Below are 502769 nucleotides of genomic sequence, written 5' to 3'. Positions count from 1 at the left end.
ATCTATTAAATTATATTATATAATTTAATTATATAATATACTATACATTGAATAATTAAATTACACATTAAATTAATTATACATTAAATACATAATTTAATTTATATAATTATAACATATATATATATGGAACAATCAAAAAGAAAATTAGAGCAATAAAGATTGGAGAAGATGCTTGATAGATACTGTCTTTAAAAATTTGAGAATTCAGTGTATTATAGAAAGTTATAGTAATAAAGATAATGAATGAGAGAATTTAGAACATATACCTAAGCGATTATTAAAAAAATGCTATCACATATCATTTGATTAAAATATGTTTTAAGGAATCAATTAAAAAAAGCTATGAATAACACAAGCTTTGATTGCAAAATTACGTTAAGCAATTAATATAAATAGGATAAGCTTATGTATTGACAAGAAAAAAACTAAATAACAAAGGAAATGTAACTATATACCATAGACAACACGGACACATTTTAAAAAGTAATTCAGAAAAGTTAATTTAAAACAACAAAGTCATTTAAGAAATGAAAAGAAAGACATGGGTCACATTCTAATAAAAGACAATGTCAAATTTAGGAAACAAAACAAAATCTGAAAAAATAGGACTCTATAATGATGGAGACTTCAAACCACAATGATTACCTAAGAACTATAAACAAAATAATACATATCAAAATTTATAAACAAAAGCTTGAAGTCATAAAAGGAAAAACAAGACTACATAAATAAAATGTGGCATATATGCACCATAGAAAACTATGCTGCCATAAAAAACGATGAGTTCATGTTCTTCGCAGGGACATAGATGAAGCTGGAAACCATCCTTCTTAGCAAACTACACAGGAACAGAAAACCAAACACTGCATGTTCTCACTCATAAGTGGGAGTTAAACAATAAAAACATATAGATACGGGGAGGGGAACATTATACACCAGGGCCTGTCAGAGGTGGAGGGCTAGAGGAGTGATAGAATTAGGGGAAATACCTAATGTAGATGACAGGTTGATGGGTGCAGCAAACCACCATGGCATGTGTATACCTACGTAATAAACCTGAATGTTCTGGACATATATCCCAGAACTTAAAGTATAATTTGAAAAAAGGAAAAACAGACAGAAACAAATTTATAGCAAGATTTAAAATTTTTTCTCTGCCAAAGCAAATAAAATAAGGATAGTGAAGACTTAAAAATGTAATACATAAGGTATGTTTCATTGATTTATATAGGTATCTATTATCTGAAAAAATAGCAGGTATCTTTTTCTCAGTGTCCATATAACATTCACAAAATCATTCATCTACTAGACCACATAGGAAACTTCAAATAATTAGCAATAATAGGAAACTACCACAACCAGGTAAAGGTTATTATGGACATAAAAGACCCATAACTGATATAATATCATACTTGAAACAGTAAAAGACTGAAAGCTTTCCCTTTACCGTCAGGAACAAGGCAAAGATGTCTATACTGGCCACTTATATTTAACATTAAGGTGGAGGTCTTGCCAAGGGCAATTAGGCAAGAAAAAGAAATAAAAAACAATCCACAGCCAATATCATACTGAATAGGCAAAAACTGGAAGCATTCCCTTTGAAACCTGGCACTAGATAAGGATGGCCTCTCTCACCACTCCTATTCAATATAGTATTGGATGTTCTACCCAGAGCAATCAGGCAAGAAAAAGAAATAAAGCATATTCAAAAGGAATGGAGGAAGTCAAATTGTCTATATTTGCAGATGACATGATTGTATATTTAGAAGACCCAATCATCTCAGCCCAAAATCTCCTGAAACTAATAAGCAACTTCAGCAAAGTCTCAGGATACAAAATCAATGTGCAAAAATCACAAGCATTCCTATACACCAATAACAGACTTAAAGAGAGCCAAATCAAGAAGAAACTGCCATTCACAATTGCTACAAAGAGAATGAAATGCCTAGGAATACAACTAACAAAGAATGTAAAGGACCTCTTCCACGAGAACTACAAACCACTGCTCAATGAAATAAGAGAGAACACAAACAGATAGAGAAACATTCCATGCTCATGGTTAGGAAGAATCAGTATTGTGAAAATGTCCATACTGCCCCAAGTAACTTATAGATTCAAAGCTATCCCCATCAAGCTACCAATGACCTTCTTTACAGAACTGGAAAAAAACACCTTAAACTTCATATGGAACCAAAAGAGAGCCCACATAGTCAAGTCAATTCTAAGCAAAAAGAACAAAGCAGAAGGCGTAACACTACCAGACTTCAAACTATACCTCAAGGCTACAGTAATCAAAACAGCATGGTACTGGTACCAAAACAGAGATATAGACCAATGGAACAGAAGAGAGGCCTCAGAGGCAACACAACATATCTACAACCATCTGATCTTTGACAAACCTGACAAAAACAAGCAATGGGGAAAGGATTCTTGTTTAATAAATGGTGTTGGGAAAACTGGCTAGCCATTTGCAGAAAGCAGAAACAGGACCCCTTCCTGACACCTTACACTAAAATTAACTCCAGATGGATTAAAGACTTAAACATAAGACCTAACACCATAAAAACCCTAGAAGAAAACCTAGGCAAAACCATTCAGGATGCAGGCATAAGCAACGACTTCATGACTAAAACACCAAAAGCATTGGCAATAAAAGTCAAAATAAACAAATGGGACCTAATTAAACTCCAGAGCTTCTGCACAGCAAAACAAACAGTCATTAGAGTGAATTAGCGACCAACAGAATGGGAAAACATTTTGGCAATCTACCCATCTGACAAAGAGCTAATATCCAGAATCTACAAAGAACTAAAACAGATTTACAAGAAAAAAAACAAACAAGACCATTCAAAAGTGGGTGAAGGATATGAACAGACACTTTACAAAAGAAGACATATATGAGGCCAACAAACATATGAAAAAATACTCATCATCACTGGTCATTAGAGAAATACAAATCAAAACTACATTAAGATATCATCCACGCCAGTTAGAATTGTGATCATTAAAGAATCTGGAGACAACAGATACTGGAGAGGATGTGGAGAAATAGAAACACTTTTACACTGTTGGTGGGAGTGCAAATTATTTCAACCATTACGGAAGACAGTGTGGCAGTTTCTCAAGGACCTAGAAGTAGAAATTCCATTTGACCCAGCAATTTCATTACTGGGTATATAGCCAAAGGATTATAAATCGTTGTATGTTAAGGACACATGCACATGAATGTTCATTGCAGCTGTTTACAATAGCAAAGACTTGGAACCAACCCAAATACCCATCAATGATAGACTGGACAGGGAAAATGTGGCACATATACACCATGGAATACTATGCAGTCATAAAAAATGATGAGTTCATGTCCTTTGTAGGGACATGGATGAACCTGGAAACCATCATTCTCAGAAAACTGGCACGAGAACAGAAAATCAAACACCACATGTTCTCACTTATAGGCGGGTGTTGAACAATGAGAACACATGGACACAGGGAGGGAAGCATCACACACTGGTGTCTCTGTCAGGGGGAACTTGGGGAGGGACAGCATGGAGTGGGGAGCTGGGGAGGGATAACATGGAGAGAAATGCCAGATATAGGTGATGGGGAGGAAGGCAGCAAACCGCATTGCCATGTATGTACCTACATAACAATCTTGCATGTTCTTCACATGTACCCCAAAACCTAAAATGCAGTAAAATATATATTTAAAAAATAAATAAAATAAAGCAGCATTGCTAAACACCAATAACAGTCACGTTGAGACCCAAATCAAAAATGCAATCCCATTTACAATAGCAACATAAAATAAAATACCTAAGAATACACCTAACCATGGAGGTGAATGATCTCTACAAAGAATACGCTTAACAATGAAGGTGAAAGATCTCTACAAAGATAATTACAGGCCAGCCATAGTGGTTCACACCTGTAATCCCAGTGCTTTGGGAGGCTGAGGCGGGCGGATCACAAGGTCAGGAGATCAAGACCATCCTGGTCAGCATGGTGAAACCCTGTGTCTACTAAAAATATAAAAATTAGCTGGGCATGGTGGTACACACCTGTAATCCCAGCTACTCGGGAGGTTGAGGCAGGAGAACTGCTTGAACCCAGGAGTCAGAGGTTACAGTGAGCTGAGATAACGCCACTGAACTCCAGCCTGGCAACATAACGAGACTCCCTCTCAAAAACAAAAACAAAAACAAACAAACAAACAATGATAATTACAAAACATTGCTGAATGAAATCATAAATGACACATAAAAATTGAAAAACATTCCATGCTTACTGATTTGAAAAACATTACTTTTAAAATGACAATATAACCAAAGCAAACTACTGATTAAGTGCTATTCCTTACAAATTAACATCACTTTTTGCAGAATTAGGGGCAAAAAAGCTATTTTTAAATTTGTACACAGAGAGAGAGTCTCTTTGGAAAAATGTAAGGGTAAAGAGTCTCTGATTGGTCATCCAGAGAATTCTTCCAAATCTTATTCAAGACCACCAATAACAGTACCTGTACAAGTCTGCAAGGACTATATTGTTATTGAGCTTGGGATGCCCCCTATTGTAGATAAAGCCACAGTCAATGAAAATTTAAATCACAACACCCAAGTCCCTTTGAATATTTGGAAAGACTTCAGAAGAAAAATCAGTACACACAAGCCCTGACTCTGAAGACTACAATAAATACCTGACTCTTTGATGCCTGGACATCGACAAACATCCACAAACATCAAGATGATCAAAAAAAACACGACCTCTTCAAACAAACAAAATAGGCACTAGAGATGAATCCTAGAGAGACTGTGCTATGTGGCCTATCAGACAGAGTATTCAAAATAGCTGTTTTGAGAAAACTCAATGCAATTCAAGATAACATAAAGAAGAAATTCAAAATCCAATCAGATAAATGTAACAAGGATATTGAAATAATTAAAATGAATCAGATAGAAATTCTAGAGTTGGAAAAATCCAAGAGACATATTGAAGAATGCCTCAGAGTCTCTTAACAACAGAATTAATCATACAGAAGAAAGAATTAGTGAGCTTTAAGACAGGCTATTTGAAAATACAGAGTCAGCGGAAACCAAAAACAAAAAGAATTTTTAAAAATGCCTAAAAGATGTAGGAAATAGCCTCAAAAGGGAAAATCTAAGAGTTACTGCACATAAAAAGGATGCAAAGAAAAAGACAGGCAAAAAGTTCTTTCAAAATATCCCAAACCTAGAGAAATATATTAACATTCAAGTACTAGAAGTTTATAGAACATCAAGGAGATTTAATCCAAAGAAGACTATCTCAAGGCATTTAATAATCAAACCCCTAAAGCAAAGATAAGGAAAATATCTAAAAAGCAGCAAGAAAAAAGAAATGACATACAAAGGAGCTCTAATATGTCTGGCAGCAGACTTTTTAGTGGAAGATTTACAGGCAAGCAGAGCATGGTATGACATATTTCAAGCGCTGAAAGAAAACTTTTACCCTAGAACAGTATATCTACAAAAATATTTTCAAACATAAGGCAAAGTAAAGACTTTACCAAACAAAAGATGAGGGATTTCATCAACACTAGACCAGTCCTATAAGCAATGCTAAAGGGAGTTCCTCAGTCTGAAAGAAAAGGAATGAATGAGCAATAAGAAATCATCAAGGCACAAAACTAACTGGTAATAGTAAGTGCATGGAAAAACAGTATACTGTAACACTGTAATTGTGGACTACAAATTACTCATACCTTAAGTAGAAAGACTAAAAAATAAACTGATTTAAAAAAGAATAATGACAACCTTTTAAGCAGAGTACCATAAGATATAAATAGAAACAATAAAAACTTAAAAAGCAAAGGGACAAAGGTAAAGTGTGGAGTTTTTATTAGTTTTCTCATTGCTTATTTTTTTAATGCAATCAGCATTAAGTTGTCAGTAGTTTTAAATGGATTGCAAAATTACAAGCCTCCTGGTAACTTCAAATCAAAAAACATTCAACATAACCATAAAAAATAATCAAGAAATTAAAACATATCACCAGAGAAAATCACCTTCATTAAAAAGAAGATAAGAAGGAAATGAAGAAGAAAGAGAAGACCACAAAACAATCAGGAAATAAGTAACAAAATGGCAGGATTAAGTTCTTACTCATCAACAATAACACTGATTGTAAATGGACTAAACTCTCCAATAAAAACACGCAGAGTGGCTACATGAATGAAAAAACAAGACTCAATGATCTGTTGCCTATAAGAAACATTCTTCACACACAAAGGCATACATAAATTAAAAATAAAAGTAATAGAAAAAGATATTCCATGCCAATGGAAACCAGAAAACAGTAGAAGTAGCTAGACTTATATCAGACACAATCGATTTCAAGACAAAAACTACAAATAGAGACAAAGAAGGTCACCAGATAATGATAAAGAGGTCAATTAAGCAAGAGGATTTAATAATCATCAATATCTATGTGCCCAACAATGGAGCACCTAGATATATAAAGCAAATATTATTTGAGCTAAAGAGAAAGATAGATCCCAGTAAAATAATACCTTAGAGACTTCAACAACCCACTTTCCCCGTTGGACAGATCATCCAGATAGAAAATCAACAGAGAAACAGCAGACTTAATCTGTATCATAGACCAAATATATGTAATAGATATTTACAGAACATTTCATCCAATGGCTGCAGAATATACTTTCTTCTCCTCAGCACATAGCTCATTCTCAAAAACAAACCATGTATTAGGCCACAAAACAAGTCTGAAAACATTCAAAAAATTGATATCATATCAAGTATCTTCTTTGACCACAAAGGAATAAAACTAGAAATCAATAACAAGAGGAATTTTGAAAACTATACAAACACATATAAATTAAACACTATTCTCCTGAATGACTAGGGGATCAATGAATAAATTAAAAAGGGAATTGAAAAAGTTTTGAAACAAATGAAAATTGTAAAACAACATTCCAAAACCTATGGGATACAGTGAAGGCAATACTAAAAGGAAATTTTATTGGTATAAGCACCTACATCAAAAAAAGTAGGAAAACTTTTTTAAAAAACCCTAACAATTCAGCTTAAAGAAATATAAAAGGAGTAAGCCACACCCAAAATTAGAAGAAAATAAAGATCAGAGCAGAAATAAATAAAATTAAGACAAAGAAAATACAAAAGAATTTAGAAAATGAAAAATTAGTCTTTTGAAAAAACAAAAACTGATAAACCTTTAGCCAAACTAAGGGTAAAAAAAAGAAATAAGACTCAAATAAAATCAGAGATGAAAAAGGAAACACTACAATGAATACAGCAGAAATTTAAAGCCTCAGTACAGGTTGCTATGAACAAATATATGCCAATACACTGAAAAATCTAGAAGAAATGAATAATTCCTAGACACATACAACCTACTAATATTTAACTATAAAAAAAATCAAATTCTGAACAGACCTATAAGAAGTAACAAGATTGAAGCCATAATAAAAAGTCTTTCAGCAAAGAAAATCCCGGACCCAATGGCTTCACTGCAAACTTTTACCAAACATTTAAAGAACCAATACCAATTCTATTCAAACTATTCCAAAAAAATAGAGAAGGAGAAACACTTCCCAACTCTTTATATGAGGCCAGTATTGCTCTGATGACAAAATCTGAGAAAGACACATCAAGAAAAGAAAACTATAGGCGTGTATCCCTAATGAACACTGATGTAGAAATTATCAAGAAAATACTAGCAGACTAATTCAACAACACATGAAAACCATCATTCATCATGACCAACTGAGATTTATCACAAGGATGCATGGATGATTCAGCACATACAAATCAATCAATATGATACTTAATATTAACAGTTTGAAGGACAAAAAAATTATCATTACTTCAATTGATGCTCAAAAAGTATTGGATAAAATTAAACATCACTTCATAATAAAAATCTTCAAAATACTGGGGATAAAAGGAATATATCACAACATAATAAAAGCCATATATGACAGTCCCAAAGCTAGTGTCATATTGAATGGGAAAATAAACTGAAAGTCTTTCCTTTAAGATATGCAACATGACATAGATGCTCATCTTCACCACTGTTACTCAATGTAGTACTGAAATTCCTAGCTAGAGCAATAGTACAAGAGAAAGATATAAAGGGCATCCAAATTGGAAAGGAAGAAGTCAAATTATCCTTAAGGCAGATGATACGATCTTATATTTGGAAAAATCTAAAGACTCCTCAAGAAAACTATTAGAACTCATAAACAAATTCAGTAAAGTTGCAGGTTACAAAATCAACATACAAAAACTACTGGCACTTCTAGATGCCCACAATGAACAACCAGAAATTAATCTCATTTACAATATTTATAAATGTTATAAAACAAGATATCAATGAATTGGCTTAACCAAAGAACTGAAAGATCTCTACAAGAAAAAGTATAAAGCATTGATAAAAGAAATGGGAGAGGACACCAAAAATGGAAATATATTCCATATACATGAATTGGAAGAATCAAAATTGTTAAACATGTCCATACTACCCAAAGCAATCTACACATTCAATGCAATCAGTATCAAAATATCAATGATATTCTTCATATAAATAATAAAAACACCTAAAATTTATATGGAACCATAAATTTTACTATTTCTTTGTAGAAATAACAAAAACTCCTAAAATTTATATGGCACCAGAATATGCAAAGCTATTTGAAGCAAAAAGAACAAAACTGAAGGAATCACATTACCTGACTTCAACTTGTACTACAGAGCTATAGTAAACAAAGTAGTATGATACTAACACAAAACACACATCGACCAAGAAAACAGAATAGAGAACCCAAAAACAAATCCATACATCTACAGCGAACTCATTTTCAACAAAGGTGCCAAGAACATATGTTGGAGAAAGGACAGTCTCTTCAATAAATGGTGCTGGGAAAACTGGATATCCACATTCAAAGAAGAACAATAAACCCCTATCTCACCATGCACAAAAATCAAATCAAAATGGATAATAAACTTAAATCTGAGGCCTCAAATTATAAAATCACTAAAAGAAAACATTAGGAAAATTCTCCAGGACATTTGAATGGATAAAAATTTCTTGAGTAATAACCCACAAACATAGGCAAACAAAGCAACAATGGAGAAGTGGGATCACTTTAAGTTAAAAAGCTTCTGCACAGAAAAGGAAACAATCTATAAAGTGAAAAGACAACCCAAAGAATGAGAGATAATACTTGCAAACTATCCAACAGACAAAGGACTAAGAACCAGAATATATAAAGTGTCCAAACAACTCTAAGACAAAAATCTAATAATCCAATTTTAAAATGGTCAAAAGATCTGAATACTTCTCAAAAGACATGCCAAAGGCAAACAAATATATAAAAAGGCGCTCAACATCACTGATGACCAGAGAAATGCAAATCAAAACTACAATGAGATGTCACTTCATCCCAAATAAAATGGTTTTTATGCAAAAGACAGGCAATAACAAATACTGGCAAGAATGTAGAGAAAAGGGAACCCTCATATACCGTTGGTGGGAATGCAAAATAGTAAGACCACTATGGAGAACAGTTTGGAGATTCCTCAAAAAAACTAAACATCGAGCTACCATATAATTCAGCAATTCCACTGTTAGGTATATCGCCAAAAGAAAGGAAATCAGTATATCAAAGAGGTATCTGCACTCCCATGTTTATTGCAGTACTATTCACAATAGCCAAGATTTGGAAGCAACCTAAGTGTCCATCACATACAAATGGATAAAGAACATGTGGCACTCATACATATTGGAGACTGTTCAGCCATAAAAAAAGAATGAAATCCTTTTACTTGTAACAGCTTGGGTGGAACTGGAGGTCACTATATTAAGTGAAATAAGCAAGGCCCATATTCTCACTTACTCATGGGCACTAAAAATTAAACAACTGAACACATGAAGATATGGAGTAGAATGATGGTTACCAGAGATGAGAAGGGCAGTGGGGCAGTTGTGGGGAGTGGGGATGTTTAATCTTCTAAAAAATACTTAGAAGAATAAGATCTAGTATTTGATAGCACAACAGGGTGACTGCAGTGAATAATAATTTAATTGTACATTTCAAAATAACTAAAAAAGTATAATTGGATAGTTTATAACACAAAAGATAAAGGCTTGAGGTGATGGTGATGGATACTCCATTTACCCTTAGGTGATTGCTATGCATTGCATGCCTGTGTCGCAATATCTCATGTACCCGATGAGTACATATACCTACTCTGTACTCATAAAAATTAAAAATTAAAACTTTCAAAAAATAAAATAGTATTCATACAGAACCAAAAAAGAGTTTGAATAGCCACAATGATTCTAAGCAAAAAGAATAAAGCTGGAGGCATCACATTACCTGACTTCAAACTACACTAGCTAGCTATAGTAACCAAAACTGCGTGGTACTGGTACAAAAATAGACACATAGACCAATGGAACAGAATAGAAAATCCAGAACTAAAGCTACACACCTACAACCAACTGACCTTCAACAAAGTTAACAAAACCCAATAATGGAGAAAGGACTCCCTATTCAATAAATGGTGCTGACTTAACTGGCTACCCATATGTAGAACAATAAAACTGGACAAATCCTTATCACTATATGCAAATATTCACTCAAAATGGATTAAAGACTTAAATATATGACCTAAAACTGTAAAAAAAAAAAAAAAAAAAAAAACTTAGAAAATATCCTTCTGGTTATTGACTTTGGTATCTGACAAAGGACTAAAATCTAGACTCTATAAGGAACTTAAATAAATCAACAAACAAAAAATAACCCATCAAAAAGTGAGCAAAGGACATAAATCTTTTAAAAGAAGATATAGACATATTAATGGCCAAGAAACAAATGAAAAAAATGCTCAACATCACATAAATGCAAATGAAAACTACAATGAAATTACGTCTTACACCCGTCAGAATGGCTATTATTAAAGGGTCAAAAAATAACAGATATTGGTGAGGCCGGGGAGAAAAGGGAATGCTTATGCATTGTTGGAGAAAATGTAAATTAGTTCAGCCACTATAGAAAGCAGTTTGGAGATTTCTCAAAGAACTAAAAGTCGAACTATCATTCAACCCAGCAATCTCATTACTGAGTACATATCCAAAGGAAAATAAGTTGTTCTACCACAAAGACACATGTGTTTATATGTTTATCACAGCACTATTCACAATAGCAAAGATATGGAATCAACCCAGATAACCAGTAATAGTAGGCCGGATAAGGAAAATATGGTACATATACAACATGGAATAGTATGTAGCCATAAAAAAGAACAAAATCATGGTTTTTGCCACAGCATGGATGCAGCTGGAGGCCATTATCCTAATCAAAGTAATGCAGGAACAGAAAACCAAATACCATGTGTTCTCACTTATAAGTGGAAGCTAAAATAGGTACATAAAGATGGGGAAAATAAACACTGGGAAATATAAGACAGGTGAAGTAGGGCAAGGGTTGAAAAACTACCTACTGGGGACTATGCTCAGTATCTGGGGCAGAGTTTCAACCGTACCTCAAATCTCAGCACCACACAATACCTATAATAAACAAGTACCCCCTGAATTCAAAATTAACATAGAAATTTTTAAAATTATAAATATTTTTTTCCTGAAGAGAGCACAATAGACTATAATCATCAAGAATATTGATTAACTAAATTTCACTAAAAATAAAATTATCTGCTCTTCAAATGACATTGATAAAAAAAAAAGACAAGCCACAGAATATCGTAAATATCTACAATATATTTATCTGATAAAGGAACTGTATCTAGAACACATTTTAAATGCATATAAATTAGCAGCAAAAGATAAATAATCCCAATTTTTTTAATGCAGAGGACTTAAACAGATAATTCATGAAAATAGAAATATATGAATAGCCAATAAGCACATTAAAAGATGTTCAACACCATTAGCCATAAAGGAAATGCAATTCAAAACCACAATATGATAGAATTTCATACTCATTCAAATGAATAATATAAAAATAATGACAACATTAAATACTGGTGAAGAGGAAAAGAAATTTGAACTCTTATATATTGCTTGTGGAAATGTTAACTGGGTGGTAGTTCTCTCACGAAGCTAAACATACCATCCACCCCATGACTTAGAAGTTCTATTCTACATATTTGCCAAAAAGACATGAAAATATATATCCATCAAAAAAATTTACAAGAATGTTTTTACCAGCTTATTCATAATGGCCTCAAACTGGAAACAACTCAAATGTCCATCAACAAGACAATGAGAAAAAGGTGTAATACAGTCATAAAATATACTACTACCCAGGAATTTTTAAAAATTTACTACAGATACACACAACAGCATGGAATGAAGCTCAAAAACATTATGGTGAGCAAAAGTGTACATACTATGTGATTCTATTTATATGAAGTTGAAAATAGGCAAAGCTAACCTACGGATGATAGATGTAAGGCAGTGGTTGCCTATAGGGTGAAGTGGAATAGACTAGAAGGAGTATAAGGGAACTTTGAGGTGATGGAAATGTCCTGTACTTTTACTAAGATGGTGAGTAACACGGGTATATTTACTCCAAAAGTTACCAAGTTGTACCCTTAATATACATGAATTTTATCTTAATAAAAAAAAAAGCCAAAGGAGAAAAAATATACTTTTACCCTGTAATTCCACTTCTAATAATTTTTCCTATAGTATTCATTTAAAAACATGTAAAACATCCTGCATATCCAACAATATCTATCATGGAATACAATTATGAGGTTTTCAAAAAGAATGAGGCACCATAATTAATAAAGAGTGAAGTTTAAAAGTCAAGGTAAAGAACAGTGCATAAGATATGCTATCAAGTGAATTAAAAAACAAAAACAAACAAACAAAAAAACAGAAAAAACACTGCAGGATACAAAAGGGACTGGTAACCCTTGTCTCCAGAACTGGATTACTGAGAAACCTAGACTGAGACTTGCTTTTCAAAAGTGAGCTACCTCCTTTGTATCTTTTGAACTGTATATCATTTGCATATGTTGTCTTTGTCTTGTAAGTAAGTATAAAAATGACTTGTTGCATGATAAATGCACTTACACAGTTTTAAAAAAATACTGAATGAACTAAGTGCTAAATGAGAGATTCGAAGTAAATATTAAGGATGGCCAGAGATAAATAGGTAAGTTTCTTCAGAGAGGATTTTTACCGAATTTTGAATAAAGAGTCATATTTTGACAGAAATAAAACAGAGTGGATCAGAAGCAGTGTTCAGTTAGAGGAACTGACATGGCAGATACAAGGCCATGGGAAATTTGGGGCATGTTTAGAAAACAGAGGACAGTGGAAACTCTTTGAACAAGTAAACAGTAGACCTTAGCCTGACAACTGAAGGCTCATTCAACATACTTTAACGATTTGGTTATAACCCCCAACCTGATTTCTTTTAAACTTACAGAACTGAATTCCATTCTATCAGAGAAATAAAATCAAAGGGGAGAGGAGAAAAAAGAATAGAATAGAGGAAAAGGAAGAGGAGGGAAGAACAAGTGTCAAGATAAAAAATCTTAGAAAAGTTAGGATGGCATCATTAGAAGAGAAAGTGAAGTATATTTTAAAATTGAAGAAAGACTGATTTTGATTTGGTTGCAGAAACAGAGAAGAAATAAAAGAAGGGTAGTTGCTTCCTTAGCACCCAGGGTATGTAATCAGACACTAAGGTATAAAAGGATAAAAGACATATTAAATAACTGTTTTCCATCTGCAGTTACTAATGAAGAAAGTGGAGAGTCAGACAAAACAAGGATCAGGTTTCCAGGAATGAAAAGGGGCAGATAAATATCAGAGTGGAAAGACACCAGGATCTCACAAATCCATGAAATCTGTGAAGGGGAGGATCCAGCATGTGGTCAAGACTTGGTAGACCAGCTCTTGCTTTCATTTCATTCATCACAGCTTGCTGGACTTGGCAAAAGCTGCCTCCTCTCAAAATGAATTTTATGTGCGGAGATGAAAACAGACTTCTGTGGACTACTCATTAGCTCACAGCGGTAAAATTGCAGGCTTCCACCTCCTTCCCAAGAGAATCCCATCTCAGGATCTGTACCTTATTCTAAGGTAATATTTGTTCAGACTTAGAAAAGCTGTGGAACAGCTTTGGCTAGTCTTTGATCTCCCTTAAAACTTAGACCCTGTGATGTAGCAAGACGATGTATTTGGGGATTCAAAAATAAATCTGTCCATTCATTCATTCATTATCTGAATAAATACCTATTGGTTACCAAGCTATGCATCTGGTACTATGCTAAGCACTGGTGAAATAAAAATAAAAAATTAATTCTCATTAAGGCACTCCAATCTAATAGGAAGAAAGAAACAATCGATTACATAAAGCAAACATAGCAAAATGTTTGTTGTAGAATCTAGATGGTGGAGATACTGGCTTTCACCTACACATTGCTATTTTTCTCTAATTTTGAAAACCTTGTATAATAAAATATTGAAAAAAATAAACCAATTACAGTACAACATAACAAGTAGTTATTGGTATTTAACCCCAAATTGGGTTCCTTTTCATAAGTGAGGAGGCCATCATTTTTTTAATGATCGTTAAAGAGTGCAACACAAAACGAGTTCTGAGTCAAGTTAGTTTAATAAGCATTGGGCTAAAGATAACACAGTTCTGTGCTGCTTCTCTTACTGACCTCTAAGGTGTTCTATGCAATATGACTCTTCAAGATCATACACAGTATGTAGACTTTTTAATATAATATATAAGCTTATTTGACTATTTTCCCTGGGTATTTATCAGCATTAGTGTTCTAAAAAATAGACAGTGGGAAATACTTAAGATTAATTCCACTGAGCTGTATCTCCTGAGAAACGTAATGAGGTTATGCAGGTATGTTACTGTGTATGATGATTCCTCTTTCAGCCCATAATCCAAACAGGAATTTACTTTTCTTATATGTAGTGGTTTAAGGAACACAATCTAGTATTATGGCACTATAATCATTCATAGAGAAACTGGGTAATGGCCTTATGAAGGCTATAATAAAGCCTTCATATCTTATTAAGACATGAAGAGCAGAAACACAGAAATGAATTGTTTTTTAAAACCCAAGCATAATGACTTACTTCAAATTAATGCATGAGCAAAAGCTAAGGACTTTAAAAATATTGAGTTAAGGACCCTGAAATGAGAAAGGGGCATCTCAGTTCAGAATGACACAGACCATCCTAAAGAGAAAAAGCAGAAATGAAACAATGCAACCAGCAAAGTCATTTATATCGCCCCACTGGCTTAGGGCTTTTATATGAGGGAGAACTAGAAATAAATATCAGAGTTTCACAACATTGTATTCACAATTATACCTGAGTAGGACAGTATAATGAAACAGGTATAATTCTTATACAAGAAGACATTTTCAACAAGCCCTTTTATTCTTTAATTCCCAAGTTAAAGAACCTGTCTAGGTCGTATGAAAGCTATGCATATGTCTACAGGAGTAAGAACTTACCAGACAATAACTGTTAAATTTTACTTCAGAGTGGGTAAACTAAGTAAACAGATGACTTCAGAGAACACCTCTTAACAGCCTTAATTCCTCTCTTGTAGTCCTACCTCTTACACAATAATAGAAGTATTACAACTACTACCCTTTGTTTTAGTTTTTGTTATATTTTCATGTAATTCTGAGAACATTTTTTATCGTGCATTAAAATTATTTGTGTGTACATTGGTCTCCATGATTAAACTGTGAGCTCATCGAAGGTGTTAATGAACATCTTCCATTTTTGTGTCCCATATGCAAATTCTGAAAGTCCTGATACGCCATTCTAAAGAGCTTGGATCTTATCCCAAGAGCAACTGGAAGTACTAGAGGCTTTTAAATAGGGTCAGTTTTAATAGGGCTAAATTTGCATTTAGAAAGCCCTTTGGCTGGATTGTAGAAAGTAGATTAGAGGCAGGAAGCCAGGTGGCAGAGAGGCCAGTGCGAAGGCCATGTCAGGAGTGCAGGTGAGAGATGAGGAGCCGAAACTAGGGCACTAGCATAGGGGTGGGGCCAGCCAGAGGGGTTCAGGACACAGAATAGGCTGAATTTGGTAACTCATGAAATGCCAAAGATGGAAAAGAATGTGTAGCCTTAAATGGCTGATGCTTCTATCTGTGGTGATACCAGTGGCCAGAAACTGGAACACCGGAGGGAAAATTAGGCTGACAGAGAAGAGAATTAACATGTTCATTGCAAACTGCCATTTCTCAGAAAGCTAGGTACTGTGGAAATACAGAGAAATAGTGTATCTTACCACCAGGCTAGTTCCAACTGTTTGTTTACAAGTCAATTGCTTAGAAATTGGAATGCGATTTTCCAGAAGTAACAAGACTACAGATCCTGATCGGCCCTGAAGGCTATTTGCTCCCCAGTGGCCATACAGTATTGTATTATTTCTGTAGGAGGGGGGCAAAGTCAAGGAAAAAGCCCTGAGAGCTGACGAGGGAAGCTTAGGACTGAGACCCAGGTTCACCACTTACTTGTCTTTCCATCTATTTCCTTAGTTTCTCTAAAAACAAAATGAAGATTTGAAACAAAGTTTTGCTTATGTAGGAGGTTTGCTGTAAAGCTCAAAAGAGACAGTCTATGGGAAAACATTTTGTATACTGTAGCCTGTCTTATAAATCTAAAATTTAAAAGCAGCCATTTGGTTATCTGGTATTCGTGAAGGGTAAATTATTCTAGATAGCTGGGTTTGAAAGAGTTTAGAATTTAGTCTTTGACTTGGAACCAACCAAATGCCCACCAGTAAGAGACTGGATAAAGAAAATGTGGCACATATACACCATGGAATACCATGCAGCTATAAAAAAAAAAAAAAAAAAATGAGCTCATGTCCTTTGCAGGGACATGGATGAAACTGGAAGCCATAATTCTCAGCAAACTAACACAGGAACAGAAAACCAAACACCACATTAAGCTCTCACTCCTAAGTGGGAGTTGAACAATGAGAACACATGGACACAGAGACAGGAACACCACACACTAGGGCCTGTCATGGGGTGGGGTTAAGGGGAGGGAGATACCTAATGCATGCAGGGCTTAAAACCTAGATGACGGGTTGATAGGTGTAGCAAACCACCATGGCACATGTACACCTATGGAACAAACCAGCAGGTTCAGCACATGTATCTTAGAACTTAAAGTAAAATAAAAAAAAAAAGAGAAAGAATCCAGAATTTAGTCCTAAAAAAAGATAAAACATTTTTCCCTGAAAGGTTAACCATTTTATGGGCATGTAAACCTTTCCAAAATATAGTTTCTCTTACAGGGTCCTGAACATAAGACTAGGAGATTAGTAACCGCTTGTTGAGTAAACTGTTAGCTTTGTGACCTTATTTTGAGGTGGCCAGTATTTCTCGATCTCCTCTACTAGTTCTTCCTCCTCTTAGACTTCTTAAATGTGGAGGAGCCCAAGGACATAGGCATCAGACCTATTTACTTCTCTATCTGCATTCATTTCCTAGGTGACTTCATTCAGTCCCACGGCTGTAAATTCCACCCATACCCTCCTGACTCCCAATGTTATGTCTCAACTTTAGGCATTTCCTTTGAACTCCAATCTTATACCCAAATGCCTACTTATCTTTGTATGAAAAATAAATATCCTAAATTTAACAAGACCAGAATGATTGTTTCCCACTCATACTCCAACCGCAGATCCTGCTCTGTTCTTCAACTGTCCAATCTCAATAAATGACACAAACAGCTATTTTTCTAACTAAAATCCTCGGAGTCAGCCCTGACTCTTACAACACACAGTCTGTACGCAGTCTATCAGCCAACATTGGTGGCTCTGTCTTCAAGGTTAATTCATACTTCAACCACTTCTCACCATCTCCCCTGCTGCCTCCCCGGCCAAGCCACCATCATTTGTCTATAGATTATTTAAGGAGCCTCCTTACTTTCCCTCCCATGGTCTATTCTACATGGAGTAGCACTATGGCCACATTTACAGTTCAGATCATATCACACCTTTGCTCAAAACCCTATAATGACTCTGAATAAAATCCGTAGTTCTTGTAATAGTCTACTAGGCACCGGTAATTTAACTTATCTTTATCCTTGACCCCACTCCTAGAACACAGCACTAATCTCACCTCACAACCTCTGTTCATATTGTTTTCTGCCTCTGAAACTCTTCCTTTGATATCTGCAAGTCTCACTCTTTCACTTTATCCCATCCCTTGCTCAAACCTCATATTATCAGAGAAGCCCTCCAACTTACCTCAGTAAAGTAACACCATCCCCCAGCACCATCATTCTCTATCCCAGTGCTGAGTTTTATTTCATTCTCTACCATTTTCACAACACCTGCACAATATGCATATATTTGTATATAATATTCCATTGTTATGTGTGGTCCATGGATTGCCACCAGTCTGAAAACCAGAAATGCATGAGCCCCCCCCCACCACACACACACACACACACAGAGAGAGAGAGAGAGAGAGAGAGAGAGAGAGAGAGAGAGAGAGAAGTGTGAAACTTGGTTAGCAGCTTGACAGGGGAAGTTCCTGTCTGTAGAATCTAATAAGAAATTCGGATTTGTGTTTTGTATGTCTTTTTGATATTTTCGGAATTATTGCTCAAAATGCCAGCCTAAAAGAGACCGAAATTTTTAAAAAATTTTAATTGGTTCTTTATCAAAGATCATCTGAGCAGCACTGTCACCCCTCCTGGACTATAAGCTCCAGAAGAGCAGGATTATTTTTATCAAATATTTACTAAACACCTACTATGGCCCTGGCCCTGAATTGATCTCTGAGACTCAAACTTGAGTAAGACACAAACAATGCCCTCTTCAATCTCACAGTTCACTGATGGAGAACATCACATAAAAACAAATGGCAGTCGAGTGTGAAAGCCCAACAGTGCAGGTACGGTACACTCTATTTATGACTTAAAGTTTATATATTTGCACACCTGAGAGAAAATCAGCTGTGCAAGTGCATGATAAGTCAGGCATGAGTAGTGAGGAAGAACCTCTTTGGGGAGCCCTGGGATCTGTCTCCCTCTCGATTCATGGGAATACTTTTGTGCCTTTTCTCTTAGCATAAACCTGTTTGTTTATTTGTTCATTGGTTACTTCAATGATATTCATAATGTGTCCCATGGACCAGCACTATCTGTTACCCAGCTAAAAGGAGATAACCCCCTTTCAATCCTTCCATCTTTCACTCACACCACATCTGTGCTCCCTTTCAATCTTCCTGCCTTTCACACACACACACATCCATGCTCCCTGTCCAGAGATGAGTCTTCCATTTTCCATGTTGGTCTGGCAGAGGGTAAGGGCTCCTGCCAGAAGTTGTAAGCCAGAAGTGGAGGACAAATCACTACTGATGTCCAAAAGCTTACAAATATCTGACAGGGTCAAACTGTAGTTAAGAAGTTTTCCTTTATTTACTTCATGCTCTCTGAACCACAGTTTAAAAAAAAAATCCACACAGTTTTTTCTAGCACTACCTCATAGAACAGGGTATCTTATTTAATTGAAAACAAGTCATCTTACTCTCTTTGCTGCAGGCCTGGGAGTAGTTTGAAGGTAGGTAGCATGGTTTTTGTAATTATCCCCACCGCCTAAAAACACGACACACATATGGTATACTACTATTCCTTTAACAATCAGATATTTTAGCAGTCATTTAAATCTCATCCCTTTACAAAGAAAAGACTTGATGTAATTAACAAGAAAGGAGGATGGGAACCAAGATTTATTGAACAAATTATGTCACAAGCCTTTTGACTGTTTAACCTTCACAACAGACAGGAAGATAGGTAGATTGTGCCCATTTTACAAACAAGAAAATAATAGGTTCAGAGAGCCAGGTGGAGAGACCAGGCATCAAACCATGTCAGTCTGATTTCAGGGATGTGTAGTTAAGTAGAGCCCTAGAAAAAAATAGGAAAAATTTATGACAATGACAAGAAATATTAGAAATCTTACAACTATATTATAATTGGCTACAAGTGTTTTTAGTTTCAAAATTTCTAGTAACTGAGGCATCGAAAAGGAAGAAAATGAAGAGGAAGATATGAAGACAAGAAAGAAGGAGAAAGGAAGGGAAGGGGGAGTAGAACGGGCAAGAGAATAAGGATGAGGGAGGAGAAGAAGAAGGGTACCGAGAAGAATAAAAATATAAGAAGGAAAAGAGAGAAAGTAGGAAGAGGGAGAGTAGAAAGAGGAAATAAAGGAGAATAAAGCATTCTGAAGGGTCTAATTTGACCCAAAGATAAAATACAGAGAGGTGGAAAGACAATGTGTTCCTTTATGCTATTTTTCCCAAACACCGAAGTCTGGCTTCATTGAGGTCAAAGTCCTAAGTCGGATTCACAAACAGGGTTTCCTGTATTGCTAGCAATAGGAAGAAATGGTTTAAGTATAGTCATTTGTTTTACATGCCCAATTAGTGGCTAGGAGAAGTGATATCATGTTGTAAAGTAAGAATACAAAGCAATTTCTTTCAAATGGCCTGTAAGTGTAAATTCGTATTAACTAAGATTCCTCTTTTCTCCTTTGCTGCTTAAATCTCTCCACTGTCTATCCCATCTCACTCCCAAAACACAAGGCCAAAAAAAAAAAAAAAAAATGACTTAGAGTACCATGTAAGAAATAAGCCTGTGATTGAGACATTACAGCCATTCTTACGTCATTTAAGAGAATGTCATTCTTCCATCATTCCAAACTTTACTGTTAATTGCTACTATAGTCGCTCATTTGCTGAATAATAAATGAGGATTTACTGTGTGTTAGGCACTATACTCACGTTAGAGATACCCTCAGGCAGCTTACAATCTAATGGATAAACTGAGTAAGCACACAATTTAAATATAATAAGCAAATTCCTATAATAGAAATGGAATTAAGTCAGGGATAATGTAGTGATGATTGTCATATAATGTCTTGCACAATAATATAATCACAATTAAAAAGTACAAAATACTTTTAAATGTCACATTTTTAACAAAACAAAGCATTTTTATTTTTTTGTTTTCTTCCTGTCTTTATCTACGATCAAATATAGTTGACTTCCCCAGAATCAATACCATTTTGAATTATTTTTAGTTGGTGTATATTTAGAATGTCTCTATATTGATCAGCATTTTATAATTATCATACAATAATCTTCTAAATGAATACATTTCATTTTATAACAATATCTATATTGCTCAATATTTAGACTGTTTCCAGACTCTAGCATAAATGACATCTAAAAAAAAATTTACAAATTCAAAATGTCTACATACTTCAGAATTTCTCATTTACATTTATTTTTCATATTATTTTCTAAAAGGTTTATATCTATCTAACATGCCACTATTAAGTGTAGGTAACAGCTTGACTGCAATCTCCACTAGTATATTTTCCAAACTCATACTACTCTAAAAGGTAGAAAAACTAAGAGTTTTTTGCTGAACTAGTATGGTTGAATCTTTTTCATAAATTTTGCGTGTTTACCTTTGAGGGTTTTCAGCTTTTTTTTCAACTTCTTTGTGACATATAATAAAGATATTAGCCACTATCATGTTTGTTGTAAATGTTTTCTCATACTATATTGCTACCCTATTTTTTCTCTGAACAGATATTTATCTCAGATGATTAAATCTGACTATCTTTAATTTTGTGATTTAACCTAATATCTCAAGGCTTATAATGTCAGCATCACTCCAGAAGTGTGATATCATCTCTATTTTCTAATATGTTGCTGGCTAGATTTTTAATGCTATTTGGCATGAGGCATGAACATAATTTTATTTTCAAAATAGATGGCCAACTATTTATAGATTTTTCTATTCTCTAATTTATATGTAATACATTTTCACTTCTTACATTTATTATGTTTAATTAGATTACACTATCTCACTATTTCAATTATTGCATATTTTCTCTTATATTTTAATATGTGGTACACTAATCTGTTCACCATTATTTGATTTTTCAGATGAATTTAATAACTGATGTGAGAAATTTTACTGAGATTTTGATTGACAATTATTTAAATCTATAAGTGCATTTAAGAGAAATAAGCATTATAGAATGTCACATTCTCTAAAAGACCTTATATCTCACCTTGTTTAAGCTAAGGAGTGTGCTCTAGATTCAAATGTCTTAGATTTAACCCTTTTGTACCTCAGTTTTTCCAATTTTCTCTTTTTTACATAAAAGTTAGCATGTGTTCTGTATTGAAAAAAAATATTTTTAGGGTAATCTATTTTTTTTTCTCTTTTTTCCATTTTAATGTTTCTTTTGGTATTTTCAGGGATTTTTATTTTTTGTTCTTGTAGTCATTATATAATGTAGGCATTATATAATGCACTTTGTAACATTTATTTTCTTACTTAGGCTTCTACTGTTTGGATTTTCATCTTTAAACATATCCTCTGACTCTTATATCGCCTATGTATAGATCCATCATTAAGCTTTTTTTTTTTTCTTCAACTGTTAAGTTCTGGGAGGCATGTGCAGGATGTGCAGGTTACATAAGTAAATGTGTGTCATGGTGGTTTGCTACACCTATCAACATGACCTACGCTTTAACCCCGGAATCCATTAGCTGTTGCTCCTGATGCTTAGTTGTTTCTTTCTTGTAAAAATTTGTTTAAGTTCCTTGTAGGGTCTGGAAATGAAAATGTCTTCTTTTGAGAGTTGGTCTGTTTCATGTCCTTTGCCATTAAAAAGTAGGCAAAGAAGATGAACAGACCAACTCTCAAAAGAAGACATTTAGGTGGCCAAAAATCATATGAAGAAAAGCTCAACATCATTGATTATTAGAGAGATGCAAACCAAAACCACATTGAGCTTTTTAAAACTTTCTTTTTTGCCTTTTTAAAGTTTCAGTAGGTTTTGGGGGAACAGGTGGTGTTTGGTTACATGGAAAAGTTCTTTAGTGGTAACTTCTGAGGTTTTGGTACACCTATCACCCAAGCAGTGTACATGGTACTCAATGTGTAGTCTTCTATCCCTTGCCCCTTTGATCCTTTCCCCCAAGTAACCAAAGTCCATTGCATTATTATTATTATGCCTTTTTGTCCTCATAGCTTAGCTCCCACTTATGAGTGAGAACACATGGTATTTGGTTTTCCATTTCTGAGTCACTTCACTAACAATAACGGTCTCCAGCTCCATCCAGGTTGCTGCAAATGCTATTATTTTGTTCCTTTCTATGGCTGAATAGCATTCCACAGCATATACATACCACATTTTCTTTATCCACTCATTGATTTATGGGCATTTGGACTGGCTCCATATTTTTGCAATTGCAAATTGTGCTGCTATAAACATGCATGTGCAAATATTTTTTTCATATAATGATTTCTTTTCCTCTGGTAGATAGCCAGGAGTAGGACTGCTGGATCAAATGGCAAATCTACTTTTAGTTCTTTAAGGAATTTCCACACTGTTTTCCATAGTGGTTGTACTAGTTTACATTCCCACCAGCAGTGTGAAAGTGTTCCCTTTTTACCACATCCATGCCAATAAATATTAATTTTTTTTATTACGATCATTCTTGCAGAAGTGAGGTGGTATCACATTGCGGTTTTCTCTCTCTCCTCCTCCCATAATTTAGTTATGCTACTTCTATTTTGTAAAAACATAAAATTCACATCACTTCTTTTGGTTTCAGATCTTGCCTCAATACTTTTTAAAGTCTGAAATCTAAAGTTTAATATATTTAGTGTTTTCCCAATGTGCCAAACTATCCCCAATCATAGTTTGGTTGAATGAAGTTTATCCTCTATTATATTCTTCAGGAAGAGCTTTTGAGTGCAGTATTCCCTAAATTCTTACAAGTTGGCCAGATACAAAATACTTTGTTAACACTTTATTTCTTTAAGTTTCTTGAAAATAGTTCTAACTTTGTCCTTGTGTTTTGCTGTTAAGAGTTTGGATACCAATCTGGATTTTTAAAAGTGGATTTGTCTTTTTGCCTGGAGGTTCATTCGATATTGAAAAACTTGTTATCTGTGATTCAGTGTTGACTGTTCCAGGCCAATTTTCCCAAGTATATTGCAGGATCTTTCAATATGTAAGTTTGGGTCACTTATTTTCCAGACAGTTTTCTTCGATTATAGTTTCAAATATAAGTTCTGTTTCATTGTGTTGTTTTAATTTTTCAGAAACTCTAATTACAGATATTTTGAGCCTTCTTTGTATATCTTCTAGATCTTTGACTTTTTCTTTTAACGTTTTTTTACCTTCCACATTTTGTAGTTATTATTGTCTTTGCTGTTAAATTTCCATTTCCCAATTTATTTATTGCATTCTCAGTTGAATTTATACTTAAGTACCTTTAATTTTATTAAATATCTTTATTTTGAAGATGATTCTTTCCCTTAAATTCTTTTGAGTGTTTAAAATACTAATTTCTTATCTTCTGGAGTGTTCTGTCCAACTCAATTCTGAATTTTTGAATTTTTTATTTGAGGAAGTTCTTTATAACTACCTGCTTAAGAATATTCAATTCACCTTGTGATAATGTGTCAGTTTTTTTATGCTTCATGATTACTTTAAGAATATATATATATATATATTGCTTTGTCTTATTTTCATATTCTAGTAAATTCTATTTGCTATTCATTTTTCAATGTCTTATATTTTCCTATCAGTAATAACTGGTTTGTGTAGGCAGAAGTGATGAGTTTGAATGGCTTGTCAGATTTTTTTTGTTCAAAAAGCTCCCTCTTTTATTGTTATAGTGAGATTAATTTCTTTAATCAATAATCTTTTATTTGGATTGAAGTTGAGTTGCTGTGCCTTCTGATTTTACAATTATCTTTTGTTTCAGAAGTATACTTTATTTGCATAGCTTGCTCTCTTCTTCCCATAACAACAAGCCTCTAAGAGACAGCTCCCTCTAAATTGGTACTCTCCTCTCCCAAAACAGTGGCTTCTCAAATGGCTGCCCTTTAGTCCCACAAACTTTAAATCTCCTGTTTTTTTTGTTTTGTTTTTTGGAGACTGGATCAGACTGAAATATAGTGGTACAATCATAATTCACTGCAGCCTCCACCTCCTAAATCTCCTATGTTTTGATTCTCTAGCAAGCAGTGCTCTAAAACATTTTTCCTCAGATCCAGTCTCAGTATTTTTCCACTAAGGGTAGTTTTCCTTATAAGAGCAATTTTATTCTATTCCACTGATGATAGGACCTTCCTAACTCCTCCTTCATCTTTTTGAAGTCTCTGCCCAACTCTTCTCTGGCTTGACCTCAGAGTATACCTGGGCATTGGAATGTTTATTTTCCTACATGTTAATTTCCTATGGCTGCTGTAACAAATTACCAAAAATTTAGTGGCTTAAAATAATATAAATGTATTAACCTACAATTCCAAAGATCAGAAGTCTAAAATGGGTCTTACTGAGCTAAAACCGAGGTGAATGCAAAATGCAATCCTTCTAGAGGCTCTAGGAAAGAATGTTTTTCCTTATTATAGATTGTAGAAGCCATATTCATTCCTAGGCTTTTGGCCACATTCGTCCATCTTCAAAGCTAGCAAAGTCTTGGTGAGTCCTTTTCTTATGACCACTTGTTTTATTTTGTTTTTCCAAGGCAGAGTCTCACTTTTGAGATGGAGTCTTACTCTGTTGCACAAGCTGGAGTGCAATGGGTGGATCTCAGCTCACTGCAACTTCTGCCTCCTGGTTTCAAGCGATTCCCCTGCCTCAGCCTCCAGAGTAGCTGGGACTACAGGCGTGCGCCACCACCCTAATTTTTGTATTTTAAGTCTCACCATGTTGCCCAGCCTGGTCTCAAACTCCTGAGCTCAGGTGATCTGCCTGTCTCAGCCTCCCAAAGTGCTGGGATTACAGGCATGAGCCACTGCACCTGGCCATCATATGACCACCTCGATGATCTTCCTCTTCTCTCTCCCTCTTCTACTTACAAAGACTCTTGTGATTATGTTGGGCCCAAATGGATAATCCATAATAATCTCCCCATATCACGGTCACCTCATTATCAGTCTTAATTTCCTCTGCAACTCTAATTCCCTTTTAGCCTTGCAAACTAACATATTCACAGTTTCCAGAGATTAGGATGTAAACATCTTTGGGGACAGCGATATTAGTCTGCCTCCCACTACCTGTTTACATAAAAATTGAGCTTGTGGTATTCTTGTCTTTTATGTGCTTTAGACATAAACTATGGGTTGTTTTATTTGCTTTCGTTATTGATATGTATGCTTTTTGGAGGGAATGTGGAGAGATTTGGCTTTTGGCAGCTACCATTACACTACCAGAAACTGGATTTCATCCACTCATTATTTCAAAAGCCAGAATATTGTTTCATATCTCCCTTTCTTTGTTCATAATGTGCTCACTGCCCAAAATGTCCTTTATGTTTAGAAAACTCCAGTTCAGTTGGCACTTCTGATGCCACCTAAAAAGAATCAATTACTGTTTATTTAAGACTCCTTTAAGACTTGGTGCTTACTCTATTATTCCAGATGCTGTGTGGTTACTAGAATTATTCTTTTACGTGTCCCACTAGAAAAGGAGATATTTTAGAGTAAAAGACTATTTTCTAATCACTTTTGTTTATGGCCTAACATAGCATACGACACATGCTCTATAACTGTTATTATCTGTATTAATGATAAGTCTTTATACCTACTATTTACACTGAGCACTTGACCAATTATTATGAAAGCTCACTAAAATTCAATGCCATAAGTCATTTTACTTTCATTTTACAGAGGAAAAGACTGAGAATGAAATTATGGCCCAAAGGTCAATAAATAGTAGTTCTATAGACCTCAATCTTAATCCATGTATATTTGACTACCTATACATCTTAGGCTGTTTTCACTTCAATTAAATATGTTCTGAGAGGGATAGTGAAAGAAAGAGTTCTACACCCTTGGAACAGCCAGGAAAAAAAAAAATCCAAAAGAAGATTCCAGAACTCTATTGTTCTTTTCCAATAAAATCACATGGTCTCCCTAGAGGCCAAGAACCTCTGCTAGGTGGACAAATACCAAACCTCTCAATGAGAGGATAATCTAGGCAGTATAGACTTGGCACTTAGCATCTTACTTAGAGTAAAAGGAAGCAAGCCTTGATTGGTTTTCCAAGAAGTCAGACCAGGTAAATTCTGGGGGCTGTGGAGATTCTGGAGATATGTCAGGGGTTCAACGGAGGCTTTCAGAAAAAAGCAGTCATCCTAATACCAGGAGCCACCATGCTCTGAAAACCCACCAATGTGCTGGGAACAGGTCTAAAGAAGATAGACAGTTCCTGATTTTCTAAAGAGCTAACAAAAATCCTTGAATTGGCTCAAGAAGACCAAAATTGAAATAAAATAAAGATGCTGAGTGAAAACTGATTTTCAGGTACAGGCCACCAGGAATCCATGAATTCCATTGTTACAATGGGAAGATAGACTTAATAGGCAGAGCAACCAGAGAAATGAGTGCAAGGCTCATGCTGGATAATTGATTGTGGGCTGGGTCTGGAGGCTAATTATGCAGACCAAGGGATGCATTTGATATCCACAGGTAACACCAGGCTGGGAGAGGCCTTGGCAAAGCAAAAGCATGGAGCTTAAAATCAAAGTTCCTACATGTCTGCCTCCAAATCTTCCTTGAGGATTGACTGTCCTCCTTAAATGACTTTATAGCTTTATAGACTTGGAAAACAATTTTAAGGCAGGTCTGAGGCTAAGACATAGTTATTTCATTGTTGATCACTAGTCCCTAAGACTTATAGTTGACTCCTAGTACAGAGGATGCAGATCTAAATAAAGTAATAAAGTAATGTGGGTCAGAAAGAAATTGAAATTCAGAAATCTGTGCTACCAAACACTAAGAGGACTAAGGTGCCAAATAATGTTACTTAAGCAGAAAGCTCCCTTACTGTTGGTACACATAAGATTGGTTAAGTCAGAATAATCTGAGAGAGATGGTCTCTGAATTCAACTTCTGCTTTCATTATTACATGACTTGGTGGCTTTGAGGAAAGAACAAAAGTAAGACAAACTGGCAGAATCAATGCATAAGGGCCTGTGCTGTGAAGGTCCACACAGCTCTGACCTGTGCAACACAGCCCTGACTTGAAAGGTCCATTTCCATCAGAACATAGCCACAGTGGAATATCTCCCATGTAAACTAACAAAAATAAAACTAAATGAAAAGAAAACCTCTGCTGGCCACACAGCTCCTTCCAGCCTCTTGCTGCATTATTCTAAGAAAATTTTACTTTCCTTATAGTCTCTATTTGTCTACCTTCTGTTCTCTAATAAAAATACTCTAATCAAGCCTTCATCCCCACCATGCCACACAAACTCCTTCCATAAGGGCTCCCAGTGCCCTCCGCCCTGATGAAGACAATGGACAGCTTTCAGTCTCATGCGTACTTGATGTCTCAGGAACATTTGGCAGGGCTAATTTCCTTCTGCCTCTTGAAACATTTGTCTCCTTTGACTTCTAGAAAGGTAACTTCCTGTTTTGTTTCTGTTTTGATTGTCTGCTTTGCTCATTGGTTTATTAGACCTTTCTTCTATATTGCTTCTTTGCCAACTCATCCTCATTCTAATCTCTAAATGTTGAGATACCCAAACGCTCAATCCTCAACTCTCATTTATTCTCTAAGTTTATCCAAGGTATGTTCAACCAGACTAATAATTAAATATCATCTACTCTTCTCATGATGCCTAAATGTGAAATTTCCATCCCCAGTATCTTCCCTAATTCCACCTTGTTGACTAATCAGCTTCTCCAAACCCCTGCATGGATATTCACTAGGCTTCTCAAAATTCAGATGTCCAAAGAGAATTTCTGATTCCCATTTATTCCTTCAGTTTGCAGCTTGCACCCTGCCCCATCTGTTCCTCTTCAGCCCTTCCTACCTCGCAAGGCTGCTCAGACCAAAACCTAGAAGTCACCCAATCCATGTGCCAGATAGTATTTACTCATCCTTAAAATATAACTGAACATTGGCCATTTCTCAACACTTCCACCTCCATATCTACCACCCTAGTTCAAGCCTCCCTCTCACATGAACTAATAGGTGGCAACACTCCCTGGCTGGTCTTCACTGCCACCTTTTCCCACCCTCACACTTGCTGTACTCTTCAGTTATTCCGCACATGGAAGCCAGAGTGATCATATTCCAGCTTGAGTCAGATCACGACATTCCCTTGACCTAAGCATTCTAAAGACTAAACTTCAAATATTTGTGTGTGTGTGAGAGAGAGAGACAGGGTCTCACTCTGTTGCCCAAGCTAAAGGGGAGTGGCACAATCTGAGCTCACTGCAACTTCTGCCTCCTGGGGTCAAATGATTCTCCCACCTCAGCCTCCCATTAGCCAGGCTAATTTTTGTATATTTTTGGTAGAGACAGGGTTTTACCATGTTGGTCAGGCTGGTCTCAGACTCCTTACCTCAAATGATCCACCAGCCTCAGTATCCCAAAGCTCCGGGATTACAGGAATGAGCCACCACACTGGGCCTGGTCTTCTGAACCATAATGACTGTATATATTTGAGTCAAAAGTCCAGCATTCGTTTTTACAATGCCAGGGCTTCTGTGCCATCTCTTCACCTCCTTTGGGCTTCAGTTTCTCCTGACTGCTGTGTGCTTATTTTATCTGCAATAGGCCAGATGCATTCTATTCGGCAGAGAAGAGGAAACCTCAGGCAGGAAGTAAGAATTCTGCACCCTGCTCTCTGAGGGTAACATATCCCCACATATCTATTTACATACTTGGCAAAGGGCCAAAATAAGACTATGTAAAAGAATGAGAATTGTCAAACTATTATAGAATGCAAAAGTATTTGTTTTATTTTATATCTTCAAACAATGCCTCACCACACAGATAAAAGATTACCAGATGTTATGTAAATGCAATGGTATTTAGGCTTCTTTTATCTCAGTTTTGGGAAGCTGTAGAGGGACATGATTAAGATAGACCTGGGTTTAAATCTCAACCATATTCTCTCAAAAGCAGTGTGACTTTGGAAAGGTGTGTGACCTCCCTGAACCTCTCAGTTTTCTCATGTGAAAATTGGGGTGAATAATACCCAGCTCAGGATGGAGAGGGTGAATGGAGGTAAAAGGCTCGTGCAATGCCTGCAGCAGAGCAGTCCTCAGTAACCAGCAGAACTGGTGCTTTTTGTTCCTGGTAATTGAAAGGTTAAGTCTTCAAAAATCTTCCAAGATGATAAGATTCTGCCAAGTGAAGGCCTTCTTAATTTTCCTGAAGTCAGTGCCAGGTAGCCTGAGAAGCAGGGTTTTCTTCACTGTCTGTCAGTGTCCTCACCTTTTCATTAGGCAAATTGGGTCTTGAGGAGAAGGGCCAAGCCCAGGCCCTGTCCTCTCAGATATGTCCCAGATGAGTCTCATGGTACCACCATGGCCTGGGCTCTTCCCTGCTTCCCTTCCTAGACAGATTCCTATTCGTACCTTATTTGTCACAGTTGTCACCCTTTTCAGCTCTCCTAGTCATGCTTCAGATCTCTCCTAGGAAGCCCTCACCTCTAGTTTCCTTAGGGATTCATTACCTATTTCATAGTCCAAATCTCCAGATCCATAGCCTCTTCCTCGGGAGAAGAAACTGGTTAAGAAGAAATTAACAACCAGAGACAGTTAAGATGTAAGAGTCCAGAGGGCATACACTTTCCATAAAGTAACACTAGGTTAGGCATAACCCTAATTTCATTCTGTTTCCTCTCATTGGAGATAATGTAGCAGTGAGGAGCCCAAACTTGGGAATTATGCCAACATGTTCAATTATGCTTATTAACTTTGAGACCCCCTTGAACCCGCTTGCTCACTTGCACAATGGCGATAATAAGAGTACTTGTTATCTCATGGGGTTTGTTGTGAGGACTAAATGAGTTAATAAATTTATTGCATTTAGTGTGGTGACTGTCACATCATATGCACTTAACTGAAAGAAGCTTCTGCTATTATTGTTATGACTTCACTTATAATGATTATTCCTAGAGTCACTGCAGTCCAGTTCTCTTTGTGGCCTGTAATTCACAACTTTTATGTTCTGCCCAGAAGTTAAGCATGATCTGACCACTCTGAGGAAATGTCTACTGGCTTTGTCTGAAAAGTCTCTGTATCCTCATCTCTGTAAACTCCCAGAGAAAGGGAAACTGCATCCTCACACACAAACCATGGCAGCAGGACTATAACTGTGTACCTGTTACGGTTGACGTAACACTCATCTTCTTGGAACCTTGTCACCACTCTGAGCAATAAACAGAGTAAAGGTCATCATACCCACATAGCAAGCCAAGAGAGGCTAGGTGACGTGCCCATAGTCACACATCCAGAAGAAGCAGAACGAGGAATAGAATGAAGATTTTTACAACTCCAGACTGTGCCTCTTGACTCCTAGGTTTGAGCTGCTCTACTTAAAATCAGCCAACTATTTGACGCAGGACTTCTGGGTCAGATGGTACATAGGCCCATACAGTCTGCATCCTGACAGTGTCTGATATCTGGTCACCATAAGAAACCAGAACACAGAGAAGAGAATGTCAAAGAAGCAAGGAATTTCAGAGCGCCAAAGACCTACTGCCAATCTCACATTTTCTGGGTAAGAAAAGGATGCCACTCCCAAGGTCACACTGAATTCATAGTGGAGCCAAGACTAAAATGCAAAGGAGAACATTAACTTAGGAGCTGACTTAAGAGAATCCATGGAGCCATTATACTCAGTCTTCCTTGCTGTCATGAATTCAGTGTGCTGTATCCCATACTAAATTCTGGGATTCAGAGAATCAAAAGATATATTTATTATTTTTAAGACAATGAAAGTCACATATACTCAGCCATATTTATAAGAAATGTTAGTTGAGGAATTGATGTGAGCAAATCACTGTACTTCACTCACAAGTACTTTACTTTGTGATTAACCCTATGAGGGCAGACACACTATTATTATTCCTCTTCTATAGATGAAGAAACTGAAGCTTACACAGCTTAAAGAATTTTTCCAAGGCCTAATGATATGGCTAAGATTCAAAACCAGGCAGTTAAATTCTAATACTCATGTTCTAGTCTGCTCTAATGAAAGGAAATAAACTCCTAAACAAAAAAAGCAACTCGAAATATTACTACCACAGTTCTTCTTGGTAAGTGTGCAATTTGAGAACTGAGGATGGAGTCCACAGCATCTAAGAATGATGTCCTTCTGAGTTACAGGTATTAAAGAAGGTATGTCAGAAATCCATGAACAAAGGTGCTGAAATGCACTGTCTGCTGTCCAGGCAGTATCATACATCTTTGAATTTTTCAAAGCACCGCTTGATGAATCCACAGCAGCCCCAGCCAGGGTTACTACAGATAGAGAACTAGAAAAGGAAAACCAGGAGTAGGAGTTGGTGAGAAGGAGGGGGTTGAGGCAGTGTAGGTGGTGTGGAGGGATACTTTAGTCTCACTGATATCAAATCTGTTCTTTATCTCTGAAAGCTGGAACAAGCAATCCAATCCATACATTCTTTCCCCCACCTTACGATAAATTGCATTTTAAAAAAATAACTGGCGCAGGATTTATTGATCAGCATTGACTGTGAACTTCACAAATTCATACAAAAGAGTTTTCTCATTATAGAATCATTTAAAGGACTTGTTCAGAGCATTCACTGTAAAGTTCACCTATAGCATTTTTTTTTTAAGGCATGAAATGTACAAAGTTGAGCCCAGGCTGCATTTTTTTCCTATCAAGTGGATTTTTCAGCATATTCTTTCAGCCTTATTCCCTTCAGTTTGGTAGATGAAAGTAAGAGGTGCTCCACCTTGACAAATTTTTTTCCAAAAGTCAGCAACAGAAATCCCTCCAAGTGTTTTAGCTGGTCAAAACTTGAATTCAAAGCTAGAATTAATCAAAAGCTGATTCTAAGAGAAACCCTGACTTTGTCTGTAGGTTCCCTATGACCTTTCTCCATGTGGAAATAAAGAGATCTATCATCAAGGAAGAAACATTTGTTGGGGTTCTCAGCTTTCATATGGAATGCCAATCCTACCATCTGCTCCTCTAGCTTACAAAATATAAAACCCCATACTCAACCAAATACATGGAGCCTTCTCATGCAATTTTAGTCTCATAATGCCTGCAGAAGCTCCTGAGCATTGAAGGAAAATATTTATACTACCAAACCACTCCTTTTTTAAATTTAACTTTTAAGTTGAGGGGTACATGTGCAGGTTTGTTACATAGGTAAACTTCTGTCATGAGGATTTATTGTACAGATTTCATCACCCAGCTATTAAGCCTAGTATCCACTAGTTATTCTTCCTGATCCTCTCCCTCCTCTCACCCTCCACCTTCTGATCAGTCCCAGTGTATGCTATTCCCATCTATGTGTCCATGTGTTTTAATGATTTACCTCCCACTTATAAATGAGAACATGCATTCTTTGGTTTTTTGTTTCTGAATTCATTTGCTAAGAATAATGGCCTCCATTCTTTTCATGGCCCAACAAAGGACATAATCTCTTCCTTTTTGTGGCTTCATAGTATTCAATTTTATGGCTGCACAGTATTCCATGCTGTATATGTACCACATTTTCTTTATCCAGTCCACACTGATAGACAGTTCAGTTAATTTCATGTCTTTGCCATTGTGAATAGTGCTATAATGAACATACATGTGCATGTGTCTTTATGATACAACAATTTATATTCCTTTATATACACCTAGTAAGGGGATTGCTGGGTGAAATGATATTTCTGCTTTTAGGTCTTTGAGAAATTGTTGCACTGTCTTCCACAATGGTTGAAAGAATTTACACACCCACCAACAGTGTACAGGCATTCCTTTTTTTTTCCTGCAACCTTGCCAGCATGTTAGTTTTTGACTTTTTTATAATAGCCATTATGACTGGTACAAGATGGTATTTCATTGTGGTTTTAATTTGCATTTCCTAATGATCAGTGATGCTGAGCATTTTTTTTAAGATTGCTAACTGCATGTATGTCTTCTTTCGATAAGTGTCTGTTCATATTCTTTGCCCAGTTTTTAAGGGGGTTGTTTGATTTTTCTTGTCATTTAAGTTCCTTATAGATGCTGGATATTAGACCTTTGTCACATTCATAGTTTGCAAATTTTTCTCCCATTCTGTGGTTTGTCTGCTCACTCTGTTGATAGTTTCTTTTGCTGTGGAGAAGCCCTTTAGCTTAATCAGATCCTATTTGCAAATTTTTGCTTTTGTTGCAATTTGTTTTGGCATCTTTATCATGAAATCTGTGCCCATTCCTATGTCCACAATGGTATTTCCTAGGCTGTCTTCCAGTGTTTCTACAGTTTTGTGTTTTACATTTAAGTCTTTAATCCATCTTGAGTTAATTTTTATATATGGTGTAAGGAAGGGATCCAGTTTCAATCTTCTACATATGGCTAGCCGGTTATCTTGGCACTATTGCTCTTTCCCCATTGCAGCTTTGTTGAAGATCAGATATTATAGACGTGCAGTCTCATTTCTGTTCCATTGCAAATGGAACTCTATTCCATTCCATTGCAAACTCCTTTAGGCATTTTACCAAAGGGTCCAGGAACTACCAGAAGACATAGAGTGAAACAATTACAGACTTTTCCTGAGTTGCTCTTTACTCGTATGAACAGAGTCTCATGGATAGTTAATATTAGGAGGTTTCATTCTACTTCCTTCTGTATTTCTCAGAAGAAGGACATAGGCTTTGAAATCAAGCTGCCTGAATGTGATTACTGGCTCTACCACTTACTAGTGGTGAATCCCTGATAAATTATTTCACTCTTAGGCTTCAGTTTCCCCATCTGTGAAATGGAGATAATAAGTGCATCTACCGTATAAGGTTGAGAATTAAATGAGAGGTATATAAGCATATTTACAGCAGCTCCTGGTCCAATAAATGCCAGTTATTAGATTTAATTATGGTTACCAAAGCTATTTTATAGGACATTGTATGTTAATCATTTGATGACTGATATTAGATCCTCTGAGTTTTTTTAAAGAATGTAATCTAAAGAGAACAGAATATCCATCAAAAATCACAGCTTTGTCACATTGAAAAGCTCTATAACCTAATCCAGTTCCTATTTTGCCTTTGCAGAAAAGAATTTCAAATCCAAATATGATGGCAATTTATATTTGATTGACCATGTTTAACATGTTTGTTTTACCTCCATTTTAACCAGCATTTTGATATCCATTGTAGAATACTCAAATTTGTTTTGGGAAGAATCTACTAGACTTCCAGTAGCTTAGAAACATGGCACCTAATATTCCCAATTTTACCCCCATATCTAAGAATTTTGCAAAGTAGTTGTCCATAAATATTAATTGATTTGTATTTTAAGAAAATTTGAGATACCCCAGAGATAGAGCCTAGAATGTGATTAGTATTAAGGTTGTCTGAGGGGCAATGAAAGAAATCTGTGCCCTCCTCAAAATGGTATACCTTTGTGTTAACCGCAATTAAAAACACTTATGTCAGTGTATGAATGTCTGTTTAATCTGGTCTAATAGGTTACTTAAGAGACTTCTACTTTTTATCTTTCTTTTTCGACATCTAGCCTGGTAGTTAGCACATCTGTGATATGCATAATCAAATAAATAAATTTGAATAATAGTCAGAAAAATCCCCAGAATAAAATAAAACATTTCACATCAAGCATATCATATTCATAATGACTCAACAGCTGCAATAGAGTTTAGACCACTCTTGGTGAACCTAAGAGAAAGATAAAAGGAGGAAGATAGGGAAAGAGAGCAGGAAGTATTCTCCAATCACATTTATTTAGCAACAAATATTTCTGAATCACCTGTAGTATGCCAACCACTGTTCTAAACACAGGGTGACAAGAGTAAATGAAAGAGTCAAAAGATCTGCTCATACAGAACTTGCATTTCGGTGGGGAAGTCAAAATAAACAAAGAAACAACAGGATAAATAGCTTAGACAATAAATTCTGTAAAGAAAATTAAACTGGAAAATATAATATAGAATTATTGGGTATACAAAGATAGGAAACTTTAGATAGAGCATCTAAAAAGTCTTCCTCTAGTTTTTATTTAAGCTTTTCTTTATTACAATCTTTACATCATTGGGTTATAATTATCTGTCCCTTTATTTATCTCCCGAATTCTCCCAATTGAAGTGTGACATTTCTTAGTTTCAAGGATAAAACAGAGTGTCTGGTGCAAATTAGGACCTCAATAATTTTTCCCTGGATTAATTTTTTAGAGACTCAAAAGGAAAAAAACGTTTTCCTGGGAAGGAAATAGGGGTTGAAACCAGGAAAAGCTTCAGAAAAGCTTCAGAAAGAAGCTTGATTCCTTAACTGCTTCAGAAAGCAGGTAAGGAAATGCACAGAAGCAGAAAATCACATGCCATATTTGGGGGTAGCATGACAGGGAAGGAAGCAGAAAGTTAAAGTAAAGGCTGGTTGTGGTAAGCTAATGAAAAACCATCAGTGTCATGCCAAGATGCTTGGACTTTCTCCCTTAGGCAATGTGGGAGCCATCAGAGATTTTACAACAAAGGAGCCAAAGAACAAGGTCTAGAAGGCAGAAAAATCACTCTAGCAGCTGGTAAAGAAATGGAAGAAAGAGGAAAGGCAGCAGGAAGGGGAATCAAGTCGAAAGCAGCTACAATGGTCTGATTGAGAAAAGAGGAGAGAGGCTGAGCCGGTTATGACAGCATGGACAAAGAGACACAATGTGGATTCAAGAGACATTAATGAGAAAAAGTCAGTAAGACTTGGGGAGCAATTGCATCTGAAGCAGTTGCATCTGAGCTTGGAAGGAACTGGGAAGGACAGCTCAGCAGCTGTCAACTTGGAGAACTTGATTTCATATAATTTTTATATATATACATATATATATATACATATATATATATATACACAATCTTAAGAAAACAGACATCTTGAGCAGGTTTGATTCATCAACAAATATGGAATAATTTTCCTCTCTGCCTATACAAAAGTCTGAACCAAGAGGCATCTAAAGCCCTTTTTGGGCCAGCAACCAGATTGGACTTTTATTCTCAGTTGGTCAGTTTGACATGAAGTCTTTCTAGCTGAGAATGTCAGCCATTGAACTGTATAGGCTAACTCTCACCTTCACAAGGAAAGTCTGTCTGCACAGCAGTGGCTTGCAACTTAATATTTTGCATAAAAATTCATGAGGTGCCGTATCCATTTCAGCTATGTTATAAAGTAGTAAAAGGAAGAGAGAGGGAGGAAAAGAAAAAGTTCAGCCCTGCACTCAGATAGTGTTCATTTTGAGTGATGATTGCGAGCTATCCTTGGAAATTACAGATGCTACTTGGTTCACTATTATTTTGCAGCATCTCCAGTAATCTTCCGTGATCATTTATAACAGCATGTCTGATGACTTTCAAAACGTAACGGGAAAGGGTACTTCTGTGAAGCATGTCTACTCAAAGAAAAAATCAATCTTGGCTGCTGAGGGAGTGAACTTTGTACCACCACGATTAGACAGTTAGAGATTTCAACATATAAAAATAGGAATGGCAGGGGTCCAGTACTCCAACGTATATATGTGTATAATGTGTATTCCAGTTCCTTGAACAGTTTAGGATTTCTCCCTTCATCCAAACAAAATACAACATGTGTCAGGAATCCAAATTGGCATACTCTAGTAATAACTCCATTATAACAACTACTGTTTATATCATGCCTTTACAGTTTGCTAAGTACCTGCCACACACCTGAGCTGCTAAACGTAAAAAATATCTCACATTTTCCAACCTTCTTTTCTTCTTTGACAATCATTCCTATTACCTGGAATGTTCTCCCACACCTGTACTCCCCCCTTTTAAGGGCAAGTGCCAAACCTCCTTCCCTGTATGACAGTCTTTGGTTAGTTTAACTCTTACAAGAGAACAGTGTTTTATAATGAGATCAAGATCTCTGACAGGCAGTGTAGTGTTAGCAATATTTAGGATCAGAAGACTTGGGTTCAAGCATGAGTTTCACAATGTATTAGTTTTATGACCTGAGTATGTCTTTTAACCTCACAATAAGAGCCAAAATGTTATTTATATAATTTTTATGTAAATCAAAATATATTATATTATAATATATACCTGTTTAGTAATCCTAATTGATTATACAAATGTTAAGTATTGGTATTTTGCTGTATTTACTTCAAGAGACTATTACGAGGACTAAATAATTAAAGCATTTTGCCCAGTGCCTGGTAGGTAGTAAATGCTCGATGAATGTTTATTATTAGTAACTTACTTGTTGATTCAACAGATAGTAATTACACATATCCTACATGTAAGATACTGCAGTTGATATAGCACCTCATTGATCTTCTGAATAATTTATTATTAAAATGTAAAAACATTGTTATCATGAATAAACAACTTAACATAATAATTAGGAGCACTGGTTCTGGAATCAGGTCACCTAAAACTAATTCTAATTCTTTATAGCTGTGTAACCTTGGTCAAGTTGCTTAATCTGTCTATGCCTCATTTTTTAAAATCTATAAATGAAAGAAAACAATAAATCTTTAAATACAGGGTTATCATAAATATTAAGCAAATTGGTTCACGGAAAGAGGCCAAAATAATGTTTGAAACATAGAAGTAGCTCAATAAATGTGAAGTATTATAACATTTTAGTGTAACTACCTCATAGATAAAATGTTTTCTTATAAATCAAAACAATATAGTAAAGAATGAGTTCAATCGCTTTTTTAATCCATCCACTGCTCCTAATTCACCTTTTGTCTCAGTTTTCATCATCTCGCAATGGACCCTCCAAGCTTTAGCTGGAGTCAACTTCCTGACACATCACACTGATCATGTTAAACCTTGCAGGAGATCCTTAGCATGCTTTACGGAGTTTTCTATTACTTATTCTACCTGCCTCTGCCTCTGCCTCTTCTGCAACTCATCTCAGCCCATTCTCCAGATTGTCATGGATACAGAGCCATGGAGATGAGTTAGAAGATATTAGTCCGTCCCCTCCAATAACAACCAGGAGACACACCCTCCCATTTTAAATATGGATCATAGATATTTTATTATTTTACATCAAGATGCTATGCAAACACAACTTTCATGCATGTTCCTTAGCTCTTTTTACAACCAGAATGCTGCCCCCAAGCTCTCCTATGTAGAAATTCTGAAGTTATCATGCTTAATTGCCTGCCATTCTCTTTCAGACGTACCACATGTTCAAAAGACTTTCTTTGCCTGGAATTCCACATCCACTCTACCCCTCGCCACTAAAACCCTCTGATCATTTTTAGATTCAACTCTCATCTCCTCTAAGAAGGCTCTTAGACTCTCTGGCAGATTCAGTCTTTCTCATAATGCTTTATACTTGGTGGAATGTCCTTACAGTCTGTGTTTCCCAAAGCAGGGTTTAGCTCAGTGTTTTTGTTACCTGACACAGACCAAGCATTTAGTAAATACTCCATACATATTAGCCTCAGTTAATATTTGAAGGGTCATATTACCCACATAGAAAACTTTGACTAATAGAATGATGAAAATAAAACGGCACCAATGATATCAGCAACTATAGATTGTTGGTTTATGCTAGATTTTTTTGGTTTAGCTTCTTCCTGACAATAGTGAAAGTTACCAAAGGCAAGATAACAATTTTGATAAATGTCAGTAACACTTATCATCAATTTAAAACCACATTGACAGTCTGTAAAATACCCATCTCTATAAGGGGTGCTAGAGATACGGCTATGACAAATAAGTAGCCAGATTTTTTGAGCCAAAAAAAATTTTAAGGTTCTAAAGGAAGAAAACTAATGACAATAATATCTACGAATCACTGAGTAACTTTGTTATTTCAGGACTGCATCTGGTACAGTGCATAAATTACCTCATTTTAATCTTGCAACAATTTTATGTTAAATATTTTCACCTCCATTTTATAGATGAAAAAACGAAGTTGTGAAAAAGGTAAATAACTTACCCAAAGTGTTAACTACTTAGGAAATGAAGGCTTTGAACCTACATTTGACTGTTTTCAGTACCTGTCATTACACTATCGATTTCAGAAGCAACTTCTAGATTTCTGAAATCGTTTCTGGTCTTAAGAATCTCTTCGTCTAGACACATATCAATACCAAAACATGAGCAAGAAGGCTTTTCATGACTTTCTGAACCTAGGTCTTGGCCTCCAGCCTCTCTTTATTTTTAAGACATGTAAATTTTATTTCTAAGGTTACTCTCAATGACAGTTTCCACAGATCCAAGTCACACATGCCCTCTCCCACCAAATCATCCTGTACATTATTTTCGAATATCACCTTAGCATACCATTTCAATTTTGATGAACTAGGGGAAACATACTGGGACAAAGGGAGGAAAGACTCTGAGAATTCAAATACAAAATTATCATCCTTTTCCAAAGGCTCCTATTGCACTGAACATTTCTAAGCACGTCAACCATATATGCACAGAAAGATTTTAGAATATATATCTAGCAACTGTGTAAAGATAGATAAGGAAGGCAGGAGGACAAGCTTAGAGGAAATATTGTTTTTTGACAAAATACTAGAGAACTAGTAATAGAAGTAAAAAGAATCAAGAAATTTAAAAAGGAAGAATGTAAAGGATGCTATAAATGTCTAGATAATGGTGGGGAAAGCAAAGGTGGAAACAAAGATTGACTCCAAGACTGGGGGAAAGAATGTGAATCACACTGTTTTTTTCCTAAGGTGATGGGAAGACAGCTAATTGGTGTGTCTGCACATAACTGGAGTCATGACAGAGGAAGCAAGAGTAGAGAGGGGCCAGTGAGTACCAGCTGAGAGAACAGGAGTGGCTGAGATTTGTAAGGAAGTAAGGTGGAAAGTGAGGTCAAGGATAGATCTTAAGGATAAAGCCTGAACCATAACTCCATTCAGAAAATTTAGTCATTAAAGTCAATGTCTGTTGAGCACCAACTGTGTGCCAGGTACTGTTCAGGGTCCTGAAGACCTAGAAGTGAGCCAAGTTCTACTACTCCTACAGCTTACAATAAAGCAGACTCTTAAGTAGTAGCAAGAGAGGTAGAAAACTAGAATACTTTAATAATCAGAAATTCAATGAAAAGTTTTAAAAGAGAACTGGTGGTCAATTACATTGACTTACAGTCTATCCTTCTTATCAGAAAATCAGAAAAATAAAACTATGCATGTTCAAAAAACATAACAGTACAAACAATAATCATCACTGGATCAGTGTATAACAGTGCAAAAAATAATCACTGGAACCCATATTTGAAATATTAGAACTGTCAGAAAAAATGGAAGTGATTGAAAATTAAAAAGCAAGTCTCCAAAACCTCTTCAGGATGGATGATTATAGGAACATCAAGACAGTGTTTCTGACCATTTGAAAAATGTCCCAAAAGTGGGATAGGATATCAGCCAGAAGGAAAGAGAAGAGAGAGGAAATTCAAAATGTGGCTTATCTCAAGCAGTTTTTAAAAGGAATGTGTATATTTTAACAGGAATCTAATCCATATGTTCCAGATTCTTTTACATTCTACAAAATGCCGGCACATAAGAGCTCTTGGATGTCCAGAGATCTTTCCAATTCTTTTTATGAGACTTGTTAAGTCATGTCATTTCCAAATTGGAAGTTGTGTTTTATCTAGAGTAAACAAGCTCACACGCCAGCACACCAGAGTTTGGGTCAAAGAAGAAACAACACGACCTGCAGTAAACATGTAGAATATAAAAATGATTTCCTTCCTTGACTTATGTGGTCCACATGTAAGAGGACATGAATCCATTACACGCAAAACCATAAAACAAGCACATAGTGTTTTCGTCCAGCTGCTATAGGTGGGGACGGGGAGTGGAGAGACTAGTCAGAGAAAACACAGCTGATAGGAGAATACATGAAGTAATCATAGAATAAATGATTTTTAAGAAATGAAAGAAAAACATTATCTTATCTAACATTCAGCCAGAAATTGTTTTATCCACGCAACGTCAGAGAGAGCTATAAAGACCCTCCCACCACCACAGTGCAGAAAGAAGGCATTTTATAATAAGAATTTTACAAAGCAAGTTTTCCTGTAAGAATATTCATCCTCTAGCATTTTTACAGGTTTATGCCATAGCAAATAAGAACAGAAATCACTGGAGAAATAGAAACACAAGAAGAAATCTTTACAATATAGATTGAACCTTAAGCAATTTCATTCATAAGGATTAAAGACTGTGAAATCAGTATAGAGAATATGCTGAGCTGCTTCTGTTTCTTCATTGCAATCAGAACAGAAACAAATGAAGTTGTAAGATTGGCTCAGCCATCTACAGCATGCGTGTGGCAAGAGACATTGGTGATGTATTAGTTTGTTTTCTAATTTCTGTCATTTTCTTTAGAGCAATTTCCTCATTCTATAGGACACTAACATGTCACAAAGCTCTTTCACCCATAGTTTCTGGGATTTTATGTTTCGTAAGGAAGAAATGTTTGATAGTCCTAATGTACTACTACCATCTATAGAAGATGGGCTCTGACAAGTGGAGGAGCCATTGCTTGCCAAAACTGATACAAAAATATCAGAGCTAAGACACAGCCAAACTGCTTAGCATAAGAGAGGAGAATTTGAGGGTGAGAGAAGATCTGGGAAAGGGAAGAAAGAAACCAGTAAGATGGGAGAAAGGGTGGGCTGGAAGAAACCTCTTTGATAAAAAATACAGAAAGACAAGCAAATAGACATGTCTTTCAGACTTTACCTGAGTTGCCTGCTGTGCACAATTCACTATGATCCTGTGATTCTATTTAGAGTTTTACAAAGGAGAAGAATTTTGTGTCAAAATAGGCAGACACCCAACAAAGAGTCAGACTATGCAGATGCTAGGGGCTGGCATCAGCTGGCTTAAATTTGAAAAGGACAACTTCTTTCCCTACCGCATGTTCTTGACCCAGTCCACAACTCTGAGAGTTGAAAATAGGCAGGGGAATGCCAAAAGCAGACATCACAACCCAGAGGGACTTGTCTCTCTGAAAAATGCTACAACCCACGTCAATAGCACTGAAATCTATGCCCATGATCTAATCCAGAATATCACCTGTGAGCTTTAGTGCCTGACATAGTTTCTGACACATAATAATGACTCAATAAATGTTGAAAGAGTGAATGAGGCACAGAAGAAATCAGAAGTAATCAGACTGATGTGAACTGACAAGGAGCAATGGGGTCCACAAAGAGGTAGATGTACACATGCAATGGAACAGGATGGGGACAATAAGAAAGCATCCATTGCCTTGCTTCTCAAAGTGTGGCCAATGAGTGGCATCAGCATCACCAGGGAGCCTGTCAGAAGTGGAGCACCTCAGGCTTCACTCCAGACCCCTGAATCTGCATTTATATCTTGATGAGTTTCCCAAGTCATTGGAAGGTCCATGAAAAGTTTAAGAAACACTGATACAAACCCTAACTAGGACAGGCAACACTAACGCCATACCTAAGAGGGTCATCACCATCAAAGTAGGAGGGATTGGGTATTTACCCCAAGATCTTTCTGTGGGGATGCCTGTACATTATTCACCTGCCACTCTGAAGGGTAAATTCTGTCTGCCATAACAAGTCTCCTCTTGTCTTCATAAACTCCCAAGCAGAGAAAAACTTATTTGGATGCCATTATAAGACAGATGATATAGATATAAATATATAGATGTAGATAGATGTAAGTTATTTCCCGTTCCTTTGGACTCAGTGTATATTTGGAGTGGTCAAATTTGCAGCATCCTTAGAAATAACACATACGCCTACTTTTGACATGCCAGATATTTTGCATATATTATCTCTTTTCATAGTGATAACAGTAACAAGAAGAGTTAAAAGGTGTTGATTGTTTACAGGCATAGCACTTAATTTTTGTACATTTAGTTTGTACATTTGATCCTCCAAGGGACCTAGAGTGTGGATTCTTTCCTTACCTTCATTTAATCCTTCCACACTGTAACAAGGATACTTTTTTGTCCACATTATAGTTACAGATATAGAAGGAAACAGAGCAAAGAAACTATAAGCCTTTTTTGCATTCAAACCCAGACTTCTACATCTCCAATACCTATAGTTTTTCCATCGTATCACGTGGCTGAACAGTAACCAATGTGAATGTAAACACCCACATCTCTTTTGAGCAATGGTATATCAGTAGGGTCCATTGCCGGTGGATGAGCCACACACAGAGAAGCAGCCCCAAATACTCTGAAGTCAGATTCATTGGAGTTTGAAGTTGTTTTCCATGTCAGTGTACAAGGTGACAGGAACATAAAGCCACATTGCAATGATTTCGTCTCAAGATGACAGAAGCAGAAAGTGGCCTATACATATTCCTCCCAAGTGTGAGCTATGGTTCACCATCATTTGCACATGGGATGAACTCACTCACTGTTTCTGGGTGCTCTTAACACAACGTGGGTACTCATTCTTTACTCTCCCTCCCTGGGGGGTATGCTTAGTGTTCCCTCTGTCTAAGGCCAACGATTATCATTTCTAAGACTGAATCTTCCTTTAGTTCTTCTTTGTCCCGGGCCAGTTGCTCAAGTCTTGGCAGTGCAGGAGAGCAGGAGAGGCTGCTTATGGAATCCTGGAGGATCAGATGGGGAATGCCTTGCAAGAAGCTACATCAGATGCCAGAGCTGTGCAGGGTCCTGTAGCCTCACGCTGGGTTCCTTTACTGCTCCATTTTTGTTTTTTCTCCGACTATGAAATTTGGTCTATTTTACATTAGCTGAAATCAGTGCTAGATACATCAATCCAGGAAGAGTCTAGGAAGTGCTATATAAGGAAATTATTTTTATCCAAACCTCATTGCCATATACTTTTTGTTTCAGAAGCATTGATTCCTCAAGGGACCCACATCACACTAAAAAAAATGTTATGCAAACTGCAACTCAGGCAATTCTGCAAGCTAGCACAAATCTTTCTCTTGCAATCACTAGTTTTATTTTTATTAAATAAAAAGAGGTTTGTATTAATTTCCCAGAGTGGTACAAGAAAATCTACTAACCAGATGGCTTTTAAAACAAATTTATTGTCTCATACTTCTAGAGACTAGAAGTCCAACATCAAGGCATCAGCAAGGTGGGCTATATTGTCACTGAATCCTTCCTTGTTTCTTCCTAGTTTCTGGTGGTTTTCTGGCAATTCTTGGTGCTCCTTGACTGTGGCTGCATAACTCCAGTGTCTGCTTTCTTGGTCTCACAATGTTCTCTTTGGGCATCTCTGTCTACATATTACTGTCTTATAAAGCCACCACTCATATATGATTAGGGGCTGATCCTACCCCAGTATGACCTCATCTTAACTAATTACATCTGGGGGAAAAAAATCCCTATTTTCAAATAAGCTCATATTCTAAGGTGCTGAAGGTGCTAAGGGGTTAGAACTTCGACAACTTTTTTTTGGAGACAGTCTAGATCTGTCGTTCATGCTGGAGTGGCACGATCTCTGCTCACTGTAACCTCCTCCTGCCAGGCCCAAGTGACTCTCCTGCCTCAGCCTCCTGAGCAGCTGGAATTACAGGTGTACACCACCATGTCCAGCTAATTTTTGTATTTTTAGTAGAGATGGGGTTTCACCATGTTATTGGTCTCAAACTCCTGACCTTGTGATCTGCCCGCCTCAGCCTCCCAAAGTGCTAGGATTCAGGTGTGAGCCACTGCGCCTGGCCAGACTCCGATATCTTTTGGGGGGTGTCATGGGGACACAACACACCCTATAGCGAATCCCAATTACTATAACACAGAACAATTTTATTATTCTAAACTCCCTGGAATCCTCAAAAGCACGTTCCTCAGTTCAGTTTTAGTTCTCAGACTAGTTTCAGTTCACAAAGACTCTCTAGTTACTTTCCAGCCCAAGGTTGGAAGGCAAGACGATGCGAGGAATAGAAGCAGTTCAGATTTTAGAGTCAGGACGATCTGAATTGTAATGCCAGATCCAATATTTTACATACCAGAGATCTGCAGCATGTGAATTCACTTCTCTGAACCCCAGTTTCCTCAACCTCAAATGTGGATGGTAATGAACTATACCTGACTTTGTTAATGGCCCACCCCTGTTCTCAAGTCCTCCGCCTGCTAATATTGGCACATTTTTGCCTAAGAATGTATCTGGAGGAGCTTACTCTGCTGATCCATGGTGAGCCACAGATACTGGAGAATAACTGTATCTCAGAGTGCTGCTCTCAGCCAGTGAGTAGCCGGACTTGGTGTATAAAATGTCCCAGCTCCCACACCTTCACTAGGATAACCCCAAAGTGCTTTTTCTACACTAGCTCCCAGAGGTGCTCAGCAGGATTAACCCCAGTTGCCCACAGTGTTAACGTTCTCGAGAGCACATCCTGAATTTGCTGTTTCCCTTTCCTGCTCACGACTCCATCTCCTGGGATCTTTGTTCCAATAAACTGCAGTGGACTTTTGCATAATGCAAGGGCTAGGGGCAGCAGGAAATATACGTATCACTTCTGATCCCTCCAAAACTCAGCTACCAGAAGTCTTACTGATAAACAGTGAATTCACACATATTTTATACATTATATGTATTATATACCCTATGCTTAGTGTACACTAGAGAAAAGAAAACGTTATTAAGAAAATCATAAGGAAGAGAAAGTCTGTTTACTAGTCATTAAGACAAAATGGTTCATCTTAAAGGTCTTCATCTTCATCGTCTTGACACTGAGAAAGCAGAGGAGGAGGAAGAGGCAGGTTTTTGATACCTCAGGAGGGGCAGAGGCAGGAGGAGGAGGTAGAAAGGAGACAGGAAGAGTTATTTCCAGGGTAACTTTTATTAAAAATATATTTATAAGCGGACTGGCACAGTTCAAACCCGTGTTGTTAAAAGTGCAACTGAACTTGAATTTGAATCTTTCTTTCAGGTTCTGCCTCTAGGAAAACTCGACTAAGACAATAAAATTTACTTGGCAGCATTATTTTGAGGATTAGAAATTATGTTGATTTGGAACATGATACACGGTAGGCACCCAATAAATGGTTTCTATTAAAGCAAACAAAAATGTTTCCATTCTAAGAGGGATTATATTGTCGAAGCAAAGTGATACAACAAGCTATTGCCTGTTACTAGAAATAGACTCAGTTCATACAGTAATGTAATTAAACTCCTTTTCAATAAGAGTCCAATTGAATTTTTCTCACAGAAAAAAAAATAAAAAAAGGAAAAGAGAGGAAGGGCATTATTTTCTTTTTCCTTGTTCAAATTCTGACTTAATCACTTACTAGCAGTGTGACCTTAACAAGTTTCTGCAGCCAAAATTAACCACCAGGTAAAGTTTCAAGTGATGGAGCTGTGAATTCTTGGGAAAGCTACATAGTGTCTCTAAGCATCAATTTCTTCATCTGACTTGTTCAAGGTCACACAGATACTAAGGGATGGAGCCAGCAGTTGAACCCAGGCAGTCTGAAACTAAAGCCTGCTACACATTCAACAGCTACATTATACTGCTTCCCTCACATGAAGCATTTAATCATCCAGCTGGGACCTGCATTTAAATCATTCAAACATGAAATTTTTAAGGAATAAGATGCCTTTGCATTGAAGGTAATGTACTTTCTGAGGTTTCTATAGCAACAAAAATCTAAAATCACTTCTGGTGGTATTACTCACAAAAGAAGAGAGACATTCCTGCTGACCCTTTATCAAAGAATTTGTTTTGCCAGCTCTGGTCCAGCCACACAGAAGAGAACTGGGCAATGGATTCTCAAGGATGTGATTGCTCCACTTGACAGTGGGAGGTCCACCTGAATACAATCAACAAATATTTTTGCTTATTGTGTGCCAGACCAAAGATATTGAAATATGGTTATGCCTTTTTTTCAAGGAACTCAATTTCTCGTAGAAACAACATCTGTATCACAAATGCTGACAAATCGAGTGATGTGGTTGGTGATACAGGAGTGCCAGGGACATTATATGCAATGGGAGCAAGGGAAGGCAAAAATCACAGTAGGCTGGGGAATTTTTTTAAAATCCCAAAGAGGTAAAAACCAAGTCAATACTCTCCACCTACAGGGCAAACCAATCACTAACAAGACTTCACTGGGTTTGCCTCCTTCCCCATCTCACTTTCCCAATTTCCTCGCTGAGCTTCCTGGGATTGCCTCCTCAACAAACCACCACACTCAAGGGCTTGCTTTGGAATCCGATTTCAGGGAAACCCAAACTAAGACAACATCAACCAGGTTGATTCCCTCAGTTCCCTAGAGAACTAATTTACAGTTAACTTAAGTTGATGGAACTTTAGGATTCATTAAAACAAGTTTATCTTCGTTCTAGGGTTATTCATGGTAAAAAAAAAAAAAAAAAAAAAAACCACCAACAGAGTAAGGGAGTGCCCAATTCTCGTGGTCTTCCCTCCTTCCAGGGACCAAGCTTGACTTTGTTTTGAATTCACAGTGACCAAGTGGAAGCAAAAGCTTCCACAGTGACCTGTAAAAGCAAAGCTCAAGCCTATCTCCTGTACTCCTCTGCATCCTTCTGTGAGATTGCATGGGAGGAGGCACCACTTCACCTTCATTGTGAGAGCTACTTGTCACTATGGTCCCTCTGGTACCATCTCAGGACACCATGAGGGACAACCTTTAACTGCATTTGCAACAGGAATGTTGCTGAAAGCATGGCTCCCCATACTCTCCATAGGTTTCCACATGAGAAATGTCTTTCAAAATACTTGGGAAAATTTTTCCTCCTGCAAGTAAGTGAAATACTTTTCTATTTCAGGCATAAAATTAATGATGCTGATTATATCTTCTTTTCCACTTTTGTCACCAGAAGCTCAGTGTCAAATATGGGTTAACCTACAGTCAAAATCCTTTGACTCTCACAGTAACTCAGCTTATGTTCTTTTTGTCATTAAACCATGTATTTTCTGTTCTTATTCTGATTAATTTTTATTGTATAATGTTTTATTGCAAGTGATTTTACAGTCAACAGCCTCAAATCTTTTTTGTGGAAGCTTGTCAAAAAACATTTTGAGTGTCTATAAGTGCCAACCCTATCTCCAGCACGAGGGACAGGACATTGAGCAAGAAAGACATGATCCCTGGCACCATGTGGCATACTTTCAGAGGGAATGAGGTGGAATATAAATAAATAGATTTATTATGTGGTACATTGTTGGTAGGACAAAATGTGTTCATCCAAAGGACACATTTTCTTCCAACAGAGAAAAACCAAAAGATTTACTGTATTTTTATTTTTGTCTTTATTAGGAAACTTTGACTCTATTTAATGCCCAATTCTAGTGATTTATCTGGATTCTAATACAATCACTTCTTCATTTTCTCCAAACTATTTTTCCCCAAATTGTATTCCATTTTATGTGGCTTAACTTGTAGTCCATCGTAAACTATTGTCTACAAGAATCAGAATACATATCTTTGTAAATTAGTGCTTTGGCTGAAGGCCTGAAATTTCAGCCCCTACGTTGTACGATGTTTTCCTTATAGAACAAATCAATTCATTTTAGTAACAAGATCTGATAACCTGCAAACCAATGCCTAGGTTATCAATTGATTAATGCTGACTTGAGGTGAGAGGTAATAAAAAAAAAACACAGAATAAGATGTCAGAATCTCTTTCCTTCTCTACACCTGCAAAGTAAGTGTTCCTTCAGGTAGAGCAATAAATTCAAATCATGAACCTGTACTTTAGTAGGTTCCTATGGTTAGGAGAAGAGTAATTGGAAAGGCAGAAGCACTCAAAACCATGACTTCAAAGGAACTCAGGAAACAACTGGGAAATTCAACCTGGAGAACAGAATTCTTAGGAGAGAAACCGTCTTTAAACATTTGAATAGGCAATAGACTTGTCATACATAGGTCAGTGGACCAAAGAAGGAACAAGCTGTAGAAGCATTATCTGTGAATGAGGAATAACTTTCTAATTGATGAGGACATGGAACTCCACTAGTCAATGAACTGCTGGCTCCCCGTGACTCCTACTGGCTCCTGTGGTGTCTTTTTCTTCCTTACAAACAAGATCCTGAAGACTGGTCTGTTTTATTTTCCTCTTTAAAGATGATTTTGGAGGTCATGAGTTTCCCATCATTGAAAGTACTCAAGCAACAGTTGAGCAAGCACTTAGTAGGGATATTGCTGACAAAATCTGAGTTTTTCCCAGATGTCTCTTAAAACTCTGGGATCTGAAAATGTAAGTGTCAAAAGGAGAAAAGAGACTTCCTCCCAGGAGCCTCAGACTTTGATTAGAGTAGGATGTGTTGCCTCTCCTCTCACACTCTGCAGAAGCCTTCCCAATTTTTTTTTTAAGTACATTCCTCTCGCCCTCCCATTTCAACACATTTCTCACATGAGGTGGAACAGATGCTGGGGTAACGCCGGCTAAAAATAAAAGCAAGAGGAGAAAAAAAAAAAACTATTTTACAATAAATATCTCAGCAAAAATTTTATATCCTGAATGGATTCAGCAGCAAAAGAGCAGCTGCCACCTCTTTTGTGGTTCTTCCTTCTCTTTTATAACTTGATTAATATGCCAATCAGATTTTTGTAATCAGGAACAGGGGACATTAACCTTATAAAGCATGTAAAATGTATCTTATCTGAATAACGAAGGCAGTATTGTGTGAATTGGTTTCTTTTGCTCCTTTTAATTTCTAATTGTATTGGGAATCTAGCTTGTCAAAAAAGACCAGAAATCTTTTCCATCTGTCAGCCCTCCAGGCCCTTTAAGTAACACACTGGTATTTTCACCCTCACTCCAATGGACCAGATAGCAGTATCACAATGACATCTACTGTGCTAGGGGACAGTGGTACCCACTGCAGCTGTCCCAGAGGACTCTAGCCTTTAAATGAGCCTTGATCCTCTCCTTTCTCCAGCCATTCAAACCAGAAAATGATACATTGGAAAAGTTGGCCACACCAGTTTCTGGACATTATTGAGCTAGGTAATCATTATAAGGCCTTTGGGCACACACACAACAAACAGTAATGAAACACTCTTAGGTACAAGACACTGGAAAAAAAATGCAAAGATAATAAGGTATGGTAGCTATACATTTCTCTAGAAATGTATCATCTAGAGGCAAAGATTTTATGCACATGACCAAACAAGAAGCAAAATGAAGCGATAAAGTCTACAAAGCACTATAGATAAAATTCATTGGAGCTCAAAGCAGGGGAACAATGTTTCCACATGCATGTAAAGAGGGGAGGTACATTTTGGAAGAAGGTGCCATTGGGTCAGGTCTTAGAAAAGATTTGAGTAGATAAAGATGGGAGAAAGGTGGTGATAGAGAGAAAAGGAGGGACAAATGAAGGGGAAATCACAAAGACAAGGGTGGGAAGGACAGAGCGCGCTCTCTGATGGTTAATTAAGTACACTAATTTAACTAAAGCACAAGGTAGATGGATGGAGAGAGAGGAAAAGAGGCTTGCAACAGAGCTTTCAGCAATGACATTCTATGATTCTACAATGAGTGTTACACCCAATCGTTACCAGTCTACCCTGTTGGCTAATCGATGCTGCTCAATCCTGAATATCTTCTTAGCCCTACCTCTCCCCGACCCACAGAAAAAAAGAGTGGTCCTAAAGTCATCTCTCATCTGTAGCTCTGGCAGCATTCTACCCCATTTAAGCCTGTATTATATAGAATTTGTAGTTTCCTTTGAAATAGAAAATACCAAAATAAATACAGTCATACATTGCTTAATGATAGAGATACATTCTAAGAAGTACTTCATTAAGCAATTTTGTTGCCTTATGAACTTCATTGAATGTACTTACACAGACATAGATGGTATGGCCTAATATTCTAGGCTATAAACCTGTACAGCATGTTACTGTACGGAATACTGCAGCCAATTATACAATGCTAAGTATTTGCATATCCAAACACGTCTAAACATAGAAAAGGTACAGTAAAGTTTCGGTATTATAATCTTTTAGGACCACCATCATATACGTATTGTTGACTGAAATGTACTTATGTGGCATGTGACTGTATGAGTGTGCATGCCAGCAGTGTGTCTGTGAAGTATGTTTCACCAAATGTTGACAGTTGTTGGATCCACATAATGGACAGATGTGTGTTCATTATTCTAGTCATTCTGCTATTTGTAATTATAAAAAGTTTTTAAAGTAGCTTTTAAAATATAGAAAAAGTAAGTAAATAATTAAATCCTGAGTTACTGGCCTAACGATCACCTAAGTACCTCATTTCTAGCAATGCTTGACTATGTTCTTCCAAGACTAAAATGTGTGTACGAACTAACCTCAGGTCCATGCTGTGCACAGATTGGGGGTTGCTGGGATCCTTGGTCATGTCTCTGTGATGCCCATGGTGCAACTGCATAGTTAATAGGCAACAAAATATAATCGTGTGTGGGAAGTGAAAAGAGCAGAGCAGTTTGCCATTTGTTCATTTTCACAAGTTGCAGGCGCTTTCAATGGCAAAAATATTCATGGGGTTAAGAATCAGCTTGTTTGGTAAACTGCAATTAGCATGAACTAGGTCTCCTCAGCTTCTGGAAGAGGAATAAATATAAATGTCGATATTTTCTGTGGGAAGACAGAGCCCCGAGCTTCTATTTTAGAATCTCAGGGAGAAAAGTGCCTTTGTTAGGTGCTTACCAGCCAGGAAGGCAGGCGTTGCCTCCAAGCCCACTGCGAAGACCATAAGGAAGTGCTGCTTGTTTTGGTCTGCTCACTCAGGAGTCCAGGGCCCAGAAATGGGCCCTGAATGATCCCTAAAGGAACTATCCTAGAACGGCTGTAAGCAGAGAGGTTAACCATGGATTCTGGAAGCCAGAAAGCCCAGCGTTGATCCCTGCTCTGCTGCTCATCAGCTGTGGAACTCTAGCTGAACAAAGCCTCATTGGTCCATGCTCCAGTTTCTCTATCTGCAAACTGACAATGATGATGAATGCATGGAAAGTACTTACAGTGGTATCTGGCACAAAGCAGGTAGTATCCACATATTCCCTGTTGTTATTCTCTCATCTTTTAAAACATTAAAAAGGAAAGTTAAATTAATTTACTATTAACTAATCTACAGACCTTACTTGGATTTCACAAGTCTCCCTCCTAGTGTTATTTTCTCTGGTCCAGAATCTAATTCCATGATGCATTAAGTTGTCACGTCTCCTTAGATGCTTCCAGTCTGGGACAGTTCTTCAATCTTTGTATTTCACAACCCTGGCACTTTGAAAGTGGTCTGGCAGAATGACCCCCATTTTCAGTTTGTATAATGATTTTGATGATTACATTCAAGCTACAGATTTTGGGCAAAAATATTGCAAAGTGACACTGTGCCCTTCTCAGTGCATCATATCAGGAGGTACATGAATTAAGTGCATCTTATTACGGTGATGTTCATATCTATTACTATATTAAGGTAGTGTCTGGCAGGCTTCTCCGCTTGCAAAGCTACCATTTTCCCCTTTTTAATTAACAAACGTCTTATTAATTATTAAGATATTTGTTATTAAGTATTTCTCAAAGAGAAATACTTGGAGATTATGCAAATATTCTGTTGCTCATCATGCTCTTGCCAACTACTTTTAACATCTATCAATGATTCTTCCTGACATGGTTATTAATGTGGTGTTTGCCTAATGATCATCTATTTTCAGCATCCCTAATGCATTTATTAACTCGAATTCTACTTTTAAAAAGGGCAGTCCTATTTATTCAATTATTTACATAAGTGTGACTTATTAATATTTATTTTAGACTATGTGTTACACTCTATTATTTGTTGCTCCTCTTGTTGTTGCTTAAAGCATCCGAGATTTCATTGCTGCTAGTCCAAGTTGATTCCTGTGTCCCTTTGATAATTTCGTTATAATTTGATCTGCTGTTAACATTACAATAAACAGAGTGAAGGGCATATAGGAACTCTCTGTACTATCTTTGCAACTTTTCTATTAGTCTAAAATTATTTAAAATTTTTTAAATTTAAAGTAAAAAAGAGGACTCAAAAGGAGCATGAGACAGCTCCCGGTAATGTTCTTTCTTTAGCTGGGTGCAGGTCACATGGTTGCATTCCATTTGTGAAAATCCATCAAGCTACGCATTTATGATTTGCATACTTTTCTGTGTGTAAAACATCTCTAAAGGTAGGTAATAGTGCTTTACAAATACTGTTTGAGGAGAATTTAGCTGTAAAATACATAGTAGCAGAAAATAATAGGCAGAATTTCCTACAGAATGGCCTGCTGGTAAGTTTCAAATCATCCTCCATAACCATTGGGGAAATCCTCAGCCTGGAGTAGCTTAGAGCAAAGTCCCCATCTGAGTTTTACTTAGACCCCTGCGTCTGATGTCACTGTGTTCTGTGTAATAATCTTCCTGGTCACTTGCATTTCCCAAGGTGATCCACGCTGCTTCTGTTTAGTTGGTTACTTTCTTGGACCAGCTGAAATGTTAATGCTTAGGTCTCAGACTCTCTATCTGCAATTCCCTGATGTTCCACCTCTGTATTAGGATATAGAGACCGTCTGCTTTGTGTACCATATCATCTCCTGAAAACATACATTGATTGCTTCAGCTATTATCAATATTTATTATTTCAATTAATTGCTCCTTCTTCTATGTTGCCCCCACCCTTTGACCATGTCTGGAGTTGTACTTTTCCTGTAGATTATGCACTCTCCAAAAGAAGGGAATTAGTCTTCTCCATATTTGTGTCTACAGTACCATATGTGGGGCTCTCTCTGAAAACTAACTTCATGAGGGTGGGCAAACAAGAGGGTCAGGGAAAGAGTGTAAACTATCATCTTCTTGATAGTCACAATCTTTTATAACCTAATATTAAAAGTTCCATACTGTCACTTTTGTCACATTCTATTGATTAGAAGCAAGTCACTAGACTACCCTATACCCAGGAAGGGGGAGGAATACACAAGGACACGTGTGACAAGAAACAAGGACACTGGGACAATGTCAGAAGATGCCTATCACAAATTAGATTAAGAGAAGGCAATAAAGTGTAGGGAACTTTAGAAATCTTTTCTAGAAACTCTTGATTGCTCTGCTTCCTGATTTGTGTTGGCACTTATGTTCACCTAAATACGACTTACTGTTTACCTCTGATAGATGTAGATAAGTGTGTTGGTGGTTCAGGATGATTGCATGCCATATAATAAATTTCTCAAGAATTATTTTTGTGAATTACCGTCATGTTATGTGATATCAAATCTCAGTAGCCCATTTCATTTATTAATTATTAATAGCCATATAAATAAAAATAATAACATAGGTTTAATTAAAATTCATAATCTATGTGCTTTAGTATATTTATCTGCTCTTCTGCTCCCTCGCTCTTAGCTGAAAGGCCATTTTTCCCCTACTCTGTCCTCACCAACACAAATAAAAATGCAAAAAACTACCAAACCTGATCTACAAATGAGACAAATTTCTGTGAATATGCATTTATACTTTTAAAGGTTGTCTTTGCCCAAGGATGGAGAAAAAGTGATGAGAAATCAGAGGAGAGACTGAAATGGGAAAGGAAGGCGTGGAGGGAGCTAAGTGTCAGGGAGAAGTAGCACCTGTCAATTCAAGGGCCGGGTGGGGCTCAGCATAGATTTCTTTTCAGGTATGAACCCTCCAGCGTCCCTTGTCCAAGATAGTTGCAAGCTCCCTGAGTAAACGGTAGAGGCCTTTGACACCTTGTGCATGGGTGAAGACACGAAAGGAAAGCCTTATTTTCTGAGCAAAGTAGAACCTAACTAAACCAGTTGAAGCTTAACTCTTATGAGCTGAGATAGCAGTGAAAAGGGTTACCTGTTTTTAAATTACAATGGCACCACTAGTGGTGACTAACATTTACAAAGCATTTTCTTACCTGTGGTACCTGGTCAGGATTATTTTTTGCTCATGGAGAGATGGGCCAGTGACCCTCCTCCATCTTGTAGCTATGCCATCTGGAACACATTGCATCCAAGTCAGCACAGAAAGAGAGAGAGAGAGATAGGAAACATATTGATTCTAACTGCCCTTGACCCAAGGTGACCAACATCAGTTCTGCTCACATGATATTGTCTTGAATTAGTCAGTCATGTGGTCAGAACCTAACTACAAGGTGGGTATTGAATGTAGAAGGGGACATGGATATTCGATAAGCACTAACTCATCATTCTATGTGATCCCTGGGGCATCATTGAGGCTCTCAGAATTTAAACAATGTGTCCAAATCATACATTAATGAGCGATTTTATGCCTGGTTATTTTATTACATTCTGCACTTGTATATATCTCATATTTTCTTTGACTCAGATAACCTTTTTTCTGTCTCAGTAATGTCTACCCTTAAAAAAAAACAAAAGGTTGGTCAACTCCACAAGTAATGTCATTCTTATCCAAGTCACACATGCAGTTGTTAGAAACCATTCTAATGAGTGCAGAGCAAGTCATACTATGGTCTAAATATGGTACCATTCATTTGTGAATAAAAAACATTTATAGCTGAAGACCCCAGTTAGGGTGAGAAATAAAAATATCCAAGATTTCAAAGGAAACTTTTTTTCATGAAAAATGTTTAAAACATTTTTCTGGACCATCAATCACCTTGACACAGGCTTTAATTATTCAAAAAGAAATTTTATTTCTGGAATCAAAGATTTAGATATTTCTTCACAAGGTAAAAGTTTTGAGACATCCACTTTGCTGAGTGCTATCTAAGATTTTCTCTGACCTTATTAGATTTTAACACTTCCCTGAGACACACTGGTGTCCATGCCTCGGAACAGGAAGACTCTGGCAATCTATTTTCCAGTGCAACCAGCCTAAATCACAAATTCAATCACGTCACTCCTCTGTTCAAAAAATCTGCCTTGGCTTCCTTGGTAGACACTTACAGTTGATGACTCAACCATCATTTTTCCCTTCCTCCTGGCTAACCGAAACCTGATCTCTTCAGGAATTGGACAGATTTGATGTGTTCAGGAGAAGTATTGTGAATCCTAAAGCAACTCCATCTTTACTGCCCAACCACCACATTGACTTCTGCTTAGCACCAGTTCCAGGAATGCCTCTCAGATTTCCAGTTTATCGGTTGTTCCTTGTGAAAGAGCACATACTTGTGATAAATTCTGCCCTTAAGCAAATTCTCCTACCCAATCCCTCTGAAGCAAGAAAAGCCTTTCCCTGTGGTTCATAAGCCCTGGGTCTGAGGGTAGCAGCAAAGAAATCTGCCTGCCTTACAGCCATGCAAGATCACACTTCTGTCCATAAGGAAAATCACTTCATACCAACAAACTGAATTTCTCTTTGGTTTCTCGGTCCCTTGGGTGTTTGGGTGTCACTATGCATATAGTATGGCCCTTTCACAAAACAAGTACATTTCTCTCAAACTCCAAATTATTATTCAAGATGCACTATGTCAGTCACTCCCATTCAGATGCTTCCTGTTTCAGCCTCATGTGTCTGGGTGAAGATGAGCACGTGACATAGCTTTGATCAGGAACATGGAAGAGAAAGCCTTTTAGAAAATTTCCCAAAACATTGGTACAAACTCAAGAGGAAAGCTTTCTTGCTCTCCCCGTTCCCCTTTCCTCCTCCCTGGAAAATGATTTCGTAGGAGGTGATGTTTAAAGCTTCATTATTCACATTGTAACCTATGGCAGAGACTGCTCACTTATCAGTCAGCTTACTTTCTCTTCTTCCAAGTTGCATCGATACTCATCATTTTCCATTTTCCCTTGCAGTTAAGTAAGGATTCTAATCAATAGAATATGGAGTAAAGTACTGTACAACACTCCCAGGGTTAACACAGAAAATGGTCTCATGCATGATCCTTATATTCTTCTCCCTCCCAGCCTGATCAAAGTCTTGGAAATTTTGGGAGCTATATTGAAGCTGGTAGATAATAAGATGAAAACCACTTGAAGAAATGCCATCAACTTATCAGGAAACCTATTTCAAGTTTTATGGAAGAGAGATATAAACTTTCGTTGTATTACGCCACTTAGAATTGAGGAAGTTATCCAGTACAGCAGCTAGCATTACATTAACTATACATGACCATGAAGCAAAGAAAACTAAAAATGAATATCAGCACGATGAAGATTCAAAAGAAAAAAAATAGGAAGATCTTGAGTTTGAAGACATTGTTGAGATGCTGCACCAAACTAGAATGAACTGTCTGTAGACTTCTTGCTGTAGGAGAAAATGTAATGTCGTTACTGTTTAAGACACTGTCAGCTGAAGAGGCTATTACTTGTAGCCTAAAACAATCCTAATTGATAAAGTACAAGTGACTTAAGAAAAAAAAATTGGCCTTCAAGTTCTTTGCCAATCTGAACTTCACAAAATTTTATTCCATACTGAACTGAAATCTGTTCCCTGATTTACTATGGACCTCATGCTTCTCTGATACTACATGTGTTCATTCCTCTGCCAGAATTCTTTTCCTCCCCTCTCCATCAAATTATTCCTTAAAATTTTCAACTCAAACAGCACCTCTTCCTGTATTTTCCCGTGACTCCAGAAGACAGAATTAACTTGCACCTTCAACTATGTTCCACAAAGCTGTGTAAGAACCTCTGGCATGGTGCCTAGGTGCATTTACCTGCAGGCTTACTTACCTGCCTTCTTCACTCAACTAAAAGTTTATTAAAGACAGAGATTATAATTTATTTACTTTTACTTATCCATAACCTAGCCCCTGCACATACACGATTCTTGATAAATACTTAATGAATTGAAAAGAATCAATTGTTGATTTTTGTTCAGAATTGACAGGATCCTTTGAGATTAACTTGTCCATCCTGCTCGTTTCTAGACGAAAAAATAAAATGCTACCCTGAAATGACCAAGAATATAGTATCAGAACTGGTATGGAACATAAAGCTTCTGATTTTCAAGTCACTAAGAATTTTTTCCATTTCTCAGTTTCTAGGCTGAAGCTATTTTTTAGTTTGACCATTTTATTCAACTCTGGTGACATGACCTTCCCCCAGCTCTAGCTTTACCAGTCATAGAAATAATTTTCCATAAATCCTAGTGTGAGCACCAAGAAGAAGAGAGAAATGTCAGAAAGTAAAAAGAATATATCCTAGCTTGGAAATCAATCATCCTTAGGATCATACTAACCTAACAAACCCTGCCTCTCCAGACATCCTGACTTTGCAATGCAGGTCCCCAGACACTGAGCCTGGAAGCCATCCCTGACTCCCAAGTAGAATGGCTGGGGCATGATACCCTGCATCACTCCGAGCAGTCAAATTCCTCTCCTGGAGGCAGCTAAACTTTGCTCTCTGGCCATCAACCACTGCCTGGTTTTCTATTCCAAGTTGAAAAAAACACACATGAACACAATATTGATGCATAATCTGACCACATTATGTGTGAATGTTCCTGCTGCCCCACCCATCTCAGATGGGGGCCTTGAATCCTGAACTTAGCCTGGATGCTGTCTTAATTCTCTGACTGGCTGGACACCAAGCCCCAGCATGCTGAGTTCACCCAAGATGAGGTGGGAAGGGTCAAGGCAGTGGCCTTCTGCAAGAGCTTTGACCGAGATCAGTATTCATTCATGCATTCAACAAAAATTTATTAAACATCTACTATGTGCTCTTGACAGCGAAGTTTTGGTGGTGAGCAAGACAGACAAGGTCCTTCCCCATGGGACCTATGTTTTAGGAATGAGGCAGCCATTCAATAAGTAAACAAATGCTCACATAATGTGTCACATAATTCAAGAAATATCGGATGCTATGAAGAAAAATAAAGTAAAGTCGGGGAAATCTAGGGATAGTGATGGAAGCAAGTGTTTATTTTAAATAGGGTGGCAAATGAAGACCTTTCTAAGAGGATAATGCTTGATGAAGACCCAAAAGAAGCAAGGGATCAAGCCATGAAAATATCTTAGGATGACCATTTATGCCTGGAATAGTTACAGTTTACGATCACTTCCTGACACGATCATTAATAACAACTCATTATATATCCAAAATTATCCCAGTTGGGAAAATAAATTATATGAGTTTGGAAGTAAATTATACCCAGGTTGCAATAACACTCTGGTGGATTTGAGTTGGCAAAGGCAATAGTGAGTGCAATGGCCCTGAAGTGGGAATAGACTGGAGTGATTAGAAACAAAAAGGTTGAGGTGGGTGAAGTAAAGTGATGGAAAAACAGGAGGCTACAGATAACTAAAGAAGGGACAAGCAGAGCCTGCAGGGCTTATCGGGTAAGGACTTTGGATTTTTTTAATATATATATAATGGGAAATCACAAGAAGGTTTGGGAACAGGGAGTGACCAAAACTAATTGAGATATTTAAAAGGTCCATTCTGGATTTTGTGTGAAGAACACACTGTGTGGGGGCAAAAGGAACAGAGACCCCAGACCGGAAGTCTGAGAAAAACAAACCACTTTTTCTCTCTGCTGCCACACAGTTACTCAACACAGCACTTCTGATACCAGACATGTGGAGATTCCTCCTCACGCAACAAGCAATCAGTTCTCCAGTGGGCACCAAATAAGTATCCAACAATTTAGTTCAGTTCTGTCACATTCTACCTAGAGATATTTCTCCAGCAACCTCTGACCAAACAGCTATACATTTGGGTTCTTATTGATTAACTGAATGACTAGTCTCCTATTCTATACTAAAAAGAACACACAGGAACACTGTCATGATGCACAAACTTCCCATTTTATGATTGAAGACTACTGCTGCCTCATCCTTCTCAGATGGGAGCCCTTGGATCCTGAGCTCAGCCTGGATACTCCTTTACCTCTCTGATTGGCCTCATACAGAATCCCAGCAGGCTAAGTTCTCCCTTCATGCATTCAATTAAATTGCTAAAGCAGCTCACAGAACTCAGGGAAACATTTTACTTTTGTTTACCCATTATTATAAAGAATATTATAAAGAAACACATAGAGGAAGTACGTGGAAAGGGACACTGGGCTTCCATGCCCTCAACACCCTCCAGGAACCTCAACATGTTCAGCTATCTGGAAGTTCCCCGAACCCCCATCCTTTTGGGTTATTACAGAGGTTTCATTATGTAGGCCATTGGCAATCAACTCCATCTTTAGCCCCTCTTTGCTCCTTGAAGATCAGGAATGGGGCTGAAACTTCCAACCCTCTAATAACCTGGTTGGTTCCCCTGAAAACCAGCCTCCATTCTGAGGCTATCCAAAAGCCCACCAAGTCACAGCATTAGAACAAAAGATGCTCCCATCACCGAGAGAATTCCAAGAGATTTTGGAGCTCTGTCCGACACTCTTAACGTAGGAAATTACGAAGATTTTAGTTGCTACGTGTCAGGAACTACATCAAAGATTAAATACTAGAACTGAGGGAAGACATTAAGCACATATTTCTATCCTGGCCCAGTGGCTCATGCCTGTAATTTAAGCACTTTGAGGGGCCACAGTGGAAGATCACTTGAGCCCAGGAGTTTGAGACTACCTGGGCAACATGGCAAAACCTCATCTCTACAAAAGAATACACAAAGTTTCCAGGTGTGGTGGCATGTGCCTGTAGTCACAGCTATCCAGGATACTAAATTGGAAGGATCGCCTGAGCCTGGGAGGTCAAGGCTGCAGTGAGCTACCATCACACCACTGCACACTCCAGCCTAAGTGACGGAGATCCCGTCTTATAAAAGAAATACGCACATATAATTCTTTTTATCACAATATCACAGGAAGTTATTGCTGTAATTCAGTTGGCAAAATGATGCTTTGAACTATGGCAGTGAAATAATATGGTCAGATATAGGGTACATATTGAAGGTAAAGCCAATTAGTAAATTAGGTGTGGTGGGTCAGATATACAGAGGAATTATAGATGACATCAGGGGTTCTGTCCTAAGCAATGGCACAAATGACAGTGCCTACTCAGTGGGTAAGATTGAGAAAGGAGCAAGTTAAGATAGGCGTGGGAGAGAGGAAACCCTGGGTTCTGTATTCATTGTGTTAATCTGGAAACATTAATTGGCACCCCCAATGGAGATGCGGAGTATGCACAGGGTGTCCAAGTATGTATCCCATGGTATAGGTTATGTCCAAAGGGATGAATTTGGGAGTTAGAATATAAATGGTATAAGTATATGCTTACCTCATAGGAATATTTCTCTTGAATGTTTTTTGTCTGGTCAATATTGATGATTTTACTTATGTTTATTTTCCATCAATTTTTTTTCCTTCTGCATTATCATCTATTTGTGTGTGGGGTCTCTTGAATCTTTCTTCTAGTTACTTTTTCTCCCAAGATCTCCCCGTTTTTATCTTTCTGCTGAAATAGTGGTAACAGACATGGATGGTGCCCTGTTTCCTATACACTTGACATCTATCTCAGATGTCAACTCAATTGCCATGGACAATTCCACATGCACTCAGACTTGCCTTGTGCTCACAACTGTCCACCTCAACCTCTGCCCACATCTTGAAATGCAGAGGAATTAAGGCTCATAGGAACATTTCTCCATCAGTAAGGACTGGGAGACTGTAAGTAAATTCTCTAGCCTCCTGTCTTTCAAGAGCTTAGTTCCAGGAGGCCTTCTAGATGCTTCTCAGGAGGTCCCTGTGGAATTGAGTCTTGCCACCCATAGCAGTGATTTTATAATGCATCCCTATATGAGATTTTACTGTCCCTGTCTCAATCTTCATATTCTCCCACTCTTGTATCCTGGAATTATCTACAAAACACGCTGCCTACACCCAAGTCCTTGTTTCAGTTTCTGATTTGAGGTAGTTTTGGGGGAGGGAGGGAGCCAAACAAGAAAATATTTTTAGATATTTTTGTATTTACTTCTTCAGGCTAATAATTTGGACCTCAAATTGATCGTTCTCAAACAGTGAAGATTTTAGCTCAAAAATCAAGGAGTTATCAAGCTCCAATAAGGCTATGTTGTATATGTTCCTTCCCTCATCCTTTCTCTACTCAGATGGTCATACATCTCCCCCAAGTAGATCTATTTTACCACGTTTGTTCCCTAACTGGTCAACCTGATTCTTTTCTCCTCTTTTCCTCTTCTGACTGTTAGGGCCCATCAAGCCTAAATGCTGAGATATTCTTAATGATGAGACTCTGAAAGAAGGTAAAAGGTCAAGGTATCTTTTAATCCTGTAGGCCTGTGTTTTAAGAACAGGGTATCAGCCCCCATCTAAGGCTGCTAGGGTAGCCTCTCCACTATCAGTACTACCAGAACTCTTCCAACCCAGAAAGGGGAAAAGAACTTTACCAACTCTTTCAAATCCTTCTTGGCCTTTTGTAGGTTAAGGAAATGAGCACACTCTTAAGAATTAGCATTAGACTTCCTTTAGGGTCCAAAGGCTCTTCCTGACCCTACCCTCATCCTTAGTCTCTGATGCTACTCCCTGGGTGATTGCCCAGCACTTAGAAGAAGTCCCATTCAGTTCTCCTTCAGGGAAGTTAGCAGAGCCTGGAACCCTAGCTATACCATTTACTGAAGGATCTTGGTTCCTACTTGGCTCAGAAAAGGCAAATTTGCTTCGAAGGGAGGGAAAGGGAGTTATTTTTATGTCACCATATTCCCTGAGTCCCCTTATGTCAGTTATGGAGGATAAGTAAAGCTTTGGACTGGAGAAATAATGTAGGAAGTGAATACACATAGAAAGAGGGCTGAAGACAGGGTTCTGGGACATGCAAGCGTTTAGAGGAGAAAAGAGAACTTATTAATGATAGAGCTTATTAATGATATCATTGAAACAAATTTTTAGAGAAAACATTTCTAACAAAACTATATTTTATTGATAAAAACAGAGGATATAGAGCAGGCGTCCCCAAACTTTTTACACAGGGGACCAGTTCACTGTCCCTCAGACCGCTGGAGGGCCGCCACATACTGTGCTCCTCTCACTGACCACCAGTGAAAGAGGTGCCCATTCCTGAAGTGCAGCGGGGGGCCGGATGAATGGCCTCAGGGGGCCGCATGCGGCCCACGGGCCGTAGTTTGGGGACGCCTGATGCAGAGAAATAGGAATGCTTTTACACTGTTGATGGAAGTGTAAATTAGTTCAACCATTGTGGAAGACAGTGTGGCAATTCCTCAAGGATCCAGAAATAGAAATACCGTTTGACCCAGCAATCCCGTTACTGGGTATATATACAAGGGAATATAAATCGTTCTATTATAAAGACACATGCACACATATGCTTACTGCAGCACTCTTCACAACAGCAAAGACTTGGAACCAACCCAAATGTCTATCAATGATAGACTGGATAAGAAAAATGTGGCACATATACCCCATAGAATACTATGCAGCCATAAAAAGGATGAGTTCATGTCCTTTGCAGGGACATGGATGAAGCTGGAAATCATCATTCTCAGCAAACTGAAACAAGAACAGAAAAGCAAACACTGCATATTCTCACTCATAAGTGGGAGATGAGCAACGAGAACATATGGACATAGGGAGGGGAACATCACACACCGGGGCCTGTCAGGGGGTGGGGGGGCTAGGGGAGGGATAGCATTAGGAGAAATACCTAATGTGGATGATGGGGTGATGGATGCAGCAAACCGCCGTGGCACGTGTGTACCTGTGAAACAAACCTGCACGATCTGCTCATGTACCCCAAACTTAAAGTATAAAAAATTTTTTAAAAGAGGTCAATATTGAGGATTGTGTCAATACAGAGGTCCTGTAAGACCTACCTGATACAGAAAATGACTACTCAACCTTAGTACAAGACAGGAAAGAAAAGAAACAAAATTGCAGCTACTTTCGCTTGGCAGAAAGAGCAGGCTACAAAGGAAACAAGTCAGGTATCCAAGAAGCAAAGAGCACAATGGCCAAGCAAGCGGGGAGCTAGAGCCTCTGTCCACACAGGAAAGACGAGACAGGTCCCAGGGAGGAAACCCAGACATTTGTAAAGTCTATGAATACAGGAAAATTCCAGACAAGATGAGAGAATAAAGATGGGAATAGAGGCGTTTCCAAGGGTCTCATGATTATGAGAAAAATTACCATCTCTCTGGTTCCAGGGTAGAGAAATAGCAAGTTTGTGTGAAATTCTAACTACTATTAGAATTTTTTTAGACTTAACACTCTACATGTGGAATATATAGTATTTTATCTTTATTAAACTTCTTAAGAGTCTTGTAAAAGTGCTTACTCTATATCTCAGATAATCACAGGAGAGCTAGAAAAGGCAAATATGCTATCCAAAAATATCCCTTAAAAATACTGACTTGGAAGAATTCATTTAAAATATGAATGGTCAGGCAGGTTCTATAATAATTTTTTTAAAAAAATCATAATATAGAACTGGCCAGTCTGAAGTCATCTGATTTAATCCAATCCCTGAAACAGTCCTGTGTGAAAGTCAAAACATTAATATCCCCATTTTATAAGTGAGGAAATTAAGGCTTAGAGAAATTAAATGAGTCGTTCAAGGTTGTTTGCTAAGTGGAAGAGCTGGGACTAAAACCCAGGGCTGGCGGCAGCCTCTGCTGAGGCAGGCATGGAAAGAAGGGTAATGACTTCTAATTGAAATGTCTACCAGGAGTGCGATGCGCTAGCATGGGTAACGGCTGCCCCGACTCGAGCTGGGCCGGCATCAGGCCAAGAGCAGCCTGTTTCCCAAGCATTCCTTCACTTGTTCAAGAGATCATGAAAATTAAATTGGGCTATAACCAGGCCTTAATTCCCCACCCTTGATGTGAGGAGCCATATTTGTCTCATTAGCCTAGGTCATAAACTCCAGCAGGAGGGAGCAAAGGAGGCAGAGGATAAAAGTGAGGGAAGGGAAGAGAGAAAATGCTATGAAGAAGCAGGAAGCAAGGGGGAGGAAGGTGAGAGGGCACATGAAGGACAAGCACACCTCGTTAGACTGGGAGCACCACCCTCCCGGCATCATCGTAATTATATTTTAAGCTGGTACAGCTCTTTATGTGTGTTCTCTCATTCGATCCTCATTACCTCCCTGGGAGGCAGGCAGGGCAGAAAGGATCAACCACATTTTACCGGCAAAGGAATGGGGCTCTGAGAAATGGAGAGACTTGCCCAATTGGCAGATCCAGGGCCAATAAAACCTGTGTTTTTTGACTCCTACTCCATAAACAGCAGGCCATTTTCAAAATCCCCTTGAGCCAGGCTGGAGCAGAAGGCAGAGCTCCAACATTCTTTTGAACATAACACGCTGCCACTCTTGTACCTTACGACACACAGATATATCAAATGAGGATTTTTATTTCTACATAGCAGCAGGGGTGTGAGTATGGAAGTTCTCAAAGGTTTAAAAATCCAATGGACTGTCCCTCTTCTTCAGCTGTATTGGAATATGGATGAATCATCTATTGAGTAGGCTAGGAGGTCCAGAGTAGGAGCTAAGAATTATTTTTGTTTAGTTTACAGAGATCTGTACCATAATGGTATGTATTAGAGAAACTTGATCTAAATTGAGCATGAAAGTCTTGGCTTCAAATTACATCTCTTGGATGCTTGCCTTCCATATAAAGAAAATGTAGCAATTGACTATCTCCAAAGCTCAGAGAGTCAGAACAGATAAACTTTTGGAAAAGCAGTGAACTGCTGTACAATCATATAGGCTGTCAAATCAGAGGACACGAGTTCAAATAAAGTCTGCACTACTTAGTATAAAACATAACACAGATAGCACAGGAAGTAAGTGTAGATTTGGGAGTGAATTCAGGTTCAAATCCTGGTGTTACCATCTTAGAAAAGTAATACTGATTCTCAAAAATTTAAATTCCACCATCTATAAGATGGAAATAATCATGCCCATCTTGTTAAACTATGTTTAACAATTATTAATAGCTATTATTTAACAGAAATACATTTATGATACCCTTTGCCTAAGTGGCAAACCTTGGGACTTACCATAACCTAGCTGTACCACATAAGGTTTTTCTGCAACACAAATATCAATTGTACTTCCCTTATTTTTACTCTTTTATTGTATTGTGACTAGTTTGACAAGCGCTTCTAAATTTGCCTACCCTAAATAACTATAGGTTATAATTTTGCTTCAACACACATGCTACAAGTAAACTTCTGTTTAATTGTGTTAGAAAACAATAGGACTTTGTCTATTGAAACAAGTTTCCAGGATTCGAAAAACTATTTGACAAATGTATTTTTAAAGGAATACTTTTCTAAATTTTATTTTAGATTCAGGGGTAACTTGTACAGGTTTGTTGCATGGATATAGTGTATAATTGCATGGTTTGGGCTTCCAGTGTACTCATTACTCAAAGTGAACTATTGTACCCAAGTAATTTTTCAACCCACACCCCCTTCCCAATCTCCCTCCTTTTGGAGTCTCCAATGTCCACTGTTTCTATTTATATCCATGTATACTCACTGTTCAGCTCCCACTTCTACATGAGACTATGTGGTATTTGATTTTTCTGTTTCTGAGATTTTTCACTTAAATAATGGCATTCAGGTCCATCCTTGTTACTGCAAAGGATGTTATTTTATTCATTTTATGGCTGCACAGTATCCCATGGCATATACATACCACATTTTCTTTATCCAATTATCCACTGATGGGCACTTAGGTTGATTCCATGACTTTGCTATTGTGAATAGTGCAGGTGTCTTTTTCATGTAATGATTTCTTTTTTTGGTAGATGCTGGGTCCAATAGAAATTCTATTTTTAGTTTTTAAAAGAATATTTTAAAATTTAGTTGAAATTTTTAGTTGAAGGCAAAGCTTAGGCTTTCCACATATGAAGGTAATGCATTTGGGAGTGTGTGCGTGTCTTAAGAGTGGAGAGATAGGTCTAAGTTCATATTGCTGAATCTTAAAAGAAAAATCAATTTGTCAACACATGATAAGTACAATTTTGCCATTTCCTCAAAATAGAAAAATATTTCAATAAATACAGAGTAGATAACTACTTTCATGGCTGGCAGAATTTCCATGTATCTTATAGGGAAATACATTAAGTGTCCTCTGGATGGGAGAAATCCAGAGATGCTCAGGAGCCAAAGTCCCAGCACTTGAGAGCATTATAAAGAGATGAAAAAGGTGACTACCTCTTCACAATTGAATTATTAAATGTGGATTTCCTGACTGAGCTAAAACTAGACTGCTAGAACCAAGCTACTGACTGTCCTTTGAAGTCAAAGTTTAAATGTCATTATTTCTACACCAGGGAGAATTATTTCTCTAGCAGAGTATAATGGTTCTAGAGTCCAAGTGCCTGGATTAAAATCCTGGATACTGGTAGCCAACATACGCAAGGCACGGTTCCAAGTGCTTTGCACAAATCATTGCATTTGATCATCACAACAACCTTTTGAAGTAGATGCTTATATTATTCCCATTCACAAGTGTATTTGTCTGTTCTCATGCTGCTAATAAAGACATACCTGAGACTGGGTAATTTATAAACGAAAGAGGTTTAATTGACTCACAGTTCAGCATGGCTGGGGAGGCCTCAAAATTATGGTGGCAGGCAAATGAGGAGCAAAATCACATCTTACATGGTGGCAGTCAAGAGGGCTAGTGCAGGGGAACTCTCATTTATAAAACCATCAGATCTTGTAAGACTCATTCACTACCTTGAGAACAGTATGGAGGAAACTGCCCCTATGATTCAATTATCTCCACCTGGCTCTGTCATTGACATGTGGGGATTATTATAATTCAAGGTGAGGTTTGCGTGGGGACACAGCCAAACTATATCAACAAGTTAGGAAACTGAGGAATGGAAAAGTTAAGCAACTTCCTCAGGGTTTACATAGCAATTGTTGTAGCTGGAATCCAGCTTGAACTACCTGTTTTCTTTCTTCTCTTTTCTCTCAAAATTAGCCACTTACCAGCTATGTAGCTTAGGGTAAGCTATTCAATCTATGCCTTGTCTGCAACGTGGAGATAATTATGGTTTGTTAAAGTACAACAAACTTGCAGAGTTGTTAAAATAATTACCAAAGATAACTCCGTATTTTTTTTTAGCATAGTGCTTAGCACATAGTAAATGCTCAACAAAAGCTATTCATTTACTGTATTGTTTTCTTGGTGATGGCAGAAACCATATTTACTCATTTATATATGCTGTTAAGCACATCACTTCTCTGAAACATCCATCCTTCATCTGTGCAATGGGATCATAACAATGTCACAAAGTCATTTTGGCACATAAGAGACCCTCAGAAAACACTTGATGCGTTTGTGGGGTCTCTCTGTGTAGTTCCTACCACAGTTCCACATGGAAATAGGTACAGCAATAAAAGCTTCTAGATCATGGCAATCCATGATGTAAAAGTGGTAATCTTTCCTTCTCTTCATCCCTCATGTTCTGTGAGGATAAATGAGAAAACCTCTAGGAGAGAGACTCTTAGGAGAAAGGGGCTTTATAAATCTAGAGGGCTGCTATTAATGAGTATCTTTATAATAAATTTGGTATTGGAGAAATCATGGCTCATCATACATGTCTTCTTAAGGGTAGCCTATCAAGGCCTCCTTCAATGACACAGTGGCCACTGGTGCCTGAGACTTTGAATCTATGGAAATATGAGAGGGAAGATAGTGTTGTTACAGAAAGAAGAAACAAAGGAATGTGAGCTGACCATTCAAACAGAATCTTCTCTATATTCTCTGGCCTCCCCACACTCCATACTGACTACACCAGGTCCCCATGGTGCCAACACTGGAGCCTGAGGTCTGATCCTCAATTTTACAGGCTCAGGAATTCAAACATGTCAACACATACAGAGTTCAACAGGCTCTTAGAGGTGCCTTTCCCATAGGAGAGTCTCAGAGAACCAGGCAAGCTGGGAGGCTGTTTCCTTCTGGCAGTCTGATATAAAGATGTCTATTCAGGGAGCCACAGTTTTAGTCCCAAAGGCAAAAGCCTGGCCCAGATTGACAAGGTATGATTAGGGCAAAACTGGCATCATAGTGGCCAAGAGCATATAGATCTGGACAGGAATCCCAGCTGCCCAGCTTAGATTCAGTGTGACAACCTCTCCAGTCCTCTATTTCCAGTAAAGCAGAAGTACCTGAGAGGGGATTTGTGACGTTTCAATGAGATATAGAATTAATGATGTGCTAGCACAGCAGCTGGCATATATGAAGCCCTCAGGTAGTGATAGTAATCATCACTGTGGTTACTGTGCAGCTAATATTTGGATTTTGATGATGTGAAGAAAGGATGTAAAGCAAAGCCGGGCTAGTATAAAGAGAAAGGAGCAGGTGGGTCCACTGTTCAGATAGAGGGCCTTCCTCACTTATGCCATGGTCTTGAATGTGCTGACAGTGGTTCAACAGTGTCCTTAAAGGAATTGCATTGGTGGGCTGGACAGATTTCTCCAACTCTGGAGACAATGATACAGAAACAAGACATAGACATTCATTTAAAGATTTGGATATCCATTTCCAGTAACTGGGGTATGCCAAGTACACAGGAAGCTAACTTAGCTATTGGAAGTTGACTTGGTGTGCATGACATCATAGGGAACTAGAAGATCCAGTGGGGTATTGATCCAGACATGTCAAAGCCAGATAGACTCACTCTTCCCTCAAGAGACTCCACCTCCTAGGTGATCTGATTACTTGACATTCATGTCTATCAAAATAACATCTCCTTTTATTGCACAGAGCTGAAGTTTTGCTCCCCTTCCTCTCTCCAAAATACACATAGAATGTTTCCCTTCATACAGTAAGTTTTGAAATCCAATGATCACACATGGATTTGATAGCCTGCTCTACCACTGGCAAGCCATGTGACCTTGGAAACACCACTCACCTTCTCTGAACCACAGTTTGCTAAACTATAAAATAGTGACAAGAATCTCTAGACTGTTGTGAGGCCTAACAAAAATCTTTGTAACTGCTCAGCACAGTATTTGTGCTAATGTATGATTATTGTTAGAGTAGCTACTATTTTAATTCTATTAAAAGCACTCTGTTCAATTTCTGTGATTCTGGTCCTAAAGACAAATCCTAAACACACTGTTTGAATCTATAACTATTCTATATCCATTATGATGTTCATTCAATCACACAAGTAGAGAACATCTTGGAGGCTGGGCCATGTCTGAAGATGGCTCAATTCCTTCATTCTTTTCTGACTCTTAGATACTTGACCTTTAGAGAGTGGCCTCATTCCCTAATTCTGGGGACATCTCACTATGGCCGATTTGTACAAGAAAAGGAAGAATTCTGAAGGCCCAGAGGAATGCAAAAAACTGAATATTCTGCAAATACCAAGTAGTTCTGGGCCCTATAAAGTATAGACATTTCTATTTTTCTGCTTAGAGCATTTTCTTCTTCCCTGAGCCAACCTCGTTTTCAAAAGGCATTTTCCCCCCTTGTTACTATTAGCCAAGCATCCAGCATTAATAAGAATACTACTGGGACCATCTATAGTGATCCCACATTTTACTTTGGGCCATTCTTCATTTCCTATAAAATCTTCAGATAAAATGTCCCAGATAGCACTTTTCTCAGTGGCTTTGAACAGTCACCTTCTCTTTATTTCCACATGCACAGATGAGCTCTGTTCAATGAAGAAACACATTAATAGCAACCTCTCTATTCCCTCTAGGCTACTTGCAAGTTTTCCTGTGTTTTTAATCTTCACCAAGCTCCAAAACCGACCACGATGAGTGATGTGAATACCAGGCTTCTCATTTCAGTAAGGAGGTGACTGGATTGGAGTCTGCACCGATTAATAAAAAGAAAAAAAATTGACACAGAAAAATCACAGGTTTGAAACAAAAAAAAAGAGATGATAAAGATTAAGAAGTGATTCCAAAAAAAAAGGGAAGATACAAAATATTCCCATTTTCTCCAGAGCGGTGAAAAACTCCAGTATAAACCGGGCAATGCCGAGCTGCTCTTTAATAACACTGCAGATAAGGAACGCGAACTCAGAATGGGAAGCATATCTGTAGCAAAATACAAAGCTGGGGGCTTGGGATTCAGATCAGACAGAGAATGGGGTTGTTGATTTAAGTGGTGTGGGAAAATGGGGAAGGTATTGCTTAAAGCAGAAACCAATGTTGTTTATTTGGGAGACAAGCTCGAGAATATTATTATGGAAGAGAAAAGAAGTTATCTCCTGTGAATTGTCTTGAATTATGGGGGGAGTGAGAGAAGCTCACGGCGTATGACATTTAGAATTGCAATTTCTAAGCAGAGCACCATGTCTGATATATCATTTATTGTCTCTGTCTCCATCCTTCCAGAGCCACATTAAGGACAGATGTGAACCTCACTTCCCTAAGTCTCCATTTTCACATTGATTTGGAGGACATTTATTTTTCCTTCACAACAGAATCGTATTTTTTCCCCTCTCGGAAGGTTTAGTTCATCACTAAATATTCAAGTCTAGGAAGCAATTTTTTTCTCTGTGTTTGATTTGTCTCTCTCTGGAACTGAACCCCTTTGGTTGAAAGCAAGAATCTATACAAATAAAGGGCACACGTGAAGAGAGAGTGGGGGTGGATGAGTGCAGGAGGAGATTTCTCAAGTTGTGATGGAAATTTGCACTTCAGTCTTCCCATTTTAGCTGATTTTACAGGAAGGAAGAAACAATGCTCATCTGATCAGGTATCAGATCCTGCTGGCTTAGAAGATTCAAAAGGCAGATTCAATTACTGTGCCGTATACTCCTACTTCCTGCTCAAAAACATTATGCATATGTGCAGATTCTCGTGGTCGCCCTTTTAAAATGGGGTTTCCACACAATCCTCACTGCATTTCAGGTGGAAATGAAGTGATGCCATGTACAGACATTCTAATTTAGTAGATTCGATGAATTTTAGAGCTGGAAGTAATCAACGTACCCATTTATTTGGTAGCTGGAGAAACTAAGGTGTCAGAAGTTATCTGACCTGGTCAAAGCAATGTATCCTCACAAGCATCTGCATATGTATATTCATTTGTTTTCTTTAGCACTATGGAATTGTTCTGTTTTCTGCATGTATGTGGAAATCTTCCACTTTGCACTGGGTCTTTGCCAAGGCTGGGCACTGGAGCCCAGGGTCCAGCTTAACAGAATGGTAAGAATGCAATGCTTCCCTTTCAAGGTCTTGCAACCTCTCTGAGACACTGCAAGAGTACAGGGGACGGGTGCAGCCACTCTTACAAACCTAAGCTGCAGCCCACTTGTAGTCTCGGGGAAAATGGCTTTCCCTTATTCACACTGTCCTGGGTCCCATACAAAGGCACTAGCCACTTCCCTCTCCCCTTCCTATAATTCCCTCAATAAACTGAGGCTTTTAAAAACAAACGCCAGCAATGTCTGTTGTCTTCAAATAACTTCTGTTTTCAGCTCTGCAACTAAAGCTCTGGAGAAAAGAGATCACAAAACACAAATTAATATCTCAACAAATTATTCTGCCACACTTGCCTTGTAGATTTCCACCGCTGTAGCTTTACTGATGCTGTGCCTTCCACCAGGAATGCTATTCCCCTTCTCCCTGAGCTATCTGAGTTTTGTCATCTTCAAGATCCCCTGCCATCCAGGAAGGCCTTCTTGACCTCATCACAGAATTCCTAAGACATTCCCTGTTTTTGCCCCTGGCTTTGTCTTTCATGTCTCAGGCTTAGCTGACTTTTTTCTCCAGACTGTTAGTTCCCCCAGCGCAAGGCACTGTGTCCTTGGCTTCTTTGCATCTCTCGAATTACCTAAGAAAGTGCCAGTCGCATGGCTTGGAGTGAGGTTTGGGTTTGAATCCAGAGCAATTTCTTATTTTGCCTCTTTGATATATCACAATAATCTCAAAATGTGGCTGGGAGTATTTTTTCTTAACAGCTTTATTGTTTTCTTTCTGATGATATAGACGGTACATTCTCATTGTAGAAAATTCAAAAACCACGTTGTACCATTAAAAAAAAAATAAATGTCACATGAAATTCTACCTTCCTTATGTAAGCACCATTAACATTTCTTGGCCATCTTTTACATCTCTCTTTATCACTATATAGTATATTTTGTACATACACAAATATATTTGTATTTTATATATACCTTTTAAAAAATAATATTAAAGATCGTATGCAAAAATGTCAAGCAACACTAGTTGAAAAATAATCTGACCTTCCATCAGCAATCTTAAATAAATGAATAAATAGTATTTCCCATAGTATGTGGGGAATACTAGTAAGCAAGAGATGGCCCCTAAACTACCTTCCTGTCTCTAGGCAGGATCCACTGAAAATACTCCATTTAAATTAGCCCAAGGACCAAAGTGTGCAGCACAGAGGACGAATGAGCATTCTAATTGGAAATTCAATACCTGACACTATGATCAGATTTCCTCAGCCTAACGTGGCTTTCAGACATCATATGTATTCTCAGTTTACCAGCTGGAAGCATTGAAAGAGACGGACAAAGCTACACACCTTGGGTAAAATGTTTCCTAAAGCTAGAATAAACTACACCAGACTGATGTGTATCTTCCCTGGAGACCTTACAGAAGAGACGCCAGCCTCCAGAACCCAGGGAAGAAACTCAGCTTTCTTATCTTAAATCATCCTGTTTTCATTTAAGCCTGTTTCCTCTTGTTCTACCCCTAGTGGCAAAGAGAACCATTATTAAGTCAGTTCCCTTTCCCCTCCTCCCCTCACCCTGGCCACATACATGCCTTTCTGCAGGCCTAATAATTTTAATTTCCCTTCCTCCCCAGGTCCTTTAATCACCTTTTTTGGCTCTGCTCTGAATACTCCCTACTCTCCACACCCCTTTTAAGGGTATGTAAACTCTGAGTTCCTCTACCGTCAACTGAACTGAAAGAAATATTTTATGACCCCATCACCCCTTCTTAAACATGAAGACACAGCCACATCTCATCAGTAATAAAATTTATGATAGAAAACTGAAAGAACCATCTCCTTTTAATAGTCCTTATTTAAAAATCAAATTCAAACCTATGAAAAATTCTGTTCTCATAACAAGCAAATCTTTTCCATTGTATGACAACATCCTTTACTGTCTGGACTTGACTGAAGCATTCAAAGTATTGTTCCTTGGTATGTCTATCAGGGTGCTGCCAAAGGAGATTAACATTTGAGGCAGTGGACTGGGAGAGGCAGACCCACCCTCAACCTGGGTGAGCATGATCTAATCAGCTGCTAGCATGGTTTCTACTACAGTCCTGTGCAGAGAGACTAGAGTCTACCTGTGAGTTAGAATGATCCATCATCACCCATTTACACCACCAGAAGTGTAACTAACAGATTACGAATGTCTCTTCTGTCCACTCATCTGTTGGAAAATAGTACCGGCTAAAACACATAACATTTCTGCTCTCCTATTCACAGACACATAGCAGGTGGTCATGACACAGGTATGTGCTTCAGTAGAAACTCTATTCAGCCAGATGGCCAGGACTGGCAGTGGTCTGGGCTTCCCTCCTGGAAGGGCACAGACCATGACTTTCTCAAGTTATCCTATTTTTTAATGACATTTATCATTACTTTTTTTTTCATTTTTATATTTTTTTTTGTAGAGGCAGAGTCTCACTATGTTGCCCAGAGTGGTCTCAAACTCCTGGTCTCAAATGATCCACCTGTCTTGGCTTCCCAGAGTGCTGGGATTATAGGTGTGAGCCACCATGCCATCTACTAATTATTTTCTTACTTCTTGTCTTTTTCACTATATGGTATAAGGGGAACTTAGTTTCACTCATCACTGAAATGAACTCTTTCACCTCCTTCTAGTCTGCCAATATCTCACTCTCTCAGTGAGAAATATACCAAATTGCAAAAGCCCCTACGTACATGAACCCTGGCATATCTGATCCTTGTTGCCTTGCTCTACTTTTTCTTGTCCTTTTTCTCATAGTTTCTGCTATTGTCTAATGAATTATATCATTAACTAGGTAGAATGATGTATTAGTCAGAGTTCTCTAGAGGGACAGAACAGGACACATGTACATATGAAGGGGAGTTTATTTAAGGAGTACTGACTTACACAATCACAAGATAAAGTCCCACAATAGGCTGCCTGCAAGCTGAGGAGTAAGGAAGCCAGTCTGAGTTCCAAAACCTCACAGTAGGGTAGATGAGAGTGCAGCCTTCAGTCTTTGGCAAAAGCCCAAGATCCCCTGGCAAACCACGGGTATAAGTCCAAGAGTTCAAAAGGTGAAGAACTTGCAGTCTGATGTTCGAGGGCAGGAAGCATTCAACATGGGGAGAAAGATGAAGGCCAGAAGACTCAGCAAGTCTGCTCTTTACAACTTCTTCTGCCTGCTTTATTCTAGCCATTCTAGCACTATGTTAGCCACTAACAAAGCTGTATTAGTCGGGGTTCTCTAAAGGGACAGAACTAATAGGATAGAGAGATACATAAAGGAGAGTTTATTATGTATTATCTCACATAATCACAAGGTCCCACAATAGGTCTCGTCTGCAAGTTGAGGAGCCAGTCCAAGTCCCAAACTGAAGAACCTGGAGTCTGATGTTCAAGAGCAGGAAGCATCCAGCACAGGAAAAAGATGTGGGCTGGGAGGCTAGGCCCATCTAGTCTTTTCATGTTTTTCTGCCTGCTTTATATTCTGGTCATGCCAGCAGCTGATCTGATGGTGCCCACCCAGATTAAGGATTGGTCTGCCTTTCCTAGTCCACTGACTGTTAATCTCCTTTGGCAAAACCCTCATAGACACACCCAGAAACAATACTTTGCATCCTTCAATCCAATCACATTAACACTCAGTGTTAACCGTCACAGGTGAATATGATTTACTGTCCATTTCCCCTTGTGAGAAAGGTCCATGAAAGCTGAAATCTTCCTCCATTTTGTTCACAGAATGGAACTGGAAGAAGGACTGGGACAAAAAAAGATGTTCAATAAATATTTACCAAATGAATGAAAATTTGCTGTATCCCAAGCTCTTGTAACAGTGCCTCTCATATAATAGCTGCTCAATAAATACTTGAAACTAGGACTCTGGCAATAGGGAATTTTGCTTTCCCATGGAAGCACCTGGGTTAAGGAAAATTTTCCCCAGTTTCCAAGCACCTGGCCCTTCTATGTCTTTCACTAATCTTCCTATGTCTCTAGTTAATGGCATATAGTAGTAACTAAACTTTCAATAAATTAACCAATTAATAAGTTACTGAGTTAATCGTACTCAGTGACTCAATACTTCATGAGTAATAACTGACACTTCATGTCTGAAATACTTTTCTGACTACCTATCCTCCAATATCATCAAAAGCAACTCATCCATTTACATTTTAATTCAACAAACATTTCTTTCCTGAACACCTACCCTTTTTTAGTCACCATGCTAGATATTGAGTGGGACAATCGATGACAACAATACTAAAATGTGTTTATTGAGTATTTACTTAGTGCCAGGTACTATCCTAAGCACTGAACACATATGACCCCATTTAATCTTCACGATAACCATATAAAACAAATTACCGTTATGCCCATTTTACAGAGAAACTTAAGCTTTGAGAGGTAGCTTGTCCAAAGTCAGGTAGTAAGCTGGGATAGTAAACAGGCTAAGCCTGGATGCTTATCCAGACAACCTTAACCCAACACTCACACTTTTAAGCCCCAAAACAACCTAACGAGGAACAACAATCAAATGTAATTTATTTTCTTGAGGAAAATTGGGGATATTTTGGGAGAAAACCATTTTCAAGAAGTTGGAGTCATTCACCTTTTGGTTTGCATGCCTTGCACAGAATACAGCACAGAGTGAGTCATGAATACATTTTTGCTAAAAGAATACATGATATTAAGCAATAAAAGGAGATAAAACTATAAGAGGCAAATATCAGCTCTGACTAGAGGAAGCTAGGAACAATCCAGGACAATGGAAGCAGAACCTGAAATAATCTATGAGATTCTGAAAGATAAAGAGGAGGGTCATCCTTGGAGAATGTGTTAGCTATTGCTGCCTAACAAATGAGACCTGAAAGAATACATAGAATGCTAAGACATCAAGAGAAGAATTATTCTTAGTAGATCATGTATTGGCTATCTATTGTTGCATAACAAACTACTTCGAAAGTCAGTAGGTTGAAACAAAAATAAACATCGATTATTCTTATAGTTTCTGTGGGTCTCAAATTCCAGAGCACACTTGCTAGGAAATTTTATCTTGCAATTTGTCATGGAGTTTCAGTTAAGATATTGGCTGGGCCTGTAGTCCTTGGAAGGCTGGACTGGCAAGAAAATTTTCATTCAAGGTGATTCATTTACACGGCTGGAAAGTTGTGGCAGGTTGATGGTGAAGGCCTCAGTTCCTCCTCACATGAGCTTTTTCACAGGCTGTGTGAGTGTTCTCATAGCGTGAAAATGGGCTTTCCATAACATAGGCAATCAAAAAAAGAAAAAGAGCCAACAGAAGCTACCTTCTTAATGATCTAGCCTCAGAAATCACATAGCATCTTTTCTGCCACATCTTATTTGTTAGAGGCAAGTCATGAAGTCTGATTCACATTCAAGGGAGGGAAGTCAGGCTCCATCTTTGAGAGGACTGTCAAGAATTTTTAGATCTATCTTAAAACCACTGAAGAGGCAGGTCCTGAAAAAGCACAGAACATGTTCTGAAATGACAAATTATGCAGCATTCCAGTTAATGGACTTTTATAACCTGATGATCTCTCTTGTTTTCACTATTTTTGTATCGCCCCATCAATGTCTTATACTTTGATAATTTGATGCTGGTCATTGTGCAGAACAAATCTTTCAACATTTCTTCCCCAGTTCATCCATTTGTTCACTTTATTTAAATATAGTTTTATTCTCTGTGGTTAGCCCTAGAAATATAAGAATAAAAAGACATGGCTCTTCCTTTCCAGGAGTTTACCAACTATTTGATAAATCACATATGTAGTACATATAATAACCACATACTGGCTGGGTGCAGTGGCTCACGCCTGTAATCCTAATACTTTGGGAGGCTGAGGCGGGTGGATTAACAGGTCAGGAGTTCAAGATCAGCCTGGCAAACATAGTGAAACCTTGTCTCTACTAAAAATACAAAAAAAAAAATTGCCCAGGCATGGTACCAGGTGCCTGTATTCCCAGCTATGATCAAGGCTGAGGCAGGAGAATAGCCTGATTCTGGGAGGGGGAGGTTGCAGTGAGCCAAGATCGTGCCACTGTACTCCAGCCTGGGTGACAGTGAGATTCCTTCTCAAAAAGATAAAAATAATAAATAACCACATACTATATTCCAAAGACATAATAGAATTTTATACAAACTGATATGATAATATGTAGAAGACTAATTTCCTTCATGGAAGGGATCATGTTTGCCCTGCTAAAAAGTTTAGGTCTCATGTTTTATTCAATAAAGTTTTTTGGTTCTGTTTTGTGTGTTTTATTTTGTTTTGTTTTGTTTTGTTTTTTGAGACAAGGTCTCACTTTGTCATCCAGGCTGGAGTGCTGTGGCACGATCTCAGCTCACTTCAGCCTTGACCTTCCAGGCTCAGGCCATCCTCCCACCTGAGACTCCCAAGTAACTGGTACTACAGGTGCATGCCATCATGCTTGGCTAATTTTTGTATTTTTTAGTATAATCAAGGTTTTACCACGTTGTCCAGGCTGGTTTCAAACTCCTGAGCTCAAGCAATCTGCCTGCCTTAGCCTACCAAAGTGCTGGGATTATAGGCATGAGTCATCATGCCCAGCCTCAATAAAGTTTTTGACCAGGTGTGTGCCAGGATTCACATCTATATTTAAGAAAGACAATTTTGATGGCAGTAGAGAGGATAGATTTGGTAGAAACTGTGTCAATGGCATGTTGAATGAAGAGGACAAAATACACATGAGAGATGTTTATTGGATAGAATCTATAGGACCTGGTGATTAATTACATAGGCAGAAAAGAATTGTTATTATTCAACTTCTGGATTTCTGGAAAGTATATGAAGGCATCACTCACCAAGGTAGGAAATACAGGAGTAGGGTCCAGATGTTTTGTGGAGAAGATAATAAAATAAATTCAGTTTCAAATGTACTGAGTTTGAATTGCCTTTGGTTACATAGTTGAAGGATGTGTCACCTAGATGAATGGAAATATGTAACTGAAGTTCCAAGAGAGAAATCTCAGCTGGAAATACACATTTTGGACACACTGGTGTTCATGTGCTGAACTCATGATATTGAAGGCAGTCACCTTGGAAAGTAGAAAAGGCAGCCAAGGATAGAATCTTGGGAATACCAACACATAAATGGTAGTAAAGAAAGAGGAGACAGGAAAAACGGTAAAGAGGTGAAGCCGAAAGAGGAAGAAGACATCTAAGAGTTTCAGGGTCATAGAAGGATATTTTCAAGGAGATACAATCAACATAGATTTTTAGAGCCGGGCGCGGTGGCTCGAGCCTGTACCAGCACTTTGGGAGGCCAAGGCGGGTGGATCACAAGGTCAAGAGATCAAGACCATACTGGTCAACATGGTGAAACCCCGTCTCTACTAAAAATACAAAAAATTAGCTGGGCATGGTGGCACGTGCCTGTAATCCCAGCTACTCAGGAGGCTGAGGCAGGAGAATTGCCTGAACCCAGGAGGCAGAGGTTGCGGTGAGCCGAGATCGCGCCATTGCACTCCAGCCTGGGTAACAAGAGCAAAACTCCGTCTCAAAAAAAAAAAAAAAGAAAGAAAGAAAGAAAGAACATAGATTTTTTAAAATGCAGACATAAAATGAGAGACAGAATAAAAATAAGATGTCACATTTGTCAATTAGGCAATTATTAATTGCCTAAGCAGCTCCAGTGAGGTGATGCAGGATGGAATCCTGCTGTAGTACATTGAGGGATAAAAAAGAGATGAGGAATGAACACCAAAAGGGTGAACTACATGTGCCAAAAATTTGAAAGCTAAGAACAGTGAAAAAATTGTTATCTTTATAAGGATGAAAGTAAAGCAGGATCATTCCATTCTGATCAGGCTGTGCTTTCTGGATTTTATTCTCAGTCTAATCTGAAAAGAAGATTTTCATTCTCCCTTTGGTTTTTGCAGCTGCTTCCACTGGAGTATGTCAGAAAAGGGGAAGCTGCTTTGAAGGGCCAAGGAGAAGACCAAGAACACACACACAGCTTGTCAACTTCAGCGACCCAAGAGAACCTAGAATTACCACCTCACTCATTACATTCAATGGACCAAATTGCCCCTCAATTCTCAAAGGGGTAGCTGGTTAAAAATTTAGAACAGTTTTCAAGGTAAGTGAAAGTCAACTAATTATTAATGAAGGCAACTAAAAAAGAAGGAAGTGTATGTTTTTTATTTATAGAAACCTTCCCTTTATGACACAGCATGAACCTATGAGTATAAAAATCTGAGATTCAATATTTTCATAATTTATCAAGACATATCTAAGAATCAGCATCTAAACATAAATTTCCACACTGGCAGATCAAATGACAAAACTTGGAGTTCCAAAAGGCAGAGGCGTGCCATTGAATAGCTTTGTAATTAGCTCTCTGGTGGGTAGATCTGGGCATCATAGCAGAGCTTCACCAATCAATCTCAAGTATCAGAAACAACACAGAAACAGAAGCAAATCTCCAAAGAATATAATACTCAATGTAAAGAGGTCTTACCAAGAGTTATTCTTTTTTTTTTCACCCTTTGGTGAAAATATAAAAGGTGCATAGAAAAATATGAAAAAAGAGAGGAATAGTATCCCAAATTCCAGTGCCCTAGCATAATAATTGTTATGTTTGAGAGCTTCTCTTTAATAACAATAGAAACAACAGCAATTGATTACATTTCTTTATTTTTAAAATGTTTGCCAGGCATTTATCTTGAGCCAGAGGCTGTTTTAGAAGCTAGCAAACCAAACAAACACTTTCTTGGCCTTGGGCACCTCACATTCTAAAGGGAAAGTAGACATTGAGCAACTAAACACATAATTGTTTTATTATTTTACTACAACTGGGACTGATGACATGAAAAAGAAGCGTAGGGTATTAGGAAAGCAGACAACAGGATCTTGATTGCCTGCTAAAGCCTTCCTTCCCCAAATGTCTCCAAGTCCTCTATCTTTATAAGGACCTCTTTATCACCCGAATAAAACAACTTGAGTTCCTTTCTTCGTATGACTACAAATCCTTCCTCTCTGCATGAACTGAGAAGTCCTGGGGCAGATGCTGGCAAGTAGTGGTTGTCTTCTGTCAGTCCAAGTTTTACCTAAATTACCTTGGGCCTCCTCTCATGCAGCTTCAGCTGTCTCTGATTGATTTCTCCATATCCATAATTACAAATGCAACCCTTTTTCTCCGAGGCGGCTTTTATACAAGGTTAACTCTTAGCCACTAACATAGCTATATTAGTCAGGGTTCGCTACAGGGACAGAACTAATAGGATAGATAGATAGATAAAGAAGAGTTCATTAAGTATTATCTCACATGATCACAAGGTCCCACAATAGGTCTCGCCTCCAAGTTGAGGAGCAAGGAGAGCCAGTCCAAGTTCCAAACTGAAGAACTTGGAGTCTGATGTTCAAAGGCAGGAAGCATCCAGCACAGGAGAAAAATGTAGGCTGGGAGGCTAGTCTAGTCTAGTCTTTCCACATTTTTATGCCTGCTTTATATTCTGGTGGTGCTGGTAGCTGATTAACTGGTGCCTACCCAGATTAAAGATGGGTCTGCCTTTTCCAGCCCACTGACTCAAATGTTAATCTCATTTGGCAACACTCTCACAGACACACCCAGAATCAATACTTTGAAACCTTCAATCCAATCAAGTTAACACTCAGTATTAACCATCCCAACAGCGCTATTAAAGTTTTGAGGTAGGCAAAGGGAGAAAAGGAGAAAGAGGAATAACAGAAGATATTTAAAACAGGAAGCATTGGCTGTCACATGTCCTTCCACCAGGCACCCAGACACATGCCTTATCACAGGTATTCTCCTGGGGTCCTCCTTTCTCACTAGACTGTTAGCTACTGTAATTTTCCTAGGTCCTGCATTTACTCAGAATCAAGTCCTTCCTTTTCCTCTCCTCTTTCCAATGTCAAGGCTCCTTACAAACCGCAGATCAGGGATGCACACTGAAAATACCAAAATAGATTATACACCAGAACAATGTCTATCATGCACACTATTAGGCAGAAAAGTTTAGTTTCCTTAAACTACACTTCCTTATCACATCATCACACATTATCTTGACTGTCATAGCAGAAGTTTCATTGATATGGTTTCTTAACAAAAGATTGAGTTTCTTCTTGAGAATAATTCCTCAGCACCCTTCAAATGCAGAAGTGGCTCCAGTCATTTTAGTGTTGTTGTTTTAATAGGAGTTCTTCCTTTTAGCTACAAAAATTTATCCGTGGGTAAAAGTAAGTTCTTTATAAGCTGGGTATGATCAGGTTACAAATGTAAAAGTTATTCTGATCTAAACCCTAGGCAAAGATTGAGACATAAAAATTTACAACTCAAACTCATGTTTCTTTGTGAAAAAAGAAAAAATAAAAGCAATTTAAATGTCCAATAATAGAAAAATACTGTCAGAGCCCATTGGGAGGTAGGAAAATGAAATAGTCTTGAGAAGGAGAAGGCTAGGGGATGATGCCTTATTGGGCTAGATAGTCCAGGTATGGCAGAGAGTAAGATAGAAGGCAACTTTTACATCCTGCTCCAGCCTTTCCTCAAAATTGTCTTGATAGAATCATGGCTGCCCTGTGAGAAAAAAATCACAGTGTCTGCAGGACTGTAACAGGGAAGCCCCAAAGCCCTGCTGGGATAAAGGACCAAGAAAAGAAGCTAGAGATGTATTATCAGCCTTCCCTGCCCCAACCCAAAGATTGGTAGATTAAATCCAACACAATAGCTTTCAAAATGTTTGATCATTATCCACAGTAAAGAATATGTTTATTCCAGGTACATACCTTTTTTGGTGGGTATACACAGAGTTGAAACAAAAGTTTCACTAAACAGTACTTATGTTAATGAATTGCGAAGTACTCTGATATTTCATCCAATTCTACTTCATTTTTTTAAAATAGTGGCTGTACCCCATTAAACATGCAGCTTGAAAACCACTGATCTAATGAGATTTTCTCTTCCCAGTGCTATTTCTACCAAACATAGTTTGAGGGAAAATCCCTGACCACAGATGTGGCTAGATAGAGTGGTGACAAAAAGGACAAACAGTTTACTTCTCTTCCTCCCTGTAATCACCAGGAGAAACACAGCATAGGGGTTCAGTATTGGCTTTCTCCTTCATATACATTAGTCTATGAGTAGTTGATATTCCTAGAAAAACATGAACTCATAAGCCAAAGCTAACAGACATTTGAAGTGGACAATTATTTTTTAAATTAACAGCCAGCACAATATGCCAATTATTATGTAACTATTAATATATAATAATTATATATATGTACAAACATTTTAAATTAAGCATATTCTCAAAAAGAAATAAGAATCATAAATAATCCAAATTAGTATTAACCACTAAAAATATAACAAAGAATGTCAACAGATGGAATGAAGTGTATAGTGGATATTGCTGATCAATAAGTTAGTGAAATGTAAGAAATGACTGAGAAAACCAGAAGGCAGCCAAAAATGATAATGACATGCAAAATCTAAGTAACATGGATATGAGAACTAGAAACACTAACATCCACATAATAGAAGCTCCAGAAAAAAAAACATGGAAAAAATAAAGGAAGAAATATGAGAACAAAGAAGATAAAATCTTTCCCCCAAAGTAAAAAAAAAAAAAAAAAAAAAAAAAAATGATGACATACATATAACTTAAAGGCTTCAAAGAGCCAAACAGGAGAGATATAGAAAAACACACACTGATACATATCACATAAATTTTAGATCAAAGACAAGGGAAAATTTGATAGATTAACAGACAGATTTTTTAAGATTCTAAAAAGGAGCTACAGATTGCCAACAAAAGAAAAAGAATCATCATGAAATCTTTGCCCGCACTTATTCTCAATAGCAAATGCTTGGAATCAACCCAAATGCCTATCAATGATAGACTGGATAAAGAAAACGTGATATATATATACCACAGGAAACTATGCAGCCATAAAAAGGAATAAGATCATGTCCATTGCAGGGACACAGATGAAGCTGGAAGCCATTATCCTCAGCAAACCACCACAGGAAGAGAAAACCAAAAATCTCATGTTCTCACTTATAAGTGGTAGCTGAACATCAAGAACCTGTGAACGTAGGGAGGGAAACCACACACACTAGGGCCTGTCAGAGAAGTAGGGAGAGGGAGAGCATCAGGATAAATAGCTACTGCACGTGGGTCTTAATACCTTGGTAATGGGTTGATAGGTGCAGCAAACCACGATGACACATGTTTACTTGTCTAACAAACAGCACATCCTGCACATGTATCCTGGAAATTAAAATTAAATTCAGAAAAATAAAATGAAATAAAAAAAGAAAAAGAATCATAGTGATAGGACAATTCTCAAGAGCAAACACTGAAGCAAGAAGACAGTGATTCATCGTTTTCACATAATGGAAGGAAAAAACTGACTAGTTTTGTCCATCTGAAGTATCTTTAAAAGCAAAGACTCCAGCAGTTGGCTTCATGAATACATGACCGTAACAGCATAGTCTCAAAGTATAAAATGCAGCAACTGATGGAACTAGAAAAGGAAGTAGATAAATACACAAGTGTGGTGGAAGATTTGGGAGATTTTAAATACCTTCTCCTCAAAAAGCCAAAAAGTAGTCAGATATACAGAAGATATAAATAACATAATTTAAAAGCTTGTATTTTTAGATATAGAGAGATCTTTTCACACTATAAGGAATGTACTTTCATTTCAAGCACATATACAACATTTACATAGATGTACCATGTAGTAGACTACAAAAACATTTTCAGTAAATCCCAAATAATTAGTATCATACTGACCACAAAGCAATACAGTTTTAAGTTAAAAACAAAGGTATAAATACACACAATTTCATGTCACCCCATTTGCCACTGCCTTTACCATTTTCAGACTCCACAGGCTACAGAGGAAAAGAATTTTCAAAAATAGAGAAAAAAGCCAGGCGCAGTGGCTCAAGCCTGTAATCCCAGCACTTTGGGAGGCCTAGGTGGGTGGATCACGAGGTCGAGAGATCGAGACCATCCTGGTCAACATGGTGAAACCCCGTCTCTACTAAAAATACAAAAAAAAATTAGCTGGGCATGGTGGCACGTGCCTGTAATCCCAGCTACTCAGGAGGCTGAGGCAGGAGAATTGCCTGAACCCAGGAGGCGGAGGTTGTGGTGAGCCGAGATTGCGCCATTGCACTCCAGCCTGGGTAACGAGCAAAAACTCCGTCTCAAAAAAAAAAAAAAAATAGAGAAAAAAGGAAACAGCAGAATTCCTATCAGGGAATTCACCTGCTCTCTTCTTGAGTTGCCATTGCAGTTTGTCTCATAGTAATGGTCCACGTTTGTTTTCTGACTGCACATAGGTGCTTTTGTTCAGAGAATGCCTATCATAACTCAGACTATTTATGTTTGAACTATATGCACTTGCCTTCTCTGACCTCACATACTACAGGGCAGACTCTGTCCCTCTGCTCTCAGATTTTTTGCAAATTTTAAAGAAATTTCCTGACTATTTTCATAATTTGATAATTAAAACATGAATGGACTAAAATTACAAATTCCCAGGCCAGACTAGTGTGACTACTAAAAGTTTGTCAGGAACATTTTGATTAAACTGAGATGATGTCTCTGAATCTGCTTGCACACTCTTTAGACATCCTGGTAGAAATAGGATGATGTTATTCATGAGGAAAACTTAAGGAAAGAAATTTTAAAAATATTTGGGGACAATAACTAGTGCCAAGATGATGCTGGAGGATCTGTCTCCTCTCTCAAAGAGGTCTCCAAACCATGACTGAGATGACCTGGCATACTGTGGGCTCAAATATGTTGCCTTGGCCCAGAGGGAAAAAGAACGGATTGCCTTATGAACAAGCACATTCAGAGATGACAGAAATGAGAGCACTCCCTGCCAAAGCACTTCCATAATCTCAGGGAAGACTTCTATAATCAGCTAATTTATGAGAGAGCAAATCTCTGGTGCTAAAACCTAGAATATTTCAAGACTTCTAGGAAATCTTAATGCCAAATGCTAGACCCATGCCCAACCTTTTGCTCCCTGGATCCAACTGGCAATGCTCCAATCTCTCTGAGGACCTCTCCGTAACCCACAGAGTGTCAAGGTTCCCACCATGTGCAGAACTTTGCAGCTCATCATCCACCCCCATAATTTTTCTCTTATGTAGTTAAAGCTATTGCCTCTTACAAGTATGGTTCTGCAGTGGGTAACCCATATCCCACTGTACATGATCTTTGGGCACCGTTCTCTGAAGTTCATGTGCAAGGACAGGAGTTCCTGACAGTCTCAATGATTAAGGTAATGTTCCCTCAGGAGTTGTAGGAAATGAAAGCATGTTTCTCCCACCTATGCAAATGTTACCCTCAAACATGGCTTGGAAATTGACAAGAATGAAGCTGGAGATTGACAGTTCTTAGCCTCCACCCCAAATGGAGTCTCCTAAAGTCTTCTCCTCTAATGTGGGTGGGGTTGGGGCAGGAGTTGAAGCTCTATGTGTTTAAGAAACAAGTTCCCCAGAAAGTGAGTATTTTCGCTATTACTTGTTAGACTAGAAAAAGCAAATTTATAGATTCATTCATAGATTATTAGCTCATGGTTTGATGTCTTCCTCAATGTTTTACAGACCTAACCACAAGACAAGACTCTTTAGTAAATATTTCTTTAATAAGATCAAATGGTCAATTAGTTAAAAAAACAAAACAAAACAAAAAAACCTGAATTTAACAATTACAGGACCAATTTTCCATGTTTTTTTTTTTTTGCTGTACACTGTAGTAATCTTGTTTCCCCCCTTATATTTTTTGGCTTGGGGCTTATTTGGCATTTATTTAGATTTCATGTATCTTGTACACATACCAAATATTCTAAGTACAAAAAGTTTTTTTTGAAACTTTTAGGTTCAAGGTACACGTATAGTAAGTACAAGTTAAATAGTTAAACATGCGTCATGGGGGTCAGTTGTACATATTGTTTCATCACCCAGATATTAGGCTAGCATCCATTTTTTCTTCTTCTCTTCCCCCTCCTATCCTCCACCCCCTAGTAGGCCACAGGGCATGTTGGTCCCTCTATGTGTTCTCATCATTTAGCTCCCACTTAAAAGTGAGAATATGTGATATTTGGTTTTCTGTTCTTGTGTCAGTTTGCTAAGAATAATAGCCTCCAGCTCCATCCATGGCCCTGCAAAGGACATGATCTCATTCTTTTTTATGGCTGCATAGTATTCCACAATGTATATGTACCACATTTTCTTTTTCCAGCCTATCATTGATGGACATCTGGGTTGATTCCATGTCTTTGCTATTGTGAATAGTGCTGCAATGAATGCATGCATGCATATGTCTTTATAATAGAACAATTTATATTCCTTTGGGTATATACCCAGTAATGGGATTGCTGGGTTGAATGGTATTTGTCTTTAAGGAATTGCCATACCATCTTCTGCAGTGGTTGAACTAATTTATACTCCCTCCAACAGTGTAGAAACATTTCTTTTTCTTCACAACCTTGCCAGCATCTGCTATTTTTTGACTTTTTTATAGTCATTCTGACAGGTGTAAGATGTTATCTCATTGTGGTTTTGATTTGTATTTCTCTAACGTCAGTGATGTTGAGCTTTTTTCCATGATTGTTGGTTGCATATATATCTCCTTTTGAAAAGTGTCTATTCATATCCTTTGTCCACTTTTTAATGAGGTTCTCTTCTAAATTTAAGTTCCTTATTGATATGAGACAGACCTGAATCAGATGCATAGTTGCAAAAATCCTCTCCCAATCCGTAGATTGTTCACTCTGTTGACAGTTTTTTAGGTGTGTAGAAGTTCTTTAATTAGATCCCATCTGCAAATGTTTGCTTTTGCTGCAATTGCTTTTGGTGCCTTCATCATGAAATCTTTGCCCATGTCTATGTCCAGAATGGTATTGCCTAGGTTGTCTTCCAGGGTTTATAGCTATGGGTTTTACATTTAAGTCTTTAATCCATCCTGAGTTTATTCTTGTATATGATGTAAAGAAGAGGCCCGGTTCCAGTTTTCTACTATGGCTAGCCAGTTATTCCAGCACCATTTATTGGATAGGTAGTACTTTTCTCATTGCTTGTTGTCAGGTTTGTTGAAGAGCAGATGGTTTTTGGAGTGTGGTCTTATCTCTGGGTTCTCTGTTCTATTCCATTGGCCTATGAGTTTTTAACCAGTCTCAACCTATTTTGGTTACTGTAGCCCTGAAGTATAGTTTGACATCGGGTAGCATGATGCCTCCAGCTTTGTTCATTTTGCAATCAATGTGCCAAAATCACTAGCATTCTCGTATACCAACAACAGTCAAGCCAAGAGCCAAATCACGAACTAATTCCCATTCACAATTGCCCCCAAAAGAATAAAATACCTAGGAATACACCTAACAGAGGAAGGGAAAGATCTCTACAAGGAGAGCTAAAAGCTACTACTTGAAGAATTAGATAACATAAACTAATGGAAAAACATTACATGCTCGTGGATAGGAAAAAAAAAATCATTATCATTAAAATGGTCATATTTCCCTAACCAATTTGTAAATGCAATACTATTCCCATTAAATTGCCCTGGCATTCTTTGCAGAACTAGAAAATCTATTTCAAAAATACTTCTTAATTAAAAAATTAGGGCTTCATTTTATAAAATCCTATATGAAAACTAGACAATATGGTACTAGATAGCCCTTGAATTTAAGACACTAGAGGAGACAGTAGAAAACACTTAGAACTTGATGACAATGAAATACAACATGCTAATATTTATGGTACAGAACTAAAGTAGTATTTAGAAGTTTATAGCTTGCAATACATTTTATCAGTCAAAAAAGAATGATCTAAAAATAAACATGCTAAGCTTTTAACTTAGGAAGCTGAAAAAACAGAAAATGTATTCTAAGAAACACAAAAGAAGTAAATGGCAAAAGTGTACAAATCAATATAATGGATAACAAAAGAAGAGTGAAAAGCACTTAAAAACAAATCTGGCTCTTTTTAATAAGATAGAACTTCAGCAAGATCAATCAAGGTAAAAAGAGGAAAATGTAAATAATCAAATGTAGAATTAAGAAGTAGTAACAAAAGCCAAAATAGACAAATGGGACCTAATCAAACTCCACAGCTTCTGCACGGCAAAAGAAACAGTCAGTAGAGTGAATCGGCAACCAACAGAATGGGAAAAAATTTTTGCAGTCTACCCATCTGACAAGGGGCTGATATCCAGAATTTACAAAGAACTAAAGCAGATCTACAAGAAAAAAACAAACAAGCCCATTCAAAAATGGGCAAAGGATATGAACAGATACTTTACAAAAGAAGACATACAGGAGGCCAACAAACATATGAAAAAATGCTCATCATCACTGGTCATCAGAGAAATGCAAATCAAAACCACATTGAGATACCATCTCACACCAGTTAGAATGGCGATCATTAAAAAATCGGGAAACAACAGATGCTGGAGAGGATGTGGAGAAATAGGAACACTTTTACACTGTTGGTGGGAATGTAAATTAATTCAACCATTGTGGAAGACAGTGTGGCGATTCCTCAAGGACCTAAAAATAGAAATCCCATTTGACCCAGCAATCCCATTACTGGGTATATATCCAAAGGATTATAAATCATTCTACTACAAGGACACGTGCACACGAATGTTCATTGCAGCACTGTTTACAATAGCAAAGACCTGGAACCAACCCAAATGCCCAACGATGATAGACTGGATAGGGAAAATGTGGTACATATACACCATGGAATATTATGCAGCCATCAAAAACGATGAGTTCACGTCCTTTATAGGGACATGGATGAACCTGGAAACCATCATTCTCAGCAAACTGACACAAGAGCAGAAAATCAAACACCGTATATTCTCGCTCATAGGCGGGTGTTGAACAATGAGAACACATGGACACAGGGAGGGGAGCACTACACACTGGGGTCTGTTGGGGGGAAATGGGGGAGGGGCGGGGGGTGGGGAGGTGGGAAGAGATAGCATGGGGAGAAATGACAGATACAGGTGAGGGGACGGAAGGCAGCAAAGCACACTGCTATGTGTGTACCTATGCAACAATCTTGCATGTTCATCACATGTACCCCAAAACCTAAAATGCAATAAAAAAAAAAAGAAAAAAAAAAACTATCATATAAATCTGAAAAAAAAAAAAATTAAGAAGTAGTAGCTACAATTTTAAAATACCATGAAAAACTATAAGTAATTTGAAATCTAGACAAAATATATACATTTCTGAAAAAAATTATACAATGTCAAAACTGGTGAAAGAAGAAATAGAAAACATGACTAGACCAATAAGCACAAATACATTTAAGTGGAAGAGAAGTTTAAAAGACTTCACTGGAAAAAACTTTAGGTTCATAAAGCTCTATTGGTGATTCCTACCAAATTTTCAAGGAATGGATCATTCCTTTCTTATATAATTGTACCAAAAATATAGTGAGAAAACTATCTATATTATTTCATAATGCTGGTATAATGTCGATCCCCAACCAAAATTAACTTGGTGCCATCATCATAGTTAGCATTTAAATAAAGCTTACTATGTGCTCGATACTTCTCTGAATGTTTTCTGTATTTTAACTCATTTATTCATTATGACAAGCTATAAATTAGGTATGATTAGTATTAATTACATTTTATAGATAAGAAAAATAAGGCTGGGAAGGTTTACTGCTTCCCTAGATCACACAGCAAGTAAGTGGCCAAACTGAAATCCAGAGTCTGGCTTGAAAAATCTAAACTCTTAAGCAATATGCCATATTACTTCTCATAAAGAAAGAAAGTAGAGGCCCAATTCACTTTTTAGAAACAAAAGTATTAGTTAATCATATCTAACAGTATATATAAAAAATATATCATGCTCAGATAAGATTTATCCCAAGAATGCAAAGATGGTTCAATACCAAAAAAATATTTCAAGTAAATACAACACATTAAAGGTCTAAATGGAAAAACCCCTAGATACAAAAAATATGTAGATATATACAGTTTATTACCTATTTATGACAAAAACTCTTAGCAAACTAGGGATAGAAGGGAACTTTATTAACATAGAAAATATTTTTTCTGAGAATTCATTACATATTTCTTATTAAAGAAAATTTAAGAACAGAAACAAGACAAAAATGGCTGCTACCATCTGTTGTATAGTACTGTAGATCATGGCCAGTGAAATAAGGAAAGAAATAATAAGAGGCACACAGACTGGAAAAAAAAGGCATAAAATAGTCAATAATTAGAAGTGGTGTGATCATTTCCATAGAATAAGAAACAATGAAGTCATCAAGCTATTAGAATAATTATGAGTTCACCAATGTTACTAAATACAGGTGAACATATAAAAAGTAAATCGAATTTTCTTCCTCAGAAATTGCCAAGTAGAAAATGTAATCACATGTAAGATACCATCTATAAAGCAGAAAAAACTATAATAAAGAATTAAAGCATTCAAAGGCCTCCATGAAAGTATTTTTGTGTTTACACATCTGGATAAATGAAGAGAAAACCATATGCCATAAAAATATCAGTTTATCCTAATAGTAACTTACTTAAATTTCAAACTATATTTCAGTTTGAAAGGCCTTTAATGAACTTGATTTATTCTAAAATTTATGGAGAAGGACAAAATACCTATGATTAACTAAGTCACCTTTGAAAAAGTTAGAGAGTAAAGACTTGCTTTTCAAGCAATTTTAAGCAATATTAAGATCTGCTACAAAGCCATTGTGATAAAAAATCAATATATAACAAGAATTAAATCAGTGGAGGAGTTTAGGGAGTTCTGAAACAGATCCATGAATTTATGGTAACCTGATATGACACTACAAATCAGTATAGAAAAGCCTGATTCTTTATAGATGATATTTGCTATTGTTTGGATGTATTGGTCCCTTTACCATTCACATGAAACTTAAATGCAAGGGAACGGTAATAAAAGGTGAGGTCTTTTGCAAAATGATTATAGTCATGAGGACTCCGCCCTCATGAGTGAATTATTACTCCAGTAATCCAGTGAGGCGGGAGGGGGGCCAATGTGCCCTGTGCTTTGCCAAGTGAAGACACAACATTTGTCTCCTTTGCAGGACACAATGTTTAAGTAGCCTTCCTGGCAACAGAAATTGGCTTATACCAGACACCAAAACTGCAAGCTCCTTGGTTCTGAACATCCCAGCCTCCGTAACAGTTAGCAGTAAATTTACGCTGTTTATAAATTACCCAGTCTGTAGTGTGTTGTTAGAGCAGCAGTAATGGCCTATTAGAAATAACTAGCTTAATATATGAAGAAAAATTAAAAACTGGATCCCTACGTTACACCATATACAATAGTGGTTGCAGATGAATTAAAGATGTAGGTAGGGATGATATAACTTTATATGAAGTAATGGAGGAGAACAGTTTTATACCCGGGGTGAGAAAGGACTGACTTCTAAAACAAAACTCTGAAAGCTTAATACATAAGGAAGGAAAAAAAGATAGATTTTATACATAAAAACATGGACATCCACAACAGATGACAGATGGGAGAAAATATTTTCATTGTCTAAAAACAAGAAACTAATATCTAGAATTCACAGGCTATTCAAGAAATTATTAAAACCAATAATGAAAGAACAGGAAATCTAGCCAGAAAACCAGACAGATATGAACTAGTAATACACAGGAAAGGAAGTCCAACAGACAAACAAGTATATAAAAAATATGCTTAAAGTAACTTTTGTAGAAATGCAAATTAAAGCAAGAAGGTATTACCATATACTCATCAAATGAGCAAAAATTGGAAAGCTGGCTAGTATGATGTATTGAAATGAGCGTGGCAATACAGGACACCTCCCACAATGGTGTTGGGAATGAACACGAGTACAGTCACTCTGGTGTGCAATCTGGTAGTACTTTCATTAAATGCACATATGTCCCTTGACCCAGCCTTTCAAATTCTGGGTTTATAGCTCATAAAAACAATCACACAGGTAGATAAGGGAACATGTACAAAGATAATTAAGTTTTTTGTAATAGCAGTGAGTTAGAAGCAATCTACCTCTCTATCACTGCAAGAACAGATGAATAAAATATATTAGGTGCATATTATGGAATTTTAAGCATTATTTAGAAGGAACAAACTACATATACACAAAGAAATATAGATAAATTTAAAAACATAACTGTGTGAAAAAGGATCCTACAAAGACCACTGTGAATGATGTTCCATGAATTGAGAAATATGATCAGTTAACACTTTGAACCTAAATAACAAAGTGCCTATTTTCAAACATGTTAATATATTAAATATATTTTATGCTTATATATATTTTAAGCAACATTTACTGTATGTGGATATATATATATATGCAGCCATACATAAGATATAAAACAAATATGAAACATATTTATACTTATATATAAAACATGTTTTGATATGTACACAATTAAATGCTATGCAGCCAAATAAAAAATAGGCTGTTTTCACTGCTGCTGAATGATCTCCAGAATATACAAAGTAAAATATGTGAGATGTAGAATGAGTTATTTAATATGCTACTTGTGTGTTATATATATGGATATGTGTATATGGATATGCTTATAAATATATACATGTATAATTACATAGAAAGAAAAGGAAAATAATAAACTAGTACCTGTGATTGCCTCTAGGATGGAAAACTGGGTAAAACAGAGGTAGGAAAGAGACTCACCATTTACTCTATGTCCTTTTGCCATTTTTGAATTTTGTTCTGTTTACATATATTACTTAATCAAAATTACTACAAAAATAAAATGAAAATATATACATGTACTGAAGCAAAATATTACAATTATTTGCCTGCATGTCTTTCCATCCAGACTAAGTCAAGGGGTCAGCTATATTCATCTTTTTATTTTCTGAAACAGTTCCTGACACATAGTAGGTACTCAGCAAATGCTGAACAAAGGATGGATGAGATATGGATGGTTAAGTTTTCTCTTCATACTTTTCCATCATTTTCATATTTTCAAAATTATTTTAAGAAAAATGACACTCTGGAGAATGAACCTGAACATGGAGGCAGGCTGATAGCTAGGAGCTTCTTTTAATAGTTCACATAGGAGATTATGAATAGCTTGACTTGGGTATTGCCAAGAAGCCAAAGGCTCTTCTCAGATGTTTTCTTTAGCACCTGCTTGATACCACCACATCCATCATTTTGAATGACATATCCTAAATCAGAGTGGATAGAGAGAGGTGGGCAGTTGCTGTCAGAACCATATTCTAATTAAGTTGAGCCTTCTATGGCAGCTTCCTCCTCTCTTTTTAGCCAAAGCTTGAGTTGTTCTGATTACCTTCTAGAAGTAAGAAAAGGTTAACTGAATATAGCTCAAGATCAGCAGGTGCCCAAAACTCACACAGTCTAACACTGGGCTCTCACATCTGCCTCTCTAGCAATGCCCAGCCTGTTCTTAATGGCTCCCAGCCTTTAAGCATCCATTTGACCTCCCTCTCCTCCAATTCTTTTTCTTTCCATTTCTTAACCTTCCGATCCGTCTTCACTTTCTAGCTGCTCTCCAAGGCCTCACCTTTTTGAGTACCTTTTATGTGTTAAATATTGGACTCTGTTGCTGGGCTCCAGTGAATGTTGCTTAAAACACAAAAGGTTAAGCAGAGAGCAACTTTATTGATTAAACATCCATTTTCTTTCCTTTTGTTTTTGTAAGAGCCCTTGATGTTGTCTCTGATTGACAGCCCCACCTGCACACCTCTGGCCCTGGATTCCCCTTGGTAATGTCTCAGAGCTACAGAGCACCTCATCCATTCCACACAAGCCACAGATCCTTCATGTACAGCTTTCAAAGGAAAAGGAAAACAAAAGAAATGTAACTTTTCTCTTTCCATTTCTTTTGCCATTCCTTAGACAATATTTCCAGAAGTCCCTGTTGAATGAAGAAAAGTAAAATGAGGAAAGGAAGAGAAAGCTTTCAGCAATGACCCCTTTCTTTTATTTGAGTTTCTTCGGCTTGCAAGCCTTTGAATATGCTTTTAAGGAGGCACCACCCTTATTAAATTAGCTTTCTCTTCTCACCTCTCACAGTGTGAATGACCTAAAGATTCCTTACTGCAAGACTAACAAAATTACACCCATTAACGAGCTCGGCATGAGAAGCATGGTATGATGGTGTCTTTGCCCTGTTTCAACTCATGATAATGACTACATCAGCTGGTTTTGACTCTTCCCTGCTCTCCCGTAAAAGTGTAACATTACAAATAATAGGGTGCCACATTGCCATTAAAGAGGATAAGCCTCCCAAGTATAGAAGCCAAATGTCCAGTTACTCATATGTAGCCAACGATAAATGAGGTCAACTCAAAAAATTCACCTTCTTCCTCCAAAAGCTCTATTTACACCATCAAATAAAACCTATTCATAAGAACTGGGTCATCGGGATGATCACTAGAGCTCCAGAACTGACCAGGGTGTCAAAAAGTGATGAACACTGTTTTAGCAACTTCAACCTCCGTGTGGCTCCTTTCCACGGTTTCACCCCCACCCTCGCCCCTACTAGTTCAGTTTGAACTTTTGCAGGGCAAAAGTCCAGCTTGGATCAAATTCTGCATTAGTGTCACTAGGATTTCAACTAGATGAAAGCTGTGGGATAAAGAAATGAGGTGCAAAGCTAGAATTCCTCTTTCCTCAACACTTATTAAGACTCAGCCCTCCAGCAAAAACTAACTCAAAGGCCAAGTATGTACTAGCCCCAGCTTTTATTGCTTTGCAAGAGTTATTACATTTTCAGGAATTTTGTAAGCCAGTTGTTGATCACAGGTATTTTTTTAAAATTAAATTATATAAACTTATTAAATAACTTATTTTAAAACTCATCATTTCTTATTTTATGACATTTTACTGCTCTCTACGCTCTTGTGGTTACTGATGTCTATAGCTCCTATATGATAGTAATATTATATGAATATGCTATTATACATCTATTCTAATTCCATATTTAATGATATCATGCTGGTAGCTTGAAATCAGCCAATTTGAGTATTTACACCACTAAAATTGGCAAATGCTACAAATCAGGGCTTGATTCATCATTCTGTTGATTATCAAGACTAGGGCTCAACCATCTGTGGCTCAATGGACAAATCCAGCCCTTAGCTTATTTCTGCAGGGCCCAGAAGCTAAAAGTGGTTTTGACATTTTTTTAAGGATTGTACAAGAAGTTGTTGAAGGATGAAGAGGTCAGACAGGGAATAGGAAGAGAAGAGCATAGGGAAGGATGGACAGATTCCTTTGTCTGTAAAGGGCCAGATAGTAAATACTTTAGGCTTTATGGGCTATACGGGCTATGTCACAACTACTTAACTTGGTCATTACAGTGCAAAAGCAGTCACGGAGTGTGACTATGCTTCAATAAAATTTTATTAGAGAAGTAGGTGGCAGGTCAGGATGTAGTTTGTCAACCCCAGATCTAGACTTAAAGCATTCTGAAAGCATCAATTGGCCCTATGAAATTGACTGACAAAGTATATTATACATTTTTTAATTTGTCAATTTGTGCTATATATCCTTTAAATTAGTAAAGCTTATAATAAAGACAGCACACACATACATTTTATTAATGAGCAGTTTAAATAGTTACCGTCATACCACTTCCTTTACTAAGTCTGCAATTCACACATCTCTTTCCTCAGAAAACCTTTGTTGAGAGCTTACCACATGCCAGACACAAGAGATGAGACCTAGAAAGATGAGGTCCATGTACTCTAAGAGCTCACAGTCCAGCATGAAAAACCAATGAGCACCAGATAAGTGAATGACACAGGACAAAGAACAAATGCAGAAACACAAATGATGCAAGTTCCATGGGGCAGAGAGAATATAGAAACCAGTGTTCACGGTTCCAGGAGAGTCCACAGAGAGAAACTGACCTAATCACATGGCAGCACCACGAAGTGCTATCGTCTTCATATTATATACGGGTAAACTAAGACACAGAGATTTAGTTAACGTACCTAAGATCATAAAGCTGATAAAGGCAGAAATAAGATTCAAAGTCAGGACTATTTTAACACCAAAGTCCTTGCCCCTTTACCCCACTTCTAGTAAATCTCGTGCTTATAAAAATAAGGTAATTATATTAATATATTTTGATATATGAATGCTCTTTTAGGTTTCCTTTTTCTCTAGTATCTCTGCCACATAAGTTTATCATTTCCCCAAATGTCAAAAAGTAAAAAGGACATATGTTGATGTAGCTCTGAAGTGGTTAATCAGTTGAACTGTGACCAAATTAAAAGGCCTGGCATTAACGCACACTCACATATGCAGGTGTTTTCTCTTCCTGGAGACAGTAAGTTCTTTGAAAGTAGGCATCAACCATTCTTTCTGCAGTGTGTAGCAGAGGGCTAGTCATGCAGGAGACATTGCATCAAAGCACTTGAGTAATTGAGGAGCGAGAGGAGGAGGAAATGCAGAGTCCTAGTCCAAGTACACTCATATGCATGTCAGCCACAGATCTTCTGGTGGGACAGTCTTGATCTCTAGAGAAACAGAAGCCCAAAATGCCCAAGTACTTGAATCCCAATCCTAGCTCCAGCAGGAGCCTATTTGCTGCAAAGTTAACACATTTATCCACTCACAGAGATCAAAAAGAAATCACAATTTTCTTAGAGGAATGGAGAAGAAAATGTCACAATCTCCCTTAGAAATTTCTTCTAGAGCAGAGGTTCTTAAATTTGATGTAAATCAGAATCACCTGAGGAGCTTGTTAAATCTATCTTCTCCTGGTCTACTCCCAGATGGTCTGATTGAGTAGATTGGAGAACCAGAACTTCACTCTCCTGTTTAAGAAATCTTCTAGAGCCCTTCAGTTCCTATGGTGAATAATTTCTTCCATCAAGCCTAGCAAGTTGTTACACTGTGGACCCACAAACTCTCTCGTCTGCAATTCTGAAATTCAAAAGCTCTGAAATGTAAACATCTTTACATAACTCACCTGGCAACAAAACCTGTTGTGAACTTAACTCATCTGGAGGCAAAACCTGGCTTAAGCTCATTCAAAACTTTTTAAAGTCTTTGATCATCTAACTTTGCATGGATTTGTACGTTTTGCTGTGGAAATATCAACATGATGGTTACAAGGTAGGTTCCACTTCAAACCCTCTGGGGGTGTCCCAAAATATGAAATATATGTTCCATTTTACTTTTCCAAAATCATAAACATTTGACTTAAGAAATATATTTGGCCCTAAAAGTTTTGGATACAGAACTGTGGATCTAAATAAAAACCCTTATGATTTTTGGTATTCCTCAACCATGAGAGGTTTAGGAAGCAAAATTCACAAACATCATTTGAACTGCCTCAGAGTTCCCAGAAAGTTTGATCTTCAAAAGGCAAGAGTGAGAAATATACAAATTGCAGTGATCACAAGTACTCCTGGTCACCTAAGTTTGGAAGTCTTGTCATCTCTAGAACTACACCCCCAACAGCTGAGTACCCTATTTCAGGTATGATCAGTTCTTCAACCTTTTGATACTCAGCACATTTATCTCAAGAAAACAGCCTAGACCACCTCATAAATCTATGGCTATTTTTAAGGTTTTCATGACTATAAGTCCATATTATCCAGTCCCTTTTCAGCAGGCCTAGGAAGATCTAGCCAAGAATATCAGAAAAGTGAATAGATAATACGGTTGGGTTCTAGGGACTGAAGTATAATCAAGCCAGTGAGATTCTCAGAAAAAATAAAATATAAAGGGCATGAGGGTCACACCAAGAGAAAACGCCTAGCTACCAGGTGCTGAGAAAAAGCAAACACAGCCTTCAAAGTCCTGCATTACCTTGTCTGTGCCTCCCTCTCCAATCTCCTGTCCCTCTACTTCTCCCACTTCATATCTTCCCTCTATTGCTCTTAATTATCTTCAGTTTCCGGGAAACCCCTGCTTCCTCTTCCCCCTTTTTATGTATGCTGTTCATTCTGCCTGGAATACTCTACAATATCCTGCTTTCCTTTCACCTTCAGTTTTCTACATGCCATCTCTTATCCCCCAACGTTGTCTGCCTTCCACCGTCTAGTCTTGTCTCTGCCAGAGCCCACATCCACTGTATTTTAATTGTCTGGTAATTTGTCTTCATGTCTTACCAGCCTGTGGCCACCATGAAACTAGGAATTCTGCTTGTCTTCCGCTGTTGTGTTCTCAGTGCCCAGCAGAAAGCCTGGAAGTGATTAGATGCTCAAAAAATGTGTGCTGAATGAATGAGTGAACAAATGAATGAAAAGCAGGAGGCAAGAAACAATGCAGAAATGCTGGGAATGGTCCAGAACTGTTTCTTGGAACACAGCAGGCACATGCAAGCCACCTCTTGCCGGGTAGGCTTTCAGTGGTCAGTTCACCAAAGGTAGAGAGACAAGGCTGAGCAAAGACCTAGATTCTTTTTCTGTTTCTTCTCCCCTTCTCTCGTCTTTCAGAGTCCTCAACAAAACTTTCATTATGTACTTTTGTATGTTTATGTCCTGTCTCTCCACAGACAATAAGCTTCATGGAGTTAGAAACTATATATCTGCCCCCATCTTATCCATCTTTGTACCCTACCCCTAGAGTCATGCCTGGAGTAGTTCTGCAGAGTAAATATTCATTAAATGAAAGACTGATTGATGAATGAATGGGTCAACAATGTTTAATCCCTCAGGCTCCAAAGAATCTGTGTTTTAGAATCTCCTAGGTACCCCCAAAGAGCTGGTATTCTAGCCCTGTCATGAGTCAGCAGGAAATTATAAATTGGGACAATAGAATGATATCAGACAGAATTTTATCAATCTGTCTCACAGGAATCTATCCATTTATCCCAACTTGTTCTTAGGCAAAATTACTGAACTTTACCATATTCTAAAAAAAAAAATTCACTACTAAAATTTTACTATCCTCTAGTTGATACTGTGAAAACAATTCACCCCTATCCCTATTTCATCTTTCATCCCGGAGTCCCAAAAGGGATTTCTCCAGAATAGAAAACCAAATAATATTTTCATAAACATTTTTGTAATTGTGAAAAGCTTCTTGCCAAATGGTTGGCAGAAAAATGGAAATGGTCTCCTCTGAACTTGGCTTTAAAGAAAATTAGATATTCCTCCATCCTTCCACCTGGAAAATCAAAGGGCTTCAAGGAGATGTTTTTCCTCAGCACAGCCTTGTCATGTGAAATAAGTAATTGTTAGACAGAACATTAACATATTTGTATCATGATCACTGCAAGTTCTAATAAAGATGAAAAGTTAAAACAATTTCCACTTAAAGAACTCACTTGTGTTCCACTCTCCTAAATTTCTAGATTCCAAATTCTCCTTTCTCCAGTCAAAAATAAATGTGCAAACCAAGTAAGATTTTTTTTAAGATTTCAGCTTCAAAAGAATAAAAAATGCTTCAGAACTAATGCAAATGATTCCAGAAACAACGTGAAGTAAGAGGAGGTCTTTCAACGTAATTTTGGAAATAGGCTCCAATATATCATATAACCTTTATATTTGAGAAGAACGGGACCAAGACTTCTGAATACCCCAATTTTTGACTACTCCATATGTCTACAAGGTATATTCTGCCAAGTTTTCTTCAACTACAAAACGGGGAGGGATTTTGAGATCCAAATACTGACTTTCTATGAGACCACGTGATAAACATAAACAACAAAATCATTAAAATATAGGTGCTGAGCAGTCCTAGAAAAATTACAAGGGGCTCCAGAGCACTGGCCTCCAGAGTCATTCATAAAAAGCAGAAATGTCAAATACTAAATCCATGTAAGCCATGAATCCTCCCTATAATTTTCTCCATCCCTCTGGCCCAATACCACCAAAAATAAACCATTTTGTTCGTGTTCATGGTTGATATAAACTGAAAATTAACTGGGATAAAAGGAGACACCCCAGCATGAGGAAACCTTGAGGCTGGGGATTCATCCAAAACTTATTCCCGGAAGATGTTTCCACTGACCCAACAGTCACAATCTCAAAGAAAAAGTCAGGGGAAAATGAAGATGTAGGAAGAATGAGGTGGAGAAGAAAAGAGACAGGTAAGCAAAATAAAGTCTAAAAAGATTTCATAATTTCCCATTTTCTGTGTGAACATACAAAGAGAAACAGCTAGATGTTTGCAACACTTAGAATTACAGTAACAATTCCATAATGTTTTCTATAGCAGATTCTTCAGAGATTATAGAGATAAAAGAATTTGCACACCAATTATAACATTGTTCAGACTGATAATTTTTATATATATGTGTGCACATTTATTCACAAATATGTGGCCAAAAGAACATGCTGGTGAAAAATAAGCAATTATCCATTTTAAAGTGATTTATTTTAAATACTTTAAAAAGTATAAGTATGGGAGCAGACTTAATTCCAGTTGAGTATTCCCAGCATCTTTAGCAGCTTGATCAACCTAACAAGGACATGTTTGGCAGTGCAGGGTTTGTATTTAAGTTCTAACTGCTCTCCTTATTGTCTCTGTGACTTTATGTGAGATGCCCAACTCCTCTGATCCTGAGTTTCTACAGTTGTAAAATGAGGACAACCGTAAAACTTACCTCACACTGTTGTGAATAGCAAATGAAGCAATATAGCATTTCTAAAATGCCAGACTGCAACAAATATTTTACAGTCTGCAGCAAAATGGGAGAATGAAAGTGTATGGATTCTTAATAAAGCTATTCATTCAATAAAAGACTGACCCCTTATTTTGGTGTTAATATCTTTCCTACTTTTCTGGTGTGAAGATTCTTTCTGTTATTAAAGAGCTGGCAAAAGTTCAGCTCTTTCTGTATGATTTTAGTAAGTGGCTATTGTTTTGGGTTTTCTCTTTTGCTGTTTTCCTCAGGTGGCCAAAGAAACACTTGGCAATTCAATGTTGTTTCTGCAAATTATCTCTGAAGTGTTACTGGTCTTTGAAATCCAAAAGCCCGAATATCATTGTGGTAATACATGGATGGCAGTGGTTCCTGCATGGACCTAAGCTATGCTCACCAAATGATTCAGCTGCATTTGAAGACAAGTAGGGAACACCAGAAGGTAGCCTTTTTGCTTGTGGGACTAAGGAGACTCAGAGGGAAAATCTCACTGAAACATAAGAAATAGCCTATCAGACATATCGTTAATGATCAGTGGTTGAAGTCAGAGGATGATTCCAAGGTGAATACCTTATCTGCTGTTTGGATTTATGTTTTCCTTGGCCAAATCTTATTGGGACGTTCAAGAGGGACTAGAGTAAAACTGAAAGTACTGTTTCACTAAACTTCAGAAGCCATTAGAATGGGGTGAGGGGCAAGGCAGTACTGCTTTGAGGCTCAAGGAAAGGAGCTTGACACAAAACAGGGAAAAGTTTTCTCCCCACTTGGGTGGTCTAACGACAGAGGTACAGTGATCAGGATCTCCATGGCTTAGGCGGCACATGGTAAGCAGCAGCACCAGGGACTTTGGGAGCACAATGAAACTGCACCTTCAATATAAGCTCCTTTGATGGCAGACACCTGCAGCCATAGCAACACGGAGGCACCTTCACAATGCTTCAATTCAGGAAACAGATCTCACCAAAATAAACCAAATCTAGAGAGATCAAAAATGGCCAACACGAAGCAGTAGCTAAGAGGATGTGCTTGTGGGGACTTATGAAAGAGTCCTCAGGGAATCCTAGAACTACAAGGGTACTAAAAGAGCCAGTGGTAGCAAGGAGATGGGGAGTACAGAAGAGAGAGGTAAAGTCAGTACCTGAAAAGTATCATATGTTACTCTTAGGTGCACTGGGTGAAGCCCATGCTTACTCCAGTATCTTCAACTGTGTAACCTTAGTCAATTCCCTTAATTTTTCAGAGCCCCTACCTCCTCATCTGGAAGATGAAATAACAATGAATATTAATAACTGGTTCACAGAATAATGTTGAGAATCAAACAAGTTGACTTATTTTAAAATCTTCCTTAAATGTTAAAGTGCAATGTAAATATTAACTTTAACATTGGACTGTTATGCAACTTTCAATGCTGAGATCTTAATCAGAATTTTAACCTGTAGCATATCCACTCCAGATACACAGCTGAAAGCGTGGCTTCAAGGAGAAAGAATGAGGAGAGAATGAGCTAACTTGATTATAAAGTGGGAGGGAAGGAAAAACCCACCCAGTTACACCCAGAGGACCAATAAGCTGTCAATGTAGGAAGTAATTGTGAAGGGAGGAAAGAAATATGCTATGTGTATCACGGTTATGCAGTGCCATTTATTCCTTACAAAACTCTATAAGGAAGAGATGACCACCCCGTTTACAGATAAGGCAAATGAGACTCAGAGAGGTTAAATGTCACACCCAAGGTCACATAATAAATAGAAGACGAGTGACATTTGTAACCCCGATATTTCCTACTCTAAAACCAGATAGCTGGCAAATTAAAGAGCTGGAAAAAGTCCAGCTCTTTTTTCTTTGTTGTTGCTTCTCTATATGACAAATAAGTCACTAAGTATGTTGTACCATGCCCCGTGCCTCCATGCTGTTGCAAGCTCAATCAAAATCTTTCTACACACTCAGTATCTGGCTTTGGCTCCCCATAAAAGATTATTCCAACTGTACTTGCACTTGAATACTTTCTAAAACTGTTCTTTTGGGTGGCAAAACATTTTATTTGTTTGCATGGGCGTATCCTGAAAGCACTAAAGAGAAATTACTCAGATGAAAAATAAAGTCCTTTCACTGTGTGTAAATGCAACACATGTAGCTTGCATGGGGTAAAAAGAAAACTTCAAGTACATGAGCTGAGTGAGAATGAAGTAAGCTGTAAAGATGGGAACTCTGTGCGAGGAAAGTCACAGGCTTGTGGCTTTCTGCTCTGGAACACCATGCCAATGGGATGATGTGGCACTGCATTCCTGATAGAAAGACAGTGTACCGTTATTCTGCTCTTTGTGAAATGGGGCATGCAGGGAAGCACATGTGGTAATAATAGGAAAAATGCGATTCACTTTGGCTGCTTTTCAAACTTTACTATTTGGATAATCTGGGGACTTTTTTTTTTTTTTACTTTGAGAAGTTCTCTCAGGACTGACTGATTATAAGATGAGAATATGTCCTAAATGCTGCCAACAGAGAAAACTTGGCTGAATTAGATTTTGTAAGTTGTATATACTTTTGCTGGGACAGATTGGCTTCTCCAAATCACCTCTTCTTTTTCAGAGAACTCACTCAAATTCTGTCTTGAAAGAGTTTTAATCTTTCCTGCACAGGATGAAAGACCTTCAATACTCTTCCCAAATAAACCCCCCGGTGCTCGTTGTCAACGCGCCAAGCCAAATGTTGAAGACAGTCTCATTTCTGCAATGTACTATGCCCTGAATTGATGAGGCAACTTTCTTCTGATGAGCTAAAATCCTAAGCAGTTCACTTATTATTATTATTATTATTATTATTATTATTATTATTATTATTTTGCAGCTCATTAAATTGTGTCTGACTGCTATGGACCCTGGGTTCATGCTCAAGGACAAATAGTGACTAAAATGAAGAAGCTACAACCTGTTCTTACTAAAGCCAAAAAGTCTCTAGGGGAGAAGCAAAACTGAAATGTGACTTAAATGAAACCAAGCCCACATAAAAGAGGCTTTGGGAGCATAGAAGAAAGAAGATAGAAGAGTAAAAATTAGAAGAGTACAAAGAGTTTCACCACTCAGATGCTTGGAGTCTGCTCGGAGGTTTGAGTGACCGTGTGATCTGAGGCATGTTACCAGACACCAACTCTCCAAGTACCATCTGTAAAACAGAATTAAAGATACCCCTGTTCTGGGGTTAATGTGTTAATGAAATAACCATTATGAAAGTTCCTGGCTCACATCCAGGTACAAAGTAATGCTCAATTATTGCTGGTTTCCTTCTCTGTCTACAGGATTGATGTGAAAATCAAATGAGATTATTTGGGATGAATTCAAGTGCCATTTACATGTGGGATTGTTGTAAAAAGGAAAAACTGAAATATAAAAAAAGAAAGGAATGTAAAGAACAGGGCACAGGTTTCAGAGAGATATCTGCACTCTCATGTTCACTGCAGCATTAATAGCCAAGACATGGAAGCAACCTAAATGCCCATCCATTAGCAAATGGATAAAGAAAATATAGCATATAAATATGATGGAACATTATTCAGCCCTGAAAAGGAATAAAATTCTGCCATTTGTGACAACATGGATGAATCTGGAGGACAGTATAGTTAGTGAAATACATCAGACACAGGACAAATACTACATGATACAATTTATGTAATAAATCTGAAATAATCAAACTCAGAAGCATGGTGGTTGACAGCAGCTGGAAGACGAGATATTTAATCAAAGTGTACAAAGTTTCAATTAACAAAATCAATAAATCCCAGGCATCTACTTTACAACATAGTGCCTATAATTAACAATATTTTATGTTCTTGAAAATGTGCTAAGATGATAGATCTTAAGTGTTCTTGCCACAAAAATTAATAATAATAATTGGAGGTGATGAATAGGTTTATGGCATAGATTGTGGTGATGGTTTCATGGGTGTATACTTATCTCCAAACTCATCAAGTTATAAACACTAAATATGTACAGCTTTTTGTATGGCAATCGTACCTTCATAAACTATTTAAAAAAAAAAAAAAACAGGGAAAATGGGATAAGGGATACACAGCAACCCTCTGTACTATCTGGCAACTTTTCTGTAAATCTAAAATTATTCCAAAATTTAAAAAGAAAAACACCAAGGGCCTGCTCCCCAGAGAATCCTTTGGGTTCTGATCTGGATGTTGCCCAGTTCTTTGTGACAGATTCAAACTTCTGGCAAACTCCTCAAGGAGAGAGAGAGAGAGAGAGAGAGAGAGAGAGAGAGAGAGAGAGAACACACATCATGCCCTTATGTATAGCTCGTAAGAGACAGCAGTGAAATCAATAGGAAAAAAAAAAAAAAGAAACGCCAAAATTCCAGGCCATACCACTTACTCATTCAACAAATATTTATTGAGTACCTACCATGTGCCAGACACTGTTCTAGAGGTTGTGAATAAAACAATGAACAAATGCCAAGATTTCTGCCCAAGCTGAACTTCTATTTTAGTGGAGAAAGAGGAACAAAATATTTAAGTAAGCACCATAAGTGCTATGATAGATGAGAAAAAGTATAAAATGTTTGAAAACACTGGGGTTTGTGATTTTTAAATAGGGTAATCAGGGAAGCTCCCACAGAGAACATCAAGATTTGACAAGAATTGAGAGAAAAGAATACTGGAGAGAGATCCAGGAAAAGTCTGCAAAGACCCTAAGGCAAAAGAAAGCCTGTGAAGTCCAAGGAACATCAAGGCATCTGATGTGTATGGAATAGAGGGATCAAAGAAGAGAGTAAAACCAGATAAAGTCAGATGGGGGCCAGATTGTAGATGATCTCGAGAGCTCTCCTAAGGAGTTTAGCTTCACTTGGGAAGCTACTGGAGGGTGGCGTTGTTGTTGTTTACATCAAGGCAATTTATTAACAGAAAATATTTTGAGGAGTCTTGTTCACAGACGGCGACCACAGCAACCCCCCTTCCTGCGGGTGCTGTCAGAGGAGATGGGGGTGACGTCCTCAATCTGCGCCTTGGAGGGTTTTGAGCAGAGGAGTGAGATTATCTGTATTATACCTTAACAGAGTCACTCTGGTTGCTGTATGTAGGAGGCGGACAAGGGTAGAAGGTAAGTTGGGAGCACATTGCCATTTGCCCTTGATGGGAAAGCTGTATAATTACTTATTTACTCAACATTTCAGCAGAGTCCATAAAAGAAAAGAAAGTGCCTATAATTCTTTAAGCTGATTTTGCCACCTGAAAATCTGCCACCATTCAAAAACTGGTGAAAAAAGAAAGGAGCTCTGCACAGAAGTCCATCGCTTAATTTCTAGATGACTGTTTGCCCCCAAGATATTATATATTTGTTATCTGTAAGTGGGTAATCTACATAACCTACCAGACACTTTGAAGCAGAGATACCTTAGTAATAGTGGAAATTTACCCTCAAGTTTTTGCTGTCAAGCTATGAATGTTTTTCAGTCATCAAAGCATTATAACTAAAAAGAGAAGAAAAAAACAAAATTCCTTTAATGGCATGGTGACCTGACTTGCTTTCCAACTAAGTTCTCAAATGTGGAAAGAAAGTATGCAGAAACCAAATTCATCACTGATAGAAATAATGCTTGGGCAGCCTGAATAGTTGAAATATTCTGCAAGGCAGGAGGGATACAGGGTGTAAGGAATCCTAGTTTGGAGAAATGAGGTCGAGGAGATAGAATAATGTTTTCCAGGCTGAAAGATCTCAGGGAAAATCAAAATCCAAAAGTATGAAGGAACTACATGCATTGGTTAGAAAGAGCTTGGGAGCAGAGGACAGACACTGTTGGGAAATTGTTCAGGAAGGAAGTGCCAGGAAAGAGAAAAGTTCAATAATGAGGATTTCTCTGTATGGGGACCAAGGGAGTTTCACCACTCAGATGCATGGAGTCTGCTCTGAGGGTAGTCCAATCTGAACCTGCTGGTACAGCTGGAAAATCTAGAAGCAAAAAGGTCTTATTTCCTCCATGACTAACAGATCCTTCAGGGAGAGCTCTTTTTTGTGGCTTGTGAGGTTATACCATACCGATAGAGGACTGTGAAGCTAAACAGAGCTGACAGTTAAAGTCTGAAATTTTTATCAAGCTGAACTGAACACTTCAACTCTGTTCATAACCAAATTCCTTTATCCAGTTACAAAACTATTTTTAGACTACCAATGACTGACAAAGCAAGCACAATGGTTTGCTTTCCATGGGTGGGGGGAAAAGATACTAAATGAGAAATAAGGCATAAGCCTCAGGGGCCCAAGGGCATTTATTGCTAAATCATAAAATTCTAAATGGGGACAGAGTAGAGGTGATGATAGAAAGTAACCAATAACAAAAAAATAAGTTCATTGAGACAATATGAAAAAGTAAAAAACAGCCCTGCAAGACCCACCTAGGCCTGCACAAGGTGGCCTGCCTTGGGGCATGGCATCCTGTCCGTGTGGCCTTCTCTGTGGCTCGCGCTGGGCAGAAGGGCTACCATCACCGCACTGAGATCAAGAAGATCTCTGAGATCGGCCAGGGCTACCTTACCAAGGACAGCAAGCTGATCAAAACAGTGCCTCCACCGGCCATGACCTGACAAGAGCATCAACCCTCTGGGTGGCTTTGTCCACTATGGTGAAGTGCCCAGTGACTTTGTCATGCTGCAAGGCTGTGTGGTGGGAACCAAGAAGTAAGTGCTCACCCTCCACAAGTCCTTGCTGGTGCAGACCAAGCAGGGGACTCTGGAGAAGACTGACCTTAAGTTCACTGACATCACCCCCAAGTTTGGCCATGGCCGATTCCAGACCATAGAGGAGAAGAAAGCATTCATGGGACCACTCAAGAAAGACTGAATTGCAAAGGAAGATGCAGCTTAATGCCAGAAACAGATTTTGCAGCTGGTGAGGTCTCAATACAACTTATTTTCCACTGGAAAAAAAAAAGTAAACAAAAAAGCCAGATACTTCAGAGTCTACAGTTTGACTCCCTGGGTTAGAAACGTCAGCCTGCCACTCACTAGTTTCTTTGTTTTTGACAGTTTTTGCTTGCTTTCCTGGCTGAAGCGCAATGGCACGATCTCAGCTCACCACATCCTCTGCCTCCTGGTTTTAAGTGACTCTCCTGCTGCAGCCTCTCAAGTAGCTGGGCTTACAGGCATGCACCACCAAGTCCAGCTAATTTTGTATTTTTAGTAGAGACAAGGTTTCTCCATATTGGTCAGGCTGGTCTCAGACTCCAAACCTCAGGTGATCCACCTGCCTCCGCTTCCCAAACTGCTGGGATCACAGGCGTGAGCCACCGCACCCAGCCCCTATATACATATTTATTTTTACCTTAGATATATCACTAAACTCTCTGAATCTTTCCTCAACTGTAAAATGGTAATAACTTAAAGGAGATCACTAATTATGATATATAAAGCATACAGCACAAAGATAATGTTCAACAGAACTTCACTTCTTTCATCATAGTACATATGGATTTGATCATAATGTAGTCAAAGATTAAAACTGCAAAACTACAAATGACTAGGTAATTTGGTTAATCACTATAGCTGATTTAATTAGTAATGGCTTCACCTTGAGTCCCTTATTAATTCATCTTTAAATGAACCACAAAACTTCTCAGTTCATTATTTTAATACACATTCATTGAAACTGTACCACAAATCATGTACCACACGAGAAACTATGCAAGACAGAAAGAACAATGTTGTTTTGATCTTCTGCAAGCCCATATCTTAGAGGCATATAAACAAAATAATCACCACTGTGATAAGCATTATCATGGAAGATTATACCATGAGTGTCCAAAAGAAGGAATGAATAACTCTACCTGAGGAAAAATTCTAGCCAACACTGACCAAGCACTTACTATATGCCGGACAGTATCTTGAATACTTCACATGTACCAGCTCATTAAGCATTACAATCCCAATATGAAATATTATTTCCATTTTGCATATCAGAAAGCTGAGGCATGGGGAAGTCAAGTCACTTATCCAAGATCACATAGCTGATAAGAGACATGGTCAGGATTTGAATCCAGGCATTCTGGCTCCAGGAACCACACTCCAAACTCTGCAGTATACTGTGGATACTGAGGATGCTTTATAGAGAAGGTAACATAGGAAGCAGAACTTGTAGGATAAACAGTTTGCAAACCAGAGAAGGGAATCTGTATGGAGGGAACATTATACATCAGAGTGTGGAAACTCAATGTTTGAAGACAATTCAGCAGTGCATACAGCCAAATTGGGGGAACAGATCAAAAAAAGAAGCCAAGGCTGATTAAGTTGCCTGTTAAGCCTCCCCAGTATTTCCTCCCCGTTATTCTATGAGACTTGGATTCCTTCCAAAAGTGCCAAAGCCCACCTTCTGCCTCTTTCTTTGGTCTCCTTTCATTCAACAGCTAGACTAGTTGGCTCATCAAAGCAAATATTCTGTGAGGGAGAGTGATGGACTTACCTGCTTTGAATAAACAAGATGCTTAAAAATACCAACTATTTAATGCTATTTGGATGACCACTCAACACTGAGTATTTAAAATTGATTTTAGGTGTTTTGTCATGTGACTGAGATGGCCAATATTTTTGCCATATCAAAAGAGGTCACACTATATTATTCCTGTCAATGGAAAACCTTCCTAATTGTCTATGCATTTTATGAGGGGTGGAAGTGACACAGAACTCAGGGTGATGCTCATCTTAATGAACTTTAGAAATCCTAGGTTCTAGGAGATCCCTAAAAAGGAAATTACAAGGAAGAAAGCACTAGCTCTTTCTCAAAGTGCTTGCATCAGGCAATGTTTGCCTTTTGGTAAGTTGCTACCAAGAAAGGCTGCAGGAATAGAGCAAATAATATGATGTGGGGCAAAGTATCTGGAACTGTTGGATAAATCACATGGCTGGATAGCACCCAGGATGGCCCTACATCACTCTTAGCTCATGAGACATCAAGGTGAGAACATCCGTTCTGAGAAACAGCCATAAAGAGTTTAAAAAGACAGCCGGAGACCACTTACTAAAACAGCTTGTTCTCACAGGAAGGCAGGGACTGTGGGAACAACTCTGGAGATAATTAACATTGAAAGAAGGGTTTATGTTTCAGAGCAGATAAAACTTGAGTTAGTTATATAAGCAAAAAAGGACACCAGGAGAGGAAAACTTGAAAATACATGACAGAATGAGGATAAGAGATCAAGCAAAACCATAAAGATGACAGGAAAAGGGGCTCACAATTTGCAGCTTGAGATGCTAGATAGAAAGAAGAAGACGACAACTTTCCCTGATATGGGAAAAAAGAGAGAAAGGATGTATGATGATTCAGAAGGTAAATGAAAGAGAGGCTTGGGCTGCTGCATGGCCTCATATGCTCAGTGAAAACAAGTTATCTAGTTTGACTCAGGGACCTGACACTCATCCTTGTTGCTGTCTTTCTTACTTCCCACATCAACCCATCACCTGGTTCTGCTGGTCCTACCCCCCAAAGCATGTCTAACAACAAAGCCACCTTTATTCGTCCCCAGTGCCACCACCACAGTCCAAGCCACAGTGATCTCTAGAACGGAGTCCTGCACAAGTTTTCCAGTTGTTCCCATGTCTGTATTTACCCCGAATCCATTCTCCACATATCTGCCAGAGAGATTCCAAAACTGAATGTTGACTCCAGTTCCCCATGGCTTTTCGAATACAGTACAAATCCTGTAATCTGCCAAAATTGCCTTAGATCTGGTTCAGCTTTCTCCACCAGCCCTATCCTATGCCATTCTCTTCGCCCATCTGTGGTTTAGCCATATTGACCTTCTTTCCATTTTCAAAACACTTAGGCCTGTCTCCATGCAACTTGTTCTCACTGAAATGCTACTTCCTGGCTGTTTCATTTATTTATGTCAGTATGGAGGGCTTCTCTTTCCTGAAGGCTCAAGCTAAATCCCTTCTTCTCAAAGGAGCTCTCAAAGACCAGCTTGTCTATGAAAATACCATGCCTGCTGCCCTAAAGCCAGAAGTTAGTGGTTAAGAAGGTAGACTAAGGAAACTGATTTCAAAGCTTAGCTCCAACACGTGTGTGACCTTTAGGCAGGTGAATTTAATCGTTCTCTAACTCAGTTTTCCACCATAAAATGGGAAAAAACATAATGTAGTTAGTCAGAGGCTGGTTGGAAGGGTTAAAAGAATAAAAACGCATAAAGGACTTATAATAGTATCTGGTCCATATAAGCGTTCAGTAAGCACTTTTTATCATCACAGCATCCTCTTCACTTCGTCCTAACACTTTAGTCTATATTTTTGCGTTTATATTTATTATCTGGCTTATCCACTATTTAACAAGCTCCAGGAAAACAGAGAACAGGTCCATAACCCTAGTACCTAAGAGAATGCCAGCTATTCAATGTTTTATGAGTGAATAAGCTACAGCATATCCAACTCAGTGTGTAGGTTCTGAGAAGGCCCAAACTGTTGTTGAGAAAGAAAGCTGAACTCATTAACCATAGTAACCGTGCTAGCTAAGAATGTCCAGGAGAACAAGACATGTCTCTTAGAACACAGAATGGTTCCCAAGCTTGAAGGCATTGTAGTGTATTAGCCCGTTCTCCCACTGCTATAAGGACATACCCGAGACCAGGTAAACTATGAAGGAAAGAGGTTTGACTCACAATTATGCAGGGCTGAAGAGTCCTCAGAAAACGCAAAATCACGGTGGAAGGAGAAGAGTGACTGCCCTCCCAGTCAAGGGGGAAGCCCCTTATAAAACCACCAGATCTCGTGAGAAGTAACTTACCATCACCAGAACAAAATGAGGGAAACCGCCGCCATGATTCAATTGTCTCCACCCGGTCCCTCCCACAACACGTGGGGGTTATGAGACCTGCAATTCAAGATGAGATGAGATTTGGGTGAGGCACAGCCATACCGTATCAATACAGATCATTAGAATGCTGATTGAAAGTCAGAGTGTGTCAGGTGAAAGGAAAGAAAGTTGTGGTAAGAAAGAAAGCATCTCAGTTTGGGGTGAAAGTGAGATCAAAATGCAGTTATTTTTACCCTCGTGACTTTGGTGAGAGGACACATGGAGGTGATAAGAGTTGAGAGGTCTAAGAAAGGGAGAGAACCAATGTGTTAGAAGAATTACTGGTGTGAAGTCGAATTCCTTGAGTAGAAGGTTGGGGAGAAGTCAGGAAGTAAAATGCTGAGTCAGGTGCTAAGGTCACTAAGAAGAGTAAAAGAGGATCCCAAAGGTCAACCAATAGCAGCAATGAGGATGGCAAAGAAATGGCCAAAGTGGCCGCCTGAGCTCTGCAAGGGGAAAAAAAGATTGATGAGTGTTAGAAGAAAAATCATCCAGAGCAGCAACAAAGACTGATTGCCAGCATTCCTTCTTGAATTAAGTCTTGTGAATGAAAAGAAATGGGAGCATCCTGATGTAGAGATCAGGAATGGAATAGTCCAGAGGAATACATTAGTGAAGGGGAGAATGTGGTGCATTTTGGGGTCTTAGACAGATCTGACCAGTGTCAGAGTCGAAGAGATGCTGTGATGTTGCGATAGTCATGACTCCCTGAGTTTTGTTTTCTGTTTTAAAAGGGCTGTGACACACTGGCTGATTTTTAATATTATTCAGATATCTGTACCACTTCTGGTAGACTGTGATTCAACTGCCATAAGCTTGCTTCATGTCTCCCTCTCTCAATCTCAGTCTCTCTTACTCACCATTTTTTCTCTGATCCAAAGGTGGGACACAAATGTCTTCCTACAAATCGATGGAAGCATCCTTCCTGTGGGCCTCCACAGGAAATATCAGGAAGGAAATGGCAAATATCGAGTCCATATTTAGGAAGAAGAAAACACCAGAGGCTACTGACAACATCATAAATCCCTAGGGAAAATTTCAAGCTGGAGTTTGTCTTGGCAGATGCAGGAATTTGCTATTTTTTTCATCCTTCCTCATGTGCACTGCCTGGACAGCCTCTTCAGCTCAGAGCCAAGACTACAGTTTACACTGGCCAAATCATGGGGAATCCTTGGGAGAAATACTAGCCCTCAGCCCTCCCTCATTTTGAGCAGTAGGTCAGGTGAATTACTTCAAATACATACAAGGCCCTTCTGTTACCATGGTAACTGTTCCAAGAACCGTAACAACGTCAATCATAGAAACGGTGAAATCATGACTTGAACCTGTCTTGCTGACAAAGATATCTTGAGAAGTAGCCACTACTCGGTGTCAGACTTTTTGCCTCTTATTTGGGAGAGAATGTTTTGTTTACATCCAATCAGTTATGGGAATAAGGGGAAATGGTGGTTAGTCATTTTCCTTCTGCTTTGCTGGGTCTATCTCTGTCTGTATTTTGCTGATATGCTTGTAACTCATTTTCCCTGCTTGAAATTACAGATGGAACAATTCGTTTTTTCACCTCTCTTTCCTGCATAGGTGTAAGCACTTGAAGACAAAATATTGATTTTTTTCCATCTACTTAAAAAAAAACAGAACAGTGTGCTCATTTTCATTACATTGTGCCAGTTTTTAAAATTTCTGTGTGTCTGTTTTGATGAAGCAGCCTCACAATATCTGGAGATGAAGTTCTAATCCTGGGGCCCTGAAATAAGATCCAATGTCTTTTGTCTACACTGAGAAATGGAGCAAACATCTCAGTTGACAGATTCTTACATGAATAAAGAAGTTAAGGAGTCATTCTTATTTCTTTCCTGTTTGTGAAAAATCTACACTCTGGATTCTAAGGTGATATCCCACAGAAATAAAATACTAAAATGGCATATTCATGACACCAGGAGCCTACATTATACTGTTTACCAAAAAAAAAAAAAAAAAAAAAAAAAAGGATTCTGGCATATTATCATTCAAAATCTGTTGATTGTTTAGTTTTAATTTTTAGAGTACATTGTAGGGCACCCTAGTCCTACATAATATTTTTATCTTTTCTTTAGAATTCTAAAAAGTCTCAAAGCAAGAACATTTCTGTGAGTTTATTAGAGCCTTCAGTTTGGATACTGAATTGTTACAAAACCAATACTTTCTACATTTTTCTTCTTAATAATGTTCTTTGACCCAGATAGAACTAAACAAAATAAGCTATTTGATGTCTAAAATTGCAGAGATAAACTGAAATTGTGTTCTGAAGGTGTCTTTTCACAAGAAAAATGGAATTTTTTAAAAAAATGTAATCAAGTTATACAGAGCCTCTCACCCTCAGGTCATCAGTTCAGATTTGTCTGAGGTTGGAAAGTTATACAAAGTTGCAGTGGTTGCTGGGCTCTCGGTGCCCTATAAGAAATGAGTTGGAGGTCCCAGGGGAGGTCACCGCTTTGTAGTCATAATCTCATAATTGACACCTATGAGTTCTTTGGAAAATAACAATTCTAACAGAAGTCCATAGATTTTGCCTAAGAATTCTCTCCAAGTTGGTCCTAAGCACCCTTAGGTTTGCAAATGTATGTTTGCAAATGTAAGCTCCCCCCAAAAATGGAAGCCACTATTTTTCCTAACTCTGGAAAGCCTCTGCACTATATCCTACTTAATTCATGCAACTGAGACGTTGACAATCCTGAGGAGAATATAGATGAACGAGGAGGAAAAGCAGGACGAAGACAATGAGAATTTTAAAAACTAAGCAAATAAATAAATAAATAAATGGAGAAAAAAGATGAGAAGAAGCAAGAAAAGTAAAGGGAAAAAAGGAGAAACAAAAAAAGAAGAAGAAAAATAAGAAGATCGGAGAAAAAGAAAAAAGAAAAAATAGGATATGTGAAATTCTATCATGGTGGTGAATAGAGATCTCTCCATTCCAACAGAGTGCTTATATTTATTGTTCTCACAAAGATCTTTCTTGTATAGAAATTTCACTTTTTGTAAATCCTAAATTTGATTTTTAAAAGTCCAGACTTAATAATCATCCTCCAAAGAAAGGAAGTCACTGGCAAAAATGCTTTTTGTACATTCCAACCCTATGTATGTGAAAGAACCCAAAGAGGCTCGGGAATTTATGTTGCCCATACTTTGAAAGTTGGGATGCGGATAGGACAACAACAAAAGATTTAACTGAAAAGTCTGGATTAGAAGCTGCAGCTGGGTTCTCTCGACTAGGTGTATACTCTATGAAGAGGTTGAACCAGATACTCTGTCTGGTCTTAGGGTTATTTAGCAGAGCTGAAGGAGATTTCATACTGAAAACTGAAAGATTAGGTGAGGTCTACTTATTGAATGCAGAGATCAGTCTTCTTACCAAACTCAGCAACAAGAATGCTAGAAACAAGAATATCTCCATTAGAAGGGAGATCAGAAGATTGATACCTGAAAAAAGTGCTCAACTGGATAAAAAAGACCTAAAGTTGCTCATAGTTGCATTGGTCCTGCACAGCCCTGCCAGATCATCATCCAGTGAAACTCAACAGGTAACATCTGCTCACAGAATGATCATTTCCTCCAAGGTTGTAGTATCTCACTCTGAGCAAAAATGCCCACATCATCAGATACTTGAGGGAAAGGTTCTAACGTGAAAAAGACCAAAACAACAAACAGTAAAAGAATCACAGGGAAAAAAAATAATGCAGAGAACAGAAGAAAACATTTCCAAAAACTAGCATCTTCATAGAAATAAAAATATTGTCAGGATAAAGTAAGAATATGCAGATATTTTTAAAAAAAACCAATTTGTATAAAATGAGAGATTTGATATTAAAAATAAGTAAGCAGGATGAAAATCGGTGAATGGGTTGGAAGATAAAGTTGAGGAAAGCTCCCAAAAAGTATAAAATAAAGAAAAAGGGTAGAAATTGGGCAGGTAGAGGGGCAGATAAGAAAATTAGAGCCACATCTGGGAGGCCTAGTATACAAATAACAGGATTTTCAGAGAGAGAGAGAGAGTGAGAGAGAGAGAGAAGAGAGCAACCAGAGGGGAGAAAATTGAGGGTTGTTCTTCCCTATTCTTGAAAAATAGCACATGTTCCCAAAATAGCTTTGCTGTCCAGTCCTATTGAATCTAAGAAGCCCAACAGCCTTTCTTCATTATTTTCTTCTTTATTCACTTCAGTTTAAATTGGCAGTGTTTCTACTCATACAATGCCATCTCTATTCCTAGGTTCTGTTATAGTGACTGATTAAATGTATAGTTTACATTCATACTAATCTTCTTATCAAATGGTTGTTCAGCCACACCCTTGATGTTTCCCTGAGAACAAACTTTTTCACTTTTTGTAATATGTATAGCTGAGAATTTTCTAAGTCTTCAAATTTGGTTCCTTTTTGCTTAACAATTCTTCTTCAGCTTCTCTCTGTCTCTCTCTCTCATTTTACTACAAGCAGTCAAGGGTACCTAGGCCACACCTTCAACATTTTGCTCAGAAATCTCCTCAGTTAAATATCCCATTTTATCACACATGAATTATACTTCCACAAAACACTAGAATACCATTCAGTCAAGTTCTTTGCCACTTTATAAGAAGAATTGCTTTTCCTCCAGTTTCAATAACTTATTCCTCCTTTCCATCTGAGACTTCGCCAGAATGATCTTTAATATCTACATTTCTATCAACATTCTGTTCATGATTATATAGTCTCTAAGAGGGTAAAGGCTTTTTTCTCCAGTTTTCCTTTCTTTTTAAGTCTTCACCAGAATTGCCTTTTTCATCCCTATTTCTACCAATATTTCCTTTATGGCAATATAGGCTTTTTAGCTTGATCCTCAAAACAGTTCCAGAATCTACCCATTGCCCAGTTCCAAACTTGCTTACACACTGTTAGGTATTTGTTACAGCAGCACCCTGCTTGCTGGTACCAACATCTTAGTCTGTTTGGGCTACCGTAACAAAATCAGACTGGATGGCTCAAACAACAGATATTTATTTTCCTTCAATTCTAAAGGTTAGATGTCCCAGATCAAGATCCAGAAGGGTCAGTTTCTGTTGAGGGCTCTCTTCCTGCTTGCAGATGACTGCCTTCTTGCCAGGTATTTTACATGGCAGAGAGGGGGTGGTCTCTTTCTCCTCTTCTCCTAAGGCCACCAGTGCTATGAATTAGGGCCCCACCCTTATGACCTCACTTAACCTTCATTACCTTTAGAGCTCCTGTCTCCAAATACAGTCCCACTGGGAATTAGGGCTTCCACAAATGAGTTGTGTGCAGATGCAATCATTCCTGAGCAGGTGACAAGAAGGATGTCACTAAAAGTATGACAGTAACAGACTGAGGAATTTGAATATAAAGGGAGGAGGTATATATGTCTGGCAAAGAGTTTAGAGATGCATTAGTAATCATTCATAGAAACACAAATTAAACCAAAAAAAATGGAACCATTATTAAATGCAGCAAAGTGAAAAAAAAGCTGTAATATCCCCAATCTCTCACAAAGAAAATGTAATTATAATACACTATATGACTCATGTATAAAGTGTAAATAACGTTTATTTAGTCATAATTATGTAAACACTGAATCTGTTTTTAGACTTCAGTGCAGATGGTAGAGTTAATCATACTTTTCAAACTCTGGCTTACCAGCGTCAGTCTTAGTGCAGCCCCTTTCTTATTTATTTATGTCTCTTTCCTTATTTCCATTCCCATACAGGCAAACACCCTGATATGTTTCAAGTATATATTTCATTTCTATGAGTTCTTTTAAAATGTGTATTATATTATCTGTGTACATTTTTAATTTACACATGTGGTATTTCTAAATATCTATTTTTTTTTTTTTTTGCTTTTTTTACCCAGCATTTTTAAAACCTATCCATATTGCTGTTGTGTCTTAGTGTGTTTTGTGCTGCTACAACATAATACCACAGCCTGGGTAATTTACAATAAACAAAAATGTATTCTTACAGCTCTGGAGTCTGGGAAGTGGGAAGTGCAAAGGCCAGCATCTTGCAAGGGCCTTCTTGCTACGTCATCCCATGGTGGAAGGTGGAAAGGCAAAGGGAAGACAAGAAAGAGCATGAGGAGGCCAAATTCATCCTTTAATAAGGAACCTAGTCCACAAAAACAAACCCACTCCCCTGATAATAGCCTTAATCCATTCATTAGGGCATGCCCCTATAAACCAAACACCTTCTGTTCAGCCCCACCTCCCGATGCTGCTGCATTGAAAACCAAGTTTCCATCACATGAACTTCAGAGGGGTATATTTAAACCATGGCGCTGTGTATACATCTAATTCATTGCTTCTAATTCGTAAGAATTCCTTAATGTATATCCACCATATGCATTTACCTGGTCCCTTATTGATCAACAACTAGATTGTCTCCAATTTCCAGCTGTCACAAACAAAGTAGGAAATTTCTGTAGGATGGAGATCCTGAGGTGTGACAGAGTTGACTATGTGGTGGCAGAGTGCTCCCCAAATTGCTGCCCCAATATGCACTTCCATCATGGTACTTTGCAGTTACTGTATGATTATCATATACCTGCCAATCTTAGCACTATCCAGCTTTTCAATTCTGACTTTACTGAGAGGAGTAAAGTAATATTTTGATGTTTTCCTTTTTCTAATCACCAGTGGGTTAGAGCATCTCTTCATCTGCTTGCTAATCATCAGTTTTTTTAGTTACTTGTTCACACCTTTGCCCGTATTTCTATTCATTTCCCTTATTTTCTTTTTGCCTGGCAAAAATACCTTTTATAGTCTAGAAGCTGATCTCTTTTGGCTCAGGAAACTAAGCAAACAAGAATACAAACCCATTAATAATTCCATGAAAACCAAGTGCACAGGAAAAGAAATTTAATCAAACTGATGACATGACTCAGATGTAAATAATATTTGTACAGTCATAATAAGGTAATCATTGAACTTTGACATAACAAAAACATTATTCTCAGAAGGTAGGAGAAGTGAAAGTGAATGGAAGGAAGATGTAAAGAGTATAATAACTAAATCCTCACATTTTATGGTAAGAATACAATGGAAGATAACTTTTATGATTGAATTATGGCCCCAGAAAAATATATATTAGAGTCCTAACACCCAATACCTTAGAATGTGACCCTAATTAAAAACATGATATTTGGCTGGGAGTGGTGGCTTACACCTGTAATCCCAGCATTTTAGGAGGCCTAGGCAGGTAGATCACCTGAGGTCAGGAGTTCGAGAACAGCCTGGCCAACATGGTAAAACCCCATCTCTACTAAAACTGCAAAAATTAGCCGGACGTGGTGGCAGGTGCCTATAGTCCCAGCTACTCAGTGGGCTAAAGCAGGAAAATCACTTGAGCCCAGGAGGGAGAATTTGCAGTGAGCTGAAATTGTGCCACTACACTACAGCCTGGGCAACAAGAGCAATACTCCATCTCAAAATAATGATGATGATAATAATAATAATAGGATATTTATAGAGGTAATCAAATAAAAAGGAGGTCATTATATGACTGGTGTCCTTATAAGAAGGGAGAATTTGGGCATGGCAATAGACATGCATAGAGAGAAGACCACATGGAGAAGACACAGAGAAGAAGCCACATGAAGATGAAGGCAGTAATCGGGTTAATGGCAAGGAACACCAAAGACTGCCAGCAAACCACCAGAAGCTAGGAAAGAGACATGGAACATTATTCTTCACAGCCCTGGAAGAAACCCAATCTGCTGACAAGTGATTTGGGACTTCTAGCCTCCAGAATGTAAGACAATGAATTTTTGTTGTGTAAGCCACCCAGTTTGTGGTACTGATGGTAGCAGTGGCACGTCTGGAGTGGCTGCTGCATGACACTGGCTGCAGTGGGGAGGTACAGTCAAGGCCATGTGCCCCACAGAGCCGGTGGGAGCCCTACCCACTTCTGATTTGGAGGTGCTGGAGCCATACCCTCCCAGGCACAGCAGCAGCCACCCAGCTACAGCTGCAGACCCAAGCATTCCTGCATTCTTGGGGGCCAGGGAAGCCCCTCCTACCCCCACAGGCTCAGAAATGACTGCATGGTCTCTCCCTGCTCCTGGTGCCTGCTCCAATTTTGGAGCAAAGTTGTAGCTGAGCCTGGGTGCTATCATGACCCAGCTAGGTGTGTACATAATCAGGGTGGTACTGACACGCCAGCCCCCTGCCACCTTGGCCCCCTGCAAGTTTTGGGCTCCAAGGAGCATCAGAGAAGGCTGAGGGTGAGCTGAGGGGGGTCTGGTGCAGGCAGTCCTCAGCATGAACAGCCTGGGCACCATGGATGACATATAGCTGGTGGCAGAAGGCAGATAGGCTCCTAGGTGGAAAGGGGTGGTTACCTAGTGAAGCCACAACTTCAAGCCACAGACAGCCTGAAGCCTGGGGGCCAGGCTGCCAGTTCTGCAGACTGGAATAGGAACTTATGGTGCTTTTTCTGGGCCCACCCATGGACCAATCATCAGGTAACTTCCTCCCCTCCGAAGCCCATAAAAACTGTGGATTCAGCTAAACTCAGGCAGATGACCAGACAACCTGCCTGCAGGTAGGAGCTATCCACTCTGGGTCTCTCTCCTCTCCACTGAGGGCTGTAGAGATGTTGGAATGACCTGCCTGTAAATAGGAGTTACCCATTCCAGGTTTCCTCTCCGCTGAGAGCTGTAGAGATATCAGGACGACCTGCCTATGGACAAGAGCTACCCACTCTGGGTCTCCTCTCTGCTGAGGGCTGCAAAGATAATGGGACAATCTGCCTGTGAATAGGAGCTGCTGCAATAGAGTGGGCAGTAGCCCACTCTGGGTCTCCTCTCTGCTGAGAGCTGCAGACTTGACAGGATGTCCTCACTGCAGAAAGGAGCTACCCACTTCAGGTCTTCTGAAAACAGTTCTGTCACTCAATGAAACCCCTTTCAACTTGCTCATGCTCCAGTTGTCCACTTACCTCATTCTTCCTGGATGCAGAACAAGAACTTGGGACCCAGGAAAAGATCTGTAACACAAACGAGGCTGAAACACACTCACCCACCCCACTCACCAAGTTGTGGGTGACAAGGAGAGAAGAGCTGCCACCTTTGAGATCCCAGACTTAGGGGCTCCCCAGTCCAGGTCTATAATACCCTCTTTGGGGATCTGTGGTTCCTGGCATGTCCAAGCTTCCGGGTGCCACTGCATTCCCCTTGTCCAGATACAGATGCCCACAACAGAAGCCATGTGCAATACATCTGATCCAGCACAGCCTTGCATGAAACCAGTACATGTATTGAAGCCTGGAGCTGTCTACCCCATCACAGCAGCCAGCATGCCTGGTTATGTGCAGTGGCTGGACCCCATGCTCACTAACACTCCTCTGACTACTCCATGCCTGGCTCACCCTTGGCATGTGTGGGATCCAGGCTGGCAGCATGAGCTGAGTGCAGCCTGCTGCACTGAGAGAGAAGGAGCCCAATGGGCATGAGCAATATTCAGGCAAAAGGTGCCACCAGCCACAGAGGTGTCCAGCTGGCGAAGCAATACCCCAAGTATCCCTTGACAGTACTTTGTAATGACAGCCCTAATAAACTAATACAATACCTTAAAAAAAAGAAATGACAATATATACATTTTATTTTAAACATCGAGGCAAACATAAACGTTAAGTGGCTGCTTCTGGAAGTGGAAACTGGTGGGAACAGAATGTGCATTGGAGGCAGAAGACGGCTGTTTTCTATTGTAAATTATATAAAATTTCTTGACTATTTTAACTGTGTTCTTATAATTTTTATAAAAATATATCCTTAAAAAGCTATCTTGACATATTTTAAGCTTCTGCAGCATCTTAGGGAAGATAATTTCTACATTTTTACTACCTTAATAGCATCAAAGATTTTTTTTGGTTCTATTAAGAAAATGTTGGCTTTTAGGCTTCAAAGTACATTGTTGTATGGTTTTGTGGCCTTTTATGATAGTGACAATCTGGAGACTGGGGCCTAAATTCAAGTGGTTATTAACAGGCAAAAGCATTCACATTTCAAGACTTTGGATGGTCAGTGGCAGAGTGTTATAGATGGAGAATGAGCTTTAGAGGAAGATAGAAATAGGACTGAGTCCAAATGCTTCTGCTTATTAACTTGGATGACCTGAGGCAAGTCCATTTAAACTCAGTTCCTCAATTTCTTCATCTGTACAATTGGATGATAAAGGAGTACTTCCTGGGAATTCTGTGAGTCTTAATAAGAAACACTTAGCACAATGCCTGGCTCATGGTAAGCACTTGATAAATGGTAGCCATATGGTTATGATACCCATAATAAGAAGCTTTTCCATTCTTTGCCGACTATATCTTCAGCCCCTAATTTAAAATCCTTCCTTCTACTCTAATATCCTTCACTCTTGATTCAAACCATTGGTTCATTTTGCTCACTGTTTACATGATTATGTTAAAGAACATAAATCTTAAAAGAATCACTTTTAAGTCCAAGATCTGCAAATTACCATACTGCTGGCATCAAGCAATTCATTTAAATTTTCTGAGCCTCAGATCCTCACCTGTAAAGCACAGTGACTAATATCTGTTGTGATAATTAAATAAGACAAAGAATATAGAAATGTCCAGAACATTAACAGGTATAGATGCTCCATTTATGGGGGCACAAGGCAAAGCTTATAGGCAAATTCATTTCCCAATATATTAAATTAAGTCATTTTAAATAAACACCTCATATTCCTTTGCTATATCATGGAAACATTTTGTGAATATTTAAAAGCTAGCTCTACCTTTCAAGAGAATATTTGAGAGACATGAATATTGTAGATATGTGAAATAAAGATCAATTTCCAACCCCTTTTCTTTGTAATATGCCAAAAAATTGGATTTACACAGTGCTTGAAGCAGAGCAAACTATCCATGCTACATTAATTGAATTAATTTTCAATGAAATCCAGAACTTTGCAATACTTCACAAAGTTCAAAGGAAAGGTGATATGAGCAAGCAAATGTTTATAAGAAATGTAGTAAAGCTTAAAACAAGCACATTTTTGTTAGTATTGCCCACCATTCAAAAACAATCCAACTTACAAAACTTCAAATTTACAAAGCACCTAAAACTGCCATCACAAAAAGATTCCGAGTCCTCAATGAATTCCTTCAAATAGTGGTCTTCCCAAACAGCTTTTAAATCATCTGATTCTAAAAATCTGCCTTGCACACAAATCATCATGAATACAGCTATTTCCCGAATGAAGAACACTCAAAATTAGAACAAGATCCCTCCTGCTTTGATGCCCATTATCAAAGTGAGCAGGGGCTGAGTTTAAATCACCAGGCCCCTGCTTGAACAGTCTTGTTCCCTCTCATCCTCACCACCGCTGTGGTATCCTGTCGGGGAGAAGACATAAGACTCTCTAAATAGTTGAGTTCAGCAATCCTCTAAAACGCTGATGCAGCTTCCTTGGCTAAGTGAATGCAATATTTCTGTGACAACCTTCCATAATGCAAGGAGCAGCTCTTTTAGGTCAGCAGAGGTTATAGTGGTTCCCTGTCAACTGGGAGAGATTACTCCAAGTTTCATTTGTAGCTGAGAAGAATTTCTCCCCTCTTTTTGTTTGGATAAAATCCACACCTAGCACAAAGTGCTGAAAGACATCCTTGAAATGTATCTTCTCTCACAATTCTTCCATGTCTGGGACTATTCCCCACACATGGGCTTGATGGCTATTACTAGTATAACGTGGATAGCCATCCAAGTCCCATGTTGTCCATGGGACTACATTCCGCCATAGTCTGTTATTATTAAATAACAAAGATAGAGACAGCTCCCTATTTTTATTTATGAGGCAACTTAACATACTTTATTATCATGTGTTCTTTCCAGAAACTATGTAACACAGAGATTGTCACCTTCTTGGTACAGATAGGGAAATAAGTCTCTGAACACGGGCCTCTTTGTCAATGCTGCTCCCCAGACGCTGCATCCAGATATGAGTTCATGCTTTTGATGAGGTATGAATAGAGCGATGCTAGATCATGTACCTTCAGTCAGAGCACCTGCAGGCCCCATCACTCCTGTGGCATCCACAGCAGCCCAGCAGAGGTTCCAATCTTTCCCACACAATGCAAGCACATGGGTCCACTTAGAAAGGAGGAAGACAACAATTGAGCTGTCGGAACTCTGAAAGCTCAGGGACTATTGAGACCTTCTACGTGAAAATGAAGTTGCGATTCAATTATGAGAAGAAATTACATTTTTTGAGCACTTGCCATGTTCCAGACACTATATTTTGTGTTTTTCGTGTATTATCTCACTTAATTCTTGAAACAAACCAAAGTGGTAGTTGCTATCATTTTCCCTATTTTTCAAATGTGGGAACACAAGGAAATTAAATTGCTTACCTAGTTGCCGCCGCAGCCTGAACTCCAAATCTCTCTGCTCTGCTGTCCCCACCACTGTCCAGTCTGCCTTGTTTCCTTTCTAACACAAAATGTCCCCAGTGCTCCAATCATGCATTAATGTGGTCTTAGACTTGGAAGTCATAAATATTTTTTAGTTTTCAGAGGAAATTGAGAGCATCTACTCATCCCCGTTTGATAGTCATAAAAGAAACAGTCCATTTCAGTGCTATTGTCTGGCATTTCATTTTTATCAACTTGCATTTTCACAGCACAAAATGTATCTAAGGTACAGATGGATTTTTAGAAAACTTTCTTCTCTGCTCAAAGGTATCAAGACCCATGTTTAGTTTGCAATTTGTTTTAACATCTGGAAGCTGGATGTGCCTCAGTGTGCTAGAGATTTAAAGGTGAATGAGAGTTTCCTGCCAGTGAGAGGCTGCACTGAGAGGTGGCGAGCAGGAAACAACCAACTGCAATACAACAAGTGCTACATTAATGGTGTAAACCAAGTGTGGACCGAGAATAGAGAAAAAGTAGCATGCACATTGTGAATGGTGGGACTATGACTTCATTGAGGTGGTGATTTTTTTAGTTGAACTTCAAAGGTTATGTAGGAGTTGATCACAGACTTGGCATGGCGAAGGTATAGCTGGTGCCCAGGGGCCACTGGGTATGGGTTGGGAGCATTTGTGTAATAAGATCACAAATGGTGAGGGGGGGAAATTATAAAGAATCCTGAATTCATCATGATATGTAATGAGATTTGCTTAATTTACATAGCACTTTCACCTTCATTTTCACTTGATATCCAAATTAATGCTGTAAAGTTATTAATTTTTCCTCTTTGCAGAAAGTCAGAGAGGTCAGGTCCGAGTCCTCAAAGTTGCAGCAAGAAACTTTTTATTATTTGGCCTTAAAATCTAATGCTGTTTCTAATACTTAAAAAAAAAAAAAAAAAAAAAAAGCAGACTGCCTTGAGGAAGTTAGAAAGCCCAGAGATAGTTTCCAGCTTCATCCATGTCCCTGCAAAGGACATGAACTCATCCTTTTTTATGGCTGCATAGTATTCCATGGTGTATATGTGCCACATTTTCTTTATCCAGTCTATCACCAATGGACATTTGGGTTTGTTCCAAGTCTTTGCTATTGTAAACAGTGCTGCAATAAACATACATGTGCATACGTCTTTACAGCAGAATGATTTAAAATCCTTTGGGTATATACCCAGTAATGGGATTGCTGGGTCAAATAGTATTTCTGGTACTAGATCCTCGAGGAATCACCACACTGTCTTCCACAATGGTTGATCTAATTTACACTCCCACCAACAGTATAAAAGCATTCCTATTTCTCCACTTCCTCTCCAGCATCTGCTATTTCCTGCCTTTCTGACGAACTCCATTCTAACTGGCATGAGATGGTATCTCATTGTGGTTTTGATTTGCATTTCTCTAATGACCAGGGATGATGTGCTTTTTTTCATGTTTGTTGACACAGGAACAGAAAACCAAGCGCTGCATATTCTCACTCATAAATGGGAGTTGAACAATGAGAACACATGGACATAGGGAGGATAATATGACACACCAGGGCCTGTCAGGGGCTGGGGGGTGGGGGTAGGGGAGGGAAAGCATTAGGAGAAATACCTGATGTAGATGATGGGTTGATGGGTTTAGCAAACCATCATGGCACATGTATACCTATGTAACAAACCTGCACATTCTGCACATGTATCCCAGAACTTAAAGTATAATAAAAAATAAAAAAAAAATTTAAAGCCCAGAGAGAAATCCAGGGGAAGATCTCTCTGAAATGTTCACATTTAATTTAATTCTGTGCTCTTAGTCTTTGACACTCTGCCAACAAGAAGAGCACAAGGTTAGCAGACGTACGCTATGGCCACTTCTCTTAGCTTTTTCTTGAATGTTGTCTCCATTCACGGTGCATTTCTCAAGGGTGGTAGAAGTTAAGAAATTAAGCTGTGGAATTTTATATAGATGAGAAAAAAGCTTGAAGTCAGTTTCAGAATTTCCTGCCTTTGCTCACTCGAAGGTTGTTCTAACAAGGCTAATTCATTCTATTTTTGTTTATTTACTTATATATTACCTCATTAGACAAAGATTTTGAAGCCATTCATACAACATACAAAAAACAGTAAAACACTTGTTTCTAAATCATCACAACAAAAGAAATGGCATTAGAATAAGAGAGACAAGTCAAGGGAAAAACAGAATATTGTTAAGCAGGTGATGGGATCACTACCATAGCTGTTTTTAAATTTTCCCCTAAGTTTCCCAATAGACAAAACAAAATCAGAAACTAATTAGTAACATATTCATGAGGAGAAAACATATGGGCTCCTTGGAAGCAGCAAGTATTTCCTTGTACTAAATTCCAAAATAAATTTATCTTATGAAGTGTCCTATAGGGAACTCTGAGAGGTGCAGTGAATAACACCAACAATGAAATGTGTGTATGCTTCAAATGCAATGGAGGGTTTCTCCTGCAGTTCACAATGTTCTCCAACTGCATGCAGGCTCCTATGTCTTCATGTCCATCAGCCCATCTTTCTTTCTGCTTCCCTTTCCTTCTGTTGCTCAGAGTGTACGCAACCCTGGCACACACACACGCACACACTCTCTCTCCATATCTCTCTCTCTCTCTCTCTCTCTCTCTCTCTTTCTCTCTCTCAGAGCTCCCTCATGCCCCAGAGGGCATTTCACATTGGATGCCTGCTTTTCTCCCGCTTGTCAGTAACATATTTTTCAAATTAGCACTTGGTAACTTTGAGGGAAACCCAGACCTTTTGGGGAAGAGAGTGAGAGGCCAACTGAAAAAAACAAGAGGTCTGCTTTTTTCTCAGCTTGTTATAAATTTGCAATACAAGCAAAGAAAAATAAACACCCAGATTCTGCAACTAATATAAAAGTTCCCTGGACTAATGTGTTAACCAAGCCTTGGTCTTCCCCCAGATCCTCTGCTATTTACAAGCAAGGAGCTATTTCTCATGTGGAAGAGGCATGCATGCAGCTTTGGTCCTCCTCCTCCCAGTCTTCATTACGGTGCTTCCCAATGGATAGACGAGAGGCGCGTGGACAATAGTTCCACACTAGTTCCACACAAGTAGCCACACTAGTTCCTGATTTATGAAAAATGTCTGCTTCTGAAGCTGCTTTTAACTCAGTGAGACACCTCACTGCTACTGGCAGAGGAGAGGCTCAGGAGGCCCAGCTGATCTTAATTAACAAATGGGCAGATCTCTACTCTTGCCAAGACCTTCCCTGCGGCCTCTTTCCTGCCCCTTGTGAAGACTGTTCTAATCTTGACTAGGGACTAAAGATGGGGAAAGGCTGAAAAGAAAGATTTTCTCTGGGAAAAAGTTGGGACTAGATCAAGAGAAGTGGTTTCTCCATTTTGATTAGGGAAGTTGCATTTAGGGTCCAGTGGAGTCCTGTGGTGGAGGAAGTCATGATTTCGTAGTCAAAGGGATTCCACTTTTAATCCTGGCTCAGCTAATTGCTAATGATGTCCTTGGACAAGTCCTCTTTGAACCCCAGATTTCTCCTCCACAAAATAGGGACAATGTCTCTGTAGCTATAAACATAGTTGAGATAATATTTGTGAACAGGCTTCAACTGCTAAGTACTTTGCAAGTTCTGGCTGTTATAAGTGTAGGAAAATGTTCCACCTCCTAAACCCTGGAAGTTGGCAACAGAAGATCTGGTTTCCAAACTCTCTCAAGTCTTTTAGCTCCAATATTTACTAGCTGGATTGTTTTCAGTCAATCATTTGTTTTATCTGAGCCTCAGTTTCCTGCTGTAAGAATGCTGACAAAGGAAGTCACCTCAGATCCCAGGGCTGTGGCAAGAATCAAGTAAGACTAAACATCAAGAAGTACTTTGACAACAGTAAAATGCTAGACAAACATGAGCTGTTAATTTTATTAAGTAAGAGTCCAGAGGCCTGACCTCTGGCATGAGCTTTGCATGTGTCTTTGCCCTTGGTGCTTTCTCAGCTGGATTCATCACATTCTCCTACAAGCTGTCTTTCCCCTCGACAGTTATTTAATTCCTTTCTCAATAACCACATTCTTTGAGTGGAGCCCCAGAATCCATGGGGAGAATGAATCTATTCCTGTCTTTAAGGAACTTAGATGAGGCAAGGCAGAGAATAAATAACTAAAATGGCTGAAGGAAGACAGGATATAATGGAAAGAATACAAATCCTGAAGTCAGAAAAGCTGTTTCTGATCCCAGTGCTGGCTAAATGATCCAGAGTGAGTCTCTTGGCTTCTCTGAGTTTTAGTTTTTTTCTGTAAAATGTGTCTGATAAAAATAATAATACCTGCTTCATACACTTATAATAAACACACAATAAGATAATGCCTACTCTCAGTGTTGTATAAATGTTATTTTTATTGTTATCTGAAAGGAGCTGGTGCCTTAACAATAAAGATAGCTACAACTTACTGAATACTACTATGTCCCAGGTACTGTAGATGGCACTTTACTGGTGTTATTGCATCTACTCCCCACACTAGGAGGGGGGAATTACCTCCATTTTACAGATGAGAAAACTGAAGTTCAGAAAGGTTAGGAAAGCAAGCTGTGGAGAAAGTGCTAGATCCCGGGTCTGTCTGGTTGCAGAGCTCGCATTCTTTTTATTACCTATTTGATTTTTAAAATAAAGTAATATAGTAACAACTACAACTTCTCAGGATTCACTTACTAGAGTAAGAATAGATTTCTGCAGGTACTTTCTGCTCATAGTAGACTTTCATTACATGTTTTCTTACTTGGCTTCCCCCAGAAGCAGACCCAAAGACAAAGATGTGAATGTAAGCAATTTATGTATGAACAATCCCAGGAAATTCCAATAGGGGAGTAGAGACATGAGACAGTCAATGAAGGGTTTCTTGCCAAGCCAGAAGTTTGATTCCATCGAAAACTCTGGGGTCATTGTAGAAGATTCATCTTAGATTTTTCCCCTTTGAGTGAGTGAACTGGTACTGTATTTAATAAACACAAACTTCTGTCTGGAATTAATTTTGGTTATTCTGAAGCAACCCAAGACACACACACAACAGTGGGGAGGAAGGGTCTTTCAAGCAAGAAATGCAGATGCTGGAAACCATAGTATCACTGAGTTCACATAAATGAACCAAGATCAAGAGAATGTGCCAGTATATGGTAATGATGAAGGGTTGGTAGGATGGGGAAAAAAGAAAGAAACATAGAGTTATCAAAGCACTGGCTTGAGGATTTAATAGGCTCCAATCCTTTTTATCATTTGATGTCATATACATTAAGAGACCTGAGGCAATTTTTCATTTTCTACCCAGTAAGAGGATTATAAATCTATAATTCTTCACATGTAACTTTGTGGTGCCCTCCCTTTAAGTGGGCTATACTTCCTTACCCTTTAACTGGGTGCTTGACCATGTGACTTACTTTGATCTGTGGAATGGTAGCAGATAAGACACAAGCAAAGACTTGGAATAGGTTGTTTACTGGGACTGGTACTCTTATATCTTATGCCAGAGTTACCCTGTTGGTTGCAAGAGACAGATGAGTTACACCAGCCAAGCCCAATCTAGATGAGCTGTACCCAGTCAGTTAGAGACACATGCGTGAAACCAGCCTAGATCAGCTGAGCTGAACCACGGGCATGTGAGCTTAAGAAAAATGCTTATTGTCATAGAATGCTCAGACTTTTGTAGGTATTGAATGTTCTAAAGCCATAAGTAACTGCTGCAAAAACTGTACTTCCTTATTTTCTGATAGCATCAAATATTCACCCAAAAAATTAGCTAATCAAGCATTTTGTAAGCAGCTACACTGGGTCACCATTTAAAATTATTTGTTTATTTGTCATGTATCATCCCATCACTGAACTGTGACCTTCATGAAATCAGGAACCTTTTCTGTCTTGTTCATTCCTATATTCCAAGGGCCGACTATGGTGAGTGTTGAATAAATACATGTTCACTGAACAAATTGGTATTAGTTATTTTGATATCTACTGCAAATATTCAAAATGTCACTCCAATTACACTCAATTTATTAGAGGAGACAAATGGACACAACTCTAATTAAAGTTCTGTTATCACCATGTATAGAAGCACAGAGAAATAAATAATTCTAAGTGGAGAAATATTGAAAGACTCTGCCAAAATAATGGCATTGGAGCCATTATTTGTTGACTCAGGATGAAGACTGATGAAAGTGGGAAGAGAAGATATTCCAATCAGCAAGGACATCATGAATGAAAGTATGGAGGTGTGCAAGAATACCTAAAGCAGCTGGAGTATAACATATGCATATAGGGAAACAATGGGTAGAGTCCAACTCTGAGGAACCATAAATGACATGCTACAAAATTTGTACTTTGTCTTCTAGGAAATGAGGAACAAGGAAAGATTTTTAATCATAACATTAATATGACTTTGTCTCTTTCACAGAGTTCTTTATACAACTATGTGGGAGAAAAATTTGATTTACTATCTCTTCTAAATAAATTTGCCTGTGTTAATGTCCTTCTTTAAGCATTCTGTGTCCTAGTAGATAACGAACCCCATAAGCTCTGAGATCCAAGTTATATATGCTCTTTTAAGTCTCCTCTCTTTCTTTCCCCGACCCCTACATGCTGAGTTTTCTATATCCCCACCCAAAAACCTAGTACACATGCTCCACCCCTGTGGCACATCTGATGTCCACTCAAAAAACAGGCATGCTGAAATTAATCAGAAATACAACTTTGGTCAGCAGGAGAAATGTACTCACTTGGAAATCTTTCAGCACCACTAAGACTGAGAAATCTGAAAGGTGGATGAGACAACCCTTATTTGCAAAACAGTGAAGGGAAAATGTCCATGTGTAGAAGGAATAGAAGTAGAAATCCTTCCCACTGGGCATCTGTTTCCTGACCTAGTGTGTTAATCTAAGGAGATATGGCATACACCAAAGAATGTAACTCCAGAAATCATAAATGCAAGGACCAAATTAAAGTTATACATGGTAGAAAATATCTGTTTTATATAATCAAAATCATTATCATCAATACTCACTAAGTCTTCTTTCAATATGATTATAAGCTGGGCAATATAGTACTACATGTGGTCACCGATTTATGGCTTAATAATCTAATGCTCTTTTACTTATGAGGTGTGTTAGTGACCCATTGCATTTTAGTAGGTAAAGTGTTATGAGGTGAATACAGACAGTATATGCTGAAAACAGTCATTTTTATGTACTCCATTGATTCACAGAATCAGACCACCAGGTGGTTGTATGAAATATGATCTCAGTTCGACCTATATCACTGGTAATCAGTAAAATAATAATATTCATGGTACGTGGACCAAAATATGTTCACAACAGTGTGCCGCTAGTTCTAGATGTAAGAAATAGCTTTACCTGTACCCAAGAAGCCAATAAAGTCATTAGCCAATCCATGCATTCTGCCTATGCAAATACAAGTCTAGAGAAATATTCCCTTATATACAGATGAATAAAATAAAAATCCAATATAGAGCATGTGAAGTAAAACTGCAGCTAGAGGAAAGGATAGCATTATCCTGAGTAATCCAAGAAGACCTTTGAAAAATAATTATAATTATAATAATAAAATAATTATAATAATAAAAGACTAAAAAGAAAGGAGAGGTAACAACATAATAGGATAAGGTACAAGACAATTAACTGAGATTAAAATAGAAGCCAGGTAAGATTAGAAAGCAGTAGCAGAAGTGATATCTCTGTTAGAAATAGAATTGGCATTGTGATAAATCAAGACACTCATATAGAGGGAAAACTGAGGTCCCTAAGAATTTAAAGGAGAAGAACATGAATTTTTAATTAATTAGGTAAATAATGAAAAGGAGAAAGAAAAGTATGACATAATCTAAGAATGAGATAATCCCAGAAACTTGAGTAAGATAAAATAATCAAAGACATAACTAAAGAAAACTTCCCAGAGCTAAAACAAGTTTTTGACTTTAAAAAATATATTTGACCCAGAAAAATTAAGAGAAACAAGTCCAAACCTAGATATCTGGAATTTTTGTTAATATATGGTTAAGGGAGAAAATCCCAAAAGCTTATGGGGAGAGGGAGGAGTGGGGTAGTTATCTTGAAAGAAAAAAAAAATCAGACTGGCTTTGAAATTTTAGTCTGGAACACCAAAAGATCAGGAAGTAATAAAGCATTCTGAATACTACGTTTTGTAACACGAGTATTTTGAGCTAAGGGAAATTATTTTTTCACGTGATTTTTGTGTTATATGTAAAATTGGAAGTGCCTCCTAATTAGTCACCTTTCCACTCATCTCTCTGCCTCCAGTACATCTTACATATCCTTTGCATTGATCCTGCTTCCTTGCTGGAAGTCTTTTAGAACTATGTGATTTTTTTAAAGTATGATAAAATATTAATAATAGACTCTAGATGGTGAGTATACAGTTATCTAAGGTTAAAATTCTTTTGATTTTACTGTATGTTTGATTTTTATAATTTAAAAACTATTTCATATCATCCTCATTGTTAAGTGGATAGAATCCAAATTCCTTACATAGTGTGCAAACCTCTTCAGAGTACAGTCTCAACCTACATCTCCAATAGCACCTTCTACCATCTCCCTGTTCTAGTCACCATGAACTCCTTGCTGTTTATGAAGTACCTCTGTTAGGAGGTCCTAAAAAGATAATTTTAATTGAGATAGTACTAAACTGAATTTGTTTAATACTACAAACTCTGCAGCAGCTGAGTTTGAGGACAGAAAAAGATGAATACTCTGACATCTCATACAAGTTGTGTTTTACTTTAGTGTGCCGTACAGGCTATAAAGCGTATAAGGTATAGTGCAAAATGAAATTTCAGAGCCCCTTGTTCAAAAATTCTTAAGAATTTCAAGATGGTAACAGCAAAGCAATAAACCAACTGTGAGCCCACCTTTTTTGTTTGGAGACAGGATCTCATTCTGACACCCAGGCTGGCATGCAGTGGTGCAATCATAGCTCACTGCAGCCTTAAACTCTTGGGCTCAAACAATTCTCCCATTTCAGCCTTTTGAGTAGCTGGGACTATAGGCATCCACCACCACATTTAGTGAACTTTTAGAGATGGGGTCTTGCTATGTTGCCCAGGCTGATCGTGAACTCTTGGGCACAAGTGATCCTCCCACTTTAGCCTCCCAAAGTCCCAAAGTGCTGTGATTACAGGCATGAGCCACCACAACCAGCCTGTGGGCCCCTTTTCGATGGGGTTCCCTTGAATGAAGCCAGCTGTAACTACTTAAGGATATTAAGCTGACTGAAGCTTCCCAAGTATCTACCATTTCCTTGAGTGGCAGTAGTGTGTATCTGCCTCCCTGTGGTGATGCACTGACAAGGAATGGGAGCATCCAGGTGGAAGATACCAAGTATCTTCTGTCTTCCTACCATGTCTTTTGCAAGCCATATCTCAACTGAATGTCTAGGTCCTACATACAGTTTCCTATCCTGCTAGCAAAGTCGTGGTGCTATATTATCCATAGGTTATATTATGGCACTTGTATTACAAAGAGGTAATAATGACTGGCTTATGATCAGGCTCAATCTCTTATCTCCCACTTGAAAAGACTTAGAATGAACTGAGCACAGCATTCTAAGAGGATAAGACAACTTTGTGTACTCAGTCTTTTCATTTAACAATATTGAACATGCTGTGTCACTCTAGTTATCAAAATATTCTTTACATTACTCTCTATAATTTTTAAGTTTCTTCGTGCTTTAAAAACATACTGTTTTTATTACTGTCACAATTATAAGACAGATGTTTTTCTCTATCACATCACCTAAATTTTTTTTGTTCTATTTACTACATAAAATCTGTTAATGTTTATATATTTATCTCCTGTATAGTGATTTTACTAAACTCATTCATTGTAAGGGTTCTACAGTTGAAATTTCCAGGTTTTCTATTAATGTAAATGCATGAAAATCATGTCTTTGTCTCTTCCTTTGCAATAGTTATGTCTTTTATTTCTGTTAGATGTCCTATTGTGTGGTCCAGAACTTTCAGAAAAAAAAGTTATGTAAAAATACCTCATTCTTGATCTTGGTGGCAATAAGCCTAATATTTCACTTTTAAGTACCATCATGATTACCTGTAAATAGTTCATTTTTAGCACATTGAAAAAATCCTACTCTTAATTTGTTTTTCAAAATCTCAAATAGCATATTATTAAATGCCGTTTTACTACCTACTAACATTGTGTAGCTCTTGTTGTTTGCTAGAGTTTTGAGGTACTATGTTAATCAATTTGTTTTTATTGTGGAATAAATAAAGCAATTATCTTCATGTTCCTAGAATAAATCAGTCAGTTATTAAGGATGATTCTTTTGATATGTTACTGTATTCAGTTTGCTATCATTTTATTTAAGATATTTGTATTAAATTAATAGTAAGAATGTCTATAGTTTTCTTTCCTATGACATCAGCCTCATGTCACTCCAAAATCTATTTATATTGTGCATTGGCCATTAATGGAGAATTAAATATAAGAATTCCCATCCCCACAATGTTCACTTCTTTGATGAAGGCACTAATCACTACAAATTTCCAAAAAATAAAATATTGCTGTAATTTTTTTTTTTTTTAAGCAGAAAGGAAGAATTCCAGAGACTTCCATTTGGTCTTTTCTACCATATCATCCCTTTATCTAAGATTCACAGAGCCAAGATAAGAATTCTTCTAGTTCCTGAGGCCATATATTCCAACTGTATAGTCAGAAAATAGAAAAGCAACTATGGAATAGGAATAGGATCAGGGTCCTACACAGCTCATATGAGGCACACTCAGGGCAAAGTTCTGTTTGTCACCTGAACCTAATAAATTCCCACTCTGACTACTATGGTTGAACATAGTAATATTCTGGGCTCCCAATAATTAATGTGGGCTCATAGTCCATGTCTAATAATCCTGGAAGAATCTGGATATTTTTCATACTCCAGTACATACTTACTTTGTGTGATGGTTAATCTGGCATGTCAACTTGATTGGATTGAAGGATGCAAAGTATTGCTCCTGGGTGTGTCTGTGAGGGTGTTATCAAGGGAGATTAGTATTTTCCTAGGCTGGGAAAGGCAGATCCACCCTTAATCTGGATGAGCACCATCTAATCAGTTGCCAGGGTGGCCAAAATATAAAGCAGACAGAAAAACATGAAAAGGCTAGACTGGCTTAGCCCCCAGCCTACATCTTTCTCCTGTGCTAGATGCTTCCTGCCCTCAAACATCAGACTCCAAGTTCTTCAGCATTGGGATTCGGTCTGTCTTCCTTGCTCCTCAGCTGACAGATGGCCTATTGTGGGCCTGTGATCATGTGAGTTAATACTACATAGATATAGATATCCATATGAATTCATTAAGTAGTATTAACTCACATGATCACATGATTTTATATATATATATATATATATCCTATTAGTTCTGCCCCTTTAGAGAAACCTGACTAATACAAATTTTGGCACCAGGAGTGGATCTAGAGGAACAGAATATTAAGGATATAGTTCTTTCATTGGTTTTGGGGTTTCTGGAGTTGGCTGTTTAATATAATTGGACCCAAGAATGCTAAGGACTCTACTTCTGTGGGTCCCTGGACTCATCCTGTGGTCATTTCCCCTGTTCCAAATGCATAATTGGCACAGACATACTTAACAGCTGGCAGAACTGCCACCTTGGCTCCCTAACTGGTAGGGTGAGGGCTATTATGGTGGGAAAGGCCAAATGGAAGCCATTAGATCTGCCACTACTCTATCTAGAAAAATGGTAAGTCAAAAGCAATATCACATCCCTGGAGGGATTACGGAGATTAGTGCCACCATCAAGGACTTGAAAGATGCATGGGTGGTGATTCCCACCACATCCCCATTCAACTCTCTCATTTGGCCCGTGCAGAAGACAGATGGATCTTGGAGAATGAGAGTGGATATCATAAGCTTAACCAAGTGATGACTCCAATTGCAGCTGTGGTACCAGATGTGGCTTCATTGCATGAGCAAATTAACATATATCCTGGTACCTGGTATGCAGCTATTGACTGGGCATATGCCTTTTTCTCTATTCCTGTCCATAAGGTTCACCAGAAGCAATTTACCTTCAGCTAGCAAGACCAGCAATATACCACTGCTGTCTTACATCAGGGGCATATCAATTCTCCGGCTTTGTGTCATAATCTTATTTGGAGAGAACTTGATCGCTTTTCACTTCCACAAGATATCACACTGGTCCATTACAATGATGACATTATGCTGGTTGGATTCATGGAGCAAGAAGTAGCATATACTGTGGACTTATTGGTGAGACATTTGTGTGCCAGAGGATGGGAAGTAAATCTGATTAAAATTCAGGGACCTTCTACCTCAGTGAAATTTCTAGAGGTCCAGTGGCGTGGGGCTACAGAGATACTCCTGCCCCTCCTACAACCAAAAAAGAGGCACAACACCTAGTAGGCCTATTTGAATTTTGGAGATAACACAGTCCTCATTTGGGTGTGTTTCTCTGGTCCATTTATTGACTGACCCAAAAGTGGCCAGTTTTGAGTGGGGTCCAGAACAGGAGAAGGCTCTGCAACAGGTCCAGGATGCTGTGCAAGCTGCTCTGCCACTTGAGCCATGTAACCCAGCAGATCAATGGTGCTTGAGGTGTCAGTGGCAGATAAGGATGCTGTTTGGTGTTTTTGGCAGGCCTCCATAGGTGAATCACAGCAGAGGCCTCTAGGATTTTGGAGCAAGGCCCTGCCATCTTCCGTAGAGAACTACTCTCCTTTTGAGAGACAGCTCTTGGCCTATTACTGGGCTTTGATAGAAACAACGTTTGACTATAGGTCATCAAGTCACCATGCAACCTGAACTGCCTATCATGAACTGGGTGCTTTCTGATCCATCTAGCCATAAAGTGGGTCATGCCCAGCAGCATTCCATCATAAAATACAAGCGGTATCTATGTGATTGGGCTCAACCAGGACCTGAGTGCACAAGCAAGTTACATTTAAAAAGTGGCTCAAATGCCCATGGTCTCCACTCCTGCCACCCTGCCTTCTCTCCCCAACCTGCACTGATGACCTCATGGGGAGTTCCCTATGATCAGTTGACAGAGGAAGAGAAGACCAGAGCCTGATTCACAGATGGTCCTGCATGATATTCAGGTGCCACCAGAAAGCAGACAGCTGCAGCACTACAGTCCCTTTCTAGGACATCCCTGAAAGACAGCAGTGAAAAGAAATCTTCCCAGTGGGTGGAACTTCAAGCAGTGAACCTGGCTGTGCACTTGGCGTGGAAGGAGAAATGGCAAGATATGCAATTATATACGGATTCATGGCTGTAGCCTACATGAATACATGGTTTGGCTGAATGGTCAGGGACTTGGAAGAAGCATGACTGGAAATTTGGTGACAACAAAATTTGGGGAAGAGGTATGTGGAGGGATCTCACTGAGTGGGCAAAAACTGTGAAGATACTTGTATTCCACGTGAGTGTTCACCAACAGGTGACCTCAGCAGAGAAGGATTTTAATAAGCAAGTGGACTGGATGATCCATTTTTTGGACACCACTCAGCCTCTTTCCCAAGTCACCCCTGTCATTGCCCAATGGGCCCATAAACAAAGTGGCCATGGTGGCAAGGATAGAGGTTATGTATGGGTTCAGCAACATGGACTTCAACTTACCAAGACTGACCTGGCTACAGCCACTGCTGAGTGCCCAATGTCCCAGCAGCAGAAACTAACACTGACCCTTCAATATGGCACCATTCCTGGGGGTGATCAGCCAGCTACCTGGTGGCAAGTTGATTATATTGGACCTCTCATCATGGAAAGAGCAGAGGTTTCTTCTCCCTGGAATAGACACTTCCTTTGGATATGGATTTGCATATCCTGCATCCAATGCTTTTGCCAAGACTACCCTCCATGGACTCACAAATGCCTTCTCCACTGCAGCGGTATTGCACACAGCATTTCCTCTGACCAAGGCACTCACTCTACAGCAAAAGAAATGCAACAGTGGGCTTATGCTCATTGAATTCACTGGTCTTAGCATGTTCCTCATAATCCTGAAGCAGGTGGAACGATAGAATGGTGGAATGGCTTTTTGAAGTCACAATTACAATGCCAACTAGGTGACAATACTTTGCAGGTCTCGGGCAAAGTTTTCCAAAAGGCCATGTATGCTCTGAAGCAGTGTCCACTATATGGTACTGTTTGTTTATCCCATAGCCAGGATTCACAGGCCCAGGAATCAAGGCGTAAAAGTGGAAGTGGCACCACTTACCATCACCTCTAACGATCCCCTAGCAAAATTTTTGCTTTCTGTTCCTGCAACATTACGTTCTGCTGGACTAGAGGCCTTGTTCCAGAGGGAGAAACACTGCCACCAGGAGACACAACAACAATTCCATTAAACTGGAAGTTAAGATTGCCACCTGGACACTTTGAGCTCCTCCTACCTTCAAGTCAACAGGCTAAGAAGGGAGTTACAGTGTTGGCTGTGGTGATTGATCTGGACTATCAAGATGAAATCAGTCTACTACTCCATAATGGAGGTAAGGAAGGGTAAGGAAGAGTATACATGGAGTACAGAAGATCCATTAGGGCATTTCTTATCACTACTATGCCATTGGATTAAGGTCAATGGGAAACTACAACAGCCCAAGCCAGGCAGGGCAATAAATGGACCAGACCCTTCAGGAATTAAGGTTTGGGTCACTCCACCAGGAAAAAAAAAAAAAAAAAAAAAAAAAAAAGGCCAGCTGAGGGTCTTGCTGAAGGTTAAGGGAATACAGAATGGGTAGTACAAGAAGGTAGTCATCAATACCGGCTACGACTACCTGACCAATTGCAGAAAAGAGAACTGTAATTGTCATAAATATTTCCTCCTTCTTTAGTTAAAAATATGTTTGTGCATGCATACACTTATATTTTAAAAATCTTCATTTTATTTCCTTTTTCTTTTATCATGTGACATAAGATTTATTGACTTCGTATCAGTATTTAAGTATTGTTAACTTTATGTAATAGCATTTGGGTTGAGGATTGGTGCCTTTCTGGTTGTATGGTTGTTAACTGTAATTATGACCTCATTATTGTCTTTATTTAAAGATTATGCATGATCTCAGGAGATAGGTATGGGTTCAGGTTGACACAGGGTGGACTTGTGATGGTTAATACTGAGTGTCAACTTGATTGGATTGAAGGATGCAAAGTATTGCTCCTGGGTGTGTCTGTGAGGATGTTGCCAAAGGAGATTAACATTTGAGTCAGTGGGCTGGGAAAGGTAGACTCATCCTTAATCTGGGTGGGCACCATCTAATCAGCTGCCAGCACAGCCAGAATATAAAGCAGCCAGAAACATGTGAAAAGACTAGACTGGCTTAGCTGCCCAGCCTACATCTTTCTTCCATGCTGGATGCTTCCTACCCTCAAACATCAGACTCCACGTTCTTCAACCTTGGGACTTGGACTGGCTTCCTTGCTCCTCAGCTGGCAGATGGCCTATTGTGGGACCTTGTGATCATGTGATTTAATACAACTTAATAAACTCCCCTTCATATATGTATCTATCCTATTAGTTCTGAACAGAACTAATAGGATAGATACATATATGAAGGGGAGTTTATTAGGAGAATTGACTTACACCATCACAAGGTGAAGTCCCACAATAGGCCGTTTGCAAGCTGAGGAACCAGGAAGCCAGTCCAGGTCCCAAAAGCTTCAAAAGTAGGGAAGCTGATAGTGTAGCCTTCAGTCTGTGGTCGAAGGCCAGAGAGCCCCTGGCAAACCACTGGTGTAAGTCCAAAGATAACAAACTTGGAGTCTGATGGTTGAGGGTAAGAAGCAATCAGCACAAGAGAGATATGGAGGCCTGAAGACTCGGCCAACCTAGTCCTTCCATGTTCTTCCAGCTGCTTTCATTCTAGCTGCTCTGGCAGCTGACTAGATTGTGTCAATCCAGATTGAGAGTGGGTCTGCCTTTCCTAGCCCACTGACTCAAATGTCAATCTCCTTTGGCATCACCCTCACAGACACACCCAGGAGCAATACTTTGCATTCTTCAAGCCAATCAAGTTGACACTCAGTATTTACCATCACAGTGTGGCAGGTCCCTTTGGAGAAGATTAGGAGGAAGACTCCCAGTACATAGCTGTGATGTGACTATGGGGTTGTGCCATTCCAGGAATGCAGTCTTCTTTTTAATCAAAATACTTCATGAACTTAGGTCTGAGAATTTGGTTACTGGACATGATCTTTTTAGTAGTTCATGTCAGGCCTAGTTCATCAGCTTGCAGGGGATTTTCTTTTTTCAATCATACAAGTCAAGCACTTTAGTTTGCTGCTTTTCATTTTGGTCCTAGTCACTAACCAAAGATCGCTGCAGACTCCGATAATGGTGATAACTGCTACTGACCTTGCTCCCCTAGTTGTTAAGAGCCATGAATGGGTCTCTTCCTCTCCAATTCTTTCTATGCTGATTTCACCACTAGTAAATGCTACTTTCTCCCAGCAGTATCCCCTGTCTTATAATAAGTAAAGAAAATTATGTATCTAAGCTTCATTCAATGTGGAACAAGGTTATAAAAATAATATCCTGATTTCAGTCAACCAATCAAATAGAACTGTTCCATCTGCTAAATATGGCACACTGAATCCAGAATTTCTGATCAGTGAACCCATATCAAAGTATTCAACTCTATCTAAATGTCTGTTTTCTCTTCCCTGATTGAGCACCCAGGCAAGCACTCTCATACACATTCTTCAGAGTCTTGCCAGCATAAACTGCTAAAGTCCTAAAATTATTTTGGTGTTGAGGTCTTCTTCTTCTGGGCTAAGTCCGCTGAGACAGGCTGAATTCTTTTAGTTTGTTTAGAAATAAAGAAGGACAGGAGTACAAACTGGCTTTCCTTTAAAAAATAGTCCCCTCTGGTTAAGAAGTTATCATTTAGCAAGATATTACTAGCATTACCATGTAAGAGAGAATGGGCTATTTGGTTAACAAGGAAAGCTGGGGGATGGTATCTTCTTTCCAAGTCTTCAGGTGTCATTCTTTCCCACACCCTTCACATAATAAACCTGTTAAGTCTACGCATTCAACTGACATTGTACCTCAGTAAACCACATTTTGTTTGCCCTAGCGAAAGGAAACACAACTCTTTAGCACAGACATTAATATTTCCTGGATTTCTATTTATTTGTTGAACCAAGACATTTAAACAAGTCTTTCTCTTCTTTAAGTTACTCAGAGCTATTAGAAGCACCTACTCTCTGACCATTCTGGCATTTTTTAATCCCTCCATGCCAGGCTATTTCATGGTGATGGTCACTTGATTTCCTAAAGCCTCCACTGGGCACTTCATTCTATGTGACCACAAGTTATATAATAATTTGCTGTTTCATAAATGCATGCCAGGCACTGCCAGTTTCCTTGACTATCTGGATTTTCACCACCCTCAGTTCCAGTTAGGGCAAATACACAATTCCAATTGCAAATGTACACACACACACACACGTACACACATACTTCCCTACCTTCTGAGAATCATTTGTGTGCAATCCTCTCCTATGACAATTTCTACACCAATTAGGATTCTTGGTTGAAAACAACAGAAATATCTTCAGGTGAAAGTAACTAAGAAGGAACATGCATTCAAATCTATGGTACATAAAAAATACTTGAAGAAACTGGTGGAAGACTTGAGTGTATTGAGAGTATTATCAAATAGAACTGTCATAACAGACACTAATGCTAGAAAACGTCATCAGAGAATGGTTTGATTAGTAAGACAATGGTTAGAAAATAGAATAAATTACAAAGCTAGAAGACCAGGCCCATAAACCAAAGGGAAACTAAATATGCCAGCCCACAGCTAGTATGTTGTCATGGGCAGTACCATCGTTGGGCCCAGGTGCCACCCCTACCATTTCAGAATATTTGCTCTGCTACTGTTTCTTCGCCATACTCATTCAGATTCAAAACCCTAGGATGGCAGCTTGCACAAGGCCCAGTTTCCGTATGAGCCTATATTATGGGTCATGGGTCTTGCCTCCTATGAGAACTCACACAAATGTAGGAAAAGAGCTCAGAAGATGCATTGCCTCCCTCACAACAAAGAATGCTTTCTACATGAAAAATTCCTTTATTTTCTATGTGAAATAATGTATGTATCTGTTCTTTTAAATTTTGAAGTAATTCACTACTAAAGCCATCTGGCTCCCGGGTACTTTATTAATAATTATATATTAACACTACTTATTTTACCATGATTATTAGTATATTTTAAGTGCTTGCATTTGGCATATTCAAGGGTGAGTAATACACAGCTATTGCCTCAAAGAACTAACAACCAATGATATGATGATTGTATTTCTTCTTTTACTCAAACATCAAGCAGAATGCCTGGCACTGAATAGGTGCTCAGAAAAGTTTTCTGAGAGAACAGTTTCCAAATGCAAATCTGATTTTAAAGGCTCACTTAAAATACTGTCATGTTTGTTTAGATATTCTTTCAATTTACTGACTGCATTGTTAAGATTATCCTAAAGAAATCAAACCCACAATTAGATAACTAGATGAGGCATTATGGCATTGAATATGATTTCATGCATAGAGAAAACCAGTAAATCTATGGATTAAGGAGACAATAGAGAAGCCAAGCGTAGGTACCAATATCTTCCTCAAAACTGAGTCATTTGAATGTCATAGTGAGCCAAACATAAAGAAAGTTAGCATGCATTGTACAGCAAGGTTCAACAAAAATTGTTTTTAAATTGCTGAACGTTATTAATGGTAACTCCAAAAGGAATACAGAAAACTATAATAATCAAATTGAGCCAACCACCTAATTTCATGAGGATACAGAGTGACTGCTAAAGACAAGGCCATCCACCATTTGTCAGAAACATGTTGCGATTTGGAACCATCAAAAAGTAAATCATCCAATTCAGCCAATCCTTGAGATGAAAATTATAAATATTCTGGTCATCATAAGAATACCTTTAAAAGGGAGCATATGTTTATGGAAGATATCATTATGGCCCTGCTTTCTTGCCCAACGAGTCCCAACTCAGGCACCTGAATAAGGACACAAGGCCAGAAATAGGCAGGAAGTGACCATTTCAGAAACCTCTGGCTAACTGTGAGACATGGGAGTGTTTTCTTAAGGCTTTCTTTTACTGCTGCTTTTTAAAATTCTTTTTTTTTTTCCTAACTGGTCCAGAAGGAAAATTACTAGGTGGAATGAAAAAGGGATGAAAACTCCCAGCAAAATGATGACATGTCAGTCCTTTTTAAAGATGCTTGGAAGAATCTTTACAATGGCCCCTATAGATTTTTAAGCATCCAAAATGTGCAAATCATTGCATTATTTTTCATCAGGCCAGAAAGTGTCTGCATTTTTATTTTTGTGTGGTTGAGACAGATGAATTCCTAGAAAGGACGCTGGCACCATGCCAATTCTCAGCAGCTGATGTGGAGGGTGATCCTGTCTCTTCCAGGCAGAAAGGTGACTAGTAAACGTGTTGTGTTACTGTTTGCAAGTAACTTTTTTGACATCCATCATCCCACCACAACTCCATAAGTAATTAAGGTCCCAATTTAACAAAGAAAATTCAAGAAGAGTGAGTGAGTGACCAAACATCAGTTCTGTGTAACAAGATTTCTCTACATTGATACCTCAAGCAGATTTGGTTAATGTGACCACCCAGGCAGGTGTCACCTTTCCCCTCACTGATCTTCTGTAGCTCCACAAATGGTCAAACCTTCTTAGCCGGAAGACCACATGTTAGTGATTTTTCTTAAAAGCTATAGCTTCCACTGAAACTCCAAACCAACTTTGGCATGTCCCCTTGAGTGTAGGCAGGAATTGGGACTTTCCTCTGGCCCACAGAATATAGCAAAGCGGGTGGAATGTCATTCCTGTGATGAGGTTACTGTAAGTAAGACTCCACCTTGTTAGGAGACTCAGTCTGGCTCTCCTGCTGGATTTGAAGAAGGAAGCTGCTGTGTTGTGAACTGCAAAGGTAGAGGACAACATGGTGGGGAACCGCAGGTGAACTGTAGGACCTGCAGATGTCCTTCAGCCAATAGCAAGAGAGAAACTGAGGCATCCAGCTCCTACAGACCACCAAGAAATAAATTCTGCCCACAACCTGAATAAGCTTGGAAGTGTGTTCTTCTCTGGTTAAGCCTCCAGATGAGAATATAGCCAGCCAGACACCATGATTTCAGCCTTTGAGACCCAGAGCAGAGGACTCAATTCAGCCATGCTTAGCTTTCTGACCTACAGAAATGACAAGATAATAAATGGGCATCGTTTCAAGCCACTATGTTTAGATAACTAAGGCAAGCAGAGCTAGACTTGAACCAAGATTACTCTATCACAAACCTTTCTTTCTTCAGTTGTACAAGTAAGAACCAAGCTATGTAGCTACCCCAAGCTTATAAAATGTGAACCTAACTGGGGCGGGGCTCAGCAGCCCCAGTGTCCCATCACTAAGTGACTATCACTTCACTAAGGAGCTATGCTCATTGACCACCTCTCCATAAGCATGATAAACATACAATGAACAGAATTCGATTCATCTGGGTCCTCCTTCTACCTAGAGACATCCTGGTATCATGGGAAAAGCTGTAAAAATCTATGTTCTGTCAGTCCTATGCTTATTTGGGTTCATTTGAACAAGTCACATCAACTTTTTCAGCCTTCATTTTTCTTATCTTTGAAACAGAGTGGCATCAGACATACTTTGCAGGATTATAGAGGAATCTGGAGCTAAATTATATACCTGACACATGTTAATAATTATAAATGGAAACTGTTAGTATTAAATCATCTATATTGTTTTCCCCAAATTCCAGATGCAAAACAAAAATGACTTATCCAAGACCATGCAGCTATTAATCTGCAAAGCTGGGAGTGGAGCTCAGGTACTCTGATTCCAATTGCAGAGCTTTTCCTACTACATTCCCCTTCCTAATTTTTTAAAAATGTTCAAAATACAATTTAATTTAATTTATGTGAATTTAAAAATAAATATATTCCATTCAGTTCTTTGAGGAGAAGGTTTGCTGTGTAATGAAACAAATATTTGAGCTGCCTCAAATCCTTTGTGGAAGAGGTGAGGATAGAAATGCATATCCAAAAAAGATGGGAATCCCTGGTTTAAATAATTACGCCTAAAATAACCATTGCAATTAAGCAGCTCCTTAGCATCAAGTTATTAAATTTTGGCAGAGGCAACTGACTTTTCCTTGAATTTTTTTTCATCCTAGTTACAAAACAGGATTAACTGAATCACTATGTCCAAGTTCCTTCCACAACTCTGGGGAAGACTGCTACCATAAGCATGCAACACATCTGTGACAGAGTATTAAGGCTTTATCCACAAATTACCAAGGGACCACCAATTCTCTAGGACTCATGATAGTCAACACATTCTAATTTAACACAGGGAAAAAAAGTCTGCTATTTTTAAATTAACACAACCACGGATGTGTTCACCAAGTTTGTCTGCAGAATTCAGTACCACACTCTGTTTTTTCTAGTTTGTCCAGGTCACAAGCAGGTGAGGGGTTCAGATATTGCGACATTGCCTAAGAAAGTCAAAAAAAGCATCAGACAGGGATTTGAATTAGACCTCCTTTCAGGTCCCATACAGCCCTGGGAATCCATGATTCAAGTGCGTATTTTGCTATTCCAGGATACAAACCACAAGTCTATAAGGGAAACCAGATTGAAAGTAAGCTGCATAGATTCTATGAAAGTGCTGCTATTTTGAATCACATAGCTAGAGAAGTTTGCTAAAGGCACTTATGCACCAGTTAAACTACAAGCACACAAGCATTTCTATTTACTGCCTTAAGAAGGAAAGGCAAGAAGGGGAGAGCCACCAAAACAGGAAGAAATAGAGGTGATGTTTAAAGGCCAGCTGAAAGTACGTCCAAGGTTTAAAGCAATCTAGAAATGGGAAACCAGGCCATTAAATAATAAGCATTAGATGAAACAGCAACAAACATCAGATTAAGAAAAATACCCATAAATATCAATTAATATAGTACTTCAATTAGCAAAAACATTGCATTATTGGAATATATTCCCAGTAGAGAAATGGTAATGGAAACTATTAGATCTCCTGGGAAAGCATGCATAGAAATGGAGATAGATAAAAAGAAAAGGGGGAAAGATAAGGAACAATTATGCTGCATCTGTTTCTTACACATCAGTGGGGGGCACTTTCCCCTAAATCAGTTGAACAGTCAGTGATGTGAAAGATGAGGGCTCATTAGGCAGCCTGCAGACAGCACCTGAAATGGTTTGTCAAACAGTCATGCCTCTGAAAATCAACAAGGAACCAGAAGGTGATGCTTCATTTATAGGGGGAAAGGCAAAAACAATCAAGACCCAAAGACAGGGCAACGGGGCTCTATGCAGGCTCATTATGCTCAGCTCTGCCTAAAAAATGACAAAGAAGCAGAATGCCGGGGTAGGAAACCAGAATTAAGGCAGCAACAAAGAAGGAGGGGACAAATATTTCCTGAATGCTTACCAGGTACCCAGTACTGCGTATCATCTCTTTTTCATTCACAGCAGTGCAGTACAGTGGTATTGCTTCCACTCTTCAAGATAATGAAACAGAATAATTTGCTCAAAGTCACAAGGCACTAGATTCAAAAATATGTATGTCCAAGTGCAAACTGAAGTCTCTTGAGCACAGCAAAGCTGTTTTCCGGAAAGTACAAAATATTAAGGATAATATCCACCAATGAAAGAGACTAAAAAGAGTTTTAGGAGATCAGTAGAGAAAAGAGCTGCAGACCTGTGAATTAAGAGCTGATTATGGATTCGGCTTATACGTCTCACATGTCAGGAATGGAGGAGCCACAGTTCAAGCAGGAATAAAGGGGATTGGAGGAGTGAGTCTTTGTGGATGGCATCTTTGTATGTCTTTCTTTCTCTACAATAGGGATTTTGCTGAGGTACTGGTCCAAACCTTCTTGGGTAGTTCCTCCAAATGCTTACCACGTCAAGTACCCCTGCCTATACTCACGTGTCCTTCCTGGTCAGGAGGTGTTTCTCAGACTGTGGGAATTATCACTAGATGAGTTTAGGGTTCTCTACTGAACAGAAAAGGTTGAAAGTAAGAAATACGGCTTAAACGAGGTAAGTCTCAGATCTCCTTTTGACCTCAGTTTTATAATTTAACATCCAACCAGGAAAAAGGCTTTTATTCACAAATATTTAATGAGCCTCTACTATGCGCTGAGCATTAGGAACACTCATCTGCTTATTCTCAGCCTTAGAGAAATCCATAGAAACCCTCAGGTCTTCTTACCCAACTATCATGTGAAAAGAAAGCCCACCCTTAAATTCAAGTCAGCAAATATTTCCTGAGAAGTCAAGATACTATGGAACCAAGAAGCAAAAAGCATGCCTCCTGTTCTCTAGAAGGTTTAAGATTATATAGCATGCAAATGTAGGTCTCCTTGCTCATTCATAAGAGAAGCTGTTAACAGCTCAGCTTCTGCCTTCCCTAGCATTTCCACTACCAGCACTTCCATCTGAAGTCATGGGCCCCTTTGGGTTTCGGTACAACAAAGCAAAAAGCAAAAACTAGTCTGGCTCACAGACTCTTCAGAATCCTTACTGGCTTCATGATCCTCTTTCACAAACCATAGCAACAGATCACGTCAAACCTTCTTCCACGTTCCGACAAACAGACGTAACAAAGTTTATAGAGGTTAAAATCCCCTCCATACCACATCACACCACAAGAGCACATATTTTCCTTAATTCTCACAGCATTATAACAGTCAAGCATGAAAAGCATGGGGCACATTTTCAGGAGGAACAGAAGGAACACTGACAGTGCTTAGCTCTGCTGTAAAGATATCTGTCCTCAATTGTATCATCTTGTGATCTTAGCTTCTTCTGAGCGTTCTTGGCATCTAGCAATTAATTGCACCATTACAAGAGCCCTGGAAAAGTCTAGACTAAACCAAAGAATACACTGAGGAATGCTACCAAAGTGGTATTACGATTGTGGAAGTATCACCTGAATCTATATATCTTTCCCCAATATCCAGCATTACTAGATTAGATAGCATTATATTTAAATTATTTTTTTAATACAGAAAAGCAAGAGATTTGGACAGTATGGTTGCAAGAATTTCAAGGCTAATGAGAATGTAGATTATTAGGTTGCCCATCCATAGACAAGAAAACAAGATGCTAGTTACCATTGCAGCAATAACAAACTGGAGAAGAACATGAAGAGAAACACTGATCACTGCAGTTTTGTACTCAGACCCCATCTAAACCTCCAGTACACTTTGCTCCAATTTTCATTCAGGACCCACCTTAGCAATCCTCCCCCAACAACCAGCCCTGCCCAGCTATCGGCTCAAAGTCTTCTACCTGCCCAGATTCTAACCAGTGGAGCAATTCAACAACTTCAGCCCTTAGGACTAGAAACAAGGCCTATTTTTTCAGGAGAGGCCTAGACATCCATGTGAATTCCATATCTTAACCTACCTAACCGGAGGATCTTGGGTTATTTAACCTTTCTATTCCTCAGTTCTCAGTTTCTGCATTTTTGAAATGAGAATGGATGCCTAGAACGATTAAATTTGTAAATAAGACACTAAATGTTTAGAATAGCATTCACCCCATTTGTAAGAAACTTGTCATTATTATTATTATTATTATTATTTTCATTATTTTCCTTCCCACCACCACCATCACTTTTCATAGGCTATATGAGAAGTGTCTGGCTTTATTTCTCTCCTGAGCCCAGATCCCCAGATCCTTGCCTAAAATCTCAGCCACCTAACTATGTCCTAGACGTGACGAGGCTCTCACTAGCTCCCTTTGCCAATAAGATGCGACTCTTCTCTTTATTTACAACACTGGACAAAGTTATACCATGAACCAAAATACATTCTAATACCAAGAATCACACCTGCCGGGCGCGGTGGCTGAAGCCTGTAATCCCAGCACTTTGGGAGGCCGAGGCGGGTGGATCACGAGGTCGAGAGATCGAGACCATCCTGGTCAACATGGTGAAACCCCGTCTCTACTAAAAATACAAAAAATTAGCTGGGCATGGTGGCACGTGCCTGTAATCCCAGCTACTCAGGAGGCTGAGGCAGGAGAATTGCCTGAACCCAGGAGGCAGAGGTTGCGGTGAGCCGAGATCATGCCATTGCACTCTAGCCTGGGTAACAAGAGCGAAAACTCCATCTCAAAAAAAAAAAAAAAAAAGAATCACACCTGACTGGACCTACGCAGCTTCTCAGCTCTCTGGTTTTGGCCTGTGTAGCTAAAACAAACCCAGTAGCTTCTGGAACCTAGAGACACCCAGAGGCAAATGACTGAAGGTAACAGGTCCCAGGGCTCTGATCTAGCTGAGAATAGTATTTTTCCAAGGGATATAGGCCTTGGAAATATACATATTTCATATATATATATGGTTACATTCCATGAACCTACATTAATACATCCTTTTCATCCCAAATCCATCATTTACATTAGGGTTTACTCTTGGTGTTATACTTCTATGAGTTTTGATATGTGTTTAATCACATGTATCTACCATTGTAGTATCATGCAGAGTAGTTCACTGATCAAAAAATCATCTGTGCTCTGCCTATTCATCCCTCCCACCTCCCAAATCTCTGGCAACCACTGATCTTTTTACTGTCTACAGAGTTTTGTCTGTTCCAGAATGTCATACAGTTGTAGTCACAGTATGTAGCTTTTTCAGATTGGCCTCTTTCACTTAGTAACATGCATTTAAGGTTATTCTATGGCTTGATTTTTCATTTCTTTTTAACACTGAATAATATCCCACTGTCTGGATTACCAGTTTATTTATCCATTCACTTACTGAAGGACTTCTTGGTTGCTTTTGAGTTTTGATAATTAATGAATCAAGCTGCAGTAAATATCTGTGTACAGGTTTTTATGTGAACTTAAGTTTTTAATTCATTTGGGTAAATACCAAGGAGCACAACTGCTAGATCGTAAGGTAAGTGTGTGTTTCATTTGTGAAAAAAAAAAAAAAAAAAAAAAAAAAAAAACTGCCAAAATGTCTTCCAAAGTAGCTGATACGGTTTGGCTGTGTCCCTGCTCAAAATCTTATCTTGAACTGTAATAATCCCCATGAGTCAAGGGGATTATTACAACAGTATTGTGGTTTCCCCTATACTGTTCTCAAGATAGTGAGTAAGTTCTCACGAGATCTGATGGTTTTATAAGAGGCTCCCCCTTCATTTGGCTATTATTCTCTCATTCTCTCTCCTGCCACACTGTGAAGAGGTGCCTTCTGCCATGACTGTAAGTTTCCTGAGGGCTCCTCAACCATGTAGAACTGTGAGTCAATTAAACTTCTTTTCTTGGCAGAGCACAGTGGCCCATGCCTATAATCCCAGCACTATGGGAGGCCAAGGCAGGCAGATCATTTGAGCTCAGGAGTTCAAGACCAGCCTGACCAACATGGTGAAATCCCGTCTCTCCTAAAAATACAAAAAATATTACCTGGTGTGGTGGCGGCATCTGTAATCCCAACTACTCGAGAGGCTGAGGCAGGAGAATCCTGGAACCCAGGAGGTGGAGGGTTGCAGTGAGCTGAGATGGCGCCACTGCACTCCAGCCTGGGCAACAGAGCAAGACTCCATCAAAACAAAAACAAAAACAAAACAAAACAGAACAAAAATCTCTTTTTGTTAATAGATTACCTAGCCTGGAGTATGTCTTTATTAGCACCATGAGAGCAGACTAACACAGTGGCTATATCATTTTGCATTCCCACCAACAACTAATGAGAGTTCCTCTTGCTCTACTACCTCACCAGCATTTGGTGGTGTTAGTGGTCTGGGTTTTAGTCACCCTAAAAAGTGTGTATCTCATCGTTTTCATTTTCAGTTCCCTAATGACATATAATATGAGCATCTTTTCATGTACTTATATGCTTATTCTACATTTGTGTATCTTCTTTGGTGAGGTGTCTGTTCAGATCTTTTGCCCATTTTTTAACCTGGGGTTGTTTATTTTCTTTTTCTTTTTTTTTTTTTTGAGACCGAGTTTCGCTCTTGTTACCCAGGCTGGAGTGCAATGGCACGATCTCGGCTCACCGCAACCTCCGCCTCCTGGGCTCAGGCAATTCTCCTGCCTCAGCCTCCTGAGTAGCTGGGATTACAGGCTCGTGCCACCATGCCCAGCTAATTTTTTGTATCTTTAGTAGAGACGGGGTTTCACCATGTTGACCAGGATGGTCTCAATCTCTCGACCTCGTGATCCACCCGCCTCAGCCTCCCAAAGTGCTGGGATTACAGGCTTGAGCCACCGCGCCCGGCTTGTTTATTTTCTTATTGTTGAGTTTTAACAGTACTTTGTATATTTTGAATAACAGTACTTCATCAGATGTATCTCTTGCAAATATTTTCTCCCAGTCTGTGGGCGAGTGCCCTGTCATTCTCAATTACTTTTTAGAAACCTGTTTGTAGTGTACATTTTTAAAAGTCACCCTGATCCTTTCTGAGACAAATTCATATATTGATAATTTTTACATAGATTTTAAATATAAAATAGAATAGGGAAGGCTATGCCACAGGTGATTTCTCCTTCTTTGTTGTCTGTTTCACTTTGTTTTAGCTCATCTACTGACTGTCAAAGCTTGAACAAATTCTTTTCTCTTAGGACCTCAACAACTTCTTCTGTAAAATGAGGTAGGTAGATCAGATCATGCCCAGAGTTCCTTAAAGCTTTCACAGGAGACATGCCAACAGTCCAGCCAGTCAAGGGCACAACCACAGCTCATCTTGTGGAGACAGAGAGACCCACACCCTAAAAACTCTGGAGAATGGATTCGACATACTGACATAGGGCATGATTCTCAGTGACTGTCTCTAGTCTTCACTAATATCTCTGTGAGCAAAAAACTGGTATTATTTGATTAGCTTTGTGGAGGAATATCTGGGATAGAAATATCCCATGCTCAACTGCTGGCTGACAATATGGAAAAACCAACACTATCCATTACAAATGAATATAGGGGAGATTGGGAAAAAGAAGGAAGTGAAAATATTCTGCAAATCTAAACCTGAAAATGGTTAGGAAAAAAGTCAAATAACAATAAACATTTAAAGTCCATAGAATCCTAGCACCTCCGGGTATTCTCATAGCCCATAGTTTCACTTAAATTGCAGTGAAGATTCCCTGGAAGCTCAAACTCATCAGCTGTGATTCCCAATCTTATCAGGTATTGTTATCCACACTTTGTTATTTTATTTTGCTGTTGTTGTTGCTTTACAGATGAAGAAACTGAGGCCTAGAGAGATTAAATGATCTAAGACCACACAAGTGATAGAAAGAGTGAGGGACCAGGTCTTCTAACTTCTGGCCCAGAGCTCTTTCCACTGCACATTTTCCCCCCATGATTGGTTCAATTTTAATCCTTTCTCGGGTAAATATCTCCTATGCCCATTTCCTTTCTTACCCCTTCAATTCCAGCCACTGACCAGTTTTACATAGTTTTATGGACATGCTTCAGATGACTCCAAGTCAGGAGAGATTTTTAATATCACAGATGCCAGGATGAGGAACTGATAATAACCCTTAAAGGCTGGAATGCAGAGAAGAAGGCAATATGCTGAAATATTACAGGTTTAGTATAAAAACCTGAACAAACTACGTCCTACCATGTGCTGTGTGCTACGTTGTATCTCCAGGTTTCCTGCTGATATGCCTTTCCACCCCAGTCTACCTAAACAGGACCTGCAATGAATCCTGCAAGTCCTAGCTGAATTACCTCTTCTCGTGGAAACCTTACTTAGTACATCCAGGCAGAATCATCAAATCTTTCTTGTGTCACTGTACCTAGAATATACTTCTATTAATGCACTGGCCTCAGATTACTATATAAACTTATATATGTCTATATCTGCCTACTCTCTGGAAGCCAAAAGGAGATATAGTCACAAGAATCCTGTGTGCATTATAAACTATTTCTTAACATGTCTGACAGTTCCTGGAGAGTAGGATCTGGGTCTTATTCATGCCTGTATCCTCAGGCAGCATCAGACCAAAGCACATTAACATCTATGCCACACAGCATCCTAGTAAACAAGACAAAGTTTATACACTCATGGTTCTTATGTTTTAGCAGAAAGAAGTAGGTAATATGCATCGACGGGGAAAAAAAAAAAAAACAAGATTGCTGTAAGTACTAGGAAAAAAATAGATGACTTAAGGGGCTAACCTAGGATTTTTTCTTTTGTTTTTCTTTTTTTACATTAAGTTCCAGGATACATGAGCGGAACATGTAGGTTTGTTACGTAGGTAAATGTGTGCCATGGTGGTTTGCTGCACTTACCAACCCATCACCTAGGTATTAAGCCCCATATGCATCACCCATTTGTCCTGATGCTCTCCCTCCCCTAGTCTCCTCCCCCGACAGGACCTGGTATGTGTTGTTTCCCTCCCTGTGTCCATGAGTTCTCATCGTTCAGCTCCCACTTATGAGTGAGAACATGCAGTGTTTGGTTTTCCATTCCTGTGTTAATTTGCTGAGGATGATGGCTTCCAACTTTATCCATGTCCCTGCAAAGGACATGATTTCATTCCTTTTTATGGCTGCATAGTATTCCATGGTATATAGGTACCACATTTTCTTTATCCAGTCTATCACTGATGGGCATTTGGGCTGGTTCCATGTCTTTGCTGTTGTGACTAGTAGCCTAGGTTTATTTTTAATCAGGGCTAGGGGAGCCTTTAAAAAAGCCACCTTTGGCCGGGCGCGGTGGCTCAAGCCTGTGATCCCAGCACTTTGGGAGGCCGAGGCAGGTGGATCATGAGGTCAAGAGATCAAGACCATCCTGGCCAACATGGTGAAACCCTGTCTCTACTAAAACTACAAAAAATTAGCTGGGCATGGTGGCACATGCCTGTAATCCCAGCTACTCAGGAGGCTGAGGCAGGAGAATTGCCTGAACCCAGGAGGCGGAGGTTGTGGTGAGCCGAGATCGCACCATTGCACTCCAGCCTGGGTAACAAGAGCGAAACTCCATCTCAAAAAAAAAAAAATGGCCACCTTTAAGCTCAGACTTGAATGATGCCTAGGAGCCAGCCATGGGGTGTGGTGGGGATGGGAATCTAGGGAAAGACCATTCCAATCAGAAGGACAGGTGTGCCAAATAAATCTTGGAGACAGGAAGAAGCATGACACATTCGAGGGACAGTGTCAAACTGTTTGTTAGGTTTAGAGTCATTTCTCAATCTTCCATGAGGGTAGGGGTGAAAGGATAGAAGAGTATGTAATTAATTTTTCTTGAATGCCTTCCAGATCCCTGGAACTTTACATATATGATCTCATATAATCCTCAAAACCATAAAGCAGATTTTCCCCATTTTACAGATGCAGCCCAGGGAGGACGGGTGGCAGAAGCCAGATCTGGCGGACCCGGCTTCAGTTCTTCCCACCTTGTCACGCTACACCAGTTGCCTCCTCATGTAGCAGAAGAAACGACAGAGACCACAACTTATTCCAATGCTAGGCAAAAAGCCCCAAGTAGCACAGAAATGTACAGCCCAACAGCGGCTGGTATTTTAGGACACGAAGGAACAGAACCCACCCATCCTCCCAGCTTCTGCCCATCTGTCAATGCCACAGCATACCACAGGCACCTAGCGAAGTCTTTGAAATACATTTTCTGAGCAATATGTTAAGTATCCAATTTGAAAAGAAAACTGGCTATGAAAACTGAGCTGTGGATAATTCCCTAAGCTCTTTCCCCCTAATTATGGTGCACACAGCCAGCCAGTGAAACAAAGACTTAGGCCCTCTGTTGATTCTCTGATGCCTCATCTGAAATCTAGGTATTTATTTTAATTCAGGACTTGGTTCCTTTTAAAGAAAAATCAGAGTCCCTGAAGAGATTCTCCTGCTAAGATTTCAATCTCCATTTCCTCCGAAATGGATGTCAAAGACAAAATCCCCAGGATCCTTGTGACAGTCCACTTTGGGTTTCTAATTTTGACAAGGAAACCATAATCTGGTGGTTTAACCCCTGAGGATGAATGCAAGAAGGAATGAGAATCAAATGGATGAATCGATCAAATAGAAACAGAGGTCTGGACAAAACAACATTCATGGAAATAAAATCTCCTGAGGCTCTAAGCTAATAGAAGCAGCTGGTGAAGACCACCAAAGACAAGAGAGTGAGAAAGGGCTTCCAGTGCAAGAAAGCAGAGTGGCTTCTCAGGGACAATGGAGCAGAAATTAGCATTCCAATGAACCAGCACAAAAGGACCCTGGCCAAGCCAGGGAAGGAGGCCCCTCTCCTCCTGGCTCCTTCTTAAGGTCCATTTGTATTGCTCTGCAGTCTTTCCACAAAATAAGTTGGTTTCCTACACGTTATCTTCTTGTGTATTTTTAATCGAAGTATGTTTTCTGCTTCATTTAGCTAGAAATAGAGGGCTCCTCTGCTTGATATTTGGGCAGAATACGGCCCCAACATTGAAATACGCACTTGTTGTCAGAACTGTGCTGTCTCCCCTTCCCTTTCTTTTAATAAAATTTTGGATTCCACTGAATGTTCTTCCACTCTTAAGCTCCAAACATTTCAAAAACCACAAAAGATATGACAAGATGAAAGGAGGTGCCCACAAATAGACAGCTAGACAACCAGTTAGCAGCTGGCTGCTTTTCTTCGGGGTTTGCCTTTTAAAACAATTTTTTTTTTCTACAGGGGGGAAAAAGTTTTATTCTTGAAGAAGCCTGACTACAGACTGACACTCTCTCTCCCTCCCTCTCTCTCTCTCTCTCTCTCCCCCTCCCTCTCTCTCTCTCTCTCTCTCTCTCTCCCTCTCTGCCTCTTTCCCCTTACCCCCCTACCTGTTTCTCTCTCTCCCTCCCTCTTCTCCTCTCCCTCTTTCTCTCTGTCTCTTGAATTGGCCATTTTCCAAGCCTGTTGAGTGTCAGAAGGAGAAAAACACTTACCACGACATGTGTAACCCTGACCTTTGGAACTCATTGTCCTTCTGGGGCACCGTGTGGAGGGCGGCAGCGGCTAAGTAGAATTGCTCATTCTCCATCTTTTATAGTCCAATGTTTGCAATTTAATGAGGTTTTGATGTTCTATCAAGTAAGGGCATTTTTTTAACAAAAGGAACCTGAAACACAGGTTTTGATTTAAAAACCTGCCCAGGCTTTGGAGAGCTGATTTAAATCTATTTTAGATCTGGATCAACTAAGGTTTGATTTGAAGTTATTTCTCTTGTTCCCGAACAAATCAGGCAAGAACATTATTCTTTAATTCCTGATTTTAGTTGCAGCTGCTTTGCAAATTTCTCCCCTTTCCTCCCTCCAGGTCTTACGCTCATGAGATGAAGGTCTTACAGCATAAAGACAAACCTTTAGAGTGTAGCTGAGAACACCTCTTTCGTACTAGTCCAGATCCCCTCTCAGTCTCAGGTTGATATCACTGGATATCAGAAGAGGCAACAAGAGCTTCCCTGTGAGTTTATTTAGGGCTGGCAGTGTGTACCTCTGCTCAAAATGGATCACCTTTCTTTCCTGCCTATTAAATACGGGCATGGGACCCTCTTATGTACCTTACCAAACCCTACCCATCTTGCCTATTTTGCAAGCTGGGTATGAGATTAACATCACATGTAAAAGCACTTTGCAAACCAACGGTGATGCAAACCATCATCCCCATGCTCACCACCTGCTCCTCCTCCAAGGCTTCCCTTTCTCATAAGAGACAGTATCCTCCACCTGTCCATCCAGGAATGAGATGGTGCCTAGAGAGTTCCCTCTCTTAAGCATGACCACAACCCGTTCATCTCTACCAACATCAATTACCTCTCCTAACCACTTCACAAATGCATCCCTGTCCTCTTCCACAGCCTTGATGGTGCCCAGGTCAAGGCCTTCTTCCTCTAACTGATGAGACAGCCTAAAGTCTCATTTCTCTCTAAACTATCCTCTGCCTCAAGAAAGATTTTTTTTAAAATTACTATTATCATCCCCTTTCTGACCATCCCCAAGCAATTCCCACCTGCCTCAGCATAAAGTCCAGACCCAGTTTAGGTTCTAGGGCCCCTCCCATTCTGACCTCTGTCCATCTCCGTGGCTCTCGTCCCATCACCCGCCCCCTCACCCCAGCACCAGTCACATTGGCCTTAGCACTCCCAGGCTTCCATGAGTGTCTTCAAGGCTACCCCTCTGCTAGAATGTCCTTTCCTTATTCCGGGCTGATCAACTTTTCAGTTCACTCCATGAAAACTTTCCCTGCCTGGTCTTGGTTAATGGTCTTGCCCCTGTTCTCCCACAGCACTTTAAAAACACCTCTATCACTACCTAAACACACCACCAGCAGTCAGCCACTTACTAAGTCTCTTTGGTCATTCCTCATTCCTGTGCATTCTGGCCAGAGAACAAATTATACATTTCTCTCCCCACAGCCTATCCCAGAACTTGGCATCAATAAATAGTTGATAGGTAGATTAACTAATTAGTTAAATACTTACTTATGAAATAGGTCAAAGTTTTCAGCAGTCCTGTAAGGTATGATAAGGAAAAAAAAAAAAAAAAAAAAAAAAAACAAGAGGGCCTCTTCATGAAAGGTCACTTAGGGCAGCTTATCTATCTACAACTGACTGTATGTAGGACAAAGAATGGTATGTATGATGCCATAGATAGAGAAACATCCAGTCCTTAGATGGGCATCTACGAGGCATAGCTTACTCAGTGACAGGGCTAACCCTTCCATATCATAGAGAAGCAGTCTTGGGGTAGCAGAATGAGACTTGGACTAGAGTCCAAAGTCCTGGGTCCTCTGACATTTACTCGCTTTGCAACTCTGTGGAAGTCATGTAACCTCTCTGATCCTTTATCACGAGACAGAGAAAAACATGACAGATCCTGCCTGTTTCACAAGTTGGATATAAGATTAACATCATATGGTAAAAGTACTTTGCAAACCAAGGGTGATGCAAATTATCATCCTTATTTGATTTAAAGTCAGCTTAGCAAATATGCCTGAATTTTTTTAAAGTCTACCCTCTACAGATGTTCTCCTATTAAAATCTTGCATTTATATTAACAAGCAAGTAGTATATAACATATAATAATAATTTGAAATAGTAATCAGTGTATTTTGCCTTCATGTCTGCTATCATGGAATTTCCTCACGGTTACTCTACGGACATTCCCTCTTTGCCTAGACACCTAGATGTGAGCCACCTACTGCTTGGAGGTCAACACTACACTGAATACCCAGAAAACCACAAGAGACTATTCTTAAATATTGAGTTCAAAAGCCACTGGGCTCGGGGTAAAACAGAAAGAATTGAGAGTAGACTTTGAGAGGAGATTGTTTCTGCCACTAGACTAGATAAAAGTCTCCACAGACCAAGAAAAAGGAAGAGAACGAATCACACAGACAAAAAGAGTGAGATGGAGAGAGCACAGGCATGTGCCCCAGCAGAAGCCATTCATCATTGGCACCATCAGCCTGGGAGCAGAGTGAAAACCTGGCTTCCCCACTGTTACTACTAACCACTACCAATCAATAGCAACCAGTGCATCCCCCACAAGATGTTCACCTCCTTTCTGCCCTAAGAGATTTCTCAGCCTCTTATCCAATCCACTCCATGTCAAAAATGCCTCATTCAGTGGTCCAGGTCACTTGTAGGGACACACACACGCACACACACACACACATCCCCCACATACACATACACAAACCTGCACACACACGCACACACACCCCTGCACTGAGTAGAAAATAGCTCCCAGAAGACACAGGAGGGATAATCCCCACATTTGTGGAGGTGAGACTAGATGCAACCAGAAGAATATCTCCCACCAAGCTGACACTGGGACACACACACACACACACACCTCCACCCCTTAGATATTGTAAAGTACCTCTCAGTCTTCACAGAGAACATCAGAAACTGAACTGATAAATTAAGGATACATTTTTAAGGGGATAAAGAAGCTTGGCCTCTAAACAAATACAATAGAATGTTTACTATGAAAAATTGACTTAGCACAACATCAAAGTCTTATCTGAAGTAGTTTCTGTCATAAAACTTCTTTCTGAGTTCATTGTCCTTACGTATCAAAAGTGTTTGGTGCATTATACTGAATACCAAGGAGCATTTATGAAGCCAGATGATCTTAGGTGCAGAATGGCTAAACACTACCACTCACAAAGCTGGTGGGGGAAAGAAGGGTCACCTTGGATGTGCTACACAGAAAGTGCCAGAGCATCCATGCTTCTGTCCAACGAGAGATCTGCTTATAATTCATACTCTGATTTTTGTGGCAAGAAGCAAGCAGGATTCCACCTACCTCCACCCTCCACATCTCCTAGAGCACAGTGGCTGACCCAAGCCTGGAGCATGAAGATGAAGAAAAGGCAGAGGGGGTGGGCAGAATCCTGCAAATAAATTAACAGCCCAATTCCTAACAGAGTAGTAGAGAAGTTACAGCAGGCTCATGGCCATGCATGTTGGAGACAGGAATACTGCACGTGAGAACAGAAGCCAGCAGGACACACAGAGCTACTGCCCACGTGGAAGTTACTACAGATGATGAAGGAAGAGAAATAACTGCCTAGGCAGCTATAACACAGTGGGTTAAGTGCTGGGATAGGGAAAGAAAGGCTTCCTGTAGTGCCTCCCATTATAGAAACACCCTGGAGGGGAACTTGACATAGTCAAGGGTTAAAGGCAGCAGCTAAGAAAGGTTATGATCAGAGTAACTTATTTTTTTAATTGACAAATAATAATTCTATACATTTATGGTGTACAAGGGGGTGTTTTGATACATTTAAGAATGAGTAAGAGTTTTCCAGGTAAATAGGATGTGATTGATGAGTGAACCAGGCAGTTGGCAGAGTTCTCACACTGGAGATTCAAGAGAAAAAGCAAACCCACAGATCTGTTTCATTATCTGGCTCTCAGAGTTTTGTGGGTATGTTAATGTTGTTGTTTTTAATTACTCTCATCAATGAAGGTTTTCTAAAATTCTGATTTCTGATTTCTCTTGAAATACCCTCAAGGTAACAGCTCACTGGAACTGAGTAATGACTGCCTCTTTAAATAGGGTCTGATCTACCCCAGTTTTGATCACTTTTTCTTGTACCTTCCTATGGCCTGAATGTATCCCCCCAAGTTCATATGTCAAAACTTAATGGCAATTAATTATTACTAACATGAGAATGGTAAGAGTGAGGGCGTTTGGGGCCACCAAGTTAGAGGGCAGAGCCCTCATGGATGGGATTAGTGCCCTTACACAAGGTGCCTTAAGGAGCTGCCTTTCTCTTTCCAGCATGTTAGGACACTGTTCACCTCTCCTATCACATGAGCACACAGCAAGAGGATTCCATCTATGAGGAGCAGACACCAAATAACCTGGCACCTTGATCTTGAACTTCCTAGCCTTCAGAACTATGAGCAATACACTCCTATTATTTATAAATTATCCAGTCTAAGGTATTTTGTTACAGAAGCCAGAACGGACTAAGACATGCCCCTAGCAGTGAGGCCAAGGCCAGCTCCATTTATCATTAAGCTTGTGCTATTGCCTTTCTAATAGTACAGTTGAAGGAAAAAACAAAATGTTACTTACATTCATGTTTCTACCAAAAGTGGGAAAGGCTGGATACAGCAATGAAGCCATGTTTTACCCACTCTTTTCCCTCACAGTATGGCCATTCCAGCCCCTGTATACCTTTGAGTGCTGAGTCCTGGCCTAGAGCTACGTGAAGGGAGGAATCACACCTTGTTCACCTCTATGAATGGCACTTGGTAGAGAAGAAATGAATGCCTTTTGAGTGAATTTTTAAAAATGTACAATGTCTACAATCCAAGAAGAACACATTTTATTCAGATAATTGGAGGGAAAATTAGGATGAATGTAAAGAGATACGGAGAAATCTGGCATGAGGGTGAAGAGGAGGACAGAGGCTATATCAAAAAAGCCTAGCCAGGCTTTCTAGAGAGGACACCTTAACAGCAATGGGAACGTTTTGAAAGGTTTTAAGCACAGGAAGTGGACTTCCCTAGATTTACATTTAGAAAGAACTCTCAGCAGCATTGTAAAAGTTGGGTTGGAGGAGCTTTTATTTTGTTCATATTAGAGGCTGGTCTAGGAAGGCATCGCAAGGCAAGGTGACCACTGGCGAAAACCTGAATGGGACAGGGGTGGTGGGGATGGAGGATAAAGAGTTTTAAGGCATCAGAATCCTCATCAGGAGCTGACCATTTGAGGGTAGAGAAAGGAGAGTACAGGTCAGACTTAGGTCCTGGGGTTGGGGCCATCCGTATCTAGAAATGAACAAGGCTCCCTTGTAGAAATGAATCCACTGAAGTGAGATGAGGCCGCCTTCCCTAGTCACATTTTTCAGTTCCATAATCCACTGCCTTTCTGGAGGTTTAGCTACTGTTTCAGCTAGAGTTTGACAGACAAACTAGTGGGTGCTCACTTCCTTTGAATTTCAGATCAACGATTTTTAAAAATATAAATATGGAATGTATCACAAAATCATAAAAGCTATTTATGACAAACCAACAGCCAATATCATACTGAATGGGCAAAAACTGGAAGCATTCCCTTTGAAATCTGGCACTAGACAAGGATGTCCTCTCTCACCACTCCTACTCAATATAGTTTTGGAAGTTCTAGCCAGAGCAATCAGGCAAGAAAAAGAAATAACGCATATTCAATTAGAAAAGGAGGAAGTCAAATTGCAGACGACATGATTGTATATTAAGAAGACCCCATCCTCTCAGCCCAAAATCTCCTGAAACTGATAAGCAACTTCAGCAAAGTCTTGGGATACAAAATCCATGTGCAGAAATCACAAGCATTCCTGTACACCAATAACAGACTTAAAGAGAGCCAAATCACGAACGAACTGCCATTCACAATTGCTACAAAGAGAATAAAATACCAAAGAATACAACTAACAAAGGATATAAAGGACCTCTTCAAGAACTACAAACCACTGCTCAAGAAAATAAGAGAGGACATAAACAGATGGAAAAACATTCCATGCTCATGATTAGGAAGAATCAATATCCTGAAAATGGCCATACTGCCCAAAGTAATTTATAGATTCACCACTATCTCCATCGAGCTACCTAAGACCCTCTTCACAGAACTGGAAAAAAACACCTTAAGGTTCATATGGAACCAAAAGAAAGTCCATGCAGCCAAGTCGATTCTAACCAAAAGGAACAAAGCTGGAGGCATCACACTACCTGACTTCACACTATACTACAAAGCTAAGGTAATCAAAACAGCATGGTACTGGTACCAAAACAGAGATATAGACCAATGGAATAGAACAGAGGCCTCAGAGGCAATGCCACACATCTACAACCATCTGATCTTTGACAAACCTGACAAAAACAAGCAATGGCAAAAGTATTCCCTGTTTAATAAATGGTGTTGGGAAAACTGGCTAGCCATGAGCAGAAAGCAGAAACTGGACCCCTTCCTGACACATTATACTAAAATTAACTCCAGAAGGATTAAAGACTTAAACATAAGACCTAACACCGTAAAAATCCTAGAAGAAAACCTAGGCAAAACCATTCAGGACATAGGCATAGGCAAGGACTTCATGACCAAAACACCAAAAACAATGGCAACAAAAGCCAAAATAGACAAATGGGATCTAATTAAATTCCAGAGCTTCTGCACAGCAAAAGAAACAATCATTAGAGTGAACTGGCATCCAACAGAATGGGAAAAAATTCTTGCAATCTACCCATCTGACAAAAGGCTAATATCCAGAATCTACAAAGAACTAAAGCAAATTTACAAGAAAAACAAACAAACAAACAAACAAATCCATCCAAAAGTGGGCAAAGGACATGCCATGCACAGATACTTCTCAAAAAAAGACATCGATGAAGCCAACAAACATATGAAAAAATGGGGTCCGTTGAGGGGAAATGGGGGAGGGACGGGGGGGTGGGGAGGTGGGAAGAGATAGCATGGGGAGAAATGACAGATACAGGTGAGGGGACGGAAGACAGCAAACCACACTGCCATGTGTGTACCTATGCAACAATCTTGCATGTTCTTCACATGTACCCCAAAACCTAAAATGCAATAAAAAAAATGCTCATCATCACTGGTCATTAGAGAAATGTAAATCAAAACCACAATGAGATACCATCTCACACCAGTTAGAATGGCAATCAACAAAAAATCTGGAGACAACATGCTGGAGAGGATGTGGAGAAATAGGAACACTTTTACACTATTGGTGGGAGTGTAAATTAGTTCAAGCATTGTGGAAGTCAGTGTGGCGATTCCTCAAGAATCTAGAAATAGAAATTCCATTTGACCCAGCAATCCCATTACTGGTTATATACCCAAAGGATTATAAATTGCTCTATTATAAAGACACATGCACACGTATGTTCGCTGCAGCACTGTTTACAATAGCAAAGACCTGGAACCAACCCAAATGCCCATTGATGATAGGCTGGACAAGGAAAATGTGGCACATATACACCATGGAATACTATGCAGCCACAAAAAACGATGAGTTCCTGTCCTTGGTAGTGACATGGATGAATCTGGAAACCATCATTCTCAGCAAACTGACACAAGACCAGAAAATCAAACACCACATGTTCTCACCTACAGGCAGGTGTTGAACAATGAGAACACACAGATACAGGGAGGGGAGCATCACACACTGGGGTCTGTTGGGCGGGAATAGGGGAGGGACAACGGCAAGTAGGGAGGTTGGGGAGGGATAACGTGGGGAGAAATGCCAGATATAGGTGACGGGGGAATGGAGGCAGCAAACCACATTGCCATGTGTGTACCTATGCAACAATCCTGCATGTTCTGCACATGTACCCCAGAACCTAAAGTGCAATAAAATATATATCTTAAAATATGCCTCATAAAACATTTGGGCATCCTCTATTTTTATTTGCTAAGTCTGGCAGCCCTGATCTCAGCCCCATTCCTTCCACCAGGGTTTTCCATTGTAACCCACCTCCATTTCCCAGAGTGATGGATTTAGGGAGGCATTTTCTTACCACAGGGTAGAAATCTCCAAACACTGTTCTAGAGCAACCTTACATTCGGAAGTCGACTGAGTTGTTTTTCTGTAAAATATTCCCGTGACCCATGAAGTTTTGGTGTAAGGAAACTATCACCATGTTCCTGCCATGCAGTTTCCCAAGGAAGCAAGTGAGTAGCCCAAAGGCAGAACCAGTGAACAAAAATCACAGACACAAAAGTAGATAGGAGACAAGAGAGAAAGTTTAACTATAAGCAGAGTAAAAGAGAGGAAAGGAGAGGAGAGGAGGGAAGGGGAGAGGAAGGGAGGGGAGGGGAGGGGAGGGGAGGGGAGAGGAGAGGAGGAACAAAGAAAACCACATCTGTTGTGAATCAGCTGGAAGATTCCAGGGTGCTCAGTGAGTCTTAACACACTCACACATGGTGATAAAATGATAATAATATTCTATTCTTTCATCTTCACACTTTTATGTATTTCAAAAAGCGCTACATTGAAAATATGCTACTTTTATTTTTCAAAATAGTAAATGTTATTTTAAAAAGGAAAAGCGGGCAGGCTATTCAAAGTTTTTGCTACAAAAATTGGGGCTACTCTCTTGCTTCCTTTGGAAACGGCATGGCAGGATCATGGTGATAGTTTCCTTACACCAAAACTTCATGGGATTTGTCTTCAAACACACGATAGCAGTTGACACCATTTGAGTTTATGGGGCAAATGCATTTGCAGCAACATTGGTGGAGGCAGCTAGGTTGTCTGATGACTGCATAATCAGTAATAAATCCAAAGTACTTGCATCTAGAAGCAGCACCTCCTAATGAAGAAGCTACTAGAACTAAAATATCTCAAATCTTAGAGGAATCCTGCAACATGCCACATATTTTTAGCAGAACTTTTATAATCCGATGCCTCCATGCACCCAAAGTATAGAACCAGAAAAGGAAAATATAAAACGATATGCCTTCTTGGTTACAATGCTTTTTTCCCCTACACATGAATTCCAATGGATGCAAGCTACTCTCTCTAGGGAGGAGGGGGAAAGAGGCAATCATGACAAATTATCCTTTTTCCAAGTTATCATCATCTTGCTCTGTCTCTGTCAAATTGTTCCTCCAACACAGCAGCCTGCAAGCCCTGCTCAGCCTTCCCCTTCGAATGCTATTTATACCTTTTGGATCAAACCAGCACTTTTGCATACCTCAGCCACTTTAGGGGCTGTGATGGTGAACTGCACCATTTTCAGGCATTCGCATCAGAGTCACTCGTGGTCACGTCCCTGACTAACTGTAAGGACAATGCATTCCACAATTACTTCAATCTAAATCTGTTTATAATTATGATAGAAGGGGATAGTCTAAGTTTCACCTGTGAAAGAATGAGTCATTTTTCAAACCTACACATTGCTTCCAAATTACCTGAAAGAAGCAACACGACCTTGATATGCAACTTTGCAAAGAAGTGGTTGTGACCCTCTTTTTTATAATTCCACCAGGAAACAAATTACTGTTTCTCCTAAACAAAGACTGTATTTCTTCTCCTTAAGCAATTTTCTTTCTTTCATGCTTTTTGTTAGGTATTGTCTTTATTGAAATGAACACTCATGGAAAATAAACTCAATATCCAAGGTGTTGAAGCAAAGAAAGGAGGGAAAAAAGCAAAGGAAAGGAAAGGGTACTATAAGAATGGAGAGAGGGGACGGGTGGAAAGTATGAAGTTAAAGAGATGATCATGCTTGTCCTGGAACAATGAACTTAGCAGGACATTGCAGCTGCTTCTTTCCAACTATTTTCCTGCTGAATTTTTGAGCTTCCCCATGATTTACAAAATTCCCTTACCACAGACTCATTCCCCCCACCACATTCCTTCTTTCTTTAGTCGACATCTAGAAGCTTATATCTAAAGTATTTTAAATTACTAAGTAGAAATAGACTCAAACCAAATTATTGATGCTATGAAATCAGGAAGTTTAAAATTAAAAATGATACTTTCGTAAAACTTAAAGGAAGTAAGAAGGGGTAGAAGGATAGGATTTTTTAGCTCCAAGTCTACTTTTTCCAAACCATCAAGAGTTCACACATTTGGAAAGTTCAAGAAACTTATGGTATTTACTAGAAACTTACGGGTTTCTAAACAATCAAGTAGGCTATGTTTCACCCATCTTCCCCAATGAAGGTTTAGGAAAATATGTAGAAAGGAGCTTCACACTGGCCATTTCTCTTCGCATTTCTCTTAACCCCTGAATGAGGAATGCACTGAGTAGCCAGATTGAGCCTCCATAACCTCAAAGGAAAATTAGCTTTCCCATTTAATTTCTACCCAGTAAGGGAGAGTACAAAGAGTCCAGGATGTGAAATCAGGGGACCTTGATCAAATCTTGCCTATTTCTGGATATGGAGTAAGCCTCAGTTTTCATACCCTTAAAATTAAAATAATAACTAAAAATCTGTGAGCATTTAATAACATAAGGATTTTTTTAATACTCTTTATTTTTCCATTCCTGTCTCCAAGCAACTGGTGTGGTACAACTCAGCTGGACAAGTGGATGAATATTTTACCTAGATACTTAACCCAAATGTTAAAGGCAGAAAGGTTCTTTAGTGGACAGCATTATGGTGGCAGCAGTAGTACATGAGGAGTACCAGGAGGAGGGTGAAGCTTGGAAAAAAAGGCTGAGATTTCTGCATTTGTTTGCCCTTCCTTTTTAAGAAATTCTACTTACACTGCCAACTTGGAGGTTTTTGCATCTTATTTTCATTAGGAATGTGACTTTTCCATATAAATGCTAATTAGATACTAGAGCTTCTGGAGGGAATTTGAGGTGTTTCTTGCTGTTATCCTTGTCCTAGGCAATGCTGATTTGTTGAACCATGAAAATATCTGGAGAAGAATCAAGAGATGAAGACTCAAGAGTGTGAGAGAGTATCATGGCAGATGGGAGGCAGGACTACATTGCAGCTCTGACTTTGATGAGAAGAGCAGCGTGTGGAGGCTCACATCATGAATTTTTGCTATAGAATGACTGCAGGAATAAATCAGGAAACCTAAGAGAACCCACAGACCCACTGAAGGAAGCAGATTGCTCCCATGGGACCTGGAAGACAACCCAAATACTGTGCTGGTATCCAAGGCTGAGAGACCCACAAATGGTTCATATCACAGGACTCTTTACAGACAACCTCCAGTGCCAGCCTGGAGCCTGGTAGACCCAAGGCAGAAAGTGTTCTTTAGTGGACAGCATCATGGTGGTAGCAGTAGTACATGAGACATGCCAAGGCTGGTACTGGGGGTTGTCTGTAGAGATCTAGAAGTGGCCAGATCTAGAAGAGAGACAACAATCACTACAGCTTTGGCCACCTCAGGGGGACAAAAGAATTGGAACAATGGCCTTCAGCCCTAGACCTTCCCTTTGATAGAGCCTACTCAAATGAGAAGGAACCAGAAACCAGCTCTGGTAATATGACAAAACAACATTTTTAACACCTCCAGAAAACCACACTAGTTCACCAGCAATGGACTCAAACCAAGAAGAAATCCCTGATTTACCTGAAAAAGAATTCAGGAGGTTAGTTATTAAGCTAATCAGGAAGGCACCAGAGAAAGGCAAAGCCCATTGTAAGGAAATCCAAAAAATGATACAAGAAGTGAAGAAAGAAATATTCAAGAAAATAGATAGCATAAATGAAAAACAATCAAAACGTCAAGAAACAATGGACACACTTACAGAAATGCAAAATGACCTAGAAAGTCTCAGCAATAGAATTGAACAAGTAGAAGAAAGAAATTCAGAGCTCAAAGACAAGGTCTTTGAATTAACCCAATCTAACAGAAACAAAAGAAAACATGAACAAAGCCTCCAAGAAGTCTGGGATTATGTTAAATGACAAATCCCAGAATAACTGGTGGTCCTGAGAAAGAAGAGAAATCCAAAAGTTTGGAAAACATATTTTGGGGAATAATCAAAGAAAACTTCCCCAGACTTGCTAGATACCTAGACATCCAAATACAAGAAGCACAAAGAGCACCTGGTAAATTCATCACAAAAAGATCATCATCTAGGCACATTGTCTTTGGTTATTTAAAATTAAGATGAAGGAAAGAATCTTAAGAGCTATGAGAAGAAAGCACCAGGTAACCTATAAAGGGAAACCTATCAGATTAACAGCATATTTCTCAGCAGAAACCCTACAAGCTAGAGGGGATTGGCACCCTATCCTCAGCCTCCTCAAAAAAAAAAAAAAAAAAAAAAAAATTATCAGCCAGGAATTTTATATCCAGTGAAACTAAACTTCATATGTGAAGTAAAGATACAGTCTCTTTCAGACAAACAAATGCTAGAAGAATTCATAATTACCAAGGCACTACTACAAGAACTGCTAAAAGTAGCTCTAAATCTGGAAACAAATCCTGGAAACACATCGAAACAGAACCCCTTTAAAGCATAAATCTCATAGAACCCATAAAACAAAATGAAATTTAAAAAACAAAAAACCAGGGTATACAAGCAACAAATGGTATGATTAATGGTACCTCGAATCTCAATGCTAACATTGAATGTAAATGGCTTAAATGCTCCACTTATAAGATACAGAATTGTGGAATGGATAAGAATTCACCAACCAACTATCTGCTGCCTTCAAGAGACTCATCTAACACATAAGGAGACGCACAAACTTAAGGTAAAGGGGTAGAAAAGGATATTTCATGCCGGGCACGGTGGCTCAAGCCTGTAATCCCAGCACTTTGGGAGGCTGAGGCGGGTGGATCACAAGGTCGAGAGATCGAGACCAACCTGGTCAACATGGTGAAACCCCGTCTCTACTAAAAATACAAAAAATTAGCTGGGCATGGTGGCGCGTGCCTATTATCCCAGCTACTCAGGAGGCTGAGGCAGGAGAATTGCCTGAACCCAGGAGGCGGAGGTTGCGGTGAGCCGAGATCACGTCATTGCACTCCAGCCTGGGTAACAAGAGCGAAACTCCGTCTCAAAAAAAAAAAAAAAAAAAAAAAAAGAAAGAAAAGGATATTTCATGCACATGGAGCCCAAAAGCAAGCAAGAGTAGCTATTCTTATATCACAACAAACTTTAAAGCAACGGCAGTTAAAAAAGACAAAGTGTGACATTATATAATGACAAAAGGCCTTGTCCAATAGGAAAATGTCATAATCCTAAACATATATGCACCTAACACTCAAGCTTCCAAATTTATAAAACAACTACTAATAGACCTAATTAATGAGATAGATAGCAATGCAATAACAGTGGGGCACTTCAACACTCCACTGAAAACCCTAGACAGACCATCAAGACAGAAAGTCAACAAAAAACAATGGAATTAAACTATACCCTAGAACAAATGGGCTTAATAGATCTATGCAGAACATGCCATCCAACAACCACAGAATATACATTCTATTCAATAGCACATGGAACTTTCTCCAAGATAGACCATATGATAGGCCACAAAACAAGCCTCAATAAATTTAAGAAAATTGAAATTATATCAAGCACTCTCTCAGACCACAGTAGAGTAACTAGAAATCAATTCCAAAAGGAACCTTAAAAACCAAGAAAATACTTAGAAATTAAATAACCTGCTCCTGAATAAGCATTGGGTCGAAAATGAAACCAAGATAGAAATTTAAAAATTCTTCAAACTGAACAACAACAATGACAAAACCCATCAAAACCTCTGGGATACAGCAAAGGTAGTGCTAAGAAGAAAGTTCATATCCCTAAATGCCTACATCAAAATGTCTGAAAGAGCATAGACAATCCAAGGTCACGTTTTAAGGAACTAGAGAAACAAGAATAAACCAAACCCAAACCCATCAGAAGAAAGGAAATAACCAAGATCAGAGCAGAACCAAATAAACTACAGACCATTATCTCTAATGAATATAGACACTAAAATCTTTTTTAAAATACTAGCTAACTGAATCTAACAATATATCAGAAAGATAATTCACCATGATCAAGTGGGCTTCATAGCAGGGATGTAGCAATGGTTTAACATATGCAAGTCAATAAACGTCACACCACATAAACAGAATTTTTTTAAAAAATCACATGATCATCTCAATAGATGCAGAAAAAAAAGCATTCAACAAAATCCAGCATCTCTTTATGTTTAAAACACTCAGCAAAATTAACACACAAGGATCATACCTCAATATAATAAAAGCCATCTATGACAAACCCACAGCCAACATAATACTGAATGGGGACAAGTTGAAAACATTCCTCTGAAAACTGGAACAAGACAAGGACGCCTTCTCCCACCACTCCTCTTCAGCATAGTACTGGGAGTCCTAGCAAGAGCAATCAGACAAGAGAAAGAAATAAATGGCATCCAAATGGGTAAAGAGGAAGTCAAACTGTCACTGTTGGCTGATGATATGATAGTTTACCTAGAACACCCTGAAGACTCCTCTAGAAAGCTCCTAGAACTGGTAAAAAAAATTCAGCAGTTTCCAGATACAAGATTAATGCACACAAATTAGCAGCTATTCTATATACCAAGAGCAACCAATCTGAGAATCAAATAAAGAACTCCACCTCTTTTATAATAGCTGCAAAATAAAATAAAATAAAATACGTAGGAATATACCAAGGTCATGAAAGACCTCTACAAGGAAAACTACAAAACACTGCTGAAAGAAATCATAGACTACACAAACAAATAGAAACACATCCCATGCTCATGGATGGGTACAATCAATATTGTAAAAATAACTGTACTGCCAAAAGCAATTTACAAATTCAACACAATTCGTATCAAAATACCACCATCATTCTTCAGAGAATTAGAAAAAAAACAACTCTAAAATTCATATGTAACAAAAAAGAACCTGCAGAGCCAAAGCAAGACTAACCAAAAAGAACAAATCTGGAGTCATCACATGACCTGATTTCAAACTATACTCTAAGACCATAGTCACCAAAACAGCATGGTACTGGTATAAAAATAGGCATAATGACCAATGGAACAGAATAGAGAATCCAGAAATAAATTCAAATACTTAGAGCCAACTGATCTTCAACAAAGCAAACAAAAACATGAAGTGGGGAAAGGACACACTTTTCAGTAAATGATGCTGGCATAATTGGCTAGCCACATGCAGGAGAATGAAACCAGATCCTCATCTCTCACCTTATAAAAAATCAACTCAAGATGGATTAAGAATTTGAATCTAAGACCTGAAACTATAAAAATTCTAGAAGATACCATTGGAAAAACCCTTCTAGACATTGGCTTAGGCAAGGATTTCATGACCAAGAACCCAAAAGCAAATGCAATAAAAACAAAGATAAATTGCTGGGACTTAATTAAACAAAAGCGATTTTACATGGCAAAAGGAACAGACAGCAGAGTAAACAGACAGTTCACAGAATGGGAGAAAATCTTCACGATCCATACATCTGACAAAGGACTAATATCCAGAATCTACAATGAACTCAAATCAACAAGAAAATAAATCAAACAATCTCATCCAAAAGTGGGCTAAGGACATAAATAGACAATTCTCAAAAGAAGATATATAAATGGCCAACAAACATTTGAAAAAAAAAATGCTTAACATCACTAATGATCAGGAAAATGCAAATCAAAACCACAATGTGATACCACCTCACTGCTGCACAAATGGCCATAATCAAAAAATAGTACATGTTGGTGTGGATGCAGTGAAGAGGGAACACTTCTACACTGCTGGTGGTAATGTAAACTAGTAGAGCCACTATGGGAAACAGTGTGGAGATTCCTTAAAGAACTAAAAGTAGAACTACCAATTGATCCACCAATCCTACTACTGGGTAGCTACCCAGAGAAAAGAAGGCATTATAAGAAAAATATACTTGCACACACATGTTTATAGCAGCACAGTTCATAATTGCAAAACTGTGAACCAACCCTCATCAGTCAATGAGTGGATAAAGAAATGTGGCGCATATATATATGGGAATACTACTCAGCCATAAAAATGAATGAATTAATGGCATTTGTAGCAACCTGGATGAGATTGGAGACTTATTCTAAGTGAAGTAACTCAGGAATGGAAAACCAAACATTGAGTGTTCTCACTGATATGTGGGAGCTAAGCTATGAGGACATAAAGGCATAAGAATGATGCAATGCTCTTTGGGGACTTGGGGAGAAGAGTGGGAGGTGGATGATGGATAAAATACCACAAATAGGGTGCAGTGTATACTGCCTAGGTGATGGTTGCACCAAAATCTCACAAATCACGACTGAAGAACTTAGTCATGTAACCAAACACCATCTATTCCCCAATAACCTATAGAAGTAAAAAATTGAAAAAAGCAATGAAGCATGGAGTCTTCAGAAAATAACACTAAAAAAAACCCTAAACCAAACATACAAAAATTTATAGAGACTCCAACAGAACAACGTACTCTTCACCCTGGACACCATCCACAGTGGCATTCAAGATGATACCACAGCTCTTTGGATTGTTGCCAGGGGAGATCTGAGCTCTCTAACATCAGTAAGCCCTTAATGTGCCTTAACAGGCATTGCTTTTATTCGTCATTGGCCAGTTCCTTCTTTGTCCCCTTCGATGGTGGCTCCAAACCTCTCCACTCATCTCAAGCCCCTATGTCTTCCCTTCATCCCTCTCCTCCAGATGATCTCACAGAAAACATTCAACAGACAAAACAAGTGAGCCAGCCCAGATTTCCTGATCCTCTTCTGTCTACACCAACAACCATCCAACACACCCACTCCCTTCGAACTTCTCCCTCCAGTGCCCACGGAAGATGTGTTCCTCCCGCTGCTCCAGGCACCTTCTTCCTGATTGTTCTTCTTATCCCTTTCAGTTGAAGGACAAGTGGTCCTTCAATCTGTGATGGTCCAGATCCTCCCTTTCTTCTGGATCCTTCCTTCACTCCTGGGAAACATGAGCAAGTGTCCCTTAACTTTAATGTCCCTTCCTTTTCCATATCCCCATCTGGTAGCTACTGCCCTCTCCTTCCCTCTTTTTATAACCCAGTGTCTAGACAGAGTTGTTCACCTTCACTGTACTTAGATTCTATCATTCACTCCTTAACTCTGTCTTAGACACTCTCACCAAGAACTGTGAACTCCACATTGCACAAGCCAATGGATACATCTTAATCTTCACCTCCATGATCCTTCATCAGCACCACTACTAGCTCAATTATCTGGGAAACATTCATTTACCCTTAAGATTTGCTTTAAGGGAGACACCTCTTCTATGATTCATCTCCGTCCTCTCTAGGCCAGGGTGACTCCTCCCTCTTGGAGCTCATGCAGTACTGAATGCTGCCTGCATACCTCTGCTACCCCTTTTCTCGCCTTGTATTGCATTTAACTCCTGACAGCTCTCTCGCTCTGCTCCTGGTATGTACGTCTGTTAAAACACAGTGACTGTGTATTCAGTACCTGACATGTAGGCCTCCAATAAATGTATCTCAAATTGAACTCAATTCATTCTAGTCTTAAGTTACTAGAGAGTAAATTCAAATAATGTTTATTTGGTTAAGAAAATCTTGTGGACTAATGTAAACTAGAACCAAGTTTCTGAGGTTTTTTTTTTTCTACAAATATCAAACAGGAAGAAATTAGAAGCATGAAAATATTCTCCACATTAAAACTAAACCTCACATGTTTTGATTCAAGTTCATAGCAGCCCCGCCTTCGGGTGTGTCTTCGGGACTGTGGTTACACGCTAATGCTGCTAGTAAGACAAGGAGTCTGTCTGGGAAGATGCAGTGGTATAGCTGAAAGAATCCCCAAACAGAAAAAAAGACACTTGGGATCTATTTTCTGCTCTGCAAATACTCACTTGGTCAAGTCCCTTCTTCTGTCACCCTATCTGAAAAATGATAGGGTTGACTTAAATGATCAATAAGAGCACTTCCTGTTCTGAATGGCTAAAACTCTATTTTTTTTTCTAGCTTAAAAGATTTGATGTATGGAGTACAGCTGAAGGTCACAGATTTCAAGAGGCTGAGGAACTATGAAACTAGCCTCTGGGAAAGGATGTCAGCAAGAATGTTGAAGTCAAGAAGGCCAGCTAGGCAGCCATGTCATTTCTTCATCTGTAAAATGGGGATAATGGTGGTCATCTAAATTAACCCTTGTGGCAATTATGAAGATGAGTTTAGCTGATCATGGGAAAATGCACTATCTGCAGCCTAACACTTTAAAAAGTTTATTTTTGTTTTTCATAATAAATTATTAATAACAGTAGCTAGCTATAGGCAGGAACTACGGAATTTCTCTAGAACTTAAACACATAAATCAACAAATACTCTGTCCTACTCAGTTGAGAGTAGTTGCTCTTATATTCATCTAAAAAGAAAATACCAGATTTGATAACTCTAAGAACCATCTAGACTTACTATAACCACCGTAAAAGATTTACAAAGGTTACCCTGACATTTGAAATATATTCAAACTGTGTTATTAATAATAATAGCAAAAACAATAGTTTTCAGGATGTACTTAAGAGTTTATAAGACACTATCATTTTACCCATGATGATACTGAGTCTCAGAGAGGTTCAGTAACCTACCCAAAGCTTCTCTCCCAATAAGGAAGGACACTTGGGTTTACCTTGCATAAACTAGGCTTCCCAGTTTACCATGGAGCTACTATGAAAATTTCTAATGTTTATATATATATATATATATATAGACATAGACAAAGTGATACATGTGATAAATAAAACCGAAACTCCCCATGCTTCAAAGCTCATAAAAATGATCAGTGTGTGTGTATAAAATTTTCATTGTTTTAGAATGAAAAACCTGACGAAAAGGCCAGAGAAATGTAGCCCCAATCACATAGCGGTATCTGAAAATTCACTGAGTCCAAATTTGCAATGGGGAGGTTTGCTCCTAGGCGGATGGCAAACAAGGTTTCATTTTCCAAGGTGATAGCATGCAAGAGGGGATGGGGGGAACAGGACACACACACATACCCAGAAGAGATTTCCCAAAACCTCAGGCCCTCATTGTATAAACATGCAGGCAAAGTAGTCAGCAAAGGAAGTGGCACTTACCCAGAGATATTTCCTGGGATATAAAGCCTGTCTTTTATTTTACCAGTGCACCCCTTTTATTTTACCAGTGCATAGCATTCATGAGATTCCTAACTCCATGCAAATCCAAGCACTCATGAGAGGGTGGGAACTTCTTAACTGCTGCCTTTCACAGACTGCCAGGATCTAGGGTTACTAGGTGGCAGATTGGAGCCTAAAGCTAAGAAGAAAGTTCAAAGGAGGCCTCTCTCTGACCTCCCCCTTGATCAGCAGGTGGATTTGAGGAGATTTGCACTGGGAATATCACATCTACCCTGTCACTTTAATCAAGAACCTCACTTTTTTACATTTTCTAAGCCATTGCAGTAACATTCTAACTAGAAGCTGAATGCCTAATCTCAGTCCCATCCAGTTCCTCTCTTCAGTAACAACTAGTGATCTTTGTAAAATGCCAATCTGACTCTGTTATATCCCTTAATTAAAAAAAGAATTTTTTAACCTTCCAATAAATTACAGATGCCTTCAGGATGAAGGTTCAATCTCTCAGTACTGAATCTAAAGTTCCCTCATCCTCTGGCTCCCTTCTGCAACTCACTCTCAACCCTAAAATTCAGCTTCCCAAAGTGAATTTCAAGACACACTCCCACGGGTACCATATTCTGCCATGTACCTATGCCTTCGCTCAAGTCAGGCTTTTTGCTGGAAATACCCTTTCCCTTTCCATTAGGCAGCTTCTATAATGCTTCAGAGCTTCTGGTCACATGCTACCTGGTCTAGACATCAGATCAGCACCCCCCACCCCAAAATTAGTTGCTGTCTCTGAGATATGCTCCTTCAGCCCCCTGCTAACCTGTTTCCCAGCACTGTTCTCAATATGTTACCATTGCCTCTTGTCTTTCTCTCTAACTAGACTGCAATGGCAGGGATTATGTCTTATGCATCAATATATTCCCAATTTTTGTGGGGACATAAAATAGATGTTCGATGCAGCTTTGTTGTAAAAAAGCCCATGGAGCATTTATGGAACTCCGTAAGTGCACTGTAAGTATTGGGCACTGCATGCATAATGTATCAGAATCTCTACTTGTGTTAAATACCAGGGGAACAAATTGCTGGAGTGATCAAGTGAGCACACCCACTGACACCCAAAGCTTGGCTTGTGGACCACATCCCATTTCTAATAAAGGTTTTGCTTCTTATGTAGGTTGTAATAAAATAAGAATAAAGTAATATAGTTAGATTTTCTACAATTAATCCCTTCTTCCTTTTATCGGTGCTAAGATATCTTCATTTAGTAGGATAAATAGCGTGGTAGTAGACAGCAGTTTTGTTTGGGTTTTGCTTATTTGTTTATGCCCTTACTTGGCAACCTAAAAATAAGCAAGTCAATATTGGTCTTTGTAACAGTCAGGGTCTCAGCAGGAAACAGAATTCACCCCAGATGGTTCAAATAAAGAGACTTTAATGAAAGAACCACTCACAGAGCTGGGAAGGGTGGGAGAATAAACAAGGGCAGTGAGATGCCCAGAAGGGTCAAGGGGAGGAAATTGTGTCACTGGAGCCTCGTGAGTGCTGTAGCCATGGAGAAGGGGCCACCAGCAGAAGCCATAGCTTTGGAGGAATATCACTACCCCTGCCATGCGGCACTGGAGCAGAGTTTCTCTCCTGTCACTACTCAGTCTCCTGGCGGGGACTCCCATTGGTCAACTGGAAACCAGCCAGCACAGAGCTGGTACAGCCCACGGGTCAGCCTCTTGGACGCAGAGCAGGCCAGGGATGGGCCCAGAATGAAATGTGGGAAGATGAGAAATGAGGAAAAACCTGCATAGTTTTAAAACTATGTTAAAACTGTTGTCTGTGGTAGCATGTGACCGGAAGCTCTGAAGCGTTATAGGAGCTGCCTAATGGACAAGAGAAACATGATTGTTAAACTGGCCCATGAAAATAAAATCTTGGCTACTGCTGACTGAGTGTCCTGAGCACCAAAAAGGGAAATAGAATCCTGAATTCTAAATTAATTCCTTTTAGTTACTAGCTGGGTGACCTTAAGCAAGTCCTTTAACTTATCTGCAAGACATTTTCTTCATCTGTAAAGTGAGAAAAATGATCATTGTCATACCAATCCCCACGGTCATTGCAAGAGTTAAAAAGTATATGATATATCCAAAACTCATAAACTGCCAAGTACTGTAGTTTAATTTAACCAACATTTATAGTCCTTACTGTGTGCCAGACTCTTTTCTAACCCCTTAGCAAATAATAATCCAGTCAATCCTTCATGCTGATTTCCCCCACATACAATGGAATATATCTTTTCCTCATAGGGGCAGAAAAATGTTCAAAGGATGAATGATACACTCATCTTTACTTTCAATGTTATAAGAGGGATCAACTTCATTCTGAAACAAGAACACTAAGCTAAACTTTACATATCATACTAAGAGGCTGTAGGATATCTTGATTCGTTTATTCAAAATAACACTAAAATTTACCTTATTTTCATACATTGCACACTACTGGAGGGAGATAAGAACCAGTGGCAGACTGTGGACATTCACTATTGCCATTATGGTTCTTATTATTTTATTGTCAACTAAAATTGAGACTCTGCCTAGGGATAAACACAGAACATCCTCCTGGGAACATAACACATTTTTATGGCATTTCTTCAGCTTGTTTTTCCAAACACTCTAAAAAAACAATGATCATGGACCCCACAATTGATTCCAACAAAAATGAATAATCAGTGCTGTTCATCGCCCACTCGTTTTGCCAGTTAGCCAACTATGACCACCTGCAGATTTAGACTGGAGAATGGGCTGGAAGAGTTGTTTGTTCCAAACCTGTTCCAAACGCTGTTCCTTGTGCCTGGAGCTCTCATAAAACGTGTTCACAAATCATCACAGACAGAATTTCCAGTGGAGATTTTAGAGGGCATGGCTGGAGGGCAAAAGTCTTTGAGTTCAATTACACATTGTTATTAGGAGTTTTTTTGTTTGTTTGTTTGTTTGTTTTTTCATTCTAAAGCTGCACAAATCCTAAGTAGTAACAATGTAGCAGAAAGAAAACAGGCTCTGAAGTCAAACTAGGATTTAAATTGCAGATTATCCACTTACTAGGTGTATGACCTTGAGTAAATTACTTAATGTGGCTGAACCTTGGCAGAGTAGGAAAAGAATTTCTGCCGTATAGGATTATTGTAGAAATACATGAGATAATATATGACGCGCCTGGTCTGGTGCCTAGCATATAGCTGGTGCTCACTAAATAAATATAATGAGGCTGATGATGAGGAAAGCCAGTGATGTCCTGACCCAGAAGGGGTGGCTGTGGAGGAAGACATCAAACGTGGATGAATGTAAGACTTGGTTTTCTCTTCAGACAGGAATCTGTGCTAATCAACGCTCCTCGGCCGTGATGAGCAGTTACTTTTTGTCGGCCTCACATTCTTCCCTCTGTCTGGGAACAACACTCCCCTTTGGAACGAGGATGGAGTCACCCCTTCTCCACCTATCCCACTCTAGTATGGTTGGCCAACTGTAACTCCCCACACCACCTCAGGCCTAGAAAGGACCATGAAATCAGGAAAAACTGATCAGAGTCCTTCCCCAGGACTTTTCAAATCGGATCCAAGAGAAAAGAGTTTTTCCCACCCTGAAGTCAAAGATAAGAGGATGTGACCAAGCACCTGTCTGTGCCCAAAACTTGGTGAAAAGAAACTAACGTGCAGGGTGAGGTAGAAGCAAAGGCAGCACATGAGAGAGAGGCCTGGTGGAAATGGAGTCCCTGGTTCCTGACATCCCTAAGGCCAGCTGTACCCCTGCCCATCCATCCTGCAGTTTGGTATCAGAGCCAATAAGTCTCCTTTCTGTCTAAGCCAGTTAACTTAGTTTCTGTCATGCTCAATCATGCCGAGTAATACGGGGGCCATTCATCTAAATACAGGACGAAATCTAAGACAACACCTCTCCACCTCTTCAGAATTCAGAGTACCAGAGAAATATCCATGAGAAGAAGTCTTGGTGGTAGGGGCAGGGGAAACTACATTTCTTCCTCTCTTTAGTCAGTCACTCCACAACCATTACAGAATTTTATTAGGCCCCATACGCAAACCCAAGATAATTTAGCACTGTCTATATGTTCATAGTCTAGAAGTCACTGCAAATTAGTAATCATTATATAAAAAAATAATTTTATTAGTAAAGGTATCTACAAAGGGCAGAGAGCATAAGGAATATTTTTCAGGCTCTCACATAAGAAAAAAGCTAAGCTAAGACTTGGAAGTTGAGCAGAGTTTGCTTTTTCAAACTCTCTAGTGAAAGCCAAGTTTAGTTTGATTGCGAGTGTTGTGTGTACATGTGTGTGTGCTTTATTGCCAATCCTTTGCAGGCTGTTTCAGGTCCTACTATATCTGAACTTGACTAGTATGCAGTTTTTACCACCTGTGACTCACTGTACAAGTTCAGCATCTCCTGAACTGTCAATAACCTGCTCAATGACACACATTTACTGATCAAAGTCTTGTATGTTACAGAAATACTAAATTTTTATAAAATTTTTTCAATGCTCACCCTCCATTTCTGTATTTATTTTGTCCCAAAGTGAAAACTAAAGTTCATGGCCCAGCAGTGTGCTAAGGGAGCAGCAGAGTTCTAGAAGGCAGGTTGGGCCAGGCCATGGCAGATAGTATGGTGAAGGCTTCAGAGAGTTCAGTGAAAAGGAAAATGAAGTTCCCTCTTGAAGTTAAACCATGAAATGAACACATAGTTACAGGTACCTTAACAATGCTGACTGGCTTCTATATGAGAATAAGACTTCCCTGTGTTGGTGATATTGCATTCTTGAGGGAAGAAGCAGAAATCAGAAGATAAAGTCATCAGAGAAAATAAAGAAAAAGGAAGAGCATCTCCAGTACCTGCCCAGCCCTGGTCCAGGATCCTGGTCCTGGCCCTGGATCTGGCATATAATAGATGGCTGTCTTTATAGACGTTTCTGAGATTTCAGGCCACACAGAGTATCTGACTTTGAACACTGCTGCTGTGTACCACTGAACTTTCAGCATCCCTGTTGTAGAAATGGGTGCATCAGAGCTAAAGGCCACTGAACACAGGGATCTTCCGATCAAGTACCTTTCTTTGTTCCGAGCCCTGACTTTCCAGACTCTCCTTGTCCTGTGGTACCCCAAGAGCTGGTGTGGGAGACAGAACTCTGCTTAAGTCAGTGAACGTGGGTCAGTTGATATGAGAGAATTGAGTTTGCTCCTACACATAAGTGAAGAACTGGGAATCTTGGTATATAAGTTGGTTATCGTTACATAATAAACTGTCGCAAAGCTTGGTGGCCTAAAACACGATGCACTTGTGACTGCACACAAGTCTGTAGGTCAGCTGAGTGTGCTACTGATCTGGGCCAACCTTGGCAGATCTTGGCTGGGCTCACTCATGTTGTCCGCAGTCTCCTGGTAGATGAGCTGAGGGCTGGCTGCCTAGAGGTTGGCTGGCTTCTGGCAGCTGGCTGGCTGGTGACTATGGGAGCAGGGGTGACTCATCCGCTAGAAAGCTGGTTCTGTCTGGTTCACATGACAGTGGCAAGGATCTGAGAGCAGAGGCATGAGAGGTCTCTTGAGGCGTAGGTTTGAACTGGAACACCATCTGTCCCACTTCATTCAATTTGCCAAAGCAAACCACAGGGTAATCCAAATGCAGCAAGTGGGGGAATAACTCCACCCCTTGATGGGAGCAGTTACAGAGTCACATCGCTAAGTGTAGGAACTTAAGGAGCCAAGAATTAGGGCCAATTTTGCAATCCATTCGCCCCATTTGGCCTCCAATTTGGGTATTTCCTCTGGATGAACTACAGGCCAAGTGTTAACTTTCTGAATGCTCCAAATCCAGCCCCTGAACCATAGAGAATTTCCCAAGGTAAATGCCATTCTCTCCAGCTTTGTTAAGCAAGGCCCACATCTGACTAGATGCTTTCACTTTTTTTGTTTGTTTGTTTGGAGAGAGTCTCACTCTGACACCCAGGCTGGAATGCAGTGGTACCATCTCAGCTCACCGCAACCTCTGCCTCCTGGGTTCAAGTGATTCTCATACCTCAGCCTCCTGAGTAGCTAGAATTACAGGCACAGGCCATCATGCCAGGCTAATTTTTGTATTTTTAGTGGATAAATGGTTTCACCGTGTTGACCAGAATGGTCTCGAACTCCTGACCTCAAATTATCTTCCCACCTTGGCCTCCCAAAGCCGGTAATCAGGATGGGATTACAGGCATGAGCCTGACTATATTCTTTCTTTAAAACTCTAACGAGTATCAAGTTGAACATCCTTTTTGGAGGGGTGGGGAGGAGCATTTAAGTTAGCCAAAGAGCTCATGAAACCACTTCACCCTTACATTAGGAAAAAAAGCATGCAAGAATATGGGAATGATAGGATTCAAAATTCAATTCATTCATTTAGTTATTCATTCAACAAATGTTGGTTAAATACCTTCTAAATGCATGAGGTACCTAAGATGTTTTGGGGCATATAAAGGCAATTTAGACCTGCATGGTGCCCTTAAGAGAATATGATCTCAGATGTAGTCAATATCAGAGGGTTTGGTGCCCCAGTTGCCCTAGAAACTGTGAGTGTTTGTTTACCTATCTCTCCTCCAGCTGCCTATGAGAGCCTCAAAATTGTGGATCTCGTTTTATCTACATTTAACGTGTATTTAAGCACCCAATGAAGGTTTGCTAAAATAAAATTAAATAATTATCTGTACAAAAGAAAACTATAAACATTGACAACAGAATTTACTCTTCACAGATAAAATGGTTTCATTTACCCACTCCCCATTTAACAGGGTTAAAACATGGAAATCATACAACTTACCTGGAAAATAGTGACACAATGGCCCCTTTACAAAAAGATTAGTAAGTTTCTAAGTCAATAAAAAGGGTATTTTTGTTTCTCCCCTCTCTTCTTTAAGAGCACCTCCCCTGTTGGAAGGGAGAAAGAAGACAACAGCAGCCTGCCTGCTTTTGAAGCTGGGTTATCAACAAAAGATCTTCTCAATCAATTCACCACCAGCAACAGAATGCAGGCAGTTCTCAGAAATGGCTCACAAAGCAGCACAGAGAAAGGCTCTCTGAAGGCGGAAGCAGGAGATATTTCCCTCCTGAAGATGGAAATTGAGTACAGCAATGAGGCCTGGACCTGCAAGCTTTTCCTTGGAGTCAGATGTGCCTGGTAGCTCAATGGCCATCTCAGTGCGGGTGATTCAGAGAGGGTCAGAACACTGTCTCCAGGCCACCCAGGGAAGTTTCCATTCCAGGCATAAAAGTCAGATTCCCCAGCTGCCCTCCCCCTGGACTCTCCAGCCTCTGCCAGCACAAGGCCCAACGGGCAGTGTCCCCCAGCAGAGGAACAAGAAGCATTGAGGAGGAGCACCAACTTGAGCAGCTGCCAGCACCATCTGCACATTCCACAGGCGGAGGAGACAGAAGCGGCCTCAAACCCCATTGAATTTAAAGAACAGGGATGTTAAAGAGTGAGACTGATGACATCAGCTGGACTTCACGGGGGCCAGGACCTAAGGGGACTCAGGGGATCCACTTAGCTTTCCAGGTCCCAGAATACGATTTTGCCATGCACTCTGAGCTTGTAAGAGCTGATATTCCAACTAATCTCCTTTTTAAGTGATCTTTTTGAAAAATAGATTATTTTTTAAAGAGTTTTAGATTCTATAAAATAGAATCTATACAAAATAACTCTTTTTAAATGTATAACTGGGTCAATAAACATGCCTTCAGCTTCTGTAGGCCATGAGCTGGATGGAAGTATAGCAAATAAGACTGCATTATCCCAGAACTGAATTGCTCAAAGTGGATGAGAGAGAAAAATAAGCACAAGAGTTTTCCAAGTGAGTAAAGGGTTTAGGGGACATTTTATTCTAGGAAAAACTGATGTCCTATGATCTCTCCTTGTCCAAAGCCAAGGCCAATGAGCCTTAGAAAATCCCTGCAGCCATCTTCTCTGAATCCAGGATGTCCTCCTTGTTCCTCTCTAATGTCTTGCTCTAATGCTTCATTTTCTTCCCACTGTTCCTGTTTTTACTGTGAATTCAGCTTCTCTTGGCAGCCCCTTCAGGTGAATGACCCATTGGGTGATTTCCAAACCTGGACTTCAGTTCCTGCCCCAGATGCTGCCTCTCTTATCACATCCACACGTGGGTGGGCTATTTCCCAGGATACTACGTCTGAGCCCAGAGCTCCATGACCTCTCTAGCTTGGTAGGTAATGGGGAGATTTGACCACTGCAGACAGTGGAAGCAGATGTACAATGGCAAAATTCCCCTCTATGAAGAGTGCTCTGCCCCACTCAGATCCCAATGTCTTCAAATCAGGGAGAAATAGGTATCTGGATGACATTAACTCCACACCCAGAGAATCCTAAGAGTGATTTCTTCAGGGTGTAGCCAAAGCCCCATCAACTGTGTTTCCCAAGTAGAAAGGTGACTGAAGAGTGAATCCTTATCACACCTGAGAACACATACTGATCTTCTTAATTTAATGGGAACATATTTAATGTTCATTAAGTGATATATCTAAGGGCCATCCCTCCAGCTCTTTTCTTAGGAAGATAGTCAAGCTCAGCCATTCTAGACTGATTATACCACTGCCCCTCTCAGAAGGGAAATGCCTTGCAAATGTTGAGAACCTCCTACTGTCAGGCCCTATGTCTTGCTCCAACCCCTCCAACACAACTAAAATGAGGTATTTCACTACCAATCTCCAGAGGTTCCTCCTCATTCCCTCTCCTAGAGAGAAATATTTCTCTGAGGCCACCTGGGCCTCTGCCCACTCTTACACCCATCTGTAAACACGACCTGAATTATTCCATAAAAAAAAAAAGTTTCCTCTCTTCATCAGAATTGGGATCTCTGAGGGCAGACGCCACATCTGATGTCATTGTGTGTGCAATGAACACACATTTAGTGTGTGCACTAAGCAACATGGAGCAAGTTTCGCTTCCTGTAAAACTAGGAGAAATAGCCCAATAGATGTCAGAGGGTCACTAGGAGAATTACATGAAAAGATGTATGAAAAATCCCCGGATGGAACATAATAAGCACTCAAAACTTATTTGATGTCATTATGTATTGTTAACATTTTAATTAACTATCTCTGGGCCTTAGCTCTTTCATTAGTTAATAGTAATAAAGTAGGTACTTTATTGAGTTACAGTAAGTAAATGAGACAATGCTCTTAAGAACCTAGCATGCTGTCTGGCACATACTAGTCTCTTTGTAAATGGAAGCAATTAATACTAACACCTCCCCTTCTTCCCTATACCCACCCATGAAGAGGGGTACTTGACCTGGTCCCTCTGAATTTAAGTACCACTAGGAGACCTAAGGTACATGAGGTTGAGAATACTCCTCGCCCCTGGGGTTCCTAGAAACTCTCAGAGGTGCCCTGCCCAGTGCCACCATAGAGGGCTATGACGGGGCTCACACAGAGGCATCAGCAACCTGCCCCAGGAAAGCTGTACTTCTGAGGAAGGGGACATACACTCCAAACAGGAAACAAATGCCTAACACTGGTAAGGACTGCAGAGGGATGCCACAGCCCACTCCCCCGGGCTTTATGAATCTTTAAGCCAGGGCAAAGAGAACACTGCTTGAGAGCCTACTGAAAGTCATTCATTCATTTGCTTATCTAACCATCCATTCAGACATCCATCTGTTCATGTATAGTATAGGGGCTCTGGAGGCAGCCTTTCTGAATTGAACCCTGACTCAATCATGTCCTAGATGTGTGACTTGAACAAAGCACTTAATACCTTGAGCCTCAGATTTCCCCTTTTATAGAATGGGAAATGATAACAATAAATGCCCCACAGGCTTACTTAATGGAAAAAAACAATCCCTGAGTATAGCACCTGGTACAGATAAACATCATTACATGCTACTTGCTATTATGACGAAGATGATGATGGTGACGATGATCTAGGAAGCCTGCACAAAGGTGGAGGATAGAGCTGCATAAACCAAACTGCAGATGGGGTGCATGCAGGCAATACCATCAAAGCCAGTCCCGAGTAATTGGGGCCGGGGCTGCTGCTTCTGCTACTACGCTGTTTTAAGATCTGCCGTGTTTTCAAAGGGAAGAAGATATGCTGCCACTTCCCTTGAAGTTCCAGTTTACACGGGTCAGCTGCATACCTGCAATTAAACCTTGAAGGAATTTTGGGAGGCCCTCTTTTTCAGCAGCTACTTTTTTTTAGCCATCCTTTTCCAGGTTTGTTCCCACAGTCACCTGTCAATATGTCACTTCCCTTCAACCTGCCCTCAAATGCATTTGCTAAAAAACAATTTCCAGACTCTCCTTGTTACCAACAGAGATGCTGAGAATGAGAGAGGAGAGCTGGAAAAGCTACAGATTCTCTTTGATGAGTCAAAGATTCTAGCATTTTCCTTTCTTGATGCTCTGCCTTTGACTGACATTGGGGCCTGTTTATAAATCTCTAACATGAGCTGGTGATCATTTCCCAAAAGCTAAAACTGCAGACCAGAATCAACCTTAGAATTGATTGCAGTGGATTTGTTTGGGTTGCTCATTTCTCCGGAGCCTTAGCAAGCAATCTCTCAAGGCTTGCTGGTGGGAGGAATGGATGGCCTGAAAGGAAGCGGGGTGAGGGGATGAGAGCTCCCCAGGCTCTCACACTGCCCCCACTCTCCCACCTGGGTGATTTCTTCTCTCTACTACTTTTTGAAGCTAACAATTCAGTCTCTCCACTACCCTCTGCCTAGGTCAAGCACTGCTTCTGCTTATGCCAATTCACATTCAAATTGATAAAATCAAGGAAGTGGCAAGAAAGACAGCCTAAAATCCTGTTCGGTGAGTTTCAATAATTCTATTTTTCAAAATTACCAGAACATCAAGACATGGTGCACATAGAAAAAAATGCAGAAAAGCACCTTGTCTGTATTAATGATCTACACGTTGGTGTATACATGCAAACAGGGGATGACCCCCTTGTGTCACACTTGAAGCCTCTGACAACATCAGATGCTAAATTATTAAAGTCACAAAAATGTAAGATGGCCACAGCCCCTCACAATGCCCAGTAACAAGTAGCTATATCTCTGATAAGATGCATCCTCAGGCCACAAGCCTGGAGCCTGCTGAGCCACTCCACAGCTCATCTTGTTCACCAAGACCTTTGCAGCTTGAAGGTGACAGAGTCCATACCTGCAAGGGCAGGGTCATCTCAGCAGCCACCATGGCCCCTTCAGTCAGCTAATCCCAGTTATGACCTCTTTTCACAGACTAGAAACTGCATGGATCTTTCCACTTGGTCACACCCTGGGGATGGAGCCTGGTACACGAACATGCTCAGAGATATGCCAGCCAGACAAATTAACTAACAGGCCTGGGGCACAGAGGCCAGGGCCACCTGTGCAGGCAACCTGTGATGAGGTAGGCTCCTGGCATATCAGCAGAGGGACCACGGTCCAAGGGACAGTGTCACACCTGTCAGGCCCAAATTTGCTCTGTCAACCTGCAGCCTGGACAACCTCTGCTCCCACCAGCTTAAACAGAGCTGAAGGAACTGTAGGCACCTTTGCCACTGCTGAGAGTAATTGAGCAATAGCCTCCCAGCAGGCTGAATCACGATGCGTTCCTTGGGAAATTATATACTTTTAACCTCTAAAACAATATAATTTAAAGGTGAATGTATTTTTCCTCAATAGTTACAGGGCCTCTTATTTCCTCTAAAGAGCTGAGGTGAGAGGTTATTTTGCTGCCCCTACGTATATATTTAAAGCGATACCTACAATGGATTCACCTCCAAATGTAAGTTTTGGTAGAGGGGTATTTAGAAGACCTCTGAATAATATTTCTGTATAGGATTTCATTTCCAATTAACCCAGTTTTGCAACCAAAGTAGACGTGCCCACCCCAACCCCTACAGAGTCTCATTATGACAACAGAGTCTTCCCAAACACCAAGACTGGGAGAGTTACATTCATGGTGAAGAATGAAGATGATCTCATCACTGCCCTTCATTCCTCATATTCCCTCATTCAATAATTCCATCACCGAGAGTTAGTCAACCATCCAATCTGGACTCTTTCTCATTGAAGTGGTTCTTGTGTTCATTCCTATTCAGTTCCAAAATCCTATACATGGTAAGACTCTTCCACCGTCACACAGGGATCACTGTGCCAGGTCCCATTAAGCCCCCTGGGTTCCAACTGCTCCTCCACAGGGCACAATCCTGCACACAGCTGCCAGCAGCATCCTCTTTCATGTTACTCTTTGCTAGGTCACTCCTCTGCTCAAAAACCTTCAATGCCTTTTATCCTTTCATGGTATTCAAAGCCAGCATTCTCTGGCCATCCCACAAGCAAGACCAACTCTGCCTGTCCTGCTGTATTCTTGATATTTTTCAGTATGTACTCACTATTCCAGCCACACCAACTTTTGGACCCACAAACACATCAAATTCATTCATATTCAAGACTTCTGTATCTTTGCTTATCCTGTTTTCATCGTTTGGAATTCTCTGTAATCTTCTTAATTCCTAACTCACTACTAGGCATCCTCTAAAGTTTACCTCCTCCATGAACACTTTCTTGATTGCCCCATGCCCTTCTATTCTCCCACAAATGCATATGAGCTATATCAATCAACGTTGCTGTGTTCACTCATATAACACATATGAGCTACATCAATCAACATTGTGCCTCATTATGGACTCTTTGTGACCAAGTCACTGTTTCTTGTTTTTTCCATGTTCTATTTTTTTCAAAATTGTAAGAATTTGGATGTTAAGTCATCTGTATCATTCTTTAGCCAAAGTCTAGAACCGATTAGCAAACAGGCAGCTTATGCAGACTTGGAAAGAAATGAAAAGATGCTGTGATGACAACCTGAGCTCATCAAGGACAAGTCACACCAGACTAGCTTAATTCCTTTCTGTGCAGGGATTTTAGAGAGGTATAGTAGGAAAATGGAATAAACGCAATGCTCTGCATTTCGTCAAAGTATCTGACAAAGTCTCTCCATGCCAAAAATTTAAAAGCAAAAATACCTTTGATGAACTTTCTAGATAATCAAATGACCACACCTGAAGGATGCCAATCATTGCACTGCTGTCAACCAGCTAGGAAAGCTCTAGTGATATGCTCACAAGTCCATTTCAAGAATATTTTTGTCAATGGCAGAATGGGAAGATTTATGGCACTCTGGGGAAAACATACAACTTGGAGGGTAAATGATCATGTTGAATGACCAAACAAAGTTACAACATTTTCTAAACTGGCTGGTAAAAGAGACAAAGCTGTCGATATGGCATTCAATAGAGACAAATTTAAAGTTTCACCCAAGTCTATTCATCCAACATGATAAGTATGGAATTCCTGTTGCTGAAATTTTCTGATAGAAGTTATTTTTTCATTTTTATGATATACAAAATATCCAGTATCCAAAAGACGGCTGAGCTATATGATGTCAAAAAAATCTTCCCACCATTGAATTCATAGTGATTTAGGATTCTACATAGCTCTCTCTCTATCTCGTACCCAAACTAGATTGTAAATCTATTGCCATGAACATCATGGTCTCGGGAAAAGAACATGGAAATTGGTGTCAGGTAGACATGAGTTCAAATAATATTTTTTCCGTTACTAGGTGGATACCTTCTGTTTCTTTAACTACAAATTAGAAATCGTGCAAGATATGACAGATGACTTAGATAATACTCCAAACATATGACCTAGTCTAATGTCTGTTGTATAGTGTGTGTTGAATAAATATTAATTATAAATCATTCTCTATATCCTAACTAGCTGACAGAGTATTAGGAATAAATCAGGATTTTAGTAAGAAATCATTTAGTTCTTTAATTTTGAGGAATATCTTAGAGAGGTTACTTGCTCATTAGAAAAGTTTTAAAGATGGAGGAAGAATAAAAACAGGTATTCTAGGCAGAGAAATGGCAGGAGGAAAGGCATAGAAGTGTGAATATGTAGGACATGGCATATGTAGAGAATGGGAATAACTCCAACCCACTAGGGCTGGAGGTAGGAGAGGTTAGGTTGGTAGAATGGCTCAGATGGTGGAGAACTTGAAGTACCACTGAGCCAAACTGTAGGCCATGGGTGTCTTCTGATGCTCACACAGTAACTCACCTTTATAACCTCTTTTTGGCACATTTTAAGAACATTAAATTATTATTAGAATCAGGACATTTTTTCTTTGAGAGCAATGGCATGACAAAAACAATTCACGAGAGATGTCTCTTCTAGCAGCAACCAAATTACTTCGTTCTCATTTTTCTAATTTGCTTTCAAAAGCCAGAACTTACTGATTTGAACCAGGTGCCCTATTGTACCCATGCAGCCTCTCTAGCCAGCAGAGAGTTTGAAGGCCTGTTTCACCAGTTCTATTCTTCTTTTCCTGACACTAACATATTTGACAGGAATATGAGTAGGTGGAAAACACAATGTTTTCAATTGAAGTTCACTAGCAAGTCTCTAGTAGAGTTATTTTAGAGATTAAAGAAAGGATCATTTGGACACATGAATTTGAATATGATTTATAGATTACTCCCAGAGACACAGCGTTTCTTATCTCTCAGACAGCTGTGAGAATAGACAGTTAGAAGTCACATAGGAGGTACGTAGTCCTTAGAATGGGAAAAAATATGTATTAAATCTTAAAGTGGCTGATGCAGCAATTAATATTTCAACCTTCCTTGTGCAAGGAAGCAAAGAGTAAGATTACAGGGATGTCGGATTCCCATGAATATGTGATTTCAGACTTGCGGGGGAAAAATGCCTAATTATGTAATACAAACCTAAACCCTGTCAGGCACTAATGGGCTATTTTAAAATGTTTCTTAAAAATTGTGGAGACTAAAAAAAAATTTTTATCAAGGTTTTAGTAGCACATTTCTAAACAACTTTATGGAAAAGAGCAGTATATAGTCAAGCTCCTGTGACAATGAATTTTCATTTTTTAAAAAAAAATTATCAATGAGTATTCACTACCCATGCTCTGAGGGCTAGCAAACCACGTCCTTTTACCCTCTAAACCCCACTCTCTTCCCAGAACACATACACTCTTACACAAATACACAAGAAAAAAATATATGGGTCAGTCCTGAAGGGTTTTATCATCAGTTTAGGGATAGAAAGCAAACAGAAAAAAAGCTATGAAAATGTCTTGTGCATTCACCTCTCTGACCCTAACTTGAGGTGCTTCTGGAGTTCCAAAAAGACTCCAGGTGAGCTAAAGGAGTCAAAAGACGTTTCAGAGAGAAATTGCAAAGGTATCTGGGCCTTTGAGGTAGAAGGCAAAGGAGGCTGGGTCTACAATGAAATGAAGAATTTGTATGTTTGGCCAAAGGGAAGAAGTCACTTAAATGAAACAGGAACATTCTTAAGTTCATCAGGCGCTCCATCAACTCTATACATACTTTCTCAAAAATTATATTCTGCCTTGCATTTCTAACTGATAGACCTGGCACATACACCACCTCCCCATATACTGAGGTCATGTTGACATATTGATATGAGAGAAAAAGCTTTTCATGAAACCAAATACAAAGGAAGCCAGCTGTCACAAGAAATATTGAAGAAATCCTACAAAATATAAAGCAGCTAGGATAAATTCAGTGAAGAGTACAAGTTGGGAAAACCATAGCTTAAAAATAAACAATCGAAGCAGTCCTTACCAAGTGTATGACAGAGCATGAATGGGCAGAGGACTCATTATCAGGATAATAAACTACAGAATTACAATAGGAATATGAGTCTTAATCAGACCTTTGCTGTGTCCTCAGGCTTACAGGGTTTATGAGAATGGCAGCAGCATTTTATGCCCTCAGGATAAAGTATGATAACTTCTCTCTAGGAATATTAGAAATGTGACTGGAAAGGGAGTTAGTATAGGAGACAGGGCCTGAAAGTGTTCGAATAGATGACTATACCCTTTCACGTTACACCAGATGGATGGGCGATAGGAGAAGTTAGCTCCATATAGGAGTGAAATAAATTACAGTTTTCTAACCCCAGAGTAAATTTCTATTACATTGGAGATTGTGAGAAGTTTGCCAATCTACATGCCTCTTCTTTGTTTATGGATCCTACCTGAAAATCTATTCCTCTATTCAACTTTTTAGAGCCCTAAGTAAGACTTCTCAATTAAAAGAGAAACCTACTGAGAAAACAGACTTCTAAAAACAGCAGAGAAAATCCCATGTACATTACCTATATGAATCAAACCATTCCTTCATTTATAATCAGGATCACAAGACACTTGAGGAAATCAATTTACATTAAAACAAGATGAACCCAATATGACATCAGAAGAAATAGAAATGATTCAGAAAAGTGAAAATAATTTTTAAATGTTTTCAGATGTTTCTTGAGAGATATTTGAGTGGGTGTTGAACACATATCAAAAAAATGAATAGATTATAAAAGCTTCTATGAAATAAGAGTACCTTTAAAAACGTTGGGAAATTAAAAATATGGTTACTGAACTTTAAAACATTTAATGTACGGAATAGACAATTATAACAAATAAGGGTGAAGCGTGGATAGAGAAAATTTCTCATGAAAAAGAGCAAAAATGAAAAGAGATAGAAAATACAAGCTTGTGGAAGACAGAGTGAGGAAGGCAACATATATCTGAGTCCTAAAGCAGAAAATTAGCAACAATAGAGAGGAAAAAATAATCAAAGAAATAAAGGTGGGTGGGAATCCTGGAGGTAAAGAAAGAGATAATTCTTAGGAATGAAAAGACCAGCTGGACATGGTGGCTCACCCCTGCAATTCCAATACTTTCAGAGTCTGAAGTGAGAGGATTGCTTGAGGCCAGGAGTTTGAGACCAGCCTGAGCAACATAGCAAGACCCTGTCTCTGAATTTTTTTTAAAACTTAGCCTGACATGACAGCATATGCCTGTTGTCCCAATTGCTGGACAGGCTGAGGCGGAAGGATCCCACGAGCCCAGGAGTTCAAGGTTGCAGTGAGCTATGATCACACCACTACACTCCAGTATGGGAAACAAAAAAAGATCCTGTCTCTAAAACACATACATACATAATAATAATAAAAAGACCTACCAAGTTAATGTGTGAACAGAAACAACACACATCTGAAGAAATCTTGGTGAAATTTCAAAAATTCTAAAAATTATCATAAAGAAGGGAAGTTCTTATAAGCAACAAGATCAGAATGATGGTATACTTCTCAACAGCAATAAGTGAGCAATTCCTTCAATGTTCTGAGGAAGATGTTTGAAATTAGAAATACATATCCAGCCAAACTGTCAATCAAAAGTGAAGTAAAACTAAAGACAGTTTTAGATATTCAAAGACTTTTAAATGTAAATCCCTTATATTTCATATTTTCTTAAAGCTCTGATGAAGGGCTTCAGTAAAACAAAATTGGAATATGACAAGAAAAATGAGATAAACATTTGAAAAAAAAATAACATCTGAGCATGACCCAGACGAAAGCAAACTCCAAAGAAATGAAGAAAGAAAACTCTGGCTTCTGCGGCTTAGGAGCTCCTGAGTGATTTGGGACTACATTTGTTTCCCTTTGGATCCAATCTCTTCAGTGGGGTGGGTTCTGTAAATACTGTTCTTCCTTGGTTAATAACTACAATCAACCCATGGATAAATACCAAAAACAATTGTGGTGACAAAAGAATGCAAATCTTTTAAACCTTGACAACATAAAAATAAGTGCAACAAAATTCTAGAACAAAAGGGAAATGCAGAAATAAATGTAAGTGTGCTACATAGTGAGAATTCCATAGATAATGTCTAAATATAAGTCATCAAACAGAGAATGGGGAATTTGTAAAGGTATAAAGCTAACCATTAGAATATCAATAAAATCTCAAGACATAAATTGTAAATTCTATGATTTACAATTTTAATTGTAGCCTCCAAAAATGGAAAAGCAGAAACTTGAATTTCATAGGGATAAAATTGGGGTATTGGGGGAAAAAGATAAGATAAATATTTTCAATTTAGACTCATTAGTAGTTTAAATAATTATTTGTTTGACATAGCAGGTTCTACTTTTGTTTTTAAATTAACTCAAAAAATTATAAAGAAAAAAATAAGTTGTATTCTCCTAGCTTATCAGTGAGTGGCACCCCCAATATGAGCTGGGTCCTTTTAGGTATTAGGAATTTAATATGGCAGCTAAAGCCGAGAACTGGTGTCTGGGATTTGAAGGTCAGAAAGTTTAGACATACATAAAATCCACAACAGGGCCAGATCAAGACTGAAAAGACATGTAATTGACTAACAAGCATATGAAAATCATTCATATATTCATGCATTCATTCACTCATTCACTCATTCATTCCCTCTGACTCATTTTCCTGCTTATAAATCATTCATTCTTTCATTTATTCACTTATTCAATGGTTTATCAGAAAATGTAAGGCAGGCTTTCTGCCTTCAACGATTACTGTCAGTACAGAATCATGCTAAAAGATGGGCAAGGGTGAAAGTTTCATGAATGGGATAACAAATGTACTGGGCTTTCAAGAATGAATAAGCTCTGACTCAGAGGAAGGAATGTGTTTGTTTCATTTTACAACTTCATACTTTTATTTTTTAAGTTCTATGCTACCCCTCGAGATATTGAGGATAAGTGTAGTGAGTAAGCTTTCTATAAACCAGAGTTCAGAATCCATAGATCTACCATCTCACACCCATCAGAATGGCAATTATTAAAAAGTCAAAAAATAACAGATGCTGTGAGATTGTAAAGAAAAAGGATGCTTTTCCATGGTGGGAGTGTAACTTGGTTCAACCATTGTGGAAGACAGTTTAGCAATTCCTCGGAGACCTAGAGGCAGAAATATTTGATCCAGCAATCCCGATACTAAGTACATACCCAAAGGAATAAAAATCATTTTATTATAAAGAATCAGGCCTGCATATGTTCACTGCAGCACTACTCACAATAGCAAAGACACAGAATCAACATAAATGCCCATCAATGATAGACTAGATAAAAAATATGGTACATATACACCATGGAATACTATGCAGACATAAAGAGGAATGTGGTCATGTCCTTTGCAGGAACATGAACGGAGCTGGAAGCCATTATCCTCAGCAAGAAAGAATACCTAATGAATGCTGGTCTTAATACCGAGGTGGTGGGATGATTTGTGCAGCAAACCACCACAGTACATGTTTACCGATGTAACAAACATGCACATCTTGCACATGTACCCCTCAACTTAAAAGTTGGAAATTAAAAAAAAATCCATAAATCCACAATAGAGTAGGCAACTAGCCCACAGAAGAAAACAAGACCTTCTTCAACCACAGAGAAAGTTCCAGCACCCCTTGGGGTACTTGTTTAAGCTGTGTCCAAGTCCTCCAAAGGGGATAAGTTGCCCTGAGTAAAATAACTAACCAACCCAATTTTCCCAAGACTGTCCTGATTTTAGCACTTAAAGTTTTGTGTTTCTAGCACCCTGTCACTCTCAAGCAAACTAGGACAGCTGGTCACTCTAGAGTCAGCACTCAGTTTCTAACACTTTAAGACATCCTTCATTCACACCATGAGTTTACTGTGAGTCAAGACATTGGTATCCCCACTTTCCTGATGACAAAATTGAGGTACCAAGAGTTCCACTAATTGCTAAAGGCCACATACACAAAGACAGTGGAAGAGCCAGGATTCAATCCCAGGTCTGTCTGCTTTTATCTAGAACTCTCTCCAACAACCTCACTCCATGCCCTGTGTTTCTTCACATAGACAGGCATGAAAACAGAGGTCGTGTATACTAAGGAATTCCAGTTCTCCATGTGCAGAAGTGACAGAAGAAGGAACAGGAGACCTTGAGCTCATCGGCACCCTGCTCCAACCCAGTGAATGAGGCAGCACAGTTATAAGGATAAGGCAATATCTACATTTAGCATTCAAGATCCACAGAACTGCTTGCTGGGTCTGATGAAATGCCATTTAATTAGACAGAAACTCAATAATTTTTTCTGTAAATTAAGACAACATTGTTCCTTATTTTCTACAGCATACATACTTTATTATTCCTGGATAATCATAATAGTAATAATAATAATACACTTAGGCACTGAAGGATTTTAACAAAAACTTTGCAATACCTTGTCAAGAATGTTGAAGATTATGTATCTATCCAGTACAAAGAGGAAATTTCTGAGGCCTCTTCCAACCCTAAAAGCTGACAGTTATCAGACTCAGAAGAAATGTACCCATATTCCTGGATAAAATCTTTGCATATGTGTACCCTACTAGGGATTTTTTTTAAGTATAGATTATATAAAGGAGAGAGAGAAGAGATCTGGGAGAAAATGAGATAGAGGGAAAGAAGAGGATGATAGAAATAATGAAAGAGGCAGCTAAAGAAAGGAATGAAAGAAAAAGAAGAGCTAGACCTGCATGATGAGAAACCAGAACAGATAAATGAAAAACGACACCACAGAAACTCATGGAGTGTTCAATTAATTAGTTACTGTCCATTTCCTTGAGAGCCCTCTAACAAATCTGTCCTTGTCAGTGACAGGAAATCTTTTTGAATTCTACGTAAAAGGATATTAATGGCCACTGCAAGCTTCAGCACCCCTCCACTGTGACGCTGTGATGCAGGGAGGTTGTAGGAGTTCCTCTGGGTCATACCAGGAGCCAGCCTGGGTGCAGGAGGGACTCCTCTCGTGTGCACACAAAGAGTACTCCTCCAGCCCACAGACTGACAACCCTCTATCCTTGACTGGTGCATGGGAGGCTGACATTTAATACCCTGAGGATATAGATGTTTGAAAGCTGGTTATTGTAACAAAGGAAGCCATCCAAACTCTGCAAGACCAAATGGATCAGATAAAGCTGACACAGAGATAAATCTGTTTTACATCCATTCTTGCACAAGTTTTGCTAATCTATGTAGTTATAGCTTTCCCACTGAAGGGGGAAAAAATAGCCCACCACATGTCGGCAAGTCCACATCGCATTCCTATTTTTAATCTCCAAGGTATAGCATTCTGGGCAAAGACAATTTTTATGCTGACTTTTGTATGAACTCCGTTCGTGTAGAATGACACAGGAAGAAAATAAAAAAGGAGTATGAGAGAGAGTAGGGAGGGGAAAAAAGAGAGAGAGAAAAGGGGAGAAAATTTCCTCTTGAATGACTGTGTAAATGCAGATTTTGTTTTAAATGAATGAATTCTGCTCCATCAATGACACAGGATCGCTTCTCTCCCAGGCAGTCAGACATCTACTCTTCATTAGCCAGTATTTATGCTGCCAGATTGGACTTTCATATGGGAGCCTGAAGCAGGAATGGTACAGATGGCAGGAAAGCTCTCATGAGATTGATAACGATGAAGAAAGATGCCACATTATGTCAGAAGGTGCCACTGTTAACATCCCAGCTTGGAGGAGAATATTTCTAGCTAGCACTCCCCTCTAAGGTCTGTTTGTCTTCCAGCTTCAACTAAAATTCATCCCCTCCCCAAAAGCTCTCTGCCCCACTCACTCTCTTTCTGGCAAGTAAGGGATACTTTGGCTTTCCTCTCCTTTGTGTTTCAACTCTTTTTGGCTCAGATACTTAACCTTTGCTTTCCAAAGGTGGCTGAGATCCTGGCTGTGGAGAGGAGCTGGAGGGAGCAGGGAGGAAGGGAGAAGGCATTTTAGTCCATGTTTGCTCTAACAAAGGAACCACTATATAAGAAGTTCCAAGCAGGAAACCTGAATGGTATTTATTGTTTTGATTCAGGCCCTCATTGCATCTGCTGCCTTTCACAGACAGACGCTGTGTTCATAAAACCAGAGCCCTGCCTCAAAACCCTCCAGAAAGGGCAATCTCCAGGGTGTAGGACTGACAGAAAGTCAACACCACTGGAGGATCTGCAGTGTGTGGCATTTGCTGCGAGGATGGAGGAGCAGAGCCTCCTAACTTCTGACTTGCAAAGGAGGGACGGAGACTCATTTATACCTTCAGTTCCTGGCTCACTAGTTGGTTCCTCATTCAAGGAAAACACAGATCCTCATCTGTAAAGTCTGAATTTTTCCACTACAGAATGAAAGAATCCACTATGTTTCAGCAAAAAAAAAAAGAAAGAAAGAAAGAAAGAAAGAAAGAATAAAGGAGCAACATCTTGTTCTGATTTTTAATCTCCATAGTAGTCCTCATTACTGATTTTATCCAGCCAGTGACAAAAGACTCTCTCTTGTGACCGAACTTGAATCAGGCTCCTGAGTCCTTTCGGACTAGAGCAACATTGGGCTTCCCTCTCCCTCCTTTGGAATCCAGTTCGAGAACGAATCCTGCTAAGTCAGTCACTGAAAATCCCCACCCTCTGTTTCTGACCACCCTCTACAACTTATCACCCCGGTCTGCCTTCAGCAAGAATTCTACTGAGTCGGTCTAACAAGAATTCCCCGAACTCCTCATGTTTTCCTTTTAGCAATTTTCCATCTACCAACCCCCACCTGCTCCTTGGTTATAAATCTCCACTCGTCTTTGTTGGAGTCAGAGTGCAGCCCAATCTCTCTACCCTACTGCAAGACCCTGTTCCAGTGGGCCCCACACCCATCACCGTAGCCCCACTTGAATGAAGTCTGCCTTACCATCTTGAACAAGTGCTATGAAGAATTTTTTTCTTTCACACCACAAATAGATCTTTGGCATTAAAGCAGGGAATGAGTTTTTGGGTTTCTCCTGACATCCCAGCCTCCCTGGATGACAACCTGACACGAGGCCAGGAAGGAGAGCAGGTGAAAAGTTCTTTAGCCTCGTTGCAATCGGATAGGGGGAGCATTTCCCTTGTTCAGATAGAGTCACCCGGAAACCAAAACAACGGACAAAATGTGATATAATGAGACTTGCAAACTTAGCAAGTTTGGAAAATTTGGCTGCTTTCACCCAACCTGAGTGATATATTATCAGAGTCCATCCTAGAAAATGTCAGCTGGAAAACAAAGAAGTCCACATCAAGGGCCCCTGTACAGCAATCACAAATTCATGTCAGTGTGTAAGCATTTAATTAGCTTCCCAGGTTTACAGGAGCTCCAGTCAATTTAAGACACTCCAGGTAGCTCCTCCTGGACCATGCTAGCCCTCTTGGAAGCCTGGACGTAGAATGCCTACCACCAGGGAAAGGTATTTGGAGAGTCTTAATTGAAGGAAATTCCTATTTTTATGTCTATATGATGTACCATCAGCATTTCCTCCCCCACAAAAATACACAGAGGGGCAACTAGTCCAAATAACTGGTTTAAATCTGTAAATTACAGCACTGCTTCAAGGAACTTTTAAGGTCATTTTGTGTCTACGGAAAAGTTAGATGGCATCATAAAATTTTTAGAGCTAATGTAATCTTTATACAGTGGATTCATCTCCACTGATGAGATGTGTTTGAGGCACTGCCCCTCTCTCCCTTTCTTTTGACTGTCCTTGAGTCCTGAGAAAGAATTACTGCTCCAGTAATACTCATGCCATGACTGCACAAAAACATCTTCCACCCTTTGGGATGCAAGCGCTCAGATCCCGGGTCTTCATTTTACATTTCTCTACCAAGAGAAGGGATGGCTAAACGTGGTTAATTTTCCGAGTTGGTTGCATTTCAGCTGTGGAGTCTAATCCTCTCTTACATCTCCTGTATGTATTTCTTCTCAGCACTTCGGTCTTTAGTGACCTTCTCATACCATTTCATTAAATGCCCTCTGCCTAGGTAAATTACAGTACTTTGAAGCCTTGGAGTTTAGCATATAAAAAAGCAAGCGCTTCTATATACTGCCCTGGGATAAGGTGTGATGAAAATCCCATGCAAGCTGAACTGTACTTCCTAATCAAATGGGTGTAACAGATGGCTGTTGGAGCGAACCATCACAATGGAAATATCTGCAGTTCTCATGGTAACGGAATCTGCCAGGTCTGAGGGATTTGCTGTTTTTCAGGACATCTGAGCTGCAATCTCTTTCGAGCTGTCTAGCAGTCTCCGTCTCGCTCTCTCTCACTCTCTCAGCATGATGGAGATAGAGTTGAAAGGTGGAGCTCGATTTTGCATTCCAGCTGTGATTAAAGACACAGGCACACATCCTGGGAGATAATACGCTGCATATTCATTATGCTATCTAGAACCTCTTTAGCTACTGGGACATGACTGTCATACAATTACAATATGCCTTCTTCAGGAGTAGAGGGGGGTTGGGACGCAGAAGATCAGAGAACGACAGTGAGGGAAAATATGAGGAATTAAGATGCATGAGACGTACCTTGTAATAAAGATATGGAGCAATATTAAAATGAGCAGTTGTTTCCATTTCATGGCGACATGTCAAGATGACTTAACATAGCAGGATAAAACATCTGGCCTGGGGAAAAAAAAATACATGATGTCAAATTTCCAAATCACAGTGTAGACTATGTGGAAGAAAAACAACAGATAAGCAACTGTGTACCTTCCCAATAAGTGAAAGCATGTGGAAGATTTCTTTATACTCCGCCATCAGAAGAGAGATCCATCTCATAAGGTGGAGGTTAGCATATAGACACTGAGCTTTTATTATAAATCTAAGGTTTGGGTTTAAATCCATAGGACTGCCTTAGAAAAGGGTTTTTTATTATTTTTTTTTCCTCATGCTATTCATAACCTTCTGATTTCACAGCAGTGCTCGGAAAGGGGAAAATAATCAGTCACAATTCTATTTTATTAAAGTCTTTTCCTCCAAATCCCTATCGATTTAAAGAAATAAGGAAAAGTATACTGTCTTCTTTGCTATAGTACCTCCTAGAAAACACACACACACACACACACACACACGCACAGGGTTGATTCACAGCTGCCTGGTCCCTTGGGTATTTGAGCTTGAAGATCAGACAACATATAAGAATTCAGCCATGACTCAAAATGGAAACAAAGAAGACCATTCTTAGCAAACCCAGCAACGTGAAATGAAAAACTACAGGCTGTAAGCTGGAGCCCCTAGCATGCTTACCCGCCCCCCCTACCATTGTCCTTGAGGGCACTACTGTTAAATACATATGACAGCCAAAGAGATGAGGAGAATAGTTTCCAGAAAGCAATGATTGGATCTCCCTTTTCATGAGGTAGAATAGGCAGGACTATGTAAGCCTGTAAAGTAGCTCTTGAGAACAGGCCCTGGGAGGCAGCATTGTCTCCCTCTCATATGGCTCCTGAAGAACATATATTATATAACCTTCCTCCAAAGCCTGCCCTGCTTTGACTGGGACCCTCTTCCTTTAGAAAACTGCTAATAACAACTTGTGGATGACAATCTCCGTCTTAACAAGCCGGATTAGTTAGTTTAAAGCAATGAACTGAGGCCATTTGTGCAGATGCTAATCAAAAAAAGAAAAAGGAAAAAATTAGAAAAGAGCCATGAGGCTCCATCTCTTGTAACTACAATATAGATAAAGAGGAGTGCGTCCCAGGGCCACATCTGTGAACTGACCTCTAAGGCACACAAAGGTCTCCAGGGCTGTGGAGTTATGAAAGGAGGGAACAGGGTTTGTATGGAGCCAGTAGCCGACAACAGTGGCTCTGAAAGGGCAGTTATCGGGGGACAGTCTGAAGCTTTTTTCCCCCCTTGGAAATTGTTCTTTATTTGTCTCCTATGAGGACTTCGCTTTTGCTTCACAGACACTTCCCAGCTCCTAGCACAGAGCCTGGCACACAGTAGAGGCACAGATTAAATCTTTGATGGATAAAAAATTAAAGATAAGGAAAGATTCAAAAATGTTCAAATGTCAAGAACATACAAATCCCACAAACACATGACTGACCTCTCCTTCCTGTCTACATCAAAAACAAAAATAAAATTGTATTAAACACAATAGTCAGCACACTTGGAAGGGCATTCCATATTTCTGAACATCAATGGCCAGATTGATTATTAACATTCAACCACGACTGGCACTTTAAAATAAACATACAAAAAGGAAAGCTACTCAGCTGATGGTTCAGACGCAGAATATTGCAGAAAATTTAAGTTCATTTCAAAAAAGTAATCTGTCAATTTCATCAGCTTCTCTGAGAGGTCACTTTTTTCTACACCACAACTAGGAAAATTGACTCATGAAGGATGGAATGTTTGGTTTCCTTTCAGATATTCTGAGAATAACATAATATGCACTCTATTACATTTTGAATCTGAGTATGTAATCAGTATGAGAGAGAAAAACAAATTACTAGAGAGAATACTAGCTCTCACATTCCAGAGGCTGAACACACACACACACACACACACACACACACACACACACACACACACACACGGGGGCGGGGGTGGGGGAGAGAGCTTCTATTGGCTCCTTAAATTTTAACTGCCTGTCTTTAGAGTACATGTTGTTTTAGGAATTCTCTAAGCCAAATGTTTTCTGGAATGCTAACCTCCTTAGAAGCTCAGAATGTCCTGCTGAGATCATTCAGTTAGAAGACGTTCAACTGCCCTATAAGTTAGAGAAGGGTAAGTTTGAGAATTGGAAAGACTCTTAAAGAACAAAACATTAAAGCTGCCTCTCTGGGTAACACTCATCTCTAACCCTCATAACAAATAATATTTTTGTACAAGAAGGTTGTAGTCAATCTCAAGAAGATACAGATAAAACTCCAATGTTCCTTCTATAATTTACAGATAGAAAACAAGCTCTTTGTATATATTCAGCATATTGTCTTTCAGTCACAGAGATTTTTTTTTTACTGTCAATCATTATCTCATTTTCTCATGTCCCTATCACCTTGAACCTAGAAATAGGATCTAACCATGATGTTGCTGTTTTCAGTAAGTTTTAGGATCCAGTTTGTTTTAGACCTCGCCTATGTCTCTGGAGTGTTCAAAGCCCAGGTAGGACAATCAGATCTGTCCTTTCAAAGGAGCTCTTTTATTGCCAACCTTCTCTAGAATAGATCCTCAAGAATTGAACTAGAATATTTTGTTGTAGTTGAGTTCATCAAATCTGAGTAGGAAATCTACTATATACACATGCGCGCGCACACACACACACACACACACACACACACACACATGCACATTCAAGGTTCTGGGAGAATATAAAATAAGTCAGTCCCTTCTTGCCCTAAAAGAGTTTACGATTAAGTGGGGACAGTTAAGACAAGATTACTAATGGTTATAATACCAGGCAGGACAAAAGAAGTGTAATTCAATTACTCTGTAGAGGCAAAAGAGGGTTGATAAAAGGCTCTATGAAAAATTGAAAATTTGATGAAATTGGAAGGATTATATGTAAGATTTCAACAGACTGAAACAAAGACATTCCAAATGAAGAAAATGACATGAACACAGAAGCAGAAAGAGTGTTAAGAATAGTTTGGGCACACCGAAGAGACTTGTTTGACTAAGAAGAGGAAGGTAGAAGAAAACAAAGCTGTGGTCCTATGAGAGGAAAGGATATTTAATATCCCAGGAGCATTTGGGAGCTGCCGACCCTCACTGACCAAAGGAGCATTTTAACTGATAACTGCAGCTTCACTAGGTTCACAAAACACCTCACTTTTTGAGGTTTCCAAGGACGCCCCAGGCAAGCAACAGTCCCAAGAGTGCATTACCAGCAGAAAATCCAGCAGGGGTTGGGGTGGGGGGGTTCCAATTTACATGGAGCACCTTTTTGCCCACTGCAAGTATGACTTTTTAAGAGTCAAATCAGCAAGATGTAAAACCTGTCCTGTTCTGCATGTCTTTGGAAATAAATAAACCTTTTCTATTTCAATACTTGGCATCGTGACAAGACCTAAGAGGAACTAGAGAGATAATTAATAAGGGCATGAGGGGAAAGTGCAATTAAAAATGGCAAAGACTACTTCGTAAATAAGTGCTTCATACTGAGAAAGATTATTACCGCGATCTCCAGCTTCAAACTGAAATCAAATCACTCTGAATGGATAATTTGAACATTATTAGCGGGGGAAAGCCATCATGGTTCCTAGCCTCTAAATTACAGGAGAAACAAGATTTTATTCTGACTTCACCTTTCTGTCAGTTTAAATCAACAAAATAATCACAGCTTAGTCCCAGTTGGCATAACTCTCCATAACCTCAAGTTTTAATGTTCTTCAGTTTCTTAACCAGAAGAGGAAGTTAGATTGAGAGTGCCTCAAGAAGAATCTTTTCTAGGAACTATTTAAAAAAAAAAAGTCTCCTAGGAAACAAGAAAGGCAAACTTCCTTTATCTGAATAAGAGCCTTTGTTGGAAATAAAATCTAGCTGGAGCAAATCTGAAAGCACAAACCCCACCAGGCTTGGAGATGTTTGAACCTCTGGCCCAGTTTATAGAGCCCATTTAAAGTACTGATGTCTCCCATCTAAAAAGCAGTCCATGCATTTGTCACTCATAGGAGAACTTCTGGCTTCTGCCTTTTGAATTAAATGATTCAAAACTGTATCATTTCCTGCAATTTAATTTCATAGCTAAATGCAAAGCATAGGAAGCTAAGGTCACAGGGACATGGATCTATCTCCAGGAAGTGATCACACTCCCTGGGCTGCCGTAAGTGGAAACTTAATTGGATATAGTAGATTTTGCTATCATTGCAACATAGAGATAAATTATTTTTAAAATTGCCAATGACCATTGGCAGCGCAGCAGGAATAGCAGTCAGAGAAGAGTTTGGCTTCCAATTATGGCCTGAGACAGAAAGAATTGCTTACATCAATTTCAGATGGTTGTGAATAGCATCATTATTTTATCATCATCATCGTCGTCATTGTCGTCATTGTCATCATCCTGACTTATATGTCTTAGAAATCTTAGAGAGGAACAATGAGCAGAGAATACTGTATACTGTTCATTCTCTTTTTACCTTAGGTTGAGGAGGTCCAAAATAAAAATAGGATTAATAACTCCTATCATTCTCAAATTAGTTGGCCCAAATTCCTTTAATCAGAAGTCAACAAATTATACCTGCAGTCCAAATCTAGCACCCTACTTGCATTTGTAAATAAGGCTTTATTGGAACACAGCCATGCTTATTCATTTACGTATTACCTATAGATGCTTTTACAATACAATGACAAAGTTCAGTAGTTAATGACAGAGACCATGTGGCCTGCAAGTATTTGTTCTCTAGCTCCTCACTTTGCTAACCCCTTCTCTATCATCATCATCATCATTATCATAATCATCCCTTCCATAGTGGAAGTCTTGGAGTATCTGATGGTTTTAACACATCTTGTTTGATAACACTCTTCTGATAGATTAAGATGGAGACAATTGCAGTGCCCAGAGACATCTCAGGCTAGTGTCACTTCTCTATGAGAGATTCAGACTTGATATTCCTTTCATCATGGGACACTCAGGGTAAGGACATCACTTTGTATATAGAGTGAGGGCCAGTGTCCCTGGTTGTCAGCAAAACTGAGAGGCATTGAGCTTGATCTATAGACTGAGGCGATTCATCAGAAAATGACAGTGAGGGCTGTTAAACTTGGAAACTGCTTATTAAACCACCTTGTGTGTAATAGATTTGTAACTGCACATATTCTCATCCATCTGGAGTGGAAATATGTAAATGAAGAAACATCAAAGTTGAGTCTTAACCTGATTGGATTCTTATAAACTGCAGTAGCAGGATAAAAGATTGGAAATAATTTAGAGCCTAGACTCACCTGAGTTCAAATCCAGACACCCATTAGCTATGAATGTTTGGACAAATTTCTTAGCTCTTGAAACTTCCATTTCTTCATCTGCAAAATAGAAATGTTGATAGAAAACCTTTATTTTTCAGGGCTGTTGTAAGAATTAAATGAAGTGGTTCCTGAATAATGCCTAGCACAGTGCAGTAGATGCTCAAAATGGTAATGGTAACAACTACTGTATTTGGCTTTAACTCAGAAGGCAGTCGAGATCCTTCCTAAAAAGATGCATTTCAATGCTCGTAGTAAATTGGGCTAATACTCTTAAAATTATTTAATTTTGTATTCAACACATTTTTAATATTATACTTAAAATATTATAGTTTATATTTATACATCACTTCTATTCCCAAAGCTTTTTCAAATGAACCCAACATTTCTGTGCCTTAAGTATGGTATAAGGGTCAGGTATTTGCTCATTTAACAGATTAAAAAAAGTAAAGTTATACCTATATTCCTACAGTAAATGAATTAAGCTAAGGCTCTGGCTGTAGTACCTCATGGCTTAGAGCACTTAGTACTAACATGGACATTATGTAATAGTCTTTTAAAAGTCAACCCTAACATCGTGGGGAAGGCAAGGATCCTAGTTAGAAAGCTACACTGTAAGGAATGAAAGCCAGGGCAGAAGATGGTGAGAAAGAAGGCAAGACACTCAAGAAAACAAGCATCCAACAGAAAGATGATGCTTCAGAATTCAGACAAATGCAGCAATGTGCCTTTAAAAAGGACCATGTCTATACTTCTATATTACTTACTATCTGAAGCTAAGCCAGAGGGATGTACATAGTGAGATCTTTGTCTCATTTCAGGAAGGATACAAGATAAAGATTCTGTGCCAGTAATCTTCCTTGGATTAATGGTTTCTCTTTTATCTGCTGTATTTCTGCTCAGATGTCTTTTCTCTGAATGAGTCAGAGGAATGCAAATGCTGGGTGCAGTCCGCCTGAAATATTTAAATTGAGTTTTGCAATGTTTTGCAGGTTTGGAAGGAAAAATTACACACACACACACTTACATATGATGAAGGAATGGCAGATGAGAATTACAGATACATCAGCCAGCAATACAAAAATGTAGTATTTCAATTTGACAACAAATTCATTTTTCTTTTTCCATGGCTTTGTTTCTCCAGATCAACATTTAGATGCTTGATGTGAGTGGAAAGAATCTGCAAATTCTTTTGTGAGACTCAGAATCTCATCAAGAATGTATCTGACTACATGGGAAACGGATTTTATTTTGGCTCCTAAATGACAAGCCTTCATTAAGCAATGAGCATCTCTCTCTCAAAACAGCATTCTCTATACCCTGATAGAAGGTGAGACAAGTTGGATGGTTGGGCATGATTTATGTTCATTTTCCTGATTCTTCCTTTTACTGATACACTCTGAACTCTTTATACTTGTGTTCAGTCATAGACTTGCAGGCAGGGTCTCACTATTGTGACTAAGAGGGCTTCCTCTAAAAGGAAACCTGAAAGGCATTAATATTCAAATCCTCTGGCTTGGTCTGCAGTGGCCTGATGGAGCTTGCACAGAGCTCCGATGCTGCGAGGGAACAAATCTTGGAAAATACAGCTGAGAAAATTGGAATTTAGCTTCTGTCCCCATACGCAGTACTTAACATGAAACCCTTATAATGAAAGGTCTCTTCCAAAGGCTTTTATTGCTGCAAGAAAGAGTTCCTACAATGTGAACCCAAGGACAGAAGGAGGCTTTCTTATTTTCCTTTCCACCTCATGTGAAAGAATAATCTCATGCCTTTAGGACAAAGCCTTCTTTAGACAACAAAGTGAAGTGCTTTCAACATCCATGAACATCTCCCAACATCAATGAGATTGTTATTCACAGATGAAAAAGGAAGAAAAAAAAGTAGTGGGCATGAACAATTGGTCAACACAGCATTACCCTCAAAAACCAGAAAGCCAGAATTTGAAATGTGAAATATCTCTCGCACCTATTAAGTTAGGACTGATGAGTTCCCAGGGTTGTTCAACATCCTTTGGCTTTACTTAAATGATTTTTAACTCTTCTCCATGCCATGGTTTCTAAATTTTAGCCAAGTATGCACCTGAACTAAGTCTGGGGAAGGTAGGACACAGTGTACAAAATCCTAATCTTTTTTGTAAATTGGTATGTGAAATTTATTCAGTATTCACTAAGCACCTAGAATGTGCCAGGCACTGTGCCAGATACTGGGGCATAGATATAAGTAAGACACAGTCCTGGCCCTCAGAGCACACATGCCTGGTAGAGAGAGACAAACCAGTTCTACAATGTCATACAAGGGCCAGAGTAGAGATGAGTGTAAAAGAAGGACAACCCAGGAAGGCAGATATTGATTTAAAAATACACATAGACACATACACACTCACACATACACAGACACACGGTGGTTGGGGAGGGGTGTCATTTGAGTTAAGCCTTAAAGAAATTAACCATTGGAGAAATAGGCAAAAGCAGAAAAAGAAAACCAGACCTAGATGAGGTCACAATCTCCAGGAAATCAAATAAATATACCTTGAAATATAACTACCTCCAGGAACACACAAAAATATGTTGGCTTTGCCAGGTCAGATTTGTTGAGTTTCCATTATCCAAGCTTCCTATTGATCAAGAGTTGGACTATGTCACCCAGGGGTCTATTTCAGAAGGTTACATGTTATAAGAAAGATCAGACTTCAGCCTCTCCAAGTGAGATTTTAGTGGCATCAGCCTTTGCCTGGCAGTCATCTCTCCAACTCACTCCCCTGCTAAAAAAACCATTCGAACAATAAAATACTCTGAGGTCTCTGGCAGCTGCAGACATGAATACAGGTCTTCTTTGGACCCCATTTAGTCTGTCAGCAGACTATCCATTGTAGGCATCAAAACGAGAAGCAGCAGAACAGGATACCCAAGTCACAGGCAGGGACAGTCTGTCTCAAAGAGGCTTAACCAAATTTCTGTCTAGCATGGAGATACATCCTGCCAGTACAGAAATGCAAACCACACTGTGAAACAACTAGCCATTTGTATTTGCATTCCCTTGGAAGGGTCCCAAGTGCTTCTGCCATCCTTTGTGTAGTCTCCAGAACCGAAGAATGATCAAGGTATATGTTAGAATCCCAATGTGAGGGGTTACAGCTTACCCACTGAGTCCTCTTAGGGAATCCAAATGTGATACACCAAAATGCCTTTGATCTCTTGACACTGGAATTTAATGCATCATCTACACTACAAAGAGAAGGATTTTACATCTCTACAAACATCCCAGCCAAAATTTGTAGAGATTTTATATCTATATAAATACACCTTCTTTGGCTAGAATAGCATGTTGCTGAGAGGGTTTTTAGGATTCTGGTTTAAATGAGATGGAGGTTAATTTATTCTCTGAAATGATATTGAAGCTCTACATCATATGATGTAAAAAATGACTAAGTCCACTCATGCATCAGCCAGAATAATTCTGGCAAAGTTGATGCTGACAGCATTTAAAAAAAAAAAATGATGGAGGAGTCTGGCCTTGTTGTTGTCATTTTAATTGTCACTATGAGTGACGAAAAATGCATTTCCTTCTCCAGCATACATATCTCTCAGTTCTATAATACCTTAACTGGGTCTGTGTCACTCCAGGGCGTGATTAAAAAAGAAAAAGGAAAGGAAGTATGTATGCAAAGATGTGAGAGAAAGAAGGAGTGTGGAGAGGAAGAGGAAGAAAACAGGGGAGAAGGAGAGAGACAAAGAAATAAAAGAGCCAAGTGAGCAACAGAATCTCAGAGAGACAATGCGATAAGGATAGAGAAAAAATGATACACAAACAAGGATTGTTTTGGATGGCTCTTCCTGAATATCAAACAAAGGGTGCTGTTAGTAATCTCATGAAAAAGGCTAGTTTTTTTGCATCAAATCAAGAAAGCTGCAATCTTTCCAAGATCTACTCAGAGTTTTCAGGCAAGACAGCCCAGAATTTCTTGTTAAAAGCTTAAGGGCTCAATTTATGCTAAGCATTCAAGGAAATGTCTCATCCAAACAGAATATCATTTTTCATATTAAAGAAGCAAACCAATCTCAGAGCATAAATGTTATTATTCACAGTCGCAAAGGAAAATGGCATTTACATTCTCTTCTTTCATAGGGAAGGAAGAAGGAGATTCTCCCTTCTCTGGGGCCAGAAGAGAGCTCAGAAATCCTATTTCTTCTCCTGAAAGAAATACATTTTTTAAATTCAACTCCAATAGGTGAGTCCACAAGCCTCCCCCATGGGGTTGATTGCTTTGACGGGTCAGTGTACAGTATGTGCATGTTGCTTTTAAACATATGTTTGGGGGAAAGAATCAAAGCTAATTTGAGTGTGTGAAAAGCTAGCAGATTCCATTAGTGATTGTGACTTTACTTCAAAGTGATAAGGCTGCTGGATGCAGGTTCTCAGAACTGAATGTCCAAATGGGAATTTATGATGTAGAACTTCAGTTTTATCAACTACTGAAGTCAACACACATACAAAAAAAAAAAAAATTCTATGTATTTCCCCTAGTAGAAATTTTAAGGTTAATGCAGTGAACCTGTTGTGGGTTTTTTGTTTTTTCATTTTCTCCATAGTTTTTTCCTCTTGAAAACTGTGGGGAGTAAGGGGTCACTGGAATCACTATTTCTGGTTTTCGTACTGATGGATCTGCAAGAATGCACATTACATGAGCCCCCATAGCCTCTTCTACAGATGACCATGGCAAATTCTCAGAAAGAATTCAAAAGGGATTAGACTACAGCCCTGAACTCTCCTTACAACATTGATATCTGGTAGTACTCTTAATTATCTTGGTGTCAAATCCCAGCAAGTCACCTCCCACCTTTATAGATAACAACCCTAACTAGAACTTTGAAGAGAACAAGGTCATTGATACTTAATGCTTATTATTATTTTCAAAACACAACAAATCCATAAATGTACATAAATAGACAACTCATATGTCCAAAGAGAAAAAAAAAAAACTATATGTACTGCTAAGTCCTCAAAATAGGGCACACTTTTTAAAGAAAGTTTGTTATAAAACAACGTTTGGTGTTTCCACTATAAAACTGGGTGGTCTCAATTTAATGATACATGATTTTTTTAAACAAGATTTGCCTTTCTTAGAATGTGAAGAGTTAATAACCGGGTCCACAAGTTTCCTAAGAAAAGAAGTCAGGACTCACGCCAGTTTAACATCATTTCAGGCAAAGTAATAATACACTTCCCTGTTCTGTGTCCAGGAAAGGGAAAACAGAGTCATTGAGAACGATACTGGAGTCCTTCCTTGTTTTGTTTGGCCACAGTTCCTCAGCAGCTATTGTTTGCTGTGTGTTCAAGCACAAGTTGTTATAATCAGTGGAAGAAAATATAAAGATACAGAGCGGCATGAGAGATAACTAAATTCTCCTGAGTGTGCACCATGTGCCAGGCACAGTTGATTATCTATTTCAGTTCTCATAGGTATCTTGTGAAATATATTCTCATTCAAATGCCCATTTTACAGATGATAAAACTGAAACTTTAAGACTTGCCCAGGATGGTATAGCTGGTAGTTGGTGTTAACAGCAAATAACCTCATAGCCATCCCATCTGCTTCTAAATTTCATATTCCAGAAGACTACAGAGCAATATTGTTCAAACTGTGTGCCAGTGTTTTAGGGGTTCTGTCAATGTTTCACTTAAATTGTTTTCCTCAAAATACATTTTAAAATATCTCAAAACTACACTTTTTAAAAAGTACATTTGGCCAGGCATGCTGGCCCATGCTTGTAATCCCAGCACTTGAGGCCAAGGCTGGTGGATCACCTGATGTCAGGAGTTTGAGACCAGCCTGGCCAACTGGCGAAACCACGACTTTATTAAAAAAACACAAAAAATTATCTGAGTGTGGTGGTGGGCACCTGTAATCCCAGCTACTCAGGAGGCTGAGGCAGGAGAATCACTTGAACCCGAGACACAGAGGTTGCAGTGAGCCAAGATCGTGCCATTGCACTCCAGCCTGGGCAACAAGAGCAAGACTTCATCTCAAAGGAAAAAAAAAAAAATTACATTCAAGTGTCCTGTATTCAATGTTCCTTTTGGAGACTACCAGGATATTAACTTGTTTCCTCATTGGCTTAGTAAAATACTGCTCTTATCAATTTCATATGTTGAATTTTACAAAGAATTTGCATAGGCTAAAACACAAGTGTGAAAATCACTGCTCTAGGGCATGTGTTTTTAGTAGGGTCCAGTATAACTGCCAAGGTGGTGAAATTTGGTTCTTGAAAACCAAAAACCTTAGATATTACCATGATTTGCTGCCTGCCTCCCAAAGATCATAGTACATAAAGAGGTATCCAGTATTTCTGTGGGATTAAAATTTCACAGGGAAGGGATTAGCAAAAAAATGTCTTAAAAGGCTGTTTATGAGGGAGATAATGAAGAAAGGTTGAGAAACACTGCTCTAGAGTATTAAGAATTTCAGAGAATTTGAAACAGAGAAGAGGGACAGCTTGGTCCTCACTCAGCCTGGGCAGCCCACCTACTTGAATTGTAACCCTTTGGGGAGTTCTCCTTGGACGCTGTTCATTGTTAACAAGCCTGGCTTGTTTACAACCTTTTCTATCTGTAAAATGGTTTTACAAGCTCCAATCCCTCTGTTTCTGAGATGAGATTTAGCAACCTGAGCCAGCTCTCTCATCATTTAGAAGGAAAAAGTGAGGACTGGAAAGCAAAGGATTTGCCCAAGGACATAGACCTATTTGTGCCAATGGAAATTCAAACCTAGAGCAGTACCTTACACAGGGTAGATGCTCATAAAGTCTTTTGTCAGATGAGCGAGTAAAGGGACAAATGACTTCAATTTTAATGACTGAGATTTAATTGGGAAGATGGGATATAAGAATATTTTAAACCAACTGTAGACCACCAACTGACAGGGAAAAAGGGGACAAAGAAAACCATTGCCTAAATAAATTTCCCCAGTGTTCAGACCTGTGGGAGTCATGTCACACGTCATGGCCCCAGCTGAAACAGAACGGTGTCTGGAGACAATGCAAGTGAGTTCTTCCCCTGGCTGACCCAACCACACATCTTTCCTTTGTTTGTTTTCCTTTCTTTAAAGCTCTTACAATACTCCTAGCGTAGTACCATCTGCTGAAGCAGGATGAACAGGTAGCTTTAAAATGATGATAGCTCTGGGAAATGATAATCACTAGGTCATAGAAAGCTGCACTGCAGTGTATAAATAAGATAAGTAAAAGTGCTGAGGACTGCATGTTTGCTTTAATAAAATGTGTTTTCCCTTTTTGTGGAGAATGCCTTTCTCAAATGCCTGGGGAGAGAAGCTGAACTACAGACCAGAAACATGCAGACGGTTCCAGAATCTGGCAATGAGGGTGGGATCAGAGGGGAGAAGGATGAAATATTACCTACCGGGACACAAAAGGAAAGGGTTGGACCAGAGCCTTTGTGTTGAATTGCTGAAGCAATGGAATGAGATAAGAACTTCCAGGTCTAATTCCAAAGCTCCCTTTGGTAGAGGCAATATGCTGCAGTGAAAAGAGCAAGGGCTTGGGTTACAGCACAGCTCTCAACTCACTATGTGACCCTAGGAAACTCAATCTCTCTGAATCTTGATTTTCTCATACATAAAAAGGAGATGCTATCTTACAGGGATATCGCAAGGTTTAAATTAGAGAATATATGTAAAGCACCAACCATAATGCCTGATATGCCTCTGGCGTTTAATAAACAATAGTGGTGATGACGCAGTGTTGAGGATGCAGATACACAAGATGATGGTGGCAATGACAGCGATCCACAGGCTTCCTCTAGGCAGTAGCTCATGTACACACTGAGTCCTGAAGATCATCAGCAGCTTAGGTGTTACCATCCCCTATGAGATATGCTATGGGAAAGTGTAATTCATAGAGCAAGAATTCCCTTTGCAAAAGGTTTTAGTGAGTAAGAAACAAATCTAAAAACATGTGCAGCTTCTAAATTTTTGCATATTTTGTGTCTTACTTGGGCTTTCCACAAATCTAAAACATTTCACTGACATTTTCACATTTTATTCCCACGTCAGCAATGTAAGGCTGCCAGTGTACATACTAGATGCCCATTTGACAGATGAGAAAACCTGAGGCCTCAGGAAATTCAAACCCTTTTGTCACTAGCACAGCATTGTACAGTGAGAAATGGAACCTGGACTGAAAGCCTGGTTGTCTGCCTGCTAGTCTAATGGTATAACATGCCAATTACTTAAAAAAATTCTACCTGGAAAGAAATGTGAAACACCTGCAGGTCTGGTACAGGTGCAAGTGTGCCCTTTCTGCATCCCTAACATGTGGCCAACTAGCCTCTGCATAATCACTTCCACCTGAGTCAACACGGCATTCTCATTATTCATCTACTCATTCTGTCCTCTATTCCTGACTCAAAGTAGAAAACCTAGAGCAGACGAATGAAAGAATCCTTCCTCTTAAAAACTAACAAAATGAGATGTCTGTCAACCCGGACACAAAAATGGCATCATCCAACCATTGTGCGATTGCCAGGGAAACAAGACTGTGCTCTGGAGGGCTTCACTATACCCCAGTGGACAAAGCAGAGTTGACTTCTGTCTGCAGGATTTCAGCCCCATTAGGGATACCTTCTCCACCTTCAAAACAATTCTGAAGGTATAAATGATAGATCTTCCTTCTCACAACAGTCCTATGAGGAAGATGGGGCTGTCCTTTTCCTTCAAGTGGGAAAACAGGAATCATAAATCAGCAGGAACACAAACTAGTTCATTAGAAAGCCAGGTCTTAAACACAGACTTCCTCACTCTAGTTCTATCTTATTTATACTATGCTAGATTGCTGCCTCTATCAGTTTGAAATCTTCTGGCAGCAAGCAACAGAAAATCCAAAACCCAAACCTGCTTGAACAAAAACACAATTTTTTTTTTCATAAGTAAAATGTTCAAGGAATAAGTCTGGTTTCAGGCCCCAGGTAAAAATCTGGGATGGCGCCAACCTCAGGCTCTACATAGCAGCTCCCTAGCAATCACAAGTTCTCTCCTCGTGGAGAAGATAGTTCCATGCTGCAAATCCTCTTAATACCACCTTCTGTGGGGAAGAGAGCATTTATGCCCCACATTTCCATGACAAATGGTGAGCTATACACTAGTTGGATCAGCTTAAATCATGTGCCCACCCCTATACCTTATGACAGAGAGGACAAGACACTTTGATGGGCTAATCAGGACCCACCACTGGAGTTAGGGTGAGGTCAACCCCACTCAGTCTACATAAATGACTATGGTGGAAAGGTGCTCTCTCAATGGAAATTCAAGGTGCTATATTAGGAAGGAAAGCTAATAGAAACTGGGCAGAGAGGCTCCATAATGACGGTCTTTGAATTCCTATCCTGTGCCAGTTGTACTGCCAGACTGGAAGCAAACTTTTAAAAAGAAAACACCAATGTCTACCTAGGCAGAGTTCAGTCTAGCATACCTGGACCCGATGGTAAGGAATAGGTGTTGTCTTAGTCAATTCAAGCTAAAAGAATACATAGACAGAGTGGCATGAATCACAGACATTTATTTCTCACAGTTCTGGAGGTTAAAAATGCCAAGATCAGGGTGCCACCAGCAGATCTGGTGCCAGGTGAGGGGACTATCCCTGGTTTGCAGACAGTCGTCTTCTCGTGTATTGTGTATCTTCGCATGACAAAGAGAGAGAAAGCAAACTTTCTTATGTCTTTTTATAAGGGCACTAGTATTAATGAGCACTCCATCCTCATTACCTGATTACTTCCCCAAGGCGCTATCTCTAAATACCATCCCATTAGAAGTTAGGATTTCAATATACGATTTGAGGGGGGTGTAAACATTCAGACCACAGCAGATGGCTTCACTGCTGATGGTACCTTCAGCCACTTCCCCAGTGTAGCCTCTAATTCACCTAAATTGCTCTTCTCTCCAGACAGAGTTTGAGCCAGACTGGTGAGAGAAACAACGGAGTGGTAAGTTCAAGAGGCAATTAGACTTATGTCTTATATAGTAAGAGGGGCAGTATGGTACAGCAGTGAGGAGAGCAGGCTTTGGAGTCAGACTGCGTGAGATTGAATCTTGGGTCAACCACTTCCTAACTGTGTTGAGCTTGGGTAAGTTATCTAACTTATCTGTGCTCCAAAGAGGTAAAACAGTAAAGCAGTAGCAACTACTTCATTCTGCCATTATAATATGTAGGCAGCCATAGATGCCTGAACAAATGAATGTGACTCTGTTCCAATAAAACCTTTTCCTTTTGACATGGGGTCTTGTTCTGTTGCCCAGCCTGGAATGCAGTGGCACAATCACAGCTCACTGCAGCCTTGACCTCCTGGGCTCAAATGTTCTTCCCATCTTGGCCCCCTGAATAGCTGAGACCACAGGTATGCACACCCAACTAATTTTTTTTTTTTTGAAACAGAGTTTTGCTTTTGTTGCCCACGCTAGAGTACAATGGCATGATCTCAGCTCACTGCAACCTTCACCTCCCAGGTTCAAGCTATTCTCCTGCCTCAGCCACCTGAATACCTGGGATTACAGATGCCTGCCACCACGCCCAGCTAATTTTTTCTATTTTTAGTAGAGATGGGGTTTCGTCATGTCAGGCAGGCTTGTCTCAAACTCCTGACCTCATGTGATCTGTCAGCCTCGGTCTCCCAAAGTGCTGGGATTACAGGCACAGCCACCACACTTGACCCCAACTAATTTTTTTTAGCTTGATAAAAGTTAAAGATGGACTCTCTGTTACTCAGGTGGTCTCAAACTTCTGAGCTCAAGTGATCCTATTGCCTCGGCTTCCCAAAGTGCTGGGATTACAGTCATGAACCACTGTGCCCAGCCCCAAAAAAGCTTTATTTACAAAAACAGGCAGCAAGATAGATTTTCCTGGCATCAAGTAACAGCTCAATATGATAGCTATTGTTAAAAAGCCATAGCAAATAGCATATAACGTTATTTATTATTGTCTTCCATGTACAATTCCTCTCTCTCGATAGATTCTACTTTCACCCCTTTTGACTATGCTGATCTTAGATTTATTAATTCAGATATGTACACATGAACTGTTTATCTTAATTTCTTAACTTGGTGACATAAAAGATCAAGAAAAGTCCCCCCTCCTCTAATTGGATTATGTCTCACATGTTTAAACTCTCTTGTCCATACGACTTAAAGAGAAAACACTCAGCAAAAATCTTGGCATGTTGTATACAACCCAGTGCTGGGGTGATGCATAGCAAGTAAAGAATAATAACGGTGATTATTTGCTATAAATAAACTCTCAGCCTCATTAGTGAATGTTCACTTGCAGACATTTACTCCCATCAAAATGATTTCCTTATGTTACAAGCCACCCTTCAAGTTTCCTTCTCTACAACTCTACTCCAGGTCCAGAAATCACAACTCAAATTTTATGGTGCTCAGTCATGCTGAGATGTCTCAAGAGACACAAAAACAACGTTGGAGTTACAAGTTAATTCTTCCTGCTGGGTTAATAATTAGGTAAAACCAGTTTGAAGCAAAGGGAAATCAGTGTGTCTGGAGTTCAGAATGAATTAGTGGGGAAAGAGGCAAAATAAGGAATTACAGAGTAGGAATGTAACTGCCTCTCACTCTTCTGAAGTGGTGCACTGGGCGGGAAGGGGGAGAGGACAAGGAGGGCCATTCAGGAGCCTGAACTTATAATCAGCAAAGAATCTCCAAACTCAGAATCAGATCCTTGTCTGTGAGGAGGCTCTTTAGCTAATCAAAATGAATAATACTTCTGTTTATTGGTGAGACAAAGACTTAAAACTTGATAAATTATAAAATGTCTCCCCTTAGCACTTCTGCTGGCAGCCTGGCTCATGTTAACTTTTATTTTAAACCAAAGCATCCTCCCGTTAACTCAGCAACTTCCCTCAAATTCGTATATTAAAGAGAAACTCCACATCTCATTTATTCATTTTGTTAGGATGTCTGCAACCCCCAGTCAATATGTACCAATCAATATGCACATTACCCATAATGCCAAGTGACAACACTGAGAAACACATGAATGAAAAAAAAAGAGAAGCTGACAATTTCTCTGCTCATTGGCACAAAAATGCACTGCCATATTTTATGTCTCTCGATAGAGAGGTACGTGGATGAGGTCATAAATGGCCCATGATTTTGTTACTAGGAAAGGAACCAGTGAAGGTGGGAATATTCCATGTATTTGGACAAAACTGTATCAGCATTACTAGAAATAAAGATGCTCTCATCCATTGTACTGTCCTGTAGAGACCTAGACATATACCCAAAAGCATTTATTGTAGTTAAGTCTTAAATATACCAAAGGCAAGGTTAAGTTTTAAATGGCTAAAATGCCACAGCTTTATTGGTCATGCTACTGGTGCCACCTACAGCCTATTAACTTGTGAGATCAGCAGTCAAGTGCTCACATAACCCTGAGCCTGTTACGCTGCTTTCTACAAGGAGAGCTACTGATATCATCCAAATAATACAAGCCTCTTCCATCCATCCCTTTCCCTAGGACTTGAAAATCTTAACGCAGGCCGGGCACAGTGGCTCACACCTGTAATCCCAGCTCTTTGGGAGGCCTAGGAGAGTGGATTACCTAAGGTCAGGAGTTTGAGACCAGCCTAGCCAACATGGTGAAACCCCATCTCTACTAAATATACAAAAAATTTTAGTAGAGTGGTACATGCCTATAATCCCAGCTACTTGGAAAGCTGAGGCAGAGGAATCCTTGAACCCAGGAGGCGGAAGTTGCAGTGAGCCGAGATTGCGCCATTGTACTGCAACCTGGGCAACAAGAGCAAAACTCCGTCTCAAAAAAAGAAAGAAAGAAGATCTTAGTGCAAGGAACCAAGGAATCACAAAAGTCCCCACTGCAGAGAGAAAACTAAATGGGCTTTGAAGTCAGATGAGTTGGTTTTGAATTTCAAAACTGCCCTTACTGTGTGCTGTAGTTTGGATAAGTTTATCTCTCAAACCTCATGATGAAATCTGATCTCCAATACCGGAGTTGGGCCTAATGAGGGGTGTTTGGGTCATGGGGACAGATCCCTCATGGATGGCTTGGTGCTGTTCTCATGGCAATGAGTGAACTCTCACTCTATTCGTTCCCACAGAAGCTGGTTGTTAAAAGGAGCCTGTCACGTCCCCTTCTCTTGCTTCCTCTCTCCCCAGGTGATCCCTGCACATACTGATTTCCCTTTGCCTTATACCATGAGAGGAAGCTGCTGGAAACCCTCACCAGAAGCAGATGCCAGTGCTATGCTTCCCGTACAGTCTGTAGAACCATAAGCCTAATAAACCTCTTTTCTTTATAAATTACCCAGCCATGGATATTCCTTAATAGCAACAACAACAACAGAAAATGAACTGAAACTGTGGGACCTTGGGCAAGTTACCAAAGTAACTTGGGTAAAGTTACCCTATTTTTAATTATAAAATAGGAATAATAATATCCGCCTTCCAGGGTTGCTGTAAGGCTTAGAGAAATTCACGTTAAGTGTCTAACATATAATAAAGGCTCACTAAGTAAGTTATATTTTTCTGGAAAGACAAGTCATATGAGCTTTACATATAATTTCTCTAGCCTTGCTCTCTGCTCTTCCCTATGTTTTGATTAACTCAGGGACCGTAGGAAAGACCAGGATCCAGAATGCTGAAGAATAGGAGAAGGACAAGTAAAAGAAGAGGAAGAGAAGCAGCAATACCTTAACACTTACTAAGTGCCAAGGATTGTTCTAAGCTGTTCAGAAATACTGACTCACTTATTCTTCACAGCAACGCTATAAGGTTGGTACCCTAACTAGCCCCACTTTACAAATAAGAAAAGTGAGGCACAGGCTGGGCGCAGTGGCTCATGCTTATAATCCCAGCACTTTGGGAGGCCAAGGCGGGCGGATCACAAGGTCAAGTGGTTGAGAACATCCTGGTCAACATGGTGAAATCCCGTCTCTACTAAAAAATACAAAAATTAGCTAGGCATGGTGGTGCACACCTGTAGTCCCAGCTACTTGGGAGGCTGAGGCAGGAGAATTGCTTGAACCTGGGAGGCGGAGGTTGCAGTGAGCCGAGATTGTGCCACTGCACTCCAGCCTGGTGCCTGGTAACAGAACAAGACTCTGTCAAAAAAAAGAAAGAAAGAAAAGAAAGAGAGAAAGAGAGAGAGAGAGAAAGAAAGAAAGAGAGAGAGAGAAAGAGAAAAAGAAAGAAAGAAAGAAAGAAAGAAAGAAAGAAAGAAAGAAAGAAAAAGAAAGAAAGAAAGAAAAGTGAGGCACAGAGAGGGGGATATATAACTTGCCCAAGACTACAGTGCTGGTAAATGCCAGAGCAAGGATGCAAAGCCAGGCAGAATGACTCCAGAGTGTGCACTAATGACTACTGCTGTGGAACCCAAAGAAACAAATATGGAATCTACTCAATTAGAGACATCAGTGAGTTTTAGGGGATGAATCATTTTTGTTTGCCAGGGGTACTAGGTCATAATTTTTAAGATAAAAGAGGTAGCTACTGGGCTTAAGGATACTCTTTTGACATAAACAATACAGAAAAGGCTATGCTTGTACCCATGCTAGTGAAGAAGAGTCATAAAGTAAGTTATGTCCATGACAGTCTATGTCTCTTCAGATCAACCAACTCTAAATCACTAGAGAGACTGAGGAGGCATAGCAGCACATTGATTCCTGCCCTTCCTCCCACATCCCCTTTGCTCTTTAGCAGCCGTTGGCCGTATCACTGAGTATTCTTGTTGCTTAAGTGATACCTTTGGATATTGAAAGATATGTATGGAAGGGAAAGGTCAAGGCATCTTCATTGCCTAATCTTGAGGATGGAAATATAGGCAGGCATCCTGGTCAAAAATGAAAAAGGAGACTTGGTTCAGATGTCAGAAAAACAGCTTAGTTGGACCGAGTGCCAAATGGAAAAGGAATCTCAAAGATACCATAATTAGAAGATTATGACTACACACTCCAACAGCAGGGAAAGACAGATCAGGTTCCATGGGCAATGTTATGATTCTCTTTCCCTTACTTTACACAAATGTGAGTGTTCCAAAGGCACTCTCAGTTGTTTCCTTCATTTCATACTCTGGCAAAATGAGGTCTATTAGAGCCATGTTAATTATTCAAAAGACCAGAAGATACCTATTTTTTAGAACCATTTCACATAAAACGAGGTGATGCAATGTATATATTCAAGGAGTAGTCCAGGTTCCCTCACAGTGACAATTTTGTTGTTGCTGCTATTGCTATTGTTCCAAGTGCTGGAAGTTAAAAGCAAGCCTATTTCTACGTGTTCAGCAACCTCTCAATCGGGAGAGCCCGTGGAATTCTGATACACTTTAAGGTTTACAGCTACAACCCAAATGTTAGCTTCTATGCTAACTGTACAGTACAAACAATATGGATCCAAAAAGTACAAAGAGATAGAGATTAGGAACTCCAGAGGTAGAACCGAAGCAATATGCTACTGCTGGAGACAGCCAGGGAAGGGAATCTCACAGGAGTTGACTATTAAAGTCCAACTCTTCCTCCTTGGGAATAAGAATGAAAAAAAACGGAAATGGGCTAGCTACCGAGTAGGAAAAAGCCAGGATGCAAGCCTCTCTGCTGTGGCTCAGTGGGAATTGCTCATGGAAAGGACAGAGGGGAGGGAGGGAATTCTGTTGATTATAAGAAGTACCAGAATCAACCCAGCTATTTTCTTCTTTATTTTTTTGAGACAGAGTCTTACTTTGTTGCCCAGGCTGGAGTGCAAAGGTGTGATCTCAGCTCACTGCAACCTCCACTTCCTGGGTTCAAGCAATTCTCCTGGCTCAGCCTCCCAAGTACCTGGGACTACAGGTGCCTGCCACCATGCCCAGCTAATTTTTATATTTTTAGTAGAGATGGGGTTTCACCATATTGGCCAGGCTGGTCTCGAACTCCTGACTTCATGATCCACCTGCCTTGGCCTCCCAAAGTGCTGGGGTTACAGGCATGAGCGACCATGCCTGGCTACTATTCTCTTCTTTTTTTTTTTTTTTTTTGAGACGGAGTTTCTGCTCTTGTTACCCAGGCTGGAGTGCAATGGCGCGATCTCGGCTCACCACAACCTCCGCCTCCTGGGTTCAGGCAATTCTCCTGCCTCAGCCTCCTGAGTAGCTGGAGCTGGGATTACAGGCACGCACCACCATGCCCAGCTAATTTTTTGTATTTTTTGTAGAGACGGGGTTTCACCATGTTGACCAGGACGGTCTCGATCTCTTGACCCTTGTGATCCACCCACCTCGGCCTCCCAAAGTGCTGGGATTACAGGCGTGAGCCACCACGCCCGGCTTATTCTCTTCTTAAAACTTTCATGCAGCTATGCCCTCTAGGGTCTCCCAAAAAGTCCAAAATGAATTATTAGGATATCAGTGAGTCAAAGCATGATGCTCAGTATTCTTTCATATCTCCAAGGTTTTCATAAATTCTAAGATTTTTATCTTAGAATGACAAAGCTACCTCAGATTAAAGCTTTAGGTAATGGTGCTGAAACAACGCAAGAGCTTTAATGTGACCATGAGCTTTGAAAGCAACGGTAAGTAAACCAACCACCTAGCAGGTTAGATTCCAAGCAACTCAGAGCCAATTGCTAAGGATAACATAGGAAAGGAGGTTCAGTTATGTGAATTAATTGCTAACAACCCCCCTCTCTTGCGTGTACACACACACACACACACACACACACACACACAAACACACACACACACTTTCTCTACTTGCTCACTGGAAAAAGCCACATTATAAGTGGCCCTATAAAGACACCCACATGGCAAGGACACACGGCTTCTTGCCAACAGCCTCCTGACAATAGTGGGTAAGCTTAGAAATAGATTTTCCAGCCTTGGTCAAGTCTTTAGCACTGCAACCTTGTCTGACAACTTGATTGCAACTTCATGAGAGACTCTGAGACAGAATCATCCATCTAGATAGCTCCAAAATTCTTGACCCTGAAAATCCATGTGAAATAATAAATGTTTTTCATCTTAAGTGACTACATTTTCAAGTAATTTATTATACAACAATAGATAACTAACATTAATACTTGTTTGAGTCACATAGCTTAAATAGAGTGGTATATCCGTTTCCCAAACCTATGCCTTTGCCACTGCAACATTCTGTCAAGCCTATAGTAATTCTGGATTCTATAATTAATGGCTTCTGTTAGAGTTCTGCAAGAAACAAAAACCCAATCAAGCTAACTCAAGTAAAATAGGGATTAATGAAGAAAGCACTAGGCAAAATCATAGACTTTCAAGGACAGAAGTAAAATCTTTTGCTTTTGACATGAAGGGGTGGGTGTCTAATAATGTATCTTCCCATAAATAGTATCTATAAATGCTGGAAGAAAAAATATAAACACTTCATGGCTCCAAGAACTGAAAAAAAGCAGGCATACTTTGGAAGGCAGTCAAACTTACAGTAAGAAGTCAGCACAGAGTAAATTATAGTTTTTGCAGGTATGCCTTAAAGGCAACCAGAATCATGACCAAAGTAGCATTGCTGAAATTCCAAGAAAAAGTCTCCTACTTTTTTGGCTGAAGGAACCAAGACAATTTCAGGCAAAGTAGACAATCAGAAGTTCGGGAAGAAAGCTAGGAAAAAATACCACCAAATTCTGTTTACACTCAGCTCAAATTTCTGGATGACCTCTGAGTTACGTATGAATGGGTCAAATGGAAAGCAGCTAGCGGTTAAGGATTACAGAATTAAACTCGGTTTTGAACTTCCACTCACCAGATGCATTACAGGCTTCAGTTTAAGCCAAAGGAAATAAGATGCCTGTTAAAAACAAAACATCAACACTCTTTAGAGCAATATACGAAAATTCAGTCTCTACAGTCCTGCCTCTACAGTATTCCAGATATAATACAAAATTACTCAACATACAAAGTGCCAGAAAAACGTGATCCAGTCTCAAGAGAAAATGCAAACAAGAGAAGCCAGTTTCAAGATGACCCGTATGTTGGAATTATCAGGAAAGAATTTTAAAACAGCTATTGTGAGTATACTCAGTAATGTCAAGGAAATATAATGACTGTAAAGATTAAAAACTTCAGCAAGAAGAAACAAAATATAAAAAAGAAATGAATGGGAATGTTAGTACTGAAAACAAACATTTGAAATGAAAAATTCAGTGGATGGTGCTAATAGCAAAATGAAGATGAAAGGAAACAGTCAGTGAATTTGAAGATAGATCAATAAATGTCATCTAATTTGAATGAGAGGTAGGGAAAAAATTTTTTTAATAAACAGAACCTCAGGGATCCATGAAATAATTTCAAAATATCTTACCAAGAAAGACAATGGGGCAGGAAAACATTTTAAAGGTAAGTAACAGAAACAATCTCCACTTTTTTTAAGGCATAAATTTACAGCTTTAGGAAGCTCAAAAAACCTCAAAGAGAATTAATGCAAAGAAATCCATGTCTAAGTACATTAGAGCCAAACTAATGTCCAGGGAAGACAAAGAGAAAAATTTGAAGGCAGCCAGAGAAGAATATCGCATTACATATAGGAGAACAATGATAGAAATTATCACAAACTTTTCTCACAAAACTTTCGCCAGAAACCATAGAGGCTAGAAGACAGTAGAACATCTTTAACATGTTACAAGAAAATAACTGTCATCCTAAAATTCTAAATTCAGTGAAACTTGCTTCCAAAAGGAAAGTGAAATAAAGACATTTTTAGGTAATGAAAAACTCAGAGAATTGGTCTCCACCGGAATGGTACAAAAAGTTCTTCCAAGTTGAAGGAAACAATGTTAGGGGAAATCTTTGATTTTCAGGAATGAATGAAGAGTAGGAAATATAAATAGTAAACATATGTGTAAATATAAAACACTTTCTTCTTTTAATTTCTTTAGAATACAAATGATTATTCACAGCAAAAAGCATGGCATTTTCTCATAGGATTTACCATGTACTTAGATGTTATATACATGACAACTATAACTTAAAGAATGTTAAGATAGAAAGTAAAGAGACCTTTCTATTATAATAATTCTACTTTTTATTATATTAGCATTGCATAAACTGTGAAAAGAATGTATAGAGCAAACATGTTTTTGAAATATATAGCAGTATGATTTCAAATGAATAAGTGTCCTAAAATAGAAATTAAGATATTGAAATAACCCAAAAGAAGGTAGGATAAGGGTGGGGAAAAGAAGAGAGATTAAATATATATAGAAAATAATATCGTTACCTAAATTCAACCATATCAGTAATTACATTAAATGTTAATTGGGCTGAACACTGCAATTAAAGGACATAGGTTATCAGAATGGATTTTAAAAAATGAAGACCCAACCAAATTCTAAGTACAAGAGACATATCTTAAATATAAATTAAAAAGTTGAAAGTAAATGGAAAAAAAAAAAAAGATACATCATGTAAAGAGTAACCATAATAAGGCTACAGTGGTTGTAATAATATCAGATAAAATAGATCTCAAGAGTATTTGCAAGAATAATGAAGAATATTTTATAATAATAAAAGGATTAATTCATCAGGAAGGCATAGCAATTATAAATGTGTCTGTACTTAATAACAGAATTTTAAAATAAGTGAATCAAAAATTGTAAGATTAAAGGGAGAAATCAATACTTTTACAGAGTTAGAGAATTTAATACCCTTCTTTCAGCAAATTACTTAAAAACTAGAAAAAAAACAAGTAAATACACAGAATCACTGAACATGTCATTTATTTTTGCCTAATTTGTATTTTTTCTTCAACATTCTGTTGCCAGGCTGGAGTGCAATGGCATGATCTCAGCTCACGGCAACCTCTGCCTCTGGGGTTCAAGCGATTCTCCTGCATCAGCCTACCTAGTAGTTGGGACCACAGGTGCCCACAGCCATGCCCGGCTAATTTTTGTATTTTTAGTAGAAACAGGTTTTCACGATGTTGGCCACGACAGTCTTGATTTCTGGACCTTGTGATCTGCCCGCCTCAGCCTCCAAAGTGCTGGGATTACAGGCATGTGCCACTGTGCCTGGCCCTAATTGGTATTTATAGAACTTTACACTCAACAACTACACAATATACATTATTTTCAAATACACTTGATAGATTCAGCAATATAGAACATATATGTTAGGTCATAATGCAAGTTTTAATACATTTCAAAGGATCAAAGTTATATAAAGTATGTTCTTTGGCCACTAAAAGACTAAATTATAAATCAATGCAATAATATAGCTAGAATAATTACAAATGTTTAGTAAGTGGACAACAGATATCTCAGTAATCCATGGGTCAAATAAAAATCAAAGAATCAGAAAATATTTGAAACCAAATGATAATAAAAATACAACATATAAATAAATTTGTGGGCTGCAGTTAAGGCAGTAGAGGGAAACTTATGACTTTAAACGTTTATGTAAAGAAAAAGAAAAAAATAACAACTTGTAATTAATGACCTTAAGAAGCCAGGGGGAAAAAAGAACAAAGTAAATCCAAAGCAGATAGAAGAAAGTAAGTAAAGAGCAAAACTCAATGCAATAGAAAATAAACATAAATAAAATAAAGCCAAAATCCGATTCCTTAATTTAAAAAAATTCCTACATATCTAGCTGAACTGAGTTGAAAATGGTGAAAAGGGAAGACACAAATTACCAATATCAGGAATAAAAAGGGGTTATAATTGTAGATAGTACAAATATTAAAAAGCTAAGAAAATTGACAAGTTAAATGTAATAAACATACTTTTTGAAAACTAGTAAAGCACAATCAAAAAGAAATAGATAACCTGATATCTACTAAAGAAATAAAATTACTTATTAAAAAAAAAAAAAAAACCTTTGTATAAAAATTTTTCTAAAAAGCCTTCAGGCCCAGATATTCCTGCTGGTGAATTGTACCAAATATATGAGGAAGAGAAAAATAACAATTCTACACAAACTCCTCAAAAAAAAAAAAAAGGAAAAAAGAGTATCATATCCTGATACTAAAATTACATAAGATATTACAATTTAAAAAACTGCAGATTCATATTCTTCATAAACACAGATACAAAAATCTTTTAGCAAGTTAAACCTAGCAATATATCAAAGGAATACTTAATATATCATGACTAAGTGGTATTTATTCCAGCAATGCAAGGTTGGTTTAACATTTAAAAATAAGCCAATGCAATTCACCATATTAACGAAATAAAGAAAAAATATCCCAAGGGAGCTGGCCAAAATTGTCCACTAGAAACAGCTAGTGTGCACTGCTGTCATGGAGAGAAACAGAAGAGGTGAGCAAACACAGCAACTTCAAATGAAATACCCAGTTACACACATAGGGATTAATTTTTTAAAAATCCTTGACCAGCAGAAAACAGAATAGCAAAAAGCAAGATAAAACTGCCTACCCAGGAGCAACAAAGAGCAAGGAGCCAGGGGAGCCTCCATGCCCAGGGAAATGGTAAGCGTGTGAGTGACCCTGGGGACCCTCGCTTCTCCCATAAATCTTTGCAACCCTCAGGTCAGGAGATTCCCTTGTGAACCCACTCCACCAGAGCCCACAGTATGACATGCAGAGCTACATGGAGTCTCAGCAGAGCAGCCACTCAGTCATAAGCAGAGCCTTGGGAGCTTTAGATGCCCAGGCTTCCCAACAAAGCAGCAGCAACTCCAGCAAAGCAAGAGATTACGACCCTGTATACCCCTAGAAAAAAGGCTGAATTCAGGGGGTTGAGCACCAACAGTCTGCAGGCCCTGCTTCCACAGCACCTCACAAGACAAGACTCACTGGCTTGGAACTGCAGCCAGCCATGGGTAGCAGTGTTACACCTCCCTGAGACAGAGCTCCCAGAGGGAGGGATGGGCCACAATCTTTGCTGTTTTACAGCCTTAGCCATTGATGCCTTCAGGCTCTGGGGAATCCAAGATCACCAAGGGACTGGACTGATCCCCCAGCACAGGGCAGCAGCTCCAAGAAGAATCAGCAAGACTACTTTTACACATGGGTCCCAGATCCCATTTCTCTTCACTGGATGGAATATCCCAATTGAGGTCTACGACCACTCTCACCAGTGTTTTCCAGATAGCAGCAGTTCCTCCCTAGGACAGAGCCCCCAGAGGGAGAGGTTAGCCACCGTCTTTGCTGTTTTGCAGTCTTCACCATTGTCACCTTCAAGCTTTGAAGAGTCTGAGTTGACTAAGGGCAGAAGCAGACCCCCAACACAGCACAGTTGCTTTACCAAAATGTGTCCAGACTACTTTTTTACACAGTTTTCTGACCCCATTTTTCCTCACTGGGCATGACCTCCCAACTTGGGCCCCCAGCACCCCACCCTACCAGTGTGTCTGAGCCAACAATAACTCCATATCTCCCTGAGATGGAGCTCCCAAAAGAACAGGCAGGTCACCATCTTTGCTGTTTTGTAGCCTTCACTGTTGACATCTTCAGGTACTACAGCAGCCCTATGGAAAAGTAGCCAGACTGTTTGTTACATGGGTTTTCAATCCTGTGTCTCATCACTAGGCAGGTCCTCCTGGTGTGGGATCTCTAGTCACCCAAACTGGGACAGTAAAGCCAGTAGCAACTCTGTAACTCCTTGGAACAGAGCTCCCAGTGGGAGCATAGTTTGTCATCTTGGCTGTATCACAGCCCTTGTCCTTGCTTTTTTGGTCTCTGAAGAGTCTGTGGGACAAGGGACTGGTCCAGATGCCCAGCACAGAGCACCTACCTCTTGCAAAAGTGAGGTCTCAGTCCTTACTTCTCCTCAGTGGGTAAGGCCACCCAACCTGGGACTCCAACACCCTGCCTCTGCCTGACCACTTCAATCAGAGGTGGCCCAGCAGTTAAAGGAACACCCACACACAGAGATGAGAAAGAAACCAATGCAAGAACTCTGGCAACTCAAATGGCCAGAGTGCCTTATGTCCTCCAAATGGCCTCACGGGTTCTCCAACAAGGGTTCTTGACCAGGCTGAATTAACTTACATTACATAAATAAAATTCAGAATATGGATAGGAATGAAGATCACTGAGATTCAGAAGAATAGCAACACCCAATCCAAGGAAACTGAGAACCACAATAAACAATACAGGAACTGAAAGATGAAATAGTATTTTTTTTTAAACTAACTTATCTGACAGAGCTGGAAGACACACTATAATAATTTCACAATGCAATTGCAAGTATTAACAGCAGAATAGACCAAGCTGAGGAAAGGATCTCAGAATCTGAGTACTGCCTCTCTGAAATAAAAGAGTCAAGCAAAAATAAAGAAAAAAGTAAACAGGAATGAACAACACCTCCAAGAAATATGGAATTATGTAAAAAGGCTAAATCTATGAATCACTGGCATCGATGAAAGGAAGCAAGAGAAAGCAAAAAACTTGGAAAACATATTTCAGGATATAGTGCATGAAAATTTCCCTAACCTTGTTAGAGAGGCCAACAGTCAAATTCAGGAGATACAGAGAATCCCTGCCAAAGTGTACACAAGAGGATCAGCCCCAAGAAACAAATCAACACATTTTCTAAGGTAGAGGTGAAAGAAAGAATGCTAAAGGCAGTTAGAAAGAAAGGGCAAGTCATCTGCAAAGGGAACCCCATCAGGCTAATCTGTAGAAACTCTACAAGTCAGAGAATATTGAGGATCTATATTCAACATTTAAAAAAAAAAAAATCTTCAAATAAGAGTTTTTTTTTCTTTTTGAGATGGAGTCTTGCTCTGTCTCCCAGGCTGGAGTCAGGGGCAAAATCTCAGCTTACTGAAACCCCTGCCTCATGGGTTCAGGCGATTCTTCTGCCTCAGCCTCCTGAGTAGCTGGGACTATAGGCACGTGCCACCACACCCAGCTAATTTTTGTATTTTTAGTAGAGGTGGGGTTTCACCATATTGACCAGGCTGGTCTCAAACTCCTGACCTCGTGATCGGCCCACCTCGGCCTCCCAAAGTGCTGGGATTACAGGGATGAGCCACTGCACCTGGCTCAACTAAAAATTTTATATTCAGCCAAACTAAGGTTCATCAGTGAAAGAGAAATAAGATTCTTTTTAGATAAGCAAATATGGAGGGAGTTTGTTACCACTGGACCTACCTTACAAGAGATCTTGAAAGGAGCACTAAATATGGAAAGAAAAGACCAATACAAGCCAATACAAAAACATACTTAAGTACATAGACCAGTGACACTATAAAATAACACACACACAAACAGGCATAATAACCAGCTAACAACACAATGACAGAATAAAATTGACACATATTTATACTAACCTTGAAGGTAAATAGGCTAAATGCCTCCATATAAAAGGCACAGAGTGGCAAGCTAGATAAAAAAGGAAGACCTAATGGTACACTGTCTTTAAGAGACCCATCTCACATGCAATGACACCCACACACTCAAAATAAAGAATTGGAGGGGGAAAAAAATACCAAACAAATGAAAATTAGAAAGAAAAAAAAAAGCAGGGGTTGCAATCCTAATTTCTGACAAAACACACTTTAAACCAACAAAGATTAAAAAAGACAAACAAGGGCATTACATAATGGTAAAGGGTTCAATTCGGCAAGAAGATCTAAGAGTCTTAAATATATATGCACCCAACACAGGAACACCCAGATTCATAAAGCAAGTTCTTAGAGATGTGCAGAAACACTTAGAGTCCCACACAATAATAGTGGGAAACGTCAACACTCCACTGACAGTATTAGACAGATCATTGAGACAGAAAATTCATAAAAACATTCAGGACTTAAACTCAACATTGGACCAAATGGATATGATAGATCTCTATAGAACTCTCCATCCAGAAACAACAGAAAATACATTCTTCTCACTGCCACATGTCACATACTCTAAAATCAACCACATAATCAAAACTGAGAAAAAAAAAGGTCACCCAAAACCACACAATTACATGGAAATTAAACAACCTGCTCCTAAATGACTTTAAGGCAAATAATGAAATTAAGGCAGAAATCAAGAAGCTCATTAAAACTAAAGAGAATAAGGATACAACATACCAGAATCTCTAGGACATAGCTAAGGCAGTGTTAAGAGAGAAATTTATGGCAGTAAACACCCACATCAAAAAGTTAGAAAGAGCTAAAATTAACAATCTAATATCACAACTAAAAGAACTAGAGAAGGAAGAGGAAACCAACCCCAAAGCTAGCAAAAGATAAGAAATAACCAAATCAGAGTTGAACTGAAGGACATCAAACAAAAAAATAATTCTAAAGATTAATAAATCTGGGAGTTTTTTTTAAATTAATACAAAAATTAATAAGACAGATACGTCACTAGCTAGACTGATAAAGCATTAAAGAGAAAAGATCCAAATAAACACAATCAGATTTGACAAAGGGGATGTTAACACTAACCCCACAGAAACATAAATAAACATCAGAGATTACTATGAATATCTCTATGCACACAGCAAGAAAAACTAGAAGAGTTGGAGAAATTCCTGGACAAGCATACCCTCCCAAGACTGAACCAGGAATAAATTGAATTCCTGAACAGACCAATAGTGAGCTCCAAAACTTAATCAGTAATAAATAGCCTATCAACCAAAAACAAAACAAACAAACTCAACCTAGGACCAGATGAATTCACAGCCAATTTCTACTAGATGTACAAAGAAGAGATGGTATCATTCCTACTAGAACGATTCCAAAAATGGATGAAGAGGGACTCATTCACAACTCATTCTATAAGGTCAGCATCATCCTAATATCAAAACCTGACAGAGACACAACAAAAATATAAAACTCAGGCCAATATCCTTAATGCAGATGGATGTAAAAATCCTCAACAAAACACTGAAAACCAAATCCAGCAGCACAACCATGATCCACCATGATCAAACAGGCTTTATCCCTGGGATGCAAGGATGGTTCAACATATGTGACTCAATAAATGTGATCCATTACATGAAAAGAACTAAAGACAGAAACCATGTGGTTACCTCAATAGATACAGAAAATACTTTCAATAAAATTCAACATCCATTCCTCTTTAAAAGTCTCAATTAATTAGGTACTGAAGGAACACACTTCAAAATAATAAGAGCCATCTACGATAAATCCACAGCCAACATCATACTAAACGGGCAGAAGCTGGAAGCATTCCCCTTGAAAACTGGCACAAGATAAGGATGCCTTCTCTCACCACTCCTATTCAACTTAGTATTGGAAGTTCTGGCCACAGCAATCAGGGAAGAGAAATAAAGGGTATCCAAATAGGAAGAGAGAGGGACAAACTTATTCCTGCTTGCAGGTGATATGATCATGCTCTAGATTTTAAAAACCTCACAGTCTTGGCCCAAAAGCTCCTTCAGCTGATAAACAACTTCAGCAAAGTTTCAGGATACAAAATCATCATACAAAAATCACTAGCATTTCTGCACACTCAACAGCAGCCAAGACAAGAACCAAATCAGAAACACAAATCCCATGTATGATTACCACAAAAAGAATAAAATACCTAGGAATACAGCTAACCAGAGAGATGAAAGATCTCTACAATGAGATTACAAAACATTGCTCAAATATATCAGAGATGACACAAGTGGAAAAACATTCCATGCTCAAAGATATGCAGAATCAATATAACTATACTTAAAATAGCCATACTGCCCAAATAAATTTACAGATTTAACACTGTTTCTAAAAAACTACCAAGGACATTATTCACAGAACTAGAAAAACTACTTAAAAATTTATGTGGAACCAAAAAAGAGCCCAAATGGCCAAGGCAATCCTAAGCAAAAAGAATAAACTTGCAGGTATCATGTTACCCAACATCAAACTGTTTTTGTACCAGTACCATAGTGTTTTGGTTACTGTAATAACCAATGAAACAGAATAGAGAACCAAGAAATAAGGCCATACATCTGTAACCATCTGATTTTAACAAAAACAAACAACTGGGAAAAGATGCCCTATTTAATAAATGATGCTAGGATAACTGGCTAGCCATATGCGGAAAATTGAAAAAGGACTCCTTCCTTGCACCAATATACAAGAATCAACTCTAGACAGACTAAACACTTAAATGTAAAACTGAAAATTATTTTTAAAAAACCTACAAGGCAACCTAGGCAACACCATTCTGGACATAAAAACCTACAAATAGTCCATGATGAAATTGCCAAAAACAATTGCAACAAAAGCAAAAATTTATAAATGGGATATAATTAAACTTAAGAGCTTCTGAACAGCAAAAGAAACTATCAAAAGAGTAAACAGACAACCTACAAAATGAGAGAACATTTTTGAAAATTATGCACCTGACCAAGGTATAATAACTAGCATCTGTAAAAAATATAAACAAATTTACAAGAAAAAACAACCCCATTAAAATGTGAGTGAAAAGAAATCAACAGTTTTCAAAATAAGACATACATACAGCCAACAAGCATATTTTAAAAAGCTCATTATCACTGATCATTAGGGAAAAGCAAATCAAAATCACAATAAGATACTATCTCACACTAGTCAGAATGACTAATACTAAAAAGTCAAAAAATAATAGATACTGGCAAAGTTGCAGAGAAAAAGGAACACTTATACACTGTTGGTGGGAGTGTAAAATTGTTCAGCCATTGCAGAAAGCAGTGTAGCAATTCCTCAAAGAGCTAAGAACAAAACTACCATTTGTCCCAGCAATCCTGTTACTGGGTATATACCTAAAGGAATAGAAATCATTCAACACTAAAGACACATGTACACATGTGTTCATTTCAGTACTATTCACAATAGCAAAGACATGAAATCAACCTAAATGTCCATCAACAGTAGACTGGATCAAGAAAATGTAGTACATATAAATTATAGATTACTACACAGCCATAAAACAAAATAAGATCATGTCTTTTGCAAGGACATAGATAGAGCTGGAGGTCATTATCTCCAGCAAACTAACACAGAAAGAGAAAACCAAATACCACATGTTCTCACTTATAAATAGGAGCTAAAGATGAGAATACATGGACACAAAGAGGGGAACAACAGACACTGGGGCCTAGTTGAGGGTAGAGGGCAGGATAAGGGAAAGAAACAGAAAAAATAACTATTGGGTACTAGACTTAGTGGTATCTAAGTGGTAATATAATCCTTAACATGTACAACACGGAGGTTGAAATGTACAATATGGAGGTACAACAAACCTCCATGACACAAGTTTACTTATGTAACAAACCTGCACATGTCCCCCTGAACCTGAAATAAAATTTTTTTAAAATCCTGTGATATTTTAACATCTGAAGAAAAAAAGCAGTTGACAAAATTTCACACCAATTCATGACAAAAACTCACAGCCAATTATGGAAGTTCTTCCATATGACAAAGAATAACTAGGAAAAAATGTTATAGCTATTACTATATTTAATGATAAAATAATGAATGCTTTTCCCTTAAGATCAGAAAAAGGCAATGATAACTGCTTTCACCGGTTCTATTCAACACTAGTATGCTAGCAATTTAACAAATTAAGAAAAATTAAAAGATATAATGATTAGAAGGGAATAAATAAAACTGCCTCTATTTACAAATAACATGACTATGAAGAAAACCCTCAGAATAAAACCAAAAAAACTACTAGAACTAACGAGGAAATTTATCAAGATCTCAGATTATAGAATTAAATTTTTTAAAATCAAGGTAACATCAATATTAATTGAGTTTTTACATATTGCCAGCAAACAATTAGAACACAAAATTTTAAAATTACATTTATAATAGTACCAAATAAATATATCTTTGAGAAAAAGAACAAAATATTGCTGAGATAAATTAGCAAATATCTAAATAAATGGAGAGGTAAACCATGTTCATGGATTAGAAGACAATATAATTAAGATGTCTCTTTCCAAATATATCTATGGTTTTAACATAATGTCAAAAAATTCCAGCAGGACTTATTTTTGTAGAAAATCACAAGTTAATTATAAATTTTATATGGAAATCAAAATTACTTAGGAAATAAAAAGCATTTTTGAAATAGAAGAAAAAGTTGGTATATTTGTACTACCTGATTTCAAGCCTTACTCTTAAGACCCACTAATCAAAACAATGTAGTCGTGGCAAAAAGATAGACATATAGATTAATTACTATAGAATACAGAACCAAGAAATAAATGCACACATATTTCACTAGTTTTCAAAAAAGGTGCTGAGGTAATTTTAAAAAGAAAGGAACATTTTCTCCCCAAATTGTGCTGGAACAAGTAGATACCCTTGAGTGAGAATGTGAGCATTGAGCCTTATTTTATATCATAAACAAAAATTAATCAAAATTGTCCATGGGCCTGAATGCGATTAAACAAAAGAGAAGCAAAGAAGAAAATCCTTGCAACTTCAGGGTAGGTAGTAAAATCTTAGATAGGACACAAAACCACAAACAATTCAAATAAAATGATAAATTAAATATCAAAAGTTGAAATTATGCTTATCGAAAGACATCTTTAAAAAACGAAGAGATAAGCCATATAATTGGAGAAAATAATTGTATCTGAATACATAAAAAACTCTTACAACTCAATAAGAAAACTGACAGAATTAAATTGTGAACAGAATACCTGAATAGACACTTCACCTAATAGAAATGCTTCTCAACTTAAAATAAGGTTACAGCCCACTTAAATATTATTTCAATTTTGCAGAAGAGTTCATTCATAAACTGTCTGCTTGTCTATTGTTGGTATACAGGAATGCTTGTGCTTTTTGCACATTGATTTTGTATCCTGAGAATTTGCTGAAGTTGCTTATCAGCTCAAGAAGCCTTTATGCTGAGACAATGAGATTTTCTAGATATAAGATCATGTCATCTGCAAAGACTCTTTCTACTTAAATACCCTTATTTTGTCCTCTTGCCTGCTTGCCCTGGCCAGAACTTCCATTACTATGTTGAATAGGAGTGGTGAGAGAGGGTATCCTTGTGACATTTTTCAAGGGTAATGCTCCCAGCTTTTGCTCATTCAGTATGATATTGGCCATTAAATGAAGAAAACTAATGTACCTATTCCAAAAGATAGTTGTTTCAGTTCAGGCTGAGAGATACCTCTCCTTTTTTACTCCACCTCTGATACTTCAACAATAACCAATGTGGATAAAAAATATAAATTATTCCTGTGGGACAGCTTTTTCCCATTCTGCCCACCATGCTTAGTATTTCAAAAGGCAAAAGAAGGATTTGAAAAGTAATCACCAGCAGTGCCAGGGACCAAAGAAATCTACTCACTTTGTTTTTGGCAAATGTCAAGCTCTGCTATATATATCCTTGTTAAAAGAAATATACTCATTAAAAAATGTAAAAATCAAGCTTGGGAATTTAGAAGTTTCTGAAACAGAAGGAAAAATAGCACAGCACTCAGGATACAAAGAAGAATATAATGGACCCTACTGTACTGACTGTCCATTCTTTACATTTTCACTGTCTTTATAGGCTTTGGTAGGAGACAGTTCACCGTCTACTGGTGCTAAAAATAGCAGAAACTTGTTTTACCAGACTTACTTGCAGTTAGACCACGGACATGTTTCAGCCAATCATGTGAATGCTTTCTGAACTACGAACCAATGTCTAGTAATGCAAAAAGCAGAACAATGGAGAATCCATTCTGGATGGCAGAAGGACAACCATAGTAGCAATATAGTTTCGGGAGGCAGTAATGACAGAGGTGGAAGCTGTGGCACTAGGTGCTTGGCAAAGATAGCAGATAATGCTCATCTGACTGGTTCTGGAGTGATTTTAACAGAATTCCAGCCACATCATCTCTGGGTTCACTTAGCCAGTGCATGCCTGCTACTCAATAATCCAGAGACTACCCAACATCAACACACTCAAATTAGCCAAATTCAGTTTCTTTCACATTAAACTAAAATATTTGACTGATTCAAACAGCTGTCTTCTGAAAATTATTTATACAGAGACAAAAGAAATGTAGAAATCATACATTTTAGTTTTTAATTAAGTTCAGAGAATAAGGATACCATTAAGCAATTAAAAACTAAGAGTATCAGGTGTTAGATGCAACTTTAAAAATAGGTGAATGAAATACAGAGACATAAAGATAAGCCCGCTGAGATGAGAAGGAAACTAGAAATGAAATAACACAATCAAAATCTATATTAGAAGCAGAAAATATAACCATAGACACTGTAGAAAATCAAATGTATTGTCTAAAAACGAACTTGAAAAATCCTTCAAAAATGCAAAGGACAGGGAAAAGAAGAAAATAAAATGAGAGAAGATGGATAGATGTAGAGGTGAGAACAGAAATCAAATCTGCAGATAATCAATATTCCTGAAAATGAGGCCAAAACAAATGGAACAAAATTGAAATAGAGCAAAAATTGAAGATAAAATGGGGGGAGGGGGGGAACCTCCCAGAATTAAAGAAAAATATATGTCTACCAAATAAAAAGACTTAAAGGTACTAGTCAACATTGATTTAAAAGACACAAGCAGCCAGAAAGAACAACTGCCAAACATAAGATAAATAGAAATTATTTTAAAAGATAAAAACATAGGGTCTTCTCAGATCTCCCCTTAAAATTAAATACCAAAAAACAACGGAGCAAAGTCTCCACAGTTTTTTAAGGGAAAAATTGTGATAGTCAATTTTATGTGTCAAGTTGACTGAGCTAAGGGATGCCCAGATAGCTGGTAAAACAAGATTTCTGAGTGTATTTGTAGAGGTGTTTCCAGAAGAGAGTAGCATTTGAAATCGGTAGACTGAGTAAAGAATATCCACCCTCACCAATGTGGGCAGTTATTATCCAACCTGTTGAGGGCCTCAGTAGAACAAAAAGGCTAAAAAAGGGTGAGGTTTCCCTCTTTCTTCTTGACCTTGGACATTCATCTTCTCCAGTCCCTGAACATCAGAGTTCCTAGTTCTCAGGCCTTTGACCTCAAGCTAAATTACACCATTAGCTCTCCTGGTTCTCTGCTTGTGGACAGCAGATGGTGAAACTTGTTGGCATTCATAATCACATGAGCCAATTTCCATAACAAATATATCAATGTAATAAATAAACGTGTGTATAAATATGTTTATATACATAAATAATGACTAAATAATGACACAGTAACTAAAACAGTGACTCAATCAGAAAAACTAGAAAGACATTCTCTGACAAAAACAGGACTGATAGAGATTATGATCCAGATACACCCCAGAAAAAGTACTTGAAGATAGATTCTAACTCATCAAGAGTTAACACAAAACGAAGATGTCAAAATGAGACTTCCATAGTATTAAAAAACCAGACATTACATGAAATCAATAAACATAGAACTCAGGATAACCAACTATTATAAATGTGGCTAGGAAATAGAATAGAATATCATCTTGAAAGAAAATAAATACAAAAGTAAAAAAGATAATTTAATAATAGCTATGTTAGTGTTATCAGAGTCAGGAAGTGGATGGGGTAAGAAGAGTAGCAAAAACATGTTTAGTTCATTACTCTATGAAGGAAAAATTAAAATTGTTACATTAATTTGTAGAGCAATATAGATAGATGTAGGATTACTAAAAACAAATAAATCGATGTCCATAGAGCAAAAAGGTAGAATTGAAAAAAAGTTTTTAAAAAACAATAAAAATAAACGACAGACATATCATTATCAAAATACACCTAATTTAGACTTCCATATTATAATTTAAGACTCCTCTTACCTAGTGTTAAGAAGATTCTCAACACTAGGTAAGATTCTTAACACTAGGTAAGAGAAGTCTAAATTATAATATGTTAAGAAAATTCTTAACACTAGATAAAAGAAGTCTAAATTGTAATTATAATATAATTATAATATGTTAAGAAATAAATTATAATTATAATATGTTAAGAAAATTCTTAACACTAGGTAAGAGATAAAATTTATATTCTCAGCAAGAATGTTATAGAGAGATTAACAAAAAAGTTGATCAGAAAAGAAAAACAAAAGAGAAAAGCAGAAATGACTATTAATACCAAAAAAATCAAAATTTAAGGCAAAAAAACAGTGTAAGATAAAACACCAATTTATACTGATAATTGTCACAATACATATTGAAGGTAGAACAATCATGATTATATAAGTGGTAAATAATATAATATCAAAATATCTTTTAAAAAACCTGTAAATATGTAATGAGAAAGGGGTTAAATGTTGTAAAGTTGTTTTTGTTTTTGTTTTTTTTTACACATATGCAACATTTATTTTTTAAAGGAATGGATTTTGAGAGAAAACAACGTGGTGCAGAAATATGGAATAGAAAATAAATACAAATGTAGGCTATTTTGCTAATTGTTTTATAACCACAACAAACTAGTACAGAGAATGCCCTGTACAAAAAACAAAGGTTCAAACATCAAGGTGTTCCCTTAGCAAGGCTGAAAATTTCAGTCTCTGGTATTTGGAATTTAGGCTGCAGTCCTTGTTTTTGGATGGATCACTGGGTGTGTGGCACAACAGTCCATGCTTTTTTTTTTTTTTTTTTTAATGAGATGGAGTCTCACTCTGTTGCCCAGGTTGGAGTACAAAGGCCTGATCTCAGCTCAATGCAGCCTCCACCTCCCAGGTTCAAGTGATTCTCCTGCCTCAGCCTCCCAAGTAGCTAGGATTACAGGTGTGCACCACCACACCCGGCTAATTTTTGTATTTTTAGTAGAGATAGGGTTTTACCGTGTTAGCCAGGCTGGTCTTGAACTCCTGACCTCAGGTGATCCACCCACCTCGGCCTCCCAAAGTGCTGGGATTACAGGCGTGAGCCACCATGCCCGGCCTTTTCAGTCCATGCTTTTAACCAGATCTGAACAGAAGAATGGCCACTTGGCCCAGGTAGAAGTAGATGAAGTGTTTGGTTTCATGTGTCACGTAACTACCGAAGTTCCTCCCCACGATGCAATGCCAGGTAGGATTGTACTTCTTATCAAATTCCTTCTTGATATGAGCCGCAATGTCCTTCTCGATGTTGTATTTCTCCAGCGCCTGAGTAGCGCACTCCACAGAGTCCTGTTGCATCTCTTCCGACATGTCCGCATTTTTGATCACGGCCTTTCGGTCGCCCATGGTTACCGTGGAGAAGGGGGCTGGCTGACAGCAACAGTCTCCTGGAGGAGGTGCTAGCACTGCTCAGTCACAGATTGAGCTGCTGTCGCTACCGAAGCCGTGGCGCATCTTGTTGTAAAGTTTTTAAAGTAATTAATAAAAGAACTGAAAAGATTCATTTAACTATTAGAAATTGGGAAAGGGAAAATAAATAGTGTAAAGATGTCAGTTCTCAATGTCCATAGTGCAGAGTCAATTAATATTACCTACAATTGATAAATCAAGTAATGGCAGCATAAACACATTGTAATGAAATGTGGAAACAATCCCCAAACTAAAAACACAAAGGCAAGAGATAGAGTAAGAATAAGAAAAGGTTGAGAGGTGGACTCTTGCTTTTCAAACAAACCCCTTGGTGCCATTTCATTTTTTCAAGAGGTTCTAGATAAATTTTTTTTAGATAAAGTTCTTTGTTTTTCGGATTTTTTTTTTTTTTTTAAACAGAGACTCCTTTTTTTGAGAAAGAAATGCTCTGTCACCCAGGCTGGAGTGTGGTGGCGCCGTCTTGGCTCACGGCAGCCTCTGCCTCACAGGTTCAAGTGATTCTTGTGCCTCAGTCTCTTGAGTAGCTAGGACTATAGTTGTGTGACACCATGCCTGGCTAATTTTTATATATTTAGTAGAGGCAGGGTTTCACCATGCTAGCCAGACTGGTCTCAAACTCCTGACCTCAAGTGATCCACTCACCTCAGCCTCCCAAAGTGCTGGGATTACAGGCCTAAACTACTGTGCCCAGCCTTGAAATTTTTTTTAACTGACATATAATAATTGTATATATGGGGTAAGGGCTGATCTTTTGATATACACGATGTATAGTGATCAAATCAGGGTAATTAGCATATCCATAATCTCAAACATTTGTCACGTTTTTTATGTTGGAAACACAAAGTTTAATTATGAAAATCCATAGGAATTCCCCCAATCATCAATTGTACAAGTCACATTTTTTGACTACAGCATAATGAAATTTAAAATAAAATGTTTATGCAAATAAAGAAAAACAACTGTTTTGAAATTTTAAAATTATATTGTAAACAACCATTAATGGGAAATCCAAATTATAATTACAGTGTAATAAGCAAATAGAAATAGTGAACATATTACATTACAAAATTTATGAAATGCAGCCAAATTTATAATTGGAGCCAAATTCATGGCCTTAAAAATTATATTAATCAAGAAAGACTGAAAATAAAACAACTAATCATTAGCAAGAGAAGTTAGAAATGAAGAACAGCAAAGCAAATCTCATAGCGGAGGGGAAAAAAGATTAATGGATTTTAAAACAAATAGAGATATTACATATGTGCAACTATTATGTATCAATTTTTAAATAAAAAGAAAGTAAATATGATAAAAGCTAATTTGCACCATCAGATATCAAGATGTACTGTAAAAGTATAATGATTAAAACCATAGAATAGACATACTGATAAATAAAAGTGAGTAGATATACTAGGTTGAAATTCATGTAAGCATTGAATATTTAATTACATTTCCATTCAAATCAGTGGAAATAGAGTTAAATATTTAATAATTTATTTGGGGAAGATTTTATGTAGAAACATGTAATACATTCCTCAATGGAACATTAATTGTAATATTAGAAAGATAAAAACACTATTCAGTATAGTATGAGATGTTAATAAAATTCCAATTGCTTAGTTGCACTTTTATTGAAGTTTTCAAAGTAACTAAAGAGTTTATCTGAAAGAAAAAATTGGCAGTAGTAACTGAAAATTTTGGAGAAGAAAAGGTGATGAGGTAGCTACCTGCCATATCAACAAAATATACCATAGAGCTAAAGTAATCAAAATAGTATGATAATGTTTTTAACAACAGAGAAATATGATAGAAATTACAGAAATAAACCTCTAGTATGTAAAAGAATTTAGGAAATAATAACATCACAAATAAATAGAGGGAAAAAGAATTATTCAATAAATTGACCAGATTTAGAACAAATTTTAGTCTGAATCTTTACATCACATTTATCCAGAAACAAAAGTCAGATGAATAAAAGAACTAAAGGTAAGAAATGAACTCAGGAAATACTGGAAAGAAAAATATATTAGAAAACATGTTTTTTTGGGGAATAGAAGAAAAAATTTATGCTTTTCTTGTAAAAGTAATGGAGGAAGTCTCAAAGAGAAGTGGGATAAAGTGGCCCTCATGAAAATTAAAAGTTTACATGTATATATTTTTAAAACAAAAATAGACAAGGCACAGTGGCTCTTGCCTTTAATCTCAGCCCTTTGGGAGGCTGAAGCGGGTGGATCACTTGAACCCAGGAATTCTAGACCAGCCTGGGCAACATGGTGTAGATGTCTCTACCAGTGAGGTGAGGTCGAGGCTGTCTCTACTAGTGAGGTGAGGTCAAGGCTGCAGTGAGCCACAATCATACAACTGCACTCCAGCCTGAGCAAAAGAGTCAGACCCTATCTCAAAAAAATAAAAGACAAAACTAGGGAAAAGATTTAGTACCACTAATAAATAACGGCCCTTACAAATCAATGTAAAAAACAATCACACCATAGAAACACAGACAAAAGGCACCACAATCAACAAAAGAACACTAAGTCATTCGCAAAATATTGATACATATTCATTATCACAAGGAGTCAAAGAAATGGAAATAAAGCATCTTTTTTTTACCATCACTTGGGCCTTGTTATTTCTTTCCTAGCCCTATTGCAATCTACAATTAGTTGTTTGTTTATTGTCTGTCTCTGCCAATTAAACAGTAAACTCCTTGAGGGTAGGAGCATTGTCTCTCTTTTTCACAACTGTCCTTAGCACTTAACACAATGCCTGGCACACAGGAGTGCTTAATAAATGTTTATTTCATAGATAAATTAACAGATTAATTTGTTCTCACTATTAACAAACATTTTTAAACCACTAACTGCATGGCATTGTTGTACAAATGTCAACATATTTCATTCTCAGAGTGACCCACTGAAGTATTTTACCATTTGTTTACGGACTTAAAAACCAAGGCACAAATTCATGAGATAACTAACCCAAGATCATAGAGCTGGTAAATAACACAACCAGGATTTAAACTGAGGCATTCTGATTCCAGTCTCTATGTTCTTAAGCACCATACTTTCAACCCAATATGTATTAGATATGATTCCCTTCTGCAGTTTCATCTGTGATCTCTGCTTATTTCAAGAAAACCTTAGAGATCACAAATGACTCATTATGTTAGATATAGACTAGTAATATTAGCAAATTTTAGAAATGCATTCCTAGTTATCTATTCACATCAGTGACTTCATTTGTTACACGTGTGCTTGTGTGTGTCCTTTGTTTTTTTAATAAATTTAGTTTAGAACATCTTTACATTTTCAGAAAAATTGTGAAGATACAGCCCACACCCAGTTTCTCCTATTATTAGCATCTTCCATCAGTCTGGTATCTTTGAGACAAATGATTAATCAATATTGATACATTATTATTTATTAAATCCATATTGAGATTTCCTTGGTTTGACCTAGCGTTTCTGTTTCCAGATCCCATCCAGGAGACCACACTGCATGTAGTTACAGTGTATCCTTAGGCTCCTCTTGGCTGTGACAGTTTCTCAAGTTTTCCTTGTTGTTGATGACTTTGACAGTTTTGAGAAGTACTAATCAGGTATTTTGTAGAATGTCTCCCTGTTGGATTTGCCTGATGCATGATTATACTGGGTTTATGGGCTTTGGGGAACAGATTTATTTTTAATGATACCACTCAAGACGCAACGGTGCATTAAGATGAGCATTCCCATATACGGTGAGAGTAAAAATTGCTACACCTTTTCTAGAAATAATTTTAGTTTTAAGATGATCCTTAATGCCACCGAGTGATTCCATTTCTAAGACTCCTAAGAAAGTTTTCAGAGATAAGGGCACAAAGATTGAGCTATCACTCTCTGATCCACACATAAGAGGAAACAGATGAATACAGTTGTATAAGACACATGACTAGAAAAAGTGTCTAGAGGGAGCTCTTTAAAAGGTTCACGATGTTTCTCTCTGGATGGTATAGTGATGAATGATTTTTATCTTTGTTCTTTTCTACATTAAAAAAAATTACGATGCACATATATTACATCTATCAGAGATAATAGGGTGACTTTTTTTAAAGAAAGTCACATAAATACATATTTTAGTTCTAACTACTGTTTTCAGGCCAAGGCTCATGATGGTGCCAAGGCAATTTGCAGCCATCTCTTACATTCAGGATGCGCAAACTCTATGCCACAGCTTGACCCAGGTATCTGGACCTGTACCCTCTTCAGGATGCTTAGCTTGAAGAGTTGACATTAAGACTGTTTTCAGTCTATTCAATAATTGAATTCAGGCTATTCAATAGTTGACTTTAAGACTGTTTCCTCCTTACACTTGTCACCTGACTTACAGAATCCTTATATTTACATAAAGATTTTTTCTATTTTATTCTTTTTGGTTTTGGTTTTGGTTTTGTGTGTGTGTTTTGTCTTCCTTATCTCAATAAAATCAAGCTCAAGATCCTCATCTTGACAATTCTATCACTATTTGGTTAACCAGTACTTTCTTCATCTCAGTTCCCACCTTCCTTATGGTTGTTGATGTTTGTCTCAAGTTTTTTGAGGGCCAGGTCAGATCTAATTCATCTTTGTTTTCACTATTGGTACTCAATAAGTCTTCACTCAGTAAGTCGAATAAATTTTTAAAAGTAATTGTCCATTCATGGTTACTCTGAACTCACATCACCGACTATCCTGGTGTCATTCCCCTGCCTGGTCTACTCTTTGGCCTTCCATTCCCATGGGCATCATTGCCAATTCTTTGAGTTTTGGCAAATTCTGTGTTCCTTCATGAATTCTCCCCTGCGAAGTTCATCTGTCCTGGTCTCTGTTTCTTCTGATTTCCTAGGACTCTGTTTGCATATTGTTAAACACTATCTTACAGTGCCCCCTACCAATATCAAGTGTCCCTGTGTTTCAGCCAGTATCCATTAGTGGGAAGTCTCCAGAATTTGATCTAAGAGAGACCTGGGGTTACAAATCAACATTGCCACTACCATCTGGGAGAAAATAGTCAAGTTTTTATACTCTTTGAGCCTCTGGTTAGCGTCTGTGAAATGGGAATAAATAACTCAAAGAGGCCTTGCAAATATCAAGAAAAATAATACATACAAAAGAGAAGGCAAGAACAAAATCTTTATTGTTATTATTAGTTATTAAATCTTTTCTTCCCTGAAGATTTCATAGTTTGAGACCATGTCAGTCCTCTGTATCTTCCAAAGCAGCTCATCCAATGTTTCTAACACAGCCCAGTGTCACAGAAGTCAGACACGACTTCTGTGTCATGTCAGAATAACATGTCTTATTATACCATATGACCTTGAGCAAGTCACTTGACCTCTCTGAGTTTCCTTATCTATTAAATAAGGATTATATTATAATATCTTCCCTACTTATCTTGAACCACTGTTAGTGGCAACAAAAAGATGATAATGCACAAGAACTTTGGAACTTGTCAAGCACCTATAACCTGTAAAACGTGACTGTGAGCTTTAGTTTTTATCAAATATACTCAATATATACATATTGACTTGGAGTACCCTTAGTCACTTTTCAAATTTTGCTTAGTCCATTTTACCCCACAGGTTTTCCCATGAGGCTCAAAGGAAAGCTCCCTCCCTAGGCTACACTCATACCAACTCTGACCTGTCACACCCAACAGTGAGCTCAGATGCTAGCCTCCTTCTCTGTTATGGGTATCATGCTTCACATAACTAATCATTTTCTCCTCTGTACTTTGGCTACTAGGATCCCAGATGCAAATATGTAGCCCACCTCTAACAACTATACAACAAACTGTGTCTTCTCATACTAACTATGCTCCTAGCTCCTAAGCCTTCTATTTTCTCTTTGACCTTGTCCTGATGCATGTATCTCTGCAACCTACCCCAAATTCTTTCTTAATGAGAAAGGACAAAAATCTGCAATGGAAGCTCCATTTATTCACTGAAGACAATGCCCTATTTTCTATTACAGGGTGCTACTATTCTACAGCGACTGTGACATCTATATGGTCATTCATCAGCTCAACATCAATGGAAATAGCTATGGTAGACTGTTCACAAAAATTGACATAACAAGAGTATTTCCCTGCATGAATTCTCCTTTGCAATGTATCTTTGCACCTCCTCCCATCAAAAGATGAAAGCTATTTCCCAACTTGTTTAACCAGAGTGGGTTTTGTGACTTGTTTCAGCAAACGGAATGCACTAAAAGTAATGTCAAGACAGTTTTGAGGCTCAGGAGAACTTGCACAGTTCTCAGTCTCTCTTAAAATACTGTCCAAACGTCAAGTAAACAAGCCCAGGTTATCCTGCTTGACGATGAAAGACATATGGTCCAGTTGCCCCCATCTCTCCAGCCAACAGCCCACTAATCCCCAAAAGAAAGCCACCCAGGTGACTGGTAGGAGATGCAAGACTGAGGCAATCCAAGACCAGAAGAATCACCCAACTGAGTCCAGCCTAAGCTGCTGGTCCATAGACTCATAATCGAAATATATGTTTATTGTTTAAGCCATTAAATTTGGAAAGGTTTGTAAGCAGAAAAAGCTAACTGATATAGTGGCTGAGATCATTCACAAGTCATGATTGTCTTTCACAAGTCAGCCAAAGGAAAAGAATCATTTAATGGTCATGATTACTACATAGATATGAGATACAATCAGAATATCTATAAGACCATTTTCTTGGAAGGCACAACTCCATTACACAAAAGAAAATGGAGTTTGCCTCAAGGAGAAAAGGAGCAGGCATCCTCACCAACCAATATTCTTGCAGTGCTAGCTGACTGCAAGCTACTAACCACAATACTCCATGTCCTCTAGGGTCCCATTCCCAGACCCTTCCACACTCTGTGTAACTGCAGAAGAACCTTGCCTTCGCATTCTCAAAGCTTGGATTTCAAGCATCCCAGATACAAGGCAGAAACCTACTTCTAGAGGATGGTTTCTAGGACCAGAAACTCCCAAGCTGCCTGCATTTAATGAGACCTAGAGAGGAGGTAAAGAGAAAGAAATGGAGCAAAAACGTAGCATAGTGCTAGGAGAACACTTGGTTTCAGACAGACCTGAACTCCCACTCCATCCCTTATAAGATGACTTACTGGACTTGGAGTTAGAAATCCTGGGTTCGTTTCCAGAGTTCTTACTTATTCGCTTAGACTCATTTTCACTCTTTGCAAAATGAAGAGCTTTGGTTTTTGCAGCCTTGAAAGTTAATTTTGCAACGAGAAATGTATTAATGTTCATTCTAAAAGCTAGAATTTTTTGAGCAAATTATTCAACCTGTCTGACCTTCAGTATCCTCACCTTTTAAAACAGATTTATAAAAACCTACCCCACATAATTGATCTGTACATAAAGTACCAAGACTGTGCTGACATATACACACTCAATAAACAGAAAGCAAGTTGGAAAAATGTTTGACTTTGCTGTGCAGAACATGATTTTTCTCCTAGGATCCTATTGACAGCCTACTATTAAGAATTTTAAATTTTCTACTACATTCTTTATGACTCCTTTTTATTAAGAGTACCTAAAAGTCAAGACTCATCTTCTTTTTCTACATGTAAGGAAGAGAAGTTAAAAAACCAGAGAATTAAAAAAAAAAAAAAAATAGAATGTACCTTAGCCAAATCATAGTCTCGAAATTACTAATTTTCAACCACAAAGAACAAATCTCCTGATTTTGAAAATAATGAAGTGAGGCCCAGTGAATAAAATCTCCAGAAGTGAACTCAGGTTTTCTAACTCAAAGTTCACTCCTTTTTCCACAATTTAGAACAGTACCATCTTCACCCCAAGAACCCTAATAAATATTTGGCCTTGGTGATAACAAAAAAATATATATCCTACAGTTCCCAAGTCATTTCTCATCCATCCTTTTGGCTAGAAATCCAGATTAGCTTTTGTCACTGCCATATCATCAGGCAGGCTTCATTCAAGACCCACTTATTGTCTGCAAATGTTGCTATAATTAAATCCAAGTGGCCGCTGTGAGTTATCATCACATACCCTCTCCAGCCATTAGTCAGATTTCCAGGGCTGCAGTTCTTTCTAAAGAGGTCACTCAGTCTTCTCTTTCCCCTTGGCTATCCCAGCAGGTTTTTTCTTTCCATTTCTTGGGCAAGAAACTTTTAAGCCAAACTCATTTTCAGGCAATCGGCCAACCTTCCCATTTATCCCAGTGACCTTACAGCAGCCAGAACGTCTCTTGCCAGCATTGCTGATGAGCTTTGGGGAAAGCGAGAGGAAGAGCTCTGAAGCAGCATCTCTGAGAGCAGCGAGGACCGGGGGCTGTTTCTAATAGAGTGCAGGACTGCTATCATCATCATCACCATCAACATCAGAATCAGAAATCCCTCCAGTTTGGAGCATATTACATACTTTTTCTCCCTGGATGTTTACAATAATCCTTCTAGCAAGGATAAATAAAACTTTAGAACACTTGAGCCAGACAGAATTTTCAGAATCACTTCATCCAAACTCTTCACTTTACAAACAAGGAATCTGAGACCCCATGAGAGAAAGTAGCCAGCCCATGATCATTAAGTGAAAATGGCAAAATGGGTCTAGATTCAAATTTTCCACCTGAATCTCGATTCAGGAAGCATCCCACTCTTTGCTCCTAGGATCCCAGAAGACTAATAAGCATTTGTAATGAAACAGGTCTTGAAGCTCTCCTGAAAGAAACCACTCTGCCACCATTTTTAATCAACACTTGGAGTTGACCTTACTTCTCAGTTCCAGGGATGAGAATATAGCCCAGACCTGGATAATTAGAACACATCCTCCTTGTGGCCACAGTTATTGGTCTGGGGATAATTAAATGACCTAAATAAGGCCAATGAGAATCATCTCCAGGATTTTGCTGAAGCTTTTAGGAAAGAATCTATACTGGGTACTCTAAAATATTAAGTTGTAGGGACTACAAAAGCTTTGAGTTGCTAGAGGCCTTCTTTACTACCATTTAGAAAAACCATTCCTTAGAATGAATCCAACATGGTAACGTGATTTGAGCACCTGAATTCAACTATGCCTGAAGAATTAGAATTTTCAATTACATGTGTCAACAAATGTTATATTTTTCAAAAATAGTCTGACTTGTTTTGTTATCATTTTTAACCAAATGAATCCTGACTAAAACATCAGCTTTTCTTGATTACTTTCAATCATGAATGAAATGTTAAGACTCCCTTGGTAAAACATAGCTCTTACCACAATCACTGACGACATGAGCATCCCTTCCCCTAACCACTTACACACCTATACCCAATGGACCCCCTAAATGTAATTGTTCCTTGAGTCTTCCATATTACTAATCACATTAATAAATTATTACCAGACACTGCCTTTTGCGTTATCTCTGACTATACCATCAAATTCTTTAAAATCCCCACAAGGAAAAATATATGTAATAATGAAACAAGAGGACTTTTAGGACTCCGGTCCACCTAATGTAAAGTGCCCAACTGTGAGAAAGTAAGTATCCAGTCCATCATCCAATTGTCTTGGTACACACCCACCTCCCAGCCAAGGGGTTGTATTAATGATGTGCACACACACAGAACAATCCATTTAAAACACAGCCTGCCAAAAAAGTTATGGCAGCATTTTTTTTAACTCACAATAAAGTGCTTTTCTTAAGAAAACAGACTGTTATTAAAACCATCGAGAAGGATATTGCCAAGCCATCTCAGTAGTCACATCAGCTTGGCCTTTTCCAAAACACCTATCATCTAGGGGATGAAAAAGGTTCTTAGAGAAGTTAATAAAGATGCTTCAAGAGTCATCACATGTTTACCATATGCTGTGGTGTGGGAGGTGAAATTGCAACCAAACAAAATAATAATAATTAGCTTTGCTGGCACAGATATAGGTTGTGTAGTAAAAAGATAAAGCACTCCATGCCAGCGTTCTACTTTTTAATGAATGCCTTACTAATGGTTACAGTTTATGGACACTGAGAAAGCAGAAGCTTGGCTATCAAAGCCAGTCAGGCAGGGAAGCCATTCTTTCCACTGTAAACATGCTTGTTTCTCTGTACACAGTGAGGTATCAAATGCCAGTAAACCCAATAATTATTTTTCAAGTGTTGCATCAGAGCCTCAGAGCCAAAACGATGATGGATAGACAGATAGATGGATAGATAGATGATAGATACATAGACACACAGATAGATGATTATTGGACGGAGAGAGAGAGAGAGAGAGAGAGGGAGAGAGAGAGAGAGAGAGAGACTGCTTCTCAATTCACTCCAGAATCAAATAATGCTCACACTTTTGCCATTGGCTCCCAGAAAAAATTGGGCATGTGATGTGTGCTAGAAAAAAGACTATATCCCTCAATTGAAACTGATAGCACCCTTAGCTTCAGAATGCATCCCATGCAAACGAAGCAAAAGAGTTTTAATATTAGAACACACACCACATGGGAGGAAACCCAAGGAGTCTTCGAGTAGAGGATTCACACCTAAGTTTTAGACTAACTACTCTGTCCAATTTCTGTCATAGAACTTCCGTTCATTCTTTAAATAAATAGTTATTAAATTCTTACTGTGTGCCAAGAGTGGGCTAAGTGAATACACAATGGTGAACATAACAGGTATGGCCCTGTTGTCCTCACGGTGCTTATAGTCTAAAGGAGAAAATAGATAGTAATAAGTAAATAAACATGAATGTTATCCCATTGCCACATAACACACTACTCGAAAATTTAATGGCTTAAGGCATCCACCATTTTATTACATCTCACAATTTTGAGGATGAAGAATTCAGTCAGAGTTTAGCTAGGTAGTTCTGTGCCACATGGCGTGGATGAAGGTCAGTATTTAACTAGCAGATATGCTGTCATCTCGAGGGTCCAAAGCAGTTCACCAGCACATCATATGCCTCAGCAGGGATGGCTGGAAGACAGCGCTCAGCTAGGACAGTTGACCGGAAAGCCTATGCGGTAACTCTTCCGTGTGGCAGTGTCAGAATAATCAGATTTCTTGCTTAGAAGCTCCCAACTCCAGGAAATCTTCCAAGGGATGGGAAGCAGAAGCTTTCGGTTTATTAAGGTCTGAGCCTGGATACTCCTACATAATAATTTCTGCCATGTTCTATTGGTCTAGCAGCCATAGAAGCCTGCCCAGACTCAAAGGAGGGTACACAGACCCCGTTTCTTCATAATGAAAGAAGAGCTGGCAGTCATATTTAATCTACCACAAATAAGTCATTTACAATTGTGAAAAACACTGTGAAGTATGAAAACAGGGGGCCAGGAGGGAGACTGGGGGACAGGGAGGAAAAGGAATCTAAACTATACTGAGAGGGCAGGCAGGCATGGTCTCTCTCCAGCTGTGAAGGACAAGTAGTCATAAGTTGTTCAAGTTAAGCCCACCTTCATCATCACACCATGAGTATATCCTATCTTCAATGTCATCTTTTTCAAAAAAAAAATAATAAATTGCAACAAGATGTTTTGTGTTTTTCTAATACCCTGAAAGACAGGCACATGCTTCAATGCTACTGAACTCCTTTAATTCTCTGAGGAGTGAAATAAAAATATATTACTGAGAATTTATTTAAGGACATGGAACAGCAAATTTCACTCTAAGGTCAAATACAATATCCATAATAGTACAATAATAAAATAAGCAATCAAGCAGAAAACTTTGTTACTAGATATGAATTATTTGGAAAGAACAACTTGTCATCTTAATATACAATGCATTAGATGTCTCAAAATTGCCATAATTTGCATTCACTTTCTGTTATGAAAATAAATATTTTAAGTTAAAATCCCCAGGTATATTTATTTATCATGAAAATTATATAGCTGGTGAATGTGAGTGTATATCTCTATGTAAATATCTAATCATATGTGTAATGTAATCCATCTGTAATACCCAGATTTTATTCAAACAGTGAGTATCTACTTTGTGCCATTCTATCATCTTAATATAAGAATTCTACACGTAGAATTCCTTGTGCAATTGGGAACTGTCTTTTTCTCTTCTTTCCTACACTGCCACTAGCCAAGTTCAAGACTGTTTCAGTCTCACCTGGATTGTTAGAACAACGTCCCTCTAGTCTGTTCCACGGTCTGAAATTCAAAGCCCTTTATAAGCAGGTTATAATCCATTTCTCCAGTCTCTTCTCCTACTTCCCCCGACACTCTGCAGTCCAGTGGTTCCATAGCTTTGCCTGTCCTAGTCCCTCTTCCCTCACCCTATCGTTGCTGGCTTATCCTCTAGCCCCATCTCAAAATTCATCTCTTCTGCAGAACCTTCTCTCGCCTATTCCCACAGGCTCCTGTCCTCAGCCCTGTCATAGCCTGAACCACAGCATATTAAATTGTCCACTTACTTGTCGATCCCTGACCTCCACCCTCAGCCTGACTCTGCAGGAGCGGGGGCTGTGTCTTTTCACCTTTTTATCTCCAGTGACCAGCAGGGCTTGGCCCAATGTCGGCACTCCAAAAACGTGGTTGAATATCTCCTCCTTCTGGCTCTCAGCTATCTTCTGGAAGGTTGATTTGCTGGCTTGAGGAAATTTTAGTTTTCTTAAAACATCCAAAAGCCATGATGTCAACGAAGATGTAAATAAAAATATTTTTCCTTTTTTAAAGTTTACTTGAACGTTATTGGGTTTGGTGTTTTGTTTTGTTTTGTTTTGTTTTTTCCTATTAAGCAGAGGATTCTTCTCCATATTCATTTCTTTGTCTCTATCTTCATATCTGATGCAATTTGCCTAATTTTATTTTTTTTAAAAATAAAGTTGCAAAGCTCAGTTGTTGGAAATTTGTCTGCCAAATGTCATCCCAGCACACTCCAAACAGTTCCTGAGAATGGCTCCTTCTGAAGAGCTTGGGATCCCCCGTGACACCTGAAATTGTCCAATGAGACAAGAAAGGAGTAGGGATGGCAATAGGAACACTCCAGAACCTTACCACTACCTAAAGCTAGGACCTTAAGTAAGTTACTTAACCTCTCTATGCACCTCAGCTTCCCCATCTGGAAAATGGGTACTATGAAAATCCTAACTTCCTTGCAGTGTTCAGTGACACAGTGCACATACAGCAGCATAGCAAATAGCACCCACTTTTCTCTCCTCCTCCCTTCCCAGACAATCCTTGCAGAAGAAAGCAGATTCCTACTGGGCCTGGAGACACAGGTGACCGACTGGGCCCTGCCACACAGTCCTGATCCAGCCCCCACTCAGGAATTTGTCTTCTCTGCTTCTAGTCATCTTTTTCAGACCAGGATTCCTGGTAAGGAACTCCCTTCCTGGGATAATGAGGATTAGAAGTTGAGGGCACTATGTATTATTAAGTACTGTCTCTCCTCTGTGCTTGTTCAACCCAGCCGAGGGTTGCAAAAGGCAAATGGGTTTCTCCCCACCATCACAGGTGGCTGCCAGCAGTAAACCCATCTGCCTCTCTGGGTAGCACTGTGAGAGGGTCAGCACCTAGGATTTAACATCACCCAAAAGTCTCCAAACAGAAAAGAAACACTGGGTCCACCTAAATAAATTGCAGACTGCACTTCGATATAAAGACTTAGTTAAAACAAGCTATTTCAATTGAGGTTTCTCTCGGAAGACCGTGGTAGGGAAATTGAAAACAATCAGAAGTCAGCGCTGGGAAGGGATTTAGAGAATCTCTGCTTTCTGCCCCTCATTTGGCAGAAGAGAATTATGAAGACTAGAAATGAATAATGACTCACTCAATGTTACACAGCAACTTAACAGTTAAAATGGGAAAGGACACCAGAGGGCTTAAAGCCAACTCCAATATTTTTGCCCAGTATGACACTAAAAAAGTAAACGATCATTGAATAGACTTTATGGTTTGGGGTGGTGACGGCTTTTAAGAGCAGAAAGACCACCCAAATATGGACTAATTGATTCATCAAAGGTTTATTGAATGCCCGCCATGCATTGGGCACTGAGGCATGGATTGACAGAGTTTCTGCTCTCATGTGGTTTACCGTCAGAGGAGGGTAATGGGCAAGGAGAGATAACACATAAGTAAGCAAATACACAAAATAATCACAATTTGTCACCAGTGCCAGGTGAACAAGGTGTTTTGATAACAAAAAACATAGCCGAGAAGGCTTCTTTAAATAGGGAGTTCCAGGAAGGCCTCACAGGGAACTGGCCTTCAAACCGAGACAGTAGGGGCAAGAGCCAGACATGGGAGGAGTCAGGGGAAGAATATACTAGGGTGAAGTGGGAAAAAAGCAAGAAGCAAGAGTCTGCTCTTCTCCAGAAATAATCAGATGTCAGCCAGGAGGGGAGCTTGGGAGCAAAGCAGAGACTGTCAGAGGTGCGACGAGACAGGAGGGCTGGGGCCAGATCCTGCAAGGCCTTGCGGGCCAAGGTGAAACATTCCTTATTTTGTTCTAGGTACGATAGAAAGCCAGCAGAGTTCCAAGCAGAAGAGAAATGCATTTTTCCCATATTTCTTGGAAGACGGTTCTGGCTACTCTGTGATGATAATGAGAGGTAAGCAAGCAAGGAAGCGGAGAGCACATTTCGGAACCATGGCAGGGGTCAGGCTAGAGAGAGATCATGGTTCCTTGGACTCCAGTGATGATGCCAGTGATGACAGAAAGGAATATGTGGATTTGCGATCAATGTAGGAGCACAACTGAGAGAATTTGTCAATGGATTAGGTTTAACTGGAAGAAAGAATCCAATATTTTACCTTGGTCTTCCACTTACAGGCTGGCCATGTTGAAATTTAGAGAAATTCTAAAGATCTAAAATGATTGTGAGGTGATAAGTGGCAAACTCTGGTTTCCTCCAGATAAAGGGAAGTCTAGGCAAGCTGGTAGATCTCCTTATGTACTGGTTTTCTTAATTGAAAAAGTGGGATAATAACACCTACGTTGTCCAGTGATCAAATGGATTTAATGAATATGGCACCTGGCACAAAGTGGCCATTAATATGAGTTCCACTCTTCCTAAAATAACAAATCTCATTTGGCATCACATATGATGTGCTGAAGATTTTTATTTTTACTTAGTCAACTTTAAAGCATAAAGCTTTTCCATATTCTAAATAAGTATTGTCTAATACAAACTAATAGAGTGCATCATTATTTTAATATTAGGAAAAACCATACTGACTCTTCCCTAACAGAACTTTAAGTCCATTTTCCTTTCACTTTTTTGTAGCTGTTTCCAGCTCTGAAAGTTAATCTCAGTTCGTTTTATTGTGATTTAGTCTAGAGAAAGTCTTAAAATTCTTAAAAGTTATCGACTCATGAATATACCAACACAGTTAAAAGAACTAAAGGGCAATTGTGGATCTGTCAACCACCCATTATAAGTTTCAGTTCTGGGTTCTTCAAACAATATTTTCAAAGGTTTTCTCCCAACAGAAAAAAAATAATGTCTTATTTGTGAATTCCTGGACAGCCACCACTTAGGAAGAATAGTAGAGCTCAAAAGGGTAGACATTAACAACTTGTATCCACCCAATCCATTAAGAAATTCAGCATCCTTTTTGCTGGATAAAAAAGAAAAAAGAAAAAAAGAAAGTCAGCATCTTCTTCATTCCAAACTCTGGAAGTACAGCAAGCAGCTCTAGAGCTTCAGTGAGACTCTAAGACAATAGGGAAGTATCGGGTTTCTCATTCTGTTACAAATGTTTCCAATGTTGGAACACAGAGAATGAGGATTTAAAAAGCAGAATAATCATTTTCAGAAGATCACCTGAGATTTCCACCAAACATATACAAACACATATGTGGAAAATGCGTAAACTTCTATATAAAATCTTTGCCCTATGGGTTTGTTGGTTTGTTTACTGGAAGAGCCAACTTTATATAATCTCTGTAATTTCTGACCTAACATAGTCATTATAGAATCATGCTTTATGCCTTAGGGAGAAAAAATATTTTTTCCTCAAGGCAAGTAATTTGGAGACTGTAATAAGAGTTTGTTTCAGCTTAGCTTGCATATTAGTTTCTTATTTGGTTTTCCCAAATAAAAATAGAGATTGTATATACAACTTCTTGGAAATATGAAGTGGTGTATAGGGTACACCCACAACACTACATATATACATTTGCTGTATTTCTGAGCATGCCTTTGAAAAAGATGAACAATATTCAACTACTGATAACCAAAGAACTTGATATTCTAAGAGGAGGTGGCAGTATAACATGTTTCTAAGGCTAAATATCCCCTCTCACAGTGACTGTCATTTAAATTCTTGCCTAGCAAAGGGATTTTTATGGAAGGTTAATGCCTCCTATAACATTTATCCTGGATGGTGGAGCTTTTCGCATAATTTTCTGGGCTTTATTCCTGCAGTGTTACAGAACCTTATCTTTTCTCTAATATAATAGCTTGCCAGTAGAGCCAGTGCATATAAAGACAGTCGTTATTTCTCAGTTCGAGCCCTGATTTAATGAAATTCCAACTCTCTAGTGAAAGAGGGCTTGAGGTTAAGCCATGAAGAAAGGAGGGCAGGCCCAAAGCAAGCTGTCATGGCTCTACCTGGGACTGAGCTATCAAAGGTTACACAGGACACAGAGCCCTGGCCAATGGAGGCTGCAAGGAAGAGAGTAAGGCCAGGGGACAGAGTCAAGAGTGACATCACCGCTTTCTTGAAGGGGTCTTCCTCAGGAGGAAGCCTCCCCATTTGCATTGGAACTAATTTGCCTTCCCATCATTTTCCTAATTCCCTTTCACTATTTTGACATTTGCTATAAGCCCCGGCATTTCAATAAAACATTTTCTTCCCATTTACCTACCTACCTTTTCTTCCTCATCCAGCAGTTGGTCAACAACACCAATAATAACCATGGCAGATTATATTTTCCTAACATGGGACCAGCAGTATTTCTGGTCCCACATGCCCTTCTGGAACCCCACCAATTCCTATCAAGAAGCAGAGTCTATCTCACCTCCCACTGATACTAGACAGGACTTTGTGACCACCTTGCTGAATACAGTGTATGAGTGCATGGTGCATGACCCCCAGGACAAGGCAATAGTAAGCAATGTGACTTTTGTCTGATTCTAGCCTTTAAAACCCAGCCACCACACTCTGAGAAAGGCAAAGCTTTCTTCCTGGAGAGATGACACAGGGAAGTCACATGGAGAACGGCCAACGTCAGCCACCAGATACCCAAGTGAATGAGTCTTCAAATCATTCCAGCCCTCAGCCTTTGAGTCTTCCAACTGAGACCTCACATGTCATACAACAGATATAAGCTAACTTCACTCTGCCCTGTCTGAATTCCTAACCCATGGAGTCATGAGCATAATAGGGGGTTATTTTATGGCATTTTGAAGTAATTTATTTCATTGCAATAGCAGCTAGAACAATAACATACTATAACATATCCTTTGTAAGAAATTATAAATATTTGCTGCAAAGATGTCTTGCTCTCTACTGAAGCCTCTTTGTGTACACTCCAAGTGGTCCCTTGAGTCAGTCCTTACACACCTAATAGTCAAAGGCAGCAACAAAGCAATGAAAAGGGTCTTTGGAGTAGCCCCCAACCCCAGACCTGGGTCCTTTTTCTTTTTTTGGCCTTGGCTAAGTTATTTAACCTCTCCGAGTTTCACTATTTCATCTTTGAAAAAAGAATAATAATTCCTACCTCAAGAAACAAGGCATGTGAAGCTCTTATTTACGGTAGGACCTTGCTGACTCTATTGACACTACTGAAAATTCTTCCCAGTGCATGCCTCCTCCAGGAGGTCTCTGTCAGTACGGAATTTTTTGCTGTCTGCACCTCCATATCATTTCTTTATACTCCATCTAACATCACACTTCCTTGAACATGTCATTATTACTTATGTATCAGAACATTTTAGCTAAGCCATTGCCTAAGGCTCAGACACTTCTGGCTATTGCTACGAATCATCCATTCCCCATCATATCCTTGTACAGCATTTGGGTTACAGATTTCCACACATCACTTTGTATCCACAAATTCACATAGGAGCAAAGGAGCCTCGTGGGAGAAATGAAGTTAATTAAGACTCTGACTCTCTTGCCCTCCATATGTTTCTGTTCAAAGATTAAAAAACATTTTTCTCTAATACATCAGGGTAGGAGCAATCAAAATAGGAAAACACAAGAGACCACTGAAAGGAAATTCACTGAATGGAAAATAGTGTCTTGATTGATAAACTAAATATAATAAATAACAGGTTAATGGGACAAATTCTAGACCCAGTATGTAGTAAACCAAGAGCCTTACAGACCCAGCCTAGCTGGAGGCAAAAGTAGGTTTTCAGGACAAATGGTTACAAGACCTATACTCCTGGAGATCTGTATCACTTGGAACCTAATAGTTTTCCTCTAGAACTGTGCTGTCTCATATAGTGTGCTGTCTCATATAGGCCACCAGCCATGTGTGCCTACTGAATACTTAAAAGGTGGCTAGTCCAACTTCAAATGTGCTGCAGAGGTAAAATATGCACCAGATTTCAAAAACTTAAAACAAAATCATGTCAATAATTTCATTAATAACATGGGGAGAAATGCCAGATACAGGTGATGGGGAGGAAGGCAGCAAACCACACTGCCATGTGTGTACCTATGCAACCATCTTACATGTTCTTCACATGTACCCAAAACCTAAAATGCAATTTTTAAAAAGTTCATGCTAAAAATAAAAATAATTGTAAATCAATTTCATGTTGAAATTATATTTTAGATATAGTGGGCTAAATAACACATTATGGAAATTAATTTCATATATATCTATATACTTTTAGTGTATCTACTAGAAAATTGAAAACTATATACATGACTCATACTATATTTCTATTGAATGATGCCATTCTAGAATATCCCTAAGAAAGAAAGCATGAGAAAACCAGGTGGCCCTGAGTAAACGTGTAGATATGTTATCTGCAATGGGATAATAGGCAAGTCCTGAGATCCTTGGGGCTCAGAGAAAGCTTCAACAGATACTCCTCTGGAGAAATAATAAAGTATATGCCCTGTTCTCATCAATGGCTGCCTTCCTCCCTGGCCATGGGGTATTGGAGGCATCCAGAACAGCAGACAGACTGCTAGGAAATCGTTGGTTGAGGAACTTCACCTCAAGGAAGGCATTTTGGTCTCTGCTTTCCCTTTCAGGCAGGGGATAGGTACGTAAGCATCAAGGAGGACCAAACATTCATCAGCCTGGGGGTTCCCACAAATACTGAGAATAGGAAAGCTTCAGAAAAGGCAAGAACTTCAACTGGTAGACTGAACTAGGTCCCAAACCATGGTAACTTTTAAAACCCACAGTTTTATTTATAGTCTTAGATTAGTAAGGCCTCCTAATTTTGGTTACATTTATTTTTTTCTCTTCTATTTGCATATTCATCTCAAATAAGAAGAACTGTTGAATGATTCTGCTAGACATTTGAAATATACATTGAATCATCACCAAACCCCTAAGACCAAGGTATTATTATCCGTGTCTTACAGATCACAAAATTGAGGCTTGGAGATGTTAAGTCTTGCTCAAATACTAGTAAATGACAGAAACTAAATTCAAATCCAGATCTGTCTCACTCTAAATTTTAGTCTCATTTTTAAGAACTAGAGAATTCTAACCAACAAAAAAAATGTATGTTAGAATGTATTTATATGTTTAAATATGTACTTAAGCTTATGTATGTGAATTTCTCTTCAAAAATTATATGATGCAGAAATAGATGATCCCACAGATAGAAAGCTATAAGTAAGTTTCCACTTTAAGTACTGAACTCTCTGACCCTCAGTTTCCTCTTCTATAATATGATACTTACATGTTGAAAACATGTAACAACATGTTGATTGAAAACCACATAAAAATGACGAAAATTCAAATTTCCATCAGGAAAAGGTGAAAACTGGGTTCTGAACCTACCCAGTCTTGTCTCCAATTAGCTTCTGTAACCCTGAAATAAGATATTATCAAGCTAAAATAGTCTTTTAGTTATTCAAAAATCATGTAGTAGATATAGTTTTGTCTTAGACAATTTAGTCTTTATTGCAAAGGCAACAGAGATCAGTTTTAAACCAGACATGAGACAATAACATTTGCATTGTAGCAGGATCCCTGTAGGGTACTCACACACATTGGTGGGAGGGTAAATTGATACAATCTTTTTGGAAAGCAATTTGGCGAAGTGTACTAAGAGCTCTAAAAATGTTTAACACAGTAATATCACTTTTGTGACTACTTTAAGGAAATAATCCTAAAACCAGAAAAAGCTTTGTGACAAAGCATCCATTGTAGCATTACTCATAATGGCAGAAAGAATGCCAACTGTCTCAACACCCAACAGTACGGGAATGGTCATGCAAGCTTCAGTACATCTACTAGGTAATAGGTAACATATTACTTGGCCATCTAAATTATATTCATGGCAAGTTACCAATAACATCAAAAAATGATGACCTACTAATGTTAAGATTAAAAATACACAAGTAACAGATAAACAGAGAGCCAAATCAAAAGTGAACTCCCATTCACAATTGCTACAAAGAGAATAAAATACCTAGGAATACAACTAACAAGGGATATGAAGGACTTCTTCAAGGAGAACTACAAACTACTGCTCAAGGAAATAAGAGAGGATACAAACAGATGGAAAAACATTCCATGTTCATAGTTAGAAAGAATGAATATCTGAAAATGGCCATACTGCCCAAAGTAATTTATAGATTCAAGGCGATCCCCATCATGCTATCATAGACCTTCTTCACAGAACTGGAAAAAAACACCTTAAACTTCATATGGAACCAAAAAAGAGCCTGCATAGCCAAGACAATCCTAGGCCAAAACACACACACACACACACACACACACACACACACACACACACACACAACAAAGCTGGAGGCATCATGCTACCTGACTTCAAACTATACTACAAAACTACAGTAATCAAAACAGCATGGTACTGTTACCAAAACAGACTTATAGACCAATGGAACAGAGCAAAGGCCTCAGAAGTAATGCCACACATCTACAACCATCCAATCTTTGGCAAATCTGACCAAAACAAGCAATGGGGAAAGGATAACCTATTTAATAAATAGTATTGGGAAAACTGGCTAGCCATATACAGAAAGCTGAAACTGGATCTCTTCCTTACACCTTATACAAAAATTAACTCAAGATGGATTAAATATTTAAACATAAGATCTAACACATAAAACCCGTAGGAGAAAACCTAGGCAATACCATTCAGGACACAGGTGTAGGCAAGGACTTCATGACTAAAACACCAAAAGCAATGGCCACAAAAGCCAAAATAGACAAATGGGATCTAATTAAATTCAAGAGCTTCTGCACAGCAAAAGAAACTATCAATAGAGTGAACTGACAACAAACAGAATGGGAAAAAACCTTTTGCAATCTGCCCATCTGACAAAGGGCTAATACCCAGAATCTACAAATAACTTAAACAAATGTACAAGAAAAAAACAAATAACCCCATCAAAAAGTGGACAAAGGATATGAACAGACACTTTTTAAAAGAAGACATTTATGAAACCAACAAATACATGAAAAAAAAGCTCATCATCACTGGTCATAAGAGAAATGCAAATAAAACCATAATGAGATACCACCTTACATCAGTTACAGTGGAGACAACAGATGCTGGAGAGGATGTGAAGAAATAGGAACACTTTGCATGTTGGTGCGACCGTAAATTAGTCCAAACATTGTGGAAGACAGTGTTTGACAATTCCTCAAGGATCTAGAAATAGAAATACCATTTGACCCAGCAATCCCATTACTGGGTATGTACCCAAAGGATTATAAATCATTCTATTGTAAAGACACATGCATGTGTATGTTCATTGCAGCACTGTTTACAATAGCAAAGACTTGGAACCAACCCAAATGCCCATCAATGATAGACTGGATGAAGAAAATGTGGCACGTATACACCATGGAATGCTATGCAACCGTACAAAAGCATGAGTTCATGTCCTTTGGGACATCCGTGAATCTGGAAACCATCATTCTCAGCAAGCTGACATAAGAACAGAAAACCAAACACCACATGTTCTCACTCATAAGTGGGTGTTGAACAATGAGAACACATGGACACAGGGAGAGGAACATCACACACCGGGGCCTGTTGGATGGTGAGGGGACTAGGGGAAGGATAGCAGCAGGTGGGGGGATTAGGGAGGGATAACATTAGGAGAAATAGCTAATGTAGATGACGGGGGAATGGATGCAGCAAACCACCATCACATGTGTATACCTATGTAACAATTGTGCACAATCTGCACATGTACCCCAGAACTGAAAGTATAATAAAAATAAAATAAAATATATAAATAAATAAAGATTAGTAATACATTTCTGGTAGATTATAAGAATTGCCGCAATTATTTTTCCACCCTACATTGCAATTGATGTGTAACATCTTTTAAGAAGGAGAATCTATTTCTCAACCCTTTGAGAGTAGATTGACCCTGTGACTTGCTTTGGCCAATAAAATATTAGTAAATGAGATGCAAGCAGAGACTTGAAAAGTATTTGTGCACTGACACTTGCCCTCTCACTGTACTTGGAATCCTTCCATCACAGCATGAAGAAGCCCAAAGATAGCCTGTGGATGATGAGAGATACACAGACCTAGTTCTTCATGTCACCCCAGACATCAGCCAGTAATCCTGGAAGGACTGCCATCTAGCTAAGTGGCAGCAAAACACAGATGTACACAGATGCATGAGTGAGGTCAGCCAAGACTAACAAAAGCAACACACAGCTGAACCCAGCCCAAATTGCTGCTCCAGAGAATTATTAACTAAATCCGTAGTTGTCACTTTAAGCCACTAAATTTTGAGGCTACCTGTTACACATCAAAAACTCACTGATAAAATTTGATTATTTCTGAAGGTAAAAGTTAGCCATGTGGGGGAGGTGGTCATTATAATAATGTCTTTGTTTTTGTGTATGTTTAAAACTTTCTGTAGGCTGGGTGCGGTAGCTCACACCTGCAATTCCAGCGCTTTGGCAGGCTGAGTCGGGTGGGTTGCCTGAGGTCAGGAATTCGAGACCAGCCTGGCCAACACAGTGAAACTCTGTCTCCTCCAAAAATACAAAAAAATAGCTGGGCATGGTGGTGAGTGCCTGTAATCCCAGCTACTCAGGAGGCTGAGGCAAGAGAATCACCTGAACACAGGAGGCAGAGATCCCACCATTGCACTCCAGCCTCGGCAACAAGAGCAAAACTCCATCTCAAAAAAAAAAAAGAAAGAAAGAAAGAAAGAAACTTTCCATAATAAACAAATTTTAAAACATATGTGCATTTGAGCTAAAGAAAAAAATAAATGTCAAGTAAAACATTTGAATGTAAAAATATACAGGCATATAAAGCTTGATCACAACTACTAAAAAGAAATTTTCCATAGGAAAACGCTGGAAGAAAAATTTACCATTGGTTGTTTCTGGGTGCTGAGATTATAAATTTTTTTTAAACTTACATGTATTTTCCAGAGTATCTATAATAAACCTTATTGCTTTATCCTAAAAATAAATTTTTACAATTTTATTAACTTTCATCTCACATATACTGTTTCAATATAATTTCCTTCTATAGATTATGTATAGAATGAATTTGGAGGGGGGAAAACTAAAGGCAGAGAGACAAATTCAGAGGAAATTAAAATAGCCTAGGAGGATAGTGATGAGGGTTCAAAATGAAGACAGCAGTAGAAAAGGAGAGGAGAGACGACCAAGAAGCAGGGAGAGAGAAAGGGAATCCATAGCTTTCAATGCTGGACATCGCCTGGCAGTATGTTGAGGTTTGCACAGGGCTTGGCTGTCCCCAACAAAGCTCTTTTTAAAATTTGATGTCAACATGGCAGTATTGGGAGGTGGGGCCTCGTGGGAAGTGTTTGGGTCTTGGGAGTAGATCCCTCATGAATGGCTTGGTCCTGTTCTCAGGGCAGCGAGTTCTTGCTCTGGTGAAACTGGATTGGTTCTCGGGGGAATAAATTAGTTCCCATGAGAGTGGGCTGCTATAAAACTAGGACACCCCTTGGGTTTGATCCCCCTGTGCACATGCCCTCTTCCCTTTTGACCTTTTCTTCCATGTTTCAACACAACACAAAAGCCCTCACCAGAAGCCGAGGAGAAGCCAGCATGATGCTTCTTGTACAGCCTGCACAACCATGAGCCAAATAAATCTCTTTTCTTTTAAACTACTCAGCCTCAGGTATTTCTCCATAGCAACACTAAATGCACTAAGACATGATGAAAGGATTGCATAACCTGGGACCATGGATGAGTTTCATGGGGACCTACAAACCCAGCTTAAAGATGCACTCAAATTTGGGTTCTAAGTAGAAAATCCACGGATTTCTTGAGATTCTCAAATGAGGAATGTGATTGCAATAGCTGAAGACCCATTAAGACTTGTTTCCCTATGGACAGGAAAAAATTAAGTTTGGCCTTTCAACTCTATTCAGATCTGACTAGTCATAGGACATTGAAGAGGGCATTGAAATGATGAGATCACAGTCTGGGACTCTGGTCCCTGAAGCGTGACCTAAGTGCATGATGGCGCAGGTGATCCCAACCCTTCTGAGCCATCACTCATCACACGCACTGTCCCAGTGTCCCTCAGAAGCTGGTTCCTCCTAGGTTCTACCGTAGAAGAAGACAAATCCTTGTCAAACAGCACTTCAGGGTATCAGAGGCATGGCTGTAACTGGAACCCTGACTTTCAGTAAGCAAATGAAAAACCATTTTTCTAACATCTTGGGCTCAAATGGTCCCTGTTCCCCTCTCTAAACACCTTTCTTGCCATGCTTCTCCTTGTTCTTCACTCTGGCCTATTTTAAGCTCCCAGAAATCTGTGCTTTGTCCCTCTACAAGGGCTTTGCTATGCCGTTTCACCTGCCTAGGACTCTATTCCACCCTCCCTTCAACTAATGAACTTATTCTTCAGATCTTAACCTCAATCACTTCTTCCCAGGCTAAGGAAATCCTTCTGATAAATGCTGTCAGAACATTTAGGAAACTGATTTTCTTACGCTTACATGTGATTATTTGATTAGCATCTGCCTCCCTCCTCCAATAATAATTCTAATAAAAGTCAACATTATTTAAACGTTTACTATGTGCCAGGCACCACAGAAATATCTTGACATGTATTCATTTCTTAGCACAACAGTCCCATGAGGAAAATGGAGCACAAAAGGTAAAACAACAGAACTCTGATTCCCTAGTTAGCAAGAGGCAGTGGTGGGATGTAATTCCAGCTGCATCTGCACTGGCCTGCCTGAAGTTCCATGTCTTTGTGTTCACTGTTTGTACCTCCACATCCAGCACAAGGTCTGATGCTTAATGGGAACTCCAATGGTGTTAACTAAATTGGCTTGCCTTGCCTTGCCTTGACTTGACTTGCTCTGACACATGGCATCCAGACTTAGACAACTTCAAAAATCACCTTCACCAACCCCAACAGATGAGGAATAGGAGACCCAGAGAAGGAGCATGGTTCCCTCAAGGTCACATCACACAGAATCAGGACTACAAACCAAATCTCTTACACAACCCAGTGTTCTTTCCACTCCATTAAACAAAAACTCAAGGGTCCCACCGTGTACAAACAATTAAGTATTTTTAAACCAATAAAGGACCATCACTTTCCCTATTCTAACTTTGCCTTGAAATCAGAAAAGAAAAAAAGATGGATGGGTAAGGTAACAAAATTATTTTGTCAATGATGTGTATTTGGAGAAAATCACAAGGATTAGAGGAAACTGCAAATTCTATAAATGGCTCCTTAAAAATTATTTTTTTCAATGTCTTACTAGTGATGAACACTTTTTAACTCAAAATAGCTTTGGTTTAGCAAGTCTGTGTCTTTAACTTACAAATTTTTCAATGCTATTCTCTGTCATCAATTTATTTTGTTAGCTCAGTGACAGCCTCACTTGCGCTGATCTTGATTTACGCAGAGTTGCACCACAATGGGAGTCTCCACGGGCCTGGAAAGATCGAGCTCAACCATCAGGCAGACCCTCCTCACAGCTAGGGAGACACGATGCATGTAACTTCTAACAGGCATTGTTCTCCAGGGATTGGGAAGGAAACAGCATGTTTCTAGCGCAAGCTCATCAGTACTCAGAGATTCTTCAGAGCAAAATAATACTCGTTTAAAGAAGACATTTATCAACAGCTTGGAGGAAGTACCTGACAGCCTAAGTTCAAACCTCAGCTCCACCACTTACAAATCCCAGAACCTTGAGCAAGATACTCATACCTTTTCTGCACCTCAGTTTCCTCATTGGGTGGTAATAGTATACCTCTCACCTAAAACTCGTATTAGAAATGAATAAGATAACATAACTCTGAAGCTAGCCTGTAGAAAATGCTCATTTAATGTTAGCCATTTCTACTATCAATAAAAAGAGTCAAACTCAGTAAAATATTTTAAAGGGATTTATCCTGAGCCTAATATAAATGACCACGGTCCATGACACAGTCCCAGGATATCCTGAGAATATGTGCCCAAGGTGTTCAAGATATGGCTTGGATTTATACGTCTTAGGGAGACATAAGCCATCAATCAATACAAGTAAGATGCTCATTGCTTTGGTCTGAAAAGGCAGGACAGCTGGAAGCCGGGGCTTCCAGGTTGCAGGAAGATTCAAAGATTTTCTGATTGGCAATTGGTTGGAAGAGTTAAACTATTGTCTAATGTCCCCATATCAATAAAAGTGATGTCTGCATTAGAAGGGCTTGTGGAGACCAGGGTTCCTGTTACAAGAGGAAGTCTCCAGGTAGCAGGCTTTATGAGAGTTGATTTTCTCCTGGATTAGGAAAAAGGAAAGAAAAGGAAGGGGATTTTCTTCAGAATGTAGATTTTCCCCACAGGAGTCAGCTTTGCAGGAGCATTTCAAGATAGGGCAAAGAAAACATATTTGGGGTTAAAATATTTTTATTTCCTTCTTTATCTATCATGTGATGTTATGCCAGAGTCAGAATGGAAAGTAAGCCACCTTATGTAGGGATAAATAAAACCCTTCTGATGAGACTTTATGGTTTGTAGGGTGTGATTCCCCAGGCCCTTTCAATAAGAATTTGGGCAAGGGAAGAAAATGGTCAGCTTAGTCCTCACTAGTAAAATGAACTGCAATTTCACATGAGCCATAGTTCTAACCCCTGCAAGACCTACACAAGGCGCATTATAGATCAATTCAACTAACTTTTAGGAAGCGTGGTGCTCTCACAAACATAATTTCATTTAACTTTTTCCACACCTGGTTATAAAGGCTTACTTATCTTCATGTTACAGCTGAGGACACAAAAGCGCAGAGAGGAACAATGATTCTCACCCAGGAGTATGCAACAAGCCCCAGGTTGCCTGATTCTGAGTCAGAACTCACTCTGTGAGAAATACAACACCAGAGTGTCAACAACATGATCACCTTTCACAAGCCGGAAGCCAATGCAGAGGAGCTTGGTGACCTGCCAGTGAGCTTCAGAGCATCCAGGTCAGAGGCAACCAACAGCAGTCCTCCCACAGGACCCTGAAGGACCACCCCGAATGCTTTGCAGGAAAGCTTCCTATTCTTTATCCTGACATTGCCTTTTCTACTAGCGGTGACATAGAAGCTCAATCCTGGCTTATTTTAATGCTCTGGGTTTTTCAAATGCATTCTCCCTGCAAAGGAGCTGTGGAAAAAGTTCATCATGTGCTCTTTGGAAAGCCTCCCTGGGCACTCAAAATAGATACCTTCATAGTTAGATGTCACCGACAAAGCCCACTGTCTCCTAATGAAAGAAAGCAAAAAGTCTCTGTAAAACGTTTAATAAATACATGTTTTGAGAAGAGCACTGGTAAACAGAAATGTTTCTAAAGGAACTTATCAAACTGAGCCAAAGGAGAATGTTTCGCTTGGAATTAGAAAGAAAAAGAACTGAGAAACCAGAAGAGGGACAGGAAAGCTGCCTCAAATGTTTGAAGAGCTATCATGGCAAAAAAGGACAAGGTGTGTTCCAAGTGGACAGAAGGACTCCAAAGGACAGAAGAGTAATGATCAGCACTACCAATGATGAAATGGGCTGGGCAGAGGAGTCTAAGGGTTAAGGACATAGGACTGGAGCTCCACGGGCTTAATCCTTTTCCTACAACACAGAAAACTTCCGTTTCCCCATCCGTAAAATGGGAATGACAATAACCACCTACCTGATAAGGCTGCTGTGCACATTAAATAAGAATGAATCTCAAGGGCTTGCCATTATGCCTGGTGCATTGCAAGTCCTCCATAGAATGTCATCTGTTATCCTTGCTGTCAGGAGAAACTGAGTTCTTTGTCCTTGGCTGTATTCAAGCAACAATTTATGATCAATGAGCTGCACAGCCGTGTTGGACAAAAGATTTATGCATTAGGCAAAGGGTCAGATTAAGTGACCTCTAAGCTTCCTTCCACACTTGGGTTTCAAGATTCTTTGTTTCACTGAAACTGTGGTTACTGTGAAGTCCTCTCTTGGACTACCCTTCTGGGCTCCAGCTTTGGGGTTTTGTTTTTCCTCTTTTGTACTTGAAAATCCTTGCTGAGGAGCAAAATCTGGAGAGTGAGTCTTCTTTTGCTTGGTGGCTGCATTCCTGGAATTCCCAAGATTCCAGTCCCTTTTCCTCCTCACAATGTAAACATTAGGTTCTTGCGGGAAGGACAAAAAGGTCATTTCCAAGCAGCATTTGCTCCCATACTTTCATCTGAATAATTCAACTCAACCTCGGTGAAAGCACTAGGCTTTGGGCTGATCTCAAGCCTGTTTGACAGGAATGGGACTGATTTAGACTAACAAGAGGTCATTGTTTGAGCTGGAGAATGGCCTTCTCACTCTTGGTGAGCAGAACCAGGTACAGGACATAAAATGAGTTCAACAGACTCCTTGCAATTGAACCAGCAGCAGCCAAGTGACTTCCCAAATTCCCTTCTTTACAGGACCAAGCTCTTGAGGAGGGGGAGGCACTTATTGGGGGTTGCTACAAATTCGGCTTTACTGCCACTGCCTTTATAACCACAATATAAAGTAACTCCCACAACACAGTGAAGATAAGCTCTTTAAAGAAAATATAAAAGCATTAGCTTGGCAATTCACCCAAACCTCATCATGTACCATAGACATTTTTGAAGTTTAACAAAGAAAAGCACATCATTAAAGAATACTGTTCTATCACCATTCTTATGCAAATCCTTCCAGATAGTTGGGTGGAAAATTCCATCTAACACGCAGCAAGAAATAAATGTTGCAGGGTGGAAATTTCAGCTATACTGAGTGCATCTATCACTTGTATAATCCAAACTACTGTATGTGCGCTGACTACACAATTAGTATTGATCCATTCACCATGTAAACATCAAGTACTTTCTATTATTACTTGAAATAGCATGCTATCACAATTTCTATTTCCTCCTTCTATCTTAAATAGAAGTATTGCACATTAGCCCCTTCCTTCATGGACTTTTTTGCACAGCTATCTAACTACAGTGTTCAGTGTGGTGCTGAGTTTCCTGCAGACATCTGCAGTATTAACATTAAAGCACTTTATTTTCAAGTCATCTCTGATGGAAGACAATACAACTTTCATTTACCCAGAAACCTGTTACCAGGGCTTCTCTTAGAAACAGATACATTCTCTGTCAATCTCTGTCAGTATCTCTCAGTCTCTCTCTCTCTTTCAAACACACACACACACACACACACACACACACACACACACACACACACCATCCTTTGTTTACTACTCATCCCCATGCTGAGACCACCATCATCAGTATGTCTCTCTAGCCCCAACCCGCAGTAGAACAAGACCACCAGGTCACTGGAGCTCCGAGACAGTGGAAAAAAATACTGGCCAAGGCCAAGAATGGCATTTAATTTTGAGTTGCTATAGAAGCTCAAGGCTTGACTCTGCACTGCATTGTTCAAATGTCTGGATGCATGAAGAAAAATTACTTTGGAGAGTAAGTTCTGCTGTTCACAAGCATAGAAAAGCTTAGTAAGAAGTGAACCTTCTCTTCTCTTCCCCTTTCTGCATTCCATGGCATAACAGCATGAGGAATTTGAACTCAGTTCCAGACCCCGGAGGGGCAATTTTAGCTCAAATAGCTTGGAGCTACCTATCATTATAATTCATGTCTTCTGGTGCTGACGGCGTTCCCTGGGCACCGCATGCATCCTGACCCAGTGCATAGTCTTCTTGTTACTCCTGCCATGCTCTGAACAGTATGCACTGCATGTAACTTAACTGGATTTCCAGTGTCTTCAGAGCCCAGCAGCGGATTTAGTCAGAACACATACAATTTCATTTCTGTCCATGGAAATCTGTACCTTGCAACCTTCACCTACCACAGAGCCAACTTTCATGGAGGTATGTCATAGCCCACTAGCACAATCCACGTTGTTATCCACCACTGTTTTCTTTAGACAGCATGTGGAAGCGGCAAATATCTATCTGAAAAAAAAAAAGTATCTGTGGTTTTGTTTAACGGAGAGAAAATATCTAGAACCAGTTGAGCCCTGGTTAGCCACCCTCATGTCTAAACTCATTTCAACCAATCTAAAACAATACTGTAATAACTAATTAATTTATTAAAACTCGTTAGTAGACGGTTGCCATCCATTGTTGCCAAATTAGATGGATGCAAATTCCAACAGATGACATTCTAAAATTGGATAGTGTGTATTAAATATTCAGAGAAGAGTGAGGAGTTTATAAAGGAACTGCACATCTAGTTCTGCCTCTAATAAATCTCTGATTTTCTTTTCTTAACACCAACTATTCAGTAATTGTGTTCACAGCAACAAAGTTCTATTCCCCTCCCTACTCAGTGTTCCTTCCAGAAGTGGAACAAGATTTAAGATATGCACATGCACACTCTCTTTCTTACTTACAATCATTTGAAGTGAACCACAAAATTTCCTAAATTTTGTGGTTCAAGACTAAATCAGATGGCTTCAACAATAATTGCGTTAATGTTTTGGAAAATATATAATTAATTAACTAAAATAAAAGCAGTATCCTAGCAACTGCTCTTGATTGCCTATGCTTTCCTCCTTCCTTGCTGTCTGATTTTGACCAGGTAACCAACACTCCAGGAAAGATGACCCTCTCCTCAGCTCAGTGTAAAATCTCGAGCAGATAGTAAATTGATTGAACTAAGCTCATTTATTGGGGAGTGCCTGGTTTAGGAGTGAAGTTGTGTTTCAGTTCCAACAAATGAAACATGAGGAAATCAACTTCTGGGTTGGGGACAGGAGGTTCTCCACTCTTGAAAAGATATTCGGTGGAGTTCACCAGCAGTAAAAACACCATACAGTGTTGTATGGGCACACGCCCCCAAACCACAACCAACATGTTGTGCAAGATACAAAAAAAAAAAAAAAAAAAAAAAAAAAAAACCTTGGTCCTTGTTGAGTTGTTGAATTAACCAGCACTGTGGGCTTCTTGTTTAAAAAAAAAAAAAAAAAGTCATTATTATCTTCATGGTTGGAGTTTTCAGTATTGCAGTCAAAAGCAGCATGACTGCTATAGGGAATTATTGGGGATTCTGTTCGGAAATGACCCTCCACTTCCTTTCTTTCTTGCTGTACCTTTGCCCCAGATGAACTTCTTGGTTGAAATAGGAACATTCATATATTTGAGCAGACATGAGTTACTGCTGCTCTAAAAATAAGAGACTGATAAATCTGAGTACTTTCGCCAAAAAAAGAATGATTTCGTGACGGTCTTTTAACCAAAATCTGTTCTATGAACACCTATGAAGCTTAAAGCCAGGTCTCACATTAGGAGGGGAGGCAGGGATTATAATATAAAAGGAGGATACTCTTTGAAGTCCTCAGAGCTTCACAGCTTTGGAAAATAAAGACCTCACTTTAGAGTAGCAGTTTCCAAGATTGCTAAGACAAAAACCCTTGCTTTCCCCAGAAGGAATAATACAGAAGCCTACTTGCAGTTCGTCAAATGGAGGAGGGGTGAGAACCTCTACCCATCCTCTTCAGTCCACATCCACTGATGGCCCCGGAGTCATTTCCATTGAAGCACTAGGACTCCCTGGAGTAGTTGTTAAGATGATGATCTAAACCGAGGATGAGTGGCCATCCAGTGTTATGTGTATACGATCTTTTCAGTTAGAAAAAAGACATGCAGTTAGACAGACAGACAGACAAAAAGCGTTCATTTGTAGGAAAATGTGCAAATAAACAGTGAAGTACCCCATCAACACAAGGAAATGGCAACCACAAAGTCAGTGAAAGATTCTTCCTTGCCTTTACATCAGGATTCTACTGCAGTTACCTAAGAATTTTGGATTAAGAAAAAAGAAAGAAAACTACAGTAAACATAAGTTCAGACATCTGCAGGAAGACATTAGAGAAATGTGGTTTAAACAGGAGCACCTTGTATTCTCCATCAAGAAAGTGGGGTTCCACCCTAAACAACCTTAAAAGACTAAGGGCAGCTTAGCAAAAATTATTTGCGACACATAACAAAGTATGAATATCCATACTACATGAAATTTACAGATCCATTTAAATTTTTTTAAAGGCAACTTAATATAAAAACATAGAGAAAGGGTGTAGACAGCACAGAAGTAGTACAAATGACCAATAAACATATGAAAATATTCTCAGTTTCACTCCTAATGAGGCAAACGCAAAATAAAACAATAAAATGTCATTCTTTGCCCATTATGCTTGCAAAAATTAAGACTGATAATATCCAGGGCTGCAAATAAAATAAAGAAATGGGCGCTCTCACACATTTGACGGGAGTGTGAATTGGAACACAGCTTTGGAGGACAATTTGGCAATGTCTATCAAACTTAAAATGCAATTCCATTTTAGGAGTCTGTGCTACAGATATATTTGTACATGGCTGCAGAGATACAGCTTCAGGGATATTCACTACAACATTGTTTGCAATTGCAAACACAGGAAACAATGTAAATGTCCATCAATAAGGACCAGATTAAATGTATTCTGGTATACACATAAAATAGAATAGTCACACATTAAAAACAATGAGGTGGATATGTTTATGCTAGTATAGAAGCCTCTCAAATGTAAAATAAAAATTAATAAACACAGCACATCTTCCCCTCTAAAACCAAAGGAAGACTATATACAAATATATATACAAGTATCTTATACATAATCTTTTTTTATATACCTAGTACAATGTCAGGAACATAGTAGATAGCCAGTGTCTATTAAAAGTATAAATGACTTGTAAATATTTGCTGGAAAAATGAATGATGAATGAATGTGCATGTAAATATACAAAAGTATTTTGAAAAGATACACAAGTGATGTAGTTTGAATGTAAGCCCCCACCAAATCTCATGATGAATTAGTGTTGGAGATGGGGCCTGGCGGGAGGGTGTCTGGCTCATGGGGGTGGATTCCTCATGAATGACTTGGGCCTTCCCCTTGGTGACAAGTGAGTTCTCACTCTGAGTTCATGTAAGACCTGGTTGCCTAAAAATGGGCAGCATCCTTCCTCCACTCTTTCTCACTGGCCTCTGCTCTGGCCACGTGACACGCCTGCTCCCCCTTTGCCTTCTGCCATAATTGTAAGCTTCCTGAGGTCCACCCAAAATCCAAGCAGATGCCAGCACCATCCTTGCTGTAAAGCCTGCAGAATGATGAACCAATTAAATCTCTCTTCTTTTTAAATTATCCAGTCTCGAGTATTTCTCTCTAACAGTCGAAGAATGGCCTAACACAGCAAGCTTATCTTAGTGTCATGGGAGAGAGAATCAGTTGTCACTGAATACCTTTTTATAGATTTTAAAACATATTACAGGTGCACATGCTATTTTCACAATAACAAATGGAAAAGTTAAGAATCCATCTCCATGTTTTAAAAAATGTTAGTATCTTAAGCGATATTGGAAGACAAAGGAAAAACAGAATATTTGTGACATATACCACAAAGTTAACTCCAGAAAACATAGAGTTCTTACCAATCAATAAGATAAACAGCCAGAAAAATATATATAACCACGTGACATGTGGCAAATACTGATAATCATCTACCAGCTGTCTATTATTTCTTACAAACAGAACCATGTTTGAGGATGGGGCTAGCAATGTGTTTGTCATTCAAATAAAAAGTACGAATGAATAAAAAGCATATGAAAGAATATTTGACTTCACATAATCAGGGAAATACAAATAAAACACAGTAAAATACTTGATTTTTGCTTATAACATAAGCCAAAAAGAGGGAAAAGATTTCTATGATCCAGTGTTGACAAAGATATGGAGAAAGCCATTGATCAAAGTCGACAGGAGTACAAGTTAATATCATAATTTGCTCAGTAATTTGACAATATCAAACCTTAAAATATATTATCTCAGTCTACGGCCATACCACCCTGAACATTCCTGATCTTGTCTGATCTCAGAAGCTAAGCAGGGTTGGGCCTGGTTAGTACTTGGATGGGAGACCACCTGGGAATACCAGGTGCTGTAGGTTTTTAAAATAAAAAATAAAAATATATTATCTTAGACCCAGAAATTCTACTTCTAGGAAACTGTCCCACAGAAACTCTTACACGATTACCCAAAGGTATATGTACAATAATGTTCACCAGAGCCTTGTTCATTAGCAACAATCTGGAAACAGTTTTATTTATCCATCACTAGGTCCAGAAACAAGGATGAAAGTCAAACTTTCTACCCCAGGGAGCCTATGTTCCAAGCAGGTAGAAGAGACAGATAAGAAACAAAGAAATAAGTTAACTTCTGAAAATGTAAATTCTATAAAGGAAATAATAAACTGGAAGTAAGAGAAGGTGGCAGGGGGAGGAGAGAGGGGAGGGCAAAAGGGAGATGATTTTACACGGAGCCGTGAGGAGGCCTCTCTGGAGGGTGACACCAAGCTAAGGTCAGAATGGAACTTAGGGACTCTCGGGAAAGGGTGGAAGGGGAGTGAGGGATAATAGACTACACACTGGGTATAGCGTCCACTGCTCAGGTGACGGGTGCACCAAAATCTCAGAAATCACCACCAAAGAAATTATTCATGTAACCAAATACCACCTGCTCCCCAAAACTATTGAAGTAAAATTTAAAAGTAAATAAAAATGAAAAGAGAAAGAATCAGGCCGCAAATTCAAGGCCTCCGGATACAATAGGAAGGAGAAAAGGAAAGAATGTCCATTGTAGATGAGGATAATGAATAAAAGAACAAAGAACAAGATGAGATTGGAGAGGACGACAGTGGCCCAATCATTTAGAATTCACATGAAGGGATTGGGTTTTATTCCCAAGGGTGACGGGAGGCTACTGGGGTATTAAGCAAGGAGGGATGTGACTGAGTTCACGATGTTTAAAAGATCACTCTGGCTGCTAGGTGGAGAATGATTGTAAAAGATAACAATGGGAGAATGAAGTGCAGTCAGGAGGTCCTGGCAAGGTGCACTGATGGCTTAGATCAGGCTGGACACAGTGGAGAGTGTAAGCAGTATCTAGCTATTGGGCAGACTTTGGAGGTAGGGCCTACAGAATGTGCTAGGGGATTGGACATGTGGTCAGATGGCAAAGAACAATTTAAGGATGTCTCCAAGCCTTAGGACTGAACCTATGTTAGATGGTGGTGCCATGACTAAGATGAGAAAGCTCAGAGGAGGAAGAGGTTTAGTAAGGAGAATCCAAAGCACCATTCTGGACTTGTTAAGCTTCAATGTTTTAGGAGACAATCAACTGAAAATAAAGTTGGTAATTAATATATAGATTTCATTAGGTGGGCATGGTGGCACACACCTGTAGTCCCAGCTATTTGGGAGACTGAGGCAGAAGGATTGCTTGAAGCCAGGAATTCAAGGCTGCAATGAGCTATGATTGCAACACTACACTCCAGGCTGCTGGGTGACAGAGTGAGGCACGTCTCTTAATAAATAAAAATTTTAAAATAAAATACACACACACACATTCATATATATACATATATATGTATATATGTATATGTATATATATATATACATATATATGTATATATGTATATGTATATATATATATACATATACATACAAATGCATGGAGAGAAATTTGAGAGGTTACCTACCTATCCTATAAAGGGATTTTCTCCAGGAAGTGGAGTTGCTTCTACATTGTATCTTAAATACAATAATCAAGTTTGAAAATGTTCTACAATGAATGCACATTACTTTTGAAATTTAAATAAATGAATATATATAAAGAAGACTAGGTGATTTTCAAATTTTCCCACAAAGCTTTTTCTTCAGAATGCTCTTCCCACTGTTATCATTCAGGCCTCAGCTCAACTATGACCTCAGAGATCCCATCTTTAACTTCCCAGGCTAAAGGAACTCCAGCTCTTCCTCCCCACACATAACATTCCTACATATCCTGTTTTATTATGTCCCTACCACTTACCACATAAAATGAACATCTATTTGTTTACTTGTCTCCCCTATTAGAGTAAAATTACCAAGAAAGCGGGGCCCTTATATACCATGTTCCTCAATTAGTGCTAGAAACTAGAACCATGGATTACAAACAGTAGGCACTCAATAAATAGGCTTTTGATTTGAAATAAACCCCAATTTATCTTCAAGATAACAAGCTGAGTGGCTTCAGCTGAATTGAGGCAGGGGTCCAGAGTCTTGCCTAATGCCTCTCTCCACTTCCTTCACACCACCACTGCCTGCTCTCAGACACCTCAGGGGTCCTCTAGTGCCCTGCAGGAAGCTGTATAAAAACCATGGAATATCGTGATGGCTTGGATCTTTTTCAGCTCTGCAAGGGTTGAATCTGAGCCCCTTCTCTGGAGCCTCACCTCTCTCAGACTTCCTCCAACCCAACCAGAGCAGCTCTGGTCCAGACTCAGCTTCAAGTACCACCATCTTTTTTCAGTTGCCCTCTACCCACTCGACTGCCCTTACCTAGGCACCCCACCTCCCCGATGCTCCAGGCACTGCCCGGCACCCCTTCAAGGCTCCGAACCATGGGGTCACCAGCGAGTGTCCACCCTGGCTCAGCCTTGTGCAAGGCACCAAAGATCCAGAGACCAGCCGTCCAGGGACCTGTCTGCTCACAGCCATTCATGGGGGCTAAGCCAGGCAGAGTGGGCTAACGGAGCTCTCTGGCATTCTGGTGGCTCTCAGGGGCATGTGGTCAAATCCAACTGAGTCCTTGGTTTCCTTTTCAAGCCTTCCTGGCTGTCCTGAGACCACACGGTCACAATTAATAAAGATTGCCTGTCTCTGGGCACTTGGTTGCTGTCTTTATGAGATATGGATGATAGCACTGCCCCCCTTCCAAGAAAGGGAAATGCCATCTGTCTCTCTTGCTTGGCCTCAGTGCCACTTCAAGCAGGTATCCCCAGGCATTGTCTTCTGCCCCTTCTGTGGCCCAGATGGAACAGTCCTCATCCTCAGACCACACTCCTCCTCAGCCTCAGTTCAGGCACAGGGCTTGACCATGTGCCTGCTGCCTGCCTTGGTCCGGCCCAGCATCTCCCTGCAGGAGCCTTGCACAGAGCCAGGAACACCACAGGTGTTCAGCAGCCCTACATAAAGGTAAGCCCTGCCACTCTCAGGACCTTATGCAGGTCAGAATTGCCTTCCTTAGGCCCAGGATTGCCCCTGGCTGCTGGATTTGCCTCTCTTCCGTGTGGCACGAGGGTGGAACTCCAGGTAGACAGAGCCTCGGAGGTAAAGTCCCAAGAGGTCAGAGCAATGCAGAAGGCATTCCTAACCACAGGGATTCTCAGGAAGGAGAGGGCAACAGGAATACACTGACCCCTTCCCCAGAGCCCAGCACACGGTGCTCAGGGGCCACCTGCTGGCAGTCAGGGGCATGTGTGCCTCTAGGGGTGGGGCTGCTTAGGTCCAAGGCTTCTGCATGGATACACACAGAGGCACATGGATACACGATGTGCTCACATGCATACATACCCACTTTCCACATATTCAAACATGTATGTATACACATGGAAAAAGGCATGCACATACACACATATGCAGAACTGAGCCTAAGCTTGCAAGCACATGGACATAACATCATTACATGTGCACTGATCAGCATGCTTTTGCAGACAGCCCTGGGTACACAGGTACATGCACGCAAGTGCATATGTATGTAAGCCTGACCCCTGGCTGAGACCTTCTCCGCTATGATCCCTTTATAAATCCCTTCCTCCTATCTTTCGCCTAGGGAAGGACAGAAGCCACATGGCCTCTGCTCCCTACTCTCCTCTTCTGAGGACATGGGTATTGCTCGATCCATGGCTCAGCTACCAAGAGGCCCCCGCATGGGATCGCAGCTCCACCTAAGCAGAGGACTGACCTGCCTGCACAGTTTCTCCTCACCTGCAGCCTGTGGTTTGGAAAAGTGCATGGTGGCAGAGGTGGGTTTGGCAGCATGAAGACACAGACCTGAGGACCTTTGTTGACAGTAACTTCCATGGAAGGAACGGCTGTCCACTAAATGCCACAAGACAGGCAATAATCTAGAAAGGTGAGAGGTGATTCCCTTGAACCCTCTGAGAAGCTGAAGCTGTAGGTTGACATCTCCAAGAGGGTATCCAAGGCCTGATAGAGCCTCAGAAACCCAGGCTCAAGGATGAGGGAGGAAACATACTTACTGAGTGCCTGCTCTGTGCAGGCATTATTCCTACGTTTTCTCATTCCAACCTTACTTCCCTAAAAAGGAGGATTATTAGTCTTTATAAACCCCCAGAACAATCTATCACCAAGTCTCATTCTTTTCTTTCTTAATAACCTGCAGATTTTTCTGCTGGTGTGCCACCAAGTCTGAACCTCCATTAGCTCTTGCCTGGGCACCAGCACGGCCTCCTACCTGGACCCACTTCTGGTCCCATCCAGTCTTCTCTTCATAATTCAAACAGACTGGTTTTAACAACATGGAACTAAGAGTCCTTTAATGGCATCAATGACTTCTTGTGCTAAGGACCAAGATCAAAACCCTAATCTCTGTTTTACACGTCCTCACCTACCTCTCTAGACTCATTGGCACCACCTGCCTCTCATATTCTCCACTCCACACTGGCGGTTTTTAATTTCTCAAATGCCTTCTCCCATCTCAGAAGCTTTGCACACACTGTTCCTTCCATCCCCCTATTCCTATCCCCTTGGCTGAGAAACTCATCCTTCCCCTCGCTCCTCAAACGTCACTTCCTCCTGGACACCTTCCTTACCCTCCAACCTCTCTACCTGTGGTCTTCCATTCTAACACACAGTGGTGCTTGTATTATCTATTGGTGCTATTATGTGCTTTACCTCTGTTTGCTCTTTCCCCTAGGCTCTAAACTCCGCAAGGGCAGCGCATTGCCTCTCGCTTGCTGTTTTTATGCCAAGTTCCCACAAATTGTACATGCAAGAAAAGATGATAGTCAAACCAGGACCCTCTTGACTCCCAACAGCACTCCCTAATTCAATAAATCTCTCTGTATTCCAAAGGGAACAGAGATGGCAAAACGATTCCAGGAATAATGGTTGACCTTTTCTAGAGCCGGGGACCCTTGACCTTCCAGGTAAGTCCCTGGCTTGCATCCAGTCCCGGATCGAAGGACGGTTCCATCTTCAATTAGCTCCAACATTTAGCAAGCCAGACCGTGCATTTGTTCAGACCTTGGCAGATTTTTACTATTATCTTTCTGGAGCAAACTAATGACTGTTCCATTAGCAAAAGGCATTGCTTAACTACAGTCCCTGTTTAGTTGGTAGATAAATGAAAATAAACCCAAAAACTGAAGGAAAAATACAGCAGAAAAAATTGCAAGCTGGCCGACTAGAAACAGCTACAGTTGGAGGCTCCCACTGAGAAGAATGAAAATGGTGAGTGAATCCAGCACACAGCAACTGAGGCATCCAGGCTCTCTCACTGGGACTGACCAGGCAGTTGGCGAGGCCCACAGAAAGTGAGGAAAAGCAGGATGCAGCAAGGTCCACTGGGGAGCTGCAGGGGCCAAGGGGAACTCCCACCCCAGCCAAGGGAGGCAGTGAGTGAGTGTGCTAAGCTGCCCGAGAAACCATGCTTTTCCCACAGATCTGTGCAACTCACAGATCAGGAGATTTCCTCAGGAGCCCACACCACCAGGGCCCTCGGTCCCAAGCACAGAGCTGTGCAGATTCTCCATGGCCACCCCGCTGGAGACTACCTAAGACTATGGAGTTCCCACAGGGAGGGGCAGCCACCATCATTATGGCTGCCTAAGATGACAGCTCCCCAGTAGAGGAGTGGTGGCCATCAGTACAGCTCCAGTCTGCCATTTTTCCCTGCTGGTGCCAAGGAAACTGGGTAGCCTGGACCCAGAAGGAATTCCCAACAGTGCAGCACAGGCTGTGGCAGCTTGTAGCCAGACTGCCTCTTTAGGCCAGACCGGGACCCATTCCTCCTCACCAGGCAAGGCCTCCCTGCAGGAATTTCAGCAACTCCAGCTTAGGGTTTATGGACAGAACTGTCATATCCCTGGAATGGAGCCCCTGGAGGGAAGAGAGTGCGGTCTCCTGGATCAGCAGACTTAGTCTTTCCCCTTGCTGGCTCTGAGGAATCCGGCAGTCTGGACAAGTGGGATTCTCCCAGAACAGCACACCACCATTTTCACTCACCTCCACCAAGGGGCAGCCAGAGTGGCTCATTAAGTAAGACTCTGATCCTGTTATTTCTGACTGAGTGAGACCCCACAACAGAGGTCACCAAATTCCTTACACAGGAGCATTCCTGCTGACATCCGGTCAGTGCTCCTCTGGGACAGAGCTCCCAGAGGAAAGAACACGCAGCCATCTTTGCTGTTCTACAGCCTCCACTGGTGACACCTCCAGGGGTGGGAGAGACTTAAGTGAATAGGGTCTGGAGTAGACCCCCAGCAAACCACAGCAGCCCTACAGAAGAAAGGCTTTACTGTTAAAAGAAAAACAAACAAATGGAAAGCAACAGCAACAACATAAACAAAAAAGTCCCCACAAAAACCCCATCCAAAGGTCAGCAGCCTCAAAGATTGAAGGTAGATAAACTCATGAAGATGGGAAAGAATCAATAAAAAACATTCTGAGTGCTCGCACATATTCTAAAATTGGAACGATACAGGGAAGATTAGCATGGCCCCTGTGCAAGGATAACATGCAAATTTGTGAAGCGTTCCATATTTTTAACCACCTTAAACTTCATACAGAACCAAAAGAGAGCCCATATAGCCAAGACAATCCTAAGCAAAAAGAACATGATGTGCTCACATGCATACATACCCACTTTCCACACATCCAAACATGTATGTACACACGTGGAAAAAGGCATCACACTACCTGATTTCAAACTATACTACAAAGCTACAGTAATCAAAACAGCATGGTACTGGTACCAAAACAGAGATATAGACCAATGGAACAGAACAGACACCTCGGAGGCAATGCCACACATTTACAATCATCTGATCTTTGACAAACCTGACAAAAACAAGTAATGGGGAAACGATTCCCTGTTTAATAAATGATGTTGGGAAAACTGGCTAGCCACGTGCAGAAAGCAGAAACTGGACCGCTTCCTGACACTGTACACTAAAATTAATTCCAGATGGATTAAAGACTTAAACATAAGACCTAACACCATAAAAACCCTAGAAGAAAACCTAGGCAAAACCATTCAGGACATAGGCATAGGCAAGGACTTCCTGACTAAAACACCAAAAGTACCGGCAACAAAAGCCAAAATAGACAAACAGGACCTAATTAAAATTCAGAGCTTCTGTACAGCAAAAGAAACAATCATTAGAGTGAACTGGCCACAAACAGAATGGGAAAAAATTTTTGCAATCTACCCATCTGACAAAGGGCTAATATCCAGAATCTACAGAGAACTAAAACAGCCTAACAATAAAAAAAACAAACAAACCCATCCGAAAGTGGGAGAAGGATATGAACAGACACTATTCAAAAGAAGACATATATGAGGCCAACAAACATATGAAAAAAATGCTCATCCTCACTGCTTACTAGAGAAAGGCAAATCAAAACCACATTGAAGTACCACCTCATGCCAGTTAGAATGGCAATCATTAAAAACTCTGGAGACAACAGATGCTGGAGAGGAGGTGGAAAAATAGGAACACTTTTACACTGTTAGTGGGAGTGTAAACTAGTTCAACCATTGTGGAAGACAGTGTGGCGATTCCTCAAGGACCTAGAAATAGAAATTCCATTTGAAACAGCAATCCCATTACTGGGTATATACCCAAAGGATTATAAATCATTGTATTATAAGGACACATGCACATGTATGTTCACAGCAGCACTGTTTACAATAGCAAAGACCTGAAACCAACCCAAATGCCCATCAATGATAAACTGGACAAGAAAAATGTGGCACATATACACCGTGGAATACTATGCAGCCATAAAAAAATGATGAGCTCGTGTCCTTTGTAGGGACATGGATGAATGTGGAAACCATCATTCTCAGCAAACTGACACAAGAACAGAAAATCAAACACCACTTGTTCTCACTCATAGGCGGGTGTTGAACAATGAGAACACATGGACACAGGGAGGGGAGCATCACACACTGGGGTCTGTTGGGGGACCAAGGGAGGGACAGTGGGAAGGTGGGTGAGGAGGTCAAGGAGGGGTAACATGGTGAGAAATGCCACATGTAGGTGATGGAGGGATGGAGGCAGCAAACCACATTGCCATGTGTGTACCTATGCAACAATCCTGCATGTTCTGCACATGCACCCCAGAACCTAAAGTACAATTAAAAATATATATATTCTGAAAACTCAGAAAGCCAGAATGCCTCTTCTCTTCCAAATGATTGCAACACCTCTCCATCAATTGCACAGAACTGGACTGAGGCTGAGATGGATGAACTGACAGAATTATGCTTCAGAAGGTAAGTAGCAGTGAATTTTGATGAGCTAAAAGAGCATGTTCTAACCCAATGCAAAGAAGCTAAGAATCATCATAAAACATTATAGGAGCTGTTAACCAGAATAGCCAATTTAGAGAAGAACATAAATGACCTGATGGAGCTGAAAAACACAACATGGGGACTTCACAATGCAATCGCAAGTATCAAGAGCTGAATAAACCAAATGGAGGAAAGAATTTCAGAGCTTGAAGACTGTCTTGCTGAAATAAGACAAGCAGATAAAAACAGAGAAAAAGCTAAAAAGGAATGAGCAAAACCCCCAAGAACTATGAGAATACGCAAAAAGACCAAACCTATGACTGATTAGGGTACCTGAGAGAGGGAAATCAGAACCAAATTGGAAAGCACACTTCAGGATATCTAGGAGAACTTCCCCAACCTAGCAAGAAAGGCCAACATTCAAATTCAGGAAATCCAGAAAACCCCAGTAAGATACCCCATGAGAAGATCAACCCCAAGACACATAATCATCAGATTCTCAAAGTTCGGAATGAAGGAAAAAATGTTAAGGGCAGCCAGAGAGAAAGACTGGTCACCTACAAAGGGAAGCCCATCAGACTAACAGCAGACCTCTTAGCAGAAACCCTGCAAGACAGAAGATATTGGGAGCCAATATCTTCTTAAAGACAAGCATTTCCGACCTAGAATTCTTAAAGACAAGCATTTCCAACATTCTTAAAGACAAGCATTTCCAACCTAGAATTTCATATCTGGCCAAACTAAGCTTCATAAGCAAAGGAGAAATAAAATCCTTTTCAGAAAAGCAAATGCTGAGGGAATTCATCACCACCAGGCCTGCCTTGCAAGAGCTCCTGAATGAAGAACTAAATATGAAAAGGGAAAGTCATTACTAGACACTACAAAAACACACTAAAGTACAAAGACCAATGATACCATGAAGCAACCACATCAACAAGTCTGAAAAATAACCATCATGATGACAGAATCAAATTCACACATAACAATAATAATCTTAAATGTAAGTAGGCTGAATGCCCCAATTAAAAGGTGCAGAATGGCAAGCTGAAAAGAACCAAGACCCACTGGTATGCTGTATTCAAGAGACCCACCTCACATGCAAAGATACACAGAGGCTCAAAATAAAGTAATGAAGAAAAATTTACCAAGCAAATGGAAAGCAGAAAATAGCAGAGGTTGCAATCCTACTTTTGGACAAAACAGACTTTAAAAGTAACGAAGACCAAAAAACACAAAGAATATTCTATAATGAAAAAGGGTTCAATTCAACATGAAGAGCTAACTACCCTAAATGTATATACACCAGTACGGGAGCACCCATATTCACAGAACAAGTTCTCTGAGACCTACAAAATGACTTAGAGAGACTTCAACAACTCATTGTCAGTATTAGACAGATCAACAAGACAGAAAATTAATGAAGATATTCAGGACTTGAACTCAGTTCTGGATCAAGCAGAACTGATAGATACCCACAGAACTCTCCACCCAATAAACAACAGAATATACATTCTTCTCAGCTCCACAAGATACATATCCTAAAATTGATCACATAATTGGAAGTAAAACACTACTCAGCAAATGCAAAACCACTAAAATCATAACAGTCTCTCAGACCCTTGTGCAATTAAATTAGAAATCAAGATTAAGAAACTCACTCAAAACTGCACAACTACATAGAAATTGAACAATCTGGTCCTGAAGGACTCCTGGATAAATAATGAAATTATGGCAAAAATCAAAAAGTTCATTGAAACCAATGAGAGCAAAGACAATGTACCAGAATCTCTGGGATGCAGCTAAGACAGTGTTAAGAGAGAAATTTATAGCACTGAATGCCCATATGAAAAGCTAGAAATAACTCAAGTCAGCACCCTAACACCTCAACTAAAAGAACCAGAGAACCAAGAGCAAACCCCAAAGCTAGCAGAAGGCAAGAAATAACCAAGATCAGAGCAAAACTGAAGGAGATAGACACACACACACACTTTCAAAAAAAATCAACGAATCCAGGAGTTGTATTTTTGAAAAAATTAATAAAATAGGCTAGAAGTTAGACTAATAAAAGAGAGAAGAATCAAAAAGACACAATAAAAAAATGATAAAGGGATATCACCACTGACCTCACAGAAATATATACCACAATCAGAGAATAGTATAAATACCTCTATGCAAATAAACTAGAAAATCTAGAAGAAATGAACAAATTCCTGGATGTATACCCCCTCCCAAGAATAAACCATGAAGAAGTTGAATCCCTGAATAGACCAGTAACAAGTTATAATTTTGGGTAGTAATTTATAGCCTATCAACCAAAAAAAAAGCCCAGGACCAGACAGATTTACAGCTGACTTCTACCAGAAGTACAAATAGGAGCTAGTACCATTTCTTCTAAAACTATTCCAAACAATTCATCACTCATTTTATGAGGCCAGCCTAATCCTGATACCAAAACCTGGCAGCGATACAACAAAAAAAGAAAACTTCAGGCCAATATCCTTGATCAACATTGATATAAAAATCCTCAATGAAATACTGAGTCAATGAAATACTGGGAAACCAAATCCAGCAGCACATCAAAAAGTTTCACCACAGTCAAGTCAACTTCATCCCCAGGATGCAAGTCTGGTTCAATATACACAAATCAATAAAAGTGATTCATCAAATAAATGGAACTAAAGACAAAACCTACGTAATTCTCTCAATGGATGCCTTTGATAAAATTCAACATCCCTTCATGTTAAAAACTCTCAATAAACTAGATATTGATGAAACATACCTCAAAATAATAAGAGCCATTTATGACAAACCCACCACTAACATCATACTGAATGGGCAAAAGCTGGAAGCATTTCCCTTGAAAACCAGCACAAGACAAAGTTGCCCTCTCTCACCACTCCTATTCAACATAGTATTGAAAGTTCTGGCCAGGGCAATCAGGAAAGAAAAAGAAATAGAGGGTATTCAAATAGGAAGAGAGGAAGTCAAACTGTCTCTGTTTGCAGATGACATGATCCTGTATCTAGAAAACCCCATTGGCTCAGCCTAAAAGCTTCTTGAGCTGATAAGCAACTTCAGCAAAGTCTCAAGATACAAAATCAGTGTGCAAAAATCACAAGCATTCCTATATACCAATAATATATAAGCAGACAGCCAAACATGAATGAATTCTCATTCACAATTGCTACAAAGAGAATAAAATGCCCAGAAATACAGCTAACAAGGGAAGTGAAGGACCTCTTCAAGGATAACTACTCATCACTGCTCAAGGAAATCAGAGAGAACACAATTGGAAAAACATTTCATGCTCACGAACAGGAAGAATCAATAATGTGAAAATGACCATACAACACAAAGTAATTTATAGATTCAGTGCTAGTCCCATTAAACTACCATTGATATTCTTCACAGAATTAGGGGAAAAACTACTTTAAAATTTATATGAAACCAAAAAAGAACCAATATAGCTATGACAATTCTATGCAAAAAGAACAAAGCTGGTAGCATCATGCTACCTGATGCCAAACTATGCTACAAGGCTGCAGTAACCAAAACAGCATGGTACTGGTACAAAAATAGACACATAGACCAATGAAACAGAATAGAGATCCCAGAAATAAGACCACAGATCTACAATCATCTGATTTTCAACAAACCTGACAAAAACAAGCAACAGGGAAAGGATTCTCTATTTAATAAATGGTGCTGAAAGAACTGGCTGGCCATATCCAGAAAATTGAAGCTGGGACCCTTCCTTATGCCTTATACAAAAATTAACTCAAGATATATTAAAGACTTAAATGTAAAACCCAAAGCTATTAAAAACCCAGAAGAAAATTTAGACAATACCATTCAGGACATAGGCAAGGGCAAAGATTTCTTGACGAAAACATCAAAAACAATTGCAACAAAAGCAAAAATTGACAAATGGGATCGAATTAAAGAGCTGCTTCACAGCAAAGTAAATTATCATCAGAGTGAACAGAAAACCTATAGAATGGGAGAAAATTTTTGCAATCTATCCATCTGACAAAGATCTAATATCTAGAATCTACAAGAAACTTAAGCAAATTTACAAGGAAAAAAACAAAAAACCCCATCAAATTGTATGAACAGACACTTCTCAAAAGATGTCTATATGGCCAAAAACATATGAATATATGCTCAACATCACTGATTATTAGAGAAATGCAAATCAAAACCACAGAGAGATACCATCTCACACCAGTCAGAATGGTGATTATTTAAAATCAAGGAACAACAGATGCTGGTGAGGCCGTGGAGAAATAGGAATGCTTTTACACTGTTGGTGATAATGTAAATTAGTTCAACCATTGTGGAAGATACTGTGGCGATTCCTCGAATACCTAAAACAAGAAATACCATTTGTCCCAGCAATCTCACTATTGGGTATATACCCAAAGGAATATAAATTATTCTATTATAAAGATACATGCACCTGTTTGTTCATTGCAGCACTATTCACAATAGGAAACACGTGGAATCAACCCAAATGCCCATCAGTGATAGAGTGAATAAAGGAAATATGGTACATATACACCATGGAATACTATACATCCATAAAAAGGAACAAAATCATGTCCTTTACAGGGACATGTTTGGAGCTAGAAGCCACCATCCTCAGCAAACTAACACAGGAACAGAAAACCAAACATAGCATGTTCTCACTTATAAGTGTGAGCTGAACAATGAGAACACATGGGCACAGGGAGGGGAACAACATGTACTGGGGCCTCTCAGGAGGGCCTCTCAGGGGTGCTGGGGGAGAGAATCAGGAATAGCTCATGGATGGTGGGCTTAATACCTAGGTGATGGGTTGATAGGTGCAGCAAACCACCATGGTGCATGTTTACTTATGTAACAAACCTGCACATCGTACACATGTATTCCAGAACTTAAAATATTTTAAAAAGAAAAAAAAGCAGATACATCACCTTGGAGAGGCAGAATAAAACTTCCTAATCATAGTACCAGGGATATATGATAAAGAAAAGATTGACCTAAAAATGCTAACTTCTATGCATCTTTTTAAACGTAATGTATACCACCCAAAGGAAAATCAGGGCTCTGGAGCTCATGGGGCTTTTGGTTGAAAAACCTGAAGATAGACAAGCCTCCTTCCAAGGGGCACCTACATGATTTGCAAGGCCCCTTAGTCAAAGATTATTAAGAATTTCTCTTTGTCAAGAAAGTGACAACAGAGCATGAAGCCATGCTCAGGGACTTTCTAAGCACATTGCAGAGCCCTGTGCAATGACAAAGGTTGCAGCCCCATGAAGCCAGCCCTACTCCTTCACTCCAGAAAAATAAAACAGGCCAGGAGTGGAAAGAATTCACAGTACAACTCAATTTTGGGAAACTTCCATCAACTAAGCACCTCACCGGTGCCCAGTCTTGCCCTCATGAAGCTCAGTGCCTTTTGGGAGAAGAGCAATTGGTACACAGCTGAAAGATAACAGGGCATAGCTTTACTCCTCTGGAGGTGAGGCAGGAGGGCTCCATTCCAGATCCCAGATTTCAGGGATGCATAAGGTACAAACACACCCTGTGGGGTTGGCTCAGGCACAGTGTCCTCTGCAGAAGCCTGTGTGCAACATTTGCTTAGCATTTTGGAAGAGAGGGTTAGAGAAAATCTGGCTGAAGAGAGCTAGATGGGGTGCTATACCCCTTCAGGTCTTCTGGGTCTGCAGAATGGGAGCGTTGACAGGAAGAGAAGGAACAGTTTCTAAAGGAAAGAGGGAAGGAGATATCCTTGGCCTTGTTTCCTTCCAGCACTGCCGAGGAACTATACAAAAACTGGACTCAAGAAATCTGAGCTGTGATCCTCATTCTCCAGCTTCCTAGTTATATGTGCTGGGACTTAACTTCTCTGGTCCTCAGTTTTCTCATCTGTAAACTGGAGATTATGTTGAGTCATTATGAGGATTAAATGAAATCAGGTAGCATTTGAAAGGATCTACAAACATAGACCTATCCAAATTTTAGATGGGATCATTTCATATTATCTGCATAAGACCTGCTACCAGCTGGTTGATGATCCAGGTTAAGATATGGGAAAGTGAAGAAGAAAAAACCAAAGTAGAGAAAGTAGAATAGAAGATCCACTCACCCCAGCCTCACATCCAGTTTTCTTTCTTCGTGACATAATACAGTCTTTGAAAAGTAACTTGTCTCTGAAGACCCTTCCCCAGAAGCCTGGACTCCTGTCACTAAACTTCACTTTTGCTTCCCTATACTACCAGAAACTCTAACAGTCAGTCATGAGGCTTCTAGGCTAATATCCCAGGAAGACTGGGGTAAGATTGTGGCTATCAACCACTCACCCCTTATTTTTAAGAGTGAAGATAGTTGTTTCATGGCAGTAAACTACACTCCTATACAGGAATATTGATAGATGCAAAATTGACAACTCTCTGGACTTAAAGGGAGGCAAAATTACTACCCCTTAAAATCACCCAAGACAACTCTGCCTGTCTGTGCCAAGGGATGTGGGAAGTTGAGAGCCTCCACACCTGGAGTCTGCAGCTGTAATGTTCTTTCCAGAGAAGGGAAGGGAAGGAGATCAAGGTACCTTTGACTCCCCATATACAATAATAACCAGAGCCACTGCTGTCTACAACATTGAATCAGGCATCGTGTTGGGAACATTTGCATTTAACCTTCACATAAGTTCCCTAAGGTATGTCTAATCCCTATCTTGAGACTCTAGGAAGACTTTCGGGTTTATTTTTTAAATTGAACCCTTACATGGCCATTGCCATGTGCCAGACACTATTCTAAAAGCTTTGCAAATACTATCATAAACTCACTAAATCCACAGAACCACCCTATGAAGTAGGTACTAGGGGTATCACTCCTAGTTAACTGAAGAAAACAGCCATACTGAGTGTCACATAGATAGGAATTGGTAGAACAAATATTCAAACCTAGGCAGACTGGCTCCAGAATCCATGCCCTTTCAGCTGTGTTCCTTCTCTGAACTCAAAAGGCAGATAAAATAGTGCAGGCTTGACTCCAAAGCCTGGCCCATTAATGTGTATGCTATTTAGGTTATAATTCCACAGGTACTTGCAAATGTCAAGGTACTACATCATTGTTTCAAGAAAGCAGCTAACATGGATTAAGACTTTGTGCTTTACTGTTTACCATAGGAAAGACCTGGAACCAACCCAAATGCCCATCGATGATAAACTGGACAAGGAAAATACGGCACATATACACCATGGAATATTATGCAGCCATAAAAAACGATGAGTTCGAGTCCTTTGTAGGGACATAGATGAACCTGGAAATCATCATTCTCAGAAAACTGACACAAGAACAGAAAACCAAACCCCACGTGTTCTCACTTATAGGCAAGTGTTGAACAATGACAACACATGGACACAGGGAGAGGAGCATCACACACTGGGGTCTGTTGGGGGAAAACTAGGGGAGGGACAGCGGGGGGTGGGGAGTTGGGGAGGGATAACATGGGGAGAAATGCCAGAAATAGGTGATGGGGAGGAAGACAGCAAACCCAACTGTCATGTGTGTACCTATGCAACAATCTTGCATGCTCTTCACATGTACCCCAAAACCTAAAATGCAATTATATATATATATACGTATATATATATACGTATATATATATATATATATATATACACGTATATATATATACGTATATATATATATATATATATACGTATATATATATGACTTTGTGGCCGGGCGCGGTGGCTCAAGCCTGTAATCCCAGCACTTTGGGAGCCGAGGCGGGTGGATCACGAGGTCAAGAGATCAAGACCATCCTGGTCAACATGGTGAAACCCTGTCTCTACTAAAAATACAAAAACTAGCTGGGCATGGTGGTGCATGTCTGTAATCCCAGCTACTCAGGAGGTTGAGGCAGGAGAATTGCCTGAACCCAGGAGGCGGAGGCTGCGGTGAGCCGAGATCGCGCCATTGCACTCCAGCCTGGGTAACAAGAGTGAAACTCCGTCTCAAAAAAAAAAAAAAAAAAACTTTGTGCTTTGAATTACAAAAGATGTGGGTTCAAATCCTACTTCTGCTATTTGTCGACTGGGGACCGTAGACAACTAACTTCAACTCTCTGTACCCCAGTTTCTTTACATGTAACATGGATATTATAATAGCAGCTACCTTTTAGAGTTGTGGTGAGGATTAAGTGAAATAACACAAATAAAACCCTTGGCACAGGGCCAGGCCCAGAGTAAGCATTTAATACAGGTGCACAGCTACTCTTCTTAACACCATCATCTTCATTTCATCAGTGTAGACAGCCAATAGGAAGAGTAAAAAGAACATGGAATTTGGAGACAGGAAACCTTGGATTAAAATGTAGCCGCATAATTTGTTCACTGTGTGGCTTTGACCAAGTTACTTAACTCCCTTTCCTCCTCTAGAATGGAGATGATAACAAGAGCTACCACTCCCAGCATTTGTCAAGATCATATGAGCTCATGCTTGGTGAAAGGGCACAATTATCAAACAATATACATATGTTGGTCATCACTAGTGTTACATAAAATAGCCTATCTAGTGTGTTGAATGGTGGGTCCCCAAAACATACATCCACATCCTAAGCCCCTTAGAGGGTAAATGTGACCTTATTTAGAAAAAGGGTCTCAGCAGATGTAACTAAAGATACTGACATGAACTCATCTAGAGTACCTGGGTGGGCCGTAAATCCAATGACCAATGTTCTTATGGGTGACAGAAAAGACGCAGAGAGGGGAGAAGGCCATGTGATGACAGAGGCACAACCTGAAGTGGTGCTGCCACAAGCCAAGGAGTGCCTGGAGCCTTCAGAAGTGGGAAGAGGCAGGGACGTGTTCTCACTAGAGGCTTGGAGAGAGTATGACCCCTCTGACCTTGATTTAGGGTTTCTGGCCTCTGGAACTCTGAAAGAATAAATATCTGCTATTTTCAGCCACCAAGTGTATGGTAATTTCTTTGGCAGCCCTAAGAAATGAATACACTGTACCTGGGGAGAAAAAGGAATAGAAAAAGAAAACCCATTTGGAACCTGAATTAGCATACTTGAGCTATCATAATAGAACACCAGCCTGCCTTGTACAGCAGCCACTGATTTTCTCATGTCCTGGAGCCTAGAAGTCCATGATCAAGGAGCTGGCAAATTCACTTTCCAGCAAAGGCTGTCTTCCTGGTGAAGAGAAGGACAGCTGCCTTCCTACTGTGTCCTGGCATGGCCTTTCCTCTGCGTGTGGCGAAAGAGCACGCTGATGTCTCTTCCTCTTTTTATAAGGACAGCAGTCTTATTGGGTTAGAGCCCCAATCTTATGACCTCATTTAACATTAACGACCTCCATAAAAGCCCTATCTCCAAATACAGTCACCTTGGGAGGTTGGGCTTCAACATGTGAATTTGGTAGGGGAGGAAACACAGTTCAGTCTGTAACCGAGGCCAGGAAATGAACGTGTTAAAATGCAGAGCAAACAGATGCAGCTCCACTGTGGCAAGTGAAGGTGCTCTGGAGAACAAGCCAGCTTTCTAGCACGGGGCCTCTGGGGCTCTCCTCCTGACGGCCAAGAATGAGCAGCAGCAGCAGCAGCAGCAAGGGAAACCTGGAGGAAAACTTCCCATACTCCCTGGCTCCTTCTCAAGCTGACCTCACATTCTGAGTATGCCCAGCCATTGTTATTCCCTTTATTTTATCACTAAAGTGGTTGGTCTCCCCACAGAGAAACAACCACAAAATTTGATTTTTGAAAAGTGAACTCTTAGATTTGAAATACCTCCAAAGAGTATCTAAATCCCTTCCAACCATATAAGGGGATATGCTTATAAATAAATATCTGGATAGATACAGGTTTTAAATAGAAAAGATGGCTGAAGTCATTTTATTACAGAATTGTTAAAGAGCCGTTTATCCCCACGTGGGGTAGGAAGACACATCAAATCTAAACAGGAGAAATTCAAACAGGATGTGGGATGATACGGCAAGAGCATCCGGGGTAACGTTCAGAAATTTGAAGAGTTTCAGTATGTCAAATTAAGTCCTCTGGTGCCTTTTAAAATCTAAAAAAATCCGTCATATGTTTCTCTAGCAGGTTAGGTTTGGGTGAAAATAAACAATGAAAACTTTTTAAATTGTCCTGACTTGAAAGCAAATAACTGATTGCCACCCATTCCTGCAATACCCATTTCCCTTGAATGCTTATAATTTATGTGTTCAATAAATATTCAGCTCCTACTGTGTGCCAGGCATAAAGCTAGATCCTGGGGATTTAATCATAAACAAAAATAGTGCTCAGCCAGGAGAGGGGTCAACAGTTGGTATTTGGGGTCTGACCAAAGAGACTGGAGCCAACCTCACAAACAAGGCAGCACCAGAACAGAAGCTTAGAAGAGGGGACAGAGATAGACCAATTATATGGGCGAGGACTCGTCGAGTTTTATTGAGACTCAGGAATAGTAAAACCTCTGTCTAAACAGAGTGTCCTAATACATGGGGAGGCATGAGGTAGGGGCACATCTCAGGTCACAGTGGAAGGTACCAGCGGCCAGGACTGTACCTGTCTTTCCTTCTCTAACAAGGAGGCTGATGAAACTGAGTCTACTTCCCTGGGAGGAAGAGAGGTACCCGTAGCAGACGCCCCCTCCCAGCCTCCATGGGGATGGGGATGGGGACGGGACAGGGACAAGGAAGCACCTGCAGAGTGGCCTCAGGACATTCAGTTGAAAGTTGAGAAAAAGGAAAGTAGCCCAGGATGGGCTGGGACTGACTCGAACCCACTTGGAGGAAAACTGGGTGGGCAGGGACTCTCTCAAGATACAATTCACCTACCATAAAATTTTGCACTGGGATTTTAAAACAAATGCACACTGCAGGGTCCAAGCACACAGTGTGTGTGGAATGCTGCCTCCTGACTTTCCCAGACCCATCATACCCTCATTAAAGAGCCCCCACTTGCCTTTCTCCCTTGTCTTCTGTGTCTCCTTCTGTAGCATGCAAGAGAAAATCCAAGGAGAAGTAAGAAAGGAGAAAGTACAGAGAGAGGGGAACCGTTGACTACCTTCATCAGATAAACTTAAAGTCAATTTCTGCGCTTCTTGGAATGTTTCCAATGGGTCTTATCCTTTCTGAAAACTTGCAACTTAAATGTCCAAAACCAAACAAAAGTAGGTGGCAAATAGATGTATTTATCTGCCCTATATAAAGAAATCATGGAATTTTTGATCCTGCAAAAGCCACAGCCTCTGTAAACCTCGGTTTTCACCTTTGAGGAATGGGGACAAATGAGGATAAAAACGAAGCTCCCAGAGTGAATGTGACGATTTGCATGACTAGCTCGTGACCCGCGCACACGTGTACATTAATAATTATTGTTGCAGATGCGCTGCCCCACAAGGTAGAAGAGACCTGGAAGCTCGCTCAGCTGGGCCCTATTCCTCCCTTTCTGATATCCAACTGTCCCCGGCAATAACCCTATGAAGTTGTCACTCCAAAAACTCTCAAACCTCACCAAGGATAAGGAATCCATCAAGGACAATAATATCTGGCATTCATTACTCACACTATGCATCTGATGCTGTGCTAAATGTTTCTCCTGCATGGTCTCGTTTTATCTTCAAAGTAAGTCTGTGATGTGGCAATGAAACAATTCTATGAACATACTAAAAACTACTGAATTGTGTAGTTTAAATGGGTGAATTGTATGGCGTGTGAATTATATCTCAGGAAATCTGTTAAGGCCAGGTGTCGTGGCTCATGTCCTGTAATCCCAACACATTGGAAGTCGAGGGTAGAGGACCACTTGAGGCCAGGAGTTCAAGATTACAGTGAGCTGTGATTGTACCACTGCATTCCAGCCTGGGCAACAGAGTGAGACCCTGTCTCAAAAAAATAAATTAAATAAATTTAAAAATATGTAAATACAGCTTTAACTTAAAAAAAAAAACTCAGTTAGACAGAAACTATTATTATCCCCACTTTGCAGATGAAGTAACCAAGACTTGCCTGAAGTCATACAGCCAGCAGAGAGCAGGGCCAAGACCCCCATCTGCCAGGCCTGAGTGTGTGAACACCACGTTCATTTACAGAGGGTTTGTTCTGTGGGAGCACCAGAACAAAGCCCTTTCTCTGCATCACCGAACTAACTCTCCCCACAGCCCCCAAGGCTTCCTGCCTCTGTGTTGAGTCATGTGTGTCTTTGGTGAGTTTCCAAATTTGCAGAGCCAAAAGCCACCTTTTCACTGTGGCCTCCCTCTGAGTAAGAGTGTTCTTCATTCCACGTGGGGCCTCGGGTCTCAGAACACAGCCACAGATTCCTCCTTTCTTCTTTTCTGCAGGCCCCACATACCCAGGCCACACAGACCACAGAGCCGAGAGACCCACGACTCCCAAAGTCAGGCTACGAACCTGGCTAAAGTGGCTACACCAGAGTCACCTAGGGGACTTAGAAAAACCACAGAGAGACCAAATCAGAAGAGTTAAGTCCTGGAGTCCGTATCTTCTGAAAGCTACCAAGTGATTCCAGCCAAGAGCTAAGTAAAGTAACCTATAATTTTAAAGAAAGAAAACTGAAGGACGTAACTGAGGGACGTAACTATTTCAAAATCACACAGCCATATTCAAGCCAACTCACATCTGGACAAGCCTACTTCAGTGTCGATATTTCTAAGTCAAGAAACTGACATGAGGCAATGCAAAGGTTAGGGCAGGAATATGTAATCCATACAAGAAGAGATGCAATTAATCAGCAAGTCACATGGGAAAATGTCTAATCCCGATATCTATAAAAATGCAATCAAAACAATGGAGAGCATTTTACAACCATCGAATTTAAGACTAGCAATACACAACTTTGGTGAGGTTATAATGAAACTGGTTCATTTACACATTGCTTGTAGCAATTTAAATTGATATAATGCTTTGCAAACCAATGCAGCACAGCAAATTAAGAGCCTCAGGCTGGGTCCTGCAGAGACATCTCCTCAGTGCCAGGTACATCAGGTATTGGAAATGCAGGTATGAATAAGACTTGCTCAATGTCTTCAAAAAACTCACTGTACACAGAGACAGAAGTGAAGGCATGTTTCTGTACTAAAGGTAAGGCTGGGCATGGTGAGTTAAGACTGTAATCCCATCACTTTGGGAGGCTAAGGTGGGAGGATCACTTGAAACCAAAATTTGAGATCTCAGACTGAGCAACATATTGATACCCTGTCTCTGCAAAAATATTTAAAAATTTGCCAGGCATGGTGGCATGCATCTGTAGTTCCAGCTGGTCGGTAGGCTGAGGTAGGAAGATGGCTTGAGCCCGGGAGGTCTAGGCTGCAGTGAGCTATGAACACACCATCACAGTCTAGCCTGGATAACAGAATGAGACCCTGTTTCATAAAAAAGAAAAAACAAACCAACAAACAAAAAAACCCGCAACCATATAAAAGATAAGTAGTAAGCGTGGGGGGTTGTCATGAGACCATCTAACTGGGGGTCGTTAGCCCTCCCTTGGAGGTTTTGAAAAAAGATTCCTAGAAAAGTTGACAATTGAGCTGAATCTGGAAGAATGAGCAAGTTAACCAGGTGAAGAAAGTTGAGACCAGCATTCCAGGCAGTGGGAACAACCTGAGCAAACTCCTGGACGCTTACAAAAGTTTTCAGCAGGAAACCAGAGGAAAGTCCAGGGTTACAGGAGACACAGAGGTAGTTGGGCTTTTTTAGACCATAGAGGGTCTTCTGTGTTCGGCTGAGTCTAGGCTTTGTCTTATAAATCACAAGGAGTCATTGTAGTGTGATCAGCAAGGGAATGACATCAGTCAATGTGAGCCTTGGAATGGTCTCTCTGGCTGCAGTGTAGGGGAAGACAGCAGAGAGACAAGAGCGGACCAGGAGGCCAGTTAACAGAACGTGGCCACAGTCTAAGCAGAGATGGACAATGGAAGGCCACAAAGTAGTGATAGCGGAGAGGAAAAGAAGAGATAGGTGGGAGAGAAGGAAGGAGTATGCCCTTCTGGATAGTCTCATTACCCAGTCACCAGAACTCAGTATGTCTTTGATTGTGGAGGTTTAAGGAAGAGATAAGAATTGAAAACAATCTCAGAGGAAGAGCTGGAAACTGACTTAGCCAGGGGTCAGTAAGGCTCTGACTGTAGCTGAGTGCAGTGTTGCAGCTCAGGGGAGCTTCGTGAGTGGTGGCCCAGGAAAGAGGGATATCCCACTTGCATTAGCCTCCCAGGCTGTGGCCCAGGGAAGGGGACATCCCACCTCTATGAGCCTCCTAGAGGAGTAGAGCACAAAGCTTCCATGCGGGAGTAGAGCACAGGGCGCAGGGACCAGAAAGAGGTCACAGATTGGATTTCCCAGGAAGCCCTGTGAGATGGTGATTAGAGTGCAGGAGGTTCACTTGAGTGTGTTCTCTGGATCAGTGCCTACGGAAGAGAGGGGAAGGAAAGCAGGATCGGGCAGAGGGAGACGATGGGCTGTAGCCTTGATGGAGGCCTCAGCCAAGGTTACACTGGACTCTGAAACTATCATGGCCATTCAGAGTTGTCCCAGCTTGGACAGCCAGGTTCAGTTCCTTTATATCCTCCCATCAGTCATGGTGGTGGCCCAGGGAAGTTCATGTGGCCTGGGTGAGGTGGCTGTCTTCCACAAAGGCAATCGCTGTAGAGCTATCTGTAGGCAACACCACCAGCAGCTGGGGAATCATGTCCTTCATTTACTAAGAGGGCTCTGGGTGGCCACGGTAGCATCCACCACAGAAGAATGTGGTCTGACCACAGGGGACTGGGTTACGTCCCCAGGGAGGGAATTGGAAACAAGAGAGAAAGCCCAGGTATAAGGTAAAGGCACATGGTGAGGGCTGTCTGGCCATGGAGGAGCCAAGGCTTCCTAAAGCTCTGTAAGTCACAGGCCAAGGGTAGCTGGGCTCCCTCAGACCCATGGCATTACATCAAAGCCAAATACACTATTATCCTCAGACTTGGCAGACTTGGGGCCAGGCCAGGGTCCCTAGCAGGAAGCTGTGGGCCATGCAGGATACAGGAAAGGGTAGCACTGAGTCATAGTATATCCACAGTAGCCAAAAACCTGGAAACAACCTACCTGTCCACTGTAAGGGAGCAGTGGAGTAAATCATGCTGTCTCCACTCAAGTAACTGTTCTATAGCCATTAAAATAATATAGGCAGCTTTTCAATGCCATGAAACATAAGATACATTCAGCAGAGAAAAGCACATGAAATACCCAGCTTGTCAGTGTAACTATAAACGTGAGCTCTGCATATGGACGGACAATTGGCAGCAAACACAGAAGATAAAATCATTGATTTTTATGATTGAGGGAGCATGGGTGGTTTTTAATTCCTGTTATCATCGTCTGTAATACTTTTTTCCAGCCCTGGCCATCTCTCAACAGAGAAAGCTACGGATGCATTCATGTTCATGTGTGGCTGGATATATCCCATTTCACACTTATCATGACAGCTGCGTGCTGCCCACCAGGCAATCAGACCTCCAAGCCTGCTCAGATATTGCTCGGGGGAAGCTATTAGCTATGTTTATGAGGAAAAGGGGTTCAAAAGTTGGCAATGGAGAACATATTTTTAGTAGGGAAGAAAAGAAGGTTTTATGCCTCCCACACCTAACTAGTAGGTGGGATGTTAAACAGGGCAAGTTTAGATCAATATTTAAGGAAAGTCTTTGCCATAACAACGGATGGGCTATTTCCAGAGGAGTGAGCCCACGAAGTTTGAGCAGGTGCTAAAAGCTCATTGGTCAGGGATGGTGTCATAGAGTTTCGGGGAATAAAGGACGAAGCACGATGTAATCTTCGCTTTTTACTTTAGTCAGGAGCTTTTCCTAGACGATAATTAAAATCATTCAAAATTTAACTCAAGAAAGGTCAAGTAGGGACCAGCTGGGTCAGTTCTTCATGGGTTAATAGAGGCACAATTGAGATGGTCCAGGGTAATCCACACAAAAGGGCCACTGAGCGCTCTCTCCTCCAGCATCCTCTTGCTGTAGTCCACTGTCTACATTTGGGCTGCAAAACAACCCAGACCTTCTAAGGCATGAGTCATTCAAGAACCCACAAACTTCCTTCCCTTCTGATGCTCAGGAGTTTCTGAAAACACCATGAAGAAAACCTTCAAGGTTAACCAAGTAGCTCTTAATTTCAACCATTTTCTTCTTAAGACACTTTTTTTACATTTATTTTAAAATCATGGTCAATGGTGTTTGAATACAGGCTTACAATGGATTTGCATTACAAATAATCAAGTAGCCCTAAATCTCATTTAACACATCAAGTTGGCTTCAAATCTGTCCACAATTCCCAAAGGTGGTTTGGTTTTTCTTTTCTTTTTTTTCTTTTTTTTTTTTTTTTTTTTTTTTTTGTAGCTTTCCTGAAGCCATTCAGCAAAGATTAAGTGAACTCCTTGTGTGCCAGGAACTGTGTTAGGCTTTGGAGACCCAGAGGTGAACTAAGCCAGGAACAACTAGACTAATTGAGCGCGGGGGAGAAATGCTTAAAGTAAAATCACAGCTCATAAACTAAGAACCACGTGGAGTGAGCATCAAGTGTCAGAATTACCAAAGAGGAAACAGTATGATCTGTGGGGTTTCAGAATTCTTCAGAGAAAGGTGCTGTCTCACCTGGAAAGGGAAGGTTAGTAGAATTGCTCCAGATGGAGAAGGTAGCGTAGTGCGACAGGAACTGCTGTTTTTCCGGAAAAAAGAGAAAGGTTAAATCTCCCAAGGTGACAGCAGGTTAAAGTGCATAAGCCTGGAGAGGCAAGGAGGGTCTGGACCATGAAAGTTTTTGTATGCCAGGACTAAGAGTTTCGATTTTATCCTGAGAGTCATGGGGAGACATGGGGGTTTTCCAGGAAGGAGTTGATGTAATCTGCACTTTTTACTTTAATCTTTCTAGGGCAGTGAGAGGATGGACCAGAGGAGAGAGGAATGAAAGGCAGGAAATCATAACTATGTGTCATAATTTAATCTGTCTCATTTAATCCCCACATCTTCACCATGATTACCTGTCCTTCGCCTGATGGATAACCCCCTGCGATGTGCATCCAGTTCTGGAATCGAAAGATTCCATGAGGCTGAGCGTGGTGGTTCACACCTGTAATCCTAGCACTTTGGGAGGCCAAGGTAGGTGGATCACCTGAGGTCAGGAGTTTGAGAACAGTCAGGCCAACATGGTGAAACCCCGTCTCTACTAAAAATACAAAAATTAGCCAGCCATGGTAGCGCACACCTGCAGTTCTAGCTACTCAGGAGGCTGAGGCAGGAGAATTGCTTGAACCTAAGAGGTGGAGGTTGCAATGATCCAAGATTGTGCCACTGCACTCCAGCCTGGACAACAGAGAGAGACTCTGTCTCTAAAAAAAAAAAGAAAGATTCCATGATGTGGTCGAAAGAGCACAAGGTCTAAAAATAGACACCTCAGATTAGAATTATGGCTTCTTTCCTGACCAGCTGTGCAACCTTGGAAAATCCACCTAACCTCTCTGATTCCTAGCTCTCCCAACTATAAGGAAAGGACAAGTGTCTCCCAGGGATGCTGTGAAGACCTTGAAACAGAAATGTGAAAGCTCTTGGAAAATCACAGAGCTCAGTGAAAATGTAATTCCTCCATCTGGAGGTAAACCTAGATTTGGATTCCATTTTTTGCATTGTATTGAAAGAGTCTCAATAATGTATCTTTAGACAAAATATTTCTACATCAAAGAAAATGTCATTTTGTGTTTACCAGTGTCCCCAGGCAACAGAGGTTGTGCCAAACCACACTCTGCCACTAGAGGGAGCTCATCCTTTAGCATCAAAGAAGTCATTTCAGCTCAAACTCTCAAAATACAGGGGAGACAGCTGAAAAAGGTCAGCTGGTTGGTTTCTTGAGAGGGGTGTGTGTGTGTGTGTGTGTGTGTGTGTGTGTGTGTGTACGTACATGCGAGGGGGTATTCTAATCATTCTAATCATTATTCATCATCGGTCTCAGAGTAAATGCCTGCAGTTAGACTAGAGTTCAATCCCAGTGCCACCATTTCCTAGTGTATGAATTTGGACAAGTGACTTCATTTCTCTGAGCCTAAGTTTCTTCATAAGTAAAATGGTGAAACTCATGGCTACCCTGTGGCAATGATTTTAATATTAGACATAGAGATGTTAATATTAGACATAGAGTTCCCAGTGAGTAGCATAGCATAGGAATCCCGCAGATTTTAGAAACCCTTTCTTTTCCCATCTTCTTGTAAATACAACAATTTGGAAATATATTTAAGTGAAATTGAAAGGCAAAGTAAACAGAGCAGAAAGAGGCACAAAGGGATGCTAAATGTGCTTGGTGTGAGACGTGGACATTCCTCATTCTCGCATCTGTTTAGTGAAGGCATCCATGTATGTGGACACCGTTTTATAAGCCCCATGGCTAGACTAGGCAGTCACGAACAGATGGACGGCCAGGAGTAACTGCAAAATGAAGTGGGCATATGGACCGCAAACTATGGCTCCCTCTCCTTCTGTTGGAGCCATTCCTCTCAATTCTGGAGTCGTTACCCTGAAGTGGGAGGGGGAAATGTTATTTAATGGATTTCATGTCACTTTTATATTTCTAAAAGCACTATATTCATTCTGCCTTGTATTTCCACAGAGCTACCTTCTCTCAGTGTTCCAGCAAGTAGCTCTCACGATGCCTGTGCCAAAACCGTGCCAACGCAACTGGTAGAAAAAGAAGATTTGGGTCAAACAAGCAGGTTGCCTTGACCAAATTCCAATGATCAGATGGGTGAGTTTTCCTCTCTGAATTAACCATTGCTCGACTAAACCAACATGGTCAACTGGATCTTTTGATTTATCTTAAACAAAGGCAAAGAGAAGAGAGAATTCACATTTGTTAAGCACCACTGTGCACCAGGCTCTGTGCCAGGCACTTTGCCAACTCTCACATGATGATCACAACCCAATAAGGAAGAAGTGCTTATGGCTCAGAGAAGTTGAGTAACTTGCCTGAGGTCACACAGCTAAGAGTGTGAAAGAGACAAGTCTGAGTTTTTCCAGTACACACTAAATACAATAAAAGTCTTTTTGAAAGCTCCCTCTAAAATGTCCCTGTGTGCTGTGCTCACTTTTTGGATTTCTACCCTTTCAATTTCCAAGTCTGTCCTAAGTTTTCCCTGTTATAAAACTTCTCTTTTAATCTACCCTCCAAGATTCTTACCCTATTTATTCACCATAACAATGCCCACAAAAGATAAGAAGAATTTGTTTCACAAGCAGAGAAACTGAGGCTTGGAGTGACTTAACTAGGGCCACTCTGTTGGCAAGTGAAAATTCTGACATAGAAAAACTATTTTCTCTCATACAGAGATTCTGCCTCTAGACAGAGCTGGAAGAGTTCCACAATGTCTCGGCCTCTAAATGTATAGATCCCAGGAGTCCAGCTTGAAATTAGAGCATCATTCTTAATGTTCTCCTCAACTCTCATCTCAATACTGATTAAATATGTCTGGAATTAGTCACCTTATCTCCATCTCCACTGCCAATGCCCCAGGTCAGGCCTGGATCCCTGCATAGGTCAGCCACCTGCTGACACAATCTCTAGTCTTGCCTCATCAGCCCAACACTTAACTGTCAATGGAGGGTTCTGCTTAAATAAATTAATTTCATCAAGTTGCATGCCTGATGAAAAAGTTAAAATGACCCCTCCTTCTCACCTCCCAGTGAGTGCCAGAATCCCTTAACCTGCAAAACATCCCCTTCATATTCTGACACAGGCTACTTCCCCAGTCTCATCAATTCCACCCAACACAACTGCCCTGCAACTTCTTAACAAGGTAATTTAGTATTGTGGCTATAATTAATGCTAATCCATCCTTCACTTCTTCCTTTTAGCAATTAAATTCTTGAGTTTTAGCTGAGTACAAGGGCTCCCTTGCAGGTAGATATAACCATGTGATTTGGTACTGACCATTGGGAGGCAGGGATAGTAATGTGTACTATTTCTGTGGTCTTTTTATTTATTTATTTATTTTCATTAAAAGAAAGCTTGCTTTCCCCTTTCTATTCTTTCTCAAGGGTGGGAAAATGCACATGTTGATAATAAGCCAGCTCTGACCCAGGATGATGATGACAACATTCAGGAGCTTGGGTCACTGAGGGTTTGTGGAGTGTCATGCTGCTTTGCTTGGTTTGGGCTTCTCTGGAGATAAGGATTCCAATGCATTTATTTCAGTGATGATTCCAGGAAACAGCAGGAGGGGAATGGAGAAGTGAAACAGAGAAGAGAAGAAAGCCCATGATACATTATCAAGCCACTTACCACTATGAGCAGCTGGATCTCAACCAAAATGGGAAAACTAGAAGAGTGTGTTGAATGTGATTCTAAGCTGTCCTGTCCTGGGCGTAAGGGGAAGCAGGGTACTTATATGTACTAACACCTGCAGAAATTGGTTGAGGGATATTGGAGGAAGGGGCCATTTATTTCATGGCACCGTAAGCCTGCTGCACCACCATGCAGAGTGCTCTGGGATCAGGGAGAGCCTTCAGGCACGCATAGGTGCTAGAAGGTTGAAATAGATCTGGGTGATTGTTGGAGTGAGTGTTGGGGTGAGTGTTGGGGTGACTGAGGTGGGGTACAGGCGTGTCTGTTGTGCCAACCCAACTCTCCATCCCTTCATCTTAGCTTGGACTTTTACGAAATAAAGAAATAAACCTTCTGTTTCAAGTCACCGTTACTTAGTCTCTGTTAACCAACCTAGCTTATACAATAATACGAGACTACCTGTATTCGAAGACAATCACTGTCACTCATTACATACAGGGGACTGAATCTTACTGAGCCTCAATTCTTCTTCCAGAAAAGTGACACGCTTATACTACTTGTGTGTTGGGCTGTTTTTAAGGGTACCTGGGGTGATACTAGCATAGTGGCCTGGCAGAGAGTGAGCAGACTGCTGTTCCTGTTTTTCTTCTAGGAGCCCTTTCCCAACACTGCTCTTAAACTTTCCTTGACAGTCCACATACTCTCCAAGACTGGGCCCTACATGGGCATAATGTGACGGAAGTCCCAGAGCAAAGCCAAAGAGTGTCTTTAGCAAAGTCTCAATCACAAAGATGTTGCCCCAGACTTAAAAAAAAAAAAAGTAGGACCTGCAGCTAGAGCCAAAGTTCAATCCGGGAAAAAGCAGCCAACTAGGAAGAAAATGACCAAAAATAAGACAAGACCATGGGGCAGCCAGGAGGCAAGGGGGTGGTACCGGCATCTCTCGAGCATTCAGCAGGGGCTCCCTAGGAAGGCAGTGCTTCTCCGGCCCCAGCATTCAGCCAAGCCAAGCAGCAGGAAGCCAGTGCCCCATAAGTGTTTGTGAATGAGCAGGCAGGTGGCCCTGGCAATAGGCTGGCTCAGTTCCCAGCTCTGCTCAGTTGGAGACATAGAAAGCAGCTCCCCTAGCATGCACTTTTGATGTCTGCAGACTGCTGGGCCCCATTCCTTCCCTGCCCAATCCCCCAGAGAGCATGTCCCCAAGGTTGGGCAGTGGCAACTCCTTCTTTTCAAACACTGCTTAATGAAAACAATGAATCGTGAACCATTGCGGTGGGTTGTCCTAGGTAAATCACTGCTGACTCCTGATGGATAGCAAGTGCTCACTCATGAGGATTCATTGAAATTGAACAGAGGGAAATACTGATTTAACTGTCACTCTCCACCTGAGCTGTCACACATGCAGAACTGGTCTTTAATATTAATTATTCAGTCAGCAGACACGGACCGCTTCCCCGGGCCAGGCTCCAAATCCCCCCAGGGTCTCAGAGACGAGGAGATCTTGACTAAGTCTTGTCTAGCTGGGGAGAAACAGAGCAACCAAGTGACTTTAAGTGTGAGATCAGTGATTTTTAATCACTGAGTCATCTGAATTACCTGAGTCTATAAATATGCAGCTTCTTGGACTCCACTCCCAGTGACTTAATCTAGGACCTGCCTTTTATTTTCCAGTAGACTTTTTAGGACAGCTTTAAATTTGCAGGAAAATTGAGATGACAGTTTGGAAAGTTTCCCTATGGGTCCTCACTCAGTTTCCCCTATTCTTAACATCTTACATCAGAATGGTGAATGTGTTAAAATTTAGGAACCAATATTGATACATTTTTAATGTCTCTTTCATTTATTCCAGGATTCCATTCAGGATACCACGTTATGTGTAACTGTCACATCTCCTTAGGCTCCTCTTGGCTGTGACAGTTCCTCAGATTCTCCATGGTTTTGGTGACCTTGACAGTTTTGAGGTATACTAGTCAGGTACTTCATAGGTGCCCCTCTGTTGGAATTGATCTCATGTTTTTCTCATGGTTACACTGTGGTTACGGGTTTGGGGTGGAAAAATTACAGAGGTATCATTTTCATCACATCATATAAAGGGTATATAGTATCATCAGAGTTTATCACTGTTGATATTGACCTTGATCACTTGACTCAGGTAGTATTTGTCAGTTTTCTCCACTGTAAGGACGCTTTTTAAAATCTAGTTTCATACTGTCCTCTTTGGAAGGAAGTCACTGCACACAGCCCACATGAATGAAGTAGAAAGTTGTGCTTTCCCCTTCTAGAGGGCAGAGAATCTACATAAACTATTCAGAATTCTTCTACATGGGAAATTTTATCTCTTCTCTTCATGTATTTATTTATGCAGTCATTTTTATGTCAGCATAGATTATTGGCTATTCATTTTACACTTATGGTTCCAATCCAATACTACTTTACTTCGTTGCACAAATTGTTCCAACACTGGCCATTGGGTTGGCTCCCATTTCCCTTTTATATATCCTTAATCAATTTAGTTTTTCATTTCTTTGGTCTTGAGCACTCTCTGACCTTCAGGCATTACAAGATGTCTCATGCTCATTTTACATTGTTTCTATTCCACTCCTAAAATACTCTTTTTTTCCAAAGAGCACTGATTTATTTTACTAGAGAATAGTTTTAGATACCAAGATCTGGGTACTAAGTGCAGGGCCTGTAATTTATGTAACTCCTTACTTGAAAATAATTTCAAACCTAGAAAAGTTGCAATACAGCACAAAGAACACTCATTTATTCTTTATCCAGATTCACATCTTGATAATATTTTGTGTTACCTGCTATATCATTTGTTCTCTGTACATAATTTTTCTAAACCATTTGAGAAATCATGGTCCTTTACCTCTAAGCACTTCAGTGTGTATTAGCTGAAAAGAATAGGAGTGCTCTCTTCAAACCAGAGTTACTGATTTCTGTCAACTTAACATGGATATAATTATTTACCATTTACTTTTTAATTTTATTAATAGACTTAATATCCTGCGTTGATTTTTTTCTTCCAGTACAGAATCCAGTCTAAGCTTAGGTATTGCACCGAGCTGTCACGTCTTTTAGTCTCCCTTCGTCTGGACCAGGTCATTGGCCTTTCTTTATCTTTTATGACATTCACATTTTTTGTTTTTTGGGTTTTGTTTGTTTTGTTTTTGTTTTTGAGATGGAGTTTCACCGTGTCTCAGCTCACTACAACCTCTGCCTCCTAGGTTGAAGCGATTTTCCTGCCTCAGCCTCCCAAGTAGCTGAGATTACAGGCGTGCACCACCACACCCAGCTAATTATTGTGTTTTTAGAAGAGACATGGTTTCACCATGTTGGCCAGGCTGGTTTCAAACTCCTGATCTCAGATAATCCACCCACCTTGGCCTCCCAAAGTGCTGAGATTAGAGGCATGAGCCACTGTGCCCGGCCAACATTCACATATTTTGAAGAATACAATCCACTTTTCAAAACAGAAAGTTCCTCATTTAGAGTTTTCTGATGGCCAAGCTAACAAAATGCCATAGCTTGAGGCCACAGTCCCCGAGTCTGTCTTCACATCTGATACCACTGCAAATTCAGGGAGTTCCCAAAACCGTTTGAAGTTTCAATAATTTGCTAGACGAACTCACAGAACTCATTTAAAACTATTATACCCATGGTTACAGTTTATTACAGGGGAAAATACAGATTAAAATAAGCCAAAGGAAGAGATGCATAGAGCGAAGTCTTGGAGGGTTCCAAATGTGAAGTTTCTGTTTTCCTCTCCATGAAGTTAGCATGCATGACCCTCCAGAAATCTGTGTGTGACAACACACAAGCCTTAGTGAGAAAAGCTCACCCAAGCCTCAGTGCTCAGAGTTTGCTTACAGCCTCTGTCACATAGACGTGACTGATTGATTAATTGCCCCAGAGTTGGACTCAGTCTCTATGTCTACCAATAGCATGTGACCCAAAGCCCTTACCATATTCACATGGTTGGTCTTTCTGGCATGGCCAGCCCTACCTTAAGACTGAAGGCATGGCCAGCTCCCAACCTGAACAAAAACACTCCAACAGATATAACACAGTTACTTCCCAAAAGCTGAGGACACAAGGTCAAATTCTTTATTACACACTGATGTTTTTCATGAGTAGATCCAGATGATGCATTTCCAGCTGTGATACTGTATGATATGTGTCCTTCTCAAAGTATCACGTCTTAAGGCCTGCATGGTCTGTCTGCCCCTCACTGATGTTAAATATAAACAGCGTCAAGGTATTGTCCACACTCTCCGCTATGTATAGAAAGTATATTTTTTCTTGCTTCTAACATACCATTTATTAAAAAGTAGTAACAATAGAAGATCAAGCAAATGTCCTGATCTTAATCAAAATTCCCCTAGATTTCACATCTATTGATATGTCCAACCTAAACCAGTCTTTACTACGACCATTGCAAAATGTTGCTGTTCTGTCTCCAGCATTCGCTTCAACTTTGTCAGCACTTGTCATCTGTCACAAACAAGGAGACACTGCAGCTTTCATCAGCATCCCTCAGTGATTCTGTTGCAGAAGCTCTCCTCACTCCTCAGCATCCCCTGAGTAACATTCCAATAAGCCAATTTAACACTGAAACATAAAAACTACAGTTTTATCTTAGTGGGTGAGGAGGCATTCATCTGTAGAGAAACTCAACCCCCTCGTTTTTTGCAGAATACAATAAAGTCCTTCATAATATTTTACCCCCTTGCTTTTCAAAGAGATTCAGCAGCAGCAGCCCCTAGAAGCTTGTTAGACATGCAAAATCTCAGAGCTCACCACTCACTCAATCACAATCTGCATTCTGCCAAAATATCCAGATGGTTTGCCAGCACATTAAATTTTGGAAAACACTGACCTGTGGGACCCCCTCGAGCCCCTGACTCCCCACCTCAGGCCATATCCTGCACAGAAAGTCAAATTCTAACCGTATTGAACCATGTGCACACTCCCGAAGGCCACATATTCCCTTTAGCCTCCAAATAGCCTTTGCACAGACTAGTCCCCTGCCTGAAATGCCCTTAACTGAGCCCACATCATAACACTCTGAATGCTTGGTTCCTGTTTGGCCTTCTAGACTCACCCAGAATCATTTCCTCCAGTCGTTCCTGGCTCCACCAACCATGTTAGAAGCCACTGCATGTGCTTCCAAGACATCTTCAACTTCGATCCTCCCAGCACTCACCCACTGTACAAGAGCTACCCATTTCCCTGTATTTCTCCCCACTTAAGATGACAAGCAACTTGAGGACAGGGTCTATATCTTATCATTACTGTATCTCTAGCACTGAACAAAGTCCTGAGTCCTAACGGGCACTAGCGAAACTTGTTTAAATAAATAATGGAAATGTGTTTAGTTATAATAACATTTATTTGGTATCGACTATGTGCTTGTACAGGTCCGTGTGAGATACACACACATGCTCTAATTATGCAAATATAATTATTATGCCCATTTTGCAGATGAGAACACTGAGGCCCAGAGAAGTTTCGTGGCTGAACCAAGATTGCACAGCTAGTAGGCACTGGAGCCAGGATTCAAAAGTAGGCAGTCTGACTCCAGAGTTTGCAAGTTTCATACACTTTGTTTCCGGACACAAAAGTACAGTGAGTGAAAAGCAAGCTATTTTTTCTCTCAATTATCACTGTGGGTGAATAAGACGTGGCAGCCTGCCCCTCATACCCAAAGAACCTAAATTTAAAGGCCCGTCACACATCTGGGGACAATGTGCCATTATTGCTGGCAAGCTACCTATGAAATGGGTATCCCCTGTGAATGCTGAGCTTGCAAAACCCAAAAGAGAGAAGAAAGGGGGAAGGAAGTTCGAGTGAGCTTTTCAAGTGAGCAGAGCAAGCCCCCACACTTTGGTGTGGTACATGGAACAGGTATGTGTTCCAGCCAGGTCCATCTTAAAGGGTAAAATGCTCAAGAAAGCTTATCATAAAGAAACAGACACATTCACAAAGGAATGTGTTCTAAAATGAACTCGTTCATTCTTTCCATATAGGTATTGAGTTCCTATCACTATTAGCCAGGCATTGTGTAAGTACCAGTGACACTGAGATAAAAGAACCAGACACCAGACATGGCCCTGCCTTCAAAGGACTCACAATCTAATGGGTGTCCATAATCACCCATAGGCTGTATTGGAGTAAAAATGAATAATGAGGAGAATAATGTCTTCTTGCAAGAACACGTTTCAGGGTGGTGCAGTGGCAAGAGTCGAACCTGGTCTTTTATGAGCAGTGTGAACTCAGGAAAGTCATTTCAGTTCATTTCCTTCTTTGCAGATGCTAATAATGCCTTCCTCACAGGCTTGCAAATCATCCCTATACTCAACAAACATTACCGGATGTCTGTTATGCAGGAAATGGGGCATAAATGCAAAAGATGAGTCTCCATCCTTGAGGAGTTTATCACAGGGGAGGTAGACATATAATTTACTGTGAAATTCCCTGGTCTATTCAGCACATAGTAGGTATGTACAAGAAATATTTGTTATTTTAATGTAAATAGAAACACCTTAGGCTATGTGTTAAGTGTTATGTGTTAAGCGTTTGACAGGCGTGGATAGTTTATTCATTCAAAATTGTTTACTGAGCACCTGCTGTGTGCCAACCGCTATACTAGATGAAAGGGCTACAGCAGTGGACAAAACAAAGACTCCATGGGATCTTCACCCTGACAGAGTTTATTGGAGGAAAACAGATAATAGGCAAAGATGTGAATTAATATGTAATTTAATATTAAATAGTATTATGTGCTAAGAAGAACAATAAGGCAGAATAAGGAATCAGAGAATGTCGGGGATGTGGGCTGTTGGACCATAGGGTATGTTGTGTTTTTATGCTGGAAATAAACAATGCTAACATCTCAGGAACGTAACCTAAGTTTACGTTTTGCTCTTGCAAAGTGTGCTGAGGGTGTGAACATGGAGGGTTGAATGGTTGATTCCTGCTCAGCCTTCTGGACTGAGCTTAGAACTCATTTTCTCCAGTCTTTCTGGTTCTACCAACCCAGTTAGAGGCCCCTGCTGTGTGCTCCACAACGCTACTTGAGGTTCATGGATTTACAATGCTGCCCCCTCCGTAAACTAAAAATGATAGTAATATCTTCCTCATAAAGTTGTAGGGAGAACTCAAGGAGATAATGCATGTAAAACACTCAATAAATATCAGTTATTATATATATATATGTAAATATTATTATTCAGAATCCTGTTGTAGCTAGGAAAGCATTAGCAAAAAGCTTGAGAAAATGTAAAACGACAGGCAGTTATTCCAGTTGTGACCAGAAGGGAAAAGGAAGACAGAATGATACTTTATAAGCACTGCCCATGTGATAGACACTCTTAGACCCTTTAAATTCTTTGTTTCATTCACTTCCCATAATCTTCTCTGAGAAGTGAATCGGGTACTATTGTCTTTATTTTTCAGAGACTGAGTTTCAAAAAATTTCAGTAACTTGCTGAAGTCACATAGCCCCTAAGTGGTATGCTCTTCCTGACTGTAAAACCCATTTTTTTCTATTACAGCGAAAGTGTTTCTGCATGTTACCAATATTCTTGTTACCAATATTCTCCGTATTGGTAACATGCAAATATTGGTAACAAGCATGGTAACAAGAATATTGTTACCAATATTGTCTCCATAACCTTAGTATGGAGAATATTACCAATATTACCAATATTCTCCATACTAAGGTTAATCACTAATCTCTGAAAAAAGCGTACCCAAAGTCAACTGTCTAGATCCAACAGGAATTCATTTCAGATATAAGAGTGATTCTTGTTAATGAGAATTTTAAGAAAGCTACAGCATTTAATAGCAACAGATTGAGGCAAATTCCCCAAAATCTCAGAACCTTTACTTGCTTACCTGCAAAATGGTGATAATGCCCCACTAAATTAATGACTGATGGCCAGTCATTATTAAGTGGTGCCCCACTAAATTTCTATAAAGATTAAATGAGAAAGCACCCAGCACAGTGCCTGTTTTTCCACCTGAATCTTAAAAAAAAAAAAAAAAAAAAATCAGCCTTGCTGGAATAGTTTGAGAATCCCTTAATGTCAGAAACTGTTGAAATGATAATCCAAATTCTGATAGTCATGTGTTTCTTTTGTAGATATGAGAAAATATTTCTTCTAGAAAATTCTTTTGGGGAATTAAAAAAGCAAGAGAGTGTATCTTTCTTTTTCTAAGTTAAGAATAAACAGGAAGACTATAGAGACCGAATTAACTCATAACTCAATATTCAAAATGTCTTATGTTGACCTGCAGAGGACGCATTTTGCTTTTGCTTTCTGTGAGTGGCTGTGCAAAAAAAAAAAAAAAGCACACGCTGGATTTGTTAATATATAATGTTGGTTGTGTTCACTTTTAAAATGCATTGATATATGGGGTTAAGGAAGGAATCCTAACACAGGTACCAAAACTCTCTCACAAATGTACAAAATCGGTACTTTCCAATGTTGCCTGATAAGAATCATTCACAGGGGCAGATTTGCTCATTCTAAGTGGGGGCAAGAAATCTGTATTTTCATAAGTGCTCCCTGTTATTCTTAAGATTAAGCAAATTTGGGACTGGGCGCGGTGGCTCAAGCCTGTAATCCCAGCACTTTGGGAGGCCGAGGCGGGTGGATCACGAGGTCAAGTGATTGAGACCATCCTGGTCAACATGGTGAAACCCCGTCTCTACTAAAAATACAAAAAATAGCTGGGCATGGTGGCGCGTGCCTGTAATCCCAGCTACTCAGGAGGCTGAGGCAGGAGAATTGCCTGAACCCAGGAGGCGGAGGTTGCGGTGAGCCGAGATCGCGCCATTGCACTCCAGCCTGGGTAACAAGAGCGAAACCCCGTCTCAAAAAAAGATTAAGCAAATTTGGAAAACACTATTCAAACCCAGCTTGCAAACTTAAGCATGTTTCATCTCCTAGTGAGTTTACTAATTTCTATCTAAAATATTTTTGGCCAACACAAAGTCATTACCAAGTCATTAAACAATCCCCTAATGTGACTGACAATTTGCTTTCTTAAAAACAAAATACAGTAAGTCTTCAATTAACATTTTCAATAGGTTATTAGAAACTGCAACGTTAAGTAAAACGATGTATAATGAAACCAATTTTATTGTAGGCTAAGTTATAGAAACCAGAGCTAAGCTTTCATGGCATATTGCTGGTCAGAAAAACATCACCAAACTTCTAAATAACAACCCAAAACACTTCTAATGCTAAACATTGAAATAAATGTGAGCTATACACACATTTAAGAAAGGTTATTAAAAACTAGTAAGATAATTATATACCCAGTTACGCCAATTCAGAATCACAGGTGGCCAGCTCAGGAACTAGTCCTGGACAGGACACCATCCCACACTCATACACACACCCAACACTCAAACTGACATGCCAGTTCATCTGACATGCACATATCTGGGATGTGTGAAGAAACCAGAGCACCCAAAGAAAACCCATTCAGTCACAGAGAGAACGTGACAACTCCACACACACAGTGGCCCCAGCCAAACATTGAGGTTCTTTTCAGTCAACATTACGAGAAAATGATGTTGAATGAAACAGCCTTATACAAGGACCTACCTACCGTACTGCTGTACTACTTTAAAAAAAAAAAAAAAAAAGAGTATTGCTACAAATTGAAACCGGAAGAAAGAGTACTCTGATCACATTAGAAAAGAAAATCCTACTTTGTGTAGGGAAGAGGAACTGGCCATTGAGTCTCTTTGGCCAGATCATTTAAATCAGGCCCTACCTAATATCCAGGGAAGTGTTTTGCACTTCAGTAATTCCTGTTATTGAGAATTATTACGGAGCCGAAGAGAAGCTATCAGCAAGAGCAGGGTAGAAGGGGGTTACAGAAGGTGGAGAAATTATGAACAATAAAATGAATTAGGTCAATGGCCATTTATAACTGGGTACAGTGGCTCATGCCTGTAATCTCAGCACTTTAGGAGGCCAAAGCAGGAGGATCTTTTGAGCCCAGGTGTTCAAGGCTGCAATGAGCTATGATCATGCCACTACACTTCAGCTTGGGAGACAAAGGAGCCCCTGTCTTTAAAATAAAACAAAACAACCTACCATTTTATACAATACCACAGGGTTTACAGAGCTGTTTTACAAACATCTCACTTAACCTTCAGACCAACTCCTCAAGGTAAATTACCCCCATTTTACTGACAAGGAAATAATAAATAAAGGCTCAAGCTAATTATCAAACTATCAGTGGGTATTTGGGTTTTCAGATTCTAGGCTTCTGGCCCTTTTCAACATATAAAGGTGCTTCAACAAAAGTGCAGAGGGAAGGAAATTCTAGGATGGAATAGACAGAAATGGAATGAAGAGGACAATTGTTATTAATCAAACAGAAAAAATATATAAGTAGTAGAAAAGGATGAAGACTCTTGAGTAGGCTGGGTATGGCAGCTCATGCCTGTAATCCCAGCACTTTGAGAAGCTGAGGCGGGCAATCACCTGAGGTCAGGAGTTCCAGACTAGCCTGGCCAACATAGCGAAACTCCATCTCTGCTAAAAATACAAAAATTAGTTGGGCATAGTAGTGCATGCCTATAATCCCAGCTATTCGGGAGGCTGAGACACAAGAATCATTTGAACCCAGGAGGTGCAGGTTGAAGTGAGCCAAGATCACACCACTGCACTCCAGCCTGAGTGACAGAGCAAGACTCTCTCTCAAAAAAATAATAATAATAAAAAATAAGGCTCTTGAGTAGAAATCAAAGGAAAGAACATTAGAGAGTTCAGAAAGATACAGTCATTATCAAAAACAGCACAGAGGTTTCTCAAAAAATTAAAAATAGAACTACCATATGATCCAGCAATCCCACTACCAGGTGAATACCCAAAGAAAGTGAAATCAGTATGTTGAAGAGATATCTGCACTCCTATGTTTATTGAAGAAGTATTCACAATGGCCAAGATATGAAAGCAACTAAGTGTTCATCAATGGATGAATGGATGAAGAAAATATGATATATATACACAATGGAATACCACTCAGCCATAAAAAGGAATGAAATCCTGTCATTGGAGACAATTTGGATAAACCTGAAGGCGATTATGGTACATGAAATTAGAGGCACAGAAAACAAATACCACATGATCTCATTCATATGTGGAATCTAAAAACGTTGATCTCATGGAGGTAGCCAGTAGAATGGTGACTACCAGAGGCTGAGGTGGTTATGAGGGAGGAGGGATGGGGAGATTGGTCAAAGATTACATAATTATAGTTAGGAATAAATTTCAAGAGATCTATTGCACAAGAAGATGACTATAGTTAATGATAATATATTGTATTCTTGGAAAATGTAGAGAGTAGCTGTTATGTGATCTCACCATAAAAATGATAACTATGTGAGATAATGCATTTGTTAATTAGCTAGATTTAACTATTCTACCACTATATGAAGTATATTCTGCATACTTCAAAATTAATATAGTACATAATTGTTAAATATCTGTTAGCTTTAAGATTTTATTTTAAAAAAGAGTTCAAAAAGAAAAAATGATCAGCAAATCAAATCAACCTCATAAATTTATAAAGCTGAGCGAGACAGAGAGCTTATCGGGGCAAACCCACAGAAAGGCTCTTAGCCATGGAGAGAATATTGCCATTATTCCTCACCAGGAGCCAGCCCCAAGAGCTGCACCTTCCAGGGTCACTAAAGGGTCATTTAACTAAATGTGGTGCCTGTAGATAGGAAGACCATAAATCAGAAACAGACACCCAGGGCTGCTGGGGTGGGGAGTCTGAGGTGCCTCCTCCAGAATCTCCCCTCTAGCTCCCCATCCCCAACCCCACCCCAGCTACAGTCCTGATCCAGACCTCTTCATTCCCCCCGCCCCCCACACCCCATTTGCTTGGCTGGTCTCCCTGCCTCCAGCCTCTCCGACTATCAATGAAGTGCTGTTTTAAATTGCAACTCGAGGGCCCAACCTTATTGCTCCAGTAAAAGACTCTCAGTCACTCACACTGTACCTGAGATGTGGTTAGTGTGTTGTAGTTTGTAACTCCAGTGCTAGAATCAGACTGCCTGGATTCAAAGCCCGGGTCCTCTCCCTACTAGCTGTGGGAATTCAAAAAAGTTACCTATCCTCTCTGAGCTTTCTCTGCAAAAGAGAGAGAGAGAGAGAGAGAGAGAGAGAGAGAGAGAATGAGAATAACAGTAGCACCTGCTCCAAATCTACACTGGAGCACTTAGCATAATGCCTGGTGAAGAGTAGGTGATCAATAAATGGTGGCCAGTCATTATTAACATCTAAAACACAAGCCATGGAGATAGAATTGGGTTGTTCACACTGCCCGTCCTTTGCTAGGAGTTGTATAGGATACACTCCCAATCATCACAAGAAGACTTCATTCACTGTTTATTCGTTTTTCATAGCCTAATATATGCCAGAAACTAGTCAATGCTGGGAAATCTGGACTTTTTTTTATTTTTTATTTTTTTGAGATGGAGTCTTGCTGTCTTCCAGGCTGGAGTGCAATGGCACAATCTTGGCTCACTGCAACCTCTGCCTCCCAGGTTCAAGCAATTCTACTGCCTCAGCCTCCTGACTGGATGGGATTACAGGCACCTGCCATTGCGACCAGCTAATTTTTGCGGGTATTTTTAGTAGAGATGGGGTTTCACCACATTGGCCAGGCTGGTTTTGAACTCCTGACCTCAGGTGATCCACCCGCCTCAGCCTTCCAAAGTGCTGGGATTATAGGCCTGAGCCACCATGCCTGACCAAAATCTAGATTTTTTAATATGCTCCACAGGTGATTCTTATCAGGTAACTTTTGAAAGCACTGACTATGTACATGTGAGAGAGAAGTGGTGAATAATTCTTCTCAGAGCTATATTCCAATAAAGTGGGCTGAACCCTCCTGCCCAAGACTTTAGACTTCATTCAATTCACACTGGTCACTTAAAAAGACAGCCTCTAATAGTGAAAACTGTGGGCCAGGAATCAGAGTAGCCTGAGATCCAACAGACCTCTAACCTCCACGGTCCTGAGAAACTTCTCCATCCTTACAACAAGTTCTTCTCTAGTTATAAGAAATGTCCAATACATTTATGTTTACATACCCCCAACCAGAAAAAGACCTGTGCATGAATTCAGGGATGGTCACAGGTAGAAACCAAGCTCAATGTATTACATAAATGAACATTCTGACAGCCCTGTAACTATGTCAAATATGTCATCTGTTAATCCCCAGAACAATCATAGCAGTCGGAGCTTTCAGGCCCATTTTACAGATGTCAAGACTGAGGCTTACAAAGGTGGTAAGATTGCCCAGCTTACCGGTGGCAGAGCAGAAATATGAACCAAGTATATCTGGCCCCAAACTTGTTTTAGCATTGTACCTTTTACAAACACAAAGGTCATCACCGTCCTTTAGCAGCAAAAGTGAGTGTGACTCTGTGCCTAACTTGTCTACTTAGAGTATTTTCATTTGTATCTACTCGATTTTAGGTACTGTCTCTAGCTTTAGGGATTGCAAAGATGAATCAGACACAGATTATGACCACAGAATTGCTGGCCTGCAGGGATGTCCCACCTATGATAACAATCTAAGCATCTCAGTGTCGTATATCAGAGGGCCTGGGAGGTTCTTTATCCTGGGATCAGGGATCTGAATCCTTCTACCATGTAGTTCTACCCTTTCAGAGACCTTCACTCCCTGCTGCTCAACCAAGAAAGGAGCTGGTAATATTGCAGAAAAATTGTAACTACCAAGCCTGGATGTGACAAACATCATTTCCCGCCACAGTTTTCCCTGGAAGAGCACATGCAATTGTAACCATGTGGCCAGGTTCTGCTAGAGAAAACAAAGTCAGTGTCCTGTTTCCTAAGAGGTGAATAGGCTGCAATGTGCTTTCTGCCCTTGACGGTCCATTTATGCAGCCAGAGAGCAGTGAAGTTCTGTACCCACGAGAGACAGGGAAGGCTGGACAAACTCACCTCTGGGTCAAGCTGAAGCCCGCCTTGCCCAAAGCATTTTGCCCTCTTCAGACTCCTGCCGGCAGAGCCCCAGTGACAGCTAGAGTGGATACTTCTCGGTGCCCTTCCCTGCCTTCACGCTTTTACTGTGCCCTGACTTCCTCCCACAGGTGCAGCCACTGAAGAATAGGGCTGTTAATCTTCCAGATGAGAGCAACACAGAGAAGGGCAGCCTCAGTGCAAAGGCTCCTGACTCATTCACAGCCAGGACTAGTAACGATAACTGTACTGCCCAACACTTAAAAGATAAGGCTGCGGTCCTCATCGCTAGTAAATTATTGAATGCCTCTTCTTTCCCACCCTCCACCTCCCTTCCTCATGCTTACCTCTTCTACAGATTCCCAGCACCTGAGTATTATACAGCATCATAGAACCAGATTTCCCAAACTTGACTGCTGATAAGAAGCTGGAAGGCTTGCTTGCTAAACATGCAGACTATAAGGCTTCTCCCCTGGAAATTCTGTCTCTGACGAAGAACCCAGCAATCTGTATTTTCTAAAAGTTCCAAGTAATTCTTACCCTCAGAAAAGGTTAAAAACGCTGATATAATGCACGTGGCCATAAAAAGTAATGTCTGAGCGTTTCCTAGCTTGAACACACAATTATATGTCATTTTTAACACTATTGCCTTTGAGTCCTCTTAACAACTAATATCTGTGCATTACTTAACAATGACTTCATTCAAGTTTTACAATCACCACGGGGGCTAAGTGGAAACTGGGCCTGGAGAAGGTTAGTGACTTGTCCAAACATGTCCAGGAGGAAATTGTAAAGTTTAGATCAAGCCCAGGCATTCTGACACCAAAGCAGACAGAGTGTCCTAAAAAAAAATTGTGAAGCTTCTCTGAAATCTCATCCACCTGGGCCACATGGAGATGGGTGAGCAGACACAGCTGGGAAGATGAGCTGAGAGGCTGGGTGAAAACAGAGAGCAGGTGTGACACCGAGTTCTTCTTGTTGAGATCATGGGAGACTGGAGCACGGCGGGGGGCAGACGGGGGGTTACCAAAGAGGGCCCAGGACTTGGGATTCTAACTACACAGGGTGGCTTGGAAATCATTAAAGGTGAAAGAAAGCAAGGATCCAAGTCCACACCAGTCAGCCAAAGTATCAATGACTCCTCCCCTTTGACAGGCTCTGGGTCTCTGTCGTGCCTACCTTACTTCCGGGTGTGAGGGTTTGCTTTCCTAATGGTGCACCTTTACTGAAGCTGCTGTAGCTCCCTCCTTCTGCATGCTCTTTCTCTTTTGTTTTCTTTTTATTATTATTATTTTTGTAGATTCAGGGAGTACAATTGCAGCTTTGTTACATGAATATACTGAATACAGATGAAGTCTGGGCTTTTAGCGTAGCCATCACCTGAATAGTGTACATTGTACCCATTAAGTACTTTCTCATCCCTGATCCCCTCCTAACTTCCCACCCTTTTGAGTGTCCAATGTACATTATTTCGCATTCTATGTCCATGTGTACACATCATTTAGCTCCCACATGTAATTGAGAACATGAAGTATTTTACTGTTTCTGAATTATTCCACTTAAGAGAATGGCCTCTACTTCCACCCATGTTGCTGCAAAAGACATGATTTCAGTCTTTTTTATGGTTAAGTGGTGTTCCATTGTATAGAGGTATAACATTTTTAAATCCAATCATTTTTTGATGGACATTTGGGTTGATTCCATATCTTTCCTATTGTGAATACTGCTACAATAAACATACGGGTACAGATGTCTTTTTATATCATAATTTCTTTACCTTTGGGTAGATACCCAGTAGTGGAATTTCTAGATCAAATTGTAGTTTTATTTTTAGTTGAGAAATCTGCATACTGTTTTCCATAATTTACATTCCCACCAACAGTGAAGAAGCATTTCCTTTTTTCCAGATCCTCGCCAACATCTGTTATTTTTTGATTTTTAGTAATAGCCAGCTGACTGGTGTAAGATGGTATCTGATTATGGTTTTAATTTGCATTCCTCTAATGATTATTGGTATTGTGCATTTTTTTTCATAGCTTGTTGGCAATTTGTATGTCTTAAAATATCTGTTCATGTCCTTTGCCCATTTTTAAATGGTACTGTTTGTTTGTTGTTGTTATTGTTGTTGTTGTATTGTTTGAGTTCCTTGTAGATTCTGGATATTAGTCCTTTGTTGGATGCGTAGTTTGCAGATATGTTCTGCCATTTTGTAGGTTGTTTGTTCACTGGGTCGACTGTTTCTTTTGCTGTACAGAGCTCTTTAAGTCTCATTTGTCTATTTTTGTTGTTGCTGCATTTTCTTTCGAGGTCTTAGTTATGAATTCTTTGCCTACACCAATGTCCAGAAGAGATTTTCTTAGGTTTTCTTCTAGTGTTTTTATAGTTTCAGGTCTTATATTTAAATCTTTAACCCATATTGAGTGAATTTTTGTTTGTGGTGAGAAATAGGGTCCAGTTTCATTCTTGGGCATACGGCTATCCAATTTTTCCAGCACCATTCATTTATTGAATAGCATATCCTTTCCCCAGTGTATATTTTTGTTAAGTTTGTCAAAGATCAGTTGTCTGTAGGTATGTAACTTTATTTCTGGGTTCTCCAACCTGTTTCATTGATCTATTTGTCTATTTTTATACCAGTACCACATTTTGGTTGCTGTGGCCTTACAGTATAATTTGAAGTCAATTTATGTAAAGCTCCCCTACTTTGTTCAATTTGCTTAGGCTTGATTTGGCTATTTGGGGTCTTTTTTAGTTTGGTATGAATTCTAGGATATATTTTCTAAATCTGTGAAAGATGCAGTTGGTATTTTTATAGAGATTGCATTGAATCTGTAGATTGCTTTAAACAATGTGTTTATTTTAACAATATTGATTCTTCTGATCCATGAGCCTGGTATGTTTTTTCCATTTTTTTTATGTCATCTATAAATTCTTTTATCAGTGTGTAGTTTTCCTTTTAGAGCTCTTTCATCTCCTTGGTTAAATATATTCCTAGATATTTTATTGTTTTTGTGGCTATTATAAATGAGATTGAGTTCTTCATTTGGTTCTCAGCTTGATTGTCACTGGTGTATAGAAATGCTAATGGTTTTTGCACGTGGATTTTGTATCCTGAAACTTTACTGAATTCATTTATCAAATCTAGGAGTCTTTTGGCAGAGTCTTTAGGGTTTTCTAGGTATAAGGTCATATCATCAGCAAATCCTTTTATTTCTTTCCCTTACCTGATTGTTCTGGCTAGGGCTTCCAGTACTGTGTTAAGTAGGAGTGATGAAAGTGGGCATCTTTATCTTGTTCCAGTTCTCACAGGGAACCTTTTCAACTTTTCCCCATTCAGTACTATGTTCAGCACTATTTTCAATATGGGTGTGTCATATATGCCTTTTATTGTTTTGTTCTATGTTCCTCCTATGCCTAATTTGTTGAGGGTTTTTAGCATGAAGAGATGCTGAATTTTATCAAATGCTTTTTCTGCATCTCTTGAGATAATTATATGGTTTTTGTTTTTAGTTCTATTTATGTGATTACATTTATTGATTTGCATATGTTTAATCATCCTTGTATCCCTGGAATAAAACTTACTTGGTCATGGCGTATTATCTTTTTCATATGCTGTTGAATTTGTTCAGGTAATATTTTGCAGAGGATTTCTGCATGTATGTTAGTCTGGGATATTGGTCTGCAGTTTTGTTGTTGTTTTCGTGTCCTTGTCTGGCTCTGGTATAGGGGTGATACTGACTTTGCAGGATGAATTAGGGAGGATTCTCTCCTCTTCAATTTTTTTTTTTTTTTTTTTGAAATAGGATTGGTACTAGTTCTTCTTTGTATGTCTGGCAGAATTAAGCTGTGAACCCATTTGGTCCTGGGCTTTTTATTTATTTCTATTGGGAGATCTTTTATTACAGATTCAATCTCACTACTTATTATTGGGCTGTTCAGGATTTCTGTTTCTTTCTGGTTTAATCTTGGGAGCTTTTATGTTTCTGGGAATTTCCTCTAGATTTTCTAGTTTGTGAGCAGAGAATTGTTCATAGTAGTCTCTGGTTATGATTTGTATTTCTGTGGTATCAGTTGTAATGTCTCATTTTTTTATTTCTGATTGTGTCATTTGAATCTTCTTTTTTCTATGTTCATCTAGCTGGTGGCCTGTCAATTTGTTTTAATCTTTCAAAAAAGTTTTTGTCTTATTGATCCTTCTCTTTTTTTGGTCTTAATTTTATTTAGCCTGCTCTACCCTTTGTTATTTATTCTCCTAGCTTTGGGTTTGGTTTGTTCTTGTTTTTCCACGTCCTTAAGTTGTATCATTGGTTTGTTAAATTTTTATCTTTCTATTTTTCTGATGTAGGACTTCTTGCTATGAACTTCCCTCTTAGTGCTGTTTTTGCTGTAGTCCAGAAGTTTGGGTTGTTATATCTCCATTTTTATTTGTTTAAAAATGCTTTTTAATCTTCACTTTAATTTTGTTCTTGACCCAAAGATCATTCAGGAGCATATGGTTTAATTTCCATGTATTTCTATAGTTTTGAGAGTTTGTTTTAGAATTAATTTCTAGTTTTATTCCATTGTGTTCTGATAACGTATTTGATATAATTTTGATTTTGATTATTTTACGTTTAGTAAGACTTGTTTTGTGGTCTAATATATGGTCTATCTTGGAGAATGTTTCATGCACTAATAAGAAGAATTATATTTTGCGGTTTGGGGTAGAATTTCTGAAATGTCTGTTAGGTCCATTTAGTCTAATGTCCAATTGAAGTTGAATGTTTCTTCTTTCACTTTCTGTCTCAATGATCTGTCCAGTGCTGTCAATGGGTTGTTGAAGTCCCCCACTATTATTGTAATGCTGCCTATCATTTTTTTTAGGTCCAATAATATTTGTTTTGTGAATCAGGAAGCTCTGGTATTGGGTGCATATATATTTAGGATTCTTATGTCTTCTTGTTCAATTGATCCCTTTATCATTGTATAATGACCTTCTTTGTACTTTTTACTGTTGTTGATTTAAATTCTCTTTTATCTGATATAAGTAAAGCTACTCCTGCTCACTTTTGGTTTATACTTACATGTAATCTTTTTTCACTCCTCTACCTTGAGTCGTTATCTTTACCAGTAAGGTGAGTTTCTTCTAAGCAGCATATAGTTGGTTCATGTTTTTTAATCCATTCTGCCAATCTATATCTTTTAAGGGAAGCATTTAATCAATTTCCATTCAAGGTTAATATTGATATGTGAGGTTTTTTCCTGTCATAACGTTAATTGTATCTAGTTACTTGAGCATATTGTTTCTTTTTTATCTCTTTGTCTTTGTGGTTTTGTGTTCTGTCATGTTACCATTTGATTTCTTTCTCTTCCTCATTTGTGTGTTTAATAAGACCAAGAGTTTCATATTTTCATGTGATTTTATGATGGTGAGTATCAACCTTTCCTTTCCATGTTTAGAACTTTTTTGAGCATTTATTGTAGGACCAGTGTAATGGTGATGAATTTCTTTAGCATTTGCTTATCTGGGAAAGACTTTATTTCCCTTTCATTTATGCAGCTTATTCTAGCAGGATACAAAGTTTGGGGCTGACAAGTGTTTTTTCTTTAACTACTTTGAAAACAGAACCTCAGATTCTTCTGGTTTATAGGGTTTCTACTGAGAAGTCCACTGTTAGTCTGAAGGAGCTTCCTTTATAGATGACTACATGCTTTACTCTTGCTGATTTTAGAATTTTTTTTTGCCTTTATGTTTATGTTAGACAGTCTGATGACTATATATTGCGGCAAGGTCCTTCTTGCAATGCATTTTCCTGGAGTTCATCGAGTCTCTTATATCCAGATGTCTAGGTCTCTTGCTAGAGTAGGGAAGTTTTCCTCAACTATTTCCTCAGGTACATTTTCTAACTTTTTGCTTCTTTTTTTCTCCCTGAAAAATACCTAAGATTTATATAGATTCAAATAGTTTACATAGTCACAAACTTCTCAAAGCCTTAATTAATTTTTTTTTTTTTTTTGAGACGGAGTTTTGCTCTTGTTACCCAGGCTGGAGTGCAATGGCACGATTTCGGCTCACTGCAACCTCCGCCTCCTGGGTTCAGGCAATTCTCCTGCCTCAGCCTCCTGAGTAGCTGGGATTACAGGCACGCGCCACCATGCCCAGCTAATTTTTTGTATTTTTAGTAGAGACGGGGTTTCACCATGTTAACCAGGATGGTCTCGATCTCTCGACCTCGTGATCCGCCCGCCTCGGCCTCCCAAAGTGCTGGGATTACAGGCTTCAGCCACCGCGCCCGGCCTAATTAATTTTTTTAAATTATTTTTTCTTTATTTTTGTCCAGTGTATTAATTTGAAAGACATGTCTTCAAGCTCTAAGATTTTTCTTCTGGTTGGTCTAATCTATTGTTGGAACTTTCAACTGCATTTTGTAATTCCTTTCATAAACTTTTCTTTTGCAGAAGTTGTTTGTTTTCTTAATAACTATCTCTTTGATACATTTATTGTTTACATTCCAAATTAACTTTCTGATTTCTTTGTATTGATTTTCAGATTTCTGTTGAATCTCTTTGACCTTCTTTAAAATAAAAATTTTTGAATTCTTTATCTGCACTTCAAAAATTTCATTTTGGTGGCTGTCAGAACATCCTGTTTTTTCATACTTCCAGAATTATTTCACTCATTCCTTCTCATCTGGAGAAACTGTGACTACTTTTGGAATTTTCTTTCATTTGGACAGGACATTATAATTTTCCCCTTGAGAATGTGACTATAATCTATAAATGAATAAAATCTCTGTTCCTCTCTTTCACTTTCTCTTTCCTTTCTCCTTTCCACTTTCTCTTTCTCTCCCTTTCTTTTTCTTGCTACATCTTTCTCTGGCCCTTTCTCTTTCTCTTTTCCTTTCTCTCTCTTTCTCCTTCACTTTCTTTCTCTTTCTTTCTCTTTCTCTCTCTTTCCCTTTCTTTTTCTATTTCCCTCTCTTTTCCTTTCTCTTTCTCTCTGTTTCTTTGTATCTTTTCCTTTCTCTTTGTATTTTTCCTTTCTTTCTCTTTTCCTTTCTCTTTGCCTTTCTCTTTCCTTTCTCTTTCTCTCCCTCTTTCTTTAGCTTTCCCTTTCTCTTTCTCTTTTTCTTTGTATCTTTCTCTTTGCCTTTCTCTCTTTCTCTTTCCCTTTCTGATTCCCTTTTTTCTCTTTTCCTTTCTTTTTCATGCTCTCTTTCTTTCTCTCTTACTCTTTCCTTTTCTGTTTCCCTTTCTCTCTCTCTCATTCTTTCTCCCTTTCATTTTTCCTTTTTCTTTCTCTTCTCCTTTCTTTTTCTCTCTTTTTTCTATTAAATCTTTCTCTCTTTTTTTCTCTCTCTCTTTTTTATCACTTTCTCTTTCTCTCCACCTTTTCTTCACTTACCTCTCACACACATACATACCTCACAGGCTCAAATTCTCTTCCAGTGAGGTTTCTCTTTCTTAAAATAACACCTTCTTAACACTCATATTTTTTTAATCCACTAGCTGTCTTACACACTTTAACACTCTTAATGAACTAACTTTCTGCTTCATTCTTGCATGTACACATATACGTTTTCACTACCATCACAGGCTGAGGCTCAGGTGGAGGAGGCGAGAGTCATACTCACTGATGTCTTGTTTTATGATGGCATACACATGTTACCTGTCACCATGACCAGCTTTTATCTATATGCCTTTTTCCTCTTTATTGCATACTTATGGCCCACAGTGCACAGCAGGTATGACTTCAGTCCACCTAACAACTTTCCCATTCAACGCCTGCTCTTCACTTGTTTTCTTCCAGATCCAGTGGCTGAAAATGTGCTTGGAGAGACTCATACCAATCAAGGAGAAAACATGACCCATTACAGCATTCACTGTGGCTGTGTGAGCTGTGCTGAGCAGTAAGGGCATCTCAGCTTATTAACAGTACAGGATAAGTTTCTCCAAGGCTAGATTGTTCCCGTCTGATACATTTTCCTAATTAAACACCCCACAGTGTGTCTTTGCTAAATGGTGATTGTGTTGATTTCTTAGAATTTTGGCTAAAGCTCAAAGCTGAAAGGTGGCCACAAATGAGATTTGAATCCCTTAGTTCATCCTACACAAGCCTTAAGAGTTAAAGTGAGAGTTTCTTTGTTGTTTGCCTGGCAGGAAGTGTGTGGCATCCGCTTTTGCTCTCCATGGCAGGGTCATAGGGTGTATACTTTGCCTCACCGCAGTTCCTAGGGAGCTGCCTGTGACTGCAGAGTGGAGAAGGATAGCCACAGTGTGAGCAAGCTCCACTTCCTCAGAAGAAAAAGCAAAGGTGTAGGTTTCTATATGAGTTAAGGTGACTTCACCAAACGTTGCTAAGCTTCAGCCATCTTGAAAAAACCGCTGCAAAGGAAGATTGCCCACAGACTGAAGAGATTTCAGCAGGATGTCTGGAGACATTTCCTCTGAGCAAGAGCTCAGGGAGGTAGAGCAGATGGTGACAGCCAGCTAGATAACGCATCAACAACGTGGGAGGGCTGTGCAGTATCAGAGATCTCTGGGAGGACCAGGAGAGTGGCTTGAAGATTCTCCTTGAGCATGTGGGTCTCCACCACACAGAGAGCATCAGGCCTTATTATGCCAGCAACTGACAAATAATATTTCCTTCTCACTCTTCCTCCTCACTTATCCAGAACCAGTAAGTGAACAGAGAGGAGGGAACAAGAGCCCAGGAGGCAGAGTCAAAAACAGATCACATCTCCCTTCTCCAAGGCAAGAAGTTGAGCCTGGGTCTATCCTGAGCTGGGCAGTACAAGACAAATAGAATTTGATAAAAGTGAAGTTTTAATTTAAATCAAATTGAGCTTTTTGATACTCAAAATATGAGACTATTCTAATACCTGGTATTACAAAAAAAAAACTTCTATCTTTGTTTGAGATGTTAGCTAGGAATAGAAAAGGGGTTCCCAACAGAACTGGTTTGAAGAGCAGTGGCAGTGGGGGTGTCAATAAAGTTATTCTTGGATTGTATTCTACCAAGTTCATTCAGCATATAGGTAGATTATATGTACAGTTCAGATGTGCTCAGATATAAGGCATACTAGAATCTTGGTGCAGGATGGGGGCAATTGTTAAATGTGGACCCTGAGCTGGGAGGAAAAAAAACAACCAGAAGTGGGACCATAGAGAAGGGTCCAGGGATGCTAACCTGATTCAGGACAAATATATGGCCCCCAGTCCAAATGCAAAAATCTGGTTCTCCACATACCTGTGTTGGGTATTCTGACTCTTTGGGAGGATGACCCAGCAGTGAGGTCCAAGACTCAGAGGCCAAAGAGCTCAGGAGCCAAGAAGTGTTATACCTGGCTCTGAAAGGTCCCTGGCAAGGGACAGGGAGCCCAGTGCATTCCAACATTCAAGAGAGGGACAAAGGAAGTTAAATAGAATACCTGGGTTCCACCAAATTCACTGAGGTTCAAGAAGAGGCATCCACCCAAAGATGAGAATGAAGAATTAGGAAGGTAACTAATAAAGTACAAGGCAGGAACCAGTCCTGTGGTATGAAAGGAGGCAAAAAAGGCTGGTTAAGTGAGGAGACTCAGTTCTATGAGTTTGCTTCTCAAGAACTGTTACCCTATGGCCCCTTCTATGGTTAGCCCCAGCTGGGTTAAAATCTCTTCTTTGTTCTTAATCTCACTGTCAAGTAATTTTCCCTTATTTTCCTATCTCCTTCATAGGGCCTAGGGGAGGACTTATCTGGGAGCAAGGATTCAGTAACTTTCATGAGTGAGTGAATGGATAGATGGTTGGATGGATGAATGGATAGATGAATGAATGAATAAAGAGTTACATAGATGCCTTGGGCTAGCTCTTGGCGGTGCATAGGTCCAAAGTTTGGTTACCAATGAACAGCCTTTAGCAGGTAGGTTAGGGGAGGAAGATGCCAGTGGGAAGTTGCTGGGGAAGGCAGAGGTCAGGGAAACAAGATGGCAGTGGATATTGTGCCCTTTTCACAGTTTTTCACAACTAACCTTGGAGAGTTTGTGGCATAGAGGCCATCACAATGCAAGTACATCTTCTGTGTTAAATAAGTCATGAGCAGCCATTCATCAGTGGTGCCAGGCACTATGGCACTACCACTTGTAGGTAGAAAAATCACATCCAAGGGGCATATGATCCAGCTCCTACTGAATCCGTTCCCAATGAATCACAGCTACAGAAGAATAATGTCATTTGGGAACATATGCTAAGAACACCTTCCCAATAAAATTCTCTAAATTAAAAGGCAGTGTTTAAATCAGGGTGAGCATATCAATATCAATGCAATTGATTCCAACTACCTGAGTGGGAAATCAGGCCCATATTACCATGCATAGTCACATTACTGCAGTAAGTCAAGCTGGATAGACAAAAGGAGAGTGGTCAGACACCACAACCCACACAATTTCAGATCTCTGAGCCCTATGCCAAGATTCTGCCAAACCGTATGGCATCCAAGGGATGGGAGTTAGATAGGAAAAGCATATGGCTAGGGTTGGAGGGGGGGTGCAGTGGGGGGGAATTGCACAAGAAACAGACTTGCTTTTCCAGAGGAGGTCTGCTTTAGCATCAGACTGTTGAGGCAAAAATATGCTGTTTGAAACAAAAAAAAAAAATGTCCTTGGTATCGCCTTTTAACACCAGGAATTGTGCACTGGAGGGTGGGTCACAAACAGCTTATACCCTGCACACACACAAAGCATAGATATGCAGATGGGGGCACACAGGGAAAGTAACCCCAGGAGTCCAGACCCTCTTGAGTGCTGTCAGAGGCATCTGGCAGAAGTAACTTGATTACTTGATTCAAGACCCACATTACATGTTTTGCAAGTATAATTTTTTTATTATTTCTTGGGGGTAAAAAAAAGTATACACATAAAATTAAGTTTTAGCATATTTTTAGTGTGTTTGCCAACTGCTACATGGGGGAAGGGTGTCAGATTTGGATCTTTAAATTATGTATTTTTAAAGTGGTCATAAGTAATTTAAAAATTAAAAAAAAAAAAAAAGCTATCGGAGAAAGCTAAAAGACAATTACTACTTGGTGAGGAAAAGCCAATCTAGGAATTTCCAAAGTGGATGAATACGAAGCTCAGAGAGAACTGGGTCAAGCATTGCATATCCAAGCAACAGCCTGCCTTTCCATATTTAACACGAGACCAGGCCATAAATCTAACAATAGTTAGACACTGTGTGCCCAAGGGCATTCCTTGGTTCAATAAGATATGTGACATTGAGCAAGTCACCTTCTCTCAAAATTAATTAAGAGTTTTGGAAGACCTGCAATATGCCTGCTACTATGCTAAATTTCATAACCATGCACTTTTAAAAATCCTCATCACAGCTGCGAGGATGTAGAAATTATTATTCCCAAATTCTGAGTGAGAAAACCATGGCTCAGAAAAGTTTTATAACCTTCCCAGTGTCACACGGTGTCCTGGAACATCAGGACTGGTCAGGAGATGGAATGTCTAAAATCAGAGACAGCAGGGCCAAGCCAGGAAACCAGCAGAGGGAAGAGAGGAAGCCAGGGCAAAGCAACAGCTGGGATTTTGCCCAATCTAGCTTCATTTCTCCCTTATCCACCTGTAAGGCTGACTTCCTACAAGCCACCTTAAAGATTCTAAAAAGACTCTGACACTCAGGAAAGCTGATTCAGGATTCAAATACAGGTAGTGATAATGATGATGATGATGATAACAGTGATGATTGACTGTAAGGATGATGAGGATGATGTGGCAATTATAAATAAAGGCAATACCATTTATTGAGCTCCTTCTACATGTCAGGCATTGTTAGGTACTTTAAATCCTTTATCTCATCTTATTTTCACTATGGCTTGGTGAGGTAGAGATTATGATTATCCTTCATGTGACAGATGAAGAAATTGAGGCTCAGAAGAGAATGGGTTCTCCAAGATAACACAGCTAATAGGTAGTAAAGCTGAAACTCAAACCCGGACCTTGAAACTCCAAAAGCCATGTTTTTAATCAGTACACTTGATGGCCTTCTCATAGCAACTTAGCCACAAGCCCCCAGGGAGAAATTTGACGAAAGTAATTCCTGAGGTTCCATCCAGAAATGAAATGCTATCACCATAACTTTGTATTTTCATTATAAATACATCCAAAGTATGTTTATCTTTTAAATTTTAGGAATTTTTGTTGTTGAACAGTTTTTTATTTTATGGATCCAAACTCAAAACCCTTTCTCTTATAATTATTTTTCTATGACTTCAATACTTGGTAAGGTATTCTGCTAGAGGGGAAAAAATAACAACTCTCTTATTTTAATCTGTTTTCTGACTGTACATTCTTCAAACTCTTGAGTCCATCTGGAATTCATTTTTATGTATGGTAGTAATCAAATGTTAGATCCACTGACCTAGCTAACACTATTTCTGACAAAAGCCTCCATTATTGCCTCTTCCTGCAATTATTATCACATGATAAGTCATTCTTCTTTCAAAGCTGAAGTTTTCCAAATGCTTTTCCAATTATTTGAATTCCTGCCAATATGTCTATAAGTCTCAATATCCCTAACCTATCTATAGGTAATTCTGCATTAAACTTTTTTGGCAAATGAATTTGACCAGAAAGGGACCAGCTTGGATGATGACTTATAGCAGATATCTGATGTCCCTACCTCCAAATTTTCAGGAAGCAAGACAAATAAACTTTAGTTAACACTCCATTAGCAATTTTTAGACCTACCCTGCTGAAGATTGGCAGGGTAGGTCTAAAAATTAGACCACTAAGATTGGCATTACCCAGGGTACATACAGCATTTAAACAACAGCTGATTAGTGCTAATTGCTGGTCCACTGGAGGACAAAATGTCTCCATGAAGGTGAAATGCCCCAAGTGAGAAAACAGTAAAATCACCACATCTATGACATAAACACATAGCACTGAAGATCAGAAGAATCTTTTTTAAAAAAATGCTCTTATGAAATAGATTTTAAAATGCTTTTATGAAGTAGATTTCATCTAAAAAGCAGGACAAAAAGTAAAACCATTCATGAGTCTTATTCGCAGCAAGATTCAAGAATATATTGCATCTATGAAACTAAATCAAAAGCATAAAGAAGTTAACAATCTGACATCAGGAAAGATTGGGTAAAGATGAAAACAAAGCTGTGGAATTAAAGTTGTAACGAAAGCAGGTAAATACTACAGAATATCAGATTGCCAAAGTGGAAGATAAATGAGAAATTCAAAACTCTAAGCAAAAAGATAAACATATTTTGTTAAACATAAAAAAAGAGGAGAGACATGGAAGATATATTGAAGAGATCTAATCTACACATGACCTTTATGTTTACAATATTCTAGCTTTTTAAAAACAACAGCTTTATTGAGATATAACTCATGCACAATTCACCCACTAAAGTGTACAATACAATAGATTTTAGTATGTATGCAGAGACATCCAACCATTATCACAATCAATTTTAGAATATTTTCATCACTCTAAGGGAAACCCCATATCCTTTTTTATTTTACATTTATTTTAAGTTCAGGGGTACATATGTAGGTTCATTATACATGTAAATTTGTGTTATGGAAGTTCGTTGTATATATTATTTTATTACTCAGGTGTTTCACCTAGTACCCATAAGTTATTTTTTCTAATCCTTTCCCTCCTCCCACCCTCCACCCTCTGATAGGCCCAAGTGTGTTTCATTCCCATCTATGTGTCCATGTGTTCTCATCCTTTAGCTCCCACTTATAAATGAGGACATGCAGTTTTTGGAAACCCCATATCCTTTAGCACTGAAACACCTCATCTCCTTTCAGCCTTAGACAACTACTAATATCCTTTCTGTCTCTGTGGATTTGCCTACTGTGGCAAATTTATATAAATGGAATAATGGGGTCTTTTGTAAAGAGCTTCTTTTACCTAGCATAATATTTTTGAGGTTCATTCCCACAGTGTATGATATGATTTGGCTCTGTGTCCCCACCCTCATCTCATCTCCAATTGTAATCCCCACACGTAGAGGGAGGGATCTGGTGGGAGATGATTGGATCACGAGGGCAGTTTCCCCCATGCTGTTTTTCTGATAGTCAGTTCTCATGAGATCTGATGGTTTAGAAGCAGCTGTTTCCCTGCACTCTCTTTCTCCTGCCACCGTGTAAGACGTGCCTTACTTGCCCTTCCCCTCCTACCACGACTGTAAGTTTCCTAAGGCTTACTCACCCACGTAGAACTGTAAGTGAATTAAACCTCTTTTTTTAATTAATCGCTCAGTCCACTATAAATATATATTTATAGCATTGTGGGAATGGACTTCATTCCTTTTTATGTACTTCAGTACTTCATTCGTTTTTATGAACAAATAATATTCTATTGTATAGATATATCACATTTTGTTTTTATATTCATCAGTTGTTAGACACTTGAGCTGTTTTTACCTTTTGGCTGTTGTGAATAATATGTATAAACATGCATGTACAAGTTTTTTGTGAGTTTTTTTCATACATATGTTTTCATTTCTCTTGGGTATATACTGAAGGGTAGAATTATTGAATCACATAGGCACTCTACATTTAAATTTTTGAAGAATTGAAAGACTTTTCCAAAGCAGCTGCACCATTTTACATTCCCACATGTAGTGTATGAGTATTCCAATTTCTCCACATTCTTACCAACACTTGTTATTATCTGTATTTTTAATTATAGTCATTCTAGTAGGTATAAAGTAGTGCCTCACTGTGGTTTTGATTTGCATTTCCCTAATGACTAATGATGTTGAGCTCCTTTTCAAGTGCTTGCTAGCTACTTATATATCTTCTCTGGAGATATCCTTTATCCATTTTTAATTGTATTTCACTTTTTATTATTGAGTTGTAACAGTTCTTTATATGTTCTAAATACAAATACCTTAACAGAAACATAATTTGCAATATTTTTCTTCCATTCTATCATTTGGCATTTTCTTGATGGTGTCCTTTGAAAACTTTTGAGGCATAAAGGTTTTTCATTTTGATGAAATTCATCTATTTTTTCTTTTGATGCTTGTGCTATAGGTGCCATATTTTAAAACTCATTGCCAAATGCAAGACTGTGAAGACTTATACCTATGTTTTCTTTAAAATTTATATAGTCTTAACTCTCACATTTAGGTCACTAACCTATTTTAGAGTTAATTTTTGCATTTTGTGTGTAGGGATTCAACCTCATTCTTTTGCATTTGCATACCCAATTATCCCAGTACCACTTTTTAAGACACTATGTCCTTCAATTGCCAAGGGAAATAACTTAAAACTGCAACCCACATAGCTGCAGAAAGTTCAGGGCCATCACCAATATTTTTTTCCTCAATGTCCCGTTTTCATTGTTTTGCAGCAGAGTGTCCAACATAGAACACAATTACAAATATTTGGCTATTCAAAAGAGGAGCTAGTGGTTAAGTGCAAATGGGACACATGATTCTTTTGTTTTAAATAAATACTTGAACACAACTGGAGTCCTACAAGCATCTAGACTCCAGGTCTGAATAGTGGAGCTGCCTCACCTGTGGGCCTGCAATGACATCAAGATTCCCCCCATCACCTCCTAGTAATCAATACATAGTGTTTTAGTGCATTCTCACATTGCTATAAAGAACTACCTGAGACTGAGTAATTTATAAAGAAAAGAGGTTTAATGGGCTCATGGTTCCACAGATAATACAGGAAGCATGGCTGAGGAGGCATCAGGAAACTTACAGTAACGGCAGAAGGTGAAGGGAAGCCACATGTCTTGCTATGGGGATCGAGAGAGAGAGAGAGAGAGAGAGAGAGAGAGAGAGAAGGGGGAAGTGCTACATACTTTTAAACAACAGCTCTTGTGAGAACTCACTATCAATAAAATAACAAGGGAGAAATTTGCTCCATATTCCAATCACCTCCCACCAGGCCCCACCTCCAACACTGGGGATCACAATTCAACACGAGATTTGGGTGGGGACATAAAGCCAAACCATATCACACAGAATACAATGCCAATGAGTGATCACAATTAGCTCCTTTTCTAGAGCCTTCTCCATTCCTCCACAGAGATAATCTGGCCAGGACAAAGGTAATTGGAATTTCTTGAAGGTTAATGGTCCCTAACAGTGTTTTCTTATTTACTGTTCAAAATTCTCTTGGCTCCCATTGCTTTCAAGGACACAGACACACTTGGATGACTTTTGTCGTTAGGACCAGTGTGAAGGCTCACTACATGCCTCTGAGGATGTTAGACCACGTGTCCTTGAAGAAGGCTTTGCTCTCTTCATCTCTGAAGATCTTCATCCAACAGTCTAGGGTCCCCACATACCTGACATCAGCTCATTTGTGCCAGGCCTGCATCATCATCCACCTCCACACAGTGTTGAATGGTTAGGAGACCACACTAGGTCATGGCCATGACATCTGGGCAATCATCCAGTTCACCACAATGAAGGTTTTTGAGGTCAGGAAGTGCACCTTTGGCCATACGATACACACTAAGGGAGGCTGCCAGATAGATGATGGTACCCAGCCCAAGGCACTAAAGCTCTGAAACAGGTCCTTGATTCCATCAGACTTAGTGATCTTCCCCAGTCTCCCAGGCCTTTGAGTTTCTGCTTTGTGCCCAATTGCCTGGCTGCCAAGTGGGTTCTGGAAAAATCCAGAGGTAGATAAGGCAGTGAGAGGAGGCGTGGGCTGCCCCTTCAGAGTCCAGGTTCCCTGAAAAATACCTCCAGAACTGCATGTGCTTGTCCACACCCCCCAGGAAGACCTGCTTATAATTATCCCTGAAAGCAAACTTGAGGGCTTGCTTTGGAAAGAAGTGAATGGCATTGGTCAGGTTGCCCCTCCAGAAGAACAGCATACCCTGCTCCTTGGGTATACAAACCATGCAGGCCATGATGCCATTGACCCACTTATCAGACGTGATCTGCTCACTGGCACATTGCACCTGCAGTAGAAGGTTGACCCACTTGCTGGGGACCACGGCATCATGGAGATGACTGCAGTAAGGCATCTGGCCAGGAAGACCTTGGCAAAGGAGGTAGCCTGATCTGCCATGGTGGCCCAGAGGACAGATAGCCAGAGAGTGGGCAAAAAGAACAGGGAGGTGGCACTGATGGCTCAGCTCTGCTGCTTTCCGGACCAAAAGGCCAGCAGCAATATTTTTAAAGATTCCTGCAATGGAGACATGTGTTCATACAATCTTATCTTTCATTGCAAACTCTTGCCCCTGAGTCTTCACTATCACAGATGCTGTATGGCTCAGAAAGTGACACCCATGAACTATACGCATTGCAAAGGAAGTCTAAGAAATGCTTTCTAGTTCACTTTCCTCCAGAGAAAAGAAATCCCAAGTAGGTCTTTCCCACATATGCACCCTGGCTGGAGCCATGTGAGTCATGTGTAAACAACCTTACTACTGGAGCCACAGATGGCACCAGAGAAGTGAAGGAATGAAGGACACTGGGAACATTTAAGATGGCTTGATACACACACTACTTAAGAGGTGCATTACATATAAGCAGGGGAAAACTGACCCAATTGAACTGTCTACTTGGGGAATTGTAAATGCTTCCATTAATTTTATAAAATTAATGGAAACTGGATCACCATAATTGATCACCAGCAACTACATCTGTGTCAAAGGCAAGATACTCTTGATAATGCTAAGTGTTCTAGTAAAATGAGTATAATGTTTATGCATTTATGTTTTACTACTTTTTCAGCATTTATTAAGTCAGCAATAAAGTCATTTTTAAGGGTCTTACTGTGACTCTATGGCTATGATGTCTTACTGTAATAAATTCCCAAAAATAATCCTATTTGATTCTGTTGTGTCATCTTTGTTCACTTTTTATTTTTTAACATTTAAAATTCAAGGAAATAGATTTCCTTTTCATCCATCCTTATTATGAAGATTTAAATTATGCTACTTTTCTTTCTTTCTTTCTTTTTTGAGATGGAGTATTGCTCTTGTCACCCAGGCTGGAATGCCATGGCATGATCTCGGCTCACTGCAACCTCCACCTCCCAGGTTTAAGTGATTCTCCTGTCTCAGCTTCCCCACAGTACCTGAGATTACAGGCATGGGCCACCACGACCAGCCAATTTTTGTATTTTTAGTAGGTTTCACCATTTTGGCCAGGCTGGTCTCGAACACCCAACCTCAAGTGATCCACCTACCTCAGCCTCCCAAAGTGCTGGGATTACAAGCATGAGCCACCATGCCCGGCAATTATGCTACTTTTGAATTGGCTTTAAACTCATTGGGTTCCACATTCTAGAACCAATACAAATGATTTGGAAAATTTTCAGTTCTTATCCACTGGGGAAGAACATAATCATCTCCAGCCTAGAGTGTGGTGGGGGAGTTCTTTTTGATAATTAATTTTTTTTTTTTTTCAAAAAACCCATCCATTTCTTGGAAAATCTCTAGTTCACTGGTGCAACTGTCCATATACTAATTTAAATTTTTAATATTGTTATATTACTGATCTGATCTATATTACTTTTATATACATTTTCCCCACTTTTATCTTGATTAAAATTTCCAGAGCTTTGTTTTTTAAGAACAAATTTTTTTTTTTTGACACAGTGCCTTGGTCACTCAGGCTGGGGTGCAGTGACCCCAGCTCACTGCAGCCTCAGTTTCCTGGGCTCCCACCTCAGCCTCCTTAGTAATTAGCACTACAGGGATTTACCTCCAAACTTCGCTAATTTTTTTTTAACTTTTAGTAGAGACAGGTCTTGCTACGTTACCCAAGCTAGTCTGGAACTCCTGAGCTCAAGCAATATTCCTGCTTTAGCCTCCCAAATGCTTAGACTACAGACATTAGCCATCATGCCTGGCTAAGAACTAGTTCTAATAATTATTTATAAATTCCACTGTTTTCTATTTTTAAGTTTATTTATTTAAATTCTTTATTTGTACTTTTTAAAATTAGTATTTCATTTATTTTCTAGCTCCTATGTGTAATATCTGTAGAAAATTTTAATTGTGTATTTTTCTATCTTGATCTTTATAAATTGATAGTTATAAATACTAACTGATTAAGTGCAAATACCCCATGGATAGTTTAAATGACATATTTCTATTTATATAATATTACTATACTGATATTAACTAAAATATTTAATTGCATTACTTATTAACTTACTTCTATTTAATATAAATAATGTGTTAAAATTTGTTATTCTCTTGTCTTCTTATACTTCCAAAGTCTTTTTTGCTATGTTGATTTCAGTGCTATTTCTTAGCACATAAAATTTCATTACCATCAAATCTTCACCCTCAATCAGTGTTTCTCAATGTGTAGTCCTTGGACCATCAGCATCAGTCTCACCTGGGAATTTGTTAGAAATCGAAATGCTCAGGCCCCTCCCCAGATCTAGGGAGTTGGAAATTATGTGAGTGGGGCCCACTGATCTGTTAAGAGGCCTCTAGGTGATCCTGATGCACACTTAGAGAACACTGATCTACTGTATATCAAAACTTCTAGCATGGAAAATGATTCTAAATAACTCAATTCATGATTACTGTGACTATGCTGCTTTCTTTTTCTTTATTGTTTTTCTAGTATGTTTTTGCCTTCTAATTTTATAGTTGTTTTTTCATGTAATTTTTGTTTAGGGATATCTAGGAACATAGCAAACCACTGTATTCATTTTATGATCAAATTGGAGAATGTTTAACTTTTTAACGAAAAATTTAAACCACATACATTTATTCTCATGCTTGTTATGCTTGGTTTTTCTACACCACTTTATGCTTTCTGGGTGTGTGCTTTTTACTATTTCCTTTCTGTTCTAATTTTCTTTATAAGCCGCACTTTGTTTCAATCTTCTGAAAATATTTGGAATTCTGGTAAAGTGCATCTAAAACTTTAAAATCTATGTTTAGTTATCAAATATAAAGACTGCCATTTTTACTCTCGTCTATTGGAAATGAGATTAGCACTGGCATTTTCTCTGGCCCTCTACCCTTTCTTTTCTACCTTCCTTTATTTTGCTTTCAGATAATATTCTCTTTTAAATTTATCTAATATGTATATAATTTCTTTACAAATAACCTTTTGCCTTCTATGTAACCACATCTATCACTATTACTCAAATTATGTCTGTATGTTTAATAGAGTCAATGCTCACAGCAGTGTAATTCGCGTCTCAGTCATTGAACAATTCATGACTAATTTGTTAAGCCCTATTATGTAGGTGTATATTTTTCAGAACATTTCTCCAGACCCCAAACATATCTCACAGTGTCTTCCTATTCCCTTAAGATAAAAACCACAACTTTCTCTAGTAAGTTCTATATGCATCACCATATTATTTTCTGGCTTTTAGCATTGACAATCTCTTTTTTCAAATTGTTTCTTTGAAATCAATTTTTTTAAGACTTCTTTTAAATTCAGAAATACTTTTCTTGCCTTTTTGTTTATTGCCTCTACTCCATTTGTTCTGGATTCTTTTTTAGAACACCTACTAATTATGAAGTGAATTTCTGCTCTCTATTGCTGATGGTTGCTATCTTCTTTCATATTGCTTTTGGAGACAGAGTCTCGCTCTGTCACCCTGGCTGGGGTGCAGTGGCGCAATCTCAGCTCACTGCAACCTCCGCCTCCCGGGTTCAAGCAATTCTCCTGCCTCAGCCTCCTGAGTAGCTGAGACTATAGGCAGACACCAACATGCTCACCTAATTCTTTGTATTTTAGTAGAGACGGAGTTACACTGTTTTGCCCAGGCTGGTCTCAAACTCCTGAGCTCAGGCAATCCATCCGCCTCAGCCTCCCAAAGTGTTAGGATTACAGGCATGAGCCACCGCACCTGGCCTAATTGCCTTTTTATAGTAGTATATCTTCACTTTCTTTATCCTTACATAAATTTTATTTTAGCTACTATATTTTTTCATTTCTATGCATCATTTTTTGTTCTTACCTCCTATCCCTACCCCCCATAAGAGCCTGGTCAGTTTAATGGAAGAAAGTATCCTCTTTTTAGGAATTGATATTTTATTTTTTAATGGTTTCTTTCTCTTGCACAAAATCTATTTCAGAGGAGAGTGAATTTGCTTAGTCACAGTACATTACCATGCTTCTCTTGTGCTACAGAATTTTTCCATAAACCTTATATTGATTTTTCTATATTCTCATCTTTATGAAGGAGGTATATACTAGCCCAGTACTGAAACACTGACAAGAAAGAATTTTTCTGGGACTAGCCAAAGATTGGGTGCAGGGGCAGTGGGAGAGGGTGTTCTCCCACTTCCTTCACATTCCCAGCTTCAGATCCAAAGGAAAGAGTTACAACAAGTTATAAATGCACGCGCACGTGCACACACACACACACACAGACACAGACACACACACACACACGTTTTTTTGGGGGGGAGGTTTTGAGACAGAGTTTCATTCTTGTCAGCCAGGCTGGAATGCAATGGCGCAATCTTGACTCACTGCAACCTCCACCTCCAGGATTCAAGTGATTCTCTTGCCTCAGCCTCCTGAGTACCTGGGATTACAGGCACCCACCACACCTGGCTAATTTTTGTGTTTTTAGTAGAGAAGGAGTTTCACCATTTTGGCCAGGCTAGTCTTGAACTCCTGACCTCAAGTGAACCACCCACCTAGACCTCCCAAAGTGCTGGCATGAGCCACTGTACCTGGCTAAATACACATATTAAATGACCCAGACAGGAGTAGAGCCACCTTTGGGAAGTGGTGGAGAGGGGATGGTTACCTCTTAACATCTAAAGGAATCAAAGACAAAGGCCTTCTGCTGTGCCCTCACTAAATATATCCCTAGCAGCACAGTGTTTTAGAGCAGGAGTAAACGAAGGCCCAGAGAGGTCAAGCCATCTCTCCAGCTATGCCATAGTCTGCGCCTGAACCAAGGTGCCCTGACCTCCACATTCAAGTCATCACATGTGACCACACCAGCTGTGCACTGCACATCCGGAGGGCTCGATCCACAGCACTCCAACGCAAAGGCGCCCCTAGAGTTGTGCACCGTGGCAGCCTCCATTCAAGGATCTTATTTTTAAATCTCGGTGGAATTTTCTCTGTTCACTTATGGCCTCTTTATCATTATATACACTTTTCATTTTATGAGTACATTATTATCTTGAATAATTCACATTCTTCATAATCCTTTTACAGTTCCCTTCTTTTCCCGGAATTGTCCCCATTTTCTCTGGGGTCAGTTCTGTGGGTTCATTCTCGTTTTATGCCGCTCATTCTCTTCACGAGCCTGGCGAGCACTGGCTCTCCATTCACATTTCTGCAGAATGGTCTAGGTCAGGCTTGTCCAACCCCCCAGCCCGCAGGCCACGTGCAGTCCTGGATGGCTTTGAATGCAGCTCAACACGAATTCATCAACTTTCTTAAAACATTTTGAGATTTTGTTTTTTGCAATTATCTTCTTTTTTAGCTCATTGGCTATTGTTAGTGCTAGTGTATTTTACGTGTGGAAGAAGAAGACAATTCTTTTTCCAGTGTGGCTTCTTCCAATCTTTCAAGCCAAAAGATTGGACACCCTTGGTAGGTTAATCAATGGAGAGAGATGGGTTTATGTTTGTCCCTCTAGGGAGGGGAGTGAATGTGGGTTTTCTGTCTGTAGGGGAAGCGTGTTCACTGGAAGGCATCTCTTCCTGTGTGAGAAAGCTGAGCAGGCAGGTGGCACCACTTCTGACATCCACTGACCCAGAGCCTATGTTAAGAAGATCGTCTTCTGGACTCCGACTGTCCATATTGTGAAGCTTGGCCCCTTGCATGCAGATCTCTCAATTACTTTAGAAAATATCGATTTCCCTTCAGCCTTAGATGGAAAGAACACACATTAGTAGAGAGAGGGGCTTTGAAACCTAACCAAGGCAGCCATCCTAGAGACATTTCGAGCCTTAGCTCCAGGTTGGCCACGCCCCCTACTTTCCTGCTGCATTTCTCCACACCGTGAACTCCTGGGAATGGGGAGGCTCTCCTCCTCCCCACAGAAACCTGCTCCCCCTCACTCCTGCTTTCTCTAGGGCAGAACTGAGCCCTGGCCCTCTCCAGTCTGGTTTGCACATGAGCTTAAAATACGATATGCCTTCTATATTCTAGAAATTCTTCAAAACAGCTGACCTTCTCCTATGTCACATTCATTCTCACTTTTTAATAGACTCATTTATTTTCATACCTTCTTACATTGAATTCACTTATTCCTACTGACACTTTTAAAGGTGGAAGAGGTTGAATGTGTGTGCTCAGTCTGCCTTCTTGAACCAACAGCTAGGTAGAAAATATCCAACGGGCTGAAGTCAGAGGTAAAGAGCAGCTTGGAATGTTAGAAATATTCTTTTTAGGCACTTTCTAAAGTGCCTCAAAGAATGATTCTTTTTTTCATTCTAAAACTTAAAATTTGTACATTTATATGATATATATTCTATATAGATCCTGTAAAATTTCTGTATTTTATATGCTGCAATGCTATATATTTGTTTATCTTGTTTTTAGATGGAATCTCACTCTGTCACCCAGGCTAGAGTGCAGTGGTCCAATCCTGGCTCACTGCAACCTCTGCCTCCTGGGTTCAAGGGATTCTTCCACCTCAGCCTCCTGAATAGCTGGGATTACAGGTGCCTGCCACTATGCCTGGCTAATTTTTTGTATTTTTTAATAGAGACAGGATTTTGCCATGTTGGTCAGGCTGGACTCAAACTCCTGACCTCAGGTGATCTGCCCACCTCGCCCTCCCAAAGTGCTGGGATTATAGGCATGAGCTGCTGCACCTGGCCCAAATTTTATAATTTTCTATTTAGACACATTTATATACATTTATAATTTATATTTTATATAAACTCTGAATTTCCACATATTTTAAAGTAATATGCATTTTTTACAATGACAAATGAATATTTTTAAAGGGTATTAGACGGTTATCAGAACAGTGGTTTAGAACTCTGTCCCATGAAGACCTGAGGTTTGGCAGAGGGCTCAAGGATAAAGAAGGAGTATGAGTGAATTAACTCCCAGTGTTCCTGCTTCAGAAAAAGTTCTGCCACTTTTATCTGCTTTTTATACTTGGAGTTCTATGTAAGATTTCAGCTGGAAAATGAGCAACAGAGCCTAAAAACTGTTTGAAACACTCCGTATTAGAGGATTCATATTTGGTGTATTCAGGGTTGCTGTGATTTATAAATAAGCTTTGTTGTTTATTTAATAATCACTAAAGAGTTGGCTGTTTCTAACAATCAGAATTTATTTTATTTCTTCTCTGAGAACGTTCGTCCTCCTTGAGTGCTTTACAGGTTTCTCCTGCCACCTGGTGGCGACATATGTCTATTGCAGGGGCAATTTCTAAATTGATCTGGTATCTGCTGAAGTTGCAAATGCAACTCACAAGGCAATGAAGATTTGGAGAGGGCTTTTTATATCCATGACAAGCTACAAGGCACTTCTATATCAATTATGTCATTTGGTCTTCCCACCTGCCCTTTCAGGTGGGTATTCATATTCTCTCATTTTCAGGAGAGGAAAAAGCAGCTCAAAAGCTAAGTAACAATCCCAGCACTTTGGGAGGCTGAGGGCAGGTGGATCACAAGGTCAAGAGATCGAAACCATCCCGGCCAACATGGTGAAACCCCTTCTCTACTAAAAGATACAAAAATTAGCTGGGCGTGGTGGTGCACACCTGTAGTCCCAGCTACTCGGGAGGCTGAGGCAGGAGAATTGCTGAACCCGGGAGGCAGAGGTTGCAGTGAGCCGAGATCTCGCCACCGCACTCCAGCCTGGCACCTGGTGACAGAGCAAGACTCTGTCTCAAAAAAAAAAAAAAAAAAAGGCTAAGTAACAAAACAAAAAAAGGTGAGCAACTTCCCTTAGATGAAGGCCAGAAAATTACAAGATTCAAACTTATTTGGAAACTTGTAATGGTTAGCTTTGTGACAATTTAATGGGGTTTAAATCTGGAGAGATTTTTGGGCCAGCGGTATAAAACTGACAGTCATCAGAAAGAAGTGTTATTTGAAGGCATAGGCTGATCAAAAGTTGGAGCCATGAGAAATGGCACAATGGGTGTCACACTAAGGTGTTGTGAGTTGGTGGCAGCAGGTGAGAGAAAGATAAGTGTTTAGTTCACCAGGAAGCTCACATGTGGCCGTCTAAAATTGCAATCTGAAGAATGGAAATCTTTCTCCATTTCATGAAAACACATAGTTCAAAGAAGAAGGAAGAAAAGTAGACATAACAGCTCCACTCCACACAGTGCAGATCAAACCTAAAATTCAGTGCCCCACTTGTTATGGGAAGCAGATGTGACAGCGAAAAATAACTAAGCTTGAATATTCACAGCTTCTTTCCCTGCTTACCCCTCACTCCCAAAGGGATTCTTTCTTGCCAAGTTATCCAGCAGTCCCTAAACATTTTTTGTGAGTAGTGAGGTAATTACAAGGAAGATGATACAAGATGAGGAAGAAGATAGCAGAACTTAAAACAGAAAGGAAGAGAACTAAGGACACGAAGAAAAGAAGGTATGCAGAAAAAGGAAAGTGGGCCAGACATGAAGAGAAACCCTACTGCTGGGTTTAGAAAAGGGTATTTTAGAGTTTATAGTAGGAGAGAAATGAGACTTTGGTATTGTAGCCTTGTATAGAAGATGGGTGGATGGAGAGGGAGCAAACAGAACTGAGCCTAGCCTCAGACAGGTCATCAGGCAGAGAAGAGCAGATCATAGGAGCAAGAGCTTGGAGCCTGGAGCAAGTCTCAAATCCAGGCAGATGACAAGAGATGCAAGAAAAAATGGGCCATAGGTCAAAACTCCTGAGAAAAAGCCTGAGACCAGCTTGATTCTGGGGCAAAATCTGTGCCGTCCATGATTTACCTGCCAAGACAAACCAGATCCTCAGATGGATGGGTCCTTGCTAATAGATGCCTGAGAGATAGGGCCCTGTCCCACCGGATAAAGGAGAGAAGGGAGAGGCTGAGTAAAGCTTCTGAAACATTCAGGTGCAATAGACAAAACTCTGTCCAGGGCTAAAGGCCCAGCTCTGCCATTTTCTAACTGGTAACCTTAAAAACTCCCCCAGCCTCCAAGGTTTCCACACCATGCTCTTCACACATGATGAGTGGAAGTAGCTGGGTGATTGCTGAAGACTCTTCTGGCTCTGCCTCTGCCTCAGAGTCTCAAAGCATCCCATTTGGTTGCAGGCAAACTAGCGGTCTCCTTCCCCTAGAACAGGTTGAGACTGAGAGAAGCAGATCTTCCTTTAAGGCTCTGGCGTTTGCCAAGGGGAGTCTCTCCCCAAATCCCACTCTATTCTGCAGCTTTCATCATCAACATGTGCTTCATGACTGCCTCGTTTGGAGGCGTAACCTCCAGCACAGTCTTTCATGCACAAAGCTCCAACCACATCCTATGCGTCTAAGTTCCCCTTGCTCAGCTCAGGGCCTTTGCGGTCCCTGGTCCTCCGTCCACATGGAATGTCACCTGCCAAAAACTCATTCTTTATGCTTCTCAGTAGATTCTATGACAGGAGGGTGTCAGCTTCTCGCTTTCTCAGGCCACCATCTCTGATTCCTTAGAATCCTAGAATTCTGGAGCTGGTGGGTTTAGGATTTTAGATTATAATCTATGTGAAGGATCAGTAAGTGTTCATTAAGCTATTAAATAATTAATTAATTTAAATAAATAATAGGTACATGGATGTATAATAATAAATCCAAACACATCTCACTATATTTAGTCACCATCTTCATCTGTCACTGGAGTTTTATAACAATTTGTAACTGGTCTGTTGACATCTGCCTCCCCTTCCATCTTTCCTCCTACTAAACCCTAAACTGGGCCAGATACAGTGGCTTATGCCTGTAATCCCAGCACTTTGGGAGGCCGAGGCTGGTGAATCACCTGAGGTCAAGAGTTTGAGACCAGCCTGGCCAACATGGTAAAACCCCACCTCTACTAAAACTACAAAAAAAAAAAAAAAAAAAAAAAAAAGCTAGATGTGGTGGCAGGCACCTGTAATCCCAGCTACTCAGGAGGCTGAGCAGGAGAATTACTTGAACCCAGGAGGCTGAGGTTGCAGTTAAGACAAGATCATGCCATTGCATTCCAGCCTGGGCAACAAGAGTGAAGCTCTGTCTCAAACAAACCAGGCAAAAAAAAAAAAAAAAACCTAAGCTGTATTTACCATTTCTCTGCTCAGTCCCCTCCAGAGGAAAAGCCACAGGTTTTAAAATGGTTTACATAGTCCTGCATGGTTAGGTCTCCTCACTCTCTGATATCTCCTACTACATTCACTCCACATCAACCATGCTGGCCTCCTTGCTGATTCACAGATATGCCCTATTTCTCACTCTCCCAGGACTTTGCCTGCCTGGCTCACCCCTTCACCCTCTCCAACCTTTGCTCCCATGTCGCTTTCTTTGGGAGGAGTTTGCTGACCACCATATTTAAGATTTGCAATATGCTTCTTCCCTGGTATTCCCTATCTGCCTCTCCTGCTTTATTTTTTCCATAGTACTTATCACTTTATGATCTATGACATAAATTACTTATTTTATTTACTTTCTGCCTCTCCTAATAAGCCCCTGAGAATGGATTTTTGGTCAGCCTTGTTCACTGTTGTACCCCCAGTAGTTGGCACTTAATATTTGATGAATAAAATCTCTGGTTCCTAAGTGGTTTGATTCCAGCATAGTGTCTCATTCAAATAAACTAGTCCCGCAGCCAAAAATAATTTGAACCTTTTATTGTGCTTTTAAGAAACACTTAAGAAGATTGCAATCATAACCCAAATGACACTCCTTAAAATTTCCTTTCCACCCTTCCGTAATTCTTCAATTCCAGCAGCTGCTTCTTCTAAAACCTTCTTTTCCACATCTCCCTCACATGGAGACTTTCCCAGATTCTTTACTTTTTCTTCCCTGCAGGCCATTGGCCCTCACATCCTCACCAGAAGTTACCACTAGGACATCTGCTTCCACCACCATTGAGCAATACTAGGATGCCTGGAGATACCCCCTTATTTTCTATGGATGGAAATAAGCAGAGTCCTCTGAGAAGTGAAGTTCTCTCATGCTGAGTGCTTTTCCCAGAGTAATTGCAATAAATCATATTTTTGACAATAGTTTTGTTCCTTTGTTACAAATGCAACCTTAGAAAGCAAAAGGCCAGGGACTCCAATAGTTTCCCAAGGGGTCAGTCTATGTGTTTGTTAGTGGAAATACTTGTACTCTTACTGTTAACTTATCTATGACCAGGTAGGTAGAAGTTAGAGACTTCCCTTTCCTCTAAACTTTGAGAATGTTGGCCTTTCTGGGGAGTTTCGAGGATGGGAGTGTGGGAGAGCCTTACAGGTCACTCGAGGAGAGAAACTTAGTGAAAGTCTTTCTCCCTCTTTAACACACACACACACACACACACACACACACACACGCCCTCTGAGGGGGAGGTCTGAATAACTAGGAAAGCAGATTCCAAGGAACAGCCAGGCTGCAAAGCTTTTGATACCATTGACCTGGTCAGTTCAGCTGGTGGCCAAGACCTCGGAGTAGAAGGATGGGCAGTCATCTGGAGAGAAACCCCAGGGTGCCAGGACCCCAGAGCTCCTGCCCTGAAATCACAGGGAGTCATCACTGGAGGAGAAAGGGAAGAGCTGGAACCGTAGGTGAGCCAAGTACCCTGGAATTCCCCTGGGAGCAAAGAAAACTTGAGATGCTTGATGGGGTCGGTCAGTGGGTCGAGAGGGGTTAACTTGTCCCAGCCAGGCCTGAGGGTCCTGACTCTAAGCATATGAGGCACATACAGTAAAGCTGCTGATAAAATTCCTTCTTCGGTCAAAATGGGCACAAAATTTGGAACAGAATAAAGCCTGCAGATAGGACCATCAGAGGCACAGAGTGGCCAAAAATATCATTCATTCACTCATTCATTCATTTATTCAACAAAGATTTATTAAGTGCTTACTATTGCCAGGCATCGTCCTCTTGGGTCTGACAACCTGGTCAAATAGACAAACCCCTATGTGGGATGAGCCATCACCAGGGAATGTCTCCATGACTACTCCCATCTGGCTCCTCCAAACACACACTCGCTCCCCACCGCTGGAGAACTTTTAAAACAAACTTCAGGGAGTACAGTCTGCTTGCGCTAGCTCTATACTTTAACTCCAGAAAGAGTTTAACAACAAAACCAAAATCACAGTGCCCTGAGAAATAAAAGAACGTCCGCAGCTGATTTTATGTGTGTTATTTCCTAGAACTCTTTGGCAGCCTACTCAGGATTCCAGGATTCCACAGAGCACAATTTAAAATCCTTTGTCCTCAGTCACGCTGACCTTCCAAAAAAGTGGTGGGCACACGCTCTATTCCCCAAGCAGCAGTAGCAGTGAGCTATATCAAAGCAGAGTGAGCCAGGCTTCATTACAGGAGCTCTGAGGCCAGAATTGGGCCTCCCAGAGGGTCCATGCAGACTTGTAAATAGATGCAGTAAAAGAGTAAATAATGAATTTGTGCAATTGGAGGGAAAAGCTCCAAAGCAGTTTTCGCAATGGGGAGACAAGCATTTAAAAAGAAGTGCCCAAGCACGCACCTCGCCCAGCAAATGTAACGGCTTCATATACATTCATGAGCTTTGGTCTCTCCACTCTTCCTCTTTTTTAGACACAATCATAAAAGACAAAAGAAAAGTGAGAGGGGAGAGAAACATAGATAAACTTTAAGGGTACAAATTGCAAACACAACCTACAGTTTGTAAATTGCTTGGAGACCTTTGGAGGGAGAATCAAGGAAATGAAAAGCAGAACGTACAGGAATATTGCTGTTTAGGGGCATGTCTCTGCTCTGGGCATAAAATCTTGTCTGGAGAATGGTTGAGAGGCACAGTACCAACTAAATGTGAGATTGCTTTGTAGAAAGGACATGCCTCCTTCTCCACCCTGCATTCCTCCACCTGTCTCCTGCAGCCACCTCCAAGGTCATATTTATGGAAGTTCCAGGGTTCTATGGCTTTAGTTACATTCAAAACCAGGGGGCTCCGAGGTCCCTGCTACTACGTGTGTTGCCGTCTGCTGCCTCCAACCCACCCCTACCCCGGGTAGACCCCCTGAGAGCCCAACCTGCAGCAAAGTCATACTTCTGAGTTTAAATCCCAGATCAGCCACTTTTTCTGTAACCTGTACCTTCTTCCAGAAAGGATTCACGGTCAGCTGCAAAATGGCTTTTCCATTTTCTGCGTTTATGCCTGTATTGCTTTGTAATTTGCATAGGGAGATTTACTGGTTTTAGAAATAAACACAAAGACACAGACGCATAAACACAGTGAGGAAACTGGCTTCTGGTAACCTGACATCAAGTTATCGTTACATGCTGGGGTCTGGTGCCCTGAAAGGGAAGTGTGTGTTGCTAACTTCAGCTGGAAGGGGTGCAGTGGTGCAGCTGAAAAGGAGAGGAAGATCACAGGCCATCTGCCTTTTCCACACCAGGCTGTGTGTTTAAACCAACGGCGACGGAGCCAGCTCAGCGGGGTCACAGGGCTCTGCTGCCTCTTTCCTGCGAGTGAGACTGACCCCAGGCCCTAGCAAGCTGTTCCGGAGCCCCGGGCTGCTGGAGGAGCTGCTCTTCAGAAGGGAGGCAAGATGAAGGTCATAGCCATTCGTGTTTAGCCCTGGCCTGGCGGCGGCTCTGCAAACCCTTGGCACAGAGCCAGCGTGGATAATTACATTTCACCTGCCCAAACTCTCCCGTGGTTTCCCTCAGAGACAGATCCTTTTCCGTGGCTGCCATGATCCAGAACATAAATACTCTCTCAAAGACAGGATCCTATGCCTGGACAGCTGAGGTTTTCTTCCTTAGGAGGAAAATCCTCTTGTAACAACACATACTCATTGCTTTATTCCTTCAGCAAACATTTATTAAGCACCTACTTAATAAGTGCTAACCACTGCGCTGGAGGTGCAAAGATGAAGAAGATTGTTTGTCTGATTGTTTTGGCTCTGAGAAGCTCCCAGCTTAGTAGGAAAGCTGTCAGTGTGAGTAGTAAATGCCTTTAAAAGTAGAATATGGCCAGAGAACTGCTAAGAGAGATTCTAAATATCCTTAGAAGAGTCGCTGGGCACGGTGGCTCACCCCTGGAATCCCAGCACTTTGGGAGGCCAAGGCGGGCGGATCATGAGATCAAGAGATGGAGATCATCCTGGCCAACATGGTGAAATCCCATCTCTACTACAAATACGAAAAATTAGCTGGGCATGGTGGCACACGCCTGTAGTCTCGGCTACTTGGGAGGCTGAGGCAGGAGAATTGCTTGAGTCCGGGAGGAAGAGGCTACAGTGAGCTGAGATCGTGCCACTGCACTCTAGCCTGGGGACAGAGCGAGACTCCTTCTAAAGATAAAAAGAGTCAAGGAAGGTTTTAGGATCAGTGATTTCTAAGCTGAGCTGTTCAACAGAACCTCAGTAAGCTGACAATGAGGTGGAACATGCAAGGCAAAGAGCAAATGCACACGCCAAGTAAGGGGCTGTCAAGGAGTGTGAAACTGACAAGAAAGGCATAAGGCCTGAGACAGAGGGGTGGGAAGACGGGGAGGCTGGAAATAGAGTCTCCGGCTAGGTTGTGAAACCCTGGCAATATCATGGCAAGGAATTTGTCTACTGCCTGAAAGGTCTTTAAGCAGCGAAACAACGGATCCACCAGTGCTCTGTAGCAGTGTGGAGAGAAGAGTGGGAAAACTGAAGAAGCAAAGGTCAGAAGTGGCAACAAAAATAGGATGCTACTGCTCTCAAGCCAACAAGAGGTAGTTAGAGCCTGAATAAAGGTGGAGAGAGTGGGGAGGGAGGAGCAGACAGAAGCATTCAGGAAAGGAAATCAACAGGTTTTTGGTGGCTGGTTGGGTGAAAAGTGAGAGGGTAGAAGAATTTAGAAGGGTGGATGACAGGACTATTAACCAAGACACCATAGGAGGAAGCAGAGTAGGGCAACGAGGAGCTCAATCGGGGATTCCAGAAGGCAGCTGGAAATGCAAGTCTGGGCTCGTAAACCCACGAAAGTTTTCTGCCATGACTACAGGCTACGTTTTATCAACAATTTATCTCTGATGGCTCTCGGCCAGTGGTCCTCAAAACATGAGCTTAAGATTCAAGTAAAAAAAAATAAATAAATAAAAATAAATAAAAATAAATAAAAAATAAAAATAAAAAATAAAAAAAAGATTCAAGTAGAAAGCTTGTAAAGCAGACTGCTGAGCCCGGCACCAAGAGGTTCTAATTCAGTAGGTCTGGGGTGGCCAGCTGGAGAATTTGCATTTCTAACAAGTTCCCTATGACACTGATTTGCATTGACCTGGAGCTCACACTATAAGAGCCTCTGCTCTAGACTTTTTTGGGGGACATCTTCCTTACTTGATCTAACATTTTTTAAGGTGGGTAACTAGAGGTGGAGTTGAATTTTTAAAAATTCCCTTTTACCAACAGAATTCTAAGATTTCAGTTCTAACCACGAGCGACAAGTGTTTAAATTTGGTGACTGATTAATCTCCCACTTTTATTACTCAAATAACAAGTTTTTTTAAAGAAATCTTAGCAGATAATAATAATAAATTTTTGAGGGCCTATTATATGCCACGTTTTGTGCTAAGCACTGTACATACATTGGTTCATTTAGTTCTCGCAGTAACCCTGTGCAAGTGAGTACTGTTTTAACTCCCATTTCCAAGATGAGGAAACTGAACCACTGAATGATTACAATTAACCCAAGGTCAGGTTTCCAGCAAATGGCAGATTAACCACAGATCCTATGTACAAATACCACAATATATTGCTGCCTTTATCATCCCACATTTTGCTCTACAAAATAGTCTAGCTTTCCCCAAGACTAAAATCTTCCACATTCCATTATAATATTAACCTGCAGTGGTTTCTGTTTTCAAAAATCTGCCAGCACATAGCTGGCAACCACAATGCAGTGTAATAAGCGTCATTCAGCCTCTTAATAACCCTTGTGCATTGAACAATCAAGAGAATGGAAGGGTCAAGTGGAAGCCAACGCCCTGTAGTGCTATGAATGTGTTGGATTCTCTGCGATCATGCCTGGGGGATACACAGGCATTCTCAGCATATTAGAGTGTAAGAGCCTCTCGCAACATCTGTTCCAACAACATCTCTAGACAGTACATGCAGTGTCATCCTTAAAAGGCAATTTTCAGAAAGGCTTAACAATTGTTAAGATTTTTTAGCCACCCACAAAGCAAACAAAGCATACAATCGATGTTCCCGCTCTCTACATAGAATCTAATGGTAGGTATTTAGCCCCTAAGTTACAGGCCTAACTGTGAGACAGAATGTGTCCCGTGAGATCACAGGACATCAGAAATCTGTAACCTGAATCTTAGATTACATTTTAATGTAATCTCCTAAAACCTAGGAAATGTGACTATGGCTGCTTGAGGAAGCCGCAGGTACTAGGATTCAGCCACCACCCCCATCCCCTGCTCTTGAGAAATTAAGCCCTTTGAAAGGCATAAGTGCGTGCCCTTCTGGAAAAGAGAGGCCTAAGGAAAATTTCAGCATGAGGACCATCCCCAAACTAACCCACAGCTCAGCCTGACTCAAGCAGTTCTAGACACACTGACAAGGGACACCTGGAATTACATCTAATGTCAAGGCAAGTCCTCATGTGTAAGCCTTCGTCCAAATCTGTCTACATTACTGGCCTTCAATATCATCACTAGAGCCTGGACTTGAATCTTAGTCCTTGTGATTTAGGTTCAGGAAATCCACCCTACTTCATTCTTGCAGTTCCTTCCCCCCAGGGCCTGGACATTAACATACATAATAGTCCCACCAAAGCATTCTCCATGCCTGCAACTGGCTAGGTCTTACTCTAAACTAGGCAGACCTGTTCCAAAGAAAATGCTGCCTAGCCGGGCGCGGTGGCTCAAGCCTGTAATCCCAGCACTTTGGGAGGCCGAGGCGGGTGGATCACGAGGTCGAGAGTTCGAGACCATCCTAGTTGACATGGTGAAACCCCGTCTCTACTAAAAATACAAAAAATCAGCTGGGCATGGTGGCATGTGCCTGTAATCCCAGCTACTCAGGAGGCTGAGACAGGAGAATTGCCTGAACCCAGGAAGCGGAGGTTGCGGTGAGCCGAGATCGCGCCATTGCACTCCAGCCTGGGTAACAAGAGCCAAACTCCGTCTCAAAAAAAAAAAAAAAGAAAAAAAAAGAAAATGTTAGAAAATGCCGCCTATTGTCTGAAGTCCTGAAAAACTTTGGCTTTAGCTCCTGCCGCCCTAATCCAGACACCACATCGCCATCCCTTGGGCACAGACACTGTGAAAGAGATTGCTGTTCCTCACAAAATTAATTTCCTCTTTTGGGGCCCATATCCCAGTGTCCCTTGCAGTTAGATGTGGACATACGATTCAGTTCTACCAAAGGAACCTGGGAAATAGTGTTCCAGGTCTGTCCCATAAAAACTTCCTGTGTGACCTCTTTTCCCTTCCAGTGGCTTGGTGTTGATGTCCAGGGCAACCTTGGGAGCCATATATTAAAGATGGCAGATCCTGCCAGCCTGGATCCCTGGATTTCTGGGTGCAACATAGTTATCCACCAACTGGAACTATTTTGGACTGTTCATGAGTCATTATACACTCAGGGACCTTGGTTACTGCAGTTGGCCTATCCAATTAATACAAGTGGATTATGCCCCGATTCAATAGTAATCCTTGGAATATCCTTCACATGGAGCCTCCTCATTGATGCGTTAATCTTCCTGGCTTGTACTCAGCCTCAGCTTGCTTATATTTTCTACCACGCATGGCTGAGATCCCAGCATCTTTCTACCAATCCCATCTAAGTAAGAATAGCACCTGTGGGCTCAGGGATGAGGAAGGCAAGATTTGTGGCAAGGAGATGGAAGAGTATACACAGCCACAGACCCTAGTCTATTTCTCTCAGTCTGTCCATCCAGTGATGGTCTGACAAGTCTTCCTCAGTGAGAGAGGATGTAAGTCTGTAACTTCAGTACCACGCTATGAAGAGATGAAAGAATCCAAAAGCATGCTGCGATATTACTGATTTTCCTTGTTTTTTCTAGATTTTTCAAACTGGTTCCTTATAAGACATGTGGAAATTGCCTTAAGGTAATTAGGAACTGCTGACACTAAAACGTCTGTAACCCATTTTTAAAATGTTGTAAAGGGTGTTCTGAGTCCCTACCTGAAATGTGCTCTTCCTACAACACTTGGGCTTAGGATCTTAGGTCCTTGAATCAGTCGAGAGCAGAGAGACGAACCCAAGAGAGAAACATGGTAACACCAGTGAATTTCATGAGCATGGGCCTATTGCTGCTCCTCGTTTGCTCTGAAGTGACTGATCAGACACAATGCCGTATGGAATTACGCAGATAATGGAATATACATATAAGGCATTCTGTAAGTCCACATGATACGGGTTGGATATTTGTAACATCCAAATCTCATGTTGAAATGTAATCTTCAAGGTTGGAAGTGGGGTCTGGTGGGAGGTGTCCTGGTCATGGGGGAGATCCCTCATGGCTTGGTGCTGTCCTTGTAATAGATAATGAGTTCTTGGGAGATCTGGTTGTTTAAAAGTGTGTGGCACCTTCCCCCTTTCTCTCACTCTTGCCATGTGATGTGCCTGCTTCCACTTTGCTTTGCACCATGAGTAAAAGCTCCCTGAGGCCTCCCCAGAAGCCTGTGCCAGAGCTATGCTTCCTGTGCACCTGGAGAATCTGAGCCAACTAAACCTCTTTTCTTTATAACTTACTCATCCTTGAATATTTCTTTATAGTGACAAAACGATGGCCTAACACAGCACAGATAATAGTTTTGGTAGAAGCATTACAAGCAAAGATGTCAAATCTACACTCAAATTAGCATCTATTCTGGTAGGAACAAAATGCTGCTCCTTCCATAATGGAAACAATCCAGTGTAATCAACCTGCCACCAGGTAGCTGGCTGATCACCCTGGGGAATGGTGACATAATGGGAACTCAGTATTGTTCTCTGCTGTTGGCAGATTGGGCTCTTGGCAGTGCCTGTAGCCAAGTCAGCCTTGGTGAGTAGATGTCCATGTTGCTGAGCTCATGCATAACCTCCATATGCATTCAGAATAAGCTTTTCAAATTCTGCAAAAATCATTACTGATATTTTGGTAGGGATTGCTTTGAATCTGTAGATAGCTTTGGGAAGTACAGTCATTTAAAAAATAGTCTTGCAATGCATAAACACGGAATATATCTTTTCATTCATTTGGATCTGCTTTAATTTCTTTCAGCAATGTTATAATTTTCAAGGACAAGTCATTTACCTTCTTCATTAAATTTATTCCTAGGGATTTTATTCTTTTGGATACTGTATCAGCTAGGGCTCTCCAGAAACACAGAACTTATAGGATAAATGGATGGATGAATAGATGAATGGATATAAACAAACACACAAACATAGATTTATTTTAAGGAATTGGCTCACACAGTTATGGAGCTGGCAAGTCTAAAATCTATATAGGCCAGGCTAGAAACTCAGGCAGCAGTTGATTTGCAGTGTTGAGGCAGAATTTCTTCTTATCTGGAATAATTCAGTTTTTATTCTTAAGCAGTTAACTTAATTGGATGAGTTTCATCCACATTGTCAAGTGTAATCTCTTTTAACTAAAGTCAACTAATTGTAGACGTAACCTACACCTGCAAATTACCTTCATAGCAACATCTCAATTTGTGTTTCATCAAATGAGTGAATATTATAGTCTAGCCAAGCTGACACATAAAACTAGCCATACTAGCTATCATAACAGCTGACTTGTCTGAACACCCAAGTTTGAAAGCCACTGAACATACAGATTTAATATTTCCCTCGAAATTCAGGTCAATTTTGTAAATATATATTGGTAAAAAAAAATTTTTAAATCACAAGAGAATCGACTGAAAAACAATCATTGAAAAAGTTAAAAAGATGCTTGCCAAAAATGTATATTACTGTAAAACTACCATAATAAAGAGAGTGTGGTACTGGCAAAAAGACAGATGCACATATAATAAAGAGACTTTGGTAATAAAGAGAATAATAAACAATAATAAAGAGAGTGTGGTACTGGCAAAAAGACAGATGCATGTATCAATGGAACAGAATAGAAAGCCCAGAAATAAACCTACACAAATAGAGTCAAATAATCTTTGACAAACAAACATAGGCAATTCAATGAAGAAAAACTATGTGCCCTTGGGTTTGATTATGACTTTTTAGATATGACGCCAAAAGTATAATCCATGAAGGAAAAAACTGTTGTTGGAATTAATTAAAATTTAAAATTTCTGGAGGAAGGGAGAACAAGATAGCCCAATAGAACCCTCCAGAAATCATCCCCACTGCAGGAACACCAAATTGAACAACTATCCACAGAGGGGGAACAAAATAGCCCTGTCATAAGAACCACAAAACAGGTGAGTGATCAGAGTGCCTGGTTTTAAGGTCATATTTAGGAAAGAGGCATTGAAGAAGGCAGGAAAGGCAATCTTGAATTGCTTCCACCCTCTCCCATCCCCTGGCAACAGCCACGTGGCACAGAGAGAGAATCTGTGTACTTAGGGGAGGGAGACAGCACTGACTGCAGGACTTGGAACTCAGTGCTGCCCTGTCACAGCAGAAAGCAACAGCACACAGAGCTCAGCCAGCGCCCAAGAAGGAAGCATTTAGATCAGCCCTAGCCAGAGGGGCATCATCCATTCCAGCAGTCAGAACCTGAGTTCTAGCAAGCCTCTCCACTATGGGCTAAAGTGCTCAGGAATCCTAAATAAACTTGAAAGGCAGCCTAGGCCACAAGGAGTGCAATTTCTGGGCAAGTCCTGGTACACTCCTGATCTCAGTCAGTAGACTGGGGATGCTGCGACCTGGTGAGACACCAGTTAGAGCAGCCAAGAGAGTGCTTGTGCCACCCCTCCTCAACCCCAGGCAGTGCACCTTGCAGATCTGGGAGAAACTCCTTTCTGCTTGAGGAGAGGATGGGGAAAACAGAGAATTTTGTCTTATAACATGGATAGCTCAGTCATAATAGGATAGGCCATTGGGCACAGTTGTGAGGTCTCCTAGCTCCCGGATGACATTTCTAGACACACAGGGAGCCAGAAGGGAACCTGCTTCCTTGAAGGGAAAGAACCAGTTCTGGCAGAATTCATCACCTGCTGACTAAAGAGCCCTTGGGCCCTGAATAATGAGCAGAGGTAGCCACGTAGCACTCACTTGGGGCCTTGGGGGAGATTCAGAGTCATACTAGCTTCAGGTGTGACCCAGCACATTCCCAGCTATGAAGGCTATGGGAAGAGACTCTTCTACTTGATGAAAGGAGAGGAAATAGTAAAGGGCACTTTGTCCTGTAGTTTGGATACCAGCTCAGCCACAGTGGGTACAGCACAAAACAGGCTCCTGGGGTTCTTAATTCCAGGCTTTGGCTCCTGGACAGTATTTGTGGACCTGCCTTGGCACAGAGAGGAGCCCACTGCTGTTAAGGGAGAGCCCCAGACCTGGCAGCATTCACTGCAAGCTGAAGGAAGACCCCTTAGGCCTTGAGTGAACATTGGCAGTAGCCAGGCAGTATTCACTGTGGGCCTCGTGCAGTGGTGGCCACAGAGAGAGACTCTTCCACTTGAGAACAAGGGAGGGGAAGAGTGGAAAGGACTTTGTCTTGCAGCGTGGGTGGCAGCTCAGTGACAGTATAATAGAGCACCAGATAGAGTCCTAAGTTTTGCAATTTCAGGCCCTGGCAGCTGGATAGCATCTCTGGACCCACCTGGGTACGGGGAACTCTCTACCATGAAGAGAAGGATGCAAACTTGGCTGAATTCACCACCTACTGATTGTAGAGCACCTTGGCCTTGAGTGAATGTAGGCAGTGGCCAGGCAGTGGTCACTGTAGGACTTGAGCAAGACCCAGTGCTGTGCTGGCTTTGGTTCTGACTACACACAGTCCTAGTGGTGGTGGCCACAGGGGTGCTTGTTTCATTCCTCCCTCAGCTCCAGGCCGCTAAGCACAGAGAGAGACAGACTCCATTTGTCTGGGAGAACATAAAAGAAAAGTAAAGAGTCTCTGCCTCATAATTCAAGGAATTCTCCTGGATCTCAACCAAGACGTCTAAGGCAGTACCTATAGTGTTACTGGGCTTGGGGTGACCCCTAATGCAAATAAAGCTGAAGTGGCCAAAGACTTAGATCATAACACCCAAGTTCCTTCATATACTTTGTAAACCTTCACAAAAAGGGTGAGTACAAACAGGCCCAGACTGTGAACACTACAATAAATACATAACTCTTCAATGCCTAGACACTGACAAACATCCACAAGCATCGAGACCATCCAGGAAAACATGAGCTCACCAAATAAACAAAATAAGGCACCAGTGACAAATCCTGGGAAGGCAGAGATATGTGACCTTTTAGATAGAGAATTCAAAATAGCTGTTTTGAGGAAGCTCAATGAAATTCAAGATAACACAGAGAAGGAATTCAGAATCCTGTCAGATAAATTTAACAAAGAGGTTAAAATAATTAATAAGAATTAAGCAGAAATTCTGGAGCTGAGAAATTCAAGTGACATACTGAAGAATGTATCAGTGTTTTTAACAGCAGAACTGATCAAGCAGAAGAAAGAATTAGTGAGCTTGAAGACATGCTTTCTGAAAATATGCAGTCAGGTCAGGCATGGTGGCTCATGCCTGTAATATGAACACTTTGGAAGGCTAATATTGGCAGATCACTTGAGCCCAGGAATTCAAGACAAGCCTGGGCAACATGGTGAAACCACATCTCTAGAAAAAAAATGCAAAAAAGTAGCTGAGTAAGGTGGCATGTGCCTGTAGCTCCAACTACTCATGAGGCTGAGGTGAGAGGATCACTTGAGCCCAAGAGCTCAAGGCTGCATGAGCCATGATCACACCACTGCATTCTAGACTGGGTAACAGAGCAAGATCCTGTCTGAAACAAAAACTGAAAAAAAAAAATACACAGTGAAAGGAGACAAAAGAAAAAAGATTTAAAAAGAAAGAAGCACACCCACAAGATCTGGAAAATAGCTTCAAAAGGACAAATCAAAGAGTTATTTCCTTAAAGTGGTGGTAGACAGATCTGGGTTCAAAGTTTATTCAAAGGGATGATAACTTCCCAAAGCTAAAGAAAGACATCAATATTCAAAGTACAAGAAGGTTATAGAACACCAACCAAATTTAACCCAAATAAGACTACCTCAAGACATTTAATAATCAAACTCCCAAAGGTCCAAGATAAAGGACCTTAAAAGCAGCAAAAGAAAAGAAACAAGTAACATACAAAGGAGCTCCAATACTGGCAGCATACTTCTCAGTGGAAACCTTATAGGCCAGGAGAAAGTAACATGACATATTTCAAGTGGTGAAGGAAAAAAAAACTTTTATCCTATATTAGTATATCCAATGAAAATATCCTTTAATCAGGAAGGAGAAATAAGGTCTTTCCCAGACAAACAAAAGCTAAGAGATTTCATCAACACCAGACTTGTTCTACAAGAAATATTAAAGAGAGTTCTTTAATCTAAAGAAAAGAATGTTAGTGAACAATAAGATATCATCTGAAAGTACAAAATTCACTGGTAGTATTAAGTACACAGAAAAACACAGAATATTATAACACTGTAACTGTGGTGTATAAACTACTCATATCTTTAGTAGAAAAGCTAAAAGATTAACCTAACAAAAAATAACAACTACAACAACTTTTTAAGACATAGACAGTACAGTAAGATAAGAACAGAAACAAAAGAAAGTTAAAAAGTAGAGGGATGAAGTTAAATGTTAGTTTTTATTAGTTTTCTCTTTGTTCATTATTTTCTTTGCACAACCAGTGTTAAGTTTTCATCAGTATAAAATAACGGATTATAAGATATTATTTGCAAGCCTTCTAGTAACCTCAAGTCAAAAAGCACAAAAAGTAAAAGCAAGAAGTTAAAACATACCACCAGAGAAAATCACCTTTACTAAAAGGAAGATAAGAAGAAAGTAAAGAAGGAAGAGAAGACCACGAAACAACAGAAAATGAATAACAAAATGGTAAGAGTATGTCCTTACTTAGAAATAACATTGAATGTAAATGGACCAAACTCTTTGATCAAAAGATATAGAGCGACTGAATTGGTTTTTTAAAAAGACACAGTGATCTGTTGCCTACAAGAAACACATTTTTTATACAAAGGCACATAGAGACTGAAAACAAAGGAATGAAAAAAGATATTCCATCCCAATGGAAACCAAAAAAGATCAGCAGTAGCTATACTAACATCAGACAAAATAGATTTCAAGACAAAAACTATAAAAAGAGACCAAAAAGTTCACTATGTAATGATAAAGGGTTCAGTACAGCAAGAGGATATAACAATTGTAAAGATATATACACCCAACACTGGAGCACCCATTTATAAAGCAAATATTATTAGAGCTAAGGAGAGAGAGAAACTCTAATACAATAACAGCTGGAGATTTTAACACCCTACTTTCAGCACTGGACAGATAATTCAGACAGAAAATCAACACAGAAGCATCAGACTTAATCTACACTATAGACCAAATGGACCTAATAGATATTTACAAAACATTTCAGCCAACAGCTGCAAAATACACCTTCCACTCCTTAGCACATGGATCATTCTCAAGAATAAACCATATGTTAGGTCACAAAACAAGTTTTTAAAATTTCAAAAAACTGAAATCATATCAAGTATCTTCACGGACTACAATGGGATAAAGCCAGAAATCAATAGCAAGAGATATTTTGGAAACTATACAAACACATGGAAATTAAACAATATGTTCCTGAATGAGCAGCGAGCCAATGAAGAAATTAATAAAAACATAATAAAATTTTTCTGAAACAAATGAAAATGGAAACAAAACATACCAAAACCTATGGATATAGCAAAAGCAGTACTAAGAGGAAAATTTATAGCAATAAGTGCCTACATCAAATAAAAAGTAGAAAAACTTTAAACAACCCAACAGTATATCTTAAAGAACCTAAAAAGCAAAAGAAACCCAAACTCAAAGTTAATAGAAGAAAAGAAATATGCTGAGTGCAGTGGCATAAGTCTGTGATTCCAGCACTTTGGAAGGCCAATGCAGGCAGATCACTTTAGCTCAGGAGTTCAAGACCAGCATGAGGAACATAGTGAAATCCCATCTTTAAATACATATATATATATATATATATATATATATATATATATATATATATATAAGCCAGGCATGGTGGCATGTGCATGTAGTCCCAGATACTCAGGAGGGTGAAGTGAGCAGATTGCTTGAGCCTTAGATGCAAAGCCTGCAGTAAGTAGAAATTGGGTGACTGAATTCCAGCCTGGGCAACAGAATGAGATCCTGTCTCTAAATAAATAAATAAATAAATAAGAAATAAATAATAAGCCGGGCGCGGTGGCTCAAGCCTGTAATCCCAGCACTTTGGGAGGCCGAGGCGGGTGGCTCACGAGGTCAAGAGATCGAGACCATCCTGGTCAACATGGTGAAACCCCGTCTCTACTAAAAATACAAAAAATTAGCTGGGCTTGGTGGCACGTGCCTGTAATCCTAGCTACTCAGGAGGCTGAGGCAGGAGAATTGCTTGAACCCAGGAGGCGGAGGTTGCGGTGAGCCGAGATTGCGCCATTGCACTCCAGCCTGGGTAACAAGAGCGAAACTCCATCTCAAAAAAAAAAAAAAAAAAAAAGAAATAAATAATAAAGATTAGATTCAATACTGGAATAAGAATTGCAAAAAGGAGGGGGGAGAAAAAGAAAAAAGAAAATAAAAAGATCACAGCAAAAACAAAGTTCTTAAAATTGAAATAAAAAATACAAAATATTAATGAAATGAAAAGTTGTTTTTAAAAATAAACAAAATCAACAAATCTTTAGCAATGCTAAGGAAAAAAGAGAGACGACCCAAATACATAAAATTATACATGGAAAAGGAGACATTATAAGTGATACTGCAGAAATTCAAAGGATCATTAGAAGCTACTATGAGCAGCTACATGCCAATAAATTTAAAAACCTAGAAGATATGGCTAAATTCCTAAACACATACAATCTACCAAGATTGAATCATAAAGAAATCCAAAATCTGAAAAGACCAATAACAAGTAATAAGATTAAAGCTGTAATAAAATGTCTCCAGCAAAGAAAAGCCTGGGATCAATGGTTTCACTGCTGAATTTTACCAAACATTCAAAGAATAACTAATATGAATTCTACTCAAACTATTTCAAAAAACAGAGGAAGGAATACTTCCAAACTCATTTCTCAAGACCAGTGTTATCCTGATACCAAAACTAGACAAAAACATATTAAAAAAAAAAAAAAAACACTATAGGCCAATATCCCTGATGAATATCAATACAAAAATCCTCAACAAAATATTAATAACCATAGTCAATAGTACGTTAAAAAGATAATTCATCATGATCAACTGGGATTCTCCTAAGAATGCAAGGATTGTTCAACATGTGCAAAACAATCAATGTCATAGGTCATATCAACCGAATGAAAAACAAAAACTATATAATCACTTCAATTGATGCTGAAAAGGAATTGGATAAAATTCAACATCTCTGTGTAATAAAAACACTGAAAAAACTGGATATAGGACATATCTCAACACAGCAAAAACCATATATGATAGACCCATAACTGGTATCACACTAAACAGGGAAAAACTGAAAGCCTTTCTATAACATCTAGAACAAAACAAGAATGACCACTTTAATCACTGTTATTCAACATAGTAGGGGAAGTCCTAGCTAGAGCAAGCAGACAAGAGAAAGAAAAAAAGGGCATCCAAATTGTAAAGGAAGAAGTCAAATTATCATTGTTTGCAGATGACATGATCTTATATTAATATTTGGAAAAACCTAAAGACTTCACCAAAAACCTATTAGAACTGATAAATTCAGTACAGTTGCAGGATACAAAATATATGTATATATATTATTTATTACATATATTTAATATATATATTTATTAACTATATATTATATAAATATCTAGAAATGCTACTGATATCTCTAGATAGATAGATAGACAGATAGATAGATAGATAGATAGATAGATAGATAGATATCAGTAGCATTTCTAGATGCCAAACATGAAAAATCTGAAAAATAAATCAAGAAACTCATCCCATTTATAATAGCTACAAATAAAATAAGATACCTAGGAATTAGCTTAACCAAAAAAGTAAAAGATTTCTACAATGAAAACTATAAAACATTGATGTAACAAATTGAGCAACAAATTGAAAAGGACACCGAAAAATGGAAAGATATTCCATGTTCATGGATTGGCAGAATCAATGTCATTAAAATGTTCATCTTACCCAAAGCAATCTACAGATTCAATGCAATCCCTATCAAAATACCAATGATATTTTTCACAGAAATAGAAAAAAACTATCCTAGAACATATAGAACCACAGAAGACCCAGAATAGCCAAAGCTATCCTGAGCAAAAAGAACAAAACTGACAAAATCACATTACCTGACTTCAAATGGTACTACAGAGTTATGGTAATCAAAATAGCATGATACTGACATAAAAACAGACACATGGACAAATGGAACAGAATAGAGAACCCAGAAACAAATCTGTGCATCTATGATGAACTCAATTTCTAACAAAGATGCCAAGAGCATATATTAGGGAAAGGACAGTGCCTTCAATAAATGATGCTGGGAAAACTGGATACCCATATGCAGAAGAATGAAACTAGACCCCTCTCTCATCATACACAAAAATTCAATCAAAAATGATTAAAGACTTAAATCTAAGACCTCAAACCATGAAACTGCTAAAGGAAAGCATTGAGGAAACTTTCCAAGACATTGGTCTGGGCAAAGATTTTTTGAGTAATATTCCACAAGCACAAGCAACCAAAGCAAAAATGGACAAATGAAATCACATCAAATTAAAAAGCTTCTGCACAGCAAAGGAAAAAAAATACATCAACAAATTGAGTGACATCCCATAGAAGGAGAGAAAATATTTGCAAACTGGCCATCTGATAGCAATTGATAACCAGAATATATAAGGAGCTCAAACAACTCAACAGGAAAAAGTCTAACAATCCAATTTAAAAAAAAATGGGCAAAAAGTCAGAATACATATTTCTCAAAGGAAAAAATAAAAATGGCAAACAGGTATATAAAAAGTGCTCAATATTACTGATCGTCAGAGAAATGCAAATCAAAACTGCAATGAGATATCATCTCACCCCAGTTAAAACCATTTACCCAAAAGACAGGAAATAGCAAATGCTGACAATGACCTGGAGAAAGGGGAACCCTCATACACTGTTAGTGGAAATGTAAATTAGGACAATCATTTATGAGAACAGTTTGAACGTTTCTCAAAAAACTAAGAACACTACCATATAATCCAGCAATCCCACTGGTAGGCATATGCCCCAAAGAAAGAAATCAGTATATCAAAGAGATATCTGCACTTCTATATTTATGTTAGCACTATTCACAGTTGCAAGATGTGGAAGTAATCTAAGTATCTGTCCATGAACAGATGGATGGATAAAGAAAATGTGGTACATATACACAATGGAGCACTATTCAGCCATAAAAAGAATGAGATCCGGTCATTCAAAATAACATGGATAAAATTGAAGGACATTATGCTAAGTGAAATAAGCAAGCGATAGAAAGACAAACTTTGTGTGTTGTCACTTATTTGTGGGAGCTGAAAGTTAAAACAACTAAACTTATAGAGATAGAGTAGCATGATGGTTACCAGAGGCTGGAAAAGATAGTAGAGGTGGAAGGTAGGTAGTGGGGATGGTTAATGGGCACAAAAATATAATAAGATAAAATGAATAAGATCTAGTATTTGATAGCACAACAGAGTGACTACAATCAACATAATTTATATTACATTTTAAAAGAACCAAAAAAGTATAATCAGATTGTTTCTAACACAAAGAAAGGATAAATGCTTGAGGTGATGGATACTCCATTTTTACCCTGATGTGATTGTTATGCATTGTATGCCTGTATCAAAATATATCATGTATCCCATACATATACACACATACTATGTACCCACAAAAATTTTAAAATTCTGTTCTGCAAAAGATCCTGACAAGAGAAGAGCTAATTCTAAGACTAAGGCAGAAAATACATAAGATGAGCCTGGCATATGTTTCAATACCAGAAAGTTAAAGTGGTGTTTGTTTGTTTAAAAAGCCCACACTAATTGGAGTATGTAAAAGGAACCTAGGAGACAACTGGAGGAGCTCCCAATAGTCAAGTATAACAATTTGAGTCACAAAATAAATGAAGCAGTACTAGGTAATGGTAACGGCTCAAAATATAAAATATTCATGAGACCACACAGACATAAATAAATGCCTAAATATTAAGTGAGGAAGAAAAGACCAATCTGTGCAAAAGAATTCCAAGTAACTTACGTAGATACTTCATCCTCAAGAAAGTGGAACCTAAATTCCTACTTCGTAAGTGTGGACTGCACATGGTGACTGCCTTCCAAAGAGTATAACATGGGAGTCAGTTAAAAAAAGAGTAACTTTACTGTGAAGAAACACAGCAAACACTACTTCAAGTGATTAAGGTTAGAAACAATAGTTAAAAGTCAGGTTGATCATATGTACCCTCGACAAGATGTGATGAAATCAGCAAATTATCTCTGTGTTCTTCCTCTGAAAATAAACACACACACAGTCCCAGTCTAATCATAAGAAAATTATCAAATTCCAATTGAGGAATATTTTACAAAATGCTTGACCAGCATGCCTCAAAACAGTCAAAGTAATCAAAAACAAAGAAGCCCGAGCAACGGTCATAGCAAAGAGGAGCTTGAGTTATGCCTGCTAAATGTAATGTAACCTCTTAGATGGGATATTGTAATAGGAAAGGAATATTAGATAATAAATCAAATTTGAATAAAGTATAAACTTGGTTAAATAAAAACTATATTTTTCTTGTATGTTAACCAATTCAAAGTAATAATGCTAAAAAAATTCTAGTCACAGTAGCAACAAATATAAAAAACAATTTTAAAAAAGTAATAAGCTAGCCAGATGCCTGCCCATGCCTATAATCCCAGCAGTTTGGCAGGCCAAAATGGGAGGATCCCTTGAGCCCAAGAGTTCGAGACTGGTGAGGACAACATAGCAAAACCACATTTCTACCAAAAATACCAAGAAATTAGCTGGGCATAGTGGTACACACCTATTGTTTCAGCTACTTGGGAGGCTGAGGCAAGAGGATCACCTGAGCCGAGGAAGTCGAGGCTGTGATGCGCCATGGTCACGCCACTGCACTCCAGCCTGGGTGACAGAGTGAGACCCTGTCTCCAAAAAATAAAAAGTAATAAGCTTAAGAAATTTAAGAGATCAATATAAAGAAAATTACAAAAATGTTTACACACAAGAGGCATAAATAAAGGGAGAGACATTCCATTGAACATAAATGGGAAGATTTCATATTGAATAAATGCCAAGTCTTCCCAAATTATTTTCTAAATTTACTCAATGCTGATTAAATTCGCATGATTTAGAGACTTGATAAAACTATTTTTAAATACTCCAAGTATAAGTTGGATTTTAGAAACTAATAAAAGTAATAGAGGAAGCTTGTTCTTACAGAAGTTAAAAACATTATAAAGCTATAAAAATATAATATTTAAGTAAAGGAAATAAATAGAACTGAAGTGAAACCTACAAAGTTCCTAAGCCTGCCCAATGAAAAAAGTCACTCAGGAGTTTATAAAAATGTACATTTCTTGACTTCTCACCTGAATATTCTGATTCAGTAAAACAGATAAGTGCCCTCATGTTTGAAAAACAATGCCATAAGATGGTTAGGAATGTAATATATCATAATGGAGACATTATCACAATGAATTCTTTGAAGTTTTGCAGAAGAAACACACAAGGTGGAGAGAGGCTTCCAGGAGAGACTGGCTAGCTGGTTCCCAGGGGGCCTGACAGGTGGCATTATCTTGGTTAATTTACCAAGATCCAAGATATGCCTCTCAGCCTTACGGCCCTATAAATCTAACTGAATCTAGACAGAGGCAGTCTCCTGCTAACCACACTGATTAATTGCAATTGTACTAATTTAAAATAAAAGACAATGGTTATCATAATCTGGAGTACTCCAATTGGCATGACTAGTTGATTCTCTCCCGTTAGGCAGATACACAAGAAATAAATTGTAGGCAAACGTTTACTTAAAGGACAAGGAATTAAAAAACAAGAAGAATTAACTGGATCACCTTAAAAATGCACCTCAGATATTACAGCCTGGAGCATTCTTAATCACCACAGTCACTGCATCTCTGAGGGCTACAGTATTTATATTACCAACTGAAAGGAGTAAACATAGTTGAGCAAAGCACTCACTAAAATGGTGTCATCTAAGCACTGCCTAGAAGAATGGATAGCCTGACATGCCTGCATGAATATCAGCTTCTCTGGCAGGAACATCATAATTGTGAAAATGGTTGCACCAGTCTACTTGAAATTAATGCCACAAGATATTTTAGTTATATAAACTTCCCTTGGCCTATTTTCAAGCTTACCAAAGAATCTTCTCATTAAGTTGGCTTTCACCTAGCCTGCCTACAAGAAGATAATGTGCCAGTAAGGTTACTGCAAACACTCCGTATTACCTATCCACTTCTAAACCTGAGCTATTGGACCTAGCAGGAAAAAAATTATCCAACAGGGCAAACTGGTGCCATATCAACTGTATTCTCCAATTTCACTTGGGCCTCCAACATTTTCAGGCCATATAAGAATAATGTAATCCCCAGTTGGCTGCTTCTACCATCCGCTTCATCTATTTCAAGTCTCTACCCATTTTACCATCTCATCTATTACCTCTTGCTAAGGGGAGCACCTTGTCTACGACTACACAGGAAAAAAAGCCACATCCAATAGAAATTCTCTTAACTTCTTGTCTATCAATTTCATATTTACCTTTATATACCTTCCTTTCCTTATACTCTTCCTTACCTCCAATTTCTGCTAAAACAGAATTTTCTTTTTTACTCTGTATAAAACTAGACTTTCAACCTGATCCTTCCCCAAACTCAACTCCCTTTCTCTGGAATCTCATCTGTCAATGTACCACTCTTTCTCTTGACTTGTAACTCTAATCTCAACTCTTCATTTAGTACTTTTTATAATATGAACATATTCAAATGTTACCTTTACAAAAACCAGTTATCTTCTTTCAATACCACATCTACTCTGGCCAATGCCCATTCTTTCTCCTTCTCTTCATAATCAAATTTTTAAAGCCAGTGCATTCTGGCTTTCAGCCTCTTCCTACAAATATTCTATTCATGAATAACCAATCTCTATTTTATAAAGCAGAAATGCAAACAAAATTGTGTTGAGGACAGCATAACATTACAGTGCAGAGACTTCACATGAACATAAAATTACAGGGCAATCCCACTCATGAACAAATTGTAACAATTTTAAACCAATTTAATATGGTAACAGATTTTTTAAAAGGATCATCCATCACAATCGAGTTGAGTTTATTCCAAGGATGCAAATATTACTTTAACATTCAATCATGTAATTCACAACATTAAGAAACTTAAAAAGAAAATTATCTCAATTAATGCAGAAAATAATTTGATAAAATTCAATATCCCTTCATAATAAAAATCTAGTCAACTATCAATAGACGGGAACATTCTTAATCTGGCAAAGAACGTCTAGCAAAATCTATAGCAAAAATCATACTTAATGATCAAATGCTAATAGCTTTCTCTCTGATATCAACAATAAAACCTACAATGTTTTTTTACCACTTACAGTTTTACCACTTTTTTGTGAAAATTTACAATTGTAAATTGTAAAAATTTGCAATTTTTTACCACTTAAAATTTTTATTAGATCCCAATCCAGCAGGTATAGCTAATATATATATATATATATCTTTAGTAGAGATTCTAATCTAGACACTACAATAAGGCAAAATAAATATATATAAAGTACATAGTTATGTATTTTTTCATTATTTGCAGACAACATAATTGTGAAATAGCACAATACATGGAAGCAAAAGGAACCAAATATAGACAAGAAAACTTAGAAGAAGAAAAAGATCAAAGTGGGAGGACTTATTCTACTGGATGTAAACACACAGCTATAGTATTAAGATAACGCAGTATGGAATAAAGATAGACATATGGAATAGTGTAACAGAGTCCTTAACATTTCCATGCATATATGGATCCCTTATTTATGAAAAAGTGGCATTTTAAGAAAGGAAAATTGGGGGAAAGAAAGTGAGCAAGCTGACCCCATGCCCATATCATACAGAAAAATTAATTTTACATGGAATATAGATCTTAGAAGAAAAATACAAGTAATACAGCTTCTAGAAGATAATATAGGAGAATATTATCATGACCTTGGGATAGGAAAAAATTTCTGGATAAGACCAAAAAAGCTTTAATCATAATGGGAATATTGCCAACTTACACTATATCATAATAAAGAACTTCTGTTCATAACAGTTAACTACTAAGAGAGTAAAAATGCAAGCTGATAAAGTGGAAGGACATATATAAAACTGCTGAAATGCTCATATCCTGAGCGTACATACACACACACACACACACACACACACACAGAAACATACACACAGAAACAGACACACACACACTCTACATAAACAAAAGGACAGACAACACAACAGAAAAAAAAATGAGCAAGGAACTGGAACAGGCACTTCACAAAAGAAGATATCCAAATGCCCAATAAATTATTTGAAATTGGGGAAATACAAATTTAAAAACAGGCAATATTACCATGCTTTCACCAGAATTACTAAATTTAAAAAACAAATAATAGACAGTATTGGTGAGGATGTGGAGGAATTAGAACTCTCATACACTGCTGTTGGGAGTACAAATTAAGACTTAGCCAACTATTGTGAAAAACCTTTTTGGAATTATCTACAAAAGTTGAATATGCTCATACCCCATGACTCAGCACTTTTACTCCTAAGAACATAACATACTGGGGGGAAAAATGTGTATGTGTACACCAAAACATATGCACAAGAATGTTTGTAACAGCAATATTTACAATAGCCTACAACTGAAAACAATCTAAATTTCCATCAACAAAATGAAATGGATACAAAAACTGAGGTATATTCATACAAGAAAAAAATGAACTATACCTATACAAAGTAACATAGATGGATCTCACAAATGTAATAATGAACAAAATAAATCACACACACAGGAATACAGTCTAATTTCATTGACATAAAATTCCAAAACAGTCAAAACAAACATCTGGTATTAGAAGTCAGGATATTGGTTACCTCTGAAGAGAAGAAAAGAGCAGTGATTAGAAAAAAAAATAAGGAGATACTGATAATGTTGCATATCTTGAGCTGGATTGTGATTACATGGACATATTCTTTGTGATCATACAGCAAAACAAATACTTATGATTTGTGTACTTTTCTGAATATAACAACTACAAACTTTAAGTGCAAAAGTGATAAATATCCTTTGAAAGAAATGTTACTGTTTCTAAAAGGGATTACTTGCCTTAACAATTTCCCCCTCATCCTTGCTTGAATTAAATTTATTTCCTTTAACTTTGTGTAGTAGGGTGTCCTTTGAGGGGAATGTTCTATCAGAGTTTAAAGATATGTTCTAATTTCTCTTCAACAGTGAGTTGTCACCTGCATTTTGATATACTCAAGGACTAAAAGTCATCTGGAAACAGATTTTCCTTTTTCTGCAAAGAATTTTGAGTGGGTTCCTGTCGTCAGAGAGAGGCTTAGTGAAATTAATAATTTTTTGAATGGCTATAAGTATTATCCCTTGTGGGAGGAGTTAGTCATTAAGAAGTAGAAGGAACTGGGTTCTAGGTTTGTGCCTTGGAAAGTGGTTGATATGGTTTGGATCTGTGTCGCCACAAATCTCATATTGAATTATAATCCTGTGTTGGGGGAGGGACTTTATGGGAGGTGATAGGGGTTCTCATGAATGATCTAGCACTATCCTCTTGGTGCTGTTCTCATGATAGTGAGTTCTCACAAGATGTGGTTGTTTAAAAGTGTGTAGCATCTCCCCCTCCTATCTCTCTTGCTCCTGCTCTAGCCATGTGACATGTCTGCTCCACCTTTGCCTTCTGCCATGCTTGTAAGTTTTCTCAGGCGTCCCCAGAAGCGAAGCAGATGCCAGCATCATGCTTCCTGTACAGCCTGCAGAATCATGAGCCAATTAAACCTCTTTTCTTTATATATTACCCAGTCTTAGGTATTTCTATACAACATGAGAACAGGTGAATACAAAAAACTTGGTACTGAGGAGTGAAGTGTTATTATGAAGATAACTGAAAATGTGGAAGCTGCTTTGGAACTGGGTAACAAGCAGAGATTGGTAGAGTTTTGAAGAAAAGAAGATGGAAAGTTTGGAACTTCCTAGGGACTGGTAAAATGGTTGTGACACAAATGCTGATAGTAATACAGTGGAGGCCAGACTGAGGAGGTCTCAGATGGAAATGAGGAATTTATTTGAAACTGGAGCAATGGTCATTTTTGTTACGCTTTAGCTAAGGACTTGGCTGCATTGTGCCCCTGCCCCAGGGATCTGTGGAACTTTGAACTTGAGAGTGATGATTTAGGGCATCTGGCAGAAGAAATTTCTAAGCAGCAAAGCATTTAAGATGTGGCCTGGCTGCTTCTAACAGTCTAGGTTCATATGCATGAGCAAATACATTATTTAAAGTTTAACTTATACTTAAAGAAGAAGTAGAGCATAAAAGTTTGAAAAATTTGAAGCCTGGCCATGTGGTGGTGGAAAAAGAAAGCCCATTTTCAGGACAGAAATTCAAGCAAACTGCATTAATTTGCATAAGAAAAAAGCAAGTGCTGATAGCCAAGACAATGGGGAAAATGCCTTGCAGGCATTTCAGAGAGGTTTGAGGGAGCCCCTCCCATCACAGAACTGGAGGACTACAAGAGAAGAATTGTTTCATGGGTTAGGCCCAGGGCCCTGCTGCCCTGTGCAGCCTCAGAACACTGCTCCCTGCATCCCAGCTCCAGCCATGGCTCAGAGGCACAGGTACAGCCCAGCATGTTGCTTCACAGGGCACAAGCTGTAAGTGTTGGTAACTTCCACATGATGTTAAGCCTGTCGGGCCCAGAGGGCAAGAGTTGAGACTTGGGAGCTTCCATTCAGATTTCAGTGGGTGCATGCAAAAGCCTAGGTGCCCAGACAGAAGACTGCTGCAGGTGGAAAGCCTTCATGAACGACCTCTACTAGGGCACTGGAAGAGAAATGTGGGGTTGGATCCTCAACACAGAGTCTCCACTGGGGCACTGTCTAGTGGAGCTGTGAGAAGAGGGCCAATATGCTCCAGACCCCAGAATTGCAGATCCACCAACAGCTTGCCCCTTGTGCCTGGAAAAGCCACAGGTACTCAACACCAGTCAGTGAGAGCTGATGTGGGGGCTGAACCCTGCAAAGCCACAAGGGCAGAGCTGCCAAGGCCTTGGGAGCCCATCCTTCATATCAGTATGTCCAGGATGTGGGACATAGAGTCAAAAGAGATCATTTTTAAGCTTTAAGATTTAATGACTGCCCTGCTGGTTTTCAGACTTGTGTAGGGCCTGTAGCCTTTTTATTTGGCTGATTTATCCCTTTTGGAACAGAAGCATTTACCCAATATCTATACCTCCGTCGTATCTTGGAAGTAAGTAACTTGCATTTGATTTTACAGGCTTCTACATAGAAAGGACTTGCCCTGTGTCAGATGAGATTTTGAACCTTGGAATTTGAATTAATTCTGGAATAAGTTAAGACTTTGCAGGACTGCTGGGAAGACATGATTGTATTTTACAATGCAAAAACAGACTAATACAGTGGTGTTAAGTGAAATAGAGTTGTTTGCCAAGAAGTCTGTTAGGAAATTAAGGCACTTCAATGGCGTATGACCCAGGATGATTGTCCTTTAAACAACTGTCCTGACAACTTCACCCTGGAAGACTTGATGGCAGCTAGAGCAGAAGAGTCAGCCTCAGCCATCTTATTTAAGACCTGATATTTGGGGCAACAGTGCCAGCAGAGAGCATTCTGAGTACTCAGAAAGACTTCCCTGGAGCCTTTCTGAGGAGCAGCGTGTCTTCCTAAAAAATTCTCAACCTTATTCCAGGTTGCCCACATGTTCTGCTCAAACATTTCTCAACTGCTTCACCTAACCGGAAGTACTCTGGATCCATTAGGTCAAATCACTACAACCACTGAGGAATAACCATTCATTTTTGTCATTCCCAGTCGTGGAGTACCCTAGCAACCCATGGATTTAGTTGAGAGAATTTGAAATTACTTGAAAGATTCTAGAGTCTGCCTTCAAGTCTCTTACTAAGAGCAACACTATAACACTGCTCAAGAGGAGGTAGAATCAAACCAGAAGCCCTTTGAATACATAACCACACATGGTGAAAGACTGGAGGGAGAGACAGGGGATCTTTTTGATTTAAGGTTCTGTTCAAATGGATTTAATTACCACAAAATGTGTCTTAATACATAATGAATAATCATAGAAAAGAATAATGGGAGCTTTTGAGCACTTGTGTCCAACTGAGAACATGAAACCTCAGACATGGAATGTGATCGTGATGGTTGGCATAGTAACACAGTAAGAAGAAGACAGGAATTATTTAAATGCATGAGTCAGACTGTTACACACAGAGTGACTCAACTCCTCTATTAGAATGCCATCACATCACCACAGCATCACAACAATAATAAATAACAGTGTAATGAGGAGAATGGACTTCCAAATTTCCTGCCTTTCTGACTTGTGGAATTCAAGTATTATGCATAGGAAATGACTGGGGCACATTATTTGCATTCCAAAATATATAACTCTGGTTTCACTTATAAATGGGAGTCTTCTTTGTGAAATAGTTGTAAAAACATTTTCATACACATTATTGTATTTTCAAAACAGTTCCTTAAAATCAGCAGTTTTTAGCAAAGACTTTTTTCCTCTAACAAATAAAACTGTTATTAGAGGACTGTTATTTGTCCTCTAATATGAATTACTCCATTCTTCCTCAATAATAAAATGCCCAAACTGGAAAGCAGCTCAAAATAAAATTACATTAATATTTCATTAATTTTTGTCATTCAAAGTTCTTAGGTTTTGATCTTATTTCTTTCCAGATGTACACTTATTTTTTTTAGCCAAATCATTTTCCAAGCATAGTAATACTTTGAATTTTTCTGTCATTACAGCCTTTCATAACATCTACTATAATCTGCAAATTTAATCAGGATGTATTATACTTCCTCTCACAGCTCATTAAGATGTCAAATATAACAATGTTGCTATCAGCCACTGTAGCAGATTCCTTTCATATTATTTTTAAGGAATGGTTCAGTCGATAGCCTACTTTGAAATTAGACTACATTTTAAGTAAAGTGCTGCCTGATTACACAACATTTTTGTAAAAATCCAAATAAGCAATATCAACTTTATTCTCTTTACTACAATTCTGCACAGGTGAAAGAAAAACATGAAATTATTAAATTTGTCTTGGAGTCCCTCTCTTTCCCTCCCCCCTCTCAAACCACCGTTTGCTGATAACAATCCCACCATATGAGTTTTTTTGTATTGATCTCACTTAAATCTTAATTCTCTTTATTAAATGTAGAAGTAGTAATTCTCTTCTTCCAGTTTTGTATACCACATAACTCTATATTGTCATGGATTGCTTAACAGTCTTCCATGTAAATTAAGCTAGAGTCTACTGATTTACATACCAGACCATTAATCACCGCAAATACACACTTAGATCATATATTTCAATATGAATCACTGCCTTTCTAACCATTTTAACCACACATCTAAACTGAGCTTAAATGATTTTACATCAGTTAAAAAATATTTGCTACTAACACATTCTTAGTCACCATCTCTTCTAAATACCATAGTTATGATAAACCAAGATAAGCCTGCCCACAGAAAGCCCCTACGTAGAAAAGTCCTAAATTCTTGTGATGTATAGCCTACAGCATAAGGACAGAAAAAGTAACCACATACGTAAGTATACAGTGATCTTCAGACAGCAGAACCAAAAACCAGGCCTAAGAGACTTGCTGAGTAACAGAATTACTGCTTTACATAACAGCGTAAGGTGTTTCTCTTTTAAGTGACTCTCTAGACACTCCTTTATTTGGGTTTCCTCAGACTAGCATAAATCTTCATGAGCTGGGGATAGGTAAAAGTTTCTTAACACACAGAAATCAACAAAATATTGGGAAATTAGATGTCTTCAAAATTAAAAAAACCTCTGTTCATTAAAAGATATGAGCAAGAACATATGTACAAATGGGTGCTGCTGCGATGTTGTTGCTTCCACACGAGTCTCGGCAGGGACCTTGCCACATCATCGCACATGCACACACGGGACCTCTCCACACTTCTGCTGGCACTGCACACATGAACCCCACTGCACCACTGCACACAAATGTGAGCCCCCACTGCTACTGCCCTGACAAAGCACTTCCATCAGCACTCCCCATTGGAGTGTTGTTTCCAGTGGACTGAGAATAACTCAGCCCCTCCAGTGCAGCAGGTGCTTAACATTCAGGGACCAAAGAACAAAGCCACAGACCTGGTACCAGGGCCCCAGGATTGGAGCATGCAGCCCAAAAGTAGGGAGCTGAGTCTAGGACCCCTGAAATTGTCCAGAAACAAAGCCAGTTGACTGAACCCAACCAAGACCACAGTCAAACCCTCAAGGGCATCAAACAGTATAAAAGCAAAAAGACTCATCCAAACAAAAGCAATTCCAAAGATTAAAGGAATATTAATCCACACAGATTAGAAAGAATCAGTGCAAGTACTCTAGCAACTCAAAAAGCCAGTGTGTTCATTCCTACAAACAACCACACTAGCTCTCCAGCAATGGTTCTTAACCAGACTGAAATTGCTGAAACGACAGACTTAGAATTCAGAATCTGGATGGCAATGGAGACCACTGAGATTCAGGACAAAGTTGAAACCCAATTCAAGGAAGCTAAGATACACACACACACACACACACACACACACACACACACACACACACAAAAGATGAAAGACAAAATAGCCATTTTAAGAAAAAAAAACACAAACTGGGATGACAGAGCTAGAAAACTCACTATAAGAATTTCATAATACAATTGGAAGTACTAACAGCAGAAAAGCCCAAACTGAGGGAAAAAAAATCTGAGTTTAAAGATCAGTTCTTCAAATCAACTCATTTAAAAATAAATAAATAAAAAATTTTAAAAAATGAACAAAACCTCTGAGAAATATGAAATTATGTAAAGAGACCAAACCTACAACTCATTGGCATCCCTGAAAGAGAGGTAGAGCAAGCAATCTGGAAAGCATATTTAAGGATGCTGTCCATGAAAATTTCCCCTTGCTAAAGAGGCTGACAATCAGATTCAGAAAATTCACAGAACACCACTAAAATACTATTCATGATGACCATCCCCAAGACACACTGTCATCAGATTCTCCAAGGTCAACACAAAAGAGAAAATATTAAAGGCAGCTAGAGAGAAAAGGCAGGTCACTTACAAAATGAACCACCCTATCAGGCTAAAAGCAGACCTTTCAGTAGAAACTCTATAAGCCAGAAGAGACTGGTGGCCTATATTCAGCACTCTTAAAGAAAAATTACAGAGGCCGGGCGCGGTGGCTCAAGCCTGTAATCCCAGCACTTTGGGAGGCTGAGGCGGGTGGATCACAAGGTCAAGAGATCGAGACCATCCTGGTCAACATGGTGAAACCCCGTCTCTACTAAAAATACAAAAAAAAAAATTAGCTGGGCATGGTGGCGTGTGCCTGTAATCCCAGCTACTCAGGAGGCTGAGGCAGGAGAATTGCCTGAACTCAGGAGGCGGAGGTTGCGGTGCGTCGAGATCGCGCCATTGCACTCCTGCCTGAGTAACAAGAGTGAAACTCCATCTCAAAAAAAAAAAAAAAAAAAGAAAAGAAAAAAAGAAAGAAAAATTACAACCAAGAATTTCATGTTCAGCCAAACTAACCTTGATAAGCAAAAGAGACATAAAATCCTTTTCAGACAAGCAAATGTTAAGAGAATTTTTTACCAGCATATCTATTTTATGAGGTCCTTAAGGGAATGCTAATTATGGAAACAAAAGACTATTACCAGCCACCACAAAAACACTCAGTACATAGACCACTGACACTATAAAGTAACTACATAATCAAGTCTACATAAAAACCAGTTAACAACATGATGACAGGACCAAATATGCACACATCAGTATTAACCTTGAAAGTAAACAGGCTAAATGCCACCACTTAAAAGCACAAATGGCAAATTAGATAAAGAAACAAGATCCAACTGTGTGCTGTCTCCAAGAGATCCATAGAAGCTGCAATGGCACCCATAGGTTCAAAGTAAAAAGATGGAGAAAAATCTACTAAGCAAACAGAAAAAAAAAAAAAATGCAGAGGTTGCTGTTTTAATTCCAGATGAAACAGATTTTAAACCCACAACGATCAAAAAAGACAAGGGCATTACATAATATTAAAGGGTTCAATTCAACAAGAAGACTTAGCTACCTAAATATGTATGTCCCCAACACAGGAGCAACTGTATTCATAAACAAATTCTTAGAAACATACGAAGAGCTTAGATAACAATGTAATAATAGTGGGAGAATTCAACACCCCCCTGACAGTATTAGACAAATAATCAAGGCAGAAAACTGACAAAGATATTCAGGACCTAAACTTGACATTTAACCAAATGGATCTAACAGAAAACTACAGAATGCTCCACAAACAACACAATATACCATCTGCACATGGTTCATACTCCACAACAGCTCACACATTAGGCCATGAAGCAATCTCAACAAATTAAAAAAGAAAAATTATACTCTCAGACATCAGCACAAGAAAAATAGAAATAAACACTAAGAAGATCAAAAGTATACAATCACATTAAAATTAAACAACCTGTTCTTGAATTACATTTGGGTAATTTTAAAAAGGTAATTAAGGTCGAAATTTTAAAAAATTATTTAAAGCTATGAAAACAAAGATAAAACATATCAGAATCTCTGGGATAAAGCTAACACAGTTAAAGTCAAAGTTCATAGCACTAAACACCTACATCAAATGTTAGAAAACTCTCAAATTAACAACCTAATATCACACCTACAGGAACTACAAAAACAAGAGCAAACCAATCCCAAAGCTAGCAGAAGAAAAGAAATAACCAAAATCAGAATTGAACTGAATGAAATTAAGATGTGAAAAAACATACAAAAGATCAAAACCAAAAGTTTGTTATTTGAAAGAATAACATTGATAGATTGCTAGCTAGACTAATAAAAAGAGAAAGAAGATCCAAATAAACACAAACAAAAATGAGAAAGGAGACATTACCACTGACACCACAGAATACCAAAAACCCTCATCAACTATTATCAACACCTCTATGCACAAAAACTAGAAAACCTAGAAGTGGATAAATTCCTGGAAACAAAACACATCCCAAGATTGAACCAGGAAGAAATTGAAACTCTAAACGCATAAGTAAAGAGTTTCAAAACTGAATCAGTAATAAAAAGCCCTATCAACCAGAAAAAGCCCTGGACAAGATGGATTCACAGCTAAATTCTACCAGACATATAAATAGCTGGTACTAATCCTTCTGAAACTATTCCAAAAAACTGAGAATGAGGGACTCCTCCCTTACTCACTCTATGAGGCAAGCATAATTCTGATATCAAACCCATCATAGACACAAGAAAAAAAAGAAAACTTCACATCAATATCTGTGATGAACATAGATACAAAAATTCTCGACAAAATACTAGCAAACCAAATCCAGCACCACATCAAAAAGTTAATCCACCATGATCAATTAGGATTTATTCCACAGATGCAAGGTTGGTTCAACATATGCAAATCAATAAACATGATTCATCATATAAACAGAATTTTTAAAACACATGATTATTTAAACAGACAGAAAAGTCTTTCAATAAAAATCAATATACCTTCATGGTAAAAATCCTCAACAAACTACCACATTGAAAATCATACCTCAAATATTAAAAACCATCTATGACGAACCTACAGCCAACATCAAACAGACAAAAGCTGGAAGCATTCCCTTGAGAATCAAACAAGATAAGGATGCTTGCTCTCACCATTCCTATTCAACATAGTACTGGAAGTCCTAGCCAGATCAATCAGGCAAAAGAAATAAATAAAATACATTCAAATAGGGACGTGTAAGCTAAACTATCTCTCTTTGCAAATGATATGGTTTTATACCTAGAAAACCTCAGAGTCTCTACCCAAAGACTCCGAGATTTGACAATTTCAGAAAAGTCTCAGGAAACAAAATCAATGTACAAAAATCAGTGGCATGTCTATATGCCAGTAATGTCCAAGTGAGAGCCAAATCAAGAATGCAATCCAATTCACAATAGCCACAAAGTAACAATAAATAATAAAATACCTAGGAATACAGCTAATCAGAAAAGCAAAAGATGTCTACAGTGAAAATTACAAAACACTGCAGAGACAACACAAATGGAAAAACATCCCATGATCATGGATAGGAAGAATCAATATTGTTAAAATAACCCATATTGCCAGGAGCAGTTTGCAGATTCAATACTATTCCTTTAAATTACCAACATTTTTCATAGCATTAGAAAAAAGTATTCTAAAATTCATATGAAACCAAAAGAGAACCCAAATAGCCAAAGTAATCCTAAGCAAACAGAAGAAAGCTGGAGGCATCACACTATCCAATTTCAAACTATACTACAAAGATATGGTAACCAAAACAGCATGATACTAGTACAAAAAGACACACAGACCAATGGAACACATTGGAGAACTCAGAAATAAAGCTGCATACCTACAACCATCTAATCTTCAACAAAGTTGACAAAAAGACTTAACGAGGAGAGGACTCCCTATTAAATAAATGGTGCCAGGATAACTTAACCATGTTCTAAAGATTAAAACTGAACCCATTCCTTTTACCATACACAAAAATCAACACAACATGGATTAAAGATGTAAATGTGAAACTGAAAACTGTAAAAACTCTGGAAGATAACCTAGGAAACACCATTCTGGACATCCGCCTTGGAAAAGAAAAGAAACTATCAATAGAGTAAACAGACAACTTACAGGATGGGAGAAAATATTTGCAAACTATGCATCCGACAACAGCCTAACATTCAGAATCTCCAAGGAACTTAAACAAATTGACAAGCAGAAAACAAGCAACCCCATTTAAAAACGGGCAAAGGGCCAGGTGTGGTGGTTCACACCCGTAATCCCAGCACTTTGGGAGGCTAAGGTGGGAGAATTGCCTGAGCCCAGGAGTTTGAGACCAGTCTGGGCAACAAAGTGAAACCCTATCTCTACTAAAAATACAAAAATTAGCTGGGCATGGTGGTGTGTGCCTGTAATCACAGCTATTCAGGAGGCTGAGGCATGAGAATCACATGAACTCAGGAGGCAAAGGTTGCAGTGAGCCAAAATTGTGCCACTGCACTACTGCACTCAAGCCTAGGAGACAGAGCGTGACTCAGTCTAAAAAAACAAAGGGCAGGGTGAGGGCAAAGGACATCAACACTTTTCAAAAGAAGACATACACGTGGCAACAAGCATATGAAAAAATCCTGAACATCACTAATCATTAGAGAAATAGAAATCATAATGAGATACCACCTCACATCAGTCAGGAGGGCCATTATTTGCTCAGCACAGTGGCTCATGCCTATAATCTCAGCACTTTGGGAGGCCATGGGTGGATCACCTGAGATCAGAAGTTCAAAACCAGCCTGGCTAACATGGTGAACCCCCACTTCTATTAAAAATACAAAATTCCCCAGGTGTGGCAGCACACCCTATAATCTCAGCTACTTGGGAGGCTAAGGCAGGAGAATGATTTGAACCTGGAGGCAGAGGTTGAAGTGAGCAGAGAGTGTGCCATTGCATTGCAGCCTGGCGCAAGGCAAAAAAAAAAAAAAAAAAAAAAAAAAAAAACAGAAGGGCAATTTGACTTCAGAATTGGAAAAAAAAAAAACCTTAAATTTCATGTGGAACCAAAAAAGAGCCCGCAAAGCCAAGACAATCCTAAGCAAAAAAATCAGCTAAAGGCATCATGCTACCTGACTTCAAACTATACTACAAGACTACAGTAATCAAAACAGCATGGTACTGGTACCAAAACAGAGATATAGACAAATGGAACAGAACAGAGCCCTGAGAAATACCACCACACATCTACAGCCATCTGATCTTTGACAAACCTGACAAAAACAAGCAATGGGGAAGGAATTCCCTACTCAATAAATGATGTTGGGAAAACTCGCTAGCCACATGCAGAAAGCTGAAACTGGATCCCTTCCTTATACCTTATACAAAAATTAACTCAAGATGGATTAAAGATTTAAATGTAAGACCTAAAACCATAAAAACCCTAGAAAAAAACCTAGACCAGGCATCCCCAAACCTTTTACACAGGGGGCCAGTTCACTGTCCCTCAGACTGTTGGAAGGCCGCCACATACTGTGCTCCTCTCACTGACCACCAATGAAAGGGGTGCCCCTTCCTGAAGTGCGGCAGGGGGCCAGATAAATGGCCTCAGGGGGCCACATGCGGCCCACGGGCCGTAGTTTGGGGGCGCCTGACCTAGACAATACCATTCAGGACACAAACATGGGCAAGGACTTCATGACTAAAACACCAAAAGCAATGGCAACAAAAGCCAAAATAGACAAATGGAATCTAATTAAACTAAAGAGATTCTGCAAGGCAAAAGAAACTATCATCAGATTGAACAGGCAACCTACAGAATGGGAGGAAATTTTTGCAATCTACCGACTTAAAAAAGGGCTAATTTCCACAATCTACGAAGAACTTAAGTTTACAAGAAATAAGAAAACCTATCAAAAAGTGGGTGAAGGGTATGAACAGACAATACTCAAAAGGAGACATTTATGCAGCCAGCAAACATATGAAAAAAAAAATCATCGCTGGTCATTAGAGAAATGCAAATCAAAACTACAAGGAGATACCATCTGACATCAATTAGAAAATGGCAATCGTTAAAAAATCTGGAGACAACAGATGCTGGAGAGGATGTGGAAAAATAGGAATGTTTTTACAGTTGGTGGGAGTGTAAATTATTTCAACCATTGTGGAAGACAGTGTGGTGATTCCTCAAAGATCTAGAAATACAAATACCATTTGACCCAGCAATCCCATTGCTGGGTATATAACCAAAGGATTATAAATTCTATTATAAAGACGCATGCAGGCGTATGTTTACTGCAGCACTGTTCACAATAGCAGGGACTTGGAACCAACCCAAATGCTCATCAAAGATAGACTGGATAAAGAAAATGTGGCACGTATATACCATGGAATACTATGCAGCCATAAAAAAGAATGAGTTCATGTCCTTTGCAGGGACATGGATGAAACTGGAAACCATCATTCTCAGCAAACTGACACAAGAACGGAAAACCAGCACTGCATGTTCTCACTCATAAGTGAGAGAGAACACATGGACACAGGGAGGGGATCATCACACACTGGGGCCTACTGAGGCGTGGGGAGCTAGGGGAAGGATAGCATTAGGAGAAATACCTAATGTGGATGACAGGGTGATGGATGAAGCAAACCACCATGGCCCATGTATAACTATGTAACAAACCTGCACATTCTGCACATGTGCCCCAGAACTTAAACATATAAAGAACGTTTCAAAAAATAATTTTAAAAATCACAGACCCTTGTGAGGCTGCAGAGAAAAGAGAATGCTTATACACTGCTGGTAAAAATGTATATAACTTCAGTCATCTTGGAAAGCAGTCTGGAGATTTCACGAACAACTCAGAACTACCATTCAGTCCAGCAATCCCCATTATTAGGTATATGCCCAAAGAAACAGAAATCATTCACCAAAATGTTCACCAAAAGATTTATACAAAAATTTTCAGAGTAGCTTATTTGGAAAACTCTAAACTAGAAACATCACTGATGTGCATCAATACGATAAAAACTGTGGTATATCTATAAGGTGAAACTAGTAAGCAATTACAGAGGAATAAACTACTAATAAAGCCAACAAGATGGATGATATCAAAAGCATTATGCTGAGTTTTAAAGAAGCCTACACAAAAGAGAACATATTGCATGACTCATGTTAAATTCAGTTGTAGGGAGTTGACTGGAAAGAGACTTCCAGAAGTGCTAGTAATATATCTAAGTAGAAGTTAAGTTTATAAAGTTACATGCATTTTTCACAATGCATGGTATGTATACTATTTGTGTATTTTATTGTATGTAAATCCTATCTCAAGAGAAAAAAAAAGTAAAAAATAAATTGTTTAAGAAGTATGTCTGTTACAAACTACAAAGTAAAATTTTTCTTAGTAAGAAAAATAAATTCAATAATTTGGGGGAATATATGCTTTAAATCAATTATATGAAGGATCAGTATGACTCTTACACTTATCCACAGTCTACATGGCTTGCTCCCTCATGTCCTTCAGGTCTCTGCTAAAATGCAATTTTAACAGAAAGGCCTAGCAGTCCTCTTTTAACAAACACTCCCACTCCCCTTTCTATCCTTATATCCTGCTTAATATTTACTCATAACTTTTATTATCACCACAAGAATACATCTGTTTATTATCTGTCCACCACTGGAATATAAACTCCAAGGGAGCAAGCATTTTTCTTGTTTTCTGTTATCTTCAGAGTTTAGGATAATGATTGACCCATAACTAGCACTCAATATTTGTTGAATAAACAACTTAATGAAAAAAACCAAGGATGTGAATTATACCTGGGGCCAACACTATAAAGGGCTCTCTTGGGGGAAAGGGAGAGCATTCTGAACACACTATTCCATTTACAACGTGAAATGTTCCACTCAATTGTAATCAGCTTGTGATTTGAAGTGGATTTCAATGGAAAGGTGCCTGGGCTTTAAGGAATAGAAAAAAGAAAAAATACACTAACCAGAGTCTCCTTTCTTCTCTCATCTCTCTATCTTTGGGTCTCTACTCACAGGGAGGCTGGTATTTCCAATGAAACCCACTCACTCCACATATATGCTCTCTCTCCAGCCTTTAATACTCCCTCAGTAAGGAAGAGTGACTAATCTGATAAATCAGTTTGATAATACATTTGGCCACGTTTTACTTGAGGGTGGTATCACTGAGGTAAGCTGGCCCATGGTCTTGCCAGCTTCTTGTCTCCTTTTTTTTTTTTTTTTTTAAGGAGACCTATTAAGTCTTGACTTTCTCAGTGCCACCTCTGATTAACTGTGTGAGGCAGGTCTATAGGCCTTATTCATGTTTCACATTGGGTAAGGAGTCTAACAACCTGCCTTGCAAATCCAAGGCAAGACTCTCCAAGTGATATGAACAGATTCAGGATGGGGGTTTCAGACCTAAGTCATGTTCTCCAGTACAGATTTTACTTAAGAACCTTGTATCGAGGGTTATAAGATACTTGTATAGATTAATAAAGTTTCTACCAATGCATTTGGACAGTAATCACTCAATATATACTATATTAGTCAAAACACTAGATGAGTTCTGAAACCCTACCTGAAGGAAAATATAAAAGAAGAAACAAAAAAATAATGTAATACTCCATTGGTGCTAAATAACTTACTTTAATAAATTTATCTTTAATACAAGTATAAAACAAAATTCCTTCCATTTCAACTATAGTTAAACTCAAACTTCAAAACCGTTCAATAATTAACAAAGTAGTAATTTTGAAAAGTTTTTAACTATAAGAGTACCAAATATCATATAAAACTCTTAAATATTTAATGCTTTCTGTCACAGTATTAAAAATAAACTTCTTAGGCATTCCAAAACTATCGAAAGTGTCCTCCCCCAATTTTTTAAGCAAGTAAAAGTATAGTACCTGCTGGTGTTATATTTGTTAAAAATTTAAAACAACAACAACAACAGCAACAAAACTTCTAACTTAAATGTGACTTGAGTACTTAAAAGCCATACAAAATACCTGATACAGGTAGTAGGTTCATGGTTTTGGTAAAATAAACTATGTCGCAGAGTTTTAATGTTATCACTGGACTTTTAAATCATAAAGTAAGAAAATCTCACATCATGTAGTATCTTGTTTTTTTATTTTGCTAAGACAAAACCAGATTTTATGTCATCATTCTTCATCTGAATGGACTGCCATATGAAGTCCTGGCTTCTCTTTTTCTTCTTGGTTAGCTGGTTACTACCAAATGCCCGAGGACAATTCTCAGACCATTTCCACATAAAGGTGATTAGTTATCACTTAAAATAAAATTAATAACACATGTACAATAGATAAAAATATAACAAAACTATATGAAAGCTTGTCAGAGATATTCAGCTGGAAAACTAAAACAGTAGACACTACAAAGAAGCCATACTGGAAAAATTTTTGCATCGAGATACTTTTTGTTGAATAATTACAGTAACTACTACCAATATATTCAGACCAATGAAGATTAGAAAGAACACGAGAAATGTTGAGAAGAGTAAGCCAAGCTTATAAAATGAAAATTACAAAACATGGGATTAACAATTTATTAAAAATTATACCCTTGATTTTTTTTGAAAAAAAAGTTTTTTTAAAACAAGGGCATGAGAAAGACTTCAGATTAAGATTCATGCTCTGTTCTCAATGAAAAGTGGTAAAATTACTTCTAGTAGAAAATACCCACTATGGAAAAAAATTTTCAGATATTTTCCATTTGACGTATTAATAAAAAATACAACGTTTATATCTAAAATATAAACTAGCAATTTATTTTCATTTATAATATAAAGTGTTTTAGGAAAAGTTTACTCTTCTCAGTGTTCAAAATAAAATAGGAATTGTTTTCCATACCTAGCAATTTTAATAATGTAAAATTTTAAATCTGCTGAACTAAAACTCAAATAGATTCAAATTTTAAAAATATAAAAATACCTACATTTTTTAAAGTTTAAAATTTTTGTTACTTTTCAATGACAGGTTTGCTTTTTGTAACATGTAAAAAATTTTGCCTTCTTTTATTAATATAAAACTATTCAAATAATCACAACAGAATCTTTTTTACCAGAAAAACATATTCACATGATACACTCATAACACTCAAGAATTACAATCCAGAAAGGGTTAGTCTCCCTCAAAGAATTTCTTTCTTTCTGTCACCTCCATTCCATATATATAGTCTTCATTTCACATCATATACATAGAAATATCACAATCTAACAGGTAGATAAGAAAAAAAATTTTTGGCCTTGTAGAGCTCAAGTAAATTTATTCATTCTTCTTAGTACGTTTCTTTTTAACATTATCTGAAGCAACAGCACTAGGCTTTGAGGCCAATGAACCTGTGCCATTGGAAGGTGATTTTGCTTCACTTTTCTTCTCAGATGATGAGAACTGCTGCTGCCAGCCAAACAACATCCGACTCAATGTATCCTCAAAAGGAGCAAATGTCATAGTAGAAGTCTGTGTAGTCATCATGGTTATCTGAGAAAAAAAAGTTCAATTTTGAATTTAAGTACAAATGTTTTCTGTTTCTCAAAAGAGAGGGAAAAAAGGAAAAAAATGTAAAATGCATTCTTAATGTAATCTGCAGGAGAAGCAATCTAAGCTAGATTCTGGTAAAAAATCTCTGTTCTCCATGAGCTTATACTTAATGGAAAAGAACACAACTCATTAAAAATAATAGAATGTACCATATGAGCAAAATAACCATTTTCACAAAAATACATTTAGTATTCAAAGTAAATAAGGTAAAATATCAACATTACTGTACACTTAACCTGTATCAGAACTGAGATAACTGCTTTACATTATTATTCTCTTTAATTTTAACCCAACAACTACTGTTATAACCCTAATCATAGAGATGTGAAACGAAGGCTCTGAGAGGTTAGATAACTCGCCCAAAGTCACATAGCTAATAAGCGGTAAAGAAGTTTGCAATATCCAGATTTTCAGTTTGATTACTAAATACACTGACTATCATCATCTAAAGTCAGACTGTCAGTGAATTGCGGACTACTACACCCAAAGGAATGTAGAAAATCTCTATCACCCAAATTTTTCCATATATATTTTTATACATACCAAGACCTCAAGGGGTAGAGAGTGCTCCCATGCCTTTATCTGGCAAAATGTGGTGTTCACAGATATTTAGATATGCTCAAGAAATTAGACTGATGCCAACATAAATCTTCAAATTTTCAAGTCTAGAATAGCTCCAAAAAATCCAGGAATCTCCCCAAAACTCAATCCCTTCAGAACTCAGATAATGATTCAAACTAGAAATTTTGGGCATCACATTTCCAAAGAAGACCCCTATATAACCTACCTGGCTTGGGGGAAATGGTATCAAGAATAAATTCTTGCTAGCTGTAATACAGTGTAGGGAGTTGGAGGAAAAGCGTAAGTTCATCACACAAGGACTAGATAAGTTAAATGCATACTATGCAAGTTAGAATAGAAAAGAGAAAGCAAAAAATTCTTAGAACATACTGTTAGATGGAAACGAGACACAAAACAAGAGCTACGGTGTACTATCATTTATATACATAAAAACACATTCACACACCACATTGCAACAGTACTAAGCATCACTGAAATGTGTATTTTAAAACAGCTAATTTTATGTGAATCTAAGCTCAATTTAAAAAAAAAAACAACAATTTTTTAAAAATACATGCCCATGGACTTCAGGCCAGTCATGACTACATAACTTGTATCAGGACTCAGTCTCTCACCTAAATCAATAAAAGACAGAAGTATATAAAGTAACTGCTAAAAGACACTGGGAAATAATGGAAACAGGCAGAACCTGATGGGGCTGCTATCCAAGATAAAGGAAGCTGGATAAAGTGAGTTCCACATTCACTCTTGCTTCTTCTTGTGAAGATATGTACCTAAATTCACGGCACAGGGGAATAGAAAGCAGAAGTTTAGGTGGGATAAGGAGCCACAGGTTGGAATCTGAGAAAGCCAAAGCTGTAAGGACCTGAGGTTGATACAGCCCAAAGAGGAGGAAACCACATGGAAGTGAGCCCCCAAATCTTTGTACAATTCACCGTGGAGGAATTTACCAATACCTAAACTCTGCATACATAAGAAGGAAGAGAATCCAAAAGCCTAGCAGACAGCAATATCTGGGAAGCCAAATAGCTGAGGAGACAATTCAGCAGCCAGCTGCTTGGTATTGGGAAGGTAAGTTGGAGTTCAAGGTCAGCCAAGGTGAAACTGCCCCGGGATGTACTTCAGGCTTAAAGTAAGACCCCCTAAAGGGTTACACTATAAAAGGGCAAACTGAAATAGAACAGCACTAAATCTAATACTATCAATAGGATTTAAATATTCTGCTTGTGCATTAACAACTGTCTTCCAGAAGATGTTGAATGTAGTCCCTGCCCTCAAGGAGCTTACCGACTGGTCAGAGACAGGCAAGTAAATCAGTAATTACAAAAGATAAAGAAGAGTAAGGGCAGTAACGGAGGTTTCCTAGGAACATTTAAATAATGAATATAAATCTGGAAGCCATTTATCTTACAAGTGAAAGGTAACTGCATAAATATGAGTATACACACTTGGAGAGAATGTAAAATGAGGAGTCTAAATATAACATTAACCTCCAAGTTAATGCCATTATTGGGTAAGATCTACGGACTTTTTATATTAAATTATTTCTTAGAATAAATAATTACAATGAGATACACTAGCATAATTATCTTGGTCATCGCTTGACTTAATGAACTGCAAATAAAAGATAACAGAATTCAAACCAAAAACAATAGTCTACTGCCAGGAAAACAGCAATGTCTTTTTTTTACAAAATCCAAAAGAGAAGAGTGCCAGAGTTTAAAATATTTTCTAAGAACATGAACTATAGTATTTTTCAAAGTCGAGTGTTTTAATAGAATCTCCACTGCCAAAAGACTCATCACTCAGTTGAGAAGTATTGCTGACACCAGAAATTAATGCCAGAACTGGAAAAAAACACTTTAAACTTCATATGGAATCACAATAGAGCCTACACAGCCAAGACAATCCTAAGCAAAAAGAATAAAGCCAGAGGCATCACACTGTCAGACTTCAAATGATACTACAAGGCCACAGTAATCAAAACAGCATGGTACTGGTACCAAAACACAGACAGAGACCAATGGAACAGAACAGAGGCTTCAGAAGCAACACCACTTATCTATAACCATCTGATCTTTGACAAACCTGACAAAAACAAGCAATGGGGAAAGGATTCCCTGTTAACTAGTGTTGGAAAAACTGGCTAGCAATGTGCAGAAAGCAGAAACTGGACCCCTTCCTGTCACCTTACACTAAAATTAACTCCAGATGGATTAAAGATTTAAACATAAAACCTAACACCATAAAAACACTAGAAGAAAACATAGGCAAAGCCATCCAGGACACAGGCATAGGCAAGGACTTCATGACTATAACACCAAAAGGAATGGCAACAAAAGCCAAGATAGACAAATGGGATCTAATTAAAATTCAGAGCTTCTGTACAGCAAAAGAAATCATCATTAGTGTGAACTGGCAACCAACAGAATGGGAAAAAGTTTTTGCAGTGTACCCATCTGACAAAGGGCTAATATTCAGATCTACAAAGAACTAAAACAGATATACAAGAAAAAAAACAACCCCATTCAAAAGTGGGCAAAGGATATGAACAGACACTTACAAAAGACGACATACATGAGGCCAAGAAACATATGAAAAAAAGCTCATCATCACTGGTCATTAGAGAAATGCAAATCCAAACCAAATTGAGATATCATCTCATGCCAGTCAGAATTGCGATCATTAAAAAAGTCTGGAGACAACAGATGTTGGACAGGATGTGGAGAAATAGGAACACTCTTACACAGTTGGTGGGAATGTAAATTAGTTCAACCATTGTGGAAGACAGTATGGTGATTTCTCAAGGATCTAGAAATAGAAATTCCATTTGACCCAGCAATCTCATTACTGGGTATATAATACCCAAAGAACTATAATCGTTCTACTATAAAGACACATGCACACATATGTACGTTGCAGCCCTGTTCACAACAGCAAAGACCTGGAACCAACCCAAATGCCCATCAAAGATAGCCTGGACAAAGAAAATGTGGCACATATACACCATGGAATACTACGCAGCCATAAAAAACAATAAGTTCGTGTTCTTTGTAGGGACTTGGATGAATTTGGAAACCATCATTCTCAGCAAACTGACACAAGAACAGAAAACCAAACACTGCATGTTCTCGCTCATAGGCAGGCGTTGAACAATGAGAGCACATGGACTCAGGGAGAGAAGCAGCACACACTGGGGGTATTGGGAGTGGGGGGTAGGGGAGGGATAGCGGGGGGTGGGAAGGGTGGGGAGTGATAACATGGGGAGAAATGCTGGATATAGTATGCACCTATGCAACAACCCTGCATGACCTGCACATGTACCCCAGAACCTAAAGTAAAATTTAAAAAAAATTAAAATAAATTTTAAAAGAAATTACTGCTGAAATAGACCTATGAGGTTCAAGGACAAACTTCTGTGAATTCCATCTCTTATCAGACCTTGATTTAACAAGGTGACAAATATAATTATGACAAATAGAAAAAAACATTATTCTTTTACAAATAAAATATAACTGTCTCCTCATTTAACAAACTATTAAAAGAAAAAGCATATTACCTAAATTAAATAGCATTTGGCTTCAAGGTCTCTTACGTTAAGAGGAGAAGAAACAAAAGAAAATAGAAGCCACAAAAATATTTTTGTATTTTCAACATATCCTAAAATATAAATTAATTCACGTAAAAAAAATTGTTTAAAGCTCTGCTATATTCTTTATACAATATCTCAGGTTACACCATTTCAAAATGTCCAGTAAAATGTGACACACAGTATAAGTACTACTTATATCTACTTTGATATTCTCTATAGAGCCCAGCATTGAGAATACACTGAATTAGTAAATGTTACATCTCCCTCATAGCAATAATTCAAGGAATACTGCAGAATATCTATATAAGCAAATTTGCATAATTAACCTCTCTCTTCATCCAGAACATACTTCTTCCTGTCTCCACCTGCACAAATTCAAATAATCCTTTGCAGTGTAACTCGTGTCTGTTCCATTAAATCCTTATCAATGTCTTCCAATGAAAGTCACTTGGCCCTAAAATGAATCCCTAACAGCGCATGGCATATTCAACTAGGTTTTCTGATCACTCTATGCTTTCTCCATAGATTATGTCATTCCCTCAGACATCACTAATTATTAACATGAATGATTCAAATAAATTAAAATCACAGGATTTACACTTTTACAAAATGTAAAAAAAAAATAGGTGAATGAATTGTTCATTTCTGGTGTATATCATTAAGTGTGGAATAATTAAAATGACCTGTGAAAGAGCATACTGGTCATTTACTAGTCAACAAATATATATTAAAAATGAACTATATACACTAGACTCAATGCTAAGGATGCAGTGATGAATACAGCAAACTTAGTACTTCTCATAAAGTTTAAAAGTCAAGGTAACATGTCTCATTCCTTTTTAGACAATAATAGGACAGGATTTGGGTCTTATTCAATGTTTATATAATCATTTATATCCCCCAAAGCACCTAAGAACAGTGTTCCTCATTCATGTATTTAACAATATATTATATCTTATTCAATGAATCAATGAATAAAATGTATATATTATACCTTATTCAATGTTTATATGGTCATTTATATCCCCAAAAGGGTCTAAGAATAGTGTCCCTCATTCATGTATTAAACAATACATTACCTGAAGATACTTCTTATCATTATTCAGCAAATCTATGCTCCTTACAACTATCTCCTCCTCCTTAAAACTCTCATCAACCACTTCTTTTTTGTTTCCCATTCTAGATTTCCCTTCTCTAAATATTAGAGAATTTCATGGCTCAGTCCTCACTCCTCTTTCCATGCTTTCCTTCCTATGCATATAACTGCCTCCTTAAATTAGCTTCTAAATTTAACACAACTGCAATAAAAACACCAACACGGTTTTTTACAGAGCTAGACAAATTGCTATTAAAGTTCATATCAATATACAAGAATAGCTAAAAATATATTGAAAAAACACAAACATGGATGAAATCCAGAAAATCCTGTCCTATTACTGTCTAAAAAAAGAACACTTGCAGGAGTGCCTGATTCACCACAGCCTCATCAATAGAATGGGTAGCCAGACTTTTAAAGTTTTACAGTTTGTGGGAAGATTGCTTGAGTACAAGTTCAAGACCAGCCTGGGCAACATAGTGTAACCTTGTCTCTACAAAAAAATACAAAAATTAGCCAGGCATGGTGGCGCACACCTGTAGTCCCAACTGCTCAGGAGGCTGAAGTGGGAAGATTGAGCCTGGGAAGTCAAGGCTGCAGTGAGCCATGATCAAGCCACTGCACTCCAGCCTGAGTGACAGAGCGAGACCCTGTCTCAATAATAAAATAAAATAAAAATTCTAAATTTTGTCCCAGTTTGATAGAAATGGTATCTCAGTGTTATTTTAATTAACATTTCTCAAGTATGAGTTTCATATTTTTTAATGTTTGAGGAGTATTTCCCAATCTTTTCTGTATGAATTTTTGTTAGTAACTTTCTTTTAATTTTTCCAGCAGACTTGGTCCTTTATCCTTTAATTTTTAAGAGGTTGTTAGACATCAGGCATACCAGCCCTCTGATACATGTTGTAAGTATTTTATCACAGTTTGATAGCTATTTTGACTTTTTCCACACTGGTTTTTGCCAAGCAACTTTAAAAAACAATTTATGGAGTCAAACTTACCAATCTTTTCTTTATAGTAAAAGAAGAACCAAGTAAACCCCAAAGTAAACAGAAGGAAGGATATAATAAAGACCTGAAATTAATAAAATCTAAAACAGAAAAACCAATGAAACCAAAAGCTGGATCTTAGAAATAAATGAATGAAATTGACAAACCTCTAGGTAAAGTGATTTTAAAAGAGAGAAAAAGAAAATACAGATTATCAATATCAGAAATGAAAGTGGAGACATTACCACAACTTCTACAGACATTAAAGGGATAGCAAAAAAACTACTATGAACAATTTCATGCCAACAATAAAAAACTTAAGTAAAATGGCAAATTCCTTAAAAAACACAACTTAGCAAAACAGACACAAGTAAACTTAAAAATCTGCATAGCCTTCTATCTATGTAAGAAATCATTATTTCTTTTAAAGACAATTCTAGGCCCAAATGACTTCATTAATGAATCTATCAAACATTTACCAATAAATAATATCAAACCTACAGAAACTCAAAGAACAAAGAAATTCTTTTGCATTTATTAATGAGCCCAGTTTTATGTTAATACAAAAAAGAGGGGAAAAATGACAAAGGAAATTACAAACCAGTATCCATTAACACACAGGAAAAAAAAATCTTGAAAAAATCTTAAAAATTGGATTCAGTAATATGCAAAAGGGATACCACATCATGACTAAATGGGGTTTATCACAGGAATGAAAGATTTATGTATATTTTAATAATCAATCCATGTAATCCACTATATTAATAGAATATAGGAGAAAACTCCTTTGATTATTTTAACTGATACAGAACAAAGCATGTGATAAAATTCCATACCCATTCATGATAAACAATGCCAGCAAAATAGAAATAAAAGAGAACTTCCTCAACCACATAAAGGACATATACAAGATGCTTAAGAGCTATCATATTTAAGGTAAAAGGCTGAATGTTTTTCCACTAAGGTCACAAACAAAACAAAGATGTCTACTCTCACCATCTCTATTCAACATTGTACAGACATTCTAGCCAATATAATAAGGCAAGAAAAAAACAGCACCCAGATTGAAAATGAAAAAGTAAAACTCTCTTTAACATAGACAAGATCATGTATATAGACAATGCTAAGAAATCCACACAAAAGCTACCAGAACCAACAGGCGAATTCAGCAAGGTCACAGTATACAAGAACAATGTGTAAGAATTAACTACATATTTAAATACAAGCAACATAAAATTCCAAATTGAAATTTGAAAAACTACTATTTCTAAAGGTATCCAAAAATATAAAATACTTCAGGATAAATTTAAATTAAGCAAGATACATACAAAACAATAAAAAACACAAAATAGTACTCCAAAAATTTAAAGGCCTGAATAAATGGATAAACATACCATTTCAGAGATCAGCAGACTAAACCTTTTTAAGATGTGATTTCTTCCCAAATTAATCTATAGGTTCATTCTCAAAAAAATTCCAGAAGGCTTTTTTTTCCCATATAAAGTAACAACTTAGTCATAAAAGTTACTTACAAATATAAAAGACCTAAACTCTCCTGAGAAATATTTTTAAAAGAATAAAAGTTGAAGAAACTGTACTACTTGATATTAAGACTTACTCTAAAGTTATGGGAATTAAGACAGTTTAGTATTGGCTAGAAATAGACATATAAATCAATCGAACAGAATATAGTCCAGAAATGGACCCACATAGGTCAAGCCAACTGATTTTCAACAAAGATGGCAAGATCATTCAATGAGGGAAAGAACTGTCTTTTCAACAAACTGTGTTGTAACAACTTCATATTCATATGGGGGAAAAAAATACTGACCTTTACCTCATAGGACTCATAAAACTTAATTTGAAATGGTTCACAGACTCTAAAAGTAAAAGCAAAAATTATTAAACTTTTAGAAGAAACAGGTGACAACTCTTCAAAACCTTGAGGAATAAGAGAATTTCTTAAATAGGACACAAAAAGAAGGGCCATAAAAGGAAAATCTAGTAAAGTGAACTTCATCAAAATTTAAAACTTTAGCTCTTCTTTTTTTTTTTTTTTGAGACGGAGTTTCGCTCTTGTTACCCAGGCTGGAGTGCAATGGCGCGATCTCGGCTCACCGCAACCTCCGCCTCCTGGGTTCAAGCAATTCTCCTGCCTCAGCCTCCTGAGTAGCTGGGATTACAAGCACGTGCCACCATGCCCAGCTAATTTTTTTGTATCTTTAGTAGAGACGGGGTTTCACCATGTTGACCAGGATGGTCTCGATCTCTCGACCTCGTGATCCACCACTCTTCTAAAGACATTAAAGAAATAAAAAGGAACGGCATAAACTGGGAGAAAATTATTTGCAATACATGTATCTCACCTAAAATTGACATTCGGAATATATAGGGAACTGTTACAACTCAATAATACTACAATTTTAATGGACAAAATATTTAAACAGACATTGTTCAAAAGACGACGTATGAATGGCCAGTAAACACATGAAAAGATGCTCAAGTCTCTAGCCATCAGAGAAATGCAAAATAAAACTACAATATGATACCACTTCATACCTATAAAATGCTAAAATTAAAATGACTGATAATACCAAATAATTAGCAAGGATCTAGGACAATTAGAACTCTCATACATTGCTGGTAGAAATGTAAAATGATACAACCATTTTGAAAAATAGTGTGGCAGTTTCTTAAAAAGTTAAACATATGCTTTTCATATGACCCAGCAATTCTACTCCTAGTTATTAAGTGAAATGAAAATACACATAGACATGTATGTACGCATATTCATAGCAGCTTTATTTATAACAACCTTTTTCAAATAATCAAAAGCTGGAAATACACCAAAATCCATCAACAGATAACTGTATAAACAAATCGTGGTACCTAATACTACTTAGGAATATGCATTTACATGGGTACATCTCAAAAACAAAATGAGTACATACTATATGACTGTATAAAACTACAGAAAAGAGAAGTCTAATCTGTAGTGATAGAAAGTAGATAAATAGTATACTGGGGCTATGGGTAGTGGCTGGGATTTACTAGAGTAAGGTACTAGGGAATGTTCTGAAATAATAGAAATGTTTCATACCTTGACTGTGGTAGTGGTTACAAAGATGTACAAATTTGTCAAAACTCATCAAAATGAGTTTTGACTCCCAGACTGAATGTACTTTATTATCCATGAATATAGTTTAATATGCATAAAAGTTGATTTTTAAAACATTTTAAAGGAGCTCACTTCTAATGATTTCATAAATAAATACTAAATACTACTTTGCTGAAACATTTTTTTTAAAGTGATCCTGATAAAGTTGGGCCCTGTACCATACCTTGGAAACACTGTTGTTGGTTATACCTAAATATGGAGTTAACAGGTCACAGATAAATGAATCTTCAACCTTGTCAGATATTGCCAAACTGCTCTCCCAAGTTTTATTCCTGTTTACACTCCCTCCAAATCCCTTTAAAATAGTTTATACTCTTCATCTTCACTTTTTTTTCACCTCAATGAATTACAATCATTTTTCTATCCCTTACCAGTCCACTGAAATTGCTTTTACCAAGGTCACCACATATCTCTTAATTTCAAAACCCAACAGCCTCTTTCATTTTTAGTCATTCTTTACCATTCTTTCTGCTTTATTCCACAATAGCTGTATTTCACAATTACTCCTTATACTGAGCAGCCAATAAATAATCCATATTTCTCATCTTTTTTCAAATCATTTTTATTTTTTTTCAAATCATTTTTATTTTTAAATATTTTTAAAATATTGATGTAGAGTGGTTTAAAAGGGAACACTTTAACCCTGCTGGTGGGAATATAAACTAGTACAACTACTATGGAAAACAGTATGAAGATTCTTTAAAGAATTAAAAGTAGAACTACCATTTGATCCAATAATCCCACAACTGGTTATCTCCATAAAGGAAAAGAAGTCATTATATGAAAAACACATTTGCAAACTCATGTCTATAGCAGCACAATTAACAATTGCAAAAATAAGGAACCAGCCTAAATGCCCATCAACCACGAAGTGGATAAAGAAAATGTGGTATATATACACCACAGAATACTAATCAGTCATAAAAAGGAACAAAATAATGGCATCTGCAGCAACCTGGATGAAGTTGAAGACCATTATTCTACCTGAAGTAACTCAGGAATGAAAAACCAAATATTGTATGCTCTCACTTACGAGTGGAAGCTAAGCTGTGAGGATGCAAAGGATAAGAATGATACAATGGACTCTGAGGACCCCGGGGGAAGAGCAGGAGCGGGTCAAGGACAAAAGACTACACATTGGGTACAATATACACTGCTCAGGTGACAGGTGTACAAAATCTCAGAAATTACCACTACTTATCCATGTAACCAAAAAACACCTGTTCCCCAAAAACTACTATAATAAAATTGAAAAAATAAAAAAATCATGATGATTAAAATTATCAATTATCAGTATCAATAAAATCTAAATGGGATTTGGTTAAATGAATGAGTTAAAAATGAATATTCTATATAGAAACTGGTGGATATACTTTCTAATTGGGAAAATGTTGAGAAAGATTTTAAGAGAAGTTCAACACTGTATGTTTTCCTATTTTTAAATATCTTTATTATTATTACATTGCAGTACGGTGTTTAAGTTTGTATGTTAAAATACAGAACTTTATATCCAGGAACAATTGTAAGAAAAATTATCATTTTTATTCCATAAATTAGGCCATGAACAAAAACTGTTCCTATAACTTAAGAAAAAGTAAGATGCCAGTGCTATTTATTCTTACCAAACCCACAATACACATTCATTTTCTTTATAAAGTTTTAGAAACTCAAAAATAATACAGCTCTCGCCCATTCTGCAAACTAGAACTAGAAGGGAACTAACTTCCTACTCTGCTAAAAGGCATCCAGAAAAGATCCATAGCCAACATTATACTTAATAGTGAAATACAAAATACTTTCTCCCTAGGATCAAGAAAAAGATAAGAATGTTCATGTGAATCCTGGGCTTTTTTTGGTTGCTAGGCTATTTATTACTGTGTCAATTTAAGAACTCATTACTGGTCTATTTGGGGTTTCAACTTCTTCCTGGTTCAGTCTTGCAAGGGTGTGTGTGTCCAGGAATTTATCCATTTCTTCTGGATTTCCTAGTTTATTTGCATAGAGGTGTTTATAGTAATCTGTTTATAGTATATAGCATAGTATTCTCTATAGCATAGGTGGTTGTTCATATTTCTGTGGGGCCAGTGGTGATATCCCCCTTATCATTTCTGATTGTTTATTTGATTCTTTGTTTTCCCTTTATTAGTTTAGCTAGCAGTCTATAAATGTTTTCCAAAAATCAGCTCATGGATTAATTTTTTTTTTTGAAGGGTTTCTCATGTCTCTATCTCCTTCAGTTCAGCTCTGATCTTGATTATTTGTTTTCTGCTAGCTTTGGGGCTTGCTCTTGGTTCTCTAGTTCTTTTAGTTGAGGTGATAGGTTGTTAACTTGAAATCTTTCTAGTTTTTGATGTGCGCATTTAGTGTTATAAATTTCCCTATTATAGTGCTATAAATTTTAACACTGCTTTAGCTGCATCCCAGAGATTCTGGTATGCTGTCTCTTTGTTCTCATTAGTTTCAAAGAACTTCTTGATTTCTGCCTTAATTTCATGATTTACCCAAGAGTCATTCAGGAGCAGGTTGTTCAATTTCCATGTAGTTGTCTGGTTTTGAGTGCATTTCTTAATCTTGAGTTCTAATTTGATTTTGCTGTGGTCTGAGAGACTGTTTGCTATTATTTCAGTTCTTTTACATTTGCTGAGGAGTGTCTTACTTCCAACTATGTGGTCAGTTTTATATTAAGTGCTGTGCAGCAATGAGAAAAATCCATATTCTGTTGTTTTTGAGTGGAGAGTTCTGTAGATATCTATCAGTTCTGCTTGATCCAGATCTGAGGTCAAGTCCTGAATATCTCTGTTAATTTTCTGTCTCAACGATTGGTCTAATATTGTCAGTGAGGGGTTAAAGTCTCCTACTATTATTGTGTGGGAGTCTAGGTCTCTTTGTAGTTCTCTAAGAACTTGCTTTATGAATCTGGGTGCTCCTTTATTGAGTTCATAAATATTTAGAATAGTTAGCTCTTCTTGTTGAATTGAACCCTTTACCACTGCGTAATGTCCTTCTTTGTCTTTTTTGATCTTTGTTGGTTTTAAAGTCTGTTTTGTCTGAAACTAGGATTGCAACCCTGCTTTTCTCTGTTTTCCATTTGCTTGGAAATTTTCCTCCATCCCTTTATTTTGAGCCTATGTGTGTCTTTGCTCAGAAGATGAGTCTCTTAAACACAGCATACTGATGGGTCTTTGTTCTTTATCCAGCTTGTCATTCTGTGTCTTTAAACTGGAGCATCTAGTCCATTTACATTTAAGGTTAGTATTGTTGTATGTGAATTTGATCCTGTCATCATGATGCTAGCTGGTTATTTTGCAGACTTGTTTATGTGGTTGCTTCATAGTGTCACTGGTCTGTGTTTCAGTGTGTTTCTGTGGTGGCTGGTAATGATTTTTTTCTTTCCATATTTAGTACTTACTTCAGGAACTCTTGCAAAGCAGGCTTGGTGGCGATGAATTCCCTCAGCATTTGGCTGTCTGCAAAGGATCTTATTTCTCCTTCAATTATGAAGCTTAGTTTGGCTGGATATGAAATTCTGAGCTGGAAATTCTTTTCTTTGAGAATATTGAATATTGGCCCCCAATCTCTTCTGACTTGCAGGGTTTCCACTAAGAGGTCTGCTATTAGTCTGCTGGGTTTCCCTTTGATGGTGACCTGGTCTTTCTCTCCAGCTGTCCTTAACACTTTTTCTTTCATTTCAACCTTGGAGAAACCGATGAATATGTGTTTTGGGATTGATCTTCTCTTGGAGTATCTTACTGGGGTTCCCTGGATTTCCTGAATTTGAAAGTTGGCTTGTCTTGTTAGGTGAAATAATTTCTCCTGTATATTATCCTGAAGTATGTTTTCCAACTTAGTTCCATTCTCCTCATCTCTTTCAAGTACTCCAATCAGTCATAGGTTCAGTCTCTTTACATAATCCCATATTTCTCAGAGGTTTTGTTCATTCTTTTTCATTATTTTTTGTCTTTTTGTCTGCCGGTCTTATTTCAGAAAGATAGTCCTCAAGTTCTGAGATTCTTTCTTCCACTTCACCTATTCTGCTATTGATACTTGTGGTTGCATTTTGAAGTTCTCATCTTGTGTTTTTCAGCTCAATCAGGTTGGTTATGTTCTTCTCTAAACTGGCTATTCTGTTTATCATCTCTGGATTTTTATCTGGATTCTTAGCTTCTTTGCATTAGGTTAGAACATGCTCCTTTAGCTCAGTGAAGTTCGTTATTACCCACCTTCTGAAGCCTACTTTGTCAAGTCAGCCATCTCAGCCACAGCCTAGTTCTGTGCCCTTGCTGCAGAAATGCTGCAGTCATTTGGGGCAGAAGAGGCACTCTGGCTTTTTGAGTTTTCACTGTTTTTGTGTTGATTCTTTCCCATCTTTGTGGGCTTATCTACCTTCAATCTTTGAGGCTGCTGACCTTTGAATGGAGTTTTTGTGGGGTCTTTTTTGTTGACATCGTTGTTTTCTGTTTAACAGTCAGGCCAGTCTACTGTAGGGCTGCTGTGGTTTGCTGGGGGTCCACTCCAGACCCTAGTTGCCTTGGTTTTTCCCAAACATGGAGGTATCATCAGTGAAGGCTATGAAATAGCAAAGATGGCAGCCAGCTCCTTCCTCTGGAAGCTCCATCCCTGGGGATTACTGACCTGCTGCTGGACTGAATACACCTGTAGGAGGTGGTTGGAGACCCCTGTTGGGAGGTCTCACCCAGTCAGAAGGAACAGAATCAGGGACCTGCTTAAAGAAATAGTCTGGCTGCTTTTTGGTAGAAGAGGTATACTGCACTGGGTGGGGGGCGCTTCCTTGTCCAAATCATTGGGGCGTTCCAAAGCCGGAAGCCTAGAATGGATGAGTCAACCAAACCACAGAGATGGCAGATGCCCCTTCCTCCAGGAGGTCCATCCCAGGGAGAGACGGAGAACCCTGGCTGGAATGGATAAAGTCCCTGCAGGGAGGTCCTGTCTAGTGAAGAGGAATGGATCAGGGTCCTGCTTAAAGAAACAGTCTGGTTACGATCTAGCAAAGCAGCTGTGCTGCACTACAGGGAAACCCTTTCTTATCTGTAACATTTGTATTCTCCAAAGCCAGCAGGCTAGAGCGGCTGAGTCTACTGACCAACACAGATGGTGGCCACTCCTCCCCGTGATAGCTACGTCCCAACAGAACCCCTGCTGAAGTGGCTGAAGCCCCCACAGGAAGGTCCCACCCAGTGAGGATAAATGGATTGGAGTCCTGCTAAAAGAAGCAATCTGGGCCGGCCGTGGTGGCTCAAGCCTGTAATTCCAGCACTTTGGGAGGCTGAGGCGGGTGGATCACGAGGTCAAGAGATCAAGACCATCCTAGTCAACATGGTGAAACCCCGTCTCTACTAAAAATACAAAACATTAGCTGGGCATGGTGGGGCATGCCTGTAATTCCAGCTACTCAGGAGGTTGGGGCAGGAGAATTGCCTGAGCCCAGGAGGCAGATGTTGCAGTGAGCCAAGATCGCGCCATTGCACTCCAGCCTGGGTAACAAGAGTGAAACCCTGTCTCAAAAATAAATAAATAAATAAATAAATAAATAAATAAATAAATAAATAAATAAAAGAAGCAATCTGGCCATGATCTGCCAAGGCAGCTGTGCTACGTTATGCATCCGGACTGTTTGCATTCTCCAAAGCCAGCAGGCTGTAACGGCTGAGTCAACCAAACCATACAGATGCCAGCCACTCCTCCCCTCAGGAACTCAGACCTGTCTCAGGCACATTCCAGCCTGCTGCTGCTGGCAGGCTGGAACCCAGCTGGAACCCAAGCCCATGGGCTTAAATTGTGAGGTGCCATGGAAGTGGGGCCTGCAGAATGATGCTGCTTGGTTGTCTGGATTCAACCCCCTCCCCTAGGGATATGTATAGATGAATTTCCTCGTTTGCTGGGGACCCCAGGGCCAGAGTATATAAAACTCCTGGGTCTCTGTGTGTGCCTGAGTGGCTGCTCTGCCAAAACTCCACACAGCTCTGTGTATCGAACCCAAGACACTGGTGGCATGGGCTCACAAGGTGATCTCCTGATTCCTGATCCACAGGTTGCAAAGGTCTATGAGAGAAGCATGGCTTCCTGGACAAGGTTGCATAATCACTCACCGCTTCCCTTGGCTGGCTATGGAAGTTCCTTTAGCTCCATGCTGCTCCTGGGTGAGCCATCATCCCCGACCCCACTGCTCATTTTCCTTCTCCACAGGTTGAGCTGTCTGCCTAGACAGTCTCAATACAAGAACCTCGATATTTCAGTTGAAGGTGCTGAATTCACTCTCCCCTTTTCACTCCTCTCTGTGAGTGCTGTCACAGCTGCTTCTAATCAGCCATCTTGGATCCTAACAGAGTCACATTTCTTGATTTCAAAACTAACTATAAAGCTACAACAATTAAGACATAGTGGTAATGGCATAAGGGCAGGCACACATGTGAATGGAATAAAATTGAAATTCAGAAATAAACCCTCAAATTTACAGTCAACCAATTTTTGACAAGATTCTAACGGCAATTCACAAAGGTAAAGAATTGTTTTTATAATAAATAGTGCTGGGACAACTAGATACCCACGTGAAAAAACTTGGACTGTTCATCATACGATACACAAAACTTAACCCAAAGCAGATCATAAACCTAAATACAAGAACTAAAACTATAAAACTCTTGAGGAAAATACAGAGGTAAATCTTCATGACCTTAGATTTGGCAACGGTTTCTTAGCTATGACACACAAAGAATACACAACAAAAGAGTAAACTGAACTTCATTTAAAAAAATTTTTTTTTTTTATTTTGTAACAGAGTCTTTCTCTATAGCCCAGGCTCAAGTGCAGTGGTGCAAACTCAACTCAATGAACCTCTGCCTTCCTGGTTCAAGCGTTTCTCCTGCCTCAGCCTCATGAGTAGCTCAGTTTACAGACACCCACCAGCATGCCTGGCTAATTTTTATATTTATAGTAGAGATGGGGTTTCACTATGTTGGCTAGTCTGGTCTCAAACTCCTGACCTCAGGTGATCTGCTCACCTCGGCCTCCCAAAGTGCTGAGATTACAGATATGAGCCATGGCGCCCAGCCTACATCAAAATTTTACCAATTTGTGCTTCTAAGGAAACTATCAGTGAAAAAAAACTTACAAAATGGAAGAAAATATCTGCAAATCATTAAGTCTGATAAGGTTCTAGTATCCAAAATATGAAAATAATTTTACAAGTCAACAGGAAAACTCAACATAAATTTAAAATGGGCAAATGATCTGACTAGCTGTTTTTCCAAAGAAGAACACAAATTGCTAACAAGCACAAAAAAGATACTCAGCATTATCAGTCATCTGGGAAATGTACATCAAAACCACAATGAGATGCCACTTCACACCCACTAGGGTGGCTACGATAAAAAAGACAGACAATAATATGAGCGAGTAATGGTGTGGTGAAATTGGAAATCTCATATATTGCTGTGGGAATATAAAAAGATAAAGCCACTTTGGAAAACAATCTGTCAGTTCCTCAAAGAGATAAACACAGAATTAACATATGGCCTAAAAATTTCATTCATAGACGATACACTCGAGAAATGAATCACATGTCCACACAAAAATTTTTACATGAATGTTCAAAGCTCAATATTCATACTAGACAAAAAGTGAGACAATCAAAATGTCTATCAATTGATGAATGGATAAATAAAATGGGCTACAGCTGGAAGTACTGAGGAAAATATGAAATGATTTCTAAAGAATACGATGTTTCTTTTTGGAGTGATAAAAATGTTCTAATACTGATTTGTAGTGATAATTGCACAATTCCATGAATATACTAAAAAACTATTCAATTACACACTTAAAGTAAATTATATGATACACAATATGGTTTGGCTCAAACCATATATCACTCCTCTCTCCACACTCAAATCTCACCTTGAATTGTAATAATCCCCATGTGTCAAGGGCAAGGCCAGATGAAGGGAACAGAATCATGAGGGTCTTTCCCATGCTATTCTTGTGATAGTGAATAAGTCTCACAAAATCTGATGGTTTTATAAATGGGAGTTCCCCTGTGCAAGTTCTCTTGCCTGCCACCATGTAAGATGTAACTTTGCTCCTCCTCTGCCTCTGCCATGACTGTGAGGCCTCCCCAGCCATGGGGAAATGTGAGTCCATTACACTCTTTTTCTTTAAAAATTACCCAGTCTCAGGTATGTCTTCATTAGCAGCATGAGAACAGACTAACACAGTATGAAAAATATATCACAATGAAGCTGTTAGAAAAAATATATACAGCTCAAACCTTGAGGACTACAAGAGACGACATGTGAAGATATTTTGCCTCCAGTATTTGTTACTTGAATTATAGCCACAGACCATCTCCATTTCAGAGACTACCGAAACAAAAATAAATGATTCATACAATGATTTCATTCTTTCTAAGACACATACTTATATAATCTATCCTGTTTTCCTTTTAAAAATCCTGTAGATAAGTTTTAGCCAAAAATATCTACTCTAAAATAGAGGTGACCATAGGCTTAAATAATCTTATTATAAAATCAATTGTCTACCTGTGAATAGGGAACAATACTTAATCATGGTAAGAATAATCAGAATTAGCCTCATGATATAAAATTCATAAGACATATCAGATACAGTGTCAGAAAGACATGCATCCTCTCCAATCCTCTCAACAGTCGTACAATGAAGATGAAAAAATTAGGATTCAAAGACATTAAATGGCTTGCCTATTCAGGGATTAGGTAGCAGAACTGGGATTTGAACCCAAGACTATTTGTCTCTAACCTATCTTCAAGAAGGAATAAAGCTTCCACCCAGGCAATATTAATAAAAAAGAATAACCACAAATATGTCCTAATATAAAATATTTGAAATTTTAGAGCTTTAAGGAAACTTAGAGAGTATCTATCTCAAGTACCTCTTTTCACAAATGAGACAGTATCATCTTTGCAGTCTCTGATCAACCTTGGCTATTTCCACTACCCTCTGTTCTCCAATATACTACTAGGCTATCTGCAAGTGTTTCCTATAGTCCTGGCATAAAGCAAATGAGAAATCAAAGAAAAGCTAAATTTCAGGAAGTCATGGATGTGCTGAATAAACCTCCTCAAATTCTTCTTCCTAGCTAATAACAATAAATAAATGTGCCTCTTATTTGCCCAGTATGCAGAATTGTATCGAAAGGGAATGTCATACAGGATTTGTAATAATTATAGGTACTTTGAATTCTTACCTTTGTAGCCACAATAAAGATGGTATACAGGAACATAAGATTATGCTTTGATATTGCCAGATGTTGGGTGTGCTGGAATGTAAAGATAATCGACCCCAGCAGGGTGACCTTGGAAGGGCTGAAAATAAAACACATTTTAAATCAGCAAGGAATAAATATGATCGATCTCTATCTTTCTCAAAGAGTGCTCTGCAAAACAGTAATAGGCCATTAATAGGTGGAATGCAAAGATGAATTTTGTTAATACACTTTAAACAGTGTTGAAAATACTGACTCATACAAAGTTAAATACTTTTCTTCACAGCATAAACTATAGATTTTAGAATAACCATACATATTCTGACTCTCCAACGAAAAGAGTACATTTCTATATCCAGTATTTCTGAAATAGTTTTGGCCATATAATAGTTTTTTCATAAAGGATTTCAAAGTTCCACGTTCTACAGCATGATCTGGAATTAATGATTTAAAACCTTACAATGCTAAAAAGCTCACAGGGTAGACTGGAGGAAAAGAAAGCCCAAATTTTTAGCATTTGCCCATTTCCATGATGTAAATACTCCCATCATGGCCAATGTCAGGTTACTAGGTCGAAGAGGAGAGATGCACACAACACGTTATCACAAAATAGTAAAAGCCATCTTCAGCACATCATTTAGCTAACTCCAGCAGAGCATATTAGTTTTAGCTAATATATTAATGCTTAAATTGTAAAGCCTAAAAGGAGATGCTAATCTACCAAATAACAAGTATTACTTTATGTTATATATTTGCCACATATTTAAAGTATATCTCAGTAAGAAATCACTGTCTAGCTCTCTATCTTACAAGTAAAAAAGATAAACGATAAACTCTAGGAATGACACACTGCAAAATATGACAAATCTAAAGGTTCCTATAAGCCATTTTATTTAAATTTTATTTAATTATTACAAGCTGAGGACTAAGTTCCAAACAGGGTTAGGTTTTGACAATACAACAAAGCTGTATTACTTTCCTGTGGCTATGGTAATAAATTACAACAAATTCAGTGGCTTAAAACAGAAAAAATTAAAATCAGTATCACTCAGTTAAAATTAAGTGTCAGTAGGGCCACACTACCTCAAGAGACTCTAAGAAAGAAACTATTCCTTGTCTTTTTCAGGTTCTGGATCTTGCTTAACAATATGACTGGGTAACAGTCACATTTTATTTTATTTTATTGTTTTCTTCTTTTTTTTTTTTTTTTGAAGTCCCCAGATCTGTTCCATCCAAACATTGCTGAAGCAAGAAACAGATCTGCAGGACCACCGAATGCATGTTTTAGAACAACGGTCTCTAAACCTTTTTTTTGATTGTCCGTCTCTATTGGTTAAAAAAAAAAAGTTTTATAATATTCCCAAATTATGATTACCGATTTAGAAATTATATATATGTAAAACTGTATTATAAAATGTACACAGAATTAAAACTTAAAAAAAAATAAGATAAAAACATGGAAGATTATTTTGCTACTCTTTCTCACAGTTTGTTTTCTGTACCACAGTGGCTCAATGTGTACATCACCTTGGCATGCACATCTACCATTTTGGGTTGTATCCTCTTAAGGGTTGAATCTAAGGAACAAGGATTTCATAATGCATTGGAGCAAGGCATTAGAGAAGTGGTTGAAATTTAGGAAAAAAGTCCACTTAAAACTGGAGTATGAGATTTGTTAAAAAGATTAGGATGTATTTAGAAAATTCTTATACTTCCTATATTAGTTTCCTCTAAAACTAGCAAACAAGTTATCTGCTTCCAAAATGCAATGTTGAAATAAGCATTGGATAACAGTTATAGATATTGCCATTCCAAAAGAGAGAAAAGAGAAAGAAAAAGGGTCAGTAGTCCCAGGCCATTTCAATATTGAAAAGGGCAAATTCCATTAGGATTCAAGGCGTGAGAATAATCTTCTTCAGCTTGAGGTGAATCCACATCTTCACATTGATGGTTCTGGTCTCTGCACCCAAATCCAACCTATGGGCCCGGCCTCAGGCCTCAGGGTCAGTAGCTCCTACCATGAAGTCATTCTTCCTTTTCCAAGCATATGTTTGTAGTTGAGCAGTTTTATGATTCCGGCTTGCAGAATTTTAAAAGTCTGACAGCCTTCTTTCATTTAATCCCATCTTTCTCCTTTCAGTCCAAGCTGGCAGTGTTTGTTCTGATTTAATATTTCCAAATCCCCAGTGGGTCTCTTGTGTATGCACAACAATCCATGTCACTAGACAAAGAGAGTCTTCCACAGATCTTTCTTGGATAACCTCCTCTCTATTCCTGGCTTCTGCTATAATGACTGAATGGATCCATGAATCAAACATCCAATCCCTTCAACACTAGGAAAAGTGATCCAGCCACATCCTTGGTCTTCTATCCAGAGTGAATATCCCAGCCTTATGAACTTTGCAGTCCCAGTACGCTGAGAATTTCCCAAATGTTCAAGTCCTGGCTTTAAGGGGTTTTATTTGGTTAGTAACATTCATTCCCTCAATTTAACCCTTTTCCTCTTGCACTTTACTATAAGCATCAAAAAGAAACCATGCTATAACTAAAAAACTTTGCTTGGAAATTTCCTCAGCAAAAACATCCATATTCACTGATTACAAGTTATGCTTTCCATACAACTGTGGCAAACAATTGTGTGGCTAAGTTTCCACCACTGCATAACAAGGATAACCTTTCTGCAGTTCTCAAAATCATGTTCCTCATTTCCTCTGAAGTCTTCACCAGCATCTGTAACAATATTCCTACCAATATTTTGCTTATAACAATATATGTATTCTCTAAGACTATATATTTATAGGCTCTCTCTAATGTGCTCCTCACTTCCTTCGGACCCCTCATCAGAAGTGCCTTTAACATCCATAATTCTACCATGCGCTTCAAAATTCCTCTAGCCTCCACCAATTGTCTAATCCCAGGTATCTGTTACAGCAGCACACTACATCCTGGTACCAAAATCTGTGTTACTTTCTTGTGACTACTGTAATAAATTACAACAAATTCAGTGGCTTAAAACAGAGAAATTTAAAATCAGTCTCATTCAGTCAAAATCAGAGTGTCACTAGGGCCACACTACCTCTTGAGATACTAGAAAAGAAACCATTCCTTGTGATTTTCAGCTTCTGGTGGCCACCAGCATTCCTTGGCTTGCGGCTATATCATTCTAATCTCTGAGATGTGTGGTCTAATCTCCCTCTGCTTTCCTCTTAAAAGGATACATGTGACTGCATTCAGTCCCACCAGAAATCCAGGATAATTTCTTCATCTTAAGATCTTTAACTTGCAAATATGCAAAGAGTGTGTTCCCATATCAGTAACATTTCAGGTTCCAGGGTTTAAAAACCATGAGAACTTTAGAAACCATTATTCAGCCTTACTACATTTATTTACTGTAAAAGTATATTTATTCAAAAAATATAGAAAGAAATATACTGACACACTAACAGAAGTTGTCACTAAACAGATTAGAAATGTCTTTTATGTTAACATGTTCCCAAATTTTCCATTATACATATATTTTACTTCTTAAAACTTGGGGGTGAAGAAGGAAAATAAGGAAAACACTCTAAAAGAGTTACTGTGGGAACAGAGGATGACTTGTCTTTGTTTTTAGCAGGACTAGATATTTTTTAAATAAACTGGCAGCAATAAGTAATATGAAAAGGAAATTAAGAAACAATTCCATGTGCTAGCATTTAAAGAATCCCTAAGCACCAGGCATGGTGACTCATGCTTATAATTCCAGCACTTTGGGAGGCTGAAGAGGGTTGATTGCTTGAGCCCAGGAGTTTGAGACCAGTCTGGGCAACCTGGTGAAACCTGGTCTCTACAAAAAATACAAAAATTAGCTGGGCATGGTGGCGTGTGCCTGTAATGTCAACCAGTTGGGAGGCTGAGGCAGGAGAATCACTTGAACCCAGGAGGCGGAGGTAGCATTGAGCCAAGATTATACTACTACACTCCAGCCTAGGTGACAAGAGTGAGACTTCATCTTAAAAAAATAAAATAAAAATTTTTAAAAGACCTAATCAAATGGAAAAGTATCCCATGTTCATAAATTGGAAGACTTAAAACTGGCCAGGTACAGTGGCTCATGCCCATAATCCCAACATTTTGAGAGTCCAAGGTGGACAAATCACTTGAGGTCAAAAGTTTGAGACCAGCCTGGCCAACATGGTAAAACCCTGTTTCTACTAAAAACAAAAATTACCCAGGTGTGGTGGCGCATGCCTATAATCCCAGCTACTTGGGAAGCTGAGGTAGGAGAATCACTTAAACCCAGGAGGTAGAAGTTGCAGGGAGCTGAAATCACTCCACTGCACTCCAGCCTGGGGGGCAGAGTGAGACTCTGTCTTTAAAAAAAAAAAAAAAAAGGAACACTTAATATTGTTATAAGACAGCAATAATTCCCAAAGTGATCTACAGGCTCAATGTTATCTCTATCAAAATTCTAACACTGTTTTTGTTGTTTGCTCCTTTTTTTTTGTTTTGTTTTGCAGAAATGGAAAAAATTACCTAGGATTTTTATGGAAGCCTCAAATTCACACAAAATTGCCAGGGACCCTGAATGGCCAAAACAATCTTGGGAAAAAAATAGGACCAAGTAAGACACACACTGCCCAATTTTGGGACTTAACTAAAAAGCTACAGTAATCAAAATGGTATGGTAGTAGCACAATGATAAACACATAGATAATGGAATAGAACAGACAGTCTAGAAGTAAACCTATACATCCATGCTCAGTTGATTTTCTAGTAGGGTGCCAAGTCTATTCAACGGGAAAAGAATTCAATAAATGGTGCTGGGACAACTGTATATCCACATACAAAAGAATGAAGGTGAACCCCTATTCATATGCTATATAAAAATTAACTCAGGCCAGGCACAGTGGCTCACGCCTACAATCCCATCACTTTGAGAGGCCAAGGCAGGAGGATCGCTTGCATTCAGCAGTTTGAGACTAGCCTAGGTGACATAGGAAGACTCCATTTCTACAAAAAATAAAAAATTACCTGCATGTGGCAATGCATGCCTGTAGTCCCTGCTACTGAGGAGGCTGAGACAGGGGTACTGCTTGAGGCTGGAAGGTTGAAGCTGCAGTGAGCTGTGACAGGGTCACTGCATTTAGCCTGGGCAACAGAGTAAGACCTTATCTCAAAAAAAAAATTAACTCAAATGGATCTATGAGCTAAATATAAGATAACTCTTAAAACACAGAATAAAATCTTCATGACTTTAGATTTAGCAATGGATTCTTCTTGACATCAAAAGCATAAGAAACAAGAAAATACAGTGATGTTGTCAAGATGACCAACTACAAGTTCCTAGCACTGCCCCTGTTCTCTGCCCCCCCACCAAAACAAATAATGAATAACAATTACATTTTGATGAAAATAACTAAAGGAGAGTACCAGAATACAGTAAAGGAGTAGAAGCAACTTTTAACAGCACTTAAACCCAGTATGACCATAGAGTAACGAAAAGAAAAGACCTTGTCTCCACCACTACTTCCCCTGACAGGTTCAGCTTGAAACCAGGAGAAACTTCTCCCTTCCAGAAAATGGTAAAAAAAACAGAACCCCAACAACTCTCATCCACGGTCTGCACCACTGTGTATTTCTGCAGTCCTCCACAAGTACTGAGCTCAGTTGAGAGAACTGCCCAGAGTCCATAGGGCTGTGCTCACCCCAAGGAAGAATCCTACATCTCTCTCATCTTCTGTAGCCCTTCCTGCTACTGTGCTACACCATCTTAAAAGCAGAGCCACTCTGAGAGTGCATCCTGCTTTGCAGGCAAATAGCTACTATACCCTTCCATCCCTGAGGTTTTGTCACTGCACCATGCCTGTCTGGTGACCTGCCACCCTCAAGCCTATCTGCTACAGTGCCCTACCCCTGGGCTCAAGCTGCTATGGAGCCACTCCATTCCCTGCATCCCAGTTGCTTCTGTGTCCTACTCCTCAGGGTCTAAGCTAATGCAGCACTTCACCTTCTCAGAAATAAGGGCTTTGGCCAAGCAGACCAGTCACACCTTTGGCACCTGAACCAAAACAGCACTTGAGCTGACATGACATCCCACTTCCCAGGGAACCCGAGCACTGGTCTTAGCCAAGCAGTTGATCCCCCTTGGCACCCAAAATATGCAGTGCCCTGCATCCCAGGGAAATGGAGCACTGGTTGAGCTGAACCACCCTGTCTTCCAGGTAGAACAGATGCAACACCCTACTTCTATACAACTGGACTAGTCCCCAGAGTCTAACCTGCTGAGGCATCCCACCTCCTCAGAGTAGAGTTGTCATTATGCTACTTCCTGTCCTCCAGGGCCCAGGACACTGCTGTGCTCCACCATTACTGGGTAACTGCTGTTGCTGCACCTGGCCTCACAAAACTTGGTCCTCTGCCACATACTACGAGCCCAGGATCGAGTCCCCACTGCACAGTGCCTCATGCCCCAGAGCCTGAGTTTCTGGTGTAAACCCTTGAGTCTGGGACTCTTGCTCTCTAGGGCTCAGGCCTCTAGAACACTCCTTCTTCTCCAGATATGCCAATTCTGCGCCGTCCCCAAGATTAGAGTCATAGTTACACCCTTTCCCCCTCGGAACAAGCTGCTGTGGTACACCTCAGCATCACAGACCCTAGGTGCATGGCTAATCTGTATCTACTCAGACCTCATAGAGTAAATGTGTAGCCCAAGTCCCAGGTGCTACAATAGTTTCAAGAGACCCTGAGCTCAGCACATTGGCTCCACAGCCAATCCAAGCATGCACCCGGCAGCCCAGCATGGCTGTGGCTTCTTAAAACTTGGGGGTGAAGAAGGAAAATAAGGAAAACATGATAAAAGAGTTACTGTGGGGAGAGAGGATGACTTGACTTTGTTTTTGGCAGAACTAGATTTTTTTTTTTTTTTTTTTTTTTTTTTGAGACGGAGTTTCACTCTTGTTACCCAGGCTGGAGTGCAATGGCGCGATCTCGGCTCACCGCAACCTCCGCCTCCTGGGTTCAGGCAATTCTCCTGCCTCAGCCTCCTGAGTAGCTGGGATTACAGGCATGCGCCACCATGCCCAGCTAATGTTTTGTATTTTTAGTAGAGACGGGGTTTCACCATGTTGACCAGGTTGGTCTCGATCTCTCGACCTTGTGATCCACCCGCTTTGGCCTCCCAAAGTGCTGGGATTACAGGCTTGAGCCACCGCGCCCGGCCGGATTTTTTTTTTTTTTTTAATGAACTGGCAGCAGTAAGCAATATGAAAAGAAAATTAAGAAACAATTCCACATACTGGTGTTTAAAGAATACCTAAGGACTGGGCGTGGTGGCTCATGCTTGCAATTCCAGCACTTTGGGAGGCTGAAGAGGGTGGATCAGTTGCGCCCAGGAGTTTGAGACCAGCCTGGGCAACCTGGTGAATCCTGGTGGGCCTGAGAGCCATGTCAGACCAGATGCCGAGAAGGATCCCCTCAACTAGGGTCCCTCCCATTGCTGGGAAAACAAGAACTGGAGAAGCCCAAAAGTCCTTGCAACTGAGGATCCTAACAACTCATGCTGCCAGTACTGGTGCCACAAACTCAAAGCTTAAGCCACTTAGACACCTTAAGTCATCACTGACATTGATTATAGTTAAAGAAGGTGCACAGAAACTACATCAGTGTGCCAACTCAGAACAAGAGCCACCAATACCTGCCCAATTGGTACATACAGGTGAAAGCCTTCCCTACGAAAACCACTCTGTAAAGTTTGCAATAGGTGATTGTTCCACCAGATGTGCAGATATAAATGCTGGGACACACAAAATATGAAAAAACAAGGAAATGTGACACCACAAAAGAAACACAGAAAATGTAAGATTCAAGCCGGGTGCGGTGGCTCACACCTGTAATCCCAGCACTTTGGGAGTCTGAGGCAGGCGGATCACCTGAAGTCAGGAGTTCAAGACCAGCCTGGCCAACATGGTGAAACCCCATCTCTACTAAAAATACAAAAATTAGCTGGGCATGGTGCTGCATTCCTGTAATCCTAGCTTCTCGGGAGGCTGAGGGAGGAGAATTGCTTGAACCCAGGAGGCGGAGGTTGCAGTGAGCCAAGATAGCGCCACTGCACTCCAGCCTGGGCAACAGAGGAAGACTCCATTTCAAAAAAAAAGCAAGATCTAACTACATGCTGGATGAAAGATATACAACCAAGTCCTCAATTAATATCATTGATAGGTTCTTAGTAATTGCAACTTTAAACAATGCACAGTATAACAAAACCAATTTTAGAATAGGTTAGTTGATATATACAAGAATTAACTTCCTATCGCATACAGTATATAGTTTCACTTAAGTTGGCAGTTTCCAAGAAACTACAAACAATAGTCAGTGAGGACTTACTATACTATGTAAATAGTAAGCACAAGAAGGTTTCAAAGCTTCAAAGCAAAGAATATCACAGAGATAAAGGATATTTCATAACAATAAAAGAATCAATTCATCAAAAAGATATATCATAAATATGAATGCTTTAAAATACATGAAACAAAATTTTTAAAATAGACAATTTCAGAATCATAGTTGAAGATTTTAGTATTCCTCTCTGATAGAACTAAACTAAAGAAAAAAGATCAGGAGAGAACACAGATGATATGGACAACACCATCAAGAATATACATTCTTTTCAAGTGCACATGGTATATTCACCAAGATAAACCATATGCTGGGCTGTAAAACAAATCCTAACAAATTTAAATGCATTAAAATTACACAGAGTACCTCTTTGACTATTAGTGATCAACAAAACAAGCCAAGGCCTTATCTGACAAGGCCTTGTCTGCTCTCACTTCTATTCAATAATGTGCCAGTGCTAGCCATTGCAAGAGAGCAAAAACAGGGGTAGGGGGAGGAAAGCATAAAGAGAAGAAATAAAACTGTCTCTGCACGCGATATTAATACAAATCTCAAAAGAAGCTACAAAAACTGCTCAAACTAATAAGTAATACAAAGTTAAAATATATATAAGTAAATTGTATTCCTGTATATTAGTAGCAATAGGGAGATAAATTTTTAAATTCCATTTACATCAAAATATGTAAAATACTTATGAATTTAACAAGACACACAAAGCCTCTACACTGAAAACTACAAAATATTTTTAAAACCTAGATAAAATTAAGATATATATGATGCTCATATATCAGAAGTTTTTACATGACTAATATTTCACTTTTTCCCAAAGTGGTATCTAGATAAAGTGAAATCATAATAAAATTGCAGTTGACTTTTTATAGAAATGTATAAGCTGATTTCAAAATCTGTATGCAAAGAACCTAGAAAAGCCAAAGCAATTTAAAAAACAAATGAAAATATAAAACTGGGAGACTCTCACTACTGTAAGGTTACAGTAATCAAAAGTATGTATTGGCATTAGGATGGGCTTTTAGATCAATGAAAAAGGATACAGAGGCCAGAAACAGATTCATGAATTTTTGTATTTTTAGTAGAGACAAGGTTTCACCATGTTGGCCAGGCTGCTCTCAAACTCCTGGCCTCAAGTGATCTGCCTGCCTCAGCATCCCTGGGATTACAGGCATGAGCCACTGTGCTCAGCCTAAGAAAATCTTTTAACTTCTCTAAGCCTTGGTTTTCTAACCTGTGAACTAGAAAATAAGACCTACCTCTCAGGTTTGTTGTGAGGCTTAGTGATAGCGCATATTTTTTAAAGTACCTACACCTGGCATAAGGCACCTGGCTCAAAAAACAGCTTAGGATTCCAGTTTCAATTTCACAGCCTGGACAACATAGGGAGACACCACCTATTAAAAAAAAAAAAAAAAAAAAAAAAAACTTTTCAAATTAGCCAGGTATGGTGGCATGCGCCTGTGGTCCCAGCTACTGGGGAGGACTTCTTCAACCTGGGAAGTCAAGGCTCCAGTGAGCCATAACAGCACCACTGCACTCGAGCCTAGGTGACAGACAGACCCTGTCTCAAAAAAAGCCAATTTCAATTTCACTTACTTCCATTAACACTGATTTTATACACTCTTCCGAAGACTTGACTTTGGAATATATTGTGCTCTACCAAGTTTCTTACCTATAGTAAGCATTCAACAAATATGCACTGAATGGATACATGAAAAAATGTCATAGGAATGCAAAAGTATTTGGTGGTAGACATGTGAACTTTTACAGACACACACACACACACACACAGTCACATGCTGTATAACAATGTTTGGGTCAGTGAGGGATGGCATATATGAAGGTGGTTGCGTAAGATTGTAATAGAGCTAAAAAACCCTACTGACTAATGATGTAGCCGCCGTAACATTGAAGCATAATCCATTAGTTACGTGTTTGTAGCGATGTTGGGGTTAACAATTCTACCGCACTGCACTGCTAGCCATACACAAATCTAGCATATACAATTATGTACAGTATATAATACTATATTTTTAACTTTTATTATAGACTAAAGGATACATGCACAGGTTTGTTACAAGGGTAAATTGCATGATGCTGAGGCCTAGGGTTCCAACAATTCCATCACTCAGGCAATAAGCATAGTTCCCAACTTGCGGTTGTTCAGGCCATGCCCGTCTTCCTCTCTCCCCCATCTAGTGATCCCTACTGTCTATTGTTCCCATCTTTATATTCATGTATATTCAGTGTTAAGCTCCCACTTGTGAGAACATACTGTACTTGGTTTTCTGTTCTTGTTGTTATGACACTTAGGATAATGGCCTCTAGCTCCATCCATGTTGCTACAAAGGACATGATTTTTTTCTTTTTGATATTTGCACAGTATTCCATGGTGTGTATGTACAACATATTCTTTTTTTTGTTTGTTTTTTGAGACGGAGTTTCGCTCTTGTTACCCAGGCTGGAGTGCAATGGCGCGATCTCGGCTCACCGCAACCTCTGCCTCCTGGGCTCAGGCAATTCTCCTGCCTCAGCCTCCTGAGTACCTGGGATTACAGGCATGTGCCACCACGCCCAGCTAGTTTTTTGTATTTTTAGTAGAGACGGGGTTTCACCATGTTGACCAGGATGGTCTCGATCTCTCAACCTCGTGATCCACCCACCTCAGCCTCCCAAAGTGCTGGGATTACAGGCTTGAGTCACCGCGCCCGGCTGTACCACATATTCTTTATCCAATTCACTGCTCATGGGCACTTAGGTTGCTTCCATGTCCTTGCTATTGTGAACAGTGCTGCAATGAACATACAGGGACATGTGTCTTTTTGGGAGAATAACTTATTTTCCTTTGGGTATATATTCAGCAGTGGGATTTCTGGGTTGAATGGTAGTTCCATTTTAAGTTCTTTGAGAAATCTCCCAACTGCCTTCCACAGTGGCTGAATTAGCTTGCATTCCCACCAACAGTGTGTAAGCATTCCTTTGTCTCTGCAGCTTCACCAACTTCTACTGTTTGACTTTGTAATAACTGCCATTCTGATGTGAGAGGGTATCTCCTTGTGGTTTTGATTTGCATTTATCTCCCGATTAGTGATGTTGAGGCCTTTGTCATGTTTGTTTTCTTTCTTGTCACTTGTATGTTTTCTTTTGAGAAGTGTCTGTTCATGCTATTTTCCCAATTTTAATTGGATTTTTTTGGTGTTTGTTGGTTAAGTTCCCTACAGGGGAACTTATTCTGGATATTAGACCTTTGCTGGAAGCATAGTTTGTAAGTATTTTCTCCTGTTCTGTAGCCTGTCTACTCTTGGTAATTTTTTTTTTCAGTTCCCTCTCAGGATGTGTCTGTTGGTCATTTCTTTTGCTGTGCAGAAGCTCTTTAATTAATTCCCCCTTGTCAATTTTTGGTTTTGTTGCAATTGCTTTGGGAGACTTAGCCATAAATTATTTGCGAAAGCCTATGTAAAAAGGGGTATTTCCTAGGTTTTCTTCAAGGATTTTTATAGTTCAAGATCTCACATTTAAATCTTTAATCTATCTTGAGTTAATTTTCATATATGGTAAGAGATACGAGTCCATTTTCAATCTTCTGCATATGGCTAGACGGTTTTCGAAGCACCACTTACTGAATCAATAGTGCCTTTCCCACTGCTTACTTGTGCTGCTTTTGTCGAAGACAAGATTGTTGTAGATGTGCAGGTTTTATTTCTGTGTTCTTTATTCTGTTTCCCTGGTCTGTGGGTCTGTTTTTGTACCAGGCTGTTTTGATTACCTTAGTCTTACAGTATAGTTTGAAGTCTGGTAACATGATGTCTCCAGCTTTGTTTGAGCACATAATACTTGATAATGATCATAAGCAACTACGTTACTGGTTTATACACTGTACTTTTTTTTTTTTTTTGAGATGGGGTCTCACCTTCAGAGCCCAGGCTAGAGTAGAGTAGCTTGATCACAGCTCCCTGCAACCTCCCAGACTCAGGTAATCCTCCCACCTCAGCCTCCCGAGTAGCTGGGACTACACTGCCACCACACCCAGCTCATGTTTTTTGTAATTTTTTGTAGACAGGATTTCGTCATGTTGCCCAGGCTGGTCTTGAACTTCAGGGCTCAAGCCACCTGCCTGCCTCAGTCTCCCATAGTAATAGCATTACCGAAACGAGCCACTGCACCTAGCCTCTTTCTATTATTTAAAAAAAAAAAAAAGTGAACCATAAAGCAGCCTCAGTCAGATTCTTCAGGAAATAATCTAGAAAAAGGCATTGCTATTACAAGAGATGAAAGCTCCACGTGTGCTACTGCCTCTAAGACCTTTAAGTGGGACAAGATGTGGAGGTGGAAGATGATGATATTGAAGATCCTGTGTAGGCCTAGGCTAATGTGTGTGTTTGTGTCTTCATTTTTAACAAAAAAAAAACATTTAAAATAAAAAACAACAAATCTTAAAAATAGAAAAACACTTATAGAATAAGAATACAAAGAAAGAAAATTTTTTGTACAACTGTATAATGCATTTGTGTTTAAGCTAAGTGTCACTACAAAAGCTTCAAAAAGTTTTTAAAAATTTTAAGTTTATCAAGTAAAAATATTATAGTTAGAAGGAATAAAATCTAGTATTTGGTGGCACAAAAGGGAGACTATAGTTAACAATAATTTAATGAATGTCTCAAAAAAAACCAAGTGTGGAATTAGAATGTTCCTGATACAAAGAAATGATAAATGCTTGATGTGATGGATGTCCCAAGTACCTTGATGTCATTACACATTGTATGCCTGGTTCAAAATATCACATGTACCCCATAAATATGTACTATTATGTATCCAAAATAAGTAAAAATAAAAAATTTTAAAAATAAGATTTTTTCTAAAAAAGTTACAGTAAGTTAAGGTTAATCTACTATTAAAGAAAAATTTTTTCTATAAATTTAGTATTGCCTAAGTATACAGTGTCTATAAAGTCTACAGTAGTATACAGTAATGTCTTAGGTCTTCACTTACCACTTCCTGAATGCCTCACAGAGAGCAACTTCCAGTCCTGCCCCCTTCATTCTTGGTAAGTACCTTATACAGGTATACCATTTTTTATCCTTCATACCATATTTTTAATCGTACCTTTTCTGTTTAGATATGTTTAGATATACAAATACCTATAATTATGTTAAAATTGCCTACAACATTCACTACAGTAACATGTTGTAAGGATTTGTAGCCTAGGAGAAATAGGCTATACCATATAGCCTAGGTGTGTAGTAGGCTATATCATCTAGGTTTGTGTAAGTGCACTTGGTAACATTCATACAATGATGAAATGACACACTTCTTAGAACATATCCCCATCGTTAAGCAACACATGACTATATACATAAACACAAACCATCATAATGAACCAAATAATCTCACTTGACCCAGCTGTTGAAAATTCATACAGTCATCTAGTATGTTTTATCTATTATGTGCTAGGTGCTTGGGACACAAGAGCACTCAAACAAGACAAAAATCTCTGTCCCTGGCATTTTATATTCTTTGAAGGGTAGGAAGACGAGCCAAGGGGAGGGGAAATAAACATAATGACCAAGTAAATTATAAAACATGTTAGAAGGTGATAAATGTTGTAGAAAAAAGTAAAGAAGGAGGTGTTGCAATTTTAAGCAAGGTAGTCCTCAGGAGAAGGAAACATTGAGAAAATACTTTGAGCAAAGTAGATAAGGGAGTCAGCCATCTAAGAAAAATCATTCCAGGTAGTGATAAAAGCTAGTGTTAAACCAGACCATACTTGACTTGCTCAAGCATAGAGTGAGCAAGGGAGATAATAGCAAGAGATTAAATCAAAGCAATCTGGAAAGGAGTAAAGGCACACCTTGAAGGGCCTTATAGACCATTTACAGGAGTCAATGCAAGGTCTTGAACAAAGTAGAAACATAATTTGATTTTAGCTATAAAAGCCAAAAAAAAATGTTTTATGGAAGGTGTTTCAAGGCCTATACTCAAAATGATAAAAATCTCCCCTGAATATCATGAATATCTTATTTATAACTTATCTTTAATCAAAGCCTCCTTTGTTCTATTTCTAACTACTTCATTCAAGCTTAAAGGGGTACTTTCCAATATCCTGGAATGTGTTAGTTCACGCATATGTACTTCGTCGCTCATACTGCCTTTCACAACCTTCTTCTTTTTTTTTTCTTTTTGAGACAAGAGTCTGGCTCTGTCACCCAGGATGGAGTGCAGTGGTGTGATCTCAGTTCACACCAACCTCTGCCTCCCAGGTTCAAGTGATTCTTGTGCCTCAGCCTCTCAAGTAGCTGGGATTATAGGTACATACCATCATGTCCAGCTAGTTTTTATATTTTTAATAGAGATGGGGTTTCACCATGTTGCCCAGGCTGGTCTTGAACTTCTGAGCTCAGGCAATCTGCACGCCTCGGCCTCCTAAAGCACTAGGATTACAGGCATGAGCCACCTTGCCCAGCCTCAACCTTCATTTTTAATCCATTTATGATCTATTTTTAACCCAATTTAAATTAGAAAACGAGTTTATTTTTATATTAAGTCTTTCCTCATCTTGCTTATTATAGCCAACATTCTCTAAGTCTTTTCCTTCTTGAATTATGAGAACAGTAACTATATTTCTCTTCTTCATTTTTAAGTGTATCAGAAATATATCTGTGACTTTTTTAACACTGAGTCTTGGTCAGGCGTAGTGGCTCATGACTGCAATCCCAGCACTATGGAAGGCCAAGGCGGGTGGATCACCTGAGGTCAGGAGTTTGAGACCAGCCTGCCCAACATGGTGAAACTCCACCTCTACTAAAAATAAAAAAATTAGCCAGTCGTAGTGGCAGGCACCTGTAATCTCTGCTACTTGGAAGGCTGAGTCAGGAGAACTGCTTCAACCTGGCAGGCGGAGGCTGCAGTGAGCCAAGACCATGCCATTGCACTCCAGCCTGGATGACAAGAGCGAAACTCCATCTCAAAAAAAAAACAGACTGAGTCCAGCCAGGCACAGTGGCTCATTATGTAATCCCTGCCCCTGGGGAGACCAAGGAAGAAAGATCACTTGAGGCAAAAATTAAGACCAGCCTGGGCAACATAGTAAGACCCCATCTCTACAAAAATAAAAATACTGGCTGGGTATGGTGGTTCACATCTGTAATCCCAGCACTTTTGGAGGCCAAGGTACAAGGACTGCTTGAGCTCAGAAGTTCAAGACCAGCCTAGGCAACATATTGAGATGAGACCCTGTCTCTACAAAAAATTTTAAAAATTAGCAGGGCACAGTGGCAGATGCCTGTAGTCCCAACTACACAGGAGGCTGAGATGGAAGGGTCACTTGAGCCCAACGCACCACTGTATTCTAGCCTGGGTGACAGAACAAGATCCTGTCTCAAAAAAAAAAAAAATACAAAAATTAGCCAGGCATGATAGCACACACCTGCAGTACCAACTATTAATATGTGAGAGGCTGAAGTGGAAGGATCACTTGAGCCCAAGAGGTAGGCTGCAGTGAGCTCTGACTACACCACTGCACTCCAGCCTGAGTGACAAGAAAGAGAATCTGTCTCTTAAAAAAATTAATAAATAAGAATGAGTCAGCGTCTTCGGAGAACAGATTTTCTTAAATAGATGCAAAAGGCAGTCTGCATCACACAATGGGTTATTTCTCTAATCGTTCTCTTATTTTTATCTGTAATTAAGCGCAACTGTCATTTTTTAAAGCAACTGAAAGGACTTTATGATAACGTATTGATTTGTTCCCATAAACTTGACATTTTACTATCAAAACTATGTATATAAACTGAAATCTGGATGATGTCATAGTCATTAATGAAAAAGCCAAGAGCCTATCACTAATTCATTTCCATCCAGAGATATCTATGCCGATGTAGTTTTCACTTCATAAATATATACTCTACCCACAAGTCTACTGTAATCTAGAAGTTTTTGTTTGGTTTTGTTTTCTAAGGAGAGTAACCCACAGAGAAGGAAAGCATATGTTTTAAACTACATTTGAGAGAGCAGACTTTTTAAAAGAATAAAATTTGCTAGTTCTCTTCCCATTATCATTACTATTTATTTTTTCAGCTATATTCCATCCACATTTAAAGTCCCCAAAATGTTCTTAAAAAGAAAGTTGGTAAGATCTAAGGATAAACATCTAGGTCTCGGTATAGTTTATATCAACTTACTATGACATCTTCAGCCATTCATCACCTTCTGGTTTCCAATCTCCTTTTACCAACCTCTCAAAATTCGTTATAATGGCACCACCTGCACCTAAAAATACAAAAATAAAACAAAAATAGTTATCCAAATTTTCTTGAAAAAAATATTTTAAAGGAACCATAATTCTATCACCTGATAAAAAATTCCAAGAGGATTTCCAAAATATAATTCTTGGGAAGAAGAAGAAAGTTGCCTCATCTATTTAGGGCACTAAAACAACTGTAATTCTTCTCTTTCATCAGCATGGCAACTGTCTACCGTACTATAATTGGGACCTCAGGCACAAAGGTATGGCTAGAGGTTCATTTTAGAACTGAAAAATAAAATCTTCTGCTTTATCATTTCCTTTCCTGATATGACTGGTTTTAGGTGCAGTATATTGTAAAAGGAGTTTAGAGAAATTTGTTAAATTCCTACATACAAAACAAAAAGGCAAGTGATGCAAAGTTCAGTGATCATGAACCCAGAGTCAATCATATTTACTATTTCTCGTAATCCTGAAAGAAAAAAAAAAATACACACAAAGAGCAGTATTTTTTATTCACATGTACCACATAATTTCTTATGTAAACTTATTTATTTACAGTGGCACTATATCTTAATTAACTATAAATCTTTCTGGTTCTGGGGATCTTAATCCAACCAATCATAAAAATTTTCTATTATAAGACAGGCTCAAAATAACGGCTTATGACTAGTACTAGTTTTGAATTAACTTTGCTAGCCAACAGAAACAAGGTTTTTACTTTCCAGAAGTCTGTTATTAAAATATTATTAATTTAACTAGAGAATTGTTCAGTAACGGTATTAATAATACACCAATAAGAGAGTATTTATGAACACATATTGTTAATATTACCTCGGGCCCATCCAATAGCTATCATGATTATCCAGCCATTTTTGTAAAAGCTATTAGCATGTGTGACTCCACCAACTATTTTCCAAGTTCTGGTCACCTCCTTCATTCCTGAAGCCAGTAGTCGAACAGGTAGATGTGAATACCCCTGGGAAACTAGGTCATGTGGGCAAAAAAATGTAATATACCTGAAAATAAAATTTAAACATTTTAATATATGAATGGAGTCAGAAGAACAGAAATTACAATCCAACCTAACAGCAATAACAATTTGGCAAAACACAACAAATGGAACTTTCCATATAAACATTGAACTTGAATTTAATAAAACCACTGCTTGGGTAGGGAGTTAGTTTTTCAAATCACATGAAACATATGTAATTTGCCAAAAAGTCATGATCAGAGGAGAATGTGAATTGTGGACTTCTGAATACTTTACAGATATATGAAATATTTAGTGAGTTCTTAATTTGTGCCTATATCATTCTAGAAGTTAAATGCTGAATCCAGTAACCAAACAAATGTATAATCATTCCAGGGATAGGGACTCCTATACAGTGTCTTTGTTCTCTGGGAGAATTAATTAGAGAAAGGCCCTTTGGTAACAGCAAGGGCTACAATTCAACCCCAACTAACATACTCACCTGTGCCCCACTGTGCAGCTCATAAACTGCAATCTATACAAAGATACATGACGGCTCATAAGGAGGCAGATTTGTATTATGAAAAAATGTATTTCCATACAGCTGAAAGAATTTGAGGCTTGTTCTTTAATTTAGTTCACTAAGTTTAAGTTTTAACCAAATTAAATTGTGATTAAAAATAATTCACCCCATCTCTGGTAAATTATTTTTTTAAACTTCATTTGTTTTAAGCATCTGTTCAAATACTAGCAGTAAGATCTACTGGAAAACATACTGCTTTTTTTGCTCCATTCCCAAAATACTCTGGCAGACAATTTTGTGCTTAACGTAGAACATATCTTCTTTTTAATGGGGTGATATAAAACTCATGGTATTAAAGAATATATCTCTTTTAAAAGAAGCTATTAATCTTTTTGTAATCATAATTCATAAAGTCAGAATCTTCAATGTTCGTGAAATATGAAATGTTTGCCAAAATATTGCTTCAGCAACTAAATAAAAAGATAACAATAGTTTGTTTAGCCTAAAGCACCCTTTCTTCCTCATCTCCACTTACCAATTCCTTCCTATTCTTCAAGGTCCCACTCAGATATTACCATAGTCATTGACTTTGGGAGTTTTGTTTTATTTCATCATCTCAGCTCAGACAACATTCTGATGGCTCTGTATAACAAAACCAATTGGTTCCTATGCCTAAAAATAGCTCTTTATACATTTTTCTTTATAATATAAAAAAAAGGCTGTAATGCTCATAATAAATTATAATAGTTCTTAGATGACAGGAATCATTCATCTTGTTGCCCTCTAACCTAAAACTCAGCATGATGAAAAGTAGCCCTGAATTAAATCATTTATTAGCAGTCAATCTGGAGACAAAATATAAAATATATCAAATCAAAGAATTACTTGATAATGAAAGAGTTTGAGAAAGAATAAACTATCTGAGAGTAGTAAAAAGATTTCTGAAAACCATTTGTATGGCTTTCATTTTGTTGTTGTTGTTGTTATTGTTGTTGTTCAGATGGAGTTTTGCTCTTGTTACCCAGGCTGGAGTGCAATGGCGCGATCTCGGCTCACCGCAACCTCCACCTCCTGGGTTCAGGCAATTCTCCTGCCTCAGCCTCCTGAGTAGCTGGAATTACAGGCACACGCCACCATGCCCAGCTAATTTTTTGTATTTTTAGTAGAGATGGGGTTTCACCATGTTGACCAGGTTGGTCTCGATCTCTCGACCTTGTGATCCACCCGCCTCAGCCTCCCAAAGTGCTTGAGCCACCGCGCCCGGCCATGGCTTTCATATTTTACATGTTTATATGAGATTTTTAAAAACAACTAGTTTGATTTAAAATTTGTATACATTCATAGAAAATTTGAAAGCCTCTGTATACTTCTCTCTTTGAACATAGACTAATTTCTGAGTAGTTGATAAGGTCGTGCAGGAACAGTATATACACTTAATTTTTAAATGTATTTTTAATAAAATATAAATATTTTTGTTTCTATTATAGATTACATTAAGGGGGATTTGTTTTCACCTTAGCAGTACTCAGTGCCCAAAAGTAAAATATTCAAAAAACAACAAAAAGAATATTACAACTGACCTCATTTTCATTCCTTACACTGAGCCTAACTTTAACGTGAGTTAAAAACTTATACTATTACAATAGCAGTCTTCAACTTTTACATTCAACTATGTGACATTATAGTATAAGACATAAAATTTGCAATCATTGCAACTCTTCTATTTAATCAGATCTTTCTAAAGCATACCTATAATAAGCTAACATTTTTTAACAAAAAAAACTGTTTTCATTTGAGAGTTCAGTAGGCACAGGGCAAAAATATAATTGTGCTCAGCAGACTTACAAGTAAACATACCAGACCAATGGCATCCTGAACAACCATTCCTGCTCTATAACAAATTTGTTTTTTTTTTAAATGTTATTTTTATTGTACTTTAGATTCTAGGGTCCATGTGTAGATCATGCAAGATTGTTGCATAGGTACATTCATGGCAAAGTGGTGTGTTGCCACCATCCCCCCATCTATGCCACCATCACCTATACCTGACATTTCTCCCCACATTATCCCTCCCCTACTCTCCCTCCCACTACAAATTAGCTTTTTAAAATTCTTTTAATAAATCCCTCAACCAACACTTATTATGTAATCACCTTGTAACTTCTTCTGTAAACATAATTTCACCTTTAATTAAAATTGTCATATCTAAGGTAACTTTAACTTGTACAGTGCCTAAAGAAAACATATTGGAAAAAGAAAGAAGAAACAGAATGAGAAAACACTTGATTTCTCATACATTTAACTTGTATAGGTTAAGTTAATGGAGAGAAAATAATAACAAAAGACTAAAAGTCTCAAACGGGGTACAAACAAGATCCTAGGCCACTAACAAATGAAATCTCAAACAGTTTGAGAAAAAAATGAGTGTGGAATTTAGGTTAATACAAAAAGTTGCGCAGAGAGAAGCTTCCCAGGCTTAGTCACCAAGAACTAACTCTGTTTTCACTCTACTATCAATTCTACTCCTCTATCGAAGACAGTATCACTTAACTAAGCCAAAACACAGTGATAAACTAAATACAGTTTATGTTAGTCCAATATGACAGCTTTTTTCTTGCTCTTATCACTCTGACAATTTTTGTACATGCTTTGAAAAATACAGACAGAATGACCCCTATAAAATGATACTTTTTGTTGTATTTTTTCTCATCTAAATGTAGTCTCATTTACACAGATGTGCCATATATAGTAACTGATACTTGGAAGTTTAAAAATATATATACTGGGGCACAAAAGTACTTAAAAATTATAAAATCTTAATTTCCCCAAAAACAGCTTTAAAAAAAAAAAGAAAGAAAGAAAAACCTGTGAAAGTGTATGCTATCTTCCAAACCAAGTTATTGTTTTTCTTTACCAGTAGATGGTGCTAATTTCCAGATGTATACACTATGAGCTATTATACTAAAGATGACCTTGCTTGCTTGTTTAAAAACATTTCTAACACCATTTTATCTCTCAAATTAAAATCAAATGAAGCAGAGACTGTTCTAAATATGGAAACTGTAAAAAAGAAAATAGTAAAATATACTGTCTTTAAGACAGCATCATCTTTTATATTTAAGGATCTCTAAAGAACAGAAATAACGTTCCTGTTTCTAAAGCACAAAATAATATACTATGTAAGTACAGATTAAAGGACTAGATACCCCAGGTTTGAATCACAGCTTCAACTACGCAGTACCTGTCACACCTTAGGCAAGTTATTAATCCCTCTTTGCCTCAATTACATGCTCTTTAACATGTAATTGAATAAAATAATACCTACTTCACAGAGTTCTTCTCAGTTTTAAGTGAAATAACTAAAACACTTAGAAACTATCTGGGACACACAATAAATGCCATGTAAGTAATTGCTATTATTGTTGTTTTATAATGCCTAATAGAACACCTAGAAGCAATAAAAATGCTACCAACAAACAAAATAAAGATGGAAATATAATGGACTATATATAGCAGAAGGAAGGTATGTTCGATGGCTACAAACACAGATGAATCTTACTAACATAAGGCTGAAAACAAATCTTAGCTTTTTTATGTAGTTTCAGCATATGTTTATATCCATAAACAATATAGTTCTTGAAAGCTTTATAAATAGAATCATATGTATTTTTCTGTTTAAGTTCTATCCCTGAGATTTATTCTTATTATGTGCCAGTCTTTACCACAACAGAATTAATGTGTCATAATTTATCTGTTGACAGAGAGTTGTTCCCAGTTTTCCCTATCATAAATAGCATTTCTAAAAACATTCTTGTATATATCTGTACATAAGCAACATTTTTTTCTTGGTATATGCTTAAGAGATTTATTTTAGGAAAGCAATTCTTAAACTCTATTATATAATATCATTATATTAATAACTATCTGTTTTCTTCTGTGGATGGGCACTTTTATTGCTTCTAGTTATTTCACTGGGCATCATGAAGTTAAAGATAATGGTTATCTCTGAAGGCAGAAGAAAGGAGATGGAATGGGAGGAGACCATAGAAGGGACATAAAAACTAATGGTAAGGGTTCTGAGAAGATGCTAGTGGCTACCCAATTGTTTATTTTTAGCTCTTCAAATTCCCATAAAAATACACAGTGCCAGCAAGATAGGAAAACCAAAATCCCATGCACAATAATTGACTCTTGAACAACATGGGGGTTAGGGCTCCCAACCCCTATGCAGTCAAAAATCCACATATAACTTCTGACTCTCCAAAATCTGACTATGAATACCTTATTGTTGAAAAGAAGCCTTACCAATAATATGAACAGGTGATTAACAGATATTTTTTGTTATATGTATGACATAATTTTTTCACTGTTACCTATCTGTCCCAGATGTATTCTTATAATTAAGTAAGCCAGAGAAAATGTTATTAAGAAAAATTTAAGGAAGAGATCATGTATTTACTATTCATTAAGTGGAAGTGGATCATAAAAGTCTCCATCCTCTTCATCTTCACAAAGAGTAGGCTTATGGGGAGGAAGCGTTGGTCTTGCTACCTCAGGGGTGGCAGACGCAGAAGAAAATCTGCATATAAGTGGAGCCACACAGTTCAAATCCATGCTGTTCAAGGGTTAACTGTACTTACAACAAAACTATGTGACAAGATATTGCCTCAAACCCCAAAATGCAAGTGGGTAGAGGAAAATCACCAACACCCACAACATTGTACTACTTGGCAGAAAGAAGAAAGCAACAAGGTGGCAACTGAAGAACTTAAAACCAAAATAATACAAAAATAGCTAATGGAGACCGGGTGTGGTGGCTCAAGTGCTGTAATCCCAGCACTTTGGGAGGCCGAGGCGGGTGGATCACGAGGTCAAGGGATCGAGACCATCCTGGTCAACATGGTGAAACCCCGTCTCTACTAAAAATACAAAAAATTAGCTGGGCATGGTGGCACGTGCCTGTAATCCCAGCTACTCAGGAGGCAGAGGCCGGAGAATTGCCTGAACCCAGGAGGCGGAGGTTGCGGTGAGCCGAGATCGCGCCATTGCACTCCAGCCTGGGTAACGAGCGAAACTCTGTCTCCAAAAAAAAAAAAAAAAAAAAAAAAAAAAAAATAGCTAATGGGTATACAGTGGAAAGCAGAGCAGACTAATTTGGAAACACACACATTCGCACACAAGCACACACATACACAAATGCTACAACTGACAGGGGTTCTGGCATTTCTAACAGATAAGACAGAATCCATGATAAGAAGTTCTGAAAGGGTTGGAACAGTTTAGTCCCTCTGAGCTTTAAGCGTTTGAAATGGATTCACCAGGGTTCTCTTCTAGAATAAGCCCACACTTGAAGAAACTGAGAAGAATCAAACATACGCAGCATAGAACAACAGAAGAAAGAGAAGGTCCAAACCAAACCGAGGAAGTAAGAGATGCAAGAAATCTCAAAAAGCAGGTCATCTTTTGAACACTACATAAAAACAAAAGTAGGAGCTCTGTGAAGTAAAAAAAAAATCTTTCCACCACATTCTGCAAGTTTATGAAAGCCAATTTCATATAAAAATGACCAAAAGTATCAAGATCAAATCCTACAAAAATTTTTAAGAAAAAAATTTTTTAAGAAAAAATAAGCAGAATAAATCCCTACAGGCAATGAAAGCACTCAGTAAAATGTGTCCACAAAACAGATCAAAACTATAAACTACTATTTGAAAACAAGCTAAAGACATTAAGAAAGTGATGTAAAACATAAAAGAACACATATCAGAATAAGCAAAATTGAGAACCAAAGATTCAACACTCAGGAAATGAGAGATAAAAGGAAAAACAATCAATTTCCAAAATAAAAAACAAACCAGAAAACACAAAGAGAAATAAACATAACAGACAGTGCCTTCAAAGAAACAGCAGGTGAAAAGAGAAAAATAGGTTAATTTTTTTAGAATTACAGAGTTTAAAAGATTCCTTGAAGAAAGGCAAAGAAGAACCAAAGTACCAATAGTAAGAGTTCTTGAAGAAAACCAATGCAAAGGAGGAATACAAATACTAGTATTACTTTCACAATTTAAAAAAATTGTAGGTACCAAAAATAACACACCAGGTACAAGAGAATACTGTCACATAACAACCAACACCAAGATGTTTTATTTAAATGACTGGGCTTTAATGAAAAAACAAATCTTTAGGAGAAAAGAAAACAAAGATCTTAAAAGAGAAAGAAAATTAAAAGATCACCAGACGTTCTCAGCAGTGCTTTAAGCCACAAGAAAATAGAGTAATATATTTTAAATGACAGTGTAAAATAGTACATTTATTGTTAAAATGGGAGAATGAATCAAATATATGCAATAATAATTTTCTACAATCACTTCTGTGGTAGTCTTTGAACATTAAGACTACTGTAAGCATAAAACAGAAAAAAAAATCAACAATGTTAGAATATTATTAATTCAATCACATTCTATGTCCTTAAAAACCCAAATTCTTAGGGTGGAAGGAGATATATATATATAATAGAGAAAAGTTAAGTAAAAGCTATACGGTCCTGAATTTGAATTGGAAATTTCAATATGAACTCATGAGTTATTTTATCTTCATTTTTCCTACCTCTGTTCACTGAAAAGGCTAGACATAATGATCAACCCACTAACAGTAAGCATCTCCAGCACTCAAATTGTGGTCTTGAAATGCCATTTATCACCAAAAGACATCAGAACTTCTTCGAGAAACAAGTGATTACAGAAGAAAAGCACAAGGTGAATCCTTTCAACACCAGGTAGAAAGTAAGCTAATTCAAAGTCTGTCTCAAGAGGCTTCCACTGGCTGAAGATGGGATAATTTGAGCTTCAATACGAAAATAACTAAAATTTTATTGAAACCAATGAAATATGGTTAGTCATTAGCTCATAGTTATTTCCTCTATGCTGGTTATCTTTGGAGGATGACAGAGATCCAGTTCACTGTACTGAAAACTGGTAAATAAAACAAAGAACCAAGCATTACCTTTCCAGTATGAATTGTACAGCTGGTTTCCAAATGATGGTAAGTAGGAAGTATCTATTTGCATTTTGAGATCTTTGGAATGTCACTTTTCTGGCCAGAAACTCTGTGGTTGGTGGCATCTTTGCCCAACCTCTTGTCCTGTGTCCAGGTAGAATAAAGTACGCAGACAAGTGGAGGGTGAGCAAGACAAAGAGCAGCTTTGTTTAGTGTCAGAGCAGCTCAGAGAAGACCCACAGTGAGTAGCTCCTCTCTGCAGGCAAGCCATCCCATTGAGTGTACAGCCTCAGCAGAGAGGAGGCCCTGGAGTGGATGGCTACTCTCTGTAAGCAGCAGAGGAGGCTCCTCTCTGCAGGCAAGTCATCCCAACAAGTGCTCAGCTCCCAACAGAGAGGGTAGCTCCTCTCTGCAGCTAGTCAAACTCACATCTGTAGCTCTCAGCAGAGAGTAGGCCTTGCAGAGAGTGTAGGTCCTCTATGCTCGGCTCTCAGCACAGAGGGTAGCTCCTCTATGCTCAGCTCTCAGCACAGAGGGTAGCTCCTCCCTGCAGTTGGTCCTCCCCAAGTCTGCAGCTTTCAGCAGAGGAGGCCCTGAAGAGGGTAGGTCCTCTCTGCAACTGGCCATACAGTGGATTCTTCCTCCTCTGTCCCGCCCTGGCTCAGGGGCTTAAGGGTCTCAGAGGAGGAAAATGCATGCTGATTGGTCCATGGGCAACCATGGGCAGCCATGGGCAGCCACAGGAAAAGGTACTATGAGTTCCCCCTCTGATGGCAGGACTGGCAGCCCACCTCAAGGCTTCAGGCTTCCCAGAGCCTGAAGGTTGGGCTTCATTGTGGACCTGCCAGCTTCTGCCCAGGAGCCTGTCTGCCTCTGGCACCATCCGGCATATCCAGGCTGTTGGCACCAAGAGGCATCTGCAGGCCAGCACCCAGTCACCCTCAGCCAGGCCAGCACCCAGTCACCCTCGGCTCCCCCTCAGCTTCCCCTCCCGCACTCTTTAGCACCCAAAGTTCAGAGGGGGCCAAGGTGGCAGGGGGATGGCATGTTAGCACTGCCCTGAGAGTGGGCACACCCAGCCAGGCTGTGACAGCCCAGGAGCAAAGTTGTATTTCTTGATTTGGGTAGTGGTTACAAGGATGTACCCTATAATAATTTATTAGGTCTTATGTTTGGCTTTGTGGTTTTCTGTATTTTCTTCTCTTTTCTTTTTTGAGACAGAGTCTTAGTCTGTCACCCAAGCTGGAGTGCAGTGGCACAATCTCGGTTCACTGCAACCTCCACCTTCCCAGTTGAAGCAATTCTCCTCCCTCACCCTCCCAAGTAGCTGGGACTACAGGCATGGGCCACCACACCCAGCTAATTTTTGTATTTTTAGTAGAGACAGGGTTTCAGCATGTTGGCCAGGCTGATATCGAACTCCAGACCTCAGGTGATCCACCTGCCTTGGCCTCCCAAAGTGCTGGAACTATAGGCCTGAGCTACCACACCCAGCTATTTTCAGTTTTTTTAATACAAAGATTTGTTTAAGTGACAACTTTTTTGCTAATCTAAATGATGGATATATAACTTTTAATTGTATCACAATTCTATTTTGCATAATTTTATAAATACTTTTTTTTTTAACCTAATTCAGTATTCCTTGAAATTTTACATTAAAATAAAAATCTGGCAGGAACAGGCCTGGTGATTTCAAGGGAAAGAACCGTTGAAGTCCTGGCTTTGTGTGGAGGTAGGAGCAGGGAATAGAGGCAGGAGTGAAGTCTCAGGAAAAAAGGTGTTAGAAGTAGCAGAGCCCTCTGGCTGCGTGTGTCTGAGGCTTGGCAGCCGGAGCCGTGGACAGTTTGCTGAGTCCATTAGTGCACCCGGCAGAGACACGCTGCTGCCCTGCTACCTGCGTCCTCCCAACACGCCTCTGTTCATCAGGAATGTAGCCAATAACACCAAGTCTGTGTGAATTTGATCGTTATGATCCTATAGTAGATGTGTATGTTCCACTTGATTACTACACTCACCGTCCAAGAGGACTTATGTTCAATTTAAGAATGTTCATGATGCTGAAGATGCTTTACATAATTTAGACAGAAAGTAGATTTGTGGGTAGTAGACTGAAATACAGTTTGCCCAGGAGGACAGGAAGACACCAAATCAGATGAAAGTCGAGGAAGGGAGGAATAGGTACAGTTCTTCATGCTATGATGATTATGACAGACACAGAAGTTCTAGAAGCCTAAGTTATGAAAGAAGGAGATCAAGAAGTCAGTCTTTTGATTACAACTACAGAAGATCATATAATCCTAGAAACAGACCGGCTGGAAGACCACGGCATAGCAGAAGCCATTCCGACAACGCCAGACCAAACCACAGCTGAAATACCTAGTACAGTTGTGCTTACTACAGGAAAGATCTGAAAGCGGAAAAAGAACCAAAGAAGGGCAGTTCAAGTGAACAAAGGGTGGGTGGAAGGTGCTGCAGCATGAATACTGTACAAATATTTTGACTCTGGTCTGAAAAGATAAAAGAATGTTATGGAAAACTACATGGAATAATTGAAGTCACTTTAAGCTTGAAAGTAAACATTTTAGGACAAATGAAATTCAACTTTGTACTTGTAGAAACTCATCTGTAAATATGAATAGATTTATACTGATTCATGGATAACAGGTCCATAATAAATTACTGGAAACTAGGATGTCTGAATATCAAGGAAGACAGTCATAGTCTCTTACAGTGCCTATGTTGGTCTGTCTCAAACTCAATTGGGTGGGAAAAGATATGGTCCAATATAAAAGTTTCACTTCGCCATGACTAGCAAATTTTGCCTTTCTTTATTTTGGTTCCAGTGTTTTCTGCTTAAATCATTTGCTTTGTTGGCAACTGTGTTTATTTACTTGTACAACACATGCAGTTTACATTTTCCTTAACTACATTCCTTCCCAAGTAAATTCCAATTATATTTGACATCCAGCTAAGAGAGCCCATCTCTTGCTCACCTCTATCCTAGTCAGTATGTTCAACAAATATTTACTGAGCCCTTACTGTGGGCAAAACATTGTACTGGATAATTGAGGAGAAAAACAGATTAACTCCCTTACTCAGTAAATGTCTACTGAGCAAAATCTAGTAAATCATTATAATATGACCTCATTGTTCTGTTTGAGGTGTATTATTCATAACAATACTTTATACCATTCATATCTTAATGGAATTATAGAACCCAGGTAAATGGTTACCTGCCATTAAAAGTATCCAGTATTTGTTTGATTCCATTATTACAAATAATGGAAAAAATGCTTTGTTTTAATCTGTAATAAGCAGTTTATTGTGCCATGACTGTCATATACTAGAGTTAATATTAAAATGTTGACTCTGCCTCACCAAACACATACTAGGAAGTAATCCCCAAAATAAGTATTTAACTTTGCATTAGATATAAAGGAGACTGGGTGCTATAATTAGATTATTTTGAGGCTGACAGCTGTTACCCCAGCTGATTTAGTATGTTCTGTAACTGAAAAAATGTCACCAAATTTTACTTTTTAGTGATTTACATGTACATTTTATAGGGGACAAGTTCTGTATATAGTGAATAAATAACTTTTATAGTTTTTTAAAAAAGCCAACGTGAGAAACAATGAGACCTCATCTCAACAAATATAAAAATTTTAAAAATTAGCTAGGGGCCAAGCACAGTGGGTCACTCTGATGGGCTGTTATTCTAGTACAGTTAGAGCAACATAAAAAAAAAAAATCAACAGACAACACGTTGGGTAGCAGTAATTCTAAGAAGAAAATAAACAAGGATGATGTGATAGTCATGGGAGAGGAGGTGCTACTTTAGTCAGGGAAGGTCTCTCTGATAAAACAAAATATGAGACTTCTGAGGAAAAAATGATTACAAAGAGAAGAAAGCAAGTACAAAGGCCCTGAGGTAGAAGAATACCTTACGTGTTAAAGAAATAGCAAAGCTCATGTGACCTAGAGAAAAGTGAGCAGGAGTGGTAAGACATTACATAAAAGAAGTGAAAGCAAAGATTTTGCAGGGTTTTACAGGCCACCGTAAAGGTTTGGGGTATTGTTCTTAATAAGATAAGAAATTACTGAGCACATGAATGACATGTTCTAATTTACTCAAGTTGTCCCTCAGTATCTGTGGGGGACTGGTTTCAGGACTCTCTCAAAACCTGTGGATGTGAGAGTCCCTACTTAAATAGCAGAGAATTTACACTAATCTACACACATCCTCCTTATACTTCAAATCATCTCTAGATTATTAACAATACCTAACACAGTGTAAATACTATACATAAAGAGTTGTTACACTGTATTTTTATTTGCATTATTTTTATTGTTGCATTGTTATTTTTTATTGGATTTTTTCCAAATATTTTTGATTTGCAGTTGGTTGAATGCAAGGATACAAAACCCATGGGTATAGAAGGCCAACTGTAATAATTTTGTCTGCTCTGTGAAGAATAAAAAATAGATTCAAAGGGATAATCAAAGGAACAGCAAGACCACTTAGGAAGCTCCTGCAATCATCCAAGAGGTTAGTACTATAGGAATAGAAGTAGAAATAATGAAAAGTATCAAATTCCAGGTATCTTTCTTTTTGTATCGTTTCAGCATCTATACACATAAAAAAATTCTTCCAAAATGCTAATAACTTTTAAAAATATTGTTATAGAAATAAAAGTCTTTGGGAAAGTTTTTAAAAACACATAGCAACTGGAAGACTACACTTTAAGAGATGGTTACACAAATCTGTAAGAGATAGTGGCTATTAAGTGGGAAGACTCTAAAGTTTTTACTTCTTTTTTTTTTTTTTAGATGGAGTCTTGCCCTGGTGCCCAGATTAGAGTGCAATGGTGTGATCTCGACTCACTGCAACTTCAGCCTACCAGGTTCAAACAATTCTTCTACCTCAGCCTCCCAAGTAGCTGGGATTACAGGCACATGCCACTACACCTGGCTAATTTTTTTTATATCTTTAGTAGAGACAGGGTTTCAACATGTTAGTCAGGCTGGTCTTGAACTCCTGACCTTGTGATCTGCCCATCTCAGCCTCCCAAAGTGCTGGAATTACAGGTGTGAGCCACTGTGCCTGGCCAGTTAAGAACTTGTTTTTTTGTTTGTTTGTTTGTTTGTTTGTTTTATTTTTTTGAGATGGAGTTTCGCTCTTGTTACCCAGGCTGGAGTGCAATGGCGCAATCTCGGCTCACTGCAACCTCTGCCTCCTGGGTTCAGGCAATTCTCCTGCCTCAGACTCCCGAGTAGCTGGGATTACAGGCACGCGCCACCATGCCCAGCTAATTTTTTGTATTTTTAGTAGAGACGGGGTTTCACCATGTTGACCAGGATGGTCTCGATCTCCTGACCTCGTAATCCACCCACCTCGGCCTCCCAAAGTGCTGGGATTACAGGCGTGAGCCACCATGCCCGGCCCTATTTTTTTATTTTTATTTTTTTAAAGATGGGGTTTCACCATGATGGCCAGGCTGGTCTTGAACTCCTGAACCTCAGGTGATCCACCCACCTCGGCCTCCCAAAGTGCTAGGATTACAGGCGTGAGCCATTGCGCCCAGCCAAAACTTGTTTTGATTCTAGCTCAACCACTTACTGACATGAAAATTATAGCAGCATTTTTCTATGCCTCAATTTTCCCATTTCTCAAATGGGAATAATGATAGCTACCTTACAGTACTCCTGTGAGTATATGAAAATGAATATGAAGGCCGGGCGTGGTGGCTCAAGCCTATAATCCCAGCACTTTGGGAGGCCGAGGCAGGTGGATCATGAGGTCAAGAGATCGAGACCATCCTGGTCAACATGGTGAAACCCCGTCTCTACTAAAAATACAAAAAATTAGCTGGGCATGGTGGCGCGTGCCTGTAATCCCAGCTACTCGGAAGGCTGAGGCAGGAGCATTGCCTGAACCCAGGAGGCGGAGGTTGCGGTGAGCCGAGATCATGCCATTGCACTCCAGCCTGGGTAACCAGAGTGAAACTCGGTCTCAAAGAAAAAGAAAATGAATATGAAGAAATTAAGTGACATATGGTAACAACTGAACACAGCCACAGGTTCCCAGGATTACTGTTTCTCATTAATACTATTATTTGTAATATTCCTTTTAGAACTGGTTACATACTCATTTTAAAATTATCACAATAAAAATAAACTACAAGTGTTCCTAACATGTTATATATTTGATGACATGGTTTTTAATAGAAAACAGTTTCTGCTTTAGATATAAAAAAGCACTATAATTTGTATTATAACTTGATGGATCAATCCCTTAAGTATAATGAATTCGGATTTGCAAGAATTCAAAGCAATTCCTAGTAACATTTTTTCTTAACTTCAAAATTATAAAATTTAAAGATCTCAAAAATCAACAAAGAGTATGAGAAGAATAATTAAATATAAGCCATAATTATTTGGACTTTTTGTTTAGTTTTATTTGGTCACATTCATGATTTTACCATGTTGTATATCTGTGTGTACCAGTTAGGTTCACGAGATAAACTCGTTAGGGTCAAATATTTAATGCCCTTTCATATTAGCAATGTTAATATTAAAGATATATAAGACAGGCCGTGCGTGGTGGCTCACACCTGTAATTTCAGCATGTTTGGGAGGCTGAGTTGGGCAGATCAGTTGAGGTCAAGAGTTCGAGACTAGCCATGGTGAAACTCCATCTCCACTAAAAACTCAAAAATTAGCCAGACATGGTAGCGTGTGCCTGTAATTTCAGCTACTCCGGAGGCTGAGGCAGGAGAATCACTTGAACACAGGAAGCGGAGGTTGCAGTGAACCAAGATCATGCCACTGTATTCCAGTCTGGGTGACAGAACAAGACTATGTTTCAAAAAAAAGATACATAAGACAATGGCAGACAATACTTGCTTCTGGGAGAAGATAAGGGGAGACAAAAAAGAAAGGAAAGACATACTTTGCAATTAAAACCTCTGGCATGGCCAGGCACAGTGGCTCACACCTGTAATCCCAGCACCCTGGGATACCAAGGCAGGTGGATCACCTGAGGTCAGGAGTTCAAGACCAGCCTGGCCAACATGGTGAAGCCCCGTTTCTACAAAAAATACAAAAATTCCCCAGGCATGATGGCAGGTGCCTGTAATCCCAGCTACTCAGGAGGCTGAGGCAGGGAATTGCTTGAACCCAGGAAGCAAAGGCTGCAGTGAGCCAAGGTCATCCCACTGCATTTCAGCCGGGGAGATAGAGTAAGACTCTGTCTCAAAACACAACAACAACAGGAAAAAAAAAACCCTCGGCATTAACTTTTCAAGAAAATAAAACATTGTTCAAAGAAAAAAATTTATTTTACTAACAATTATAACTCAATTGTTTAAATGTCCCATAGGTCACCATAATGGCAGCTTACCAGATTGAAGATGCCAGTAATATGTTAGTGCTGTTTGCAAGAAACTTCAATGGAGGCTCTGCAAGCAGTAGACAGGATAAAATTCCACCACCAAAGCAGTGCAGCATAGCAGTAAACCAGCTTGAAATAGGATTCTTCCGTGCCAATGCAACTGCTCCTGAAATGGTAAAGTAAAATATGGTCTGAGATCACTATATATTTATTAAACAAGCCCTAAAGTACAAGTTGCACCAAAGAAATAAACTTCTTAATTTATAATTTTCAATAACTATTATTCATAGATGTGCCAATCAAAATCATTAAAAACCTTATATTTTATTCTTTAAAGCAAGACTGGAAACATTTTGTTACTGGGTGATATTTGGCACTTTGCCACCTTTAAAATACTCTTCTGTTCAGGCTGTCATTGCCAGTTTTCTAATAGATTATTATAAACAATATTCTCACTTACTGTCTCCTTTCACCCCAAACCCTACAGTAAGTACTCCCAGACAATAGGCCAAAGTGATTTGTTAAGAAAAATTTATACTCTTAAGTATATTATAAAGAAGCTGAAATAAATAAACTAAGCTTTCAACAAAACAGGTCAGAAACAGAGTAACAAAATAAAACCAAAGGTGAAAGGTTTCTTAGGAATAGATATTTATACTTTCTCAACATGAGTCCTAACTAATTACTTATTAATTGTAGAGGGAAATCATAACTTCAAAGCCAGGAAACCTTGCAGACATCAGTCATCAGTGTAAATACATCAAATGACTCCTGAGATAATGCACTGAGAACACATCATCACTTCTATGGTTTTCTTTTCTCTTTTTTTTTTTTTTTTTGAGACAGACTTTCACTCTCTTGCCCAGGCTGGAGTGCAGTGGCGCGATCTCCGCTCACCACAACCTCCGCCTCCCGGGTTCAAGCAATTCTCCTGCCTCAGCCTCCTGAGTAGCTGGGACTACAGACGCATGCCATCACATCCTGTTAATTTTTGTATTTTTGGTAGAGATGAGGTTTCACTATGTTGGCCAGGCTGGTCTGGAACTCCTGACCTTATGATCTGCCTGCCTTGGCATCCCAAAGTGCTAGATTACAGGCATGAGCCACCACACCCAGCCACTTCTCTGGTATTTCTGACAAAAATATACAACCTGAACTAATCAAATCAGACAAGCCCAAACTGAGGGCTACTCTGAGAAAACAAACATCAACAACTGGCCTACATTTTTTAAATGCTGAAGTCAAAAAACACACCAAAAAAGACAAATAAAACATTCTAGATTACATGAAAATTTTCTCTAACTCAAATTATATTTATTTATTTATTTATTTATTTATTTTTGAGACTGGGTCTTGCTCTGTCACCCAGGCTGGAGTGTAGTGACGTGCTCTCAGCTCACTGTAACCCCAGCATCTGGGTTCAAGCGAGTCTCATGCCTCAGCCTCCCAAGTAGCTGGGATTACAGCCATGTGCCACTACACCAGGCTAATTTTGATGTTTTTAGTAGAGACAGGGTTCCACCATGTTAGCCAGGCCCAGGAGACAGAGAAAAGAAAAAAAAAAAAAACTTACACTATTAGCCCAAACTGAAAACTATAGTCAATCACATGCCAGGGTTCAGGAGGATTCACATGTTTGTTCACATGAGACAAATGGAGGTAAACAAACAAAAAAAATTAATCCCACTTGTTATATTACCTGATGTCTTTCATGTCTTTGCTTATGAAGTAAAAGTTACATAGAAAGGCGGAGTATTATCTTTCCTGGGATTTAAAGCCTAAAACGTGAACCAAACAAAAATGGGATGTAGTCCTTCACACCTTAGGTAGAAAAAGAGTTAATCCCCTTTATCCTTTTGCCTCCAGTGGCTTTTTTTTCCAGGGGAATAGGGGTAGTCGCTCCCTGTCACCCAGGCTGAAGTGCAATGATATGATCTCGACTCACTGCAACCTCCATCTCCCATGTTCAAATGATTCTCCTGCCTCAGCCTCCCATGCAGCTGGGATTACAGGCACCTGCCTCCACGCTCAGCTAATTTTTGTATTTTTAGTAGAGACAGGGTTTCACCATGTTGGCCAGGCTGGTCTCAAACTCCTGACCTCATGATCCGCCAGTCTTGGCCTCCCAAAGTTCTGAGATTACAGGTGTGAGCCTCCAGTGGCATTTTTATGATCTAGGCAGACAGTACAAATGATCAGATATAAATGGGGTAGGAAAGCAGACAGTAAGGTATTAAACGTGGTAGAGTACATACCAAAACAAAGTCTCAAGGAGTAGCATGTCTGACAGGGTAAAGATGTGAAGAACTCTGATAGTAGTATATATATGAATTATAGTTTACTGTAGGTGTGAGTTCTAGAGAATCAATCACTGGAGGATAGGAAAAAGTTGCCAATTAAGTAAAGCATACATATACTAAGTAAAAATCTAAAATAAATAGTGTTGGAATAGGAGAAGGACACACATATTAGCTCTTCAGTTCTGAATATGAAAAAGGAATGCTGACCACATTGAGTAATATGAGTTACTCAATGCATCTACTGACAGAACATGAACAAATGTATCTTAAAATGAGTTAGAAGAAAAAAAGACATATATGGGCTGTAAAAAAAAAAATTACCATAGAAAATAAAGTGATTAAGATCCAGAAGATTCAAGCGAAATACACAACATTTAAGAATTAACTACTAACCGGGCGCGGTGGCTCACACCTGTAATCCCAGTACTTTGGGAGACTAAGGCGGGTGGATCACGAGGTCAAGAGATCGAGACCATCCTGGTCAACAAAGTGAAACCCCGTCTCTACTAAAAATACAAAAAATTAGCTGGGCATGGTTGTGCGTGCCTGTAATCTCAGCTACTCAGGAGGCTGAGACGGGAGAATTGCCTGAACCCAGGAGGCGGAAGTTGCGGTGAGCCGAGATTGCGCCATTGCACTCCAGCCTGGGTAACAAGAGCGAGACTCCGTCTCAGGAAAAAAAAAAAAAAAAAAAGAATTAACTACTGAAGAATACAGAGCAATTTTCTATAGTATAATGTAAACATTTACTCCAATAGACTTGGAAATCTAAAAGAAACAGATGATTCCTGAAAGAAATATAAATGACCAAAATGACTTAAGTTTGGATTGGAAAAAAAGTAAGATTTACCCATTAAAATACACCAAGAAACATAAAACTACATAGTTAAAGTCTACAAATATCAAAGAACAGCAATACCTATTATACAAACCATCCCAAGCTTTAAAAATGGAAAGCTTCCCAATCTATTTTACAATAACAGCATAACCTTGGGCCCAAACTGGAAAAGGATAACACAACAAAATAACCTAAAAAGCTCATTTCTATTATAAACATAAATGCAAAAATTTTACATGAAGTATTACCAAATCAAAATCTCTAATGAATTAAAATAATGTATCAAGTAGTTTAGTCCAAAAATATAAGGATGATTCATCATTTTTTTTAAATGTATTAATGTAATTCACTATGTTACATTTTTAAACAGGAAACAAAATATGATCTCAATAGATTTTGAAATAAATAGCACTTGATAAAATATGTCACCTTCTCCACCAGGACAGTATAAAGATGTAAGAATATCCAGCCAGGCACGGTGGCTCACGCCTGTAATCCCAGATCTTTGGGAGGCCGAGGTGGGCAAATCATGAGGTCAGGAGTTCAAGACCAGCCTGGCAAACATGGTAAAACCCTATCTCTACTAAAAATACAAAAAAATTAGCCATGAGTGGTGGTAGGCGCCTGTAATCCCAGCTACTCGAGAGGCTGAGGCAGATGAGTTGCTGGAATCTGGGAGGCAGAGGTTGCAATGAGCCAGGATCATGCCATTGCACTCCTGCCTGGGTGACAGAGCAACTCGGTCTCAGGAAAAAAAAAAAGACACAAGAATATCCTAGAACGCTGGGAATAAAATAAAACTTCCTTAAAGTGTCCCTCATAAAAACCCTATAGCAAACATCACACTTGATAAAACTTTAAAAGCATTCTCATTAAAATCAGGAATATCATAAGACAAAGTCACTATCATTAGTATTCAATGAAACATTCTTTAATATAAAGAGGCTAGAAAAAGAAATGAAGGTTCTTGGCTATAAGCAACAAAAACCAACAAACTTAAGCGATAAGGAATTCATTGGAAGGATTTCAGTAGTTCACAGGAAAAAAATAAATCACAGGCTAAAGAAAACAAAGGGCAAGAATGAAGGGCACTCCAGAGGTCTATGCAGGAGGGATGATCTTACTAAAAGTCTTAGATTAGAACCAGTTCAGTAAGTACAGAGCATACTCTGTTGAGATCATTGAGTTCCAACTATTCTATCCAGCCATAATCAGACTTGCAAAGGAACATCTGTATCACACAAAAATACTGCAGATAGATTAAGAACCTATTTTTTTTTAGAACTATAGAATTGTTTTCAAAAAGATCAAGGATGAGTATTTTTATAATCTTAGGCCTGAGAAAGACCTTCTTAAAATACATAAATCGCAATAGTGACATAGGAGAAAAAAATTAACAGATTTTTTTATGAAAGAGTAAAATATTATGAAATTGTTTAAACTTCTGCAATAAGACTACATAAACAAAGTTAAAACATAGCAAGAGTTATGGAAAAAAAAGGACTACAGACATAAATAGAATTAATATCCATGATCCACAAAGAGAGTCAATAGAAGACAACAACCTACAGCCCAATAGGAAAAGGGACAAAAAAAAATTAAGCGATTTACAGGAAATATAAATGACCAATAACAGTCACAAACTCATCAGTACCTTGACAAATGTAAATGAAATACTGTGCTCTGATCATCAGAATGGCACAGTATTGAAGACCTATAATAGAACTGTCAAAGGAAATGGGCAGTCTAACACACTTCAAGTAAAAGGTTAAACAGGTACACTCAACACTCTGGTGTGTGAATTCTATCATTTTTACCTCTTTACAAGTACTGGTACTGTATGATACTGTATTCGTATTCAATAATCATGTGGTTCTCAAAGTCTGGAATCTCAGGAGCCTTCTACATCCCTAAAAATTAGTAAACAGATTAATGGTTGCCAAGGATGGGAGATCGCTTACTACGTAAGTGCAGGAAGGAATTTGGGGTGGGTGAGAAAACTTGTTCTGTATCTTGATAGTGATGGTGGTTAAATGACTGTATGTGTCTGTCCCAAAACACAGAAGTTTGTATTAAAAATGATTAATAGACTGTATGTCAATTACATCTTTTAAAAAAACCTGACTTAAAATTTCTTCAGAATCCCAAGGAGTTTTGTATATGTGGGTTTCGCGTATCAATGCTTAGCATCTTAGAAATTATAACTGCGAAAATTTTAAATAGTTGTGGAGGCTAAAGCAACTCAAACATCTGCCATGTTGAACTATGATTAACCCCAAGTTCTGGGACTACCGCTAAGATTTATATTTTATCTACTGTTCCTTGTGTAGTAGTATATACTTATCGTAAATCCTGCTCTTAGGTCAAACAACTTGGACACTATGTCACTTATAAATCCTGCCCTTAAGCAACTGTCCTACACATCCCGGGTTGGGAGTTGGGGGCTGGGGTAATGGGCATGATCCACTGTCTCCTCGGGGCCACTCAAGACATGGCTTCTGTTCCTAAGTCCCTTTTAAAGGTTTCTTTCTGAAAAACTGGATTCCTCAGACTCTCAGCTTCCTCTGCCTCTGGGGGTAGAACTGCATAAACTTGTCCATTGTGCAACAATTGTTCTTCATGCTTTCATTTTTTAAAAAAATAAATGCATTAAATGTTAACATAAATAATGTATTCTTCCAGCCTGGCCAACATCGCGAAACCCCATCTCCATAAAAATACAAAAATTAGCCGATTGTAGTGACAGGTGCCTGTAATCCTAGCTACTCGAGAGGCTGAGGCAGGGAAAATTACTTCAACCTGGGAAGCGGAGGTTGCAGCAGTGAGCCGAGATCGCGCCACTGAACTCCAGCCTGGGCAGCAGAGAGAGACTCAGTCTCAATAATAATAATGTATTATTTATGAAAAATAACTTTTCCAAAACAAAAAACATTTAGTGACAAGAGTCACACTGTTGTACATTTTAACAAATGTCTGGCTTTAAATAGAAAACTGTTAGATTCTCAAATCTGCTTCCTTCTGTTACGGTATCACAACTCAGCCACTAGAAAACTCCACTGTATACTTCTGAGAAAAAGAGAATGAAAAAGATAATATCTCTATATCATTATTAAAGAAATTTTGACCCAGCAGTGTCAGAGAAGCCCATGGGTCCCTGGAACACAATTTGAATCTGATTCCGCCTATACAAAAAAAAAAACTTTTTAAAAAAAATCAAATTCTGAACATGTAGTAGCAACAAAACTTACTTTTTTCAAATCAAAGAAATAATATCTTAGGCAGATATGTGTTCTACTTTAATACAGTAATACCATCCTTATTCCAGGTCAAAATTTGTACCAATGATTTAAACTGAGCTACTGAGATCCATACAACTAAAAGAACGGTAGAAAAACTACAAAAGTCAAGCGGGATTTGAGCAAAGACACCTGGTGTAAAATCCAAGAAAATACAACTACTGTCCCTGGATCGCATGGTTAAAAGAACTCAGAATTTCAAGACTCTATCCCCATTCTGCAGATAGTGAAAGCATGTCAGTTTATCCTACTCGTACAGCGTCCGTCGTGACTGTGAAAACGGGAAGGCACGCGTTCTCACGTGTTGGCAGGGCGCTGAGACACTGCGTGAAGCGGAGGTCTGGTCTGGCCACAGGAGGCTGCTTAAGTTTCAGGGCTCGTACAACTTTCAACATTACAGAGTGGTCCGCAACCATCTGATACTCCAAGAGACTAAGTCAGAAACCCGCTGTCTCCTCACGTGACTTTTAAACACTGTGCGAGCAAGCGGCGGTACCTCCAGGAGACCGTGCAAGCCCTGGGCTGGCGACCGTCCCGCGCTTCTGAAACGCGGCGGCGGCGGCTCGTCAGTCCCGGGACTCCGGCCGGCGGTGGGCAGGGTCGGCCCCGCTCGTCCCGGCTGCGGCGTCGCGGACCCCAGGCCACGCCTCCTTTGGCGACTACGAGGGCCTCCCTCCCCGGCCTCAGTGTCCCCATCTGCACTCAGTAAGTCGGACCGGCCGGCCCTTGGCGCCCCTCCAACTCTACCATCGAACTTTCTGGGCTAGCGGCCGCTCGGCCGCCCACCCGACTTAGACGGTGTCCTCGCCCTCAGGGGCGCTCGGAGGGGTCCGGCCCGCCGCGCCCCGCACTCACCCGGCTGACTTTTCACAGCCATCACGGACACTAGATAGTGCGCGAAGTCAAAAAAGGGAAACATGGACGTGCGGGAGAAGGCCAGAGCCAAGTCGTCCCACGGAGAGTCCATAACGACGACCGACCGCAGCAGCCGAACCAGCCGCGGATACGGGCTCCCTGCGCGCGCGGCGAGACACAGGAGAGGGGACGGCCGCAGCCGCGCTGAGCCGCGCCGACTCCAGCTCTGCGCGTGCGCCCTGGCGCCGAGGGGCGGGGCCGCGCGTCGCAGGAGGTGCAGGCCCTCGGCGGGTGGGCGGGGCGAGCGGGGTCCTGGCAGCTACAACCCGGCTCTGGCCGGGTTCTCCTAATAAGGGTCCAGCTTCTCCGTCCTGGACGCAGTGCAGGAGCTGGAAAGCGGGCAGGTGAACAGAACATGGTCCTCAAGGGGAGACACTCAGAGTTGGATTTATTTCTGTCGATTGATGTCATTCACCTAACATTTATCGAGCAACCACGGTGCAAGTCACACTGTGACTTACTGGAGATATAAAAATAAAACGGTAATATCCTGTCCTCAAGAAATATGCGTTCCCTAAAAGAGATTTTTTTATAAAAAGAAGGAAACGCACATAATGGTACAAAAGCAGGTACTGAGAGGTATAGATGCCGTGCGAGGGCAGTTCCGAGGGGAAGATTACAATTCCGGGAAGTGGGTAAAGTGACAATGTGAGCCGGACTTTAAAAGTTAAGTGAGAAACAAATGCTAGGTGGGAGATGGAGGGAGGCGTTCTGGGTTGACTACGCAGTGAGAAATGAGGCAGGCAAAAGTCCTCGGATGGCAGACAAAGCCAGGCAGTTTGGCTCCAGAGGTTAAATTCTTGATCAATCCCTGTATTATGCTCAGAGCCAGAGTCCCTTCTCCTAACCATTACGCTAACTGGGTGGTTTGGTGGCGGGTGAGGGAGCGCAGGTGCAACCAAGCAACAATATTGAGAACAGATTGATGAGAAGCGAATGAGGACGGAAAATCGGAGGGTATTCACCGGTCCGAGCAAAAGGTAGTGGAAGCTGTGGCAGCAGGAATTGAGACCCAATTGTGGGAAACATGAGTAGAAGCAGAATACGGTCGGTGGTGTCAATCTGAACAGGAGGGAAAGGGAGCATTTGTCAAAGAAAATGAGGAATGGTTGAGGAGGAGGATGGTGGCTGCATTCAGATAAATAGGAAACAAGAAGGAGTAGGTTTGGCGCACCTTTATTTGACGTGTGAACAGATCATGCTGGCACCAGGAAATTGGAGACACGTGATTAGCTGCTAGGTAGGTGACAGCTTCATGGGAGTATGCACTGCAAAAGGAGAAATTTTTTTTCTGAATATTTATTCATTAATTTTAATTCATTTAACAAAATGGTTTTTGCGTGCCTATTATGTAGCCAGCATTTTGCTGGATGTCAGAAGTACTGGCCTAAACACTAAGTATTTAAAACGTAGGAAAATTTAAGTAAAACTCTACATTACTTATCAAGAAAAAATAGACTTTTTCAAATACTTTTCACGTGTGGTTTTCTAAGCAAGCACTTCCCATAGAGAAATGTCTTTAGACCTGTAGCACACTTTTTTTTTTTTTAAGACGGAGTCTCTGTCACCTGAACTGGAGTGCAGTGGCACGATCTCAGGTCACTGCAACTTCCGCCTTGCCGGCTAATTTTTTTGTATTTTTAATAGTGACAGGGTTCAAACAATTCTCCTGCCTCAGCCTCCCAAGTAGCTGAGATTACAGGTGCCCACCACGCCTGACTAATTTTTGTATTTTTAGTAGAGACAAGGTTTCACCATGTTGACCAGGCTGGCCAGGCTGGTCTCGAACTCCTGGACTCAGATGACCCACCAGCCTCAGCCTCCCAAAGTGCTAGGATTACATGCATGAGCCACCACGCCTGTCCTGAATAACAGTTTTGACTAAACCTGTTGGAGGCACTTTTTAGTTCAAAAATATGTGAATCTAATTTTTATAAACCAAGTTTTGCAACAGCAGCATGATTAACATTCAGGGCTGAACAATTCTTTGTCATGAACTGTGCTTGCATTGTATGACATTTAGCAGCATCACTGGCACTAGATGCCAGGACCACGTCCACGTGTGTGCACACATGCATGCACGCACGCACACACATACACACATTCCATTTGCGACAACCAAAAATGTCTTGGCGTTGCCAAATGTCTTCTGAGTCAGGGGCAGGGGTTGGGGGGCACAAGATCACCCCTGATTCAGAACTGCTGTTATAAATGAATAAATGCTTTCTTCAGCAATATACGCCTCTATTAATACAAACAATATGGTCATGTCACTAATGTTAATTATATCTTTAATTCTAGAAAAATTAATATAACCATTCTTCATCTCAGTTTACTCATCTATCTTCCTGGGTCAAACTGACGATATCCTGAAACCAGTATCATACATGCAATCCTAGCTCTTTCTTCCCTGCAATACTGCTTTCTAACCACTAAGTGGCGTGCCTTTTACTTTGGGAAATCTATAATAACTTTTTATTTTTTATATTAATACATCATACTTGGAAATATTTATGGGGTACATGTGAAATTTTGATATATGCATATGATGTGTTATGATCAAATCAGGGCATTTAGCTGTCCACCGCCTTGAACGCTTATCATTTCTTTGTGTTGGGAACATTTCAAATCATCTTTTTTGTTTTCTCTTTTGAATCTTAAAGGACTAACAATCAAATCATCTCTTATAGCCATTTTGAAATAAACAATATATTATTGTTAACTACAGTCACCCTACAGTGCTACTGAACTTTTTAAAGGACTTTAGAGTCCACGATTAGGAAGTTTCATATTAAAGGGACCAATTGCACTCCTAAACTTTAGTTTCTTGGTAAGGCATTTTCATTCTAAAGTTATTTTGATAAGCACTTGATAGCCACACTGTATCAAATGATAATGTATTAATATGTGACATTTAAGACAAAGTATATGTAATTTGAATTCAACCTTTTCTAATATTCAGGATTATCATGGAGAATTAGCTAGAGAGCACCAATTGCCCTCAAAATACCCACTGAATTCAATCAGTACAATTAGATGCCAGTGCATGAAATTTAAGTGAAAACAGTTCAAGCATACACTCAACTCTTTAGACTCAGCATGTATCTAATAATAGTGCCTTTGATACTGTGTCTTGGAAAACCTGACTTGGCTCACTTATTTATTGCACTGGAAACTAAAATCCTTTTCTATAATTGTCACTCATACCACTAATATAAACTAGTAAAATAAAAATGCTCTCTATGTATAACACGTACAACCTTACCTGATTAAAAACCTGATGCTACTATGGGACTATCTCTAATTTTCATCAGCATAAGGACTGCCGAAACTGTAGCCACTTACCAGCGCCATAGCTGTCAGTTGTCTGTGGCCATCAACACTTAAGTTCAACATGTTACTCTGCAACATCTCTGTTCAAGAGTAAGCCGGGCGCGGTGGCTCAAGCCTGTAATCCCAGCACTTTGGGAGGCTGAGGCGGGTGGATCACGAGATCGAGAGATCGAGACCATCCTGGTCAACATGGTGAAACCCCGTCTCTACTAAAAATACAAAAAACTAGCTGGGCGTGGTGGCGCGTGCCTGTAATCCCAGCTACTCAGGAGGCTGAGGCAGGAGAATTGCCTGAACCCAGGAGGTGGAGGTTGCGGTGAGCCGAGATCACGCCATTGCACTCCAGCCTGGGTAACAAGAGCAAAAACTCCGTCTCAAAAAAAAAAAAAAAAGAGTAGCAGGTACCATTAAATCACAGAATAAATGACTTTTGGAAGTTGATTAAACCCTTTAAAAAAAAAATAGTAACAGAGTACAAGTAATAGAAAACTGTTCCCTGCAGCTTAAGCAAAATGAGAAATTTGCTGAAAGTCTACTAGGGAATTTCATGAAAGCCAAGAAAAGTTGGACAGCTAAGACCCAGGAAGAGGAAGAAGCAGAGCATTTCTGGGGCCAGCAGCAGTGGGGGCAGGGGGTGGGGGATGTGCACTTTTCTCAGTGTTTGATAATAATCAATGGCAACATTTCTAAGCTTCTGGGTCCCCCTATTGAATATTGCCAGGAGAGAGACCCTGGCCTGACCCGGGACAGCTGTACACCCCTGGTTTATCAGTTCTGATGGGAGGCTGGGTGTCGGGGTTCAGTCAGGCTAATAGGAGAAATTTTAGCTGTAGAGAATATACACAAGCTCTTTTGGAAGGCCTGAGGGTCTTTACTATTGTACTTGGCTGAACTGGCTGAAGGCAGCCTTGTCCCCTTAGTTAAATAGAGTAGAAACAAAGGAATGTGAGTTTACCTAACTAACTTGTTTGCTCATGTGGTCCTAAAATCAACCTTTGATCTTTCCAGATGGCTCTCTCAGGGGGAAGTTGACCAGAGATATTACCCAGTAATGGTGTTTGTTTTAGGCCTGGGAACTTGGCCTTTAATCTCTACCCTCTAGAGGTGTTGACTCAAAGCCTTTGTCATTTAATGTGTGCTGAATAAAGACCAGGAATGCCGGTGACCGTTAACGACTTCAGGTGAGAGGCCACAGACACCCCTAGCCCACTCTTTCACTGTATTCTGTGTCTGAGTGAATTTATTCATCTGTCATGGGGTCAGGGCCTGCCTGTCGCACCCTAACAGCTGGGTCACATAGTTCAGATCTGAAACATTCCTGTGTATTAGAGGCAATTTCCTGAAAAAGGTGGGAGCAGCTGGGTGCAGTAGTTCACACCTGTAATCCCAGGACTTTGAGAGGCCAAGGCAGGAGGATTGCTTGAGCCCAGGTGTTTGAGACCACACTGAGCAACATAGTGAGACACTGTCTCAAAAAAAATAAAGGAAGAGAAAGGAGGGAGTTAGGTAGACATCCCAAGAGATGTCTCGTATGATCATTTTCTTTACCCATTTATTTTATTTTATTTTATTTATTATTTATTTATTTATTTTTTCAAGTGAGTCTTGCTCTGTTGCCCAGGCTGGAGTGCAATGGTGCGATGTCAGCTCACTGTAACCTCCACCTCCCAAGTTCAAGCAGTTCTGTGCCTCAGCCTCCTGGGTAGCTGGGATTACAGGCACCCGCCTTTATGCCCAGCTAATTTTTGTATTTTTAGTAGAGATGGGGTTTCACCATGTTGGCCAGGCTAGTCTCCAACTACTGACCTCAAGTGATCCACCTGCCTCAGCCAGCCTCCCAAAGTGCTAGGATTACAGGCATGAGGCACTGTGCTTGGCCAACCAATTTATTTTAAACAGGAAACTAAGTGCTCGAGAGGTCACCACTGGCAGTAACAGACCAAAAGTTGTTACTATTCTGTTACAATCAGTCTTCCCTGTGTACTCCTACTAGGTTTTCGTCCAAAAGAGCTGTAATACTTCTTTTAACGTTTTCCTTTAGGAACAGATTCAGCATCCCTACAGCAATGAAAAGGCCACCCACCACATAAGGACCAGGAAGACAAATTAGTAATTATTAGTAACCCTATCCCATTCTTTGACATTATCTCAGCAGATCCCACTGCTTTATTGTCATTTAAGTTGTGTGTTTGTTTGTTTGTTTTTGATGGAGTTTTGCTCTGTTGCCCAGGCTGGAGTGCAGTAGTAGGATCTTGGCTTACTGCAACCTCCACCTCCCAGGATCAAGTGATTCTCCTGCCTCAGCCTCCCAAGGAGCTGGGATTATAGGTGCCTGCCACCACACCCAGCTAATTTAAGATATTTTAAAAATAAAATAAAAGGTCCAGTCCAGTTAAAACATCAATCTCACATGCAAACAGAACTTCTTCCTTCCCATTAGCTCAGGACTGCCTGTCTCAGAGACATTGGTGGGGGAATGGACATGGCAGGGTCCTTCAATCTTTCTTCATCTTCTGCTCCTTCCATCATCTGTGTCTTCTAGGGTTAGGGCAGTTGGGAGGGAAATTAGAGAAAAGGAATAGAAGACTTTCTAGTTGGCAAATGTGGGTCATAGTTTTTTTGTTTTGTTTCTTTGTCTTTTTTTTTTTTTTTTTTTTTGAGACGGAGTTTCGCTCTTGTTACCCAGGCTGGAGTGCAATGGCGCGATCTCGGCTCACCACAACCTCCGCCTCCTGGGTTCAGGCAACTCTTCTGCCTCAGCCTCCTGAGTAGCTGGGATTACAGGCACGTGCCACCATGCCCAGCTAATTTTTTGTATTTTTAGTAGAGACGGAGTTTCACCATGTTGACCGGGATGGTCTCGATCTCTTGACCTCGTGATCCACCCGCCTCGACCTCCCAAAGTGCTGGGATTACAGGCTTGAGCCACCGCGCCCGGCCTGTTTCTTTGTCTTCATTTGCTTTTGGCTATTGATATTCTTCTCTATAGCAGGGTCTCAATACGGACTCATTCATGGGGTGCATTTGTGGGTTCATCAACGAGGCCATGGAGCTCACATAGCAAGATCTCCTAAGTTCTACAGCTATGGCAGACACCATTGGACGACTAACCCAGCACACATATTCAACTCTGTGTATTGGGTTAAAACATTAGATACAGTTTTTTCAGCCCCTCAGCAAGGTGTGAACTTATGTTAGGATATTGGCAAATAAAACTTCAGGGGACCTAGACTGACATGCTTCTGAAAAAAAAGTAGGGAAAAACAGAGTTGGAGGACTGACACTGTCCAACCTTAAGATTTACTATAAAGCTACAGTGATAATCAAGACAGTATGATATTGGTGAAAAAACAAAACAACAACAACAAAAACAAAAATAGATCAATGAAAATATGTGGCTTCTCTAATAAAAGGGACCTATGCCCTTGACAGTGGCCCTTCTCCTTGTCTTTCTGCCTAGAGCTGGGGCAGCCGTCTTGTAACCATGAGAGAAAACAGCAGATCATCAGAGTAATCGAGTGTCTTTCTCAGACTTCCTGTTATGCGAAAAAATAATTCCTTATCTGTTTTTTTTTTTGTTTTTTTTTTTTGTTTTTTGTTTTTTGTTTTGAGACGGAGTTTCGCTCTTACCCAGCCTGGAGTGCAATGACGCGATCTCGGCTCACCGCAACCTCCGCCTCCTAGGTTCAGGCAATTCTCCTGCCTCAGCCTCCTGAGTAGCTGGGATTACAGGCACACGCCACCTTGCCCAGCTAATTTTTTGTATTTTTTAGTAGAGACGGGGTTTCACCATGTTGACCAGGATGGCCTCGATCTCCTGACCTCGTAATCCACCCACCTCGGCCTCCCAAAGTGCTGGGATTACAGGCTTGAGCCACCGCGCCCAGCCCTCCTTATCTGTTTAAGTAGAGTCTGAATTGGCTTGGGGGAAGTTAGCACCTCCTTCTTCACAGGGAGAGGAGTAGGAAAGCAAAGCCTTCTAGCCCTCTGAATTCCCTTCCATAAATTTCCCTTCAATTCTTGACCGCTTGGATTGCTGAAAGTGAAGTTCTCTGGACCAGTTGTTATATTTTATTAAGCCCTGCATAGACAGGGCTTAATTGTCTTTTCAGAATGTAGAAGTAACATCATTTGTCTTAGGGGCTGTAATGGAATTTCATGATAAATTAGCATCTTGTTAGACAACAGGCAAAGGAGGGAGATTAGAAAATGGGGTGGATGATGCCCAGGTGTGGTAGTTGATGCTTATAATCCCGGTACTTTGGGAGGCCAAGGTGGGAGGATTTCTTGAGGCTAGAGGTTTGAGACCAGGCTGGGCAACATAGTGAGACCCCATCTCTACAATTTTTTTTTTTTTAAATAGCCAGGAATGGTGACTGCACCTGGTCCCAGCTACTTGGAAGGCTTAGGCAGAAGGATCACCTGAGCCCAGGAGTTTGAGGCTATCGTAAGATATGATCGTACCACTGCACACCAGCCTGGGCAACAGAGCAAGACCTGTCTCCAAAGAATGAGATGGATGGGTAAGGTTTGAAAGAAAATGCAGATGGCTGTGGCTGGGAACCCAGAACCCACAAAATGTTGGTGATCTGTGTAGATGGGTTGACCAAACCAAAACACTAGCATCATATGAGAACACAATGTATACTTGATGTATGAGCAAATAAAAAGAATCATATCTAGGGATTTATAAATGTGTCCAAATACCAGAGCATGCATGGTCAGGAGGGTCCATAAATACAGACAGGGCAAATGCAGTTGCTGGTAAGTTAACAATCACAGAGAGAAATTATTCCAACGTACGCTGTTTCCATGTGACAATTGACAATAAATACAGACTTTGTTGGTTGAGTCCAAACTTGCCTAGCTTTCATATAGAATGTGTCTACATTATGTATATTTTCAGGACTATTTTTAATGATAATGTTCAATTAGTGGAATTGTATACATATATATAGGTAGAATGTACAGTTCAAGGAATGTTTCAATCACTGTATGTGCTTTAAATAACTGTAAATCACGTCAGATGTAAAATCTGTAAAATGTAAAAATCTATCAGTATTCTATTTTTTATTCATGAAGCTGGATATTCTTATAGTTTTACATACAAAAATTGGTAATGCTTCCTTAATCCAAAAAAAGCTGAGGAGAATATTTTTACTATTAATAACAGCAGAGCTTTTCATAGGCATTATGATTATCTAAGAAGGGGATAATATCCCACAGTATTTTAACCTTGGAAACAATTTTTACCTTCAAGCAGTTCATAAAACTGGAAATCCATCTTGGAGAACCCCATGTAAAATCTTTCCTGTCTCTGCTGCTTCAACTGGACTATCAGGTTATTTACAGTATTTATTCACTCAGTAAATATGTCTCTCATCTTTCAGATAGGAGCCATCAGATTATGATAGCAAAGGTTTTTCTTTTTTCTTTTTTTTTTTTTTGAGACGGAGTTTCCCTCTTGTTACCCAGGCTGGAGTGCAATGGCGCGATCTCGGCTCACCGCAACCTCCGCCTCCTGGGTTCAGGCAATTCTCCTGCCTCAGCCTCCTGAGTAGCTGGGATTACAGGCACGCGCCACCACGCCCAGCTAATTTTTTGTATTTTTAGTAGAGACAGGGTTTCACCATGTTGACCGGGATGGTCTCGATCTCTTGACCTCGTGATCCACACGCCTCGGCCTCCCAAAGTGCTGGGATTACAGGCTTGAGCCACCGTGCCCTGCTGGTTTTTCTTTCACCTCTTTTTTTTTTTGAGACAGAGTCTTGCTCTGTTGCCTAGGCTGGAGTATAGTGGCATGATTTCAGCTCACTCTAACCTCCGCCTCCCAGGTTCAAGTGATTCTCCTGCCTCAGCCTCCCGAGTAGCTAGGATTACAGGCACACACCACCATGCCCTGCTAATTTTTGTATTTTTAGTAGAGACGGGGTTTCACCATGTTGGCCAGGAATGGTCTCGATTTCCTAACCTCATGATCTGCCTGCCTCAGCTTCCCGAAGTGCTGGGATTAACAGGCGTGAGCCACTACACTCGGCTCTCTCTCTTTTTTCTTTTTATTTTCCTTTAAGTTCTGGGATACATGTGTTGAACGTGCAGGTTTGTTACACAGGTATACATATTCCATGATGTTTTGCTGCACCTATCAACCTATCACCTAGGTTTTAAGCCCGGCATGCATTAGGTATTTGTCCTAATGCTCTCCCTCGCCTTCCCCGTGCCACCATACTGATAGGCCCCAGTGTGTGATGTTCCCTTCCCCCTGACCATGTGTTCTTATTGTTCAACTCCTACTTATGAGTATGTGGTGTTTGGTTTTCTGTTCCTGTGTTCGTTTGCTGAGAATGATGGCTTCCAGCTTCAACCACATCCCTGCAAAGGACATGAACTCATGGCTGCATCTTCCAACTCTTCAGCTACTTTTCTGTTTGGCTTAACCAGCCACCACCAGCATATCAAATTACATCCTGGACTATATCTTGAGTTCATTTGAAAACTTTCTCATCTTGGGAGGCAGTGTAGTATGGTGGTAACATAGAACATACAGGCCTTAAAGTCAGGCATTCCATTCATTGTGTAACCTCATAGGAAGTAGTTGCTAAATCTCTATAAGCCTGAGTCCTCGTCTTTAACATAAGAATAACAGTACTTACTTCACAGTTTTGTTTCCAAAATTAAGAGGTCAGGCATATAAATTGCTTAGCTACAAGTGTCTGTCACAAGGTAAGTGCTTGATACATCTTAACTATTACTGTTCTTCTATACTATCCAGATCTCTTAGTAGGAATTTGGAAGTGCCTTTCCTATTGCCTTCTTAACTACTAACATTGTATAGATTATATTGATTTTAGAGGCTCATTAAGACTACAGGGGCTGAGGCCAGACATCCTCAGTCAAAGCCTGGTTCCGCCAGTTGCTAGTTGAAGTACTTAAGGCAAGTTTCTCTGTGCCTGCTTTCTCATTCCTAGAATGACAAAAATAATACTCTGGACTTCATGGTTTTTTTGGTAAATATTAAATATATCAACACAAGTAAAGAACAGTGCCCAGCAAACAGAAAGTCCTCAATAAAGGTTGGTTGTTATTATACAAAATGTATTTTCCAAATATCGTAATGATTTTTTGAATAACTTTCTCTTGTCATGAATAGAATTTTTAATTTTGACTTAATTTCATAGAAATTACCTACTTCATAAAAGCAATCGAATTTGTGTTCCACCGTATTGACCTGTTTGACCTAATTGAAATGATGAACAGAATTATCGGTGTGCCATAAAAAAGGATGTTTAGGTTACAGACTTCAGGAAGTCAAGAAAAACTGTAACATTCTAAGACGAAAGTATGGAAATTTTTCCTCTTTTTTCCTCCCTTTTGGTTTGTGTTTTGTTTTTTATTCTTATATCCTTTTTTCAGTGTTATACATGTATAATAACATATGCCCAAGTAGAAATGACAATAATCCTTCCCTTAATGCACAACGATGATGTTATTGCTTTGACTAAAGCCATGTTCTTGAGTTTTTCTAGTTCCATTTTCACATCCTCTCAGCTACGAGTCCTCTATATTGAACTATACTGGTTCAGTTTGGAAAAGCCTTCAATAGGGCCTCTAGTCCTCTAAATTCACCTAACTTTGAGATGCCAAAGTAAAAAAATGTTAGCCAGGATATATAAATAAAGGCTGGGAATGTTCCCTACTAGACTGAGGTTAGGACAAATGGGCTGACAGCTGCTGCAAATCCAAAACTAGAAGAGAGGCTAAAGATAAAATTAGATAAAAGGAGGTTGAGACTGGCTGATTAGACTGGGCAGTTGGCAAGTTTGGTCAGTCAGATCATAGCTCAGACTAAGAAATCCAGCCTAAGGACAGATGAGGTATAATCAGCTGGCTTCGATGTTACCAGAGCAAAAAGGTTAGGTGATGAATCAAGAAGACACCTCGGGGACAGTGTAGATGACCAGCCACGTAAAACTACTGATGCCAGCATTGGCAGAGGCCAAGCAAGGATTTCTCTTAGGCAGGTGAAGAGTTGCACCAGAAAAGATATGCCATCCAGGAGATACCTTCTCATCAAGGAGCCCTAATCAGAGAAGAAAAAAATTGATAAACAGGATTACATTAAAATTGAGAACTTCAAGTATCAAAAAACACTTTAAGAGAGTAAAAAGGGGCCTGGTGTGATGGCTCCCGCCTGTAATCCCAGCACTTTGGGAGGCCGAGGCAGGTGGATCCCTTGAGCCCAGGAATTCGAGACCAGCCTAAGCAACATGCAAAACCTGGTCTCTACAAAAATATAAAAAATTAGCCAGGCACGGTGGTGCTTGCTTGTGATTCCAGCTACTGGGAAAGCTGAGGTGGGAGGATCGCTTGAGACCAGGCTGTCCAGGCAGCAGTGAGCCGAGATCATGCCACTTCACTCCAGCCTGGGTGACAGAGTAAGACAGTGTCTCAAAAAAAAAAAAAAAAGTAGAAGAGTAAAAAGGCAAGAAAAGAAGAAAATACTTGTTATATACACACACACATACCCAAACACACACATATTCCAGCAATAGACTCTTACCAGAAAATATAAATAACTTATATAAATCAATAAATAAAATACAACTAATTTTTTAAGAACGTTCAATACAAAATATCAAAAGCCTTAATAGGTAATTCAGGAAAGAGGATATCTAAATAATCCATAAATTTCTAAAGAAGTGCTTTATTTCAATAGTCATCATGGAAATGTGAATGAAAATTTAAATAAACTACAGTAAGAAATGCTCATCAAAATGGCTAAAATGAAAAAAAAAAAAAAAAAAAAAAAGAGGTAATACCAAGTGCTGGTGAGGATGCTAGGCAACTTGAGCTCTCTCACACTGTTGGTGAGAATATAAATTGGTATAACCACTTTGAAAAACTAGTGATATAAGCAATTGTGAGTTGAATAAGGATATTTTAGTGGTAAGAAATTATTTATTTAAATTTATCTGAAATCTTCCATCTCCAAACCTCTGCCCTTCCACTCCTCATCCCAAACCAGCATCTGAGGCTATGAGAATTCATAAGGATGTTCTTTTGCTTTAAAAGGGAGTGGGGCAAGGAATTCCACCAAGATGGCTGAATAGGAACAGCTCTGGAGTGCAGTTCCCAGCAAGAGTGAAGCAGAAGGCAAGTGATCTCTGCATTTCCAACCAAGCTACAAGGTTCAACTCAATGGGACTGGTTAGACAGTTGGTGTAGCCCAAGGAGTGCAAACTGAGGCACGGTGGGGTGCTGCCTCACCTGGGAAGTGCCATGGGCCAGAAGACCCCCATTCCTACCCAATGGAGGCCATTGGGGACTTTTTCTGGACACTCAGGCAGTCTGGCTCAGATACTGCACTTCTCCAGTGGTCTTTGCAGCCCACAGACCAGAAGATTCCCACCAGGGCCAACAAGCACTGATTTCCAGCACAAATCTGGGCTGCTGTTTTAGCCAGCACTGTGGGTTTCTGGCACAAAACCTAACAGCCCTATTAGCTGGCACCCAGAACCCCTGTGAGAGAGAGGCACCCATTCCCCTGAACAAAAGGGAGCTGAAAGCAGGGAACCAAGTGATCTGTCTCAGTGGGTCCACCCCCACAAAGACCAGCAAACTGAAACCCACTGGCTCGAGACTTTTGCAGCCAGCACAGCAGTCTGAGCTCAACCAAGGACAGTCAAACTCAGTGTGGAGGCGGGCTTCTGCCATTACCAAGGCACCCTGCCATTACCGAGGCAGTCCACCATTACCAAGGCAGTTCTAACCTTGCCCGTGTAAACAAAATTGCAAGGAAGTTTACACAGCAGCTGGGTGGAGCCCACGGCAGCTCAGCAATGCCTCTGCAGGTAGGCTGTGATTAGACTCCCTCCTTGCTAGGGAGGGCATCTCTGAAAAAAGGCAACAGCATATTACGGACTTACAAATAAAGCCCTACCTTTCCAGGACAGAGCACCTGGGGAAAGGAGCAGTTGTGAGTTCTGCTGTAGCAGACTTAAATGTTCCTGCCCAGTAGTGCTGACGGGAGCAATGGAGCTCCCAGCACAGCATTTGAGCTCTGATAAGGGACAGACTGCCTCCTCAAATGGCTCCCTGACCCCCATATATCCAAAGAGACACCTCATACAGGAGAACTCTGGCTACCATCTGGCGGGTACCCTTCTGGGACGAAGCTACCAGAGGAAGGAACAGGCAGCAATCCTTGCTGTTCTGCAGCCCCTGTGGGTGATTCCCAGGCAAGCAGGGTCTGGAGTGGACCTCCAGTAGTCCTGCAGCTGAGGGGCCTGTTAGAAGGAAAGCTAAAAAACACACAGAAATATCTTCAACATCAATGGAAAGGATGTCCACTCAGAGACCCCATCTGAAAGTCACCAACGTCAAAGACCAAAGATAGATAAATCTGTGAAGATGGGAAGAAATCAGCACAAAAAGGCTGAAATCAGCAAAAACCAGAGCACTTCTCCTCCTCCAAGGGATCTCAACTCCTTACCAACAAGGAAGCAAAACTGGATGGAGAATGAGTTTGAAGAATTGACAGAAGCAGGCTTCAGAAGGTGGGTAATAACAAACTTCTCTGAGCTAGAGAAACATGTTCTAACCCAATGCGAAGAAACTAAAAACCTTGAAAAAAGGTTAGACGAAATGCTAAATAGAATAACCAGCTTAGAGAAGAACACAAACGACTTGATGGAGCTGAAAAACACAGCACAAGAACTTCATGAAGCATACACAAGTTTCAATAGCCAAATCAACCGAGCAGAAGAAAGGATATCAGAGATTGAAGAACAGCTCAATGAAATAAAACAAGAAATCAAGATTAGAGAAAAAAGAGTGAAAAGAAATGAACAAAGCCTCCAAGAAATATGGGATTATGTGAAAAGACCTAATCTACATTTGATTAGGTGTACCTGAATGTGATGGGGAGAATGAATCCAAGCTGGAAAACACTCTTCAGGATATTATCCAGGAGAACTTACCCAACCTGCAGGACAGGCCAACATTCAAATCCAGGAAATACAGAGAACACCACAAAGATATTCCTTAAGAAGAACAACCCATGGCACATAATCATCAGATTCACCACGACTGAAATGAATTAAAAAACACTAAGGGCAGCCAGAGAGAAAGGTCAGGTTACCACAAAGGGAAGCCAATCAGACTCACAGCAGATCTCTCAGCAGAAACCCTACAAACCAGAAGAGAGTGGGGACCAATATTCAACATCCTTAAAGAAAAGAACTTTCAACCCAGAATTTCATATCCAGCTAAACTAAGCTTCATAAGTGAAGGAGAAATAAAATCTTTATGGACAAGTAATTGCTGAGAAAGTTCGTCACCACCAGGCTTGCCTTACAGGAGCTACTAAAGAAAGCACTAAACAAAGAAGGAACAACCTACCAGCCACTGCAAAAATGTACCAAATTAAAAGACCATTGACACAATGAAGAAACTGCATCAACGAATGGGCAAAATAACCAGTTAGTATCAAAATGGCAGGATCAAATTCAAACATAACAATATTAACCTTAAATGTAAACAGACTAAATGCCCCAATGGAAAGACACAGACTGACAAATTGGATAAAGAGTCAAAACCTATCAGTGTGCTGTGTTCAGGAGACCCATCTTATGTGCAAAGACACCCATAAACTCAAAATAAAGGGATGGAGAAAGATTTACCAAGCAAATGGAGAGCAAAAAATAGAAAAGCAGGGGTTGCAATCCTAGTCTCTGATAAAATGGACTTTAAACCAACAAAGATCAAAAGAGACAAAGAAAGGTATTACATAATGGTAAAGGGATCAATGCAACAAGAAGAGATAACTATCCTAAATATATATGTAGCCAATACAGGAGCACCAAGATACATAAAGCAAGTTCTTAATGACCTATAAAGAGACTTAGACTCCTACACAATAATAGCGTGAGACTTTAACACTCCACTGTCAATATTAGACAGATCAACAAGACAAAAAGTTAACAAGGATATACAGGACTTGAACTCAGATCTGGACCAAGCAAACCTAATAGACATCTACAGAACTCTCCACCCCAAATCCACAGAATATACATTCTTCTCAGCACTGCATCATACTTACTGTAAAATTGACCACATAATTGGAAGTAAATCACTCCTCAACAAATGTAAAAGAACAGAAATCATAACAGTCTCTCAGACCACAGTGCAATCAAATTAGAACTCAGGATTAAGAAACTCACTGAAAACCACACAACTACATGGAAACTGAACAACCTGGTCCTGAATGACTACTGGATGAATAATGAAATGAAGGCAGCAATAAAGATGTTATTAGAAACCAATGAGAACAAAGACACAACATACCAAAATCTCTGGAATGCATTTAAAGCAGTATCTAGAGGGAAATTTATAGCACTAAATGCCCACATGAGAAGCAAGGAAAGATATAAAATCAACACCCTATCATCACAGTTAAAAGAACTGGAGGATCAAGATTTTAAAAATCCAAAAGCCAGCAGAAGTCAAGAAATAACTAAGATCAGAGCAGAACTGAAAGAGATAGAAGCACAAAAAACCTTCAAAAAAATCAATGAATCCAGGAGCTGGTTTTTTGAAAAAAATCAACAAAATAGATAGACCAGTAGCCAGACTAATAAAAAAGAAAAAAGAGAAGAATAGAATAGATGCAATAAAAAAATGATAAAGGGGATATCACCACAGATTCCACAGAAATACAAACTACCATCAGAGATTACTAAAAACACCTCTATGTACATAAACCAGTAAAACTGGAAGAAATGGATAAATTCCTGGATGCTTACACCCACCCAAGACTAAACCAGGAAGAAGTTGAATCCCTAAATAGACCAATAACAAGGTCTGAAGTTGAGGCAGCATTAATAGTCTACAAACCAAAAAAGGCCCAGGTCCAGATGGGTTGACAGCCGAATTCTACCAGATATACAAAGAAGAGCTGGCACCATTCCTTCTGAAACTATTACAAGTAATACAAAAAGAGGGAATCCTCCCAAACTCATTTTATGAGACCAACATCATCCCAATACCAAAACCTGGTGGAGACACAATTAAAAAAGAAAATTTCAGGCCAATATCCATGACGAACATCGATGAAAATCTTAATAAAATACTGGCAAAGCTAATGTAACAGTACATCATGATCAAGTAAGCTTCATCCCGGGGATGCAAGGCCGGTTCAACATACACAAATCTGTAAACATAATCCATCACATAAACAGAACCAAAGACAAAAACCACACGATTATCTCAATAGATGCGAGAAGTCCTTCTATAAAATTCAGCAGCTCTTTATGCTAAAACTCTCAATAAACTAGATATCGACAGAACGTATCTCAAAATAATAAAAGCTATTTATGACAAACTCACAGCCAATATGATACTGAATGGGCAAAAACTGGAAGCTTTCACTTTAAAATTTGGCACTAGACAAGGATGCCCTCTCTCACCATTCCTATTCAATGTAGTATTGGAAGTTCTAGCCAGAGCAATCAGGAAAGGAAAAGAAATAAAGGGCATTCAATTAAGAAAGAAGGAAGTAAATTTGTCTCTATTTGCAGGTGATATGATTGTATATTTAGAAGACCCCATCGTCTCAGTCCAAAATCTCCTTAAGATGATAAGCAACTTCAGCAAAGTCTCAGGATACAAAATCAATGTGCAAAAATCACAAGCATTCCTATGCACCAATAACAGACAGACAGACAGCCGAATCATGAGCAAACTCCTATTCATAATTGCTACAAAAAGAATAAAATATGTAGGAATACAACTAAGGACGTGAAGGTTCTCTTCAAGGGGAACTACAAACCATTTGCTCAAGGAAATAAGAGAGGACACAAACAGATGGAAAAACATCCCATGCTCATGGTTGGAAGAATCAATATCACGAAAATGGCCATACTGCCCAAAGTAATTTATAGATTCAATGCTATCCCCATCAAGCTACCATTGACTTTCTTCACAGAACTGGAAAAAAACACCTTAAACTTCATATGGAACCAAAAAAGAGCCCACATAGCCAAGACAATCCTAAGCAAAAAGAACAAAGCTGGAGGCATCACACTACCTGACTTCAAACTTTACTACAAGGCTACGGTAATCAAAACAGCATGGTACTGGTACCAAAACAGATATAGACCACAGAACAGAACAGAGGCCTTGGAGGCAACGCCACACATCTACAACCATCTGATCTTTGACAAACCTGACCAAAACAAGCAATGGGGAAAGGATTCCCTGTTTAATAAATGGTGTTGGAAAAACTGGATATCCATGTGCTGAAAGCTGAAACTGGGTCCCTTCTCTACACCTTATTCAAAAATTAACTCAGGATGGATTAAAGATTTAAACATAAAACTTAACACCATAAAAACCCTGGAAGAAAACCTAGGTGATACCAGTCAGGACATGGACATAGGCATGGGCAAGGACTTCATGACTAAAACACCAAAAGCAATGGCAACAAAAGCCAAAATAGACAAATGGGACCTAATTAAACTGCACAGCTTCAGTACAGCAAAAGAAACAATCATTAGAGTGGATCAGCAACCAACAGAATGGGAAAAAAATTTTACAAGCTACCCATCTGACAAAGGGCTAATATCCAGAATCCACAAAGAACTAAACAAATTTACAAGAAACAAACAACTCCATCAAAAAATGGGTAAAGGATATGAACAGACATTTTTCAAAAGAAGACATTTATGTCACCAAAAAACATGAAAAAATGTTCATTGCCACTGGTTATTAGAGAAATGCAAATCAAAACCACATTGAGATGCCATGTCATGCCAGTTAGAATGGCAATCATTAAAAACTCTGGAGACAACAGATGCTGGAGAGGATGTGGAGAAATAGGAACACTTTTACACTATTGGTAGGAGTGTAAATTAGTTCAACCATTGTAAAAGACAGTGCGGCAATTCCTCAAGGATCTATAAACAAAAATACCATTTGACCCAGCAATCCCATTACTGGGTATATACCAAAGGATTATAAGTCGTTATTTTAAAGAAACATGAACATATATGTTCATTGCGGCACTATTTACAATAGCAAAGACCTGGAACCAACCCAAATGCCGATCAATGATAGATTAGATAAGGAAAATGCGGCACATACACACCACAGAATACTATTCAGCCATAAAAAAGAATAAGTTCATGTCCTTCACAGGGACATGCATGAAGCTGGAAACCATCATTCTCAGCAAACTGACACAAGAACAGAAAACCAAACACCGCATGTTCTCACTCGTAAGTGGGTGTTGAGCGATGAGAACGCATGGACACCAGGAGGGGAACATCACACACGGATCTGTCGGGAGGTGGGGACCTATGAGAGGGATAGCAGAGGGTGGGGAGACTGGGATAACATTAGGAGAAATACCTAATGTAGGTGAGAGGAGGGATGGATGCAGCAAATCACCACGGCATGTGTATACCTGTGAAACAGTCCTGCACAATCTGCACATGTACTCCAAAACTTAAAGTGTAATAAAATAAAAAAGGGAGAGGGGGCAGAAATGAAAGTCGAGAATGAATAAGCCCTCTTTTTCTTTTGTTGATGGAAAGTAATCATTGCTGCATGTTGCTGTTTAAGCTATTTCAGAGGTGATGGGAAGGAAGGTGTGGCAAAATAAGCATCTGACTGAGAAAGCCTCAGTCATTAATTAATTTCAGCGTAGTAAGTCTTTTCAGCTCTGTAAATGGACTGTCAATTACAAGAGTCTCTCAAATCAGAAGCAGGAACTCAGTGAGAGATACAGAGGGAATGAGTCCTCCGGAATATGAGAAAGGTGTGTTCCACTGCAAGCTGTGACAGAGGCAGGGGTGTGGCAGATAATCTCCAGGGAAGATTTCTCCAAATACTTGGGCTTCATCATCCAAGGGTATAGCCTGCTTAGAAACTAGTTAGCCAAAGTGCTGAGTGCCAACCAGGCAGGACACCAAGAACCTGATGGGGAGGAGGGTCAGTTCTCCAGTTTCACAATGCAGAAAGGCTCTTTAAAGGCTACTAGTGTAAAATGTTTAATGTTTTGTGTACAGTCCTACTCATATGCAGGAGAACTGACTTGCTGACCTCGTAAGGTCCCCTCCAGCCTTATGTGAGGTAGCATGCTAAGAGGACAGGGAACTTTCTGTTGGAAAGCTTTGGAATCAGAAGTCCAATTGGTAACTGGAGGATTTCTCTTGGAGGAGCCACTTAATATCTCAAAGTCTCAGTTTAAGATTTCAAAATGGGGTTGAAAATACAAGTTTCATTTATCTCATAGTCTGTTATGAAATTACACTATCTACTTAGGTTATAAATTTTGATAAAATATAAAGCTTTGTTTGAACATACATTATCTTTAAAAACTGTGATGCTGGCAGAGGTGGCTCATACTGTAATCTCAGCATTTTGGGAGGCCAAGGTGGGAGGCTCGCTTGAGCCCAGAAGTTTGAGACCAGCCTCGGCAACACAGAGAGACCAGCCTCGGCAACACAGAGAGACTCTGTCTCTACAAAAAATAAAAGTAAATTAGCTGCACGAGGTGGCACACATTTATAGTCCCAGCTATTTGGGAGGCTGAGGCAGGAGGATTTCTTGAGCCCAGGAATTTGAGGCTGCAGTGACCCATGATTGTGCCACTGCACTCCAGCCTGGGTGGCAGAGTGAGACCTTGTCTCCAAAAAAAAAAAAAACAAAAAAAAACTAAACTAAAAATAATATCAAAACCATCTGTGGAAGATTGTGGAAAATGACTAGCAGAGTCATCCAACAAGAGGCAGAGAGAATACAGGAATTGCAATCACCCCATTCAGGTGTTTTCTCATTTCTGTACCTAGAATGTCTTTCCTTATCAGAGTATAAATTCCGAAGGGCAAGAACAAAGTTAACTCTGTGCATCCCAGAGTACCACGTGTAGTCCTTAACAGGTAGTAGATGCCCATAAATATTTGCGGAATTGTACCAGCGGACTTCAGCTTCCAAATTTATGAATGGATTAGCCAAGAGGGTGAAAGTGAGTAAACTGGGAAGAGGAAGAAGAGGAGACTTGCTTTTTTACAGGGAGAAACAGCCTTGTCACTATGGTCTTTATTGTGCCTTCACTGTGCTGCCTTTTCTATACTGAACGTAGACGGCTCCTGGGCACTCTAAATTGTCAAGAGCTCTGTAGGCTTCCCAGAGGAGCAGCTTTGTGTGGCTAAACACAAGACATACATTCTTTTTGCACTTTTTGGGGGGTGGGTTTACTGACAAAGTCATTGTCCCTCTCTTCCTGGCCTTAGCCCTCTGCAGATCTAGTAATGCTGTTTAGGTTCATGAAGTACAAATTAGCATAATCCGATTAGATTAGCTTCTGAGGGGCGTCTTTGGTCTGAAAAACAGAGAAAAGAAAAAAGTGTCTCACAAAGAGTGGAGCCTGGAGGATGGAAAGCGAGGGGGGATGCGATGGCTTCTGTGCTGCTGGCCTGAAAGCCTGCACCTGCACAAGCCCTCTTGTAAATAAGGACTCTTAGATGGTATTAAACAGGGAACTGAGGAGTCTGGGGGAGCTCAGGGAGGTAAGCATGGGGAAGAGAAAGGCAAGACAGCAGCTCTGCATCCCATTAATTGATTTATCTGGATTGGCAAAGCCGGGGTTGCTGACAGAAAAGAATGTCTGTTTGATTCCTACTCAGTATTGAGAGTGGGTCAGCCCCATAATCTGGTCTTTCGAGATAACGTTTTAGAATCTCTGCAAGAGACTGATAAGGAGTTTACTTCCAGAGAACAATGTCCATTGGATGTTTGATTTCAGTACTTTCTGAATTGGACTCCTGTCTCTCTCCTTTATTTCTGGAAAGGAAAAAGCCAGGCGATGGTAGCTGTTTTAGGCCTTTGGGTAATGTGTGCTTAAAAGCACAAAAGAAAAACCCAACAATCCACTTGTTGGAATAGGTGACACAGGAACATTTTTGACGGGGCACACCTTTCTCTGCTATGGACAGTTTATGGGTTTGGTTGAAGTTTTCACGATAAGAAAGTGACTGTATTTGTGAAGTAAATGTTGCAAGTAATTTCTTTTACCATTCTTAGTTGAAAACGGACTTTTTCCCCCAACACTCCCAACCCATTCCCCAAATATTAAGGAGCCCTGAGACAAAGAAGTCCTTGCACTTTCTGGGGACTGAGCATGTTTCCACGATTCTCAGGGAACATAAAATATGTTTAACTCTGGGGACTGAAAGGAAGTCATAGGTTAGGCCTGATCTATGACATGATTTACCTCTAAGGTCAGGAGCAGAAGAAAAGGAATCACCTCCGGCTAGAGAAGATTGTTTCTGTTGAGAGAGATCTTCTTCCTAAGTCATTCAATGTAATTTAAATGCTGAGAGCAACAGACATTCCCATCACTTCTTTTGGATAATTTTTTCTTTACCAAAGAATTCTTCAGGATAGAAAACTCAGATAACCAACCAAATTGGTCTATGCATTTTTTTCTTTTTCTTTCATTTTTATTTTATTTTATTTTTAGACAGAATCTCACTCTATTGTCCAGGCTTGAATGCAGTGGCGTGATCTCGGCTCACTACAGACTCCTCCTCCCAGGATCAAATGATTCTCATGCCTCAGCCTCCCGAGTAGCTGGGATTACAAGCCCCTATGCCTGGCTAATTTTTGTATTTTTAGTAGAAACATGGTTTCACCATCTCAGCCAGGCTGGTCTTGAACTCCTGTCCTCATGATCCACCCTCCTCGGCCTCCCAAAGTGCTGGAATTACAGGTGTGAGCCACCATGCCTTGCACATTTTTTTTTCTTTATTTCCATCATTGCCTGCCTGCAGTGAGCATATCTTTCACAAGAAATTTCTTTCTTAGAGACAAAAGAACATAGTAAAAGAAATTTGGCCTTTGCTGAAGGCAGACATGGGCTCAGAGCCTACCTTGCTGTTGGCCGTGTGATCTGAAGTTTGTCTATTAAACTCCTTTAAGCCGTAATTTTCCAAACTGTAAGCTGGAACAAAAGCCTCTATTAAATGGTTGTGAGAAGGATTAAAGGTAACTTTTATAAACTACCTATAATAGGCATGCAATGAATATAAAACTGCCTTGAAACATTTATATTTTGACAACTTCCCCGAGTAAAACTTGCCATACTCAGATACATATATGTTGTGCGTACAAATAGGTGTATCCTGATACCCAAGCACAGTACAAGGTGTTTTCTAGTCCCAAGGGCTGTCTTTGCTCTGTTTCCCCTGCTGTTTTACCAGTTCATCCATTCTTCTCAAATTCTGTGGTGGGACATCTTTCTTCCTGGAGCTTAGGGCCACAGAGCCTCTTAGAGAGGGACGAAAGAGACACTGCAAGATTGTTTTCGGAAGCTCTGGAGCCCAGGGAAGAAATTTAGTCTGGGAAGTCAGGTAGGAAAATTATTTCTATCTGCTAGAAGTCAAAGTGAGCATTCAAAACACCTTAAGTGTGAGATGGGGATCTGGAGACCTCATGTCCAGAGGGAAGGGTAAGAAGCAGCTCAGGGGAAGGCCTGGGACGCCCATTGGCTCTGACAGCCCCTGTCTCTCTCTCAGGCTGCCGGTGGACATGTGGTGTTTCACGCATCCTCTTACAGAGACAGAGTAGTAAAATGGCAATGGCATAAAAGCAAGTGGGCAAGGTATCCTTAGTCAGACAAGACGTTCTGCGTATATACGTTGTTTTTGTACTTCCCCATGTAGATTTTAGTAAAGGTTCGTTGTGGAAACATTTGACTTTTTCAGAAATATTTTATTATCATGGTTATGAGGAACATAATTTGACTGCATATGAAAATAAAATTATACTGTGGCCAAGTAAGATTTATCCAAACAACACAAGAAAATATATTAGTATTATATATCATTTCCATCTCAATAGCTATCAGAAGGTCTTTCATTAAAATGTATTACCCATCAGGTAGAATGACCTTCAGCAAAAAAGAAAAAAAATTATTATCTGGTTCTGTGGGGGGAAAGGGTAGTGAAGACGCTCTGCCTGCTCTGTGCCCCAAGAGACTGACCTGTACACATCTCAAGCTTCCATCACGCTGGCCTCTCTGCCTTCTGGTTGGGTTCTGGCTGGTTTGGCCAGTGGAAGGCAGTGGCAGAACGGCAGGTGGGAGGAGAAAGACAGGTCAAGGTATTTATCCCCCTCCCCATATCTACAACCACAGCTGCCATCAGACAGCCCCTCCCTCTTCCATGGCCTTACCTATGCTGGGTTCCAGTTACACTGGGGACTGGCAGTGGGCAACAGGAGTCTTGGGCCTCTCCTTTACCCGGCCATCTCACTAGGGGGTCGCACTTGCCCAGCAGTTGTCAACTGAAACTTTATTTTGTTGTTGTTTCCTTGCTCTTTTGGATTTTCTTTTTGCTCCTATCCGGGGGTATGTGTCCTCTTAGCTCAGCCAGCTACGAGTCAGTGTCCAGGGTAATAATCTATCAAGACCCAGTGGATCCAGGGTCCTTTCTCTTCGTTGTGTCAGAGTTCCAGGGAGCAGATTTTTGAAACTCCTTTTTTAGAGCCAAATTTAGAATGTGGTGAGGGAGCAATTTTTTCCATTGGAATTTACTTTAAGTATATAATTTTATGTTCTTGAGAAGTCTTGATTAAAAGAGGGAGAATATTCAGTATCCCCTGGCCCCCCATTTCTTGCACCTGAAGCCTCAAAAATAGGAACTCACCGCAAGATTTTAAACTGAACCCAAAAAGACAAAAACTCAGAGAAAAGGAAGGCCTTTTAACTACAACTCAAAATCCAGAACTATCAAATAGATTAATTGTACTACATTAAAATAAAATTTGAATATGTGGCACATACCATAAACAAAGTCATAAGAAACAAATGAAATATTGGGGGGAAATATTTGTAGCCCAAATCACAGAAAAAGAGTTGATTTCCTTCACATATAAAGAGCTTTTAGAAATCAGTAGAAAAAAAGGGCAAAGGACATTTAAGAGAGTCCACAGAAACAGAAATATAAACAACTCACAAACATGTTAAATCAAGTTTAGCATCATGCTGCCTCCTTACACATTTTAAGTTCAGCCTAAAAGTTTCTCTGTACATTGTCAACCATAACAAGTAAACCCACCATAGCCTACACTTGTGCCAGTCACCGAGTTTTGGCCAATCAAATGTAGCCAACTGTTCAAACCATGTTCAGATAAAGCGAATGCCCACCTGTAACCAATCCAGCTGTTTCTGTACCTCACTTCCCTTTTCTGGATGTCACTTTCATTTTTCTGTCCATAAATCACTTGGCTGTGCTGGAACCTCAGATCCTACTCTGGCTGGGAAGGCTGCCTGATTTGCAAATTGTTCATTGTCCAATTAAGTTCTTTTAAATTTAATTTTGCTGAAGTGTTTCTTTTATCACGTATGATGTCAGCCTCACTCATAATAGGAAAAAGACAAACTAAAACCACATTGAGATAACATTTTCACCTATCAGATTGGCAAGTATCCCAGCAGTTGTCAACATAACCTGATGGTGAATTTGTGCAGAAACAAGAACACCCATACGTTGCTGTTAAGATTAAATTCATTTTACAGGTGTACCTGCACACTTGGGAATTCATATGTTAAAGGTTATTCACTGCAGGATCATTAGTATCAGCAAAAGACTGGAAACAACACAAATGGACATGTTTTAATACATGCAGATATTAAAAGGAATGAGAAAGTTCTCTATGATTTGGGAAGATCTCTAGGTTATAATGTTACCAGAAAACAGCAGGCCAGGCATGGTGGCTCAGCACTTTGGGAGGCCTAGGTGGGCGGATCACCTAGGTGTTGGCCAGGAATTCAAGACCAGCCTGGCCAAATGGCGAAACCCCGTCTCTACTAAAAATGCAAAAATTAGCTGGGCATGGTGGTGCACACCTGTAATCCCAGCTACTTTTGAGGCTGAGGCAGGAGAATCACTTGAACCTGGGAGGCGGAGGTTTTGGGGAGCCAAGATCGTACCACTGCACTGTAGCCTGGTCAACAGAGCAAGACTCTGTCTCAAAAAAAAAAAAAAAAAAAAAAAAAAAAAAAAAAAAAAAAGCAAGATGGTGTAAAAAAGAGGAGGACACGAGAAGATACAGTGGTACAGATGCTCTTCAATTTAGGATTACATCATAATAAACCCACTGTAAACTGAAAATATTCTAAGTTGAAAATGCATTTAATGAGCTTAACTTACGAATCATAACTTAGCATAGTCCACCTAAAATATACTCAGGATACTTACAACAGTGTTGGGCAAAAATCATCTAACACAAAGCCTACTTTATAATAAAGTGTTGACTATTTATTGAATACTGTAATGAAGGTACATGTAATTTACTATGTAATTTAGTGAATACTGTACTGAAAGTGAAAAACAGAATGGTTGTATGAGTCCTCAAAGTACTGTTTCTACTGGATGCATTTCACTTTCTCACCATCTTAAATTTGAAAAATCCAAATTCAAACCATCGAAAATCGGGAACCATTTGTATTTGCATAAAGAACTACTGAAAGATTATTAAACCCTGAAAAGGGACGGGAGACAGAGTTGATAGATACAGAGTGGAAACGAGACTTTTCAATATTTATCTTTTAGTGTAATTTTGATTCTTATACCGTATAAGTAAATTATCTACTCCAAAACATTTTCCAAAAGAAAAAATACTCCTGCTATTATTCCCACTCTTATCTTTTTTTCCCCTTAAAAATAGCTTTAGAAAATAACTTTTCAATAACCATTGAAAAGTTGGGAATATTATCATTTTTATCACCTCAATTGTATCTTAAACAATATTACTTCTAATATATTAAAATGATAGATTTTAAAACACTATCAACTTATAAAAGATGGCAGTTGAATTGAGGCCATTTTAATTTAATATAATTATAACCCACACGTGATAAGATGTAGAGTTTTTAAATTTTTGCACATTTGGTTTATCTACTTAAACCTGACCACATCACACTTATTTTTTTAAGCAGGAGTACTTAGGGGAAAAATTATGTTTATACCTTGAAAATTTGATGTCTTTAAAGTTTTGCTTAAAAAGACCTCATTTCATACCTAATGCAGATGGTTTGATGGGTGCAGCAAACCACTGTGACGTGTATACCTATGTAACAAGCCTGCACTTTCTGCACATGTATACCAGAACTTGAAGTATATAATAAAAAAAGACCCCATCTCAAGTATAAGTGTGACTTAATTCCAAAAACAAATTTTTACGCCTGAGTATTTCACAATATATTTGCCTAGATTAGGGCTCCCAGGTTAAAAAGTGATTTTTAGAGGCTTCCTGTTGCAGTTTGGTAAACACTATGTCTGCTCGTTTGTATACTTGACTGTTTTGTCCTCGGTTGTCCTCTCTCCTCCTCTTTTTAAAATCTGCTCATCTGCGAAGAATTAGAGCATTTTTGGCTCTCCTCTTACATACTGCTTAAAAACTGAGCATGGATCCAGTATTTGCAGGGAAGGCCACTGATCCTCAGTCTAGTGGGAGCTGAAAAGGGGATGTCTCTAAGGTAATATTCCATCTGTAATATTACCAGACCAGGAACATCCCCAGAACACCTGGGTTACCCTTGCTCCAGGCTCCTCCTCCCTGCCGGATTTAGCTCATTATGTAGATCTTCCATGCTCTCCACCTCTTTGGCTAGAATGTTAAAGAGAACCCAAGACCCTGGGTCTGAGGCCATCTGAACCTCATCTCTTACCTTCTTCAGTCATCCACTAGTGACTAGTCCAAACTGAAAGGAGTAAGGGGAATGCTGGTAGATTTCACTGATATGACATCTCCTACTTTCTCTTACAGAACAAAAAATCTTATGTAACAGATTATCTAATCCTTCCCAGGCATTTTTCAGTCACCATTGTCTTATTATCAACATCTCTTTCAAAATCCATACTCTATGCAGCACCTACATGTGGTGTGAGGGGCACAGTTGTACCATCTCAGGTGTGCTATAGTCCGCGGAAAGAGACAGGTACACACACACAAACATATATGTATACACACACACGCCATAAGGTAAACTGAAATCTTGATTTTTTTTTTTTTTTTTTTTTTTTGAGATGGAGTTTCGCTCTTGTTACCCAGGCTGGAGTGCAATGGCCCGATCTCGGCTCACCGCAACCTCCGCCTCCTGGGCTCAGACAATTCTCCTGCCTCAGCCTCCTGAGTAGCTGGGATTACAGGCACGCACCACCATGCCCAGCTAGTTTTTTTGTATTTTTAGTAGAGACGGGGTTTCACCATCTTGACCAGGATGGTCTCGATCTCTCGACCTCGTGATCCACCCGCCTCGGCCTCCCAAAGTGCTGGGATTACAGGCTTGAGCCGCCGCTCCCGGCTGATTTCTTTAGTGAAAGATTCAAAACACATGATTAAGTGATCTGGCTACTGGCGCAGATGCAAGGTATCTCAGCACAACATTCCACTTCCTCCAAAGTGGGAAGAGGATCTCAGTAGCTATGAGACTATGTGTAAGACAGAGTCTTGCTGAATTTAAGAGGCCGTTCTGTGCTGTTTTCTGGTATTATTAAACCAGGTACTTTGATATCACTAGTTAAAAAGAACGGATGCAAAAAGTCTAAAAATATATGAAGAGAGCAAGAATGCAATTCCATGCCTAATGATCAAAAACACTTTGTTTCCTTAAACCCTCCTTCCTCCCCAACTCCAGAGCAGCTAAAAGAGAAAGGGGGACAGCAGAAGATGTGGAGAAGTGGACCTCCCCTGCACACACACACTGAAGACACAGGTCAAGCTTGAGCCAGGGTGGAGTTGGAGGTAGGAAGAAGATGAGATGGACTTTCACGTTGGCCCAAACTCGCCCGGCATGTCATGACTGGATGGGAAAGGAAGATTAGGCATCACAAAAGGCAGTGACTGGAAAACAACAAAACCATGTCATGTTGGCACGTCACCACATCCAGACCATGGAACTAACGCGTTGTACCTGCAGGTATCACATTCAAGCCTGCCGCAGTATGACAGTCTTCTCATGGCGTCTCATCACGGTGTCTCATCGTGGTATTAACTCCAGCCTGGTGCTTCCAAATAGGAAGCTTTTTTTTTTTTTTCAGGGGTTGTGTTTGCGTACCTAATATTGTTATTGGATAATATACCTAGTCCATGAGGTTCCATTAGGTGGTTAGGATAAAAAAGAATTAAGAATTCTGAGCCGGGCGCGGTGGCTCAAGCCTGTAATCCCAGCACTTTGGGAGGCCAAGGCGGGTGGATCACGAGGTCAAGAGATCGAGACCATCCTGGTCAACATGGTGAAACCGCGTCTCTACTAAAAATACAAAAAATTAGCTGGGCGTGGTGGCGCGTGCCTGTAATCCCAGCTACTCAGGAGGCTGAGGCAGGAGAATTGCCTGAACCCAGGAGGCGGAGGTTGCGGTGAGCCGAGATCACGCCATTGCACTCCAGCCTGGGTAACAAGAGCGAAACTCCGTCTCAAAAAAAAAAAAAAAAAAAAAAAAAAAAAAAAAAAAAAAAAAATTCTGATGTTTAATAAAAGCTGTCTGTGAAAAGCAACCCTGGCTTTACAGAATGCAGTGATTTTGAGTAAAAACCACTGAGGGTCAAATTCTGGCTCTGCAGTGGAAATTTGAGCAAGTTAGATAACCTTCTACACTTCAGTTTGTTTATCTGCAAAATGGGAACAGTGATATCAATACAATACATTCATGTAATTAATATAACATAGCTCATATTGTATTAACAATATAATATTGTTGCAAAGATTAAATGAGCTGATACACAGGAAGCTCTTGGCATAGTGCTGGCATGTAGAAAGCACTCACCCAGCCGGGTATGGTGGCTCATGTCTATAATCCCAACACTTTGGGAGGCAAAGGCAGGAGAATCACTTGAGGCCAGGAATTCAAGACCAGCCTGGGCAACAAGTGAGACCCTGTTTCCAAGAACAAATAATAATAATAAGTAAAAATAAAATAAAATAAACAGGAGCATTCAGCCAATCTTGACTTTACCTCTTAATACTGTAATTTTATGAATGTTGTAAATAATTGTGAAATAGATACTTATGTACCTAATTCTTTGACCGTAATTCCAATTATTTGTTTTTGATAGGTTTCTAGAAGGACAATGACTTAGGTTCAAATGTATGAACATATTGACTACATTCTGTTTTTAAAGTTTACTAATAAAGACAATTGAATAGCTTGCTTCATTGGACTATCAGGGAATTCTTGGCTCTGGAAATAAAATTCTTAGAATAAATGCTAGCTGGTAGATTACAAACCTAAGGTTTATCTAAAAATCTAGTGCTCTTCAAAATCTCTTTGTGAGAAGCCATTAGCAATAAAGAGAAGATAAATGCAGTGTTCGTCTTTTTACAGTAAACTCTAACAGCCGGATGCAGAAGTGCAAGCATGGTTCAGAAGACCTTGCCCGGCTCTCTGTAATCCCTCAACTGCATTCATTCCTTGGCATTCCCTTCCTAACACCTGCCCTTTAAATCCTTCACTTTGCATTGTCATTGGACTTTTAGATTCCCTCCTTATCTCTGACCTTTTTATTTAAGGATGTGACTTTTGATTAACCTTTGCCCTGTGGGTCAGCAGTTAAGCTGTACATTCTCCCAGCCCTTTCGTCTTTTGCCTTTTTAGGGACAAAGCCAGTCATGCATAATGTACACTTATTTTGGCCATCTTAAGCCATTCTTAGGTGATGAAACCTCCGAAGGCAGGTGCTGCCAGGGGTGTCCTTGAATAGGAATTATGAGAAAAACTTTTAAGAAGAACATTAGACTTTGGGTTTCTCAGAAAAATTCAGCCTGTTCAAGTTTCATTTCAATGTCATCTTTTAGAGAAAGCTAAAAGAGCACTCTTAACAGAGTCAGTCGTCATATAAATTTTCACATTTTAAAAGTGAGGGGTCAGTTGCAGTGCTGCTGGCAGGGATTAAATATTAGAAACTCTTCCTGAACTCAAGCAGATTTTAGCTTTTTAGGGGAAACAGAATACACACAGATGTCTATAACATAAGGTAGAAGAAATGAGGATAATAAAGCACATAAGGGGATTCTGAGGAAGGAGAGATTAGACTAAGTACTAGAAATCTAGGAGATGGTGTTTAAGATCAGCCATGGGCTGGCTCAGCGGCTCATGCCTGTAATCCCAGCACTTTGGGAGGCTGAAGCAGGAAGATCACTTGAGCCCAGGAGGTTGAGATCAGCCTGGGTAAGATGGCAAGACTCTGTCTCTACAAAAAAAATAAATAAATAAAAAATAGCCAAGTGTGGTGACATGCACTTGTAGTCCCAGCTACTCAGAAGGCTGAGGCAGGAGGATCCCTTGAGCCCAGGAGTTTGAGGCTGCAGTGATGGTGCCACTGAACTCCAACAAGAGGAAAAAGGATCAGCCATGTGGAATTTGGCGCAGGTGGAGGGGTGAGTAGAAGTGAGAACGGGAGCATTCATCCAAGCATTTGGCATCACAGGAGTAAAGTCAGAAGCAGCAAAGAGTGGGCATGTTTGGGGATCTTTAAGTAAAGTAGTTTCACTGGCATGTACAATACACATAGGCATCGTGGAGGGTGAAGGGAAGGACACACTGGGGCCCGGCGGCAGAGGGCCTGGTTTGCTCCGGTGGGCAATCAGGTGGATAAGATACTGAAGGTTTTGTAGCAGAGAAGTGATCACGGCCGTAGTACAGCTGTGATTTGAGAAGGCCCATTAGGGAGCAGTGAGAAAAGTGACATGAAGAGGAAGAAGACTGATTTCAGGTGACGCTGGTTTTATTCTATACTGAAGACCACAGGGGAGCTGGTGGGGGGTGGGAGGCACGTGTCCAAGCCAGGACAGTGGCTGTGGAGATGAGAGAAGGGGTGAATATGCTTAGTAAATTTATGAAATTTTTCTTTAAATGAAAACAACAATTTCTTTTCTTAAATAATTTATTTGCAATAAATTAACAGTTAAATAACAAATTAAAATCAATGGTTAAAAATTCACAAAACATCAAAAAATAAAATCTTTGGTTGATATATCTAATCAAGTTTTACAAAGCACAATAATTGAATTTCATTAAGAAGACACATGAAGAAGATAACTGAATGCTATAGAAAAGAGACAAGCATAATGATAAGGTGCTTTTTCATTTCCAGTCCTAAAATACTTGGTAGCTGAACAGGGCTGTAGAAAGTCTAAACAATGTCTGCAGACCTGGATCTGGGTCCTGGGTTTCCACTAACTACGCATGTGGCCTCTGGAAAGTCACTTGAAAACCCTCTAGAATCATTTTCTCCTCTGTAAAATAAGGGGCTGGCATTATCCCACAGCTCATCAAATAATCTATATGAATCAATGGACCTGTTTATACCTGGTTTCTGGAAGTTTCGAGGGGTGTCCATAGCAGACCAAATATTTCTTTTTTTTTTTTTTTTTTTTTTCTTGAGATGGAGTCTTGCTCTCTGCTGGGCTGCAACTGCCGCTTCCTGGGTTCAAGTGATTCTTCCTCTTCAGCCTTCTGAGTAGATGGGATTACAGGCGCCTGCCACCACGCCCAGCTAATTTTTTTTGGAGATGGGGTTTCAACATGTTGGCCAGGCTGTTCTCAAACTCCTGGCCTCAGGTGATCTGCCTGCCTTAGCCTCCCAAAGTGCTGGGATTACAGGTGTGAGACACCATGCCTGCCCCCAAACACTTTTGTTTCAGTTACAGAGTAGCATAGGTTACATAATCTGTTGAAACTATTCTGTTGGGCTCAAATGATCTATAAACGGATGTACCATCCAGTGAACTACAATGTTTTTGAATCATTAATTCTTGCTGCTGCCATCACTAAGCCTTAAGTACAGGACATCAGAGAAGACTCTAGAATGATTTTTGAGTTAGCTTCCAGTCTCCAGTCACCTTGTGGAGGTTTTGGTCCACATTTGACTATGTTTTCTTTTTGACATTCACCTTTTTTTCTCTTTCCTTCTTTCTTTTCTTTGAGATAGCCATCATTATGTCGCTCAGGCTGGCCTCAAACTCCTGATATCAAGCAGTCCCCCTGCCTCAGCCTCCCGAGTAGCTGGGCCTGCAGGCACATGCCAGCACACCCAGCTTAACAGCCACTTTAACCAAACATGACTTGCTGTACAAAAATGCAAGCAGGCAAAAGAAATCATTTAGGAGGTGAATTATACAGATTAATGATTTAAATGTTTATTCATTTAGTATAGGATTTTTTTGCAACATTTCTTTAAATAATTTCCCCCTCATATAGTTTAATGAGAACTCAATCTCCTCATGACTTTTCAGGAGCACTCTGTTAATTTCAGTAGAAAGGCCTTCTTTGTCCAAGATCATGGCCCCAGCAGCAGAAAAGTGGACTCATCCTGGGTAGAGTGGCAAAATCCTATATTTTGGCAAAGAGATGCTCTTGCTTTCCTTAGCAATATGTTAAAACAAAGCTAACATAAAAATACTGTAAAAAGTATTATTTTGATTTAATTTCAGATGAGAGAGTAAGTAATGTTAATTGACAACTGTCATCAAAACTTTGAAATATACTATCACCCAGTAATTTGGGGGTAAGCTTGTGTCCACATAAGATAGTGAGGAGAGAAAAAAAAAAGCACATTCAGGGAAACCATTTTGGTCTCTTTGCTTATGTGTTTTTCTGGACTATGCAGGGTCCATGGGGAAATTTACCGAATGCAGTTTAAATAAAGGGCCTAGAAGGAAAACTTACTGGTTCAAATAACTCCATTGTATTACAAGTGCGAATGCTGTATTGAGTTTAATGACAATGACCTTTCTATTTCAGGGAAATTAGATTGTAAGAGTTTTATCCAGCTTTCTTCCGATCACCAGACCAGGGAGGCTCATTTCAACTTTTCACAAATAAAATACCATCTTTCTGAGTGGCAGGAAATTTAAATTCCTCCATTGTATATACACTGGAAATCCCTAATCTCAAATCCATCCATTTCCTACGTATGGTTCAGAAGGTTTTAAAACCAATGCACCGTCAAGAAGTTCGGGGAAATAAAATGTCCCAGAGATAATCAAATGACATTATTTGTATTCCAGGTTCAACTATGGGATTTATCTTTGACTCCAAGTATCATCAGGGTGGCATATGGTGATGGATTCTGTCAGATCTGTGCCATTTCATTAACTGATTGGGTACCAGCCCTCCAAGCTAATGTTCCATAGCAAAGAAGACAAATTACAAATTCCTTAGTTCATTAGAGTCTGGTATTACATTTCTATTGTTTACTCTAAATGTTTTGTTTAAACTAAGCTCTCTGCTAAATGAGTCGTTAAATGGTAATGTTTGGATTTTCATAATTATAATTGAATTTTACAGGTCTTAAATCAGCAGGAGTTCAGGCTGAGTGGAAAGTTTTAATGCATGACATGTGAAACTAAGGCTTTAGCTAACTTATTTCAGCTAACTGTTTTTCATAAGAAAACTGAACTCTAACACATAAATTGTCCAGTCCTTTCTTCTCACAGATATAATTCACTATTTGGCTTTAGTAATCACTTATGTACAAATGGCTCAGCACAAGTAGCACCTCACATTTCCACAGAGTTAAAAGGATACAGAACTTTTTCACATATATCTGCTGCATTCCTGTAATCCCCACCCCTTAGCTGGGGGCGGTTGGAGGGGGGTGTCTTTTCTCCGCAGCTTTTTCCCACAAGTCTCCCAGGTTGGTTTCTGCAGGGGTTATCTTTCTATTCATCAATCTTAAGATTGATTTTGTTCACTCTTGATCAGATACATCTCATTTTTCAAAACCAACTTCAAAATCTGTTCTAAGGGAAGCATATGCTACTCATCCATCTGCAGCCCATTATGAGAAAACTTCTTCTTTCTTTTTTTGAGAGGGAGTCTCACTCCGTTGCTCAGGCTGGAGTTCAGTGGTATGATCTTGGCTCACTGCAACCTCCTCCTCCCAGGTTCAAGTAATTCTCGTGCCTCAACCTCCCGAGTAGCTGGGATTACAGGTGCGCACTACCACACCTGGCTCATTTTTATATTTTTAGTAGAGATGGGGGTTTCACTATGTTGGCCAGACTCCTGACCTCAGGTGATCTGCCCATCTCAGCCTCCCAAAGTGCTGGGATTATAGGCATGAGCCACTGCGCCCAGCCCATCAATCTTAAGATTTTGTTCACCCTTGACCACATCTCATTTTTCAAAACAAACTTTAAAATATGTTCTGAAGGAAGCATATTCAATTTATTCATCTGAGATCCCTTATGAGAAAACTTCTTTCTTATAACTGAAGACATAGAGTAAATAGTGATTTTCAACCCTTTTTTTTTTTCTTACTTAGAATTTTTTATCCAAAAGTCTTATGCAGAACCTGGACTTAAAATAGGCAGAGGTAGGCTGCTCTACCTGACATCCCTGGCTGGTGGGCAGCCCACCAGTGACATTCCTCATGGCTCCTTTCAGCTCCCTGTAGCTGTCCCTGTGCCACCTCCCAGGAAGCTTAAATTCATGCTTCACGAGTTATCATCAAGTCAACTCTGGACCGTGCAAACGTCTGTCCACAGCCAGTGATTTCTGAGCAAGTGCTGCCCGGGGAGATGACAGCCAGAGCCACACTAAGGAATGTGGTGGCTTGGGCCAGGTGAAGGAACCTGGCAGTTCTCAAGCAGAGTCCTGTCCTCCAGGCCCGGCAGGGGACGTCCTTGAGGGAAGAGCCCCAGAAAGTTTCCCTGAGCAGACACTCCTGTTTGTTGCAGGCTTTGCTCCCTCAAGACCTTGACCAAGAAGTTGATATACCTCATTGCCAGGCGAAGCGTTTCATTTTTGCTCAGCTTTTTGTCCGGAGGGTGAGTGGGGATGAGCTTCCTCAGCTTGGCAAAGGCGCTGTTGACATTCTGCTGCCTCCAGCGCTCCCTGGTATTTGTGAAGATCTTCCTGGTCATGTCTGAGTTCCTGAGATGGAAAGAAAAAGGGCCCTCAGGGCCAACATCTTATAAGAGGCCTGATTGGTATCACGTGTCCTGCCAAGAACCTGAGATGTTAGATTTTCTCGACCCAGAGCTTAGGAGATTCATTTCCTCAATTTCAAGTTTTTTGACAAGAGAAGAAAATGTAGCAGAGAGGGGAAGGTAAGAACAACACCCTTCAGCCTTTCTCCCTGGCTATTCTGAAGTCTCCAATCAAAAGACTGCTTTGCCCCAATACTCCTATTTCTTCCTTTATAACCAAGCCTTCCTAACTGTTCGGAATCAGGTACAATATTGATTGAGTTTACGTGTGAATACAATATATGTTTGGCCAAGAGAAAGTTTTCTTTTTTTCTTTTTCTTTTTCTTTTTTGAGATGGAGTCTCACTCTGTCACCCAGGCTGGAATGCCATGGCACAATCTCAGCTCACTGCAACCTCCAGCTCCCGGATTCGAGCAATTCTCCTGCCTCAGCCTCCAGAGTAGCTGTGACTATTATAGATGCCTGCCACTATCTTTGGCTAATTTTTGTGTTTTTCATAGAGATGAAGTTTCACCATGTTAGCCAGGCTGATCTTGAAGTCCTGATCTCAGGTCGTCTGCCTGCCTTGGCCTCCCAAAGTGCTGGGATTGTAGGCATGAGTCACTGCACCCAGCCACCAACAGAAAGTTGAGTATGAATCAAGTGTATTCTCAGAATGAAGTAAAAAAAGAAAATGATTCTAGGTTTCATTGATAAAATAACATTTGGAATGGAGAAGACAATACAGCTCTCCTGTTAGCTGGCAGAACCCACCCAGAGGATTCAGCCCCTCTCTGTAAGAACGGAAATATCCAGACTGGACTATATTTAGGAGGGGAAGAACAGAGTGATGAAGGGTCTTGAAACCCGGTTGTTGGGATGTTTAGTCTCACAAAAATGAAAAGACAAGGGGCAGGTGGCAGTGGTCATTTGGTGTGGATTCCATAGAAGATACTTGGGCCTCTTCGGGACTGCACTGGATGACCTTCCCAAGTCTAGAAGAGTTCTTTAGCATCATATACTGCCAAGTATTATGCAGCCAGTTTTCACTCTTAGAGGCATGGGCCGCTTTTTTTCAGGTGGCTTGGACTAACATGTGCTATAGGAACGCTTGGGACGCACTGGCAAACAAGCCAAAGGCCAGCCTCAGGCAGGCTGGTATTTCGGCTTAGTGCTGTTGGTCTGCTGCCTGCCCTACGCTCAGCTCCCCCGGGCACGGAGCCCTTTCTAGTTTTCCAAAGACTCATGAATATTCTCAACTCTACCCTTTTGCACATTGTCATTTTCTGTTCCTTGCATTTCCTCCCCACTCTCTACTTACCTATTTCTTTAAAGAGCAGGTCAGATCTTTCCTTTCCACCAAGCCCTGACTCTACAGGAGTCTTCAGAGAATTCAGCCATCAGTGGAGCCGTATGCATGCTGGTCAAGAGCACAGGCTCCAAGGCCAGAACCCTGGTTTGGCTGTTGGTTCTACTCCCCCTAGCTGTGTGACCTTCAGCAATCTACTTAACCTCTCTGTGTTTCAAATGCCCCATAAGTAAAGGTCAGTTCAGGGGTACTGCATCATCGTGAGGACACATAAAATGATGCACATAAAGCACCTTAGCTCAGTGACTGGTGCATAGTGAAGGCTCAATAAATATTTAATGATTGGCCGGGCTCTATGGCTCACACCTGGAATCCCAACACTTTGGGAGGCCAAGGCGGGCAGATCATCTGAGGTCAGGAGTTTGAGACCAGCCTGGCCAACATGGTGAAATCCCGTCTCTATTAAAAATACAAAAATTAGCCAAGTATGGTGGTGTATGCCTGTAGTCAGAGCCAATCAGGATGCTGAGACAGGAAAATTGCTTGAACCCAGGAGGTGGAGGTTGCAGTAAGTCAAGATCACTCCACTGCACTCCAGCCTGGGTGATAGAGTGAGACTCTGTCTCAACTACAACAAAAAATTAATAATTATTATCTCTACAAATAAAACAGAGAAAAGTAAACATTGTAATTTATCATTTTCTTCCTAATGAAGAAGTTATCATGCAGTAGAGAAGGTCTGAGCTTTGTTTATGTGCTCTTTTGATTCACTTTACAGGAATGGGTGTGTGTGTGTGTGTGTGTGTGTGTGTGTGTATGTGTGTGTGTGTATGCAGAGCAAAAACCTGGAAGGATTCAGGACAAACTGTCAACAGTGGTTCCCTGGGGGAGGACAGTAGATTGGGAGAAGAGAAAAAAGGGAGACATGGTGTTTTATTCTATATGCTTTAATATTGTTATACATATATATATATATACACACACACACACACACACATACACACATACATATATATGTGTATATGTAAATATATGTATATATATATGTGTGTGTGTGTGTGTGTGTGTCTGTGTGTGTGTGTATGTATTTTTTTTGAGATGGCATCTCACTCTGTTGCCCAGGCTGGAGTGCAGTGGCATGAGCTCAGCTCACTGCAACCTCTGCCTCCCAGGTTCAAGCGATTCTCCTGCCTCAGCCTCCCGAGTAGCTAGGATTACAGGTGCATGTGCCACCATGCCAGGCTAATTTTTTTGTACTTTTAGTAGAGACAGGGTTTTACCACATTGGCCAGGATGGTCTCAATATCCTGATCTCATGACCTGCCCACCCTGGCCTCCCAAAGTGCTGGGATTACAGATGTGAGCCACCGCTCCCAGCTGTTTTATATTTTTATAAGAAATTATTCATGTATTATTTGCTTCATAATAGAAAAAAATGTTTTAAATACTATGGGCTTTAGAGCAGAAACACCCAGCTTTGACTCTCTACTCTCAATTTCCTAGTTATCGGTTAACTTCTCGAGCCTCGGTTTTCTTCTCTGGAAAATGATGGGAGATACAGCCATCTGCAGGACTTTTGTGAGGATTACATGAAATGCATTATAAAGTGTCTGGCACGTGGGTGCTAAATAAATGCAGCAATTTCTTCCCTATACACATGGAAAGCATCATTGTTACAAAGAAAAGCATTTTTCTTTCTCTTTGTGCTTTTTCAAAAAACTATTTTTGGTAGAGAGAGGGTCTCACTATGTTGCCCAGGCTGGCTTGGAACTCCTGGCCTCAAGCAATCCTCCTGCCTCAGCCTCCCAGAGTGCTGGGATTACAGGCCAACCACCATACCAATTGCATTTTTCAATCATCTCAGTGCCCCCAGGACATTTCCGCACCCCAGCTCCTTTCCTGTTGCCTCTCCTGCTTGTGTCTGAGTTGGAGAGTCCAGGGCTGTGCTGCGAATTCACGGCCAACTGGAAGAACTGCAGCCCAAGGTCACTGCATGGCTTCCGGCTCCCTCCACTGCCTGCTTGGACCCACATCCTCTCTCTGTGGAGACATTCCCAGTTGGACCCACGGACCAATCACAATACTATGCACTCCAAGCTTTGGGACCAACACTTACTGAACCAGGTATAATGCTGGCTGGTGAGTGCTGAGAGGCTGGCTGATTGTTCTGATGTGTGAGGGAAGCACTGGGACTACAGGAGCAGAGCAGCAGCAGCTAACCAGGAACTCCAGCAGGCTCCCAGGCAGGCCAGGTCTCCTTCCAAAACTGAAAGGGGTGGGCCAGGTGATCCCCAAGACCTCTTTCTACTCCGAAATGTCACAATGCCCCGCCCATTGCCTTTTTTTTTTTTTTTTTTTTAAACAGATCTTTGCTGCCGTTGCCCAGGCTGGAGTGCAGTGGCCAATCATAAAATCTTGGCTCAATGCAACCTCTACCTCCCGTAGCGCAGTCTCAGCTCAGTGCAACCTCTTCCTCCCAGGTTCAAGCAATTTTCCCGCCTCAGCCTCCCAGGTAGCTGATATTACAGGCACCTGCCACCACGTACAGCTAATTTTTGTATTTTCAGTAGAGACAGTTTTTCACTATGTTGACCAGGCTGGTCTCAAACTCCTGACCTCAGGTGATCACCCACCTCAGCCTCCCAAAGTACTGGGATTACAGGCATGAGCCACGATGCCCAGCCCCACTGCCTTTTATTTAACCTAAGTCATTTCTGAATAACCTGACCTCTGGTATTACTATGAAAACATGAATGTTGTCAGAACTATACCCAAGTATATCTAAAATGTAAAAGTTTGAACCTGAATCAAGGGGATTTTAAGGTAGAAAACGATCCAGTTTTGTTCACACAGACACTGGCCAGGATTGTAGGAGCAAAGTTACATTCACGCTTCTCTCATCAAAAGAGGGTTTAGCTCATTCACTAAGTCAACCGTAGTCCCATGGGGGGTCTTTTTCAGGCTGGGAGGAAAAAAGATTAGGCAGGGTAAACTAACTGCGGTGTTCTTTTCTAAGAGGGCTCTATCCTATTGTACTAGAAACAGACAGAAGAAAACAGAGAAGACTGGCTTCTAAAATGTAGTGTGCCATCCTAGGAGGTGCTTAATCATTCCTTGTTGATTTATCCTCAAGTGTGTTCCTCTCCTTCTCCACAGGGGAAACAGAAATCAGTGATTTAACAAGCTGGAAAAGCTCAAAGTAGAGGTCACTGGAAAATCAGTCAAGTACTTATTAAATCAAAGGAAAATTGCATTTAGTGTTTTTCCAGTTGCAAGGACTGATTGCTGCTAATCATGATTTCAGAGTAACGTAAGAGCTAAAAAAAAAAAAAAAAAAAATACACTAAATGCCACAAAATCAAAGAATATTTGATAGATGCCAAAACAGAGGCGAAGCATTTAGGCTACACAGGGAATCAGCGGTACAGCCTGTGTCCCAGAACTGGATATTGACGCATTTACATCACCATTGAGGACTCCTGCCAGGTCGGGGTTCATAACGTTTTTTGTACCATGGACCCTTTTAGCAATCTGGGGAAGCCTAGGAACAGATTCCTTTTCAGAACAATGATTTTAAATACATAAAGTAAAAATGCTTTGGTTCCCATCTCACAATTTTTTTAAGTCCATAAATCAAAATATATAGACACAGAAAATAATCAATTATATTTAGTAGTTGTTAAAATAACTTAAAATACAATATAGCAATACATGTGCTTCATTTTTAACCCATTAAATAACTAGTTTTATTACGATAATCTCTAAAAAGTGAATGTAAGTGATGTTTTCAAAAGATCTGCAACATCTGTGACATGAAATGCGTGTATTTACGATATCTACACAAATTCACTGCTATGGCTAATGCTACCGTAATTTATTACCCATATTCATAAAGGAAATGCTATATTTCAATGAAAAGTTAGTGGAAGTAAAGGTGTAATTTTTCTCCAGCCAAATTCATAGAACCCCTGAATTCCATCTACATATCCTTGGGTGGATGGGGGTTGTGTACCCAGGTTAAGAATGCCTAGGTTGGAGGAAAGTCAGGTAGAAACACCAGGAACATGGATATGCATAAATTCTCTGTTTATATTGTTGCTACTGAAGGTAACATATTAGCAGAGAAAAGGAGGACACAGTCCCCTAAGAAGGTGACCAATGCCCCTAACAAGAGCTGCTACTTTTTGTGCCCGGGGTTCCTGGACACGAAAAGGGGCGGCGGTGGGGAAAAGGGGGCTGTCCCAGGCATTCACTCACATACAGCTCTTTCTACATTCCGCTTTAAATGTCTCTTCCTGGCGTTTGGTCCTGTGCATTTGTCTCTTCCTTCACCTTTCTCTTGAAAGTAAGTGAAAATACTCAATACGAAAGGTGGTTTATAGAGTTAGATTGGGGAGCAGTGCTTCACCTCCAACACTAGGCACAGCTTGCCTTTTCAAGTTATTATAGACGTAACAAGCTCATCTAAGAATAAACATATCAAGCGTACACATGTGTCTAAAGTAGAGCAGAAAAGGCTCCCTACCCGTCTAGCTACTCAAGTCTCACTCCCCAGGTGCAGCCAGTTTGGTGTATTACACCCCCAACCTTTAAAATCACCATATGTATTATGCAAGTTACTTTTCTCACTTACACAACTGTGCATGTTGATATATTAAATCAGCACACAGTATGAATACTGCTCTTTGGCGCGGTTCACAGTAGCCTCACACTGGGGGAACCACCTGTTCGAAGATGCACGCAACACCTGCCCCTCGCAGCCTGGACGCATGTGGAATACCCCGCCCAACCGGCCCAACATTCTTCCCTTGCCGGCTGCACTTCTAGGCCTTTTTCTTTTTGTTTTTACAACGTTTGCTCCCCCTTGCAAACCTTGCCTTGCCTACTAAGTATTTCGGGAGTCCGGGAAAGCATCTCGTGGCTGAAGTTTCGAAACTGCCAGGTATCCGGGAGTGGCTCCGAGACGCGCGAGCTCCTTGAAGGGCTCTGGGAGATGCGCTGCCGGGAGCGGTACAGGAGGTTCCCGGCATCACGCTAGAGAGTCGGCCTGGCACCCCCGGAGCCGAGCCACTGCCCCTGCCCCGCGGAAAGTCCCCGGGTCTTCCCACCGAATTGGCTCGGTGGCTGCTACCAAGTCTCCGCCGCTCCCCTGCTCTCCCGGGTGAATGTGAGTGTGGCTTAGCGAGAGACCCGCAGGCCCACGAGCCCTGCCCTGGTGGCGCCCACGTCCCCCCGGAGTCCACGCACCTCCTCGCCAAGAGCCCGCGCCGTCGCCGTCGCCCTCGCCGGCCGTGTGCGCCCTCGCCTGGACACCGCGCCGCCGCTGCCTTTATAGGACGCCGCCCTTTGTCTCGCGGGCCCTGGGGGCCCCTTCCCGATGGGGACTCCCACCAGTTCCTCCCCACTCCCCGCGCGCTGGCTTCCCGGATCAGCCCCCTCTTGTGTTCCAGAAAGGAAGCAAGGGAGGAAAGAGAGCCCCGCCTTGTGTGAGACTTGGGGGCGGTAAAGTCCTGCCACATACCTGGGCTGGGGGAGCCGCTTACCCACCTCCTTCTCCAACACATTAAAACCTGGGAAAGTCGGTATCCACTGTTAATTCATCAGTTGTTCACTAAGCCTCAGTGAACCTCCAAGTGGAGTTCAGGAACCCCTTGCTTCAGAATCGCAGGTGGGGAAGGAGGATCCCAACACCCACGACCCGGACCCACGAAACCAGGAGTTTTTGGGGGGTAGAGGTGTGGTCCAAAATCTGTATTTTTAAAACCTAAGTGTTTCAGGAGATTAAGATGCACAGCAGAATTTCAGTCACTGTACTGGGCAGGGTTCCGAATTTAACCACCTGCGTCCACAGTGCCCAGAGAGGGAGGGGCCGCCTAACGGGTCTTCCTGCTTCTGCACTTGCCTCCTCCTGTCTGTTCTCCAAGATCATCCAGAATGATGCTATGAAAACGCAAATCAGATTCTGGTCACTTCTCCACTCAAAACCCCTTAGTGGCTCTCCATTTCACTGGGTTAAGCTGAAGCTCTTGTAAGGGGCTCAGACATATCTTTTACCCCTCTGACCTGTCTCTTCTCCCTGGGGCTCACTCAGTTCTAGCCACTCTGGTCTCTTTGTTGTTTCAGGAATACACCAGACACCCTCCTTCCACCAGGCCTTTTCACTGACTGTTTCCTCTGCCTTAAACACCTCCCCCAGATAGCCACATGATTCCCTCCTTAACCTCCTTTCATTTATTCAACACATTATTATTGAGAGCCTACCATGAGCTAAGCCCTGTTCTAGTTGCTGGGGACACAACTTCAAACAAAACAGATACAAGTCTTCACGCTCAAGGAGCTGACATTCTTTAGGTCTTCACTCAAATATCACCTTCTCAGTGAAGTCTCTAACCACAATATCTAAAATTGCACCACCTCTCTGGTGTGCTAGTAAGCCTGTAACCCCACCTGCTCCAAAAGCTGAGGCAAGAGGATAGCTTGAGGCCAGGAGTCTGAGGCTGTAGTGCACTATGATCGCACCTGTAAATAGTCACAACACTCCAGTGGTCAACATAGTGAGACCCTGTCTGTTAAAAAAAAAAAAAAAAAAAAAAAGTAAAATGATTTCTTTACACACACAGAGTCTTCATCCTTCTGTTTGCTTTATTCTTAACACTCCTCCCTGCTTAGTAATATTTACTTATCTTCTCTGCCTCTTCCCCACCCCATCTACTCCCAGTGAATAGGTGTTCATCAAATGTTGATTAATGAATGAATAAGTAATGAATTCCTAGGTACCACTCTCTCTGAAAGATCTGGTATAGGATCTGGCACAATAAATTCACAAATGCATTACACCTTAGTGGATAAGAGCAAAGCGCTCTGGAGTTACATTACCCAACTGGTAATTCCTTGTCTATTCACTTATGTGATCCTAGGCAAATTATAGAATGTATGCTTGCCTTAGTTTCTTTATCTGTAAAATGGGGACAAAGACAGAATTGTGAGGATTAAATGAGAAAAAAGTAGGTAAAGCATTTAGCAGTATGCCTAGCACACAGTCAGTATATTGTAGATTTTATTGTGGTCCATTGTATTATTGTTAACAACTATTGGCTCCATTCCCTGGGAGAGGATTATATAGCCCCATTCACTGCCATGTGATTGACAGCGCCTCCCTGTAAGTGGTGGGACTATATCTCCCTGCCCTATTGCCAGGCTTGACCATAAGACTTGTATCAGCCAGTAGAATGTGAACAGCCCTAATGTTGCTCATGATGGAGCTTTACAAGGGGTTGCTGGACCTGGCATGGTGGTAATCCCAGCACTTTGGGAGGCTGATGCGGGCAGATCACCTGAGACCAGGAGTTCTAGACCCGCCTGGCCAACATGGTGAAACCCAGTCTCTACTAAAAATATAAAAAATTAGCCAGGCATGATGGTGCACCACTGTAATCCCAGCCACTTGGGAGGCTGAGGCAGGAGAATCACTTGAACTTGGGAGGCAGGGGTTGCAGTGAGCCAAGATCATGCAACTGCATTCCAGCCTGGGGACAGAGCAAGACGCTGATTGGGATTGCTGGATAGGCTCAGCCATGAGTAAGTTATATTTGGGGTTGCTTGTGCAGCCTGGATGCCACAGAGCAAACCCACAACCATCCATAGCCCTCATACAACATGAGTGAGAAATAAATCTTTACTGTCTTAAGTCACTGAGACTTTGGGGTTGCTTGTCACACCACCACCCACCTTACCCACCTCTAAAACAAACAATACAGTTTTATTATAAATTAAAGTGTGTTGGATAAATTGCTAGGTTATGGTGGTAGGCGGGGAGTGGGGTAGGATGGGAGGTGGGCCTAAAGGTGAGAAAAGCTCTGTATCTGTTTTCAAGGCACTAACTATTGGAAGGGAGAAGACATGACGATGTGACTAATATAAGGTAGACAGTCCTGCATGTGAGAGAGTGTTACATTAGAGTTAGGGATAGAGCAGTAGAAGATTCTAGCTGGCGGATCAGAGGTTACTCATGGGATGGATGGCATTTAAACTAGGCCTTGGAGCAAGGGTGGCTCTAACATTTGTGGGGCCCATGACAAGGGTACAAATGGAGACTCCATCCCCACCCATTCTTTTCCTACCCGCTAGCTCTGGCCTTTTCTGTGCAGGGCCCTGTGAATATGATGTGAACTCCTAGCCCACATGGGCCTCAGGAATAGCCCTATCTAGGCCCTGGAAATGGGCTCACAGCCATTTGAGCAGAAATTCAGGGGTCCCAGATACCCAGAGTATGTTCTAGAAGGTAGGACATGGGGGTTGGGTGAGCACTGCAGGAGGGCCAGAGCAGGGCCATCTGAAGCGCAGTGTCCAGGGCAGGGGATCTGACGGCCTGGGTGGCTGGTGGAGGGTGGTAAAGGCTGGGTAGGAATTGTAATACAAGTGCAGGAGTGGAGAAGAGGGCAGCCCAGGCAAATACAACCGTGTGCTTTGAACATGGGAACAGTATGTTTAGTTACAGGTCACAGGACTCATTCTAGTGGCAGTATAGAGGATGGATTGGAGGGTGGATTAGAGAAAATTAGTTGGTCAAAAGGGATCTTTAGAAACATAACATAAAGCCAGGCGTGGTGGCTCATGCCTGTAATTCCAGCACTTTGGGAGTCCGATGCAGTTGGATCACCTGAGGTCAGGGGTTTGGGACCAGCCTGACCAACATGGTAAAAACCCAACTCTACTAAAAATACAAAAATTAGCCAGGTATGGTGGTGCATACCTGCAATCCCAGCTACTTGGGAGGCTGAGGCATGAGAATTGTTTTGCTTGAGGCAGGGGTTGCAGTGAGCCGAGATCATGCCACTGCTCTCCAACCTGGGCGACAGAGTGAGACTCCATCTCGATAAACAAACAACAAAAAACTAAAGTTTGCAGTCAACTTCCCTGATTTGCTCCTCTTTCTGCTCCTCTGTTCTACCTATATGGCAATTCTGATACAGCAAATGTTATATTTTAAAGCAATAACCAGTATTAATCTTCACCTTAGACAAAAACCGTAAGGTAGTATTTTTTTCAATGGCATATTTTACAGCTGAGAAAAAGAACTGTGGTAATAGGGCAGCAAGATTGGAAACGTGTGATGCTAAATGAGACAAGCTGTCAAATAGGATCTGTGTGCAAGTGGACATGGACCGAGAGAAAGGACAGGGGACACAGAGAAAGGAGCATGATTGTGTTGACATACTGGGAGCAGGATTGATGTTTTTTTCCTTTCAAAATGTTCTTAAATGCTATTGTTGGTTTTATACTTTTAGAAGCGGGGGAACAATCGTTGGGGCATCATTCCACTAGCAGTGATCCTTCAGAGTGATGGGTCCTCTCCTATGCCAGTCTCCCAATGTAGAGAATTTGGGGGCTAGGACCTGCAGGGGAAGGGGTTGAAGTAGGAATTTACATAAGCCGATTATTAGGGGATTAGGTTTGGGCAGCTAAACGCCTCTGTGTGCTTGAGCTAAAACCCTTACTATTCATGGCTCTCACCGCCCCCTGGAGAGACTGCACCTGCGAGCTCCTGGGAAGGAAACAGAGGGCTGGGGAGGGAAGGGCAGCTCACTAGGAGAGCTTGGGCACTGTCAGGCTTTCTGGTTCTCCTGGTTTAATTGATTTGTCTGGATTAGCCTGTGAATCCTGGCCTTCTAGTCCTGTATACAGGGGTAGTCAGTTTCAGGAAAAGACCAAACCTGGGATTTTTGTTATTTATTTATTTTATTCATAAAAGTAGAGACAGGATCTCACCATCTTGCCCAAGCTGATCTTGAACTCTTGGACTCAAACAATCCTCTGGACTTGGCTTCCCAAAGTGTTGGAATTACAGGAGTCAGCCACAGCCATGGCCCAAACTTGGAACTTTTGGAAGGGATTTCTGCCATCCTAAGTGGGTGTGGGCCAAGATTGTTTTGGCTGGAGGTCAAGCATCAGCCTTTGCCACTCTTAAAACGCACTTCTTCCCTCCTCCATTCTTGACCCTTTACCAATCTCCAATTCTATGTATTGAGGCCCCTATTCATCCATCATCTCTCCATTTATCCAGTCATTTATTCACCCCTTCTTTCATCGACCTATTGTGCATGAATCCATTAATTTATTAAACAGATTAATTAGCTGGTTCTTGATATTTAATACAATTTACTAGTAAATCCTTCTAGGTAGGTTTTGTTCCTTCCTGTGTTCTGTCTCTCCTTAAATTAATTTTGGCACTTTGACATATAATTTTGGACATTTTCAGATTCATCAGAACAGTGTTATATTCAGTTACTTAAAAAAATCTCTGTATTTGTTTCATCTCCTTTCTCATGCCTCATGTTATATGTTTATGACTTCTTTCTCTCTCATTTTGATCTTTGTTGCAAAAGTCTGTCCATTTTATTGCTCTTAAAAAAAAACTAGCTCTGGGATTTGCTTATCATTTTTATGATTTTCAAATACACTTTCTACCAAATCTCTATTAAATCTGTTCTTTTTATTTATGTTTATTTCCTCTCCACCCTACCACTCTTAAAACGAATGCTTATTTATTTTAAATCTTTCTTGTTTAGTAAGAAAAGCATTCCAGGATGTGAACTTTCTTCTGATATACCTTTGGGGATATCGTATTTTCATTTGCAGTATCATTGTCATTGGTTTCTAATGTCTGTTGCTTTTTTTTTGAAAGTGTTTTTAAATGTTCTTCTTGTGTTTTTTGGCAACCATTTGCTATTAATTTCTAATTTTGTTGCATTATAGTGAAAGATATGCCCTGTATGTTCTTTGCTTGGGGATATTTATTGAGCATTTCTTTCCTCTTTGGTAAAACATACATTCAAATTTTATAAATGTTTCACGGGTACTAGAAAAGGAGATACATTCTCTGTTTGAATGGCAAAATGTCCTTTTACACATTCATTAAATAAATTTATTTTCTTGGAAGTTTTGATCTACTTGATCTGTTCAAGAGAGCACTGTGTGAAAATCTCCCTTTACTATTCTGTGTCTGTTCTTTTTGTTTTTCCAGGAGTGTTTGCTTTAGATCTTTACATCTTTTGATGAATTGCTTTTAAAGCATAAAGAAGCATGGAAGTTTTTTTTATTGACTTAGAGGACTGTAGCCCATATCACTATAAATTGTCTTGCTTTTTACCAAGAATTTCATTTTTTTATATTAATATTACAACCCTTTTTGAATTTGCATTTTCCAAGTTAAACTGTGTCCACTCTTTACATTAATTTGTGGGTGCGTGGGAGTGACTCTTGGTCATAAGAAACTCTTTTTGATAAATTTCAATTCTTTCAACTTTTTTTCTTTAAAGGAGACCCTACCTCCATGTTGAATTCTTCAAAACAAATCTCATTCTAGTTTACTTGCTACATTATAAATTTCATGAGGACAAAGACTTAGTTTCCTTAATCACTAGACTCCAGGAATTGTGCTCACTTGTGCATAAAAGCTGCTTGATCAGACATTTGTTGAATGAATGCAAGAAAGCTCTTATTTCTTCAGACAGCTGCCTCCAGCCTGCCCTGCTTTCTATCAGCAGACACATAGCTTGCTCTGTGAGGTAAATGTTTCCAAGGCCATGGAAGGGTTATTATTATTATTTTTTGGTTGTTTTTTAAGAAGGAGAGAATGTCTTGTCTGCCACATGGAGAGAACAAGAGAAGAGGTGCAGTGGGGGGCCTGATTAGGATGCTATGAAAGCAATGCAGGCAGGAGATGACAGCTTGATTTGAGGAGGGGGCTGACATTAAGCATTGACTCTGGGCCAGGAACTGAATCCTCTGCCCCTATTATTCAACCTTAAGTTCTAGGTGTCATGCTAGGCATTTCACCCAAGTTTTCTTATTCAATATGAAAAATTATAAATATTAAATATAAAGTTACATAACAAGTTATCCTAAACAAAAAAAATATTTCTCCCAAAGAAGTCAAAGAGTAAAACATATACTTAAAGAAACAAGCATATAGCTGGCTCAGTTTTACTAGTGGTCTTTAGACATACATCTTTCCAGAGCCTGCAGAAGCTGCAAATTCTCACAGATGTTCATACTACTCCATTCACAGGCCCACAGAGCAACTCAGTGAATAGCTCACATCCTCCCAGGCTCTTCCCGCCTCCCTCATTCCAACCTCCCTCAAATAAGATAATTATCAAGCGAGTAGCAGCAGGTGAAAGAAAGCAGGTGACACAGGAAACCAGGGCACTTGGAAGGGAGAAATGCACTGATATGGCCAGCATCTCCGCCTGAGCAGTGGGCAATGCACCAGAGGGGTAAGAGCTTTTGTCTTCTCTCATAAGTAAAGGGAGATTTGGTTGTTTTGTTGCCATTTTTGGTGACAAAAATGGTTCTTTTCTTAGTCATGACAGAGAAGGAGAGATGCTAGACTCTGGACCAGAGTCTCTGATACACACTGGTTTTATGGCCTTAGACAGGTAGTGGTATCCTGCTAAGCCTGTTTCCTATAACACGGGAATGATAAATACTCATTTATTGGCTATGGACTGAGATAGGCTATTGAAAAATGCCAAATAGCAGGCAGTTTCGTGTGGCAGCTAAGAGAGACCTTTGCCTTGGCTTTGGAGGCTGACTGGCTCGTGTTGGCATCCTTGCTTTGATACTATCATAGTTGTCATCCTAAGCAAGTTACTTAACTTATTCCAGACTCAATCGTCTCAGCTATAACTTATAAATATCATCTCATGGGTTATTGTGAAGATTCAGTGAGCTAATGTATGAAAAGTTAGTGCTTTGGAGTAAATACTAAAAAACAGTGCTGATAGTCATCAAATGGAACCATAGTTACTCAATACACAGTTTTCATTTTATTTTTACTACCAAAAAACTCTATCTAAAAGCTAGACGGCAAATCTAAACACATGCCTCTAACTTCTGCCAGAGGGTACTTTCAGCTTTTTTCTTTCATAGGCCGAATCCAGCATTCTGGCTCCCACCTCTCTCCTTCAAATTACTTAGTTTCTGTGCTGCTAGAAAGTTTTTATTTTTATTTTTCTAATATTGGAAACAAAGCCCAGGACTGGATGAAAGAGAAGCCAGAAGAGAAAGAAAAACTTCTCTTGAGCATCAGGCCTTTCTCTTACATATAACTTCCACTCTCCAGCACCCCAGACCCAGGACCCCTTGGTAATACCCACATTTCATCTCCAAGACACCTGGTGTTAAAGCCATGAGGGTATTTCTGTCCAGAGCAAATGTTGACTATTGCAGCATAAAGCAGTGGACACAACTACTTCAAGTGAGCCTCCCATAGTTACCAATTAGAGGGACACAGAGCCCTGGGTGTGCCCAGCTGTCGACCTCCCAAGACCAGGCTGGCTTGGCTTTGACTCCATAGGTCTGGAGCTGTGAGTGCTTCTATTTTCAGCCAATAAACCCAAGCACAGTGGAGAAACCAAGGGGAGGTTTTGGGGTGGGCAGGACCAGGTACTGGAGAAAAGAAAGGGCTGGTGTAATTCCCCTTTCCTTCTTTATTCTCTGGTCTTTGTGTAAGGGACATGACTCATCAATGGGTCCCTTAGATGAGGATTTAGATGCTCTGTGGGCAGCAGATAAGGGTGCAGCCTACTTGCAGAAAGTAAATTCATTGAATACTCCCCATAAAGTCAATACTGTCAGGCTTATCAGCTGTCCTCATTTCCCACTCAGCTCCCTGGGGACCAGACTTGAAATAAAAGGCCACAGCTCCAGGCGCTGAGATTGAAGGTGCAGGATAGAGCTGGGGAGGGGCCTCTGCCCTCTAGGCTGCTTTTCAGGCAACTGGGGGAAATCTGCCAGGTCAAGCTGCCCAGAGCCCTCAGCTTCTCAGACTGACAAACCCTAAACCAAATACACACACCTGGAGGATGAGGGAGGCATCCCCTTACTCCTCAAATCCAGCAGATGTTTCCAGGAGGCCCCACTGTGCTTAGGAAAATTAGAGGCTGTCACCTCAAATGCAACCAATAAGAAAACACACACAGAGGAAGCCTTAATTTTCCACTACTCTTGTTACCTTTGCTTTTCATAACAGATACTTCTCACTACCCAAGAGCACAGGTATCTTTTTAGCTGGCGGGGATATGGTTTATTTGCACATTGCCTGAACTAAACAGGTTACCAGCTGGGGTTTCAGATCTGTTTCTGAGACTCACACTGTAGCTGATGCAGACTGGTTTAACAAGATACAAGCTGTGTCTGGCTCCCCTCCCACCCACTGTCCCTATGGTCTCTGCAGGGATTACAGGCTTGCCCAGGCCTCATCAGCCAGAGCTCTCCTACCTGAGCTCTCTTACCCAGGCAGCAGAATCTGTCTGGGTGGAAATGAGGAACAGTGAAGACAAGATGGCCTTGTTTAGTATGGCCCAGAAAGCCACTGGAGTCCCAAGCCTTCTCGTAGAGGTAGAGGTAGGGTAGAAGGTCAGTTGTTAGCACAAACTACCCTCCTACTACAACCAGAGCAACTGCTTTTTACCCTTTGGAGCCCATAGTCTCCAGAGGTGAACAGTCAATAGGGCAATGAGGACTAAGTTAAGACCCCGAATTTAAAATCGCCACTAAGCTTATCTCCTTTCCTGGCTTCTGTTCTCCCGAGCTTCCAGTTATGCCAGGGCATCACCATGTGAAAAATCTATCCTGTCCTAGTTTCTAACTGAAGCGACAGGGGTAGAAATGGCTCCAGCCTTGTTCTCACATCTCTCACATTGCCTGAATTGTGATGCCCAGCCCTAGCACTGACCATTGGTCTCCACTCCTCTGCTGTGTTCCAAAAATTGCCTTCACGTCTTACCTAGTCTAGAATCTCACTGGCTCTCCGGCATCAATTCATCAAACTGAGCTTTTGTCTTGGCTCTCAAAGGCCTATTGTAATTCCCTGGAACTCTCTGGATAAGACCATGCCTTGTCCTATCGTACTTCCTTTCTGTGGCTTGCAATGCTGCTCTTGAGCTCCACTTCCCAGACCATCTCCGAACTGTGCCCTGCTCACTTGGCCTCAAGCGCTTCCTGATCCTGGGCTCCTTGTGCCCATATGTAGTGCTGACTGAGAATTCCTAGGTGTGACCTTAATCCACCTAGGGTCCTATGCCCACCTGGCTAAGTTTCTATCCTCTGTCCCTGCAACTAGTGGGATTCTAGGTTCTCTAGTCTCAGTGAATTTGGATTCTCCGAAATCCCTGCTTCGTCCTTGAAGGAGTTTCCTGGATGTTCATTGAACCTCAGCCCTTAGGACAGTGCCGGTGAGCAGTAACCAGGCCAGAAGCGTTTACTGAAGGCATGATGCTCCTAGTCAGAACTTTTCTCTCTCACATCCAAACTTCGCAGCAGAATATTCAGTCCCCTCATTCCCTGCAGTCTGTTCCTTGCCCACTTTTTTTTTTTGAGACGGAGTTTCACTCTTGTTACCCAGGCTGGAGTGCAATGGCGCGATCTCCGCTCACTGCAACCTCCGCCTCCTGGGTTCAGGCAATTCTCCTGCCTCAGCCTCCTGAGTAGCTGGGATTACAGGCGCGCACCACCATGCCCAGCTAATTTTTTGTATTTTTAGTAGAAACGGGGTTTCACCATGTTGACCAGGATGGTCTCGATCTCTTGACCTCGTGATCCACCCGCCTCGGCCTCTCAAAGTGCTGGGATTACAGGTGAGAGCCACCGCGCCCGGCCCCTTGCCCACTTTTCCAGTCATGTTTTTCACTATTTAGCCATATGGCAGATGGTCTTATTCACTGACCCATAAAGCCTATTCTGTGAATTTACTGACTCCTGTAATTTATAAATGTTTTCTTTCTTCATTTATTCAAATTTTCTGTTCTTCAAGACCTAAGACTTAGCTGACCCTCAATACCCAGTCCCTGTCCTCCTTCCTGGAGCTTTTTCTAGGCTGAGGTGCTCAGTTGGCCATATACAAAGTCTAGGACTTTGTCTCCTTGCCTAAGCCTGGTCTTTGAGACTTAATTCCATTAAGTGTTATGTTTTAACCCCACAAACTTTCTCCCCAAAGAATAGGCTTTGTACCTGTGCTCTTGAGGCCAGGGTTGCTTCTTATCACCAACACTCAGGATACGGCTTCTACCCAGGAGGGATCTGAAATACCAATCTTACAGAAAAATTGTTATATGGGATTATCAGGAAAATACAAGTTGATAGGATTTATGCCAAAGGCAGATGTAAAGCCACATGAACATAATATTAACAATAGTTGCCGGGCGCGGTGGCTCAAGCCTGTAATCCCAGCACTTTGGGAGGCCGAGGCGGGTGGATCACGAGGTCGAGAGATCGAGACCAACCTGGTCAACATGGTGAAACCCCGTCTCTACTAAAAATACAAAAAAAATTAGCTGGGCATGGTGGTGCGTGCCTATAATCCCAGCTACTCAGGAGACTGAGGCAGGAGAATTGCCTGAACCCAGGAGGCGGAGGTTGCGGTGAGCCGAGATCGCGCCATTGCACTCCAGCCTGGGTAACAAGAGCGAAACTCCGTCTCAAAAAAAAAAAAAAAAAAAAACAAAACAAAACAAAACAATAGTTATCATTCACTGAGCATCTACTATGTACAGAGCGGTTTGCCAGACACTGCAGATTTCTTTATAATTCTTTTAATAGCTTTTAAAGGTAGGTATTAATTTAGCCCTATTAGTTGAAAAACAATTCAGAACTCAGAAGTTAAAAAGCTAGCCCAAGATCACAAAACTAGGAAGTGGGGGGCTCTCGATTCCAGTCTACAAATCCAAAACCCTTGCTGATCCCATAAAACCCTCTAGACCTGCATTGTCCAATATGCCAGCCACTAGTTTTAAGTCAATTAAAATGAAACATTTCGTTATTCAGTTACACTTCCCACATTTCAAATACTCGATAGTTATATGTGTCTAGTGGCTACAGTGAGATTGTTTGTAGCATCACAGAATGCTTTAGATAATTCTGTGGTCTCCCACTAAGACAGAGGGGAAAGATGGCTCCTAACGAATTACAAGTGGGATGATAAAAGAAGACATAATCCTAAAAGGAGAGCTTTCCCCTTGTTTATGAGGTCACATGCCAGAATTTTTTTTTCCCCTCTGGCTAGATTAGAGGGTTACCCAGTTTAGGCTCCAGAACAAACTCTTCCACACTCCAATTATGAGATTTTCATCTTCTAAGACATCCGAAAGACATTTGGTGGTAGAACATTTTCAGAACATTGGCCACTCAATTACCTTCCCTGCAAAATTCACTAGAAAATATCCTCCAAATTATTGAGATTAACGGAAGAAAAAATTTGAGTTTAGAAGTTTTAGGTTCGCTGGACGCAGCGGCTCACGCCTGTAATTCCAGCACTTTGGGAGGCCAAGGTGGGTGGATCACCTGAGGTCAGGAGTTCAAGACCAGCCTGGCCATCATGGTGAAACCCAACCTTAAAAAAATTTTAAAAATAAAAACTAAATAGAAGTTTTAGGTTTTAAAAGCCCTACTGATAGAGTTGAGATAACTAGGAGACATAGCACTAGTTGCTAAAGGGCTTTACTGATAAATCTAATTAAAGAAAAGTCAAAGAACACAAAGGAATAATAAAGAGAAAATAAATTATAAAAAGAGGGTTACTAAAATTACAGAGTAAATCAATAAAGAATTGGGGGAAAGGCAAAAACAAAAACCTAAAAACCTGTCTTCCAAAAACTGAGACAAGATTATTCCTTTTTATTATGAAGACTGTTACCTATTATGAATGTTCATAAAATGTTTAAGGACACTCTAGTAAAACTGAAGTAAAACCAATGGTGCACAGTACACATTCAAAAAGAAAATCATGAAAGAAGCAAATAGCAGATTTGGTGTTACCATTATTTTTAATTTTAGCCATTCTAATAGGTATGCAATGATATCTCATGTGGTTGTAATTTGCATTTCCCTGGCTAATGATGTTGAACTTCTTTTTCATGTGCTTATTAGCCATCTGTATATCCTCTTCAATGAAATGTCTGTTTATGTATTCGCCCATTTTCTAATTGAATTTTTCAAAAAACTGCTGAATGTTCAGGTTCTTTATATATTCCAGGTACTAGTCCTTTGTCAGATATGTAGTTTGCAAGTATTTTCTCCTAGTCTGTCACTTGACTTTTCAGCCCCCACATGTGGGCTTTTGCAAAGCAGCATTTTTTCATTTTGATGAAGTCCAATTTATCCATTTTTCCTTTATAGATTGTTCTTTTGGTGTTAAGTCAAAAAAAAAAGACTGCTTTGCATAACACTAGATCATGAAGATTTTCTCCCTCATTTTTCCTCAAAGCGTTTACAGTTTTATATTTTACATTTAAGCCTGTAATCTATTTTAAGTACATTTTTGTACAAGGTGTGAGGTTCATTCAAATTGAGTTTGTCTTTTGCCTATGAATGTCCAATTGCTCTAGCAACATTTGTTGAAAAGTCTATCTTGGCTGGGTGTGGTGGCGCATGCCTCCAATCTCAGCACTTTGGGAGGCCAAGGTGGAGGATAGCCTGGGGCTGGGAGTTTGAGACCAGCTTAAGCAACATAATGAGACTCCATGCCAACAACAACAACAAAACATTAGCTGGTTGTGGTGGCATATAGCTGTAGTCCTAGCTACTTGGGAGGCTGAAGCAGGAGGACTCATTGAGCCCAAAGAGCTCAAGTTTGCAGTGAACTATGATCGTGCCACTGCACTCAAACCTGGGTGACACAGTGAGATCCTGTCTATAGAAGAAAAAAAAGACTGTCTTTCCTCCACTGAATTGCTTTCGCACTTTTGTAAAAAATCAGTTGGACATATTCATATGAGTCAATCTCTGGTAACATTAGATTGCTAGGGCTGCCATAACAAAGTACCACAGCTAGTGGTTTCAACAATAGAAATCTATTTTCTCACAGTTCAGGAAACTAGAAATCTAAGACTAAGGTGTTGGCAGGGCTGGTTTCTTCTGAGGGATCCTCTCCTCGGCTTGTAGGTGGCCATCTTCTCTCTATGTCTCTACATGGTCCTCCTTCTGTGCCTCTCCCTGTCCTAAGCTTTTCTAAGGACACTCATCACCAGTGAATTGGGAATCACCCATATGACCTCATTTTACCTTAATTAGCTGTTTAAAAGCTCTATCTCCAAACGCAGTTACATTCTGAGATACTGGGGGTCAGGACTTAAACATATGAATTTTGAGAGATATAAGGGAACACAATTCAGCCCATAACAATTACTATAGCTATACAGTAAACCTTAATATTGGGTAGAGGGATCCTTCTTACTTTTGGTATTAAGAAGCTGGTTGCAAGTAATAATTAAAAAAAAAAATTTTTTTTCAGATCAACAATTAACGAGAATTGACAGAGTAAGTAGCCACTGGCTTTCAAGTCAAAAAACAAGGATTTAAGATCTGTGTTACCTCTGAGTTGCAGCTTCCTCATCTGCAAAACAAGGGATAATAACATCTACCTTATAAGATCAGATGTGGTACCAATTGAAGTGCAAGAATGAACTTCTTCTGATGCCAAATCTCTCTGTTACTTTTTCCTTGTAAAGATTAACTTGAGATAGTCTAGAGAAATAAACTTACCACATACATTTTAAAATAAATTTGTCTATGTTTACTAAAAACCTTGCTGAGATTTTGACAGGAATTGCATTAAACCTATTGATCAAACTGAGTAGAACTGACATCTTTATTGTGTTGTTTTCCAATCCATGAACATGGTATTCATCTACATTTATTTAGGTCTTTGATTTCATCAGCATTTTTAACATACAAATCTTGTATACAATTTGTTAATTTTATTCCTAAGTACTTCATTTTCTTTGGGATGACTTTAAATAGTACTGTGTTTTTGTTTTCATGTTTGCTATTTGAATATAGAAATGCAATTGATTTGGGGGCATTGGTCTTGATCTTGTATACTGTGATTGTGCTAAACTCACTTATTAGTGCCAGGTGTTTGCTTGTTTTAAAATAAATTCCTTGGTATTATCTATGTAAACAATCATGTCATCTGCAAATAAAAAGTTTCTAAAAATTTCTTTCTTTCCAGTCTGCATATTTTTATTTATTTATTTATTTTTGCCTTATTGCAGTGACTAGCACGTCTAGTATTAGGCTGAATAAGATTGGTGAAAGCAGACATCCTTGCCTTGTTCCTAATCTTAGAGAAAAAACTGTTTTTTTTGCATTAAGAAAGACGTATAGGCTTTTAAAAAATGTTCTTCATCAAGTTGAGGTTATTCTATTTTTAACTTACTGAGTTTTTCTCATGAATGAGGGTTAGATTTTGTCAGGCTCTTTTTGTGTCTATTGATAGGATTTTCTTTACTTTGTTGATATGGTGCATTACACTGACTGTTTTAAGACTGAACTAGCCATGTACACCTGAAACAAATCTCACTGTTCATGACACTGTTGGATTCAGAACAAACTAGAACTTTTTACTCCATGTCATGTGGTATTTCCACTCCACCACAGTTACTTTTAGCAATTCTGACATCAGCTCAAATCCTATAAAAGACCTTTCTAGTTCTTTCTCCCTGAAATATGTTATGATTCCCCATGGTGGCTGTTTCCTCTTACTTCAACAAGCTAATAAACCTAACTTTGTTTGATTACAGGTGTGTTTCTGGTTGTTTTTGGCTGGCAGGTTTTATCTCTGAGAACTTGGATACCCAGGCATATGTGTACAGACTACTAGGGTTCCCAGAGTTGAATTTTAGAAATACTGTAATGGTGGAAAGATTACTGTTTTACCAGATTGTTTATGAATGTTAGTGTCTGTTATTTTTATGGCAAGTCTCAAAAAATAAATACAAAATATCTCAAGAGATTAGAAAAATTCTATTCATCATCCCAAACTGGACTATATATTGAAATTCTGACAAAAATAATACTATTTAAGGTATTTTTAAGTAATACCACAAACTATCTGCACCTGAATATAAAACCAAATAGTAAACTGGCAAGTACACACTGAATATATTCATCTTTAAAATATCACTTTGTTTAGAAATTCATACCTATGTTTTTATAGTTATGAAGTAAAAGACACACAAATATCTACATAAGATTTTCATTTAGCAAACATATGAACTATTCCCAATGCTTTTAATGAATCATCAGAAGGCTAAAAATCCTGTTAATTTTTTCAAAGGTGCATGAAATATTTCATTTTCAATAGCTAAATATAGTACTTCTAATTTTCCTTATACTCTCTTTCAACCCTATTGTGAGAACTGCTTATAATTATACGGCAGCTTGTTAATGGGTCCCTACATGATCTCTGTATCAGGTTGGGTTAGGAGGTGCCAAGGGGCATTCTAGGGTAGAAGTTTTGATAGTACAAAAGCAGAGATTTCTCTCTTTCTCTCCTTCCTTCCTTCCTTTCCTCCATCCCTCCCTCATTTCTTTCTCTCCCCCTCCCTCCTTTCTTTCTCTTTCTCCTTCCCGTCCTCCCTTTCTTTCTCTCTCTTCCTCCCTCCCTCCTCTCTCTCTTTTGACAGACTTTCACTCTGTTTCCCACAATCTTGCATCACTTTAGATTCTGCCTCCTGGGTTCACATGATTTTCCTGCCTCAGCCTCTGGAGTAGCTGGGGCTACAGGTGCCAACCACCACCCTTGGCTAGTTTTGGTATTTTTAGTAGAGATGTGGTTTCACCATGTTGGCCAGGCTGGTCTTGAACTCCTGGCCTCAAGTGATCTGCCTGCTTTGGCCTCCCAAACTGCTAGTGCTACAGGCATGAGTGACCACACCTGACAGAAGTAGGGATTTCTTCCTTTTTTTTTTTTTTTTGAGACGGAGTTTCGCTCTTGTTACCCAGGCTGGAGTGCAATGGTGCAATCTCGGCTCACCGCAACCTCCGCCTCCTGGGTTCAGGCAATTCTCCTGCCTCAGCCTCCTGAGTAGCTGGGATTACAGGCACATGCCGCCA

The 502769-nt window shown here is 39.4% G+C and overlaps 3 protein-coding genes, 1 non-coding gene and 3 pseudogenes across 6 annotated transcripts; 4 read left to right on the top strand and 3 right to left on the bottom strand.

Moving 5' to 3' along the window:
* The first annotated feature begins 102971 nt into the window (after nucleotides 1–102971).
* LOC101036506 (large ribosomal subunit protein uL3 pseudogene) lies at nucleotides 102972–109479 on the top strand (annotated as a pseudogene).
* A 3974-nt stretch (nucleotides 109480–113453) lies between these two features.
* On the bottom strand, nucleotides 113454–444425 carry TMEM38B (transmembrane protein 38B). 3 transcript variants are annotated; one of them, XR_012516658.1, is made up of 8 exons: nucleotides 444192–444425; nucleotides 436912–437068; nucleotides 421852–422036; nucleotides 420956–421043; nucleotides 404370–404487; nucleotides 206604–206681; nucleotides 201234–201332; nucleotides 113454–113469 (listed from the first exon to the last, which is right to left on the bottom strand). XR_012516658.1 is itself a non-coding variant. In XM_074395124.1 (7 exons), exons 1-6 carry the CDS (start codon nucleotides 444301–444303, stop codon nucleotides 206631–206633), a joined length of 711 nt encoding a protein of 236 aa, XP_074251225.1. In that variant the 5' UTR covers nucleotides 444304–444425; the 3' UTR covers nucleotides 201228–201332; nucleotides 206604–206630. The 3 variants fall into 3 exon arrangements, 2 of the variants coding, with proteins under 2 accessions (XP_074251225.1, XP_003925304.1); XM_074395124.1 differs by lacking the exon at nucleotides 113454–113469 and having other exon boundaries at nucleotides 201228–201332; XM_003925255.4 differs by lacking the exons at nucleotides 113454–113469; nucleotides 201234–201332; nucleotides 206604–206681 and adding an exon at nucleotides 383759–385634.
* Nucleotides 239905–240804, bottom strand: LOC120366367 (dynein light chain 1, cytoplasmic-like). Its single transcript, XM_039475021.2, has one exon. The coding sequence runs from the start codon at nucleotides 240678–240680 to the stop codon at nucleotides 240411–240413; it is 270 nt and encodes an 89-aa protein (XP_039330955.1). The 5' UTR covers nucleotides 240681–240804; the 3' UTR covers nucleotides 239905–240410.
* Nucleotides 275126–275244, top strand: LOC120366416 (5S ribosomal RNA). Its single transcript, XR_005581085.1, has one exon. It is a non-coding gene; the product is annotated as a 5S ribosomal RNA (ribosomal RNA).
* On the top strand, nucleotides 281809–281906 carry LOC120366439 (U6 spliceosomal RNA; annotated as a pseudogene).
* Nucleotides 430201–432009, top strand: LOC104650949 (uncharacterized; annotated as a pseudogene).
* Nucleotides 444426–475596: 31171 nt separating the features above from the next.
* Nucleotides 475597–497077, bottom strand: TAL2 (TAL bHLH transcription factor 2). Its single transcript, XM_074395123.1, has 2 exons — nucleotides 496887–497077; nucleotides 475597–479527 (listed from the first exon to the last, which is right to left on the bottom strand). Exon 2 carries the CDS (start codon nucleotides 479515–479517, stop codon nucleotides 479191–479193), a length of 327 nt encoding a protein of 108 aa, XP_074251224.1. The 5' UTR covers nucleotides 479518–479527; nucleotides 496887–497077; the 3' UTR covers nucleotides 475597–479190.
* Between the last annotated feature and the right edge of the window lie 5692 nt (nucleotides 497078–502769).

Source organism: Saimiri boliviensis, chromosome 2 (genome assembly GCF_048565385.1).
Source record: "Saimiri boliviensis isolate mSaiBol1 chromosome 2, mSaiBol1.pri, whole genome shotgun sequence".
NCBI classification, from domain to species: domain Eukaryota; kingdom Metazoa; phylum Chordata; class Mammalia; order Primates; family Cebidae; genus Saimiri; species Saimiri boliviensis.
This window is presented reverse-complemented; position numbering and strand designations above follow the sequence as displayed.

Bases quoted from the DNA above. Each gene is read 5' to 3' on its own strand.
- TMEM38B (XM_003925255.4), bottom strand. From the start codon at position 444,303: ATGGACTCTCCGTGGGACGACTTGGCTCTGGCCTTCTCCCGCACGTCC. The intron at 422,037-436,911 runs GTAAGCTGCCAT...TTTTATTTTCAG, and splicing joins TTACTGGCATCTTCAATCTG to GTATATTACATTTTTTTGCC. The intron at 421,044-421,851 runs GTAATATTAACA...TTGTATTTTTAG, and splicing joins AGCTATTGGATGGGCCCGAG to GTGCAGGTGGTGCCATTATA.
- TAL2 (XM_074395123.1), bottom strand. From the start codon at position 479,517: ATGACCAGGAAGATCTTCACAAATACCAGGGAGCGCTGGAGGCAGCAG.
- LOC120366367 (XM_039475021.2), bottom strand. From the start codon at position 240,680: ATGGGCGACCGAAAGGCCGTGATCAAAAATGCGGACATGTCGGAAGAG.